General features: G+C 45.1%; 2 protein-coding genes and 5 long non-coding RNA genes across 65 annotated transcripts; 1 reads left to right on the top strand and 6 right to left on the bottom strand.

The window, feature by feature from the left end:
- Positions 1–45,798: 45,798 nt before the first annotated feature.
- Positions 45,799–46,794, bottom strand: LOC308200268. The gene is made up of 2 exons (XR_013955404.1): positions 46,732–46,794; positions 45,799–46,272 (listed from the first exon to the last, which is right to left on the bottom strand). It is a non-coding gene; the product is annotated as an uncharacterized lncRNA (long non-coding RNA).
- Positions 46,795–63,416: 16,622 nt separating this feature from the next.
- On the bottom strand, positions 63,417–151,706 carry LOC308200195 (uncharacterized protein). Of its 17 annotated transcripts, XM_080605466.1 has the most exons (14): positions 151,674–151,691; positions 151,435–151,521; positions 149,339–149,412; positions 146,039–146,154; positions 140,137–140,222; positions 138,696–138,807; positions 138,150–138,218; positions 125,920–126,014; positions 83,129–83,222; positions 71,844–71,967; positions 68,731–68,880; positions 67,201–67,306; positions 65,498–66,106; positions 63,417–63,757 (listed from the first exon to the last, which is right to left on the bottom strand). In XM_080605466.1, exons 6-12 carry the CDS (start codon positions 138,776–138,778, stop codon positions 67,256–67,258), a joined length of 666 nt encoding a protein of 221 aa, XP_080461592.1. In that variant the 5' UTR covers positions 138,779–138,807; positions 140,137–140,222; positions 146,039–146,154; positions 149,339–149,412; positions 151,435–151,521; positions 151,674–151,691; the 3' UTR covers positions 63,417–63,757; positions 65,498–66,106; positions 67,201–67,255. The 17 variants fall into 17 exon arrangements, 8 of the variants coding, with proteins under 8 accessions (XP_080461592.1, XP_080461591.1, XP_080461596.1 ...); XM_080605465.1 differs by lacking the exon at positions 149,339–149,412 and having other exon boundaries at positions 151,674–151,706; XM_080605470.1 differs by lacking the exon at positions 149,339–149,412 and adding an exon at positions 73,282–73,401 and having other exon boundaries at positions 151,435–151,685.
- An 11,487-nt stretch (positions 151,707–163,193) lies between these two features.
- LOC308200263 lies at positions 163,194–164,766 on the bottom strand. Its single transcript, XR_013955401.1, has 3 exons — positions 164,609–164,766; positions 164,232–164,312; positions 163,194–163,553 (listed from the first exon to the last, which is right to left on the bottom strand). It is a non-coding gene; the product is annotated as an uncharacterized lncRNA (long non-coding RNA).
- A 20,261-nt stretch (positions 164,767–185,027) lies between these two features.
- Positions 185,028–198,983, top strand: LOC308200264. Its single transcript, XR_013955402.1, has 2 exons — positions 185,028–185,614; positions 185,714–198,983. It is a non-coding gene; the product is annotated as an uncharacterized lncRNA (long non-coding RNA).
- On the bottom strand, positions 198,544–522,615 carry MAGI1 (membrane associated guanylate kinase, WW and PDZ domain containing 1). Of its 43 annotated transcripts, none has more exons than XM_080605680.1 (25): positions 521,680–522,615; positions 364,907–365,023; positions 286,055–286,174; positions 273,724–273,930; positions 270,114–270,324; positions 266,496–266,578; positions 263,239–263,277; positions 258,922–258,979; positions 256,889–256,977; positions 255,803–255,895; positions 252,392–252,574; positions 250,967–251,587; positions 234,538–234,569; positions 227,979–228,195; positions 222,020–222,097; positions 219,227–219,318; positions 218,077–218,269; positions 215,225–215,518; positions 211,769–211,936; positions 206,041–206,131; positions 205,858–205,918; positions 204,870–205,013; positions 203,503–203,641; positions 201,441–201,529; positions 198,544–199,896 (listed from the first exon to the last, which is right to left on the bottom strand). In XM_080605680.1, the coding sequence occupies exons 1-25, from the start codon at positions 521,969–521,971 to the stop codon at positions 199,840–199,842; spliced, it is 3,768 nt and encodes a 1,255-aa protein (XP_080461806.1). In that variant the 5' UTR covers positions 521,972–522,615; the 3' UTR covers positions 198,544–199,839. The 43 variants fall into 43 exon arrangements, with proteins under 43 accessions (XP_080461806.1, XP_080461807.1, XP_080461803.1 ...); XM_080605681.1 differs by having other exon boundaries at positions 263,239–263,274; positions 521,680–522,614; XM_080605677.1 differs by having other exon boundaries at positions 211,769–211,972; positions 521,680–522,613.
- Positions 522,616–524,399: 1,784 nt separating this feature from the next.
- LOC308200380 lies at positions 524,400–536,100 on the bottom strand. Its single transcript, XR_013955580.1, has 3 exons — positions 535,890–536,100; positions 535,468–535,573; positions 524,400–526,364 (listed from the first exon to the last, which is right to left on the bottom strand). It is a non-coding gene; the product is annotated as an uncharacterized lncRNA (long non-coding RNA).
- A 30,439-nt stretch (positions 536,101–566,539) lies between these two features.
- LOC308200202 lies at positions 566,540–570,336 on the bottom strand. The gene is made up of 3 exons (XR_013955326.1): positions 570,196–570,336; positions 569,867–570,113; positions 566,540–568,752 (listed from the first exon to the last, which is right to left on the bottom strand). It is a non-coding gene; the product is annotated as an uncharacterized lncRNA (long non-coding RNA).
- Positions 570,337–576,716: the final 6,380 nt, after the last annotated feature.

Genomic DNA, 576,716 nt, shown 5'->3' with positions numbered 1-576,716 from the left:
AAAAGTGACTATTCAGATTCTAATCAAAACAAACCTCCAAATTACTTCAGATGCAAACCATGGTTGAGACTGAAACATCAACTGCTCAAGTATTTGAAAAAGCTCTTTGTCTGCATACCCTAGCTCAGTCCCCTCGCGCTGACGGATTATTCAGTCTTTGGTTACATGAAGTGTGTGAAAACTAGTAAGAGGAAAGCGTCCTAACAGCCCCATTTACAGCTCTGCTTTATCGGAACGACACAATTTGACCTCACAAAGAGCAAGAGACAGTCCAACAAGCCCAGGAAATAGCGAGACCAGGACACACTTATAATAATGAGCTGTTTTTTTCTTTGTGAGGTATTTGTCATAAACAACATCGATACAGGACTTGAAACAACATGTTCCTTCACTGAAGAGTCTTGAGAGCAGTCCCAACTTTCAATATGCAATGCCTTATGTCCTTTAGCACGAACCTCCCTCCTCCTCAAGATGTACTTTTGAGTCATTTGTTCTAAATTTTAGTTCAGAAACCATTCTTTTATTCTCCTTCACATCTCCAGGTGCTCCCCAGTTTCTCTGGCAGAAGAACAGCAGTGACAGCACATCTTATAAATAAGGCAGAAGTGCTCTGCGAAACCCAATCACTGGGATACATGGAAGAGAAGGGAAGAAAGAAAGCACAAGCACTTCACACCCTAGAGGAAACTATAGCATCGTTGTATGGACCCTTTACACCATGATTCCTAGAGGTGTTGAAAGGCACAGACAATTTTGCCTGGAATGGAGAATGAGGGAAGGAATGATTAGTTATGGCCCTTGTTAGTGCATCTGATCTCCCTCAGACTGAAACTCCCCTTCTGAGGTTCCTACTGGGGTGGTCCCAGTGGAAAACCCTGTTGCCAGATATTTGATGCTTCCTTTTTTTAATGCTTTCTGGTACATACCAGCAATATAATGGCTCACCTGCACAGATATATGAGAAGACAAGTTTCTCCCCACTGTACACCAGCCCCACTGAAGGCAACTTGAGGCCATCTATAGCATGTCTCAAACATGTATTTTTTGTTATGAAATTTTACGCTATTTTGGTACCAGCCTCTGGCAGACACAGCTTAAGTTTCAGCATATAAATCAAACTCCTCCACAGCCTGTCAGCACTCACCTTGGCACACAACTACTTCTATCTCAGGGACTTCTTGAACTCTGCGGCCTGAGTCTACAAAAATCTCCTTTTGTCCCCCCAAACTTAGGGGAAAGATAGGGTTACACTTCTTGTGAGGTGTGCTGAGAGGACACCCTCCTAGCAGAAGTGGGCACTGAGAGCTCTTCAGTGTTAGTATTACTACACTAGAGAGTACGTTACTGCTAGGACAAAGTCTAAAGCATGCAACATGAATAGCACTGAAAATACGAGATGTCTTAGCTGAGTCAGATCGTTCTTTTCTGGTTCTTGGCCATGCCTGCAACGAACAATGAAAAGCAGGGAGAGAAGATACAGCCCCCCTTTCTCTAGAAGGATTTCATGGATTCCCATGACAAAATATTTGACAGTTTCATTATCCCTCCTAGATCTCTCCAGTTGACTCTAAAAAGTCAGTTTGGAAGTGGAAAAGTGGTATCCTGACCACAACATGCATTCCCTCACTGTTCTGTATCAGAGTGCAAAGGCCAAGAGAAGAAAATGCTCAAGCCCCCCATCCATCCATCTCACTGGCCCTTGGTTGTTTCCCCAGTCTTACAGAACCATTTAAGTTGGAAAAGACCTCCAAGACCATCAAGTCCAACCATCAGCCTGACCTATCAAGTCCCATCACTAAACCATGTCCACCGACCGACCTCAAATGTCTCTGGGGAGTGGGGACTCCACCATTTCCCTGGGCAGCCATTCCAATGCTTGACCACTGCATGAAGAAACTCTTCCTAATATCCGATAACGAAATTCTTCCCAATATCCAGTCTAAACCTCCCCAGCACAACTTGAGAGCGTTACTTGCTGCTGCAAGACACTGCTAGAGCACTGCCTGTACTCAGAAACGTTGCATACATCCACATGTATAAGAGCTCCTTTGATCTTCAAAAGAGCTCTGCTCCTTTGATTAGGAGTTTATCAGTAGCACATAATCAGGCTGCAGACACACACACTCAGTTTAGTCTTAAACCATTTTGTTTGCAGGTACATAGCCAGCAAATGTCCTTTAAGCTGTATCCAAGTATTTATTGAGATAAACTGCCTTAGCTTTTCCAGGAGGCAGTCTTTCTTGACAGGTGTAACAGGTTTAGTTTCTCAAGATATCAAGAGCCATCACAGCTAATAAACTACCTGCTCTGTGACTTTTCCCTCAAGATGAACTTTTAGATACTCCATATCTCGTGTCGATCCTGATAGCAGTGCGTTAAACATACAGCATCTTTGCATGTGGTTTTGCTCTCAGACCACGTTTAAGTAAAAGCATGTCAGAAAAACAAAAATAAAACAAATAGTAAAATCCAGAATTGGGGGCAGGAAAGGATGTTTCCTCTTTTGACTCACATCAGGCTAAAAACAAAAAGACAGATGCTAACCTGGAAACTTTCCTCATAGACAAGTACAGCCTGTAATTAAAAAGAAATTTAATACCTGCAAAGAGAGAACTGAAAAGTACTGCAGATGTAATTAATTACTTTGTGTCAGTATTTGGTAGCTGATTTGGTTTCTGACTCATATGGAAGTGCTGGCAGGGCAATTCAGAACACCTGCTGCTATTTAGGCAAAAAAAGCATCAAAACAAGGGCAAAAAAGCAATCTGTTATTCCATGTTTGCAAGCCCACAGCTAATGCTCTGAAATCCATTAGATTTTAATAGCATCCAGCCCAGCTTCATTAGGTGGAGATGAAATTCTGCTCAAGGTACACGTGATGAAGTTGCATGTCCCCAGCACTTGGGGAAGAGGGACTTTAAGCAAGCTCCTCTGGCTGTGCCCTGCAGTCTGATCCCTTCCTGCTCTCTCCAGTTCATCACTGATTTCCCCAGCTTTTTGCTGCTATGTCAGAGTCACGAGCTCTTGGCATTTCTCTTCTGTAGGCAACATCGAACGAAATACAAGGATCCTGTCTAAACAGGACTTTCTGAGAACTTTCTGAAAAGTATTCAGAATCAAAAGAAGGGTGAGATTTTTTCGGAAAGAGTAAAAACCCCTTCCATAGCAGCCAAGACAACACTTTTTAAAAAGTTTTTTCCAGAAGAGTGCAACATGCTGTTTAACACATCCAAATGCCTCAGAAAACCTGGCCTCCATTACGAGTACTGAACACCTGGAACTAGCCATGCTTGTTTTTGGACGTCTGGTCTCAAAAGCAAAGATAGCTTGTGCTGTTGTGGGTAATTCAGTTTTGGAAGCAGAAGCCTTGCTTTATATGAACTGCATGCTAATGGAGAATTACTTCCAGTCTGTTACAGATTTCAGCACTGAAATTAGGTGGCTTTCTTGCCAAATTCAGGACCAATGTGATTCCAATCGAATGGGTCTGAAGACCTCCAGCTCTATTATAATACTGCATTATAACTTGCAACCAGCTTTTACATGTTTGGGGTTACCCAGAACTACAAATTGTTGTTTTATCAGATGCAGCTGACTGAAAAATGAATAAAAAAGTCCACTCCCTCTTTCCTCCCACTCTGCAAGCCTTTAAAATACAGTGTTTCCCGGAACCTGGCTGGCTGGCTGGAATTGGCAGAGTGGCTCATGCTGTATAAAATATGGAGGGACAGCTGTTCGGCTGATCGCTTTAACAGATAAAATGGTGACACGAGGATGACAGCTCTATTAGATTTCAGGAGGTGATGTGTCACTCGTTCAGTAGGCCACTCCACATCTTCATAAAAAGCACTTTTTATGGGGTGAGACAAGAAAGATCCTGATAAAAAGCGACATAAGAATGCTAGCTGGCCGTAACCATGAACTCGATTCCGATTCAAGATTTGCTGGAAATCACATTAAATGGGAGTTCAAGTCTGCAGATCAGCTCTGTGGCATTCCCAGTTGGCAGGAGGGCTTTTCTCTTTGCAGGCTGCTTCTCCTGGGTACATCCTTTCTCCTTGTGCTTGCACACACATGTAGGTGCTACTCTTTTCAGATGTAGGGGACTGCCCGTCGCCCAGAGCATTGCTACACGATGGACATTTAGAGAGGATCCAGGCCTGACCTAGTAATACCACAAGAGCACTGTTATTATTGCTAGTAATAAAACACAGGATGGAAATCCACACAATCCATGGGGCAGGAACAGCCCCATTCCGAACAATGCCTTCTCCTCCATGCTATTAATTTTAGGTACTTGGTCCTTGCTCTTTGCCTGTGACCTTCTTCCACTTCAGCTTGTATTTCCTTTGTGAATGGATTTTTCAGCTCTTGAATCCCAGGTGTTTCTCTTTCTTCAGCTGAAACTCAGGCCGTGCATCAGGCAGCCATCATGTCTTGGCAATGGTTTGCTGGGTCAGTGGAGGAAGACCCTCAGATCCAGATTTTTGCTATTATAGTTGTCAGTCATACAAGTCCCTAGAGACTGCAGGAGTATGGAAATTAAATCTACGGATTGAATTATCCTGCCTCTCCTGCCCCCCCCCTTCCTTAAGTGCACATGCGGCCTTGTCATATTGTCATTTTTATCATTGTTAGTGACAGTCCTCTGCAAAACACAGGACAAGAACATCAAATTTCATACTCCTGCTGGGAACTGAATACCAAATATGAGCTCCACAAATTGCAGCAACTTATTCTGCTTTGTCCATTGCATTGTAAAAAAGAACATTTTTGTAGCATTTGCAATAAATGTAGCTAAAAAGATTTTTTTTCCAGGACAAAACAAGGATGGTTACTTATTTCAGATTCCAGTGATACTTAGCTGAGATTCCTTAAAAATAATAATAAGAAGAAAATTAGGTCAACAACTCAGAGCACAGAAGGAGAATTATGCCACAGGCAATAATGTATAAAATGATGCCCTGATATCAACAAGTAGGGCTACCTGAGAACATCTGCACCCTTCCTGGCAATTGGTCAGGCTGGAGAGGAAGGTCCAACTAATATTGTGACTCTGACCTCTATATCGCTGTCCTCAGCCAACCACACTCAGTGATTACTAACAAAGACACTTACAAGAGCCCCTGGAGTTCCAGGGCATGAAATATACAGTTGACAGCTATGGAAAAAATGATGCTGTTCATTTTAAAGACAAAGTTCATTTCTACCAAACTTTCAGTCCAAAATGTCTAGCCAACAAAGATGAGACAAAGACACAAACCCATGAAAGCCTCTGCTTCACATTCATGAGTATTCAGCAATCTCATTTTTGCTAATATTAGCACAGCACTCTATTAAAATAGACAAAGAAACTTATACAGCTTTTTTTCTTAAGAAAAAAATAGAAAGCAGATAATAACCAGCTGCATGCAAGAGCCGCACAGCACACCACGCTATGAAGACCCAGGCAGTATGCTGGGGATGGCTACAGAAGAATACGGACTGGGCTTTGGTACCTCTGCTGTAGGCATACGGGGCCTGAACAGAGCCAACACATTTTTTGTTTGTTTGTTTGTTTGTTTTAAAGTGACTAATCAACAGCCCAGAGTTTCAGGTGTAACGAATAAGTTGTTTACATGATTTTTTGGTTGCCTATTTTAAGCCTTCTTGAAGGACCTAAGAGGATGGAGCACCCCACCCTTGCTGGAAAATCTTCTTCAAGCTGGGTAATCTTAAATATTGTAAATAACTCACAGACACCAAGGAAAAGGTTAGTGTACCACAAGCCTGGGTTTCCTATGAAACTCTAATAGCAAAGGACAGGATTTGGGAAGAGAAAGTCAGAAAATCAGTGGGCTGAGGGCTATTGCCTTCGTCCCAGATCACCTGTCTTCTGTTGAAAGTCAGATCGTGCTCACTTTGTCAGGTTAAAAATCAAGGTGAAGCGGGTCTTTGTAACTCAGAGCAACAAATCTGAGCACCCCACACATGGGCATCAGGAGACAAGAAACACTTCATTAAAAATTTAACAGGTTTCATCTTCTATTCACTGTCTGGGACTTTCATCAGTCTCAAGAAAGACAAACATCTTACATTGATAAATGACTTCACCAAGTCAAGCCTGACAGCTAATACTGTTGTGTCTCTGCAGCTAAGCAATCAATCTGGCATCTTATGTCAGCACTAAATATTCATGTAAAATTGAAAAGGAAATACTTGAAGGAGTTGGAACAGAGAAGCGAGCTAAGCTTGCTTCTAAGGTTTCCTAAGATGTTCTCCATACAACCTCATACAGTAGAAACCAACTGCTCCAATACACATCAGGTTTTAGAGCTCATCTCCATGCTGAAAGTACCCCCTGAATGCCAATTTACAGGGAAGAATTATATATGTAGCTCCCTCAGATGTGTCCCTCCAACACTTCATGTGTTGAATGTGCTCTCAGCTTCTCCCACCATTTCCAGTATTTGCTGAACCCTGGTACAGAGAAGTGCAGTTTTCTGGCAGGTGATATACATATAGGTGTGCTCCATCTATTCTAAAGAAACAACAACCTTAACCCATAATAAAACTTGGTGCTAGATCCATTGTGGCAATTACAAGACATCCAGCTCCACAGCTTAGTCACATCTACTCAATGTTGATGGCTCTGGATAATTAGACAAGAGAAGGAAGTGTCTTGATTAAATTCCTCACCTGATGTGGAATGAGCACAGGCCCACATTTGACCCTCCATAATGAGGAATTTCTTTGCTAATTTCTGAAGTTTTCTGAAGTTTAGACAGGCACACAGTATCAATGTTAATACAGCACTAGGGATTTCTACATAGCAACTATGTTGCTAAATCATTTCTATTCTGCCTCCTGGCATATGTCCAACACCCACATTTATTTCTGTATAAGTTGTAATTTTTATGTAAGAATTGTACAACTGTAAAGTTACATTTTACTTGCAGTTTTGTATATGGCCCCCCTGGTGCTGGTTTCTTGAAGAACCCCTGAGTATAAGTAAAAGAAACGTTGTGCAAAATGTCAAGGTTGTTTTAGTAGTAAGTTTCTTTTCCAGGCTGGATTGCAGGAGAAAGGTAGTCCCATGGGGAAAAAAATTGAACATATGTACTCAGTAAATTCTTGATGCTTTATGAAAAACCTTGGCCAGCATACAACCATGGCTAATAGCCCAAAGCAAAGCTAGTGGGGAAAAAATTCTCATCCTCAAGCTGAACGTTTTAAAAGTTGAACTTAAAGCCTTCTGAGTAGACATCCAAACCACATCAATTATTTCATACACCAAGTAGCTAGATGAAGAGCTAAGAAACTAACTTAGGCTGAAATCCACCCCTGAGTCTTCTGTATTACAATTATAACCTGAAGGTATCTTACTACTCTTACACTGAGATACAGAGTGCTGTCCTTGCTATGGACATTGACAAAAAGCATAACAAAGCCAGGGATATTCAAAATCAAATGTATTTATCTGAAACAAACAACAACAACAACAACAACAACAAAACCCACCAACATCTGACATTTGAAACCAGGCAGAGGAAAGTTTTGCATTCCTTCCCATATGGGATGTCAGTCCAGCCTGGGAGCCTGGCCCACAGTGAAGGACTGGAGCATGAATCCCTCGTACTCCCATAAAGAGCAGTAGCACCATTTTGAAAGAAAGTGTTTAGATTTTTAAATGAAATATTATTGTGCTCATAGGAAATAAATTTGGGCTGTTCCAATAAAAGTTATTTTCTATTAAGGAAGCTATTTAAATTGGGCTGTTTTACCAGCCACAGCAGAGGATTGTTCCTTCCTGTATTCTATTTGTAGCTTAACCCTATCTCCACAAAGAAAAAAACAAACAAACAACATCCAAAGTCTTCTCCTCACAAGAAACCTCTCTCGGCTTGATATCTTAAGAAAATAAAATCTCTAACAAAAGAAAGGAGAACAGCTATGCCCATTTACAGCAACTGAGATTTGGCCCTCAGACATGCTGAAATCAAAAACACACACAGCAGATGCAATTTTGTCTCACAGCAGAAATAAATATTCAACTTACTACAGGAATGTCCCAATGGACAACTTTTCTAGAAATAAATTTCAACCAGAATTCATTTAGTTTTGCAACAGATGCTTTGAATTCGAGTCTGCTTGCTCTCAAAAGGATGAGACAACAGATGATCATAAGCCATATTTTCCTATCACCCTCATTCTCATATCAATTTATAAACTGCTGAATGAAGTTAAGAATAGAATTGATCTCGTGTTTAGGATTTACAAATTACTTGGAAGCATTCAACCTGCCCTGACTTTATTTTGTTCCTGTCACTAAGATGATCATTAACTACTGTTAAAGAATCACCAAATAGTTTCTAGAGATTGTAATACAGCTATTAAAAGCCTTCTGGATCCAAACAGTAGTTATTCAACACCAATCTCTCTCCTGACAGGCACCATATAGGCAGACGTCAAAAAGAGCCGAGTAGTTGATGACATTTTTAAGGAACAGTCTGCTAGAAGCAGTAAGGTTGTGCACCTCCAGGGTTTGAGCAGGGTCTAGCTTGGGGTGCACAGACTGGACATATCTCTGATGTACCACCACAAGATCAATGTTCCGTGCTTTTAAACGTTCCCTTTGAAACATGAACAAATCTAAATCCTTTCAATAAACATTGTTTATAATCTTGGGCAGAAAACAATGTAGGAGTTAACGCGCACATAGGAAGGGAGTCTTAAATATGTATTCTACTCTCCTATTTGTTTGAAAAGGTCCTGTTAGTAGCCCTGTTCTCTCTTCTTTCAGTTATTTGTCAAAGGGAAACATTTCTGTGAATGCCACCAGCTGTTTTATATCCTAATTAGGGGATTGGTTTGTTATTAGTACTTGAAGAAAAATATATTTTACTGATAACTACAGAGTAAATATTTATGGCTGCTAGTTGCTAGAAAGAAATAGTTCGGAAACAGCTTTAATCAGTTGTTACTCTACCTGCTAGCAGCATAACTCCTAAAAGTATCATGAATGCAAAACAGAAAATCAGTAATGAGAGCAAGGGAGTCTCCATACTCTCTTCTCAAAGAGAGAGATGCTAGCCCAGCTTTTACTGTACTCTGTAGGTTTTTTTTCTAATCACAAATGCGTTGAAATGAAAATGCTGTCAGTGAAAACCAGATGACTGCCGTCTGTAGTAGCTTGTGTGCATGTATCCTACCCTGCAAATGAGTTTGCTTCAGTTGTGCTGCTGCGAAAGCATAACGTTAGCAAATCTCTTTGCTAGGAATTTTGCAAAACCAATATATTTCAAGCAAATAATGAAGCGTACTAATGAAAGACAATACTTACATTGCCAAAATATTCACCTGAAACCAAAGTCCAGATACCACAAACACAAAGTTAACTTTGTGCACGTTAGAGATGTACAGAACTCAGGACCGTCATGGTGCATGAATAAATTGACTCACAAGCAACATTTCAGAAAATAGTTCAGCATGAACTTATAGTCATTTATATCTAGAAAAACACTCATTTACACCACTGCTTTTAAACATGTATGTAGGCCTAAGTAAAGCATGCTTAACTGCACAGGGGTGAAATTTGATTCAGAGACCTCATGAGATAAGAAAAACTTGACAAGAAGCAATTCACTCACAGTTGGAAGGTTGTTTATAACTAAACAGTGATACACAAAGCTTGTTTGCTAAAACTGCTGAGCAAAACCATGGCTTGGTCTTATCCTATTTCTCATAAAAAAGAGAAAGCAGAATTCAACCACAGCCTGGTGACATTCTTGGGTTATTGAAAACATGAGTGAAAACACGTACTTAGACCATTTCTGAAAGTAGGAATTGTGTGAGGGAAGAAATCAGAATCTTCAAAGAAACTCTAAAGATCTGCTGTGGGGAATTACTGTCTTTCTCCCCTCTGCAGATCTTTGTGGGCTGAGGACAGATTTGTCTCAGAAACTCTGTGCCCCACCAGCTCCACTTTTAGAATGATAAAATACAAAGAAATGAAGAAAATAAGTGGGAATTAGTTGCATTCAAGGGAGGTAACCTGCTCATTCTGATCTCTGTCAATCACAGTATAGCTCAGCTCAATGGAGTCTGCAAACAAAAAAGATCACAGACGACAATGCTCCTTAGGAACAGCTCTCGTGCCAATACTTGCTGAATGAGATCACTTCAACACCTAATTTCTAGTAAAACTTTTGCTATTACATTATTTGTTATATAACAGTATCTATGTAGTGCACATGTTTAAGTATCCTAAAGGATCAATACTGTTGGAAAATCAGCTTATACTCCTCAGCCATGCTTTTGTGAACATACAAACTTAATGTAAAGATGAATTATTTTGTGCTGGAGATGACGTTAATGCAAGGTATTCAAAAACATCTCTTCACAATCCCCTGCAAAGATGCGTGCTATTCTTGAGTCGCAGGCTTTGCTGTAATGCAGTCACAGAGAGGCAGATTTCCCATTGATGACAGTGATGGCAGTGGAAATTTTATTTCAGTAGGTAACTGTAAAACTGGGTAGAAATCTTGTTCAAAATTCCTATCCAGCTAGAACATCTTCGTAGCCAAATAACTTGCAATTGTGCCATGTGCTCAAGCCAGGGATGATGAATCTTGTTGGTTTGATTAGATTTGTTTGGCACAGGGAGCTGACCAAACAAGAGTAACTAATGAGAACAGACGTGCTGTCCTCAGCTGTAACCACAGGCACATCCGATAGGCCTCGTCCTGAGAACAACAAATAAACCTGCTTGGAAGTCCCATACCTTTAACAATAGATGAATAGTTTTAGCCAAAACAGTTACATTGTCATCTGGAGCCTCCTTGTATAAGGATCTGATGGCGGTGGTAACCCCAGCTAGGGCATGCCTGGACACTACCATTATTTTATACCATCTTAACATTATTTATGCCCATCCCAAATTCTACACAGCTGCAAAGAACAGGCCACTGGTGACTGAAGACATGATTGATTTGCATTGTCAAGGAAACAACTAAACAGAAAACAGAAGAAAATATTGCAGCCCTCCAACTGCTGCTGAAAAATTATCGCTACACAAAGCTTTTTTCCAAGAACATTCCCATCCCAAAAAGTCAAAATCATGGCTTTCAAATAACACCTCAAGGCAAGCCTTTGTTGTTCTTGGAAGCTGTCACTCAGAAACCTAGACCTGGGCCAAAAGGCAGTCCAAACGTTTGACTTCTGGGTGGAAAAAATTCCCAGCCAACACACAGTTTACAGATATCTGTTATCTGTCATCACTTCCCTGCTCCATGGATCACCACTTTTATTCTCTGAGAGAACCTGGTTGTGCCAGGTATCTCCAGCCCCGCGTGTGCGTGAGCTCATCCTTCCTTTACTGATAAGGAGAGTGCTCTGTGCGGGGCTATGGCACAATCACGAGATTAATTCCCTCTCCATTCCTCCTTGCTCTCCCCTTCTCTCAGGGCTGTGTTCCCTTCCCCTGAGATACGTGGTCACATAACACTGGCATTCTGCACCACCAGAGCCATCCTTCACAGAAAGAGTTATTCACCAATCTGCACTACACATAAGAAACGCACGACCAATATTTCCCTTTCTAATTTAAGTCGGGTTTCATTAAGTCCTTCACTTCTGCCACCTGAAGCAGGAAGCTTTGAACAAGGTATTATACATGAAAAATATTTTCCCTTCACACCTCGCAGAACAGACTGCTGACTTAATTTAAAGAAAAGAAAGAAATCAGACAATAGACAATGATGCTATTAAAAAGTTCCCTATCACTGTAATTTGAAGGCATTTTCTAAATGGATCAAGAAAGCATAACAGACAAATAGCTGAATAATACCTCAGACAACTGTCTAAACAAGAAACATTTTTCTTATTTTAATCTGTGTGATGCATACACGAGCATTGATAATGACTGCAAGGAAACAATTTCTGTAAGTACTGTGTGATAGAGTATAATAGAGTAAATTGGCCATTGTTGGCTGGGATTAGGATCGGATGGGTACCTCAGGATAAAACCCCCAAGATGTGGCTGGACAAACACCAGGCACAAACACATGCAGAAATTCCACGAAGCACTTTATTAGCAGGGCCATTCACTGAATGGCAGCTGATAAGGTTTTCAATAACATGGACACTGCTAGTTGTATAATGCTCTGTAATCTAAACATAATTAAAAGTGTTAACAATTTCGTAGCCTTTATCTGCACACATTTTTCCCACATGCTTTGGGTGACCGGGTCATAATCCGAAGACAAGAAACTCTCTTGTTTTACACTATTAAGCTAGCAAGCTGCAATTTTTTTCCTGTGCTTGGAGGTCATTGTACCCCAGGCAACGTCTCTTGTCGGTATCTTCCACAAATCCAGGATGCACCAAAACAAACACAGATGGATTACATGGTGTCTATTAGCTCAGCATTTCTCTTCCTTTCCCCAGATGCCAAAAAATAATTAAAGAGCATTTGTGTGTGAGTGGTGGTAATGAATTCATATAATTTGGCAATTATCTTGTCAGCTACCTTTATTAGATTCTCAGTACTGTAAATTGCTTTAAAGTATGTGCTATATGGCTCAGCTATACTTGCTACACCATCTCCTACAACTGCACGCTCAGAGATAACTTTTAACAGTAAACAGATTTTAGTGCAGTTCAGGATATATTTATGTAAGAGCTTTTTTTATTTGTTCTGTTTAAAGGATCTAAATCTTCTTTAGGAGGTTAAGTGGGATTTTTTGCTTTGCTTTTTCAAGGGGAACTCAGTTCCCTTCTAGTCACATACACAAATAAAGCAACTTTGAAAGATGCAGTGTCCCAAAAATCTACCCTTCAGGCATCAATAGATACACCAGATTTTTCAGTGGATTTAGAGATCTGGCCAAAATTATATCACTATGAAACAGGGACGTAGGAAAGGAAGTGAAGACACCTGAATCTGTGACAGCTCAACTTAAAAGATAAGGCTTCAGTCCAAAAGAGAAGGCAGAGGTACAGGGGCACCAAAGCCTGAATCCCCACCTTGGCAGAGTGCCAGAACTGGGAACACAGGAGCAGAAAAGTGAGATTTTGTAGAGAACAACATTACTTCTGGTAAATCTGCTGGATTCATCAGAAACGAGGGACTCGATGTACTGTAATCACGATCTTAATGTACCCTAAAATAAATATATTTCCCCCCAAACCATTGAATATGAAAAGCCACAACAGCAACCGTGAAGTGTTTGATTGGCTGTTTCCCTCATTTTAACTACATATTTTAAGGAAAAAAATATCTGTCTCCAGTTTCCAGTGCTTACTGACATACTGAGATAGACCATGACAACAGCAAAGCCAAACTCCTGCTGTCATGCTGAGAGGCACACAGTGCATCTGAGCCAGTAAAGCCTACTTCAGTGCCACTTGGAGAACTGAAGGATAGTTGGAGGATAATTGCTAGCTCACTTTAATTTGCAAAAGCTTCTCAGGAGCCAGGATAATTGAATGCACTATAAAACTATCTGAATTGTTTGAACATTATATTCATACTCTAATGGGCACCTAACGAATGCAGATGTGATTTCAGGTATCCACTCCCTACTCTCTTAACTAACACCTACAAACATGCAACATTTTTCTGCTCTGTAGCTTTTTTTTTTTCCTTCTTTAGAAGGAAGAGACCAAACATTACTTTCCCCATGGAAAAGTTTCCTTCCTGGATTAAATTCAACCACGTCCTTTGGATGCAAGAAAATTACAGATGTGTGAAGGGCAAGTAGAGGTCCTCGGAACTGCACAAAAAAATAATTTCAAATGTATTGGTCACTGCCCTTTCCATCCCCATATGAAGCACAGAAGTGGACACACCACACTTGGTTTCACAATGAAGCACAGCTGCAGCACTCAATTTGCAAGCCTTGATTTCACAATGCTGGCAAAAGCACATCACAGAAGCGAACACGCTCTTCTCATTTCTGTCAGTGTTTTGCTTGCATGATGGCACACTCATAAGGACTGCTTCACAGCCAGGCTGAGATACCTTTTCCAGCTGAATAACATCCTCAACCATGGGGTCTTGCATCTCCAGCAACCCCGGATGGGGATTTGTGTACCTGGCATCAGGCAGGGACTGCAGGTGACCAGACTGCTGGGATCATACAGGCAACCTGCAGGCACTGGTGGTCACCAAGCATGCAGGAAAATGTTGTGTTATCCCTACCTCAGGTAAGATGGTAGGGATGACAGAAATTACCATAACAGTCATTGGTGCAATGGGAAGCTAGAGATGGAAGTCCCAAAGATAGACATATCTGACCATGGCTCTTTGAGGATATGACCAGCTACAATGCTAGTAGGGATAAATCCTATGGCAGATCCCTCCAAAGTTCAACTCATGGATTTACATGCAGTCTGTTCTCAAAACATTACAGCTATTAGAGGAGGTTAAGATGTTAAAAGTCATGGCAGAAAGACACTGAAGTTTCATAAACATACAGAAAACATACTTGCAAATTTTATAACCAATAAGGTTCAAAACATAAGTTAACAAGAGTTCATTTCAGATATGATGAAACAGAATTGTTTGAGTATTTGATGGGTATTCATGGAAATTTTGTAACAATACCACAGACTTTCCCAACTTACAAATGAAGTGATAGAACTTTTTTTTTAGATAGACTAAATTGTTATCTTTATATGACTTTTACTAGTGATTTCTATGGATTGTCTGTATCTGAAAGATTTAAATGGGGAAAGAAAAAAAAAAGACCTATTACTAGATTGGCCTAAGTGTTTTGTTTCCTTCTCCTCCCTCTTTCAAATGTTCTTTTTTTCCCCCCTTCCCCTTTCTTCACTGGGAATGGAAACATCCCTGGAGAGACAATCTCCTGGTTAGAATACAAGCCTGAAATTTAGCAACTTCTGTTTTGAATCCCTGCCCTATTCCAAGAGGAGCAACATTAAGGTGACCTACAAGTGAGTAAGGTGCCTAGGAGTCTAAAGGTTCCTTTCATAAATGGCTTAAAAACAAATTCAAGGAACTTTTTTATTGTTTAAAATGCCAGACACCTGATGTTTCTGGTGTCCTGGATACTTCAGAAAAAAATCTCACTAGGACCATACCAACTTCAGATAGATATTTAGCTATCTAAATAGCTAAACATACAAAAGCACTTGGGTGCATTGACACCACAGCAGGATCCAGTGCCCTGACCCAGACAGGTATCTTGTGTTTAAACAGTACCATATAATTTCTAGGGCCTGGATCCTAGCGTTTCCACTTCCAGGTGAGTGCCCTAACCAATACGTTCCAGACTTGATTTCATTCTTTTGCACTTTCTTTCTCCTGGTCTTCTTATTTAATTTCACTTTTTTTTTCTTTCCTTTTTTTTTTTTTTAATCACTTAAAATTTTCACTTATTCAATGAAAAAATCAGAATAGTTGTAGCTGAAGAGGCCCCCCACGCTGCCTGCTTCATAACAATATGGTTTGGGCAGCCCTGGGAGAGGCAGAGACAGGAACATCAGCCTCCTGTGGGCTGAGGAGAGACCTGCTGAGAGTGGACCCATCAACCAGAGGGAGGACCTCCCAGTCCTGGAGCTAGTGGGTTTAATGGGACCTGGCTAATGGTTGCCTTCTCTGCTATGCTACACGGACACACCAACTTCTCAGAATTTTAACAGTAGATTATTTTCTGTACGATATCTTGACTACCCAAAAACGTAGATATCATTGTTCATGTACTGCATTAAGTGCTGCTAATCCCAAAGGCAGTGCTTCCTTCATTTGTAAAGGGAGGAAATATTGCGAGCTAAACAGTTCAGCTTTTTCCTTGGCATTACTCATTTGTGTAAGCAACCACCGCTTAGCATTGCCCAGTCAACTCCATTTAGTATGACACTGCCATGACTGCAGATATTTCACAATACGAACTGATCTCTGTCAGTTTGCTCCTGAATTTCTACTAAATTCAAACTCGAGCCATGTTGTGCCTAATCCCCAAAATGTCATTACTAATTGCAAGTCTGTTAATGCAGCACTTAAGCCATTGAGTTTTGGCTGCAGCTTAGCACGTCCCCCCAGCGTTGATGCCACTTGCTGTAGCTAAACAAACCGCCTGCAGAATCCTCCCCTGGGATAAAGGGCACCCAGGTACTGCTGCCCCCGTCCCACCAAGATAGTTGAGGTGGGAAGCCCTGTTTTAGCAATACCATTGCTTGGAAATGGGATTAAGGGGAAAGGAACAGCAATTGCAGAGGCTCTGCTAGAGGTCAGCTTGCACATGCTTCCCTGTATGGATCTGGCAGCCTCAGAGAGGCAAATACCTAATCACAGCGGTATGCAATCTGTATGGAAAGTTCAGACCAGATACAGTTACACCATCAGGAAGCAAATAATCGGCGCTCATTTGCAAAAAGCCACATTAGGAGGGGACAGTCCGATACCTCCCCAATGATTTATAAGCTACAATTGTAATTACCTCTTTGAAACAGTACAGAGAATGGCCTTTCACCAAATGCGCATACAACACCCAGTCATCATTTCTACCCTTCTTGAAGAAGAAAGGGCAAGGAAAAAAAAAAAAGATTGTTTCATTCTAACAACAAAGACCTTGCACAGAGGGAAAATGATTCACATTAATTTGCAAGTGGTGAGGGGCTCTGGAGGTAACAGTCCTGCCTTTGAACCTGGAGAAAAAAAAAATGGATCCTGTCTAGTAAGAAAAAATACCTGCCCCAGTGCCAGAGACATCTCAAGGTGGACATGACTAGCAGTTCCTTGTCCAGATAGCTGAAGCCTTTGAAGATGAAGGCATTAGCTGAGCTCTGATCTGGAGCTGTACCACTTTTTGACTGTTTATTTACGTTGGTACATGAAGAATAGACGAAGAGTAGCCAGGAGAACGAAGTAGAGGAGGAGGGAAAAATCAATTAAAACGTACTCAGGAAATTGCTAAAGAGAAGAAAACAAGTCAGTGAAGTACAGAAGGGGCAGAGGTGAAGGTCAGGACGCGGTACGCAGCACGGGACCCGGGCAGAGGAAGCAGAGATGACCATACACTGAGTAACAGGGCTCCCCAGGGCAGCAGGTGAAGGGGAGCTGTGAACTTCAAGCCGATCTTACCACGTAGGTGGTACTCCCCTAGAACTCCCTTTTCCCTTGAAGGAGAGGAGGGGACTGGAGCCCAGCCAGCTGCACAGCGGCCAGCCCTGCAGCTCCTGGCCATTGTGCTCCAGCAGCCTGGAAGACGGCCTGCCCCAGGACCAGTGACTGCCTTCACTGAGCAACTTCAGTCACCAATTTATCCAAGATATTCCAAAGGAGAAGGGGTTTTTATCATGTTCCACAGAGAAACAGTAAAATACCAATAGTTTTCAAGTACTGTGATGCTAGACTTACTGTTTGAGAGCACATTGCAGGACACTTGTTTGTATGATGTATTTTCATTGGTTTTGTATTATTTATGCTCACTTAAGACAATAGCAAGGAAGGAAGTTAACCCTAATATCTCTTCTATAAAACAAAGATTTATGACCAGCATTTCCATCCCATCCCTTTCTGACATAGGAGCTAATGGGCATTGCCTCCCCAAGCCACCCAGACTGTGTGTTCCAGGATTACAACAAGAGCTTTTCTTTGGGGCAATGAAACAACTTGGAAGCTGAGCACAGAGGAGGGTGGGAGGCAGAAGAGAAAAACTACAAGTCACTTCACATCCTCATCCTGAGGGCTTATGAGATTTCTGGAGATTTAACGTCAAACCTACCTTCATTAAACCAAGATAAGAAAGGATATCTCCCCTGCCTGAGGGACAGCTTCCCTCTTCCTCCATACCACCTCCCAGACCAGTCACTTAACAGCCAAGGTTTGATGTCCTCTGACATCCTACAAGAGCCAATTGCATCATGAGATCTGCATGGATGTCCCCAGAATGCCTGCAGTCCCAGTGCAAAAAGGAAATGGGTATCAGATCCATAGCACAGAATCAAACTGGGCTTCTGGCTGGGCACATCTAAAAAAAAAAAGCAAAAAAAATGGAACTTTCCTTTAATGGAGGGTTGGAATTCTTAGAGCACCGTGGTGCAACTTTTGCACTCAAATATTTGGCACAGAGATATTTCTAGATGGATAAAGAGCCAAAATGCAGGGAACATCATGGAAAAAAACGGATTTCCACAGCACACTGAAAAGGAGAAAACCCCTCATGAACACTAGAGTAGGACCCTGATCTGGGCTCAAACCAAAAGCCCCAAAACTGAATATTTCTGCCCAGAACCAATTCCCCCAAGCCCGGACCATTTTTCCCAATTCTCCACAGAGGTTTCCCCATCCCGAGCAGCAGCTGCAGCACAGTCATGCCTGGGAACAAGGGGCCAGGCTGAACCAACACAGAAAGCAGAGGACATGTTTTTAGCACGTTTCACCTGAGTGTAACACTCTCTTGCTCAAGCGATGCCATGTGTGTGGACTCTGTACCCCCACTTCATTTGCTAGCCATGAGTCAGAGAGAAATACAGCATCCCTTGGTTTTAATTAAAACGAAAGGTCACGCAAAATCCAAGATGTCAGGCAAGGCTCAGAACAGAAAAACTATTAACAAATGCAACTGAATTAGCAGTTCTTTTCCCAAAGACCACACAATAAGTTTTTTTCCTTCCCTCTTTTTCATGGAAAAAAAAAAGAAAAACTCTGCTTCCCTGGTGTCATTAAGCTGATTCAGAACCAGCTCCTGCTGCCAGTGACTTCAGCTAGCAGAGGGCGGGGATGTACTTTAACAGAAACTTCTATTCGTAACTTGCCTGAGGTTACATCATTTTCCACAGACACCGCAGAGACTGTCCAGGTTACAAGAAGACTGAGACAGCTGCTCAGGAACAGCCTCATACATCCCTAACCCTGACAACTTTCTTTGATCGTGCATTTTAGGGTGCAGAGGGCAGATTCATCCCAGGCTCTGAATGCCTGTACAGAGAAACCCTCTCTGTAGCCAGCACAGAAGGAGATCCTTATATTAGTCGTGCCATCGCTGGTCCTTGGAGGTCAGACTTCACCCATATGCCAAAAAAAAAAACAATTTTTCTTCAGCAGGGTAAAAGCGACCAGCAGAAACAGGATGACCGCTCTAGCTCTGAGGACTTGCCTGCCTTTCTGTCCCTAGCAGCCTGGGTGACAAGCCTGAAGTTAAATGTACGAGTTAACAGTCAGTTCTCCACAGACACTTTGTCTTGCTTGCATGTGCACAGAAGTCAAGCTTTGGAGGCACACTGCAATGCCCTGTAAATATTACTCAGGGGTGGTATTGAATAAAGTCATATAAAAACGCACAGGTCTTGCAGCTGGACTGTGGCTTGTTTCTCCTAACCCTTGCAAATCAGAAACAAACTGTGCAATTAGAAACTAGGAAAAAAAATCAGATTTATTCTGGCACCCAGAGGTCTGTGGACATATTTCAAGAATATGAAAAATTATGTGCAAAATTCATATAGGGGCATAAGGGGCTCTGAATTAACCATGAAAAATGTACATGCAGTTCCACAACTGCGATGTGTACAGAGTGAGGAGGACGAAGGGGACATTCTGGGGCAAGGAAATGAAAGAGGCCCCCAAGACTGAGGGAAAGGGTGGGTGGGGGCTGGCTTGAGGATGCATCTAAAATTAATAGAGCTGATGAGAGGGGAATCTTCAGCACTTTCCTTTGTCTACTTATCCATCTTGCCTCTCCTCAGCTGTCCTGGGACACTCATCAAAAGCACTGAGTTCACGGTGGATGAGTTAAGACTGCAGCAAACCTCCGGGCAGATACCTTTATTCAGAACTGAAGCCAGCCTCCTTTAACTACAAGGCAGTGCAGACTAACACCCTTTTAAATTTACACTGAAATTACCCTAACTGGGTCACCTGAGTGCCCTCATGCAGACAAGCCATTCTAGAGTACTAGACAGATCCTCCAGACAGCTTTTCACAGTAACTGTCGCTCTCACAGCTCTTCGTGGCACATGGAAAACTTCTTTTCACTTGGAAGTAGGCACAGGCTAGGAAGAAAGGTATCTCGCTGCCAGCACCCAAAAGGAGGTGAGCCATCTATTCACTATTCTCTGCCTTGCTGGGAAATCACAGAAAACCCCTGAACTTGTCCCTGCTCGATGACCCACTTGCCAGGAAGGCTGCTCTCCCTGCCTGGGAACCACTGAAGCAAATCGTCTGGTCCCGAGGCAGCTGCCAGCCTGGCCTGACCGAGGGATAAATAAGGCAAAATAAGCTCAAAGCAAGAATCCGTGGCCGCGTGACATTTCCAGATTGACTGCCAATGAATGCATCTCCAGCAAGGTGCAAACAAGTGAATGGCCCATTCCTCCTGCATGTTAAGTGCTCCTGCCTTTGAAGATGAGCAGGAGCTGGAGACAATGCACTACATTATCTATTGCTTATTTAAGATGGATGTTACAAAAGACTTTGGAATTTGTCCTCTTTTAAAAAAGTAAAAATATGGTTTTAATATAAAACAAGGCTTCCGAACCAAGATTTTACCCTGGACAGAGCTAATTCAAGTGCTTTCCGGCCCTGGATTCCCAGGGGGAGAGAGAAAACTGTTGAGTACAAAACTACAAGCACTGTTAAGCTGGGACCTCTTCAGATAGCTAAGAAGTGAGTCATAAGAGACACCACCACTAAGCTGGTCATTCATCAAAACCAATCTGGCCACAGACACCACAAGTCCTGTTATCTCGCTGCCAGACACTACATTTCCCATATCAGTCTGCCTTGCAGCCTGGTCTCCTCACGGTCTCACAGTCTACATCATTTCGCTCTTCGATGGATTTCTTTCCTCCTTTCAAGCACTTTCACTTTATCCACCAGGTAACAGAGGAGAATGCGCAGAGCACGTCTGCATTTTTAAAAATTAACTTACTGGCTCTTTGAAAAGCACAGTAAGTTTTTGCTAGCTATCTCCAGGCATAAAGAGAGAAATGACCTGCATAAAAGCAGTGACCAGGTTCATGTTACTAACTTTCCTCCTCTTCTATTGAAAAAAGTACTCAAAAAAACCCCAAAAAAACCAAAAACCTACCACAAACCAAGAAAACCCACATCTTTTAACCAGGTCTCTTTTCTGAAAGAGACAGAGCAGCATACAAATTTGGAATAACAAAACAAAAGACCTACCCCTCCCTAAAATTAAAGCAGTAAGCAGATAGTTGCCCCCAGATGAGAAACACACTGGAATTATATTTGCCATGTCACTTAGTGCATGATTAGTGAGCCGGTGGATATTGCAACAGTGAGACAACTGCAATAACATACACAGAACTGCCAGGAAGGAAGTTTTATTTTATTTTCCTAATACAGACCTAAATTATACAAGTGCCTCTAGAAAGAGCCTTTGCAGAGCATCCTGGAGTTTAAGGTGGCCAGTGACATGTGGGCAAGCCATTATTTGCTTGCGCAGTATAAAATCAGACATCCTGAATGGCAGCTCTTTGCTTCTTCATTTTCAGCTTTAGGAACCAATTCTGCATTTGCTTCTTGCATTCAAAAAAGCCACAAGTTGCTCTGTGCACTCATCCAAGATGTCTCAGCAGCTCAGCACGCACATCTTCGAGGCACCCCACAACACAACGCGTGTCCTTGCGAGAGGCTCTGGGTAAGCAGCAGACAATAGGCTGCTTGCTTTCAAACCTCTCACTTGGACTGATTTCCACCCAGAACAGCTTCCAACCACTGCTTTTGCTGACTGCAGGGGAAAGAAAATAACTCCCAAAAATATCTGTACCAGTGTTCCTGCTCAATTTGTCTTGAATGAGGGCAACCGTAACACAAACACGCCATCTTCAGCTGGGGAAAGTGGATATGGCTCCAGCGACCAGCACTGTGCTGAAATCATCTTACACCCACTGACACACGGATCCAACGCGTTTTCCATTATGTTACAGCAACTGATACAACTCCCATTCCTCTTTATAGTGTCTGTGCATATCTGATTAATTCTTCTTTCTCACAGGAAGTCCAGCAGCCATAGACTACCGTTTTATTAGGTAGAGTATATCCAGATGATTTCAATAAAGCACTTAAAAAAAAAGGCTGGTTTCCTGGTATTACAATAAAAAACTACTTGGAAGGAATAATTTCAGATGATAAATCTGCTGCTATTCATCAACTTTTGTATAGCTGATTAGAAACAGTGCATTGTCCCAAACATGTCCCCTCCGACTCCCCGCTGGGAACACTGCAACGCCCAGAAGTACAGACACGAAACACAACCCCCCCCACAGAGATACTAACATGGGTGATAAATTGGTAACATTCAACAGCTTTTGCACTAGATCTCTTGACTGCTTACGTGTATCCTTTTATACACATTTATAATATTTTAGTCCAAATATGTCAGTCAATTTCCTATCATCTTGATTTTTTTTTTCTTTTAAATTTAAACTGTCAAGTCTGGAGAAATCAGAACAATCCACTGTCTATGTCAAAACCATCAAAAGCTAACAGTATATTGAGGACAATGACAAGAGTGACACTGGTACACACAATAGAATCCAACTACATCCATTAAAAATAGCCTATTCTAGCCTGCGTCTAACTGGCGTTTTATTATGCAGCATCCTAACAGCTTGCTACAGCAGTATACAGGGAAGCACACAGGCAATGGAAATAAGAGCATGAACATGTAAGAGGAGAGGAAAAATAATAAAAAAATAAGATAACCCATAAGCATTATGATTGCATTAAAAATGCAATTAAAAATGGGTTTGTGCCAGCCTTATTTTTTCCATTGGTGTTTGCTGCATCAGTGCTTGCAGTAAGAATGTTAAGCTTGTAAACCCGAGAATTGCTCCAGAAATCATTTGGAGGACAGAGCACTGCTACTAAAGCAGTGTGAGATACTTCTCCCAAAGCTGCCTGGGATTCAGAAGAGGAATTAAGAGTGACACATAGGTGGAAAACACATTTCACAGAACAACCATGCAAACACGCAAAGTCAATTTTTAGGAAGAGAAAAGCCAAGCTCTGCTGGCCAATGAAGGAATGGTTTTGTTTGTGTGTTTTAGTGAACACAGACCTTCACAATCTCTCTTATTTCCCATGCAACACTGCCCCCCAAATTTCTGCAAATAGTTTCCTGCTTTGACCCCTTTACAACACAGCTGATGCTTCTATAACTCTGCACATTGAACTCCCAGACCCGAAACACAAATGTAACTGATGAGAGAGGGTGAATTGAAACCCCATTTTAATGCTAAGCTTAAAATATGTGAAGTCAGGGGTCTGTGATTAAGTTCAAATAGCCTTTAAAAGTGTTATTACAGAAGTTTATTTGTAGGACAAGAGGAAGACGTCCTCCCTAACCACAGATACACCAAGAACAGAAAGCAGAATAAATTGTGAAATAGGAGTCTCTGTCTAGCTAATAAAATAGTGGCTAAATTCATGGGCACGCAACTGACATGCATTAGCTCTTTGGTTACCCAAAAAATACTAAGTCTTTGAAGAACACCTGATATCACAGCATGCAGGCAGAATGCAGTACATGCATCTTTCTGAGCACGTCTATCATATCTTGGAAAGCACTGCTTTAATTTAGACTTGAGTTAGATGACTGTTTATGTAGGTTGCAGCTCTGGGCCATCCCCGTAGCACTGGATGTTTGTGGTCTACTCAGCTTCCTGTCCTTCAGTCGCTTCTCACTTGGCGCTTGCCATGAGATGTGTCAGATACAACATCTGTGCATGTAACATCAAAGATCCACTGTAGTTTACATTCTGGTGAGATGAAGTAAATGCAAGTTGCTTGGGTCTTTTTCAAATTTATTTTTCCTCCTCTTATTTTTGCTCTTTAGAAGAGAGCCACTGATAGGTCTCAGTTCAGAGACAGATTAGCATAGCAAAACGTGGTGGTTGTCTGCCAAGCTTGTTGCACGTTCTCCCCATTGGAGGGGGAAAATAATAATAAAAAAGTCATTGTACATTCAGGCGTAGGGGGCCTTTGCAGGAAAAGATTGTCTATTCAAACTCCAAAATAGAAACTATCCTAGCAGTAGCACTTCTATTTCAATTGTTATTTCTCCTTCCACTTCCATCATTACACAAGTTTACCAAGGAAAAAGCAAATTTGTTTACATAAATGTCTACAGTAAGGAAGAGGAATCCTTCTGCTACACTTACAGGATGAGACAGCTACTTATGAACTGTTTTATAGAAGGGGAAAAAAAAAAAGACCAAGCAGATCAGATGATAGTCTCAGATTTAAAGTGCCGCATTCATCATCCTGTCCTTAATTAGGGACCAGCATATTTTGATAAATCTGGATGTGACTCCCACTACAGTCATACTGCTAGAATGAGAACAGCAATATTACCCTACCTTCTGTATTAGAGAAAAACTACATTAAAGTCACAGATTCTTAGATATCTCAGTGATGGGAGACAATGGTACCAGCAAGAACTATATGGCACAGCATCTGTCCCCTGTTCATGCAAGAAGTCCAGCAAGAAGTTCATACCAAAGTTGCCTATTTTCAGTGTCTCTTCAGAAGCTGTTATCGGTAAAAGACTTTTTGGGATACCACTTATCAGTAGAGGGACTAGTGTTAAAATGAACAGAACTGAACCACTTAGGGCTGTAACACACAACTTATTTGCAGTAGTTCAAAGGAGCAAGAAAACCTGCAGCATGCAAGGGAAATGCAGAGCTGCTGCCAGCAGCCTCGTCCATCCTGCAGAACCGCCAGTGTCAGTCCTACCAGCAGCAAGTCATGGGTATAGACACTCCTAACGCACCATTAATGTATACCCTCAGGAAAGTGTGCCTGGATTAAGAGTTCTGCATTTCTCCCTTTATCCACAGCCATATAGCAGCATTTTGGTTATCAGAGTTAGGCTGTTTAAAGGGCAATTTCTGGCTATTTTCACATTACCAGGTACCGTAAATAAGAATTGCAGTTCCTTAGCTGCATAAAGCCCATGCCGATGTGTGCAAAACACTCATGGCTTAAAAAAACAAAAAAAAACCAGTGCCCATAAAATCTAATTCCTCTTTGAAATTTACATTTTTCAATATAAATTCTGTACTTCCTCATTTATATATACACACAAATGTATTTATTTCTATGTGCAATTATAACTCTCTCTGAAATTCTCTTTTCAAACATAAAGCAGGAAAAAGCCACTGATTCAACACAGAATATTGACATTTTATTCTTACTGGCCTGGATATCTGCCCAAACAAAGAGCTGGTTAAAGGCAAAATACAAAGAATGCTTTTGTGAGGGGCTAAGTTCACCTGGGAGAAGTATTAATGAAGTCCCACAGGGGTGGGGACTCAAGCTTCCCTGCTTTCAACTAGAAAAGAAGCCAGACTGAGAACACCAAGTTCCCTGCCTTCATCACCCCTTTGTCTTTAAAACTCGAGAAGGAGTGCTAACGTAATTGAGAATCAGGGACCTTTCTGCCATTAATCTATAGGGTCTGTAATGAAAGGTGTTGGATTTTCAGGTGGCAAGCCAGCTACAACATGGCAGCAGAGACCCTAAAACAAAGTTCATAAGCAGGTCATTACAAGAGGGCAGTTAACTCTGACAGAAAGACCTTTTTAAAGAAATCAATACCATAAGCAGTAATTACACGTGGTAGCAATACAAGTGACTGAACTCAGAATATGGATGTTCTAGTGTGTATTAGGCATTAGATCAATTTTTTTTTTTGCTACTACAGAAGACAAGAAAAAAGAGCATTGCTCTACCAGAAGACGAATGTCTACTCCCATCAAATATCATCCCTGGCTTTATTGTGCAAAATATAACTCTCCTAATGGTTAGTTATTCATCAATTATGGCAGGAAACATCTTTCTCTGACCTCTTATTTTTGATATTTAGTTTATAGCCTAAAGTTAAAATGTTCAAATATCTTTGCTTTTACTAATTTTTTAAACTTCTTTAACTCTTGATGTACTCTTTGTCTTAGCTGTTGCATCAAAGCATGCTCAACATTATAATTGTGTGTTATGGAATATATATTTAATTTCATTGCCTTTTTCACACATTGAAAAATAAGATAAAAGACTCATCCTTTTTTGTGTAGTATCAAGAGACCCATGCACGTGCATGAACAAGAGGAAGTCTACAGAAAATAAGTCATTTGCAAAAGGTGATAGAGGTTAGCTTACTCCAAGAGTCAACGCTTTACACTGACTCTTTAAAAAGGGTAGGGCAGGCGGCTGCAGGAGCAGCAGAGCAGCCCAGGGGAGAGGGAGCAGGGGCCCTCCTCTCTGTTCTGCTGGTGCCACAGCCCTGGAGAGCCAGGATTTTGGCTGCTTGTCTACCAGTAGGAAGAGCCAAACAGAGAAAAAAGAGAAGGGAAGGCAACACAGTGCTGCCACCCCAGACATGGCAGAAGAGGAGAGCCAGGCTGATAACCTTGTCTTTAAGACCAGAGAATTGTACAGTGCCTGAGCTGCTGAAAGCCTTAAATCAGCCCCACCCACCTGTGGGACAACCCTACCACCTGCTGTGGTATGAACACAGCCCTGCTCTCATCAGAAACAAGTCCCATTTCCAAGGTTTTTGTACTATAAGTTCTGCTCCTTCTTTAACAGAAGCATCGAAACCGCTCCCTGCAGCGCTTTTTCTGTTCAAAGCACAAAGAAATCCACACAAGGTGTGGGGATCCAGCTTCTTTAGCAGCAGTCACAGCTTTAACGAGAGGGGCAAGTTTCCAGATCATCTCCTTCATTTTGAAGTCCACCACTTCAAACTGCCCAGCAAATCTCCTTCTCCATCTCTGGAATTACGTTCATTTCCAGCTACACAGTACATCATCACAGCTTGCTGAGGAGCGCCGTGGAACAGCCCTGAGGTTGTGAATAACAGCTACTACAAAAGTTATAGACACCTACACCTCTCCCAAGCACAAGCTGCTGACACAACTGCATGCCTCCCTCTTGTAAAGGTTAAAAATCACAAGTGAATGATATTAAGAGTACATATCTTGAATGGATGAGTGAAAGCTAGGAACAATTAAGACAAGTTACCGAAGCAGAAAGATTTATAGCATTCAGGAAACCAGTATTTTGCAGCAGACATTCTTCAGACTTGCATAAAAAATGAAGTAAAATTTTTTGGATGAACCAATTTCTTTTTTCCCTTTCATACTTCCCCACCATGCATATGCTACCTGGATTTTCTATTACTTTATTTCCAAGAAACTTCGAAATACTGGGAGCATACCAACACTTGACAGTGATGCACTGTCATTTCAAGTAATACTCATTACTCAAGACAAATACTGCAACAATGACCTTGTAATGTGCTTTTAAGAGAGGATCTCGTTGAACGAGCACTGTAAAGGCATTTAGACTGGTCTTGAAAAAGTGAAAATTTCGTAGCTGGTAAAACGCTTTTGCTCTGAGTAGCTTAGTTCTTTTTGATTGCAGAACTAAATCGAGATGAATCTGGTTAGTGTTCCTAGATAAATTATTCTGTCATTTAAAAAACAAGTCTGTGTAGATGTAATTGAAGGTTACTACTTTCTGAAACATGATAGAGGGTATAATGACTCCATTCTAGCTACACTAAACAGGCAGTCTGTTATAGTAAGTCAATATAACATTAAACAGGATATATTATACTGCCATTGTTATGAAAAACCTATAGCAAGAAAAAAAGAAGCATTTTTTTTCAAGAAGCATAATTCAAGGCTTTCTGTAAAGACTCAGAAGAACTGGATGGGGATAGCTTTCCAATTCTATCAACACTAGGTTAAACGTACACACACACAAATTCATTACCTTGGATAAACACACATACGCAGGTCTTCTGTCTTCATGTAGAAAAGGGCATAAGGTCACCTAGGTGCTAAGCTTTCTCCTGGGAATGCAGGAATCCCGTTTCCACTCCAGTCTCAACTCCCGACCAAAAGGATCCCCCACAAGAGCCACCTAGTTTCCTCAGCCTCCTCTCTCACAGGAAAAGAGCTGCATTTGTGTTAATCACTGAGTGAAAACACCTTGACCTGCCATTCAATCTGAAAATATCCCACCTGCACAGAACAGTGAGGGGCTACAGGTGGGCAGCATTGCCTCCTGCCTGATGGCCTTCCCCATAGCCACCTGCTTCAACACACCTACAAACACGGCCTGACAGGACAGCACTTTTACTTGAGCAAGGGCTGCTGGTTTGGGCTGTAGGCTTACTGAGCCAGGCTATAAAAAATATGTTAAATAAATCCAAGGTTCCTTGACATCTCACATAAATCAAAGAAGTAAGCCAACTGCTGCAGCCTGCGCTCTTCACTCACTCCAAGCAGCAGCCAGACAAGAAATCAGGTGTGGGTTTGGCTCAAAGTACCACATGTGAAGTCTCTAAGTCTCTCACATGAGTTCTCCAGTAGTTCACCAAGAGGTCTCTAAGCAAAAACTTGGGTGCAGTCTGTGGGAGCCTCACACTTCAGGTCTGGATCCAGAGAGCGGCCATGAGCAAATATTTCGGCCAGCAAATATTCAGCAAAACACAAAAACACTCCAGTCAACAAGCACGAACTGGAGTTGCTTTGGCTGAAATGCTTAGGTGAATCGGTGGATCAGAGAACATGAATCACCCTAGCTGCCATATAAAATGCTAACCTTATAATTCATACAAAACGTGCATGTGCACATATGCATTCATATATAGAGTACATAAACTAAATCTCTTTTTTGACCAGGTTGGAGACACTCAAGAAGCTCTATACATATCAAATTTAATAAGCACCTTGCTTATATTATGTACTAGGATTTGTCCTGTGACCACCTTATTAAAATTTCAGTGCATGGCTGTTTAAATCATAACAGTATCAGCACAAGGTTGGCTTTCTTGGTTTAACCTGAAGACTGATGGATATTCTCTCAACTCTTGCTGAAAGATTTTATTTTATTAGGTCATATTACAGACCTATCTTTCTGAAGAATGAAATAAATTCATCTCCTTGGTGATGGCATGCATGACTGGCATGATGCACTCACCAACATCTTGTAGACAGCTGTGAACATTTGCTGTGGTGCCAGTTAATCTACTATAGCATCAACAGTGAGAGAGAAACAAAGAAGCCAACACAAAAAGCTCTATTGAATAACATAATGAGTGATGCAGGTGTTCTGTGACTTGGTTTAATTTTTTCAACCTTACTGAAAGGTAACACTTGAGTCAACAGTGGCCAAGGTGTTTCCCAGTCACCACTGCCTCTCAAATGGCAATGCACAGCCTGTGGGTTTTACACTCAAGTACAAAGCTTGTGTATACAAACACTACTTTACTCATGGTATGACTGGATGGACATTGGTTTCTAAAACGGTTTCTAAAATGGCCTTCAATGCTCTGACTTTGATGATTTTTGCAGGAATCTTTGTGGCACTAAAAAAAAAAGATATAATTCAAAGTAACCATTAGAAACAACTGTAACGTCCAATGAACAAAATGGCAAAACTCAAAAATCCAAGCCTAAAGCTCACTAAATTTAATGGGACGTAAGCACGTGCTAGTTACTTTGCTGAAAGGGGGCCTTGCAGTTGTAGCTTAATGAGTTGCTTTGTAAGCTCTAAGCTAAATGGAGCTTGGAATCTTTAATGACCAATCTGTGTAAACAGCAGCTACTAAATTACATTTTAATGCCCTGATGATCTTTTAATTCAATAGACAAATGATGAGGTAGTTTTAGCTGGCATCATAGCATTAATGCAGCAGGGAATGCACACTGGGAAGAACAAACAGAATATGCGAGCACAAAGGATGAACAGTATCTGGTACAACTCCGGTGCTCTGATCTGCTTCCCAGAAATCAGATATCCAACGTTTGTCCCAGTTTAGAATGTACCTATTTTAGCAGAAAAGCAGCAAGGTGGTACTTTAATCATGATGTACACTGGCCCAGGGCTTTAGAGCCATGTTTCCACTAATGCTGAAGGATGCAACGTGATTAAAGCACGGTATTGAAAAACCATCTTGGCACGCTCACAATGAAAACTGAGATGTGAAGGCCCAGTCTGGTAATATCACAGCTGAGTCAGGAAGGGCTGTGCAAATGAGGGGTAATGGAGCAAGCTGGTGGTGATCGGCACGCTCAGTTACAAGTCCTACTGCCCCAGCCACAGGATTGGGTTAGTTGTCAGTCAAGTAGTGAAATAAACTCTTTATGAAAAAGGTGCGGTTGAAGCCACGATGAAAGCAAAGCTATGTACTTACAGAGCACTGCAGTGTCTTTAAAGAAGGGCCGGCTGTTCTCCTGGGGTGCGCGAGCCAAGAGCTCACCTAGGGTCTGCATTTAATCTGCTTATGTGCTTACAGAGACTGCATGTGTAGTATAGCAGACTGCAGGTGCAAGTGCTTTGTCAGCCCACACTTCTGAAACCTGGCCACAGCTCTTTTCTCTTTAAAAGACATCACCATCAGATCCTACTGCAGATGCCAGCTACCTATAGGGTCACTCAGTCTGGATCAGGCATGTGAAAACACTTCCAACACATGTTGAACTATCCCCAAGGCTCTCTTACCTGCTGTACACTGAAGTCTCTCAGTTCAGGCTGCTCCTTTCCTTCATCGCAGCCCTGCATTGTCTCCTTCTCCCCCGACACAAACTCTTCGATCCCTACCAGACTCCTTAGCGCACCGAAGAGCTGTTTCACTGGGTGATGCTGCACTTCAGAGCCCCAACACGTCTGGTGCTTTCTCTGTGGGACTTGATCAAATGCTGTTTCCCAGCCTCATGATCTCTGAGGCTTCCCTGAATAAGCCTTGCCTCAAAATATATTGTCATTTTTCCTGACCTCAAGGAAATCCATGAGCTTGGGAGGTCCAAAGACAGCATCCACTCTCTTACTCAAGTGGAGTTTAGGAGAGATGAAGTCCCTGGTGGTTTATATGGGCCCTTTCAGATATCCAAAGGGGTTTGGTTCTGCCCTGTCTTGCCCTGGGATGGGGCCAGTTCCTATTTCCTTTGATCATGTTCTTCCTTTCTCAGGGAAGAGAAACCAGCAGTTTCTTCAGTGCCTCTGCACTGAAAATATCAGTGTTTGTACTGGCCAACATCTGAGAAAGCTTATTCCACTGCGCAGGGGATGAACATTGTTGCTTACCTGTTGGAGAGCAGATACCAAACTTTTATTTCTCCAGTTGCATTTGGAGGCAGCTTGAGAGAAAAAGAAAGGGTCTGTTCAGAAGTGCAAATGTCAGCCTTTATGAACCGACTCTTGTGCAGGCAGGAACAGAGGGGCCTGAAGAGATGAGTTACACATTCCTTGGAAGCTGTAGGCTCTTCGTGACTGGCTATTGACGCAATGTGGCCGAGGAGAATCCGTGTCAGACTTGTCAGCATGTTCAATGGACCTGCGGGAGAGACCTGGATCCCTGAGGGAGGCCAGGAGACACAGAGGAGGCCAGGGCGAGGGCAAGCACATGACTGAATCCGAGCAGCATTAATCTTAGAGTTGTCAGTGCAGCAGGCTGTGTTACACACAGCAGTTCCCTGCTTTGATCCCTTTTGATTTGTTATTGGCTTAGTACCCTAAGATATTTTATGTATCTTTCAGCCTCTTCATTCGGGGCTGATTTATACCATCCATCCCAAGAACTAGAGCAGGAAGCCAAAGGAGGGTTCAGAATCTGTGGAAAATGCATTTTCAGGCTTTTCAGCACAGCTCTTCCTTTGGAAAGCCTGCTCCCCGAGCTGGCTGGCCACATTGCTCCCGTCTGGCTCAGGGTGCCAGCAGCTGCCCTTGATCTCCCAGCTGCAGGATGCTTTCGCTCTGGGTAGACGAGCTGGCCTGTCCCAAAGCATTGATAGTGGTGAGAAACTTCATTTCGATGTTCAGCTAAGTGGTTCCTCCAAGTAGATAAGCTGTTCTTTTACTTTTCCTGGATTTTTTTTTCTTTCCTTTGTGTGGCTGCTGATCGCATTCTATGTTGGTTTTTATGGGTGCATTAATGCCTCTTCTTTGAAGGTTTGCCAGTTCATTATTTAATGGCTCCATCAAGACTAAGGGAAACTCTCCCTCTGCAAAATAAGGCCCAGCAAAGCTGTGTGCCCCGGACAAGGTACAGAGGGACAGTAATCCCATGTTTAAGCTGAGCATATCGCGGTGTTGTGCTGCAGCCGTGCCCATGCCTTCTCTGCGCTGCTGGGGATGGCACCTCTCTGTGCACCAGCAGCCCAGGCAGTAACATCGCCTGTCCTGGAGGTTTCTTATCAGCAGCCTGCATTTCCTTACTGCCCTCAGAATGGTTTGATTATATTCCTGCAGCCTAATTTTTTCTGCTTATCAGATGACAGTCCAGCTGGCAGGAAAGAGCTTGTCCATTCAAAAATTCAAGTGTGAACGCGGCCGAAGGGTTGGCAGTCCCTCCTATCTCATTGATTTATTGAGTTTGGATCTGACAAATTCACACTGTAGCATCTTCCTTTGCACTGGTTTCTTCTTTTAGTTCCTGCAGTCACTGAAACTTCGGGACAAGGCGAAGGTGCTCTCCATGCCCCTTGCACTACAGCTCAGAGAGGGACCACTTTTCCATGCCCTCTCCACAGGACATACTGTGTTCCACAAAGCTTACGCTTCCAGCTGGCTTCTGTTTGCCTTTTGCGTCCTCTGTTCGACCTGTGTTCTTTGCTTCTTGGGATCTCTGTACTTCTCTCCCAGGGCTGCTGGCTCTCAGGAGGTGTTCTTCCAGGGTTAGAGCTGCTCATCTCACCACTGCCTCCTGCACGGTGGGGTCCACACTCCATAAATAACCCTATCTGTAGTTAGCCTGATTTTGTATCTCCAGACTTGTGGTTTTAGCCACTTCTTCGCTGAAGCTGAAAACATCACTCACCTCCTCTGTAAGACTGACACGCTCGGGTGAGCACATCACACGATGGGCCCGCCTGGGCGGCAGGTCCAGGAAGTGGGGCGCTCACCCTGAGAACAGGAGTTGGTTCAACTTGTCCTTATCTCCTCACCATGAGAGAAAGTTGAGACAACAGACAGGGTTTTTCTATCTCCCCCAACCCTGTTGTCAGTTCTGAATGCAGACTCACCTCTTACCACAAGGCACACGTGAAACTTTTTGCCTGGTTGTCCTGGGAGGCTGAATCCCTCCAGATTGCCCCTTTCCTTCCCGTTCTGCCTTTTCCACCTTCTAGCACTAGGTGCTGTTTCATGTTTTGAAAACTGAACTTCTTTCTTTAGCAGGGGACTGAGGCACATGTGCCAAGCATGGAGGTCCCCAGGACTGCTCACCTAAAACAACCTCCTGGAAGAAAACCACCTACAGACTCACTTCAGCCACTGCTCAGCACACAGCCAGGCCATCCACAGGCTGAATCCCCCAACCAGGGTCTCCTCACTGCCTTTCCCACACATTTGTCACCCCATCACAGTTCATAAGCACAAGGTAAACGAAAGGTCACAGAAAGGCTCTGAAGCCCTGAGCTGCAGAACTGCATGGAAGGAGCATCAGTTCACTGATGGTCTCCAGCTCTGGTGGGCAACATCAGCAACTTTCTCTGAATTCTCTCTCTCCCCCCACGTCTCTAAATGTGTTATTACTTACATCCTGGCCTCTGGAAAGATTTGCTTCCTAAAGCTACTCAGTCTGCCAAAAATCCTCCCCAAATTTAAGTGCTGCTGCTTAAATTGTTTTGTTATTTATCAAAGGCTACTTATGATAGAAGAAGGCATATGATAGAAGAGAATTATGGTCTGCATTCAAAATTATTGTATAACCCCCTCAGTAAAACATCATTTGGATGTTTTTAGAACTGCTGGCGGATTCCACCAGAACAGCTGTCTGTACCAGCAGAGCAATGACTTGGGGCTGCCACATCACGTGCCCTTTGTGAATTCTGCTACTGTCAGGAAAGATGACCTCAGACTTGAAATTTTGGATTAAAACAGCACCCAAGCATCAGAAATATTCTAAATTCAAACTAAATTTGGGTGAGAATGTTCAAGGTGCCTCCTCTAGCCTCTAGAGATGAATGAAACGTCAGTGGATTTAGATATATACTTACATCTGACCTCCCCAGCCTCTCAGAAACTCACACCACCAGAACACGACTCCTTTCAGGACAGTCCCTGTGTCTGTGACTTTTGTCTGCACAGAAACCAGCTCAGCAGGAGGGGAACTGCTCCAGTGCCTGTCCCACCGTGCTGGCTGTGGTCTGCTTGCTTGCAGCCTGTGCACGGCACCATCAGAAACTGAGGCTGTTCTGGAGGATGCTGCTGTGGGAGCACAAGTCTATTTCTACTTATAAATATAAAAGAACAGCATTCTAAGAGGACGTAACCTCTTATTTCCTGGCCATATGTATACATAACCAGAATGCCCAAGCAGAACCAAGATTGGCAATCATGACAGGCTGATGATACAATTTAATTTTGTCAGAAGCTGTCTGCTGATTGCAATACAGAGAACTGGGAGCTTTCCAGGACTTAGCATGTAACAGAATCATCAAAAAGCAGACAAGCAGTGAAAGTGAAATTCTCTGGGAGACTTAGCAAACAAAAGGCAAAATTAACAGCCATCCCTTTCACGGCCATTAGCAGATGAATTGAAGATTTAATTAGGGGATGCTTTAAATATTTTCAGACAAATATAGCAATACTTAATACATCTTCATTTCACTCAAAATATACAAAGGTTATTGAGTATAACAATATTTTTAAGGCCCTTTAAATCATCTTCAGTCAAAAAATCTTAAGATATAACAAGAAGTGATGGTAGGGACAGTCAATTTGTTATGAAGGACTAAAGATTTTTCTTGCAAAACCCTGAGCTCTTTCCATTGTTGCTGAAACCTGTAACAGAGAGGGGTGCTAGACCTGGCCTTACCTGGGCTTATTGTGGGGACACTGGGCATTACAACTCCTACTGCAGCATCTTCAGGGGTCCAAGTCTCCCCTAGGAACTGATGCAGAAACATCAGTCACCCCTACTACTCACTCTGCCAAGGTGGGTTCATCTCTGCTATAACAGTAGCTAGTTAGAGAAAAAGCACTCTTTTATTTTCAATGGCTGTATGTGTCCAGGGATTTTTGATTTTGGAACTTGGTTCTCATTTTTCAGAAAGCCATATGTTTTTTTCTGCACTCTAAGCACCCGTATTTAATATGAAAAGTAGAATATCTTTTAAAACAGAAACCAGCTGTGCAGTTTGTGGGTATCATCATATGTCTCTGCTTTTTGTTTCTTTACTTAACTGGAGTTTGGGGTTTCCAAGTTGCCAAACTGCTAACACTAGTAAATGGAGTTTATTAGAGACAGTGTTTGTTGAACAATAACATTTTATATAGTCTGTCACTGTCTAGTACCTTAGATGAGTTACACATTTCTGGCCTCTATTTTTGACTTGATTATTTTGGCGCTTTAGATCCTGTTTTCAGCAGCGTGCTGAAAAGAGAAAAATCAAAGTCCTGATCTTGTGCTTTCTTATGAAACTGCAAAACCCTTCCCAAAGCAGAGTCACCCAAATGTCTGAAGAGAATCAGGTCTGCAAGGGTTAAACCCACAGTGTTTTTTGGCCGAGCTTAGCCAGCAGGAAGGGATTGGATGGCAGATGAAATACCTCCCCAGGAGATGGGCCCCTTTGCCCAGTTGTAAAAGATAATGGGTCCATCAAAAGGCTGGAGTGGGTGGGAAGGCTGGGAGAGGTGGGGACCCTCCAGCAGTGTTGCTGTCCCCTCCCAGAGCCCTCCTCAGCCTCTCCCTGGAGCTTTGGGGCATCACTGCAACAGGAGCAAAACACGCTTGCGGTCTAGGGCATCTCTGGAAGTTGTTCTCAGAAGGCTGAGCTTGCGTTTTACTCCAACAAACAACAGAAAATTCAGACCCCGATGAATGACCAGAAGTGAGCACAGTTTCTGCTTGGCCCTTTAGCGGCTAAAGTGCCTGCGTAAAGCACATGAATGAATCAAAGCAACTGAAGTGTTAGGGGACAGATGAAGGGAGGGTCATTTGTAGCTCCCCATTTCTTCCTTGTGCTCTACAAATGTCACGAGTCAGCTCTGGTAGATATCTTTATCTTGTTATCTGCAGCTCTTCTTCCTCTAAGCACAGAAGTCGTGCAAGGCCAACTTTAAACAGCAGGATTGCTTTTAATAGCATGTTAGTAACTTCAAATATAATTAGTGCTCCCTTTCACCAGTGTTCCTCTAGGTACTGGAGGAACTAAGCTTTTAAACAAACGCTCTGTGGGTGCAGCGTGCAGCCAGCACATGGATCAGGGGTTACACTGAGTTCCTCCTGGTTCAGGAATTATGGCTTCAGTGACTACTGCTAACTCAGCTCTGAAGGAGGTGATTTATCTTCATGGTTCATGAAAATACTTCTTGAGAAATTTCCCTTTTCCTGTCCCCCTTTGGAATAGCCAGATTGCAGCATGTCTCATTTAAAAACAAGTATGGCCTGGAAAATAATGTCTTTGGATTTCCCCCACTCATACCTTCTACTAAACACAATGGCTTCACTCCCAGCTTTAAATTAGACAAGTGCTATGCTAGCAGTATACTTCACATACAGACCGAGAGCAAGGCATAAATAATTCCAGCAAATGTGCTCAGTAGACATTTGTTTGCCAAGTATAAGCTGTTGTTAGAAGGTAATTTTGATTCCCAATTTTAAGAGGCCCTTGCCAATAGAAAAGGTCTTACTGATTTCATTTCTTTGAATTATCTTTAAAAATTAGAAAAATTACTTGTACTATGAGTTCATCTTTTGAAAATTTTTAAAGTTTATAAAAATATTCAGTGTATATATTTTAGCCCGTGCACCTTAATAAGGATGCATGACTCCTGTGCAACAAGCAGTCACTCTGCTAAAGCAGCTCTTCAGCTATACCTCTGTGCAGGAGGGCAGAGTGCATCTATGGGTGCTCTGTTGCCTTTTTACACAGCTATTTAGTCACTCTTCCTTAAATAATTACAGCACACAGGTACAGAATTCACGGGTCAGGAGACCGTAACTAGGCACTGTTCAGGCACTGAACAAAAGGATTGTCTCATTCCAAAAATTAGTCTTTTTTTTTTGAAAGGGGAAGACTAAAATTCTGATCCTTCTAAAAAACATATATGCCTAACAATGCTGTACACGCTCCAGTGGATTCAATAAAGACAGTAACCCTGCAAGAAATGGAACATATGAATGCACTTTTGCAAGTCTGAGGAATGAGGAAAAGCAAATGTATCCCCCTGGGCTTTAGCAATCAGATAGCATACGTATTAATAATGTGCAATTCCCAACACAGTGCGTGGAAATGCATAAAATTGTGAACCATTGGAGATGGGTTCCTATAGGCAGAATTCCCTTGCTCTCAGAGGTATATCCATTGATATCTACAGACAAATCAACTGTAACAATAAGAATGTTTGGCACAGGCTTCTGGCAGCTAATGGATAACACAGACCACAAACCCTTCCCCTAGCCTTTTGTTAACTCTGGAATGCTGCTCGTCACTGGAGACATCCACAGCAGAAACGTACCCTGGGGCTAAACTGGGAGGGTAGCTAGAGCTAACCCATCTTTGTCTATAGAAACCTTCAAGCCACATAAATGTGTTTTACAGATGTCCAGTGGTAATTTACTCAGCCCAGAAGAATACGCTTAACAGCACGAAGAGGGGTGCTGGGTTTAATGCACAGCCAGTGAGCTGCATGTCACCACCACCTGCAGCTAGAGCAGACACTGGAGAGCTTTTTACAGCCAAGGGGCCTGATCCACTTTTGTGGACACAAGGTGGTACCAGCCCCACCTTTCCCATGGTGCCAGGCATTGGCGAGCATGAAGGGACGATCCTGCCTTACATCCTGGGGTGTGTGCACTGCTGCTGGAGCCACAACCATGTTTTGGAGCAAACAGAGCAAATGTGGCAGGGACTATCATGATCTAAGCAAAGAATATGGAAAAAGAAGGATATAACTGTACTGGAAACTAGAGAAACAGAATTATCCTGCCCTGTGTGTCTGCCTCCCAGCTCAGCTCCAGTCGACAGAAAGATTTGAGCCTTCCAGCACAGGCATTTGTGACCTGCCAGAGTCTGGCACTGAGCTTGGAAAGGGAAATTACTAGTCCTTTCCTGAAAGTCAATTACTGTTGGTTAAATCCCAGATAAAATGGAGAAGACCTGCCAAGAAGCCATGAGTACGTTCAAGGCCACGTTTCTACAGGTGTCCATGCAGTTAGTCAACTTTGAGTTGCCACTGTACAGAGAGTCCTGGAACAGGGTCACCAGCTAATGGGAGTTAAAAAAAATCAGTATTAAGGAAGCTATTAATTTCATGTCCATTTCCTAAGAACATTGAGTCTAATTTGTGAAAACACCCCTGATACCACTTGGAGCAAAAGGGGTATTTGAGATACATGCTGAGAAGTTGGATGAGCAACTTCACTTCCCCCCAGCATCTGGTGAGATTTATATCTTTCTAGTAAAGGATACAGAACAGTTTAAAGGGGGAACAGGGGCGGGGGGAAGACTTATTAGAAGATTAAATAAATCACTGAGCCTGCCAAAGCTGACAAATGGACTCAAATCTCAGGTACTCCTCATTGGAATGAGGGATCAGGCTTCTGGTTAGCAGGAGTGTCGGTACCAGTTTGCAGGGGTTTAGGACAATGTCAGCAAGCAACAGAGACCCCAGGTTCTGCTTAATAAAGGAATCAACTTACAGAAACCCACCCCTCTCCAGCTGAGCCAAAGTCCATGGGCCTCTGCAGGAAGGAGATACTAACAACCAACAATTTAGAAAGGAAAAAGGAACAGCTTAATGGGAAAAGCTTGCTCTGCCAGGACATGCCCCTGCTCTCGCCCACGGAGAGGTCTGCCATTGTGTCCAGGAGGGCAGGTCCCCTGCTTGTGGTCCCAGGGTGGGACACGCCAAGGCAACCTTAATGGCTCCTAAAATGTCCCAGAATTGGCAATTATTTCCTCTGCCCATGTATTCAATGCATCGCTGAGCAAGGTTTTCCATCCTTAGGCTGTCTTACATCATCCCTCTGCACCAGGTATTGTAATGAGTGCCTCTGCACTGAAGAACATGCTCAGAATCATTAGCTAGTTCTTAGCTTGAAGATTTTCTGCATCTTGGGTCTAATGCCCTGCACTTTCATCTCTGTTTTAATCATTTTATTATCAACCTGTGCAGCTGCAGATGGGAGATTTCCAGTGTCTGGTATTTCTCTTGGTGAAATGTATCTGCTATAATGCTTCCCTTTCCTTTTTCCCCCACCTTGGTAATCCAACTAAATTGCATTTAAAACAATATGGCTTTCTTGGTACAAAGGTGATAGAAGTAATAAAACGTTGGTCACTGTTCATCTCCCACAACAGTCATGCATTTAGGACCCATTTGATTTCTTTTAAAAAAAATCAAGAGAATGAACAAAAATAAGGCATTTTTCTATTTAGCTTTTTTTCTTTTGCATATAGAAACTTGAAGGTCATGTTTAAACCCAAGATGAACTCAAACGTGAAGATTAAATACTTCATATAGAAAAAGAGATGCCAAGGTTTTTAGGGAAGCATGAACACACTAAGAAGCTTGAAGTTATGGGCAGAACAGCAATGAAGCAGCATCTTAACAACAATGTTCTGATAACACTGCAGGAGTCATTAGTTTATAATGGAGTTTATTTCAACCTTATGTGAAAAGGTTCAGCAACAGAGTAGCTATAGCTATCAATTTCTGAAAAAACTACAGAAGTTTTAGGGAACTTATCTGTAGGTGAGTTTCTCCCATAAAGCTGTTATTAGGCAAAATAAATTCACCTGACACACTACACACAGTACAGGCATACAAGGCTGAGGTGAATGAGGGTTATTAGAGCAGTCAGAAGGCTTCTGTCCTGATGCATCTCTCAATTAGCTACAAACCTCAAGGCACCACAATCAGTAGCTGCAGGTGATGGAAAGCTTGAGCAGTCTACAAGGAAACTGCTGTATTGCTTTACAGGATGATCCCATGAAAGCACCATTGAAGTTTGAGAGGCTATAAGAATATTTGTTTGAATATCTTTCATCAGAGTTGGTGTTTATACTGCTGCTAAGCCTGTTAGAATATTTTATTTGGAGGCTGGGACTCCTCCCATGAAACATCTACACTACAATGTCAGTTCATCACAAGTCTTTGTGAGAACATGTTGGTGCTGATGGCCCTTTCACCAGGAAAGGTTCCTCAGCTCCTGGCCAGTATTCCTCAGCAAAAGCCAAGAGAGCCTCACCGCATAGCAAGGAATTTCCTATTTTTTGGTCAGATCATCAGGAACGTGGGAGAACCAAATTCAAGAGCCTGCACTGTAACTCAGAGCCAGCTGCACCTCCCAGATCCCACGCTACTGGCCCTGCCCTCAGGCTCTGTGTTATTCCTGAATAGGCCTCTTTCAATCTTTTTTATGCTGAATCATTCGGAAGGCCTTGAGTTTTTGTTGGTGCAGAACAGAAAAATGTCTAAAATCTAGAAAATCTTTGTATGTGGATAGCCTGTTTCTCTCCCACCTCTTCACATTGGTTTCTTTTTCTTTAAGCCACTGATTCGGCAAGAATTGGAGATTTTGAGGGAAACTGCATCATTGCTCCTCTTCACAACCACACTGAGAGCTGTAGTATGCCAACCAGACCAAGGCTCTGGAGCTGTTGCTCTGTTCTCAGCTCTGTGTTAACCCACCATCGATATCACATTGTTTTCCTTTTACTTTAAGTCTGCCTAAAGGAATGGCTCCAAACCCCTCATGGAATCTGCTCATTGCCTTCAGACCTTTGTTTAACATGGGACCCATCACCCCTAGCTGGGTCAGTCACATTTCCAGCCCCTGACTTGAGGCTCCTCCAGCAGCTAGTAGCTTGGCACACAGCCCCAAAACGCCTCCTCCCGTACCTTGGCAGCGATGCCTGAACACTTCAGACATGCCTGGCTTCTCCTCTGGGGAGCAGGGCATGACCAGGCGTTGCAGCCATAGAAAAAGGCGTGGGGGAGGCAGGAGAGGGCTTGTTGCACGTCAATGAAGGGAAAAACTTTGTAATTCATTAAAAATCTCTTTGGAAGACTGTTCAGATTCGGATGATTCCCCCGGCACGCAACCAGCATCCGACCCTGGTGTTTCTCACCAGTTGAAAAGATCATGGAAGGATAAAGTAACTAAGAGGTGAAATCAGATGCTAGTAGCGCTGTCGTCCTTCACTTAGTTTTCCATTTGAAGCTCAATAATAAAATAGAATTTGTGGGAAATGTACCTTTCCAGGTGTGATGTCTGCAGGTATGTGGTGTCTAGACCTGTAAAAGCATCTCAGCATCTCAGGTTTGAGGATTTCCATGGGAGCTGAGGTACTACAGAACCTTCACAACACTGCCTTGGCATTAATAAAAAGCCACGGTTGTCTTAGAAAACTCAGGCCTAGAGATGAAAAAAATGCACTTTGTTAGCCTTCCCCCCCCCCCCAGCAAAACACTCTTGAGTGGATCCTGAGCTCTAGGAAGGTTTATCCATTTTCAGAGGCTGTTTCAGCTCAAGCCCTTGGCTACGTTCATGCTTCATTGGCACGTGCGATTGAAGCACTTGCAGACATGATTTAGTTTTCCACTAGCTCTCTCCCACACTGAGAGCACTGACTCAATGTAAGAGCAGGTATTAGCTCAGATACCCAAACCACACGCTTAACACCTAAATCTGGTGCTTCATTGCCATTTGGACACTATTTCAGGACAGTATTTTGTCCTGCATGCATCCCACTGTACTCGTTCCAGCTCAACTCCTACCCATGGCTTCTTAGATCCCCTGAGATTTGCTCCATCACTGCTCTGGAGCTGGAGGGGCAGGAGCATCAAACTAACCTCAGTGAGGCACAGCCTTCTTCCACCCCTTTCACCCCATGCCTGCCACCAGCTTGCAGTCCATCCCACTTCCACATGATGGGGAAGGGATCGCATGCTTTGCGCCTCTTGCAAGGCATGATTCATCTATGGGAGAGGTAAAAAGAAAAAACAGCCTCAGCTGAGACCAAACCTACTTAGCATCCGAGCAGAGCACTCATGGCTAAATCTATCCATGAAGCATTTCACAGCAAGGGCCAGTGCAAACATCTAGTGACCCTCTTGTGATTACTGTGCCGATGGATGGGCCCCAGCTTCACAGAGCTCACCTTACACATAGTCATGAGAACTCCATTATTCTGCAAATTTTTACTTCTGGAAATGCCATGAGATTATTCCCCTCCTCCCCCCATGAAAAGCCCAAAGCCTCTTCTCTAGAAACCACAAAAACTTCCTCGGTAACTCCCTGCACCCTACACCAATGTTATTGCATTACTCCTGGCACAGGGAAAGAATGAAAATGGGCGAGGGTAAGATATCCGCGTTTCCTCCTGGTTGCTTTTGCTGACTCAGAAATTTGAGAAGAACAACAAGCAGCAGACGGCGTAACCTAACCTTATCATGCTGGAATCCAGTTGTGTGGCTCGCATGGAGCATTTCCAAGGCAAGCTATCACTCTTATTGTTTATGTTGCATCACAGAAAACAGCTGGAAAAACTGTAAACTCCTTAATTTTGATAACTGTATAGAAAGTTAGTTGTTCTACTCGAGAATATTACACAACAGTGGCAAAGACTTTCTTTGAGCTTACAAAAAGAGAGAGAGAAAAGCTTTTTTTTTTTGTTGAGACTGCTGCAAAGGTTCAGACTTGTTTAAAAAAATAGAAACACTGATGGCTGCCAACTATAATTGCCAAAAATGTGCTTTCAGTTATTAAAGTCCTAACGAGGTAAGTAGGGGAAAGGACAGTTTCTTATTTCTTGCTTATGACAAAAAGAGAGACAAAGGAAGAAAAGCAATAGCCTAACCGGTGCTGAGGGGTGCAGATATTCCATGACCTACTGGAAGCAGCTTTAGAGCCATGAGTGCTGCAGTACCAGCCATGCTATTTTTTTTTTCCTGAGGAAAAAAACCTTTACTTGCTAATAACAGTAGCGAGGTATTGCCCTGTCTCCAGAGAGGGCAGAGCACATACACAGCCATTTTCCTGTGGCTGCTGAGTGCCTCCTGATGTGCTAGGAGAGGCTGGAGCATGGAGGGAGGAAAGCAATGAAAAGGCAGGTGAGGAACAGCCACATTTTCTCATTTCCTGGCCACAGCTTATTCCCAGCAGCCCCAACGAAACATGTTACTTCTCCTGTGTGACTTACACAGCCACAGCTCAAATCAAAAGGCACCTGGACTACACAGCAAAGCCTAAATCTCCATACAGCCAGGGAGTCCCAGTGGTGAAATAGGATGTGGTCTTCCCCTTAGCATCCACAGTCTCAGGACTAGGGGTGAGAATTGCTGCTGTAGGTCTTTATATGAGAAAAACACAGCTCTGGAGCCCATTAGCTTTTAAGAGTCAACAAGTGGCTAGGATTTTTGGAGAGCTGGTGGCAGAGGTGGCTCCATGCAGCTGGAGATGGAGGCCAGAAAGGCTTCTATGGCTTTTGTTGGAAGCCACTCTAGGTAGAAAATGCAGCAAGACATCACACCACGTGCACACTCCAACAGCATGGAGACCTCTCTGGTTACATTGGCCAACGCAGGCTTATCCTGCAGCTCTGACCTTCTGCTTGCAGGTATTTTTGCCCCCCCCCCGCGAGGTGGCCCAAACAACAGGCACACATCTGCTAGGCCAGCAGGCAAGGAGAGCCCTCACTGCAGATCCACAATTCCACCAGCACACCAATACTCAGGGCAGCTTTTTAAATGGCATATTGTTGGCTCTGCCTGTACATGAAGAGAGAAAGGCCAAGTTATAATTCCCCAGCCTGTGCTGTCTAAACACTCATTTCCCTGCTTAGCCAGCCTGCACTTGCTTTGTCCTGTAAACGGCAGCTTAGTCTTTTGTTTCAAGGTTATTCCTAGAATTAGGAACTGAAAGTGGCCCAAGCTATTCAAGCATCTTTTTACAATTACTCAGAGAAATGCTTTTGGAAGTACGGTTTCCTAGAGTGGCTTCAGGTTTGGTTTCTTATTCCTATTTTCATTTTGGCATTGACTAACATCTGGACAAGTATGTGTGTCTGAGCTCACGTGCTGGTCTTTGCTTGGGGATTTGTCCCCATAAAGCGAGGCAGGAGAACTGATTTGCCATATGTTTTTTGCAACAAGCAAGATGAAGCATTGCTAACAGCAGAGCAGACAGCCTCCAGGGTCTGAGCCCTGCAGCACCTGGAAGCAGAGCCAGGATGGGAGGAAGAGGAAAAGATGGGCAGCAGCCACTTGCCTCTCACATTTCTGCCTGTAGGGGATATAGGGGAAGGGGCAGAGGAAATGCTGACAAGAGAATAAGCAGCAGATATAAATTAATCCTGGAATCATCTCAAGTCCCATACAGTTTGTAATTACCTATCATTTTCCTGATCCAAACATTCACTCCTCTGAAAGACCCTAATCCATTACCTGCCATGTACTGCCCCTTCATAACTTCCTCATCTGCACTGCAATGCTCCATTAAGCTTTGATGTTCTGGCAAGACCAGGGAGGCTCTGAAATTTGGGATTAGCAAACATCCGCAGGCATGATGTAGGCTCTCCAGCATTAGCACATGTTCCAGCATCTGAGCCTAATAACGGCATGCCAAAATTTGCAAAAGACAGCGAGGTGATTCCTCTATTTTGGGTTGCAATACCTGGGCCAGGAGCAGTATTTGAAGCCAAGGCAGGCTGGAAACACATGTAGTGTCAGCTACAGCTGCTCTGCTAACGGGACGTTACACACCCTGCCATCATCTGGATGCCTCCGTCCTACGGAGGGTCAGTTCAGTTAATACAGAAATTCATTCTAGGGAGAAAGACATTAACCCTTGGGCAATGCTGCCCCAAAGAGGCAACATCCTGGGTGTGTGTCTGCAAGCTTTTTTTTTTTTAAAAAAAACTGGGCACATGCTATTCTTGAAACAAATCGTACATAAGATTTCCAACCCGTGATTTACGTGTCCTGTTCAGAGACTGAGAAACAGTGCTTGCAGCATGATAGGCTTTAAAATTCAGCCACTCCCCGAGATGTTTGCAACGCTGTCTGTTGACTCCTATGTGTGCACACAGCAGCAGTAGAGCCTGTTTGTGTGTACATCTGGACTGAACAGCAGTATCGGAGACAAAAAAAGCACATATCACACTAATCCTTTAAACAAAGTGTTCAGCATCCCTTGCATTAAAAGAAACCTCTGGAGATCCAGAGTAGTAATCATAAATGTGAGTAATTGTCTCTAAGCTGAGAAGGTGCCTTTGCTGAGCTCTGGGCTGGCATTAAATATATGTTGCCTCAGACTGGGGTAATGTCTGTTTATACAGTTCAGAGTGAGGGGGTGTAAGTAGCTCTCCAATTTTGGGATAAACAGCTGCAAACAAAAAAAATAGTTTTGTTTTTGACTAATTTGTATTTTCTGAGAGCATGGGGCTTGTTCCTGTTGTTGCAGCTGTAAATTTCAAGGCAGCTGCAAGGTAAAAAACTGAAATTGTACAAGCAATTAGCCCATGGTAATGTCTAATCGCTGCTGGCATCTAAAAAATATGAAACAGCAGGGACAGTTAACTTTGAAAGCCAACTACTGCACAGATGCAGGAACTATGTTCAGGAAGTTTTACTTGGCATATTGATGTGCATTGTAAGAATTGGCTCAAAACACGGTGACATAAAGGCCACAGAACTGTAGAAGAAAGAATCGTGGCTCATCACATCAACATTTGAGCACAGCTCCCAGGAAACCTATTCACATGAATCAAATGGTTCTTAAGGGTCATCAGTCTCCACCACACCGGCTAGAAGATAATTATTCTCAGCTGTCCTGAGTATGCCTCAACTTCATGCTCCTCTTAGCCATGAAGACTGCAGGTGTGATCCTGCATTTGCCACTTGCAGGGAAAGGGTTTTTTCCCCCTTTGCATGGGCTCTGCATGTGAGCAGTGGCCAGCTAGGCAAATAAAAGTCACAGCATGGCCACAGCCACCTATCTCTGACCCACAGGCACAGGTCCCTGCTACAATGGTGCTGGCCAGGAGAACCAAAGCATCCCCAGGTTGATGAACGCACGGCAAAATGTCAATTTGTTTTCACTCATTTGGTGCTTTGTGACTGCTGCGTTCTCCTATGGAGCAGTGGGGTTGGTGCCGAGCTCACCACATGAAAGAGCGCTCCCTGATGTATGAGGGTGCTGCTATTGTTTTTCCTCACAAAATTGCAGATGTGGTTTTGTTGCTGTCTCCAGAAGTGTGTGTCTTGGAAAGACGTGCTCCAGGATTTGAAGATGCAGCAGTCGATTCCCTACTTCTCAAAAGTAGCTGTTCGCTCAACTGCTGGAAAATGTTGAGGGAAATCAGGATTTTCTAACTACTGACCCAGAAAACCAAGCGTTAGTATTCTGGGGGCAGATAAGACATGTACACAGACCACAAGAAACACTGTATTACCCCTGTGGTGGCACAAGAGCCAGCCTTAAGGAGAAAGACTTATCAGTCCTTTCTGCTTCTGGTCCAACCTAATGCTAGCACCAACCTGTGTCAGAACACATCACCTTGCATAGCACACTAAATCCATTCTGGCTTTATTATTACTTTTTTTTCTTTAAAAGTCTTTCCTGCATTGATTTTTATCAGTACAGGCTAATGAAACCAGCAAGGGCATAATAACACTTCTGCACCAACTGCTAGCCCTAAATTTTCAACTGAAGCAAGAAAAAAAGAACAGCACAGAAAGCCACCTAAAATTGTACTAGGAAGTAGAAGAGCAGTTAAATCTCTCTGCAAATCTCCTACCTGCTATCTCTCTCTGGTCAGAGAGGGTCAGAGCAACACTGCCTCCACAGAGCCTCCTCCACCAGCAAACAGCAGAGGGGGAGGCATGGATGCTTTTAAAGGGTTTCCTGTGGCCCCCTCAACCCCCTGATGCTCTGCCACAGGTGGGTGAGCGGCAGGCTGCTCCCAGCAGTAACTCGTTAAGCACTGCAGTGCATCACTGGGGCAGGTGCAACCTTCCAGTAACTGGCTTCAGCCTGGATTGATATCTCTGGGGGGTAATCTAGACAAAACCCATCTTTTCCAGTGAATGAACAAGGTGACATCTGTGTGTCACTGCATCCTCTATGATCCTGAGGGTGAGGTGTCTCCAAATGTGCCTCTGGAGCCCTTCCAGCTCTATCAAACACAAGAGGTGCACGGGGGCAAGGAGCTGTGTGGTCGCCTCTGCCCCACAGGCCAGCAGGGTTAGCCCCGCTCTTCCCAGAGCCTGCAGCAGGCACAGCTGCAGTGCCGGTCTGCAGATCTGCTCACGCACCAAATGCACATCCCTGCAAAGCGTTCCCAGGGGGAACTGGTCACTGGTCGGGTCATGAACAGCAATCAGAGCAAACAAGATGTTGAATGGGCGTTGTGGATGGATGAGTCCCACGCACCATCACTATCACTCTGGGGAAAATTAAGAGTCTGGGTTGCCAAAGACCCCTTCTTCATAATAAGTATGGGTCATTTCTCGAGCTGATTGCACAGCTTAATTAAAATAATTTGAAATATATATATATATCATTTACAGCTTTAATTTCTGTCTTCTGGGATTCTTTTTCTGGCTTGTTCTTTTTTTTATATATTTTTTTATTTTTTAAAATTACATATTTGTCTTTCTCTCTCAACTATCATAAGGTTTTATGACTCTGTAAGGCTGAAAGCGGGATTCAACCCAAACGTGATGGTTTTGTTAACAAAATAAATCTGGAAAAGCATCTTGCAAAAATTGTATGGAGAGAGACTCTGTATACAGTATTAAATTTCATTAATTCATAGTTGGGTGTGTTTTCAGGGCAGAGAAAAGGAGATGAAGATCTAAGTACATTTTACATAATCCTCTAACATCACATAAATCATAGAAGCAAAAACCAGCTCCCACAAAACACAATCTGAAAATGTATGTAGGTAAATCTGGTGGTTCTACAAATCTGACGGGATTTTGCTGAGCAAGTCAAATATGTAGGTTCAAGGTTGGCTGAGCATCAGTATTATGTTCTAGTCTAGCCCTACTGTCATATATTTAATCTCCAGTAATTAAACTTCTAAATGAATCCATTTCACAAAACCTACAGTGCATAGAGTGAATCGGTGAGTAAATTTTCATAACCTCCTGTCTGACCCCAGATCGGGGTGGAGCTGCTCTGTGCAATGGCCTCTGGAACAGATAGAGATGTAACTGTCGAAATAAAGGCAAAACTAAATGAAAAAATACAAAGAACTCCCTTGGCTCAGTTTTCAAGTTCTTCCCTTTTACTAAAAAATATTTTCTGAGCACACATGATATTGTTTTGCTGCAGTTCCTGATTAAAAATAAATAAATAAATAAAAAAGGAAACTGATTAGAAAATTCTGATTAGAAGTAAAAAAAAAATATATAGACATATTACTGCTAACATCTGGGTGCAAAACAAGAATTCACAGTATGGCAGACATGCAGAGAGCAGCCAGTCACCTGGACTGCCTGCTTTAGTGAAATCAGATGAGTTTCACCAAGGCCAATTCCAACACAGGGAGCTGGGAGCAGGACAGGAGGTTGCTGCTCCCAGGGAGAGATCTGCCACAACGCCACAGCAAAAAGGGGTTCGTGTGGTCCCACGAGGGGGGCACAGCCTTCCACAGCTGTGTGGGAGCAGTGCTGCAATGCCACGGACAGTGCGGGTGCTTGGCTGATGAAGGACATAGAAAAATAGGAGGTGTTTTTCTTTTTTTTTTTTTTTTTTTTACATGAGAGGAGGGCAAAGTGAGCTGAAGGAAATGCTTGCTCAGTCCTTGCTTAGAGAGCTTGTTCTTTAGACTAAGATTCAGAAATACTTTGACTATAGGGCAGAAGAAACCTTGGGGAGAAAATACCAGATGCTGAAAGGCTATTTAATAACGAGGGAAGACAGCAAGAATGACTGGGTAGGGACTGAAGCCAGACAAATTCAGATGAGAAATAAGGTATCACATTTTCAAAGTGAGAAGGATTAACTTTTGAAATGAACTACCCAAAGAAGTGATGGATCATCTGTCTCTTGGTATCTTTAAATCCAGACTGGATGCCTTCCTGGAAGACATGTGCAAGCCAAATACAGCTTTCTTGTTGGGTGAAGTTAAACATCCTGAGACGTGAGGGGGGTAGTCTGGGTAATCTAATGGTCCTGCCTAGCCTTTAAACTCTCCTAATGTGTGACTCAATGGACACATTAATACCCTTGTTTTAAAATAATAATTTTAAAAGAGGAAGGTTTCTTTCCCCCACCTCTTATACAGCATGGCCTGAACCCATCCAACACCTACGCCTTGTGTATCCCAAGGTGGCACGTACCTGTCAGCTCCCCTGCAGTCAGCCCTCCCTGCTGCATGGGTGCTAACTCCCTTTAGCTCTCCCTATTAAGAAACAAGTTCATCCAGAACAACACTGGTAAGAACTTTCAGTAAATTCAAGCACAACTTAAACTTCAGTAAGAGAATAATAAAGAGACACCTGAAGGGAGAGGCTGGAAGTGTGCCCCGAAAAGTCAGACCTCTAGGCAGGCACGGCAGCAGGAAGGGCAATACTTCCATCAGTGATGCAGAGTGGCAAACCCAAAAATTCTTCCTCAAATGTCCAGAAAATTAGCAACATGTGGCAAACAAGACCACGTAGTGCTACCCCCCCCGTGTTTCACTTTGGTTTTTATCCATTCCATGTGTTGCTTTCTTGCCATCTAGAAACTTAGTTCTCATTTATCAGCATTTTCACATTTCACTTCTGGACACTGCTATCCATGCATTATCCAACCTTTTTATCTTGCTGTTTGAACTGTGTTCTGCAGCTCTGTTTCAGTTTTACCATTCATTCATCAGCATGAAGTTAAACAATTACTAAACAACTTGGGTAGCTGGCAAGCAGCGAGGAAGCAAGATCCATTTCTGCCCAGAGGGAAGAAAGATTTTATACAATAGCATGGCCTTTGTTTTGCATCTCATGGGCAATGCTATTGATGTGAAGGTTATATCACATTATGTGCCAAACCACTTGAGCTGGTTTCAGATTGCAGCTCCCCTTGGGGTATTTCCACTCGATATATAAGAAGATAACCAGATCTGCTCTCTGTCCACTCCTAGCCTGGACGGTGCTTAGTCAGCTCCCCCAGACTTGGCAAGCTGAAGCGAGAAAGCAGAGCTGCACTCCCCCCGTTATTACCATTTTATCAATGATCATTCCTCTTAATGCTTTGGAGCACATTGCAAAACAATGAGCAAATTGCTTGTTTTCCTGCGGTGAACAGAAAGCGGCTACATGACCGTAAAACACAATGCCCTGTATGTGTCAACGTATTCTGCTTGTGTCTGCAGAATAGCAATACGTTGTTTCAGCTTTAATTTCTGACCACAAAACTGTTGACTTTCTTGCTGCAAAGAAATGGATTTTGGGTGCATGACACAGATGCAGTTCTGCTTCCCACACATCGGGAACATTGGGATTCAGGGAGCTGACCTGTGCCACCTTTTTTTATTTTGTTTTATTAGTATTATCCAGTTAGCATTTCCCACTACTAGGAAATACAATATAGATAACGATGATCTTAGCTTTATTTTATAGACCCTGATTTTTCCCCCTGAAGCTTTATTTTATATTGTAATTGCTATTTCGCTTTATTCTTGCACCGTGCTAAAGTGAAGTATCAAAGAGATTTTTTGCAGAGCTTGATATCTAGTGGAATGACTGCTGCTGGCGTGCTTGGGCTGAGCATTAACTCCAGAAACAAAGTGTGAAGAGGGGCTACCCTGCTCAGGGCCACTCCACGGGCACGTCTGAGCAGCCACAGCTCAGCAGACAGGATGCGTGCTCTGACCCGGGGACGCTGTCCAGACCTCGTGCTTGGAAGAAGATGGGAACGGGGTCCACAAGGAGGAGTTTAGGATTTTGTTGATTTAACCCTCTCAAGCTGTTTAAAAATAACATTTCCTGTACTTAAAACATATCTCTGCTAATCCGGCGTCCCTTGGTCTTTTATCACATTTTTTTCTTTTTTGGGTTAATGAGCTCTCAGAAAACAACTGGAGGCATGTAACTGCTCTAGCATGAAGCTTTGGGTTTAAGGGACTGGACCTTGGGGCCCCTCTGTCCAGGAAAGATGCCAGATATGGGCTTTTGCCTTGAAGGGTATCCAAGAGATGCAGAGATGGTTATGGGATCAATAACCAGAGAGGGTTTCTCTAGCATGAGGGGCCAAGCCAAGGTTAAGCACTGCTGGAGACAGCCAACAAGTCCAATCGGGATCTGGTGGCAGAGTATTAGTGTCAAACAAATGTCACGTGTGCTAGGGCAATGGAGTCCATAAAGGTTTTACCCTAGTGCCCCGAGTCTGGAAATTTAAGAGGTCATCTGGAGACTACAAAGGGAAATGCCTTAAAACTTGAGGCCATTACTAAAGGGCTGAACTAAAAACCTTGCTAAAGAGCCTGAAAGCACTGACAAATCCTTCATCTGAACTCCATGGGCTGGGTTTACTGATGGTCAAAATCAGAATTGCCTTTCTTTTCTAAAAAAATGTGCACGCGAGTACTCATCTCAGTGCAGGAGACTCAGCAGCTTCAGGTCCTGTTTCTGCTCATTACAGGCTTTTTTTTTTTTTTTTTTTTTTCCTCCCTCCTGCTGGAACTGCTAAATTTGTATGACCAGCAAAGCATTCACCGGATTAAAGCGCCTGCCAGTATAATCTGGTAGTCGGGACAACACTGGGGAGATGGAAACCCCCGTGCAGGTCTCCAAACCAAGCACAACAAGGCCTCCTGCATTTCAGGGAGGCATCACAGCAATTTCTGAGCCAAAAGTCCATCCTAAGGAAGCGCTTCCCACCGACGTGTTATTGAACCTGGCACATTTCCATTAGTCAGCTTCGAGCAAAGAAACCCTGGTGCAGGGGGATGCTTCTCACTGGCTCTAATCAAAGTCAGCAGAAAGGGGACCATGATTTCATCCCACTTCAAGCACAAGTTCAAAGGCATCTTTGACTCAGAGTATCTGCGAGAAGAAGATGTGGCCAATGTTTGTCAGCAATTAGACTGCGTTGCTTATCAGAAAACACAACAAAATAGACTTATTCTGTTTTCTTGCCTCACCCAATGCATTCTTATTGTTTACTTTGATTCAAGAAGAGAAACAATGGAAAAAAAAGTTCACCAAATGTAAAGTTTGCTGATGTTTTTCACAGAAATATTTGCCACTGGAGGTCAACTCCGCATTTCCAGTGGTAATTTAATAACCCGAGTCTATCATATTGGAAATCCCTCTGGACTCTTAACAAACTAGACAGACATTCATGGGTCATTTTAGAAACATCAGCATGCACTTTGAAATGACTCCAGAATCCCCTCTGTGCTATAGATTCTTGTTGGACAAATTGTCCCTGAATCTATTTTTTTTTTTTCCACAGCGTTATGAGAAAGTGTTGGTTTATCCAGCTAGAAAGGTCTAGCTGTGGTCACACGACAACACTGACGTTTGGCAGAGCACAGCAATGTTCATTGAGAAAACAAAGGAATAGACAGGAAGCCACCTGAGAAAGATCTTTTTACTGAAAATTGTCCAGGATAACAATAAAATTTAAAATCACTCAGAAAGCAAAACCAATGTTAACAACAGTTTAACTGAGTCTCACTGCTCAGCCTGCCTGAAACAATGATCTGTGCATTTCTTGAATGTCTTTTACTTCTTTCAGTGCATGTGTTTTTGTGGTGAATTTCCTTCTTTTTTATCATAAATTTAAAAAGGAAACTTTGTTTTTTTTTTTTTGTTCCCCCTCAAAAAGTTGATGTGCTGAAACCTAAGACAAAATAGCTGTCCAAGTCGATGCAGGCTGGATTTGTCAGCCTGCAGATTACGCGGGGCAGCAGGCAGGCAGGAGCTGAGTGGGCACACAGGGTCCCCATTGGAGATGCTCGAGGCCAAGTGCCTTTTTGGCTAGTCCAGACTCTGCTGGCTCCTGGAGAAGAGCCATGGGGCAGCACCACTGCCTTTTTTGATCAGAGGATCTGGGCAGGAGCCAGCTGCTGGCCCAAAAGACGAGGAGCAGTTTTCATCCTCCCTCATACCTGTATCACGAGTAAGGGTCACCGTTAATTCTCTTGTCTCCTCCTAGAGCAACACACACATCTAATCTATATTTTTTTAGTAGATGAGAGGAGGCCCTATAAAATGAGCATAACCTCTAAAAAAAGCTCCTTGCATTGCTCCAGACAATATGCAGCCTTTTTGGGATGAGCTGGCTGCGGACCTTGGCTGGAATTACACTAATAAAACAAGAGCCCAGGCATCCTCCAGCTGCCTCGGGAAAGCTGTCCAGCGGCCAGAGGTAAATCCGCCACCTGCGGCTGCTGCCGAGGGGCGTGCGGTGGTCTGTCTGTCCGCCTGGCTGTCCGTCCCTGCCGGGAGAGGAGCTCCGCACAGGACAGATGGCTTTTGTTCAGTGGGTGAGGACGGGGTGGGTTTCTCCGGGGCAAGAAGTGGAAGTGTGTCCCTGGATAGTCTCTGGAAGCGCGTGGGTGTCTCTGCGGGCTCTGAGGGCCCGGCTCCACAACATACTTAGGCACATGTGTAACCAGACGTGACGTCCAACAGAGCGCTGCCAGTTCCAGCAGGATCCAAGCAGCTTCCAGGATCCCAGCTTTCCAAGAAGTTTCTTTTTTTTTTTTTTTTTTTAAGACACTGAAACCATGTCCTTTCTATTAGCTGGATTAAACTCACTTTGAGGTAAGGCAGGCCCTACCCCCCATGAGGAAAAGTATCCATAAAACAAGGTGAGAGATTTTGCACTGCTAAATACCGCCCAGTTATAAAAACAGAATTAATTCAACTCCGAAAAGTTGTGAGAAAGTCTGAGCAAAACCAGCAACAATTGTAGGTACCACCTCATACCACAGCTAATTTCCAGCAATTCCACTTTACATTCCTTGACCAGCAGAGCTTATTGAATAACGAAATCACCAGGTGACACACAATCGAATTGAGAAGCCTTGAATGTGAATGAATATCGGTTTCCCAATTCTGAAAGGAATTTAATCATGTAAACTTTCTACCAGACTCTAGAGACAGCTGAAAAGCAGCGATACCCTTGGGCTCATCTTCGTGGCACTTTCACAGGTACTGAATGAAACCCAAGCTGCTGCCTGACAGGAACTTGAGCACAGGGCACAGCTCCTACAGATTTTGGAGGAAAAAAAATCTCTTATTGTCACCATGTAAAGTAGCCTTTTCTGGCTGGGATTCACACGTCATTAAAATGGACACATCATTAAAGCAGACACTTCATTAAAATCAGAAAGACATTTATAAAAGAGTGTGGGATAGCTTATTAAAACTTTACAGAGAAGAAATCAATTACAATCCTAATAAAACAAATATTTTTTTCATCTAATAGTATCCAATCCACATTGTATTGTAAACAGTGTTTTCTCTTGTATAAAGACAGTGTTTCTCAGAATAAAAACAACTTAATTGCAATAATGACTCACATTTCAGCTGCAAAGCTAGACATGCACGTTTCCTGAATGTGCCAAATAGGCGAGATACTAGTTAGCCTTGGTATGTAGTTAGAAGAACATGCTTAAACCACATGTCAAATCAAACAGGAAAGTTTAATTATTTTTGTGTGTCCCAATATTCACTCATTTAACACATATTAAAATGAAAGTGTATCAAAAAGCGTTCGTGATTCATCCATAGAGTGAATTTACCCACCATCTGAAATGATGCTGGAAATTTTAAAGAGTGTCAAAGCATACATTTACTCACATATATTTTCCTTCTTATATTTCAAAATGCAGACTACGGCTAAATAAATGACAGATTTAATCAGACAAGTTTTAAAGTGAAACCGTGAAAGATCTTCCATTTTGTGCTGAAAGCCATTGTAAGAGGAGCTGCACAGAAGCAGCTTGTGATCTGCATTTCCTTAAACGTCGTGTCAAGTGGCTTCCATGCAGATGAATAGTCAACACAAAATTTAGAGGAACTTCACTTGTTAGCAATAATTACTACCTGAAAAATTTTTGAACTTGGTAAATTAAAACTTTCTTTGCTGAATTTGAATTTTTTTTCATGTCGGGGAACATTCACATTATTCATTCAACTATATCACATATGATAAACATACTTTTCCATAATACCTTTGAGGCCCTCCTTAAAGAAACTACTGAACCAAGGCCCAGCCCCATGAATCACAGAGCCATCGCACGGGAGCTGGTGGGGAAAGAGCAGCTCGAAGAGGATCGCTGCTTTCCAGCAGCCCAGGCTTGTGCCAGATCAGTGACTGCATTACCATGGCCTGATGTAAACAGAAAATATATTTCCTGTCCTGGATTACATGGCAGGGAATGGGGGATTTGACTTGTAAATGAGGGGAAAATAAAAGGCTAAAGCCTCCAAGTCCACACAACTGCAAGAGGTTGAGTAATGAGCCCATGTTAGAAATGCTTGCGGAGATGCACGCTTCCAACAAGCTGCTTTAAAAAGAGCACTTTGCACATTTGCCATCAATACACCCCGGGGATGCCCTACAGAACAGCAATATCTTGTCTTCCAGCCTTTCCAGGGAATAAACACTGGGCCTCAGGCGGGTGTTAGCTGGTGATGGATCTGCGCCCACCTACCAGCTGCGTCTGTTTACGGGGGATCTGCTCCTGCTAAACACAATGCTGCGGTGCTGCCGTTACACGCCATGGGTCAAGCAAAGCTGGCGTGAGCCTTTCCTGCCTCTTCATCGCTCAGCCCTGCCAGAGCCATCTGCATCTGTTAGCCCAACTGATACCTATTAACCTGCTGCCCCGAATGCAGAGGCACCCGTGCAATCTGCAGGTTAATCCTTGCAAGGCATCTTAACGTGCTTACAGCAGGGCTGTTATGACCAGCGGTGTACAAAACTGCTGGCAGCAGGTTTGCGAAGATAATGTCTGGGCTTTTGGGTGGGACATGGGCTTACAGAGAGGGACCAAGGGAGAAGAGGGTGGTCAAGACCTCTCCGATGACATTTCTGCATCATTTGGCACAAAGAGGCAGGAGCACAAGACAGACCTGCGTTAGGATACATGGGATCGCTGCTGTACATGGCACCAAAAGTGACCAGTCTGAGCTGCTCAATACTGCGAGGATCTTCATTGCTGGGATCTTGTTTGAAGCCTGCTCTTACACTTCTGGCTGTCAGATTCCACTTAAAAACTGTATTTCATTCTCACTTTGTAGATACAGCATCTGTCCCGCTTGTTCTACTGGGGGGAGGGAGGGAGATATGTAATTAAGTGCAAATAGGGTTCTCATGATGCAATACAGACTCACATAATACTTCCCAGGTGCCACTGTCTCAAACGACTTGGCAGGAGTTTCCCAGTTGCGAGGCAAGGATTTAGGAATAGCAGCGAGCTTGTGTGGTCCTGCAGAGCGCTCCTCACGTGCGCTGCTCCGACACCGTGCCTGGGAACGGCTCTGCAAGTCCCCGCTCATGGCTGGGCTGGTATTTTGAAAGGAAGTTTGTTCTAGTTTTTGTGCTCGCCCTGCCCTTTCCCTTAAGACATCCTCCACTTTAAAACCAAATTCCCTGAGTTTATCACAGGGTGATAGTGCTGTCAATCCGCTGCAAGTGGCTGGTTTGTGTTGTGTTCAAGAAACACAGCATTAGGACTGAAAAAAAAAAAAAAACAACAACAACAAAAAAACACCAAACCTTAAGTAATCCTTACAGAAAGCAAAATGTAGACGAGTACAGTAGGCTGCATCAAAATACAGCAATTTAGGAGGAGCTGACTGGTTTGCCAGCTGCAGACACTTTGCAAACTTTCTGCAGACAGTTTGACAGTTGCAGAAAGATGGAGAATGAACTGCCACCAGACTGGGATGAGGGATGTGGCTTCTGAGTCTGCAAAGAGACTGAGAATGGGCCACGCTGCAATTTCCACCTCTCCCAGGACAGACGTTTCCTCTCTGCCATGGCCATACTGGGTACGATAGGCTTATTTTTCTAGCAAATTCTCAGTTGATGAATTTCAGCTGCTTATCACAATCTTTGCCTTTTGGCTGGACCCCAAAATCATTTTAGCTGTTGGCAATGGAAATTGAGATAGGTGCTATGTTATTTATTTATTTTAGTTAGTAAAAGTACAAGCCAGCAATTTCTCTGCAAAATGATTGCTCATCCCAGACTAAGTTCCTGCTACTGCTGCTCCTGTCTCAGGCGTGGCAGGTGGCTCAATACGTTGATAATATGCTGCAAAGTCTGACAAGGAGCTTTATCAATCAAAACAAGCCCCGCTGTTCAGCTTAACAGGAAAGTTCAATCACTCTCCTCCGGTGGAATCAGCCGACACGGAATGCTTTCAGCCCGAGATAACGTTAGGCTGCAGATTTGGATCTGCTCTCGCTGCTCCAGGGCTATTTATATCTGTGTACCTCGAGGGTTTACTAATTAGCAGCCTTCTTCCACACCCTTTGATATCATTAAAGTAATCTCAGTGTAAGCGACTAGCCTCTGATGATATCTCCGAGGGGGTGGAGAACAGCTGGAATCGTTTGAAATAGCATCGCTGGAGCACTTCTCCCCGAGCAGCGGCGGCAAGACCGCAGGAGTTTTGCCTATGGAAGCAAAGCCAGCAACGCACCCTGGCTTGCTCAGGGTGGCTGCTGGGCTGTGACAGAGCTGACTTCAGCTGGGTCCAGGATGTGTAGGTACTAAGGGGTTAGCACGGACTTTTTCCAGAAAAACTTCTTTGAGAAAGCAGCTGAGAGCTCTGTGTGGCCTGCCTGGAATTACTCAGCGGTTCCCACACTGTGCAGACTCTCTGGGCCCCAGCTTCCCACACCGGAGAGCTGGGATAACTCATTTAGAACCCAAATCTGGTGAACTCTCATCTCAGGTAGTGTCTAACAACGCGCTGGGTGAGGTTTATTTAAACCACAATTGCTGCGTTTTTTTTCCACATTACTCGCTCTGCTGCTCCACAACACGGGTTAATTTAAAGGCCTGTCACTAACCGAGCAACGCACCCTGCACAGCACAAAGCTGGAGATGGGAAAAAGTTTTCTCCGTGCTACAAATGCACTTCAGACCAGGGCGGCTCTGCTGCCTTCCGATCGCAGCTCCTACTCAATAAATGAGCCCTTGTAGGAAAACATGCGGTTTCCAATAGCCGCTTTGATATCTGCCATTAATTCCCTGCTCCCGCTTGCGTGGTCTCTTAGCAACTTTCTGCCCTTTGCTCCTTTTTATTCTTGTTCCTGTTCAAGCACTTCCTTTTGTTGCCGGTCTCTTGCTCCCCTTCAGGACCGCTTTAGAGAAAGCTAATAAAATCCTTGTGCAGATAGAAAGAACCAGATACAAATGGCTATGTGAGCATATTTATGTTTATAGCACGAAGCAGGAGAACAGGCTGTCCTGGGTTCTGGTTTCCAACTGCAGCATAAATCCATCAGCAAATGTGTTACAACCCCGGAGAAGGAAGCAGAAACACAGGAGCAGACACTGCAGGACATCCACCGGAGCCGTGGTTTCGAGGACTCCCCATCCCTGCTAATTCTTGAGAAGTGTGAAAGATGCTTTCACCCTGAATTAAAAGAGCAGGTTTTATTTTTTTTATTTTATTTATTTTTATTTTGGTGGTGACTGCAGAAAGGAAGGAAGCAGGGACCAATACCAGCACTAAGGACCTGGTACCGTGCTTGAAGTCCTCCTTGGTCATGAAAGCACCAGGTGGCTCCAGAGCAGTGTCCTGGGCCATGCACAGAGCTTGCAGCCCTCTGACCAGCCACCTGGCTGGCATTTCTGGGAGCTCGCCTTCTGGTCCCCCACCCTTTGATTTGAGCAGTTACTGAGTCAGGAATATCACCCCCTCTTAGTTGCCCAGGGAGATCCATCTAACTCATGAACAGAGAGCTAACTTCCCTTTGCTAGGCTTGGTGCCCACTCTTTTTCCCACAATTTCCTGCAGCAAGCAGCTGTTTCCAAAGGGAAAGCTGGCACAGGTGGCTTCTCCGAACAAAGGAAAAGACATGACAGTGCTTTTCGCTCTCTCTTCTTCCCCCCCCCTTAACTGTTTTGTATGCAGAGCCATGCTAAGAACAAACCCCACGACAAGCTAAGAGGATCATTTTGTCTGACTCAGGGAGTCCATCCCCGTTCTGGTGGAAAGAGATGACAGCAACATGTGCAAGAAAGCCTGGCTGAGCTGAAGCCTTAATGCAAGATGTTCACATCTTAATAGACTTTGAGATAAATGGCCTTTTCTCATCTCCCATATGGTTTTGCTTTCCATGCAGCAAGTGAATCATAACTCCGCCTGAAGGAGAGGAGCTGTCCGGCCACGGAGCTGGGAGCGGAGGGAAGGGGAAGTAAAAGGACAGGAAAATTGGAGGGGGAGAGAGACCATCTCTGGAGAAGTCATTGTGCTAATGAGGAGCGACAAAATGAGGAGCGACAAGGTAAAGATGATGGAAGAACTAACGAGCAGTGCAGTCGGCAGAGGAGAGCCTGCCCAGCAGTTAGGGTGAAAGGCAATGAATCCACCTGCAAAGCCACCATCCCCCTGGGGTGCTGCACTCTCAGCTGGGTTTGCACCAAACACCCTCACCTTGAGACGCTGAGCTTCCAGCCCCACACGGGTCCATCTCACTCTCCCCTTTCATATTTTCTGTACTTTCCACTAAACTCCTGGTTTAGCCAAGAATGTAAATACAGGCTTTCCTGGAGCTAAGTAAGTAAATCCTACAGCAGTCAGCGTGCTCCAGGCCAAATGCATGCTTAAGCACTCTGCTGGTTTGGGGTCTCAGGGGAAAGGTTTGAGGGGAGGTTGTCTAATTGCCACTGACGTCAGTGGGAGTTTTGCTGAGGATGTCACTGGGGCCGTGATCTGGTTGTTGCTCTTGAAAAAAAACACCTAGAAGCAATGCATGAATGGGCCGTGCTCCAGCAGTATACTTACACTACTAACACTGCGTGTACGGAGTAAGTTGGGAGCTCCAAACACAGCCTTTCACCATAGCAATGCCTTATACTCTAACATATTGGTTATCAAGGTTAAAAAGATATAAAACATATTAAAAGCCAAAGCTAATGCACTCAATGAGAGGGCAGATCCATGCTTCAAGAAGTCTTCGGTTTTATAAACCAATTTAGCCCAGGTCTATTAAGGGCTTTTCCTGGTGACAGAGTGAGAGCATTTTCTCTGCTATAATCATATCAGCCTGTATTCTGGGTTAATGGAGATGAATATTACTGCCAGATTTTCTTCTTTCCCTGGATGTAATCTAATGCCAGATGGTTCTGAAGGGGTATTAAATCCCCCATATGCATGACCTCCCTGAGGTTTTTATCATTAGAACCTTAAAATAATTCAAGGAAAGCTTTCCCAAAGCCTGATCATAAACCTCCTAATGAGGCACTGAAGTCACAAAGAAAATCCTCTTGTTAATTCCTGTTTGGTGTTTTTCCCCCTTTATGACAAATAAGCAGGAATTCACAGTAACAGAGATGCTTTTAAACAGTTTCAGTGGAAAACACATAAAAATGAGCATTCAGGTTAACAGTTCAGGTTCCCAGCAGGGTCTGGAGATGCAGTAACTGATCAGCCATCTTCAGCCTCTAATGCAAGGCCCAGTAACGTCACCTTCCATCACAGCAAGTACAGCTCACTCTGTCAGCAAGTGACTGCTTTATTCCTAAAGTAACGTAACACCTAGTGTCAGAATAAATATGATCCAGTGTCAAGACAAGTGGCTGAAATTGGACCTTGTCTATTTAATAATACAAGGACTAACATGAACACCATCTTCACCCTAACTTGAGTTCAGCTACAGCAGCTAAGTTCCCAAAGGTTTTCCTCAGAATTTTCTGCCCCTCGTCTGCACAGGGTGGATGGTATGTTTTAATGATCTTACGTTCAGTTTGCTGCTTGCTGTTTACTGCATGGCACCGTACCTTACTTCTGCGCTCAAGCAGCAGTCAGCAAGACAAGATTGTTTGGAGCCTCATGGGCTTTCTGTACTTCTCATTAACAGGTCATCCAAAAAGCAACATAAGTATTCCTGCAGTTAAATCACATGCTGTGAGGATAGGGAGGAATGAAAAATAATCAGATTAAAATAAAATAAAAAAACCCACCACTTTGGGGTGTCCAAATCAACCAGAAACCTTGTTGTTTTTTTTTTCAGAGGCTTTTACACTGTACATATAAAGCCCAACTTTTATTAATACTTATTGCAACTGGGAATACTCAACGCCTGCAAAACCCAACCCTTGGCCAGAAACACAAAAGTAGGCTTCAGGTAACTGAGAAAATTGAATCCAGTTCATCAGGGTAGCAATTCAAGTGCATAAGACCTTAATCATGGGATGACCCTGCCTTGCCCTGAAGCCCCAGATTCACCTCCCATCACATAGGGAGGAGGAATCTAACAGACAGCATCCTTCCAGGATTCAGAGCCGCTCAGGGCAGCAGAAGGCCAGCAGAATAAGCAATCAAACCAGCCCTCTCCCAAAAAGCAGGAGTACCTGATCGCACCCCCAAGCTCATCTCTCTGTGCAGTACATAGCTCCCTGGACGAGACACATTCTTGCAGGCTGGACAGCATCTCCCTGTCCACACACAGTGTGTCAGCAGGCATCTGCAGTGTGTTGGCTGAGATTCAGGCAGTTTCTTGAGGGTTTAGGGAGGGACAGGAACCCTTTGTCATGGCAAGGGCTCAGAGATGAAGCCCTAAGCTCCAAACAAGCACTGGTGAAAGCAAGATCCTGGTAGACAACAACTCACTTTGTTAAACTCGTCAGTACAAGTCTGCCCCTCTTACCTGCAACCCAACCCTTATCCCTATTTCCTAATTTACCCTAATTCCACCCCTGCCTCATACCCACTCTTCACGTCCAGGTGGCCCTCCCCACGCTGCCTCCAGCCTTCTGTCCCATTTGCTACTCACTTCATTCACTCTCACAGTTCCTTATCAGCCTCGTTAGCAGCCCTTTGGCTCACAGCATCACCTCAGAGTCCCATACTGACTCGGAGCCTGCTTTGCCATGGTCCACCCCCTGCTCACCCACCCTTGCTTCTCCCTCTGCCCCTGCTTTGCTCCCACATCCCTCTGCTTTGCTCCCACATCTTCACTGAGGACAGCCTGTCCCACCGAAAGAGGTAACAATTTTGTTGGTAGGGTAGATTCCCAAAGACTTTAGGGCCAAAGACTTCGCTGGGATTGGAAGACATCAGGACCGAGAATGGAGCACGACCAGGCCTGGCAGCATTTGCCCCCATCACCTCTTTGTGTCTCTCCCTGGACCAGAGCAGCAGAGACAAGAATGAGTACAGGAGAAAGCAGTGACAACGTGCAGAGCTTTTCATCCTGCAGCCTGTGAAATCCTGCCCTGCATCTCATCTTTTACAGCGGCCTGCAAGTTATTCGTTCTCAAAGCCAAAAAAAAAAAAAAAAGAGTTGACGGTTTCTGTCCGCTCCTCGGATGCCACGCTCCAAATGAAGAGAGAAGCAATGCTGCCACCAGCTCTGGTGGGGAGGGACCTGGTGGGGCAGGGACAGGGGCTGCTCCGTGCCCCCGATGTGCCGGGGGGGCAGCAGGGGCCGGAGGACTTCTCCCGCAGCACTTTGGGGACATAGCGATTTTACTAAAAAAGGAGCTGGGAGAGCTGCAGTCCGGCCAGGGCTGCGGAGGCAGGGCTGGCTCTGCCTGCGTCGCCGACAAAGTTGTGGCTACATGAGAAATATTAGCAAATTGTAACATTTCCCTTTATAGCTGTGCTGCAGACCGTGTTTCCACATTGCTGCAAAGCCTGCTTTCCTTCGCTTTTTGTCCCTCAGTGCAATTCGACAAGGTTTTTTTCTCCCTTAATATGTGGATTTATTTTATGTCACTGAGCGCTGGCAAGGACGGAGAGACTTTTAATTTGCAGTAATCTGAATTCTCGAAATAACAAGCTACAAAGGTCCGTGATTAAATGCGGAGCGTAAGATATCTGCAAGAACAAGTACTCTGTGTTCCTTAAAAGATCGTTTAGATAATAGTGACATAACCTGAGTACCCGGTCGCGGTCCACTTTAATCAGGAAATATGCCTCTGGAGCAGAACCATCCAGCCTAGGAAAAGAAACAGAAGTAAAGCCCCTACCAGTAGGAGAAATTAATGCATTCCACTTAGACAGAGATTAATTATTATGAATCAGTCCAAAAATACATTTGCCCCAAGTGGGAGTACACGCTTTTCTATTCATCAAGTTGCTTTCAAATAATCATTAAACATCTTAAGACAGAAGACGATTTTGCTAACCCAAAATAAACATTGCTAAAAGTTACAAAATGAGGAATACCTTTTTTTTTTCCCTTTTTTTTTTAGTGTCTGCAGCATTTTGACCAAGGGTGGTTGCCTGCAAGTGAGATAGACAGAACATCTGCTAGAAGAAATGTGTATATGTGCAGAGGACTCTGCTAATTCTAGTATATTTCTTCTTGTTTGCCTGTCAATGTTGATTTTTCCATATCATTTTTAACTCCCAAGTCCCTGAATTAAATTTATATTTGCTGATAATTTTGTCCTGTTAGAGATCTTGACTATAGTCTCAATGGCATCTCAAAGGGTTGTAAATCAGAGTTAAAGGACAAAAATCACTTTTGTGGTATTTTGCAGAAGGATGATGATTTTTTTGGTGTGGTGGGACAAGCACTTGCAGCCTGGCTCCCTTGCATCACTGGTCATTTACACTCGATTTTCCGTGTGTCTCTTGGTAGTCCTTGGCAAATTCGTCCTGGTGGCAATGCTCTGGCTGAACATTCCTGGGTAAGGGAATGTGCAAGAACAACAAGTTAGGCAAAATAAAAGGGGAGGGGGAGAAAAAAGAAAACAGAATGCAATGTTAAAAAACAGCAGGAAACAACTGTGTTGCCGACTGGAAAGTATGATTTTTTTTAACTGAATTCACATATGCAGAAAGTTTCTCCTGTGAAACATTCCCCAAACCATTGTTCCACATCCATGGCTCAATACTTCTGGTGGACGAGGAATGAGAAACTTCTTCCCTTTGGCTTTGCAGGGCCAGGGTGAAGTGCAGAGCAGGCAGATATCATCTATTATTTAACCAGCAGATCCTGTGATGTTAATGAGGTTGACTCCACAGCTACCTTTATCTGGCAGAGTAAGAGATGGGCCTCTAGCTACAGCATTTTCAGCAGTCCTCCTTTTCTTCAGTATTAGACTCTTATAATTTAAGGTTTAGTACTCATCCAATCTAAGCAGTGCTGATAGGCAGTGCTTCCACTGATGCTTTTTCCATTACAAAATAATGTTCTACCCAAACATACTTTGTTTGACACCAATAAATCAGGGCAGCTCTTTTAATCAGATCTTAGATTGAACTAGGCCAAATCTTTTTTAAAGCTTATAATATTTGGTGACTTTTCAAAGAAAACCCTTTTTATTTTTATTTTTTTTATTATTTTTTTTTAGTGGCACAGCCCAGCACTCCCTGTTCCTGGCAGCAGCTCAGAAGCGCTCTGAGAAATGCATCTCTTGTGGCAGCTCTGACCCAAATGAAATCGAGAAACCTTGGAAATCTCACGGGAGATGGATTTTTGTGAGTTTTCCAATTTAAACAGGTGGAGATAAACTAAGATAAGTGTCCGAGACAGATCTGCAACATGTGGAACGTTCATCTCTAACCAGAAATGTCTCTCTCTATTTTTATGGCCTTACCCCTTATTTTTTTTTTTTAATGAGATAAGCCTACAGACACTTGATTAATGGTGGAGAGAGTAATATAAAAGAGTGAATGGGGAAAATAGATGTAGTAGAAAGGAGCCTTCATTCTTAACTCTGATGAACACTAGCTTTCCAAAGGAGAGATTATTTTAATTGGCCAGCTAATGCCTCAGGAAGGGTTTGAAATGACAGGGAGAGGTTCTCCAAAAGCCCAGCAGTTCTGATGCTTTTCGCATGGAACAAGGACAAAGAGAAGAGACACATAATGCTTGTTTCTGTTACTTAGATATTTAAAATGTGTTGCTTCAAATCAGATCTTAAGTTCTTCTACCATATTCACTATGCCAAAAAGAGAAACAGACAGCATCTTTGTTTTCAGAACAGCTTTCTCAAGTCATACCACAGTTTATTTTATGACTTCAATATCCTCTATATTTCTTTTACTCCATTTCTTCATTATGAACTCAACATTAGCAAGTGTTGCTAAGTAACATCCTTTAGGCCCCTATAATTTTGCTACATGACTGCACTATAACCATACATTAATACTTCGTAAAGCAGTAACTATCAGCAATAAGCACTATATTACTTTAAGGGAAACCACAGTATGTTCTCATTATAGCTGTACGTGCCTCCGAATTGCACCCATCAGCAGGGTAATTCACCACTGCCAGAGGCGAAGGTGAATAAGTTCCCTGTTGAATTTACAGAAATATCGAAGCTTCTCTCAGGCAATGGATTTATGCAATGAGTTTAGCTGTGACTTGTTTCCCTTGCATATTAAAAAGGAACTGCATCCACAGCTACTGGCTGCATACCTCTGTGGGCAGGAGTCTACTCCTGTAGACTGCTTCTCCTGTGTGATGCCAGGATGTCACCACAGAGAGTTGACAGAGAAAGAACACCATGGGAGGCTTGGTGGTTTGGAGCACTGGTCATGGGTCAGCCCCTTGGGTATAGATGGAAAAAGTGGTCAGTAAGCGCAAGAAGTCCTTGAGAAGGTCACCTACTGAAGCTCGATATCCTAGAAGGTTCAATACCACAGGAATCCACTTACCTAAAGACAAGTGGCACAAAAAGACATATGCCAAGAAATATTTTAGTTTAACTCCTGCCTTAAATGATTTGCTGGTGTTAACAAGAATGGACAGCCTGAAAACCCATGTCTCAAACAGGAGATGATGATGGTGCTGGGGTGGTGTAAAGCAAGATGCTTATGAGCTGGGTGCCAACACACACAGAGTTCAGAGAGAGTTTTCTGCCTGAGAAGTCAGACATATAATTACTGGAGAAAAAATATCATTTTTCATCCTTTTCATTCTGTGGTAAAAGAAATTAAAGGAAAAACAAATACCTTTAATAACTTCAAAATGTGCTTTGTCATCAATCTCAATTTGGTGTAACCAGCCTTGCAGGAAGTTCAAAAGCTGCAGTGGGACAACAGCGGACTTCAGGGACACTGGGCATTTCAGAAACACAGTTCAAATTGTGCCAGAAATTTAATGATATTTTACCATAAATCTAATTTTGAAGTGGAGTCTTTGTGCATTCATGAGCACATGTATATTTATATATGCACACATATACAGAGTACTCATGGGTGCATGCAGCTGCATGTGTGTTCTCACACATGCACAAATTTCTCTGACAGCAAAGGGAACAGGGTTCTTCAATAACTATATAAAAGCTTAATTTCATGTCTAGCATTTCCCCTTTTTTGCTCAGTTGAAGGTCTAGTATTGACACATTTCATTATGTAATTCAGGTTTCCTCTCTCTCAAGGAACAGACTGCTTTGCCATGTTCAATAAAGTAATGAAACATTGAATAAACCTTTCTAGCAGAATAACTACATGATACTAAACCAAAGTTTTATCTTATCCTCACCCTGTACTCCACTTTCTTTAAATGTATCTTTGTAACAACCAAACTAGCCATAAATTAGTCATGATGATATTACAGCTGAATTTAATTTTAAAGTCTCTCAGCAAGTTGTTAAGGGTTTCTTGCCTAGGTCACTCCTGAGGAAATTTGAAAACTCTGGTGTGATTTATGAATATTGCTATATTGCTAGAGTATAAAAGGCTATGGGGAATACAAGCACATAAACCTCTCTTTAATTCAGCTCCAATAAAAATTTCATTTCTTATAGCAAAATAAACATGTAAATCAATGTTTAATGATTCTGTTGTTTTATTACGTAACTTATTATTTGCCTTTAAACATCCAAGCCAAGTAAAATCTGGGACCCTGCTCATTTTTGCTGAAACATAATTAGTTAGCAATTAGATCTATTCTGTAGAGGTTGCTTTCTTCGGTGGCAGTCATAATATAAGAGAAGACAGCCCAGGAACAAAAGGCCTGGCTTCTCCATTCCCCCATGTATAAACACATTAGCCCTATTATTAGCCCATTTTTCAACATAAACATCTTTTGGTCTGAAATTTACTCAGCTGTCTAGGGGATAATCACTTCCTTAAAATTACTATACCATCAGTATTCAAGTTCAGGGATGCTCTTACCTTGAGTCTTGTTGTGCAAGCTAAATGGACATTACAACTTCTTCTGCTCCTCTCATCATGCAGCCTCTCCCTGTATTCGGGAAATAGTCCCACTGATATTCGTCCCCTTTGGGTAATGGGGCAGTAGATGGCCAGTGAAGGAGAGAAATTAATAACTTTTTGTTAAAAGATGTGAAATTCTGGACATTTTTGCTGGACTTCAAGAGATACTTAATGATAGCATTTCTTCCAAAATAAACTAAAATCACAGAGAAGCTCATCACACCTCTAGACTCGTATTAATCACCTACTGAAGTCCCAGATATGCTTTAAGAAAATGAGGGTTTCCACAAGTAGTAACGTGGGGGCATTTTGCAGGATCTGGCCATTTCCATCCATAAGCACCGGGGCCTGCTGGCTTTTACAATCCCATGCCATCACAGCGTCCCTTGCCCTGGTGAATATGTAACTTCCCAAGCTAGTATCATTTCTAACCTATTGTAGGGACATGTACCTTAGTTTCTCTGAAATATTGCACACGTTTCTTGATCACTGGGATGCAATAATCCCCAAGCTTAACCATTTTTTTTTTCTTGGCAATATTGTTCGACCTTAGGTGAGTCACTTAATCTTTGTTTCTGTCCCTGTTTTGCTGCCTATAAAAGTAGGATAATATTGGCTCAGCTAACCTGCTGAACAAGGTGATAGTCTACACAAATAGCTGAAGTAGGATTAATGTTTCTCAAGTACCCAATTGCTGAAAAATGCTGTCAGTCCAAAGTGTATGCTACTATAATTATGGCATACAATAAAAATCAGACAGCTAGGCAGATCTCCTTGCGCCAGCTTTTATCTCTGCTACTCAACTTTGCACGTACATGTCCAATGGAAAAGAGATTTGAAAACTAAATTGCCCTTGAAACTAGACTAGAAACTTTCAACCAATGGCTGGGGAATGTCTATCAACATCAGTCTGGGCTATTACCAGTTTCTTCCAACTGGCTCTGTCTGATTCTGCTGCTTCATGTGCCAAAATCCTCAATTTTTACTGGTAAAGGATGAAGGGACAATTTTGAGAAAAGGACTTTAATTGGTCAGGGTGCAGCAGGGTCTGAAGAGACCCTTCAGGGCTTGACACACATCATCAGCCAAAGCTGCAAGTCTGGGGTTGGCAGAGCAGTAGATGACAGCAGTCCTGCCATCTCCACACACCCAACGTCCCATGCAGGTCAAGGGGGTGCGGTGTCCTGCATTGCAGCCTGCTCGTCCATGAACTAAAACATGGCACTACTCCATTTGGCTGGGAGGTCCAAGCAAAAGTGTGACTGACCCATCTTTTTTTCATCTTCAGAGAGAATAATTTTTTGAGGTTGACACTACATGCCTCGTGTGAAAGCCTTCCACAAACCTTTGTGCAGTATATTCTGCAGCAGAGTGGGAGGAGCGAGCGGCTTTTCAGTACTCATAAGAAAACAGAAAAATGCTTTTTCTTTTATGCTATAAAGTCACCAGAAAGGGCTGAAGTTTTAAAGTGAATGAGATTGCACTTACACTAAGTGCCTGCCACCTCAAGTTCCCCTCCTGCTCTCTCCCGTGTCTCTTCAGCCGTAACTTCCACCTGGAAAATGCCTGGCACATTTTGGGAACAAGGAGCAAGCAACAGCCTGGATGCCTTTCAGTCACAGCTGCTCTGAGGCATTTCTGGAAAAAAAAAAAAAAAGCCACTTTGTCCTTGTGTTGGGCACAAAGTGGAACAAGGGGTGATGCATTTTATTTCCACATCTCCTCATTTTCCTAGGGAATTCTTCATTCCTCTGGATTTCTCAGCATCCACCCAAGCAATGTTACAGTGCAGCTGTACCATGTTACACCAACCGAACCTGTGCCCCCGCTGCCCCCCAGGTTTATGTACTTTTAAGCAGAGGACAGCATACACAGCTGCTTTGACTAGCACATGGATCAATTTGATTGCATGCTACTTGGTTATGAAGGTGAAAAAAACATGGGCTCTTAGCTTTTGGTAAAATGAACAAGAAAAGAAAACACAAAGGAAACAACAGCCTGGAGATAAAAAGCCCTAAAATTCCATAAAATGTCAACTCCAAGAAATGTGGTGGGTGTAAAAACCACAAATTAAGCTTTACATTCATATACAGCATCTACGTTTGTTCCAAACAATGCTCAATGAGGAGAGCTGGGAACCCTGTGAGCACTGCCTCCCACCGCGGACATGCCTCCCATTCCTGGGGCTGGCCAGCACCCGGCCTCGCTCCACATCTCCCACCTCCACCCTTCCCACGGCCATCCCTCAAAGCCACCAGCCCTTCCCCACAGCTCCAGGGAGGAGTTTTGCTTCCTCTTTGCAACCCTTGCTCCAACAGCTGGGGAACATCTCGAGGCACGGGGCAAACAGGCACCAGATCAGGTCACTGGGCAGGGCTCTACCTGTTGCTCTGCAGAAATTTTGGAAGAGCTGTGGAAGTCATGGCCCTGCTGCAGATCTAACTGAGCACTGGGGTTGGCTCGTATCTGTAGCCCAGAGTACAGAGCACAAAGCCTTCACCCAACACAAAGAATGAGATGATAATTAATTCCCGTTTCCTATAATGTCAGGAGAGGAGGGAAAATGTCAACTATATTTGTTAATATTTGCAAAATAATATTCATTTAAAAACAAACACTGAAAATTACTCAAATTTCCAGATCAAAAAAGAAATCAAATTAGTGGTTTTTTTTTAACAAAATCTTCTCCAAAATTTGACCAACTTTTTTTTTTCTTTTTGAGCAAAAAAGACTTTTTGACAAACTTAAGGAACAAAGATACAAAATCTGTTCAGCATGAACATCGTCAGCTCTGCAAGGCCTCCGTACCAGCTGAAGATCTTACAGAAGCTATAATGCACAGAGTGCTTTTGTGGAAGAAAATATTTTGAACAGGCTGTGTTTTAATACATACAGTCAAAGCATCAGAAACTGTTTTAAAATAAAGGCTTTATAAATATTTGTTTTAATGCAATTGGCGTAAGACCTCACTGAATTAGTGAGTGGAAAAGAATATTCTTATATAAACCTACTTTTTCTATGACCTACGCTGCTTTTGGAAGTTAATCTAGATGTTGTTACATCATGCAGAGAAAGCAACTGCAGAGTAGGACTTAAAACCCTCAGACCTTTCAGAAGACATTATAAAACTCACTGGCGCTGTGATATTTGTGAAAAATAAATGCTTGCCCACCTTCCAGACTTTCGCAGAGAGGCTGCACGGTAGGTGTGCTCAAATTTTTCGACTGGGCTTCAAGTGGTGTGAAGCAGCTACGAATTGCTGGCACAGCGAGCTCATGTTGAACTAACATGAACTTCATGCAAATTTTTTGAGTTTGCCAGAGTTGCCGGTTGGGGTGAACTTGTAGTAACAGGCTTGTCAGAGAGCCTCTCTGGCAGGCTGCAAGCTGCATCTGGAGCTGCCTCAGCTTGAGCTCGCTCCAAAGCTAGGACAAGCTTGTGCAGCCCAGCTATAAACTTTTAGCTGGAGAGAAGACAGAGAGCAACCCAACAGCCGCAGAGCAGCTGAATGTCAGGGCAATCCCAGAGCAAAGCCAAACCTTCGGAGAAGCTGCAGAAGTGAAAAGTTTACTGAGACCAGACTGGGTGTAAGCCCGTTTCAGCTGTGCTGAGGAAGCCGAGGACTCAGGAGAGATGGTTGCTCATTTTACTATCTGCTTGGGATGCCTGTAGCTACAAAGATGTTCACACCCTGAGATGAGAAGACCCACAGCCTCCACAGAGTCACACACATGGACCTCAGCTCACCTAGGATGGTATCTCCGTCCATCACATCAGGGAGGCAAGATTTCCAGGGGGAAATATCAACTTTAACACACCCCAGGAAAAAATGAACCAAAAGCCCAGCTGGTCAAGCCTCACCAGCTGCACAGCTGAGTCCAACAAAGCACACCGCAGTCCCCAAACTTTGTCTCAGCAAGGACAACATTGGAGCTCATCTCATTTTCCAGCTCTCCCAGGAAAAGAAACTGTTGTTGTTCCCTTAAGACATCTCTTTCCTGTTCACTGTCAGGAAAATTTCCCTGATATTTCGCCAAAAATCAGATAACAAATGGCCCATGAAGTAAATAATACAACAAGGCCAGAAAGAAAAGAGGAAATGTCTAAAAGGAGAAAAGGGACAAATGAGTCCCTTTTGAGCTGAAAAGAATGCACTGAGTTTGTCTGGTACATTTTGCTTCATTTCCAGTAATTCACGCCCTGCAAGATTTCTAGAAACAAATAGATCAAACATTTACCAAAAAAACTCACACTAGCTGAGCCACAGCAGCCAATGAAAAAGTGGATCCAAGCGAGCAGGCAGAAAAACACGAGATTTCTAACAGCTTTGACAGCCAAAACTGATTGTCACTGGGCCAACACAAAGAATTTTCCAACTTCTAATTTTGAGTGACAAGAGCAAACAGGATCATTTCTTCTGTCCCTGAACTCTCTGTCAGTAGGATTCCTCCCCCCACTTCAGACCTCAGCCAGCACCTTGGGTCAAGCTCTGTGTTTCCTTTTAGGAGCTGAGCAGTGCTTAGTGCATGGCTGGAACTAACCAAATATCCAAAGACAAGCCAGCCAAAGTTGTGAAAGCAGCGAACCTCTCAGCATCTCACCATGATGTCCCCCAGCAAGGAGATGCTGTCACTATTTTCAGGTGCTCCAGGAGAGACAGCACGTGTGCTGCTGGCAGAGACAAGGCAACCCAGGTATGATGCTGGAGAAGACTTTGGAGGAGCTCTGAAACAGAAAATCTAGTCAGAGAGAGAATGGGGAAGACAACAGGGAGACAAAAAGAAAATGAAGAGTGGGTGAGAATTAAAAAAAAAAAAGCTGCATAAAATTAATATATAAATAATAACAAAATAACGCTCATTCACAGCATCGTTACGAACAAGCAGTAGCTGCTTACGAGCAAAGTCTTCCCAGAACCATATCCCACATCTGCGTTTTCCATTAAGGCAGAGTAATAGTCTATGGAGCACATGCTGTTCATGTGCATATGCCCGGTGACTGTGAAAATCAAAACTGTGTCTGTTACACAAATATTGGGAAATAACTCTCTAGATAAGCTGTGCATGTATTTGCAAGCAAAATATGCGGCCATACCAGTTTGTGCACACAAAACACACAATTTGTACGTGCAAATAAGGGCTCCAGGCAGGTTAATACTTTACAGGAGACCAAACTCTGAACCAGCAACATAAATCCATAGGAACAGTCACTACGGTCACATCACCAAATAACAGCATAACAATCACCCCGAAAAAGCCACATCTTAATTTCTGTTTGAGCTGGTTTCACAAACGTTCCTTGATTCTATCATCTGTGAATAGATCTCAGACAAGAACTCTCTTATCCTGACCATCTAATGCGTAGCTCAGGTTTTATTAAGCCCTATAAACTATCACATTTCTACCCCCTTCCGACAGAAGTCACTTAGAAAGTTAAAAACTCTATGAGCAACAGAGAGTTATTTTCCTAATGAGGTTTTCATGTAATTGGCACTTTCTTGCTATTTTGGTGAAAAGAAAGAGACTCAGTTTCTCACGTATATATGCAAACTTCAGGTCATAAATGCCAGCTGATTACCCGTGGTATTCTTCTACAGCACAAGTTGACAGTAAATAATAGCAAGCTTTCCAGCTGTTGCGAACAGACATTATAGCTTATTAAATCAGTCCACTGTTAGCTCAGCAACTCTCTGTTTCTATACAGTGATTTTTTTTCTGAGTAACAATGTCCATATCAATCTCCTGGGCATGGTTCGTACCAAGAACACGTGCTAGAAAATTGCATTTGGCCTCTGCTTTTCCATCTCTCCTCAAGCTTTGTTTTCTCTTAAGTTTAAAAAGTTTTTGATTAAAGAAATTATTTCCTTTCTTTGGGAGGTTGAATCAAAAGTCACTACAATCTCTGGAAGTTCTTTTCATTAACGTACTGGGGCTTTACATTAGACTTTCAATTAGAAATAGTAAGCACAGGAGTATAAAGAAACAAAAGTTAAGGGGCGGGTGGGCAGGAGGTGGAAGTGTTTCATGACCATTTACAAACCTCTAAGGTTTCATTTGGCTTTATGTTAACTTTGGGTCAAAGGTTTGGGTCAGCTTTTATTCTCCTCGGTCCCCGTTTGCTCTGATCTTCTTTTCCAGAGCAGGAATCCTGACAGATGCCCTGTGAAGAGGGAAAAATCAGTCTGAAAAACTGGACTTGAGCTGAATGATGGGGCAGCTACTTTGCAGTTTGTTTTCATGCTACAGCACCTGCAAGTCCCTCACCCAAATCAGCACTGCGTTTGAGTGTACCCTGCTGATATTTTAGCAAAAAGTAATTAGAGTCCATACAACGATTAGTGCTGCTGCTTGGCATCTCCTGCAAACCACCTCAATGGTGACAAACGGCAGAGCTGAATTTTAGGACAGTGCCACTGCCAAGACAAGAGTTAGCTGAGGTTGCCATTGTAAAACTACTCAGGGACAGTATTTTGCAGAGCAGAGGTGAAAGACAAAGCCTGCCCCAGGGAAATGGATGGTTTGCCCTGCAAAGGTGGCAGAGCTCCGGGGTGGCCCAGCCGCCATCCCACCAGCCTTGGCTTCATCGTGACAGGAGGGGGCTGAGACAATGAGAAATGGGTTTTGGCATTCAGGGCTAAGTGATACAAACGATGTGAGTCTGTAAGGAGAGATAATATCTGCACGTTAATTTGTTATTATTATTATTATTTAATTTTCAGTTGGTATAGTGGGGAAATCAGAGCAGCTTCTGGCATGTCTTCTAGCTAACTTCAAAGGTACGTACAAGCAGAAAACAATTACTGAATTTAACTAAATTATGCTAATCAATTGGACAATTTGAGGGAAAATAAAAAGGTAGCATGAACCTGGGAGGAAAGAAGGATGTTTGCAAGCAGAGATGATAAAGTGTGTAGCCTGGGGGCACAGCAGGAAGAACAGGTGTCACTCAGTCCTCGAGCAGTAACTGCACAAACAACTCATTTCCCTCTGCTTCATCCCCAGCTCCTCTTAATTATGTCCCCGTCCATCCCTGCCTCAACCACACCAGCAGGGCCTTTGCAGGTCACTGTAACCCAGACTGCTAAGAGCTGAACTAACACCAAACACCTTCTGCACCACTTTATGCAAGCCTCCTGCATGGGGCTGCCGCGTTACTCGCACTTCGGCCCGATGGAGACTTCCCTCTTGCCACGGGACAAGCCAGCCAGGCGCTCAGCAGGATGAGTGCGGTCCCACAGCCTCGACTCAGAGGCGTTCCCACCTTGGCACGGGGTCAGCAACGTGGCCACAGAACAGAGACCAAAGCAGGTTCCTGACCTCCTTCGGCAGCAGGGAGCACGGCTGCCCACGTCGCGGAGGAGCAGGTCACGACCACGCAACCTGCACAGGCAGGGCGCTGAGCAGCGAACGGGCTTGTTCCTCCCAGTCAGCTTTTCCACCCTTCCAGCTTTAACCTTTCCTCCCTCTTTTTCTCCATTCTTGACACACAGACCCAGAGGATTTTTTTTCCCTCTTCCATTTCTGTCAATAACACACTGCGTTTATTCGAAACAACATTACTTGCCATGGTTTTGAAATCAGCTCAGGGCATAATCGCTGTCTCGTGACACCTATTTTGGAGGCTGCATTTAGGAAACTTTTTCAGCCATGAATATTTGAAGATTACTATATTCAAGTCACTTTCAAACATGAAATGTTTTTGCATCTCAGGGGAATTACACTGTAGTACTGTAATCCTTTACATTAATCATTTCCTCTTCTGATTTAAATTCAGACTATGGATTTATACTTTTACTTTTCATCGATAAACAGCACTTTGCACATTAGCATGCCCTCAATGATGTTGACATTGAACAACAGAAAGTAGCTGTACCTTTTACGTCAGGACTTGAAAAAAATATTTCCCAGGTGTTTTTTCCACTTTTATATCATTTTAAAACCCTCAATATTCTCTAAAGTTTCACCTTCTACAGAAACTTCTAAATTTTTCAGGAGCTGTTCTTTTCTGACACCCAAGTGATGTCCTTGTGGAGTCTATGACGACTCCATGGGACAGGCAGCCCCAAACACCTGGCAACTTCTGCTTGTTTTCTCCCCTGGGAGCATTTATACCAGCATTGTGAAGCCCTAATTCAAGCAGAGGGACTGAATGCTTTTCACTGCCTATGTACAAGTAGCTCCATTGCAACCAATTAGTAAGATGAGACAATTTAAGGCAAATATTTCCTTTATCCCATACAAATAATATTTTCAGTGCTCACGTTCAAGTGGCTAAACAGCAAAAATGAAGGACTTTTTTTTTTTTCTTTAATAAAAAGTTTCTGTTCTTAAAGCAAACAGCAACAAACCAGGCTGCTAGAAATATACTTGCTGGCGAAGGGCACAGTGGAGCTGATGGGGAGTTTTAGCTGTGAGTCAGGAATACATGGGGCAACCTGGGGAACTCTCTTTGGAAAAATTAAAAGCTTCCCTGAGAAGAATAGCATTTTATTGCTACTGATTGACTGCAAACAAGAAAAACAGCTACAATTTTACCCAACATGTCCTCTCGGTCCCTGTTCATGCCTGGGAAGGTGCGTTTCCCTCATTGCTGCCACATTCACCCCCAAGGTGTGCTGAACCCCCAGAGGTTTCTCTCCGTTGTGATGCCAGGGTGATCCTTATACCTGTTCTGAAAGTAAACAGGGCATTGCAGCAAAATACAAGACACTTTAATGCCCGTTTTCACAGCTCCAATGAGATCTTTCCCCATTGGTGAAAATCAGGGAAGGAGGATTCAACTCTTCCCTTGTCTGAGAATAACAATTCTTGTACATCCCATCGACATAGCTGCTCAGGGTACACTCAGAAGATCCTAGTATGTCTGCAGCACAGTTCCTGAGCATGCTTACCTTTAAAAACATGAGCATTGACACTGCTGTTGGTGTCATTTGTGCCTGACTCTCAAAAAGAAATTTGTACTTTTTTTCCAATTAAATAAGCACATACCTGTACGTATTCTCACACTTCCTCGGAGGTTTGGGGGAATCACAGGTAAATGGCTCTTGATGAAACACGAGCACCGTGTACGGGTGCAGGATTTCAGAGTCAGCTTTCCGGGATTAGATGTCCCTGGCTAACCTCAGCTGTTCGGCATTATTTTGGAACTTGGCCCTGGCAGGTGAGGGGGAACCACCAGGAAGAGAACAAAAGGGTTTCTCTCCCTTCTGCCCTTGCCTCCGCCCTTCTCGGCCTTGGGCAAATGTGGTTTTAATTCAGGAATATAAATGTCTTCTCCAAGTCACACTGGGGAGGGAGGGGGGAAAGGACAGCTGAAAAAAAAATCAATTGGATTGTAGTTTATGAAGCTTTTTTACTGTGAAATTGAACTGGAAAGTCTTAACATCTGCGGAGATGAGCAAGTGGGTGAGCTGGAGAGGAGCTGGGGGTGCTGGAGCTCGCTGGCAATGTGCTGGCAATGCAAAGTACTTCTCTGCTACTCTAAAACAGCCTTTAATTTTTGGTTTTCTTCAAGGCCAGCTTTTTTCTGATATAAAAAAAAACAAACTGTGATCTAACGTAGCCAGGAGTCTAGGGACTCTTCTTGGTGTGATTTGAACAAAGAGTGCCACTGAAAGCTGCTTGTGACTGTTAAGTGGTTAAGAGCCATTTTTTCCCTACGTTATCCCCCACCTTGTGCTTTTGGAAATCTCCAAGCTGGGAGCTATTTTTGTTTCCTGCAGGTTATGACAGCCACAAAGCCAAGGCTGCGTACGTGCTACAGCTCTGACAGCAGACATGAATAACAGAAAAAAGCTCCAAACACAAGAGGCCACTCGGAGCGCTTGCTGTACTTTCCTAATGTATGTGACATTGACATAATGCGCCCCGAGGCGTTTTGGATCAGACAGTGTTTTCCTGTTCCACGTGCTGGTTTTATGAACAGCAATCAAGTTGTGAAACACATGTAGGCACCGTGTGTGGCGGGTGGCCTCCCGTCCCACGCGCAGGCAGGGCGCGGAGCTGTGGTGAAGGCCTCGCTCCTGGCCAAAGCCCTTTTGGGCATCGCAGGAGAGGGCTCCGGGTCCCCAGCAGGATTTGTGGCGGGGCTACTGGGATGCTGCTGCAGGGTGACGGTGTTACCATGTCATTTTATCTGTCTGTGTAACACAGCACCTAAGAACTGCTTTTGTGATACATAGAAACACAACCATTTGTTGTGGCAGGGCTGACCTGTGAGTTGGGTTTGTTCCTCATCACTATACAAAATTTTAAACTCATTTCCCAAGCACACAGGTTGGATAGGAGCATCGCAGCTCAGCAGAGGCCAGCGCAAGCCCCTCTTCCCTAGGCTGTGAGGCAGCATCCCATCAGTCTGCCCCAGGTCTGGGAGCTGCGGTAGTGAATCACCAGCACAGACAACCACGTCTCTCCCTCCACACCCCCGTCGTTCAGAAGGAAACATCCATTTCTATACGGACAGGAAGCAGGACTAATCCCTTTGTGATTTCCTCCTCTAACCCCATTTCCCTGACACCCCATTCCAGCTTTCATCCTCCTATCTGGGCTATTTAGTCTAGAGCAGGGAAGGCGGAGGGGAGACATAATAACAGTCTTCAATTATGTAAAAGGCTTCTGCAGAGAGGGAGGCAATAAATTGTGGTCCACATCCACAGGGAAAACACAAAAAGTAATGGGCTCAAACACAACAGGGGAGACTTAAGTTCAGCACTATAAAAACTTCCCTTCTGCAAGGACCATTGGGCACTAGAGATCATTTGGGGAGGCTGGGGGCTCACTGCTGCTGGCAGGGTTAGAGAAACACATTAAACAAACAAGTGTCAGGAATGCTTTGTGTAGGGTCAGATGAGATGATCTCCTTGGGTCTCTTCCAGCCCTGTTTCTTTCATGCTGCACTGATAACAGTCCCAGCTTTGTTCCGTGGAGGCTGTCCACAGCAGAGCCACGGAGATATCCATCACACAGGGAGGAGCGAGTGCCCCACCATGGCCTGCAGCTGGCATGCCCATGTGTCAGGCTCCCTTCCCTCATAGTCTCCTCTACCATAGTCTACTGGTAGAGCCTGGTCTTACACAGCCCTTCCAAGAAGCAGCATCCTCCGAGATGCTCTACTCTGAAAGGCACTTCTTGCCAAAACATGCTAAAACCAGGACCGATCACATGTTTACTTAAGGATATCCTTAAGTGCTTTGCTGGACTGGGGCCTTACCCAGCGACATTTCAGGCTCTGGAAGGTCAGTAGGGATTGATTAACCTCTCTGCATGACCTGGAGGCTGGACGTCTACATCTGTCAAAATGGAGACATTTTACTAAAGATAATTTTTCTGTTTCAGATATCCTAGGCAGTAAAGCTGGTCAGTAACACCAAAATCAGAGAACAATCACCCCTCTCTAATCAGCAAAAAGATGCAAATGAATCTTAACAGATTTAATTTATATCATTACTGCTGATGAAGTTGGTAACCTTTAGCAAGGAGACATGGATCAATAGCTATTAGAGAAGAAGCAGCTGCAGATATCTAAATGGGCATGGACTAGGAAGTGAGGTGTAAAAGGTAATAGCAGAATATTTAAACCAGATGAAAGCTATAAGGTAGGTTAGTGACCTTGAAAGAACCAGATAAGTAAAAAAGTAGAGAAGGGCAACAATGATTTATATACTTGCCCTGCACAAATATTACAATGCTTATTGAAGGGTGTAGTAAATTACGAACAAAGTAGAGCTTTATTAGATTAATGGCAAGGGAATGGCAAGATTAATGGCAAGGGTCCCTGGATCTCATTTCTCCCTCTGATGCCACATCTAGGGAGCAGTGAATGAAACTTATGTGTACAAAACCAAACTTTTTGAATTGGTTTAAAAAATTCTATTAAGGAAAAATAAAAAGAAGAATTAAAGTGCACTCTAGACAGTTTTTAATATATGTAGTTCTGTATGTAAAACACATAATTAATCCCAGCCTACTTATATCAGAGGATAGTACAAACCATCCATCACAGCACTCTTAATTGCATATAGAAACATATTTATAATCACACCAAGTCCCTGCAGTGACTTCCACAACTTCTTTGACCACTGTCATCTAGAAAACAGCTAACTCTACAGGGAGAACACCGGGGCACAATGTGCCCCCGTTAATCAGGGCACGGTCAGCTGCATTACTGGGACACACACCCCAGCCTGCTGAGCATTAAGGTCTGTGACTGCCTTTTGCCGCAGGAGTGACTGGCGATGCCCTCCTCCAGCCCTGAGACTGCATTTAGTGAAATCGGTGGCCAAATCCTTATTGCTGTCATCAGAATAAGGCCAGAGGAGCTGGCACCACGCGGTGTGCTGCTCATTATTCTCCCCTCACCATGCACAGGTGACCCAAAAACCTGACCCACAGCCCAGTGAGCCCCTTTGGGCTTTGCTATGCTCTGGATCGAGCCTCAGGAGAACAATTAGAATGAATGAGCTCAAATAAAAATGAATTATTGCAAGCATATTTCTAATCTTTTTTACTTGTTCCTCTTTGCTCCCTGTAAGAGCCATCACCCAGACGTGATGCAGCCAAAGGAAGTTTTAGCTAAAAGAGGATTGTGGGTTAATATTCATACTCAAAGGGGCTGCTTACAGGGGAAAAATAAAATAGCTAAGAAATCAAAAATATTCAACAGCAACACCACCTGCAGAGAATTATTTTTTCAGGTAGGATAGTGCAGATATAGCTATTATGGAAACATGAACCTTCAGCTCCTTTACATAATTCTGTTTTTCCTTCCTGGCAAAATGTCTTAAAAAAGTGGTATATGCTAATAATCCACTCTAATTCATCTCCCCTGAAGTTTTGTTTGAGCAGACTAACGCATTCTACTTGAACTCCATAATTCCTACGTAATTATTTTCAGTTATGTTCTCTTTAAGTCTCCACAGGCTTCTAATGAATTTAAGAAAACTTATGGTCTCTTGGAATTACCTGTTGTAGTTTCCCCACTGGTGTTAGCTTGAATTTAGCTGGTGGCTAAACTCATTTTTTTGAAAATCATTATTAAAACTCTTTGCAGTCCATGGGTGTGACTGGACAAGAAGTTTTCCCCCATGCCTTTCCATGTCTCAACCTAAACCATTCTGGGCTCTAGTATGAAAAGACTGAAGTATTTCAGCTCTTTGTTATTTTTTTTTTCCTGAAAGAAGGAATGGATAAATATGTATTTATTGGTCCCCAGCAGCCACAGTCACTCCTTAAAACCGTGTCCCACTATGTGCATGGAAGGTGATCCCATGGGACTTGGGTTGGACAACTTGAATTAATCTGGGGAATTGAAAGCTAGGATGGAGCCCACTACTTCCGTTCAGCAGTGACACTGCCTGAAGATGTGCTCTTTTGCCATGAGAAAGGGCAAAAAAAGAGGCACGAGAAAAAGGAGAACAACTCCTTTCACCACACACTCCCTCCTTTCCCTGCTGCATCTCCATGAGAAATGGAAAGTCCCTCGCACCTGCAAGGTCTGCCAGTGGCCTCATTTCCTCTCCCCTCCACATCCTCCCACAGAAATGGCTCTATCTGTTCCACAGAAGTAACTCAACAAACTTTTTCAATGAAATATTTCAAGATCATCTGTGTACGAAAGCTAGGGATTTGTTTTTCTAAGGAATTTGCATTTTCTGAAGATTATAGTAAACTATTTTTAAAGGAAATTTGTAATTATTTGGAAAATCTGTGCCCTTACAATCTCATCTTCCTTGCAAGCAAGCCACATCCAGATGTATTCATTGGAAGTTCAACATTTGTATTTATTTTCTGACTTAAATGGTAGTTAAAACAAAACAAAACATCTCAAATGTTAAGATAGACTAAAACATTTTGGTCTGATGGTGCAAAAAAGTGTCATGATTGCAAAACAGTGAAACACTCACCTAAATAAGAAATTATAAAACACTGTTATAAATTATAAATTGATATAAATTATAAAACACTGATATAAAAAAAGTAATTTGAACTCATCACAATGAAATACAATAGTCAATACCACCTTAACATGAAACATTAAAAATGTCAAAGTAACACCTGCCTGTGAAACGCTTGATTGTTATGAAATTGTTTTGTACAGAAAATGGTCCCACAGAACTCTTTAACTCTATTTAATCAGTGCAGAAATCAAAGAAGAAGATTCTCATTTCCTTTTCTAAATGAAAAATGTCCATTTCATGAGGGAAAGGTCAGCTGTTCAACAGAGTGCTGGTGCACTTTAAAAAGCTTGAAATCTGCACCTGGACTTCCTCACATCCTCAATATTCCCCTCCCTCAGCCCGGCTGGGAGTTGCTATTTAATACCACATTTCTTGTTCTTTGTGCTTCCATTACTCTGCTAGCTGCATCTTTCTTAAAAATTATTCTTTCTGTAGCATTTGTTGCATTATATATAATAAATACTGCTTTATGTCATAATCCCAGCTAGACAGCTATAGATGTGTTAAATATATACTGTGACAAGTCTAATAAATAGCCATCCAACCACATTACAAATAACCTCAAAGTCAGTCCAATGAACATTGCAATAAATTTGGTTTTGACAGTGCATCTGTATAAATATCAGTAGTAAGACAGATCAGAAAGGCTAACCGGACTAAATAAGTTTGATTTTGGAAAGAATCTATAAGCAATAATGCTTCATTCTCCTTAGTGGGGAGAAGTATTCAGCAAAGAATATAACATGAGCAAAGGGAGAGGTTCCTGAACAAACTGCAGTTTATTTATATGAGAAAAATGAGGTATGCAAAGCAGGACATGTTTAACTAAATATCTATGGAAGTTGCACAATCTTTGCATGCATTAGAAGAGGAATCACTTTGTCTATTAACAGGCTCCTATTGCCAACAACATTACCAGTAGCTGCAAACATCTACTGAACGAGGCAGACAGGTACTTTTTTTTTTTTTTTTTTCTCTGGGTGGGAACTGCAACCCAGTATTGTCTGCCAAATCTTTTGGAAAATATTCCAAGTATTTGGCTGACTATTCAGTAGCCTTATCAATACCACCACATCAGCACTTTTTCACCTACCAACCACTTTTTGCTGCCTTCAGCCCGACAGAAACCAAGAGTACCTCACACAGCCCCAGCAGGAAGAGGAGGACTGTCCCCACCCTGCATGCTGTGACTGCTGAACCTCAACAAGTGCCATTTGCACCCTGCTATATAGCTTCAGGAGGTAGGTTGTTCACCCGTGTTTTACCACATAGAAAGCTTTCTGCATTCCCACTGCTCAGGTCTAGACGGCTTTAAGATCCTCCCTGGATTTGCTTTCCTATTACCAAAAAGGCCATTCCCTGTGAGCTGCAATGGCAATACTCAACACAGTTCTGTGTTTATTCTCCTCTGCTTAGATTAGATTCTTTTAGTTTTAGATTTGTCTTAGTTTTGTTTAGGAAAAAAATAACATTCTGTTCATAGGAAGCTTTTAGTATCACTCTTAGTTCCCTAACTGTCTCCTCCTGGAGCCCTGGGATCAGGAGATAATGCCACCAGTTTCCCCCCCATGTCAGTCCACTCATCAGAGAAAGAGAAGTTACACAATAGCTGTACTGTTGCACAAAGCATGTTCACAAGCATCTGCATAATCCAACATTTTCCACAGGGTGAGACTAAAGGGTCATGTAGTCCATGTCAGTTTCACACTACTCAGTTCTGGTAAGGACTGTAGGGGCACAGTTAAAATATGAGAAACAGGAAATACTTCTTCACCATTCACCTTCACTCATCGTTGATTCACACTGAAGGTATTCAATAGGAACTGAAACTTTGGGCAGAACACTGCTAATGTGAAAACAGCAACTTTCCAGGAGCCCATAGACCATGGTGGTAGAATGAACCATACATACATATGTGGAGAGCACAATTACCTTGTGTCCTGTTCCTTGGGACAGCACTGCATGGTGAGTTTGAAGTCCTCATCAGCTGTGTCATTTGACAAGAGCTTCCCAGGCGGTGACATATCTGCAAGAGAAGAGACCGAAGCTGTTTGCTCTGATAGGCAATGCCATTGCTCCTTCCTGCCCTCCACAGCTGTCCAGCCTTAGACTGCCTCACACATCCCTCCATGGGATGCAACATTTGCTTGTATTTGGCAGTGACTTCCTCCTCTGTGGGTGTCTGGGCATGGAAGGAGCAGCCTTGGACCTCCTCAGGTTTCACATGGTGGCATCAAAATCAAAGGAGCACTGAAGGGTTCTCAGCAAAATGTGGGACTGGCAGATTTTAGGCAGAACAAGTGGGGACAGAAGACCATTTTTTCCACCGATTGCTTTATAGCAATGTCTTATTAAAAGTTAAATATAGATATAGGGAAGTACAAACCTCAATAAGTCAGAGCCTGCATGCATCTAATTATATATATACCCTATTGGTCTTAGCTTAAAAATTCTAGTCTTAGTCCCGAAATACTCAAGTTTGCCTGGAAAACCTCAAAGAAATGATCACCAGTGAAGTTACTTGTCAGGCTCACACAGTCCATGTTGTTCTGTCTGTTATCAGAGTTTATTTTTTGGACATTTAGACTCCAGAGGCCTCCTGCTGCAGAGCAGTAAAGCAGCAAGGAGGATCCGCTGATTTGTGGCAAATCAGTTCAAGAAGGGGAGCCTTTTCAGTGATTCCACTGTCTGTCTGTCTCCACATGACATGTTGCAAAGGTTAATTTGTTTTGAAATTCCCATTTTTAATTTGCGTTACTGATCAACGTAGCAATTATAAATGTTAATCTATTCTTCAGTGGCCTAAAATTCAGATGTTGAGACTGCTGCAATAAATAAGAATTCCATCACTTGCTGTGATTTATTAAGAATTGAGCAATACTGAGAACCCACTGAGTCAGAACAGTGAAATAAGCATGCTTTCAAGGCACACCCTTAATTAGTTTCAAAGCAGGATGGACCAATTTATATCACTTTGATTTAAATCAGTTTAGTTAATTGTGATTTAAATCAGAACCAAGAAATCCAAATTCAGATAAGCTCAATTTGTATTGCATTTTTGCCTTCTAACAGATATTCATAAGAAAGAGTTATTCTCAAAGACTCTCAATGAACAGAAATGCTTAATTGCAAACAAGGGTAGCTTTGATGTTGTAGTTAATATTTGTTTTTGTTAACTAAGAGAACACGTTAAAACTATATGTACATCAATATGTACATCTGCATTTATCTTGTCTTGATTTTTACATTTGTTTTGGGAGAAAATAGGACATGACATTTTTAGTCATTCAATTACCTTTTTAAAGTGCTTTGTGTCATGCTGCTTCTAAACAAAAGTATGCAGAGAACTCTTTAAAAAGACCTAAATTGTGTCCTGAACATTTTAGGAAATATTATTAAAATATTCATTGCATTTCGAGGTAGTTGATGTACCTAAGAGTAGAAATAACATCAGCAATTAGCCATCTGAGCTATTTTTTACGTCTTTCCATGTTCTCTGAGATCAGAATTGATCAGACTCCCACACGCTCCTTTTACTCATAAGATGGAAGAGGGTAAACAAATTTTGCTGTTGTTTCAACTCCTAGTTGTTTTCACAACTTGTAATATTCTAGTCATTACCTGATGGAAAAAGGATAAAATAAAAAGAAAATGTTCCTTTTGCACCTGCAAAAGAGGTTACAGCTGTCAAAAGCTAGTTTATTACTCAAGAAGCTCCAATTCCAGGTGTCTAGCTAGTAATTTCCCCAGTTTAGTGATTTGACATTCTTCAGAATTTTGGCAGCGAATATATACTCTCAACGGTTATTTTTATGGAAGGGTTTATTAACATGAAAAAAATAATTTTATTTTAGTCATTTATAATGAGTTTAGGCTGCCGTCATTGCAGAATACATCTTAAAGTTTTATTTTAAGAAGAGAAGTATATTAATTTAAAAATTAAATGATGAAATGATGCATGTTGTAAAAATACACAAAGGTCATCACTAAAGAGCAACTGACAGAAGGACAAGAACCAGAATGGATTAATTCACATCTGTTTTAGAAGGAAATCCCACAGAAACATTCCAGATTCCAATTTAGATTTATTTATTTTGTCCAGAGGATTTCCCTCCACCCTCAGATGAGAACTGAACCCATCCTGATCTGAGGCATCATTTCCTTCATCAGAAAGGCTTGTTGTTCTACAAACATAGAGCCCAGACTCATCCTACATTGACTTTTTTTAATTGCTTCACATCCCACAGTGCCCTGTTTCAGCCTTGGGGATGCCAGCAGGAGGTTTTGTCCTTAGCCCTGGAAAAGGACAAGTTCCCCAGGAGAGTAAGAATTTGAAACCATTTTAATTCAACAAACTAGTTTTTGCCCAGTTTTGAGTTTACAGCACAGAATATGCATGTCAGAGTTGAGGAGTGCTAGGACCAGAGAGGCACATACCTGGGATGGAACAGGACACAAAACATACAGCTAACATTTCCATGAGGCCCTGTAGAAGTACTTCCCAAACAAATGAAAATTTGAATAATAATAAAAAATTAAATAAACTTGATAAATAAATAGAAAGTTTTACAAAAGGGTAAAGCAATTCTGTAGAATAAAATATTTGCTTATTCCATCCTCCAGAACAGGCACGGACTAAAACATTGTACTCCAAAGGCGGTAATTGAAGAGCTGTCACCACGCTGCAGCTAAAGACATACACCCATGCCTTCCCCTCAGCAACATCTTCTTTTCAGATGAAAACCACCACAGTTTACAGCCCATCTCTACAAGTCTCAGGCTACCCAGAAATGACAACTTAAATGTGCAGAATGGACAAAAGTGATCAGTAAATATTTCAGTCCTGTATTTGGCAAGATGCAAGACAAAGCGTTCATACAAGACCAAAGAAATACTTTAAAACCTTAGAGAGTAGCTACAGGTGTTACATCTGCTAAGTCATCGGGTCTGCAAAGCTTGCATAGGGGAGTCATTGAACAATTTTGCAAAGGAGGCTCTTGACACACAAATGTCATTTTTAATGTTTTAGGAAACATAGGAAATTCCAGCAACCATTGAATCAAGTCTGGATGCCTTTCTGAAAGATGTGCATTAGTCAAATATAAACCATTAAGTAAATATATGGAAAAAGCAATGCCCTGGAAGAAATAAACAAGTGATATATACCGCATCAGACTAAACAAGCTAGCTGTTTTTTCTTGGCCATGAACTACCTTTTAAATCATTGGAAAATAATCATAAAGAAAGTTTGAAAAATAAAATAAAATGGAAATAAATGGTTTGTTTCTCCTACCACTCATATCCTCTGACTGTGCAATGAACCAGTGCACAGCAGCTTAGAGCTTGACATACCATCTTGCTTTAATCCCTTCCTGTTGACAATGAAAAATGTTATACAAATGTTATGCAGAAGATATACAATATCTGGTCATCAGGAAATCACCTCCCTGTATGAGGATTCTTCGTCTATACAAAGCTAAAGCCAAGGAAACCAGCCTGCCCCTCCCAGGCGGCATGCGCTGAGCCAGGCAGGGATGCCTCAAGAACCACCGCGCTCCTGGATCCTCACGTTTGGAACAAGCGTGGCATGCCCCAAAGCAGCCAGTGCTCGACTGACAATGAACGAGGTACATCTCATTCCCACCTGAACCTAAATTCAGGTCAGCTCTCCTGACAACTGTGTTGTTAAAAATCAGCTGGGTGTAGGAGCTAATCAAGATGCCTATGTTAGCTGGACACCTCACCTCCTGCGTGGGGAGGGAAAATGAAGAGAGGAAAAACTAGCTGACAGCAAGAAAATTGAGAAGCAGTAACTCATACAGAACTGGCCCAGAAATAACCAGATTCCTAACTCCTTTATTTGTTCCTGGACTGGGTCCATTCTGACCAGATAAATTCCTCCTCAGTACAACACACAGCTTTGCACATCGCTGTAATGAAGTGATGGGTCACGCTGGTGCTATCGCATCCAGGATTTATGAGGAGACATCATCGCCTGAAATCGGGGAATGGAGGGGGCAGATTTCAGTTCGGCTATGCAAACAAGTTCGTAAGGCAAGTTTAAACATGTGGGATGAAATCAGTCACGTTAAGGTGCTCTGCATGGGTGTAGCTCCGCTCACCTGAGAAGGATACCAGCATACCTCAGTACAGGATCTGATCAGTTAGCAATTAATCCATGGAGCAGGTACATCTATTAACAAAAGCAGGCACACCTCCTACAGGTAATTCAGCATATTTCTTCTCCTCTGAAAAGGAAACGTTCAGTGCAGGCACAAAAGCTGCCTTTTCCCTGTTGATCACCTCTCCTCTCCCTGTTTGGCATGTTACTTACATTCTTCATTCAGCAACAGATGTGCATAGCCAGTCAAATACTCAAAGATGTTTGTCAAAGTTTTCCTAAGGCTTTTCATCTCCCTGCTTTCCTGTGCCCAAATATAAGTCACCTCTGCTGGCTTTTGGAGCAGATTAATTCAGAGCACAGCTACAGAACTGGCAGGTAATCTGTTAGCTGGAGCTTGAAGCGGAGGATTTTTCCCTAACAAGAACAGCTAAAGGGTGGGAAAGGTGTTTCTGAATTAGCACATTTTAATCCAGGTAATATATTTCCTAGAGACATACCCCTCTGATACAAACTCATGGGCAATTCTTTTACTGGACTTGATCTGAAAAGCCACAGGAGGTGGAGGAAAGCTAATCAAAACAGGGTAACTCAAAAACACAAGGGGATAGTGAATTGTAGCCTTATTTTTTTGGGCCCTGAAGCACACTGCACCCCAATCTTCCATGAGGATGGAGGGAAGAACCCCCTTACTAACATCACTCCTGCTCATCCCCAACCTGTTGGAGAAGCTACTGTGCAGGGTTGGCACAGAGAGGACTGTGAGCCACCAAGAGTCAGGGCCAGGGCCAGAGAGGTTCTCTGCAGCTCTCCTTAGGCAACTGGATTAAAAGAGTTTTGATGGTCCAATCACACAACTTTCGCCGCACAATGAAGCGGGAAATGGATCATATCTGCAATACCTTGGAGTTCTCTGTAAAGATGAACTCTGCATACATTTTTAACATGAATCTCTCTCAGTCATTATTATTGTTTTATTTGAGCTGTCTCCTAGGAAACAGTCCATCCATGTCAGCATAAAGGATTAGGATGCTACATGTGGACAGGAACTCCTGATAACCTCCACCCCCAAAATGCTCATCTTGAAACAGCAGGAGAGAAGGAAGCATGGGACCTCATCGCTGCTGGCAGTCAGTGGGACCCTGGCTCCTATTTTCGTTTCAAGAATCCTCATACAAAATTTATGCCCAAATTATGTCACGTAATATCAGGCCAAGTAGATGCATGGGTTGTGAAGTGAGGTCAGGGCTTAATTTCACACATCGTGGCCCCAAGTCCCAAAACACTTTAAGGATGTAAAAAGCTTTCTTACCTCAATGAATGGGAACATTCACGTGCATGAATTTAGACAGGTAAGATCAGGATCTAACTGTAGAGAAGCAAAATGATGTAAGGGACGTTATTTACCATAAATACTTTGTTTTTCTGTGAGAGATTAAGAAAAACCCACACAGCAAACAAAAAAAAAACACAAAAAAAAAACCAGGAAGGGTTTGAATTATAGCTATTTGATGGGTAACATTTGCAGAAGACAGGTTAATTCTTGTAATCCACTGACACCATCAACCAAGGACTAAGTCAAATATGTTTTTATTCATCTTGTATATCTATTAATACAATCCATTGCAGTGGTTATTCAATATTTATGCCGTGTGAATTGCTGCATATTTCATTCTCTTTTGAACACTGGGATAGTTGAAATAGAACAGAAATTCTTTTTATCTGACAGAGCTTTAATCTTTCACTCATCATGATTTACCAGAACCATGGTTTGAAAAAGTAAATAAATTATTTTTTTTGCAAGGTAAGGGGTTCCCAAATTAGAATTCTGTAGTCATGGTTCTCAGTTACGATACACCTGCCACTCCTTATAAATAATAAGCGTGTGTAGATTGCTTTTTTTCACTGACTGCATTATTTTGAGGAAATAGCATCCACCCTGCTGAACAACATTTAAAATCACTCATACTCTAGCCAAAGCAGTCACATTCCACCCTTTAGGAAGTAAGATAATCACTCGCAGCAGCCCGGAAAGACTGTCTACTCTATTTACAAGAATACACATAGTTTGTGGCTCTTCTCTCTTCACAGCTAGACACACAGATCCATCCTGGCACCCTCTGGGTCCAAATATCCCAGAGTAAAACAAATTCTCTAAATCCTTAGAATATACCTGGTTCTGCACTCTGTTCTTTCATCATTTGACTCTCACTGAGATTTGCAACCTAACAGCTTGTTTTGCTTGGAAATAAAGATCCACCTGAAAGTTAGCTTGGAGGAGAATGTCTGCAAACATAGACCTTGAAAGAAAACCACCCACCTTCTTCTAGGTGTCAACCACCTCCAGGCTGTGGGTGGAAGGTTGGCAACTACTGTGACTGAAAAGCCTTGCTCCTTGACCTTAGCTCCTGAATGGACCTTGCCGTATATTTGTTAAGACTGGTTCCAGGTCAAGGATGAAAACAGAGATATTGAGAAGACATCAGGAAGGCCCAGGTAAAGCTAGCACAATCCACAACGCAGGCTTCCAAATCAGTTGGCATTTTGCATTTCTCTTGTTTCATATGGGACAATTCAAATGGAGATTTTATCACGACCTTAAAAACTGACGAGAGAAACAGGAGACAGCTCTTAATGCTGCTGTACCACGGTACATGCTACCCCAAAATACCCTCTGAGGCAAGAAACTGAAAAACCCCATCAAGGAAACAGCTCCATAAAACAGAAAAATAAAGTATAAACAGAAAAATAAAACCAGACGCCAATATGTACCCAAAGGAACTATTAAAAGCAAAATGTTTGTCAGTAGAGGATGCTCCACTGCACACATCTGGTGCTCTCAGCAATACAGAACATTTCTTTAATTGCTACACCTGAGACCAAGAGCAAGAAATAAATCTAGGGGCTGATCTCAATGCATTCTGAGACAGGTGGAGATGATAGCAGCATGAGGATTTCATTGTCAATAACCAAGCAGTTATACATTACTGCATTAAACAGATATGTTCAGGATACAGCTATGGGTCTATAATTTGATGTCTGTTTTTCAGTTCCTTCTGGTGCAAGACTTTGTAGGGATAACCATGATAAGCTACTCATTTGGTGAATATCATTCAATACTTTTTGCACAATCCAAGATATCTGTATGCAATATCCAGTGGAAAAGGCAATGGACTACAAGTCAGGGCAGCTGCGCTAACTCCAGGCTGCTGCTTCCTCCCAAGGGGTCGTTGCATGTCACTGAACTTTTCTGTTCCTCTTTTATTTACTCAGACTGCAAGCACTGCTACAAGTTTAGTCAGCACCTTGGATTCTCGGCCTCTCTAGGGCCCTTAGAAACGTGCTGCAAGTGAGTACCATCCGTTCAGAGTCACAGCCTCGCCCCTTCTGAGCAACAAACACATTGTGAAGCCAAAGTACTGATAGAAACAAAAGGATCCGAATATAGGCACAAAGCAACAAAGGAGGCACCTACAAAGGAGGCACCTACCACTCCTCTCATGTGTCGTACTTCTAAAGAGGAAAATGAGCTACTAGTCCTTTTACTCAACATCTATTGCCTTCACCTCTCAACAGGATGATGAGAGGTTTCCTCAGTAGTTTAGTGAGTGGTTGGAGTCTACACAAAGGGTACTTCAGACACTACTGTTAAAATGTTCACATCCTTATTAGAAGTTATATATTTTGCTCTGAACCCAAGCCAAATACTCTGAAATGGACTATAATTTCCTTCAGGCCAACATCAAGGTTCACCTCTTCATAATGACTCAATTTGCTATACCTTGTCCTTTCATGAGCAGTGGCACAATGCTTCCCCTTGCCAGACACTATCATCTCCTACACATTTTCCAGCTGCATTTCATGTACACCCCATTTTAACCCAAATTTTGAGTTCTCATCCCTGTCATTACCCAAATCAACAATCGCCTCTCTTGAACTATGTCTGCCTTGGAGGATTCTTGTCCTCTGCAGTACTGAAAGTTTAGCCATCCATTGCATTACAGCACATTTAAGGTCTGGAAAAGATACTAGGTTCCCAACTCTCATTCTTCAGGTTGGTACTCAGATATGTGCTCAGAGCTAAGTACGTTCTTATAGCTTACAAATACTAAGCACATGATTAAGAGGTATCCTTAAAACAGTCACTAGCTTTGAGCAAACATGAGGCAGTTCAAATAGTCTTTTCCACCCAATTTGCCCTAGTTTGACACATTTTATTAAAAAGAAAAAACCCTTGATCTGAAAAGCAGAATGGATTTTTTCGTTATTATTATTTTTAAATGACAGAAAATTTTCCCAGGTATGATGGCCCATTGCTGTGATTAATCACAGTGCAGCCAGAGCAGAGGACTGTGTGGAGTGCTCAGCAATCAAAGCCATCAGTCCTGCCTGTCGTGATCAGATTGCAGTTTTTGGCAAGCGTGGGCATCAGTTTCTTGATTTCATCTACAGAGAACAAGCAGAATAGGAGATCAACAACTCCTTTTATGAGCACCAGTGGCTCATTTTATCTGCATCTGCTGGATGTCTATACCTCTGGAACTGTGCTCTGCAGACCTTACCAAGTTCGTATTGGCAATGTCAAAAAAAAATATTACTTTAAAATCATCAAATCAGGACAAACCTGAGACTTGCTGATCATTCCTTTTGATGTTCAGGGAGCTGAAAAAAATTTCAATGTGATGGGATTTGTAAGGAATATCATGCTTTTTATTTCTTTTTTTTTTTTCTTTTTAAACACAAAGCTTGAATTTTTACCCTGAAAAATAACATCAAGCGTCTTTAGATGTACTCTTGTGCTGATTCAGAAGGAAAGGAAAAAAAATTGAATCAATGCTAGAACTGGAAAAAATACACCCTACCTCCACTACCAACAACCAAAACCAAAACCAAAACAACAGCCCAAAAACCCAGCTGGGCTGGTCTCAAAATCTTTTCTTGCAATATAGTCATTACACAGTATCATATTTTCAAGCTATATTTTATATACATAATATTGAGCATGCACACACTATGCCAGGACAGTCAAAATTAACAAAGAATGTATATATATTGATGTTACCAAACCATACCAGAATGAAAAAGTTAATTTGCCTCCATCTTTCAGAACTTCATTCAGTGCAATTCCAGACTACATTTTCCTTTTTTTTTTTTTTTTTTTTTGTAATGTACGGTTCCCCTATCCAAACTTTTGTGATTAGTTCAATGACATGGTAATTGTTTCTTTCCTGTTTAGAAATATACTGAATAGGATGAAGTTCAATTTCTGGCTGCAAATGCCTCTTCATAATTACCATTGTGTAACTGCTTTTTCGAAAGAATTACGTTAAAATTATTTTAGGCATCTATTTCAATCTTATTTAAAATAGATTTCCTGAAGCTGAAAAAACCTTTGCATTTGCTTTTGGCCTTCTCCTCATTACTGCTTCACGTGTAATGATGCCATAATGATTCACTGCTTGATGTTCTCCAGTTTCAGACTTATTTATTGTAATTGCCTAATTTCTTATGAGAAAGGCGGATAAGCAAGTATTTCAAGAGGCTTGCAAATAACTGCCAAGGACCACAAGACTGCAGTTTTTCTTAATTTATATCTAAAATGTTTTGCTGTGTTAGCTCAAATAATGTGTTTATATAATTTTTTTCAGTGCAGCTTGTGTCATTCATCACTCATTAAGCAGTATGAGCTACGCATCCTGCTTTAAAACTTCAAGGTATTTTTCTGGTTACCATTACTGCAATGCACTGCATTTTTTTTTATTTATTTTTTTCTAGAAAACCAGCAGTAGGGTAATGAAGTGACTTTGAATAAAAGACTCTCCTTTTGATTTAACTCCAGCTATTCTTACCTATGAAATAAAAAGGGTCCCACTCCTGCACGGTTGCATGACTGCTTGGTATCCCAGTGCAAAAGGAGCCAGAGTTTGGTCTTCTCTGGATTTCAGCTTCTTGAGAGTTTCATTTAAGATATATACTTTTTATTATTTTATGTTTTTTATTGCACCCCTTAAAAGTAGGCAAGGAGAAAATACCTATCCTGAAAGCATGACCTTGCAATATTTTTCCATTCTGCCTTCTAGCTCTAAGAGGGAATATGGGCTGGCTAATAAACGCAGCTTCCAGCACCATGCTGCTAACATGATTGATGTTGCGGGTGGCGGTGCTTATGATAATAGGGAAGTTAATGAGAAAAGCCAGGCTGGTTCATGTTTTGTAAGACTCAAAATAAAACCCAGCATTTGTCAATAGGGAAGAGACAAACACTGAAAAGAAAAGAAAGGTTACAGTCCAAAAAAACAGGTATTCAAAAAAGGGGAATGAAACTGTCCTAGCTAGAAACATCAGTGAATAGCATTGTACGTTGGCCTTGTGCAATGATGCCTTGTTTACATGGTTTATATTAATATCATCAGTTACTTCCTGAACCAAGACTGAGGATGTGTTGAAGTAAGGATTTGTGAGGATATTTAAAAATAGGGTGAAGAGACAGAGAGGAACGATCAGGAGTCCAGAATAAGTACTACTGAGTTTGTGTGGCATTCTGCAGACCTCTAGCTTGTTCACAGGCTAAAACTGCACACCTTATGAAAGGAATTGTAGGCAAACAAAAACAAAGAAAAATACATACAAAAACACACCATCACCAAAAAACACTGCTAAGATTTTAGTCACAGGAGCCTGGTAAATCTGGAGGAAATATCACAGAAGTGATAAGGCTGGCAATTTTAAATTCAGTCCAGTCTGTCTTCTGCACCTGCAGAGCCTTGCTTTGCAGAGATAACCATGCAAAGACAAAGGGCAGGCAGGTAAGACCCTTCTCTTCAATTACCTACGTACACAGCTTTGCAGAGATAAAGCGAAATGGTGTGTGCCTTTTCCAGCAGAACCCAATGGGAAATATGGCTCAGGGACTCTCCTCTTTCCCTCCCCTTCCCCTGCAGATAGAAGTCTAATAAATAAATTCTTTAGCTAGAACTATGGCTAAAGTTCACCCTAATACCATTACGACAGGTTTTGTTCTTATACATGTGGCAGTGTGCTATTTTTGAACCTCCCTTTGACTAAAGCTAATTGTTCTCAAACACTTGACATTCCTCTTTGTAAGAGAACCATTGGGTTGGCAGAAATTCAGTACTTCAGTGAAAGATAAAGAACCACATCCAGAAACAATTCTAACACGGTTAAAAAAAAAAAAAAAAAGAGGATGGGTGAGCAAGTTGAAAGATGTGGATTAATTGGTACTAAAGTGAATTAGTATAGATAAAGAGGAGAATAAAAGGAGAGGTTTGTCAACATGGATGGGCCTTGAATTGCCCTAAGAAAGGATCTGTACATGCATTCCTTAGTTTTCTACTTAGTCATTAATTACTTCTTGAGTCTTGCAAATACAGGCATGCTTACACCATGTAATGCAGAGCTGTGCTGGAGATCCCCAAGCCAGATACACAAAGAAACTAGCACATCTACACACTGCAATGCTGTGCCACACAGACAAACCCAGCCTGGTCCCAGAAACAGTGTTACCTCACAGGAACACCTCGCCTGGGCACAGCACCGTACCTGGACCCACAGCACCCAGCTGGAGTTAGGCCAGCTGTCTTCACAAGGAGCAACGTGGTACAGGCTGGAGGCATTGCAGGGGCTGAATGGAAGAGCACAAACACAACACTTTTCTTCAAAGCATAGAAAATAATTAGGCCACCTTGATGTTTTACAGAACTGATTTGTAGAGGAAAAATCCAGGAAAGCAGGATGGTACCATCTGGACAGTGAGACAGTCTTACAGGGGATATCACTGTAGATGTCAGCAAAAGTCCAGATCAAACTGGTGGCAGTCGTGCTGCCTCCCAGCTGGAGAGCCTCTCTGCTCACCAGGACCACGCAAACAGCAGCAAGAGATGCAGCCTCGGACAGCACAGCTACAGCAGTGTGCCAGGACCTGCCTTTTTGTTCAGTTACATTTTCCACTGCTCTCCTTGTGAACGTGGCAGAATGAGGCTCCGATAACTTCAGGAGTTTCTGCCACCGTGCCCAGTATTTTGGTCCATGAACGCCTTGCAGATAGCCCTGGTTCTAGTTCTGTGCTGCTGCGTGAAGATACCAGCAAGTGGTTCCCACAGGCGGGCTCCCGAGGCTGCCTGTACTGTTCTGCAGCAGCCTTCAGGGACCTGAAGTCCCTGAGAAAAAGGAACAAAACTCACAGCCTTTTCCACTTAAAAATAAACCAGTTAAATGAGAGGAAGCAGGGCAGGTGGCTCGTTTCCTGTGAGCAGCACAGCTGATTGCAGGGCGAGCCCAGGCTGCGATTCATGGGCCAGGTCGGAGCCATTGTCCTGTCCGCCCGCGCACAGGAAGGAGAGCCCGGTCCCATTCGGCACCGCCCTGGGCACCTGAAACCTCAGCAGGACTTAAAAATGCAATGAGAGGAAGGCTGCTTCTCCCCATTTTGCTCTCCTTTGCTGAAGTTTGACCACCAGCGTGCTGCATGAGCAGAGAGAGCACTGTGCTGTCACAATAAAAGGGCCCAAATATTCCCAGGAAAGACAATATGAACAACCACAACACGAGCACTTAGTACACGTATGAGAAGTCGTTGATATTTCCCTCTTTCTTGGTTCTGGTCAAAAGAACAAGCACCAAACCTGGGAGACAAATCACTTCCCATCCCTGCTGCTCTGTTTAGGGACATGCTCATATAGAAAGCCACACCAGGAGGACACTTTGTGGAAGCCTCTCACTAAAATATGAGCAGGAAAGTGCTGATTTACAAGGAGGCCCCTCCTCCCAATTTAAAAGACATTTTACATCCTCCTGGGTGTTTCTTTGAAAGAGCCTTCCCCTTCCATCAGTCTTGTTCTCCATGGCAGTGGCTGATAAATTAAGAGGGTGACATGGAGCGATCAGCCTGCGTCTCCTCCCAGCCTGGCTTGCCTCTGCTTGATGCTCCTCGATGCAAGGAAGCTACTGCCCCACTTCTGGCAGGGAACAGTCTGCACTGCCATAAATCCAGACATTCCCAGCAAGATCAAGAAGGAGGGCAGCTGTGGGAGGCCTTGGTGGAGGCAGAGGAAGCTATAACAAACGTGTGAAAATTAACTGGATGCATGTTTACATCTGATACGTCTACACATATGGGCACAGGCAGTCGTGTGCTCACTCGGCCCCGCTTGGGTCCCACCAGATGTGAGCCTCTTATAGCTGGGAAATGCCTTTTTTTTTTTTTGCGTCATTGAATCTGAGTTAGGCTGCATCAGCGTATAAAGCACGGCTGCAGAGCTCCCAGCCTGGACTGCCTCGCATCCAGATGGAGATAATAAAGCAAATGTTTGCACCTGCTCATGTGGACATACATTTAGAGGTTTTGCTGACACAGATTCAATGAAAAATGCTATGGGCAAAACTCTGCCCCCACATGCTTGCACAGCTCAGGAGGATTCAGATGTATTCATCTGGTCACTTCAGGATGTCACACACTGCTTTCCAGCAGCTGGACCAAACACAAGACAAGCATTTCTTGCTCCTGCCTTTTAGCATCACCTCCTCCTCTTGCTGCAGAGGTTTGTCCTGTCCGTGCCAAGCACCGTGCCCCAAAGCACCATCGCTTGGTCTCCGGAGGGCAGACAGCAGGGGCAGTTCAACTCCTTTTTATCCACTGCCAGAAAACAGCTTCAGAATGGGTCTTCCACTGAAATAACTACATTTTTCATCTGTAATTTACTTGTAATCTGAGGGCAAGGATCACAAGTCCTCTTATTTTAGCCTTCTGGTTCTCAGCTCTGACTATGCCAACTTATGAGACCAGTAGAGTAAGATTTCTTTCCAGTGCTTATGGCTGAAGAACAAGCCTAGATTAATTTAAGTGACTACTTTAAACTTTGAGCTTACAAGTGAAAACTGAACATACTGAAAAAGATAAATCATTTTTTTCCCATAAATATTTTCCATAATATTTCTCAGAAAAATGTCTAAACTGATGACAGTGCAATCTACTTTGTTAGCCATGACCTTGCATTTACTATTTTTCTGTAAATAAAAAAGGGGAGGGTAAGGTTCAGATTTATTTAATATTCTTCAAAATTAAATACATCACCATGCAGCTATATGAAAAAACAGACCCAAGATTTCATCAGCTTCTCTCTTCTCCTCTGGAGGATTAATAACTTCTCAAGCAAGAATTATTGTCTTGTTAGCACCATGTTATTAGAAAAAAAATCATTTAACTTGTGCACTGGGTGTTAATTTTTTGACAGTTTGTTACTTAAATAGTGAGTAGTTACTATGTAAAAGACAAAAAATGGGGAAGTACACTCAGGAAAAATGTCCCTACCTAGAGAAGACCTTCTGTACAGCTACCTGATAAGAAGCCAAATGAAGCAAGTCTTCATTACTTTTTTGGAGAAGATTTTCACGTGAAAATAGATCTCCTCACAGTGGGTTGCCAGCTTCATTATTAATCGCCATACACTCACATTCTTTTCTGTGGACTATGGCACAATTACGGCCCCAGCGGAGCAGGTCTGGCCTAAGGGGGACGAGTTGGTGGGCTTGAGAGGGGCCGGGGCAGCTGCAGGAGCACTGGTACGGAGTCAGGTCACCCGCCGGATCCACCCAGGAACAATAATGGCAGAGCTTGCAGGATGCAATCAAGTGCATTCTTCTCCTGGGTGATTAAAGAAATATTCAATTTGATGCAACTGAGGTACAAAAGCTCTCTGTATCCTTCTGCAAAGCACAGATGAATGCCTTGCTTTAAACGATTTACAAAAAGTGCGGTATGCCAAAGACATATCATTTACATGGAATCCAGGCAGCTTCATGCAATCATTGCTTGCAGATAATTATACCAAACTAATGAGAAATAATATATATATATATATATACCTGAAGGGAGTGAGTCAACTTATCAGTTATCAAGGTTTATTTTAATTCCCCCAGTGGAAACCTGCTGAGGTTCTCTAGGAATCCTTCTTTTCTACTAATGCAATGAATCCAAAATGAACAATAAAAAAAACATTTCTTCGTTCTGATTTGGTAACTGCACCCAGTTTAAAATCTGAAAACAATGTAAAATTGATATAAATTGACTGTTAGTTAAACAAGATGAGATACAAGTGGCAATGGGCAAAAAATTCAAGCAAGCTGTGAGTTTTCCTCTCCTTGTTTCTCTGAGGCTTCTGCCCCCCTAAAGTCTCTAGCAATGGTATAAATCACATCTCTGTTTCTTCAAAGTGTGATTAAATATCCAATAGGAGAAAATAACATTGTACATCACTTAACAGCAGTTGCGCCCTGACATATTCAAAATCAATTATCTTTCACATCATGCAGTCTCAAATTTTAGCAGTTATTTGTGGTGCTAATTTGAGTTGTCCTGGATAATTAGAGGATCTGTATCTCCATCATTATAAAAAATTACGTTTGCTGGGATTTGCTCAGGGGTACTAATGGCATTACAGTCACAGCAATTTTAATAAAGGCCAGATTATATCTAGCTCTAACACTCCAAATCTTTAATGAATTTATCCCACAATATCCACAGAAGATAATTAAGCACCTTTATCCCCATTTGCTGTCATTGAGAAAGCGAAGCTCAGAAGTAACATGATTTAGAGGCTCACAAGCTAAGCACCCTGCTTACCTGCATTTCTTACACACTTACACATTGGAGAAAAAACAAACAAACAAACAAACAAAAAAGCCAGCAACACAAGCACAAGGATAGTGGCAGAGGAAAGAGTTTGGACTCATCCTGGAGAAGGCCTGAGCTTCTGACACCAATACGCCCTTGTCTTAAAGGACTGTAATATTTCCACGGCCAAGCTAGTTTAAACAGGGAGGATTCACAGGCAGGAGTCCCAACTAAATTATAGTATATGGTAATGAGGAAAAATAAAAATTAAAAGCCTGTTGGAGTTTTGCCTGCAGCAGGGGAAGGAAGTTTCCTGACAAGGGTTATTGTTTCAGAACAGTTTGATGAAATAATAAACAAAATACTACACTGCTAATAATTTCTGTAGATCCATGATGCCTTGCAATGCAGGGGAGTAGGTATACTCCCTGCCTAGGAAGGGCTTCCTACATAGTTTCAATCTGAAAAAACACACGCTCGTTTATCAATGACAAAAAGATAGAAGGCAATTCCTTAGCATAGGGCTTACTCTAGAGAAGAAATGGTCCCATCAACGTTCAAGGTGTGTGAGAGATTCAAATGGTTTTAACACTCAGGCTTCTTTTTCAAGTTGAATTAAAACTGCCCTGGACCAATATTATAAAGGACAAAGGTCAAGGCTTTATTTATATAATACTAGGATATAATGCAATAACCGGCTGTTTGAGACACGTAACTAAAATATCGGGGACAAAGCTGCAGACAGGATGTCAGCACTGCACAGGGAATTAGCCATGCAACTCCCTCCTATTAATTACAGATACGCACATCCGAATCACCATACATCATGATGAAAATGTACCAAGCGATAACTATGATTCATATTTTACCATTAACAATGCAGCGAAAGGCGAAAGAGGATGGTGCTCTTCCTGTACCATTAAGTAACCAAAGCTCTATGTTCTTCCTATGTCCAACCTGAAATGGAACAGCAGCTGTGGAACAACGTGGTAGGAGGTTATTTCCATGACCTCCTATAAACGCCATTTTTTGAAGTGTTACTATACAAGGTATAAGTATTCCCATACCAACTGTCAGGCACTAACATAATATTTTTCTACAAATCCCTAACAAAAATTAAATATTGTTACAACTTGCAAGATCTCCAAGAGTACATTGTGTATCCTTGTGTCTGCCAGAGGCAAAAGGAGTTTATAAGCTCAGAAAGACTTTGAGAAGTTCAATTTCTAAATCCTTTGTGCAAAGTAACTTACTTACTTAACATGGGGCATATGTCGCAACTCTACTCACAACAAAGTACATCTACAATTTTGAGCTCACTATGTTTTGGGTACAAGAGTACCCAAAGAGTAGTTATGTGACATATATCCCCTTATCAATGCTCCTGTCCAAAAAATAGAGTTGTAGTAACAATAATGCATAGAGAGAAAAGTTTTCCTATCCATTAATAACATATATAAATGGCAAATTATCCAAGTTATTCGGACCAATTGCACTCTTAAATACTCTTGTGCAATTGTCATTGACATGAGTAGAGGATGTGCACATAAAATAGGCTGAACTTGATCCCTGAAAACTCTCATGATTGGATTCAGAGAGCAAGGAACTGCTTTTGCAAGAGATGCCTGCTCTTGCAACAAAGCTCCTTGGGTGTACAGGGTCTGCATGATGTTGGTTCTCATAGTAAAATTGAGATGTTTGAAAGTTAACAAAAAATTGCTGAAAGCATGGAAAAGGAGCACAAAACACAAAATTATAAAAATTTGATTGAAATGTCTCTGACAACATAGACACTTAATTGCTTTGGTTGGGTCTGCTGTAAATGCTGGTTTTCTTTCTTCTTTTCTTTTAATGGGTTTATTGCATCTAATTCAAATGTTGAATTTCTGGTTTATACAAGACTAACACAAAGACAAAATCCATCTAATTGTAATAGTACTTATCTAAGGCTTTACCGTATTATTCTAAGAGGCTGTTGGCATTTAGCTTTGTCCTCATGACATCTGTAACTAATGCAAAGTTGAAGCCCTTATCAGGGCTTTAAAATAATGTTTTTCAGCATTAACTGCCAGGTAGCCTTTTTCAAATGTTTTCCATACACTTTCTGTTCTAGATTTGGAAACTGCGGCTCTTCACGTAGTCTCTAACTGATGGAAAAGATACATCAAAGCTCTTCTGGTAACCAGGTGTATCCTATTTTCCCGGGAGCAGTGTTTCTGTGAAAGATGGCTGATGTTCTTTACCTCAAGTGAACTGTACCCTGTAGGCCAGGAGAAAACCGAGCCAAGAATCTGCTCTTCAGCTGAGCTGTTTTACAGGTGAAATCACTGGTTATGGCTCACATTCACCAGCCGAGACACGAAGGAGTCTGTGCTTGGAACCAGGAGCCCTTTGACTGTTCCTGGTCACTGCTGGTTTGGACCAGAAAGACGCAGGTCCAATATTCACTACTTGTAGGCTTTGCCCATCTCTTAAGGCAAAAAAGCCCCCCTTCCACAAGACCCCTCTCCCAATACATGGAAGAACTGCAGTGCCTGCAGTCCTGATGCTTCACAGCTAGTGACAAAGAACATGGGAAAGAGGTTTCTTCTGTTCTGTTTCCTTGCCCCAGTAACCAAAGATCAGAAAACATTCTTAAGGGTATCATTCACTGATGTTTCTGTAGCATAGCATTCAATATATAAATTTCAATATATAAAACTGTACAAAGTATTTAAATACTTCAGTCTTAAGACTTTTTTTTTTTTTTTTTTTTTTTTTTTAAATTCAAAGCTGATATCTTCAGGAATGGAAGATGATGTGTTACCTTTTACGCTTTATCAGTCTTTGCTAAGCTGACAACAATTCTCCAAATTTCCAACTGGGCTTATAAAATTTTTGGTCACTGCAACTATTTCATTATAATCACATCAGCCCAGCTTTGAGATGTAAAGACCTTAAAAGTGACCACGCAATGTGATTACTATAAGAATGGTGAAACGTATGTAAGAACAGTGGTTTTTCATGTTACAACTCAGTTCCTCAGGATGGGAACGTAATCATCTTCCTGTTTTCTTGACAGCTGAAGATGCAGAATGTGCAGTAGAGGCTGACTGGACCCAATTAAACCTGTCCTTTAATTTCTGTAACTCATCTCCTGTCTCAGCCTAATAAGGAGAGTCTCTCAACAAAGACAAAAGTCTACCCTCATGTTACAATCTCTTGTGCTCTGCACCTGTGAACTGCTCTGCAATCTGCAACATGAAGTACTCATGTGAGACTGCTCAATGTGTAGCATCTCTTGGTAGAAATGAAACTCGCAAGTCCAAAACATCATTCCATCAACTCTGCCAGCTTCAGGCTGCACTGGGTCCTGTGGTGCATTAATCCATGCTCAGAAAAAGTGTCCCACAGTCCAGATCACTGTAAAGGGAAAAACCTTTTCAAATGAGGAGAACACACTGCTCTAAGGTTAGTTCCTCCAAACAATATAGGGACATAAGCTACAAATCTCTGACCATGCTGCATTTCAGCCAGTTTCCCATTTCTTTGTCTAAATGTGAGCCATCACACAGATTTTAAAAAGTTTTTAATGAACTCAGTGAAATTGCCACACATGTAAATGATCCCTGTGTGTGTATAAAATGGATGGATTGGGGCTGCTAGAACATATGCTTAAAAAAAAAGGGGGAGAGATGAGAGGAATGTGAACATAGGGAAACATGCAGCCTCAGAGAAGAGGGGATAGAAAAGACAAATAAAAAGTTCTTTATCATTGCTCAATACTAAAATAGTTGAACTTTTCACATGACAGATTTAAACACAACATTGGGAGAGGAAATTATTATTCCAGCTCTGCAGAGAGAAACCCAGTCCCAAAATAAGACTGCATAAGTAGTGGGAACCCCCTAGTGACCAGGCATTCCCTAACTCAATGCCTGTCTTGTGCATTTTGACATTTTGGGGGCTGCACTTCTGCCTGCACGATGGAAAACACAAAGGGCCTTGTGTTTGCTTTTGGCCTCTGGCTGCTATTGTAATACACAATAACATAAATATTGCTAACATTCTTTCAGCAACACAGAGCAAATCTAGGAAATGAACTGCAAAAATCTGGACTAAGGGTCCACTGTGTCCCAACCAACAATTCATCCCTCCTCCTTGAACAGCCATTACAAAGGATGAAGAAACAGAAGTGGGAGCAGAAGGCAGTGACAGAAGGAAGATGGGAACAGACGGAACTTCACACAGACCCTTCTTGGCAGGAAGCCTTCTCTTCCAGCAGTTGGGTGCCTGGGGGCAGTGGAAGAAAGGTCATAAAAAAGAGCCAAACACCACCACAAATCAAATGTGCTTCGAAAAGCTTATTCATGGAGAATATGGATGGATGCAGCACGAGAGGGTAGAAAAAGAGTGACGTGGACATCTTGCTTAAATGAAAACGTCAACTTTTTTTTTTTTAATGAAATAAAATCTAATTAACTGCAATGCGTAAAATAAATCGAGAGCTTTTTGGCAGGGTGGAGCAAAAGCTACTGCATTCCAGGGGTATGTGTTTTATTACTGCCTGCTTTTGAATTGCAAACCAGTAAGCTCAAGGGGATTTAAAGCAAGACCACTGTAAGAGATGTTCGTTCACTCCAACGCCTTAGAAGAATAGGGAAGGCTCCTTCTAAGATGCCACTGTGACTACATTTTAGGAAGTTGCTCCAAACAGGGACACAGTTCCTTGAAGACCTTCACAAAGGGATTAACCTCTCTACACTGACACACAGAGAATAACGAGGTACCCCGAAACTGCCTTCCTGTTCTGCAGTTTTTAATTGGCACAGACATGTGAGTAAGAAGTTCTCCTGCAAAAACATGGGTGTAGCTGTTTGTGACATGAACAGTCTGCTCTTAGGGAGGGCAAAATCCTGTCCTTTCTGAAATCAGCCACATAAATCCTATTGACTTTTGGAGGTTTCCAGTTTCGGCAAGTAGCACATAATCCTGCAGCCCTGAAATCACAACTGTGCAGATACACTGCACGAAGCATTGTTTGAGTACTGTTCTTTGTCAGACTTGTTAATCCTTCTAGAATGAGAGGTGTTGGAAGCTGCAGCAGTTTAGACATTTCTGACTTCTGCTCCCAGCTCCTCTGTGACCTATCTAGAGGTGATATTGCTTAGGGTTGTTTGCAGGTACTGGAGAACAGATCTTTCACCTGGGGATGGGATATAATCCCAGCTCTCCTCTGTCCAATATAATTTAATCCTCCCTGTCCAACCTCCCACCTTTCCACATCCCTGTATATTTCCTATTTGTCTAACGACCCATCCCTCACCAATTCACCAATCTTCACATTTCTTCCAACTCAAAAAAACAAACAAAGAAAAAAGACACTGTAGCACCCACATGGCTTCTGCACAGGTACAATATGAAGCAAAACAGGATCCCTTCTCCTTGCTACATTCACCTCGGAGGTTACAATCCCACCTGGTTTGGATCTGCCCCAGGGCTGGGTCTGTCCTTGGACCACCCAACCTCATCCAACATTGCTTCTATATACAGAAGGTACGTATGAGGATTGAGCAGCACACAGGTGCCCGTGGGGGCATCACAATGCTGCAGAGCAAGGCAGGTTAGCTGCAGCAGGGCAGCCACCACCAGCACCAGGCAGCAGGCTTGCGCGCTCCCCGTCGCAGCGGCGCTCCTCGTGCAGAACCGTCACCACAATTGGAAGTAATTGGAGGTCTTTCCGCCAGGCTCAGCAGGGAAAGCAAGGAGGGAAAGGGCACGGGTGGACGGCTGCCGGGGCTGGCCGTGAGCCCTCGGGGTGGGGGCATGCCGGTGGCAGGGTGTGGAGAAGGTCGCAGTGCCACCGCCTGCTCCGGGCTGCCCCTCAAAGGCAGGATGCGAGCCCTGTGCTTGCCGATCAGCTGTAACCCCTAAGACATTAAAATAAACCTGAGCAAAAATGTTGCTGACATCCCAGATTATGTAAAGGGCTGGCTTTAGCGAGCAACCTTGCCTCTGTGTTGTTACAGACTCCCTTCCACCCTTCTTGCTCCATTTCTCACCGGTGGCTGTGGCTCAGGTCTCATAATAGAAAGTCCCATGCTTGTCCTCGTCTCCTCACCACACACAGAGCAGGAATTTGGAGCATGGTTATTGTTTGGGGTACTTCAGGACTCAATGTTCTCCTGAAGTGGTTTTTGTTTCTTTTTAAAAGCATTATTATTTAACAGTTTGATTAAAAATAATACTGAAGTGTGAGAAGAGGCACTTGTGACACACTAAACTGACCTATTAAATTCCAAACCTCTCCACTACACAGCCTGTCAAGTGGAGGACATTTTGTAATTGCATTTGCCATAGACAGGTGGAAGTGTATTCAGCTCAAGCCAGAGGTGAACACAGACACAGAGGGGGCCAGAAAGCTGGTGGCTCCTCAAGGAAGCCATGGAGCTGGGTACCCTCAGACCAGGCAGATGCTGGGACATGTCTAAGCACACCCTGCAGAGCCTGAAAGGCCAGGAGGCTCCAAGCCAGCAGGCATTAGAAATCCAAATTCACCAGCAGCTTACCAAGCAGCTTGACAGCAAACCAGGCAAGGGGCGAGTGCTTCAGCACAAGTCAGTAGGAACAGTATCTCTGCTTTGGTATCAGCTAATCAGTCTTTTTCTGAAGGTGTTTCTTACCATTCCTGCCATGCAGCTGCAAGCACAACTGCTGAGGCAGCCCCAAACCCTACTTTCTACCGGCACTTGCAGCTGGGTGCAGTAGACAGCAGTCTGGTGCAGCCAGATCATCTTCATGTGTCATACCCGAAACATTTTTGTTTGTTTTCCCCAGGAACTGAATATAATGCACACTGAAGCAACTGCAATCCATCCCTTCTGCGCTACATTCCCAGTTTGTGACTGCTTTGTCTCTATCCTTACACAAGACAATCATATTAGGGACATTTTATAATAGTTATCTTTCTAACTCTTACATGACCGTTTACTACTATAGCACATGGTTGCTTCACACCCAAACATCTTCAAACAAAATTCTATGGTAACACTTAATATTCTGGAAGGCTGTATAGCATCTATAATCGCAAGTGGGTCTTTGAGTATGTTTTATTGATTTTCTTTGGCTATACGTGAATAAAGAATCGAGGATATATCCTGCAGCTTTATTTTATGTTGGTACTGAATGACAGAAAGGGGAACTTTCACTCCAGTGAGAATCAGGTTCTCAGTCCTACAGCCAACAACAACAAAAGATTCAAATATGACCTCTGCATGAAAGAGTCGTCTGAAGAATGAGCTATGGTAAAACCCAGCCTCGCATCTCCTCTTGCAAGATGTGCACACTCCCACTCCCTTTCTGGAGCTCTGCTCCTACCTTGTTCCTGGAAACTCAAAAAAGGAAATACAACAGGAGAGCTTTGATTGATTTTTCATGAGATACTCTGCTTTCTCTTCTGTCACGATGAATTCCCATTTCCCAGATTTTTCCAACCTCCGTTTCCCTCCTGTGTGCCCGTTTTAGCCGACCTCCACTCTTCCCTCTAGTGCCTGACACTGCTCTCTTTGTCAGGAGAGGCGCACGGAGTTCAGGTTTTCCCCTCTCCATTTCTCTTTGGACCTGACACTGCTGCTGACCCCTGCTCAGCCTCTGCTTTGAAGTGCTTTCTCTGCTCTCTGCTTTCCCACTGGATCATGTTAACCCTCCTCCTCTCCCCACTCCATCAGTTGGCTTCAATAAGCGAGAGGGGCTCACTGGAACCTCAGCTTTTGTCTTATCAGCGCTCTTTCACTTCTCATAAAATCCTACCCACCTTCCACATAAAACAGTTTGGCAAAAAGGAACCACTGGGGAGGCCTGGAAAATGCTGCTAAATGTCACGCAGGGAACACCACTAGCTGCACAAGACAAGCCAGCCAAGCAGGTCTCACATTTGACCCATGCAACTGCACAGCGTCTTCTAAAAGCAAGAAACCCACTCCCCAAGATGTGATATTCAAGTGCTTTTTTTGCCGTGTGCTTTAAACAATGTTATTCTTGTGGGACTCTGCATCACTGCTCAGCTCTGTTGTAATTTTAAATAGAAAAAAAATAACCAACAAATTTAGCCTAAGTATAGATATCTGATTTGACTCAGTGTCCTTGGCACTACAGCTCCTACCTGATGGATGTTCAGGTCAAAATAAGAAATGGTATCAGCACAAAGAGAATGGTTTTGCTCTCCCTTATTAAAGACTCTTGAAAGCTCTCCAGATCTATAAATATTCAAATTATTCCCACAGAGTGGCAAGAAAGAATGATTTGTATCCTTCTAGCTTGTTGTGTTAACACATTCCCATTTTTCACTGTTTCCCAGTTGGATAAATACCATGACAAATAGAGGAAACCCCTGCAAGAGAAAATACATTTTAAAGTAAATTGCACTGATGCGTAGTTTATAAATATTTGCAATGGTGCAGGGAAAATACCTCTATTCATCCCATTAATGTATATTGAATACAAAGATGACCAGCCTCCATTGATGTTCCCCCCCCACCCCCCAAACTATTTTCAGCACAGGAGAAAAATGAAGTATTGCGTATGTTATGTGAACATGCATAATCATATAAATAAATCCACTTCAAAATAAAAAATGTTACTTTAAATACATTAGTAAAGCTTGATTTTTTTTCTATACCTCTTTTGCTAGAAAGTTAAAGATCTCACAAAATCTGAGTCATCTTGCCTGGGGATCAAAAACAGAAAGAAAATTGAGAGCTCAGTAAATGTTATAACCTCTTAACCACTCTGCAAGCGAGAACTGATGATAACACTTAAACAAGAATGCACAAACATTATTTTGCTCAAAAATTGCATTACAAAGATAAACGATAAGAGCTTGGGAATACCCTGCTTAACACAGCAGGCTGAAGGACGTGTACAGATCTCTCCTCCGAACGCCAAAGTGCTTTTTGTTATTGCTTTCTAGATCATTTGCTATTTTAAAGAGTTATCATAATTCCAAATTCCAGCTCTGGCTTCTTCAGTCACCACCTGAGAATAGTGCAGCTGTGCTTTGTTTGCGGAGAACGAGCACATTTCCACACACGTACGTGATGTACATACACACGTGGCTCCACGGGAGCAGCATGTGGACACAGAGCCACAGTGTTCAGACATGCCTCTGTGTGTAAGGCTGGGCTGGGCATTCCCCTGCCAGCTCTGGACAGCTTAATCCCTGTGTGCCATGCTGCTGCACCCGTGGAGAGGCAACAACAACCTTGCCCTGCTCCCAGCTTTTCACTACCTTGGGCATTTCAAGGAGCAAGAACCTCTCACCTAATGCAAAGGGGTACTTCTTCCACTTGCTCATTTTCTAGCTTCCACCATCATCATGCAATTAAAGGATTTCTGATGCAAGTTATTAAAAATCTACCCCATGAAGCAGTCCAAAATACAAACTGTTCAAAAGGGAACAGTGTAAGCCTCTCACTTCACAGCTACCAGCCTGTTTATGTGCAGTAAATTCTCACCTTTAAAAACTAGAACACCTTCCCTCCCACCCCAGCACGATTCAGCTGTCTTGCTGGCAAACAGCTTAACCAAATGGAAATGTAGTTGGGGACAACCTGCCATTATCTCCCTATAATCCCTGAGAAAATGAAGGTGGCCAAGACCACCGGTGTGGCTTTCCCTGGAGCAGATGCTTGAGGTTTGCAGGAGCCCCAGCTGACCCTCAGCAGAACCTCCTCCTCCCAGCTCCTTCAAGGATTTTAGCAAGGTGAACGCTTGCTGTTATGGAGCTGGCTAACAGCCACCAACTCATTTTGCACTGGCCATTAAGCAGCCTGCAGGCAACCCGCATGGATCCGAAGCTGTCGCATATGTTTGTTTTGCTTGGGGGGGGTGGAAAGCAGGTTGGGAAGGCTGGCAAAACCCATGTTTCTCCTCTGTAAACAGAGAACCCTCCCATGCTGGCTTATAAATGTAATTGCACCATATTCTCAAGGTCTCAGCCTTGAGCTGGACAGAGAAGGAGAAGCAGCAGCATCCTCTCCTCCATGCAGCTCGCCAGGCAGAGGCAGCCACGTCCTTACTGGCGAGTTCAGGGCACCAGATGAAGGCAGAAACCTGCGGCCAAGACCAAAGGGAGCTGTAATGGGCCATGCTCTGAGCTGTTCCACCACAGCACGAGGGAAATAGCTTTCAAGAGAAACAAAGAGTATGTACATTTTGTACCATGTTAAAGAGGAAAAATAACAACAAGGAAAATAAAAGCTTTGGTTGTGAAGGATGTTCCAGCAGAGGTGATTAATGGTGTTGAAAGAAACCCCAATTGTTGTTTCAAACTTCTTTCCAATTAGCCACAAAGTTGCTCCCTCTTTTTTTCCTTTTGTTTTATTTTATTTTTTTTCCTTCTTCCTTTTACCTGTATTTGATTTAGAATTAAGGTTGGTGATTTGTATTATGACAGCAAAAATAAAGAATCGGAGCACTGTATGCATGTGGATTTAAAGCATTGCCTTTGATGGCTCATTAGCTGCATGTGGCTACATGCAACACTGCTCGGCTGAGATATATTGCCCAGGATTTAATTCCAGAATAATTTCGAAGGCATTAAATCGAATGCTTGCCCTTTTCACCATGGTATTTAAATGGTACTTTGTATGCCAAGCTTAAGGGAAAAAAAAAAGGCAGAGAAAACAGATGCAGTACTGTTGGAGCATGTACTGAACTTTGTTAAAATGTTAAACATTTATTAGATTTTTTTTTTTAAATAAGATAGTGTTAAACCAGTTGTTACTTCAATTAACTTTCTTTACTACAAGGGAAAAAGGAGAGGGTTTTGCTAACAAACAACACTCAGAACTAGCGAACAGTGTCTCGTTTGTTCAGTAAGGCTTAAAGACGAGAACGGTCTCAAGCTGGAGAAAAGAGGAAAAAAAGATGTGCACATTTCTGCGCTGACTGAGCAGAATAAGCCAGACAAAGCTTCTCCCACAGTAGTGGGGAGATCAAGCCCCAGAGCGAGCTGAAGGTCATGAGCCTTGCAGCTCTGCAGGCACAGCCATGGTTGCACCGGCGCCCACGGGCAGAGCCGAGGCGAGCGCTCAGCTTGCAGCCCCACAGGGCAGGCAGGGATGGGAGCCGGCCCCGATGTGCCACAGCAATCCCCCAAGCCAGGCTGTGCTCTCAGTTACTGCTGATCTCCAAACCCTGCTAAAACCCTGCATTTTCTCATTTTCCCTCCACTTGCCTCGTCCCTGCAGTTTCAGAAATGACTCGTGGTAAAAAGTGAGAAAGTTCACTTTATCGATTTTAAGGTCAATCTTTCATTTAGAATTGAAACAAACTCCAAAGCACAATTTTGCTTGAGCTTGCAGTAGAACACCTCTCTGCCTGACTCCCTTTGCCTGCAATGGGTCACGCTTCGGTGCAGCTGGATGTGCAGTCAGCAGCCCGACACCATGCCCCCCGTCTCGTCCCTTTGCCTTTATCAGCATCCCTGCATCGCAGACAATTCAACATCTCAACATTTGGATGGGAAGTGCCAGTACAGTGCTTTATAAACAGGGTAGCTGCTTGCACCATTTTATTTTACATATTTATTTTGCACCATTTTATTCAGGACAAAAACCCAAAGGCTAGAGCTAGTGGATCTACCAGAGCCTGAGCATTGGTCATTGCATCCGGATTTGAAATTTAACACTGTTTTGGAAATGCATGCAATTACCTAGAACTGTTTCCATGCAGCAAAACTCAGATGCCCTACAGCAGTAATACACTGCAATTACAGCCTCAGCTGCAAGCCATGTTTTACTGCCTCAGACTTTTGAGCAGCCACTATCAGAAAAAGATGTGAGAAGCAGAAAAATGTTTGCATTTTTGAGCATATTTCAGAGCCCATCTGCCAGGAGTAGGGTTTTATAAACTGCACCGCACACTCACAGCTTGTTTTACACAGATAATGCAGTCAAAGAGGGGGTGGTTCCCAGACAAAAAAAAGCAGAATTTGTGCTCTTACAGGAATCTGTCTTAGAGACTTCCTTTCTCTTTCATATTTAAGATGACTGATGGATTGAAAGCTTGAGAAACAGACAGGTAGATAAATGGCAAACTCCCAGCAGCACTGCTGTCAGTCTCAGAGCACCACATCCACATTTGCACTGCTTCATCCCCTTACCTCACAGCACAGGGTCGCCTTCAAGGCCAAAGGACCTCCCCTACCATTTCTCTGCAGACCCAGTTCTCTTCATGGAGTGATATCGTCCCTCGATTTCCCACTTAGAAAATTCCCCAGGCAGCATGTATGGATGTTTATAATCACACAGTTTATAAGAACATCACTTTCCTTTACATGCTTCTTAAAGTCTACCTGTGTTGTGATGCCTTATTGAGAAAAATACCAAATATTTTTTTTCCTCTTCTTTTTAGTTGCAGTTTTTCTAGGCATGAGATCCTGGTTCTTGATGTTATTGCAATACAAACAGCAAATAAAATAACAATATCAGAGATATACATAAGAGACCAAAATCCAGCTCACAAAGACCAACTTTTACAAAGTCTTTCAGTCCAAAAGAAAAAAAATAAATACCTAAAAAAGTCATATTAACCACTTGGATTCCAAGAAGCTCACTAGTTTTAAGTCAGCTAACAAAACCATATTAACAGTTACCAAAACTGCTTCTGGTGCCTGAAAGTGCACACATTCACACACACACATCCTTTCCATTTCTGCCCTGCACTGAAGGAAGTGCAAAGCAGCAAATCTGAACACATGTGCTGCAGCTGGCTCTGGCTCTCTGCTGTGCTCAGCAGCAGGGGCGAGTGCTGGGGGCAGAGGAGAGGTTGCCCAAAGTGCTCTTTGACTAAATTCTGGTGTGTGTATATAACTTAATTGGGAAAGTCGCGTTACCTGTAACCAGGGCATAGCAATAGTTATATCAGCCAGTTAGTGACTAATGAGAGCTTTTCACCATTAAACCATTTTATCACGTACTATGGGCTGAAAAGAGACCTCACATTGCTCGGCTTGTCACAAATGTGCAGAACTGAGGCTGGTCCCTAGAGGAGAGTGCTTTCTAGTTAAGATTTAAATACAACACACACTCAACTTTTGGTGCACCCCAATGCCACATCAAAGGTCTTTCCTCCTTTCACCACAATCATAGGATTTTCTACTGGAACATCACACACAGGCACAGCCTGTGGTACGCAATGGCCCTGCAGAGTTTTCCCAAGATCTATTTCATGCACTTAAGTAAAGCTTCAGCTTCAAATAAGCAGGGTGTAAAGTCTTGTTTTTACAAGATATCATGTCATGCTGAAGCACCAAGGACTAGTGTCTAGGGCAAATGATTTACTGATGTGGGGTTATCCAGAGGTTTAATTTGTCATGCATCTCACCCACACGCTTTGTTTCCCTCTTCTCTTTATTAGGAGGCAGCACGCTGCACACCACATCACTGGCAGTCAATGCAGCGAACTGCTTCCCTTTGCACAGCAGCAATTCATTTTTCTCAGCTTCCCTCCAGCAAGATATCAATGATTCCCCAGGATCTGCAAAGCCTCTTTAAGAGCCTGTCAGAAATAAGGGAGCCTCCTTTTTCCTACCGCTCAGTTAAACACAGCCTCTGCATTTACATTACCCAGATTTGTGCATCAATCTAATTCCTTCGACGTTTATAAAATATTAGGTGTCAGTGTTTTAATCCCATGATCTGCCAGCCACAGTCCCATTCATCTGCCAGGATGTAGGCAGCCCCACTGTGAGCAGACATAACTTTACGTCTGATCCATCAATGCCTTAACTTTTGGAAGCTGGATTATTCCAGTGCCTACAGACCAGCTCCTGTCCTGTACCTCTCATCGGACACCACAGCTGGGAGTGAAAGAGATGCTCAGGAGATGAAGCGAGACCTCCGAAGTGTTTTGTTCTCAGAGCAAACCAATGGGCTTTAAAGCATTTTGTCCAGCTCTGGATCCTTCCAGGGCTGTGCAAGAATATGACTGCCATGAGTTGGATTTTCTCATAGCAGCATCCAGGAGGACAGTCAGCTCTGACATTTCCGTGCTTTCTCTGACTCACTCCTGTAGGGGATTTGCACCATGATGTCTCCATCCATAGAGAAAACCACCACACATCATCTACCACAGTAGATGTACAGCGCTTATACCACAAATACCAGGCGTCAGGCAGAGATGTTTTCAAAGAGTTAAAGTTCCCCAAAACAGGCCTTTTCTTCAAGGATGCTGCTTATTTTACAAGGATATGCTAACAGTTAGAACAAACTATCACGTTACAAATATGCACTTGCATGCAGTAATATGAACCATAAAAGAGATTAATTAGTGATGCAAACCTAAAATAGATTAAAGTATACTAAACCAGGCATCATTTCCTCTACAACCTGCTTGATTCTAATCTGTCTTGCTCTTTAAAAGTGTTTTTCACTGGGTTTATGCTTTACCTTTTTGTGTCCTTCTCTAACAGATACCTTCACAGAACAGCCCAAGAAGCACTGTCCATACTGTCAAGAACCAGGCCCTGTATGGCAGTATGTGCGTAAAGGAGATAAACGTGGTGTACTTATTGATTTCACCTTGGGCCTCCAGAACACACAGAGGGGATTAGTACTGAGCTGCTCCTAACGCCTGAGCTCATGTAGCTTCCTCAATTAACCTGCAGAAGTAATTTAACAACATGTTCAATGAGTCCCAAAAGCAAACGGCGGACACTTGCTGCACGCTCAGACAAGACTGTGGCAACAGAACTCATGCAGGCAGACGGCGGTGACCAAACCCAAGAGAAAACCTCTGCTGAGCCCCGAATCCTTTGCCTGTTTGCCTGCGATGGTTATGATAATACCACAGCAATACGTCGAAGTCCCAGCTGAGGTACAGAGCTGTTAAATACCGCAAAGGCACAGAAGTAACAAGACTGTCTGGATGCTGGAGGGCCTGCACTCTGGGGAAATGAGGCGGGGTGGAAGCAGCAGCCACCCACTCGTCCTCCCATCTGGGGACCGATGGCTGGGGAGGTGCAGGACCAAGCCTGCCCCGTGACCCTCAGACCCTTCAGCACAGGTGGAGCAAGGCCCAAGGTGAGCTAGGGAATCTGAGCATGAGGGAGAAGGAAACGCTGCTCTCAGGAGCTGCAACCTGCAAATCTGAGGCATCTCCCAGGTACTGTGCATGCCTACCTGCATGTTGGGCTGTCACTTTGGGTGTTTTCAGCCTCACCAATTGCCTTGGGATGCCCTTTGTTGCCTGTCTCATATGCCCACTGGCCATTGTACACAGAGAGAGGCAGTGAAATTGTTTCCACACTTTTTATTAGAGACTTTCTCTGCATTCATCTGCGCTTTATATCCTGTGGCTTAATGCCACAGATTTGTGATAAGCGTAGAAGAATCCCTTCCTTACAGCTTAGATTCTTTAATGTGAAATAGGGATAAAACAGTCCACTTCAGTTCCAAATCCAGCCAGAACATTTTTCTTTCAAAAACAGTAAAGTAATTTTAAGATATTTCCTTGGGGCAGCGGAAAAATGAAATACAGTGGTCTCCGATTTTAAAGTAGACTTTGTTTTATTTTTTTTATTGTGAGTGGTGTGACATATACCAGCCACCATTATAGACTAATAAAAGGGAAACTCAATTTTCTGTCACAATGAAGATGACCAATAAAGTTTTAAACATGGACAACACCCATACAGTTCTATAAAAACTGAGCAGATTCATAAAGCTCCCTTTAAAAGCATACAGACCCTCACAGAAAATGTTCTATAGGGTTATAAATTATCTGGCTTTACTGTAGAAGGGATATGCTGCACATCACGATATGCTCTTTAGCGTTGCCTGAACTACCCCTCCTAAAAGGTTAGGGATTGCTCTTTGGTACCATGGGGTCATTGGGCAACAGCAACCTGCCTGCCAACACAAGATGTCTTCAGAGCAGAAAGCAACACACCAGGAGAACACAAGCGGTTAATTAAATTAAAGCAAATATTACTCTGCATCACACAGCAGCCTGTAGGGCTCATCTGAAATCACAGTCATTTGGAAAAGAGACCGGATGACTGCCCTGCAGTCTAAATGGAGAAGATGAACACAGAGATGAGGGAAAAGCACTGCCTAGAGGCCAGCTGAATATGGCGACTGCCTATGGACTGTGTGAGGCCTGTGCATCCTTTCTGAATTGAAAATATTTTGATAATTTTTCAATTGAAAATTGAAATATTTCTTGAATGTGAATGGGTGTAATTCTTAGAACTAAATTACCCAGAAGGAGAGAAGCCAGAGTAGGACAGGCAGAGAGGCAGCAGGGGAGTCAGAGGTGTGGGAGGCTCAGACATCCCCAAAGAGCAGAAACTAGACATGCTTGGTTCTTGCTTGTCTACAGCAAGGAAACACTGCACCACAAAGTCCACTGGCACCAAATACAAAGGGAGGTGTACCGTACCTACATATCAGAACAGCTTTGTTGCCTGAACGCTTAGAGACAAGGGGTAAAAACGCCTTCAAGCACTGATAAGTTTCTGTGAGGCATGTCAAGGTGAAGGAAACAAACAAAGCCACATTTAGCTTCTGTCTGGAAATTCAGAAACACTTCCCAAATTAGCAAAGAAAGGTCTCTTGGAATATTTGAATTAGAACCAAAGGACCTCATTAAGCAAACCACTTTAACATGCTTAAAAACCTTTGCTGCATTAAGGCCCAAATCAAGCAAGGTATGGATGAAAGGTAATTAGAGAGAGAGGATTAGAGGCTGAGATTCCTTCTTCACTTATGAAAAAGGATGCGCAGAGTTTACCATTTTGCAGGGCACATGGAAGGTAGAGGCATTAGCCTGAGCAACTCAAGGATTTTTCTCCTCCCTGCTATTAGGGCTGTCCTGTGCTGGATGCTTGGAGGTCTGCCCCACATTGAGCCATGTTTGCTTCATAGCAGGAGCAGCGTTTACCCCACTATGAATATTAGAATACTATGTCATATTGTAATCATCAGAAAAAAAAAGTGCCTTAAAAAATAAAAAATAATTCGAGGCATCAAACGTGTCTTTCTGAAAGTCTACAGGACTTTCACATTGCTCCACTCCAGTATCAGCCAGTACAGCCCTTGCTCAGAGCACCAGCAGCACAGGCTGCCTGCTCTGCATCAGCCTGCATCCTCAGTAATGTGCTGTGGGCCATGGGGACAAACAGGGGGACAGCACTGCCATGGGCAGAGTTTTGTGCAGCAGTGTGGCTAGCATTACGGCAGCTGTTAGGACAGCAACAGATGGAATAAGTTTCCATTCAAGCCTTGGTCTGAGCCAGGTAGCGCTTTCCATATTTCTCTGCTGAAATGCCTGAAGTCTTGCTATCTCAGTAGTCAGTGCCATGCTTCACCTCAAATTGACTCCGACGCAGTTCTTGCAATATAGGAACAAGACTTCATCATTGACAGGATGCTGATTCATTTCAAGTGGCTAATGATGGACTGGAAAATAACTAAATCTGGAAATATCTGAAATTCTTATCTTCCTGCATTAAGCAATCAAGAACCATAACTCCTTAACTGCTCTCTTACCTACTTTTTTTTTTTTCCCCAGTAATGTCATCTTTTCCTGTCAAGAAAGATAAGACAGATCTGAATTCTGAGATTTATGCATTAAGTCACTATTGAAAAGTTCATGGTAACTTATTTTACATCTCTAGGCACTGAATTTTCAACACAGAGATAGGCCTGATATTGCAAAAAAAAAAAAAAAAGATGGAAAAAATATTCAAGAACACGTACAAGAGCATAGCACTTACACTAGAAATAGGTTTACAAGAGGAAAGCTTAATCAGAGAAGCAGAGTAGGACACAACAAGCACATCACGAACTCACATCTGCAGATACATAAGGATGAGGGCATGCAGCTTGCTGAACCCTTGGTACTGCTGCTGGCCACGGACGTGAGGTGGCAGGAACATGTTACACCCAGCTGATGTAAGGACTCCCCTGGAAATAACATGTGCCATTGCTGAAGCAAATTGCAATTACAAGCCCAGCCCTGCCACTGCTGAAGGAATACCAGCACCCAGGTCACTCAACACAATACTTTGATGCATCGCAGTATCGAATCCAGGATGCAGCAAGGGTTCACAAGCAACAGCAACCATTGATAAAAGATTCTGATAGGAGAAAGATAAGAACCAGCCCTTTGTTATACATATTTGTATATTAGGAGAAAAGGAAAATAAAAATATCAGAAAATGTTTGCTGCTGATTTAAAAAACTGAAGATTAAACATTTGCTTTATCTGTGGCTGCTACACTGGGGCTGCTGTAGAGTACCATAAAGAAAAATCCTGCTGAGAATTCAAAATATGCCTTCCAAACAGAGCAAAAAAAGAAAAAAGCAAGTCTGATTTAAAGTATTCACAAGAAATAATTGCAAGCAAAGAAAAAAAAAAATACAACCCCCCTGAACTGCAAACATAGGCCCTGAGAAGGAATCATCCCCTGAGAAGCTTTATTGGTTATAGCTCTCATGAAGTCCTTACACTTTCCCACTCCACGTATGAATGCAAATAGGTCCGGAGGGTGCTTTGACAAAGGGCATCCCACCAGGGCGAGCGGTGCCGTGGCCCTGCACGGCGCGGATGACGTGTGCGTGCCGCTGGGCCTGCCCGCCCGGGGAAGGCTGCTTTGTGCTGGAACAAGGATTCTCAGCATGGGCTTCGTCAGCCGGGGCCGAGGAGCTGCGGCTTTCCTTTACTGCGAAGCACAAAGTCCTCTTGGTAAAGCGCGGCTGAGACGGGAGGAAGTTTCAATCAAAGCATGGGAAAGAAGAGCTTTGCTGTGCAAGGGGCTGGGAGGCGTTGAATAGGGAAGGCAGGGGGAATAACGGCTGGCTAAAGCAGCAGAAACAAGAGGATGAATGCAGCTTCTGCAGAGACAGGGCTTCACCAGCGAGATAAGGCTAAAGGACCGCATTTTGTTTTAACTTGTTTGGTCCCTGACCAAAGAGCTATAAATCTAAAGCCCCGGCCGACATGAAATAAGTTTGTGTTTCCCAGTTTATTGAACCTCTCGCTAGAAAAATGAAAACACCGGGAGAGACCAGGGCACTCAAGCAGAACTCTTTGCGATAATGAATGCAGTGTTCGGCACAGAGGGTAGGTTGCCAAGGAAGGTTATCAAAACCAAAGGATAAAGACAATTTTAAAGACACATCTGGACACTGTTATGACAAGACCACTTTGAAGCACGTTGGGATAAAGTTTTAATGAAATATTCTTAATGGGAGAAACTTGCTAGGCCTAGTCAGATGAGAAAATGCCACAGCTCCTTATCTTTGAGAGCAATTCATCACTGAGGCCAAACCCCCCACCGAAGAAACATCAGGCTAAGGAGGTGCTGGCAGAGAGAGCCAGGCAGCGTCTGCCTGCTGCTGTTGTGAGCGTACCTCTTTGGCATCAGGGAGAATAAAACGCTTTTTTCCCTTATTAAAGAGGTATTTATCCATACTGAGGGGTTGGTTCCCTTCGGAAGAGGCGCTAGCGCCAATGGAGTGGGGAGGAGGGACAGTAACAAACACCTACATGTCCCCACTCTGATCCTACCCACATGCCAAGAGAGGGGATTCAGAGGAAAGAGAAGGAGAGGTCTTATCAGAAAAGCAAGATGAAGGAAACCACTGAACAACAACAACAACATGCAACCTCTCTTCACAGCCCCAAGCAGCCTCCAGAAGCCCCAGCCCATTTGATCTGGCAGCCAGAAGCACAGCGACCCCCAGGGCACTTGTGGAAATGGGAAAACATCTGGCTTTATCCAAACGCGCATGATATATAATGCATGCAGGGGTTACGGGCCACCTCTTCAGCAGAGCCTGCAGCTCTTCAGACCTTGCAGCCTTCAGACCTGCAGCTTCCACAAGCAGAGGCCAGACCAAGTCTGCCCTCAGAGCACACACACCATGATCCAGGTCCAAATTACACAGGCACTTGGTGAGGAGGGGAGGGCAAGGGGGAAGACCCCACCACCCACCCAAACCCCTTCGGGAGGGGCTCAAAGGCTCGCAGCTTTTCCCAGGGGGTCTGACAGTGTTTATGAGGTGCCCCTGCCAAATCTGTGGGAACAAACCCAGCTCCCCTCTAGGTCTGCCAACAAGTGCTTACAGCTTAAGGCTTTGGGCATGGCAGAGGTGGCCTTGAATTCAACAGACAGCTTGAGCCTCCCACTGTACTTCATATACATTTTTTAAATGAGTACTTGGGAGATCATTGTTGTTGGCTGAATACCGTTATAAATCGTGTATTACTGTTTTTCACAGAGAACCACTATAAATCAAATCCCTGTTTCAGAGGCAAAGAGCAGCGCAGCACTCCAAACCACACAAAAAGACCACGGATCCCGATATACCTATGAACTTCAGCACTAAATTTATGTTCATCGGGAACATTTTTCACCGGGGACAGCGAGACATCCACATGCCCTTTCTGTGGGTGTCCTGGGACGTGGGGTGTGCGAGTGCAGCAGGCAGCTGGTTCTTTGGGGGAAATGCTGGAGGGCATTTCTCATTAAGGAGATGTTCCTGTAAATAAAGGAGACTACTGTATATCATCTCCCACCCGAGGCAGACGCACTAACGCAGGGCTGAGAGGCAGGGCTGCTCAGGCTCAGAATGCGAGCTAAATCCTGGAAAGGGATCTGGAAAATGCCACAGCTGACAGCAGAGGGGAGGCGGAGGAAGCTGATGTTAAATCACAGAAACGGCAGACTGCATGTGGACGGCATCACACTGTGGCAGCAGAAAGTGAGAGGAACTGGTATTCAATCTTCATCATTAAGCACTCGTTTACTTCTCAAACACACGTCTGGCCTGAGAAAAGTCTAGCTCAAATTCTGCCATCAGCTGCCCAGGTAGAAGTTTCCTCACAGAGTCCTACTGCACATTTATTCAAGGTAACAAGCCTTTCCCTCCACTTCAGGGCACCATTCCCCTTCCACAGACTGATCTGGCTGGAAGGTGACCTCAGCAGGCTCAGCTGGAGTTAGCTGGTTTTAAAAGAAGAACATTATCTTATTAAAATCACCAGAAGTTTATCCCTGTGGCTTTCAATAATCAGCCCAGAAGACACTTTAGGCCCTACTGCTACCCTTCTTAATCCTGTTGAGCAGCATTCTTCCTTTGCAATTGAAATCCTTCTTCCACACAGGAGCAGCAGAGCCAGACATGAATCCTTCCTAACTTCAGCCACCTAAATGCAAGGCACTTAATGTAAAATCACAATCTATGCTCCCACTCCAGTCAGGCAGTGCAGAGAGAAGTCTTATATATATAGGTTTTAGAAGACAGCGAATCCTACCACAGAAACTCCACTTTCTGCCACTGCATACAGAAGATGCTGGAAGCTTATGGTAACATTACTGTAACACACAATAAAACACTATTTCCACATCTACTGAAGTTTAGCACACACATTTGCTTTGTGAATCTGAAGCCCTAAAACCAAAAATATAAATCACTTCAGCCATGCAGCCCCTCCCCCCAAAGGCCAACTGGCTTCAGTTTATTCCAGAAGAACAGTTTGTACAAATCTAATTAGACAATTTACAAGTTTTACTGCAAAGCCCTGATTAAAGTAAAATACAAACATACAAGACTGCTGCAGAGAAATAACCAGTGTGGGATGGGTACAATCGCACGATGTCTCCTACCAGCACAGTTCACAACAGGATAGAGGGTTCAGCCACTTCCCCACTTCATGCTTCAATCTTTGAGACAGTCAAGGGCAGATTTCACCTTAGAAAAGAAGAAGCTCTCTTCTGTCTTAATAATGGGTTACACAGAGATAAACACATACTGTAGATATCCCACATTCACTTAGTACAACATCATGGCAAGGAATCCCAGTATGTCTCAGCTCCGAAGGTTTTAGAGTTGTGCACTCCCAGGTAGCTCACAAATACACTGTCCTTATTATTATTAAACAGTGGAAAAGGTTACTTCTTAGTTGCTTTTCCTGCACTGCCACAGTACTCTGCCTGTTTCACATCCTTAGTCTGTCTAGCACTAACAAAGCAATTTAGAAGCCCTTCTGTTCAGCACGTAGGATGAGTCTTCTGTCTGGTTTCAGTGATTGTTACCTTGCCTTCCAGGGATGTCACATCATCTCTACCCCACAGGGAACAGAGAGCATATTATGCACCTAATCCATATTTGCCAAAAGAAGCATACCTTCCACTCATTGCAAAAATTTAATATGTAGTAGCTAATTTAATACACAATATACTACCTGCTTAGAAATAGTTCCCCAGACCCACCTCTTCCAATGCTAGGAGCACTTCAAAGTCCAGGGAGAGGTGTAGATTCTATTAGGGCTGAACTCCAGAGAAAAGCAAGTCCTGCTCCTGACAGAGCTGGAACAAGAGGCAAGGGTCACTAAGACTCACTCAGGGATTTCATATGAAATAATAGGCATAAAACAACAGAGTTCTGGCTGATAAAACCTTGCTACAAGGTCATACAGCAGAAAAAGTGTGATGGATTCTGATCACAGTAGAGGAGATAGGTGTTTCTGTGGAATCTTGTGAAATGTGGTCACGCACAAAGAACATGAGCCTGTTTGAATTGCTAGAATGAGCATCCACAAAAAAGTGATTGAAATTTTACTTCAAAAATGAAGTTTTGAAACAAGTACAGCAAAAGATTTTCATATTTGAGCAACAACCAGATGAATGAAAAACAGAATATTTTTGTTGAAAGCTTTGGATGCAACACTCCAACTTTCTGTTTTGGAATAATAATACAACAATATTTAAATTTTGTACAAGTATTACATACGCCTTAACTCTGAAGATGAAAGAGGGAAAGAAGCTAATTTTCAAAGAACACCGCAAAGGATGACTGAAGTCTCCATTGCAAGAAGTCATAAAACTCCATGTGCACTTGGCCACGAGTGTCAGCCATGCTCCTTTCTATTTGTCAAGTACAGTCTGGATTTAACTGTGGTTCTCAAGTTTCCGCCAAGGTTTATAGAGAATCTGAACCTCAAATGTAATGAAAGAAGGTTGAAAGAAGAGATCTGGCAACAACCTTTCAGGTTTTATTCAAGTAGTTCTTTAATTATGGAGGAAAGTGGACCTGGACATCTGTCAGCACTTTAATATAGTGTCTTCAAGTGTGACCATACTGTTTAACTCCTTCGAATCAAATGGAAATGTTTATTTTGTACTACCACTCAAAAGAATTAACAGACGTATTTTTGCTGGGCACTGATATCAAGGAACAGATTAATCAGAAATAAAATCTAATCCAAAACAATTTAAGATCAAACTCCTCCTGAAATTTTGGCTTCTAAACAGACAAATTGAGATCTTCATCAACTCTTCTGTCTTCCTAAGGTCTTTTATTCCTTCTGTCCCTACAGACCTATTTGTCATGTCCTACTCTTTAGAAACTTACCCTTTTTAAGCACCTTGAAATGAGTCTCTTACAGATATTTAGAAGTACAAGGGTAGAACATTTTTATTCAAGCAGAAGTTACTGACTTAACCCAGTACGTGCTTAGCTGCCTCACACAAGACCAGCTCTGTTAAGCTATACAAAGAGGTCCAAAAACTTCACAGAGGTTAGGAGAAAGCCTTTCAGAACCATTATTCACTGAATGCAGGAGAAAGTTTATTGCTTGGAGAAGAACCTTTGTGAGCAGCAAAACTATCCCTTCTGGCTGGGTAATCTTCCTTTTGGCAGCAGCATCATCCTGATCCACCTCACCAGTGTCTGCTTTCGGTGATTTGACCCAGACCTGATTGGTTCTCTAAGCAAACTGTTCTAGTTTTTTTCCCCCTGAACTCCATATCTTTCTGAAGATACTTCCATGCACCTTTGCTGGCCATCGTCTTAAGTGTCCTCCTATTCCTCAGCTCTCTTTGCATCACAGCTGGCACATATTCAGTCCTCTCCATGTCCTTCCCATCTCCCTTTGCACTGGACAGATGTCCTGTGTCTGGGGAGGGCTCCGCCTTCATTATTTCCTTTTCAATCGTTTCTTTTCTATGAAATGAATGCCTTGGTCTCCTCTGATTCATTCCCCTCTCTCCTCAGGGATTTTATGTTGTAATCTGATTTTTGCAGGCAAAAGAAAATTTGAAGACAAATCCCCAGTGGAACTAATTTTCATCGCCTTTGGCTCTCCTATAATTGATTGCAGCTCTCATTCCATCACTTTAATGAGGGGGCCGAGAGCTCTTTGTCAGTGGATGGGTTAGGAGATCCTCAGGTTTCCTGATTATACACTCTATTAGGAATACAGTGCAAATGAGCAATGGAGTCCCTCCTGCTTATCTAGTAATGCCCAGGATATTCAGATGAGTTTTTCCTCCTTCAGCACTTGCTCCCATAGGTTTTGGGTAAGCAATCCTGCAAGGATGGAGTGCACATCAAGAGCACTAAGCATCCCCAAGCCACGCAATCACACATCCTCTCTCTACTGCTGGAAAAACTGTCGTGATCCTCTGGGCCTGGCCCAAACCATAGTCTGGATGCAGAAGGAAGGACACACCATAGAGGCCTTCCCTTGCTTCGCAGAGCTGAGCTCCTTCATGCCCTGCTGCTGTCCAGCTACCTGGTCCCCGCTTTCCTCCCACTCCACAGAAGCTGTGATACTGGGAGATGAGGAGGACAAAATCTTGTTTTCACCACCTGGCAGGCTCAAATGATACTGTTTCCATGGTTATTTCGCACCATAGTTTCTGTATGAAATATGTTGTTTTCTCTCATTGACACCTCAGGGGGACACTCCAGCCAGTAATGCTGCCTCCAACTTTCAATTATCAAAAGCAGTTAGAGAAAGGCTCTCTCTTTTTTCTTTTTTTTTTTCTTTTTTCTCTTCATAACACAGATCAATGTTTCATTAATCAACAAATCTGAGAGATGCTGTAGCTCCTCGCTCATCCAACAGATTCAGCACGCTATTATAAACCAATAAGTAAAGTTGGAGACATTCAAAACATTGCTCTTCTGGCGTCATCGACCTCTGAGCTAGGTCTTCAGATAGAAAACTGTTGTCATGACGCTCGTTGCAATCAGACTCACCATTTCATTGCTGCTGCTTCAAAAAAAGCAGAGCACACCATCAGAAGTAACTGCAGTAGATTCTTTTAAAATATGGTATCAGAGTAATTGAGTAAGAAGTTTCCAAGGTTTTTTGCTGTCATTTCTAACTGCCACGGTATCTCTCGTCACACGCTTTGCTTTAAGTAGACTGCATTTGTAACCTGGTCAGGGCAGTGCTTTGCTGGAACGATCCAGCCTGACCTTTGAGTGCCGTTCTGGGGGACAGGCAAAGGTGTGTGGTTGATGACACTTCAGCACAACTCATGGTCTGGAGCCCTGTCTGGTGCATGCGTTTCATACACACAACATACAAACAGCAGTACCTGACACCTGTCTTTTGTGGAACCTTTGCTCCTTAATTAACTGTACAGACTATCACCAAGTGGTCCTTACAGCACTACTCTCAGGGAAGAAAGTGACACAGAGGCAATAATTCAATAGAAAAGTCAAATGGCTTGTTCCAAGCAAAAAGAAAATAAGTACCCAATCCTGAATTAAAAACCCTGAGGGACTTGTCCTCTAATTGAGGATATACATCCATATATGACTTATTAGGAACATTTTATAAATTATAGAACATCTTGCTACTTTGAGATGCAATGCATTACTCATTGTATATGTTTCAGTCTATGACAAATGCTTTTAATTTCCACTATATAAAGTCTATAAATACGTAAAACATGTTATTGTAACCAGGAAAAAAAAATACCGTTTTCTACATGCCTGGTATTTTTTCTGGGAATAAGAATATAAAAAAAAAAAAAAATGAAGAGCTGAAAGACTGTATGTGCAGTACTATCCCCAGCCTGATCCCCACTGTAGCCATCAAACATGCAAACTGACTTTGGCACTACATTGTGCTACTCAGTACTTTATATTTAATGCACCAATATGTTGCACTTGAAACATTTTCTCAAGCACTTCAAGAGATTAACATCTCTATTAAAAGTAATCACAGGCAGCATTTTACACTGATTGATGAAATAGCAAGATCATTTTGTGTTCACTCATATCTGAAAGTCTCTGAAAGCATATCTTGCATCTTAAAATGCACTTATCTTTACAAATTGCCAGTAAAATGTTTATGCATCTAATGTAAGAGGAGAAAAAAAAAGTTCCAATGTTAGCTCTGCTCTAAATAATTAAGAGTAGCGGGAAGAACTGAGAAGACTAGCAGTGCAGATGTTTCTCAGTGTTGTTAGTGCAGCCAATGGACTGCAGATTTCCCAACTCTTCTGGTACTTCAGCTGCTTTCAACAAATTCACATTCCAGTAATGGGGGACAGTTAGTTTGGTCCACTGTGCTGCTTTGAAAACCTCCACCCTTGACTTGAGAACAAATAAAACCTCCGACTTTTAACTTAATATCTCTCCCCATGTGAATATAACAGCTTCTCCCAGTGACAGAAATTCTGCTGTGAGTTGTGGCAAGCCTTGCTTGGCTGAAACCTACTGCAAACGCACACTCTTTGAAGTTGTTACACACAGAGAAGTTGAAGCCTACTGCTGAAGCCAACAAAACTGAGTAGCAGCATAAGGAAGAAAAAACATGGAACTTGATTAGACACACTTGTTTTCTTTTTGCTTGTACAGACCCTGCTTAAATCTATATCAGTGTAACCCAGGTACTGCAACAGTTGTACATATTTACATTATGTCCTGATTTTCCTTCTGAGCAGAGATATCATCTCTATGGAATAATGCAGCCCTGGAACTTAATTCTTTTAAAAACACACACAAGGCACAGTTAGGAGGGCTTCAACTCCCTGTGCAGTAGCAAGGATCCTATTACTTGGTCAAACAGAGTAAAGCATGCACACATGTTACTGTAATTTTACCATTAAATTATTCACATCACGTCTAGTGACCCCACCCAAAAGCCATGGCTAGAAGCTACAAAAGACTCCACAGTACTCACAGGCAAGGAAGTACCCCAGATTCGTGGTTATTCTGCTGCAGCAATGTCTGAGCTGTTGACTGCTGTTCACGACACTCTGCTGGGATGAATCCTGTCTAGGAAAGACAAGCCCTTGTCACCAGTCCTGCTGACTTTACATCACTACTCAGAAAAACAGGTTCTCTGGCAGCTAGCGATCCTTATCTGCATGGATTGTTAAGGGTAAAGAGCCATTTCCTCTTTGCAACATAACTAGATATGTCTAAAAGTGTAAACCAACTTCAAGGGACCCAGTAGGAGCTTGTAGGAGGACCCAGAGCCTCTCAGAGCTCGCTAGTGACAGGAGAATTTCCTCTTCCCCAGAGTCTGGCTGTTCCACATCTACTTCTATTGCAAAACTCTGCAAAGGAGAAGGCTAGGTCAGACCTCAGCTTCAGACCCTGCAGAGGGGCCAAGATGAATTCCACAGTTTCTTATGGATTTAGGACACAAAAACTCTTCTACTTCCTCGGTATCAGTAACAAAAAGAGGCACAGACTTTTGTTGAGCTTGTGTTCAAATAAAAAAAGGATCAGAACAAATATACCAATGTGCTATCGTATATAAACATTGAATTCCTAGATCATATCCTGTTAAGCACAGCCCCTGGCAGAGTTTACATAAATCACGTTTACCAAATTAACATGGCACAAGTCAAAGTAGCCATTACAATTTCACTGTCATTTTTCACTCCTAATGGCAGCGTGGTGGATGTATAACTGTTGCATCTGATCTTTGACACGGCAAGAACCCCAGCCTGGTTGGAAGACTATAATTTTGTTTGCTCTGGCTGAAAGACTGTTATTCTTGATATCTGCCCTACCTTGAAGAAGAGCAGCTACTAACGTACCTAAAACCAAAGTCAGAAAGAAAGAGGGGACAAGATGCGTGGGAATGTAACACTGACCAGGGCCCTACCAAGAAGCCACAGAAACTACCAGAACAAGTGTTCTGAGCGACTTTGTCCAGAAGTTCCCCAGGGTCTCTCCCCCAGCAGATATAGGTCAATAGGAAATAGCCAGCATTCATTCAGGGTTATGCATTGCACGGGGTGCCTCCCGCTTCCACACAACCTTAGCTGATATCTTGAAGACAGAGGACTCTGGAAAGGAGACCTGGACTTACAGGGCACCTCCTCACATCATCTGCCCTTTTCAGGTCTTCCAGCCAATTTAATTATGTCCCTCGTGGCAAGCCTCAGAGAGAAGCTGCAAGCCAAGCAGACGGCAGTTTTATAGTCAAGATAACTTCTTCAAAAATGTCCACAAAAATAAAACCAGAAGCAGTAACAAAAGACAGAAGCTCGGGTCAAAATGCCTTTTTTACAAATAATCCATGTCCTGTAATGTTGTTTAGATTCCCAGATGTGACTGTAACCAGACACAACCACAAACCATCCTCCCAGAAGTCATGACATATCTCCTGATGTTCCAGAGATATCGGGTGGGACCACAGATAGGAAAATAGAAACAAAACCAAAGACCACCCCCTAGATAATTTGTTTTTCCACAAGTATGTTAAGTATACAAAATAGATAGCTCTTCAAGAAAATGAATCTTTGTCTCTATGCTGAATGCAAAAAATACATGATGATTTTTTGCTGAAGAGAGAGCCATACACTCTCCTGTAACTTAGTTTGATTTAAGTTATGCTCATAAAACCAACACGGCTGTTTATTTCCAAGAATCATGTTTCAGTCTTGGAGTATTTTCTTTCATGGCCTAAAACAACTTTTTGCATCTTGAGAAGTAAATACAGAATTACTGTGCTGTTGGGAAATACATTCAGAAAATATTTCTCACAACATTTCAGTAACAAAGCAGGAGCTGAAATGTCAACCATTTACAATAGCTCAGAAAATAACCTTTCGCTTCTGGTCATTAGAATCCACAACAGAGAAATGGCACTGGGCCAGTGCTGTTAAACACTAAAACAGCGAGCAAAGCCCAGCCTTGACCAAACCTGCCTATTCATCTCTGAGGGAAATAACTGAAGATAGAGTTTCAAGGCAAGAGAGCATTCACTTGAACTGAAAGAGTCAGAACTGACAAATCTCTGCATTTCTCAATCCTCAGCTCTTTTTCACGAAGACCATGCATTGACAGAAGGCAGTCATTTCTGGCATAAGCTATGAATGAACTAGTTCTTTATCAGCAATTTTACAACTCCCTGTACTTAGGAACCAAGTGTCCTGAAAAAGAATTGCTGCGCTAGTTGTCTCTCCTTGAAACTTCCACAGAGAGCAAAAATAGATGTTAGTGGCATAAGTTGGACCAAAAATAAAAACCCCAACAACAAACACCATCCAGGTGGCAGTAGGGGTGAGAAGAACAACTGCACAGGTGAAAAGAGCCCCCAGTCAAAAGATGGGGACAAGGGGCAAGCTGCTGAGTACATCGTCAGCAGACCAGGAGGGCCAGTCCCACAGCAACCAGACTCTGGGGTCTTCAACATGGGGTAGGAAACAAGGGTAGCCACAGATACCACACCATTTCTCAGCTTGGGCACCATTATTTGCTGGGAAACACTAAATTAACCAGCTGTAAATCAAAATATCCAAAATATTAAATGGGAATCTTAGCCCAGTCTTGGGACCAGGGCATAGGCGGTAAGAGAGCACAGGAGATGGACATACTCAATCACGTCTCTGTAAGCACGGCTCAGTCCACATCATTCAGGTTTTACCATAAATAAAAAGACAAATATCCAAATATTTAGGTGATTATCTGTGAATATTTACAAAGAAAAAGGACCTTTATATCTAAAACACTGCAGAAGAGGAGGAGAGGGATCTGGAAGGATGTCATGCTGCAGCAGCCCTGCATTAAAGCACTCTGCCTATTGTCAGGCCTGGCTGTGGAAACCAGTTTTTCTCTAATGCCTGAGCTGATCACTTCTGTCAAAGCTACTCTGCAGCTAGAGCGACTAGTGAACAGACAGCTGAAGGGCAATGCAGCAGTCCTAAAGTCAAGCAGAACGTAGGACTTTGGCCCCAGCATGATCCTCTGCACAGGAAGAAAGCTGTTCCAGCACACTTTCATAGTGAGGCTGATCTCAAAGCAGCAAAGCAACCATTTTTGTCTAAACTCAGGAATCCCTTAAATCCATGTTTTCTGCATTAAATATAAAAACACCTCCATCAGGTTCAGCAACAGCACACAGACAGACTCAAGAAGCCAGGCCAGAAGTGGAAGGAGGGGAGCAGAAATTACATTTGCAGACCGGGAAGCAGATGCTTCTGGCAGTGGTTCTGCTCAGCCACCAGAGTGCCCTGAGGAGGATTACGCAAGAAATAAACTCTCCGCTTAAAAAATGTAAACTGATAAAACAGCCTTGCTTTGATGCTTGCTCTGCAAGAAGCATTTCAGCTGAATCAATAACGCAGCGTTGTTCGCTCACTGCAGTGACACTGCAGCGTTTGCAGAAATATTTTCACATTTCAGCTGTACTGTTTATTCCAGAAAGTGAAAAGTTTGTGGTGATTACATTCAAGAGATGCAATCTATGACGGAACATTGCTGCAACCACTCAGACTTTGCCATGGTATGGATGATATAGGATTTAGCCTTCTCTAATGAACAGCATGCCAGATTTATGTGCATATTGTATTTCTCAGTAAGAATGCCTGACTTATTACAGAAACCACAGACAGATCCAGGTGGAGAAGCATTCAGGATATGACAACCACCTATTGCAGTTTAGATCAGAAAGGAAAGCAGCAGCTGAGCTTAGTGCATGGAGAAAGAGTCAGTTTAAGTTTATGGTCTTTTCAGAGTATCTTATAAAAATAATTATTCATTTAAAAAAGTCCTAGTGCATCACTGGTAGTTTTGCCATGCCAAAGCTGTTATTTTTGGTAAAAGGAAATTGATGGGGAGTGTAGAGTTGTAGATGAGTATCAAAAGAGGGAGGATAGGTAAGCATAGGACATGATGAATTTTTGAGTGCTCTGGGTTTTGAGCAGGCCTAGTTTCTGATGAAGTTTGTCTTCCTTTGGGCACTTTTTCTTCTCCCAGTCCAATTCCTTTACCACGTCCAAGGTACAGTATGTTAGTATTTATCCCAGAGGCAGGGCAAACAAGAGTCTTTATTGTCTTTATAATAATGCTTTTAATAAGAGAAGAGAAGAGAAGAGAAGAGAAGAGAAGAGAAGAGAAGAGAAGAGAAGAGAAGAGAAGAGAAGAGAAGAGAAGAGAAGAGAAGAGAAGAGAAGAGAAGAGAAGAGAAGAGAAGAGAAGAGAAGAGAAGAGAAGAGAAAACAGAAGTTTCATTTAAACATCAGGGAAAGGGGATTTCAAAACATTCATTTATCACAGTCAGTACCTGGGTTTGTTTTCCAAAAGGGCTGTTGCTAATTGCCAGAATGTATATCCAGACAGAAAACATCTCACTTGCTTTTCCTGGTGGCCTTCTGTGATTTTCCTTTCCTCCCTCACTTTCCTGTCTGTATATACTTTTGTGGAAGGCTGCAAAACCCCTCTCAGCTGGCACTTTACACCAAGGTGACCATATTGTACGAAGGATGAACCAGGCTGGCTGCACCCCCAGCTCAGCTGCAGCACCTCTGCATGCTCGCACAGCCAGGCACTATAGCCCTACCCTTGGTGATCTCAGCCCTCAGGACTGCTAGTTCAGCTGGATCCCTATTAAACACTGTCACATTTTCCATAGCAAAAGAAAAAAAAAAAAAGCAAGCACTTTAAGAGATATAAATATTTGAATTGGATAACTCAAATTAAATCAGGCCACTGTTGAGACAGGTAGCTAACAACTAGCTAACATCTTTGGGTGCTCTAGGCCTACCACATTAGCCATTTCATTCCCCATATTTGAAATGTTTTCTTTCAATGGTTTCCGTGCTGAAGTAGCTGACGTGATTTATCAAAAAGCAGCAGCAGAAGTCAGCTGAGGAGAAACCTCCTTCAAGCACTAAGGGCAGTAGCAGCACCAGCAGAGCTCTCAGTGCAAACTCTTATTTCTGTGCATCAAAACAAAGCTGTGACATGGTGCACAATGTTCCCACTTTGATGTTAGTAGAGATTCTCCACACTACTTATGTTAAAAAAATTAATAATTTGAAAGGAAGATTGAAGCATGCCACTATGACACTGTGTAGGGTTCCATCTGGGGAGCAATGAACGAAAATTTTTAGCTACATCACTACATTTCAATTGTTTCCCTTTAAAGTTGTCTATAACTTCCAGCTAGGGAAAAAAAAATAATTCAGATGTGTTGATTTCTGTGCTTACATTCATCAGATCCAAAGTTCAGCTTTCTGTCTCTCTTTTTTTTTTTTTTTGGTATGTCATTACCGTCAGCACTCCAGCAACTGAGTGAGCAACACAATACTGCAGAAATAAGATGGAGAGAAAAAGAGAGAGAGAGAGAGAGAGAGAGAGATGCTGATGACAGGACAGGCAAGAAGTTTTCCAGCTTTTCCTCTTGGTTTTAGAACCTTTTTGGGGCTTTCCTTTTAGCAATAGAATCCTGTTTCCAGCTTCATTGATTACGTTCACTTCCAAACATATTACTTCTAATTTTTATCCGAGCTTCTAATTGAAAAAATAGAATGCCACTCTCCAATTTCTATTTTTGTTTCTTGTTGGATCACAGTCTTCAGTTTTCTTTTCATTTCTTCGCTGAGCTCTGTTTTCTTCCTCCTTTCCACATCTTACTTTCCCATTATTGTTCTTTGTGCTTTTTCATTATTTGGTGTTCCCCCTCTCCCTCCATAGTTCCGATCTTTACATTTCACAAGCCAACAGTTAGTTATAAACTCCACTTTCACTTACCAATCCCTTACTGCTGATACACGCTGCAAGAACACGTGCTTTCTGCCTTTCTTTGTGTTGGTAGGAAAGAACTGCTGCGAATGCTGGCTCCATTTATTCACACTGCAACGTGACCTCTCTGATCCCAGACAAATTTTTTAGGATTGCTTTTCATGGCAAGAGGTAGCACCACCTTCTCCCTGTTCTATTTTGACTTCCTAGCCTTGCATCTCTCTCTGCTCCAGCTTATGGGAAGAAGTCACAGCATCGTGAGAAACGAGGCACAACTCAGCAGTCTGAGGCTGCACAGTGAGTGCAGAGCCATGGGCTCCCTCCAGAGAGATTTGCCAATTTTTATTACACAGGAATAGGGTAAGTCAACACATATGACCTCAGCAAGCCATCAGAAAGTACGTGGTCAAACTGGAACGAGGTCATTGAATTCTGAGAGGGACTTATTTCCCTCTGTCAGTGAAGGAAAGGTCAGCTCCCTTGGGGTGGGATGTAACTCACGTACTGCCAAGACGTCCATGGGAATTGCATCAGTTGGGCTAGTATACAGCACTCGTAACAGATGATGACAAAAGCACTTGGGAACGGGCTCTGAACATCAATTCTGCATTGCCCTTTTGGGTTTAAATCACGCAGTTGCCGCTTCATATTTTATGTGTATTTTTTCCAGTGGTTTGTCAGTGCATTGTTGCTGCTGTTAAACGATATTACTTTGGAGGTCAGCTAGATAGTCTGTTTTCTGACATTACTCGTATTTCAGTGTGCGTCTCTGCTTCAGTTAGAGATAAAAGCCCACTACGCTGCTGTACTCTGAAGAGTAAAAAGCCTATCCCAGCTATAAAGGATTTGCAGCCAGCAAAGAAGTAATATGGGGAGCTCAAGGTGATTATCTTTCCTTGTATGCGTAACGCACTCTCGCCTCTTTTTATGCGCTGCCTTCCTACAGGACCTGCCAGCTCCCCTCCTCCTCCTTCAGGGATCAGCAACAGGCAAAGCTTCCCAAAAACCAAGTCACTGCGGTAAATAGACGGGCTCCCATATCAACTGCACTAGTTCCTTACAGCTTATTCATATTGCATCACAGGTCAGCTCCAGACCTCATGCTTCAGATGAGAATTAGGGAATCTAAGCCATCACTGCACACCCTCAGATGCTCCCACTGGAGTGCCACAAGAAGCAGCTCACAGTGCAGTGCTTCCGAGGAAGCAGGTTCTGAGCTGTACTTGTGTTACACAAAGCACAGGTACTTACAAACTAAGGCAGCTTACATTAGACCACACTGTAAATTATAAATAGCTCCCTCTACAGCTCTGCCAAGATTATTGCTCGTTTTCAAATGCGCGGTTTGAATGCAGCAATGTTGCAGGAGAGAGGGAGAGCCCATGCACTTTGCAGTTCAACTCATCTCCACGCAGCTGACACTGACAGGACAAAGAAGTGGCATCCTGCATCATACAACTGCCTCCTGACATTTGCAGGAGTTTCCTCTGCTGTTGCTACATTACTGCAAGTAGCAGAAATACATTGCCCTTTGCTGAAGGAGTTCTTCAGCAACCTGCACCTATTTTGGTTGGCACAGACCTCAGCCCTGGGAACTTGGAATCTCAAGAGAATTTGCTTCTTACACATCACTGGCACAGCTCACACAGCCTTCCAAGTCCCTTAACAACCTCTCCTTCCCTTGTAATCTGTTTTCACAAACATTTAGCCAGCTCAAGACCCTACTTGGATCTCTGCAAATGTTTATCACACTGCTACGTCACTGCTCCGTGGTGCTGCCCAAGTGCTTGCCTAACGTCTGACTTCTGAGCAGGCATGGCTGTTTATAAAAGCTTTAAATGATGCACGTAGTGATGAGACACATCAGATTCAGCACACTGTGTCCAAAGCACTACTATTAAAAATAGCCCAGACTGCATCACTGCATTTGTTCTGATCTAGAGAATTCATGCGCTCTCTGGTGCCACTAGTAAATTATTGACTGTTTAATATAATAAGTGTCAGAATAATTTAAAGTTTAATCTAGCTAGAGTTTGATGTAGTTTTTAACTCTTTGCTGCTTTGGACCAGCCTCTCCTTTATAAAACACTACCCCTGTGCAGAGGTGCGGAGTAAGGCTAAGGAGAAAAGAGTAGTGACTTCTGGTCATCTTCTGGGTCTCTGCTCATCCAGCAGACTTGTTCCCACGATGACTGCAAGCCCCACAGCAGCTTCAGTGCTGCTCTAGACCAGCTTCTCCATGCTTTCTGCCATCCCCAAGGACCCTCAAGAGAGACCCAGTTGGGGTCTCTCTCACCATAAGGCTTTTTCCTTTGGTCTACCACATTTCCAGGAATTTCACATTGGCAGACTTCCCTTCCCCAAGCTGCAGTAGAGCAGTCAAATCCTTTTCTTTATAAAAATGTCTAGTTAGTTTTTCACAGCTCTCCTGAGCACTTTCCACTGGATAATTAAAAACAACAACAAAAATTAAAAAAGGAAAACCCTTCTCCATTGATCTTCCCATGCTGAAAATGTTCATTGCAGATGTTATTTCCTCTTTCCTTTTACTCAATTTTAAGTTACCCTCTAGAAGTCTCCTTTACTACCTTTTTCTCTGAAAAGCCTTCCATCTTCCTGACCTCCTTTAATCTTCCTGCATCTCTTGGGGACTAGGGAGCATTGCAATGCTTTCAGGAAACATTGTGCTCTTGCCATTTCTAGAGCTTCACAGTTCAACCAAACTCATCATCTCAAGTCAGTGAGAATCTTGCTGCAAAGTTATGTTATTGCTACTAGGTTATACCAGGTTACATGAAAGAGACTGGTCCCAAACCTCCATATCTAATTCATGAGCTATATCGACGTACTTTAGGGCTTATGTAAGATTTAAAATAATCTAATCTCACAGCTGGCTAAGAAATGTCCTGGAAGAGGTTTCTGAAAAGTCTCACAGTTATTTTCTCTGTGTCCTATGTCGTCATCTAAGAAACCCTGACTGTAGTTGCAGAAGACTTCAGACTTCTTTTTTACGTTCTGTTCATTCTTCAATAACTTCCATTTGCTAACTGACTTCCCATTTCCACCTGTCCTTCCAAAGAGATGAAGGAGGGGGGGAAAAATACACAAACAGAAACAGGGTGATTTTATGAGTACCACGCCACAGTTCAGGGATCCTGTTACCACTAGACAGCACCAAGATATTGGTTCTGTTTGGAAAATGACCTCTTGCAGTCCCGACACAGTCATACCAATTTACTACTTGCAAGGCATCCTTCATAACAGGCCACTGCAGGTATCACATCAAAGACACATGGGGAACTTGAGCCATCAGCACATGGGAGGTAGAGTTGCTGGTGGAGGAAGCCCTAGGAGGTCAGGAAGTCAATACGAAGCCAAAGACAGTAGGGCTTTTATTGCAATATTGCAGTATCTTCATACTGCAGGAAAAGAGCAATAAACACATTCTTTCCTCCTCTTCAGGAAACAGCGTGCCACATTTGTGTGGTATTTGTTTGTTTTTCCCAGACCATATGGAATTCCTTTCCTTATTTATGTATTTTAGATGAATCTGTTAGCAATAGCTATTCAATAGCTACAATCCTAAGACAGCAGCCACATAATTTCATTTCCAGATTCGTAGGAAACCAGCACAGATGTAGAGAGAGCACACTTCAGTATTTATGAAGTGCTGCCTTGCCATAAAGAGTGAGAACCTGGTTATCATTACAACTGTTCATTAAATCCAAAACACAGTTACAGGTGAACAACAATTAATCCAGAACAGTAAGGTTTTAAAAATCTAACACCTGTAGAGCCAGGCTTACATCCCCATACAGTAATCTTAAACACACCAAAGTCACCGGGAACGCTGGAAGTTCCGAGATTACACCTGAACAGTGGGGCTAGCACAACTCCTAGAGAGCTGCTGGGAATGCACAGGTCATTAGCAGCAGGAATCGTGTTGGTGCAGTGAACTGTTAGCGTGCAAGTCGTCACAACACGTGCCACAAGAAGCCTTTTTCTCGTATCCGTCAAAGAATCTCACGCAACTGGTGCGGAGCAAGTATAACAGGGGAGACGTTATCAGTGCTGTGATTCTTCAAGGAGAAATGAACGTTTACCCCCTCAGCAGTTTTGTATGAAAATACACATTTCAACTTAGTTGCAGTAGACCTGAATTCATTAATTCATTGGGCAAGGATTTGAGGGCTTTTTTTTTTTTGGACAGAGACAATAGAAAGGCGTGTGCCATGGACTAGCTAATGATGAACTCACTTCATGGGTTGTGCATTTCCTACCTCCCTGTGCAAATCTTCCACCTTTTTCTGATGCTGTCACCACCGCCTCTAGTATTGGTATCCCACATTCAAATGAAATCAGACCTCTGTCTGATACTACAGAGCCACTGCCATATCCTTATTGTCTTTATTCCCCTTCTAAAAGGGATTTTTTTTTGTCTGACCCCCAGCAGCCCTCCTACAGTCTTCAGACGAAAAAAACAAACAAACAAAAAAGAACTCAGAAAAGAACAAACCACAGTTTTCCAACCTTTGGCTCCTGTCAGTGCTGATTTGGTGCAGGAGGTGAGGTGATCTGTGAAAGATACCCTCAAGAACAACTGTAGGCTGCCGGGGACTGTCAGAGTCTCCCTTAGAGTGCTCAAACCCACACAGCGGGAGATGCCTGCAAAGTGTCAGCCTTCCTTCTGGCTCAGGGCCACGAGTTCAGGGAGATGAGTTTGGGGAAAGCTGTGATTTATAAGAATATTCCCTAATTAACATTAAGTTCCACACATCGGACTACAGCCACGCATTTGCATTACAGGTCATAAGGCATCCCCTACATTTCAGGGCAGGGAAAGAAAACCAACAGCGACTGAGACAGAGAGGACAGCACCTAGACTTTCTATCCCAAATTTAGTTCTAATGCTTAGAGGATTTCTTATAGTTTAGGACTCCCGGGGCAGTCTGGTGATTCAATATCCTATCTCCTGCATGCTAAACATTTTGTTTCCGAAGAGAATGAGGAGCACCTGTGCAAATAAACCCCCAGTTTCTGCTCCTCCACCCACCTCCTCTGTAGCTGTGCCAATAGGGCCAGTTTTATGTGTCCTCCAGGAAGCCCCATCATCTCTTCCTGTCTAAACGGCCTGATTGCACGCATCCACCTTCCTGCATCCTGGTAGGCAAACACTGTGGTGTGGGTGTAGGAGGGAAAGAGACAGATCCAGAGGGGTTTGTTAGCAGAACTGCGATGCCACACTTAGCACTCACAGACAAGTCTTCTAAACCCAGCCTGGGCTGATGTTATGGGGACCCTGACCCACCTCAATAAGATAGAAGAGAGGTAAATTCTCAGAGCCGTTTCTCCTAGAGGAAAGGAGAAAGATGTGGAAGCAGCCCCATGTCTTGAGATAGGATGTACCAGAAGCCAGCCCCAGCTGGGAAATACACATTCAAGTCCTGCTGATGGCACTCTGCAGTTGCTGTCATTGTGCATGCAAACACAGTGACATGAACCATATTTACAGACATTTTAATTTTGTAAATACATTATTTTGCAGCCAACTTTTTCAGTACAGTAATTAGATGGAGATTTTCAGAAATGCCCAGCTCCCATGAGTGTTAATCTAGAGGCTACTTTGTGCCTGTGAAAATCTCTACTCTCTCCTTAGTGCCTGTAAAGCTCCATTTTGCATTGGATTCCTCAATAGGAGCAATTATCCTTGCCGTGGCAGTAATACAACTCTCACGAAGAGCTAGGGCTGCTTTGTCTCCTCACTCCAGTTTCCTCCCATGGAGCTATTTCTTTAATACTAGTCTCTGTACAATGCTTCCAGAACTTGTGCTGCTATAAAAATCTTACTTCAAACCACCTGACTCTTATTTCCCTCTCCCTAAATCTAAAAAAATTATTTTATGATATCTGGGGCTTATAATAGATGGGACACATGCCAGGGGGAACAATAGGAGGAAATGAAAGATGAAATTATTAGCCAGGAGTTAAACAGGAGATGAAATTACTCTGAAGTGTTTTGGATATGAGAAGGCCTTTATTTTTGGAAGAAGCAGGAAGATTCTCAAGACTGGTTCTGGGTGGGGAAGAGCTCCTGTCGAAGAGAGAGACAACTGCTCTCCTCTTCTAATCCTTGCTGTTCCACCTCAGTGTATTTTAAGGATAATTTCTGCTCTTGCATGCCCAATACCTTGTTTCTTCCCCCACATCCCCATCTTGCCTACGATTTGACAGAGTCTGTAATAAAAATGCTAGTTAGCAACAGGATGGACAAAGCCATACTCAACAACAGAGGAGAAAGCAAGGGTTTTGGAACACAACCCAAAACTAGGAGCCACAAACTTCCCTGATTTAATCCCAATCTGGGCTTCACACCGTTCAAGCTGGTCTAGCACTGGGGCACAAAGCAGGAGTTATACAGCCTTCACTCACCGTTGTGTTGAGAAGATGATGATGTTGTTAGACATGTCCTCTCCCCTTCCACAGGTCAGCTTCCTCATACTGAAGGAAGACATACACTTTTTAATTTTTTTTTTCTCCTCCCATTTAAAACCTACTTAGCAGGCTGGAGAACATCTGTGGCCATCATGCACTCACGAGAAGCTTCAGTGGCCAATTTCTTATCAACACCCTGCCCAGTTGGCAGGATTGGAAGAGGAATTAGTTCAGAAAGCTTGTCTTCAGTAGAGGAGCTCAGATCTGACTCAGACTGCAAATATGCACATTTTTATAATAAATTAAAGCACAAAACTCAAAATTCTGCCTTGTAAGGTTGCATGTACAGGGGTGAGGGAGACTATCCCCAAAAATTTCTTAGATGTTTAGCATGAACAACTGTCCCAAAAGCTTTCATGCTAGTAGAGCTCCACTTGGTGGAGCTGCATTTAGAAGGTGCTTGAACCTTGCTGTAGCAGCAAAATAGCAAAATACTTCCTGATATGCCAACATGAGGTTTCCCCAGCCCTGCAGCAGAAATACCTGTGATCTTTTGTCTTTGGTTTCATCAGGGATACATATTTCGTTTTCCATCTTTCCTTTTTCATCTGCAGCTCTAGGAACATGCTTATGCTGAGCAGACACTGCCCACACCCTGAATAAAGAGAAACTGTAAGACCCCAAAACCCAGCAGAGTTCCCCCAAACCAGCCAGCCAAGCCCACCATGACTGCAAGTCTCCCCCTCCAGCTGCAGCATGCCACAGCACTTGCCCTCTGGAGCAGCCCAAACAAAACCAGGCAGGGAGGAGAGAAAAGAAGAGGCAGAATTAGGTGAGCTGGGCACTTTTCAGACAAGATGGAGCTCATTAAAACAATGAACACAAGCTTAAGTGCAAAACTTGTATTTCCTTTAGTTGAAAATTCAGGTCAGGATAAAGTATTTTTAAATGAGCCAGCAGATCAGCTATTTTACTTCCTATGCTATTTTTCATGCTGTGTTATTGATTTTATTTGGGCATTGCAGATTTTTTTTCTGTACACTGAATTTTTAAGTCAGTTTTTTTCCTCTGGCTCATTAATGATGCTACCCAAAGTTGAGCTACAGCACCAGTTCCACTCAAGTTTCTGTAGAACAAGTGCTGGGCAGGGTGACCTTCATTTGACACAGAAAGTAACATTCATTTCCCTTACAACCTGCTATAAAAATAATAAAATATAGCTATTACTATTAATCTTCTCAGCATGATTGCTGAATGGCAAAGGCTATTAAAAAAGTTAAAGTTATTGTTCTTTTGCTGAAAGGCAGAATTCCAAGAAAATATATATTACTCACTATTTAAAAGTTAAAAATTATCCTAAATAGAATTTTTTATCCATGCTGAGAGGCGGGAATTGAGGATAACAAGGCATGTTTCACTACTGAGTAGTAGGCTTACAGCTACTGCATTAAAGGTGACTCTGCCATGCTGAGACAGTTACACCAGCCCTGCCCCTTCTATGAGCTTATGAATCACAATCACTTTTTGGTAACCACCTTATCATTATTCTTCTGGGGAGACGTCGTATTACCCCAGCAATGTCTGCTTTATGTACCACAGTGATAGATCCATTAACTATTCAGTGCCTTCCTATTTTCCTCTGGGCACTGTTGGCAGCAAGCAGAACCTCTGGGTATTATCTGGCTTTTGGTGCCTTTGTAACACCGTGCTCCGAGCCCAGTTCCTCTTCACAGCCAGTGAATGAATCTGTTTTACAAAATTTCCATGTAATATATCCTCAATGGGCTTTTGACCTAATGTTATGCAAATCTTTGCTCCCTTAGAGAAGAAGTGAAGAAAATAAGCTGAAAACTATTCCAGACAGGAATGTTACGTGTAAAAAATACATTAGAATAGTTTAAGAGAGGATATTAAGGATGAATATGAAATAGAGCATTATTTCACATTAAGTAAACAGACCATCTCTGGTGCATACTTAATCTACCTGTTGAAGCTGGCAAGTGTATGTTCTTGTATTTCTTAGCATTGCTGCTGACCGTATCACAGGCTCAGCTTTGGCTCAATCAGTGTCTGTGAAGAATATGTCATGATTCATTAAAGGTCGATAAATACAAGAGAAAAACTAGATAAAGACTCAATGACTGGGCCAGTGCTCAGCACAGGAGCTATCAGAGCACTGTCACTTCCAATCTGCTTGGAAATACGGTGTTCAGTTCAGTCAGGCACCACAAGAGAGAAAAGCAGCTAAAATGGAGTAAAACCCTCTCCCAGCAGCGTTCAGCTTTCCAGATTTTGCAAGTCCTTTATCCTCTCAGTAAAGCCACAAATGGTGGTTGACCTCCCAGGGTTTCTTTTTGTTGTCTGTGGTCCTTCTCTGCATTTCTACTGAGTGCCACTGCAGAAGGGGTGTGAGAGCAGTCATTCAGTCCAGCATCATCATCTGTTGGGTTTGGTGGGCAAAGCCACAAGTTACATCTGTCCTGGAACCCCTGTTGTCTGCAGGGGTGGAAAGACTTAACTGTATGCAATATCTATGCACAACAAAACCTGAAAATCCATACCAGTCACATTTCCTCAATCCTCCCTCAGCCATCTCACAGATTTATAAGCCATTTTTAAATGACTTTTTCATAGGAATGCATCGTGGCTAACATTGCCTTTGCATGCAGCATGCTGCTTTTGATTTAGTCTTGATTAATTATTTTTGTCCAGCCATTCAAAGCACACTCATCAGGGGCACTGATTTATGGCACAGGGCATGAAATAGCCAGATTCTATTAGAAAGATTTGCAGTTACAAGACTGAGACATTATTTATTGGGGCTTCACTACTAATTGGTAACTTTCTGCCCAGCACCTGTGAGCAGGCAAATGGTTCGTGTTATGCATTCACTGTGATGCTGGCTTCTTTTATTTACTTGTCTGATCTCACTAGCCTTGAACAAAAGGCCGTAGTTATGGGTAGATAATGATACAAATTTAAATTAGACCTAAACACTCTCAACAGTAAATGGAGAGGATGTGAGAGAGAAGGGTTTCTGAGTTACTGAGCACACCTAATACCTGGATCTCCAGGCAAAAGAACGCAGTGCTTATTGACTTTTGATTTAATCAGCCATGCCCAGAAATAGAAGTGTTGAACACTAACTTCTGCATCTCACAAATCAGCCAAAAGCTCTCCAAGGATGCTCTCTTGAGCTTTCTTACCATGTTAAAAAGCGCTGCTCCCCAAGTTTCACCACCTTTATTTTGGTGGGAGTTGAAAATGTACGAATACTTGAGCATACATCACCTCCATCCCTTCCCTCCCCCCCCGAACCAATGTTGGTTGCTTGCTCCCCTCCTAAAAACCAGCCAGTGGCATCTGTTTTTCCTCTCTGGTCCTGCTGGGTCATGAATGCTGCAGGAGAAATGCCTCTGGTTATTTCTCAGGTGAAGGTACTGAACAAGGGAAGGACTGTGTGCATGAGAGGCAGTGGAGGGCCTGGTGGGAGCCAGGCTCGGGAGGCCAAGAAACTCTCCAAAACTCCGACAACTGGGGGAGAGCTCCAAATAGACATCATGCAGATGAGATTTAAACCTTCTGGCCTGTGATGCTGAATTCCACTGCTGACCAGCAAGCTAGAGGCACTGTCCTCAGGTTATTGCTTACACTGAAATGTGGAATTTCTAATCCAAGTCACAAAGTATTTTGCTACTTAAATGGATTCACAGTCTGACTTGTATACACTTGATCAAGAAACTGTCCATTCCTTGGTTAAGGTATTGATGACCAAGTTTAGATTCAAAGCCATGCCATTAGCTCAGCAGCCCATCACTTGCACCAAAGACCAGCAGCTGCCCTAGTTCAGTGGCTCTGGATGGAGTCACGCATTCAGGCACTTCATTTCCCTCTCCAGTACAAAGCCTTTTGCACCACATGCAAAAGGAAGCTCTGGTCCGAGGGAAATACTAGTTTTAGCTCTGCACCTTGCCCTGAGGTCCCATCATTTTTCATAACCTAAACAGGACTGGATTCTTCCCTGCTCAGGAGCCCAGTGAGTAACACGTAGGAAATGAGGGGAAGGACGCTGGCAATTCCATGGCATCTTTTGTAATAGATGGGGTCTTAACCCCAGTGTCCTGGATAAACTCCAGTTCTGGTAATTGCATTCTGCATAGTTAAAATCCCCCTGCAGTTTCAAATGAATCCATTATTCTTCACTTCCTTTCCTAAATTGCTGTGCAGCTTTGCTTTGTGCTGCTGAAGAGTTGCTTTGTTTCACCTGAGGGATGATGGCATTTCACGGCTGTATGAAGTGGGCCTGAGCGCACAGTTTGTACAACAGTCAGGGAAACACTTTGGGATTATTCATAATTAATCCCTGTAAATGAATGGGTTTATAACACTGGGTGAAGTGGTACAAACACAAAGCACCACTTCTCTCTGAACTTGGAAGCTGGTAATATAAAACCTATACAGGCAGTAAAAGAGAGAAGTTTCTAAAATTCCCCTTAGCCAGCTAAGCATGCAAGCTTCAAGTGACTGTCTCAGTCTTTACTTTCCCATATTGTTATTGATTAATTGCTTTACTTCAATTTCCTTGTTCTAAATGGAAACAACCATAACTCCAATCTCTGGCTGCAATACAAACTGATTTCAAATCTTTAAATTGTGTCAGTGAGAGGAGGTGATAGGGGGGTGGAAGGAAAGCTTTTTATTTTTTATCATCAATTTTCAGGTGTTCCAGGACTTACTACTTTCACCCAGATGTAGAGAAACCACAGGGCATTTCTGCTCCAGTCAAACCCAGGAGATGTCTCAGCATCACAAACTTACTCTGGCATGATCTCGTCCCAGCAGTGTGTGCTGGTAAGAAACACGAGGACATTCCACAAACAGCAAAACATGCCAGCCTTTCTGGAGTTAAGTCAGCGACCTTTCTCAGCTCCAGCTGGTGGAGTTATAACTTCATTCCCCTTTAAGATTTGGGCTTGTCCATATTTTACTCAGTGTCTGTGGCTTTGTGAGAACATTACAGACATCTGAGTTTCCAGCCTCTCCTGGAAGGAGACTGTACCACCTAGCAGCTCTGTCTCCCATGTGGGAGATGCTTTCTAGGAACCTTAGCAAGGGAGAAAATAGCCAGGACTCCCATCTTTGGGAAAAGTATCCTTTAGCTAATATTATTCTCTTTACCCAGGGCTATTACCCAGAAAGAAGGCCAATATAACAGTGTAAACAGATGCCTTCTGCCCCATCTTTCTCTGCAGAGCAGGTCACAGTCCACCCCTCGATTGCTCAAGCGCTGTTTTGATGAAGGCTAGGAAAGAAATCAATAGAAAAGATTACAGAAAGTCATGTATGATGTGGAATCTTGAAGAGAAAAGCTTAATCTGAAACAGAAAAATGACTGCCTAGGAGCCACATGTGCATCTCATTTGGAAAAAAAATCTACACTCTTATTAAAGTAGCCACGATGAGAGCATTAGCTACAAATTAGGTATGTGTACTGGGGAGCAAGCTTTCTGTATTGTATGGGGGAGTAGCGTGTCTTACACTACAAGACAAATTAAACAAGAAGCTGGAAGATCTGAGTGCTAGGCAGGGGTCAACTCAGGGCTCAACTGAACTTCAATGGTATTTTATACATAAACAGTATTTTATGCACAAACCACAGCAGTTTCAGAACAATTCTCTAACAAAGAAAATGACAGAGGAAAAAATAAATTCTTTCCTTGAAGATCTGGAGGGGCAGGGGACCCAGAACAATTAACAAACCACAGCTGACAGCGTTCCTTCAGATGCCACAGAATGCATTCGTGGCACTGCTCCCTTGGAGGACTCCAGGATCTCCGTGCAGCAGCCTGGTGTGACTACAGGGGAACCCCAAAGCCCAGATGTGGGGGACTGATCCCCCTCCCTGCCCAACCCACAGCCTTTTTCTGCAGATCCTGCAGCAGCTGGGGCTGCTGCAAGGATCCCTTCTCCCTCCTCCATCCCTGACCCCACACTGCAGGGTGGGTGCTCTGGAAGAGAAAATAAGCAGTGATTTGCTTCCCACGTGCTCCTTGGCCATGCCACCCAATTTTTCTCCCCTTCCTGCTTCAGGAAGGAGGCAATATTCCATCATTACTATACTAGCTTAATATTAGCTAATATAGTAGCTTAATATTAGCTTAAAAATTAACAGGATCTTTTAAGATGGCTATGAAACCACATGGAGGGAGCTGGAGGACTTCTCCCCCAAGCCCTACTACTGTGAAGTTTTCACAAACAGTGCTTCAGGGATTTTGAAATCTTTCCAGATTTTTTTTTAATGAAACAAAACCGGGAAATGAGTAGTGCATGTTTTTCCATGTTCCTCCCTATCTTTCTTGCCTCTTTTTTTCCCCCAGTGAGAAAAGCTTGAATAATAAAAAAAGAGAAAGGGAAACAGGAAGCTAATCGAGAATAGATTATTTTGATTAAAAGTCCTGTCAGATCTTTGATGCAAGAAAGCCCTTTTACCAGCAGTGCGGTGGAGAAAGAATCATGGAGGACAAGTTACAGGAGTATGGTCTGTGCCTCCAGCCAGGTTAATTCAGCAAGTTAGCTAACATCGTCAGAGTGGGATTTTGGGATTTACGCAACAGCCCTCTGTGGGAATTGCACACAGCCTAGCCTCAGCACCCCAGCCAGCAAACGGCGACTCTCAAGGACCTTGAGGATACACAGGGATATAGTCTGCAAGCCTAACAGCTTGCAAAAGCCTGACCAGGACTGGGCATGGAGCAGCTCATCCTTCGTGGGACAGCTCACAGACACATCCTGGGCATCCCCAGGGAGGGCTGCCTGTGAACGTGGCTCTGAGCATCCTCTACTGCAACTCCCATCTAACTGGGCACACACCAAGGCATGACCATAGTCGGTGGATGGACACACAGACAGCTGGACAGGCACTTGGTCCTCACACACAGCATTGCTCCATGGCCAGAGACCCTCATCCAGCCACCGCGCTGCAGAGGGACCAGCTGCCAGCTTGTGACTGTTGAAAGCGTATTAACGAGAAACTTGTTGCCACCACTTGTAGGCATCAAAAGGACCATGTAATACCTCTCTTGAGGCTCGTCTTTTTTTGTTGTTGTTGGTTAAGCATGCCAGCAGTAAAAATATGCATGTTGTTTAAAATGTAAATGGATTCAGATTTAGCTACAGACTCTGCTTGTTGCTATGCCTTTACGCGCAGGATTGAATAGTACCTTTATACCTACTATTTATTCTACATGAAAGTATATAAACCCTGTGATCCATTTAATGCTGCAATCTTTCTGATAAGCTAAACAGATTGAGCTCCATAAATCTCAAACCATAAGGCACATTTTCCTGTCCTCGTATCATTACTATTGCTCTTTCCGGCATCCTTTCCAGTTTAGCAACATCCTTTCCGAGATGTGGAAAGCAGAACCACGTTCACTATTCCAGTCTTGCCATAATAACGCAAGAGAGAGGTAAAACCACTGTTCTCCTATGTCCCTGGTCTCAACAGAGGCCAGCAGTAAATGCTTTATTTCATTTGACTTGCTTTGAGAAGACGATTTCCATTCAGAATTTCACTAAAAAATTCATCTGTTGATTTTAAGAGCTGCACCCTTTATAGGGTGTCAGTGAAATAACAATCCCTGATCCATTAAGGGAAATTGTTTTGAACCCAGACAAATTAAAATGACCTTGTTTAGCAAGTACGTTTAAGATGACATCTGGCATGCAATGTTCCCCCCTTGTTTTCTTTAGAGAAAAATTCTATCTAAGCATACGCCGCAGGAAACAGCACAGTAGTATTTTGTACTACAGGAGACACTTCTTGTGCATTTAAAATTTTCCCTGGTGATAAGTATGAATTCTTCTCCTTAAATAAAGGAACTTGCCTTGCAGTCACAGCAGCTGTCCACACAACACCCACTAATATGTTGCTGAAAAGAGGTCACCTTTGCCTTCAAAGGGAGTTTCTTCAGGAATCTCTGTCCTGCCATCACCTGATTCCCTGGAGGAAAAAATAAATATGTTTATATACACACACATTAAGAGACATATTTACAAACACCACCAATTCAATTTCAAGCTGTTAGTTCAACACCCTGGCAATAAACGAGCTGTAAAAACAATTGCTTGTGAGAAGCCCTTGCACTGTCCCATGAGTACTCATAGCTACTTATTTATGATCAAGACCATGGAAGAAGAGCAGAGAAAATTGCACTTATGCAGGTTCCTTGGAGAAATCCTTTCTCTGTAAGAAATGATCATTAATTTATTGTGTTAATATAATTCAGGGTCACTCTTTAAAGCAGAAGCAATTACCCAAGGATGGAAATATAAGCTATTATATATATTGAGCAGACAAAAAGATGTGTTTTTAGAATCAGATACAATCCATACTTAAATATCCAAGTCAGGCGCAAGGATCCCAACAAGTACAATTTAAGAAGTAATTGAAATATCAATATATATATATATATCTTCATAGTATTTTACTTGCAGTCAGATCATTATTGTAGCATATGTCAGCTGAGCTGTCCAGGAGGTTTGATGTGAGTGCATTCCATAATCCACACTGATAAAGTGGGTTGTCTGTGCACACATGCAGCCCCCTCTGGGGCCAAAATGGCTCTCAAGTGGCCACACCAGTACTGACCTAAATTACTGCTGAAAATGAATCCCCCCAAACCCACATGAGGAACCTTAAGAAAAGTTAGAGAAATAGAATAAGGCAGCAAGTAGAAGATTCATTTTTAAAGATAGTTCCAGATTCTGGAATTCTTCCGCAAAATGCTGAGCAGCCATGGGGATGTCTTGTGGGCAGCAGGCTGGGGAGATGGTGCCTGGAGCCAAAGCCCTCCTGCTCACCCTGCCACAGCAAGCATGCCAGCTCCAAGGATGTTGTTCTCCACATCAAGATGTACACAGTAGGGAATAGAGCCCAAACAGTGTATGTATGTGTGTGTATATATATATATGAGTGTATATATACATATATATATATGAGTGTATAGAGGAAACCATTTGGGTGTCTTTTGTTAAAAGTTGTGTACAGTCAGACTAAAGAACAAAGCTTTGAAGAAAAACTTTGCTTGTTGAAAGACATCTCCTAGCTGACTCATTCCTCAAGATATACACACTTAACCGCAGCCCTGATACAAACCACTCATGCTGTGCAGCATCCAACCCACTCTGATGATAAAGCACACTAAATGGCTGTGCAAGCAGCTGAAGAAAGCCATATATATGTAACCACAATATTGCTTTTGTGGCCTCAAGGGGCATTATTCCAGGATTTGTTCCCAGAGCAGATTCAGGGAGAAATGTCCAGCTCATGCTTTGGCCAACCATCATCCTCAAATGAAACGGCCTCGATGCACAATTGAGTGCTCTTCATGTTGTTCCCACAGCCTTGCATATGGAGACATCTGGACACCCTTCTGTGACAGATTGGACACCAGCACACCTTTGGAGTTGCCTAGACTTTCAGTGTAACCCGATCTGAAATGTCCAACAATTCAACATAGGAATCATGAGATCTTGAAAGGGGTCCTCTGGGCACCACTGCAGTACAGATACTAAGCAATAGTGAATAAGCTGCTCTTCTAATTTGAGTACTACTTTTTTGAAGTGGGATTTGTTGATGAAGACTCCATGACAGGAAAGAGATAAGATAACTTATAAATATTTATCATGTTATTCTTTCTATCCTCAAGAAAGAGAATATTCTATTTACTGAGAAAATAGTTTCATTAGACTCTGCACAAACCAATTATATGATGCTCATCATCTTTCAACTTTCATACGTTCTTAATTGCTGTGGGAGAAACAATTGTTAAACAGCTATTTCTATATGATCCAGATATTATGATAGTTGCACCAGTAAAATCCACAGTAAACTTATGCCATTCCTCTTAAACTTTGTCCTCTTGGAATACAGATATAGTCCTTGCAAACTGCCCAGTTAGCAAAATAGATGCAGATAAAGTAAAATGAACGTGATGTGTGTGTGTGTGTATATATATATGCACAGCATAAAAAATATATGCATATACATATGTAATTCCCTAGTGCATCCACTTCCTTCTCCGCTAAACCAGGCAAGATTCCAAAGGTGTGCTGCAGCTTAAAACTATAATTCTTCCAAACTGAATTGCTTCAGGCTCTAAAAATTCAGGAGTTCATTAAAAACATCATGACATCTAAAAATAATAGCTAACATCATTTTAAAGGCTACAGAGTCTTAACTTGTCTTCTGAATTTTGCCCCTGCAGCTCTGCATGCTCAGCTTGCTTTCTGGAATCATTTAGAGCACTAGATATTTACTTCTTTCCTCTCCCTTAATGAAAAGTGGTGATTCTCATGAAACACCACAACTAAGCAACCTTGAATCACCCCACCGGTATCATAAGCAGCAAGTTCTTCAGAACTTAAATTAGTGACTAACGAACAAGGAAGAGTCACCGGCAGCTTTCAAACAGGACACACTAGACTGGAGGTCATTCATGCAAACCCTGCAAGACATCTATTATGGTGAGGTCCTTAAAAAAGGAGCTAAGGAGGCCAGGCTGTTCTGAATCACAAAGAGCTGATGGAAGTGGCCTGCTGATGGAGCCACATAAACACCACCGGTGCTCCAGCCCCACAGAAACAACACTACTCTCTTCTAGTGCAGCTGAACATAAGAAAAGATTTTTGTTTCCCCAAACAGGCCCACAATTGATGCACTTTGACTGATCTTTTAACTATTACACCTAGACAAATGTACCATCACTTTCAGGAGTAGCATGGTACACAGAGAGAAGACAGATTTCTCTCCTGCTTTTCTTGTTTTGATAGAATGGAAATAATCATTCCATCAACTCATCAACTGTGGAAAAAATAATTCTAGATAATGAATAATATTTCCTATAGAGAAAACTGTGTATACAAATCACTTGGGAGACAAGAGAACTGCAGTGCAACTTCAAGGACCAGTGTGTCTTTGGAAACATGCTGTGTACCAGCAGGAGAAAAATGGTCCCAAGGAAATCTGGAGACAGCACCGCAGGAACCAAACCTATGGAATGGACACACAGAAATAAGATAAAAGGAAGTCAAAATAGCCCAAAGACTTGACTCAGCCAAGAGCATTTGCCAGGCCCTGAAAGAAAAATCACTGCTCCTAGCAGGCAAGCTTCACCTTGTCCTACCTGAACAAATAACATTCACTGTCCCAGCGTATCAGAGAGGATGAACTGGCAGAGAGCATGATGAATTGCCATAACTGAAGGAAGAAAAAGGCATCAAATTAGCTGTCAAAGAGCAGGACTGGAAGACTACACCCAGGATAAGCCCATGCAAAAAGTACAAATCCCAGAATGAACTTCACCACCCATTCAGGATGCTCCAGGCAGTAAACCCACAGGTGATCCCCAAACATCCCTGGGTACTTCTGTCACACCTGGGATATCAATCTGCAACACTCCTTGTCCTCTTACAGCTTCTGTCAGGCAGTACTTTCCCTTGTTTTTCAGGCTGTTGTGTAACATCGCTCTCCCTGTGACACCTACAGCGAGCGGAGTGAGTTGATAACACCAGGCGCTTTGTAAAGCTCTGCGGGATGCTCTGGGATGCCAGCAGCCGCACACAAGCAAGAGCTTAACATTGCTGGCACACTGCCTGCAAATGGTGGTTGCTAGGAGGCAAATATCATATTTAGAAACCTGAAAAGAAGTAACAATTTCAGGTCCAGTTTGAGGCTCATTTAAGTCTTTCTGTTGGCTTTAAGTAGGATGTGATCCATCCTTTAGCAAAAGGTAGAGGAATTTTTTGAAGAAGTAAAAACAAACGTCACCCAAATGACTTCAGGCAACAAGGGCAGACAACAACAGGCTGGTGGAAAGGGAGAATGACTGAGGAAAATGAAAGGCAACAGCATAAAACGTTAGTGAACAAAACCCCCACAAGATAAAGGATTTAGTTGGGAGCAGCTAACAATGAAAAAGAAAAACCATATGAAACATGTATTATTCCAAGACTCCCCCACCAGCATTAGATGTGGCAGAGCCACCGGGATTTTTCCACTTCCTCCATCACGTGGCCATTCTCACCTAACTAATTTGCTGTACCTGTAAAAGCTGTATAACACTGCTGCTGCCCTTTGGCCTTTCTGATCTCCCGCTGTGGCACCTTGTGGTGATTTTAGATGCCAGTGTGGACTAAGGGAGGCTTAAGGTTCACTAGCAGAAGGTTTCTAGCACATGACATGATCTCATCATGATCCATACCCCTCTCCACTGTACATACAAAACCACCCCAGGAGCCCCTAAAATGTTGCAGCTATTTTGTGGAAGCACAAATGAGAATAAAGAAAATTTCAAAGTGGGAAAAAAACACCGTAACATCAGACCAAAACACACTCAGATAAACCTGCTCTCTCCTTGCCTGCTGTACCACTGCAGGACAAGTCCTTTTGTTCAGCAACCTCTCAGGGCCCTGTACCAGGAGAACCCTGTATAAGCTCTCTCTCCCTGGCTTGGCTGAGCTTGGGCTGGTTTCCAGCTGCTCCCTGGGAGCACTGGCCAGCACAACACCTCCATCATTTTGGGGAAGACCCCAGCCACATCTCTCCAGGGGGCTGCCCCTGAGACAAAGCCAACAGGTAGGACACCAAAACCAGACACCTGTAATTGGTAAAGCAGTGTACTCTAGGTCTCCTGCCTGCCCCCCAGTAAATAAATCTCAGGTGAGGCTGACATAACAGCTGCCATCCATACTCACTTTGGTACCTCTGTTTCTTTTTATTTTATTTCCTCTCACTTGTTTCTCAGTGAATGCTCAAGTGCAACACACCCAGCAAAATGTGCAATGCATCCAGCCTCCCCCAGCTACCCTAAGCACAGCAGCATTTGGCATCATAACCTGTTTTATATTTTGCTATTATTTTATTCTCACTAAGAAGAAGAAACGGAGAAATAACATCAGTCTGAAGCAAGACATACTTTTTTTTTTGATTGCTTTGATAAGAGCGTAGCGGGGATGAAAACATATTGCAAAACTATTTAAAACATGATTTTCAGCACCTCCAGGAACTCCCTGGTGGGATTTCAAAGTCTTTGCTCACTACAGAGATATTCACACCCACTCTGGTTCTCCAGGGAGGAATAGTTTCCTCAGGTTTTGACTGTGCTCTATAAAAAGGGCAGACCTCTTTTACTAGTAGGGAAAAAACAACAGCAAAAACAAACAACAGCAAAATAAACAAACAAGAAAAACTTCAACAAAATCCCCCAGAAGAGAAACTCACCGCTGTGATCCTCACTGTTTGGGTGTTGATGTCATTTGAATGATGTCAGACAGCACATCCGCCGCCCAAAGACCATTCCTCTTATCTCTGGAAAGAATACAATAATCTTTTCTTCAATATCAACAAAAACAAGCAAGGAACAACCAAAGGTAAAAGTCCAGAAAAGCACAAAAATGCAATTCCTCCTCCCAATAAAATCCAGGAACTTTAGCAGACTCGACATGCAGTTCTTCACCCACAGGCATCCAAAAACTTGCCCAAAATAGGTAAAGTTGCTGATTCCTGAACATTTGAGTCTTCACAACATGGGTGGGGAATTGAATCACAAAACTCAACTCACCTGCGTGGGACTGAGAGACTCGAGCTTCGCAGTGCAAACTCAGCGCACATTTCCCAGCCCCCTGCAATCACCTCGTCTGCACGTTGCCATCAGCTGCAGGAAGCTCCCACAGGTCCTTCACCTGGAGTCTGGTCAGCTGTGGCAATCAGCCAGGAGAGCCTTTACCTTGGTAAATCAATAAAGTGACCAATAAACTTCAAACAAGTTGTTGTAAATATCAGCAGATAATTTCAAATTTTGTGGATGAGAGAAGTGAAAGGTAATGCTTAGTGATCCCAGATCCGAGGAATCCATTCGTGGAGACATCCGATAACCCACTCAGGTGCCAGAAGACACAAACCTCTGTCTCACCAGCACTACAGTCCCACAACTGCGACCTCAATTCCTTGATACTTGGCAGATGGGGAAGCTGCAAGGGGAGCAGTCCCATGCCTGTTTTCCCACTTGGACCTTCTACGGCTGCAGGTGCTAAGCAAACCCTGTGGTCCACCAAACCCAACTGCTGCCATCTGAAGAAAAGTTATAAGTGGCCAAGCAGAGGCTTCTAAATAAGAATTAAGTTTAGATTGATTTAGATAGATATTACAGGCCAGTTTCTTTTAACATAAATTGATTATTTGGAATGTGTTCATTGAAGTTTAACAGCCCCTCATAAATAAATACATGGCTAATTATAAAGTCAAGCAGTCATTATTAATATTTCTAACAACCAATCTGTAGTCAAAAAACGTAAAAATCACCAGTCTTAAGTCTCCCACAGTCATGGTAACTGGGAGAAGAGACCATGCTCTGTCTGAAATCAATCAGCCGATGAGTGCCTGGCTGAAGGCAGAGCTATGGAGCTGAGTTTTCTGAGGCCCACAAGAAAACTGGGAGCTTGGAGCCTGATGGAGCTGGAGGAGCTGCTTTCATGCATACATACATATATACGTATATATATATATACACATATATATATTAATAGGCACAGCCAGAGGGGGACTGAATAAGAAGGTCACAGAAAACTTGCTGCAACTGAGATATAGGGACAGGTCTATGAGGGTTCGTACTCTGAGCACAAAGAGGCACTGTAGTACAATCCCAAAGCGATAGGCAATAGGACAAGCAGTCCCTGTGTACAGATGAGATTTGCTCAATTAGATGTACTTAAACACAATAGATTTCCACAGAAAAACAGCTCGGTTATAACTTTCATCCTGCACATCAGTCGAAAGAGCAGCAATAATTTAACACACAGTGCTGGCAATTCTGCACACCGTAGCGTCTTGCTGCTGGGTCACTGCCAGAAGGAAGGTAAATGTGCTTCTCTGAAGAGACAGCGTCTCACAGCAAATTTGGACCTAATGAGGTTTATCAAGCACTGGCACACTCAAGACATGCGGCAGGCGTGAGGGCTCTTCCCACCAGACCAAGGGACATCCAGAGGGAGAGCAGGAGGCAGGTGCTAGTGGGTGATCTGAGCCTCCCTCTGCTCCCCCATTGGAAAACCCATTTGTAATAACATCAACACAGCCATAAAGTCCTTGAGCACCGAGCAGCGGCTGTGGTGGGACTGGGCTAGGGCTTGGGAGTTGCTAAACCCCCCCAGCCACCATTCCTTTCCTACATCAGCTCCCCTTGCAACAGGACGCAGCGTTCACTGCAGCAAAGAGGGGATGGGATGCTCTGCAGTGGTATGCAGGGGCTTTATGGAGCATGGTGGAGGGACTCTGGAACATAAATTTGGGCCACCAGCCTTGCAGGGGGAAAGGGATGGACTACTGGCCCTTTTCCCTGGTGTGGAGGATCAGAGCGACCCGGGCAGTGGTGGCAGTGGCATTGCCAGAGCTGCCACGAGCCCCCTGCTTAGGACAGCTGGTGGTGGACGGAGCTGCACGAGGACTTCCCAGTGGAGCTTCTGCTTCTTCCTTTTCAGCAGAAACAGCCAGTTTGACCACATTGACACATTTGGTGCGAACATCTCGCTTTCAACTCACTGCCTTCATCTGGGAGTTAGCAAACCATTATATTTCCACACAGCTGAAACATGTCCTCTTGGCTCAGAGTTGATTTTTACATATTTGTATAAATAACAATTTCTGTAGTGGTTTTATTATGCATAACAGTGATTTTTTTTTTTTTTTAGTGTTTCATTTTTTCATGTAGGCTATTTTGAGCAGGCATTTTCAGGACATGATGAAAGCCTGGGCTCTCTCATGCTGCAGTTTACTTTACAAACAGCAGTTAGCAATGGGATACGCAGTCCAGCGTAAAAGCAAGGAAAGACTTTTTATTCTGCTAGTAAATCCGTTCGACTTCTTCATCTAGAAGAAGCTAAATGCAGAACATGAAAAAAGAAACAACTTTTTCCCAGATAGCTGAAGGTGTTTATTACTGTTCCTTGCAAGCACTTCTAGATTTGTGATCTCGTGACTTGTGAATCTCAGTTGTTTTGCAAGAAAAATCTTTCGCTAAAAGTTGCCAGCACCTTTGGTTTTATTCCAAATCAAGAACTGGCACTTCCCCAACTCTAATTAATGGTGGTTATTTTTTGCCATCTCCAGGAGTAGCAAAACCACAACAATTGGCCCAGAAGTAGAACAGACACAGCTTCTGCTGTGACCTGCTAGGCAGTCACCGGTCCTCCCATCATGCAGGAAAAAAGTAAAAAATAATTTAAAAATCACACAGGCCTTATTTTTTTTTTTCAGTGCAAAATAAATGTTGTACTAAATCACCTGCTTATCACTCACCAGGCATTTGCAAATAAACCCAGACTCAGGTTTCAAGCTTGTCAGAAATTTTCCACCAGAAAACACTGATTAGATGCAAGATGCTCTGTGGGAACGTATTGATTCTGTCTGACCTTTGGGCATAAACCAAGTCTGGCTTTTTACCTGTCCATCTCCCTTACTTTCCTGCCTTCACTGCTGCCGGCCTGCCAAACAGCAGAGGGATGTGGCTGCTGGGATGGGCCCATGGCTCCTGACAGCCCCAGCACTCCCTTGTCCCAGCTGCCCCGCAAAAGGCTGCGTGGTCCTCTCCAGGAAATCCCCACGGCTCTTCATCAGCCTTTCCACCAGCATCCTCCCCAGTGCCTGGCACTGCACGGCTGCAGCTTCTACTCCCCCCCCATGTACTGTGGGCAGGGAGGGTGCGCTCAGCCCGGCCCCGTGTGTGAGTGCACCCAGCCCAGCATCCCTCAGCCCACTTCTCACCCTCCAAGCTGCTTCCACACCTAACACACAGGGCAGGATGCACGTTTGTCTTTGCTTTGTTTTTCCAGGACAGAGTGGAAGGAAACTCCATCCAGACCCAGAGTCTCTCTCTACCCTTTAATCTTCAGCCAATGTAGACAGTGTCAGATAGTCTCCCAAACCTGGAAGGAGAAGAGCATTACTCAGAGCAAAGCTTTATGGCAATTGCTTGATGTTTCGCTCATTTCAGAAACTAAATCTCTACCAAAAAAGAAATAAAAAAATACACCTTCTATTATGGGCCACTGGCACATCCTACGGCAGGACCGGATGCTGCAGCAAAGACATAGGACTAAAAGTATATTTTAGTCTTTAAAAAAATACACTCAGCTCAGAAAAAAATCATCAAAGCACCTTGCCTGGTTTAAAACCCTCTACATTAACATCTGGCTGGTTGGTGTCTGATCTCCTGGCAGCCAAAGGAGGTGCAATTACCATCATCACCCCACTGTCAACCTCTCTTGCTTTGTTGTTTGCAATTGCAGGCAAATGGGCTCCATAGCCCCGGCAGCCTCCCCAGCCCTGCCTGCACACGGTCTGGCGCTGCATGTGTTAGCAATGAGCCTCGGCAGCCCATTCTCAGAGCGTGAGCTCACTGCACAAAATGAATCTCCCTCCCTTTTTTATCCCTTGGCAGGGCAGGAGGCTGCTCCTGCATCTGGGCTGGAGCGCCCGCCCGCCGGCTCGGGGTCTGGTTTCCTGCTTGGGGACTTGTGGAGGGAGGCAATGCGGGGAGAGGGGCTCAGGAGCAGGCACCTGGAGGAGATGGAGCTGGTGGTAAAACTGCAGTGATTCCCTTGCTTAGGAAAAGTCAAAATAAATAGGCAACGAACAGATAAGGTGTCAAATAGCTCTGACGCTGTCTCCAGAGATAATATCAGGACTCGTATTTATGCTCCATCCTGCCAACTCATGTGCCCCACCACCCTGAGCCACTCACAGCAGCCAGGGGTCCAAGCAAGACGCTGGGACATCACCTCTCTCCTCACTCCCTCCGTACCCAAGGTTGGAGTTTATGTCAGTCCTGGTGAGCAGCAAAACCTCTGGATGCCTGTGGCCACTAGTCTGAGCTCTGTGGCCTATTTGTCCAGTCGTAGCCACCTCTGCACCTTGCAAAACTGTTTAGGCTTTGGTGATGTGAGGAATGGATTGCTGCCCCTTGTTGATAAGCCTTCTGCTGTCCACCTGCCCACTTCTTCAGTGACAGGTTTATCTGCAACTGTGCTAGGTTCATACTATCGCCAGTATTTTCTAGGCATAGTACTGCAATTGTGAAGTGTAAACTCCTATCAGCCTTCCCTTCCTTGAACTTTCTGTCAGCACACCTAAGAAAAGAATGGAGGATTTCACTGCCATATTTATATAAAGACAACAAATTAACCTCATGGTAGGAGTGCAAATCTCGGATGAGCCAGCATCACACGTAAACAACAGGCACAGCCACTCGGCCATCCAGAGGAGGGGCCAGGTGACAGCGGTCACTGCGTGGTGACCCTCAGGAGGGGACACAGTCCCCAGGAGCTGCGCCTTGCAGGCAATGGTCGTGTGTGCTGACGGTGATGGCAAAGCTGGAGCTGAGACTCAAAGCAGCTCCAATGCCCATGGAAAAGGCACACTTTACAAAATCAGACAATCATATTTGTGTTGTTTTGCAGAGGGCGAGCAGATATAGAACGTTTTCAGAGCAGAGGAGCAGTGTCCCACTGGGTGTCAGAACAGCTTTCCAGCACCCTCACAATTTACATGAACTCTTGAATATCATTTCCTCAAATCCCTGGAATAAACTGTACAAAAGGCTGCTCTGCCTGGCGGCACCAAAAGCACAGCACGACCTGTTTTTGGGGCAGGTACAGCTGCTTCATGCTCTCCAGCCGGTGCTCACCATCCCTGGCTTCCCCAGGGACACAACCCCGTGCCATCTGCCCAGGAAGTCACACAAGTGTTTTCAACTGTTCAAATGGTTGGTAAGCTGATCAGTGTCCAGTCTCAGAGAGTAATTTGGGTCAGAAGTGAGTTCTTCAGATAGTTATCTCTATCTTTTGCCCTATTTTCCTGCTCCAAGCAGAGCTGGCTGCATAGGTGGGTCAGGTTGCTCAGGGCCCCGTGCCGAATACCTGAGTATCTCCAGGATCCCACAGCCTCTGTTCCAACATTTGACAATATTAATCATGAAGAAGACTTTCCATAGAAGACTTTCCATATATCTACTTGCAGTTTCCCTTGCTGCTACTTCTGTTTCCTGTCTTTCTGGATACTCTCTTAGCCTCCACAATATGTTCTGCTATTGAAACATGAAATACTCTAAGAGGATTTTTTTTTTAATTTTTATTTTTTTTATGATTATAGGAATTAGTCACATTTCTTCAAAAATAGGGTAATGTGGAATAGTGATAGCAGACTCATAGGAGTTTTTTCTTCCAGCAAAGCATCCCACACTGCAGCAAGCGCAGCACGGGAGAGCCACACACCGTGCAGAGCACATGTGTCAGAGGAGAGCCAGCCCACACTGCAAGCGCTGATTACTGCTGGTGGGATAACTTAGCCTTACTTAACTCTTTAACTGCTTCTATTGGCTGGCCTCCTTGAATCTTTGGTGATCATCACTAGAAAATGAAAACTAAATGAGATTCCTGCCCATTCAGTCATCCTAATTGTGATTTCCCAAATTGCCAGAATTTTCCTATCTGTTGTAAAGCCACAACAGGTTTCCACCAGGATTCCTCCTGCCTCAGCCTCTGCCCCAATTACCTCACCATCCCATAGGAGGAGAAATTACTCCCTTTCAACCTGTCTTCAAAATTAAAACTCCAAAAGAGGGTGCAATAATTCCACAGCACTGCATAGGCATTCGTACACAGTCCTCTCCCTCGTTGTAATGCAGCCCACCTGCCTCAGAAGGCAGCTTCGACAGGCAGGACTCCCACAAGCACACTTAAATCTGCATGAGCTGCCTGTTTATTCAAGATACAAAGTTCCTAGAAATAGGTTAATTACTTTACTCTAATTACACATTCTCTTATTAAATGCCAATAATAAAAGGGAATGTCTGCCCTGGAGATAAGATTATGTCACATTCATAATTCGGCTGTTTGGGACAGCAGATAAACGCCTCAGCCATTTTGAAATATGAATTTGTCATTCATGAGAGCAATAAATAATGCAAACAGGATATGTGGTTACACTGACATTATCACCTCATCATTGCTTAAAGCCACCCCGGGCACGAATATGTGCCACTATAACCTCAGACTCTTTGATAAATTATTGTCCATCACAATCCTATCTAACACGGGGGAATGGATGAGCGCTGGAAAGGTTTTATGGTTGCAGTATTTTGTGGCTGTAATACAATTACTGCAGTTACTGCTGAAGCAGCAAGGGATGCTGGAAAGTAAGGGAAAGTCTGCATCCTCCTGGGAGGTAATGTGTAAAGAAACCTTAACGAGTATACCCCGTGGGGCATTTCCTACCCTGCAAGTATTTAAACTGCTAATTAATTCCTATTAAAACAGGGTCTTTTGTGTACATCAAAAAATGGTGCCTGAGGCTTTGAGCCTGCAGTGGGATCTCCTAGGACTTCGCACCAGCTGAGTCTGGCAGGCTTGGCTGAGGCAGTATGAAGTACCGAGGAGTCTTTTAGGGGCCTCCATTTTGGGATCAGAGCACCGAGCTCATGTCCATGCCTTAAGTCCATTCCCAGGCATGATCCAACCACCAGAAAATGAGACAGCGCAAGAGCAACCGGTCTCCAGGCACGGATAAATTATGCATGTCTATGCTCAACCCTTTGCGTGCGCAGTATACATATTTCAAGATTAACCACCAGCCTTACATGTACAAGCACTGCTTTTAAAGCCCTGCTTTCCTGAAAATAGGGGAAAAGTTAGAGATAATCCACGCTCTCAGATCATTCACAAAAAAGTCAGAGGCTGACAAAGGAGCCTTAGAGGCCAGAGGGCTCCTGGTAAAACAGGGCCACGCTGTGAAAGATCAGGTTACTGGTGCCCTGCTGAGATGTGGTGCTGGCTTTGTGGAGAGGTTCCTCTCCCCATCCCTCCTCCCTCTGGGTGGATACCTTCAGCTCTGCTCCTTTTATACGCTCACAGCCGTCTCCACGCATGTAATTTTTTTATTTTTTTTTAACTTCTTCTCTTTTATTGTGTTGTAAAAGGCACTGAGCAACAATGAGGTTGTCTTTTACTGGCATAGTACGGGGCCTGCAGGTCCCTGTGTTGGACCAACCGTGGCCTTTCTGGCGTTTGCTGGGTGGCGGCACGAATGCTCCAGCAGAGCTGGGATGTCTTCGGTGAAGGACTGCCACTCCTGCCCATTAAACCCAGATGCGGATAGCGGAGCAGCTCCTCTGCTGAGCTTTCAGGCAGGTGCCACCCCCGTGCCCAAGGCAGGATGGAAATCCCCGTGGGCAGAGACAGACAGACAGTGGACTCTCATGAGAGTCAGGGTGGCTGCTGCAGCCCCAGCACAAGACCCATGCCCCGTAACCCCGTGCTCAGCACAACCCAGGAGATGAAGGTGGCTCTGAGCCGGCTGCCTCTTCCACCAGCCACGGAGCCTCAGCCTGCCACTTCCACAGCAGATGCCTCTTCACGAACAGGATAAATTAATCAGCCACAAAGCGTTCCCGTGCTAATAGCACCCTTGTGCGACTCAATTCAACGTAACACTGCCCTCTTGTGCTTCCTCACTTGAGGGGCCTTTGCCGTGGGATGATTTCTTTATTTTTTAATTGGAGGGAGGGGCGATCTACAAAACCAGCTGTTGGTAAAGCGATGCTGATGGTGTTTTATTCCAAGACATCAAACAGTTTCTGTTTCTTGTCATTCTCAATGCATGAGTGGTCTGCGTTGTCCAGATACTCATCCACTCAGGGTGGGGAAACTGAAAAGACAGGCAAGGAAAATAATAATATAATCACAACTCAAGGTAAAGGAACAACGGAAAATATAAGAAAGAGAAAAGTGCACTATTATGAAAACACTTGACTCACACAGGCTATGCTAAACCTTTTGAAAGCAGCGGGTAATGCAGGAAACAGCATTTAATTAATGTGCCTTTTAAATTTATTTCTTTAGAGTCACCTACCAAGCAGAAAAACCATCAATCCATCACGATTAACACTTTACCTAGAAATAACTACAACCAGCACAGTAATCATGGGCAATAGCATGTCTGGGGCTAGAGGTTTTTCCTCTATGCTGTCTGCAGTAGATGTGGACGATGGGCACCAAAGCATTTCTACTGGGGATAAAGATCGTGGTAAACCTGCTATACCTTGGGGAAGTCATCCTGTCCCTGAAGCCATGACTCCACTGCTTTGCCCACTTGAAGGACGCTGACCGAGGTCATCCTGGCCCTTGGTCCCTTGGATGTGGAGGCTGTGTGTCCCCCCCAACCCACTGCCCTCCTTCCCAGGCCCCCAAACAGAGCCACGATCAATGGAAGAGCAAGTAAGTCTGCAGAGAGAGGCTGCACAAGTGCAAAGGCACAGGAGTGAGCTGAGTCTGAGCTCTGGGCTGCAGTATCTCTCGCTCCTGAGATTTGTTTGCAAGGAAGCACCCTGTGCTTTTATGACACCATCCAAATGGCCGGAAAATATCACCTCCTTCTTCTGCAGAAGACACATATATCAGGTCTGATTTCATTTCACTGTTTATCTGAACTGCCTTGGACAGCAGTCAGTTCCTAACAGAGAGGGGCACGCAGTGCATGCAATGCAGTAACCATAGCGTTCGAGCAGAAAGTCATTGGGACATCGCTAGATGAAGGAGGAATGATGCTCAGAGAATAAAGGAAAATTGATAATGGCACAAGGGAAAAGGTGCTTTTCTGGCACAATACTGAGTTTGTCTTGGGTATTGCTATTTAGCAGATTACTTGCATAAGCAGAAAAGAAAAAAAATACATGGAAAGAAAAATAAAATAGGTGCCAAGATACAGCCATGGGCATCCAGCACCATGTTCTGAAGGGTTTTAGAACAGCCTGTCCTCGCCCAGGTACACTGCCAGCTGCATCTGTGCCTGTGTTTTCATGCTGTCACCTCTAACGTGCTTAAGTACGTGCTTACCTACCCTGCCGAGCAAGGCTGCCTATGTGGACCTGCGCAAAAGTTTTCTATTACACAATCCTTTGTCCCCAAGTCCTTTGAAGAAGCCTTCAGGGAACAAACATTCATTCAGAAGGGGAAAGAACTATAAGAGCACTTCAATCAACGGCCTATGAAATATGTAATCACCGAAGCTACACCAGCTTACGCTGGCTGAAACAGGGTGAAGCTCATTTGCTCCGGTACAAAGCTGTAGGGAAATACTAACACCTTTCCAGAAGATTCAAAAGCCAGCTCTCCGTATCCCTCTTGATGTGGGAGCGGAGCTGCCGGGGGTGCTCAGACACCCGTCTGGCCCTGGTGGTTCATTGCTGCTGCCTGCAAAACTGCCTCACGGCTTGGCAGCCAGCAAGAAGAGGACAGCTTCTTCCCTGGCATCGCCCAGATTAAATATTGAAGATGTTTACATTCAGGAAAGATGTGGCTGAGGATTTGGGAAGCTCTTCAGACATTATTAAAATGCACTAAGTGGTTTGCTGGCAATTATCTAGTGTTGTCACCGGCTGAGGCTGGATCTGGCATGTCAGAAACTCCTGAATGCATTTTTCTAAATAAAACCTAGATAAGAGAAGATGACAAGTTTTTTGACCAGGAAACTTGACATTTCAGTGTTGACATCTCCAACTAAGTATTCGTAATAAAACTTCCCAGGAAAGACAGACAAATTATGTTGTGAAGCCTTTACTGGGCAGAGTTTAAGGTGTCCTTGTGCAAACCGATTTAAAACTTCTGCATTCTTCTTTTTGCATCAGCCAGAAGTAGATATTCCTTCAAAAGTTACCAGAACTCTTATTACATCAGGGAGATTGATTTTTTTTTTTTTTGATAAACCAGTTAAAGCGAAATACAACATTGGATGAAAATACAGCAGAAAATGACCTACCTGGCTAAGATTTAGTCCCAATAAAAGTGATGACATTCTGGAGGGCTGTTGAAGCCCTGACTAATATTGTATTTTCTTTTCCAGTTGAGGGTGTCTCGATGTCACAATGCCTGCTGTGGGTGTTTGTGGATCCTCAGCTGCTAGAAAGGGTTTTTCAGCAGCAATGTCCTGGAACATTTTCACTTAACTCCTGCTGTCTCCAGCTAGCGATAACTCTAAGAGTGTGCTTCAGATCCTGAACTTACTGCCATAAGAGTAGCATTCATCAGCTCAGGTCTTGAGCCGGTAATGTATTTTTCCTGGGGCTACACCTTAAGGCAATCTAGAAGTGGAAGACAGCGAGGATACCGACTTATTAAGTATGGTAGGTTTTTCTTTTTTTTTTTTAAACCTCAATGAAGTAAAAAAAAAAGTTAAAAAGTCCACTGGAAATCTAACTTCTGCTCAATTGTCTACACCAAGTGCTTATATTTTTTGCAAGTGTATACTAGATCGCAGCCAATGGGGGGACTGCTAGAAAACACTGAGAAGCCAGAAGAAAGAGCAAAAATTATTATAATTGGCCAGAATTAATTTAGTCAGGAAATGAAAAACGTGTTTGTAACTGTCCTGGGCTGGACCCACTTCTGACTGAGCACTGCAAATACATAATTTTAATACAAAGACTGATTCATTCATAAAGACACTTTATGACGTGCTTGCATCTGGCAGCAGGGGACAGGATTTACTGACCCCAGAGGGCCCTTGCTAGTGCAATGCTCAAACTTTTGGCACTGGTAGTTTCCACGCTGGACTCCTGGTGAAGAAATGCACATTAGTCATCAGTCCTTGAAAAGGATCCTGCGCTGCCCCATCATTTGAAGTCCCAGCCCCATCATCAGAACAGGATTGGGATTGTGCTCATGAGCCCATGAAGGTTTCTCCTTATTAAACATGTCAGAGGAGAGCATGGGAGCCCTGTGGCTCCTCAGGAGCTGTGGGGACTGAGGTGGGACTGCAGCACCTGGGGATCACAATGGACCAGTTTCTCTGTAAGCTACGACATCCAGCAATGTGCATCAACCCACAGAGGATGCATCGCCTCTTTCCCTTGGCATGGAAAGGGAAATAAAAACAAAGTCACCTCAATGACATGGCGTGAAGGCCTTTCTAAATTGAATTGCTCTTCCCTGGAAAAAAAAATAAAATATATATTTTTATACGGAGAAAGGAGGTAATTTCCTACAGCTAGACTTTGCCAAGCACTGTGAGGAATAACCAGCAAGAGAAATCCATCTGTAAAGCCATGATGGCTAAGGAGAGAGATTTCTACACATGCCAACTCCACCGTGGCTGCATTTATAGGAATTTGGAGTGTTACTGTGTGACAACAGAAACAGTTATATGTTGTCAGACCTTTTTTTAATGTGGTAAAAGGTCATTAATCATTTGCTAGTGCTCCAACAATCAAATGTACTTGATATCTTCATTTACTTATAGTGTTCATACCAGCTTCTCAGCTATCTTCATTTCCTTGGAAACAGCTGTTTTGCCTGCTAAGGAAAACGAAGTAATAAAAAAAAGGAAAAAAAGGAGGGGGGGGAAGAGAAAGTGGAAATACAATAAAGACAAGCACAAAAACTTGAAGGTTCTCAGTAAATACAGACCTCTATTACTTACGTGCAATCAATAAGGTCACTTGTGTACTAACTCATAACAAAGTACAGTTGACAATGTGTTATTTTTCTGCTGGAGAATATAATGTGAGGCTGAGCATGCTAATGACTTTTGGAAACGGGCAATGACAAAGATTGATTAATATCAGTTGACAGCCTGCTCCACAGCTCCGAAGCAGGAATAGCAATGATTGATTTGCCAAAATGTGGGGCACAGGCTTCAGATTATAGAAAGGCTACATCTGAGCTCTATCTGGTTTCAAAATATATTTTAAGGGCCAAATGTTTGACAGTAGTTAAATGCTTAAAGGAAAAAGCACAAGTGTAGCAATATTTTCAAAAGGCAGCTTATTCTAACAATGTTTTTTTCATTGTCTAAGTACCTTTACAAGCCTGAACCAGTAGAATGTTAAGTTCAGGAGCAGAAAGCCTACAAAAAAAACACTGAAACAAAAGAAAACAATGAAGGGTACAGCTGGCATAACTGACTTAAAAAATAATAGATCTGAGACATCATCACCAGCTTAATGCTGCAGCTTTCAATGCTAAAAGTCTCACCTAGTGAAGCATCACTTTCTGAGAGGACGAGGAACAAGGTGAACAACTACCCCCAGCAATCTGTAGGGCTGCTTGATCACTCTGCAAGCTCAAAAAGAAATGCAAGAAAAATATCACACCCCAGGCCAACAGGGATCCCCACATTTTTAGGCAACTGTATATGTGACAGAACGTGCTCCCCTGGGAACAGCAGATGAGGAGACGCAATCCCATCCTCACCTCGTGGGGGCTGAGGGGTGGGAAGTCTTGTTGAAAACTCAACCCATCCTTTGCATTTCCTCTTACACTAATGAGTTCAGCTTTTTACTAAGCACAGCACAGCCTGAGTGCCCTGAACCTTAGAAAAGCCAGACTAATAAGCTAATATCTATACTCACGCTCCATTTATAATGATTTTGTCTAACGCAGCATGCAAAAAGCAGGAGAGAAGGATGGAGAATTTCATGACAGATGTCCACCAAAGTGCTAGTCTTCATTAGGGATGTGGTCATGTGTGAAGTGCTGAGTTAGCTGACATGATGCTGGCTGTTTTCCCTAGACCAGGCCAACTTGCAGCCGGCACCATATCAGCTGATTGCAATTAAACCCTGCCGCTAATCAAAGCAGAGCCTCTAAAGCCATTCCCCTCTCCTAGCACTCCCCTCTGACTGCTGCAGCCACTGCCTTTGCAGCGTAACGCACCATCTCGGTGGTATCTCACAACGTAGCAGACTGCGATCTGCGTGGTGCAGACCTCATTAGGAAGAGAGGGCATTGAGATAACAACAAAATTGCATTTTCACTGAGCACAGAATCTGTGAAGAAGCGGACAAACGTTTGACTAGGGGAGCTTGGGGGTTTCCTGGGCTTCGTTCCAAAATGCATCTTTTAAATACGAATGCATTGTGTTATTTTTCATAATAAGTCTTATGGAGAATTCAGCAAGCTCTCAAGGCTCCGAGGATGGAAGCTTCCCTTCCCATTCAGTCATATCAGGGAGGGTCTGAGTTTGGGGATTTTTCACTCTTTTGAACTACTTGACATTTATCATGATGCTTCCAAAAAGAAGAGAGGCCCTCCTTCTCTGAGGCCAGCTCGTTTATAAATCAGTAGTATCTACAACTGATAGATTTTCCTTAATAAAATAAGGCATTTAAGGTGTTCAAAGATAAGCCAGCCTTTTGGGAGTATCAGCCACCCTTATTTAGTAAAGTTTGCAAAGAAATCGCCATTCTGAGTAAGTTGTCCCTTAAATAGGGCTCCACTGATCATGCACTAAAGAGAATTGATGTGCCTGTTCCAAGGAGCAGGTTCCTGATGTAAACGACTCATTTGCAGAAGTAGCTGTGCAAGAAATGAGGATTGGCACCAACTGGCTGCAGTACAACATTTTTACTGGTTGATACTCATCTCACCTTCCTTTGGTCCTCTCAAAGTCAGGTGTGGAAGGTCTAAGTAAGCCAGCAGAAGGCTCCTGCCACCTGTGGATAAAGGCAGGTGTCCTCAAAGGGGCTTTGTTTCTCTGACCCTAGGAGAAACACCTCATTTAATCATGCAGGTAGACAGCACTGCATTTACAACAGGAAAAGTTTGAGTAAACCTATACACGGAGCTCGACTTGCAGCACTCATGCCAAAAATCAGTCCTTTTATGATGGATAACCTGTAAAACCAAATGCAGCTACCAGGTAAAAAGCTGAGAGTCCAAATGCTCAAATGAGTCCAGTCAAAAGACAAGGGGAGTGACCCACAGAGGACACAGCAGAAAGTGTTTTTTTTTTTTTTCTCCTGAAGCCCATCCTGAGGTCTCCTTGGCCCCAGCGCAATCGCTTGCAGGTGCATTTGCAATACAGAGCTTTCCCTTGTGTGCACCAGCAGTTGGCTCTGGTATTACCCCACCTGCATGGAAAAATACGCGATGACATTTTCTGTCCTCCTTGGTTTTTAATCTCTCTCCACAAGATCAAGCCTTGGTGATTGAACGGACAGCTTGATGGGCAGATACTGAGACAGGAACCACTGATACCGCCTGCACTACTGACCAGAGCAATTAGCCAAAATTCAGACCCTTGGAAGTTGTGTTATTGAAGGGGAAGTTGATGGGTCAGGTAACTCTGTTGCAGCGATGACTGCATGAAGCCCAGCTTGCTTAGAAAAAACAAGCATCATATCACTAAAAAGTAACCCCTGCTCTTGGCTCCAAAGCTCTTTCTGAGCTCCCCTCAACACACACCATTTCCAAGTGGCTCTGTCTCCCTTACACAAATCCCCTCATATCCCACTTTGCAAAAAGAGCATCCTCCCAAGCTCTGGGTTTTCCAAATCCCAAACAAGACACATTTTGCCTTTTTTGGGGGGTGGGCAGGGCAGGTGGCCACTGTCTCTTAAAGCTGTCACTGGAAAGGTGGTAGTTAAAACCATTATTCTTGATAGAATTCAGCTCAAATCACAATAAAATCATACAGTGCATTATTGAAAAAAAGGGCCTTAACCATAGGAATGTTTAGCACTGAAATCATGTTTTCAGGACTTTGTGAGCTATCCCTCAAGTGAAAATTCACTCAGAAATCAATAGAATTGATTTTGTCTGTGCTGGACACTTTTCATGTGGCTGCATCGTGGATGCTAATTGACAGGTCAAAATCTGTACAGGGAGTTTGTGGGAAAACATCTTAACAGTTCATATTTAAGAGAAAAATAAATGATTATAGATGTCACTCTCGCATTTAGTACCAGAAACAAATCACAAACAGTTTTTAATATTTGAGTTCACAATGAAAAACTACAGCACAAAGACCACTTACTCCCCACTGCCATAAAGCTACTCAAGGCTCAGATTCCTTACCCTGAATTAAATAGATGGGAAAGGTCAGGGAGAACATCAATTACCTTGTTTTTCTAAACCAGCTACAAGTTTTAAGACTTTAGGAGAAGAACTTTTGCTTTTATTTCCACATCCCCATGGGAGAAGTATTAGTATGCTTCTGCTAGAAGTGGTGACTAAATCAAAATGTTTGTTATCTTTACCATTAGTATCTAAACAGTCTACAGCAGAAAAGAATGAGGCTTTTTGATGCCTAATCAAAAAGTTTGTTAGCTTCTACAAAATGTACACGGTACATTTTTGTGTGAGTTTGTGTGGTAGAACCCAGTTAAGATCTCAGATGAGAGTGACATTGTGGTTTGCTTTCATGCACAAAAGGACATAAAGTTCCTGTTAATGGAGAACAATGATCTCTGAAGTGAGTGAATCAAGTTTGAAATACCTCTGAACTACACAAAAACGATGTTTTAGAGCCTTGTCCTTATAAGACATTAGTGATCTGAGAGACTGGCTTTCAAGATAAAAGCAAATAGCTGACCTCTGTCAGCCTCTGCTGATAGCATCACATGTGAATGATTTAACTGTAAGATTAACCAACGTAATGAAGTGTTTTAACTATCATGTAAGAGAGACTTACTGTGATGTATGGCATGCTTTGCAAGCTCTTATGTGAATAATGTCAGCCAGTTTGTCTAAGTAACCACTGTGCTGTCCTCCCATATTGACTGAGAGGAGAAGCCCAGTAAACTCCTGAGAACAGGAAAAATGTGACTGTAACGCTGAGGGGCTGGGATGTGCCACTGCACAGGGATGAGAGAAGACCTGCAGGGAACCTCAGTGTTTTCAGGCTGAACAAAGTGGATTTTTAATTTATTTTGTGGTCAAGACAATCAACCTGATTCTTAAAAATCAAAATACCAGGCTTAATCCTAAGGGAATGTTAAAAAGAGCACAAAAAAATATGTAACACTGAGGCAGAAGTCAAACATGGTAGATATCACCAGAAGAAGCTGCGTGGTAAGAGGAAACAGCTGATGGGATGTTGCTACAAACAGATCAGCCTTTTATTAAAACCAGCATCCCCCTCTAGCCCTTCTGCACACCTCCTAGGTCAACACTCAGAGAAGGCGTGAAGCACCACCACACAGAAACTTGTGGTGTTTGCTGAATGATATGCATCAAAGTTTGGAAGGTGCCCAAGTGCTCCTGGAGGGACTCCGACAGGAGAGAGCTGGTCCTGCTGTGTGGGGGTGCAGAGCTCCAACGGTGAGAGAAGTTATCCTGAGAAACGAGTAAAGACGACAGCTCCTTTTTAAAAATAAACATGTTTCTGTAGAGCAGCTTGGCATGCAGGCTCACATATTTGTGTGTATAAATAGCCACTGCCTAAGCTTGTTTTGGGCTCTGCTGTCTCACATACATTTTTATGAAGCGGTTCTCAAGCTGGGAGGGTACGAAGGGTGCGGAGAAAGGGAGGGCATTTCCTGGGAACTGCTAGAAGCACAGTTGAGGATACACGCAAAGAAAGCTCAGAAGGCGAGTGGGGGACCGGCATAGGGCTGGGGCTGGAAACCTCTGGCCAAGAGGAGGAGGAAGGAGGGGGCAGACTGAGCAGAGACCATGGCTGTTGGGAGACCTTCAGCCCTGCTGCCCCATTTCCCAGCACCCAGGATCCTGCTGACAAAGGCTGATCTTTTCTTTCTCCCCTCCTACATCCTCTTTTTACTTCACAGCTCCTTTCTATCTGTGTTTGGTTCCCAGGGGCTCCCCCAAACTTCCCAGCATCATCTCACCCAGGTGCATTCAAATACTACACACACCCCAATAAAACACCCCTAAATCAGAGAGCAGGGGAGGGGAGAGAAAGCAAAGACCTCGCAAGGGACATTAACACAGGGCCCAGTGCCACCAAACCAGGGGTGGCTGCCCGGAGTCACAGTGCCCGGAGCGGGGGGGATGCCACAAAATGGATGCAGGATGACACAGGTGGGGAGGTCCTTACCATTCATTTTCAACCTTGTGGTGTTTGGGATTCTCGAGCTTTTCAGTTGAGCTGATTATAAAACCAACCAGCTGACCAACAAACCCCCTTAATTTCAAGAAAGTAAAGAAAATTACCTGTTTAAAGAGTGCCAGAGAAAGCTTTAAATTTTGATGTAGGAGTCCAAAAGACTCAGAAAATACGCTCAAAAGATACTCAAAGCTGTCTGAGTTTTACCTCACGCAGTCACATCTTTTCATGGTTTCTGGTGACTGTGCTCATGATTTTTGCAACCTAGGACTGGGGTTTTATTTTCTCTCACTTCCTAGCCTCAGGGAACTGCTTAAAGAAACACTGTGATGACATTTCTATAATAGGGGACAATCCAGGGCTGGTCAGGCTAAGCAGCTGTGCCTCCCTGCTCCCCTGCTATCTTCCACCTGGCTGAGCAATTACCATCCTGCCTTGCCTCTTGCTCAGAGGATGAGGTTATTCCTCCACTGGATAACAAGGTAAAATCAACTTTCCTCACAAATCCCATTATCTCCTGTGATATCCTCTCAGAATGCAAATCAACAAGTTCAGCAGAACAGAGCCCAGCAGCAACCCACAGCCTCTGTTCAAATTGCCTCCTGGCTGCAGGATGAGAATCTGGATTACCAGGAATCGCCTGGGCAGAGCAGTGGAGCAGGGACTCCGACTCTTGTGAGCCCTCGTTCCTCAGATCAAAGAGGTTTGATGGGCAGTTAATTAAAAAGTTAAACTAGAGGGCTGTAAAACACCAGCCTAACCTTTGAAGTATACAACTCAAGTTACAATTAAAGACTGACTGTAATTGTCAGATTTTCAGACTTCATGGGCAATACACTCCGTCATTATGGATAAATTGACTGGTGAGATCAGTGGCCACTTTGCTTGTCAATGCTGCTGTAAGGCAAGCTGGTTCAAGTGGTACCTGCCCAAGAGCTCATATGCAGTGTTGAGCTCTCTTTTTCCCCCAAATCCAAGGATATCCACAGATGAAACCACAGATGCTCTTTTCTTCTTCCAGGACTGCTGGTCCCAGAATAAGCCATCCTCTCTCTTAGCATCAACATACTTCCTTGATGGGCTGTTCATTCCCCCGTGCCCCAGGGAAGAGCAGCCAAGGAGAAAAGCTCATTTAAAAGATGTATGTCTGAACACTGGGCGTGCTGTTAGGAACGTGCTGTGAAAAGTGACAAAGAAAGTAACTTCAATATTATCTGCACCGAGCTCTCTTTTCCCCAGCACAGTGATGTAACCGTTCCCTGGCTGCGAAATGCTGGCTGAGACAAGGTACTGGCAGTTTTTAAAGACAGTTTTTGAGATTAGCTTCTGCCTCTCCTCCTGCATCGCTCACCCTGATTGTTGGTACTTGCTGGTTTCTCTCATAAGAAAACCCCAATGAACCCCAACGCCTTCTCCCAGCTACACAACAAGACAGATGACTCTTGCACATTAACACCCAGCAGAAATATGCTTTTCTTAAATGGAGACACCAGCTGCGCAGGGAGACATAGCATCTCTTAGGAGAACAGCTGATAGAGTAGGAAAAAGGAGATCGACACTTGGATTAAAAAGCCCCTGAGATCTGCTTCAGCAAAGAGGTAAGACCTCCAAAATAACACAGTTTGCAAAGTGTTTCAAACACTTTGTCCCCGTGCCTCCCAGCCCCATGTGCAGGGTCCTCGCTCCAGCATTTTGCTGCTCGCCTCGATTGTATTTTTCACATATCTGGTGCTTAGCTGTACTTTTCTCCAGCGCACCCTCTCACTCCATGCCTGTGTATATTTACAGCCTGCTCTGAGAATGATTTACATTAAAACCCCAGTGTTAACACTGTGGAGCCTATTGCATGGAAAAGTCCAGAGCCATAAAGCATTTACAACATAGCAAAAATGGTTTCCTAAATCTCTGGCTTGCCTCAAGATATGGAAGAGCCTATTTTTTCACTTTGTCCTCTGGATCTGTTTTTTGCTCCTTTTCTCCGGCTGAGTAGCTCCACTGTAATCTTGGAGGAATGAATCATTATCCTGCCTTGATAAGAAGGGCAGAACCACTCCCTCAGCATGTAAAATTGAAGTCCTATTTGATACAGGAACTGTGATACTCTTTATACATTTCTTTCAGTGATGACATGGTTTAAAAATATTAAAGGAGCTAAAGATGTTAAAGTGTCTGGATGATGGCAAGCTCTTTGATAAGTTAATTTTGTATTCAGAACCAATAAAGCACTGGTCAAAGAGACACAGGGTTTGGATTTACCCTGGATAATTCCTTTGCCATAAGACATTTCAAATCAATTAATTCTGACCGTGCTTAGTCATTGGGATGTCAGTGCTAACATACCACATTAATTGAAGCAACAGAGAAAAGTATTTTGAGTTTAACTTAACAAAAGATGCACAACCTTAGCCATAAGCAACAGGCAACGCATTCACGCTGCAAAAGTGAATGCAAGGGCTCATTCTGAAAAATAATGTTAGCTAACGAGAGGCTGCAAGTCAACACAGCCACAGGGGAAAATAGACCAGAGACGCGTGGGGAGGCGAGAGAAAGAGCAATGGGGAGAAGGTGCCTGCAGAGGCTGGGTTGTGTGCCAGGGCACCTGGCTGCTGTTGGGCTCGGTGTGCCCCAGCCCCGCTGGGGTGCTGGCAGCATGAGCCCCTCTGAAGGTGGAATTTCCCTTTGACTGTACCCAAGCTACACAGGAAAATATTTTGCGTTTAGAGGAGAAACGGATTAGAGGCACTATCTGGACCAGCATGATAGAAGATGCATCTACTTCGAGCAGACAATCAGCTCAGAACAAGCCTTAATGAAAGGTGGGAGGTTTACCTGAAGTTTGTCTCCATTCCAGTTGTGTCATTTAAAGTACTGGAAGCTATTTAAAAAGCAAGTAATCTTCTCCCTGTTGAAGGATGTACACGCAGCCTTGCAAAGCTCCTTTATCTCCATATTGCTATCACCACACAGAACTTAAATACATTAAAATTGCTCCAAAAGTTGCCAACAAATTGTCTGTCCTGGTTACAACAATATTAGTGCATTTGATTCCCTTGAAAAGCTCTGCCTCTCTTCTCATTGAAAGGACTTGAGCACATACTTGCTGGGCAAGAAACTAATTGGGCAGACTGTATTTTTAGGCTTTTGAGAAAAATCTTCCAAATGTTCTTTCCCCTGAAAATTTCCCTTGAGTTCTACAAAGAATTTCCAGTGCGATCATGCTACGCACAAACCTGGCGCAGCAGGGGTGACCCTTACAATTAGAAAGCATGGGACATGGTGTCGTGGTGCTATTAGCATTTCCTTCCCAGCCAAAGCCTACACCAGCTACAAATGTAAAACTGCTTTTTCCCCCACTTCATAGCACTTACTCTGGGCCAGGTTTGGCCCAGACGCTGAAGAAAGCAGCACAAGAGCTGCAAAAGGACATGAAAACAGCATCAGGAACTCCCCTTAACACTCAGCAAGTTATTCACAGGAGAGAGTTTATGGATTGCATTAAAGACAGTTATTTTTATAAGCATCTTAGTATCAAAAAAACACTCATTTATTTTTAACTTTCTGAGTGGGATGAAAGGTGATCAGATCCAAACAGCAACCATGAATTCTGAGCCCGAAAGCCCTGGGGCCTGTTGGTACTGCAATCGTTTGCAGAGCTGCAAGTAATCAATCGCTCTCTCCCAGTGTTTACGCAAGGGAAGCTGATTGATTACTCACTGCTAACATGATTGCCAGAGCTGAGAACACTTTTCCATGGACAATTCTCCAAAGATCCCAGGGTCTGAGGCTAACAAGCGCCCTGCTGATGGGAGGCCATGGAAGCAGGGCAGCAATTTTGGGGTTGTTTAGGCTAATATTATAAGTGCGATGTTCGAGTGGTCTGAGACTCTCGAAGCGCTCTGCGCCTTTGCACGGTGTACGGCAGCATCGAGGTCTCGTGGCCGACACCACACCTGTGGCAGAGAGGAACAGATCACCCCTTCCTTACATGTGACATTTTTGGGGACGTCCTGCCCATACGTTTTGCAGAGGGACAGAGGGCTTGCTGTCTTATCCTCATTCTACCCAAGGGAGCAGGAGGCAACTCCCCCTTCCCTCTTTGTTTAAATCCTCACGTCCAAAGCACTCCTTAGTAAATTGTTTATAGTGCAAATTTTACTGGTCCTACAGAAACCTAGGACCTCTGTATTCTTAATTATCCAATACCTCCCTTCATTATCTTATTTGCATGTGAAAGAATACATCTCTTTCATTAATCTCTTCTGTAAAATCTATACTTATTTACAAATGGAGAGAGACAAGTTCTCCTCCAGGCCATATGACGGATGGTATGAACTGACATCCTTTGTGACTGTTTCAAGCCTCAGACAGGATGATGCAGAGGCTTTGACTGCAGCTCCCTCCCCAGTTAGGGATGCTTTCAGGCAGAGGTGAAGGCCAGGGGTTACAGCATATTTATTGCTAAATAGATAAATAGAACATTGTCCCCCTAATGCTGTTGTCAGGAAGTGGGGATCAACAAAAGCATCTCCCCTCCCCACCCCCCCCCATTAAAGGCACCAGATAATTAAGTGAACTCCTATGCCATTTTCATGTTTTACACTGCCTGTAATCTGAAACCCTGGCAAACAAATAGAATAACCCAGAGACTTTCTGGCAAATGGCACAGACAAGACAGTTGAACTACTCCCAAGTGCCACGAGCTTTCTACAAGAGCCTTTTACAGGACACTATTAATTGGGGGTGCAGAGGAAAGCGTTGGCAGATACTGATGATCAGAAAGCGCTACAGGCTTGATTTATATGGATTCTTCTGCCACTTTGAGACCAATTCCAGTTTTAAAATTAAATATCTGTTTCTCTCTGTTGTCCTTTTCAGTACTTTATGCAGCAAAAACAATGCCAACGGAACCAGGGAGGTACTAAAAGGGGATGTTGATTGAATGTGCACCAACACGCACAGCTAACAACATACTGTTCCTCCAATCAGATTCTCATATCATTCCTAACAAAGAAATTTCAATATCCAATTTCCAAAAATATTCTGAGAAAATCTATATTACTGCAATCTGACCACATTTCTCAAGGAATGAGCCCAAACACCTTGTAAAAGCCCAAGGGATCCAGAACGGGGTGGATGAGCCCCCATCATTTCCCACAGGCTTCCTGCAAAGCTTGGACCTCAGATATTGCATTATGCTGAGATTATCTAGCATTAAGAACCCAGGTCCTTCTTACCATGTGCCTTTTTTCCTTTCATATTTAGAAGAAGGTTTTAAAGCAGTAACAGTCTCATTATAAGTGTGAACAAAAATAATTGCACCCTTTATACATTACAGCATCTGAAACAGATTAAAAAATTCTAGTATCTTCTAGCTGCAATGGAAGGCAATGCCTTAAGAAAGGTGATGGGAGGCTGTGAATGTGTACAAACAAGCACCTCCAACTTTTCCCAAACAGTTGGGCATCACCAGTTCTTTGTTTCATTCCTTTTTCCTTCTTTTTAAATTTGACCTTTTTTTTTGTCCTGCTCTCCCAAGAAATGGCCACACTGACTCCAAGTGACATTTCAATCACAGAGGTAGGTCTCCAGCACAATACATTATTAAAATAAATAAGCTAAACAAACAAACGACAACAACAACAAAAACACTAAATCAGAGAATGCCCTAAAACTTCAGATGCAGCACTCCTGATGCCATTGATCAGGAAAACAAAATCCATGATACAGACAGACACATTGGCTGGGGTTGTCTTGCTGAAAGATGCATGAGGAAGAAAAAGAGAAAGAGGTTTTCAAAGACAAAAAAAAAGCACAACAAAACAACAAAAACAGAAAATTCAACAGGAGTAAAAAACAACAACAACAACCCAACCACCTGTTTCTCTTGCCCAACTGACACCTTCATGTGCCATTTCAATATTCCCATACGTAATACTACAGACGATGAAAACGTGCATACGTCACGCCAAAGCATCGCTGTATGAACTTGTTTACTATTTAGCAACACACTGACGGGGCAGATCTCTTGCAGCTATTCCCCTTCTGATGATACAACTGAAAACTCCAGTGTGAATGGAAATACGCTGCAGTTCATGTCGAGGAGAATAGCAATTTCCACCATTGTTTTTTCTGTTCTGAATATTCATTAAGCTTTGCTTAATCATCTGCTTGGCTATTTAGCAGCAACATTTTCAATAACTATTTAATTTAATGATCAATTTCTTTTAAAAAAATGAACACTTTAATTACACACAGTTGCTGGAGGGCCTGCCAACCATCAGCTGAGTTTTAAAGCAGCAGCAGAAAGAGTACTGGATGCAAGAGGAGCCTTGGCAATTTCTGTCACTGAGAGGATCACTCCAAAACCAGCATGACGCAGAACAGTCAGAGAGGGATGGATGTCACTACATTCAATTCTAGCACAGTTTTTAGCACACCACAGAAAGGCTCTGCAGACTGCAGCATCAGGTAAGATATGCAAAACTCTGGAAGAAAATGGCAATCCTGGCATTCTTATTTGTCTGTATTAGTTTCTCAGGTACTGACTGTGGCATCCCTCAAATGTCCTTCTGGCCTCCTGTATGCCCTCCTTGGATTTGAGCTGCATGGCCACATAGTTTTGCAGCCCACCAGCTCCCCAGCTGTGGGGGGACGTCAGTGAGCAGCTCACGGGGTCTGCCAGCTCCTTGGCTGATGGGAGCAAAGCCCCCCCCTTCCTCCTGGCTCCCTCAGGGCCGAGGCAGAAACGGGCTCATGCCAAACACGCAGCTGTGACAGAGCTACCCCAGAAAAGCGACCCCACATCATCGTCTTTCAGGTGGTAGAGCCCCCTAACGATGCCCAGCCGAGCAGAGTCCTCTGGTGGGTGCTGGGCCTCTGAGCCAGCAGAAATGCCCCAGGGCAATGGCAAGTCCTACTGCTCACCCCGATTCCTGCAGCCCAGCATCAGAGATGTGCCAGCTACGTTTTCAAAGCACCAACCCAAGGCACCAATCCTAACGTCCTCTATAGGACCAGCTTTCATGCTCAGGATCTATTCCAATTCCATCTACATTTCAGTGAAATATCTCCGATTTCAATGGAGACCATCCTGATAAATGCCAACGTATACAGACACAGAAGCAAATCTTCCCTGCAATCACCCGGGGCATCCAAAACCAAGAGGCGTCTTGGCAGGATACACGACCGGCCTGATTGTGTCCATTTTCAGGAAGGAATACATATGTATAGCACTGCGATCCAGCTCAGCCTCTATGGGATTCAGCTCTGCTTGATGAGCAATCAGCCTGCTGCAGGAACAAACACATGATGACTGCTTTCAGCTGCTAATGCCACTGCTTTTTCTGGAGCAATAGAGAGACCTAAACTGCAAATTCGCATCTGGCCTTGTTGGAAATTAGCTGGGAATCGAAGGGGTTTGCAATTAGCTTTTGGAAGGATCCACGCTAATTCACAATCACAGGACAGGACACCAGAGCCCGCAGTGACATTTTGGGGGGATCTGGTGGTGTGCCTGTAATAGGGTGCTTGGTGTATTTATTTTAGCGAAAGGCTATCTTCTTCTGTTTGGCTTCAGATGCAAGGCTATGAAAGGACTGAGGAACAGAGATATTCCAAACATATGCTGATATTCATTTCCACAGCAAAATGTGATTTGGTTGCAGTTTCCCACTGTGTGCACTCAGTTGCCATAAATGTCACCAGGATTAAGATTTGTCATGGTTATTTTTCTTTTCTATTTTCAATGAAAATTGTCATTGATATTTGAACACTTGTTTGATTCTTGAAGTTTTGTAATTTCTTATTTTGCTAAAACACCTAAACATGTTTAAAACTTAAAGTTTTCTTAAAAAAAATCATTTATTAGAACTTCTTAAGGGGATCTTTACTTTTAAGTGTTAAAACCACAATGAATTAGTTTTTACCCAGTTCCTCTACACATCTTTCCTGGGCATAATCTCCAACACCTGAGAAGCTGAGCCAAATTTTAGTGGTGGTCAGGTGAGAATAAAAGTACAACATCTCCCTACTTTTCGAGCAAGTAAATCTTTTCCTCCTCTCCTCATCTTCTTTACATTTTCCTGTATTGTTAGGAACAGAATTATAACTTGCTGCTCATAAATACAAGCTGCAAATCACTGTCCTGGGAGGAGAAAGCAGGGTGGCTCCAGGCCACACTGCCTCCTGCTCTTCCCCGGGGTCAGGTCCCACCACACTCTGCTCCTGCCTCCAGGCTGCTCTTGGTGTCACACCTTGGCTCCTAAAAACTGCCGTGGGTGATGGCCCCAATCATCTTCCACTGGAAAACCTTTTCTGACAGCATCATTGGAGAGTCTGGGAAAGGGATGGGGGCAGAAAAGAAAACCCCTCTCATTCATATTTCTACGAAGTATCTTGGAACCCTTTGCTGACTCATTTTGCAGTTTTGCTTGCAGCAAATTCAAAATTAAGTTACTAGAGAATAATGACCATTAAGTGACTGAGATTGCTTTATTTCTCTGAGCCCTAGCAACAGTGATTTCGCTCGCCTGTTGCCATAACAACTACGGCATGCACATCAAGGTCACTAAGCCCACTTTGCTTCTTGCCTGTGGCTATGTCTGATGGCTTATATGCCTCATTTTTATTGTAGCTCCGTATGCAATGAGTAGGAAGAAAGGGTACGTTTCATCTTATGAGTAAACACGCATACGATGAGCTTTTCTCAAGGTAAGAGAAAATGGACAAAAGATGACATTTATGGGAAATGTTCACTTCATTCTTAATGGAACAGCAATTCTTGAATATCTAATGCATGTGTGAGGTCCAAACCACCTAATACGTATGACTTAAGTTCTCTTTTACAAAGATGAAGAAAGATTCCTTGAGCAGTATGTTCATAGGATTGGAAGTTCCTTTGTTTAAAAGGGGATCTACCAGCCTGCCCCAGGTCCTCAGCATGGGGACATCAAGGGCCCTGAAGATCCACCTCAGATATTGAAGAAGTCTGACCTCAATGCTAAAATATATGTATGTACTGAAGTACAGCTTCAATGGAAATGCCCCATTTATTGCACTGCTGCTCACTGAGACACATTGCCTGCACTAGGCTGGAATGAGAAAGCAGGAGAGGGCCACCGAGCTGGCTGGCTGATGAACTACAGAGCCCCAGGTCAGGCAGGAAATCACTCACAACACCATTTTCCTTAGTTATTTCTTTCATAGATTTTAACAGATGCAATTTTTACTCCAGAATATTTACACCACACACATCATTTTCATTGTATAGAAAGGTTATAAAACATCTTTTTAATACAAGCGAACTGCATTCATTTGTCTCATAAGTCAACTAGAGGCACTTTCAATGGAAATTCTAAGCTCCTACATTACCAGAGCATTTTTTTCTGCCCCGTGGAAGGAGAGAAAAGAATTATTGTCTCTGAACAATATAAATGACTTTGCCACCTCTTCTTATAGCTAGTTGATTACAGCAGCCAGGGAATGAAAGATTTTGCTGTTTATCTGTCAGCTTTACACCAAAAACTGCAGCAAAAAAAGATGAAATGTCCAGAATTGCAGAAGGATTTATGAGGCACTGAATACTTCTGTGAATCAGGGCTGAAATGTGATTTTATATATACATGTGTAGTAGCTAGCGATAGGACAAAATAGATAGATAGATAAATGTACACAGACACATAGGTGGGTAGACAGACAGACTGGAGCTGGACCACAAAATGTCAAATTTCAATATTGATTTATCATTTACAGCAGAGATTCTGGCCCAGCTCGCCTAGCATTGTTGAACATCTTGCTAGATACGGCAGATCAGTCATCTCATTCTCCAGGTAGGAAACAGAAGAATAAGAATTGCTGAAGATCATGAGCCCACCGGGCCAAGACAAAGATCTTACCACGTTTGGGGATGCCCAAGCACCTGGCTGAGCGGCAACAAGTAGCTTTGGTGTTTATAACAAGGAATAGCTGCAAAAGAATTGGCTGTCTTGGTTGGTATTCTACACTGGCTGACATTATCTGTAAAGATAGAAGGTAAAGGTATTCTTGATAATGACTGCTACCACATGTGAGCTCAGAGAACTCAGGGAAATAAGGCTTCCTGACAAGTTAAATGCCAGCTGCTGAATTTAGGGCTTTCGGGCATAATCCCATGGTTTACAATGGGACACACTGCGCTCTTCAAGAGAAGGCTTGTGACAGCAGTTGTGCCCCAGCAGGGCACGTCACAGCGCTGCAGGGCCAGGGGGCTGGGGACATGGAGGGGCTGGCTCCAGCCCCTTCCCTGGGGCCCAGGGGGAGCACAGTGTGCTGGGAGTCACAGAGGCACCTGTGTGGAGCTTGATGGAGCCCCAGAAAGGTGATAGGCAAAGGCTAAGACAAGGGCAAAGTCTGTCCTGCCAAGTATATGTAGGGTTGCAAAGAAATTGGTTTCCAAACATTATTTATTCATTAGACACAAGTTTCTTCTTTTCTAAAGTTGTCTGATTTAGTGGATGTTCTAGACAACCAACTCCAGGCCAGTTTAATAATTCAAAATCCTTTGGATGTCCTCATTGTTCTCTATTTACAGGAAAGTCCTTGGCACATCCACCCCAGAGCCCTGGCTGCCTCCAGGTCCCCCCAGACACACAAAAAAATTAAATAGCTAAAAAGAAACACAAAGGCTCAATGCAAGTCTGAACTGAAATCATGGGAGCTTGCCCAGCTTGTGTTTGGTGAGATGCAGCCCGTAAAGCTCCAGCTGACTACAGGTATTAAAGACGTGGTGCTTAATGCCTTTTGGCAGAAAATAAGCTGAGATGTATCTCGGGGAAACAGTACGTTCAATTGCTGCAGATTCAGTTGCTTTCCACAAAGCATCTCCTGTTATTGCTTTAATAACCAAAAGGAAATCCTGTTAATCATAAGTTGCGAGGTTGCACGAGTTGACAGCTGTGATATCTCAGCTGTTGATAGCTCTGCACAGGCACAGTGAGATAGCAGATAACGCACGTCGCGATTTTCAACAGGGAGTTGAGTCGGTTGCCTTATTCTTACCACACGCACACACAAACATGCGCCCCCAAGAATGTCACACATCTTTCTTCTCCTGGTTATTACAAACATATCGCTCCTACAGGCAGATGCCAACATACGATTGAGGACATACAGGTGTCGAGCATGGATTACCATTTCTTAGTTTAACAAAGGGCTAAACCAAAAGAAAATGAAGCAAACAACAAGTCAACCAGAAAGAATGAAAAACAAATAACTGAATTAAATTCATCTCTACTGGGGTGAACTCAGCCTGATTTTTGCCATTGAAACACACACAAAACAGCACCAGCAGCCTGAGCTTGCCTGCAACTTCAGTAACCTTTTCTTTTAGACAGTTTTTTAAAGCACACAGCCCACATGTCAATGAAAGCACCAGTATGGCAAAATTAGTCTGGTGTTGAGACCTGTTTGTAGGAAAAAAACCTTCCTGAAATGGTGGCTAATAGAAAGCTTTTACATCCAAGTGCACATCCATTACTGCACATGAAAGTAAAAAGTCATCTTGTGCAAACTGACCAAAGCCTGGCGAATATTTTAAACCCTTTATGGCTTTAAATGACACCCAGCTATCTTATATTTTCACATCATTTATTGCTGCTGACACACACAATTTGTTAGCACACTCTGGGTCACGAGTCAACAGAGCACCACTGAATTACAGCGACTGGATGGGTTCTTCTCCTCCTTGGTTATACATTCTGTGCAGCTTTTGTGCTGCAGGACAGAGAGGGCATAGCCTACAGCACCTATAGGTGCTGTACAAACAGAGGTGACAGCTGCCCAGGAGGTTGGTGGTTAACGAACACGGACAGGGTCCCATCCTTCTTCCTTTGAGCCCTGAAAAGTGTCCCAAAGGCTCCCGAGGAGAAATGCTTTCTACCTTTGCAGAGGCCTCAGGGCAGTGCTTTGCATCCTCACCCAAATGAGAAAGAACAAGCCCCTGCCACAAGACAGCTCAGCACCCGGGGTGTCAAGGTGCTTCCTTGGTCCTCTGAGCCCCCACGGCTCTGCGCTGCCCAGATTGAGGAGTCGTCCCCCGGGAGAAAAGGCTTCATTTTAATTATCTCTGATTCAGCCTTGCAGAAGTTTTGCAGCCCCAAACTTTATATAATACTTCAAGATTAACTGCGTAATAAGAGGAGACTTGACCTGGAAAAAGTTCCAGCTTAGGCAAAATTTATCTTCCCCCCCCCCACCCCCCCAACTTGAGCAAATGTAGTAAAGATAGGGTATTATAGGTACAGCTCTGCCCAGAAGCAGTAGCTATTAGTCACCTCATTATCGTTAGTCATCTAGAATAGCAATTTTTAAAGACCTCTAATAACTCCATCTGGTTGTTACACCACAGCCTTAAAGGGGGGCTCAGTGCAATAAAACGGGCTTCCATGCTGCAGGGAACCCAAGAGAAAAGGCACGGTAAAATAACAGGAAGGAGCCAGCAGCTAAATGGCCATCTAGGCTGCCCACCCCCATTTTCATTTCTCTAATTAGGGAGAAGATCTATCAGCCCCTTTTGTTAAGATCTAGGTAGTTAAAGGGCCTGTTTTCCCCTTTGGGTGATGGGTTGTGGTCTCCTCCCTCCCATGGGCACAGCCTGTGGTAGGGTTGCTCCTCCACCCAAGAGCCACGTGGATCCAGACCTTCCCCGATACACACCTCCCTAAGAGGAGGAAGGAAAGAAAGCAGGTTCAGGAATTTTGCCCTCCCTTCCCTCCCTAAATCAGCTTTTTTTGATTAACTGAAAGAGAGAACAAGTCTCCGGAATTTCATCAATTATCTGAATAGGATGGAAACCAGTGACATCAGCTGCTAATGAAGTAAGTCCAAATTAAGCCACTGCTTTTTTTTTTCTTTTTAATTTTATTATTATTATTATTTTACACAAAAGGGAGACCATCTGGCGTTCACCACTGAGACCATTCAAGCCTCCAATTAATCTCTGCAAAGCGGCATACCTCCTGGTTGTTCTGTGAGTGACCATTTCTGCAGCCCTGACCATCAGTATAGAAAATAGCTTGTTGAATGGGCCGCTATAGAAATCTTCTTGTCGCAAAGAACTCATTAGGTCAGCAATAAAGTGATTTATCAAAGACTTGGACTTCAGCCACCAGCTTCACTCATACAACAGACTCTGTTGCAGTGCTTCAAGCAAAGGCTTACAAATTGCCATCATAATCTTGTAAGTATGCCTCATCTACACCAGCTAGTTCCTGACCAGTGATGTGAAGACCAAGAAATACAATCCTTTTTGACCTCTATTATATGCTGTCAGCCATCCAGATGTGATGCAATGAGCTCAGCAGATATTAATACTTCTGAATGGCGAGGAAAGAGAGCTCATACTCTGGAAGAGATGCTGGAAGCAAGATCGCTTTATGTAACCTTAACTTCTCCTGAGCCAGTCACCACGAGCTTCCTTTGCCAGATCACGCCAGCCCTTCTGCAAGGAGCCCTTGGCAGGGAGGGATGGTCTATCAGCCTGTGTCAGCCACACAGCAGCTGACCTCATATAATCCAACTGTGCTGGATGATATTTTCAGTTCCCTCAGGTTGAAATCTGCTTTTCCGGAGGCATCAGCTGTGTTTTTGCACTAATCCCATTCTCCCTAGTGCCTGAGCTGGGAGAGCAGAGGGAATAAGGTAGGGAAGGATTTCCTTAGAAAGTCAAAAATCTAAGTTTCCATGGTCTGGAATGCAGAATCAAGCTCATCAACTTTTTCAGCCCATCACGTACGCAACTGATATTTTTCCTTGCAAAACAGACTTCATTTTCTTACCCAAGTCACTTTTCAGCAAGAAGAAAGCCCACGGCTAAGCACAGCTTCAGTAACAAGCCAAGGTGACTCAAATACATTCCCACACATACATACCGTATTTACATTTCCATCCTCTGCTCTGCCTCTGATCCTTCCCCACCATCACCTGGGTCCTGCTGTCTCCTCACCACCTTTCTCTCGCCTCTACCAGTCTTTGCCATTGGAATTTTTCCCCTTCTGCCAGTGTGCTCCGTCCCCTCAGGACATGAACTCGGTTACATCAGCACTGAACTTTCAAACCCATAATGTTCGAGTGGATTCAAAATTAGTCAAAACAAGCTCATCCATCAATGGCTTTTCATGTCAAGAGCTCTTAGGGCAGGGCGGGGGTGGCAAGCGGGGCCGCAGTGCATATCCAGGGAACAATGAAAATGTTGTCAAAGAGCAATTAAGTGTGCTCCTGTGACAGGTTGGCACCGCAGCTTTTCCAAGGTGAAAGAAGTCATGAAACATTTACAGTTCACCCAGCACCACCAGCAGCTACTGCCTTTTGCATACAGCCTGCATTCAATCAGAAGGCCCAAACCTGTCTGGTACCAAACAGTAATTGTGTTTTTTAAATAACATTGATCACCTCTGATTATGGCTTCTCAATTTGAAGAGTCAAATGTCATATTCTCTACTGCTGTGCAGCCCTCTTCTTTGCACTGTGAGCATTAATTAAACAGACAGATTGAAATTGTTCTCATATATCTGGGCCACCAAGCATAAACATAAATAAAATAACGTCTCTCTTTGCTAATATTAGTGTAAAATCATTTGTGGTTATCAAAACATTCAAAAGAAATATGATAATAACACTGTCTTGAAGAGTTTAATCAGAGTCAAAACTCCTTTCTAGGCAGAGGAATATTGCACTCCCTTCATATTCATGGCTGTTAATGTTATTTCCATGCACAGCGAATACGGCACTTTAACACGAGAATCCAGCTGGATTCAACTGCTGCAATCCTACCTAGCAGGAAAGTCAGGGGCTGAATCCTAAGAAGCAATGAATCAAAAGAAAGCAGCTGAAGAGGCTGCTCAGCAAGCAGCACATATTCCCACTAAGACCTGAGCACACCAGGTAGGATTTCCAGAAGGTGAAGGCTAGAGCTGTAAGCCAGGTATAAAAATGGAAAGAAAAAGCAACATAAAGAATTGGGTATCTGAAGACTATAGAGTGAGCTGAGGCTCCCTGCGTGGCTGAAGGGCCGAGTATGCTATTGACTGAGCCGACTGAGGGTTTTGGACAATATGGGAAATCAAAGAGATGTCAGGGAGCTGGAGAACCGGCGTAGTTCTGCATCCCCTCCTTTCCAAATGAGGGGAGCGAAGCAAAAATTCAATAGAGAAATGCCCATGCCTTAAGTGCTTGGAAAAATGCTTTTGTGTGAAGCGTTGTGGACAAAACACACTGAATGAAAGGCTAAGAGCCAGCGCCTGAATGCAGTACCTACTTGTGTGGGAACAGCTCCGTTTCGCTCCTGAATAGGGCACTCACCCACAGAGGGGACACCAGCTGTGTCCTTCGCCACCCTCCACAGCTGCAGACAGAGGGCAGGTACACAGCAGCTGATCTTTTTTGTATAACAGCACAAGGCAGACTAAGCAAAAAGCATTCTCCTCCACGGGCGGAAGCTGATACCGAAGTCCAGGCTTACTAGGTGCTCGATTCGGTCCTTAGCCAGCCCATGAGATATCAGAGAGTTCAGCAACACCCAACGTGCCCAGGTGCTCAGAGGAGAAAGTTTCCTATCAGTGCCTTTTCAGGGCGGGAAGCAAGGGAACACAATTTTGGTCTCTCTTTGCTGTGGCACAAGAGTTACACGACGCCAGAAACAAACCTCTCTGGCAGAGCTAGGGCTGGAAGCCACAGCTCCATGCTTGATAGCCTAAGCACAAGTGGTGCTGAGCCCTAGCCCTGAGCATCCGTCACCACGCGGAGCTGGGACAGGCCATTGCACTTTGCCCTCTGTCTCATCTCCTCTCCAGCAATTCCACAAATACTGATCAAGTCTGTACTATTCAGCTACAGTTGATAAGTCCTTCCAACAGCTCACTACAAGAAATTCCAACTTGTTTTATTAACCCATCTCCTGTACATTTACATACCAGCAACCTAAAAATGATACAGAATTAAAAACACTTTACCTTTATCTGTAATTATCCCATTATAGAAGCAGGTGAGTGCTGCAGAGGCAGTCATCACATTTTTACAGCATAACCACTTTAGATAAATGTTGCAGGGAGGCAGGTTTCCCCTCTGTGGGGAGATAAAGTGGGTCCTTTTAGAGCTTTGGCTAGTTTGTGACAGGAGGCCAAATGGAAATGTGAGAAGGCTGAAGTCAGCATTTCCAGGTGACCTGCATTTTGCCTTCAGGAAGTTTCTCTTTTCCCTTATCACTGCTGCCTTTGTCACCTGTAGCAGATTATTCAATAGATGTGTTGTGATTTTGTCTCTGAGCCAAGATTCATCTTCCTCCAGGACAAGCAGACAACCCCAGAAAAGGAAAGGGCACCTGCTGGCCTCACCTCTTTGTGGAGGGCTCCTCCACCTTCTCCCTCCTCCCCAAACGGTACAAGAAGGGCAGCTTTTATCCTGTAACACGGATGAGAAATGCACCCATAACACTTCTCGTATGCCAGGTTGAGAGATCAGCTTAGGGATGGGGGAGGCAAATGTAGGAGATGCAGACTGAAGAGCATTAGCTAGATAGATGAGCACAGTGAGAAATCAAGTAAGAACTATCCAACTCACTTTCCCACAGCCCCAGGCAAACGTGAAACAACTTAGTCCAAAAATAATTCCTAAATCTTTTTCTGTGTGCCTACTGCAGGCTGTCCGCTTCTGATATCACAGTGGATGTTTCCAGGCACCGAGCTGTAGGGGAGCGATGGGAAGCTCTGGCTTTCAGGAGGACACTGGGGGGGCTTCCCTGTTTTCTTGCAGAGCTGGCAGTGCTGTGTTGTACAGCCCCACTGCTCCTTCTCGTCCTCGCTGTGGGTGACAGGACCCCTTTGGGGCATCCAGAGCAAGAAGATTTACTTCTTGCTTGAGCTTTCATGCTCATTTTTGTTTCAGAAATACCAGAGCAATTTAGTCGTTTGTACTGAATGTTACGATGTTCTTGTCTCTTCCCAGTCGTGTAAGCTGGAATTTTACTCTGCAAAAATAGGACAAAATATTTATTCCAGCCTTTCTCATGGAACGGAAGTCCCGCTTCTGCTCACCTCTCCCAACAGAGCCTCAGTCCAAAGGGAAAATGTCCTTGAATACCCTCTCTTCCTTGATGAGTGCAGAGCTTTCCCCATCTGCCATCTGAGCACAGACAAGAGCCCAAGCCTTGTGTCAACATGTTCCCAGCCTCCTTTCGTAATATGGAAATGACAGCGGTTGCTGCACATGGAGCTGAAATCAAATGAATAAATGAGTGTCAGCAGACTGTGGGTAGAGGCGCAGAGGTTGCATAACAGAGCCACGACAAGTGCACAGATGCAGCGCGACCGAATTGGGCGTTGAGTGGATCGTCAGGGCTTGTTTCTGAGGGAGGCACCTCATCATTTCGCAGGCACAGCTGTCAGCCGATGAATTATTCCAAGGGAATGAAGAAACAAAGTCCTCTACCCATCCAGTTACTTGTGCAGGCCACTTGGAGGGAATATTCTGTGCCATCTCAAGGTAAATTGGGTGGCGAAATATTATGGAGTGGTTCCTTCTCCCTGCAGGATGAGTGTCTCGAGATATCCTACAAAATCCTTACTCTGTCAGTGTCAATAACCCTAAAAAACATATTACCAGCTGCACATTAGCATTAACGTCACACTGCAGGCATGACTACACGGATAGGGACCAGCAGACCTGTGCTCCTTGCCCTGGCCAGGTGGAAATGACTTCTGATCCAGCAGCAGACAGCCCTGTTAGCAGGAAGACAGCTCACTTGAGAAGTAAGGCCAAACTTTTTGCCACCATTTGGCTTTCTTATTGTCACTGCTCCTATTTGTCTCCCTGTCAGATGTCATTCCTGCCAACAAGCCCTCTAGCCTGAACTGGAATGCTTGCTTTTTATCCCCTTCACTTGCAGTAGCAGAGACGTAGATGAACCAGCGTTGCCTCAACAAACATGGCAACAGATTCTTAAATAAACAGCACGCTCCCGTGCTTCATCCCCCCACACAAAAACACTACTTCAGCCTCTTTGTGCTGCTTCCCCTCCCAAACTGCAGCAGCAAAGCAATCAACGAGAGAGTGAAGTAGTAGCACGTAAAGCAGACCTGCTTCACTCTGAACAAACACACAAATAACCTCCAGTTTCAGAAGGAGGAATGCACAAACACTTAGGAGATAATTCCCAAACCCAGCAAGACAAAAACTGAGTTAAAAGACTCAAAACACCTGAGCAAGCAAAACAGTCTCTTATCCCTCACTAAAGCAAACACAAAGACGAATTGCATTCACTCTTCAACCTGGCAAGCCAGCCATAATATATTGCCTGCCACAGCGACGATGATTGTTCTTCTGCTCTCCACCTTGGCTTGATATGCACTTGGCAGATTCATAACTCTTTCAAGCTCTCCAAGATAAACACGTGTGTGCCTGATAGGGAACTTCAACTATAACCTTCCTGGAAGCATCCAATGCCCCCATGCCTGGCACAGAGGCGGATTCAGGCCCTACCCCAGGGACGTGGCTTAGCTGGTCGGGTCCAGAAGGGTCAGAGGGTCCTTGTGCTTCGGGAAGTCTCCTTTCTTCAGTGAGGATGGGTAGGGGCACAGGTCCCTGCTGCCTGTGGTTGCCTGAAGCATCCTCCAACATGCCCGTCCCCAGTCCCATGAGGACCACAGTGGGGGTGCATTGTGTTGGCCACCAGCACATGTAACGGGGGTATCCCCTCCTCTTGCTGGGCTCTGGGCTTGCTGACGTTTTTGGCAGCCCACCTGTCTTCTCCTCCCCTAAGCCCAGTAGCTGAGGAGCTCCTACTCTGCCTGATGCCCGCTTCCCGTGTCCAGACCTAACCCACTTCAAAGGCTAAGCTGCCACAAGGGACACGCTTCACGGGGGAAAAACCAAACCACTGTCACTCAAAGGGGTCAGAGAGTTTAGAAAAGTCATCTCCCCCTTCACCCCTAAGCCATGGAGGATTAGCAAGAAGCATCAGACTGCTGAGGTGAGAAGGGCACCCACAGCCAAAGGCTGCCAAGAACTGGGAGAACATGGGAGAGCAGCTTGCATTTAGGTGAGGAGCTGGTGGATTTAAATCTTGATTGAAGGAACACTTTGGACTCACTTTTTCAGTGGTGGGAGGAAACAAACAACAGTCTGTGGCTGTGTGTAGCACGCGGAAAATCCTGAGTTGCATCTTAGGGCTGCGTACATGCATGTATACATACAAAATACATAGCAGGTGTTGAGAGAGCAGCCAGCTCATGTGGAAGCAGGAATCTGCTCAGGACCATCACAGGTCTGGCTGCCAGACGCCTCTGTCCTTGTGCAGAGAGGGGTGGGTGAGCTGCCACCAGCCCCGTGCCAGCCCCCACGTTATTCCTGAGCCGAGCAGGAGCCCACCCAGCTCCGCACCCGCAGCTTGGGCATGGCCGTGGGTCAGCTCGGCCGCAAGGTCTCCAGGAGCCACACAAATCTCAAGGTATTAGCCACTAGAGAAAGGCAAAAGTAAAAAGAATAAAGTCCCATCAAAAGAAGAGCAGGCGCATTCTCACTAGCCCGGTACAAAAAGTCTCCATGCCCTTCAAGTTTCTCACAGTAAGCAGAAGTTATGGGGTGCATTTGTGTCGGCAGCTCCTCAGAGGCACGCTGGGGAATGGCCTCCCTGCCCATCGACTTCTTCTCTGCTTCTGAAGAAAAACTAAATCCCTCATCTTGTCAATATCGACCCTGATGTGTTAAGGGTCCATTTGTCAGGACTAATATATCGCTGCAGCGTCAGCATATCAGGATTTACGCTTGTCTGTAAAGACGGGTTCATTTCAGAGACCTATGGAGCTTTAGTTACTGGGCCTTGGCCTGCCCTTTAAACCCCATTTTAGTTTAAAAAAAAAAAAATGCTATAACCAGCTGCAGAGCAACATGGAAACCAGGGAGCTTGTGTTCAAGCAGCCTTGTACTCAGCCCCGCACAAGTGTCACTGCTCACACACCTTGCCCCCCACTCCCACCATAAGGATAAGCCCTGTTTACATGAAAGACCCTCCTGGTCCTTCAACACCACGCCATAAGGATCAGGCTGTGCCTGCAGGGCATGAGCTTCCCCGTCTCTCACCACGCCAGACCCTGCTAACCCTGTGGCTGCTCCGATTTACACCGTGGTCTGCAAGAGCAGGATCAGGCTCCGCAGCCCCAGCGGGTATCTCGTAGCAGCCCTGGAAACGGGCGGCAGCCAGAGGCAGCCCCAGCACATGGCTGGTGGGGTCTGACCTAGTTTTAACCCTGCTAAATATGCAGAGAAAGAAAATGAGCGCGTGTGGGGAAAAGGAGAGCAGCGCAAAGTTTTCTCCGTTTCCTTGTCACTTCTCTGCTGCTTCGCCTATAACATTTGTATGTTCATCCCACATTGAAACATTTCCACTGCCTTTTTTTTTTTTTTTTTTTTTTTTGTGGGGTGCTGAGAGAGGAAAAACAGTTACTCTTGAAGGCTGGGCTGCTTTTGTGTATCTGTGTGGACAAGCTTATAGGAGGGTAGAATTTTCAAAAGTGTAAAGTTTTGGCAAAATATAAGAACATTTGAAAACCTGTTTGCTATCTTTTGCAGGAAATCTCTCCTCAGCTGTTTACCTTCCCAGTTTGCTTGTTTTTTGCGGTCTTTTTGTTCTTACCTTAGTCATCAAGAGCTAAATGCTACCCTGACTATCATTCTGACAGGGTTGTTATTTTTTATTTTTAAGAGAACGGATTTTTATGCACTTGGTGTTATCTTTATTTCAACATCTGCCTTTCCCTCTGTATTTCTGGTCCACTTCCACCATAGAAAATACTGAAACTTCAGCTTCTCCTTCTGATTCTCTTTGAACTCCAGACCATTCGCGAAGTACATAACTACTTCATTGCTATGGAAACGCTGTTTTACTCGGATCACCCCACACTGTTCTGTATACCTGGGTTTTGGCACCTTAATTTCAATACAAAATTGTGCTCGCTGACAGCACAGGATTTACCAAGGGTACGTGTAGTCTACCTTTCTGGTCTGCTTCCTGCAGCTCATACTGAGCCCCCTCAGCCAGGATCTCATGATGCCCCTGATGCCAGCATGCCCTAGCAGTCTGCGTACACACCTGAGCCTGAGCCATGGAATGCCATGGCAAGACTGGGAACATGGTTCAACACAGGGAGCATAGGAACTTGTGGAAAAAAAAAAAAACGGAAGTAGAAACCCTCTGAATATTTGCTACTGGCTAACAAGAGAGAGAAGAGATACTTCATCTAATGCACCTAAGTGAACAGACATCCCCAGACTAGATCCATTTTCCATCCCCAGACAGCAAGCAGAGACACATTGGGCAGACATCACGAAGAGGAACTTTACGGACAGGGAGAGGCCAATAACAGGATGCAGAGGTACAGCCAGGTTTTGAATGCACTCGTAGTGTAAAAGAGGATTTGCCACATGATAACACGTGTGGAACAAGTCTTGGCAATGAAGATCCTTGTCCAAGTGGTTAAGAAAAAGCCAAGGATAGAAAAAGCATGAAAACCATTAATCAGCAGACCGCAAGTGGTGCTGTTTCTGGCGTAAGTTAAGACAATGCTGGTCATTATGACTCCAATGAACATTCCAGGCCTCAGAAAGGTTCTTAATTAAATTATTACATCCCTGACTTCAACATAACTCAGGCACATGCTTGTGTGCTTTCCTGAGCAAGGCTTTTTTTCTGAATCAGGATCTCCATGATTGCAGTCAACTAATTATTTGAAAAGCATTTTCATCTGGGCTCCAAGCAAGCAAATTAAATACGATTAATGTGGGTTTGGCAGGATTCCATGCAAACAAAAGTTGCTCTGTTTTTGCACAAAATTGGAAAATTGTTTTTTTGCTAATAGAGCCTGATGTATGAAATCTGCTTGTGCAGCTTCTCAGTATTTTCCCAACTTTTCCACTTTGCTGCAAAACTGTTGATGCAATTCTGCTGTGATAAATGAAGCCCCAAATCTCACAGCACCCTGCCTTTAGTACAAGACCTTGTAGGAACCAGAGACTGAGAAAGAATGAATTACTACGGTTTGCAGTAAAAGTGATAAAGACAAAGAGCATGCTGAAAATAAAGGAATCAACGGTATGCCACTTTATCAAAAGAGATATACCAAGACAGTGATATAAATCATGAGGTGTTAGCAGCTATGGGGTAATTCAGGTAGGAAGGCGAGTGGGAAAACATGAAACAAAATATCTCTATAAGTACAAACACATACTAAAAAATAGACTTCATTTTGGACAGAAGTAAAATCAAACATACAACCTTTTTTTTATGAAGCCCGTAACGACAGTCTGCTTGTCTCTTTACTCAGTATTTTACTACAAAATTCACTTGACTTCTCTCTCCCAACATCTATCATTATGGATAATTTTTCTCAATGAAACAGGTACTAAAACAAATCTAAACCTGAAGCCAGTGCACGTCCATTTTTTTCCCACTGAATTAGAGCACATCCTTTTTACAGAAGAAATTTTGAGGTGAAAATCATGAAACTGTGCTGCTGTAATACATGTCAGTAACAGAAAGGATACATAATTTGGAAAGACCATGAAGCTTTGTCAGAAGAAGGAGCTATTCATATTAAATCTTAACTGGAATAAGTAGAGTCATCCTGATGAAAGAAATCCTTAGTAAGCAGAGGGACACAATTTTTTCCCATATATTGAAGTGATGCTAATAGCAGAAGCAATGATCATGAATATTAATATTATTTGCATACAGAGTTTAATCTCTAAGACAGAACTTCAGGCTAAAAATATTTGAGTCAATGCAACGACACGGGATGGCAGTGTTTGTCACTGCTCTCAGCAAAAGGAAGTTTTCCTCCTTACGTGGAGGTCTTCATGGGGGAAAACCCAACTGTGCAGGCTTTGGGATGCCCCAGAAATGTGTACATGTGTTCGGGAGCAATGCAGATCTGCGTGCCCACCCATTTAGGCCACTGACTGTGGGTGTGAAGGCAACCCAGCTGCAATGCACCCCAGAGGTATGGGGTCCCTCGTGCAGGCTTGTTCCGGGCTCTCGACACAGGCTCTAGAGAATCAGAATTGTGTGTGTGTTGCCATGTTAAGCACCTCAGAGTTGTTTATCATTTGCATGTTTTTGCATGGTTATTGCACAATTAAACTGAAAACTTCCAGACCGCGCTGTCCCAAAGGCACAAGGAGCTTCAGCTGCAGTCAACTTTCAATCCTGTTAATTAGGCAGGGAAAAGAAAATGTTTTTGTCGATGCATGCCACACGTTAGGAAAGTTCATTTAGCAGCTCCTCTTATTAAGAACTAAGCCTTTTCAGGGTAGAAAACATATATTCAGTGATATCAAGTATCACTTGTATGAAGCAATACTTTCCAAGGACCACTGAAGACCTGTTTCAGACTTTTTCTCTAAGGTTCCAGCACGAAGATTTCTTTCTGACATCCCAAGTATTTTGTCTAAAAGTACCTGTCCCATCAAGTTATCCTTTAAAACAGAGAAGGGACTGGAGAAGGAAAGCAGATGTCTGATGCATCCTCAACAGTGCAGCCACCTCAGCAAGAAAATAAGAACGCGTGACAAGAAACATATGCCATATATTTTCTTATGGTCTTTTCTTTCTGTTACTGCTATTAATACCATGTTAATAACTCACACTGGGACCATCTTTAAACATCTTCTAACCATTCAGTACATTTCACAGAATAATGAAGTCAGTACTGTGAATCAGCCGCATAAATCTTACGACCGCTTTTAGTTTTTATGTCACTTCTGGAAACCCAAAGGACATGGTACTTTGGTGCTCCTTCAGAGAATGATTCTTGGCTTTGTCTGCGTCCCGAGGTTGCCCTCTCCTTGTCTCTCCATGCCTGTGGTTGGGACCTCCGTTTCCACTGAGGAGTAGGAGGGGGCCGCGCTGACCGTCCCTGGTGCTGTACTGTACAACTGCCTCTTGCTCTTGGACATTAGCCATGCATTGCACAACTGCAGCTCAAAGGTTACAAAGACAAGGGCTTTGCCAGCAGACTCGACACTTCAAAGAAGTGGCAACAATTGCTGGATCAAATAGAGAGGAAAGAAGTTGCCTGGGGGTTCCCCAAAGCAAACTGGAGTCTTAGAAGCAAAAACAGGATCCAGAAGAACGTTACTGAGAAACAATGAGCAAAAACTGCTCATTTATGTGGAACAAAAGCCCGAGTCCTCAAGAAACTCTCCAAGTTGCTTCCGTATCCAATCAATATTTTCTCTAGCACATATGGAATAAGCCTCAGCCAACTTCCTCCCCCAGACATTCCTGTTTCCGACTATCCTCAGACAGAAGCAAGATCGCCAATTCAACGGATCTCATTCATAAAGGCACCAGCTTGGAGGAACAGTCTCACCATCCACTTCCCCTGACTCAACAAATTATTGCAGATAAGCTCAGCCACAAATACACCCATAAGTATGCCCTTAGCTCACAGCAAATGCAAGTTAATGTCACTTAACCTCAGTCCTCTAATGACAGACAGAAAATCTGAAGACTGAAATTTCTGAAAAACGGCAAAGGAAGGAAAGTTAAGACTGGCTGTAGATGACACAGGAGTGGAGAGGAAGCCTGGTATATGAGAGCCACATAAGCAATGTCTAATTCCTGTTCCATACAAGCTTGACTTCTTGCAGTAAGCACCCAAGTCCCATCAGCTTAGGAATGGCCCCATTAACCTTGGCTGAGGCACAACGCCAGCAATTTACAATTGGTTGGATATGACGAAAGAAAACACTCAACCAAAGTATTTCTCAGCAGACCAATTTCCATTCTTCTCTCCCTCTTGCTGCAACAAACCTCCTCAAAAGTTCTCTTTTAAGAAACTGTTTGTTGCAAAATTAAAGCTAATGAGACTCCTTGAAGAGAAGAATCCGCCTCCATTTCAGCTTCGACATCTTGAGGCTCAGACAACTCTTTGAAACGGAGGATTTGCAATTTGCACGCTGACAGAGATTTGCTGAGGATAACAGCCCTCCTCAACTCCCCCACACCTGCCCAGACAGCCAGCAACATCGACGGTGGGTGTTCATCTCTGCTGCTTCAGTGAGGGGTGCATCGATTTAGCTCACGCTTTCACTGAAACGGGTTTACACAGAGATGTCTGATTTGCTCTGAAATGGAAGCACTGGGGCATGCGTTACTTTCTGCTGACTGGCCAGAGCTCGTCTGCTGGTGCCCATAGGCCCAGATATGCAAAGTCAGTTGGGCACTAAATTCTGCTGGAATATGGGGGTTAATAAATGGTAGTGAATAACAATTATACAGTTTTATGTGTATTTATATAAAATAAACTATACCATCATAAACTACTTACATTAATTATATTAAGTATATAGTTAATAAACGTTAAAACTGCCTGATACCAAACTCATGCATAAGCCTCACTTCATTTTAATGGCATTTATACCCTAATATATCCTAGATAGAATATGCTCAGAACCATATCCACTTATGGGTATTTAATTGAAAGTACAGACACCATTCTGCAGACAACTTCTTACATTTTGATTGAATTTGTTAGTTTTTAGAAACAATCCTGCAGCTATCACAGTTCCATCTGGGAAGGAGCATGTGTGCTGTCTCTCTCTCCTAGACCCTGTAAACATCAAGAAACATAATGATTTTAAATATTTTAGAAACTCTGTGTCCACATTTAAACTTTGTGTTTTTAAACTTTGATGGACATTTATTATTTAGAGGAGCACTGTAAAGGGTAAATTTCACATCACAGCAACCTGTACGCTAATTGCCATGAGTTCTTTTGAAGAAGTGGTTTGAGGGCCTCTTGTAGGAACATGGACGAGAAGAGGATGTCCTACAAAGGCAAAGCCTTTGCTTTTTCCCCGATGTGTTGCACAGGTATAGCACTATCTTGCTGTACGTTTATGGCAATAAAGGCAATATGGAAAAAGAAATAGTAATGCCTTAAATTCTGAAAAGCACTCCCTGACTTGAAGTTAGGGACTGTGTGACAGATTGTCATAATATGGTCAGTCCCAACCATTGAATTTCTACATGCATTAAGCAGCAGTGCTTGTGGCAGCACATATTTTACACTCCTTTCCATCCTGAGACCCCACAATTTTCCATTTGTATGACACTTTACTGCCTCTTCATTATATACGCAGGGAGTAATGCTGATGGATTAGCTTCACATCCAACCGAGATCCTGGCATCATCTCAGACTCATGCGATTTACAACAACTGCTGAGTAAATTGGGGTACTTTTTTAGTTCCTACTCTTTTTTTTTCCTTTCTTTTTTTAAAGATTTATCTTTAAAAAAAAAAAAAAGGCAACCTCAAAGGTCTAACAAGCACACATTTACAGATGGCAGCAGCAGGTCATAAATGACATCTTTTCCTGGTACTATTTATGAAAGCCAAATAAACTGAACATATTATGAGCCATTTATAATATTCTTCGGCAGAATAGTCAGCCAAGAGACAGAGCTGAAAGCCTGTTGTAACAAAAGGTATCAAACTGAGGAGGAGAACAGTATCTATAATTACTTCTACGGTGATAAAACAAGCATAGTACAGCAGATGGATTTAACACAAGATCACTATGAAATAAAACACTGGCTCGAATGCCAAGGAATGAATATTCAAGGAGGAGGTAACTCAGTGAAAATGAATAAAGGCAGCAAACATAGTGCAGCTAACCTAGAAGTTCCTTGTAACTCCGACCAAAAAGATCAAAAACGACATAATTCTTCATGCTGGTGAACAGCCCCTCTGCAGACAAAAAAAAAAAAAAGGTATTAAAAAAAAATTCAGGTATTAATCAAAATGACATACACAAATGACAGGACCGAGCACATGGGTGGTACAGGATCCTAACTATGTAAAACTAAGAAGAAAAAAAGGTGTTAAAAAAAAAGGAAAATAAAGAGAAGCTAACAATATCAACATATCAACTTGCTGAATTTTTCACTTACCACTTCATTAACTTTTCACTTCTTCATCAGAAACAAGTTTGTTTTTTTTTTTTTTGGCAACTCCATAATTGTAGATCATTGCTGGAAAACATCAGCAAAGTTACAGTCTAAAAAAGCATTTCTTTTTGGTTTTAGAAGTTTTGAAAAAATATAAGAATTTCATGGTCAGAAGTAAAGCTGGAATGAATTAAAGGGAATAGAGTTGCACCATGGAATACAGAGCTGCAATGCCCTGCTTTAGACCAGGGCTCCTTCTCAGTGGGTTTGGAAGCAGTAGAAAGGATGCCACCACTAAAAAGGCATTATGAGCAACTACATATTTTTTCCCCTCATCTTTCAGTATTTTTTAAATTAAATGTTTTGTAATATAAAATTTCAGTATTATGTAATATCATCTTTTACATTAAAAAAAAAAAATTCAAAAGCTTAAGACTCGCCTAATCAGCTAAGATCATTTAACCTATGCTATTATGTGATCTTGGAGAGGGTAAACAGTACAAACAGCAGAAGATATAAAGTCAGGGGCAATGTATTCCATCACAATATAATTTCATAGTAAAAAAGCACTGGGCGTCATAAAAGATTCAAACCTAAAATGTCCATAAACTTTCTCCCTGACCCAAACATACCCTTAAAGACTCAGGCTGCACCAGACCACCTTTGCAGGAGCTGTGATGGATATACAAACTGTTCACTGCTGCGTGTGATGATCTTGAACAGTGACACAAAAGCCAGGCATAATAACAAACCCTGCTCCACCTAAACACTCAGCTTCTGATTATTCTGGGGAAGAAAATCTTATACTGGAAAACTGGGAACCTTTGCTTTAAGGCTTGTCAAATGATTAACGTATGCAATGGATGACCCTTGGAAACTGTAACCTACAATTTACTAATTTAAACAGGGATGAGTAAGTAACATTACGTTGTGGCTACTCCTTTATCTTATCACTACACTCGTATGTATGCTTTGTATGGAAAACTTTATTTGATAATAAAAATAGCATTCACAGACTTTCTCCTTCTTTGTTGCTACATCATATACATAGTGTCTGTTCCGAGGAAAGAAGCTTGTACTGGGTAAGTCCACATCTACTCATCCTAGTGTTATGTATAAACCCAATAAGTCAAATAAAGCTATGAACAATGTAGTATTTATATATGCATAGTGTTTTATAAAAAAGATTGGCCCACATACTGCTTTTCATCAACACCGAAAAGAGCATTATGTCTATAGCACATTGCAAGAAATGATGATTGAAGAACAGAGACTGCATACATGTGCTTAATAATATATAAGCAGGCCCACCATGAAGAAAATGATATTCAAACCAACAAAAGCTTTAGAATTACTTATATAGTCTCCCATTTTAAAACAGCTTTACATACCTGATTGTTTACATTAAAATATATCCCCCTGAATCAATTTGTTCCATTTTCAGAAATATAAACACTTAATCACATTCCTCACAGCTAAATTTTGTCATAAATCCTCTTTTATACAAGAAAAAGGCAACAGTTTTTTTTTCTTTTTTTTTCTTTTTTTTTCTTTTTTTCCAACAGGCTCTATTAATTACAATTTAAACTGTACACACAATGATCGGCCATCTTCTTTCTTGGTTTTGTTTTTACAGTACCATGGCAACAACAGTGATAGACTTGCAATGTTTTTGTGTTCATATGGAAAATGTGAAACAGTATACATGTACACACCAATGCACTGTAAAAAGCAGCAGTTTACTTTAGTGGTCCAACAGTAACGGCAAACATTTTGGCTCAGCTAGGCAGTAATCCATTAAAATCTTATACCAATGCTACAGCAGACTTACCACACAACTTGCAAATTTGAAAATACAACTTAGAAACTTGCAGGTTTCCCTTTTGCTGCTGTTCTTAGACTCAAATTTACAGCATATAACCAGTATGGATAGGCTTCTACAACCAGGTTGTCCCACTGATTACCTCTTTTTGCCCGTGTTTTTTCTTTGATACATCTGATACATCTTTTTTTTTTTCCTTTTTTTTTTCACTTTTATTTTTTTTCCCCAGCAAGTGCACTCCTTTTGTCTCAGTGAGGATGAACCAGTAAACTAAAAACTTAAATACCGAGCGAAAAGGAGAATTTTCTGAATTTGGCAAAATAAGAAAAGCCCACTGGTTTTGCCTGAGCAGAAGGAATACACCCGCTCCGAGGGAGGACTCCGCTCCCCACCGCATTGTGCCTTGTCCCAGGATCCCGTTCCCTTCCCTTGCTTCAAAGCAGACAAACAATACCATGCATGCTCCGGTTGCTGTCCATATACATCTAGAAGATGAGTAGGGCTGCGGTGGCTGCCTTAATGACATATCGTTAAGTGTTGCTGAGGCTAATGAGAGATCAACAGTCTACGTTAGTGTGTGACACAGGCATGGTGGTTACCAGTCTTTCTGCCTTTGCGCATCCTGTAGAGGGGGCCTGAAAGTATAAACTGTTCATGGAACAAACTAGAAATTCCTTTTCGTAAATCATCTTGTGCTGTGTGGGTTTTTTTTTTGTTCTTTTATTTATTTTTTATTTATTATTATTATAAATATCCTTCATTGAAACAGTAGTCTCTTCAAACAGTTCTTGCAATTTTAGGAACATTTTGTCTCTTTCTTTTTTAATTCCTTCAGCAGGAGCGCTCCATTCCTACTGAGATGAACAATATTCTTCCTTCCCCACCCCCAACCCTTAAAAAATTTTCTACATACAGTGTAGCAGTGAGTCACTAGAGAACAGTCTGGATCAAATTATTCAAACTTGGTCATAAAATCCTTTACCTATATTATATTACTGGCTACCCCCATTTACTATATTGGGGAGGGGGGAAAGTAGCCCGATAAAGGAATTATTCTTAAGAAATCTACAAAGAATGTAGAAACAGAACTTTATAATCCTTTAGGACCAACATTTGGCAAGTAATTAAAAAAAAAAAAAAAGAATACACTGAAAAATACTTTCTTTAATATTATACATCAGGCACAACACTTTTTTTTTGTTTGTTTGTTATAAGATTTCATCTGCATAAAAGGTTTGTAGGACCAGCAGGTGCCGGGTGTCTCCTCGCCTTGCGGAGGCTGGATCCTTCCAGCTCCCGTGCTCTCTCCTCCACTCCCGTGGCGTGGGGCAGGCGACGGGGACCCCGGGGGACCCCTCAGATGCTGAGGTCGGTGCTGCACTCCTTGTAGGGCCGCCTGCGCTGCTCGGGCAGGTGCCGGCGGCTCGCCTCGTGCTTCCAGCCGGGGTCTTCCCTCTCCCGGTGGCCGGCTCGCTCCTCCCTGAGCCGTCTGTCGGGCGACCTCTCCCTCCGTCGGTCGGACGACTTGGCCCGCCGGTCGAGGGAGGTCTCTCTTCTCCGGTCGGGCGACCTCCTCGGCTCTGTGAGTCTCTCCAGCGAGCGCCGGCGCCGGCTGGGCGACCGTTCCCTGCGCCTCTCGGGGGAGAGGTCTCTCCTCCTCTCGTGCCGCTCCCGCCTCTCCAGGGTGTTGTCAGCGCTCCTCGTCCCTTCCCTCCGCTTTTCGGGAGACCTCCTCTTCTGCCCGTTCACCACCGCCCTCTCCGGCTGCCTCTCGCGCCTCCTGTCCGGCGACCTCTCCGTCCTCCTGCCTGGCATGGTGTCGTTGGTTTTAGAAGTCCCATTCCAAGTGTGGTGTTCATTGGGATGTCTGCTAACCTCTCTGCTGCCTTTTAGGTCTCTAACGTAAGTCCGCCTGTCCCCATGTTGTGATGATTTGTGAAGGTCTGGTGGATAACTGGACTCCAATGATGGGTGCTGCCGTCGGTCGGATGGCGCGGGTTTCATTTCCGATACATTTTGTGAACCTGTGGCGGGACTGTTCCTGTCACTGCTGGGGTCTGCAAGAAAATAACAGCAAAGCGTTTGGTACCGAAGCCTTCCGCGGCGCCGTGACACCACTTATCACTCTTCAGACTTCATTAGTGACAAAAACAAACAACTGTTAAAGCAGTCAGCGAAGGCTAACCGGAGCTTTTGTTAATTTAACTGCGAACAACGAGAGTTACAGGTTAGTACTGGTGCTGCCCTGTTCATTAGCCGTGTTTTGGTCCAAGCCGATATCGTCTTTATGCTCTTCTCGTCATGGGGCGTTTTACATTTTCCCCAAGCCCAATTCACAATGTTTCGCTCACACTACTTTCTCTGAAGTGGGGTAAAAAACACGTAGTTTGGGTTGCTGGATTTTTTTTTAACAGTTTCCAATAAAGAGGGCCGTTAGGAAATGATTTTTTCTTTTAAGTCTTTTGAAAGCATTGCCTTCCAGTTGTGGGAGGCTTTGTTTCAAATAGCGGAAAAAAGCCACAGAAAATAGAATTGATTATTATGTTTTGACCTTGAAAAATAACATTTTGAAGGTGTGAGAATTAGACTGTAATCAAGCAATTTCCATTTTACTTAATCTCACTTAATTCTGCCACGTTATGAGAAGTCCTAGGGTAGATTTTGGTTTTGCCACAATGATTCAACAAATGATGACAGAACGTATGATTTTTTTTTTTTTCAAAGCAATGGAAAGGTATTGTAATATGTAGAATGGCTTTGATTAGAACCTAATCTCCAGTTCATTATTTTCATGTAGCGTTTCAGGTAAAATACAGCTGAGCTACCTCTGTAACAAACTGCAAAGCAGCAGGATAACCCCCCAAACCCAAACCCTAGCCCTGCACTGTAGCTTAGCTACAATCACCCTCGTCATTTGTAACGGATGTTTATGAACGATTCATTAGAGACACGGCAAAGGTATCTGTGCTGACCTAATGTGAGCATTCGTTTTATTTGGTTATTTTCTTTTTAAAGTAACTTCTGCACGGCAGCTGGGCGGGTGTTAGCTACACTTCCTGGGTGCTCCTTGCTGCTGGCACTAACCTCAAGGTGGGCTGTCCCAGTGGCAATGACCAAAAACCCTCACAAACGCTTGCGGGGACAGAAATTTTTCTGCTTTTCTCCTTTTTGTTTTCCCTCCCCCATGCCAAACACTGTACATGCTCCTTGCTCCTGTCACCACAACGTGTCTCCCATCTGGTGGCATTTCCATTCCTTAGCTCGGGAGGGTCAGTGTGTGCACGGGCTGTTATTTTGGTGATTTCCGGGTGAAACCCATGGTGCGACTCACGTGCGTGCGTTTTTGCTTATTAGCTTTTCCAGGCAGCCGCTGGAGGACCACACTGCTTTTCCGTGGCTGTAAGCACGCGGCTTGGGGCAACCTGGCTATGGCACACGGTACAAACGAGGCTTACACGTGTTGAGTGGTGTACTTACAATTCGGGGGACGCAGGGTGCTCGGAATGAATTGCTGTACATATAAAATATAGCGAAGCGGAAAGCAATGTGAGGGAATTAGGCCACAGCACAAAAACACCTAATATTGATTTTAGCTACAAACCGTAGTTTGATTATGGCCCATAAGGTAGAAGCAAGACTCCCCGAGCTTGTCATTTCTCATACATGCAGCGATATTAGGAGGTATCATCGCTGAGGAAGGAAGAGCCCAGCACCAAGAAAAGTAAGAGAAAGAGAAAGAGAAAAGTAGAAAATTTAGATTCCCTATATTAAAGGTGAAAGAAAGAAAAATCTTCATATTTTATCTTAGAATAAAGAAAGTTTATTTTTCCAGTCAGATTGTCTAGGCTTCACCCAAATATAAGGCTGCAAAGACAGCAGTTGTTATTATCGTGACATAAAGAGACATCTAAGAGGTGATTCATTAACCCAGACAACGAGAGCATCCATTCTAAAAGACAGCTGGAACAGCGACACAGAATGTCATAGAAAAAACATTAACAATCAAACAACAACGAAAAATAAAGTCCACCAGAGACCACAACATTAAAAATAAGTACAAAACTCATTACAAAAATATACAGCCTCATAGAGAAGCACGTTCCAATCGAGTCAGAAAAATATTGGAACTTAACATTATTAGAGGAACCATTTGTGACTGCAGTGAACAGAACGAAGAGAGGAAGGAGTCCCAAATGTTACAAGGATATTTCTTTACAGCAGTGCGGCCCCTGTATATTAAATCCTTGCTTGGAGAATGAACATTTTAGTGGTTTAGCATTAGCCAAAATAAAATTGGTGTTGGATTTTCATCCTCAGTGCAACAGACATATGCTTTGAGATGTGAAGCACTTAATTTACAGGGTATGTATGCAGTCTAGCATATGATACAGTACTGTACATCCGAAGGAGTATAGGAAAAGACAAAAGTAGAAAGAACATTACAGAATTTCAGTGCTATCATTGAACCTTCTGGTGTGCTATTTATATTACAGAAGTGTAAACCCACAACTTCCCTTCCGTATCATTAAATACTTCAATTGTTTGTTGGTTATAATCTGAATTGGTCATTTAAAGTTAAATAATGAACAGAGTGAGGAGAAATGCTCAAACTTGGTACAGTAAATAAAAAGAAAATCTAGTTCATAAATTGTGCAGAATGATTTTGGTTTTGTTATTCGGACATGGAGTGAATGATAAACACAGAACTTACTGACACAGAAATAACCCAAATAAGGGGAGAAAAATATAAAGGACATCCCTTCAATCATCAGTTTCTATAGAAACCTCAAAGACCTTTGGTTGGGAGTAGCCCTCCATCGAGGGCACAATATTTGACAATTATCTCAAATAAATAAGACATAATTATAATATTAAATAGTGTGCTAAGTTAAGCCACCCAGCAATCCAACCTCCGGGGGAAGAAAAGGAATTCTAATGCAATTCTTAGTAAGAAACAAGGACTGAGTGTTTCCCCCAAGACAGACACGAGAGCACCTTTTCATAACCTCCGCACCTTTTCAGACCTTACAAATTAACAAGTTGAAAACAGCAGACTGTTTAAAGGGGGAGAAAAGGGCTCAGGAGGCCAAATCAATATATTTTTGTAGTAAAGCTTTTCTTTTTTTTTTCTTAAATAACTTTATAAATATTTACATAAATATTAAGGGAAGGCAAAAATCCCATAAGCCATCCTGGCATTCATGTCTATGGATACAGACAAGAACTAAGAGAAAAACCTAACAAAAATTCACTGCTTCAGAATAACAAATCAGGATCCCAGTTTTTGCATTGATTAGAAGTAGAGACCTATTTGAAACAACAATTCAGCCGCTGAGAAACAGTTTGGCACAGTTCAATGACATTCCTTGTTTGGCTGGACAAGACAATAAGGTTTTTTGTTTTGTTTTGTTTTCCTCTCTGATCACCAAAAATACTGCTATGATGATCTTGCCTTACACTGCGCCCCAAGTCCATGGAAGCAAGCAAAGGATGAAATGTGTAGAAAATTCAGCACAAGCGAGGCAATTAACCATATGTTGCAAAGGTTGGTAAGACACTGGTGAGAAAGGAAAATAAAAAAGAATTCCCGCTTCAGATCTTGAGACAAATCATTCATGGAGTGATGCCAGGGAAGAAAGGAATGTTTTCATAGTTTGACCCACCATATTCTGGGACAGAGCCATCTCCACGTTTCAGAAACAGGCGGACCCTGCGGCCACCATTTTTAATCAGTTCAATGGCCCGAGCGTGCTTCATGTTCTTGGTAGTTTCGCCGTTGATCTCTAGGATTTCATCACCGATCTGTCAAAGCAATAAAAGAGAAGAGTCTAAGATTAGAAAGTAACCTGCAAGAGGGCCACCACCAGCACATCACAGAGAAGACAGTGCCCACAGCAAAGGTGGAAGAAATATGCAGCAGGTAAGTCTACACGTGCCACACTCCTTCCAGTGACAGCTACTGCCACAGCTGAGAGTCCACAAAAACCAGCGTGCAGAGGAGACATGACGAAAACAGAAGGCTTGAAGTGTCGAACTATTTCTCTACTATTTCATAAAACCACCTTGCATTTTTGTATTGCTTAATAACTAGATCTATGTTAGAAGCAGTATTGTTTTTATCTTATTTTGATTATTTTTAAGATTTTGGTCAAACTTGCTTGTTTTACAGTCTGCTGTAACCAGCACGTTCAAATATTTTTGAGGTCCATTTCTCACTTGGATACAGATACCTGGTATGAACCAATAAACCTGCTTTTGTAAACATAATTTATCAGGATAGAAAAACAGGGCTTGGAAGAGCTTGTTAAAGCATTGGCTTCCACACAGCAGCAATGATTTATTTTCATCAGCAAAAATTTTGGACTTATAAATCTAGCCCTAGCAATAGAATTTTGAAAATGCCCTGTGTGTGATTTATCTGTAGTAGACAAAGACATGTTGTAAAGTTATTATGCATTCTCTATCAGAGGAGCATGGAGTGCATAAAACTTGGCAATTTACTTTTTCTGTAGGCATTTTATAACATATGATTGTGCTATAACGTTTATAATTTAGGTGATATGCAAAGTTAACAGCTAATACTCATTAAAAACTACACTGTAATTTTTTAACCCATCAGTCAACATATATGAATGGTCCCTCACCACTCTACCCAGCAGAGGAGAGGATCAGGTAGGACAACCAAATTCTCTTTTCATGGCTCCAGCTTCAAAGGAGCTGGCAAAGACTGTAATTGTAACATTTTGATTACCATGCATATCTTTGTTAGGCTTTAAAAGTCAGTTTATATATTAGAATTTGGAAATCTGGGTTGGAACAAGGATGGGGCGAAGTCTTCCAATGCATGTGCACTTTTATAGAATGTACATAAAGAATGAAAGAAAAGTCACTGATAGAAGTAAATCTATTGCTCCTTTCAGTTACAATTTAATTTCCCATTAGCTGGCAAAGCAGAAGGCGTGCCTGTAGGGGAGAGGCAGGGCAGTCAGCTTATTGCGAAGCACTGTGTTTTTTAAATGTTTGTGCATACCCTCATCTTCCCACATCTCTCAGCTGGACCATCCTCAGCTAGTCGCAGCACGTACAGATCCATATTATACTCCCGGCCGCCTCGCAGGCTAAAGCCAAACCCTTTGGCTCCTCTCTCCAGCTCAACAGTGTAAAAATCTTGGTCCTGCTGGAGGGAAGACAACATATGTGCAATTCAACAGAAAGTTAAATGCTTCTCTATTTCTCATTTTGAAATTATTCAACCAGTGAACGTTATTATTTCTGGAACTCGTTAAGTACAAAAATAAAATTGGTGGAGTTTTCACACACACAAGCATTTTCTGCTTCCTCAGTCCCAATCTGCAGAAGAAGGTTAGGATGACCTCGCTCCCAGTGTCAGGCTCTAGTTAGCTGGTACATGGGACAAGTCTACACCATGGTGCTGTCTTCTCCTTTTTGTTACCACCTCTTCTATTCCTTTGCAAGATGATCAGAAGCACATGCACTGTTTTATTCTACAACACAATGCTGTTGGCGTAAGGATGTTTTGAAGTCCATAATGGAAGAGGTTACTTCTGGGATGGCCAGTGGCAAGGAAAGATAACAGTGAAATAACCTCTCTAATAAGGTACTGTCTGCAAAACCAGGAACATGTTGGCTATTGCCCCTTATTAAGTTTTACTCTTTTTGTTTTCTGATTTTATCACGTGCACGCAACAGTACTTTGTGGAGAGCACCCTCAAAACATACACTTCCACAAACAAAACACATCAGTTATTACTGTAGTAAAAATGCCTTTTTTTTTTTTTTCAAGTCATGATAAGAATGCATTGGAAATGCTTGTCAGATGAAACAACTGCAATACATATTAAGAAACTAATCAGCAAATCCCTCTTCCTCCAGCAAACAGACTGAGGGAGAGCAGCCTCCCAGTAGGAATTTTCGAGGGAAACGTTTGAACACAGCCCTTCAGCAGACTGGAAGCAATAGTCTGTGGTAAACAAAGCAATTAGGAAGGCACTCCTTACCTGAGCTGCTTGGGGCGGTTTGAAATCAAACTGGGATTCCTGCTTTGGTTTGGTGTTGTTCCTGCTGCAGTGAATGAAACAAAGAGGGAGAGGAAAAATACAGCTCATGGAAAGTGAAGGTGATTAAGAAGTAACCAAACAGAGCGCATGGCAAGATGCTCTCCTCAAGGAAAACAGTCTGACCTGGTCTCCTGCGGTATTTGCTGAGGAGTATGTGTGGTGGTAATTGTAGCAATTTTTTCTGCATTGGTCAATAAAGTAGCATTGGAGGATTCTGCAAAACAAATTTTATTTATTTATTTTTCATTATGAAGGAAGACCATTGGCTATGCGCTGAAAAATAAAATTTGCAAAGTCATTTCACTGGAAAGCATCAATATGGTTTTTTGTTTGTTTGCTTCTTTCTTTCTTTCTTTCTTTTTTTTTTTTTTAAGAACTGGAAACTGGCTCAAAATTTCCCAAATCCCAAAATGAACAGGATAAAGTCTAAGCTAAGTCATAGCAATTATGTATATAAAACTGTACAGTATCCCATTGCACAGAAATACTGGCCTGTAAGTTGCACATTGAAACTTAGTACGATCCCTCACAGAATTGCAGAATGATTTGGGTTGGAAGGGACCTTAAAGATACACTGTATCAGGCTGCCCAAAGACCCATCCTCAAGGGTCTGCTTTTTCTGGTATCTGTCATCAGATGTAGAAAATCACTTTCTACCCTTCTTCTCTGTAAGGAAAAAAAAAAAAAAAAAGCCTTCCAAACACTAAGCCCTTCTAAACACTCCTAACGAGCTAGGAAACATTGTCACATCACTGCTGTTGTTGTAGCCTATGCTCTTGAAAATGTCAAGGCTTTAGTGAAAACATCGTATTTAGTTTCATCACTGAATAAGTTAACTAGAAAAGAATGTGTGTTCCAGAAACCACCACAGCCAACCACCACAACTAGTGTAGAGCAGGGAGTCAAATACTTCTATATATCTGTATAATGCAAACATAGTATATTTATAATTTATTTTTACACAAATGAGGCTTTTTCAATAACCAAATGCATCACCATGATCATCAATCTAAAGGGAAATCCAAAGACATTCAATTGGAAAAAAGGAGAAAAGTTAAAAAAATAAATAAATTCTGTGTTAGACACAGAACAAAGACTGAGTTATGAAGGAAGGGTCGAAGAATGCTTTGTCTGTTATATAATGGCACAAATTCCAAAATTCCAATCATTAAAGTCTCCAAATATGGAAGGTTGGCTGGATTAATAATCTTAAAGTAGCAATAACTATTCCATGGATTATGAGCTTAGCAGTACTTCCCCCATCACAAATTGCAATCAGTAGGATTGAGATGTGGCTTTTATCTAATGCCTTACAAGGTGATATTGAATATGGCTAAACCCCAAACTTGCTGAAATATGTCCTTGAAATGCCACCCACTGGTGCCTGAGCACTCAAAGATGCACAAAGGGATGTGGAACTGCCTGCACCAAATGCATCAATGGCTCTGGGTACCATTTAAAAAAAGGGTCACTAAGAGAATGCAGAGAAGAGGATTAACCTCAAAGGTTAATTGACACCATGATGAAGGACTCCCAGCCCAACGTCAGCACATGCAAAAGCCATGTTTCTCCATGCAAAGCAGGAGGTGCTTCCAAGTGATTTCCTCACTCCTGCTTCAGAAACAGGGAAGGGAGTTGCTGTAGACGTGAGTTAAAAGTGACCATCGAGCTGCTCCTCATGGTACGGCACGGCAAAATGGTCCTCTTGCTATTTTGGAGCTTTATCATAGACTTCAATAAATATAGAGTTAACTTAGAACTCATTTAAAACTCGATCTAAAATTAAGGTCATGCGAATGTCATTAGCCAAATTTCAACACAGTTTTGGAGGAAAGGCCTGGAACACATCCATATGGAACTCAACACGTTTTCCAGAAATCCATATTGTATCAATCCGGAACTGAAAATAGTACTGAACGGTTTCAAATTTTGAATTGTTCTGGGGTGCCTGCAGGTCAGCAATCCCCCAAAATATCCTCCCACTGAATTCTGAGGAAGAGTTAGTGGTATGAGCTTAACCATTCGAAATGTCGAATGGTTACCTCGGACAAGGATGGGCATTGGGACTGGAAAACCAGAGTCAACAGAAACACCTGCTCATTAGGCACAGCATTCCCAGTTAGTCACTGCAGTGGCAGGCACTTGCTCTTTTGTGGAACTGTTCTGCACACAGGACATCCCCACTACGTGCTATGCTGACCTTGTTTAGAAGAGGGCCATGGAATACAACTAATCACAAAACACTGATCAATACTTTTCAAGAGCAAAATCTAAGCTGAATGCACAATCAGTGGTCAAAAAGATGCAGCTTGTTTCTTGAATGAATTTCTCTAGTTCAGTCCCTCTTAAAAAAAGGCACCATCAGACAACAGAAGCAAAATCTGGGTGGAAATATCTTGCTCTCCAGAATAAAATCACAAGATTTTCTACCCTGCCCTTGTTTGCCTCATAAGCTCCAAGCATCTGGTAATTCACTTTATTGACTATGGAAAAAACTCCCACTATTAAACAGAGTCCAGCTGTAATACAGATTTGCAGAAATGGGAGGAAATGGGAGGAAAAGCGGTGGTCATGGGTTTACTTGGATCTGGGAACCTATTTTATTTCACGGATTTATTTCAGTTGTGGAGGAACCTAAAAGAGCTGAAGGTTTTTCCTTTCTATAGCCGGTGCTTGTTAAGGGAAACTCAGGAAAAGGGAAAGAGAAAGAACTGTTGAAACAGATGGGTGCAAGGAGAGCACAGCTCCTTTGCCTGCAGCATTGTGCCCAAGTTAACATGCCCAAACCCATAGCATCTGGAGCCGTAACATCTTCCAGACCAGAGCTGGCCTGTGTCCAGTGGCTCGGAGAGCTAGAGAGGTTCCTGGGTCTGCCTGCACCTCTTGGGGCAGGCATGACCAAAAGATGCCTTTACAAGGTGGTGCCGTCGACAGCTGGCTTGTGTGAGAAGGACACGTCCCCGTGTGTGGCTAAACTGTTGGATTTAACAAAATAATTCTGTGTATTTTGTAAAGATGCCTTGATGCTAAAATCTGTCTCCAACTTCACAAGGTCCTGAAACACGGTTAAGTGTGCTGTATTCACCCAGAACAAAGCCCCTGAAATCCTCCACAAATATTTGGAGATGAGATGAAGATGGGCTTCAAAGAAAAAGCAACTTTCCTCCCCTTTAGTAGGTCACACTAAGAATACCAAGTAGAGCAACAACACATCTTTGGTACAGATGTATCTTCACACCACTGTACTGGGTCTATCTTTAGCCCACCCTATCCTATGAGGCAGGATTCGTGCATCATTTTTGCTAGTGTTTTAGGCGCAGGACACATGCCAGCCACCATGCAAAATTGGAAAAGAATACAAATACAGGAAAGGTTTTCTCAATAACTACAACAGTATATTCTAACATAGACAGATTTCACCAACTTCTTGCACTATTCTGCCCTAGAATACCCAGACACCAGTGCCTAATCTAAGGTTGTTTTTTTTGGCTGCTTGTACCTTTGCATCAGCCAGTAGCATGCTAACCCATCGTAATGCCATTACAAATATGCTCCTGTAGTGGTCTATTACAATGAATTGGTGCAAGACTATCACACAGCAAAAACCATTGGGGGTTTTAATAATGTTAGAAGAGATTAGCAATGTGAGTTTGTTGTGAGTCTTGTGATGAGCTTCAGTTTCACCTTTATCTGAGAAGCACGGCTTCTAATTTTTTTCCCATCAAAATACAATGTTAGACCCCTTAGACTTGCCAAAACGCACCCCAAAAATCAGAAGGCAACTACAGAAATAAAACAACATTGAGACTGATTTCTTAAATCACATTTTCTGAGCAAACCTCTCACCATGTTTCAGAGTGGTTGGCCTTACTACCTTTTGGAAATTAAATGCAGATAGAGCTGGCAATCAGACTTTGAATTTACAGAGCTCAGCAAACAAAAAGGCTCAAAGCCTGCATTACTGCAAGGGAAAAGAGTTGACTCCTTCCCAGAATTACAGTTCTCCATCTTCTCTAGGAATGCCTGATGTTAGTCACAGCTGCAGAGCTCCCTTCTAACCTAAGCAATTTAACAAGGTATTTTGTACACACATCTGCATGAACAAGGCTGGCTGAGCATTCCTCTCACGATGCTATGTTCCTCTTCAAAAATATCAATGGATTAAAAGTTATTTCACGTGTATTCTTTTTTTCTTCGAAGATTCATCTGCCTAGATTTTGATCAGATACCAAAATAAAAGTAATGAACAACTCTTCTCCTGGTTCACCTTCCAGAGCTGGCACACACAGGCCAGCTTAGCCATTAGCCTGATTCACAACGATTTTATTATTCATGAATATTTATTTTGCTGGAAGCAGTAAAGGATCACATCCCATTTGACCTGTTTGCTGCTAGACAGTAGGAAAATAAAGCCTTCATGCAAAACAGATCACCCTAAAGAGAAATAATTTAAAACCAGATCACCTCTGGTCCTGCCCTGCGTTTATCCTATAGCTAAACAAAGCACAGTCATGCTCTGTGGGGTAACCAAATCCCCATTTCAGCTTACTACAGCCATAGAAAGGAGAGTTAGCAACTAGTGAATGTTTCCCAGAGAAAATCACATCATGTAACTCCTTCATTCTGCATTACAGATACCAGGCTCAGTTCACAGCTTCCCTCCGGTTCTTCGGAAGCGGTAAGTGCACTAGTGCTAGTCCAAACAGGCAGAGCGACAGCAAAATGCTTCCTGGCAGGCTGCAGGATGAAAAGGTCTCCTTCCAGTAGTTCTCATTGTGAGGAGACATCTGCAGTTCAGTCAGACTTTCTCAACCTTCCTTTCAAATTTAATCACATTTTCTCTACGTTTAACTGAATGCAAGTAATGTCCTGTGCAACTCTAAGAAATGCTCATTAGCACTGCATCTGAGCTACCAAATTCTATACCCATGGATTTAGCTTTAAAAAAAGAGCAATGTGAAAGAATTTCTGCTAAACGAGTACCCTCTGTGAACCTGTCCTCTGCAGAGCAGGACAATGAACAAATGAAATTCTTACAGTTTGGAACCAAAGCAATTTTAGCTCTGCTGCAGATGCTTCACATACATTTCTGCCCTATTCTTATTTGGCATCGCAGGTAAAGGATTAATTTCATGAAACTGATACCTAACGCAGACCCTCACTTGAACCAAACAGTTCAATGACCTGAAAATAGTACCAAGTGTCAGCATATTGCCAGGCATCCTGCACATCCCCTCTCATCTGAAACAATGAGATCTCATCCAGGGGAACCCTTATGACTGTCAGCTGCAAGCCCACAAGCAGCTCCGGAGCCATTGCCATTTAATAAAGTCATTTGAAAATGTACTGAGATGGCTTCAAAAATCAACTTATGCAGAATAAAAACAAATCTTCTTTTCAAACAGCTTAAAGTATGACAAAGTGTTTATCTCTTTCTGTGATCTCCTTATAGCCTGTGGAAAGCTTCAGGGATCCCGTATATTACTGAGCATGCAATGATTCTCAAAAATCCTGAAGCTCCATTATTAACCTAAGAATCAAATTAGAGAGTACCAAGATATGCATCAAATTTAGGGAAGATTTTAAGGAGATACTTGGAGGAACACAATCAAATTGAATATAATTATTATTTTTTAAATGGAGAATCAGTATCCTCCTTTAAAAAAAATAGGGCTCCTACTTCTATAGAAAGAAAAGGGAAATACATCTATGGGACGCTCACAACCCCTTGCTGCTAATTCCCAAAGCAAGAGTGGAAATCTTTATGCTTTTGCAGCTCTGACTGACGTGAAAAGCCCGGGAACAAAGCAACAACAGGGTGAGAAAACACAGCAGGGAACAAATACTTTACCATCTCCTGGAATGATGCGCAGAGTAACGGTGTTTCCCGCTTCCTTAATGAGGTTGACGATGTCTGAATGCGACTTGTTGGTGATGGAGCACCCGTTCACGGCCAAGATCCGATCGCCTACTTTCAGCTTGCCACAGCGGTCTGCGGGACTCCCTTCAATTATCCGACCTATTTTGTGAGGCATGGCCACACATGCATTTCCCGCTTTTGTATTGGTTTGGGGGTTGTTTTTGTTTTTGTTTGGTTTGGTTTGGTTTTAATTGTTTACATACGTGGGAATTACGGTGAAGGGGAAAAGGAGAAAAAGGGTTGAAAAGGGAAAGAGAAGGTTAAGGGTTAATTAATTAATGCATCAAGCAAAAGTTATTATAGGATAGCTTTGCTGCCAGTGTTCAAAACATTGGCAATCAACTAGTATGAGTGCACAATACTTCTTTTACAAAAAGGTGCTTGTTAACCCTCAAATCTCCCTCCCCCTTGATCTCTGTTAATACACGGTGAGCTTTTATGAACTACAACTGCACTTAGCAGCCCCACAATAACCCAAATCCCGATTTTATTTTTGTACCAGAAAATTGAAACTGTGTGTAGAAAACACAACCTTCCTCCTCCAAGATTACATCGGTGTCAGCCTCTCAAGTCTTTCCCTAAATCAATTGCTGTTCAAGCTTCTGCCAATGTTTTGTTCTTTCTCAATTCAGAAAGATGAAATCGTTCTAGTCCGAGGAGGGAGCGCGCCTCCCTTTCTACCACAAAGACCCAATCTGTCAGCGCTGGATGGGGAAGCGACATGAAACGGTTTTCTTCCGTTGTGAACAAAGGTACCACCAGGGAAGGCACAGGACCACTACAGATGGGCCAAGACTGACAAAAAAAGGTAACCTGTTTGGTGCAGGCATCCACCTCAGCCTCTGTTAACCCCCCCCCCCTTTTACAATCCAAGATGGCATAAAGGTGGGAGCGGGGAAGGGATAAGGACCTCCTGATTTAAATACCTCTAAAACCGCACGCAAAACCCGTGAGACGTCTGGCACCCAGAGCCAGAGCGCTTTAGGATGAATGTGTTTTGAAGACAAAACTCCCCTCCTGCTCCATGCAATTGGCTGGCCCCAGAAACGCAGGGTCTTCCACAAAACGCAGATTTGGGACAAAGGAGCTACAGAACAGCACTGAGGTAAATCCTCGGGGCTTCTGTATGGCTTCCTTACGTGGGTGAGAGGCCCTCAGGCATGCAGTGCGTGGTGAAAAGCATGAGGTATGTGGAGCGGTCATCTGACACTTCACGCATACACGATACATTCACCCTCAAGATGCACTTTCCCATCTGTGCTCTAATCTTTATTTGATTAGTAGTTTTAAACGTTGCTGCATGACAAAACCAGAAATGCCTTAAAGGAGAACAGGCTAACAAAAGGAATATGAAGTGAGAGAACAAGGTTGGAAAGATGCAATGAAAACTAGCAGAAGGTGTTAATATTATTTGCAAATGGTGGGGGATTTTTTATTGTTTTACTGTGATGTTAGAAAGTTTCCCTCTCTGGTGATACAGAAATCCATCCAGTATAAAGATTGTTTCAAAGGTATCTGAAATAAGGAAGGAGTTCCAGCTCTGGCCAATCTATGGGAAAATAGATGAGAGGCCACACCAAAGTGACCAAGGTGGGTTTTAGAACCAGTTTGGCCCATCTCTGAATACCACCTACGAAAGAAAAAAAAAACTACAAAGCAGGCACAGAGCAAGCACCGCATGGCAGAGGGAACACATCTCATGCAGAGTATTAGAAAAAAGCTGAACACAGTTGAAAAAATTAAAGGAAAAACAGTCACAGATCAACAGATCTCCATGAGAAGCCCCTGCGCAGAAAACTTCCAGTTAGAGAGTATCTTGGGCTAAAACAAACACAACTCTTTACAATTTCAGGTCAAGGTTTCTCTGCAGAAAACAGTTAGAGCACAGCCTTCATACCGTAAAAGTTCTTTACGCACATTTGAAACGCTTTCAGAAGATAAAAGCTCTCTCTCCATTTTAGACTGAGTTCAGCCTATCCAATATTGCATTACACCGTTGTGTTCGGGCACCAAAATACCTATCCTGGAAGCACAGTTTCCAGCCATGAGGACAGCACAAAGGTAGCCCAGCACCTGAGGGCTGACAGAACTCACTCCACCAGGTCTACACTGGACAATTCCCCCTTGCAACCTCTGCTGCTACGGCTGCCCAGAACAGTGTTTAGAAATGGTCTGCTCTGTATCAATGCCTGCAAAGGAGGTGATGCTCCCTTGATCCCTTGTGCTTTTACTAGTGTAAGGGCACTGCCACTGGGTAACAGCAGGAAATTTCACTGGAAAAAAAGGGGGGAAGGCCACTTTTTGCCACACGCACCTGCCTGCCCCAGGAACAGTCAAGCTGTACAGGAGACTGCAAGGTATTTTTGTCTACAAAACACAACCCTGCTCTGAGAGGCAGCGTGAATATGGCCAAAGCACTTCTTCTGCCCTTCCTTTCCCCTGTAAAGTCAAAGTGGATGCTGCCTCTTGGAGACCATAGAAGGGAAGAAAGTGGCATTTCTGACTGCTTTCCTCCTTGCAATGACAATTCTGCTCTAGAGCAGGCTGTCCTGCGCACACATGCAAAACCAGCTTATTTGTGCTTTGCAATATATGACTCATTTGTTCTGTAAACAGAATGACGCCTCTTTTGCAACAACACCTGAAAACAAGTGTCTGTCTAGCAGAAGAGACAGTCGTCAGAAAGAAACCATGACCACTGCTGTAAGGGCAGGATATCAAGAGCGACATTGCACGAACCTTGTTCCCTCTTGCTCTGAAGAAATGGGTTTGGGAAAAGGAGACACAAGGTGGAACGGGTCAAAAAAAGTCCTGTGTTTTTTTTTTTGTTGTTGTTGTTAAACAATATCCTCCATTTAATGTCTCAGCAAGCACTATTAATTAAAACTTTCCAGCCATCAGCACACTCACTTTGTAATGAGGATCAGAATAACCCTGATTGCCAAAGAGAAGTTAATCAGTTTAGGCATTACTGCTTTTAATGATGGCTCAATTCCACCATCAGGAGACACGCTTCCTGCCACTTGCTCCCTTTCTGCATTACACAACAGCATCTCTGAGGGGATCCCTGGCTGCTCTCCTGAGAGCAAGCCCCAGAAAGCTGCCCAGCTTGCAGGGACAGCCCGTGCTTCGGGTAGCACCAGGAATCACCACTGGTGGTATTTTTGCTCTTCAGGATGGGACTTCTCATTTTGCTTTTCTCGACTCAGTGCTGAACAAAACCCAGGAGGCAAACACCTACCAAGTCTCATCCTCTGATTAAGCCATTAATCACACAAATTAGGTCATACCCATGACTTTTAATTAAACATCCCCACTTGCCTCCTTGTGCTGCAGCACTCAAACCTGAGTCTCATTCGAGGGGCGCTGACAAACCCCAAGACTTACCGAACGTCGTCCCCGCCTCCGGCCTGCTCACCGACGAGACGATGACGAACCCAAAGCCCTCGTTTTCTCCGCGGCGGATTTCCACGTCGTAGGGCTGGACCACGGCGCTGACAACGCCACTGCCTCCCCCGCCTCCGCTCCCGATGCCACTGGTGCTGCCGCTGCCCGAGCTGACGGTGTTGAGGGAGTTCTGGCTGCCCTGCGGCGTTCGCTTCTCCTCCGTCAGCGAGGCCGGCTGGTTGCTGCTGTGGTGGGATGAGGCTGGGGACGGGACTTCATTCTCTGCCTTGGGAACTGGGGAAGGAAAAAAAAAAAAGACCATCTGAGGAAGCTGCACTGTTTAATGCTTGACAAGTGCTGCACACTGAGAAAAAGACAAAAGAAGAAAAAAAGCACAGAACCTGCTTTAATCCATAAATCATGACCAGTGGCTCCGTCCTCCATCTCATTTTGGATGTCACCGCAGCTCTGTTCAGTGACAGCACTGACCACACACCCACATCCACTGCTGTCTGTGGTCATGCAGCCAAAGCCTTCCACTACCACATCCCCTCTTCAATTACATATGTGCAACTGTGTGTATGTGTACAAGCCGTGAGGAGATACAGTAATACCACATACCCATCACTCAACACTTGGGTATTTTTTTTTAACTCAATGCTATCAGTTGGGTAGCTCCGAGTGTTTTTAATTAACATGATCATGATTAATAATAACTACCCACACTAAAACAAAACAATTGTGAACTAAGCTTTTCTAGATGGAGGAATCAGCAACTTTCATCTGTACAGTCTGGCACGGTTGGGGGGAACCTTTAAACATTATTAACATTAATATTAAGCAAGTGTGTAACAGCAACTGAAGTTGGAGGTGGTATTAGTTTAAAATCTAATCAGCTAACACAAGGCTTGAAGAAATCTCAAAAAATCTCTTAGTCCACACTACTCAAGTCCAGGCCAACAATACTTACTGTCAGTCCTGGCAGATGTTTGTCTAATCTGCTGTTAAATATCTCCCCAGGCAATCTATTGGTTGTAATATCTAACTTAAATCTTCCCTGCTGCAACATAAGGCTATTATTTCCAGTTTTATCTTGCAGGCATATGGAGAACATATTATTCCCTTCCTCTCTGCAGCAGCCTCTTATAGTCTTGGGGAGTTTAACACCTCCTCCCCCTTGTCTGCTTTAGGCTAAACAATCCCAATTTGTTCGATATTTCCTTGCAGACCATGTTTGCTAGAGCTCTCCTTATTCTCCCTGGTCCTCTGGACTCCCTCCAGTTGGGCCCCCTCCAACTCAAACATGTCTTTCTTGAAGTGCTGGACCACGTTGCAGCTGAGAGATCATCTGCTGGGAAATCAGAAGAGTTCCCTGCTGCCTACATTCCAGCAGCGTTTGTCTTTACCTGAGCCAACCCCAGGTAACACTCGTGGCCTACAATAATTTCCACTTCTATTTACCCAGCCAGTTCTCCACAGTCCATTTGTGCAGCGGAGAGCAGCATATTGCACTTGTCCCCACTGAATGGCTGACTCCATTAGTCAGCTCACTTCTCCAATTTGTCTGGTGAATAAAAATCAAGTTGAAGATCTTAAAAGCAACAACAACAAAAAAATGGATGGCAAACACAAAATCTAAAGCTGTAAACCCATGATCTAAAGGAAAAGAACTTTTAAAATATTATTGGAAGGCAGTATTTGTTTCCATTTATATACTCGAAGTATGTTCTAAATACATTATATTCTACATATTAAGAATGCATTCCACATATTAAGAATGCATAAACATTCCCTGATGTGAATCTCAGGACAAGGAGTACCCATTTAGGTGAACAATCTTTTGCTACTGGCATATAGATGAGCAGAGGAATAAGGGACCAAAATTTGGGAAGAGGTTTCTCTGCAAAGTTGTGCTGGAATTTAAAAGCCTACAAATATAAGGTGAAAAAAGGGTTCCTGAATAATTTATCCTAGAGTAAGTGTCCACATTTGAAATGATTCGGAAATAGCTCTGAACAAGCCCCTGAATGAAACATCAAGGGTTTATACCAAAATCTCTCATGCATCTAAATCGTGTATAATTTCCAGCCTGCAGGGTTATAAAACTGGAAAACGCATGCACAGAAACAATACCAAGAATTCAACTGCCCTTCCCTTCCTCTCAACCCTCATCTCCTAAAACTTTTCTCGCAATGGCAGCTCTGCGTCAGGAATGAAAGATGTGCAGCATGCACCACACCTAGCATAACTCAGCATAATCAAGCCTCTCTGTTACAAGGAACATGCAGTCCCTGTGCTACCTGCCTGGATCAGCGATGCTTACAGTTTTGCATCCTGCAGTGGAGTTGACTACATGGCACCACCCCACCTGAAGCTTCTCCTGCAGCTGGGACATCAACCACCACACACCGATCCCCTACCTCGCTCTGCCCTTGCCTCCTCTCCTGTGGACTCTGGAGCATCTTTTCCCTCCCTCCCTGTTTAATGGTTGTTATCAGGCAGCACAATTATTTTGGGAAGAAAACGAAAAACACAGGCAGTCAGACACCGTTTCTGTCACTGTATGGATTCAAATAAAAATGACATGTTGCAACTAAACAGTTCCCCATTTTACCAGAAACCTTCACAAAGACTAGAAGTGAAATTGAGAGAGCCTTGACTACAAACAAAATATTTGATACATATTTGATCAAGAACAAAAAAGGCTAAAAATAGCCAAAAGAGGAAGAGTAACACCGCATCCCCTGAGTTTTTCCAGTATTACAAGGAGGAGCATTTGTTCCTTAAACTGTTGGCCGAACAGATGGAGTCTGGCAAGAAAATCTAGCCCGCTGAGCAGCACTGCAGCCTACCTGTGTAAACTACTTTGCGCCTGACAGTCAGATTGACGTGACCTTGTTTGGCTGCCTGTTGCATAAGCTGGACGACGAGCTGGTGCGATTTCCCAACAACGGGCGTCCCATCCACACAGATCAGCTCATCGCCCGATCTCAGGCGGCCGTCGGCATCAGCAGCACCCAGCGGTACAATGTGACCGATGTAAATCTGATGAATTAGCACAAACAGGAGAAAGGAAAGAAAGAAAGAATGATAAATGGGAACAGTAGATGCTCAGCAGCCAGCTAGAAGCGAATGGCACACAAATTTAGTAGGGGCCAAAATTGTTGACAACTGTCTGCTGGTCAGGAGAGTCGGTCCTGTGGAAAACAGCTCCACATTAACCTAGCCCTATCGTGAAAACTGTAATCAAGATACTGACATCTTTTTCCTTTAGGCAGTCCTCTCACTCTGCTGACAGACAGCCTTGGGAAATGCATTCAATCAGACAGTAACCAGAGAGGAGGATGGTTAAAAGCACCGGGAGCCTTGTCAGGGAGGCTGAGATTGAGTTATCCTTTCAGATGCCTCTAGGGTTTACGAGTTCAGTCCCTTCAGCCTGTCCACCAGTGCAGTTTTGGTTTATCTTCAGTGAGCTCAGCAGAGTTGCTCTGGCATGAGAGGGATTCATGGGCTCTCTTTCCATAACAGCCAAAAGAATTTTGGCAGGAAAATATGTGGAAATTTATGCTGCTACTAACTAGCTTTGACCTGCACGGTGTATGATACCTCTCAAGGCACTGGATTTTGGTAAAGAAGCTAAACGAATACAAGAAATGAAATTGAGTAAATAGAAGGACGACCACTCTGAGGTCAAGCAGTGGAAACTACTTGTAAACTTGACCAGGACAACCTTTCCTCAATATCCAGGCAATTCCAGACGTATGTGTTTTCATCTGGGCTATCACAAAAACAAAGACTAGCAGAGGAAGTCATACCCGTTTCAAACGTGGGGGTTCAGTTGGTTTTTGGGGGCACAGTGGGGAGATGTGAGGTATACAGTCATAGCCCGTTAATCATTTAAACAAAGATGCCACAGTGCAGTTCTGCACAGTTGTGCGTGCTACTGCTGTGATTCTGGAAGATGTCATGAGTTAAAACAAGCCAACTTCTTGATGTACTCACAGGTTCTCCAGGCTCATTTCCACCCAGAATCCTAAATCCAAAACCAGTTTCCTTTCTCCATAGAAAGATATCCTGCTCTTGATAATCTGGAACTGAAGGGAAAGAGGGAAAACTGTTATTTTAAATCAAAAACACAACTTTATACCCGTATCAGGACTACTCTGATGTACGTGTAGAGGGATCTGTTGCACAATTTTATTCATTAAATGAGGTGGTCTTGAACTTTTAGACATAATGAAGAATATTTATAGGTTTAAGTAGCGAAGGATTATTAATTAAATCACTACTAAAAATTATCCAATGTTTTCTACTTTCTAGGTGTCTAATTGTGATTTTGTTTATCGCTGTAATATTTCCTTCCATCAATATTAGCATCATTACCCAGAGCAAGAGCCTCTTCCAAATCATCAATAAATGAATGTGCACGACAGAGAATCACTCTGCCAGAAACAATACAGCTGCCTCCTCTTTCACAGGAGACAAAAGAGCTACTTGTTATGACTTCTACTGTTTAATTAACTTTCAGAAGCATAGTTTGCTATCCGTCTACTGACACTGCTTTAAATAACTACAGGACAGATCCCCAACTGGTGGAAAACAGAAGGGGTCCTCTCAAAACAGTGCAGCTCTCCAGACTTTCACTTGCTCATGTACAGGTTTTATTAAACCAATGAACAGACAAAAACAGCTGGAAACATAAAAAAGAGACCAGCCTTACCTACTCATTAGCGTGGAACACCAGCAAGGTTTTTACAATGAATATTGCATACCGTGAAGTACTAACCTTGAAGTGTAGTTGAACAGTAATATTTTACATTAACTTATTCATGGTCGCTTTCATCCCTTTTTTAAAAATGCAAAATTAATTGCTAACATTAAATCGTATCAGAAGACAACTTCAGGTTCATTTAATATTTATTGGTTAGTATCTATAACATTGATTAATTTTGTAATGATCCCCTCCCAGAATTTATAATTAACGATCAAAAAAGCTATTCCTTTACAAGTCAGCTGCCTGTATCTTTAGTAAAGAAACTAAAGCATATCATCCGGAAACATAATTTCAGTACGTGCAACTCAGATACAGGATGCAACACATTCGATAAAACACGATCTAGTTTTCTGTATCTACGAGCCGGTAAACGGGATGTTTTCCACTGGCATCAGCGAGTGTCAGCCTGGGCCCTGACTGCATTTTACACTGTCGGTGCCTGTTGGTTTGGGTCTGCTCTTTTGGGGCTTCTCAGTGTTAAGACTTTTCTCTGGCTCTGATGCCTTCTCTTCAGTGACTCACCAACGGGCTTAAAATACAATAGGAATTCAAGACCTGGGAATACTAAAAATTAAAAGAGCAGGTGAGTGCTCAGGCACACGGCTGGTTTGACATACTCATTCATATCGGTTTCTAGCCCTTGGTTTTACGTACAATATTTTCACATTTTAATTGTTTGCAGTTACAAACTGAGCTTGAGACCTGTGCACATTACCTTACTGAGCTCGAGGCTAATTTTTTGCCCAGCTACAATTACAGAACATCCAGGTGCTGAACGCGCTGGAAGCCCGCATTGTTCATCAGTTAAAACTAGCAGGCTGGAGGCAGCTTGCCATCCCAGGGAAATGCGGCACAACAGCAGAACACAGACAATGAATTAATTGCTGTTTGTCACTGCCTTCAGCGAGTGGGAGCGTGAAGAGCAGACACACTCGGAAGCGCCTCTCTAGCACTTCGTAGGCTTTTTTGGCAAAGGCTGGCCCCAACCAATTAATAGCGCGTGTTGGATCTGTCAGAGGCAAAATGGCTTCTGCAGAGAGCTTCAGCGTGGGCCCGTTTTTCTCGGCATCTCTCAACACCTTCCCATTTGTCAGCTCTCCAGCCTCCCTGAACGATGCCGTATGCTCCCGGTTCGGGTACCAGCTAGCCCATTAGCGGCCGCTGGAGATAGCAGTGAGCCGAGGTGTAACGGCGGGGCCAACCCACAGCAACACAAAGACAACTCATATGGACCCCAAGAAACAAGTTCAGTCCTGTAATGCTCCTTCTGCTGGGAGGATTACAGAAGGATGAAACACAGATACAAACGTACAGACAGCACACGTTTACACAGCGTGAGTATGAACCCAACAAAACCCCTTTTACCGCTTTTTGCTCCAGCTCTGCAGTACGGTGACGCACTGAGAAAACCCCATCCACCTCCGTGCTTCCACACAGCCGAAGTAGGACCGCCTGCCGCTAACTGTGGCCACGCTGGAGAACCACCTTAGGTTCTCTGCTATTCAGTAGTGCTTTCGAGGAGCCACCTTCCCTACTTAGAAAATGTCAGACTGCTGCTGGACTTATATGTTTAAAATGAACGAAAAGTGGCCTCCAGGTGTCATTCGTAACATCTTTGCACCTTGACCTGATCTTAAGCTGTCTGATTCTTTCAGAAAAATCACCTACAGAGCCCAAATGGGTAAAATTTGCCAGTCTGCTCATCCTGTCCTAAAACAGACTGCCTGGAGAGCGTCGCAAAAGTGGTAAGAAGAGTTCTGCTGGGGCCAGAAGACAGAATGGAAGGGGAGGCGAGCGCCGTTTCGTGATGGGAACAGGAAGGTGATGCCCCCACTACCACCGCCCGTGGGATCCGCCGCCAGCCAGTACACAGTCAAGCAAATGCTTTGCACCTCCACGGCTAACCTCGGCGCACGGCCCCGCCAGACGCCCGCGGTGAAGAGGAGCCCCCCGCCACAGAGCAGCAATGACACCAGAACAAGACATCACAAGACACAGATACATTCTCGGCACGGTCTTACATTCTCCAAAACTCGTGGAATTGATTTCTCTCTCTCTCTCACCCTTGCTCAGTCCAGTTGCAGGCGAAGGTGACATAGCTGTAACATTAATTTTACAGTTTTGCAAAGCTTAATGTATCTGCTTTCTTGTTAGTTCATTTAATTAATTTAGACTGTATGGATAGTGTTAGGCTTTCATGCATGTAATTGCTAAGGTTATAGCTACCATGGATAATTACATACCAACTTTCACGTCTATTTGCACATGTCTGTGTACATGGGATACATTATATGCACACACGTGAGTTTATACATTTATTCACATGCATGCAGGTACATTTGAGAGACCTTTTTTGTTCTCAGAGGAGGAATCTATTTGAGAACACCTTGGAAATACTTTTCTACCAAAAAATATTCAACATCATGACACAATAAGTTTTCCAAATGGAAATCGCTTTCTCTAATGTTAAAAGAAATTCTAAATACATAGTGATGAACAATGAAATCAGTGGTTAATTAGCAGTGTTTTTAATTAAATTTCTCCTATACAAACCTTAGCAATTATTTCACGTTATATATATAAAAAATCTCCCTGGTGTGATATCAGTTTCACGAAAACATGGATTCAGAAATAATCAGTATGAGTTCGCTTTAGTCACTAGCTCATTTGAGGCAGCAACACTTTCAGTGACTCATCGCTTGGCAATGTAGAAAAGTTTTAAGGCCCAGATTCAGCGAAGTATATAAGGACAAGCTTGAAATTATGAGTGAACAGTCTCACTGGAGCTGATGGAGAGTTTCAGTGCTGAAAATTCCCGTGATTTAGCCGTAAGTCTCGTGAGATTCCATATTCACTGGAGAGCCCCGCTTTCTAAACTATCCCGGTGCAGGAAAATTGCAAATTTTCTGTCTTTTCTTTTTCATCAGCCCTTCTGATTGCATGGAAAGCTTTAGAGAAGGCTGCAGCATGTTCCTGCCAAGAAGACCAAGTCCTGCCACTGAGGTCCGGGAAGATGCATTGCCCTGGGCTGAGCCACGGACCGAGCTGGTGCCAGACGAACATCAGCAAAGCCTGCTCACGAGCCAGCTTTGTAAACTGCTCTGCAGCCTCTGCTGCTCCTGCAACGTGCTGCGAGCACTACGGTCCTTCCTAGCAAGGCATCCTCTAAGGGCATGGCCACATCTGCGTGCCCAAGTGTACGATTGTAACCGTTTGTCTCCTGCTCATGTAATAAAAGGACATAACCCTACCAAAGGCCCTTTACTAACTATTGTCTTTAAAGTCAGCCTGATCGGAAGGCGACTGCAATTTCCTGAGAGAATTTTTCTTTTCTATTTTAGGCAGAAAGTATCTCATGTTTGGTATCATTGTGCAAATATTTTTAATTCTATGTAATTGCTGGTGAGTGAACGCTACGCACTGGGGTCATGCCTTGTTTGTATTATTTTAATTAGATTTGGGGAGAGAAAATCCTACCAAATAAATTATGTGCCTGAAAATAAAATTCTAATATTAAAGATAAATTTGAATATTTTAAAAGCTTTAAAAATTATCTATAGTGTTCTGCTTTACTTTTAATTAAATACTTAAGCCCTTCAAGGGGATTCATTAACACATCTGCAATTCAGATTAATTCATTTTGTCACTGCTGTTTTGACAGATGGCCATATGTAGGATACGGTATTTTGCAAAGCAATCAGGCCACATGAGAAAAATTTGACAACAGATTGTGTTAATCTTTAAGGAAGTTTAATAATACATTGAAAAATAAAAAGCATATTATAAAAATGTATTTTCAATAAAACAGTACAAGATTTCAGAATTGTGGATCTCCGGTAAACTATTCAATTACTGTTTGTCTCACTGAGGGCTCCTCATGCATGTCATTCCTGGTCTTGGAAGTGCTCCATTTTTCAAACCTTAAGGGTTCATCCTTCTCTCTGATTCATGTACACATCTCCCATGAGCAGCAATGAGTTACCCATCAAGCGGAGCTCAGCCAGCTGAAACTTAGCACCAGCAAAGAGTGCATTTGTTATTGCCACCAAATGATCTGTTTTCGGATTCACTCAACACAAAGTCTTAATCCAGTAAGTATTGCAACTCTGGGCCAGATTGCAGCAGACCATTTGAGCTCAGCCTTAGCCTTAAAGCATCCAAGTCTCTTTGGGTTTACAGCTTGAATTTAAGCCTTCCTGGACAGCAGCCCGAGCCCTGAGCACCTTGGGGGCCTGATCCCCCCACTTAGGGGAGCTGCATGTGAAGGAACTTAAAGTTGCAGTTCTCATCTGCTGCCATTCAGCCAAAGTCCAGACACGGTTATGGAGCCAGTGCTCAGCTTTGCATTATTAATTCCAGCTTATTTTTTCTTCCTTCTATTTTTATTTTTTCTCTTTCCCAGGCAGCATCTGTAGCTCTCCTCCACAGAATCTGAGCACCTCCTGATATTAAGATGCATCAGGCAAATCAAAACCTACATGTTTTTACAACAGTATGGGTTGAAGTTGAATTTGAACCAAATCCTTCTCTACCAATGGCTTCAGTGAGACATGCCAGATAGGTCAAATATAGTCTTTTTTATTAAATAGAGATCCAAAAAATAGTCAAAGAAAGGAAGAACACTCTTCACCAATTCTGAAAAATTAAATTGTTGCCTGTGTGCTTCCCATGTCTACATCATTAATGTTAATAACAGTGGGATGCACTCCCAGTTAAAAAGGCAGTAGGTGGTCATTATAGATTCAGTACTTCTTAGAAACATCCTGGAGACAATGTATTCATACGTTGAATTAAACCTTTTTATATTATTATTTTTTGAGGGAAAAAAAATTCTGGCTGAGCTGTGGCTAATGAATTCACCTTTTTGTGTCAACTGCACTTGAAAAACTGCACTATGTTCTCTTTATACTCAAATGATTTCACAAATGGGACTAAATAAAACACTGATGATGATCTAATGCTCTGAAATTCTCTCCTCCACTTCGTCATACACTTCAACACAGAGGATTGTTGCTGTTTTTCAATCCACTTGTTGGGGATTCAAAAACCTGCCTCTCAAAAGACCATTTTATTATCCCTTTCAGGCTTATTGAAAATATAAGGCAATGAATCAGCAGAGAGCCCCTTGGACTGGGCAGCAGGGAGAGCTGACCTGGGGCTTCTTGGGCAGCAGGGGCTTCTAGGGCCCACCAAAAACCCCCCAAAAAGGATTAATCAGCCAGTCTCAGCACTGGCACAAGGGTGGCATCCTCCCACCGTATAACAGATATTCATTTAGTCCTGCTCATGTCTTCATCAGGAGAATGCAGAGTGTCACACCCAGCACCCAAAGCTATGGACGTCAAGGGAGAAGAGATGCCGACTTCAGCCCCAAAGCCAAAGGAAACGGGTCCTCAAGCAAAGACGCAACGATATGACCGTACCACTGCAGCCAAAGAAGGAACTGGAGTTAAACTGAACTGCAGCTGGGTGAAACCACAAAGAACAGCACACGTGGAGCAGTCAGCAAAGCTCAAGGCCCAGGGCTTAGTTTCTTCCATATCAAGAGCACTCCAAGAGCCACACAGCTGGTGCTTGGGAAGCAAGTCTCCAAGGGATGATTCACATTCATAACAGAGCAGCTAATAATTGCCCACTTCTCATGCAGACCAAACACGGGGAAGGAAACACAGTGGCTCACCCCAAGCTGAGGAGATGCTGGGTTTCAGCTGTGAACCACGGTCTCCGTTCATGAGACTGGGGAGCAGGACGAAAGGGGAGGGCTTGGTGGAAGAAGGAGCAAGAGCTGACCACTGACCTACAGAAGAACCCACCAGTCACACTATGGGATCAGACCGCAACAGGAAATACAGCGTGTCCAGCAGCCTTGTTCACTTAGACCATCACGTTCCTCGTTTTCTTCACCTTTTGTTAGGTGCAGCGAAGCCCCACCACGAGGCAAGAGTATAGATTAATCCCCAGGGAACAAGTTTCACTTCAGCTTAGGGGCTCAAATCCAAAGGCTTTTGCAGACTTATAGTGGTACGTGAATACAAAGAGACATGGCCTCATCACACTTTTGACATTACCCAAAAAATCTCTTATGCATGAAACCAGCAAGTCTCAAAAAACACCTTCCTGGGAAGGAAATGACAAGAGGACAAAAAAGCGGTAGAAAAGCATTGATGTCCAAACAGGGAGGTCTCATCTGGTAAAAGAGGCAGGAGACGAGGACTGAAGCAACAGAAGAGGACCGGCCCGCTGCACAGAGATGCTGGCCATGGCAAGCTGCGAGAGGGATGCTGAAGGAGCACAGCAGATCCAAACTAGAGCAAGGCCTGCGCAGAGAGGGTTGTGGCACAGGGAGAGACGAGGTGTGGGAAACCAGCGGGTCAAGAGATGGTGAAACAGACTCTGGAAGGGCTCTACTCACAGACAGGGATAAAACCTCTACGAGATACCTGCAGCCATCGAGGAAAGAGCGAGGATTTAGCACATGGCGGTGGAGGTGGCCACAGAAGATGACGGCCTGCATGTGCCCTTCAGGATTTCTCCATCTCAGCCTCAGGATTTTATCGGGAAAGACAGGCAGGAGTTAAGGCTGCTAAGCTGATACTAATGACTAATTAGTATGAGTTAAACTGTTAATTAGGAATTAGCTAAGTAGCTGTAGGGGGTCAAAGGAGACGGCAGCATGGTGCCTACAGGAAGGCGAGCTGAGCAAAGGTGATGCTGGTGCCATGGGACAGCCTTGGCCTCGGCCGTGTGGGCTGGGGAAGGAGGAGCTCTGCCTGCAGCTCTGCCGGGCTGAAAAGTCACTGCTCCTCAGCTCTCTGCCCTTTTTTCTATTTCAATGAGCTGCATGTGCAAGTTCAGTTTCTGCACTTCACTGTAGATCAGCATGACTGAACCCAAGAGCCTGCATGGTCAGGAATGCACCTAGTCCCTGGAGAGGGAAAGGAAGCAGTGCACAGAAGCTGAGACACCTACAAACTGCATTGCTGAGACATTCAATCTGAAGAGATGCATCTTCAGCCAAGAAACTGTGACTCATGATTTAATTTTTTCCAGGACATAAGATTTAGAAGTGATTCATTTGGTCAGAAAAAAACAGTCCTACCATTTTTCATTCTGGGGTAGCGTTCATCTCAGACCGTTTCTACCAATTTCCAGTTAGCAGAATAAAACCAAACTCCAGGTGATACTCTCATGGCACCAAGACTTTGAATCTCCCCTTACAGTAACCAAAAGAACCATTGCTTTCGGAAATGAACTAATACTCTTTAACTCTTTCTTTAAGAAGCTGTTGCAGATTTGATCATTTTCAGCAGTGCAATTAAAGCAAAGCCAGCATGTTTATTTTATTTCTGGAGAAGAAACTGATTGAAACCATATTTATTGCCTTGGAGCAGAGCCAAAGTCCTGCTGAACTAATAGACAAGTGTGCAGATTATTAATTGCCATAAAAGCCATTTACAATATGCATTTGATAGCTGTATTGCTAAAGTGTCTACTCTGGTTAAAGTAAAATGGCTTAGCTGGATTTTCTCCTCCCTAGAGTGAGACTGGAAAGCATCTGATATGAATTTCAGCAAACTAAATACTTCCCATCCTTACTGAAATTCCTGCGCATATCAGTCAATGAGTCTTAACCCCCAAACAGAGCTTAGGATCTAAATAACAAACTTTGAAATTCTCCTTCAGTTTAATTTAAAAACAAACTAAAAAAGGGGAAAAAATGGTCTTTAATTTTAATGGGATTCTTAGAATTATGCTTTGGTCTAAGTGCCCCTTCCTGGAGATGATCTAATCTCAATCCTCACCAGAAAGGAAGCTTCAACTCTGTGAGGTACAAATCACTGACAGATAAGAGATTAACAAACCGAAGCCTTATATTTCTAACACAAATCCAAAAGATGCAGTTCTTTGCAAGGAAAATAGAGAGAGGGAGCGCAGCTGCCGGAGCCGTAGCCTTGGCAACCACACCTGTTTCATACTCACGTCGGCTTTCATACATGCTCCTGGACTGGGCCCAGATTTTGAATGGATCTGGCTTTTTCTGCCCAGAGCCGTCCGGTTGATCCGCGGCGGGCGGCTCGGCGGCGGCGTAGTCCGGCAGCACCTGCGCGCTGTGAACGGGGGAAGCGGTGTGCCCGCTGCGGTGGCTCGAGACGCTGTGCTGAGAACTGTTTTGGCTGTCTTTCCTTTCAAGTGGTTGCTGGAAGGGAGAAAGCGAGAGGAAAGAGAGAGAACAGACGGTTATTGGTCTTTGAGTGGGTGTTTTCCATCAATTTTTCTCCCTTCTTTGATCAGGGTTTCTGCATGCACAGAAGTAAATATATAAATCACAGTTTTGCTGCCACCAGTTAATTCTGGGTACAGTTAAACTCCCTGATGGCAGATTTTGATAGACAGACTGACAGAAAGAGATATGCAAAACAAAGTCATTTATCATAAAAAACATGCGGTTCTGCATCTCGCACATAAAACAAATCTAAAGCTCATTATAGGTTACAAGTTTCAGAGCACTTCTTTTTTTCCTACGGTAAGTCAGAAAAACTGAATCACGTTAGGGTCTAACGTGAGCTTGCAAGAAAACAGAAAAACTACCAAATTCCACTGGGAAAACATAAACAGTCCCCCTGAAACAGATGCAGGCACAGTCCTTACTATGAAAGATCACTTTTCCTCTGTAACCCCCACAACACGACTGGGCTGTCAACAGAGTACCAATTTCATGTCTCTGCTCCCCAGAGCATCCTGAGGATTACAGCAGACCTTCACAAACGCGAAGATGTCTATTTGCTGTTTGATTTCCTTGCTTTAACTGAGCACTTTAAAACAGGAAAAAACGCATCTGCCTAAATTCAAAGCTTATTCAACAGCAGTGTGTCAAGAGCTCTGTCTGCTCAATATTTAGCTAGGCAGGGTACATAACTCTTGACTCAAATTCACACCGGTGTGCTCAGATGAAGCACAAGTCACATTTGCATCGCCAGAATTTGCGCTACTCAATATGCAGCAAAATCCTCCCTCAAAAAGAGCTCCCCGAACCGTAGAGCAAAGGCTTTTAAACGCTCTTTGGAGATGACCTTGGGCTGGCATGCAGGTCGAGTCCCACCTGCCACCTGCGCAGGGAACCAGCACGATGCTTGTACAAGGGCCACCATTCCCTGGCTACAAGGGGTCACCCACGCGCTACCTAGAAACCTCAGGCAAAAAAAAAATAAAAAAAACTAAAACCTCCTACTGGCAGGTGGTGCCTGAAAACATTGCAACGGGAACCTCTGCTTTGAGAGACCCTTCTGTAAAAAAAACAAGACGGGGTAGGGGGAAGAGCCAGTGGCAAACCCAGAGCAGGGCAGCACGGGGGCTGAAGCGCACATGGGTCTGGGGACCCGCTCCTGTACGCTGAATGCAAAACCCTGGGTGGGCAAAGCTCCATCACAGCAGGGCTGAATTAATTACAGAGGAGAAAGTCACCACATCAAAGCAACCTTTTTGAGACTTAACAGTAGTCCTGTTTTGGTTTTTTTGTTTTTTTAAATTGCACATATTTTTGGGCTTACGTCGAGAAAAAACCCAGCTCCAACAGCCCAAATGGCTTTGACACCGCAGCCCCGTATTCACGTCGTTGATCCACCACTAGCATTTTTTAAATGATGTCTCAATTGACTAGAATGTGAAATTGCCTTTGTCCTTTAAAGTAATTTTGAACAAAACATACCTGCTGTGATTACTCATCCACAGACTTTCAAATACAAATATCTGAACCAATTTCAAACATTTTTAGCTTTTTAAGTGGTAAAAGAAGCTAACTCATGCAGCCCTTCAGTTTTTAAATGAAGCAGTTTAAAAACATCTATGCTGTGGATAATTACTCCTTTGTAACTTAAAAAAAAAAAAGAGACAAAAAAAAAAACCACATTACAACTCTCAGTTCAACCATCTGGATTGTTTTGTTTGTTTGGCCAAACTACTAAAATAACTAAAAGCATCCTGTGAAACTTCAGGCCAATGTCACTGGAACTAGCTGGTTTACAGAACTTAGAGAAGAGGGACTCAAATGTAAAGCTTTATTCAACCCTCAGGGAAACGTTAAGAACTCTCTGAAAACTTTCTGATCTAAAGAGAAACCAAGTTTGCACTTCCAAGAGTGCTCTCACTTTATGATATGGAAGGTCTAAACACTGAACAAACTACGAATTCTGTTTTCTATTTGGGTTGCAAATGGAAGTGTCAGCTCATCTCAAGCAAAACCACCTCTAATTAAACCAGGGTTGCAATTGCAAATACACGGACATTTTCCAAGAAATAGGGGAAAACTTTTTCCGAGGGACAGTTGTTTTTCCAAACAAAAATACTTTTAAAAGCCTGAAATATCTCAGTTTGGGAGTTGAAGAAGGGAGCAGAGAAAAGGGAAGACAACCACAGAAATCATGGATATATGCAATTAAATTAATTCAAGACAACGTTAATCGACTCTCACATCACTAGATTAGGACACAAACATCTTTTCACGTGCTATATCAGCTTCAGCTCCGAAGGAGCTCCTGAAACGGGGACTGGCCAGACGATGGAGTTTGCGCCTTGGTGCAAAGGCTGAGTTTTCCCCAGAGAGCTGAGCCAACATTACACTGGTGGAATCCTCTGCTTCCTGCCCTGTTCCTAGCTTTGGGGCCCATCCTCCTGGGTCCAGGTCCGACTGCCCACACCGAGCAGCTCCCACACAGGCAGAAGGCAGCCAAGCCAGGGCCAGCTGAGCAGGGGCTGTTTGGGGCCAGACCTCTGCAGACCTCACCCCGCGATGCTCTCGCTGTCCACCTCTTTCAGGGCAAAGAGAAGCAGACCAGCTGAACCGTGTTGACTTTGACAGCAGCTACAAAAGCATGGGGCACTGAGATACCCACGTCAGAGCACCCCTGACACTGGAGTGGGAAGAGGAGGCAGCAGCGGTCAGTGTCTGGGACACGGCAGCCTTCTAGGATTCCTTGACCCCGCCGTGAGTCCCTGAGCACTGAGCACCTCGCCATCCTCTGATGACAGGGAGGGAAGCAAAAAGCAAAGGCCTTCAAATCTTCAGCTGAGGAGCTTGGAGCTGTTGGGCTTCAAGGGACGCAGGAGGAAAACCGATTACAGAAGCGTACAAGAGCCTGAAAGATGCTGCAGATCCCCACACGGCAGAGCCCCATTGGTCATTCGTGCTAAACTAAAGAGCAATCAGCTGTTACTTTGTACGGGGACTGCTAAAACAACGGAGACCTGTGACAGGGCTGGGGCACTAACCACTGCCTGGGGCCCTGTACGGCTGCGGCAGGCCGAGAAACCAACAGCGGAGAGGCGGCGGTGGCAGGGAACGTGTCCTGCAGCGAGCCCACACCAAAGGCTTGGCACAGGAGTCCCCAGGCATGAAACGGCAAGAGGGGAGAGCTGCTGGCTCCCTCGGCATTACACGGTGGGGAAAAACGCTCTCTGAACGGAGAGGGATGTGTCGTATTGTGCTGCGAAGCGATTTCTCCTGACAAAAACAGGGCACGAAGCGGAGCCCCAGGTACTGCCTTGCCACCCAAAATACACGGCAAGTCTCTCTGCAGGGACAGGCTGTGCACAGGAATCGCACTTTGGGCCACAGTTCAGCCAGGCTGACGTTGTACCGAGAGAAAAGTAAGCTTTTTGGAGGAGCTTGGCACTTTCCCTGCAGTGATCTTGTCTGCCGCTGATCGAGCTGCAGAGTTTGTGCTCGAGAGCATTTTGGAGAAGCTGGTGCTGGCGGTGACAGCAAGCAGAGCTGGGAATGAGAATCTTTGCCCCCTTGTGGAGTGTTTTGATGCAAGCAAAAAAAAAAAAAAAAAAGGAAATAGAAAAGAAGAGAAAAGTTTGTTTTCATCCATGTTATACCAGGATAATTGCAGGGGAAATTGCTACGCTAGACGGAACTTTCACGCTGAAAATTTATATCCCCAGACAGTCAATACAAAGGTACTGTCCATTTGCATTTAAAGATGCATCAATGGGAAACTGGAAACAAAGCAGCACAGAGAGCTGCTGTGGATGCATCCTTGGTAGCAGTGCAGGGGGAGGGAAGTGCCCAGTCCCTTGTTTGGCTGCAAACTTCAAGATCTGAAGATCTGGCTCGCAAGATATATTTTTTTAATCTAATTTGGCTCTTTCACCAAGGTTAAAAAGTCCTCCCTAAAATAAAAGAAACACAACAAAGCTCATCAGAAGATGCACAGGTTGAAAAATACAACCCAGGAAAACTGAGCTCAAGGTAGCAAAGTATTCCCAGACCTTGCCACAGCTCCAGCATGAACAAAACCTCGCCAGGGGCCTCCGACACCTTCTCCAAGCTGGGATGTGCCCAACAGCCTGAAGTCAGCCTTTTGGGAACACGGGATTGGGGCCGACAGCTGAAAATAGGGCTTGCGGAAGAAAGGGACAGCTGCAGACAGTAAGCCGAGAGTGCACCAAGGATTTGGGAAAGGACAGGGGGTAACCAGAGCGGGCTTTTCACTTGAGCAGAGAGGAGCAGAGGATGAAGACCTGAGCTTGTGCTCAGCGGGGAGCACAGCAGTGGGCAGGCCTGGCTCTGCTCCGCCAGGACAAGAGCGCTTTTCCCTGCCCGTGGGTTCCCCGAGGGGTTTTGCTGCAGGTTTCTGTGCTCAGCCCCTGCACGTCACTGATGCCGGGGATGGAGGCAGGGGCTCCACATGCCCGCTGTGCCCCCGCGAGGGGCGGCCGCTCGCTGGAGCTGCCGCACAATGCAGCAGCGTGGTGGTGCAGCGGTGCAACACGGCGCGGCTAATTGCCGATGCAAATGATCCGCGGGCAGGCAGCAGGAATAGGAGACAGGCAGCGGGAATAGGAGGCTCTGCTTCTCGTGAATCCTCGGCTTCAGATGCGACAGCATCGCCTGGGGCTGTAGTAAAATGTACTGGAGGGAGCCTAGAGCAAGGTGATGGGTTCAGGAGAGGCACGCGAGGGGCTGCTTCTCCAGGGCTGGCCAGCTCCTCCGAGCTAAAAGTAGGAGGAAAACCGCCGTTGCAGTGCTGCACCTGTTTGCAAGCAGTGGCTTTGTTCCCCGAGGCAGGATTACCCCGATTTCACTGCCGCTCAGACTCTCAGGGAGCATCACTGCTCCCCAGACAGGTGTCTGCTGGCAGGAGCCAGCTCCCCGACTCCGAACACACGTGGGGCAAAGCCCGAGACTCGCTCAGCAGGGCTGGTTTAGTGCTGGCAGCCAGACTTCGAAGCGAGTGCAGCAGCTCCCGCTCCGACCGGGGAAAAATGTGCAGGCAGAGAAAAGAAACGTGCCAGCCGCGTACATCTCACACGCTGGCTTCTGTCTTACCGAGGGCTGAATTAATCTCCGCATACGACACAGAGGCGAGCGCACAGGGTCTGACATGCCCGTGATTTGCGAGGGAGCACACCCCGCGCTTCTGCCTCTCCGCATTAATGCGAGCTGACAACGGCACAGGCCTGGGCTCACGTGACTTTAATCAGCGCTGCCCTAAGCCATCAGAATCACATTAATTATTTCAGGGCTTTCTTTTGGGAGGAACAGAGAACTCGTACGGAAAGCGGGAGCCTTCTGCTCAGACCCTTGGCGAGGCTCTCGCCCAGCTCTGCAGCAAGGCGGCGGGCGCCCAGCTGCAGGTTTTGGCACCCGGGGGGAGTGTCGGTGAAGTTTCGCATGGTCTCGCAGCACGGCAAAGACCTCATGCACTGTGCTTCCCCAAAGCTCTTTTTCTCCCTTCCTCTCATCAGCAAACTGGAAACTTTCAAGCTTAAGTGCTCTATTCCCTTTAAAAATAACGCATTTATTTTCGTTGCATATAAATAGCACGTTAATTTTTTTTCTACAATATCATGCACGGAGCTTTAATGACACTTTAGCTCACAGCTAGCACGCTATTAGCTAACATGTCATCCGGCGAACAGCTTTACATGGAAATAAGATCAGGCAGGACAAGAAAATGCCCGATTTTTTTCTTTGTAATATCAAAACTCACACCTGCAGCACAATCCTGCTCAGAAGGAAAATGCCTCCAGAGCAAGCACTCGGAGAGCTGCCTGCATTCACATGAAACTGCAAACACGCTCCGGTCGGGCTTTGTCTTTCTCGGCAAGGTACATGCTGTCACGTTCTGTCAATAATTCAGCCGAGGGTGCTCGGGAAAACTCAGGGAGTTAATGGAAAAGGTCGGTGCCTACAAACACCCGACAGAAACCGCTATCTGGCAAGAAGGTGGAGCCTCCCATCTTTCCAAAAGGAAACAATAGCTCTTTTTTTTTGGTAAGTTAAACAGGAGAGAAGCTCATCTGCCAGGGAAGGGGATCTGTAAACCTGAGGCTTTATTTGCAAACCAGCCCCTCTTCTGCACTGCATCCCGCTCTCGTCTCCCCATGCAGCACAAGCTGCGCAAGGTAATCACGGCTGCAACAGAAAGACAACTTAAAGCCATCAAAGCCCGCAACGAAAACAAACCAAACTCACCCCCTCCTCCCTCAAAGCAGACAGACAGACAAAAATAGTAGGTGAAAAAAAAGTGCTTACCGACTTTGGGCTCTTCTTTGGGACCGGCAGTCCTGAAAAATGGCAACAAGGGAAAAAAATGAGCGTTAGCAGCGAAACGTTACCTTCCCTCAGAGAAAAACCGCCTAGGTGTTTTCATCCGAACGTGGCCATCTGCAGAGTTAGGGCAGCTTTCCCTCTCGCGCCGGAGTTCCCAGTCTGTTCATATCGAATCAAAAGCCCGGGGAGAGGCAGCGCGAGCGCGAGACGGGAGCGAGGGCGCGGGGGGAGCGCTGGCGCTGCATTAGCTGTGCTGCCTTGCGCCGCAGCAGCTGGCAGGCTGCGAGAGAAACCCACAGCCCGCGGCAGGCGCCGAGCGAGCCCCAGCGCCTGGGCAGAATCGCCAACGCTCCCCCCCTGGCTTAACGGGAGCCTCGGCTCCCAACGAAGCCGAGGATGTTTGCCTTTTGACGCCATCGCCTTGTCGATTTTACCGGGCCAATCACAGCAGCACAGGGGGAACAGGTTGATTTTTTAAAAAGTATTTCTCTGGAAATAGATTTTTTTTTTTTTTGGAAAGAAAAACCTACATTGGCTCGAGCTGGGAGGTGCCGGCTGGGCAAAGGAAAACAAAAGCACACGGGGGAGTGAGCTTTTATCCCTAAAAGCGTGAAAGCCGCTGAGAAAACACGTTTCCTTCCTGTCCATCCTAAGTACAAATCTCTGAAGCCAGAGATTTGATCTGTTAGCTACAATTTCAGGGAGCTGTGGCTTGAAAACAACGCTGCCAGTGTCCTGACCCTGGGGGGGATGCTAGGGAAGAGGGGGGCTTACACAGGTTGGAGGCGATGCAAAGGAAGGAACAACTGGGATGGCCCCAGAGAAGGTTTTTTCAAGGACAATTCTGCATTTTGGAGCTGCCTCTTGCTCGCTCTGTGATGAGCGTGAGCCAAGGAACTCAAGTGGGATTTGTACTGACTACTTCTGTGTGGCTCCGTTCCCAGCAAAGGAGACGCTTGTCCGGGGGAGTTTACCCCCAGTGCAGGAAAAGCTGTCTCCTGGGCCCGCCGCACATGGTCCTCCTCCTCCTCTGCTGCCGGAGGAGAGGGAGCCCCCCCATTTTGCTCTGCGTGGCACTCCAGAAAAGAACCATAAACTAAAGCACAGATTACCCTCCACACTAAGTGCTTAGTAATTCAGACGTCTGAAATCTGCTTTTGTCTTTAGGATGTGATTTATGTGGCATTTATGCCACATTATGTTTTCTACTTCATGCATTTTGTCTGTGCTAAAAACCATGCCCTCGTCTAACTTTTGCACAGAGAATAAAATAAGTGATGCAAGCGAATTACAAATGTGCCTAGGAAGAAGCTCATTTTAAGGTAATTAGGGAAATGTTAGTTCTGAATAGGGAAGATCCACAATTAAAAACGATAAACAGAGCTCACTGCTGCCTGCTCGCAGACAGGGCTGAAAACTGTAACGAGCATTTTAAATGAAATGTTTTCTGCTTTTGAGGAACATCCGCGCTCTGCACGTCACCGCGGTGCGCTCCCAGGCACAAGCAGATACCCCTCCAGGCACTGATTGATCGAGGGCCATCGAAACATCAAAACTGTTTGAACTGAACAACTGAGGCTGCAGCTCCGTTTCCGCTGGCAGTGACTGGGTTTGCATAATAGACTTAAAGAGTAAAGCACTAATAACATACACGGCGAGCCACATTTGTAACAGGCATCATTTATCATAGACAGAAGCACACGGACAGGAATTCTCTCTCCCCCTCCTTCCACATGCATGCACACACGTTTACTCTTCCCTTTCAAGAGATGCTCTTCCCTATTAAATCAATAGGTAGGACAGAGCTCCTTGCATGCACGCACCCTTGGCAGACCAACATGAGCCGGAAGAAGTATTGCAGCGATTTAAATGTCCCTTGCAAAATATAAAGCTGAGATGCAGCTGGGCCGTCAGTTCAAACTGTACCAGAATTTACTGTATTGCATCACAACCATTAAATGTTAAAATTTACTAACTATGAGCTACCGAACAAACCTTTTCTTCACAGTTTGTCGTTAATTTTAACTTTTCCAATCTAAAAGAGATGGAAAATGGTTGAAAAATGATGGAAAATGCCCACAAGGCCATTGTTTGGCAGGTCCTTTAGAGGCTGATGAATCTTAACGGTGTTACTGCTCTGTACCAGTGTTTGCTGCAGAATTTGCAGTAATTGACTTTTTACTAAAATAAGTGGCTGCAGAACACGTTCACAAATATTGTTAGCTGTACGTGGGACAGGCTTACAGTCAGGGGAATGACGTGCCTGTACATTTTCCTGTAACGAAGTTATTTATTCACCTAATTAGGGACTCGGTTCTTGACGCAGCAGGCCAAACGAGCAAATGATAGGTGTAACACGTAGTTTTCATGCTCAGATGATGGAAAGGATGTGCTATTTAACAGTGACGAACGCAGGGCGCTTGCATAAGCCCCAGCTCCTGGGAGCGCCACAAGCAAGGAAACGATGAGCTTTCCCAAAAGCTTACAGCATACGCAAGTGCCCACGCCTCTGAATTCGGGATGGTGTCAACTCTGAATTACAACATTCATCTTTCTATTACGTTAACCGCATCCCATTGCCACCCAGGCACTGCTCATGCTGTGCCTTGCCTGGTTGTGTGCATCCTGGAGGCTGCCCATCCTCTCCTGAAGCCTTCCCATGAGTTTTCAGAGCTAGACGGACCACACGTGGACTTAACGCTTTGCATCTCCCTGGCATTTCTGCCAATTTTTGGTGCTCAGAGTCACGGCATTCATACCCCCAGCTAGAGAAGCCACAAGGCTTTGCTGCCTTTCCCCGCTCAAATTTGACAAGGGAGTAGCAATGGTTGTACCAACACCGTGGGCAGTGCGGTTCCGCTGTGATTTAATCCACGTGGACATCTCCAACCAGCACGGTAAATGCATCTCCTAATCTTGGGGGCTTCTGGAGGTGCAGATTAGAGAAGACGGAAGGCAGAGCAGTGCAAGCGAGCGGGGCTGGTGTCATCGCAGAGTTAACAGTGTTTTAAAACAAACCGGCACATCTGGTAAACAATGTCAATATGACCCAAACCCCCTTGAATGGGCTCATTGTAGCTACTTACAGAATGTGACTGGAATTAAATTAATTAGAAAACACAAATTACTCTCCTCTAAATAACAATGTAATAAAGCAACTGCTTAATGAAAAATACCAGTGATCAGCGAGCAATCCACAAGCACAAAAAAAGGGATTGTAATCACACTAAATTCGCAGACTCGTCAGTAAGGGAAGAAAGGCTTCATACAAGGTTAGTCAAAAATGAGTCAGATGCAAGGATCTAAATTAAACTAATTATCACAGAGATTATTACATTTATCTTAACAAAACCTCTCTCTTTTTTCTCCAGTACTCCCTAAAGCTCTATGTACAGCTGGCTGCATCCATCTGCTCAACTATGTTTTGTAACGCAGGGAAAAAAATGCAAATCATTAAGCAAGTTTTGTACCATGACTCCAGCATTCTTTATGCCTTTACCCATCACGGGCAATATTCTGCTGTGTGACACCAAATTATGCTGTGAATGATGCAGTGCACGCAGTAAGGTTGCAAGCCAGTTCCTTTCATATTATTCAGCATGTGATAATTTTGCAGTCTTCTGCGGTAAACCTTTTGGTGCTGGGAAGCTGTGAGCACCCCAACCCTACACGCTATGGGATCACGGGAGAGCCCAGGGCCAAAACAGGGAAGTCACCCCCAGGTGTTGCTGTTTGTCACACGCAGTGGTCCTCAACTTATACAAGAACATTTTCTCAACCCCTTTTGTCTTTATGCAACCAAAGTAGCATGGGCAGACCACAACACGTGGCAAATCCTGTTTCACTGAGCACGTACAGATCGTGATATTTAACTACAAACCTGTACCATAACCTGGGCCGGACTCTGGTGACAGACCTCAGAAGACCACAGATGTTCAAAAATTACCCAGATGGACACCAAACACATCACATTTGAGACACAGTGGATTAAAACGATCAAAGGCTGAGTCTTAAGGAAGACATCCAGTCATCCCCTCTGTACAGCTCAGTTATGCAAACGTCAGTTGGAGCGAACACTTCTCCCTCTACCACCAACAAATATATATATTTATATACATGTATATGACACACATATATATATGTTGTAACATAAATATATGTAGATATATGCACACACACATAAAATATAAATATATATTTATGGTATTATACTTATATTATCGTATTATAGGTATGTATTTCAACGGGATCCAGCTGAAGTTGTAACAATACCAGTTCGCACAACCCATCCACAGGACAAAGGTGCTTGAAAGTCGCTAAGAGCCCACCCAGAACCTAGATATATCATCTTATTTATTTTATTGCTAACAATCTCTGTGGCAACTGCTCAACACTTTCCAGTGTTTGGGTGTTTTTGCACATGACGAAACAGAACAACTGAGACAGGATCTTCGCTTCCCATGACTGTTTAACATTTCCAATCTGGACACCCTGTGGACCACCTGCATCCTACAACAAAAACGTCATAGGTGAGCCCAGGTGAAGAGGCCACCCATTTGGTTTTGCCTTTGTGTGGTCTGCAGCCCAGAATGCACAACAGCTGAAAATTAGGGGGAGATGAATAAAAACACAAGAAAAGAAACATTTCAGATTGTGTCACAAGGTTAACGTTTGCAGAGAAAACATTCCTGCCTGGGAAAAAAAATAATAACTAGCTTTCTAAACAGTGCTGCTTACACTGTGCTGAATAAAAGCCAAAGGCTGTATCAAAGGAAACAGACACTGCGAAAGATGAGGGGTAAAGTACCGGAATCAGGGGGTACACAACAGTATATGGCATTGCACATTGATCACTGTTTTCTGTGTGCAAAAGAAGGAACTCTAAATAATTAACGCTAATGGCCATTAGTGCTGCTGGGGGCAGGGGAGACGAGGTGGTAGTGACAAAGCAATCCCCTTGATTCTGTATAATCCGTTGCCAAAGAATTTTTAATAAAGGACAAAAACTATCTAACAAAAAATGGAGGGAAGTTGATCTTTTCCAGAGTGAACAAAGATCAAGGAAACGCACCAGAGTAATTGGCAGCAAGAGACCCAAGTCTGCACACAGCCGTAAGGAGCTCCACCAAGAAGAAAACCCCTGCCTCCTTCCTGGACAACTTTCCTGCCCATCATTGTGATCTGCATAACAAGAGCATCGCTGTGCTAGCAAGAAAATCAGCTCTGCAATGCAAGCTTTACGTGAGAGAATAATTCACACTGAAGGAATTTAGCCCTGCCATAAATCAAGATTGGTAGCTATCAAATAAAGTGAAAAATGCCACGTTTCTGATGCTAATGTTGAATGCTAATGCTAGGAATGGGTTGTTTTCAAGAGACCATCTCGGGCATTATTAACCCACTGGCACTAGCAAAAAGCATAATGAGGCATAGTATATTATCACCATTAACAAGAATTTCAGCTTTAGGTGCTCTAAAGATGTTTAATTGTATTAACTTCAATTAGTCATTCTCGGTCAGGATGCAAAACAATTCCCTTCATTTGCAAATCCAGTCATATTTGCAGCATCTCAAACCAGAACTGACTGCAGAAGTGATAAAGAAGATATAGGCCAATAAAATGCTATTTAATTACTACAAAAATATAAATTTAACTATGTAGTAAGATACATACGGTAAAGCCAAGACAGTAAGATAATAAAGTGATTGAGAATTAGTGCAACCATTACCCATCCAGCCAATGGCTGGAAGCATGTCAGCAGTTGTTAGAATTTTATTTATGAAGCTCATTAAATGAAGAGTTCTTCCTAAAGCTCGAGCGGTTGAAGTCATTTGCTTAAATGAAAATCTCTGTTAATATTTAAACAAATATGTACATAGACATTAAATTTCTTAAACATCAGGAATTTGAGAAGGTGAACACCGGAATTGGAAAGTAATTAGAAACCTTCGTGTCCTTTATACATATGTGCAAGCGCATGTGTACATAATATAAATTTACATGCGTACACAATATCAATTTATATGTATTTCCATATACTAAAGTGGCTATGCACGAAGCTACTTACCCTTTACCACAAGCCCACAAAACCTACGACTTGCATGCTTTACTTTTAGAGCATGTCACATTTTTTTCAGTGCGCTGCAATTTCTGTTGTCCCTGAAATTAAGTGATAATAAACCAGGGGTTTGATTTCTAGCTCGGAGAGGCCCAGTCCCAAATGTCATCTCCTCAGCTGGCTGTCCCAGAGCATGGCCATGCGGGCACCAAAGGGAGGTGACACCCGGAGGCCCATCTCAGGTGCCTCTCCAAGCTCAGCACGGAGCACGCTGCTAGAGGAAAAAACTTATTTTGCTGTTGTCACATCCAGAGTTATCTCCTGAGGGTGTTTGTCTTCAGACTTACTGCAGCACCGTTAAAAGGTGTAAATCCACATGCTCGAACCTGTTTGGTTTACGGCAGGTTCTCTTATTTCATATTTGGTCAGCAGCTCGTACAAAGGGGATGCCTGCAAATAGGGCCCTCCTGGCATTAGTTTGCTGTTGCAATTAATAAGTAACATCCCTTAGTAATATGATAATATTTACAGCATGCTCAGCCAGATTCTGTCCTGGGGTATGCACATGCACACATTGCACAAGACAGAATTTTTTTACTAGAGGACAACAGATTTGCCATGACTTTATCAATTTACAATACAGTTCTCTATAAAAATGGATCAGTAACCCAGTATACTTCGATATCTGTAACTGTGCATCTCAGAAACTAACCCTTGAGGATAAGGATGGAGACAAAACTTCTGGGACCCTTATCCGCCTGCCACATCCCTCCCAATATCACCTTCCTGTGTCCCCAGCATCCTCAGCCAGCTGCGCCAGTGCCCCGAAGCTCAGCCTCCTCCACCCAGTTCCTCTGGTCTACCTGCCTGCCAGCTCTCCCAGACCGACACGGCACGCTGCAGGCTCCTGGCAACACAAAAGGCGCCGCTTTACCAGGGCCTTAAGGCTGGTACAGTCCTAATTCCTACCACCATCACACCTGATCAAGGAAAAGAAACACAGAAAGGAAGAAAAAGGAAATCCTGATGCTGGGTAGGGGAAAAAAATTAAAATCCACAATTAAATTCAGAAAAGACTTAGAAACAGAAGGGTATATATTTAAAAACAATCTGTCTCAGAACAAAACCATCCACTAGTACATTATAACACTATCCTTCTTCCTCAGTTTTGCCTACCTGCTATTGCTTTTAATGACTCTCCAAATGTAGTTAATTACAGTGATAAACAAAGCCCTTTCTTGGATTTCTGATAGCTCATTAATTCTGTTATGACTGGTTATTATAATGCCAAATCAGGGCAGCAGCCACCGCACCCACCTGCAGCGTGGCTGATAAAAACTCCTTATTTACAAGTACACTCACACCCAAATGCCACACAGGCAGCACAAACGGGTAGGAGGAAAAACTGGGTGGAATAAAACCCTCTGAGCTGCACAGCTCCAAGTCTGCTCCATTTCCTGCTGTGCAAATCCTGATGAAGATGTGGGAGGCACATCCCTAGTTAAATCTGCCTTATCTAATGCCTAGCACTAGGTTCTGCTGTGCCACCTTGTGTTACAGCACATCACATTTGATAGAGACCAACGCTGCGTGGATTTGAGTTGCTCCACTTCTACCACTTCGGCATTTAATACCAAAACCAAATCAAAACATGAGGCGGAAAAAAAACAAACCCACAACTTTCAAAACCTCAAGCTGGGGAGAACAAAAGGCTTTGGGAAGAATTTCAGAGCTCTCGCCTTCCATTTGCTAAGCAACCCCCAGTTTTGTTCTCATCTAAGAACGAGCTGCTTTCTGACAGATAAGGCGGTTCATGCAGTAAAACATCCCGATGAGAAGATTTCAGACATTTTTTCTTCCAGCGTTCAGCAATCGCTTTGGTATTCTTACTGATTTTAAAGCAGATCCAGTGCCACAGAAAGGCAGCCAAGTGTGTAACGTGCACAGCGCCGCTATCGCCTTGTCAGCGTGCAGCATTATGCGAACCTGAAATGATGTTGTTAATCCAAATATGTTAATCGCTCATCTCCTTAATAATCAAAGTACAGGTTTCCTCCTGGCCTCCAGGCACACTTCATGAAATAGCTCAAAACTTTAGGAAATTACCTCAGCCCTTAAAATTAAGGCAAAGCATGTTAGCATGTTACAAAATGCCATGCAATGAATCAGCAACCGCTCGGTGCTCTTCTGCCCTTCCCGGTGACTCTGGAGCTCGGTGACACGCATGTCTGGGGGACACATGCTACAGCACAGAAAGGCCGTGCTGCCACAGAAATGCAGGGCAACTGATGCAAAACTAACGCTGACCCAAAAAGCAGATTTCCGGCATCTCTCCATTTGCTTACTCATTTCTAGAAGAGAACCAAACGGAGTTAATGAAGGGTAGCTGGGGGGAAAACACTTGTGCCTCCAATGTCGTACAGATCAGAGTCAGCACATTGCATGCCCCACACCAGCAAGAGCTGGAAATTCTGCAGGCAATTAAAATGCCCACATTCCAGCAATGCCCATTTTCCTTCCTTATCAGGATTGCAATAAAATATAAAGCCGTTGTTTTTTGGAGTCAGGTGCTCATATATGCATTGTTTGAAGTTTCTTAACCTTTGGGGTTTTGAAAAGGCAATTAATATGAATACTAGAGGCTTGAGGTAAAAAGACAGAATAATACATATTATTTTTATATCTGGAGTTTTGGGGCCTTAAATGAAGTGCTTGGGCTTACTGAGGTCGATAGTTGAATTTGTCTCTTCCTATTTCAACTGGATGCCTTGCATTGAGAAACTCCAGCATGACCTGGTAAGGCTAATTAATTAGTTCCTGCAAATGCACTGTTTGTATCAACATTAGTAATGCACATCGAACACTAAGGTGCCTCAAAAAGCAACCAACAATTATCCTTTGTGGCTACAGGCATTTGTAGGCATTCAAAACCTTGCTGAAACCCTACTGCCTCCTGGAGTCTAATGGGAGCCTTGCCATGAACTTCGGCAGCACCAGAACTTCATGTTTTTGGTAAAAACACAGTTGTCCCAAGCCTTGCAAATTCAGATAATCAAAACCAAACGGTTAATGTCGCTAAGATTAACACCTGTAAAGCACTTTGAAGGAGAAAAACACTGCATAATCCCCAAATATTACATTATTTATAAGACGACCTGATTTCAAATGTAAAGTTTGGCTTATTTTTATCACAAAGAAAAACAAGCTCCTGCTAGCTTGCTTTACAAAACCAATTACCAGTGATCAGTGTATTGTGCTGCATAACAATACACTGCATTGCCCCAAAAAGGCACGTCTAATGCTCCGGTGCTGTTCAGAGGAAAATTAACTTGCACAGTGCATCAAAATGCATGCATATAAGCAATCCTAATAAGGGCTATGAACTTCAAACTTGTTATTAAAAATATCACAATGTGTAATGTTTCCTTTATTTCATCTTTTCTTGACTTGAACTGATTTTTGTACCTGCTCCTTGATATACTGGTCCCTAATCAGACTGTAAGAGAATAGTAAATGTGACATCAAAACTTGCTTTAAACTTGTTTTAAAGTCTCATCAACTTTTTTGGCCTTGTTTGAATATAATTCTGCTAAACAGAGAGAAGAGAACAGCAAAGACTGACTCAGTGGATTGGAAAAAAAGATGCATCTACTCCCAGACAAAGGTTCTCCAAACTCAGCTCCTCTCCTGCACCGTAACTCATGGAAACTAGGCAGCTTGTGTTGAAATTATATTAAACCTGATGTAGTGTTTAAGCAATGTGTTTGTACTAGGATTATCTATTTTTTTGAAAACAGAAAGATAACATTGCAAAATGTTTAAAAATATTTCATTTTTATGCATTTTGTAGACAAAAACTTTACTTATCTGATTTCCTTCTTTGAAGGCAAATCTATTTAAAGGAAATAGTAACAAAATTAAACAACAGAAAATGATCGAAGGCAGATTTTTAAATGCCAAATAAGTTCCCAATTAAATCAGGAAATACGTTAAGTCTGGAATCGCAAAGCAATAGCCCTGACATTACAAAAAGGAAAAAAAAAAAGAAAAACAGAAAAAAAGAACTAGAAAAATAAATCTTGGCATTACATATGTACATATATTTCTTTAAACATGCTGTGATTCTCATTTTTAACATAATTTACTAAATAAATACGTGCACCTGTGAGCGATCAAAAAAAAAAAGTATATCCCCACCTGTTATTTCTGGATGGTGTTAGTAGCACTACAATATCAGGTGTTTTACAGTGTGCACGTCAAAATAACCTGCACGGAGTGACAAACTGCTGAGAGCCAGCAGGCGTGAGGGGAGACACCTGAGCAGAAGGTACTGGGAGCACTGGGAGCTGGGTGGTTGACAGAAGGGAAGGAAGCTGAGGCAAGAAAGAATTGAGATGACTTGAAATGGGGTTTTCAGAACCGCAGAGGTGAGCTGAGCACACCATATGGCAGAGAGGAATTAGGTCTGCTTCTGGTGAGGGAAGAAGATGTCACAACGTGGTGGGCTAGGGGGTAGAAGAAACCCACTGCCAGGGAGGGCTGCAGGACGATCCCTACCGGCAGCTCCGAGCTCAGGGAGGTGGATTTTCACGGGGGTGCCTGCGGATCCAGGCGTGGGACAAAGACCCCAGTGTAATGCTCTGCGCCCTCTGTGCTGAGAACCGAAAACACTGCTGGAAACCCTGAACTTTTCTTCCCTTTCCAGAAGTTTTGGCACAGGCAAACATGCTCTGTGGTAACGGTCATCCGATTCCCAGGTTGTGATTTTGTCCTAAGAGCAGTTTGGACTCGCTTTTCCTCTACTTCAGCAGCTGCTAAGGCAGTTTGAGATTTTCTGGCAGCTAGATGCAGAAGTGGCATGACTTTCAGCTCGCTCTTCACTGCAAGCCTAAAGGGCAAACAGAAGTGAGTGGCTTGTTCAAAAGAGTTCAAGCCTCTACTGAATAGCTGATTGCAACTCTAATTACCATGGTTTTACATCATTAGGGATAGCAACTGAAAAGGAGCTCTAACTCCAACACTGTGAGATTAGACTTTTTTTTTTTGGCTCTTACCACTCAATGATTGCTTTCCAACACTTTTGGTGGGGACAGGAAGGTAAAGTTCCCTTTCTGTGGGGGTAGAGGGATCTCAGTAAACAAGTACAAAGACAACATTTTCACTTATAAAATTCAGACTGAGAGGGGTTTGTGGTGGGGGCAGAAAAAAGGGAGGAGATGTCCTCTGAACCCAGCAGTGGTAATGGATCTCACTCGGTTTGGGTACTTGTGCTCAGTGTCGCTGTAACTTACGCCCAAGCATTGTATTTTGACACTCTAGATCTCAAAGAGCAGTCTGATTTCAATCACGCTGTTATAATGTGCATGCAATTATAAGTTGTTATGATATATTGTTTGTAAAGCTTTCCCACCGTGTCTAAAGGATCTTCTAACTCTCTCTGCCCTGGCTGGGGGGTGCCTGAAGCTGCAGCCAGCAGCATACAGAAAAAGACAAAAATCTTTATATTATTGTATTATGTTTCACGGGCCTAAACACAAGATAAATAGAGGGAGAGGAGAAAAAAAAAAAAAGTCCTTCCATTTTAGGCTACTGAAAGACCCTTCGAGTCCAGAGCAGTTGAGTCCAGCACTCATTTTTGGCACACGAGGAAGGAGTTAACTCCTCTCCATGGGAAGTGGTGGAGGTTAATTAGCCTCACACGCCAAGAGTACCTCTGGAACAGCAAGGGAGGCTTCATATAGCTAAGCAGACTTAATAGGTTTATTGCTTTCAAGCTCTGTAATTTCGTTCTGTTGCTATAAACCTCTGCTGTAGTTTTATGTATCGCAAGGACCTTCTTACGGCTGAGTCAAGGAGCAAATGAGCAGGGTTACCCAGCAGAGGCCTCCCCTCTTCTTGCCTCATCTCTCCCCACAACCACCTTCCATTCTACAGAACCCGAAACAGAGATTTCACCACTGACTGCTTTTACATGGAGGTTAGCACTCAGGTGCCCACTGATGGCATTCACACAGGTAGATGTTGCTCAGTCTCCCCTTCCCATAAAACACACGCGGTTCTGAAACTCCAACATTCGTACCATTTATGTCTCGAAAGAGTGATTTCTGTTCCCTGGTTTCATGTGAATTTGGCACTAGGGAAAGCAACTAGAAACTGCACTGATCTGCACGTGACATGTGAGTGACATCTCAACTGCACACTTTTGCTTTGATCTCCGGTGAAGTGGGAACACACCTTTGAGGGGATTACATAGATCAGGCTCAAGGTCTATGCTACTTTCAGCCTTCTGGTCAATAAAGATGCCAGCGAGCACCAGCTGTGAATGCTTGGAAAGGAAACTGCCCATTCAAACCCGCATGCAGACTGCTCAGCCTAAGTCTTGTAACCCAGCACAAAGCAGTCACAGTATCGTTGGATGATTTGTACTGAAGACTAACCTAAAATTGAAAAAAAATAATCCTTTTTAATTTGAGGTAATTTGCAAAATACATCAGTAAAACGTGCAGCTGCTTTCACTGAGACAAATGTTAGTTCTTACCGACCCAGATAAATACAGCCCAGTAGTTTTTGCAGAATAACTTCTTCTGAAGCAGCCCCCTGCCCGCCCTAGCACAGACACAGCTCCCTGGAACAGAAGTCACTTGGGAAGCAGGGAAATTATTCTGACAAAATGTTGCTTTTATTACAAATGGAATCTATGCAGAATGGTGAGGTATTTGAGAATTGCTGATTTCAGTCAATTACTCTGCATCGACAAGATTTCAATGAAAAATGGATTTCAAGTGGCAAACATTACCTTTTTTGGGGTGGAAAAGTACTTTGTTTACTTGGTAGGTTCAATGTTTAAATAACCTTTTTCAGTTACAAATACTCAAAATAAAGATGTGCCTTTTTGTGGCCTTGTTAACAATAATTCTTCAAAATAAATGAGATGTGCAGTGGCATTGTGCATCGCAGGGACAAAAACATCTCCTTAATTCTGCATTTTGCAACCAATAGCGCAGGCAGTTCCATGTAGTGAGGCCTCGAACGGCCCTCCTGTGCTGCCAAGCATCTCTTCCTCCGGTGCAAGCACCGTGTCGTAACCCCTTCAAACCTGCTGAGCTTCACCTTCAGCCAGCAAAGGCTTCCTGCCTCCTCCAGTTGGACTTACAGACTCTGATGGGTCGGCACTTCCTTCTTATTACCGCTTTAAATTACTCACGGCCAGACAACACCCATTTGCTCTTCAGCCAAGATCTCTTTGGTTTAAGAATCTTCTTTCTCTCCTGCCTAATAGCTACAGACAATAATTTTCCCCTCTCCGTCCCTTCATTTTGCTGAGCAAAGGCAGCTTTTCAATCTGCTCTCAGGTACAGCCCAAGCAGCCACCCTGCCCCTGCCCCTGCGCTGAGTTCATCCTTCCTCAGCCCCTCGAATGTTGAAGTCCAAACCGTGAGATGGGCTTAGGGAGTTTTTTCCAGCACTGTGTAGGGATGAGATAGGAAAACAATAGCAAGAATATAATCAAGCCCTAGGGAAGGGAGGAGAAAGGGGAAAATAAACTGAAAACAGAACATAGGTAAGGCAAGTCTTCCATGGGGCCTCTCGAAAGCAAACAAATGACATGACATCATCCCTCCCTTAATGTACCTTCCCCCCCCCCAAAAGCTCATGTGAGTCCCACAAATGATTTTCAGATGACACACGAGCAGCTGAGCATGCAGAGGGGGCATTTCGGCTCCATCCTCCCTGAAACCCTCCTTCTGCTCCTCCCTCGGAGCACCTGCAGGACTCGCCTGCTCCCCCAAGCCAGCCTTACGGGAAATATTTCCCAGGCTGCTCTCGGCGGCTGCGGGTTTGCATTTTAACAATTAAACCTCGTTGTTGGGAGCGCACGAGCAGCTTGGAGCAGGCAGAGCTTTTCCTGTATATTACCCGTCTTTTGCTGATATTTTTCTGCCTGATTAGTAATCGCTCCTGACAAATCCTTTCGACAGCTCTGAGCACCAGACGTAGTGTTACAGGGATGCTTCGTGCAAAGCCTGGCTGAATGCAAATGCTAGGCTAACGCAAGGATGCCTGGCAGCATCTGAGCACTTTCTTCACTGGACACCAGAGGGAGGAGGAGGAAAGGACAACTGTCAGCGAAGCTGAAGAAGAACAGCTTCAGGAGCCCTGAATCAGGCACAGGGGCCAAATGCATTTCTGTAATCGGACCACAAGAAACAGCAGCACGTTGTCTGGGGATGGTACTTCTGACAAAAGACTTCGCAGAGCTAACACAAGACAAAATTTCTGGAGAGAGGACCCAAGTGCAGCAGCACTGGGTGTTGAGTATGTTTTAGCCACCTCCATCTCGACCTTTTAACAAACCTGACTGGTTTTGATGGTGGGCTACTACCACTGTGTGTATTCTGCTTGGCTTGCGTGCCACAGCCTCCGTGCCTTTCAGTCCAGCTTTCTTCTGGGTGGGGGGAGAAAACCACATTTCAATGACTAACTGGATCCAGGGCCACCACAGTTTCAGAGTCCTGTATCATGAGAGCATGAAATTTGGAGCTGCAAGTGCTCTGCACTGAGAGAGAAATGTCAGGACCTGGAGGGAGGGAGGGAGGGAGGGAGCTCAAGGAGATTGATATGGCACCTATGTGGGAAGGGGACAGCAAATGTTCAACATGTGTTTAGTACCTCAATTCAATAAAAAATATATGAGATTCAGCAAGATTACCAGGGAACTATTTACTATCCTATTAAAACTCTGCTTTTATTTCCTCATCAAATCTTTTCATTATGCCTTCAAGGCACAAGGAGAATTATTAAATGTCAGCCACAATTCAAATAATTAATGTATGGTGGTACCAGATATATATGTGCTCTCAAGGAGGATTAATAATAGCTGCTATCTTTCTTCCAACCATATTTTTTCCAAAATACATATATTAATCATGAGACTGTGGTCCATTTTTTAAACCTATCTAGTATTGAAAGTCTCTAAGGAACTCACACCTCGAAAATTGCAGAACTCTTTAATATATTCTGTTCTGTACTTTTTAATTTACTACCAAAATACAAAAATACAGTAGGCAGTTGCAAAGGAAGGAGTATAAGAAAGGCACTGCTTTCTCCGGGATTGCTATTAATTGCAGAATCGGTGCCCTCCAATCCTTGAAAGGACTTCAAAAACAAACCAGAGTTGCAAATTCAGAAAGCAGCGTGCCTCCATTAAATGGACTGGCCTTGGTTGCCAACTGACTACAATCAAAACACTTTGGGAGGGTTTCAGAGAAGTGCTTTCATATCCAACATTCCTCCCAGGGCTGCCTGGGGCTGCATTCAGCACCTGCCCCCCAGCTTACCTCTGTCCCCGCAGCGTGCCTGTCCCTGCAGGGTGCTGAGCGCCCACGTGCTTGTTGTCTGTGCAAAGCACCACGCAGGACTGGGAGCGCCTTGGGGCCAGGGCTTTGCCCCTGTCAGAGCCGCAGGACCAGCCTCAGGGTGATCCCTCCTCGCAGCAGGGAGCAGAGACACGGGGGAGAGCCGACCCCTCTGCTCTCAGCTTCATACTCTTCAGCTGATCTGAACATCCCCTGCAAGCTCCCCACTCTCTCTCCCTGTAACTTTAACCTGCAGATGAGAGCGTGCTACGTGAGGTGGGGTGTGCCGCTTTACCCTTACTCTGTGGGTGGCAGAGGGCTCCTGCAGACGGCCGGGTCCCACTAGCAGGTTACCCTGCATGCCCACGCCCGGACTGCAGACATACTGCCTGCAGGGCATTTTTTGTACCTGCTGGTGCCCTCTCAGCAACGCAACCGAAAACAAGCTCAGCTCCCAGTTGCCAACAAATGAATATGGCAAGAAGAAACATTTCAGTTGCTCACAACATGGAGAAGTTTAACTCCTCTGCCTCCAACCCCAACTGCGCCGCAGTGAAAAGTCCTTTCTATACTGAAAAGTCCATGGGTATCTGTCTTTGGACACTGCAAATCACAGAACATATTACAAGCTTCTTTCATTCCTTAAAACAGCTCAAGAAATGTCCTTATTCTTTAAATGAATAAAGTTTTATGAGCAGATTGAGGTTTGTAATGTAAGTAAAGTTGTAGCCATACCACCCTCTTGCCCCCTACCAGAAGCCGTGTGTAGTGCAAGTGTGCACAGAAACTAATGCACATTCCCCTCAGAGCAGCACCAAAACCCCAATAATTTTAACCATCTATGTGACTTAACAACTGCCAACGTGCGGCAGTTCCTGCGCCTCAGGCCACAAACCATTTCAGCAGAGAAGTTTACAAGAGCAGGTCTTTTGTGACACGCAAGGTTTTTTGTTTCATTTCAAGAAGAAAGATTTGCAAGCGGTTTCGAAAACGTACCTCCTCGCTGCACCAGCAACGTGACTTCGCTTCCCTTGGGACATTCAATCAGCATATCCACCACCTGGTTGTGCGTGAGGCTCTGCACATTCTTCTTGTTCACTTCGACTATGAGATCGCCCTCCTTCAGGCCTCGGCACCGCGGGCTGTCCACGATTTGTTTCACTCTTTGGCCGCCCCCGCCGGGACTGTCTGCTATAGTAAAGCCAAAGCCCATGGGCCCTTTCACTATATGCACAGTTATCAGTTCAGGCTGCGTTGCTATCGAGGACGCCAAAGAGACCGTGTCATTGGGGTAGCCGTGGGGTCCGTTGGAGGAGACCTCAGCCGGGCTGCTGGGTCTCGCTTCCTTTGTGCCGTTTACTTTCCCTGTTTTACTGCTGTGGCTGGCCGGGGAGTCATAATTTTCCTGCCCGTTCACAATGATTGGCTCTTTGTCCAAAATCGCCACGGACGTCACCAGGCTCGTGTTGGGGTCATCGGGATCGAAGGGCAGGGGGTAGCCTCGGCACAGTTCCAGGTCCACGCTGGCACCGATGGGGATGGACTGGAAGATTTTCACGACTTGAGCATGAGTGTGCCCCAGCACACAGGTGTCGTTCACGCTGACTATGACGTCCCCTGCAGAGGACACAGACAGACAGACCAATGCATACAGCTGCTTCACGTTTGTGCAGGAACGTGGGAAGTGGAGCCTGTGAGCTCTGGTCCGCAGCACCCACAGGTACCACTCACAGGTGAAGAGCAGCACCCATACACTTTGCAAGGAAAAGGAGCAGTCACATTTGGGCAAGCAAGAATTATCTGCACATAAAGGATTCACGGCATAAAGCCCTCATGTACAGAAATGTTTTTGAAAGCGAAAACGGAATTTGGCTCATGCAAAAATTAATAAATTCAAGCGACAATATATAGCCCATTTAGCAGTTATTGTGAAGCCCCAGCTCTCACTGTTACACCCTGTGCTACGCTGACATATGATAGAAGCAAAACTGAGAGCGTATGAGAGCTGTAACAGAAGGCTCAAATACCAACTGCTCAAAAACAGCGCCACGTAGCATGTCTCAAGCATACTTTAGCCTGAAATCTAGGTATGATTCACTTCTTTAAGGCTGTGGCTGCAAGACAAGGATCTTTAGCATGCGATGTGCAGGTGGGCACTCCTCTGCCCATATCCTGCGAGAAGCTGGGAGAAGGGGTGCATGCCATGGCAGATAAATACAACGTGCAGTGATGCAACCCTACAAAAACACCGAAGATTTAGAGTATATCCCCCAATGTATCCCACTTCCTTGCTTGCTAATTGGAAAGCCGAATGCCTTTCCCCCAAAACAAGGTGAGGACTAAAGGTCGTTAAGAATTGCACATAAAAACATCTGTAAAAACATAAATCAAAGTGGTGGTGGAGATTTTGATTTAAAGTACCTGTTTCCATTTTGCCATCCAGGGCTGCGGGGCCGTCGAGCACCAAACTTTTGATCTGCAGAAATTCATCTGGCTCATCTCCTCCAACAACAGTGAAGCCAAACCCCCTGCTGCTTTTCCTTAGCTTAGTGTGGATGAACTTCCCTTTCAACTCCGAAGGGTTTCTCGTAAAAAAAGGTTTCCCTGCGTAGGAAGTTTGGAAAATCTATGAACAGGCAAGCAAGAGCATTTGATCTGTTTTTCCTCTATCCCTCCCCGTTCTAACAAGTGCACAGACACAGCGGTGAGCCAGGCTGGGACCGAGCTTGGCTCTGCTGTCCTGGCACCTCGATGCATTCCACCTGTTTCCCTGGGACCAATCATGCAGTAAAAGGAATGAGCAAAAACCTCCTATTAGCAGCTGCTTTGTTAGCTGTGCTTGTGCATACCAAAGCCCCGAGGCTACACAGGGGGAAATATGTTTTTTTTGGGGGGAATGGAACATATTAAAGCTGGCAGTGCTGGCTTAGATACGTGTCTTATCTCTGTCCTGAGGTGGTTACATCCGTCCCAGTAAGGATGGGATGGGGGCAGCACATCTGCCCCCTACAAAGTCTGTAGTGAGAATTTCTGCAGAAATGAGTACCGTTATGTTTTCCTCCCCCTGGCCTTCTCCTAACCCACCCAGCAAAAAGCAGCTTCCGAGCAGCGGCAAGACACTGCTCAACCCTCCAGCACCATCCCCTGCCCACCCCACCACCGCTACCGCCCTACGACCTCTGCTGAAAGGGCAGGGAGGTGCTGCTGTTGTTCTTCAGACCCTGCTCGATGTCTGACTCTCTTCTTTCTGCTCCTTGCCTGTTGCGGATGAAGCGCTGCCGTTGTGAGGTACGGATCAAAGAGCACCCCGGGACAGGGGTGGCTGTGCCGGAGGCTGCTAAAGCTCTCCGGGATCACGGTTAAGAGAGAACAAGGCGCTCCAAAACCAAGCGCGCATCCTCGCAGAGCATGTTGCACAGCCTTGGAGACGGAGTCAGAGCTGCTGTACTTCACAGTGCCAACACTAAACACCTTTGCACTTTTAATTGTTTTTAATGCTTAGAGGGGAAACGACTGTGCCACTAAGCCCTCTGGTGACAGCTCCGGGAGCAGCAGCGTGCGGTGCAGCCAGGAGAGCTGGCACACGCTCAAAAAACCTCGGCGGCATCGCCGTGGGGCTCTGCTCAGAAAGCAGACCTTGAGGGAGGCCTGTAAGCCTTTGACTGGGGGAAAAAAAAAATAAAAACGTACATTTGAAGATTATTCATGAGGGGGAAGTGCGAGGATTCGCACTCTTCTGCCTTTGAAGGGTAGCGCGGAAATCCCGCACACCGTGGGCAGGACCCAAGGTGCAGAAATGTGCCTTGATTGCTGAGTGCAGCCCGGCCTCGCCGGTAAAAACACAGCTGAGAGGCAGCACGTAGCAGGGCTTGGTCCTCTGCTAATTTCTGGTTCAAAAGCTGAACAGAACAGGCAGAGCTTGCCAGCTTCTGCCTACAAACACAGCGCGAACTCGCCCTGTAGTAACAGCGGGTGGTAGCACCACAGGCTATGTCCCACCTACAGCATTTGGGAGGGGCTCACGTTTTAAATGAGTGTATCCACAAAATCCCAGCTGGAAGAGCAGTGCCAGAGGCACAGGGAGGGCTCCTTGTGCCCACATCCCCACCTGCAGTGCCACCGGTGGGAGATGGAAACCCCTGGGCATAGGGCAGGAGGAGAGGGGAGCTGGAAATAGCTGCTGCGAAAGGGGGAGCGAGAGAAGGAGCAGCACTGAGAAAGAAAGAGGAAGGAATGGAAGAGAGAGAGTCATCAGTGGGTATCAGGGCACATCACTCAGAGTGGTGCTGAGACACGCTAACACTTTCTTGGAGTGTTGCTGTAAGATTTTGGTGGATGGCAGTCAGGAGCGGGTAGAGAGCTGAGTGAGGCTCCAAATGGGTCCTTTGCATTGCCATGCATGGGTGCTTGGGCAGCCCTGCTCCTTCCTGACAATGTGAAAGGCAGATGTGGCATTCGGAGATGGCTCCTTGGAGAGGACTAGCTGTTTGAGGGCACTCTGATGAGATAACAAACACCAGATGCCCGGTGGGCAGGGCACTGCCCCCAGACCTCCTGCATTTTTCCTTGCTGCCAGTCTGGACTATCCTAACACACTCTGATAACCCTTGTGAATGTGCTGGGGGGGTTTGGATACTGTCAAATCGGGCACAGCTTTTTCAGAAGGTCAGATATGCTGCCACCTGTAGCAGAGAGCACGCCCTGGCTCTTCATGGCAGAAAAGGCAACCCAGGATCTCACTTGTGAGAATTGCCTTTGGAGACCGTGGCTGACCTGCAGAGCTAGAGAGTTATTTCCCAGCTCCTGGGGCCTGTTCCCCCAGCTCTGCCAGGATGACATGCTCCTGTGTCCCTTCTCTCACCTTCCTCATCCTCTGGTTCCTGCACACCAGGGCAATGCTGCGCACATGCGATGCAATTTAGACGTTGCTAAAGATGCAGCTTACTTACAGCCACTTGTAACCAGAGAGCACTTGTACTGCAGCAGGTACAAGTGAAACTCTGCCCTTGCTGCCAACCTGATCCAACAACATTTCCACTCATGCTGCTAATCCAGGAATGATTCCTGTCCTGTCTGGCAAGGTTTTTAAGACAAGCCACTGGTCTGTGAGGAGCTGGCCATACACAGACCACCGACACTAATAAAAAGGGCTGTAATACCCTATAGTGCTTGTACACATTTAATTCAACTTCCAAGTAGGTCCACGGTGTTCGGACCTAATATCACTCCCTCCTCATCACTCCCTCCCAGCTCCTACCCCTTCCACATTAAAGGCATTCAAACTTAAATTTTCACATGGATGTCTGTGTCTTTGACATATTAAAATACGGTAAGATTTTGTGTTGATTTGGGGAGGGAAGGTTGCCCTGTATAAACAGGAAAAAAAAATGTTTGCTCTTGATCTTACTGTAAGAGCCACGCTGTAAACTCAGCAGTGTTTAGAAGATATAAAAGTCTAATCCTTGCTTACCCATACAGCTCTGTAGAAAAAGTTCTCCTCCCATTTGCACTTGCATCCACCAGCAGCAGTTGCTGTTAAAACCCACCGAAGTAACTCACGCTTTCATGCCTTTTTAAAGACTTGGAACACTACATGGGAGAACAGTCGCAATCCTTTTTTCGTGCAGGTAATCTCATTTGCCTCTCACATTTGGCAACGGATATCGTCTTGAAACAACTAGTTTCAAAGTCTAGGGTAATTCAGATGAGCAGGCACATGCCCTGGTGTATGACACTAGTCATGGAGATACTCCCTTTACTGTGGCTGAGGGAATTTAATTTGTGTGAAAAAAACTCGTTGCACTTTTACAACTGGTTTCACAAGGTTGTTACCTTGCACTGGTGCTTCCCGAACTGCATCTTGGTTGTTTGAAACATGGTTTGGAGCAGCGGGTGGTGGGAGAGATGGACACTCCTCTGTCCATTCTGGAGAGGGCAGAGACGGAAATATTACTTGTTTCACAACAGCACTACGAGTTCGTGCATGTACACACACTGGGAGTGTAAGGTTTGAGCACAGGAAACATGAGAAGCATGGCAAGAGTGGAAAGAGTCACGGAGAGAAGAAATAAAATGAATGGGATGTTCAAAAACCTGTTCTGGAGGACTCCCTGTGTCCAGGTCAACTGCTGGGACACGCTACCTCACGCTCATACTTGGGACTTCATTTGCACCTAGGTGGTCTCAGTATTTATATTAAATCTGTTCCTCACAGCCCACATCTGTTCACCCTGACTGTTAAGTAGAAGAGATGATGTTGTGGCAGGAGGAATGCTGAGGAATGCCCCCCTTGGACAGTAGCTGTTGTTGAATGAGGGATGGGAAAGCTATGAAAATACCAAAATAAACCCACGGGCATCTCACTGCATTTGAGCTGCTTTAGAAAAAAAAAAAAAAAAAAAAAAAAGGAAAAAAACATTCTGAAATCATGAAATTACTTTAGATACTAGAGCTTGACAACATCCAAAATCCTTGGGTGAAGAACTCCCCCATGTAGAAAGGTTTCTCTACTGTACATGTAAAATGCCTGCTCCTCATCCCCTTCAGTATACTACACGTCCCAGTGTAGATTGGAACAACACCAGCTATAGTGAGCTACTTGATACAGCAGATTAAAGAGGAAAATGCGTGCTTTCATTATTTCTCGGAAGCCTAGAAACTTCCCAGAAAAAAAGGCCATTAAAAAAAACCTCTCCCCATTACAGGGCTGAAAGCTAGGACATTTAAGTGGTTAGATGGTTTAGATTTTCTTCCTCTTATGTGAAGGGCATATGCAACTTTTCTATGCACGTCATTTTGCCTTTAAACACTCTAAGGCCACAAAATGAAGGACAAAAACATTGGCACGGTGCTGCCAAAGTGACGGAAGGCACATTCCCCCAAGAAAACCCCAACCACCAAGCCCTTGGTGGTGCCAACCTTCGGGTGGCTGTTGCTGTTGCTCAAGCTGTTTCTTCCTCTTCGCTTCAAGAACTGGGTTTTCATATTGTGTCTTCCGGTTGATGTGGCTGGGGAAGAAAGAGAGCAAAGAATTAGGAAATCCTTTATGTGACAAGCGGGAATGTTGGTCAGGTATTAAAGCAAAACTCCAAATGATATGAACAGCAGCCTATGTGAAGCAATGCTCACCTAGTCGTGCCAAAAAACATACTTAAGAAAACAAGCTGATTCCAGTCTTGATACGATGCACTGGCTAATTCCTTCAAATACATTAAAATAATGATCTATTCTGTAAAATAGTGAGATTAAAGCATGAAAGGTGCCCTTGCCTGATTGTATTTTAAAAGACAGGCCCATATCATCCCCGCTTCAATCTGATTCCCGGAGGTGCAGTCATTCCCTGGCTCACTGAAGTTAAAAAAAGAAAAAACAAACACAAACCCAATACCTGCTAACATCTGCCAGCTATCTGATCAATGCACACTATTAATAGAGTGTCTTAAAAATATCTGCTTGGATGCAGGCTGTGGGCTGAAAAGCTGCGCTCTGAACGGATCAAAATATTCAGCACTGGCCACCAGCAAACGCTCCCTGCTGAAACCAGCATTTGGTGAAACATCAGCTGCTCTCCTTCAAGGGCCATTAGGGTGCTTTTGACCCTTACAAAGTGTTCAGAGCTAACACTTCTTACCAATTTCAAGAAGAAAAAAAACGAAACAACACAAAAGTTTCTCCATCACTACAAACGCTTCCTACTGCCAGGGGACTGGGAGTGTTAATTGTATTTGCTTAATGCACGCATCTTTGTGTCCAAGGCAAAGTTTACCTTTAAGGACTTTTTTATTTTATAGTCTCTTATCCCACATGTCTTTATTAAAAAGCAAACACATTTTCAAGTAATTGTGATACAAGCATTGTAGAGCGCTGTTCAGAATTTTTCTGCTAAAGATCAATATTTAACCAAACAAAGAAGCAGGTAAAACCTAGTTCCTGAGTTTTGTAAAAGCCTTCCAATTTCAAGATAGCTTCAGAAACTTAAGAATAATTATAAGGATTTCAAAAAGTGCTACAATTTGAACTTTTTCATCATAAAGTTGTTTCTCAAAAAACTACTAAGTAATAATAGAGGACTGCCTGAATTGGAAGGGACAGAGACAAATGCTCGAATTACGAGCATCTTGCTAGCTTATAGATAGCAAGTAAAATAAACTTACGTCTCATTGCTGTTACTTTTCTATTTAATTACAGCAGTAAGGAGTGCCACAGAACTACCAGGCAAGTATATATAAAGTGACAGGAAAAAAGGCTGGAAAGACCTTTTGGCATGGGATTTAATAGCCGAAAAATATTCTCGATGTCTTTGGTAAATAAATGTCAAGCCTTAATTACACAGTTTGCTAACCCTGTTTCCCTAGGCACAGATGGTAGGGTCAGAACTGAGCCAAAGCAGACAGAAATTGTATTCCATGTCTATTCTGAGGGCTATCGTAAGCCACCCTAGTAGACAGGAGCATACACATAATTAAAAATTCATGTTATGGGGTCAATGATGAAACAAAACTCAGCTCTCCAGTTTCCCAAGGGAGCGGTCTGTCACCTAGATGGAGAAGAAGCTGTTCTAATTCTGGAGGGCGTCTCCCTGACCCCATGACTCTAGTCACAGCAACACAGCCCGGTGCAAGAACCTCTGCCGTGGCGGGGCGGCCACGCAGGCTCCTCCATTCCTCCTCGGGAGCCACCTGAGGGGAACAGGCAGCCTGCTTTGCGTGCTGGTATTGTGAGCAGAGTGCTGGATGAAAGGGATCGAGCTCGGCTGATTGCACGCTTGTTAGTGCTCTATGGATGAAGGCATTTTGGGAGGTGCTGGGGCTCCTGCACGCCCTGCCCCTGGGGTGCTCCTGCCTCCCCTGAGCAGGGTGCTGAGCAGAGCCCACCCGAGGATGGGGAATGCAAGGCAGAGGAAAGCCTTTCTTCACCCACCAGCCACCCCAGACCCGGAGAGCAGCACTTACTCTACATAGTAGACACCATATACGGGATCCTCAATTTTCTCCCAACCAGCAGGCAACTCTGGAAATAGAAAAAGCATTACTGAAGCCTCCATTGCAGGATCTTTTTCTGGCAGGTACCTGCTCTTGCTCAGCATACACTCAGCAGCAGCAGCAGCTCAGATATTGCTACAGACGCTTTCCAGAACGATCACAGCATTCTTTAAAGGCTGGCGTAGCGCTGCACTGACATCTCAACCTGCCCCATCGGTGCCGTGTTAGCGTGGGAAGATGCCCCAGCCAGTCAATTTTAGATTTGTTTTTTGCATCAAATGAACAAATGATCAATAAATTTCCTTTCTGGGAGTGCCTCAAGTACCCTCCTGGCTTGACCATCACAGGCAGAGTGGTCCTGGGTGGAGGCACTGCAGCAGAAATGGATGGACACAGGCTACAGGCCAGATTTACGTTAACACCAGCACATGAAGATGGGTAAGATTACAGCAGGCAATTGTAGCAGGCTAACAGAAAGAGCACTTTTATCTCCTATACCAGGGCAGGGCCATTTATGCTCAGCACTGCTGATAAAATTATATTTTTGACACACTTCCCAGGGATTTACATTGCATCGCTCAGCCCCAAGTCCGACGTAAACGTGCATCTTGGAACGGGACAAAGGGAATTTAACGTAAACACCCGGCATATGGAAACCACCCAAGTGGGGCTGGCACACACAGATGTATTTCACTGCATAGTACTTAATGTAAAAACCCATTGCCATAATCACATGTAACAGAGATTTCCTTTTTTAATTAGCATAATTAACAAAAAACAGTTCTGAAGATGAAATTAACATTTGGAAATGTATCCACTTTTGTTCTTGTTGATTTTCTAGACTGCATGTAGTACTTTAGTTATAATTAGGGAATGTAATAAAATCACTTCAGCATCCAACTGAGGGTTATTAAAGCTATATGTATTACTTAAGGGCCTGATCCTTGTCCCACTTATTTGAACACAATGTTCCCATTGGCTATGGGTACTGAAATAATCATCAGATAGAGTGGTACGTTTATGCAATATTGTAATTCAACTCAAAAGAAAGCTCCACCATGCTATGGACTGTGCAAGTGTGGTCCCTGCCCCACAGCCTCTGCACATTCATTCTTTTAAAAAAGCCATTGCCAGATAACAGAAGTTCACATATCTGACACAAAATAATTCCTCAAAATTTATCACTAAGCTGACGAGACCAACAGTAAATAATCAGTGCTTGTTTATTATCAAATGCAAAGATTTATTTTCATTAATGGTATCAATTTCTCAGCCAATACAATCAACAATGGCCCATTAATTAGAATAAATGTAATTATCTAATTCTGCCTTAACAGACTCTAGTTCTGTTGCCATAAGGATAGAAACATCTCCAGACTGGAGACGAACAGGATCTATACAAACACACATGGACTAATTACTCAAAGTTTATGTTTGTGTTCGGAATTGGCTGAAGATCAGATGAAATTGATTTCAGGGTTTTTGCTCCACATGTCCCTTATTTGCAGATATAAGGTAGGTTTTTCATTCTTATCATTATTTCATCCTTACTGGGTTTAACATCTTTGGATTCCTTGAGACATAAGCAATTAAATGCAAGCCAGTGCTAAGTTTTGGGCATAAGAGTGCTACACAAGTTTATCAGAAGACTGATCTGAAATGAATGCTTCAGAAACTGGTATTTCTCCATGCCGTGCAAGGAAGAAGACTGCATGAGAGTAAAAGTTAGAAAGCAAAAGGCCGATCTTGAAAGTCTTTTTGCAAAGACAACGCTCTGGTTTGCAAAGGAGTCCCGTATGGTGAAAGCATGCCAGGGCTGGCTTAAAGAGTTTCCGTGCAGCTAAATTAAGACCTAGCAAGCAATCAGGAAAATTGCAAGTTGTGGCAGCCATTTTATTCTTAATTTGCACTGCGGTGAAAGTAGTATGGTAACAACCAAGCCGGGGGTGGGGTAGGGTGGGGGGAATTAATGGGGGAAGGGAGATGTAATGTACAAATGCCTTGAAACGAGTTTTCCACAATTTTGCTTGCTTAGTAGTTTTTGTTGATTTTGGACTATTAAGTGCTTTTGATTTTTACAGTTCAAACAAAAATGCTTTGCTTTGCTTCTGTTCAGAACTGGTTTTGGTATTAAATTTTGCTTTTCCTTTTCTTTTAAAGAACTTTCATGGAAAGTCAGAAAATCAGCACTTTCCTTAACCCCAAAACTGGTATTGTGCCCAAGTCATTTCAGGCTCCTGGACAGTTTTCTATCTCTGCAGCTTCCCATTTGAGGAATGTGTGTCTAGGTTTCTAGAAGGAGCAATACAAAAAAAATGGCAATTTTTAACACATTACTTGCTGATTATATAAATGCACTTTTGGACTTCTAAAAGCCTATGAAAATTTCTCTAATGCCAATAATCTCCACAGCCATCCAAAACAGTAATTTCTATGCCATGTTGCACAGTCTAGCTTCTAAGCTGCTTTAAATTATTCATCATCTTTCTCCACCTCTCCTGCCAAACTGAAGATGACCCAGCATATCAAAATTTTTCATAAATTTAAGATTTCCAAAAACATTTTGCATCATTAGGAGTCTGAGTGAGCCATACAGCTTTTAATTTGGTACACCCATGCAGCACTCTGAAGACTCAGAGAATTTGTCAGCAGGTAAATTCAATGGACAAATATCCGATCTCACACTTTTAAGCCTGGGGTAAATACATAGACTCTTACTGAGATGCTCTTGTTTAGTATCCTATCCTACAGAGGGGATAGATGGAATCCTACAAAGAAAATCCTCCAACAACCAGGGATTTTAGTCATTCCCACGCATCACATAAAGGAGCTGGAGATGACTTCAGTGTACCCAGCTCGTACTGCTCCCCATGTAGGTGAGTCCAGGAGGATCTGCCCAAGTGCATGACAAATTCTACTCCAAAGGGGAAATTTTTTGTGTAAAGAGAGAGGTGATCACATAAGGAGAGGTGATCTATAACTCCATATTCAGTCCATCTCTTTCAAAAGGTGTAAAAATGTTTCAATTTTTGATTTTCTCATATTTATAAAAAAAACCTGCAGATACACTACAGAGCTAAATATCCAGCAGCACTACGTTAATGCTAAGCACTGATGCACTTAGTGAGTAGGCCATATGTCTTCATGTCCCCTCACTAACTTTGCTGTAACTGAACCATTTGAAAATGTCTTTCTTCACACTGCAATATTTGCTAATCTCAACAGCATATCAATGGGCTGTGACCTCAGTAAAGCTTATCTGCATTAAAACAAAGAGAACATCTCATGATGTTCAAGCAAAACACTGGTGCGTTTAAGTGCCTGCAGAACTGGGGTCAGGCTTATCAATTAATGAGTTTCCCTGCATCTGTTTTTCAGCCTTTCTTCTCATGCATTATTCCAGGTATATTATCTAAAAGAACAGTTCCTGGAGAAGTGTTAAAAGTGAGTCAATAGCTGCTGGCTGCCAATGCCATATCAATCACACCAAAGCGGGAAGCAGAATAACTTGCAAGTCATTACAGAAAGTGGAGGTTAATTCTCTGGTAATACAATCCTCCAGTATGCAGAACTATAAACTGTAAATACAGTCCTCTTTAAAGCAATAATAGTGGAAACAAAATCCTATGCAATCTCTTATGCCTTTCAGCTTTCAAAGTGCACTAGAGCATAGCTGAACAGAAATAACAACTACCCCCACCATCAGGATAACAGAACGAGCACCGCTGAGATTAGATATCAAGACAGCACACTTCACAAAAGGATGCAGCAAATAAAAATGTACCACATCACCGAAAATCATGTTTTTAAAATCACCTACTGAGGCAAAATGTTCTGCTATTTCATTCACAAGCTCAGCAAAAGCAGCCTGTGTAATACTTAAACTTTCTAAATCACACTTTGTTTCTCTTGTCTGGCAAATACATTCATCCTTCAGCTAATTGATTTCAACTTTGGCACACCTGAACCTTTCCCTGAAGCCAGTGATACCAATGAAAAATCCCCTAACTTCTACAGAGTCCAGAAGGAAGCAAATTCAAACAAACTTTGCAAAATTAAGGCCCCCTAGCTTTCCTCAAACTCTGAATCAGTACAAAAACCACTGTAGACCTGAGACTAGGGGAAGACTAATACCTTTATGGGCTAGGGAAGTTTTGTTGCTAAATCAGGCTTGTTGAAATGAAAAACAAAATTGAAAGATGCAAAATGACACAAAGGAGAAAGCAATTAAAGGCTTAAAACTGTGCAGTTGAAGTCAAACATCAAAACAAGAGATGGATGATTTACCTAGTTCACTGTCCAGTTCCTCCGTGTGTACCCCTTCTTCTCCAAGGGAAGAGCAGTAAATGAGACAGAAAAAATTAAAAGAAAATTTCAGATACCAGCACCAAGCAAGAAATTCCCTCCAGCAAACAGCAGAACAAGCACTAGTTTTCCAGATTGAGCCCAAGCTTTCCATTTATCACATTCCAGTGACCAGAATATTGATGGATTTCGTGTATATAATGAAAGAACTGGTTCTTGCGTTAATAGAATATATGTATCAATTGACTATTTTCATGCCACAGTTTGATGTGGCGAGGTAATACATTTGTGTTCTTCTCTCTGTAGTGAAGCTTCTCCCTCAGATCTGCATGGTCCGACCTTCGTAATCTTTTCTGTAGACACAAGGATCTATCAGAAGGGCAGACCTGAATACCAATGAAAAAATCTGAGAGGAAAAACCTTGTATCTAAATAAGAACTAATGTGGCAAGGTTTTCAAGAAGGTACCTAAATTTGTGTGCATACAAGGTCCAATTGACTTCATTTTAACTGCTGGATTGATTTAAGATAGGCACGAAGCAAAGTGCCTCGTTTAACTGGAGTCGCAGGCCCACACCAAAGTCCTGATGCACTGGTGAGGCAAAGACAGGAATTCTCCACTTTTAGAGGCACCTGGGACAAAGATCACAATTTTTCAGACACACAAACCCATCAATATTCACTGTTGCTCCATTTATCATTATCTGCTCCATATTCATAAGTTAACAGTGACACAGATGATTAAAGTATCGCTTAGCCTATAAATAATAATAATGCAGTCAGAAAATGAAGGATGATGACAAACCCAGAACAAAGATGGTAAAAACAATCTTGGACCTAGTACGGTAAGGTATAAGCCACGTAAATGAATGACAGAAGCAAACAGAAGATGTAGTGTCACGGCACTGCTTTTGAAAATTTGGATACCTAAAAACACTTCCACGACCTGCAACAGATTCTACCCAAACAGTTGTTTAGGAACATTAACATGAAATATGATCTGCAATTTCCTTTGATAGCCTAAACAACTGAAAACTACTCGGAACTGGCCAGGGACACACGTCCTGACGAAGAAAGGACACAAGACAACTGCCACCAAACAAGTCTGAAAAAACATCTAACATTTATAAAAGCCACAGACGGGATGGGGTCAAGCCTGAAAACTCACGCACACACACAGAACACAAACAAAATGGAGGCGTCCCACTGACTTCAGTGGAAATACGCCCAACGGCGACCCTTGCCAAAAAATGTCAAACTTCCACGATGCAGTAAAAATAATTTTCTCTCTTTTTAGTGCTTTGAAATATTATTATTCTTATGTGTGAAGCAAGATCGGAGCAGCCAAGCAAAACAGTGCGGTGCATGGCTGCACCTAGGAAGCAACTGTTTTAATTACTGAATGTTAAAAATATTCATTAATGAGCAACTTAGTGAATGAAGTGAAGGGGCACGTGGGAAGATGAAATTAGCTAATTTTAAGGACCTGATAAACAAAAATGCTGCAACTCTGTAAAATTACGAATTAAATACAATAAATTACCCAGCTGCATGTTTCCAATCCCAATTAAATAAATTATCCCAATGCTCGTCTTGTAATTGCTGAGAGGACAAGAGGTTTAAAAGACTTTCCCTTCTGCAAGGGGACGTAAAACCGTTGAGCGGAGTTGCTCAGCCGCCCGCTGCTGGCTCATCCTGCCAGCTGCTCCTCGCCCTGGCTCCGAGCACAGCGCGGGGCATCGCCAGGGCTATCGGCGTAGCGGGAATCTCGCTGGCACAGAAAGCCAGAGCAGAAGCTGTGCTTCAGGGAAAACTGCCCTCCGAAAGAAAAAGGCTTGTGCTGAGACTTTGCAACCTCCTCCTTAAATTGCCAGCAACGCTTAACTGGAAGGAAGAGGGAGCTCCGCCTGCATATGCTCCGATTTAATTTTGTTCCCGTTCTGATTACCCGCTGACATATCCATTTTTAGGCCCAGAGCAAGGCCTTCATTAATCCAGCTCCCTCCGCTCGCTCCTTGACAGCTGACGCCAGCTGCTGAGGATGTGAAGCAGGCGCCGGAGCTCAGCGTGCCCGTGCGCGGTCGGTGCCCGAGCTCTGCACATCCCCGCGGGCTGGGTGCACGCCGCTGCACTGCCCACAAGGGAGCTGGCGACCTGCTTCGTCACGGCAGCGAAGGCCGCGCAGACAACTTCTCCCATCCTGCAAAACCTCACACGTGAAAAAGAGGAGGAGGCTGGAAAACGGCACGTGCAGAAATAGTAAGAGCAGTTGTGGGGGCCAGGTTTGAACCTGCCGGTAAAAAGGTTGAGCTGAATCGGTCCTTTTCCAAAATAAAATCGTAACGCTAGTGAGCTGACTCACACCAGTAGGAGGTTAATCATATCACGAACATTAATTTTACAAGGACAGCAACAACACCGATGAGGTAAACCTTTCAATTTTTACTATCTGTCTACCACGATAGCATTGCGTTAGTTGAAACTATTCACTAGAATATCAACACCTTTTCCGGTCAGTAGACCAAAATTTCCACATAGGTTTTTCCCAAGTGTCTGAATTATTTTTATCATGAGTCCCTTTTTCTTCCAGTGCCTCCTTAAGGACGCAGGGAGAGAACCTCCTTTAGCAGTCCTGCATTTGGCTGCTCTACATTGGACAGTGGCTTGCATTTCCAACATCTCAAGGAATACAAAATTACCTCAGTGCAAACAATCAGTGGCAAAAATCTACAATTTCAAACGGAACTTGTCTTCAACAACCACAACACTAAGTGCGCTGTCAGAATTTAACCTTAAAAGTGAAGCAATTGAGTTATTTTTGCTCAAACAAGGAAATAAAAACACAACTCTTTCAATTCATGTAAAACAGGCAGTTGAAGCGTAACACAATGGAGCACGCAGAGCCTCAGCCGCTTTCCTCCTACACAGCGATCCAAGGAGTGAGCGTTCGAGAGCTCCGAGGCTCGTTCAGCACCAGTGACTATTTCAATGCCTTTGCAAAAACAGAGAGGCCTCTCACTTTGACCACCTCTCGCTGATTTTTACTAAACGATCTGCCATCTCGACAGCTTACACACACAGACAGTGATTTTACAACACAATGAATATTATCTCTATGTACTTATAAACCATCTTATTATTATTTACACATTTCTGAACACAGTACCAAAAAGGGAAAAAGGAAAGGGAGAAAGCCAAAGGATGAAACACATCATTATTTAACTATTTTCAGTCTCTTACCATCATCTTCACATTCTTCTAGAGGCTTTTGCTGTTTGTTCAGGCACCGTGGATCTAGCCAAGATGTTGTTTTTGTATTATGGCTGGAAACCAAAAATGGAAATATGACCTTTGTTAATAAACCAGAGCTGAAGTATCAGTGACAGAAAAGTATATATCCTCCTTATTATTCAATAGACCTGAAGGCATACTTTTGCCTCAGAAAACGCAGCATTACAATCTGATGTTCTGCAAACTAGTCTACCAAAATGCATGAATCTTGGCATTGAAAGGTGAAAAACAAAAAGCTAAAATACAAAAATTAGCATTTCTGACTGGCAGGATGTATGTGAAAGTTGCCAATATTATAATATGAATTTCCAAACTTTAGTCTTGGTGGTTTGTTTCTCAGTTCCAGGAGCTGTCTCATGAGCCATTTGCCTCTCGATGAAAAGACAGAAGAGAAATTTCCCTTCTACAAAAGATGCAGTGACCTTTCTCACTGCAAAAGACCCCTAACATTTGTTTAGACTTGGCCCATGCATTAGTCAAAAGCAAAACTTCCAGTGACAACTTTTAATTACACACACAAAAATGTCAGAGCCTTTGATGGAAGTCGAACAGCTTCCCTTTCAACTCTTCCTTCTCACAAGTCCCTTGGCAGTACTGTGATGCCAGTCCCAGTGGTGAAGGCTGCGTTGCCAAAAAGCCTTAAATACATTTTCTAAAAATTATTTTCTCCCTTCGTTTAATTTGCATGTGGAGACAAGCTTGTAATACAATGCCTCTTCTGCAGCCTGATGTCATCTTAGACGGGACCTGCAAAGACAAACCTCTGGTCCCTGAGGTACCGTTTCTCTGACTTAGCCTGTAACACTGTTTAAGAGCTTTACGTTTCAATACCATAGTAATGCTATTTACTTCTCCTTCAAGGTCTCAGAGAGGTTTACAAACTTAACCTTAGCCTCACACCAGGCTCGTGACATAGGAAATAATGTAAAGAGGGCTGTGATCCCTGAGGAGCTGACAACTGACCAGCAAACTTGTATTTTACTACCAGAACATGGGACTGCCCTGCTCCTAGGATCCAAAAACATAAATAAAAGGTCCTTGTTTTACACATCCTGCTACTCAGCCCTTCCAAGGCAGGAGAGCAAACTCGTTTAATGCTTCTGTACGCTTCAGAGCAATTAATCGCCAACTGGAAAACTGAATGGCAGAAATTGAGCAAGTCAGGCAAATTAGCAGCAATAAAGCAGAGGGGTTCTGACAACTTATAAATAAGGAAGTCTGTAGCCTAGCTGAGAAAAAGAGCTGTGGGAGGAGAGCAATTGAATATTTACATACTTTCTGCAACTTTGCCTCACTAACCCAAGGCTCACAACTGCGTGGTTGGGTGAGGCACCAAGCATTTAGCTAACCACCTCTCAGATCCCACGCTCAGGGGACAGACCTGTGAAGTGCACAGATCTACAGGCAGCGTAACGAGGGGCAGGGATACTTGGGGTAATGAAAATCCCAATTAATGCACCGGAGACACATATCTCAGGGGCCGAATCACTTCAGCTCCAAGCCAGCAGGATCTGTTATCCGACACACAGCTCTGCCCCCCCCGGACCTGTGCTGGTTCTGTGCAAGCAGCTCAGATGTTCCCGTACTGCTCCCTTCAGCACCCCGACTTGATAAACTCAACGCGCTGTAGATGATGGTACAGGCATCTGAGCCAGCTTGGGTCCACACAGCTCATTAGCTTGCTCTCTTAATTTGATACAAATCAAAGTAAATTGTTTCTAGGCTCAGGCTGTCCTTAGAATTAATAGAACTGCAGCCACTCAGCGCTGCATCCCCACTAACACTTCCCTGCACAAAATCACCCCCTGTGCTATGCATCCTCAAAATGGTCAATCTGCACCGCAGGGTGGGAAGCAGTTGGTGTGCTACCAGATTCACATCAGACAGCGAGACGGGTACGCAGGCTATGCTTTTCCATCACGCACACGATTCTCCTGCAAAAGGTCTAACAAATTAGTTGAGGTGCTTCAGTCCTGCACCGCTATCAGGTAACGTGCATGGAGAATACAGTGGGGATGGATTTTAGTTTGGGGGAAACTGGTGGCAGCAACAACACCCCTTCTTCCTGAAGCACTGGTAAGGAAGGGTGGCAGGACCCATGCAGGGACACAGAAGGGAGCAACCGACTGCCTCGGCAGCATTTGGCACTCAGCATCTGCCCTCCTCCAGGGGGAAGAATGGCAGGCTGGCTGGGCGATTACTCAGGCTGTGTTATGTACATTAAAGCCAGAAAGTACGTCAAAGAACGAGGCACCCTGAGGACATAATGAGGGGCAGAACACCGCGTTCGGGATAATGAACACATTTCGGTTTCATCTGAAATGCAGCAGACGAGGATTTGCATTGTGCCTCCTAGACTTTGGCGCGCGGTAGGGCTTGGTGGAGCCTCTCAGGTAACCGAGAGCACCCTGGCCCTTTTTGCAGCAGCCCTCTCCCAGCTGGTGAAGAGCTCAAAATTCCCCCAGCTTCTCCAATATTCTGGCACTCTTCTCTAATGAGTTCTGCTGCCGCTGCGGCCTAAAGAAAACCTGCTCTGATGGACCTCTCCTCGGCTCCCTGCAGAAGTCCTCTCTCTCAATGACGGGGGAGGACTGCTCCAAACGGCCCTAATCCAGCGCAGCTCTCACAGACTCACAGAATTATAGAACCACAGAATATCCCGGGTTGGAGGGGACCCATGAGGATCACCTCCTGCGTGCCCAGAGGGATGGAAGCGGAGGGGGTGGTTCTGTGTGAACTGGTCACCGCCTTCTGGTGCACACAGAGGCTCAGTTTCCAGTACCGCGTCTCACAGATCATCAGGGCCCAAATCAATTCCTCACCCCTTCCTCCACCCGCGCAGCTAAGGGCTCAAGTTTCATAAGCTAATTGAATTTTAATGTCTAGCTAAGCTCTGTGCAAGAAATCTCTTCCACTAACAGGTCCCATTTTATAAGTTACTTCTATCTCAATAAATCTAGACAAGTATAATTAGGGACTATTATTTATGGCATGAAAAAAAATCAATATCATCATAAAGCTGCTGACAGCGCAGAGCTTTTAGGCGAAGACTGTAGAGCACCAGGTGCTCCTTGCTTTTCTGAACTCGCTGTGCCTACTTAGCACAGAGCTGAGCCTCCCGCAAACCACTGCAGCATGTTAACATCTTCGGCCCGTTTGCTCTGACAAGAGGACAACACACAAAGCCCATTCCCTGCCTCCGCACGGGACCGGGGGAATTCTCTGCTGCACTGCGCACAGGGGCAGGCTCCAGAAATGAGCTCTCAGCCCTTTCAGTCGGGACCTTTCATTCCACCCGTGAAAACAACTGGCCCGTATTTTCCAAGGGTCTGGTGCTTTTGTAGCTGCCCTCATCAAACAAGCAATTGCCCGTGGCTTTGAACCTGAGAGTCATTTGGATGCTAATCCAATCAGGAAATGCAAAAGCCCTTCACACGCAGTAAAGAACTTTTAGCTTTGCAACATTACCGTGTTCACTAAATATTTAATACATACACACACAATGCATCCACAGAGGTGTACCCAGGGGGAGAGAGATGGAATTAGAATAACAAAAATGTGCTTTACTCTATAAAATAGACTTCTCCGTTCTCGGTGTAGGCCATCTCCCAGTTTTCCGGCAGAGGACCTAGGTTGTCCTCGGCAGAAGGAGGTAGGTATTGAGGGAGGTTCTGAGATGGTTCCGTGGTGGGAACGTTGGTGTGGCTATCAAGCACGGACGGTGGGGCTGTCTCTCTTACGATATGCGTATTATGCTCGTCTTGGTCACCAGACTCTGCTGTGGATTAAAGAATTTTTCATTAAGATTAGTTAGAATTACTTGAACGCATAAATTTTCAACTTTTTTTTTCCTCCTCCTATTTGCTTCTCCGGGTTTATCCTCACAATTTTCCTCTCCTTGCTTTTAATTCACACGACACAGAAACAGATGAGCTGAGGGCAGAGACTCTGCAGGCTTTTTGCAGTCGGGGCTGAGCTTGCTTTGCCCACACACGCTCTGCCAGCCAGAGCCTTGCCAGCGCAAATCAGAGCTTGTGCTCAGCTACCGAGTTCGCTCTAATGGGCCCTGCTGAGGCACCAAAGTCTTCCAGGCTGTCTGAGGCCAGGGCTCACTGATGTGGATGTGTTCAAGGGGCTCTGAGCAGGCTTACGGGTTGACTCCTGCAGCGCCAATTGTGGCGCGGGGATTAGGAGAATAAAATTTCCCATTTGAAGAATGATCAAAAGGAGGGTTTGTAAGTGTACAAGGTAGCCTGAAGCTCAAAGCCAACAAGATAATGGTGAATTTCTTCTGTGCGTTTCTTAAAAAAATTAAAATGGATGTCAGCACCACACCGTGCGTCCCCATGTTGTTCAAAAGTGCCTGTTCTGACTGTCTAGAGAGGTTCATTACATGGTTCTTCACTATATCCATCCAGCCAAAGTCACTCAGGAGTATTTTATGATGTATTTGGCCCTCCTCCCTTTACAGAAATATTTTTCATGCTTATATCCATGCCGTTTTGAGCTATATACATGAAACAGTGCTGACCATTCCCTCTATCCCTAACCACAGTAAATACTCCCACAAGCCAGGTCTGTTCTCCTAACTCCTTCACAAACAAACTTTGGCAACAACAGAAAAAAAAATCCAAAATTACCCACGTTTAGCAAAGTTTTTTTCTGTTCATCCCTTGAAGGTGTCAAAAAACAGTGGCAATCCTTCCAAATCCCCTGAGACCACCAGTCTGCAGTACAGCCCAGGGGCAACAGGCGCTGAGCACGAGATCGGTGTCACGCTGCCAAGTCCCCAAGCAGTGGGACCAAAAGAACTGATAGCCAAGACCTCTCTTGTGCTCTCCAGACAGGAGACCTGACCTCAACTCAAAGCCCCCAGCCTTGTTTTTTGGGGGGACCATTAGCAGCAGCTCCTGCACTGTTTCTACTCCGTGTGCTGCCTTGGCGAAAAGACAAGATACTGAAAATAATAAGCTGGAAGAATATGGAAGAAAAAGACCTAGACTGTACCCGTACCCTCAGACGCCTGCTTTCTAGCCTTCCTGTTGTTCAATATTTTAAGGTAGAAGCTGACAAGATAAAAAAAAAAAAGCATGAATGAATCATCACCAGCTTAAGACTGTGAGTGTAAACATGCCAAAGCCTGAAAAACACAAGTCACTGAGAGGTCTTCTAACGAAGTGGGAGCATTTTAATATGGCTAGCACACATACACATGAAATAAGCATAAGGAATCATTTTGGTATAGGAGAAATAATTCTCTTTTCTTGATTCTGTGCTCATTTCATGGAGGCAAGGGGCCAGGGTGTGATAACATTGTGACGAATGAGCTGCATCTTCCAGCATTTCATCTTGTGAAGGAAAACAAGGAAAATAAATGATGCTACAGTCAGTTCAGGGGCAACGCGCTGAGATGGGCCGAAAGGAGGTCAAACAGCATCTCCCACCAGCCTCCTCTCAAAATCAGATCCTGTGACAGGAGCTGAGGTAGCTCATTTTTATTTTACCCTCCAGTGAAATTACCCTCCGGTGAAAAACTGTAAAGGAGCTGGTAGGCAGAGATGGAAACTCCTAGCCTGGGAGGGATTAGGGCAGCCACGAGTGATTTGGGTTGAAAAAACATAACGGGTAACAGCCAAGCAGAGTACAAGCCCCAAAACCATTTGAGAGTTTGGCCTTGAGAGGTGCAAAACTACATCTCAGCCTAAATCCTTTCCAAGCTCTACAAGACGTCAGAGCCAGGACTCTGGTTAGTAGGAACTGGCATGATAGCTCCTGTGACTCATTCAAAACTGGGAAGAAAAATTACGGAGGTAGGAAGTGACCAGAGCCACAACAGGATTGAGATCTGTGTTCAGCAGGACACAGCAGGACACAAGACCTTCGGAAACACAGAGCTTGCACCCATGCTTCAGACCCCACTTCCACAGCAAGCAGCCCTCAGTTTGCTCGTAGGTACCTCGGAGAAGAGGACCTGTAATCAAATGCAGTGGGCATCTGTAGGTGCAAGGAAGTGGACAGGACAGCAATGTATTCTGGAAGCAGCACTGATTAATTTCATATGCACCCTGCTTGAGCCATTTCATACTGGTTTTAATGACTGGAGCTCAACTACAGGTCAGCTCTTCCTTAAACTTTCTGACCTTGGCTGAGGTTGTACCGAAAACTAGCTGACAAAGCTACAGACAGAAATGAAGTTCTGGGCTAATTTACAATGTAGACGAGTACACCTCGTGTAGTATTCAAGATCGTTTCAACTCAGAAAGTTCCTGATTTCCAGTGGGACCCTTACATTTCAAGCTGACTGTCCACAAAGTGATGTTCAAAATGATGACATGTTCCTTGACATCAGAAGTCATTACACGCTTCTTTTTAAGAAAAACCTCTACGTTTGCAAGTAGCAGAATGATTAACTCAGAATATAAAGGGATTGACAAGTGTTACCTTTAATTTCTACCAGACATCATTTCATCTTTCTATACTTAAACTTGTCATTTGGTTCAACAGAGTAATTGAAATCTACACTGGAGTAACTGAAAGCAGAATCTGGCTGACTGCATTCAATGGACAGTTTCTGAAAGAATATGGATGTGTCATTAATGATCAAACTGCACAGTACTAGATAACATCTTTAAAAAAAAATCTCAACTATCATCCACAGTTAAAGAAGTCTATTCAGAGACCTAACAGTTTCCTATGCTTGAGGACTTCAAAATTCGATGCTGCAAAGTAAAATACCTCCCAGGAAGGAAAACAAACAAACAAACCAAACATAAATTTCCTTCATACACCTTCTCAAATTCTATCCATCGCTACCAACAGCTATCCAGCAACAAACGAAAACAAAATAAAACAAAATAAAAGGTAACTAATGGATGTGAGGTTTTCCCCACTTTTTCTCATCCAGCCCCGTACCGCAAAGGCCATTTCAGAAATCACAACTGTGGATGTGAGCGTTCACACCTGGACACCTGCCATACAGGTAACACTGGCCAGTTCCTTCCAAAATTGACAGCTCTGCAGCAAACCCATTAAAAACAAGCAAACATACAAATAAAAAAAAATAAGGTAAATTAAAACAAAATAAACAAAACCAAAATAAAATAAAACCACATAAAATCCCCCTCCATAAACCTTCCCCGTGTGTCCTAACTGATGGACTGCGGTATTTTTGTTTTACCTGTGAAGCTACTGCTCATTTCAGGTACATCATCCTCTTCCTCATTCTCTGTGTGCACTATGCCAGCATTTTGCATATCATTGTAAGACTTGGTTCGCTTTGGAGTCGACTGCTTGGAGCCAGACTGCAGGTTTTGCAGAGCATCGGTGGAAGTCACTTTCCCACTGAGGGGCTGGCTGGGAGGCTTGGGCGTTCCATAATAGTTACCTAGGCAATAGAAACACATTTGCATCTTCAAAAGGGAACGATTTAAAGCAGCAAGATTTCTATCTTATTTTATTTTCAATTCCATCAAAATCTCTGTCCCACCCCAGTAGTAAATAAACAAATAGATAAACTGACGCACGCCGTTCCCATTTTTTTAAGGGCATATTTCATCTCCGGATCTCTGGAGTGGACACGGAAATATTTCTTGCCTTTTAAGTTATTCTTGTTGAATCTAAAAGGAGAAGCAATGGTTGCATTGTTTAGGTGCACTGAGCGTACAAGGGCTAAAACAAAAGGCAGCCGTGGTGAATACCAAACTTCATCTCATTACATCTGAATTTCAATTAGTAGCCTTTTTCCATGTGTGCACCCACACAATGCTGTGGCAGATCTGGAGTGAGCCCTGCAGAAAATAAAAAATTCATGACTGCTATCACCCAGTGAAGTGATGAAAGGCTCGATAGCCTGCCTTAATACACAGGTTCTTTTAGGGCGGATGTTGCATTTAAAAACAAAACCCAGTCTCTGTCTAAAGGAAAACTTTGTCAAAGGAGAGAAAAGGAAAGGCACCGCGTGGCACTGCTTTCTTCAAAGGGGAAATTCCGCGGTTGGGTCAACTTGGGTAGAAGTGAAGACCTTAAAAACTTGGGTAGAAGTGAAGACCTTAAAGCAAAACCGGGAGGGACAAAGACGCACCACAGTTGTGCCAACACACGGCTGCTGGCAGCTGTCACCAGAGGCGACGTGAGCAGTTCAGAGCACTCGGGTACTTCGTTGTCATTTTAAGTGACAGTGGGAGAAATACACAAGACATACAGGTCCACCGAGACCGGAACAACAAGGGAATGTTTCACTGGTTGGTTCGCTTCGCCTCGAACAGCCCAGCAGTGCTCGACCCTGGGATGCTCCAGAGGAAGCTCAGGTCCGGAATCGCCTCCGGCAGCACTGGGAGATACAGAAGTCCCGGCCCTACTGCAAGGCGCTTCTTCCTCCTCTGATGGACGGACACTTTTTGCACAGAGATCTGGGACATACGGCAGTTCATACGCAATTTCCCAAATCTTCCCATCCATTAATTATAATTATTTTTTTATTTGCCACCTTTGGATTCCAAAGGTGGACTTAAATATCCTCCCCAGGCTCTCTGGCATGCCACAATATTAAAATCTGCCTTCCAATCTAGCTGCATATAAACCCACACTGCTATTACAGCAGTACAAGATTCTTCTTTCAAATACACAGGTACGTTTATTTACATTCCTCATCTATCTCCATAGGTTACGCACAACACGACAGCATTATTTTTCAATTTTTCAGCACGTAATTACATAAGATATTAAATGTCCATTCCCCAGAAAATGCACACGTCCCTTTATTACTCCTGTTACACTAGATGGAAACCACATGCCAAAGGCACATTACGCAAGGGCACTTTAAAACCTCACCTGTGCTAAAAAAAGATTATTTCATTTACTCTTTACATCCGCGCGTGTATTTTTGTTGCAGCAGCCAGCCTCACCGTTCGTACTCTGCGATACAGCGCAGGGTAACGCCAGCCAAGCAGTTTGCACGGACCCACCCAGCGCTGCGCGGAGCAGTTCCAGCTCACCCAACGCGCTCCACGGTTCTCTCTACTCCTGCTCAGCCCACTCAACTGCCTTTCCTGTCTGAGCCTCGAAGTCCCTAACAACCCCAAAGCTGTGGGAGTTGCCTGCTTCGGGATAAGGCCATGGGGATTGTGCACATCCCAGCACTCGCAGATCTCAAAGCGCAGCTCTGGAAAGTCTCCCGATACACCTGGAGAAAGGGAGACGGGGAAGCACCCAGCCCAGGCTGGCAGAGCCCAGCTGGGGAAGGCCACGTTGGGCACACGTTGCTGCCTTCCCCAGTTGTTGCCTTCCGAGGGGAGGAAAAAGTCCTACAGAGCCGAGGCTGGAGGAGTCGTGCATCTCCTCGCTCCGTGCTTTCACAGCCCGAGCAGCCGGGCAGCACCACGTGCAGGTTTGTCTTAACAAGGCGCGTTCCAGCCTGTGTACAGCGGCGTGGGTTCGGCTCCGTAGGAGCAGCGACACTGCGCACACCGCTTTCATCTTCCGTTCGTCATTTCAGAATCTTAAATGCACGCTGTTGCATAATTTATAGGGAGGAGGAAATTACTTCTTCTGGAAAGTCTCTAATGGGGATGGAGGCTACTAAAGCAGGTTGCAGTCTGTGCTAGAGAAATGATTCTTATGCTCTACATACTGCAAAACTATTTCATAAAAAAAAAAGAAAAGAAAAAGGAGGAACGGGGGAGAAAGAAAGCAAAAGGAAAAATACAAAGGTAGGTGGGAAGAAAAAAGAATTTACCCTGCTCCACTCCTATCCTCCCAGGCATTTCTCCAGACAAATGCTGCTACTTTTTTGTTTGCTTTTGCTTTTTCAAAAAGTAGGTGTGTTTTCTAAGGATGTTAACTGCTAAGCCCACAGATCTATGTGTGCACAAGGAACATGAGAACGGCTTTTATTTATGGCACTGAACACCACTATTTTGGACAAAATTTACTTCAGGTCTGTTGTAAATGATTACATCCTTCCGCAATGGATGCAATAAAGTGACTGAAGAGGGTATGTAGATGTTGTTAATGTGGATTTTTATTTCTCCTGGACAAAAACATAGCGCAGATGTTACCATCACTCCTCCAATTACAGACCAGTATCTTTGAGTTTGCTCATTTTCAGATCCTCTAGTAACGGGCAATGCTGGGCTTCCTACCAGTACATGGAGAGCTGTTCCTCAACACAAAAACAGGCTTCTTCAAAGTATTTCAGATTTGCTTATTCCGAAATCACCAGTCACTTTTCAAACCCGCCATGGCTGTTGGTATCACTATTAGTGAATTATTATTTCATACAAAGGCTGTGTGCTGTGCTAGGGGATCCCTACAAATATATATGAAGGCATACAAAGAGTAAATATGAACTGGAAACTGAGAAAGGGTGTGCACGCGTGGGTTTTGTTTTGCAGGGTATGGGAAATGCAGCCACCGGGGCTGAACTTTGCTTTTCCCTCCACGGGAGGCAGATTCAGCCTGAGTCAACAGTGAAAAAAATCACAGCTCTTCCCTCAGATTCCCACGAGGAGATCCAGGCTTGGCACACCACACAACCCACGATGACGAGGTGCAAAAGAAAGCTCCAACGCAGCTTCCAGGTGGCAGAGAGTGAGAAAATGGAAATATTCTCTTTGCCTTGTGTCTGCTGGGTGCAGTCAGACCTACTTCTCTTTGCTAAGCAGCTCATTTGGAAGGCGCAGCACGCGGGCCTGGGCTCGGGGGCAGACACACCAGTAGGAGGGACTGGCACTTAAAATCATCATCAAAACTCGTGTTTAATCCTACAAATTATAAAGAGAAAATATTTACCCTGTGACTCAGAAATCCAAACGTGCGCCATTAACAACTGACAGCAAACAGCCCAGGAAGAGTTTTTAAGCGCTCAGACTTGACATCATTTGCTCAAATTAAATCTGTCAATGTTTACGAAAAAACATATATTTAAAAATATGCTTTAACAGTGCTTTGTGAGCCACTTGTAAGCCTACAGAAGGGGCTAACTTCATAGCCAGTGTAATTTGTACTGAATATCCAATCAGCTCTAATTATTAACAGCATGTTACATGCGCATACACAAGCATCTGTCAGCCCAGAGGATCCCAAAACATTCCCAAAACTCCGCGCAGAAGTTGTGGCAGGACTGCCCGGGTGCTGGGCTCCCCCCTGGTGCCCCTAACGGGATGCCTCAAGGCTGGAAAAGAGCAGCTCAGCTCCTGGGCGAAGAGGAACGGGAAAAGCTCTCCCTTCCCGTGGAAATGCCAGTTCTGAAGCACCTGGGATGCCAGGAACTTTCCCAGGTCTGATTCCTATGGGAATGGGGCTCCTAAGCCTTTCTCTCATCCACGTTTGGATCCTGCCTACAGTAACTGAAATAATAGCTAATAATACACTCCCTCAGCAGATGCACATGCTATTAACTGAACTCCTCGTCAGCACCTTTCACTAACCCTTATTTTATTCAGTCCCCTGGTGCATGAAACAGATTTATCCACAGCTGAAGTCTGATGGCAGCTTTTGCAGCCAAAACCGTGACTTAGTCCAGGTCCTCCAAAGCACCACTCAGGAGAGCACACAAAACTACCGATAATAACGAGGAAAACACAATAGCTATTTGGAAGGAGCTGATTTCTTTTCATCTCCTTATCTCTAAGTGTCGGCAGCTTACACGTTTTAGCATCACGCGCAGTAATTAGGCTTCGGTAACAGCTAATCACAACAAGACGACAAGTTCTCATCATCAGAACACTTCTTGCTCTGCCAGTTCAAGCAGTGTTCATAATCAATGAAAGCGATCTACAGCAGCTCCGATCCTGTCCTGCAGCTTATGAATTAAAGTAATACCGTCAGCCCAGAGACACCGTGGTTTTTGTTTGTTTGTTAAGTTTTGGAAACCTAGTGGTAATGAAAAATTTGTCTTATGTTTCACAATAATAATTTAAAAAAATATTAAATGCTTCCCTGAAGGGCAATAAATTCACATACAAGCCTAAGTTGTTTACTTGACTTGGAATTTGAAATGTAATTCATAAGGACAGCTAATTGGTGCATTTTTAAGTTAAAATAACTGAATCCAATTCCTAAGAACTGCTGCCTATTAGCATTCAATTCAAATACAGTTAGCGGGACTCCGTCCATCCAAAACGTTGCTTTTGGAATGGGGTGAAATGTGCAAGAAGACACATGCAGATCTAAAAGAGTCTAAAACTGAATGCACAGGAAATCAGGTGTTTCACCTTGCAGAGAGGCAAGATGAGACCACAGAGGCAGCTGGGGTGAGGACAGGGCAGCAGAGCCGACACGGAGATGTGCCGGAAGGCAGAGGAGCTGTGCGCAAGGTCAAGCACAAGGCCAAGCATTAGTCCTCATGGTACAACACCAACCGAGGAACGTGGTCCCAGACCTTACATTTCAGGCACTTTAATCTCTAAGTGTTGGTTTTGCTGTAGCTATTCTCCTTTTGGGGAGAGGGCAATTTGTCTTGATTTTCTGTTGCAAAGAGATTTAGGACTGGAAGCGCGTTTGTCTCAGGAAAGTACAGAGCGGAGTTCTTGCGGTCCTGAATTTACTGATGCCTGCTGCGAGGCATAATTTTGCAATTATAAAACAAACAAACAAAAAAAACCAAGACACTCGAAAGCCTCTGTGTAGCGTAGAGGACCCTGCGTCCACAAGAAGTGCATCTGATCTTCAAAGGAGTTACCGAGGACTCCATTAACAGCTCATGTTTTAAGAAGCAGTTTGCAGCAAACTGCGTTCATGCAAATGCGTATTTGGGGAAAGGGACTTGGAGATAAGCAATAAAATTAAGCAAGGCCTGGACATGAAGACTTTAAATGTAATTATTAATGTAATTGTTTTCTTTTCTGAGAGGCAGCTCCTCTTCTCTGTGCCGTACAAGAACCAAAGCAATTGACCCTTAATTTTAGCAGAAGAGCCTCTGCTCATCTAACCCAGCAAGAGTGCTTGTGTCTGATTAGCACAGGATGAATTGATTCCTGGGAGCAGGGCTCCTGCTACTGTGTTTTGTCTGTTCTCCTTCCAGATCATATTCTGCTACAGATTTCCACATTTAGATGACAGATCTGGCTGCTGTCTGCAGGATTCACCTAGCTGCAACTGCACATTGATTAGCAATTGCCTCGAGGAAATTCAGAGTATCCAGGCAACCAGGAGGAGGCCTTGGATACAGCATCTGGATTGGAAGCAAAACACAGACAGTGGAGGATCTCGGAGAAATTAGCCTACAATATATGCAAATCCAATTTGCTCAAACTAGCAGATTCTCTGCCAATTTTTGCAGTTATTAATGGTGAGGTTAACTGGAAGATCAGTCTGGATTTCTTGTTAAGTTAGTAAAAATACTACAATGGGCACATTTCAATTTCTGCTCGATATCTAACACATACTACAGTGAGTGCCTTACAGGCGATGACAGCATGGCAGAAAGTCACCTACAGATCCGATCGGTCTCGTTTATTTTAATTTTCCCTGTGTTTAGGTATCGCTAGGCATTGCCACATGTTACCATTAGTACTCACGTGAAGCTCTGTCCAAGCACATTTAATGCATGAAAAATTTCTAACGAGCCAAAACAAAGCAAAGACACTTCCAGTAACACATAAGCTGGAAGGTATTGGTGGTACGGGGCATGAGACGGATGTGGAAGCTCGGGGTGCTTCCTGAGTTCAGCTATATCAGAGCTTCTGCTGTATATACATGCAAATAGATTTAAAAAAATCGTAGGGAACACGAGTAAGTGTGTGCTTGTGCATGGTACACCCAGAGAACACAGAAGTGGCTGGCACACACCCTGCCTAGCACAAGGACGTAGGAATGAAGAAAATGCCACGCTGAGCCATTGCAACATGCAACCCTTCTTCTTGCAAATGCTTGTATGTTTATGTGCATCCCCCCCCGCAGAGGATGTGTCCCGTTAGCACCTCGCCCCTCCGGAAGGCAGAGGCGTGCCTTGCAGCTTGCAGCACGGGGAGAGCTCTGCAGCGGCAGGGGGATGCTGCGAATCGAGGAGGCTGGGCTGTCTCCTGGCACAGAAGGGCTGCTCAGCTGCAAAGGCAGCTGGATGCCACCTACCCCAGAGGTGCAGCCAGCTCCAGAGACAGTCCTGAGAACATACAGTCCCAAGAAACAATGCCGAAATGTGCCTGGCTGCCATCTATCAACAGTCTTCTGCAAACAGCCTTCATTAATCAACGCATCAGATTATGGTTAAAGAGTAAATAGCTTAAAATAACCTGACTCTAACTTAACACAAAAAGCAACCGATGCGCCATACCCTTTTTGTCACAGGTGTTTGGGAACAACCTCTGCCCCTGAGGCCTGTGTTTTAAGATATATCAAGAAAGAGTAAAAAGCAGGGCTGCCGATGAATAATTTCAGAAAAATTATTGGAAAACTTCCTACCACAAGTGCACAGAGAGAAGCCACACAGAATTTCCATAGGAAGTTCGAAACCACTCTAAAGCCCTATCAGAGATTTGAATATTTGCTTTTAGAGAGAAAGAGTTACTCAGCTACGACTTCAGCTGTTTGTAGAACGAAGCATTGTTATCCGATGACAATTCAGTATAGCTGCGCTCATGTTTAATGCTGATAATCGGGCCCAGACAAAAATGTAGACTTTTGATTCTCACTAGCAGTTTAAAAAAGAAGAAGAAAGCAAGGCGTAACGCCAAAGGTAAGAAAGGCATCTTTCTGCAGTGCACAGATGCTTGCTCGTAAGTGGGAATTCGACGTGATACATGGTAACGGTGCTGAAGGAGCCATTATGATTTATTGAGTCAATCTGCAGGATGGAGACATTAATAAGCAGATCTTATCTCATTAAGCGGAACATGTTGTTCCGCTGCATGGGCATCCCCAGCATCTGCCAGCCCTCCTCGCCCAATCTTCTCAGGTTCTGCACACCGCGGATGCAGTGCTCGTTTCAAGGCTGTACCGAGTTGGCAAGACCCACGGGCTGCAAAGACACCAGAAAAACGGCAGAGAAAACCCAGCCGTTTTGGGAAGGCAGCTGGGGGAGCAGCGCTGCTGCGGGGAAACCCAAGGAGAGCTTGCCCATCAGATCTATCAGGCCAAAGGCATCTTGATTTGAAGCATGTTGCTGAGTACACCTCTCTGCTTCCGCTGAAATTCTAACTGCTCTGTTAAGGTAATTTATTACACTCATTAAGTACCACGATCGGAGACCCTGTCTACAGTAGCTAGTTTTATACACTTTAAAAACGTTCGCAAGTCACCCCATTACATCTTAGTCATGAGGCTAATGCAGATTACTTATTACTTCTCTTGGCAATCACATAACGCTTGTCCTGAGAATGAAAGATGATGCCTTGACAATAATACTCCATAATGTAATAACCCTTCACACGTTATAAAGTGCAGCACTTTTTCTTTTGAGGATCGCTAAGTGCTGGGCAGGCATTCATTAATTCAGCCTCTCCAGACCCCAGAGATGCGGCTATCCCCATTCAAAATTCGGCCACCACGCCTATGTCCCCGTGTGTCTCTGCACAGCGCCCACCTCCCCTGTAACATCTCGCTCCAAGCTCCCAAATTCCCAAATGCCATTGCTTCCACCGCCTCTCTTCTGTCTGTAACACGAGATAACTGCAGGCACAGGACAGCCGCTGAAATATTAATGAGGAGAGAAGTAAGTGTTGTTTTAATATTCTCCAAGCCGGTAACCTGAAGTATAGAGCTGTTACCTGATTCGGCTACTCGGCAGGCTGGGGAAGAAATGGGAATAAAACCTAGAAGCTGTGTCTCCGCTCAAAGCAGCGTTCCCTTGGGGGCCCTGGGAGAGCCCGCAGTTCAAATGCAGAAGTAATTGCCAAATAATTAGTAGCCTACACAATTACTGCCGTGCATCCATCAGTATTTTATGCCCCGAAGGATCAGTCAATAAATGCCCAAGATTACAATTATCTTGGTTTCCCATTCACCAGAAGGCCCAGGTAATGTGCAGTCTAAAAAGATTTTTTCTGCGTAATGAATATCGTCAAGGGGAGTTACCAGCTGGCTCGAGCACGTCACGTGCAGCTTCACCAGCACTCGGGTGGTGCAGAAATGACCAATACTGGTGCAACATCACGGCTTTGGGCACATCTTCCAGGATTTCATCTCCATGCAATCAAAATGGGGCTTTCATAAAGGAAAAAAGCAGATGTTTCTAGCAGCATCTTAAAACTGGATCTGAAAACCTCAGGAATTAAGGTTTTCAAATTCACTCCCTCCCCGCCCCCCCCCCCCCCCCCCCAAGTGATTATGATTTTAGGAGCATTTTGGGTGAAGAACACACCACGGTGGTGGTCAGAGAAGAGGCTGCCGTGCCTGCTCTGCATTTACAGGGACGTGAATCAAAAACTGCCCTGAGGAACACATTTGCAGTGCACCAGAAGAAATACTACTGATATTATGCAGCCCAGTGGGTAGGCAACACCTTTTTTGTCCCCTTCAGCTTGCAGTTTCTCTTTGCAATTAGAGCACTTTCAAAACCTGATACACTCTCCGACTATTTTGTGGTTTCCAGCTGTTCTCTTCTGCTTGTTCTTTATTCCTTCCAAATCAATAGCATCCGTATCAGCATCAAAGTCCTGCATTTTACCCCTGCTCTGAAAGCTCCCTGTTTTCTATTCTTTCTCCCCAGAAGTTCTCTTCAGTAACTATTAAATGCTTTTGTTACACCTCCTGCAAGGTTTTTCCCAATGATAGTGCTGGTTTCTGCGTGGCTTTATGCCTTCAAAAGGCAAATGAATGCCATCTGGCAATGTCAAAACGTAGCCTTGATTGTTTAAGTCACACTTCCTCTCCAGCTGCTGAAATGTAGCAGAGAAATAAAGAACACGACTACATCCAACTCCCACCCGTCATCACATGCAGACACAGAGACCTCAGCCTCTGCTCCCAGCACCACGAAGAGCAGGAGCTCCTCAAGAGGTGTGAAATGCTTCTACCTTACTGTGGCATCAGGAGCTACTTACAAGCCCGTTTGTTCCTCCAGCCCCACCAAACCTGGGTTAGGTCATGAAGCAGAATTTGCCTATTCAACATCACCGCTCTCCATTTCATGGCTTTGCCCTTGCTTCATCTCTAAATCACCAAATTGCACTGTAACTGAACGCAACCCTATCCCTGCAGTTGCTGGAGTTCGGCTCAGTACAGTAAGTAGCATTACTAATATTAAAAGCCATGCATTAAAGGTATTATTTTATTGTTCTCTGGAGAGAAACAGGAGAGTATTTCCTTTTGATAAGTTCTATCCCTCTGGTTTAGAATAAACTGTCACTGGGAGGGTCAAAAATACAATCAACTTCACCACGGTGGTGCATTAAAGAAAAAAAAAAAAGGCAAAATGCAGCATAGAACAAATGAAAATTAAAATAATCTAGGGCTACAAAGCTGGGTACTGAAGAAAACCTGGACATTAGAATTCTAACTTAGTGGCCTTCATTTTGGGGGAGATTTTTTTATTATTATTATTAGTAAAGCAAAATTGCTGGTGGTTGCAGCTTGAGTCTTAACCACGCCATATTCTAAGATCTAATCAAGATCAAAACTGTTTTGATCAATACTCTCGTAAAATAAGATTTCCAAAAAAAAAAAAAAAGGACAACGAAGCCATTAAAGAAATCTCAGAAGAGAGCAAAATCATTTCCTGAAGCTGTAAGTGAAAAATGAACTTTATTTATTTCACATTACTATCAAATATTGATGTGTCTTGATGCATATGTGTATACACACGTTGTTATTATTTTCTTTATTCTAACTGATTTTTCCCTCATGGGCCAGTTCTCCAGAAACACTAAGCATCAGCATCCCTGATGTCAACGGGGAAAGAAGCTTCTCAGCACTTCGGACAAGTTAGTCCCTCCAAGTTGACACTTCTATCACCCACCGAAATGAAATACCCATTAGACTTAGGGAAGTCAACCTCATATGCAGCAACTCAAAATAGCTAACCATGAAATCTAAATTGTTTAGCTGCTAAAGCATATAATCACATAAGCAATGAAACGACCATGCTATCACTGTCCCAGATGGGTACAGCATTCCCTGAAAGCTAATGCCCAGCATCTCCCAGGAGCCAGCTTACAGCCAGTTACCCATTTTGTCTTTCCAAGTGGAAAGGTCACCAGAACGAATATGATCAGGAAGCAATGGCAAGGCAGTTCAGCCCATCTATTTCAAGCACCACAACAAAGAAAACTAATTTAGTGTTATAATTAGAAACACGGAGAGGAAAAAAACTGATTTTGGAGAAGTGCTGCTTCTGGAACCTTAGTGTTGGTGCTGATAGGGCTAATCAGCTCAGAGAGGTGGAAGAGCGAAACCAAATAATGCATTTAGCATCTTCACGTAAACCAGGTTTGACACCGCAATTGTCTGTAGTTGGGATTAAGTGCAAGGTTTAAAGGTGACCTTATAAGAGAGTTTTTAAAGAAGTAGGCTAAACAGTGTTTCAGAACTTTATTTTTAGAGCTCAAAAAACAAAACCACATGTCCCAATCTTTTTTGTTCATATTTGATAACTACTTTTCAAAGAATATCAGCTATTGGTGTGTAGTTCACATCGTAAAACATAATCCATGTATCTTGTTACTGGCTGCAAGAAGGGTTTTTCAACTCCTAGTTATGACAAGACCCATTTCACTTCTTGCAAACGACATGCATGAGCTGAAGTGCACGGGAAGGACTTTCAAACCTGTAAGATGTTTTTTTTGTTTCTATGATTTTCATTAGCTTCCCAAGAGATGCATCTGACTGTTCTCAGTCGGGGGGTAGATGGAAACAACACAACCAAAAGTAGTTTTCAATTTAAAGGAGATAGAGATTGCATCTTTAGGTATACAAATCCTATTGTGTAGCTAAATTTGGCCAATTTGCCTCGCATTTTCTTGGGAGGCAAAGCCATCTTTTTCCTTCCCTCACCCTAGTGACATTTCAGTGCCCCCTTGGCTGTCTCAATGCTGTTGTTTGTAAAGCTGCGCTGTCAAAAGAATCAACACAATGTCTCGGCTTAGAAGTAATTATCCAAGAATAAAGAAGAAGAAAAGGCCAAAAGCAGTGCACCACGTAGTTGCATCCTGAGACACATTTGGGTGATGAAGGATGTGTACATAGGGAAAAAGACAAAAAGGCCGGAAGGAAAAGAGAGACAGCAGGAGGGAAGAAAAAGCTAACAGAGAGATAGGTTATAGGGGACACAAAGGAAAGATGCATTTTCATTCACTGCCACGCTGCCTTCCCTCAATATTTTGTTACCAGATTTCATCTTAGATCCTCCTGGCCTACTGATGTTAATCTTCTGAGGTAGTTAACTCGGTGGGAAAAGACAAAACACAGCAATATTGAAATTCCCTCTCTCTGCGTACAGACAACAAATGGAAATGGAACGCAAAGACAGAAAACAAGGTCTTAACTGTAGCTGGTTAACTTGAGCACGGGTGATGCAAATCAGACATCCTACCATGGCTACTTGAAGAGCTTTTTCTCTGCCCGTGATTCCGTACCTTCATAGGTTCCTACTTCCAGAAGGGTCCCACTTCGCTCCAACTCCAGAAACTCCTCCACAGTCAGAAAGTTATAGTCCACACCAGGCACTTCTCCTTCTCTCGGAGGGCGAGTTGTGCCTGAAAGGCAAAATTAACATTTAATATAATTTTTTCTTATCAAGTGTTAAAAGGGACAATAAAAATGATTATAAAGGTAGAACAGTACCCAAAAAATACTATTCTATGATACACAGAAAGCAACGCCAGGAGACCAGTTAGGAACCCACATAAAAACAAGGCAAGACATACATTTCTGATGACGGTACTAGTTGTTCCACCAAACCACAGTAGTTTTGATATTCCCAGAAAGGCTTTCTGGCAAAGAATTATCTTGTACCACATGCAGAATCACAGCTGGAAGAGTACGGTATCTGGGAATATGCCAGCAATTACCTTCCTGCCATTAGCAGAGTGTCACTTCAACTTCGATAAAATTGCAATTCGTATTTTCAGATAAGGCAACTTCTGTCTTCATTTCTGTGTCACTTATTCTTTCACATCACAGATCTCCCTTATTTCTTCTTATTACTTTATCTCTATGTACGGTTTTTGTTTTTGATTTTAATTCTACATTAAAAAAAATACCATGATGCAGTTTGGATGTACCACTCACATGCACTCACTAGAGAAACTGTCTGCAAATGCTTCTTAGTTCACCTACGAGCTCATCCCGGTTCAAGAAATACTCTTCCTTTTAAGCAATACTTCGCACTGAATCCCTCTCTAGCACTCAACAATTTAAACAGCACCCATGGAGAACAGGGCTCTGATCATTGCTGCTCTGCCAGCTCTGAAACCCTTCCCTTCCTACCAATTTCCAGCCCTTCGAAGCACGGTGTAAGATGAGTCATTTCACGACTTTTTGCTGAGATGGCTTGGGCCACTGCATTTTAGGTCACTGAGCACAGCTTAATTGATTGGGATCCATTTCTGTTCAATAGCCTTTATTTTCCTTGACTCCAGAGACTGGGAGACGGCTGAATTCTGTACACCTGGGATTAAATACAAATGACAGATTTAAAGACACCGGTGGAAACTGAACTTTAGAAGGAAGAACGGTGTTAGATGATTGCAGGTGTTTGATGGCTGTGGCCGCAACCAATCTGCTGGCTTGGGAGTAACTTCAGAGCTGTGGAAACCATACCTAATATTTAATGAAGCATGATTTCTCACTTCTTTGAGGCTTTCCCGGCCCCTGGGCAGTACCTTCTCAGTGCATAGAGTTTCTTAAGCCTGCTATAAAAGGACTGAAGAAAATATAAAGAAACTGAGTTTCTGGAAACTAATTGGGAAGATTCCAGCTCTCAGAAGTTGAAAGAGCATAAATTTACCATGCCTACATCTGGCAAATGTTTTCCTCAAGTGCCAGGGAAGCGGAAAATCTGCTTATGCCCTATTCATCCGAGAGACTGCTCAAGAGGTCAGTCTCGATGGAATGACACCCTCAAAACACTATCACTAGATTAGTTTCCTTGATAGACATCCACTTTCTCCAAAATCCTCCATTACTTGTTTCAAAATAGAATCTGTCTCTCTCTCTCCTCCACCCCCTCTCTCATTTTATTCACCATCAGCCTTCAGATAGCCTCTGAATTCCTGTGCTTTTGCTATCATTCCTTCTCTTGGAGCTGTGTGAATGGTAAAGGCAGGAGGAAGAAAAGCAAAAAAGGGGACGGAGGCGATGAAGGATACCTTCACCATACCAGCAGAACTATTCTTTCCTATTTGAAAGGATTCAACTTGGCATTCTTTGAGTTCTTGAATTCCTACAACGATTTTTACCAAGCACTTTGCAGCAGAGGACAGCTGTCTTTCACAGATCTACACCAGAGGAGGACTGGGCCTGCACTGCGTGCCCCTTGCTGCCTGAGCTGCTGCGTTTCTACCCAAGACACGCTGCCCCACGCCTGATGCTGCTGCGGATGTTCACACCGTGACGACCCTCACCTGGGCATCACGGGTCTTGCCCCCTGTTGGGTTCCCCTAAACCAGGCCCGTAAGAGGGAAGGAAGATGAAAAAGCTCCAGCAGTATGTCCAAGGATGCTCTGTAGCTACCCCACGCCTGGAGCACAGTGGAAGTGAGAACCAGACTCCGTAATGCTCCTCACCCTCCGCGTCAGTCAAACATCACCCTGAGCCACGCGAGCCGAGTGACAGAGACTGGGACGTGCTTCTTCCCAGTAACTGACAACACATGTTCATAAAGCACAAAGATCAAGGAACTTCAAGATTCATTTTACTTTATCTTTTCGAGTTCTCATCTTTTCTTTATCTATATCTTCCCACGGAGAGTATTTATTAATCATTTTTTTTTTCCTTCTGAATTTTTATAGCAGTGAAATTGCAGTCAGCAGTTTACTAGTGCTGGCTGCCTATTTGACATGACAATTATATCTCTGCCATAATTCCTCTGAGCCATTTTAATGGATCTATTTGTTTCATCTCAGTGTTCTTAATTTCCTGAATATGTTCAAGTCAAAAAATCGCAGATGTGCTTGCTATCAGCGCGATTGCCTGCAACACACGCTGAATGCATTAGGAGCGCCAAGCCAGGGCGTAGAAGAAAAACATTACATCACAGAGATAACATTTGTCACCTCCCGTTGGGCTCCAGCAAGGAACAGGGGGGGAAATAAAAACAACACTGCTTAGGATATCTTATCTGGACCGAGGCGAAACACCCAACAACTTTCCATGTCGCTGTCTAGAGCGAAGATTGCTTGCAGATGCTCGGGCTGTTATCCTGCTCCACATCTGAGCAAGTGTTACTGAATGCGATTCAGAAAGGCAGGGGGAAGGGAAAACCCGCCTCCGTTTTTCTTGTAGCAGAATGACAGGCTGCCGGCTGGACACACGCCTGGCAGATGGCATTTCAAAGAGTTTTCATGAACCATCTGGGATGTGTACAATGATTACAAACCACACTTACAACAAAGCCAGAAGGGCTGCTTCGCGAGAGGGGTGGGGGGAGAGGGCAGGCGGAAAGAAAGCGTGAAAGAAAAGACAACCAAGAGGTGCGTAAGCCAACTCGGGGACTTTTCCCAGGAACGGGACGCTGAGAACAACCGGCACCTTCCACCCCGAGCTCTTCTGCAGCCCCAAACAACCGCTCGACTGCTGCCTAGCACCATCGCAGGCTGCAAGCTGCCGTCAGAGCTTTCTGCTGATAAACTCAGAATTGTAATTAAGTCTCTCGTTATTAATGTGATTTAATTATGTGCAAAGCGTTGAGTGTGTCCTCCCTCCCCCCGTTAAATTGCATTTCAGCGTCCTTACTACAGGTTGGTCATCGCTGAAGAAAAGGGCTACGGAGGTGGCTGTGTATTTTATCAGAGCTAATAGCAGATCAGAGCACTGCTAATGGCAGAATTAATTGAGCGCAATGAGTGCTGTAGACAGCCCAAACAAGAGTTAGATACTCCATTAGGAAAGGAGAGCCTATCATATTTAAATACGTTAACCTGCCTGCCATGTTTGCACTGAAATATTAAGTGGCATCAAATCTTATTGCCATTAGGTAGCAATTTAGCTAATTAATTTGAGTTATGTCCCACTGCGTGACTAGCTCAGAATTGCTAATGCTACAACATGAAGAAACCGAAGGAGAAACTGAGTGGTTACTGACTCCTTCTGTACATTTAATGATTCATAAACTTTCACGATTTGGCTAAAATGTCCCACAACGTACAAAAGTAGGTATAAAAATGAATGCGCAGTGGAACTGCTCAAATCTTCTACAACCACAAAAAAAAAAAAGAGGAATAAAAAGGCTATTGGTTAGCATTGCGGGTCTTGCCTTCTCTCTGGCTCTGGGGAGGTAAAACTGCATTTGGGTGGCCTTGATGCAGGGTGAAACATCTGCCGAGCTGTTGCTTTGGTTGTCACGCTCAAGCTAGTGGCATCCTTGACAATCCATGCACGATTAATGCCCGGGCCACAGAAAAGGGATCTCCTCGCGGGCTGGAGACCCCACCTGAGAAAGTGCTCACAGACAGGTGAGCCTGCGCAAGGAGAGCCCCGTGCTGCACTAACTAAATTAATTAAATTAAAGCTTCTCATCCATGCCCAGAGTAACTGGACTACGGCTCAGATGTACTGATGACTATCAACTATTACTCTGAATAATTTAAGTGCCCATTTAAAAGACAAATAGCTACTGTTATTATGTTGCCTATCAACCATGCTGACAATTACCCAACATGAGCCTCAATTATAGCATGGCCAGATTGTTAATATGTGATTCAGGGGCTGTTTAGCTCCTTATCAATCTACCATGGCCTCATGTTAAGCTGTTAATAGCCACTGATGCCCTGCTGCTAAATTAATCAGAATCTTGCTTATTGTAACCTAAAAATAAGACTTCAAAGAGGCCATAGTCACTTCAGTTTTCTTCTTAAAAAAAAAAAAAAAAAAAAAGGAAGAAAAAACAGTTTTTGAGCTGTAACCATGCATCCAAACAGCCTCTGGCGTGTTATTTAGAAGTTAACTTCTCCAGTGCAGAACACCTACATCTCCCCATTGCATTTCTGCAAGCTCCTTACCCAATTCCACTGCTTGGCAGAAATTATGGTGAGCCACCACAACATAGCTGAGCAGACCACAAGTCGTTTCTCGTCTCCGCTGTCCAGATTCTCTTAAAATGACAAAACGTGGGAGTTTTACACTGAGGGTACTGACGTGGCTGCTACAGGCGTATTTTCTACAAGCCCCAGCCACTGGCGGTACCACAGGTGAACGGAGTGCAGGAGGGAAGGTTTTAATGCACAGCGTGCAGGGATGCTACCGACTCACAAAGCTGCAGGGCCGAGCGCTGCTGCGGGGGTTTGCCAACAGGCTGCCTGCAGGCAGGCTAGAAGGAAGGATGCTGCTCTTGCTGTTGCTCTTGCAGGCTGATATTTTTGTTCATTCAGCAAGCGATTCCTCTCCTTGCCTACCTGGAAAAAATCTTCAGCTGCTAAGGAAGAAACACACTAGGAAAAAAGCCCCTCTTCGCTCCGCGCAGCGCTCACAGGTCACCGTCTTCCCTCGTGTCACGAGATAATTTGGAAAGCCTGCTTTGGCTCTCCTGCATCTGTCACCTCCAGTGCCAGATAACTGGAAGGCAGGACAAATTCCACAGATCTGCTGATGGCAAGCAGAGAAGGGAAGAGACAGACAAAACCTGGTCTGCCTCCAGAAGAAGCAACCTGATTAGCGGCTAGGCGGAAGCCCGAACTTACCTGGAACACAGCATTAGGAGTGGCCTCATCTACGTTAACAAACAATAAAGAGTAACCTGTCTGTAAGCAAACGCTGTACACAGAACTGCTTCATACTATAGATTCCCGGGGTTATCCAAACTAAGACTGCTGACATTATTTTCTAACAGCAGCATGAAGGCATTTTGTTTGGACACAGGTATGTTATCCATTACTCAAGTGCCTGTCCCCATTTACCTAAGGTAAGGGGTGCAATTTATAGTTGTAATTACATGAAAAAGACAGAAGTTTCAGAAAGCCTTAGTCTGTTACAAATCAAATATGCTCAATTTAGAAATACAATTTTATCTGGAAACTCCAAACTCAAGAAACCCATTCTGGGACTTTAAATGGTGTCTGTCCCTACTCCAGCCATCGACTCGATACCTGTAAACCACACAAACGTGACAAGCATCCAAAGCGTCTTGGTGGCAAAGCAGAAATTCAGTCCAAAGGAGAACGTGCTCTGTCACTAGACATTAACTCCCAGCTTTGTTAATGATGCATGTGCAGGAACAGATGCTGATTGACTCTTCCTGGCCACACAGACACTGCAGTACTACAAGCAAAATTTCTGTCAGCACGGTCTGCAGGAATGACTGATTAAACCCAGAAAGCAGCTGACCAAGACAAAGCTATCTTTCTATAGAGACATTTCAGAGAGAAATGAATTTTATGCCTACAGTCTACACTTTTTGTCTGTAGGGAAGATGGAAGGGATTTGTCCAAAGAGCTCGGTATCTCCTCCTGCTCCCACCAGCCTCTCCAGCAACGCTCCTTGGGCAAAGCCGGATCCCTCAGCTTAGGGGGACGCCCTCTTGCTCGAAGGACCGTGCTGTGCACACACCAAGCAGTGAGGCCGACCCTCAGCACACGTAAAAGCTGCTCTGCCTCTTTCTGAGGCGCTGGGTCCTGCTGCATCTCTCGGCTCCTTTCTCAGGAAGAAGTACCGCCGGCCTGGAGCCTCCCTGGAGAAACGATTCAGCCAAGCCGTGCGGCAACGGCTCGGGGTTTGCATACCCTCAAGGCAGCACGTTATTTTTGTCCCTTCTAAATCTATTCCTGGTATTCCTGCGGCCCTCACTGCCACTGAATGAGAACACTGATAATCTTCAACACATTTATCCCTGTAGTGTTTGGAGGTAGGGAAAGCAGATTTTTTTTCTGTTTTATAGCACCGGGATGAAAGATGAACCAGACCCAGGATCTCAAAGGACTTCAGGAGCCTAATTCCGGAGAAATCAATGGGATTTAGGAAACCTTACGTATCAGGGCCTAACAGATTAAAAGACAAAAATAACTTGCTGCTGCTTTGGGGCTTTGCAAGCTTGTGAATGGGCAGTGAAACACCGTGCCGTGGCTACATGAAGCCAATTCGCATACAGGGTTTTGTTCTGGACCTCAATATCAATTCAAAGAAACCGATCATTATTCAATGACCACAAGATGTAAGGGTTCAAAAACTGCCACGCTTCCCAAGAAAACCACTTAAACAGGTCTTTTTTTAAGGATCTTAAGAAAAAAAGAAAAAGAAAGTATTCTGGCAGCAAATAAAACGTAAGGAATAAATGTTCTCATGGTCGCAGCAGCAGCTCACCTTCTGGATCCCTCTCTTTGAGTGATTGCTGTTACCTCAGACACCTGCAGCCGAATCCCTCTCATTTCCCATGAGATGGGACACCCACCAAGAAGATTAAACTTTGTGAACTAATGAGTTTGCCATTAATCCTGTGCTCACTGAGTCCAACAGCATGACATCCACTAATTTAAATTGTGAGAGCCTGATGAAAAAGAAAACGATGTACCTACTTGGCGAGAAGACCTTAGATGTAACTAGGCACTGTTTTATTCTAATATATGGATTAGTGTAATAAAGTGCAATTTTATAAATCAATAAAGCTGTAGTAATGGGATTGCACTGCAATGTTCTGCTTTTAAAAACTGGCAAAGAAATGAATGAAAATTGCCATTGGTGTAAGTGTGTGTGTGACTTATGGGAAGTGAAATCAGCTGAGAGTAAATTAACAGGGTGATTATATGTTTGCATTCATATTCACTTTCTCTCATATATACATTTTTAGAAGTCTAGATAATGCTACAACCATGACGCACGCCTTTACTTCAAAAGGTCCACCTTTATTGTCTGAAAGAACTATTGACACACCTCCTAGTAGAGATTTTGACTACTGCGTACAGCCGTGCACATCTGTACTAAACACAACGGACCAAAGGTGCTGGGGTGGGTGCTCTCCACCACCAGCTGCTCAAAATCTACTTTGAAGTCACAGGATATGTGGATGCAGGGTCACTCCCATGAAAACAGCACTTTTAAACAAATACCCCATTGGCTTATTGACACTTCCCCACTGTAGGAAGTCGTGTACCCAAAGGTACAACCTATCTCATGTGAGTTATCAGTTTTTCTCATGGCCATTTGCAAATCTATCTAATTTCTATAAATTGCCGAACAGGAGGTGTTGCCCAGTCTGAGAGTTTCATGAGCCAAGGAGTATTGCTTTTTCCTTTAAAACATGGATACTAAAGAAATTTAATCTCCCCCAAACAGGTAACCTATTCTCTATTTTACTCCAAGGCTTCAGAGTCCTGTGAACAGATACTGGAATTACGCTCATACTAAACTGGGTATCCAACACAGACCAAACACCTGCAGTACTTCAATTCTGTTTATATCCAAAAACAATATTTACTCTTGACACCTACATACATACGTGCAGATATATCCATGAAAAGACATTCTGCACTTTAAAGCCACAGCAATAGATTATTTGATGTCCATTTGCTCAGCTGCTTCAACAAAGATTGCTTGCCTCCCTGGCTGTTTGTCTTCTGAGGCCGTTTGCGTTGCCGAGATAAGTACAACACAATGTGGGACAACCCTGCTTGGGTGTGATAGAAAACTCTTTTTGTTGCCTTTAATTGCCCTTCTAGCAGACCTTCAATTTGCATTTAAAAGTCTTAATAAAACAGCTCACCTAACAGCATGTGCCTATAACTAGATCAGTTCATTAGTCTGATCTCTACAAATTCCACCATAGAAAGAGAGAGTCATATAAAACCTACACGTTTATCTCTGAAATGTTGCCTGATGTTTGTTTCTGTGACCAAATTTTCTCTGACCATGAAAGAGAGAGCATCCATCACACTTCCACAGAACATCAATATAGTTATTTAAAGCAGTCTTTTCCCTGAACAGCATACACTGGAGATACCATCACCGCGGTATACTTCTTCCCCTAGCCCAGAGCTGCAAAATGCTTAGAACCTAATGGACTCCCAGCCGTGATAACCTCATCACACTCTTACAAAGTCACGAGTCTCCTGTGGCCCTTCGATTTTTGGCAAGACAAAAGTCTACCCACTTACCAACCCTCGGCTCAGATGGGTCTTGTTCCCAGACAAATCCTCCCCAAGCCTTGCCTGGTGGTTTTCCAGCTTCGTATTCATTACTGACCAAAAAATGCAAATGCATCAGATATAGCAAGAAGTATGCAGATTATAGAAACATGCAGTTATAGAGCCATATGGATGCACTTACTGTGAAATGCAAGGGAAGGACTAGAACAGACAGCAAATCCACCCAGCAATATGCCCATTTAGGCACCATTCCCTACAGATTCTGTCCCTTAATTTTACCTGTACTTAACTGCTACCAATTTCTCTCTTTTTTTTCCCCCAGTAGCTCTGTATGCCTCGCACGCTTTGGTTCTCCATGATTGCTAACACTTTAGCTGGCTGAAAAGATTCTTCTGGTTTGCTTTCTGTAACGTTGTGATTAGGTGACTGCTCAGGATGCTGAAAAAATGCCAAATGTTCAGGAGTTGATTGGTGTTTGAGTTTAGGATTCATCCCTATTGATAATTGGAAGCATTAGAACATGAAAGAAAACAAATACATTAATTCTAATTTTTTCTTACCTCGCTGAAGTAAAAACTGTTGGAATATTTTACTGTGTGCAGTTCCCTTGTTGTCGATTCTACACTACCAGTTCTAGCACAGCAAAAACTTATTAGTCCTTACAGCTTTGTAAGAGCAATAGAATACCAGAGAAAACCCGAGTTACAACGCGTATTCCTCATGTTTAATTAAAGCATTCCCCGATCCAGGAAGCCTGCTGGTTAGTCAGCACACACCTCTGCATCTCCGCGGCCTGAAGCTATCTGTCACGCCACTGATAACATACACAGCCTTCTCCATTTGTTTGTTTCGGGTTCGGTTTTTTGTTGTTGCTGTTGTTTCGGCTGTACACAAATAATGAAAACCTTGCCTCCCAAACCTGTCATCACCTCGGAATCTCACAGGATGTGTACCCACGGAGTGTTTTACTGCGCCTTTCTGAAGCCGAGCACCACCCTTACAAAATACTCCAGTGCTCAGACTGGGCGATGACACAGTGCTTGGCTTAAATGGTCTTTGCTTCATTTCATCTGATTACTTCCAGTTATACCTTCTCCCTGCTAAATGTCCCTGCGTAGGCATTTAGAGCTCTGCCTTCACACAAAACGATCAGTCCATCACATTACACGCTTTGCCATTTTATTAGCTTCTCGCAAGTCATTTTCTGCAAGTGCCCCCATTTTAAATGCCATTTTAAGCCCGCTTGCCATTTTCCCAATGCCCTTCTGGTACGGGCGGGCCAACAGACAGCGCGGGACAGCACGCAGAGCCGTAACGCCAGCAGCTCCCACCTTCACCGCAGTAATTCCAGAGTATCTGAAGGTCCCCACTGTCACTGGTTTGGATCCAACGTAAATAAGCTGCACGCAACAATTATCGTCGTGCAACTGTTTGGCAGCCCAAACAAAATGAGCTGTTCCTTGTCCTGCGTCCAATTCCCAACAAACAGAAGCACCACTAGGTTTTAGCTCATACCTGTGTCAGGTTCACGCGGAGAATAAAGAAAAAAACCACAATTACTTTTTCAGCTTAGACACGGTCAGTGGAGGACATTGTCATCCGGGGTGTTGAGAAAACAGTCGGCCCAGAAATTTGCTTTCTCACACTACTAGATCAGCCCACTCCAGCAAAACGAATGTCTGAAAATACGCAATCAGATCTCGGCTTCAGAAAAACTCTGTAATGAGATTCTCTCCAAAGTCCCGATATGTTACTCGATTTAGAGGACAGTCAGGTGATTATCAGAGACAGAACGCTTTTCTTCAGCACGAGGATGTCATATAGCAGATAAGACTGTATCAAAAAATAAAGTTTACACCCAAACTCCAGCACTTATACTCAAAGCGTGAGGCATTTATCCTGCGACAAGCGTGTTGAGTCCTTCAGATGACTGATGCAGGTGACGCCACTCTGCCAGATGGATGCTGGCACAGAACCCTCATGGCACTCGCTGCAAATCACCTGCTTAGCTTAAAGCACACAGGTGCACGCAACAGCTTCAAGGCTAATTTCCATGCCTCGTGTTAAAGATGTGCTCAAGTTTTTGCAGGATAGAGGCAATAAATGTTTTGAGGATCTAAAAAATGTTTCTCTCACCCTGCCAAGGAAGCATTGTAGTAAAGCAAAAGAGCACCGGGAGATGAATCCCTGATACCCTTGCAACCGCAGGATGAGGGGGAGCAGAGCCCGATGGATGTGACAGATCAATTGCAGGCATTTTAAATGCTTTAAATAACAACAAAATAACCCCCTAACATCCACCACAAAATCTGAGCAACTCCCACTTGTCAATATATTCAAGAATTCCTTCTGCAAGCTGGGAAGATTGAAACTGCACCCATTTTTTGGACGGGTTACGGAGCCACACGGCGACCGAGCTGGCAGCCCCAGCTCCGAGCTGACTGGGAAGCAAAAGAGCAGCAGGTCACTTGTGCCCCACGACTCTGCAGTTAGCAGACTTTGTTTGGGGGCTAATGGCATTACGTGCTCTGTGACGCTGATCTGCTGAGATAAAAGTGACAGTCCTCGGTGATGGCTTCATCAGAGGGAACTGCTGACTCAATATTTAGGCGTAGCAGCAAGAGCTGTTTATGTGCATACATTGAAAAACAACAGATGACTTGCAGAGCAAAACACATGGGCAACATTCTCTCGAGGCAATACAAAAGAGCCAAAGTAGCTAAAGCACATTCCCACAGTGACTGTGCAGTAAAGTAAATTAGAGCTCTATATAGCCATCATCCATTATCCCATATATTTTTAGCAACACTAAGATTAATAACTGGAAGGAGCCAACGAAACCACATTACAAAGAAATATACGTCCTTTTGATAAACTGCCACTCCTTCCTCTCAGGTCACTTCACAACTTAACAGAAGATTAAAGTTTGAAACCTCCACTATAGCATTTTTTCTACCACTACTGCCATTTGTTTAGGTTATGCTTCACATTTTTTAGATGAACAAATCACATTAATTATTATTTCTCTCTCCAACTCTTAAGCCAAAATAGGTTACTTCCAGAGGCTAAGGAGAAAGTGAAATTATTGATGTTTCCAAACATCCATTTGGGGGCAAAAAACGTGGTGAGGGGAAAACTTTGCTAAGATTTGAAAAAACGTAATTAGTCTACTACACAAATACTACACTCTCCCCTTATTGCTGTAGCTGTCTCACCTACAAGAACATCATTTGAGATAGGTCAAGACTGTAAGCAAGTATATTTGAAAATCACAGCTCTGAGACTTTCATCAAAATACATTAAAAGTCATTAACACTCGTGCTTCCTTGGAGTCAACTCTACGGGGTTAGAGCTGCAGGACCTGGAGGAGATTCATCTCTCCTCCAACCCCATCGGTTCTTCCCAGGCCTCCATCAGAGGCTACACAGCCGCGATTCAGAGAGCTGAAGCTGATTTCCTGGATCATTTTGCTCAATGGGAATCTCATTTATTATTGAAAATAACAGAAACTTGACCTTCCCTGGAGACTTTTACAGAAGTTCAGACCAAAGGTGAATTTGTCCAACCTGCATAATGCAAGTCAATTCCTCCCTGGGTAAAGCAGCATTCAAAGTGAACGAGGCTGGCAGAATTGAACCTTTTGTGCATAATTAATGTAACCATCGATCAGAGGAAGCTTAGATTCAGAATTTTTCTGTGAGATAAATGCACAAGGATGAACTTCTACACTTTTAAAGAGTTTAACTTAGAGAAAGTGTCTTCGATTAACCAGAGCCTCTTGCTATGGCAAACTTAAGCGGACGCTTTCCATGGAGCACACGTTGGTTTCATTCGGCAGAAATGGTTGACAGTAAATGATGCCAGTTGTGACTCTCGCTTGTCACAGATCAAGATACAATACCCCTCGAGCACAGATAAGTGATTTCCTGGGCTATTCTCCACTTGGTATGTGTAAGCAATCCCCATTAGTGTCAATGGGAGTTATGCATGCGACCATGAGAAGTCACCAATTAAAGCTCGAGTGCTGAAGATATCTACAGGCTATTTGATGTAATGTTTCATGATCTTTAGCTCATACTCCTTATCTTTTGGGGAAACATGGCTACAGGGTTTCCACAATGCGTGAATTACAAATAATAACGTATTAATCCAGACTGGTATACATGCTAACCAGGTAGCAATGGTCACATATTTATATAATTGGATTTATAAAACTGCTCATTCTCAGCCAGACAGCACTTGCTGTCCCTCTCCCCAGGCCTAATGATAGTGCAGAGGAAGATAAGCTGTTCGTAAGAAGTCTATTTTGTAAGCCCTGTATTACAGACACAGCTCAGTATTTCATGGACTGGCTGATGGAACATGTCTACTCGATGGCATCCTATTTTCTCATACACCTTTCCCATGCAAAGGACTTCAGATTCTTTGGATGATATTTAAATATCTAGGTAAAGGTTAGGTTTTCCAGAGCTCTAGACTATTACAAGTCACTTCTAAATTTTTAAAGAGTTCAGCATCACAAAATACAGGCTTGGAGGAAGACTGGCTGCAATAGCAGACAGTTGTGAGAACTGTGATATACTAATGTAGTTATTTCCATTGTTGATACATCCTATAAAACTAGTTTGTCTCTGGGGCTGGGGGAGAGCAGAAGGTAAGGTCACTGCGAGAAAGAAAGGGGCATCTTTAAGAGACACACATTTATCTTAGGAGCAATTTTTTTTCTGATTCTCTAACTTTCAGGGCAACACCAGCCCTTCTCTCCATCACGAAAAAGGCAAGTTTTGAAGTAAATGGATGTCCACCAAAGTCACCTACCAGCAGCGTTAAGGTACCATTAGTGGAGAACTCCTGCTGGCAACTACAATTGGCCCTAATGGCCAGTCTCCTGGAAACCACGAAGGACAGAAAGCCGACCCTCCTATCATACCTTTCAGGGATGATGCCTGGGCAGAGCAACTCTTGCCATGAGGTACAGGAATGGACTAAACGATGTCCTCAAGGTCTCCTCTCTAAGTCTGTAAATCACAAGAGCTGGCCACACTGTAATCACGTACTAAAAATTCCAGGAGGGAGGCAGAGTTGCTCTGAATTCTGTCAGAGTTGTAGTAAAGTGTGCCGCTAGAATAGGATTTTTTTCTTTTTTTAATGTATCCAAGCCAACTCATTCATCTGTTTAGAGTGTCTCTCTCTTAAAAGGAGTTCTTACAAAGGGTACATCTACATTGCAGTCACTCGAGGACAAAGCTCAGCAGCCAAGTATTTATGGATTTCTTAGGGCAGGTGCTGCAGCTTGCCAAGGGCAGGAGGCTGTGCAACTGGATTATGAGCAACGCAACTTCATATCCAGCCAGGGATCTTTACGCACCTCTAATCACCACGTAACAGTGTAGACAGACCACACGCTCCCCTCCACGTGCAGGCTTATATAGATTCATGTTGCAGATCAAAGGTTTAAGAGTTCAGGAGATGTTGAGTTTCCACACGGATGAGCACGATGCTGCGTGCTCAGGCTGCTCCCTGCTCTCTCCCCATCCCCTCCTCACCTCCAGGTGCCCCTTCCCTCCTGGTCCATACGCACATCGCAGCCTCCCATCTCTGGCTCGTCCTCGCATCACTTCAGGCTGCGCAGCCTGGCAGCCCTCGGTAGTTGCATTTGGATTTAAACAATACCAACTAATTTTAAATGATGTTCTGTATAACCTTGGAAACAGCTGTGTGTGATGATCGTGGTCCAGGCACATAAATGCTTTTAAATGACGACTGAAAAAGCATGTTTAGAGAAACAGAAATGCATTAAATGAAATGAACTGCCTGTGCTGTTCAGCTCTGAGCTTTGTGCCGAGCTCTAGTTTTCTGGCCTAGCACATCAGGAGCTTCTACTGGAGGGGTTCATTATATTTCTTTTTCACAGCAGTTCAAGGAATTGCCCCTTCCCTTCCTCATAAAGTCTCTCCAGGAAAAGCACAGGTTCTAAGATCAGAAACTTTTCCAAATGGACCTTTGTTTAAAATCTCCTGGAAGGAAAACGGTCGAGTTGCCTATCTTCAATTTGTCTTTGGTCTCAGTATTTGTTGCCCTCTTGAACAGAAACAGGTGGGATCAGAAGGAAAAACTTCTGTTTTTTGTATCACTCCAATTATGCCAGCTCTGCCCCCATCATACGCTGATATTTCTGGAGCATGTTAGCTGTTAAACATCTGCTAAGTCCAAGTTCTCCCTTCCTTGGCCTCTCTCCCCTCAGTGCAAAGGCTGGTGAACAACCTCCTCAAGTTTCTCCTGGTGCTGGAAATGCACCTTAGCAGGACGTGTGATGGTCTGCAGGTGGGTCCGCACCTCAGCTGGGAGAGCAGAGGGGAATGCCAGGGCTATGCCGTCACTTCTGGGAGAAGAGAGCCAGCTCACCCAGAGCTTGCTAGGCCAAGTTTTTAACTCATCTTCAACGCAGAGCCTCCCTTACTTCACACAGCTCCACCTGCTCCACATTATGGTTTGGTGAATGATGAATTTGCGCAATGTAAATAAGGGCTATTTTATAGGGTTTACCCGTTTCCTACAGCCCAGGCTCAGAAGCAAAGAGTGTTTGCCATGGGACATCAGAGCATTAAAGGCCTGTCATCACCTTCCAGGTTTTTAAGAAGGTCTCACATGAACAGCCTCCTGTCCTTGCCTCTCTCTTCACGCATATCCCAAAGGGAAGACAAATGGATAATACTCAATTACCCCGATAAAATTACAAGCCTCCCCTGCTCTGCATGCTTCACCTCTTCAGCTCAGTGAAAATAAGCAAGACATGATTGCACGAGTCTAGGTCCCCACAAACATACAAATAAGGATCGGTGGTGTGAGACAGGAAGGCATTACCCCTTTGAAGCTCTGCTGACACACGGATCTGGGCTTCATTATCACCTCTGGAGTTCAGAGCACTGTTTGCTATAATTAGAAACGCGCCAAAACTCGGGCAGAGCATTGCAGCCATCACTGGTCACTCCGCTGAGACGGGCCTGATAACCAGCAGGAGTCCTTAAACAGAGACCGAGTCCCACCCTCTCCCGTTTGAAAAAGACCATGCTGAATGGTTTAAAGACCAGCAGGTTGGTTCATACTGCTGAGACCCCAGGGGCCCTGGCAAATACCGAGCTCCTGCGTATCATTCACGTTGTCATAAATGGGGCTGGGGGTAGCAGGAGGGGGAGGACAGACTGGGCAGCGAGAAAAATGCCACCAAAAACTCAAGGAAAAAAACACGGTGAAAAGCTGACCTTTGCCAAACAGACTGGCATGCCAAGTACCATTTTCATAACTGATTAAATATATATAAAAGATTGTATACAAGCGTATTATTAGATTGTTAAATATGTATAGTCAAATGCCTCCTGGAGTAGAATAGCTCTGCAGGAGCCATTCCTCACCCTTAGTAAATATTCACGACGTTTTGGCATACTCACTACATTTTTAAAACTGGAATCCACATCTATTTTTTTCCTTTGTTTCACAAATCTGCAGATATTTTTGGGTCTGGGCACTACTGATCTTTTCACAGCCATTCCAGTCACTAACTTCAGATGCTTAATGCTTTAGTAAAACTGTAATTGGCCACCGTTCGTCACAAGCTTTCTAAACAGGAGAGAAATGTTTATTGCTTTATGCCCAAATCCCGCAGCGTGGTGCACGCCACCCGGTCTGACAGCGAGCAAGGTTCAAGTTCAACAACGTGTTTAACCAACTCACATCCCAAAGAGGAACTTTTTGTTCTGGGTTTCCGTAACCGCTTAAAGGCTGATTGCACTCACCTTATTTCTCACCACTGGAACAACCATAAAGCTAAAGTGAGTTTTTATATTCTGCATTTCAGGGTACCGAAAGTAGGGGGCTATAACAGAAATGCTGACGTTATCCAGCTATGGTGGCGCAACCTCTCCACCATAATTACGTGCAGTTAGAGATAATAAGCGCTGCTGATTCAGGAGGAATATCTGATTGGGCAGGAAAAGGGAGAAGTGTTGGATAATCGATTTCCTGAGTGGCAACAGCAGGCCTAAAGAGCGTAAGCAGAGGAACAGAGTTGGTAAGGAAACGACAACAAAGTCCAATCACGAATCCCTAGAGATGCTCTTACTCCTTTTATTGTTCATGTGATTGCAAGGGACCTAAAGGACTCATTCGGGACCTGTGTTAAAAGGGCATCACCAAGTTCCCTGGAGGAGCGTGCAGCACGGATGGCAGGGGAAGGTTTGATTATGTGGCTGAGACGCTGGATGCCCAGGTGAGAGGGCACAGAGCACTGATTTTCAAAAGAACTGTGTTCCTTCCAGCTCTCTTAAAAATCAAATGCCTTCAAAGCATCTCAAATTCACCACCGAAAATGAAGGCACACAGAAAAGACTCACAACACGCATGCAATGCTACTTTTAAACTGTCTGAATAACCAGCAAAAATTGCCTCGAAATTACTGATAAGGAAAAAAGCCTAATAAAACTGATAAAACTGTTTCAACCAGTTATTTTTTGTTTGAAGAGGGATAGGCTCTTTCTCTCCTTCCTTTTTTTTTTTTTTTTTTTTTACCTTGGCCTTGGGGATGGGGTGGGGGAAGGGAACAGGACTTTTGCTGAAAACTGTTCAGTGATTTTAGTTTTTTTCCTGTACCCCTCCTTTTACCAGAGCTCATTCTAAATATCTACACACTGAATTTCCCACAAGATGATAATTATTTCTAGAAGGGCTTGTTCGATTGATACAAAAAGTTCCAAATTCCACACTGTGATTGGTTCTAATTACTATTAATAAACACATAATGAACGTTGATAAGATTAACAAACCATTCTGAAAATTTCTTACTATATTCACTCTACAGCATAAACTTCAAATTAACAGCAAGGCCAGCTGGCTATTAATATTCCCAGATTAACAAAATGCAAGCAGCTCACACAAGGATGAGCTTGGATTTCGCGAAGTAAAATACCTGGGTAAATATTTAGCGTAAAAGAAAAAAGGTGCAAGTTCCTGTTTGCCTAGGATGGGGTATTATGGAAACAGATCCAGCGGCTTTGCAACATTCACCCCAAAAGGAGTGCAGGCACCAAGAGACGGGAGCACATCGCCCTTTCCCACCCAGTGGCACAGATGAGCCCACTGGTACCTGTTTGAACAAACTGGTCCCCGTCTCCTTCCACCCCCCTCAAAACCACCCCGCTCCCGACTGCCCCAGTCACCCACCGCAGGGGGCCGGGGGGCCAATACGCACTTTCTGGTTGGCTTCCCATGTGTCGGATGCTCTGGGGCATTTCCAATTTAATATGTATTTCTTTTTAAAGTTAGTGGGATTGAAATAAATCCATACTGTTTGCCAATTGCCAGCTTATGTAATCAAAGTCAACTGTGCATTCATAAATTCCTCCCTTCTCTGCAAGCTAATCTGACAGTAGTGGGGGGGAAATGTAACGGGAAAAATATTCTCCTGTGGCACTGTCTTGATTTCCCCGGGAAAATAAAATGCCTTCCGTTTGTAATGGCCTGGTAATGAAATAAACATATTGAAATCCATAAAGGAACCTCAATAATAAGGTCTTTAAAAACTGCAGGCACAGCCAAAGCAAAAAAAAAAAAAAAGATAAAAAAAAGGCAGAAATATGCCTGAAATTAAGTGGAGACAAATCACCAAGCCACAGACACGGCGAAGCCCAGCAACAGGCGCACCAGGAGAGGAAGGGGAGAGGATCCATTCAGCAGCGTAAGCTCACGCAGCCAGCATCTGCTTTCACCCCATACTAAACGAAACAAAGTCACTGCAGCTACAGCACTGGTCACTTACAGAAAACACCTAACTGGAGCTAGGCATACAGAAATATCAGCGTTGTAAAGCCTTTTGTCTGAGCGCTCAGCCAGGCTCCCTGGTTAAATAAAAGTCTGTTCCTCCTCCGTGCCGGGAGGTGCTGAAACCCAGGCATTTGCATGGCTTAAAATGGCTGCAGCAGTTCAGGGCTTCTCGAACTTCTTGTAGGCAAGACCGCGGAGCACAGGAGAGGGGTGTCTTTCCTGGCTATACACTATTTTAAATATAACAAAGCCATTGTAATTAGTCCCCTGAGTACCCCTCCAGTAACAGCTTCAGCTCCCAGCACTTGCTGTATGCTATGCAGTAATTATGCTACCAAGCTGTCAGAGCTTCCTTATCTGCATGCAAATTAGTTCATATGCTATACATCTGCCATAATGACAGTATTAAAACAAGAATTTTATAATGAAGCCATCCTCTTTACAGCAACACAGCACAATTACTTTATTAACATACTGCATATCTACGTCTGTAACCGCTCCCAGTCAAACAGCCAAATTTTCCCTTCCTCCGTGCAGCGAGATCATCTCCACCTCTCTCTCCGTGCCTTTCAATAAATGCAAAGAACAAGGACGGGAATTTCTCAGCTACCCCTGTATAACACCGCTCCTTCATTGTTCCCGGGGAAGTACTGCACCAAATGCCATTAAGCGTGACTAGGTGAATAAATATTCCCACAACGCTCCGAAAGGTTAGGAGATGAAACAGTAATAATCAAATCAGCAGCTGCTCGCTCCCAGCCTTGACATCAATCACCGGCTTCTGCCGACCGGCGACTGCGAGCGCCGCGGCCAAACGGTGGCGGGAGGGGGCCGCATCCCCCCGCGAACGCACTGAGCAAAAAGAGGTGCCAGGAGCAGAACGAAGCACGGGGCGAGCGGAACCTCTGAGCGGGGAACCCCGCAGACCTGGTGCCACGGAGGGCTTCTGCCCGGCGAAGGCATGCCGGTGCCGGAGGGGGACGCGAAGGCGAGATCGCGAGGCACCGCTGCCTCCCGCACCCTGCCTCCGCCCCTCGCCGCGGTGTGTCGGTGCTCGACGTGCCCGCCGAGCATCCTCGCCTCGCAGAAATGTTAGCGTTGGGACACTTCGGTGGGTCGCGGACCTCTTTGCCAGCTTGGGTTTTGGAGGAAGCACGCTGTTCTCTCTCTACAGAGCTTGCTCACAGTGACCGACCTCAGAGAAACGAAACCGATAGAGGACTTCACTAATTTCCTTGTGGGCGTTCTATGGTTCTTCTCTTCATTACCTTTTGAGCTCAGGTGCTTTTGTTTTCTTTCTTCTTTTTAGCTGTAAGCTATGTGATCAGCCCTAAACCTTCAAATAAATATTTACATGTATTTTTCAAACACTTTATTTTTAGCTCAGTTATTAACCTTCCAGTGGGCATTACCACACGCCACTGGTGCTTTGGGGGAGCTGCTGGGATCAGCACTCCTGCCCTCTTGCAGGGGCACACCCTGCACCCGGGCGGCTGCCTCTCCAGTGTAATCGGGGGAGGTGATTAATAGTGGGGGGATATCAACTCAGGGGCACTTACATAAACTGATACAGATTATTTGCACTTTTGACCAACTGGTTACTCTTCGGAAGCCTGTCTGGGGATACAGCAGTTGTGCTTTGTGGGCATCCTCCCCGAGCAGGAACACAGGCGTGTGCGAGTTGGAAAAAAAAATAAAAAATCAACTTTTCCCCTTTTCATGTTCTATTTCCCTAAGCACCAGAAAGGTGTGGATAGGTCTCAGCCAAAGTTTGAGCGCTGCTTTGTTCTTCATGCAAATCACCTCTTTCATCAATTATCTTAAAGCCATCTGTAAACATGACGGCCGTTTCAAAGCCAGGAGGAGATAGGTGAGAATTACCATGGACAGCACAAAGATATTCAGATACAGAACAAACCCAAACGTCCTTTTGAAACCTGTACTTACGGCTTCAGTAAAGCTCCAAGTGCTGACACCACCGTGCATAAAACAACAAACAGAAGAGCGAGGAAAAGGCACGGAGCGATGCTTCTTTTTCCCCTACAAAAGCAGGTTTTATTTTTGTCAGCATAACCTGTAGTTTGTTGGGTTTCTGTGAGACCAAATATTTGATCAGTTTATGAAAGGGATGATATTATGTGTTTGCCTGAAAGAACAGGGTCACCAGATTTCATGACCCTGGAGCTTATACCAGCACTTGGCTCCCATGAGACAAGTACCAAATTGCCTTTTTCCTGGGGGAGAATAGGAAACAAAATCAGGATATATCCCAGTCCTCCCGCAGCTGCTAACAAGACCTTCTGCAGCCTTTGACACCACCCCATGAAATAACACAACACAAGCCGCCTTATTAGCGCTCGGCGTGCACCTACCCACACGGACAGCCCTTTCAGAGAGGCCAGTTTTGCAACGAGCAGCTCAGTCTCATCTGTTGGAAATCTCCCCTGCTACTCTTCCGACACCTCTCTCTTACAGCTGTTATTAAGGCTAAACTCCGATGTCCCTTAGCGTCCATAAAAAAAACCCTGTCATTAGCTCCAGCGGGGTTTGGGTCACGTCCTGGAGGCGGCATCCATCTCACCTAGCTTTCAAGATGACAAGGCAGGCATAACTCAGCCAGAGCTCACGCCCTAGGCTCCCTGTGCTCTCCAACACGAGACACGGGCACACTCATCCAGAGCACCGCTCACCCCACGGTGAGCATCCAGGAGCATCAATTTCTCCTTGTTGGCCCTAAAGGGCTTCTAGAGCTTTGGTCCAGACATAGACATCTGCAGTCAGGTGAGACAGACCCCACCTCAGGAGCATCACCACCCAGCATCACCACCCCAGTGTCACCAGCCCGGCCTCCTCAGAAGCAATGACTTTTTTGGCATCAACCCCTCCCTGCTGCTGCTACCGCCGAAGGCCCCTCCGTACTTCACCTGACAGCCTCAGCTTCTTCACACTATCCCTGGGATTGTCCATCCACTCTCCTCTCCCTCTTCCATCTCTTCCGTATCTCTTCAAAGCCCGTATAGTTTTTTCAGTCTTACCAGTTCCTTCCCCAGCAGCTCCCTCATCAGAGCCATGAGCCTCTGGCTGTGGCTTGGCAGCTGAGTTCCCATTGCCTACTTAGGTTTTTGTTGCATTAATAAAGAAGAAATACTGCCATCAGCACGGTAATCTGCTGCAAAATAAAAGCACACAGAAATCACCTGCAAGGTGTGCTATTTTAGACAGACCGGTAATGTAGGTCAAGTTTTATTTAAAAAAAAAAATCCTAGCCGTGTAATTTGTAACGGAAAAGTTCTCCTCTGGGTTGCATCTGTGTTTATTGAGAAGCCTCTTATGAGTTCTGAATCCATGCACTATTGTCTTTCAAAGGAAACTCACATAAGCTTATACAATTCCTGTTCCCTCATTTCAGCGAGCCAACTCTACGTTTGCAACCATACATCTTGGGAGATATTCGTGACAATGGAAATTATTTTTTTTTGCACCTTAAAAAATAAATGTGATGGTGAAAAACCACCCAAGGCATTTGAGAATCAAATTGGGATCACTTCTCGATGCTGTTACACCTCTGGCTGCCCGACTCATTGAGATGGGTATTGTCCAGGCTCCTCTTATAGATAAATCTTCCTCAAGCCCATTCTAATCTGGGAGCCAGTCCATGAAGAATTTAACAGTTTTCCTTGCAGCTTTGGCATGTTCTCTCCCTCATGGTAGCAATATTGATCCATCTGGAAAACTGTGGTAGCACAGCCAGACTGCAGAAACACTGCACAACCACCTTGATGTATTGAAATACTACAGTGACCTTGTTTTCAACATACTGTCATATACTTAGTGTGTACATGACCCATATAATAATGTAGGGTTTGGGCTTTTTTTTTTTTTCCTTAAACAACTGAGATTGCTATTGCTCCTGAGCAAAGTTTAATCATTATAGTATTTTAATTTTGTAATTAAAAAATACAGAAGCCAATCCCAAGCTGGGAGTACGATGGCTGCGCTTCACAAAGGAGAGATCTGACAAGGGATAAAGCAATTTATTCACTCCTCCTTCCCTCACCTAGATATTAAACACTTCACAAAAGACCATCAGCAAGAAACCCAATTTGTAGCCACTAACAACCTTGGCAGTGTCCTCTGTAGCGCAGAACAGCTGTTCAGTTGATGGGCACCTTGTCCCAGTAGGGAAAGTCAGAGCTTTTGCCACTGCAAATGTTTCAGCTTTTTGCTTTTCAAGCTCTCTTGCTTTGTGCCTAGCTTGCAGGAGAACCCTGTGCAGAAATATTGCCACCAAGACCACAAGGACTGTTAACCTGAGAAATCGCTCTGTTCTGCCGTTTGTCTCATCTTAAATGTATTTAAATTCAAACGAGCATTTACATTGCAAGCAACCTTTGTTGCTTTCGAAAATTAAAGGAAACAACATGTGACCTTTACTGAGACTTTATGCACTCGGATCCAGCTGCTGCCATTTAGCACTGACCGTAACCCAGCTGTGCTGCAGCTCCTCTCTGTGTAGTCCTCCCTAGACCAACCACTCAAAGCCTGAAGAAATAACTGAGAAAACCCCCTTTCACCCTACCTTTGCGCTGGGCTAAATGCATTCAAATTCTTACCGCAAGCTCACCTGGCTGCTTTCTAACTGTAATATCTTGACAAACATTTTACATCCCATCCCCTGGCAGAAAAGACAAGTGCAGCCCCTTCCTCCCGCATGCTGGGGAACCCACCAGCCCACGATCTTTACGTGGTGTCTTCGAAATCTCTGTTCCCGCAGTGCTTTCCCAGACTGGTGGTTACCAGCACACTGAAGAACAGCGAAGTGGTGTCAATCTCAAAAGATCAAAAAACACCATTCTGAAAAACTGGTTTGGGTCCCTGGTTTCCAAATTCCTTCAGCTGCTGCAGTGTGCGTGCGATGCTTTGTACTTTTGGCAAAGCACACAATGTTAAAAAGGGGAATTTTGAAGGGCATCTCACGTCCCATCTCTAACCACCCAAAATGGGTATCCCTACCTTGGTTTTCCTTGTAATCTTGCTGGAGAAGAAAAGTTGCGTGCACCTAGAAACCTTCCACAGAAAGCCATATGGCTCAGGATGCCTGCACAACAAAGTGCCTGGTCTTTTCCCTGCACCTAAATGAGAACTTACAAGGTACAGGAGGCACAAAGTTTGTCTACAGCCCTGCATCTAAGTAAGACCACATTTTAGGAATTACACCAGATGAGACTTGTATTCTGTATCTGAAACGGTAAAAGGTTAAGCAGAGGACGGCAGGAAGGACACAGCCTGAAATCTAGTTTTGGGATCCTGCTTCTTAGCCTCCAGGAGGCTGGACGATTTAGTAGAAATCTGAAGGGTAAAAGTAACAGTTTTGCTATTGTTTATTACCTTGCACTAAGTGATTAATTGATAATAATAAACTGAGGTTTATTGCCTCAGTTGAGCAAAAGACCCGTGTGCCAACTCTTCAGGCAGACGGAGAAGCACCACATTGCTTCACAATTAAAAAAACATGGAAGAGCACCAAGGGTGAAAGGTAGATAAAATCCTAATCTCACTCAAGCAGAAGGAAAGAAAAAGGAGTTACGGCACAGAAATCTTTCTACCTTTGCTTCTGCTGCTTCAGAGATTACAGACAGACACACCAAACTTACCAGGAGTCCAAGCAGTGGTGAGAAAACTGAAGCAGAACCTGTTAATGCCTCCTTCCAGAACAGAGGGACCATAACACACTGATGTGAGACCTAACAAAGTCAATATATACCTCCCTTACACATTGCTATTTCATGTTAGGGAATATCCACTAGCAACTTATCCCACCCATCTGCATTTAGCAGCGCTTCCACATCCTCCTGCGCACCATTCTTCTCTGCTCACAATAGTGCTGTTACGCACCCATGGTGAGAAGCTGTTGGCACTATGCTTCTCCCCCTTTTCTCTGTGATGCCCTAAAGCCAGAAGACCCCCCCGATGGCCACTGGCTTGTCAGGGTGCCAGGACCACGGACTGCTGTCCCACAAGTCGTTTCAGAGTCTCCTCCTTCCTGCATAATCTGTTGGTGGTCACCTTGCACATGGGTTTTGTGCTCTCTGAACACCTGCAGCACCAGGCACGGCTCTGGGCCGTAAGCAGGGTGCCCTCCCCAGCCTGCTCTGCACTCTACCAAATACGAAAAACAGAGGAAGAGCTACAAATCTTCCATCCAGCATGCACAAACTGCCTTCTTTGGCTTTAGGTGTAAGCCATACTAAAAGCAACGTGCCTGGAAATCACACAGAATGCCGGCTCTCAGCAGCCGTTGCAAACACAGATAATCCTTATTGACCAAGCACGGCTGGGGGTGCGCTGGTCACTCCCAGCAGTGGTCTCTGAAGCCCTCTGCAGACTCTATTCTGCAGCGGCGCACAGGGAAAATACAAAGACTCTGGTTTAAATAAAAATTAATGCACTGTACCAGAACATAATTTTTCACTGATACAAAAAAAAAAATCACTTAAAATACTTTTTAAGAAGTTTTAAAATGACAGCTTTCAAGTTTGATTGCACATACTCTGCTCAAGTCTACATGTGGGCTTCTCACAGGATAAGCAAAAATTTCCAGGTTCAATTCCTATCAATCTAGGAAACTTTAGATACCCCACATCTTTGCATCTAGACAAGCTGTGCTTGCTGCAGGACAAATCCACTCCATCCTGTCCTCAGCTCTGGCACATTGAATTTCATAAAGAAGAAGGATTCCCAGCTATCTCTGTGACCTATAATATTAAAAATGTCACATAAAAGATTAATTTGTTGGTAGAGAGCAGAAAAGATTTTTCTTTTGCCAGAGACAGATTTTTTCTTTTTAAGCGGAAGATGTCACCAGTTCAAAGTCCGTCAGAGATGTTCAGTTCAAATATATATTACAAATTTATCTCAGCTATCACTACCGTATACTTGCTATGCAATTCACACACAAACATATTTCACTCTACATATGGATATTTAACACAGAGAGGCTGTTCTTCCTCTAAAGCCCAGGATTAATTTATATAATGCACCTTTAAAGTCATTTTTTTATGCACTTGGCTATGAGTTAATTCCTGTTAATAAAGCAAGATGTTGCAAAAGTAAGTTCTAGCTTGGTACATGTGCTCACCCCTTTTTCCTGAAAAAACCTGCAGCTGAACCCCCAAAACAGCTACCCAGGAGCAGCACGGCTGCTGCTTTCTGATCGGAAGTCGGTGCGAAGAGATGACCTGTGCTCAAGAAAAATGCACTGATCATTTGCCCCTGTAAAGAAAGAGACCAGGAGGAAAATAAGGGAATTTTGCGACATCGGTGGAAAAGCCCAAGAACATGCATAATGCCATACGACCCCACCAGGGTACAAACCTGCAGCAACTGCAGTTAAAGAGCAGGGCTTTGGAAGCCAGCTCGAAGGATGCCCGAAGGTGCTCCCCTCCCACTGTCCCCAGCTGCTCCCGCAATTCCGTGGCAGCCAGGCACCTTGGCACCTTGTCCCCTGCTCTAACTTCTTCCACATATGTTCTCTTCAAAAGGCATTTTAAGACCAAAGGACGAGCCAAAAACCTGGGGGGGACTTTTGATCGCTCCCAGCGTGGAAGGTCTGACATGGCATTCCAGTTCCTGCCATCGCAGCGAATACGGCCGCGATAAGATTCCCTATTGTACCTGGAGAAGCCTACGCTCACGATTCCAGGGAGAGAATTCCACTACACATAGGTTGGGTTTTCTTGTTTTTTTTCTCTTCTACTCTCCCTGAGGTTTAAACACATCCCTCCTTGAAGAGATCTTGTATAGGACACGACTATTCTGAACGCTATTATACCTCATAGCTTGATATATTAAAAGTGGCTAAAACTCTGGAAAAGTGTTTAAAGAAACTGGGGCTGCTGCTTGTCAAGGTTATAACCCACATCTACTAGATAATAATTTGTGAACTACGAAACATCTCTTCCATGTTTCTCAATTATTCCCAACATACAGTCCACACAACCAGATTAACATAAAAAACAAGCAACATCAGAAAGCTATACATTTTCACAATAAATCAGCCACTTCCCCTTCATTAGGCTTTGCACAGTTCACGTTATTTCCTTTCTGAAGGAAATCGTTACTAGTTACTGTCTGCCTTCAGAAACAAAACTATCAGTAACATTTCCACAGGGATCATCTGAAGTGCATTTCTAATAACGCACAGGTTAGAAGGTTTTCAGTGTCCAGCGTTTAAACTTTATGGTCCCGATGACACTGTGAAAGGCACATGTGCTTAATAACAAAACTTGTAAAGAAATACGTCTTAAAACATGTAACTGCTTGCTTAAATATAGAGCAGACGTGAACTTGGGCACTCACTTTATACAGAGGAACAGGTTCTATTTATTGCTCCAGCAGCCAGCCTTAAAGCAGGAATGACTGACGCAGCAGATAAAGGCTCTTACCCTGGGCTGGGCTGTATATAGCACTTCATCAGTACACTTAGGGCACTTCAGTAAAGCAGGGATGTATTGTTATCCCTATTTTACTGCAAAGGAAAAGCTTCCCAAGGTTATAAAAGGTCAGAAACTCGTATATGCAACCACCACCTATATACCTTAATTCCCATGTTTTGCCCATTAAGCCACACTGTGCGTCACAGTCTGAGGTTTTAAGTAAATATTTAACTAATTTCTCAACAAAGCTATAAGCATTCACAGTACTTTGTCTTCTAAATCAGATTCACTTAGGCCTGCCTCAGCTGTGTCCAAGCACACGCCACTGATGGCCCAACTCTCCTCTCTGAAAACACAGAGAGGTAGAGTTACTTTTGCTTAAACTTCACAGGGAATACATGGGGCCCTGATAGATCTCATTTAAATAGGTCAATTAAGAAATATTTCATGTCTTTACAGTAGAAATTTAGGTAATACGTAGTAAATCTCACGGTGGAAGTCACAAGAGATGGATTCTTGAGTTAACACATTCATGTAAGTCCGAAAACACCCTCCTTGTGGAAGGAATAGCACAAAGCAACACAAAGCAATTTGTTCTTGTGGAAGGAATAACACAAAGCAATCTGAGTTAGGGTGATGCATATACCAACGCAGTCCTTGTGGCTGAGACCTCCTACCATTCCCTGCGAGGGAGGTGACACACAGAAGACGTCACCCTGGCTGGACCACAACTCCCCCACACCTCTGTGCACCACAAAACAGGGCTTGCAAGTCCCGTCACCCTCCGTCACATTCATTTCGGCCAGACCAGCCAGAGATGGCAACCCTTTTTGACCCCCAAAGGCAAAAGGAAGCCTCAGAGCACCTCTGATTAGAGCTGCACAGCTGAAATGTTCCTTGCAGCGACTGTTTTCTTTGGTTTCTGCTGGCAGACAGCGGTTCGCTTCCCTTCGCTGCCTTCCCAGCTTCTTCAGCAGGCCATCATCCTGGCAGAGAGTCCAGCCCCAGAGCTCACAGCTGACTGCTTGGCATTCCCTCCTCTGCCTCAGTTTGCTTTCTTGTTTTACCATGCAAAGACTAATGAGTTCATTTTCATGAAGTGCTGAGCAGGCTATTTGACATAAGCCTCATCTTCCAGGCGGTGCCAAATACCTCAGCTCCTGCTGAGCGCCAGGCCATCGGCGCTGCTCGGCTGCGGGGAGCGGGACCGCGGGGCCACGAGGCAGGTAAGAAACAGCAATGCCATTTCTGGGGCAAGGCAGCAACATATCCTACAATTAGTGACGTGCTAGAAGGGAGAGACGGAGTCAAAGTGATGAAGAGAAAAGTCTACAAAGGAGAGCTACGGCCTTTATTTGCAGCCCTCTGCTTCACGGCTCAGCCACTGCGACCAGGCCTCAAACCCTGACACAGCCACCACTCGAGGGCTGTATTTTCTACGGCCTTTATTCTGAAACGCAGCAAGGAAACAAACGAACGAGGAACGGCTTTCGCAGAGAAAGCAACCGAAAACCAATTGTGCCGGACATCTCTGCCCAGACCGCCTTGCCTGGTTGAGCTGTGACAGCGCGGAAACAAAACCCGAGTGCATTCAGCACAAGCTCGCATCCCCGCGTGCACAAACTCACCCCGACACCACCGCGGCGCGCAGAGGAAATGGCTGTGATGGGAGCATTTGCCAGGAATCACCGAGGAATAATGGAGCCTCTGTTCCCATTTCCAATCAAGAAAAGCTCACGCACCACAAGCACCTCCGCGCTACCAGCAGCGGATCCAGCACATAAAGCTCTTTAAGAGTGCTGCGCTGGGAAGTAGTGGGGAAATAGGACACTCCAGACTCTCCGGAGATTGGTTTCTATTTTCATGGCTTTTTTTTTTCAATTTTTATTTATTATTTTTTTTACAAGCAAAAGGACTGCAGAGAGGTATTTAAGCTACCACACCCGAGTAAGTAACTAAAGTTTACAGGGTTTGCCAAGGTCGGAGAGCGTCGTCTCACAAATTTTCACAGCCTGCAAACAACTTCACAATTCTAAAAATACCTGTGTAACTGTCATGGCAGGCAATCAAACACTCGTATTTTTTCCTACACAAAACTGTTTCCAACATACTCCGCCTTGAGAGCTAAAGCACGTTTTCAAAAGCAAAATCCCTGTATCTCAGCAAAATAGGAGAACAAAAGCAAATAGCTTGTGCAATCACCCTCAGACATTGGGGACCTGGGAGAGGTGAGACAACTCCTCCCCAGCACACATAAGGCATTTCACATCGCAAACCATGCTCTGGAGAAGGCTGGGGAAGAGTGGAAGGTCAGGACCCGCTTACAATAAAAAATCAGTGTGCAATCTTAGTTACGAAGTTAAGATACTATAATACATTTTTAAGCAACTCATTACCAATTTATTAAAACACTGAGGCTTCTTTGAGACTGCTAGAGATCATTGTTTAAACTGCTATTTAACAGTGCACTGATTCACAGCATGGGGAATTAATTCTTATGCCATTACAGATACACATACAGTATGTGTGTATATATTACATTTCATTTTTAAAAAGTGATTTTGCATGTAAAATAAATAGGCTTTTTCACATCTTGTCTATGAACTAGATAAATCTATTTTCAAATAACAAACCTGTAACTTACTGGAGCAGTAAACAGTACTTCTAAAGAAACATAAATATTATTTTGACACTTGGGTACCTCACATAGCAATAAACAAAGCCGTTAATAAAGGCAAGAAGGCACAGCGCCATGCTTCAGGAGATGCCAGACCATCACCTTTTTGAAAGGGTCAGGTGGCTTTAGAGAGAGGCAACAACCTCATCAAAGCCCTACGTCTGCTGGAGATTTTCTCATTTGTTCAGGCCGAGAGATGTCTCGCCTTCTTTCAAAGGATTAACAAAGAGAAGGGGAGCAGTGCTTCCTTGTCCAAGTTATTATTTTTAATAAGAAAAATAAATACTAATTAGAATACAAACCAACAGCAGTCCTGATGAAGTGGAACTGTTTTTCTCCCCCATCAATCAACAACCGGACCGCAGAGATGGGATAGCCACACGGTAGAAGGTCTCATTTAATTGACTGATACGCTGGAAACCTTTGACAGAAAGTGGTCAGTTTGAACTTTGGGCTCAGTAATGAGCTCTCAGATTTTCTGTTTGACAGAATGGACCGCAACAGTCCTGCATGACTTCATTTAGCTTCACTTCATAATTACGAGCCTGTTCTTTACTATTTTTCCCCAGCTTAAATACCGCTTTTTCAAAGCAATGCCAGGAAAAAAAAAAAAAAAAAAGAGGAGAGAAACCAATTTTAATGAACTCATGCAAATATAAGCCTGGTGAAATGAAATCACAGACCTAAGCAGAATACTGCATTGAACACATTTGTATGTTTTATGCAAAGCTCATCTAAATTTGAGTAATTGAACCTAATTTGGCAATCTGCACAATCAGTTTGCAAACTTCAACCACTGAATTTTAAGTATAAGCCTGGAAGATCATTAACATTTGTATTTATCACAGAGGCCACGATCCAGCAGAGTTCTAAAATCTGTGCTCAAGTGTTTTGGGCAAGGTCTTAGCATACACATGGCATCTAAGAGAGTATCAGGAGCTCTACATACAGAGAAAAGTCTTTGATATGTTCAGATCACACAATTTTAACCTCAAACCAATCTCAAATCTCAAACCAAATGTCAAATCTCTGAAGATTAAGGGTAGAAGCCTTCCTCTAAAAAGCCTACCATCTTTACTCTCCTCCGCCACTATCCAAAAAACATTCCCCTGATCATAACCATTCCTCTACAGCTTTCCATCTCCACCCCCTCCTCTCCTCCAAGAGCCCCGTTGCCTGCCGGTTCCCTCCTCAGGCAGACGTTCAGCCGGCCCTTCTCCTTTCTGCATGCACCCGGTCCCCGTCGATAACTGGACGTGCTTCGCATGCTCCAGGAGCGTGGCGAGAGCACCCAGCTGCTTATTAAAGGGCACTTCTCCCCTGCTCTCCCCAGCGCATGTTTTGGCTGCCGTAAGGGTTATTTTTCATTCGTGCCTTCTCTTTCTTCAACCAAAAAATGCAATGGGTCTTGAACTCATAAAAACGTTCTTGCTCCAGATAGCTTAAAATACTTTGTAGGAAGGAGAACTGTTTCCCATCCAACTCTAGTCATTACTTTCTTTTTTTTTTTTCTGAAGGCATCTCCTCAAAGAGAAGGCGAAGCACATTTTTCAAGGTGAAAACTGCCAGTCTGAATTTGATTCAAAGTCTGAATCCATTTCGATGGGAAGCTTCACAGCATCCCAGCCACTTACTCAAGCAGAGGAGGGTAAGCAGGCTGTGCTGGTATCATAAACCCTCTCCACGCAACCAGAACACCACCAGAGTTGAAATATGGTTGTGTTTCAGTAACACGGTTTTAAATCATAGGCATAGCCAAGATTTATTAAGGCAGAACTGCGCTAGAGCACATGCGAGTTCAGTTTCTCTCCATGTGTCCTCGGGAAATGTGTTAATTGCTCACAGCTCTAACACAGATTTTCAATACATCTGCAAGACACAACAACACACATGCTAGCACTGGGGGGAAGGGGAAGATCTGATTCTTTCCATTGTACAATCCAGAGATATTCAGCACATTTCAGCATCACGGCTTTACGCCTTTCCCAAAGCTCCCTTTCCTACCGCCCCGTCCTTCCCTCCAGTTGGCACAGCGCTGCACCCCAGCTCCCCACCCGTCACCGATGTGGAGGGATGCAGCTTGCCCCCTGCGCTCCTCCTGGGGACATCTGACCAGGGCAGGGTGCAGTGATGAGCAAACGCTGCAACCCCATACCTCAAATCCCCACAAGTCCTGCCTCCTCTTTCTCTATCTCTGACCAGTGACATATAAATTTGATCACACATTGATGCTGCAAATTAGATTTTGTTTTTTTTGTCAGCCTTCTTAACAGCTGTGACTTGAAGCAATGCTATTTAGGCAAGAATTCAGAGGAGCAATTCCCCAAATCAGGAGGGCTTTACAAGGGACTCCTGTTGCTCCTGGGCCTTCTACAGCGTAGCCAGTTACAGCTATCTGCATTCCCATCACACTCCTGTTGCCAAATTCTCTCCAATTAAACTGAGAGCAGTAAAATCAGGAGGAAAAAATTTTGCAGGAGAAAATTTCAAACTTACTCGGCCACAAAACGTTTTATGAAGATTGCTGCTTAGGTGGAAGGAACCATGTGCTGGAGATGAGCTCAGGCCAACTCCAGCTGTAAGCACGCCAGCCATGCACAGCAGTGTCCCACAAACCTAGGTAGCTCTTTCTATGGAATAATCTAACCACCTGAACCGCACCGAATGCTCAGGACATGCTGCTCTTATGGCCAGAACCTAGCAGGCCCTCACCAGGTGTGCAAATGAGAAGCTATCGGGTGCTCTAGCAGCATCAAGTCCAAGACAGAGCCTATCTTCTAAAGCAAACCTCTCCCCGTGACTGCAAAACACTGCAAGTTCCTACGTCCTGGCGGCTCATTCACCCCAGCCTGCCAGCTTGTAGAGAAAGAGCTGCGGTGGCATTACGATGGTTTGAAACGGGAGGCGTCACCAGAAGTGAACTTTGAAGAGGTGCCTTGGACTGCTCAGCCTCACAACGCCCCTGACAAACGCTGCTCTTCGCATGCTGAAGCCGAGAAATGACAAAGAGGAGCTACTCAAACATATCTGGGCAAAACCCCTTTGCGAATCTAGGGGCAACGCAGCCGCATCCAAGGGACACCAGCGCCACCGGCCGACATAAGCCCAACTGACCGTGCTGCGCTCCCTCCAGCCCTCAGCGGGTGCTCACCAAACTCCCAAGTTTGATCATCAAACCCGATCCAAAAACCCTGGGACACTGAGGGCTCCATCAGGTGTCCTCATTAATCACAGCTGACAGATTTTAATTTGGGGACTTTGGAGGGAGCATGGAATGGGGCTTGGTGTCTTGTTTCAGACGAGGAGGCGACAACTCAGATCCGCAGTGCCTGATTAATATTTTATGACTGTGATCCACTGGGTATGCGGTGTAATTCCGGTGGCTTGTTTTGCTCTACGTCTGCTGCATCTCCAACGCTATCTGCAACAGCTTCGTGGAACAGCACCGAAAAGAGGTTTCAGTCCAGCAGGACAGCACCGGCTGACCTCTCTCATTGCTTCAGGTAGTTCAGAGGGAGCAACCATTAAACAGGAACTGGAAGCGCTTTTCAACTTTTAAAGGGAAAAAAATGGCACCAGAGATTTACATATAGATAGCATTTCAGAGAAGAATGATGCTGATTTCTCCTGCCTTGCATTTATTTTCCGAGCCAGCGTGTCGGAGCGGTCAGTAGCAAAGCCTGCAACAGGGCACCACTGAATACACATCTCCGTGTCCTCACCAAGAGCTCAGCGTGCTAGCATTAAAATGACATTAAAGCCCAGCGCAATCAATGAAAAGAGCTAATGACAGCAAAACGCATAACCTTAAGCACAATTCTGCAATTGAGGTCCATCTTAAGCCTTTGCCCCGAGGTCCCTGATGTAACTTTTTAGGGAATAAAGGGCTAACTTAAAATTTGGTGCTCACTGAGGGCACAGCGGGGTCTGTCCCACAGCCGGGCAGTGGCCGCAGCCCAGAGGCACCCGAGGTACCGGCGCTGGCTCGTCCCAGACCTGCTGCCTGCGGGGACACAACAGCAGGGGCGGCTGTTCTGAATCACCAACATCTTCACACAGCTCAGAGAGAAAGCTTTCTGGTTTCCTTGCGACCTATGAATAGGGTGGTTTGTTTTGTGTTTTTTTTTTTTTTTACCCCCCATTCAAAGATTTCTAATAGTATATTACTCAAAAACTCCCATTCTCTCCTAGGAATACAAGTAATGCTTGTTATGAACTCTGTCCTAAGAAGGTATGTGTCAGTGAAAGGCCGGGATATTTCTTGATCTCCAGTCTCTTTATGCAGCTCAATGCTAATGAAAGGAAACAATTTTTTTGCACACAGTGAAAGGGAACAGATGGTGTCACAGTTCTGCTGTGGAATTTAAGCAGTGACAACCTATACAGCAGATCAGCATCACTGGCGAAACTCTTTTCAGGCAGTAGCATGGAGGGTTTATTTTGTTTTATTTTTTATTACTACTCACTATTTTGAAAGTCTTTTTCTCTCCTTTTTACAATGAAACCCGAGGAAATGGTATGGTAATCTCACCATCCTGCAAAACCTCAGAAGACACATGATGACCGCTATTTTAAATGTATTGCGAAGGGACAGCTGAAAAACAGCACCTCATATTGCAAGCCATGATTTTCCAATCGTGCATCTATCTAGACACCAGTCGCTGGAGAGCAAACCAACGAGGGCTAAAAAGGGACACTGCCAAGCTGAAAATCACTCCTCTGTCTGAAATGTGGTCCCTAGTCTAATTATGCCTGCAACACAGCTAATGGGGAAAAAAAAGAGGTCTTTTTTAATTATTTTTAATAGTTTTGTATTTCGTACTTTTAGTTGGCAATATTCTTTGTGCAGTTCATCTCATTGTTTTGTTTCTAGGCTCACCTGCTTTCATCCTGGGGAAAAACAAAGGTGAAAAAGCACAAAAATCACAGCTGAAAGTTGACTCAGAAATACAGAATTTTACACGGACAGAGATTTCACATGGATTTGCTCCTGTTTTTGCTTACTGCACTGTTAATTACATTTTTCAGACCCTACTGACAACCAAATCGACATGTTTTTATATGCGGATCCTACCAGAGGCATCTGAATGCCCACAAAGCATCCCCCTCTGGTGAGACAGCCACATGCAGCTTGAAGTGTCAGTTTTTAGTACTATTACTCCTTCAGATTTATCTTCTTCTCAGCTCACTTGAACTGCCTGTATGAGTATTTTATACCCATACCACCAAACGAAACAGATGATATGCTCATCCACTCCACAATTCACACCGAAATAGCCAATCTCAGCTCAACCCAAATCCCACAAGAAAAAGGATTAACCAGGCAGTAGCATCCTTGGAGAAGAACAAACCTCTGGCTGCAGGAGGAGAAGGAATGGGAGCTTCCCAAACCTCCGACCCCTCCAGGAATGTCTGGACCCACTCCATGTGGGAAAACAATTTTGCACAGGGGTAGGCGATATGCAGCCAGAGTTACCCTATTGTCAGCCTTGCCGTTACGGTCATTGAAATGAGGTTGAGAAAACCAGCTCTTAGATACACCTAGAAACTCAAACGGTCCGTTGGGCACGTTGCCATTTGCAATGCGCTCAGTTCTCACCGGGGGGGACAACAGCATTCAGCCCGTAAAACACTGCGAAGCCAAATTAATATATTCAGCTGGGAGTTTGCATAGATTAGGGACTTGAGATCCAGGAGCAGTAGGGGCACCATCATCCCAAGTGCTCCAGTCTTCAGTGGGGAGCGTGCTCTGGCTTTGTGCTCCCCTAGGTGCGTGACGCATACGGCTCTAGAGCTAAGGTGTAACACAAAGGAGAAGCTCCTCTCTTCAACGCACATAAGGCCCAGGCCCAAATTCCCCGACTTAGCCAGGAGATACATACGTACAGGGGGTTAATTAACGCTTTGTCATCAAGGCACTGCTCCTCAAAAGCAGATGCCAGGGCTGCTTCACAGAGCTAGCGCCTCCAGGAGCAGCGACCGCAGGAACCGTTCCTCCCGCAGCACCAAACCGCTCCTGGCTTCCAAAGTGACAACCTTCAGAGGAACGATTGAAAGGAAATACGTTTGGGATGGGAGCACCTCAAGTGTGGAAAAGCGACAAAATATTCGCAGCGAGTGGATTCTGAGCTCGCAGGAGCTCATGAGATGTCACCTGCTGAGGGACACGTCTTGCAGGGAGGGACAACACACCACCTCCCAGCGCCTCCCCCGAGCAGAAGCGAGACGCTCCGGTTATAAAGGCGTTTATAGGGCACCTCTTACACACCTCGGGTGCAATCACCACCGTGCACCAAAGCACCCGCGCTCTTGCGGCAGAAACTCAACAGCTATTACACAGCAAGCGTGAAGAAGCAGAACGAGAGGAGATTGTCAGTAAATAGGGTTAATCCCTGCAGGTAATATCCACTCCGTTAAACTGTGCAGCATTTTCCAGTCTGCAGGTTCTCAAGCCCATTGAACATCTCTCTCATGGTGCAGGCAGCCCCATCTGAGCTCCCCCCAAATTCTGCAAGGCTGCGTTTGCGGGCAGCAGCCGGTTAACTAAAGGCTGCTGGTGCTACCCCGGGAAGCTGCAGGGGGGTGGGCGAGCCACACAAAAGCTCTCAGCACAAAAGGCCATCCTTTTCATCCCTTTTTCTTCTCCATTTTCTCCAGCTGAGCCATAGCTTTATTCGATCAAGTGTTAAAAATAATAGTTGCAAACGTGGGAGGGGGTCTGACTAGGGGTGCGGGCGGAATTACACGGGGGAACACCTAATTTAATACGAACACTCAGATTTAGAGGGTGAGGGGATGGGGGGGAGCCTTCAGCTCTCATCTTCCCCCTGCTTCCAAACGAGCCCTTCAGCCCGCTTCCTGGCACTCCATGCAGCACGCTACAGACATTTTCTGTTGGTTTTTTCTTTATTGTTCCCCCCCCCAGCCCCGGAGAAGATGTGAAGTGCCCGACACCGAAAGGACAGCGAACATCTTTGCATTCCCAGCCAGAGCCGCACAGTGCACATAATCACATAAAAAAACATGGCTGGCTGGTGCATCGACAGATGCAAACGAGAAATACCAGACGTAGCCTTATTTAGATCACGGCAAAATTAAACGGGGAGGAGGGGGGTGGGGGGGGAAGAGAGAGAAAGGGAAATAATTGTGCCTGTGTAACATGGCTGCACAATTTTCAAAGCCTCCCGACTGCCAGCTTGCAGGGAGCAGGGAAAATGTGTGCCTGCTCCGAGGGGAGCTGTTCCTGCCACCCCGCAGCGCGGCCCCTTCCCTCAGCCCTCCGGGCGGCGGGCAGGCATCGGCCGGCAGCGCGAAAGGCAGGGAAGAACTAAAATAGTTTACCTGCTCAATGCAACTTCACGGGAGCCCGGAGGTAGGGATTCCAGGAGAAACGCAGCACGGAAAACAAAACCCCGCTCGGATCCTTCTGGCGGTCCACGGTCTCATCTACATGCGTCTGAGCAAGCCCTCACCAGCAGCTGCTTCTTTTATCGAGCCCACAGGCACGGCGAATCAGTCCGGTTAGGCAGTTCGGTCAATGTGGGCTATTCACAGCGTGGCTGCTGGGAGAGCCCGGCTTCTCCTGTCCCCCCTGTCCCCGGGTAGGCACCCGCCCACCTCCACATGGCCCTGGATAAACACGGCTCCCGCAGCACCCACGGCGCACACCACATGATCCTGACAGTCAGCAGCGCGGGCAAAACGCCGCCCGGACCTCTCGCTTCGCCCGAGCGAGACGCCAAAATCGGGGTAAAAAGGCAAAGCTGAAAGGACGGGTTTATCTGAAAGGCAAAATCCCTTTTTTCCCAGCTCCCCCTGCCTTTTTTTCCCCCCCTTTTCCCCTCCTTTTTTTTTTTTCCTCTTTCAAGGAGGAAAAAAAAATAAAGCGAATGTAAAGACCTGAAGATTGGTAATATCTTCCAAATAACTCAGTTCTGAAAATGAGGTGTCACTGACACAAAGTGTCATTCAGACCTCCAATGGGCACAGAGCATCGGGCAGAGACCCCGGACCAAGTTCAAGATGTTCCTGGAGAGATGCTGACCACAGCCAGCGCCTCCCTGGTCTGTACGAAGCCACACATTTTCATTGTTGCTTCCCAAAAAGAAAACATGACAAGCCTTTTTTCCTCCTTTCCCAGCCACGAACCAGAGTGAAATATTCCTACAGAAACACACACACACACACTGAAATGCAGCGCCAGGGAGCTGGCAGCCCGCTCACACTGCCTGCCATCCCTGGAGCGGGGAGCAAGCCAGCACGGGGCACGCAGGAGGCTTCAAACACACTCCCGAGTGGGATCCCCAAGGTCAAACATCGGAAACAATTATAAAAGCCTCGATTCTATCATTGCACAAAGGGGAGAAGAACTGAGCCCTTCTCCACGCCTTTCGGCAATGTATCTGTAGGACGAACGCCGCCTTTTCCTTCCCTCCAGCGTGGGAAGGCAAACGTGCACAGAGGGGTGCACAAAGATGTCCCCTAAACAAAGGTCCTCTTGGTCACCTCAACTCTCCCCTCCCCAAGGAGGGCACTGAGCTGGGAGGGTTCCCCAAACAGCCTGGCTGGTGGGTGCAGGCTGCCTGCTTCTCATCAGCATCTGCATTTAACCAGGAGTTAGCGCAAACCAAAGGTAAACATTCATAAGGTATTTGATGCTTTAAAAAAAAAAAAAATAGACAGGCTTCTCCAAAAAGCAGATACTAGGAATACATCACGGCATAACAATGCCCCCTCTTGTAGTTTGCTTAAAATCCTGGTTCCTGAAGCTGTCACACCCAACCCACAAAGACACAAAACTCCACAAAACCCGCCTCCCTTTCTAGGCAGGGAAAGGAGCTCGGTGTTCTTACAGCTCTGAAGGAAAAGTTGTAAACTGCTGAAATTCCTCTGGGGCTTAGGAAAGAAAAGAATAAAAGGCAGGAGAAAAAAAAAAAAAAGGAATAATTCTATAAGAATGAAAGCAAGCGAGCTGGTGCTTTCCTTTGCCATGCCCAGCTCCTCGGGACCCGACTCAGATGCTGTAGGGCCGGGGCTGGGCGGCACACGAAGCTCTAACCAGGCCCCCTGTCTGACCGGGGCCGTGGGCAGCAGGAGGACACCTCAACAAAGGAAAGAGCAAGCACGGAAAGTGTCCCGCAATGGGTAACACAATCATTTCAGGCTTGGTGGATGAAGTGAAACAGAGCCAGAACTGGAGGGGCAGGGGGGGGAGCGGGGCCTTGAGCAATCCCAGAAGGCGAAGCTGTGCCACCGCTCCCCAGCAATTCCCACTCTCAGCCACGAGCTGTTACCTCTGATCTGCTCCTGAGCAGGGAGGTTTGGTGCCACCCCTTTGCTCTTCTGCTCCCCCATTACCTCTCTTGCCTGAAAAGGCGAGAGGAAGCAGGAGGCAGGACTGAGGCCGTTTCGGGATTGCATTGCGGGGCATTTTAATAAGCTCGGCACATCGCTGTCCCACGTGGAAGTGCAATCCACGATCCAGCCGGAGGGCAGCCTGTACCGCCCTCAAACCTGCAGCTGCTGCTCCTGGAAACACGCGAGCAGCCGGGGCCCCCATCCCGGGGAGGTTCCTGCACGTCCGCCCGCAGCCGTGGGGTGCTGCGTTAGCCCAAGGAGGGCACGAAGCACGTCCCTTCTGCTCTGCTGGGCAAACAAGAGCACAACCGACACCACTGCGGGAGAGATGAAGGCTGCTGCAGCCCCAGCGCCTCTCCTGGCGATCGCATCGCGCCTGGCGCCCTGCAGAACGGTGCCTTCACCTTCGAATCATTCCCGGAGATCGCAGGGGGACTCCGGGTACCCACAGCACAGGGAAAAGGCTGGTTAACAGGCAAGCGGGAACAAAAGGTCGAGTGTGCACATTGCAAAGCTATGCAGGCCAGGTGTGATGCACGCAATGCGAAGTACAGTCAGCCAAAGACCTATTTTCAGGCTTAATTAGAATTTAGCTCTGATAAAAGGCCAAACCATCCTCCCATTTAAGTCAATAGAGTTTGTCATTATCCTTGATGGCAGCAGGACATGGGACATTAGGATAAAAAACAGTTCAATTCATCACCTTGAATGGGTGAAAATGAGAGTCAATTCTTTACGGTCCCATTTTATTCCTAGAACTTAGAGCATTGCTAGGATTTAGCTTTATATTTCTTAAAAATTACCTGAGGCGGGACAAAGCGATGCCATTTCCCCCCCTGCATATTTGATCACTTGTGAAGGAAATGCAATCTAGTCCTGCAAAAATCCATGCTGAAATCCTTCTCTCCGGGGATCCCTGAAGCACCCCCTCGGACCCGTGACGGCGGCAGTGTCACCCTGGCAGTGTCGCCCTGGCACAGACAACGCACACGCCTCTGCGCTCAGCCTCCTCCTGCCAAAGCACCGCTGCTCACCACGTAGTCCTGGAGTTGGCCCAGACTCCGTAGCAAGGAACAAAAGGCAGGAGAAAAACGCAGAGGCAGCCTTAAAGCGCTCTGAAAATGTGACTTCAGAGGAGAACAGTTGGAGTCCACATCGACAGGAGCCTGTGCTGGAGAAGCAGGAAACAAACAACCTCACCCTTTGAAGCCGGCTGCGAGCACAACTGGTTGGTTCCCAACTCCTCTCAGCCTAATTCGACACCGACTTCACCGGATTTATTTATTTCAGGGAGAACGGGAGAGGAAAGAAAAGGGTAAAAGCCTGGATCAATGTAGTAGGGACAAACACCTCAAAAAAAAAAAAAAAGAAAAAGGAAGGAAGACCTCCATTCATCACTTCATCTGTAAACCGGTCCCTCATAATCCGTTTAGTTGCTGAACAAGGAATACAGGCGTGTATCCTTGGAGAGCAAAGCTTGCTCCTCTGGGGGCACCACGCAAACTTACATGAATGAGGCACATTTCTGAAAGCAATAAACACTGATCTGGAAACTGTTATCAACTAAACGCGTTGTTATACACCGCTTTGTTCTTCACGTGCATTGATTTTAGGAACAGACCATTTAATCCACGCTGTATGAACCAGGCCTAACATTTCAGTGAGTTCCTCTGGTACTGAGCCCAGGCAGATTAGCCCGCAGAACCATTACCAACTGGAAAACTATATTAAAAAGAGAATAAGAAATCGATGTTTTGATATTCCTCCGTTTCTTTACATATAATTTCTGGGAACTATGTATTCTAGTGACTTCCTCTGAACAGGAATATTTTTAATGATAAATAGAAATACACTGAATATAGATCTTACAAATGTCTAGTTCTCAAAAAGCCCAGTAAAGCACTAACTACTCCACAGAGTTCTCGTACGTTTGTATACCTCAATGTGAATTTTTTGTTTGCATTGCAGGAGCAGAAGCACAGGAGTTCTCAGTCTTACAAAATTATAATGTTATTTTTAAACTTCTAAATGGATTTGTATGATAAAAACAACCTTGAAACCACAAAGTATCCCGGTTACGCAGTTTCTAGTTGATAAATGGAAAAAAGACCCTTTTTATAATCACAGAACAGCAAGACATCCTTGCTACTGAATAAAACTTTCTATTAAAGGAAACAGTGCTTGCTCACTGAATCAGAGGATTTCACCCAAGTGGTCAATGATGACTGTTTTAGCAGTACATGTCCCACAAGCACATTAAGAGATGCTATATTTACCTGTGCATGAAAACTCCCTTCCTCTCTCCTCTCCCTCGCAAGAGACAGCCCCCCGAAGAGCGAGAGCATTCCCCCGCCGCACCGGCAGGCAGCCTTTAGCTCTGGGGTTTGTAGATGTAGGAACAAGGATGCTCAAGGATCTTTTACGGTTTCCCGGCAGTATTTATGGCTGCATCCCGGCTGGCTCGGACGGCAGAGATGCTCTGCAAAGCGTCGTTTCCGGCTTGCTCCCCGCCACGGAGCGTCTCTTTCTCTCGCATTAGGAGCGAGCACAGGACTGATCAGTTTTCCAGCGCTTAACAGATTCTGGCACAGCCTGGCCTCTGCTATAAACAAATAGCCTCGGCGCATGAGACCCCTGAAGACTGATTAAAAGTCAGCCCGATTTCATGAGCACGGGTTGCGTGCGGCCGTTCCCGGCGCTAACACACAGCCCTTTGTTCTGCCTCGCTGGAGGGCAGCTCGCGCCGCACTCAGCTGGGGCACCTCCGAAGGTAGGCTCCTGCCAGTGACATGTGCGGTTACGGTAATGGCCCTTAACAGTTCTTTAACATATGGAAAACTGACACCAGCAATACACGAGTTGATATCGCGGATGTGAAGCGATGCCATTAGGTTCGGGGAGGAACGTGGGGGCCTTGCTGGCAACGCAGCCGTGCGGGTTTACATGAGCGCAGGGAAAGAAAGCACCTGGGCTGAGGTGGCCACAGGTGATGGACATTAAGCAACTGGATTCGCATTGAAGGAGCTGAGTCCCAAGCAGGACAATGCTGCTTTTGGACAGAAGGCAACAGAAGGATTGGAAACGTTCAGGAGAGGTGAGAGCAAAGGGGCCCTGGGCCAAGAGACCCTTCCACCTAGTCCTCGAGACCCCAGGGGACTCCTGCCAAGGACTGTGCTGGGGGGAGGTCTGAGCATTCCTCTGCCTCAGGCCACTTTCCTGGCACTGATTCGCTTTTGTAGGGTGGGAAAATTCTGGCTGGCTTTACGGTCTGGCAGGACACCGGCACGCATGCACCACCCCCACGGGCACCCCAGCGCCGCTGCTCCCCGCCAAGGGAGCTGTGCGGCTTCACTGCAGCCGCAGCTCTGCTCCTTGCCCTCTCTTTACTGGCCTACGAAAAGGATAATTTTAAATCCAAATTAGGTAGCGCACACTGCAGGAGAAACCCCACAGGTAAAATGATGAAGATACAATTTTTCCTGCGGTACTGAGACATTAAAATTTAAGTCTGACGTTTTTAGAAAGAAAGGAGCTGACAAACAGAGGAGGAAAGTAAAACCGTCCCCGTTCCTCCCCCATCTTCACATCTTCCTTAAAAATAAACAAACAGAAGAACAGAACAAGCCTTTGAGGAAACGACAGCCCCGGTCAGAGCTCACTTCATTACACACCAGCAGCTCTGTCGCCGGACCCTTGGGAATGCCGCCTTCCTCACGTCTGCTCCTCGTGGTGCTGTCCCTGTGAGCTTGACCAAGGCTTGGCCACGCAGCCAGCTGACATCAAAGGATCCACTCGATGTAATTTATTCAATTTTCAACTATTTCATTTTAATGACCACTGCAAAGTTTTGCTGGAAGACTGTAGATGTAAGCCTAAACCGGTGCAATTCAGATCACAGCTTCCAGCCTGCCAAGACAAACTGTCCGCTCAGGCCAGCTCTAAAATCTCATTAATTTTAGACGAGCATGATGCTTCTTACAAGTAATGGACACCTGGCAGCAATCTACTCATCTGCACGGGGCTCAACCGGCAGCAACAACCAAAATAAAACCAGAAGAGCAGTTTGCAGTCCTGGTGATCCAGCTGCAGCGCGCTCTGCCCCTTCGGACCCATGTGAGTGTCGTGCCGGGCGCCTGGCTCGCTCCTGCAAGGTGAGAGCCAGAAATCCTGCTACAAACCCTGCAGCTCCACGAGCCACGCTGCCAAAAACCTCAGGAGTTCCTCCAGCAGGGACAGATATCTCCTCCTCAGCAGGATTTTGAGATTCCCCCCCCACACGCATGCAGGTGAGGTGACTTCCCTGAGCGCAGACGAAGCAGGGAGCTAGTTTGCTTTCCCAGCTCCCTCGCTGCCCCCCTTCCTCAGTTTCTTGTTTCGAGCTCATGCCTACAACTTCACGCCTTGCTCACGGAGTCAATGCTTTCCAAGGCAGATTTACGCCTTGCCGTGCGTACAACGCAGGCAGACTTTGTGCGTGCCACTGCCAACAACAAAGCTCTGCAAACCTGTGAAATACGTGCCGAACACCACACCACGAGGCACGTCCCACGAACAGTTCAGAGGCACGGTGTCCACTCCTTCGTGCCATACAGCCAGCCTGATCCTGCCCACAGCTCCCGGCAGCCCCCTGCCAGCTCACACAGGCCGACTGGTAACACCGCTGCCACTGGTGCCTTTAGCTCCACCTTAGCACACTGTGCTCCCATGGAAGCCGGTCTCATTGGAACACGGCAGAGATCAGGCTGAGGATTAGAAACTGCATCTCCAGCTTTCATGAGTTAAGAACATGCGACACGCATTTATTTGTTTAGTTTTTCAACCTAAAGGCAATTTTCCTCAATTCTGCTGTCAAACATTAGGCACTAAATAGCTTGTTCCTTCAGCTTACGCTTTGGTAAAATAATAACAGCAAGCCCGTAAATAGAGTATTGACTCTTTGGGATTCAATAGACTTTCTGCGAGAACCCAGCAGCATTCCTGCTAACTACAAGAGACAAACACGGAGGGACGCAGAGAAGGGGACATCATTTTCCTGTAGCCAAGCCAGGCCAGCGCGGAGATTCGGACCCAGGGCTCTCCGATCTCAGCATGTCATCAGCCTCGGCCGTGCTCTCTAGGCCAGTGACCTACAAGCCACGGAGAGCACACGAGCGAGGTGCGTGCAGGACCAGCCGCTCTCAGCATGGGCTGAGCCAGCCTCACGCCCCCCCCTGCCCCTCGACAGCCTCTGCCCGATACAAACGCACTCCAGCTTCACTTGGGGAATCAGCAACGCTTAGCTCCAGAGACCAGTCCCACGACAGGCCACCAATTAAACTGCATCCGAAGACAGGAGCGACAGGACTTCGTTCCAGCTGCTGTGCCGACGGCGGCTCCCAGAACCGAGAACATCAGCGGCTGGGAACTGCTCCGTGCACCCCGTGGGATTCGCTCACCCAGCCGGCGTCCCAGGAAACGCAGGGGACAGTAACGCTGCCATTTGTGACGTGCAACGTGGGATCGGTGAAGTTTCAGGAGATGCAAAGGAGGGTGATTTCTGGCACCAATGCCAGCCTCCTTCCACCATCTCGTTTTCAAAACGAAAGCCTGATTCCGCCTCTGCCTCTCCTCTGGCGCAGCCCGCTGCATACAAGAGTGGGGACGCGAGCACAGAGCGACAGCAGCCTGCAGGAGGATTTGTTTTATAGCCCAGCTACCGACCAGGTCGCTCTCTGGAAGGCGCTGTACAAACAAAGACTAACAAGACTGATTCCTGCTCCGAGGCACCTACGGTAAGTAACGGTGATCCTCCGCCCCGACCCCCTCCGACACGCCGCTGCCAGCCTTTCGTGCCAGGAGAACGCGCAGTGGGTGCCTGCGGTAACTCACACGGCTGCTGTGAGTTACAAGGCAAAGCCTGTCGCACTGAGAACAGACCAGGAGCTTCTCAGCGAAGGGCTGAGCTCGTACCTCTGCAATAGGAGGAAAAAAAACCCTCCTGACCCTTTTATTGTGTGATTAAATTAGGCCAGACCTAACCCCAGTGCATGAAATTGTGTCAGACTTGTAGGTAGTTACATAGCATTTGCATTTAGAAACAAAACTTGAACAAACATGGCCTAAGGGCCTAAAAGCCACAGATCCGAAAATGAACCCAGAGCAAATGACCCCATGTTTTACATCCAAATACTGCCGTCCTTTAATGCATGATAGGTGGGAAGTCAAATACGTATCAGTGTGAAACTGATAAGCCTTGTACGTGAGCTGAGACAAACAGCACAGCAACCTAAGTTAACGTCATTAGAACAAATAAAACAAAACAAAACACAGAAGTATTTGTTTTAAGTGTTAGAGCAAATAAAGGTGAATTCTTTAGGTCAGCATGATTTTTAAGCTGACTCCACATCCTTCTGTAACTGTGTGCTTGCTTGGAATTGAAACGGTTTCCTGCTCGAGAGGAAAGCCAGAAGAAACTGGGCACCTCCGTGGGTGACGAGCGGCGTGACAGCTCTGTCCCCTGCCTGCTGGCCATCTGCGGGACTGAGCATCACCCTTCGCTGCCAAGCTTCCCATCCCAGTGATGGGCTTCATTTGGAAAACCATGATCTACTGGTGAAAAGCACCAACCGGGTTTATTCGTCGTCATGTTTCTTCTTCCAAGCATCCCATTGCTAATTACACGTCAAAGAGCTGTTTTCACACCTGCACAAGCAGCTATCCCACAGCACCCGCCCTTTTAGAGCAAAGACAAAACCACACAAAGCCAGTCCCCCATTCCCATCCCCGGGGCAGGACAGGCAGCCCAACCGCCCTGCACCCCGCAGCTCACCTCCCTCTTCGTGGCACCCCGGGGTCCTGGTGCCCCACTAGCGGTGTGCGGACCCTCGATCCCGTAGGCTTGGCTGACAACCTCAGCCTTAGTTAACTGCGTCTTTTTGAAATCCCGAGATGTGTGGGAAGAGGCGGTGAGAACTTTAAAAAACTGCAGTACTTTGATCCTAATTAACAGAGTTGACTGAAAGCAGAATATGTAGAGCTAATTTTCACAATATTTTTCCACCATCCCTAGACAGAGCCTTTTTCCTGGCACTGTTTAAAATTAATGAAGTAAATATGTTTGCATATTTATCTTTTCATTACATGGAAACAACAACAAGGAAAACAGATTGAACTGATAGCAGAATTCTTCCACTCCAGAGCAGTCTGGATGTGGTTTTTGTTTCAGTTCCTACAATGCAGCCCAAATCAAACAGGCAACGCGAGTTCACTGGCCATGTAAGTAATCAGTTTTATCCAACAGAGCTACTACAAAATAGCTGCTATTGGAATTGACCCCTTCATTTTATTTCTGTCTCTGAGGAGAGATACTGAAACAGTTTTCAAGGAAGACAATATCCTTCCTGAGGCCTAAAAAACAAATCACTTGCCAGTTGTACCACACCAGCAACAACAAATGTCCAGCAGTCAAATGCTACCACGTGGCCGATACGCTCACGTAACGGAAAACAGAAATAAAAAAGAGAAAAGACATACAGGCACAGGTTCATTAGGACTCCTGTATTAAGCCCTGAAGAGATCTCTCCATTTTTTGAACCTGCAGCCCAGAATCCATGAACAAGTGTCCGAGAGGTCAGCGGTCCCTACGCCACTCTGCAAGCCATAGTGTGGTCAGGATTTCACGTGCGGGATGGGAGGAAGAGAGGCACCCACCTGCAGGACTGAGCTGCAGCTCCAGCAGGCTGTGTGCGGAGGAGGCCCCAGCTGGCACGCGCCGTACACGACGGTGCAGGCAGGTCCCAGAGCCGGGGGAGCGGGACGCACGGTAATGCACGCGCAGACTGAGCGGGAGCAAGAGCCGAGCCTTGCCGGGGTGGTAAGCAGAGAAGGGAACGGACCTTACTTTGCGTTTGAAAACAGCCAGCCTGTCCCCAAGCCCAACCAGGCTCAATGCCCCCCTGGCCTGGATGATCCTACTCATTTCCCATGGCACAGTGTGTGGAAACCCCATCAAGACTCTTCCTTTTAAACCTACCCCGTAACGTGCCTGCTACATTGCTGGTTAGACATCCTCCAGCCTGGGAGACAGGGCGAGCGAGGACTGCACCTGGTTCAGGAGTCACCCCTCCAGACCCAGTTTTACCTTGATTATCACAGATACGATAATTCACTAGAAACAGATTTTTTCTTTCCAAGGGTCACAAAGGCTAAGTAAACGTGATGGATTTTGCTCTACTCAGTGATTCCTATTTATGCCTCGATTATTGTATCGATTGCCATTACTAATGGTGAGTACCCGTGATTGAAGCAATAATTAAAAAGGCAAATCATACGCGGCAGTCGTTCCCCTATTACTGGGGTGGGTCTTGGACTAGACTGTTCACAGCACTGACTGCATGCGCACATACAAAAAGCCCTATGGAAACCTCAGATTTCAGAGACTACAGGAGGAAAAATAAATAGGAAAGAATCATTATCCCTTCTTCATCGCCACATACGAGGGAATTATCTGGCATGAAGAATTATTAGGTATTGGTCTATCTGGAAGAAAAGAACAGAGGAAAATTTCAACACTGATTATGGCATTTAAAGCGAGGAATTTTGCTCTGCTTTCAAGTCTGTGGTGCTGTAGGAGAGATCTTGTTTTTATGAAACTTCATCTGCCCTACAGTTCCATTACAGCTTTGGACCTGGAACTGCAAACACAACTTCCACCGACTTCTTACTTCCCCTCCTAACGGAGCCGTGCAGATGCCAGGAGTCGCCTCATCGTGCACAGAAGTCAAAACCACCTTCCCTGCTTCCTAGCTCATTTCTGGTCCATCAGCTAGGAAGAAAGCTCTAAAAGAAACAAACGCCAGCTGAAGATGACCGTGTTCAACAGAGCCACTGAAAGAGCACGTTCCCAAAACCCTGTTGGCTCTCTAGACACAGAACAAATGTATCACCCTGCACGTCTGTTCTCATTAAACTAGAAACCCTTCTCATTTCAAATTCTGTTTTCGTTTTGTGCACTTATTTTCATCTTTTTCTACGCTGCACTTCTGCTTTCTTTTTCAGAGTAGGAGCGAGCGAGATCCTTTTAGATGACACTGTGGCGAATGACATGGTAACTACAAAATCCTTTATTAATATTTTGCCACAAAAGCCTAGAAAATAATGATGGATCTCAGAAGTAAATGTTGTCTATGTGCATAAAGGGGTTTGCTCTTTGAACTTCACTGAGATGACACAGTCATTACTATATAAAAGTGCGAGCATTTTCTTATATTTTGCAACAATTGTCAAGCAAGTGAAAGCTTTATTTGATTTTCATTCGTGTGTAAAGACGAGATTTAGTGCTCCTGTGGAATAGACTGTGTCAGAAGGGTTTTAAATTGTAATGCTATCACTTTAACATCTTTAAGGCTCTTTTTAGAAGATAAACTCATCTGCCTGTAATGACTAAATGACAGTAATGGAGAAGAGCTAAAGATTTTCTTATAGTAATAAAAGGGAATGCTTCACCCAGAGAAAGAAAAGAGAACTATGCACTTCCCAGAAACACTTTCAAAAATATTTCAAAATAATGGAAAAATAAGTAGATGTACTATATTTACACACACAGAAACTGAACCAGGATTGATGTAGGTCTAGGTTTCTGACAGCAAGCATCGCTGCAGAGCAGAAAAGGAACAAATGAAAGCTCTCAGCAGAGCACTTGTTGCTGTAACGCAGCAGGTGACGGTCCTGGAACTGGGGAGAGCTGCTGACCAACGCTAGCACTGCATCAGCTTCCAAAAATAATAAGTAATATGCCGTAAGCCCCCATGATACACAGACAAGACTGTCTCAGCTGAAAGCCCTCGAAAAGAAACAGGGAAAAAAAACACACACAAAAACCATTGTTTTCACTGATCCTCTGTGAAGCATCCCTGGCTCTATACAGTCTAGTTAGCCTCCACATTTTGTTCTCTCCTGTACATCCACAAAGAGGAAGTTTTTGAACAAAGTTGCTCCATTCTTTCACAAACATGAATAGCATAACTCTAAACAAAAGATTTTTGTGGGTGCATAACCACAGTTATCTACATGTTTCCCTGGCTGCTCAATTTGTGAAGCTATTGTCATTAGAAAAATTGCTCATCAGCCTTATGTGGTGCAACAAACACAGAATAAAATGTACTTCAAGGCGTGATTTGCAACTGAAAGCCAATCAAAAGGCAATGAATACGCTCCAACAATGCCAAATGAAATAGCGTGGCTGTGTCGGCCAGCACACGAACCAAATGTTACACTTGACATCTGGCGGGAGGCAAAAATGCGCTCAGCGAACTACAACTCCCAAAGTACTTTGCAGAACATTTATCCCAGATAAGTCAGATGGCAGCTACGGTTGGACCACGAGGAGAACTTAAAAATAAAAGGAAATGTGCTCTTTTCAATGCCACGAGATAGCAATCCCAATATAGGCTGTATAAAAATTTCTTGGTCCTTTAATTAGATTCTTCATTTGTTTGCATTATTCCGTTCAGATTCATCACAATAGCTGATCACTTAGTCAATACTTTCCAAAAGCAGAACTCTGTTTTGCATAAGCGCCGATGCCAAACAAGTCTCTCCATTTATAAAATAACAGTTGCAATCCTTCCTCCCCAACTGAGCGCTAGGACATAAATATGCCCATTTAATGAGAATGCTCAACCATGAACATTTATTAAAAGCGCGCTAGACGTCAAAACGCCAGCAGAAGCTGAAATACGCATCGTGATTTTGGTCCTGTTGTCAATACTTGCATGCAAAAGTAAGCAGAAGATTTTCCACTTTTCATTATTCCTGCCTAACAATTATCTCATTCCTGGTGCGGTTTTGTTTGTTTGTTTGAAAATAATCACATATACATTTTCCACAGAAGATTAACTGAATTTTTGTATTATATGAAGTACAATTCCGTTGACACTGCCATGTCAGGTCCTGATTAGCAACACTTCCAGGTGAAAAAAAGCCACCTTAAACCTAACAAAAAATCATGAAAAAACTATCCATGCATGGTGTAAAACAGCTGTAGCTTTGGGGGACCAGAAAACAGACCTTTTGCTTCCAGCCTGTCACGGAAGGGCAGCTGCCACTGCTGTTTCCCTGACCTTGGAAGGGATCGCTGTCTGTGACCGGAGACGTTGGCCACGCCACGACCACAACGTGCTCCTTCTGCACCCTGCATTTTTCAGTGTGGACATTTCAGAAGGCACGGCCAATTCAAAGGGGTGCCACAGCAGCTCGCTGTTACTCACAGCGAGCCGCGCTGCAGCCACTGTTTGTCACACCATTATCCTTATTTATACATGCAACTGAAAAAAAAAAAAAAAAAGATTTTTTTTTCCCATTCTTGATGCCGAGGCAGCATTGTGATTTGGAGAAAAATCTCTGTAGGTGTCTGAGTTTTCTGGGGGAGAGAGAGGAAGAAAATAGTGGAGTCGTTCTGCTGGGTTTCTTAAAAACGATCCGATATTATTAAATGTTACCAGTACCTGGACATTTGTGGGTGGCCATGCTTTATAAAACAAAACAGATGTATTAACAATGGGAATGGGAATGGACAAGATTAATTTACCAGGACAGCTGATAAAACTTGCAAATACTAGGTTTTGGCGACGGAAAGCCCTTGCTTGTGAAAGACTTCAAGGAGGGGCACCACGCTTCTCTCTGGATCCATCCCACCTTGCAAATTGGGATTTTTGGATTCAGCGGATGTTGGCCTCTGCTCACCCTGAAACTAATGGTAAAACTGCCCTCTGCACCGAACGGGGAGAATCAGCCCAAGGAGCACAGCTCAGAATTACAGCTCTTGGCTTAAAGTTAAATAATAAACCAACGGTCCTTACTAAAAACTAAACTAACAGCCACCACAGGGGCAGAAAATGTTCTCAGATTTGATCAGGAGGTCACAGATGCTAGGAAGATGCTACTTGCACATTTTCCTTCAAGAAACACAAGGTCAGAAATTAACAGCTGAGAAGCAGCAAAGAGCACGTCTCAGTTTGTGCCATCCCTCTCCTGTGCTCGCATATTCCTCAAACCTGATTCCAAAAAGACCTTGCTCCATGCAAATACAATCCATTATGTCAGCGCAATTAAACTTAACGGGATCATAAAGTCAGCGAGCATCTGGAACTATTGATAAGGTTTCGGTTTATGGACACTTTGGTAGGGGAATTGCCGCTTCCTTTTACATAATGATGCAGCTATTATGGGTTTTGGGGGGTTGGGCTTGGGGGCTTTTTTTCTCTGCTCTCAATTTAATAGTTTGCTGTACCTTCATTCAAACACGTATGGGAGATCAGCGGTACTGAATTCCTTCCAGTTTTAATTTGGAAATCTGTGGTGTGTGCTTATACATATATATATGCACATATATATATATGTGTGCATTTAAGAAAGCTTCTGTGTGTGTGTGTATATATATATATATATATAAAGAAGCTTTCTCATCAGTTCAACAGCTTGTCTTATCTCAATGCCTTGGATTTAAGAGACAGCTCACTTTGGCCATATGTTTCAGTTGTTCCTCTCACTCCCCCGCTGTCTTTCCACACATACCATGACCGTGGACAACCTCTCCTCAAGTGGGCAAACAAATGGTTTAGCTCAGATTTGCACAGTGTCTGCTGACTTGTGTGGGCTCTAGCATCCAACTCAGCTTCATCATTTCAGGCAAGCGCATTTCTGACAGACACCATGGTAATTAGAGCAGCTCGATTTTATTAGACCGATGACAGATTAAAGGCCAGGATCACAACTAGCAGAAATCGGTGTTGCTGCCCTGAAATCCACGGTGCTATGCTGGTCTGTGCCAGCTGCGAACATGACCCCAAGTCTTTTACATTGTATTGTGCCCCCCTTACGTAACGAGATTTTTAAAATTAAATGTTTTCAAGCCTGTGTGTGTGGTCCATAATCTAATTGACCAGACATTCTTGCATTCAGTTTCCACTTTCAATTGTCTGCCCCACCAAATGGTTTGAATTCACAAAAGAGCACATAACTGAATTTCAGCTTTTTGTCCCTGTACAGTAAAAAAAATATATATTGTATATATCATTGCATCTTTTGGGACCTCTGTATGTACCAACGGCCCTGGACTGTCTCTCCCTCCTATCCTCACATACATCTGAAACTGTTCCACGTGAGTCTCCTTTATACCTTAGATTCCAACTGTATGGCTATCTAGAGTTGGTTCAAGTTGGTGCCGATTTCTAATAATAATTAAAAAAAAAGAAAGCAAAACCAAAAACACAGAACTTGCAGATTCAGATCCAAGATCCATTAGCAGAACCCTTGTTTCAGCAGCATCCTGCTATAGGCACCAAATTCTCAAGGACCAAAAGCCCAAGGATCCTCAAATCAGCAAGATCTCGGCAGACCGATGGCATGCGTAATGCTGGGGAAGATCCTTAATGAAAGGGAGCCTCATCTATAAAGCTGATCTATATCAGGTCTTGCGGCCCCTCACCTTGTCTTTCTTAGCCCTTCTCCAGCCGGTAACAGGACCCACCACGCAAACCTCACTCCGTTTACAGCTGGAAGCAAGATTCCCACTGCCGCTCCGCCAGAGTCCTGGGAGAGCCTCTGGCCTGTCCCCACGGGAGCGGGTGACCTGGATGCGCAGGGACGAGTACCGAGGAGGCCTTTTACGTCAGGTGGGTCCGTGCCCGTTGTTATAACCATCGGCATTAGCAAATGTAATCAAGCACTCGTCTGACCTCGTACCAGAGGTGAGTTGCATTTGTTTTGACCAGGCAAAGAAAAGAGGATAAAAATCCATTAAAACGATCCCACTATAAGAGGCAATCGAGACTATCCCATTTATTTCAAGTATACATTATATCACAAAACATTTCAAGGGCTTTCTGATGCTTGGTCTATTTTTAAAGACTTGCAGTTAGTCAGAGATGAACCTCCGAACACTCAGCAGCTTGGTATGAATAAATACGCTTTCCCAAGCCTGTGACCTGACATAAAACAGGCTGCAGCGATTCGTGCCAGCTGAGGAGGTTAAGCTAGGAGACAGGCCTCTCTTGTGATGCACGAGGGTTTTTTGCTGTTACAACTCAAGTTTAGAACAAGCCAAAAGAAAGAATCCTTTCCGCAGGAAGACACCACTGCTATAATCTAGCCTGATCGCTCCAGACAAGCAAGGAGCGCTTCACCCAGCAATCCCTCTAGCACGTCTGTAACTCCAAACTTTGACAATTCTGTACCTTTTAAGATGATGTTTAATGCATTTTGATGCCTCCAATACGGGAACAATCCAACTCATCCCTTCAAAAGTTTGCCAGGACCTACTTTGCATGCAGTAAAGCAACAAAACAAAGCCAAGATACTTCATCAGTTCAAGAGATGAGCAAGAGGAGTCTTTCTTTGTTCTTTAAACCTTTACCTGGTGCTGTGCAAGTTCCTTATTTACAAGCCCGAGTTATTTCCCCGGTAAGGGGTGCTGTGTCGAGGGGTCACCGCCATCAGCTAGGAGCATCAGCGCAGAGCTCCTTATGCAAACCACCACACGCGCAGATTACAGAAATCTGTACTAACAAATCGGTCACGCAACAAACAAACAAATTAAACCCAAGCGATGAACACACATTACAAATTAACCGATGGATTATCTCCCAAGTGCTCATTGCCTGGAACAACTCAGGAAATTCGGTAGCGGGTGGCTTGAGCCAAAGGGCAGCAATTGGCAAGGATATCTGTGGTGAGTGGACACCACCCAGCAGCACCACAGCCGAAGACCCTCCTCCTCCTCCTCCTCCCTCCAAAAGCATTTCTGCAGCCCCTGCAAAGGAACAGAGACCCGAGCCAGCGCCCACCTGACACCAACGGAGCAGCTCACACGCAAGTGCCCCATCTCCGTCATACCCACAGAACGCAGCCGTTCCCTCTGAAAACCCGAAAACACTTACCAGGAGTGAATTAAGACAATTCACGCTTGCACGCCTTGTACCTGGAACGTATCATGGCTCTAAAGGCAACTTCTTCCCCTCCGTTCTCCATACGAAGCTGCTTGTAAGCACATCAAAAAATACCGAGTGCTAAAATGGCAGCTGTATACGTTCCAAAACAAGTTGCTACAAGCTCTCCATAGGTATTCTGTTTTCCAGCAATATTCTCTTGCCCCATAAAAGACAGGTTTTGCATACCAAAAAGACACCTGTCTGCACTAAAAATTAACTACCTGTAAAATTACTTTTTTTTTTTTCTTTTTTTAAATTAAGTACATTTTTGGCAGCAGCAGGACTTGACTTTTCTTTTGGCCACACTTCTGTAACTTGCAAATGCTTTAACCGAGCAGGGTCACCGCTAGTTTAACGTTTTCATCTGGGTTTACAAATAAATAGCACAAAGTTCATAGGAAATCCTAAACATAGCAAAGGAATTATTAAAGTTTGGCAACTAGCAAGTCTACCAAGTAACTTTTTGGTTTTTTAATATTCCGTATAATAAAAAGTACAGCTTTATGATCATTTAAATCATTATCATGTGTGCTGAACCTTACGAATCCTAGCCGAGCTGTACGCTCCAGCGCCTGACTTTTTTTCCAGCTGGAAGATGGACAGAGCTGTTTGCTGTTTGATCTGGCCACATCTGATATCACAAAGGAGAAAATAAAAGGTGAGTATCAACCACTTGGCCCAGTGCATGGGAAAGAAGTTGTTTCCCCTGAAATATTTTGCTTTTATTGACTTTGAAGCTGAAAGAACTGACATCCACTGCTTTTTCTTTTCATAATTTGGATGACAAAATCAAGACGTTATCCTGGTCATTTTCTAAAGATCTGCACACAGGTAGGCTTCACCTGCAAATTAGGGCCTAAGCACCGATAACACCCCGCGGGGTTCCGAGCAACAACTTAGCTTTGCAGTTTGGATGCTATTAAAAAAACGCCGTACTTGCTCATTTTCATTACGTTTCTTTTTTTTTTGGATTTTCAATGCCAGTCAAATCTGGCAAACTTTCCAGTGTTCTGGTGAGCAGCAACTTCATGTGCTTAGCAAGGCTGAGAACACATTCAGACAAGTGGGGGGATTTCTGTCTTTTTAACTTCGTCATCACAGTCATGACCCGATGCAGTATCACTTCTGCTTAACATTTTCCAAATAAACCACAGAAAATTGTATGCTATTTAGGAAAGTCAGCTGAGGTGATGATTAGCTACTGAAGCTATTGTAAAAATATAAAAAGCACACAGGCATGATTTAAATGTGAAGTTCCATTTTGGTACTAAACCACTCAGCTTTCATTTGACAATACAATACTCAGAGACACAAATTAGCCTTTATCTATAATTATATGCATGCATTTACCAAAAAATAAATATTTTGAAAGAAATTTTCTGACAAAACAATCCTGAGACAAAACAATGAAGCGTTCATTTCAGCCTCTGCCTGGCTTAAAGTAGGTAGAAATGGTATTTTGAGGTACGGTTCTCAGGCAAATTGCACACAGCACAGCTGCTTCAGAATTTGCAGGCTTTAAAAAAAAATAAAAAAAAGCAACCTCTCACTTCTTTCATCTCAGGGAAGAGACAAGCATTTGAACTTAATGGCCATGAGAATGATGTGGCCAGAACTTGATGTTACATCGCCTAAGCATCTCTGAGTCCCAGGGGCTGACCACGTGTACTCGCAGGCATCATCCCCGGCTTTACGTCATTTTATCTCTGATGAGGTCTTCTTTTCTTTGTTTCAGTTATTTTTTTCCTCCCTCTCCCAACCCTTTTTCATGCATTTCCATTGGTTCAGCAAGATCTTGTGTAGTCTCAACACAGACCAGTTTGGGTAAAAGATACACAACAGAACCGTCCTTTTTAATTTTAGCTTCAACACTGAAAGTCCGGTTCCCAAAGCCCCACCTAGAACACAAGGTTTTGCCAAGCGCACGTACGTTCTCTTTTCATTCTATAGGCGGCACCATAAAAGCTGCACTTCAATAATTACACAGTGCTTTTCATCCATCGATCCCAAAGAGCTTGAAAAAAGGAGCACAGCATTAATCTCAACGTACAACGGCAGAAAATAAGGCAGAGAGGGAGGACTTCTCCCCGCTGTTTGTATTTTGGGGGGCATAAGGAACTGTAACGCTCCGGGAGCCCTGCAGCGCCAGGTCTCCCACACGGTGACGAACAAGGGAGGCTTTTTTTTTTCCCCCTCCCTCGTGGCAGCTGGGCCATTCCCGCAGACAAGCAGCTGCTGCAGGCGCCCCGTGCACCCATCGCGGTCACGGCCGGGCTGTGCGAGGACGCCCCCGTGCAGGGGACACGGCTGCCTTGTGTTCCCCACGTCCTTGTGCACTGGAAACTCACCGCTGGAGCACGGACCGACGGGAGCTGGGCAAAAACCTGCCGTGAGCGTAGCGCTGCCCTTCTTCCTTTTCACTCCTGTCTTTTAGGCCGATAACAGATCAGCAATTAAAGCAGCCACGCAGCGGCTGTGCCGTAGGTACGGTCTATTCGTAGTTTGCCACGGTCATTGTTATCCTGGGTCAGCCGCAGCACGCCGAAAAAGTTAGACCGATAAATTTAATATCGGGTGGCATTTAAGCCGCTGACAGCCTATTAAGGCAGCCGTGCTGTAGGATGCTGGCACTTAATTACTGAGATGGTATCGGACCGCACAGTCAGCGTAGCGTGGTACGTATTGGTTTGCAAGCAGAGCCCCCAAAACTGTTTTTAATACTACTTTAAGCTAGAGAAGCTTTGAATATGAGAGCTGTTTAGTCCCAGTGCTGCCCAGAGCTGGGGCAGTCAGTCGCAGAGCCCAACGGAGCGGCCACACCAGCTCCCACCGCGTGTCTCCAGAAAGAAGGATTATTCCTTGCTGTTGCCTCCTGTAATGTCCTGAAATTTATCTTTTTTTTCCCTCTTTTTCTTGAAGTATAGCAGACACTCAACAAAACAGTTTTTTGGAGAGGGCAAAAGTAATTCTCAGGATTGAGATAAACTGGGGAAGGATACACAAAGGATCAACCATTGCACCCAGCCAAAACACTCTCCTATTAACAGAGCTTGTGGTACCTTAGCGAGGATGGGTGATTTTCTTATCCCTTGTGTTTTTTAGAGATGGATAAACGGATAAACCTGCAGCACGCAGAGGTGCAGGTGGCCACCAGCAAAGCCAGGAACCTCAGGGTGCACAGACATCCCGGGGATGTTCCCCAGCAGACACCAGCCCACGGCAGCCCATCGCACGGCTCGGGTCCAGCCCAGCAGCTCCCCCAGCACGCTGCCAACAAGCACTGCCCCTAGTCTGGGGGCATAAAAATGGGGCTTGGGAAACTGAGCCGGTACGAATCACACAAACCACAACTGGCAGCCTCTGAGCATCTCTGTTTCTTATTGCCTGGATGCATCAGAATAAAACCAAACTTAGTCAAACAGGGAGGAGGCATGAGCCCAGGGAGAAAAAACAGGCTTCAACCCAAACATGCTTTCTATTTCAGCAAGAAGAGCAGACCACGGCTTATTGGAATACACCAGGCTCTGTGTAGGAGGAGGTTCAAGTACCAAGGGGATGGTCAGCAATATAAAATAACTAGGCTATAAAAATTAATAGTGTCAAGACTCATTTGAATGCATATTTGCAAAATACATTTAAAATAAGTAACTCCTGAGGGAAAGCTATCAAAAAATAACGCAATTAGATACGAGGTCAGGAAAGACATCAAAGGAGTTTAAGATTTCTTCCACTCCACCCAAGAATATCCAAGGAGTAGAGTTTCAAAGCCCAAGGCACAAGTGCAATTGTTTGTTCAGGTGGCGGTCACACCGCCGTTACTTCTGCGGCTCTAACAGTACTGCAAACCTCCAGCAGCACCAGCGAGGGCAGCTGCCTAGCGGCATATGGTGAATAGAAATATTTATTTGCTTTTAAAACACTCTTCTCGGGTTATAGACAGGTGACCAAACAGGTTACAGGCAGAAGACTGAAAGAAATCAAGTTACCCCTGGCCACGTGACAGCATTAGCATCCCCGTGCAGAAGCAGAGTGTGAGCTTTGACAAAACAGAAATTTAACGCTAGAAACTAACGTATTTCATTTTATATTTGCTCAGGGCAAGGAACACATACGTGGCCAGTTACAGCAGCTGAGCTGATGAGCAAAAGCTCATTAGGCCATGCCAGACCAATCGATTTTGCCATGCAAAGATACCCGTATTTTATGCCACCATTTGTTCTGGTGCAATCATTCTGTATCAGAAGCGTTGTTGTTTGGAGCAGCGGAGAAGTCAGAAAAAGCAAATTTATTAAGCACTATGAATATGGAGAGAAACAGAGTAAATTTGATACACTGGTAAAAGGAGAAAAGGGATCAGAGAACAGTTACCATAAAACCTCATTACGAAAGCACCCATGAGAGCCATCGGTTTGCACTATTACTATATAAAGCCTTTTTGTTATAATGGGGCTATCTGAAATAGTGCTTAGTGCGGTGGGACACGCTTTAACTTCACAAAGAATGTTACAACAGGCAACTATTTAATAAGGCTGCTAGATGATCAGGTCAGCAGGTAATTCGCCAGGAGTGAGCCACTTTTAAATATTTTAGTAAAAAGAACACACCGAGATAATACCATCTCATTTACCAGCTTGCCCTTCAAGATGATATAACCCTAGTATCGCTTTTACAGCAAAGCAGACCTTTTCTAAGAAAGGTGCTTCGATTTAAAGATCTCCCCATGGCGACAGTGTGCCATTTTGTAGCTCGAGATGCAAAGCCTTCTACATATAAAAGCAACATCTGGGCGGCATTAAAATTTCCCCTTGCTTTGCGTGTGTCAGACGCAGACAGAAGCACTATCTGAAGAGCTTGTTTCACACACACACACTTACAAGCTTCTGTTTTCAGTCGCTCCCACTGCAAAGTTTCCCGAACTTTAAATACCATGGATGGAATCTGCTATAGCTGTTCTCTGCTCCTCCGTAACAGCTCGTGCTCTGCTTTGGGAGGAAAATGGGACTCTGAAATTTAGGGGTGGTTCCTTTGCTCCTCCCTGCCTTTATAAAATGGGAAAACATTGCACAGAAAAAATGCCTGCTAAAACACAGCCTCCCAAAATTAAGTATTTCTGAGCTAGAGAAGGCCGCAGTCCAGTCTCTGGTTCTCTTTGCACATGCAGGTAGTTCATAGAATTCCTCCACAGTCATGCTGGACATTAGTATTTCACTTCTACAACCCGTTTCTCACTTCATTCATGTGCAGAGGAGAACAACAAATAAGGCAGAGTGTTACCAAAAGAAGAAGGCAAGTTTGAGCACAAGGAAAGCTCTTAACGTCACACGTCTGTTTGACAAGGCTTGGCCAGGTAAAGGCAGAATGCAATGCATAAATTAATCACATTCTGGCTGCCCCAATTCTGAGATTTCCTAACCTCGGAGCCCTGTGCCCTCCTCAGAGCCATGCCTATCCAAGTTCTGAGCGTGAAGCAGACTCCCAGCAGGAATGCCCCAAAATATGAGCCTACCATTAGAGGGCTGAATTTTCCAAAAAGACCTCTATTGGCGTAACAAGCTCCCTAACGAAGGTAATGCTAACTCTTCCATTTCCTATTATATGACTTAGAAATTCAAGTCAATCATGCTTAGCTTGTTAGTCTTCCCTAGGACTCTCCCAAATCCAACAGCATATCTTTAATTGTGTCACGGTACATTTCTTTATCTTGGTTAGGCTGGCAAAACTCCGCAGACTAGTTTCTCCTTCACCTCTCTTGCAAGGATCCTATTTACCCCAAACACCGAAGCAGGAACTTAGCAATGTGATGTACTGACCAGACCGAGAGGAAATGGGCTTTGATTTGCCATGCGATGAACTCGCTGATAGCACAGCACAGAGCAGCTCAAAAGCAGCCCGCGCTGTCTTGGAGAAGCACGAGGAAGATGAATAGAGGTCACCAATATTTAGTCACCAAGACCTTTATAAAAGTCAGAATACTTAGACTGCAACGACCCAAAAAGGCCACTGAACTAATAAAACAATAGAATACATGAAACATGAGAAAGAAAAATGGAGAAAAAAAAAATGAAAGGGATCCATCCAGCTGAAAGCTAAACGAGCTGATGATAAGGGGAATTAAACGCTGCGTTGGACCCTGGTAACCCAACGAGAATCTGAAACTTCAGATACCGAGAACAACAGTGCTCAACCTTCGTGTTCCCCAAATCACATACGTCTAAGAAGACGAGTTGCCTCTAACGGCTAAGCTGCTGCTCAAGAGTGATGATAAAATGAGCTCAAGTACTCAAATCCCAGCATCGCTGTGGCTTTCTAGATCCCTTCCAGCTTCCCAGCGGTTTAGCGCCGTGCGAATGCTTTCTGGGGCACTCATCTCCTTCATGACAACATCCTCTCATCACCAGGTAACGCGTGACATTCTCGCTCACAGTCCCAGGAGTGAAGTGAAGGATTTAACGAGCACAGCATCTGAATCACTTCCTGACTGGGGTTCCAAATGAGTTGACTTCATCTTCACCAGGAAAATAAATCTGAGGTTCTTTACAAATTAAAGTCTTTGTGTAAAAAAAAGGCAAAGGAGTTTTAGTTCATGCATCTGAATGTGGAAAATCCTTGATTTCCCCTAAGAGTTCAGGATGACAGATTATCAGATGTTAAAATACTGCCTTGTCTACATTAGGACGCTAGCACTTGTCAACTGAACTATGTTCAGAACACACCTTTATCCAGCCAACAGCGCTGTGTGAGTAGCTTGCGCTGCTATAGACCATTCCCAGCCTTTCCTAAAGAAAAGGGCTTGGCTTCCTCTGACATCCCACTCTCCTCAAGCCTCAGGCTCTCCTTGTGGACCCTAGAAAAAGAGAAGAGGAGACTTTTTTCCCCCAAGCCACTTCCCCACCTTTATCACGGCTTACATTCTGGTGCTGAGCTGTTAGCACGCCATCAAAGAAATGACACACTATTAATCACCACCGCAGCCCTGACAATTTCCAGTGCATTTCCAATGGCACCTTCTACATGACTATTATTCAGTCTGCTCCCCGTTCGTTTAGATTAATGTAGAAGATTAACACCAGAATGTCCTCACTTCTAGCAATAAATGTACCAAAGACTCCTGGTAAAATTCATACGCAGTAAAGATGCAAATGGTTGGAAGAGAGAGGAAGGCTTTTACTTTTTCCACCCCAATATATCATGATTTCAGTAATAGTGTTCTTGCAGAGCTTTTATTTTTTATGCCTGATTCTCATCTCATCTTCAAATGCATTAAAGGCAGTGCTGTATGCTAATGGAGAATAAAATAAAATAAAATTTCCTGTCTACAGTGGACCAAGAGTCTCCTGACACAGATGGAAGCGGTGGTAACGCCGCCGATTCCAGGTGGGCCACCACCTCTGTTGGAGCAGGGAGAGCAACGAACTGCTTTTCGATGCAGTAAGCGACGGCCACAGCCACATCCCAATTGCTGACAAGACTACTTGACTCATCTAGCATTTTTCCCCCCACATAAATACTGGAAATTTGCAGAAAGTATATAGCAAAGTCATTCAGGTGCAGCTCACTGGGGGCTGGCTTCGCACATGATATTGTCGGGAATTTTGCCTCATTCACCTCAAACTGCTGGGTCAACTATTTTTCTTCTTGGATTTCATTTTCTTAATGAATCATTTGAAAGCCTATTTGAAAGAAAAATATATCCAATCTCTTCCAAGGAAAAATGTCATAAACACCCACATCTTACATCAACTAAACATTATGCAATTTTTAAGGAAAGTTTTTACTGAAGATGCTGTGCACTCTCCTGTTCATGACATTTGATGTTAGCAGTTAAATACAAGCGTGAGTATTCCTACTACACACACCCACCATATGTATACATCCCATACAACCATGTCTATACAGGGCACATTGGTATTAATATATTTTATGCAAGTGTGCTAATATTATAATAAGGGGATACAATGGTCATTCCATGGGTGAAATCAGTGTGTGGGAAGTTAGATTCCCAAGGCTAACCCATCTCCCTGCCTTCCGTATGCTTTTCTACTGAATCTGAAACACGGTCAAGTTGGAATTTTGAGATCGTACTAACAGACCCAAACGAATACATGTTTTTTTTCCATCAGAAAAGGCCAGAGTTTGCTGAAGTACATCTCCTACAAGTAGACTCAGCTCTTAAAAATAAAAAAGTTTTAAAAAAATCACTGTTCCTCCCTACATTTCCCTGTAGGAACTAGGAACATCCAATAACTTTCTTTAGGGGAACAATGTTAACTATAGTCATTGTTATCAGCTTCATCAGCTACATCTCTACACATTTCTACATGTAGTAGAAATTCTGCTTTTCTCTGTTTCTCTCGTTTTTTAATCCCAGATGGGGGTAGTTGAGGGGTTGATGCCATTTCAGCACATGCCCTTTCCTCCAGATTTGAGAGGACTGGGATTCCTGAAGACATCCTGCATGGGCAAGCCATTCCTTCAGATGGAGCACAACAGATCAAGGATGTTTTTCCTACTTCTGCAGGTTTTGTTTTTCAACTAGAAGAAACACAACATACGCTTAGGAGGAGAAAAAGAGAGTAGGACATTCGATCTGTTATCTTTTACTAGTCAGCTGAAATTCTACTAGATATTATCAACAAGAGAGGAAAAAAAAATCTTATGTATGCAGAACAGCAACCCCAGGATTAGCTACAGACAGAAAGACCATATAGGATCAGCACAGCGAACCAGTCATCATGCTTACCAGAATATTCACGAGCGAAATATTTGGAGGATTTCAGGACAGGATTTAGCAGAATTTGACTGAAAACAGCACCACATTCTGAATAAGCTTTATCGAATACCACAGCACCCAGCATCCCCTGACCAAAATGACTTCAAGTGCATTAATTTCAGAAACACTTTGGGCATAATCATTTAAGGACTCAGCGCACTGGGAAGGATGGGAGGCTGTCAGAAAGGTGTCTACACACAAGCTTCAAAGTGCAGGCAAGAGTCTTAACCTACAGCACATGAAGTTTTAAACGAGTGAAACGCAGGGTAAGTATTATTACTGTCAGATGCAGAGTCAAGAACCCAACACCATTTAATCAGCTTCTGCTGCTGAATTAATGGCTTTCATTGTTGCTTTTTTCTTTCTGCAACGCTTTGACTGCTCTGACAGCCTCACTTGTGCTACGGCTTGTCAATAACGGAGGAAGGGATGCTCTAAGCTTCAAATTGCAGGTTGGATTACCTGCCTTAGAAGAGTGCCTAAGGAAGAAACTCGCCTGGAAAAGGCTCGCTTGCTGCCTCTGCAACACTTCAGCAGCGAGGAGCTCCTGGAGCGGCCGCCTGAGCTCTTTCTCAGCAGCTCTGCAACAGTTTCCCAGGAGGAAGCAAAGCACCATCCTGGGATCCATGCGGATCCATCACTGCTTCCATCTGACAGGAGCTAGCAGCAGGCAATGCAGAGCGCGAACAAGCTGGCAAGGGAGAAAACACTCCCTGCTCCTCGGCACCACTGAGCGAATCCTCGCTCCCTTCGGAGCAAAGTTACTCCTCGGTGCATTTTCCCACGTTGCAGGAGGAAGCACGCATCAACAAGCAACAGGTTCACAATCTGGCCCTTTACCGAGCCAGATCCTCTGACAGAAAAGCCATTCGCAGCAGACTGCAGCCTCCCAGGAGTTAGACTTTGCATTTTGCCCATTTTTCCTTGTGCACTGCAGAGTTGAAAATGAGCATAACTGGCAATATAAAGCCTAGGCTGCTGAAGCTAGGAGCTCAATTTAAACATGAGCTCCATACATACACGTGGTGTGTGTTAAAAGAAGTCTTATTCACCTTCTGGGCAAGCACTGCCTTAAATTTAGACCCATTTTAGCTGCACATCCAACCGCTACACTTGCAAACCGTCCCCGTTTACGTGCACACAGACGGATATCCGAGCAGCTGGAGCACAAAAGGGAGGGTAAATAGGGAGCAATTGATAACACCGCCGATGCTGGACGATACCATAACCTGATCCAGCGCACACGGGCTTGGCACCGGCGGCTGGAACGCGCTCTGCAAGCGCTGCTGGCAGCCCCAAACGCTCACCCTCTTATCTGGCTGCTCAGTAACTGCCTTTATTAACCTGCAGTCTTGGCCGGCCTTTAAATAGGCACAAGGGCCTGTCACCGTTCCAAACCGCCGGTTTATTTTTCTGAACTCCCGTCGGCAAGTTTACGCAGCAGTAAGTGATCGAAGGTTCTCAAGGACTAAGCCCTCGGTTGCGGTGACTCGTCCGTTCACCCGCGGACGGGGGACGCGGCAAAGGCAGCCGCGACGTGCAGTGCTGCGGCTGCTGGCCGTGCCTTACCTGGCCTGTGGGCAAATGAAGCTGACCGCTCTTCATCACACACCGATACGTTTAAAAAAAATAAAGTCTTGCCTAGAAATTCCTCTGCAAGTCCTGGGAAAAATGAAAGCCCTTCCCCGTCTAACAGCGAGCACAGATCAACAGTTAAGTGAGCTCCAAAGGCAAATATTCCATTTGCACGGAGATGCAGTGTGCCACAATATGAACAAGGAACAAAGCCCCCTTTCATACCGCTGACAAATACAGTATAGCATGTCACAAATCACACGGGGAGCAGACAACACAATGGCAGCAGTCAGACGGGTGTCTTTTTATTAAGAAACACATATAATAACGAGAAATTACGTACACCTCCCCCCTCCCCCACAAAGCCTTCAACAATCACACTGGCTAACATGGCTGGAAGTATGCACGGAATTGACTTCTGCTACCCACAAAACTATCTCAGGGAGAGGTGCATCCAGCAGCACCACAGGACATGCACAAACACCGAAATGGATATTTTGTTTTTACACACGCTGTACATTTTGTTTATTGCAATGCGCACACAGCTTCTGCTACTCATTCACAGTTGATGTATTTCTGGAGGAGCTAAAAAAAAAAAAGCCCTTTTTAACTCTCTCGCTGCTGAATTTCAACTGAGACAGCATCTCTGCCTCCTCCCCTCCTGCCCTTTGCCCTGACAACCCAGCCTCCTCTCCAGAGATTCACTTCCCAGCCCTCACGTCTGCTTGGCTCAGGGATGTCGTACAGAAAAGAGGACCGTGGGGACCCTGCTACACCTCTAAGAGGTGCCCAGCCGCTCTCAGCCCGTCCCCTGTTGCTTGCCGGAGCTGGCACTGGGGACCACTTCCCAGCTCGGCTCGCAGTGGCCAGCCCCTGGCCCCACAACACGACCCCAGGAGCCGAAACGCGCCGCTTCTCGCCTCCTGCTTTCCTCCCGGCGTGCCCGGCCGTCTGGGGAGCAGCCACATTTCCACCCCAGCTGGGAGCATCCCTCGCGAGGTCTCCTTCCTGCCCCCTCCCCGGCTGAGGCGCAGAACAATGCGGGGACAGACATTTAGCAACACCTGCTGTAGCGCATTAATATGCACAGGGATGTATGGATGGTTTTTCCCATCCGGCACTAAGACCGCATTGTTCGGGGCGATCCATCAGCGGATCGCTCCCCCCCCGCCCGACGCCGGCCCCACAAGCCCCCTTCTGACATGTCCCCTTGTCTCCCAGCCCGGGCTGACGACCGCGTTTAGGAATGCACTTCATTAAATCGGAGCTGCCCCATTCCAACCTGCAATGCGGAGGCAGTACAAAGCGAGCGCCACGCTTCCTCCCGCATTTCTTTCAAAAGCCCCATTGTTCGGCAGGCATCTGGTCCTGATCTCAGCCTATTCGTGCCCGCTGACCCCGCTTTTTCGCCGCGCACCCGCTCGCCAACGGGCCTCCCGTAAAGCCTGCTTGATGAATTAAAAAGCAGCACCAGCCATCTGTCCTCCCGAGGCTGGGCTTCGGCGGCGCAGACCCCTCTCGGCTGCTCCCTGCCCGGTCCCGCAGCCTTGCCTCCCCTGCCTCCCTCCGCCGAGGAACCGCTGGGTTCGCCCTGCAAACGCGGACCCAGCCCGGCACGATCGCCGCTTTTCGTTTCTAACGCTAGCATCTAGGAGGAGGAAAAAAAATAATACAACGGAACGTTCTCACTTGCCTGAGTCCTTCGAAATTCAAGCACAAATACAAGATTAATCCTTCCTTTGTGAGGTCTTGTCTTTAAGTCGTGGTATGTAATGATCCTCAGCACTGCAGCAGAGGGGAATAAAAAAATGCAGGGATCATAAGCAGGGGGAGGACAGGGCTTACTTACATCAGGGTTTCTGCCACATGACAATAGGTTTGAGAGGGAAGAATAAGCTGGCAGCAGCAGCTGACAGTGCAAAAGGGAGAACGCAGAAGCCTGCCTTTTATATTATTGGTGACATTTCTAACACATGACAACAATTTCCATCTGTATTTAAGCTGGGAGTGTGAGGAAAAGAGCATTACATCACGGCTCCTCTATTCCTAGGGGCTGTGGAATATGTAGGCCAGAGGGATTAAAAAGCACCTGTACGCGCTGGAGATCTGAAATACCCCAAGGCAGATTTCCCCCCACCACCACCTCTCCCTCACCCTTCCGATTTCTCTACCACCTTCACGGAGCTGCTGTTTGAGGACGTGCCCAGGGAAGTGCAAAATGGTATTGTCCTACTTTGCAAGGCGCAGGAATGGGGGAACGATGTGAACACATATTTCTAGCTGTCTCCCTCCATAGGAGATACGGCGCTCATTTCTGCAAGCAATCAGACAAAACACAGAGCATCTCTCTGGCTTCCACTGTGCTTGTCCCATGGGCTTTGAGTTTCTCTTAAAGCACCGACTTTCATCTTCCTTTTAAATCTGCAGGGAATTTCAGTGACAGTAACAAGGATTTTTTTTCCCCCCCCTTTCTTTTAGAGCCAACACACATGCCTGCATCTTTTTGAAAGCGAACATCAAGAACAGGGGCCAAAGATAGTTTGGAAGAAGCACTTGACTGCTTCAGAGCCAGCAGGTGTCCGTCTTGGACGCTTTCCACGTACCTTGGAGGACAGGATGGCTCAGAGGCAGCACTGAAACCCCGGGGGAGAAGAGCCTCACGTGGAAACCTGCTCCCCCAGCAGCACCGACAGGGGCTTCTGTGGGTCCTGAGGACCACACGGGAGGTGCTGTGGGATGCTGTGGGAACACCGCGGGCAGCTGCTCCCATGGGACAGGGTTTGGGAACTATGGGGCCAGCCCTTGCTGCTGCAAGCAGTGGGTGTTTTGAACCGTACGAGCCACGGTTTGCAAAGCAGCTCGGTACGGGCGGGGATGCAGGCAACAAGTCCCGGGTTTCGAGTACACGCACATCAGGGCCAGGAAACATGAGGAGAACACATCCATTGCGGCACCAAACCCAACGGCGCAAATCCTGCAGCTGCTCCGGCACAAGAACCCGACCCTCAAGGGACAGGATGCCACCAAGGCTCGTAGTACTTCTGCGAGGGAAATGGACCCACACCAACAGGAGGCCGGCCTGACTATCAGAATATACCACAGTCCCGTTCTTACAGGGACACGAGCATCCCCATGAAAATGCCACCTGGACAAAGGTGCTGGCCCATCAAGTCTCTTGCCTAAAGAGAACAAACGAGAATTGTTTGCTCGGGAGCTGCCTTCCCTGTCTTTCCACAACAGCCTCCACGGGTCTGAGGCTGGTCTTGGTTGTGTGTCTGGTCAGCCCACAGTCTCTGCGGGAAGTCTAAAGCCTTTCATAATCGTGAGTTTACAATGCTGGATACCGTAAATCTCAAGACTGCAAAAAGAAGATATATAACTTAATTCCTTGCCTCCTCTTCACATCCACAAAACAAAAATTTCTGCCCAAGTGAGGGAGCAGCTAACCGGGACATTCCAAAATACAAATAAATGCTTCTTTATTAAAGAAAAAAAAAAGGAAAAAAAAGAAACGGAGCATTTTACTTTTATTCAGAGACGCAGTGCCCCAATCATTTACGAAAACTCTTTCATAAGATTTAGAAGGGGGAAAAAAAGGAAACAATGAAATGACTTACTTTTAATCTGAGGTTTAAAGGCTTTTTCTCTACCCAAAAAAAAAAAAATAGTCCCCCACACAGAAAGAAATTGAATGCAAACCTCTGTTTCTGTATCATGAAAGCTCCTTGGAGCACCAGAGTAATCAATTTCTCAGAGCCTGTGTGGTCTACAGCAAAAGCCAAAGAAGGTATTTAAGTTTATACAGCCTTCAGCATTTTGATGGCTTGCTTTTGAAATATGACATGTTTAAATTTTATATCTTTTTTAAAGTTGGTTATGTCTTTAGAAAATGGTTGCTGTCAGTAGAAAAAAAATAGAAACAAAGGAGAAAAAATGAAATTCAACCTGGTTTTGAGCTGTTTGTACATTTTAAAATCAGAGTAACTCGAAGCTCTAGCAAGAAAACTCTAAGAATGGTAATTACAGCTCCCTTCTTTACATTACATCCAGACTTATTTTAGCATCAAACACTTTGACTCATATCAACAAATAAAAATAATATTCAGTAAGAGCGGTGCTCCAATGCCAAACACCACCAGATAAACATTGATGCAAACTTACAGAAACAGTAAAGCAAATACTCGGTCGGATACGAGAGAACTTTGTACCTTTTCTCGTGCAGAAAGCCAAAGACAAATCATAAATCACTTCTGGATGGGGAAAGGAGCCTGTCCTTACAGTAACCCCAGCTTCCCACCATGGAACAAGACCATCTTGAGACATGGTTTTACAGCTGGGATTTAACTCGGGGGGTGGAAGAAGTGTGAGATAGAGCACTCTTGTAGGTAGGAACAAACCTCTCCAACAGACTTCTCAATCTTTCATCAGTGCGTTTTGGATCCAATTCACTTACCATGTGGGAACAGCAAATGGGGAACAAACTGTGAATTCAAATAACTGTAAACTCAGCAAGATGTGGAAATAAAACACAGATGGTGCTCTTCAGATTAAGGGTCAGTGTTTCAGCGTCGCTTTCCACTTTTACATTCTGATAGGTGATGTATAACAACCACCTCCTCCTTGAGACAGCACTCTAAATAAAGTGTGACTCACTTAGGAAAACACAGAGGCGAGCGATACCTCCAAGGAAGCCTCCCTGCCGGGCGGGAGGAGCTGGGGGTACGTTGTTAGCTGTGGCTCATGGGTTTTCCTCCTCGAGGATTAACATTTGGGAATGGAAGTCATCCGTGCTGGGTGGACACAGCTGAATAAAGTGTCTTGAGCTTTTCCAAGTCCCTGGCACGCAGAGGCAGGGCTGCTCTGCCTGGCATCTATCACAGCCCCTGCCACAGCGCCCACCTGGTCTCCTCCTCACCATCTTCATTCTCCAGCAACGTTTCGCAGAGGCTCCCCTGATACCTGTCTGCAAGAGCCAAGAACACAACCACTGCTACCAGCATTACCCTGCGCCAACCCTTACACCGAGTGCCTGGTGCTAAAATACCTCGGAGGCTCACGTTTGGCTTGCCTGAACATCGGGTTCATTTTTCTTCTGAAACTGATTTTGTCCTAAATCCCAGGAATGGAATTTAGGATGACTTTATTCTTGTTGTGAAGTGTTAATTGCACGCCCAGGGCCCTCTAAGAAAGGTTCTGCTTGTAAGCACAAGTTCAAAGAAAAAAATAAAACAGTAAGTACAGATTAGATGAGAGAAGAACTATAAATCTATAGGAGCTTGAAATGTCAGATAGCGAGGAGGTAGTAGTGACTGTAAGGTGACTATTACCTTCAAAATATGCCGGAGGTTGTTTATCAGATCAGAGTTAATGAGGGAGAAATCTAATAGTACTATAATATTAAATTTACCATTTTAATGGTATCATCAATGCTCTGTAATGTGGGCAATTTACAGACTGTCTGTCAGTGTGATCCTCCGCTGTGGTTAGTTACACGGGAGCGGCAAGATCACATCTCGTCAGCCGTTCCCTTCCAGAAAACGCAGTGTGCTGAGCAGGGGACTGCAGGAGCCTGAGATAGCAATGCGTATACATGTTTTAATTACAGGAATATAAAAATGGGAATGCTGTTCATGAACGTTACAGGTTTCTTTTATTCCTGGAAGACCCGGGTTCAGCTCTGCCCCGCTGCTGAGCACAGCCTTCCTACCTGCGCACCGCCATTCAGGGTCCTGCTGCGTTCCCCTCGACTCTCTCGCACGTCTGCTTTTCTCAAACCCTCACACGCCCGGAATTAGGAGAGCTGAAAATAACCTCACAATCTAAGCACAACTTGCAGATCTCATGCAGTACCACCCCAGCCCCCAAAACAAAACCAACCAACCAAAAACCAACCACCCCATAGCTTGGAAAAACATGAAAGAAGATGGAGGTAAGGGCTCTACAACTAACAGGTAAATTAAAAAGAACCACAATACCCAGTTTCAAGCTTTTCCTGACTAATTCGAGACTGTGAACAGCAGGAGACGGTAATGCTGCGTTTATAAATAGCCACCTCCTCACGTATTCAGGGAAGAGTTTGCCGGAACAGCTTCTTAATTTGGAGTTCCTCCTTCCTCCATCACCTGCCCAGCCCCTCGGTTCTGAGGTGCACAAGTTCAAATTCTTCATACTGCGAGAATTACCTGCATATTTTAGCACATGGCAAGCAGCTTTAAAGGAACATACTGTAGTGGCAGTAGCAGAATGCCATAATGGTCTGAGATATAAATGAAATTATCAGTTTATCCAACAGGAGATCCTGCTTCTTCCTACACACCTCCCTTGGCTAACACCAGAATCTGTTTGCAGTAGTTTTATTTTTATTTTTTTTTTAATTCATAAATGAAGCGTTAAACCTGAAATTTAAAGAAGTGCAGGTAAGGAATGAATGATGAAGAATAAAATAACTCAATGGCAGCTAATGCTTCCAAGGGTCTGATGTTTTCCTCTACCTTCAGCTCCAAAACGACCCTGCAAGTAGAACTGCCAGACCAGTATATACCTGATTACTCCGTGATACATCTCTCATTCTGGAGATACATTAGCCTTTCAAAGAGTCATTTATTAAACATTTCCATTTAAATAATAATTTTCACAATTCTCAGTGAAACAGACGTATTCCCTCTTAAATCAGTAATTAAGAGCAGCCTGGGACGTTACAAAGCCCTGTGAAAGGGATTCAGGGAACTAGTGTCCCCCTTAAACAAATCTGTTCTGGCAATGACCCAGGAATCTTGTCTTCATAACTCACAGCTCTAATTATTCAAGAGGACATTATAAAAGAAGGATATATCTAGACTGTTATGACTAATAGGAAAGATTTATTTCTCCTACAATAGGGGTAGAACTAGAAATATTTGTTCTATTTTTTTTTTTACTTTCCTACTGGGAGCTAAAAAAAATAAAATCAATGCAGATTAATTTACAAAGAGTTATTCCTAGTAAAGATACTGGGTATGACTCTCCCCAAAGAAAACCAGCTAGCAGAAGCCAAACAGTTTTATAAATGCTCACACAGCTAATCTCCTCTCCGCTGAAATAAACAGAGAAAGGATTAGAGAACAAATACAGCACACTTTATGTGAAGAAGCATGGTAATGTTAACAAAAAAAAAAAAAAAGGTAATTGTTTGAAGATGAAACACAGCAAGACCACATTCACCACCAAAATCATCAGGAGTCTGCATCTGCCATTGCTCTCCCAAAACCATCAGGAGTTTGCGTCTGCCATTGCTCTCCTGGGCTCGGAGACCGTCACGGTAGCGATATATGTGACTGGCAATCACACAGGCTTTTCCTCCTCTGGCATGCCACTGGTTTTGCCCACATTAAATTGCCGGTACTGAACTGGACCAGAATAATATCACATAAATGGGATTTTCAAGTGTCCTTTTTTTTAGGAAAAAAGAGTACTGACATCTTTAACTAAGGAAGCATGAGACTTTCATACCTATGAAACAACCACACAAATCAACACACCCAAGTACGAACATACCTATATAGAGCGACGGTGACTGTCTTCTAGAGAGTTAAAAATGAAATACGAGGTGTGCATCCCAAACACAGCTGTGAGTGGAAGAACAGGTTCAAGAATAGCTATACGTTTGGTTTTTCCTAATTCTAAACTGCTCACTTTGCCTGGAAAACTCACTCTGTTGGCTTGTACTACAATCAATACACTGTAAACTGCGAGCAGATACACAGGAGTAGTTGAAAAGAAATTAAACTGCTTGGTTTATGAAATCAACTGCTGGGATTTTGCAGCCATCACAAGAGCTTTAAGCAGGACACTAGGACATCACATAAAAATGTAGATAGAAGGACACTCGTCACCTTTGACCACACACTCTTCAGCAGATCCTCATTCTGTGACTTTTGGAGATATTGTGGCTCTCTTCTATAGTTTAAACCGTGATGGTGAATGAAACTATGGCAGGATGGAGAGGGTTTTGAAGTGAATAATCTGGGGTGACTCATCTCCACCCCTTCAACCTCCCAACAGCAGTACCTGCTTTCACCTCTGATTTACTCTCAAGCTTTCCAAGAGACTCACAACCTTAGAAACCTTCCCATTTTAAATCACATGCACAGACTTTGTTTGCGCTACCTAAATACCCACTCACAGATGCTTTTCTGTAGTACAAGGCAACCGCAATGAAAAAAAAAGTGAAATCAAGTACATTGGGGACTAACAAAGAAAACAAAGAAAACTAGCCATGTAATCTCTTCCCACACTTCTTACCCAAATCTCCTTTGGCAAACAGCATGGGAGAGCCTGTAAGGCTGAGCTCTTCTGCTTTGTACTGTTCTCTGGTGCCTCATGCAATTTCAACCGGGTGTACAGCGAAATACAAAAAGCTATTCCTCACAAATGGGTAAGCAGATGGAGCAATATTTGCTATCATAAGTGCTTTTATTTCCAAATGTAAAAAAAATAAAAAATAATATACCAAATAGTTCCACTGGCACAAAATGAACTATTGATCTAAAAGGACACACCAGATGGAAAAAAAAAAAAAAAGGTCTGAAGTCTCCTAGATTAAACAGAAATGACTGTGTATAGAAAGGAACTGAACTACAGATATATCGGTCCTATTGTTCAAAGCAGGGCATTTTTCTCTCTGAAAAGTGAAAACACACCTGGTTCACTAACTTGTGATAGAATTGTATCCCTGGAAACTGCAGGGGACTCAATTCTGCACTCCCGGGAACACAGCTACAAGAATTTTCTAAACCCACTAGTTGTACCCAAGGAACATTCCCTGATGAAAATAAAAGGGAAAAAATAAATGTGTGCATATTAGCTGGCATGGAAAATCTCGCTCATTCTTCAGAGTTAGATAACTGACAAGGAAGCGTTCTTGAGAAAAATGATCTTTACATAATGCTGGTACCTGTACGTTGCACCCTAGTGATAAGGGTTCTATTTTAAAAACATTTCAAACTTTCTGCTCACACAGATCTTGTAAAACAATTAATTGCTCTTCCTGTGGTAGGAAAAGATCAGCCCACCGCTCATCACCTTATCAGTGCGTGCTTTCAAATTAATATTTCATGGACACTGCAACTTTTTCTCATTACAAAAGCAGAATTACACTTCTAGGAAAGGAACTGCAACAAAAGGTACTTGGATAATAAATACGGCTGCAGTTCTGGAGAGCTTTTGAGAATTCAAAGAACATTTGTTTACATAAACTGATGATTTATTGCCTGCAAAGAAAAATAATGTGCACTATCAGTGATTCTGTTTATCCTTAATAAAAATTAGCAACCAAAAATAACTTCAAAATTGTGACTCAAATATCCCCACGTGTAAAAGCGCGTGTGCTTGCAACGTAAAGGTCTTTTTGCCTCACTTCAATGATTTTTCCCTTGTATTGATATTCTGTTATACCCAATATTCTAAAGAGAAATAGTACCTGTAAGCTGGTTTGCATGTCTTCCTGTCAATTCATTAACAAGTTCAGAAGTCCGTGTGGGGAACCCAGTGCTAAGCGGTCCTCTGTTAGTTGCAAATGATGTGGGTTATGCATGTAACAGCTTATCCAGCTCCTGGAGCATCTGAACTACCCTTCGGTATTTTAATTATCGATGAAAACATTTACTCCAGGTGATAAGTTCTACACCCACTCACTAAAGTCTTTCCTATAAATACCGTGAAGTTACCTGGGTCAGTCTTGTTGGCTCTCCTTAGCAGGACACGTTCCCTTTGCACCAGCCATCACTTGGAATAAAGAAACTCAAAGTTCCCCCCGAAGTGTGAGAGAGCTCGGGCCAACCAGGTGCCTGGCAGTCACGGCTTTTTTCTGAGCCTCCTTACAGATCACTCAACGCTTACACTATTGATTTTTTATCCGTTCCTTCCCATTTTGCTCCCTGCTCCCCTCTAAGACTAACCACAACGGCTGTAATTGAAGACACGGGAACAGATCAAACTCCAGGAAGGCGAGAGAACAGGCAGCAGAAATGAAAGCGGTATCTCTCGAACACTAAGCTCTCCAGCCAATTAATCCCAGGGCATATACTTGTTTTGGGAAAGTGAATCAACTGTTGAATGATGACCTCTCGAGGTTTTAAACGTCAACTTTGGGAAGAAAAAAAAAAGAAAAAGGTAGCTACAGAGTGTCTAGGCTGACATCTAAGACTTAACTCTGGGCTAGGCATTACGTCGTCCCTGTTTCATCAACCATCAAAAAGACCTTGCTTTTCCCTGAGTTTTGATGACCGTAGCCAAGCAAAAAAGAATAAAAAAATAAAAAAAATTGCACCATACTGAAATAAGACAAATGCAGAATATACTTGAATAGGGGTCTGTTGTTTTAGTCATGCCTGCACCGGGAGCACTGCTTTGGCAAGTTAGGGTGCAGATAGCAGGCCCACCATAGCTGTCTGTGCACGTCACTGAGGAGTCCAGCAAATGGAGAATCAAGTAAAGGTGCTCAGGTGGAACCCCGTCCACCCCAAATACACACACACGGATAAGCTTTTATGGAAATAATCTCTGGTTCTTCTTCAGACACTGGGAAAGCCGCTGTCGAGTTGTTGAGAAGAAGCATCTAGGACAAATGGCCAGTGCTGCTTGTTTACGTTAAACAGATGCCCTCTACCATCATTTCAAAATGAGGAAGATAATCCTGTCTGTTCAGCCTTCCGTGAACGGTGCTTTAGACACGCTGCTGCACCAGGACATGAAAGGAAGCTGCCATCCCATCTCTTTCTCAATTAACACTACTGCACAGATATCCCAAGGTAAGGCGACGTGGAAACACCTATTTCGGATGCAGTCGCACGGATATATTCTTACATGCACTTCCAACTAATCACATTTTCCACTAAGCAAACCTTCACATACACCAATGCGATTTTGAGGAGTTCTGCTTCTAGAAACACTTTGTGAAAGCGAAAGGTGGGATGTCAACACGCTGCACCTCCTGGCCCCTCAGCCTGCCCCACGCCAGGTGGGACGCAAATCCCACCAGCCTCTCTTCGCACGGGTGGGCTCCGTCACCCCTCGCAGTCAGCAGACCTGCCCGTTTGTCCTCAGGGTTTCTTCCAGCTCAACTTGGCCAGCCTAAGTGAAATCCACACTAAAAAAAAAAGCCGTGGGCAAAGTCCCAGCGTCAGCCAAAGCGCTTCTGGTGTAGTCACGGCCAGTCGGTAATCGTGACACCGTTGCCAAGTCACAGTCTACTCCAAGCTCAATGGAGCCGTTAACTAGCCCACAAGCAGAGCGTTATTTCTGGTGGTCTACATTAGGCATGTCAGAAAACTGGAAAAATGTGGTGCTTCAAAACAAAACAAGGCCAAGGGGACAGCGAGAGCCTGCCCTAACATCTTGCTAATCTGGATGATGTCTCTGAGGGTTTTTTTCTGGTTTTGACAATGGATCCTCTGTGCTAGGAACGAGAACTGATATTTGAACACGTAAAGAGAAAAACTTTGCTGAAGTTTAAGGTGCTGATTTCTTTAAGCAGAAGACAAAAATACTATTAAAAAGTCTCAAGACCCAGCATGTGAAGTCAACAGTGAAATGAGAGCATCAGGAAGAAAGTGGAGGAAATGGCACACGGTTGGTTTAGCTAAAATAAAAGCTAGCTCAGTGTCTGAACTGCGCTGTTTCAAAGACGTGTGCATTGTAAATGCATGGCTTCATTAGTGTCTCTGCACCATCCCAATACATAAATGTGTCCTGCCTCTCTTCCTTACTCGGAGTCCTAGATTACGATGCCGAAGTTGTAAAACCCAGAGAAGAATGCTTTGTTTCTGTAAATAAGCCTGTGGGTGTGGTGTGATAGCAAGAGCAGAGCACTGAGGATGGCACAGACACCAAACCTGGAGGCCACCTGGAAGCTTGTCACAGCTGTTGTTTACTACAGATCTTTGCAGGAAAACTCAGTGTGACGTGGAGCAGGGAGCTGAGTGTGTGACGGGCTGGAGGAAGCGTGCTGGAGGGCAGAGGGACGACTGCTGAGGCTGGCCAGAGCTGGGGCAGGACTGCGTGGTGCTTCCCATCTGAGCTAATACATGCATTTGCAGATGTCTCTTTACGACTTCAGCTTGCAAAAATAACTGTGCAGTCCACCTACTTCTTTCAATAATAATTCTCCTTTGGGTGCATTCCTACGTCTCGTTTCTTTACAGACAGCTCCTGTGTTTAGCGGTGAAGTTGCCTGCTCTCTCAGAAGCCCGTACCTGTGTCATCCACCTAGGCAATGCTCACATCGTCCCAACTCGATGAGAGCAACTGAAGTTGCTCACCATGGAACACAGCTAGTTCCTAATCAACTCTGCTATAATAGGCTGTGCGGGAGCCTGCAGCCCTTGGGCCTGAATCCCAGCCTCGACCAAGTGAGTGAGAGCTGAACCGCGGGGGATCCTAACTATTTTGGGGGAATTTGGGGGGAAGAACAGGTTAACCTTGCCTTTCTTCATGTTGCATTTAGTAATTATCACTTCATTTAGCCCTTCTATTAGTGCAACAAAAAGCAGCTGGCAGGCCAAACACGCTCAGTCCAAGTGACCTTGTGTTCTTGTTCGTGTTTACCACATAATCAGCAGAGAATTCCATTTTCAAATACAAGACTTCATAATCCATTAGCACTAGAGATTGGTCCAGGGCTCTGGATTTACTAGTCACGTGCACCAAGGAATAAAAATATGAGTGTGCAGCTAGATTAATCTCCAGACCTGTAAAGCATTCCAACCCACCATGCGTGCAGTCATCTCATTCAAATTCACACATGAATATTAGCATCATTCTTAAAAGCTACCACTAATACCATCCCCACGGTACACGAAGAGAAAATTAAATGTTACCTGCTTTACAACTCAGCAAGTACGAAGAGACATGGTAACCGAACTCCACTTCTCAGATTTCCCATTTGTTTCATAAACGGAACATGAGTACTGATGTTCTTATTAACACACCAGCAACACAAACCTCCTCCTCCTCCTATTTCCAGGAGGCAGCAATCGCTTTCACCGGTCTTAATTTTAAATCAAAAGTCTTTAAGCGAGTCCAAGCAGTTTAGCTCACCATCAAGTTCAATAAATCAGAGAATAGAATCAATGGAAAGCATTTCAAAATGTAACCTTGGTAACACACAAAATGCGTCCACAGTACTTCACTCATTTGCTTTATTTGCTGCTTCAGAAATTAGAAATTGGGATGTAACACATAGGCAGAAGGACGTTAGCATTAAGACATTGCATCTACCGAGCCTAACACCACATGCGTTTTCCTAGAAGGCACTTTCCCCATTATACCTTAAAAACCTGCAGCCAGGCAAGTCAGATGACTGAAAACTAATCATATTTCATGCTAACAGAATGGAAAATGGAAGTATTCAATAGAAAATAATAATCCATATTTATTCTTTACGTCCATGCACAGCACTTTAGAGGTAATTTGGTCCATGCTTTCCACTGATAAAACGAGAACAAACTCAACAGCGATATACAACATCTGCCATTTGAAGAATCAACATCTATCAGCGTTACCACACAATTCTAACTGTGGCCCTACACAGTTCTCCCTTGTGCAACACTTAGATTGAAAACAGCTATTACTCTACCTACCATTATGTGGTATTTGTTGGTAAATACTGATTTTTGAATGGCAACATCATTATTCAATATTTATACAAGTCTTCCAATATAAACAACCTCTGATTCACGTACAGATAGAAAGCTTAAAAACGTTTTGCTGCTCAATTTAGCATGCTATAACTAAGAGTTTACTAGCTCTTAGCCAAGCCTGATCTGAAAGGCATGCCATTATCTTCAGAGCTCATCAAGGTCCAAGCAAAAAACCTTTTGTTTTCAATAACCTCTTCTAGAGGCTGGAGAATGGTGCAATGAAATAGGATCTTTTTCCACTTATTCTGCATCTTCCCCAAAAGCTAAGCACAGACTGATTTTGGGTAAAGCTTCTGAACTCCTAAAGTTTATCACTCTCTAAACTTCTCTGTTTTTCTACTAGTTGGTTTCTGGGTGAAAAAGAGTATTTCCTTCTTAGCTTCACTTTTGCTGCTTACCGCCTACGCGAACTGAAGATGACCTTCCAACAGTGGCAGTGCCCTCTTTCAGTGTGACCCAGCCACAAAATGCTGTTCCATTTCACACATTAAATAAGCATCAGAAATAAAGTTTTGCTAACAAAATAAATATAAAAAAGATGCTTTTATTCATCGGTTTCAAAACAATAGAGGAACATGCACCATAATGATACTAATGAACACTTTCTAAGCCAAGTACTCTTTTTTAAAATCTTTTTTTTTTTCTTCGCAGTAGAGCAGCATTCCAGCCATGTATCAGAGCATCCACTGATCCAAAAAGGTCATCACAAAAGCCGAATACAAGGATGAACTGGTTTCCCTGTCAACCCTATCTCAACCCTTTCTGCTGTCACACATGCAAGTTTGTCCTATCTGAAAACTGAGCTCTGCACACCACCACACAAAGGCTGCCTCCGATAAATAAATCCACAAATAAATGAATAAATAAATAAACCAATTAAAATTCCACTCCGTGTAATCCACCAGGTCAGTGTTTTGTTACTTACAAGGCACAGCATGGCGATAAAGGTTATCTCTAATAGTCTGCTGTAGATCGTGATCCGGCGATCCTTTCTGAAACCTCTGGTTGAGATAATGTCTCAGGTCTTTGTTCAGTCTGCTTCCTGCAAAGAAAACACAGCCATTTATTTATTTCTAAATGCACACAATTAACATTTCCAATTCAGGCAAATGTTAGGCTTCCATTCAGAGTCCCCTAAATTATGGCATGCTGACTTTACGAGCGGAGGCTCATCTTCCTCTACAAATGGCTAATTACCAAAAATAACTCGCTGTAAACAAGAGGTCTCTCTTGCCTCGTAACGCATCTTTCTTCCTGTGGTGCTAAACAGATCATGATTCCCTTTTATCACTTATTTGTCTGAGCAAATGGAGAAAGACAGATGACGTGAAAGAGATGAAAGATAATAAAGGTAGAGGATTGTTTTTGCAACTCACTGGAGAGGGAGCTGGGCAGGGAGATGGAAAGGAAAGACTTCTCCCATTAGAGGTACTAACACAGCCAAACATGGCACAAAATCAAAGATGAGCTGTACTTTGCACTGCTACCTACCCCTGCACAGAGCATGAGTTGGGAAATGACTGAAGGAGTTAAGAGCACCCAAAGTTCTTAAAAACCAACAGAATAATATCCAACGCTTCTCACTTGAATTTGTTTCCCCATTCAGCTTTGAACACTTCCATAAATATGTGAGAATAAAGACAGATGAGCTAAAAACAACAACCACCAAAAAAAGCAAGACTTCGTTGTAAATGAACATTCAACACCAAATCTTTTCTTGTAGCAGAACATATGAACTGGAGCAACTTAATGAAGTCTTTTCCCAGAAATGAAATATTTCCAAATCTGAAATAATGCTGACATTAATTTGACTGAAAAGCAAAACCAATCCCACATAAACCTACAGAGAATGGGGATAGAAACCCTTTTGTTCTTAAAATAAGGAGTGGAAAAGTAGCTCACACAGGCTGAGGCAGATCTGCACCGTGGGTGCAAGAAGCTTATAGAGGGGCTTAAAGGGGAGACCTGGAAAGGACACAGAAGATGGACCCATTGCAGGAGGGTTGCATAAATTGTAGGAAATCCCTTGAGCTGAAAATGAATTGCTGGTAGCTGGGAGTGTCTCGGGAGAGGAAGTGGGGGAATATCAAACATCTTGCCCATTTCCTTTTCTTTCCTAGGCATTTTGTTCAAGGGCACAGACTGAGCTAGAACACTGGGCTACGTGGACCTCGGGGTGAACCCCCACAGCTGTTAATACGGTCTTTTACAGTTTGCATGATCATTTTTTTATTGGATTGTGAATATGTAATGCAGAGGCCATCTCAATATTTGTTGACACTGCACTTAACGTTACTGTTGCGGATCCCTGGCTGGAGCCTCTAGGAACCACTGCAAAACAAATCAAGAATGATAATGCTGCAACGCAGTGCGGCTGGACAGCGGGGCTGGGAGGCAGCAGCGGCACCAGGCAAACGAGGAAAATAGTGCAGGCCGCTCAAAGAAACGGGCAGGAGCAGCCTGAGTAATGAGGATCTGCAACTTTTGAACAGTAACATCAGGTTAAAAACAAGCGTACAAACAACAACAGAAAACTAATTTGAAAAACTGAGTTAAACTCTAAAAAAAGAAATACAGGTGATTTGTATTTTTTTGTATGTACATTCTCCAGACAGCTTTTTTTTTTTTTTTTAATTGAAGGACGGCAGGAAGGAAGGAAGACAGGAAGGCAGGTTTAAGCTGCAGCCCCTTTCCTAACAAGAAGTAAAAAATTTATGACCAAGATGCTCATTACAGAAATGGCTGAAACAACAAAACTGAAATAAAGGCCGATAAAGCCGGCTCATCATACCTCCTGACTTACCCCAAGCAACAACCCCCACTCCAAGAGCAGTCTCTGGTTATTACATTTAAAAAAATAAAAATAAAATGGTTTCCCACATAAGACCGTGGGTTAAAGTTTTCATATTTCAGATCTGACCTTCCAAACTCCAGGTGTTTGATTTGATACCAAGTCTTTTGACTCCAGAGAGATACGGCACGAAAAGGAGCACCCTCCGAAATAATAAACCACTTTATCTTTCCGTTGAACAGTTCATATTTTTCCTCTGCACACGATAGTAAGACAAGGTAGTTACTCATAGCTAAAAACAAACAAACATGACAAGCACCTTGGACACGCTGCAGGGGAAGGAATTAAGCACTGAGCTGCATGTTATAATTTAGGCTCTCTCCTGAAATACTGTGTGATTCATGATTCAATGATTTATGTCACAATAATGTCTAGAGGTGAAAAAGCTCTGCTGAGATAGGCTTGTTTGACTACAAAAAGCATGCAATTTACTGATGATATCTGCCTTTATCTTCCCTCTGTGCCTATTCCATCGAGCATCTCAGTCTGTTACGGCCCCCACTCGGAAGTTTGGCTACGGGGTTATGCAGTAGCTGGGATCTCCCAGCTGAGTCACCGATGTGCCAGCCAAATGGCATTGCAAAACCAGGGGCTACAGCAACGCTTGCACACCCGTCCCCTCAGGGAGCTCACAGCGATGCCCATTTCTATTACATTTACTTGAAATAGGGAGGAAAAAAAGGGAAAAAGGGAAAAGGGAAAAAGAGAAAAAGGGGAAAAGAAGGAAAAAAGGGTCACATTTTTGTTGCTAAATTCCAGAAAATTCCAGATGGAAAAAAGGCTTACTGCAGCCCTGACTAGCTTGGCTCAGCAGCTGCTGAGCCCCCAGCTGTGCACAAAACCAAGCTCACCCCACACAATCCAATCCAGAGCATGGAAGAGGAAAACGAGCTCACAGAAACTAACCCCACACAGAAAGCTGTCGAAAGGACCCGCCATGGAACACGTGGGATTCTCTGCCATTCGAAGTGTTGCAGTCCACCCTATCTTTTCCAAAAATCTGCTCAGCCGTGAAAGGGCACGTGCTTGATCCTGGCATTCTTGAGCAGATTCTAGCACTAAACTCAAGTTTAAGAAGTCTGATTTTTTTTTTTCTAGAGCCTAAAATATAAAACCCTGCAATTCCTGAGAAACAGAAAGACATGCCCGTGACATCTCTGCAACCTCCCATGTGCAAAGTGCAGCAGCAAAACTCGTACTTGAAGGGCATCCCCCACCACTGCTCCCTTTGCCAACACGTCTCACCCGCCGACGGCTTCTGCCCCTGTGCCAACCAGCACCAGGCTGGGTGGGAAGGCAGGTGCCCAGCACCATCTGCCTTCGTGCAGACGTCCTCCCTTTGTAAAATCTGATTCCATGCATAAGTTGTGCTAAGAATATACCTGGCTTCAGTTTCCTTAGAGATGAGCCGTGCTAACTGAAAGGATAATACACTTTCAAACGCTCCTCTGTTTTCAAGGAGATCGGATCTTACATTTGCTCTTTGGAGAACCTTCCTTTTCTTCTCTGATAAGCACATGTAAGGAGATCCTACAGCGATAACAGCAGACCAACAAAAGATGCAATCCAGAGGAGACAGCTCTTAACATCCAACCTTCCTGCTGTTGGAAATGCAGGAAATGCCACTAGAAATTCATGCTGGAAACGCATTTATTTGCCCACAGAAAAACTAACGTGTCTTTTCTGTAATCAAAATTGGGCAGTTTCAGAAAATCAGACATTTAAAAATAAATAAATAAAAATCCTTCCCTACTAACTTCAGCAAAAATCATACTTTGAAACTGAAGAATTACAACATGTTGCAAGATTGATTTTTGTTGCTGAAACATTTTTAACCCCTGGAAAAACAAAAGCAGTGCCTTTCTTTATAAGAGAAACAAGTTTCCCCTGCTCTCTCCCCACTGTAGACTACTCCAAAGCTGAGATGTTTCCACCTTATTACCTGAACCCTTCTTTCCCTTGCATGAAACAAAGGCAACTTACTGTATGGCCATTTTTCTCAATTATTCTTAATTATAATAGCGCATTTCAGAGCACATCAATCATCCTCCCAAACCATTGCACCATACTGATATCTCAGTAACAAAAACTAACCCCAAGGGGGAAACAAAACATCTCCCATGGAAAGAGCTGATGCTGCTGACATGTAGTTTTCTGAGAAACAATAAAAAGGTGCTGGTCAATTTTGTGAAGAGATATATATATATATATATATATATATAACCTAAATGTTTCTGTGATTAATGAAAAATATCGACTGTTTCTACATACGCTTCTCTCAAACCCTCAGTGCTCTGTCACACACTTGTCCCCCAGCAGTTACCCAGTACTCAAGGCACCAGAGGAACTACGCTTTGAATTCTGCTCTGACTCTTGTTGCTGCAATTCCCGGTTTCTGCAGGGGAGCAAGCTGCACACACCATCACCCAGCGCTGCCTTCGCCGCAGGAGCACATCCATCTCCTCCAGAGCACCGCCGCCAGCGAGCAGCACACAGACCCGGGGGGCTGAAAGCTTCTTGCTTTATCAAAATACAGCCTTCCAATAAGGAAAGCAGACTGCATAAGTGACCGAGCAAAATCTGCTATTTTTCCCAGCAAAAAGCTGCGAGTGAACATCGCCAGGCTGACAGCACCTTCCTGCCAGCTGGTAGGCAGCCTATGCCAGAGCTGCGCAATATGTATATGCCGAGGATATATTTTGAACTCATGTTTTATGCATTTGGAAACTGGCGTTTCTTAGTTTATGTTTATATTAATTACTGCAGCTGTTTTTATCCCATTTGTGCGTTGAGATGGTCAGAGCTAATCCTGATAAATAGCTGTAGTCTGGCAGAGCCCATGGATGCGTGTGCCACGATGGATCAGGGTCAGGCTCGGGACACAGTGGTCTCTGACCTATATTACATTCCCCTAAGAAGGTTTGCAGCAGTAAATATTTTAGCTTTACCCTTCTGTGGAAAGGCTACCGATTGCCACATTCACAGTGGCTGATTGCATCTGAACTGGAAAAATGCGTTTTCCATTCCCGAATTGCAGCAGAAGCCCCCTTTTCTTGTAGGGATCTCCACTTAGAGGCATCTTCAGCGAGCGATTCTCTGCGGGCGGACAAAGACCGTTTCAAAACAACAGGACCGTGAAGCAATCAAAGGTTAAAGGCCTCGCTAAAGGGATAAGAGTGCAATAGAGTCATCTGGATTAAGACTCTCTCTTGCCGCCTGATGTCTACATTGAGGGAAGGATTCCATTTTTGAAAGACACAAAGATTGCACATGTTGGATTTGCAGTATAAACCCCCGATTATAACATGCTGTCTTTCATCTGAAGATCCCTATCTGAAGATATTTAGCAGCCATTAGTAAGCTATCTTTGTCGCACAGGAACAGAACAGTGCCAACCAAATGCAGAACTGCAGATAATTAAAAAAGATTAATAACAAAAAATCAAAATAATAAAAATCAAAATAACTTGCTTAGAGGTGTGAGCAGAGAACCTGCAGCTCACGTTTTGCAAAGCAGCGAGGGGACTTGCAAACTCACTTGAGTGACCTCCTGGGCTGGGTGGCTCAAACCGTGCTCCTGCCTCCACGGCTGCTGCTCTGCCAGCAAACTGGACTCAACAGAAACTCATCTATACTGGCAGCCAAATCAGCTCCCCTTATATTGTAAAGTGTATTAACCTAACCTAGTCTTAAACCCATCACCCTCTTTAAAACAAACACCGCTACCTAGCTAGTTGTTGTTTGGGTTTGGGGTATGGGTGGGTTTTGTTTGTTTTTGTTTTGATAAATGCTAAAATATTAACGAAGTAACTAAAGACAACTTCCAACTGCATTGTTAAATTCTTACTGAATACAGGGGGCAGACAGGGCTCCTGGGAAGCAGAAACCACTTAAAACTCTTCCATACAACACTTTACACGAGAGCAGTGCTGGCATCAACCCTGCATTCACCACTGCATCTTACTAATGCCTGCAATGGATTTCCTTCGAGTCCTCCTGTAAAGGCAGCCCTGATACTCACACATACAGTTTGCTACTACCTGGAGAGATTCATATTTCATTGCTGGACCAATTAATATAATAATTTTCACAGTAAAGTCCACCAGGCAGCAGCCTGTCTTAGGAGACAAAATGAAGGCTGAGTGGATTTTTATCGTTTAACAAGACTGCGCTGGTAACCACACCACCACCAAATCTTCCTAATCCCAGCAGTTGTTACCCAGATGATAATATTTTGTGCTATATCATTTCATTCTGTCCCAGCCTTGTCTTCCAGCTGCCGTCCAAAAGTGATTATAAATAATGGGGCTATAAAAGCCATTCAATAATTAGAAGATTCATTGGCCATATGCCAGCAGTGACAAAAGAGAGTGATTTATGTAAGACGAGTATGTCACATCTGCCAGATCACAGTTTCATTACGCCTGTGGCTTTAAGGTCACAGTTAAACACTCTTCCAACAGCCATTTGTCAAGGGGGCGCTGGGGAGAAGAGGCCAAATAAATCACCACCGTTTTGTTTGCTTTCTTGTTTTAACTGCTAGGTAAATAAGTAAATAAAGTCGGGTACCTACTTTTGTTATTCCATGTCTCCTATGAGGTCAAAGACACAAGGATATATACTAAGACACAAAGGATTCATTCATCGTTGCTGGCCAGAGTTCAAACAAGACCACAAAGCGAAAACATCCAGTTCAAAAGCCTCGAGTATTCATAGGGCTTCTTAAATACAATATAATCTAAGCATGTTCTATCTGCCAGCCACCCATGAAATGAAGGCACCTTGTAAACCCACAACCTGTTGGTAAATTAATTGCTATTACATTTTCCTAACACAAGTAAACTTAAAAACCTTTTATGGCTCAGCGTGCTAAAGATATTTGAACATTGCCAAGGGAGTTCAGCTTAACAGTTAACACGGCTCAGCAGACACCTGATTTGATGCCAGTTCTGTTTTCCTTTTCCCTCTATTAAAAACAAACAAAAAACACTAATGAACTTTTACTGCTGCGTACAACCGGTCCCATGCAGCCCAGATGTTTGGGTGCCCCACGCATGCTTCAATAGCCTCATCTGTCAGTGTCGACAGTTGCTTCCCTACCAGCGTGGGGTCTCTGCTGACAAACTCTCCTGGCCTGGGGTACAAACTGGATCTTGGTGGGACACGTTAAATACAGCCCCAATCTTCCTTTCGTTTGTACCAGCCTGCTACAGCCGGCCTCAGATGCACTGCTTAGCTCAACCTTGGTTATTCTAACAAATCCATACCACAGCCAAAGCGAAACGACTGTTCATCCCCTACCTACCTTCCTGAGGTAAAACATAAAACACTTCCCAATTTCTATGCTTCAGAACCCACTCAGAACAACAAAGCCACGTCCGATGCAAATCCTTCCAGTGGAAGGAAATTATGATAAGCTGAAGGGCTGTACTGTAAAGAACTGCAGAAAGTTCCAGGATGAACTACCTCCACGGCAATAAAATCCAGCTTTGATGGAGCACGGCTCAGTCTCCAGCAGCAGCCCAGCTGCTGAATCAGCAGAGAGCACTTCAGCGCAGCTAGTAATTCCTGTCTGGAGAATGAATAACACTTGTTACTTTATTGCTAACAGAACTTCTTAAAATATTATTTTAGGTGTAAGTTGTGAATCTGAAGGAGATGTATTCACTCCAAACTTTCAGGGCGTGCTCAGAATCGGGAGCAGGCGAGAGCCTGCTTGGCACCGTACCTTTTGGTATCGCTCTCCATCTGCATGGGTGAATGAACCAGCACTAAAGTGGTAATTCAGCATTTGCTGCTAAAGAAATACACTTAACAGATCATAAATCCCTGGTGAAACTATTCTACAAGCACCTAACCTAATCTACTGTATTCGCAGGGCACTCCACATTATTTTCTGTGCCTTAATAGTGATTCATATTTCTAGTGTGAATTCAAACAAATAGCCTTTCAGCTGAGTAGTGCCAAAAAAATAACACAGAGCTCAGGCTCGGAGGCTGAAAAGCAGAAGTATTATCATTTATACACTAGGCCTGAGCATTCGGAGGCCTTGTGACAAACACACTTCTGTTGCCCCTGGCTGAGTACCAACAAATGCAGCAGAAGGCCCAGCCTGTCTCCCCTTTGGCCTTTTCAAGCTTCCAGTGCCCTCACGGTTTTCATCACAAACTTCCCAAAATTTAACTACAGCTACAGCCCTGGGTCCCTTCTGGGGCTGAGGAGGTCAAGTTGTCCCCAGTGCTGGTGGGTGACACAAACTGCCGGGGGCTGCTGAAGCTGTGACCATGCCGAGGAAAAACGCAGTTCTGCTGATCTTTGCCCCAGCTTTGCTGTAGACAGTGGCAGGTTTCCATGCAGAGGGGTCCTGTCTTGAAGTAAAGGCAAGAGGAAGAATTTAAGGGCATTTTCTGCTCCTCTCTTCTTAAAGCATTCGATATCTTTTATGCTCGCATGGAACCTGTAGCACCAGGACGCTGAAGAACGAGGGACATTTCTCTAGGGAAAGTGACAACTGTACCTACCCAAGGAGGTCAGAAGGACAACAAATCTAAGATTGGGGTAACACATGATGCAAAAATAATGGGTACTGCCTCTAAATGCACCCGAACTGGTCAGGCTGAGAGCCTCACTCAGCAGCATGGTTTTGCTGCGTCCACACAGGAGCGGGCAGATGCACAGCCAGCCCCAGTGCTTCTTGCCTACATCACGGTTAATGATTACCCCAACTAATTACAAGCTGGAGGTTAACCACTACTACTCTATTGACTCTCAGGAATCCAATTTTCCTGCCTCATGGTGTTTTCAGGAACCGCTGAAAAAAAAAACCCTGCTCTTGACTCAGTTTTTTTTTCCTTTTCTGCTCCGTTTTTCACTTCGAAGAATCCACACCAAACACGTGGCAAGGAGGGAGCCAGGGCTCTCGGGCAGTCTCTGGAAGTGACAGCGGAGAGCGAGGTGAGAGAAGGGGCCTGCCGGGATCCCAACTTTTCTTACTGAAAAGTCTCCAGGATAAACCAAAACACTGATGAACATGCTATAAGGCTATCACAGGAAAGCTCAGGGAAGAGGTAGGGGTGCAAGGAAGAACCTCCGGGAAGAGTTAGGGGTGCAAGGAAGAACAAAGTAGCGCAGCATCCCCCGGACTTGTTTACAATGAAATCTGGACTAGCATTACGCTAAAAACTTGAGACAGTTCTGAGGCCAGACCGGCGCTGGACAAGAGGCTTGAGTTACCCGGCTGGCAGTCGAGCTGTGAGGTTACAGTCACGTCCTTAAGCGCTTGCTCATGGTGGTGACTTTAAACCAAGCACCCAGAGCAAAGCCTCAGCTCTGCAAACCTGTACAGAAAGCCATGCCCTGAGGTGAGCATTGGGAAGAGCAACTCCTCCGAGGCAGGCGCTCTGCCTTGCACACAGACACTGCTGTGCTGGGGCTTTCGGCAAGGAAAGCAACGAGGAGTACAAAGCAGTTAACAGTGGCAAGAACTGTGATGTTGCCATGTAAGTTAAGGGGAAAAAATTTTAAAAAATAATAAAATAAAATGCACATTCAGCGTGAATGAAGTGGCATGGGATGCAGCCTCTTTCCATGAGCCGCTCCAAAAGAGTCCGTCCGAGCGGCTCACAGCCCGCCTCTGCTAAGCCTTTCCCAGGCTGTGTGAGCAACCCAGTGTTAGGACTTCATCGGGAAAACACAGCCTGCACGGGAGCCACCTACCCGCATTCGTCACCGACACCTACTCCATAAAACGGGGCTGCAGGAAGCAGCCCGGATAAGGGAGCGTTGTTCCTTTTGCCGTGCTTCCCCTCCAAGCAGCCAGCATCTTTCCTTTCCTGGGAGGCGGGGACAGAACGGGAGGCAGCAGAAGCACGGTAGGGGTGAAGAAGGGAGTCTAGATAAAGCAACGGGAACAGGAAAATCGAGATGAAAAGCACTTGCAGTCTTTCAACCAAAGGCAACGACCCGTTTCTGGAAATTAGATGCGTATCTCTGCTTGTCTTCTGAAAGAAGTCACCATATGTTCTAAAAGTAGGATATAATATTTGAGCTGTAAAAGCCAAATCAGCTTGAGAAACAGACGGTATTACAATGCTTTAGCAGAACAAGACCCACATAACAATATGCCAAACTCATTTTCTAGAACAGCACTAGGAAAATATTTGCAAAATCTGCAACCCATTCCCTAAATACAGCATTGGATTCTTTCAGAAAATGGGGGGAAAAGTGAAAATGCCAGTATCTGGGATTTATTTTCATTATTTTTTCTTACACTTGCTCTTCGCTGTAACTTCAGCACGGGAAGTGGGTTTTGGGGCTTTTTAAAAACCAACAACAAACTGATTTCAAACTCCTTCGGCAGTCAAGCCAAGGCCATTCTCATCCTTACTTTTCTGCTTGGCTGCTGGAGGGACAAACTCCCATTGCCCTGCCGATTGCCAATGAATTCTAATCACAGCTTTACGAGTTTCAGCTCTGCCCTTGTCAGCTCCCGGGCGCACGTCAATACCACCGGCCTGATTTCCAGAGGTACTGAATACATGAAATCCAATGCTAAGAGCCAGTGACGGACAGACAATAAATGCACACACTGAAAGAACGCGAGAATTCTGATGCCTCCTATATATTTATTTATTCCCCTCACAGGCATCAGACAGAAAACGTTGGCCTTCTTGGAAGAAACAACCCGAAAACCACAACGTGTCCACTGTCCAACCCACGTGCCGATTGACAGCCCATTCCCTGCTGTGGCTGGACGATGTCGCAGCTGCACCAATTTCTCAGCAAAGAAAAAGAAATCTATGAGTTTCTTTCTCCAAAATATATTTAAATATATTTATTTATTTTACACAAAGGGCTCCAAGTTACTTTTCCAACCTGCTGTAGCAATTTCTCAGGTACCAGATCTGCCAAGGAACCAAATCAGAAAGGAGACTCGCTGTGGTCTCGCAGCAGCGAGTAGAGGTCCTCTTCCTGCTTTGTTATTTTCAGAGCGTGAAAACTAACCCTAACCTTAGGTGAAACTGCCTTTTTTTTTTTCCTTTTAATACATAATTACACATTTGTGGAGGTACAGAAGAGGCACCAAACCACTAACATACAGCACATAAAAGAAGCACAAAGGCAACAACGCTCTGTGATTTAGAAAGTTAAGCTCTCAAAGCTGAGCATAATTAAGAGCTAAATCTGCTGGGGAAAAGCACATTTAAACAGAAAAACATGTATTAACAGTTGGGAGTTGTTGAAACACACTTTACAAGAGGCACAAGAAGCCACAAAAATCAAGTAAGAAGGTCACGCCGGTTAAAAAGCCAACCTAGCTCATAGGGAAAGAGGCTGCAGCTTTTTGTATTTCCGTATCACAAAGATAAAACAAGATCTAAGAAACAGCACTGACTTTGTTTAATTATTCTAACTGCAAGTATCTTTGTTTTATTTTTAGGCTACTATTGGAACAGCTTTCTGACAGTTGGAGGATATTCTCCATCCCTGGAAAACATTACATTAAGACTGAATGTATTTTTTCCTGAAAAAATATATTCAAGTTTAAAGAGGAATTGATTCAAACTAGGTCTATAATGTACTGACCTATAGCTTGGAAATCTAATTTAGAAAGACAAATGCTGAGCAGGGTAGGTAAAAGATTAGGAAGAACAGGAGATCCAGCAGCAACTGAAAGGAGTTCGCAGCAAAACGATGCAGAGTGCGAAGGCTTCAATTGCTCCGCTGACCAAAAACCTACGCAAGTTTGGGAAATCTCAGTGGTAAAAGGAAAGCGTTAATGTGCTGATTCTGTTATAAAAGCAATTCAGTACACAGCACTATGGATCTCCCTTTTGTGGAGAAAATGGAAATGAAATTCTAAAATAAGATTTTAAAGCCCGGACAGAGTTGGCTGAAGCAAGCAGGAATGGGGCAGGCCAGTTCGCTACGAGTTTTAATACAGTACTACCATATCTTCTTGCTAAAACTCAAATTCTCAGACAAAAAAGTAAATGAGGGCAACATGGCTGTTAGCTCTTCCACACACAATCAGGTTAAAAAAAAAAAAAGCTCTGATTCTTGGGACTCTCTTCCACCTAGGACAATCCTCCTTTGCTCCAACTGCCCCATTAAAGGCTGTTTAATGACAACAGTTAAAATAATGAACCACTTGCATTCAAAACAAAAAAAAAATTAACTTGCATAGCCCTAGTCTCCAACATAAATGTAATACCTCATATAAAGCAAGCTTGGCAATTAAAAAAATAAAATGTACACAAAAAAGCTTACTATGCTCTGTAGAAAAAAAGAATCGTTTTTTGCCTTGGTTGCAAGGTCTTATTTTCTTAATGTGTTTATAGGAGTGCATGTATCATGTTTCTGTCACCCTAACTTTTCCCCTCAAGAACCAAATATGAATATTACAGATGGTAAAAACCACATTTTCTCAAACAGGAAATAAATGTTTATATGTGGCATATAGCAAAATGTATATTTCCAGAGACAATAGCTACAAGTTTTAGATTTATTAGTGGAAGGCAGGAATTTTTAATGGAAAACACATTTTTGGGGATAAGAATTTTAATTACAAAGAAACAGTGCACAAATGGCTCCTTCAGATGCAAAGCAGAGCAGTTCTGCAACAGAATCAAGAGGACATGGTCTCTTTTGGTGAAAAATTGAATGTGGAATAAAGAGAGAAAAAGCTTGACTTGAGCGTACGGCAGGCTAGACATTTTCCATGGGATGCTTTTGATCATCAAATGGCATTTGTCAAAGTGAAGTCATCCTGCAGGAACATGACATTTCTGCAGAAATTAGGCATAGCTCTGATGGCGCCTTTTCAGATTATGTCTCAGTGTGCCAGGCTATCCTGATCCTGCTTTAGGGACATGGGTTCCTGAGGGTCCAAGCTTGGACAAGTCAAGCTCTTCCGCCCACATGCCTCCCATCTCTGTCCTTCTCACAATTCTCCGGAAATTCATCCTGCAGGAATAACCATTAGCATGCTAATCCAAAAGCAGTGGCTTAAAAACGACACCTCCAGAATGAAGTTTCGCAGGTTCTGGTTTGGTTGAAAGGGAAATATCGGATATTTGGCTCCTCAGCTAGGCCCAAATGAGGACTTCCTTTTGTGAGCACGTCCACTTAGCTGCAGGCACCTTGTGCTACAATTAACTGCAAAGTACAAGTCCAGCAGTTGTCAGAATAACAGTTTCCCACAACTCAAAATGGAAAGAAACACTGGTTTCATTCCCATTACATTACTGTATCTAGCGGTGGTCTCACACTCATATCTCCACAATGAATGGCTTCTGTGAAAGATTAAAAGGAAAAGCAAAGCTGAAGGGTTTAATCGGGCTGTGCTGCTGGCTATGGCTTCATAGGATTTCTCCCATTCTGCAGGATGCAAGCAGAGTCAAACAATCTTTATCCCCATTTTTGCCACGTGATGGTCAGCTCTCCAGACTCACATGGGTCTAACCAATTTGCAATTCTGCTGGGAAATCTGCATGCTCGAGCAGCGGCTTTACTGCCATTGTCATTAAAAACAGATACTGTAAGAGCGCTGATGACCCAGCTACAGACAAGAGGTACAACAGAGAGCAATAAAAATCAGCATTAAGTGTCTAAATACTAATTCCTCCTCCTTAACTTATTCTTATCATTTTGGAGAGCTCTCCTTCTACTTCCTCAGTCGGTTTGCTAACAAGCAGTTTTCACTCCCACTTAATCAAATGCACTTGGAGGTCTCATGCACTGGTTCCGAAACGGAAAGCTCTGATCAGCTTAGCCTCCAGTTCATTTTACGCTTCTCTTGTTTTTCTGAGTGTGCAGTGAAAGCTCAGGAATTCCTACAAAGATCAACTTCTTGGAGCTCCTCGTACTCCATCTATGACAGAACGGCAAAAATATTTTGGAGAGGTCTGAGATGACCCAGCAAGAGATGCAGGGAAGCACGGGATGGGCCTCACATTGCTGCTGAGTGGATGTCACTGCTGTTTCTGTCTTAGGGTCCTTCAGGACTTTGGCACAATGGACATCCAGGATCCGCTGTTCATAACGAGAACCCAAAAGCCCAGTTCTCCTCCAGACAGCAGCTGCATGAACGTCTGCAGCGCTGTGCCAGTCCCACCGCCCTGTTAACAAGCCCCGTGCTGGGGCCTCAGCTTCCTAGAAATAAATTCTGCTTCTGGCTCTGAGCAAGCCCAGCCAGGCCGGCCCAGTAAACTGCCGTGTTTGACATGTTGTGGTTTTGCATACCTCTGTCCCAGGAGTTTTAAAATTCCATGGCTTAAGAGTAATTACTTGGGTGAATTTTAAATTTCTTTGGTTTTGGTCTCTTCTTTATGACACAGCCTGTTTGATAGTTTGGGAGATTTTAAGAAGAGGCTTCAGCAACTGGTCCTGTTGTGAAATGATGCTCCCCTGTTGCTCCTTCGCCACATCTGTGCAGACACAGAAGCTTCTTTCAAACAAGGCCGAAGGTACAAGGTACATCCCTGAAGGTACAAGGTACATCCGAAGTTGCTCTGTAAACACCATGTACGCCCAAGCCTACGCCGCCAGCACATAAACGGCAGCTGCATCCACACGGGCTGACAATTGATTTACCCATAATTTGCAACCCCTTTCAGAGGAACCAGACTTCCTAGCAATCAATGAGAAAATAACCTTGTTAGCAAATAAGACAAGGTTCTTTTAAATTAATCAGTCTTTTTCATCCAAACAGTACAGATAATGAAAGAGATGATATTTTACATGACCTATAAAGAATAGAGTTTCTATTTCAGGCTGTCTTTCGGTAAGGGTGCCATGATTATGTTTTGTTTACTGGACAGAATAATCTCTTATTTGTTAAGACTTGAATGCAATTTTGTACAGTAGAAAATTTTTATCTTCTATTGTCTTAATTATCATCTGGAGGGTTGAAACATGAGACGATGGCACAGAACAAAATGAATATTTATGTGCTCTATCTGCAATTTAAAGAGAAAGGACTTGGAGCTTTCCCTAGCTCACGTGCCGAACGTGCCGCATCGGACTGGTGAGTTGTGTCTGAACTCAGCGTCTGGGAGAAAAAGGTGCAAGTCCCCAGGAGCAGATGGGGAAAAGAAAAGGCTCAGACGGTGAGCAGTGCACGGTAACATTGGCAGGTTGTCCTAGGGAAGATCAAAGCGAGCTGATTTTTAATTAAAACAAACATAACACAAGGCCTGACCTGCTCAGAGTTATTTGAAAAGTATCAATAGGGATTGAAAAAAGACAGTGCTTACAGATAATGTTACATCAGTTAATTCTTCTGCTGCCTCATTGCTGTATCAATGCCGACCTTTCCATGTCTGAAAAAAAGGAAGAACTGAAATACCTTTTTTTTTTTTCTTCCCTTTTTTGAGAAGAAGGAACTGGTTTGGTTTTAGTTTTGGGGTTTTTTTTCAGCTCCATAGACAGAGAGATAAGAACTGAAAATAATCAACGAAAATCAATCTCAAAGAGAGAAATATCAATTAGCATGAGGTTAATTTCTAATTTTGTGCTAATATGACATCCAGGCTACGCTGACAAAAAAAAATCTGCATTTTAGAGAGAGAGTTTGCATGGCTTATCAAGATAATCCTTTTTGAATACAGTTTTAATGACAAAGGAGAAATAGTTGCTTTAAAACCTAAGTGCCTCTATGGCATCCTGCACTGAGAACATGAAGCAAACGTTTCAGGTTTGACTTGGCTCTTGCGGACTCCAGGGGTAATTGCAAACAGAAATACCAACAAAAAAAGATCTTTTCCCCTTTGTTCTGTTTCAGGTCATGACTATTTTGAGGCCAAGCTTGCTTGCATCTAAACAACAACTGCATTACAGGTTTTCCTGTTTGGGGTTCTTTTTGTTTATTTGTTTCCACTACTATGCAAAATCCCTCAAATGCCTAATTCTGCTGTAGCAGCTCCAAATTCAATCAAGTGGATTAACTTTATGCCCACCTAAGCAGCGTGCAGAATACGCAAACAGCCGTCGTCAAGGTGTACCTGCTGCGAGCTGGGCTCGCCGAAGGACAAGACGAACTGCAGACAGCTCTGTGCGCGTATCACGGCCCGGATAACCCACCCGGGGCAGGAACAGTCGTTGCCTGAAAGCTACCCCATGGGCCACTGCCCCGTCTGACTGACCGACCCGTGCCACCCTTGGCAGCACACCCCTCAGCCTTTCCTTCCACGGGTGGCAGCACCGCTGGAAGACCCCACGCTGTCCTTTTGCCCACCCCAAGCGAGCTTCAAGCTTCAGGTCACCAGCACCTGTCCAAAAGCTTCTATGCAAAGGCCCTTTTCACTACACTTCCAAGTCTTTTAAACACATCATAGCATGGGGAGAAACATGAACATCTTATGCTTATTGGACATTCATACTTGAGCACCTCGAAATAACAATATTTGTATCTGTGCAATACTACCTGCTATAATCAAGGAGTAAGGCCACGCAAAAACATCCACCTATGAAAAGGAAAAAAGGAAAAGAAGAGAGAGAGAAGAAAAGGAATGGAATTCACAGCCAAACAAAATAAAATTGAGAATGCAGTCAAGCTGACGGAGGTAAACTGGAGGCAAAACATATCTGATAAATGCTGAAACCATACTGCCTAGCAGATCAGTGCCTACCGAACAGAAGGACTGAAGAGCACAATCACTCCGGCATGATAGCTATAAATCAGTTTAATGAAATGATAAGCTATTTGTGCAACTATTCATGGCTACGATAATTCATTTACGCTAAGTGAAAATAGACCAGAAACTTGTCAAAATGCAAACACAACAGTGACCTACTGACACGGGTCAACATGAGAAGGGAAGAATCAAGTTCGGGACCCAAGGGCTACAATTACCGCAACGTTCTTCTATAAACACGTCTCTTTTACACTGTGATTTTCCATCAAAAGGCAGATCTAAGGAACTCATTAATACTGAAGAGAAACGAACCAGACGTTACTGAAAAGGAAGTGAGAAATACACATTTAATAATTTGAATTAAGATTTCCTGCCGGAGAATGCCTTTATCTTTCCAGGCAAAGTAGCAAAACAATTTTGCAGGAGAATTTAATAGAGAAATATGGCACACAAAAGGGCTGCTTATATGCATACTGCGGTGGAAGATCTAGGGTAGAAATAAGTCCTCTGGACAAAAATGAGTATTGCACATCAAACACTGCTGCCAAGTGTCATTGCTCAGCTATGAAATATCATGTTTAAATCTGTTTCTAAGGAAAGCCACATTGCTTCCCCAATAAAAAAAGAAAAAAGTTATTTTTATGTTACTACAGTTATGATACACCAAACATAAATAAGTCTGTGCCAAAGCAAAAGGAAGCACTTGTGTCTACAGTTTTGAAAGTCACTGATCTGGTTAAGACAGTGGTATTTTGACCACCAGGTTTAATTTTGAAAGGATTTAAGCAGCTTTACTGTCCAGCAGCCACAAATAATTCTGTGCTTGAACACTTCTTACAGAAGTACATGAAGCAGAGCACCAAAGCAACACGCAAAGCGCAGGCCATTACTCTCACCAGCTTTATTACACAGGCAAATGAATGCAAGGTAAACAAATGGTATAGCTCTATTAATCCATCTAGCTGACTTTCTTTTTATATATATACACACTTTTTTTTTTTCCTGCAACGTTTTGGTTTCCATAAGCAACACAACAAATTGCTTTGATTTTGCTATGAACAGGAGACAAATGGGTTAGGTATTCTCTCCGTGCCCAACAGCACATAAGCAATAGAAAGCTTTGAATGCTTCTGCATTTCTTCAACAGCCTCTTTCACTAAGAATTCACCTTTTCCTTCTGCCCGAGTAACGCAAGCAATACATCTCGCACAACAGAAAGAATAGCTCATATCAGGAGAAGGTTGACTTAACTGACCACAAAGAACTAAGCTGGGACTGCTGCATGCACACATGCAAACAGACACAAAACTTAACACATTTACATCCCATCGTGCTTTGTTACATTCAATAAAGAGCACAAAATGGGCAAGAGAACTACTGCTGCTCAAAGAGAAGCCAAAAAAAAAAAAAAAGACACCCGATGGGTTTCAGTTCAGTTCTCCCAACTATTCCAGGAACTTATTAAGGAGAAAGGAATTATGTCTGCATAAGCCAGAGGAGAACCACAGCAGCAGTGTAAGCTGCCTGCATCGAAGACAGCAGCCTGCTGTGGTTGCCAGAGCAAGGAAACTCCTTCTCTGGATGGTGTCTTCTACAACATTTTCCTCACAATGTATTTTGTCTGCCTTTGCATTTCGTAGCTTAAAACACTACAAATCTTGCCAACTCTACCTTAATTTTTCCTTCCTGGAAAGTCATTAGAAATGACCAAAACTATTCTGAGTAAATGAACTCACCGCCATCCCTTCAGCTCCCGTTAAATGCCACTCTGAGTGTTATGTACCCTGAAAAGGAAAATTGCACCCAATGCCTTCCTCTTCCAAGTCCTTCACCTAACCAAAGCAGCAGGCTTGACATTTAGCAAATTCTTGATCCCACAATGGATTCTCAATTAACTATCACAGGAAACATGTCTGCAGTTATACTTCCAATATGGTACGTGTCAGCTTGTGGGGGAGCTGAAGAGAGAAAAGATGAAAACAGCACGGCTTGTCATCACTTCCATAATCTCATTGAGAAAATAGTTCAGATATACAAGACTGAACAGGCAGGGTTTTACAAAGACAAGGTTCTTTTTGTTCAGTACCTGCAGTTTAGACAGAGGGTAACGCAAGAAATGCTCATGGCTAGATGTCTTAACTACATGGAGGTGCTCCAGCGGATCCATTTGCCCTTTTGCTTGCTGCATTTTAGAAAGCTCCAGACTACCGAGTGAGTGGCAGTGGTCCCAGAAGGGTCCGTAAGGAAAGCAAAGTCTCCGTCAAACAGTGAGCTTCAAATGTCATGCTCCTCTTGCTAATGTGTAATAAAATGCTCCTCTACTCGGGCAAAAAAAGAAAATAAATACATCTTGTTTATTTAAGTACCCAGTGACCACAGAAGTAAACAACTGAAGATGAGAGAGATACAAGTACCTGAGGGTGAAGGCAGACGGTCTTTAAATAGAAAAGAAACCTTTTTTTTCTTTTTTTCCTGTCTAAAGGAGACTGGATATTTTTCTGACTACCCCAAATAAAGATTTCCCACTTTTCAATTTCTCATGCCATCCTTCCCTTTGCCTACCCTCCTGGCTGCTCAGATGAGAAGTTCAGTGAAGGACCAGCCCTCCACCAGCATCGCCCATGCAGTACCAAGCACCCTGAGCCTCAGACAATGCCCACAACACCACCCACAAAACAAATATACACACGCCTCCTACACACAGTTGCACCGTGCCCTATCTTTTTCTTCTACTTGAGGTTATACGCTCATTTTGGGGATAGATTTGTATTTTGTTCTAACTTCTCCAAAACGTTACCAGACATTTTAGGAGATACAGATATTAAGGAAGGCAAAACACCCACTGCTGTGCATTCTCATGTGACGAGCAGAAATAATTTAATTGCTCCATTACAGACCAGTACCAGACCTGATAGCCTGGTTGCTTCGCTGTACAGAACGTACAATAACCACAAAAAGCAGTAAATGTCAAGAGTTACTGTTATTACTGTATGTAAAGTGCAGAACAAAATTATTTCCCATCAGTTCTGCTATGAAGAGAGCATGATTCTAGGATTACAGCTTTTGTGTTGAACAGCACCACTGAAATTAAAGGCAATTCAAAGTAGAACCACCTAATAAAATAATGAAGAAAAACTAAAATAAAGTCTGCTGTAGCAACACAAACCAGCAGACCATATGAACCGGCTGGGGCACAAGAGGAGAATGTTCAGCATGAAGGCTGAAGAAGGTGATTAAAATGGCTGAAAAGACTACGTCCTCTCCAAATAACCTAGTCAAGCTCTGAGAACAGAGTGAAAATGCAGTAAATTTATAACACAGAAATCACATCTGTTAATTCACTGACGAAGAAAACCTAACACCAGTATGTTCAGCTCCCTTTTGTGTCTGTGTCTTAACATTCACTGTGGTTACTACCTGTTACGCAATACTACCTGCAATGTGCACGCATACATCAATGACGTGGGGAAGTACTCCTCGTTCTACACATGAAAAATGTTGATTTGGAAGACATGAGGAGTGCCTGCAGACAGAAGAGCAGCAAACAGCCCACCCGAGGTATCTCAATCACCTGCCCCCAAACACTCTTTCCACTCTTTGCCCTGGAAGAGGCATTTAGAAGAGCGGCACGGCTACAGCAGGCACAGGGAGGACTCAGTCGGGATCCACCCAGGGCACAGATCGGTCCTAAGACGTTTTGTGAACACGCTCTTCCATTTAGGTCCCATCCCCTCGCTGTGGTTTTTATCGCACAGCACTATAATGATTCATTATGCTATAAATTATTTCAAGACCAAGGGATAGGACTGTGCATTGAAACGCACGGGGCGACCATGAAAATCTCAAAATCTGTCAACAAGTGAAGCTCATTTGGAAGAAATTGAGCACAAAGGGCAGCTACGAAACCACACAGCGTCGAGCGGCAGGGAATCGGTGCTACGGCATGAACTTGAAAGCAACTGTCAGGGTAGCGTTTCTCGTGATTGAAAGCCATACAAACCCCGGGTCTTGGGGGTAAAACAGAGCTGTCAGCCCGGGACGGGAATCCAAGCAGACCACATTGTTACCGGGTTCAGTCTGCAGCTAACTGGGAAAATTTCAAAGAGGCGCTGGCATGCTACGCCTGGAAAGGGAAGGGAATGAATTAAGGTCCAGCCTACGTCTTCTCTTTTCAACAAAACTAGATAGCTAACCAAGCGAAATAAACCAGTGGCAAAGTCAAAAACTAGAAAATTCATCTTTTTAAGTGGAACGTACAAAACCACTCCCATAACAGGCATTACAAGTGCAATTTTCCCCCTCTACGGTGACTGGGAAGGAATCACTCTCCATCTGGCTCTGCGACTAGGGGGAAGACGGCACCGTTCAGAAAACATGGAGATGTTCGTTGCTGTCACAAAGTCAGTACTTCTGCCCATTCGTCTTTCTTACCACAGAGATGTGAGGTTCAGCTACCTGCTTTGGCTACCCAAAAACTTACATGAGCTACCAAGAAGTCATATTTAATACACCAGCTTTGCTACACTGCTGTTAACCTGTGTAACTCTACATTACCTTGATATAAACTAGCAGAAACACATTACCTCTTTAAAGCAAGCCACCAGTTCCATCTGCTTTGCTAGAACAAATTCAGCCACTTCCCAAAACACCAACAGGCCGAGACACATCCAGACTCTTTGAAAAAATTGATTCATAGCCTACTGCCTCAAGGATTTGTTAATTTATTCATAGCTTGAAGCAACCTTTGATAAAACTTACACTTTTTTTTTTTCTTCCTGTAATGCAAACTATCATCTTCTGGATTGCAAACGCTCAGTTTCCCACATTTCATTCATTTCATTGTAGACAAGGGGCTTTGTCCTCCTGAAGCACGGCTGGGAATGCTTTGGTTGTCATTCCAATTCTCTACCAGCTGCAGGAGGAGAACCGCTGCTATTCCAAAACAAAATGTTAAACATACGTCTTCTTTTCTGGGTAAGCAGGTTAAGCTGAGACTATTAAAGTTTTACTGCAATGGCATCCATTTACAGCAGCAAAAATACCAAGGAACTGAATCTAGGCCACCACTACACATGCACTGATACACTATTTAATATTCTTTTCAGGGCACTTCTAAGAACATTTGATCTCTTTGATATCTTTTTGACGGTACTTCTTCATTAGACTCATTATCTAAAAATATTTTAGATTTTGTTTTTATACACACAAATTTGTTGTGAAGCCAACTTCAATACTGCAAAAGCCACTCGGCGTAGGGAACTCAAATGTACGAATCTCCAGAAATTCCACCTTTTGAATACAGCAGTTTGAATTGCAGATTGGATGAAAGAAAGACGACTCTAGGAGCACAGAGGTATTCTTGCTCAGTAATAGAAGGTTACTTTTCCCTTTCCCCAGTAAAGCTTTCACCCTGAACAAGCCATTAGGGATCTTCAGTCCACATTTAATAATTAGTTTGTTTAGAGGTTCATTTCACAACAGAACCGCAGCCTGTGAATGAGCAGAATAATCTTCCAAGCTTAGTTTACTGGCAGTGATTTGTTTAACAGTGACACTTACAGATCTCAAACCTTTTTAGAAGTAGATGATCTGGGTAATACATCTGCCACACTAACGCCTTGGAATTTTATGGGGCATTCAATGATTTGCTTCTTTTACACATTTTCCTCACATGACCACCTGTGGCTATCGGGTCACTGGTGCTCTTACTGCACTGCTGACACCTGGTAGCTACCTGAGTAGAAACAGAGGACCAGAGCAGTGACATTGTCTCCTTTTTATTGTCTCCTTTATACTTTCAGCCTCCAGGCCAGCCTGGGCAGCTATACACTACCGGACACAGGGAATCCTGCAGAGAGCCCAGGGCCCTGCGCCCCAGCAGTCCGCAGCCCTCACAGCCTCGAAGAGGAAGAGGCTCTTCTGCAGCCTGGAGAAAGGCAAAGAAATTAAGTTCTTGGGAAACCAAGAGCAGAGTCATGTCTGTGTCATTAAAACGAGTCATATCATAGTTAGTCCAAAGCGTTTCCACTTAGCAAAACCCAAGGGTGAAGCTCTGAGCCAACCCTTTTTGCTGTTTGGTACCTATTATCAATTCAAATCAGCTTAAACCGTAACAACAAAGTCTGGGAGACCCTGTCTAGGGAGGCTTAGAAAAAATTCTTCCTTTATATGCTTGAAAAAATAACATTGAGCTGCTTTGGAGAAGCCCAGGATGGGAAGAGCAGAGCTGTCATCTGGTAGAACTGGGACAAATTAACATGGCTCTGTCAGAAAGCCCAAAATAGGACCTTGTATTATGTACGGTCTCAGACTGTCTTAATAGCTTCTTGCTCTCCTAAAAGCTTATAGCTCAGCCCAAATTCCACACACACAATTCTTCATCCTCCATAACGAGATGATTGTTGCATCATTGAGAAATGCAGAATAAAGAAGTCAGGCTTTGGTTATGAAATATGCTAACCAAGAATTCAAAATGATTAAACCCAAGCAACATGAGAGAACTTACTTACTTTGCATTCATGAAACGTTAAGTCATTTCCATAGGAAGTGCAGAAACATCCCTAACAGCTATGCTAGCTACATCTTGCCTTAAAAATCCCCAAACCTGTCCTTGGTGTCCCTACGCAGATGCTCTCACATGAAAAGAATTGAGGCTGGACTCTAAGGACTGGTAGAGTGGAAATGGTGAAATGTGCGAAGGTGAAAATAAAACCAGTCCTGGCACAGCATCAGTAGTTTAACTGAGAGAGTATTGCAGTTGCATAGTGATCTGGTAATATCTGTTTACTAAATAAACTCAAAGCTTACAGAAATTTCTCTGCGGGACTTTGTCGATGTAATGATTTTTGCTGTTGTGAAGAACTAGCACTTAATATCAGAGGATGCTTGCATCCGACTATGCTGCTGGTAGGTTTGGAAGTTCCGAAAAACATAAAAGAAACCAAACCCCACTAATACTCGTCTAAATGCGACACGAATTTTTCCCACAAACACAGCAATGTCATTGTGGGACACCGCCTGCAACAAAGCAACACCGCTTATACGCTGCCCCAAAGCATCAAAAAGTTCATTTAGCAGCTGCACCTGTACCTGTGAGTCCAGTGGTGCCCAAACCTACAGCCCAGCAGTGCCCAGGGATGCTCCCCTGCCCCGGACGTGGCTCTCTCTACTATTAAGCTGTTACAAGGTCCCTGGCACAATTTTGGCCTGTGCCAACCACCTATTGCCATGCAATCCCAGGCAGAGTTTGAGAGCTGGCACCGTTTCCCGACCCGTGGGAATGCTGTGTAGGTTAAGAGACTTAACGCTACGGATGTGGGTCACTCCGGACCAAACGCTCCCAGGCACACTGACTAGCAGAGAGGTAACCTCTAATAAAATATTAATTGCACAGTAAATATGCTGTGTTCCCCCTACACACACGCAAAGGTTTGAGGCACTTCACAACACTGGAAAGCAGCAAGTGTTTTAAATACATTCCGAGTTCACACGACGACGGCGGTTTCCAGCATTCATCTCTTGGAGCGCCCTAGAAATTCAAGCTAAATAAACAAAAGCTCGCATCATACAAAGCGCTCTGATAAGTAGCTGCTGAAAACTTCAACGCTTCCGACTCACAGAGCTTACAGAAGCAAAAAGCATTTATATTCTGAAGCTACACTTGTAAATGGTTCAAGCATCGTACCATGACAACAATCTTATAGGATAAAATAATCTTTAATAACAGGGAGAGTAAGTCCATATTCATGCTTCTTTTTTTCCAGCAAGCATCAAAGCCGGCTGTCCCCGTGACTCAAGTACGGGATTTAAAGCCCTAATGCTGCAAACCCATGCATCTGTGAGCAGTATTCCACAAACAAGCTGCCTTGCATAACTCACGGGTTTCCTGTATCGTGGACCTTCACAATACTCCTTCTGGACGTACCTTACACCTTTTTTTTTTTTTTACCTTATTACTGTTAGCACTGCTCCCTGCAGGAATCTGCCAGGAGCAACCTGCAGGATATTTGGCACTGGTGCAGACGGGAAGCGTTTCCAAATCCTGCACTACCCAGGTGGACCACGCTGCAGCTGGAGAGAACGAAGGGATAACAAACAGACAACACGCATGCAGACAAATACCACGCAGGGATGGCCACCGGTTCCAAAAAATGCACAAGTCCTTAAGTTCACTTTGCATGGTGGACAGCAGAGGAGTGTTGGGATGCTCGTGGCACCGCTCGGACATACCCAAATCCCAAGCAAGGGCCCTGTTGTCCTCCCGGCCATGCTGCTCCCCAAGGGTGTGCCTCCCACCTTGGCACCCTCCTTTGGGACACTTTGTCTGCCCAGACCGGAGCCCAAACACAGAATTGGGTTCAACCTTGGCTGAAACGGGAGCTAAACTTCCCGTCAGCTAAATTTCAGGATCTGGAAGCCAGGATACTGCAGGGCTTTCAGCAGCGCTGTTGCTCCTGGAGAACAGCAACATCTCCTCTTACAATAGAGGCAGCTACAGAAAAATCAAATGGCTTTTTTGCAGCCTACCCATGAAAAGAATTGAACCACAGCAACAAAGAGAAGAACTTATTACCATGGTTATTGCTGCTATTTCTAGACAACGTGAATGGGCTTTTTAGGCTTTCATGAGCGAATTTACAGACTCTGGGGCAAGCACACTGTTAGTAATTGCAGTTGCATTCTGCCACTCGAGTATTTTTGGCAATTGAACTGTCAGAAACCATTTGATAGAAAAATGTCTCCACATCATTAGTGCCAGCAAGGAGGATATTATGGGCCAAAGTACGAAGTGAAAAGTACTTCTGCCTTTACAAGTGAATCTTCCGCAGCTCGTGGATTTCAAACGGCAGCCCCCCTTCCTGGCCCTTCGCGGGATTCAGCTTTGAGGTTGTCGCATGTGCCACCCACTCCTTCAAAGGGCTTTTTGGTTCCGCACAGCAAAACATCGGTGTTCTTCATTCAAACTCAATTGCTGCATCCCCTTTTCCCCCCTCAAAGCATCTGATTTCTGGTACACCACAGCCTTTCTTCAGCCGATCACTGCAGTCTCTGTTCTCGCCTTCCTATCTCTAACAAAACGTTTTGGTTTTCAAAACCGTGTCTCTTGGTTAAGCCAGTATGAGCCGCAGGATGTTCAACATGTTCGAAAATTGGATCGCTTAAAAAGGGGGCTTTGGAAACACACTGGGAAGTCCTGGGCTGGAAAATTAGAAACTAAACAAAGTCAGATGGATTTTATACTCCTCAGGGAGCCTTTTCAGATCTCAGTGGTTCTCATTTTCCTTATTAAAATAAATAATTTATTGTTGCTTTTTCTTTCTTTCTTTTTTTTTTTAAACTTAAAATGCAGCAATCCCAACTGTCAGACTTTTCCTCAGCTTGAACATTCAAGAAGTTCTTCAGCAGTTAGGTACTGTCTCTTTTCACTTCAGCAGCTTTCTCTTAACTCCACTGGAACACGAGCACATTTGTCAAGATTTATGAATCAACAGGTCCCCACCCTCGGTGCCTGCTTCTAACCACAACGGAACTGCCCACCTCCGTGTCTCCTGCTGTTTGCTCAGTCCTTTCACCTCTGTCTTGCTTCGTTTCTCATCTGCTGCACACCTTCTGGACTACCGACATTTTTCCTTTAAGGAGTGTGCGCGCTCCGCAGTGAATTGTAGGAGCTGTAATCAGCCAGCAGCGCATCCATTTCCATGTTTAGCCTTGTAAGGTTGCAGATGGGAAAAATAGGTGTTTCAGCGAGTTGCTTATGCTACCAACTACTCACATTACCTCTAATGAGAGTTGTGCAAGGGAAAAATAGCAATTTTGCCCACTTAAAATTAAAGTGCATATATTATTAAATCAATTATACATTAAATAAAGTACCGTTTAAACTCTGAACAAGATAGACAAAACAATGGCTGATTTTGCACCTGCACACCCTAGGAAAAGTGATACCAATGTAAAATGAAGAGGTATACAAGATTTAAATGCCTCCAGGAGAAGAGATCTAGCCACCAGTGATTACACCTGTCACTGAATTGCACATTACAACTTCCATCCATATTCCATTGACAGTGATTGAACACCAGGTCTCTGGCAGTAACTTTTTAAGCCAAGGAACTTTAGCAGTTGATTTAAGCACATTTCAAACCAGAAAGGTTTTATAGTGTCTTCATTGATCACTGGGGATAACGCTCCAAAGGCAAGACGCTGCCTTGTTGCCAGTGGGATGAGCAACTCTGTTGTTTTGCCTTATCCGAGAATAGCTTTGAGCTAGGGGAACTGGATAAACAAACCAGGAATAGAGACGGTATAGTCAGTTCTGCCTCAGATTTCTCATAGAGGGTTAACCTCCTTCAGCTTCAGCAAAACAGAGGTGACTTTATTTCCAGGCTCAGGTGGTGACATCCGCTCGCTACCACCGCGTGCTCGGCACAGGCACACCCGGCCCTCACGCCTGCCTTCACCCCTACCCACCAGTGCTGCTGCAGGGGGGAGGATGACACAGGTACACTTGCCTGAGAGCTCTGCTCCACCATCACCAGATGCCTTGCACAGGCAAAAAACCTGAGCTGCTAACCGCAAGGTTGGGAGCGCGGCTGCCTTCGCCTGGCTGCCACCGAGGCGCGTTCCTGCGCTCGTTATGCTGGGGGGGGAGCGCAGCCCCTTGCTAAAACTAACATACAAATATCCAAAGATGGTTAAACAAATACAAAAATATGCAACGCAGAGCCTTGGAATTCACGTGTATGGACATAATTAAGTTTGGATTCTGAAAAAAGAATTAAAAGACAAAATTAAAATTCATAGCGCTAACTGCAGACTCCACCGAAATTATATTTTAAACAGCAGTGGATTGAATCAAAATTCATAATTCACTATTTCTTCCTAATCCATTTCAAAGTGAAATATTAATCAACAGAAATATTTCATTCTACCGTTTATTTCTGTTTCTCAGAAAAAGTACCCTTCATTCTTCTCTCCCTTACGGCTTTGCAGTGGTGCAGGGCTCAGAAGCGCTCGTTGCCAGCTCAAGGACTTGGCTCAGCCCCATGTTAAGCACCTTCAAAACCCAGCTGTGAATCACCCCGAGTTTGGAACTTGAACAGAAATGAATTTGCCTACAAAAGCAGGGTATTTTCTGTACGTTTCATATCTTAAACTGCACGTTACGATGCTGCAGTGCATTTTTCAAATTCCAATAGCGTTATGCCTCTGTTATGGAATTGGATCTCTTCCAACCTGAATTTGTTAACTTAAAGGCCAACATGTGCAAATTAGTTCAGGTTAAATCTTTTTTTCTTCATCATCCTTAAAAGCTTGTCTTAATTCATTTGTAAACAGCAGAGCCCAGCATCATCCCTAGGGTTTTAGTTTGAGTTAGTTATCTTGGAAAATATACAGCCTGAGAGCGCTGGACATACAGAGGGCAATATCTGACATTAAACCAGGATTACTGGGCAAGTAGCTCCCACTGAAATTCTCTGCACTAAGGACTATGGCTCCTACCTGACCATTTCTATGCATTTTTAAAACACTCCCATCTTTCAGATCTCTGCAGAATTGCCTACAAGCCATCAAACGACGATTATGCCCCTTTAAAATCCTTCTACTCTCTTTCACTGTATCCTCACCGTAAGATGCACGGCAATTGCCGTGTTACATTTCACATAGGCCTGAGAAGTAAAAATTGCCATTTAAAGCAGGTCTTTTCCATTATTCTATTAGAGTCATCCCGAGTGATAATACAGCCAAATTCCCCTTTTTGTCAAAATAAGTCCTGTTATTTGCTGCTACCAACCTCCAGAAAACGATGGGAGGAAGAGAACTGCTACTGTTCAACACTCGCAGATCATATGCGTGGCTAACGTTGTGCAACCCTAGGCATGCTTGAAAGATAAACTGCGATTTTTAATGTACTGCCATCAGGTTTTCACTGAATACCCTTCTCAGAACCCAGAAACAAATGACTCTTTGTTTGGGAGCCTTGTGATCAATTGGATGGCTGTTCTGTGGCTATTTCAGTTATGCTGGCTGTGTGCTTTGCTGAGTACATGGCTTTGAAGAAAAGACATCTGTAACTAAGGAGAAATAGCTGATTAAGTGCCCTCTCCCAAACTAGCATGCCATTATTTATCTTGACAAACAGCCTCTCCAAGGAGGGAGGCAGAAGCCAGCCGGGCCCCCAGCTCCCGCGGGGCTGCGCTCGCACCTCCGGACCCTGCGCCCGGCTCCCCTCGTGTATTGCCCTGCACCCACGGCCACCGGCAGCTAAAGCAGGAGCCGCCATGGCCCAGCACATCGGGCCGTGCTGCTGCCACAGGCAGGCGAGAGCAGAGGGGCTGCAGACTGCCCGCGCTGCATGGGCGTGTTTACAGGCTGACCGCAAGTAGGGCAGAGCCTGACACCCGAGCGGATGGATTACCTGACAACGTCGTTTCTGCAGCTCAGCTCCATCTTTCTGGCCAGACACCCGGAAACTCTTCCCTAAGAGGCCGGCAGCTGCTGCCCGTGGGGCTGGCTCATGGTTCTGGCAGCACCAGAGGGAGAGATGCCGAGCCACAGGCCACGGTCCAAGAAACCTCCGCCAGCGCTGCCCTCCCTCACCACACCTGCGCGGTGCTTATCCTGGCCTCGGGGCAAAACGCTTTTCAGGTCTTGGTGTCTGCTTCTTTCCAGCTTCGGCTGGGGAAAGGACGAGGCAGGGAGCAGACCCCCATGCCCTCGGGGTGCTTCTCGCCATTTGCTTCTGCCAGGCAGGCCGCAGCCTTACGCCGTGCACCAGGAGCGCCGGGCCTGGCACGGCCGGTGAGCACGAACGCTCCTTACTTAGCAGCACCTTCTTCCTCTGCGTTATTCATCTTGTCAGACTCGCAGCCAATTACTAACAAAATTTTTGACGTAACAAATGTGCCATTAGCTCTGCGTGAAGGAGCGACAGAGCCTAAAGCAGCGAACTAGCACGTGAGGACGGGGTGCTCGGCAGGAAAAAGCTGCCCCTGCTCTCGGCACTGCGCTGTCAAGAGCGGCAGCCAAACGGTGGACCACAAAAATCATGCTACGGCAGTCGGTTTCCAGACAGCCCACTAAAGCTAACCTCAGTTAATAGAGAAATTAACTCTTTTAGCGACTAATTAACTGATAAACTGGACTGCTTAGCAAAGAGGCCTGATTTTCCTGATGGTTTCACACGCGCCAGAACAGCAAGCCCTGATATTTTTCAGGACCTCAAGCACGAATTGCCACGCCGCAGATTTCAGTCACAGAACCAGGTGTGAAAAGAAACTGGGTTTAACTTCCCATGCCATCCACTGCAAGTGACAGTACATAAAACTACTGAAAGCTGCACACGCAGACAGTTACCGCAGCTCAGCTGCTGAGCCACGGGCACAAACGTAAGGCCACTATCAAGTCTGCCAAACGGCACTCACCATTAAACGTGTAGCTCCTGGTATAGGAGAAAGCAAGCTGCGGTGCTTTTTGAAAATTGAAACTAACGTTATGCCCAACAGAAAGAGCACAGAGGGTGCTTTGGAAAAATCTTACACTATTTCTGGGAAACTATTTGCAAAAAAATGTCAGTTTTTGCCTGCTCGCGTTCAGCACAAGCAAAGATAGCAGGACACCGCATCACACAGCAGTCACTGCTGGCAGCAAAAGGCTCGGGTCTTGCTTCCCATCCCTCCCTGTTGAGCACATTTGCGGCATCAGATCAAAGTTTTCAGTCCATATTCCATGCAACCCCACGGTACAGAAGAAAAGCAGCTCACTGCTAGGGAGCTTCTTTGCTGCACAGGATTTATACTGCCACTCAAAAACTTTTGGGCATCCATAAATCAAGAGAGGTTGGAAGAAAAAAGAAAAGCCTGAACTAGACCAATGCTCCACTGTTTGCTAATTTAACTTCCAATTTCTCAGCTACTGGCCTAATTCAGAGAGTGTCATCAAAAACACCATTTCATTTATCTGTGTATTGCTTCAGATTTTCTTAATGTACTTAACTACAATCTCTCACACACAGAGTGTGGTTCGGATAAATCCTGTAATCTAATCAATCAGCTAATTCCACTGCAAGCCAAAAAAAAAAGGGGGGGGGAACAAATCCTAAAACTTTTCATTACATATTTCTCTCAAAAATAAATCACCACCTAATGGATTGCTAAATTCATGCACAAGTAAATTACCAGCAGATAATTAAGAATTAATAGCCTTGTGCGATCAGAGGTTGCTATTCATAATGAGCTGACAGAGATTACAAAAGAATACTTTTTCTATAAAATAAATTGAAATATAAATGCTTGTACACCAGTGTGTGTGAAAAACTAATAAAGAATATCAGAAATGAAGTTGCATTTACTCATTCTCTCCATGGTATATGAGAATTTTAAGCAAACAGTAGCCTTATTTCCGTATTTGTTTACACTGCAGCATTACAACTTTTTTGTTGTTAGCTGCAGCCACAAACAGTGAATGAATCGCTAATGCTAAGGAATGACTTCAGCAGTTTCTCATGATAATCTTGTTATCTCAGATATCCAAGATGAGACACATGGAAAAAAAGTGCAAGACTTACCCACATGCACCATGCAAAATCCCATCAAATAGGTTTAAAGATAAACACATAGATACACCCAAAACATATAGCACAGCACAGCACGTGCCATTTCGTACAAAGAGATGTCGAAGAACCTCTGTAACACACCTTCAGTTGTGCCAGCGTACCTCCAGAGGCCAGGATCATGCATCCAAAACCATCACACCAACCACAGGTAGGACTTTGTGTGCCCAGGCAGCTGTGGTGCATTGGCAGATGCTGGTACCTCTGCCAACGCCTTTGTAAACCGCTGTTGTTCGTACAGCTCAAAGCGTGTTCAGTAAGGGACCGCTGAAGTTGCAGTCTCTTGGAAAACACAAAATAAATCAGCTCAGCTTCAATAACCTCCTTTGCAACAGCTTAGCACCACCCACGGACAGCTACAGGGTCTCACCTGGAGACCAGCAATTCCCTCAGGAGCACTGATTTTGCCCTTGTATGCACGTGAGCGCAGCCCAAGGGTGAAAGCCTCACCCAGCCCACTCTGATCCAGCCCGCGTGGCTGCCAGAAGCATCGGGCCCCCTTCTTGCCCCTTCCAGCTTCCTGTGCTCCTTCCTTGCCTCGGCTCTCCCAGCTGGCCGGGGAGGGCAGAGCAGCAAGGCAAGAGACAGCAACAATAACCCAGAGAGGTTCATTCTTGGTCAGATCAGGAACCAAACCTGCTGTCTCTGTGGCCAAAAAGAGGCAGGACTACCCCTTTTAAAACCATATTCGAACACAGCAGCACAGACATGCTTTCTGGTGCCAACTCTAAGGCTGATCTAAAGCAGCCCTGGAGAAACTTTCAGACATTGTAGTATTGCATTGCTTCACAATATACAGCAATGCTCTCAGAAACAGGCTTGTTTTTTTCTCCATATGGCTCCAAGTCAGAGAAAACATTAACTCGCATTTACAAAAGACAGAGCACAGGTTTCTAATTCTGTGTTTTACCCTGCTTAGGCTTGTGACCTTTCAGACCAAGATAAGGGAACAAGAAAAGGAGTTAAAAATGTGAGCTTTAAGAAATAGGATTTTTTTCCTCCAGATTTTACTGGAAGACCATCAATATTGGATGAACTCCTTTAGATGTACTGTGCCCAGAGCCACTGAATACCAAATGCTACAGTAGCTGTGCTTCAAAGAGAATATTCTGTCATAAGCTGAGTTTTAGCAAGGCCAGCTCCAGATCAGACCACTGCCAAGAGCCTCGCCAAAAAAAACCATCCATGAAGGCCGTGCCTCATTATTTCATGACGGCTGCTGCTGTTCCACAAGCCAGCGTTCATAAGGCAGAAGTACACGAAAGCATCGAACGCCACAGGACACCACAAAGACGAAAGCAATAACAGAGGAAAACACACTGGTGGTGTTGCCAGTGGTAAGGGATGGTTTCATCCATGATTTGGTGTTCCTCTTAGAAGATCCTTGCATGCAGCTGTGGACAGCCCAACAGCATATTTTATGAAGAAAATGTATTATATATACATATAAATAAAATGTTCACGTCAGCTCTGTGTCGGTATCCATTGGGCCCTAAGCTTGTGGAGAAGCAGGAGACTGCGTGCAGTACAGACAACGCTGTCTCAATTCACTAATTAGATCCAGAACCACAATTAGATAGAAAGGCAATTCTCATTAATAGGCCAGTAGAAAACTTCCTAACCTACAATAATTTTTGGCTGAGGGAGCACAAGGAATTTCAAAAAAATTTCCCTTTTCTGTGTAATCTCAAATTTCTGGTTTCTACCCCTGTAAAATAGGCTTGTGTGTGCATCAACGCTCTGCTGCTCTGGTAAATCAGCCTTAAAGGAAACGGTGTCCAAACAAAGAGCAGCAAAGGGAAAACACTTCCCAGTCTCGGTAAGCAGAAAGCATGCTCAGCCTGGCCAGGGTCACTGAAATGTTCATTGAGAAAGAGATGTGTTCCTCCCTGTACCTTGTTGCTTACCTCCACCTAATTACCTGAAACAGATTACTTTATTGATCCATTTTAGGAGCAGTTCTTTAAATCACCATTTAAACCACAGGCACTAAGATTTCTTTTGTCTCTGTAATTTAGCTCCAGGCCAGAGAACAGCTGAGCTGCTGCAGCCCACCACATCAACCGCCCCGACCAGCAACCCGCGGTGTGGCAAACCTCGTAGTCTGCCCTGAAAATCTCCTCTTTTCTTCTATAGCAAATGGCCAGAGATATTCTGTCACATAAAAATTCTGGGCTTATTTTCTAAGAAACCTGGTTGATCTAAACAGCTTCACCGTTCTTCCTGTAACTGCATTTCTCCGGCTCTCGCCTAGTTAGATGAAGCAATCGATTGTTTGCATCCTCCCATCCATCCATCTCCCAGTACAATACAACAGAAGCGTCAAATAAGATTTATTGCTATGAAATTATAAGAGCAATTCTAATTAGCGCTTACTATGGAAATGTTAGAAGCACAATTCTGTTTTTCCCCTTTCTTTTGCACGGTGATCCAGCAAACTGCGGGTAAGAGGGGATCTCTGCAGGGCATGGCTTTGCCCCAGGCTCTGCCTTGGCCAGCTGGGTGATCCCCCAGAAAGGTGCTTTTTTTGTACATTATTCCATAACTTTGTCTGCAAAAACACAGGTAGTAGTACTCTTCCCTTGGCACACTGAGAGTCACTGATGATTTGTTGGGTTTGTTTTCCTTTGCATTCAATTTTTTCACTGTTTTTCAGGTGAGCCAGATACGAGGCACACAGCATGAGTCCGGGCCACCCTCCTCTTCCTCACCTTCGAGGAAGGAAATGCCGTTGAGGACTTGTGTGGTGCTGGGTGGTAGGGGTGTGTGTGTGTGGTTACAAATAGGTGCTTGATACACCTGCACAAAACAATTATTATTAACTCACGAGCTGACATTTCAGCAGTGTTACCAGCTTGCTTCAGTTGCCTCAATTGTTGCTGCTGTTATGACACTAAATGAGCTAGAAGTCTGGTTAATTGATTGCCTGTTAGACATTCCACGCTGTCTGTGCATATACTTTTAACTTGGAACAGCTTCCTAGTGTGCCATAAATTTAAACCCCAGTTTATCTAGCAGTATTTCTTAAATATCTACTAGTATATAAACATAATCCCAAGTAGTCTTCTGAAAAAGGATGAGAAATATTAACAACAATAGAAATGTCATTTATTAGCATGCTAAGGATGTCCAACCAAGCTTTCCTAAGATCATCTTTCATGCCAGTACCCCGCTCACTAGGCCAGTGCCTTCATCTCTTTGCCCAGGGCAGACAGAAGGGCCTACAAGCATGCAGCCAAATGCACGGCAGTGGAAGTGCAGAAATGTCAGGGATGAAACCAATGCAATGAAAACTGTCTTAAAACCTTTAAAGAAAGCTGTTACGTGGATTTAACTTCTTGAATTTTCCAGAGTGTGAAGTAAATGAGCTGTTGTATTTCCAAGCCAGTGTTTCCCATGAGGTCGCCATATGAGATAACCAGTACAGGTAAAATGTTTTCACGGCCCGGAGTTTCTCTTAAACTGTTTCTGTGAATCCACCTTCGGACCAAAAAGCCGATATAAAATTGGTTTTCTGCCCACTGCACCCCTCACCACTCGTTTGATATTTATTTTATTTTTAATTAAAAAGACATATAGTCCCTTCAAGGGCACTAAAACAGAGCAATTGTTTAGGAAAAAAAGAAAAATCAATATAGGCATGGTTGTAGCTCCCTCTAGAAAGCGTAATTGCTGACAGCGGCTCTGCAACACTACAGACAAGAGCATGAAGAGATCCCCAGTGCCTCACACAGCCCATGGGGGCAGCCCCACGGTATCTGCCTTCGGGTACCCCGCTTCCAGGGGCATCCGCTCTGGCCCTATAAGCTGTCCCCCGACTGGAAGAGTCCTGACTGGAAGAGGTCAGGAGAATGGGGTGGTTGCTGGATGGTACTGACAGACTGAAACATTGCTGGACGAAGCTGGAAATGGGGAGAACGGCCTTGATTACGAACCTGGCTGGGCAGGGCCTTCGGTTACAGGCCATAAGGAGGAGGGAAGTGACAAGCAGACATGAGGGGTAGCTGACACTTCCCTGTCTTTTTATATGGCCTCCTCTGAAGTGTTCAACAGAGCCTTCCTACCAGGAAGGAAAATGTGGGTGGTTCAGAGGAAAAGGAGCAGCTAATCAAGTCCCTGGGATTCATCAGGCAGATGTGGGTGAGACACCTAATTCTGCTGGCATAGAGAGATTGATCCATTTGGCTCACTGCTGTTAAAGCTTCTGCTGCCAAATGAGACAGACTTTACAACTGCTTATTTATATATATATTTATATACTAGAAAAAATATTTATAAAATAAATAAAACTTATTGATTATTATTAATCATTAATCAATAATTCTCGATTAGTTATTATTAAAACTTAATTATATATATGTATTTATATACTAGAAAAACTACCTGTTAGAAAGGAAATATACGGTGCATGCCATGAACACGGTGGATACACCCTTCAACCAAGTACTATCTGCAGTTAAGCACCATCTTCTCAGCACTGAAGATACATCTCTGAGATTTCGTGCTTTGGGATATGTGCATAAACGTGCATATGGGGGCTGCATCGTAATAAGTCTTCTGACACTACTGCACTATTTTAAGTGACATAGCACAATAAAGTTTCATTGCAACTCACTTGATCAGTCAAGCAGGAACAGCAATACTTTTAATGTTTGCAAAAGCCATCAGCAGACTGGAAGCAAAATGCTTTAGCATTTACCTTGTCTACATAAAGACATGTATATATTTTTAACTGAAAATATAGGAAGCTATTATATAAAAATGTCCAAAATGTTTATTTCCTAAGGCAGTATAAGGCTTATTTCCAGCAACTGGTGACCTCCACAAGAAGAGCTTTCAAAGAATGCAAGGAACTGAAATGGTCTATTGAAATACTGAAAAAAGTCATTTTTTCCAGACATGTAAGATGAAGCAAACCACCTCATTGCAAAATGTTCACATAAGAAGCAGTAATAAGTTACAGCAGCAAATCCTGCTGCAATCATAATTACAGGGATCACGAGTGAGAAAGGATGACTGCCAGCACACAGCAAGTGCAATAGCTGTGGAAGGACTGTATGCGATGGTTAAAGTAAGCCCTTTCTTTTTTTAGAGACCAGCAACACCTCAAAAACACCTACGGCACAGCTTTCTCACCCAGACAAGACAAAACCCTGTCTTGGTCCATACAACAGACCACTGAGGCCACAACCAGTACAGTTCTGCCCAGCTGCCACCCCCAGCCCACGGGATGGGCAACCCTTTGTGCACAGCACAAGGCACTGGCAAGATAATTGCACTGACTGTAAACACTGAGGAGACTAAGCTGTGTTTTTGCTCTGTTAATGCTGCACCCTGTACAGCAGGTATCCAGACGCCCATGATGGGCACCACCATAAGCCTAACGAGCCGAGGGGAGGAAAGCCACAAAGGGAGGAAAGCCACAAAGGCATCGCTCTGAGACCTCTGGTTGGGTGTGTGAGATAAATGACGGCTCCAGGAGCTAAGCCACACTTGTACTGTGCCACATCCATGTGCTTTATACATTAATACACGATGAAAGTAATAAAAATGAGATTTAATTAAAACAGGGGAGACTCCAGTAAAAGTTTTTAAAGAACACTGAACTTGCACCGTTTCATGCAAAGCTAAACTCTAGAGGATCATCTATTTTTCCCCCTTCGAGCTGCCCTTCCTTTCACCCTGCCTTTTATGAGGCCCCATTTGGAAAGGTGAGCCCTGAACTCACAGGCTCGGTCTTTCATGAAGCCCGGAGACAGAGCAGTTCACTCGAGTACAGGCCATCAATTCTGGAAAGAGACCTCTATGTCTGGATCCGAAAGGGAAGTTGCTAAACATCTTTCCAAAAACAACACGCTTTAAAACGTGTGCTTAATGTGTGGATTAAAGGGAGCTGGCCTGTGCAGCCAGCTCGAGGGGAAAATAAGAGCTCTGACTTAGCAGTTTAGAGCACGTTAATGTAAAAGCCGCGAGGAAATCTTTCGCTTGCATGTGTGGCCAGGACGTGAACATAGGCATGGTTTGTGCTCCTTCATTTGCAGTTAGCAGGCTAGTGGGGACTGAAACAGCCAGCTAGGTGGTACTTCACATAGCTGGTCCTCGCTACTGTCACCGGCCTGTTATTTGGGTGGCTTCAGGCTGACGCCACAAAATAAAAATAAGATCAATGCTTGGTAAATAATTTAAACATGCAGCCATCAAAGTGGCAGCGTGCCTCCCTGGAGGCAGGGAGAAAATCCTTACTGACCAAGAGCGATACGAGAACTCTTGTAATCTTCAGTCTGGTCAGCACAATGGGAAACCTGCTTTTGGTGCACATTTCAGATACTTTTGCACGTGCTTTTTGTTATGGGAAATCAAGTAGATTCAGTGTTGACATTTAGAGCTAACACAGAAGATTTGCCCTTTCGAATCTTCTAAAAGTCATGGAGAGGTCACTTTGGCTAAACATTCTGTGCCTAGGAGTTCTGCTTAAACCGCAACAGACTGAGAAGTGTTATATCCAAAACATGGAAGGACCTTCAAGTGACGCTGGGAGATCCGAATCCTACTACACAAGATAGCCGAACCAGTTCAACTGGTATTTCTTTACATACTGGACTACAAACGCCCATCATTTACATTCCTTCTGAACCAGTGACTTGAGCGGCACTGTACCTAATTTAGTCAAGTTTGAATGAAAGGCGAACCGAGAGCGGTTTTGTAAGGCACTCCTGACTTGACTTTCAAGTTTCAGCCATTTAGTCCAAGAATATGACAGTCATTATTTTCCTTAAATCTTTCTATCATAATCACTACACAGGCACAGCTCATGAAATAGCCCTAACCACAAGTCGTGAAGATAGAAGCTACTCCAAACATGTTTGATTTATTTTGAATATGTGATTTCAGACTGCAGACGCAGAATATACCCAGGCAATTACAGATTGATACAAAAGAAAATAATACTTCTGATCCCAGCACATTAGGCTGCAAGTCAAGATAATCACATCTCCACACAATCATTTGAGGAACATCATGCCAAAGGCCGCCAGCTACAACCAATCCAGTCTCCTGAAATGGTAGGTAACACTGAAATAAGGCATAAATAAGGCATTTCGCTTGCAAGAACCCACAAGATACCCACTCTCCACTGCTACTCACCATAGCAAAACCTCTAACAAATGTCACGCTTTTAGTGGCACAGGGCTGGCCACAAACTGTTTAACGTGGCAGATGAAGAACAAGGAAAGGTCAAAGGCAGTGCCAGGATCTCACATTCCTAGAACTTCAGGCTCAGCTGGGTTGGTTACATAACAAAATTGATTTTAAAGCTCTTAGAAAAGGCAGGTTCTCAACAGCTGCTATAAAAACATGCAGAGGGCAGCCTCATTTAAGGAAGAAAATCAAGAACTAAGCAAATTTCCCCTTAAATCTTAAAATATGCAAAATTAAGCTTATCTGTAATTCACTGCAGCTTTCTGAAAATCAAGTATTTTCTATTGTTTAATGCATATTCTTTTTCATGTGTTTGACTTAGCAAAAATCTTACAGAAATCTTAACACTTCCCTTGCGCAGCATACACATGTTCTGCAAAGCCCTGCTTGAGCTGCAGGCAGCCAAACTCTAGCACGGAGAGCCAAAAGCTGCACTGAACACCAGCCGTTGTATCTTCTGTTACGCATATGCAACAAGCAAGATAGGCCAAAAAACTATAATGTAAGAACTTAAAATTTCTAGTCCTCACTTTAGGAAGCTGATCGTAACCCTGCACATGTGAGTTCTGTTTTCTTCACTACCAAATGCCTGAACATGTTGGACTTTTTGTGTAATTTTAAGTTAAGACTTGAACGTTCCTTGCCAGGACTGAAAAAGAAGACATCCTACTGAAGCTTAGCATTTGAGATTGGTATGCAATTTTTAGGCTTATTTGACAGGCTACAGCCAAACTGATAGCAGTCGTCAGCCTTCTGGGAAACATGGACCTCTAGGGAAGATGAACACTGCAAAACTGAAAGACTGTTCAGCTGTTGATATGGCATTTGGAAGGCCAAGAGAGTAAACATCATTAGCTTGATAAAAACTCTAAGTGCATTGTAGTAACCTGAAAATGGGATCACAGCACTAATAAAACGGTGAGAATTACTGCGATCTGCAAGCACACATGAAGCACCAATTCTGAAAAGAAAGCTATGTATAAGTTGTTTCTAAGTGATGACCTCTTTAAAGTAAAAGTCACTCATTTAAATTAAGGCTCAAATATAGTTCAGTAACCAGAGTGTCAGGATTTTGATTCTGCAGGGACAACATTGATGATGTTTTAATTAAGTCCTCTGCTAATCCCTGAGCCTTGAGCCTCAGTCTGTCTAATTCATTTGGAGAAGCGTGATGTATTTCAACAAGGAAAGTCATACACCAATATTGGATATGGGTAGGGTTACATAGCTTTAATTTTTGTTGAAAGCAAATTTTTGTTGAATTATATATTCAGTTACTTTGGTAAGGATTGTTATCACGTCCCAAGAAACTCGGGAAAACAGGCTTTGTCAAGTTAACAGTATTTTTCTTCTCTTTGTTGCTGAAAACACAATGAAATTAGGAAACTGCAATTACAAGTTTGGCAGCTACAATCCTCATCAGCTTTCCTTGGCTGCAGTATGTTTAACATCCCCCAAACAGTTTGTAAGAACTTGTGCAAGTCAAGAAAACATCCGAGTGAGATGGCTTTGCCAAAATGACAGAAAGGTTTCGCGCCCATGAAGATAGTTTGACCAACGCATCTCCCTACAATGTAACTTAAACGAACAGAGGAAAACCATCCTCGGATACTCTGTATTAAACACAGAGGGTAACCATTTAACCATGTCTGGCCATCCTTGGATCTGAAAATCACTTGTTTAAGTGTCATAGTCAAAGCAGTGCCCAAAAACATCCCCCAGAGAGAAGAGCTGCCTTGAGGACCAGGAAGCCCATGGCTAACTGATGATCTTTCATTAAAGAAGGGTGATCATTGGGAATGAGACAGAAAGGTATGTCCAGAGACAGGGCAAGCAAAGGAAAGGAGCCAGCAAGATCTGGTTACTTTCTTTTTCTCTCCTGTTCAAACCTCTTACTGAGACTCAGGCATACCTGCTGTGCACACGCACGCACCCAGAGCAGGAAGGCTGATTTTCCTCCTCCGTGATCCTGCAGAAAACCACACCGAGCAACGAGGAACACTAACATGGCAATCTCTGCAAACAAGATTTCTCACCCATGTTGCCCCTCCAGCAGTCAAAGAAACAACTTCTCCAACAAGAATTTGGCAACTCCTACCGCATGTACCTAAACCTCGAAACCAAATAATCAACATCAGACATGAAGCCGTAAATCCAGGCACCACAGAAGGGACAGGTATGCACGAGTCTTCCTGCTGTACCACCGGGGGTTGCACATTGAGCATGATTTGGAGGAAACACAGACGCGTTGCAGATCTGCTGTGGAAGACAGGAGTCTGAAGAGGAGCTTAGCATTACCAGGGAAGAATTTTTTCAGAGGTGGTGAGATCCTCAGCGATCAACTTGTGCATAGGGAGGCTTCTGCTAGTGTCTTGGTGCTGTTCAGGGAGCAGAGAGGACTTGGGGACAAGGGTAATGAGAAATGAGACAGAAGAAAGTAGAAGGACAATGGCAATGATGAATTGGGGATGCTGTTTTATTGGAAGTCTAGGGAAGCTTGGAGAAAGGCTACCACGGTTCTTGTGCACACTCTCACAGGCAGCACTAGCAAAGCATGCCATGGCAACTCCCCCCACCTTTTAAAAAATAGTAATAATTTAAAAAAACAACTGTGTTATGCAGTTACGTTTCAAGAAAATAGCATGATTTCAGATCTCCAGATGGTGCAGTGTCTGCTAGGACTTCAGCTTCAGCCCCCCTGCAAGAGCCGTCAGACCCCTCTCCATCTGACAGGCTTCGCTCAAGCAAAGTGGGACAAGCTGATTGAATCCAAGCAGCAAGGAAGAGGCAGGTCTGAGAAACAGACACGCAGCACTCCTCGATCAGCAGCTTTGCTCCACAAAACAGGCCTGGATCAATCTACACTGATAAGCTGTAGATTGTGGGCATTAAATTCAGCCACGTTTCATAGCAGTCACAAATGATTATGGTGCAAAGTCAACAGTATCGACAATTACTGCAGCGCATGAATTTCAAGACCTCTGCTGCGCAGTTTGGAGGTTACCACTGCAGAGGCGGCTCCATTTGTGCAAAAGATCTTTAGATATAGTTTTAACAAACCTAAATTTCAAGCCTGACAAATTTCTTTTACCAGCAAATAAAATTGATTCAATGCACAATTTGAACGAGTTCACAAAAAACAATGCTTCTCCGACTTGGCATTTAAATCCACAGAATTATTCAGATGTATCACCTTAAAGTACTGCCAGTAGAGTCCACGCTCAGTTTTATTATGTAGTATTTTTATCAGAACTTTACCCATATAATGCAAAAGTCTTCTGGAAACTCCTGCAGGGAGTCTAGCTCAGCTGATGTAAATACATGACAAGTCTGCCTTGTATTTTCCTCCCTAAATCCTTCAGGTTAGTGGTGCCTTTAAACCACTCCAGAAAAACAGCTGTATGGAACCTGCTCTTCAGGCACCTATGATTTCTGTGTCTACTACTTTTTCATATGCAGAACTTGCTGTTTGCTGTGACCACAGTGACTTCCATGGCTTACTCAACTACTAGTTTAATGCAATATCGCCCTCTTATTTCTCTTTCCCTCTTCACTTGTGCACAGGCATCAAAGCTGCAGTCATCACCATGGAAACTAGCTGGAGAATTAAAAAAAATTAAAAAAAATCAACATGCCTCTTCCAAAGCTAGTACACTGCCACCCACTGGGTACTGGTATTAGGGAGCCTCGAAGTACAAAGCAACGCTGCTCAACGTAAGCAAATAACTGCTCATTGCAGCAGCCTGCGTTCAGACCCAATACATGCACTTTCCATCAAATAGCGGGATTTGCCCTCCGTGCCAAGATCACCCTCGTGAAATTCAAGGTTAATACACCCAGCTTCTTTGCTACTGTTGCCATATAAGAGATCGCTCTTGTTTTCATGTTTTCAAGTTTAATAAGCAATGTGTCTGTGCAGGCTCTGCAATGGCTTTCGTATTTCCAGAGAGCAGAAATGGGCATCCTGGAAAAAACGGACCCATGCAATTCCCGAGGGAGCTGCGGGTTGGGCTGTACGAGGGAGCAGGCCCGGAACCTGCAGCTTCTTTTTGTGAGGTATGACATATCCAAAAGGATTTGGGATTTTTGTTGATCCATAATGATTCCTTACTGGCCAATATTAACTAATATCAGATTTTACTTTTGGAAGATCTCCATGGTGATCTGAGCCTGCTGACATCAGCTGGTTTTTGGTGTGGATGTAAGAACAAAAAAAAGATGGCCTAATTAAAGGGGAAACAACCTCAAAAAATTGAACAAAGGATGAAGAACTCATTTCTGTGCTGTAGTTCAGTCCTCCAGACAGAAGCAAAATACTCCAAAGGAATCACTTACGTAGTTTAAGACAAACACCCTTGACTTTAGAGCATGCTCTATCATTTTTTGAAAAATAAAGTAAGCAAGCTGACATGGAAAAAAAAATATATAAAATCCATAAATCCCAAAGACCAGAAGAATCACAGTAAATTTTACAGTGCTTTACGAGATTTTTCAGATCTACTGCAGTGTTACATACCAGCTCTCCAGCTCAAATCTTTAAGAGGAGGGAGGAAGAAAAAAGGGAAGGTATGCAGACCTGATCTGTTCTGTTTGCTGTTCTAACAACTTACAATTCAAAATACTTCTAATCAAATTGCCGAGATTTTCACAAATTTAGATGGGAATTTTTCTATTTCATCTTGTTGCTGAAAACGATTGGATGTTTCCTGCATGATTTTTTCCCTTTTTAATAGGTTTTACAAACACATGCGGGCGCTTATTTCAAGCTGACGCTCCAGAAGTGAATTAGTATTTTTATCAGGCACAAGCCAAGCAAGAAAATGATTTAAAGTAGCAGGTAATTACACCAATAAAATATTTATGGAAGCTGATTATGCCAAAACACTCATTTATATCTCAGGATATTTGTATTTTATATAACCAAGCAAAAAAAAAAGTTTAGGAGTTCTACAAAGTTAGAGTTCACTCCTTTTGGAAAATAAAACCCAGGCAATGATTTCCAGAAGACTGATCACGTGCAAGCCACTGTTTGCAGTAATACTTATTGTGGGGAGGGGGAGCTGTGAAAGATCTGTTTTCTCCAGTCCTGTGATAGCCCTGGAGAAACAGTCGTGTTGAAAGTCATCCCCTCTACAGCGTCAGCACAGAGTCCCTGCTGTGACGGATGGTGCACCAGCAGAGGCTGGGCTGGGGCTGAGACACCGCTGGAGATGGGATCTCCCCCCTCCCCTGGCAGCCTGAGCACGGTCTTGGATTTGTTGCCTCTTTTCCTCTGAGACTAGCCTCTGTAGGACACGGCCGCTTAGTGGCCACCTTGCAACCAGCTTTCCTGAACGGGGGCAGGAGGCAGGAAGGATGGGCACAGCTCTCACAGTAACAGCAGCAGGAAGGCTGAAAGCCACCCCCAATATGTCCCCCAAAAACCCACCACCAACAACTTTTGCTCTCAATACTACCAGCTGAAATTAAGCAATAATTTTGGCTGTGCACTTCATTTGCAGAGTGAGCAACATAAACGCTGCCTCTCTATTGAGGCTTCTGTAGAGGTTGGCATCTGCCTTCCTGCTGCTTCTAATCTTGAGGCAATTACCTGGAGTTCTAGATCATTCCAGAGCACTCTGAAGTATTCAAAATACATTGGTAGATTTAAAAATGGGACTGCGTAAGGACTGCACTTCACGTCATGCAGCAGGTCTTCCATGAGCTTCCATGAGCTCATCTTCCATGAGGTTTTAATTATTTCCCCCTTCTGTTAATGTGTCAGCAAGACCAGCGGGAAGAGGTTTCAGGTCCTTATGAAGGCTACATGTTTATATATAGTGTGGATTTTTTTTTACAGATGCTAGAAAAAATGAAAAGCATTCCCCATATGGATCAACAAATAGTTATCTGGGAGCGAAGGCTGGAGCAGAATCACATTTAATCCATCCTAGACCTAAAGCCACCATTTATGTGGCAAGCTGCACTGCAGAAAAGCAGTTTTCAGGCCAAATACAGTCCCTGTGCCGGTGCCAAGGCCAAAGGAGCTAAAGCCAACGCAGAACTTGCAATTCTCCCCTCGGGGGCCTTTCACAGCAGCCTACGGACAGCAGATGGGAAAACACCACTTCGTCCAGGCACAGCCCAACGCAAGGGGATGTGCTGCCGGCTGGACTACCTGGCTAATCCCTGCCCTCCTGCATGCATCCTGGAGAGAGAGCAAAATAGAAGCTTAAAACAAATAAATAAATTCAAGCATGTCTGGCTTTGTTCCCTTCCACCCTCCTGCTCTGGCTCCTGGCAAGGGGAGCCTGAGATTACAGAGGAGCTCACCCGGCCACCACCTTGGGATCCCTGAACCATCTAACGAGCTAGCCCTCCAAAGAAATATTGAAAATATGTATGTACAGACGTGTGTATGTATGCACATATAACTATTTTTTTCCTGAGTATTTCCTTAGCCAACATGGGGAACAAAGGTAAGCACCCTCCTGGCCATCCTCTTCACTGCTGAAAGTCACTACGGTTTCCCTCTCTAAGTACTGTGCAGATATATCGGGATGAAAATAAATGCAAGTGATATAGTCATTCTAGAGAAGTACATGCAGTGAAAATTACACAGAGCAGTTAGAGCAGTCCCTCAGTTCTACAGACTGGAGTGGTTACGGTAGCACTGCCCAGAAATACTGCTGAAACAAGTAACGCATCCAAAAGATAAAATTAATTCAAATGAAATGAAAAGCGAGTTCCAAAAAAGGCAAAATGAGTAATGATAATATAGAAATTAAAGGAGCAGAAACAGAATTTAGACGTTGTAAGTTCGGAGGAAAGACAGATGCCAGTACACGCGTTAAATACTGTGACACTTCCCCAGAGAGTTCTGATAATACTTCACCCTTAAATAACACAGTCAAAGTGCTTCACAGACATTAACTAATTAATCTTCAGTCCTCTTGTGGATGGAAAAATTATACGGTAGGGGAATAAGGTCAGATCTTCAGAGGAGATGAGGCTGAGATTAAACAGTCTGCCCCCAGGCTGCACACCGATGTGACGGCAAAGCCGGGGTTCCCACATCCAACATCTGCCCCACGAAAAGAAAGGCTTTAAGAGCAAAACTGACAGCTCCAAACATCTCCAGCAGCTGCTCAGACAGAGCAAAAGGCTCAGGCTGGGTCAGACATCTCTTCTTGCTCGATGGCAAGCCCATAAACACGTAACTCAAGGGACAAGGCGTTAACTGTGCACCCACCGACCTCCCTGCCCCGTTGCTGCTCCACAAACCAGTGCCTGCTGCAGGGCGAGGGGAGGTTTCTGTAGCACCCACCTCCGTGCCAGCCCTTCCCAGTGCTTCATCCTCCCCAGTCCGGGTTCCCAAGCACGATGCAGCCATCGCTTCAGCTTTGTGAGGCTTCAAGTTCCTGAAGCACGTTTTACAAGTAATATACATGATGTGGTGCAGACTGCAGCTGGGCAAATCCTACCTGCCGGTGCATTTACAGGCCAGAGGACCGTGAAGATCAGCGTGGAGGAGGTGACTTCCAGGAGTACGGAATACCCATGGGCAGGGCACCGCAGAGAGGTTGCACGGACATGCTCAGACTTTTGGGAATCAGACGCTGCCCAGCACAACGAGAGCATGTCCTCGCTGCAGGAGGAGATCAACGCATGTATCCTGCAGCGCAACTGCTCGCAGTGCTCGAGTCAAACCATCACTTGTCCAAAGCATGTTACAGGACATCAGGCAGATCGAAATTAAGCTTTATCCTAATGAAGGCCACGCTTCAGAACGGACAGGGTAATGGCAACATTGCCCTCTGCAAGATGCCCCAAAGGAGCTTCGGGGCAAGCCACGAACAGCAGACCTGCTCCGAGAGATGCTGCAATGGACTTTCAAAGTCCACTACAAAGTGCTTTCAGAGCAAGCAACAAGCAGAACAGCTACAGTGAAGTTTTGCTGCAGGCTCTGAAAAAAAAATCAAAAAAAAAAATTAAAGTGTGCTGATGGCCTGGCCAGAGGACACTGTCTCCTACAAACAAAGCCCAAAAACTGCCTTCTGCCCTTTGTTGTGGCATTTGAATGGCTCCTGACAGAGCAAGGGCTGCTAGTTTCACCTACAGCTGCAATGTCACACGGTATCGACCCTCAGCTTTTTTAGAAAGTGCTCTAGAGTGCTTTGAAAGTAGTAAGGCACCATTTTAAAAGTTCAGTGCTCGTTGTGGTGCTATCAGAAGATGAATCAATTAAAAGCTCGGCTACTGCAAGCAGCGGTGCACCTGCTAATCCCTGGCTGCTTTTGTGTGAGGATCCAGGGTTTGGTTTTTGAAGTAAACCTGTGCCTAAACTCATAATTATATTAAGAAAAGGTAATTGCTAGAAAACAGCTGGACCTCCTAGCTCTAGCAGCAAGTTATTTAAAAAGTCAAGGGCCTAAATGGCATCATTCCTTTGGATACTGTTTTGGGAAAGAAGGGGTAACATTAGGCTGCACTGCGGCCAGCCCTTCTGCGAAGAAGCAATGCAAAAGACCCAGTAAATGTGAAGATTTACTTAGAAAGTAAAAGCGACAGAACACATTGCCATATATTGAATTATCTCAAGAACAGAAGTGATCAACAATGCAGACCAGAGAAAGTGCAACACAGTCAGGCAACCAAAGGTGAACTGCAGCAAAAAAAAATACCCATTTAGAAAAAGAAAAGAACAGGGATAAGAGAAAAGGCATTACTGTAACCAAAAAAAAGTATTTCAAATATTTTACTTTGACACTGCACATTTGTACCAAGGCCCTGGAATTGAACAGAACTAGGAGGAGGTGCCTCTCCCTGTCCTGCTGCTGTGGGCAGCCAGGTCTGGGAGGCACAGAGCTGAGGAGGGAGCAGTGCCCATGGGACACAGCACACAGGGTCCTCGTCTGGCTGGCAAGAGACAGGCTGGGAGAGGGAGAGGACGGGGGGAAATCTCCCACCGGCACAGGAGCGGGAGGCTTGGGGTCAGCTGGGAAAAGGTGCCCTGGATGAAGACAAATATAATTCATAAGCGAAGACAAGGAACTCGCTAGACAATGATAGCAGGGGGGGGTGAGGAAGGGCACAGAGCTCTGACAAACTGAAAACACACAAAGACATAAACAAGATTTCAGCTTGAAGGAACTGGCAGTCCCTCTCTGTCACTGGCATTTACATTGCATTTCCTCCAGCTTTTATAAAACCTGGCTCCTCTAATTCATCCTAATTCACTCCCCACCGCTCCCACGCGGCTCCCTCAGTGCACGTGCGGGCAGCCTAAGGAGCAGAGGTTGGGCGCCTTGCGGCTGAAAGGCAATGTTTCGGGCACAGCCCAAAGTCTGTGGGAGTCAGGAGAAAGAGCTGAATTCGGCCTTTAGAAGGAACAGGATGTCAGGAGAGTCACATCAATGCCTAAAACAACTTCTCGGCTTAAACAGAGGATGCATACGCCCCAGTTGAGTTTTAGCCACTAGCTGGAGCAGGCTGTTTGTAATTAACAGCAGGTGGCGGCTCACTCTTTTGGCAAGAGAGCAGACGTGAGTTGAAGTTTTAAGATACGAATGCGCTGTTTGCCTTCCCTCGTAAAAACACCGCGTTCTGCGATCTGCTGCCTAGGACCACATCTGTGCTGACACCGCACAGGGACCGGGGGCCGCGTGAGCGGTCAGCAACACGTGAGCCCTGGCAGCAGGGCAGGCAGCGGGCATCCGGGGCTCTACCTGGGGGCACACAGGCCAGCAGATCAAGGGAAGAGGTTAATCCTCTTAAATCAGCACTCGTTAGGCCACAAACAGAACGCCACCTCTAGCTCTGAAAGCCACTCATCAAAAGCACAGGTAGTTACATAGTGCGTACGCTTATAAAGGCAGCATGTTCCTAAAACACGGAATTACAACGCAGCTGTCAGAAATTAAAAAAAAAATACAGTAACCCACAACAGTACTGAACACGGCTACAAGAACCCACGTCTTTTTTTTCCCCACAAACTTCTGCAAAACAGGATTCACCTTGGCAAAAACAAAAGGCAAGAACTGTGTAAACTAATGTTACCCATTGAGTTTAAGACACTACGCAGCTTTATGGCCAGCTGAGATGAACCATACAATGGACGTACAGCCGTACAAAAAAGTGATAAATTAATAAAATCACGTGCCTTGTACAAGGCACTTGTTCTGCAGAAAAACATGGAACAATGAAAGAAAAGCCACCTTTAAAACCACGCTGATCTAAAAAACAAATTACTAAGTTATTGACTGCAAAGCGTCTCACATTTTAAACAGAGATTACAGACTCTGGACTAGCCTTCCACTTAATTTAGACTTCCACATCCATCTGATTTAGGTCTTAGCACTGCAAGAATAATCACACTGGCTTTCACAATAACTACCTTTTGTTGTTGCTGTTTTAAAATGCATCTCAACTAGATAACCTACGGTTTAATTAAATTACAATTGAAATAGCATTGTAAGAATCCAGACCGTTTAGTACCTGGAACACCAAGCATTCCTTCTATTTCATAAAGAAATTAATTATGCAAGAGACATTAACAACAACTGTAATTCTTTATGGATTTAAATTATGTTTTGAAATGGAAGAATAAAGTTCCCAGCTGATCTAAATTCCTCTAGATTATAAAAATGAATTAATGATGATAATATTCCATATGTCTAAGAACTGGTGCAGGAATTAAGTTCTTAAATCTAAAGGCAGCGGTACGGATAGCGAAAGCCAAATAACCCATTTCTACCCTAATAACTTGCCATACTAATGCCTGGAGTATTTTTGGAGGTGCTGCAGTCCAAGGGCTCAGACTGGTTTCTGGTTAAATCAATGGCAGCCCTGGAACTGACTTCCAGAAGGGCAGAACGGGGCTCTGGCTTCTCAGCATCACGTACCTTTCCCCTTCTCTGCAAGAAAATCTCAGCTGTGTCCAGGTGAAATTTCTCCCAGCCTGACAAAGAGCAAGGATGATAAGAAAAGAACTATAAGGAACGATGAATGCGGTATTTCAAAATTGGGCACCCTGCTGTTAATTGTCATCATTCCCTCCACAGTTTACGCATATTAGAATTATTCTGGCACTTCCCCGTTTGAGGAGATAGCTTGAAAGGGGATAGGCAAAGGGAACCCCTACAGCACAGCAGGCAGATTGTAAATTCACATGCTGTATCAGCTGGGCAGAAGAGTCAATTTTCCAGATATATAAATCTGGGTTTAACCTCTGCAAGGAAATATATGCATCTCCACTCTCCCTTACCGCATTAAAGGGACATCTCTGCTGGCTAGCAGTGACATGCAGGGAATCAAAATGAAAATGCAGACCAACTTCCAAAATAGCATAACCCCCACATGACCTTCTTCGCCTGAGTCCAGGGCTGCGTTTTAGAACTAAACGGTAACACCCGAGCTTTGCTGAGGACACTGCTCTCCACTATTGAAGCCAACCAAGCACACAGGGCTCATTTTGTTTCCAGGAAAGAAACAGTGATTAATTAGAATGCAAAAGATGCCTTCCTGCCAAATATTTTCCAGCCTTATGTTCAACTAAGAATAATTAAGGCTCGCCCATATCATCCAAGAGACTTTTAGCCATTCTCAACGCGACATCATCTATCACCCAACAAAAGTCCACGTTTGCCAAGGAACAGATTGCAACCAAGTAGACGGGCTGCACATTAGCCGGGAGTTTTACTCGTGTCTAACTAACAGCTTCTCCGATATAAAAGGCCAGTAGCTGCTCTCTTTACTACAGCCATGCCTCGTTAGCCTGTAAACACCACCAGCAATAGCTTTAAACAGGCATTTCTTCTTGGCCTCAGCTGCTGTTCATTGCACCCTCCCCTGGGGCAGAGAGGGAAGGGGGTGCTCTGCAGGACAGCGGGTGGGATGGAGACCCCAGCACTGCTCCCAGGTCGGGCTCAGCCGTGGGACCCGCTGGCACACCGCCTTAAATCCGACTTCACCTCCGTGAGAACAGCCATGCTTCAAATTAAGCACATGCTCAGAGTGCTTTGCTGATGAAAATAATCATAGGCACGGGATTATCAAGGAAGGTTAAGGAAGGGGTGGGGGGCCCTACACAGGTGTAAGCAGGAGCTCCCTTACAGGAGCCCACTGCTGCACCAGGGAGCTGCCCTGCAATCTGGGGGCAAGTTTCTCCATCTGCTTCTACAATTACAATGGTGACCTCCTTCGACCAACCCTTTTGATGCCGAGAGGCCAAGAAATGTAGTCACATTAGGATTAATGACTCAAATTAGCTCGCTTGCACCTGTGCCTCCCTGTACCCATGGCAAACAGAGAGTAGCCTCACCTTTACAAAGCAACACTTGAGGGTTTCTTTGGAGCGTTTGTCCAAGAAAAACCTTTTCTCTTTCCGTTTTACCAAAATAAACTACTTAAGAAGGAAAAATGTCTCCCATTGTAAAAGTCTCTTGATATAAAAAAATGCAAATTTCAAGCAGCTGTAATGAATAGAATCAATTTTAGCCTTCTGGTGGCTACCTTCCTGCAAAGCTGTATTATTTTTCAAGTATCTACAAGAACCAGATCACGTTTCTAGCTTCCCGTTCCTCTCCTGTGTAATGAAGAGAATCATGTATATTGCTTTCATTTAATTTACCCTAGAAATTCAGAGGTATTGATTGCAGTTGGTAGACTTCCTAGCTATGAGATACTACAAGCAGCATTTTTAAGCCTTTTGTATTGCTCAACCGTGATGCACAACTACAAAAAAAAGCAAAATGAAATTTTGAGGTGGGGAAGTATATAGCTGTGGAAATGAAATACTGAGTGGCAGTAACTGAATATACAAAACAACACAGAGCTGTAAGCTGCCCTTTGTGACATTTATTTAAAGAAATATCTGCACAACCGTATCTGAGCAATATCAGAAAGGTCTAGGGTTATCAGATAAAATTTGTACAGAAAAAAAGTCATTTAAATACAGGTCTACAGAAGGACCAGAAAATATTCCTTAATTTGGATGGTATTCAGTAAAAGGTTTTGCAAAGGGAAGGAAAGAAAATCAGAATTTAGATGAAATGTTTTGTTTGGATATTCAAAAGCAATAATATAATCCAGAAAGCTGCCAAAATATCAAAAAATGATTAAAAAAGAATGCTGCATTAAGGCAATTTTTTTTTAATTTTTATTGTGATGAAAAATATTAGTGGGAAGACATTCAATTAGTAGTGATCACAAAATGTTTCTTTACTATTTTTCATTTTGGCCACTGAAACAAGTTTAATTACTAGCATAGCACTAATCTGAGATTATTTTTAGCCAGCCCTATCTCCATTGAAGAAATCTTTGATCTGTTCAAGACTGTGCCCTGTGTTTCCCCCCAGTTACTTACAAAGCCTGGAATTTGGTATATCTGAGGTCAAGTCGTTCTGGCATTGAGAAGTCAATTTGTGCAAACAAACCAGCCGGCCTGCCTTTTCACTGGTGGTTGTGATGGTACGGAAATAAGCAAAACCACACTGATAATTCAGGAATGTTATTCATAAGGTTTTCCTTTCTTCAGCAGTCCTAATGACAACATCAAAACGCATGCAACTAGCTCCAAATAAGTAAATAAAAGGGAATCAGTCTAAAATACAGGGTTCAGAAAGTAAAATTAAGTTGCCTTCTCATTTCAGAGTTCTCCAGAGTTCAGAAACTGCCTTCTTCTAAAGGAAACTAACATCCTCACACAGTTACACAGTTTTAGGATCCAAGCCTCTTCAAAAATCAGCAACTCACAGCTTACTTCTAGTATTTTTTCACTTACCTTTATGAAAAAGAAAATCATATTAGACTTTTAAAAAATAGTTTCAAACTTTTAAATCAAACCTCCTACGTTTAGTCCCATTTTTCTGGTTTTAAAACGTGCATAGAACAAGTATAATGGAGAAACCAGTAATAATCACAAATGAAACACTGACACAATGATACACAGACAGAAACAATTGGCATCTTCATGCCTATTTTTCAAGGGAAATTTTAGAGTATTTTAAAGTCTTGTAAATGATTCTTTGTTTTCAAAATACTACAGGAAGATACATATTATTTGCTTCTTGCTGTTTCATGTCATCTATCAGAACAGGAATTTAATGAAGACACAAACCACCGTAAATGCTTCAGTTATCACAAAGGTTGGTTTTTTGTTTGTTTTTTTCTTCCAGAAGTCATGAAATTATACATTACATTGGCTTTTAACAGTAAATTTACAATCAAATGTTTGATTTGCACTAGAAGTGAAGATTTTTTGCTGCTTTTCTTTGGCAACCTGCGTACATCATACCAGTGTAGCGTCAGAGTGCTAGCACTTGGAATAGAGGGAACAAACCTAACCAGGTTGTACTCACCAATACGTTACTGCCTTTTGCTGAGCAAACCCAGCAAACATTAAAAACCAATACAACCGCTTCATGTAACATCTCCCCCATACAGTCTGACATCTGTTCATTAGGGCCGGGATTTCACATCAGCTGTTTAAAAGCAGCATTTTCAACTCAGCAAAAAATTTATTGTCCTTTTGCAATCAATATATGCAAGAACTATATTAATTTATTACGTAAATGAAAGCACTGTCCATTTATATTTGGATATTTGCTTTCCAGATCTGTAACTGATCATGTATTAGGCCAAAACAAGCAAACAAGACTATGGCCTTACCCACCCCAGCTTATTTCACAGAGATACTATTTTTCCTACGTATTGGCTTTGACAGGCACCTTAGCCCAACAAATCTGCTGAGCTCTTTGTGTGTCTGCAACTTGTTCAACCCAGAAATTTAAAATGCGCAGTCTGGAGCAGCAGGCATGAAAACCGCTTGTCCAGCTGCAGCAGGATTTCTCCAAGCGTTGGGAGGAATGGCACAGTCTCACTCATACCACCCCGCTGGGACTTCCAGCTGTTCAGACATAGCAGGTCTTAGAGTCTGGCAAGAAATTTTGCCAAATGCATGTTAACTCTCGACTCATCTTGGGAAGACACGTAATTGCCTATGCAAATCAGGCTGAGACGTTCACCGAGATCTCCCTCTTCACCTCCACTGCTTTTTAAAAATTCTTCACCGTGTTAAGAAGGGATAAAATGCTTTACTTACAATCAGAGCTCCTAATTTTGCAGGCTAGAATACTTTGCATGATTCGGTAGCTTACAAATGAATACATGGAGCCAGCATCTGTCAAATCCCTTAGGCAGCCTTGCTTAACGGAATGCAATTTCTTACCTGAAAAACATAAATAAGCGACACACATTTACATTTTATCCTGCATAACTTAATATCTTATTTAGTACCTTAAACCACACATGAAACTGGCTCTTCCCATTAAGCATGCAAAGACACTGCATCACCTGTTTAGACTGTTTTTAAAACGAACAGTGGTTTCCAATTAGAACAGTTCAGATGTAAATATTTATCCCAAATACAGAGACGTGATTAACATGCTTACCACAGACACGAGCTCACTGGAGTACAATGCTTTCCAGAATTACCCCCAGCTTACAGACCCGAGTCGTTTGATCCCCCAGACATCAGGAGAAAGGGGGGCTGCCCAGGGCCACCACCTGAACCACAACAGCCACAGAGCTCCTAAGGGTCCTCCTCCCCGTGACAAAAGCCCCCTGGGACACAAGCCCCAGCGCAGCACAGCTCTGGGAGCACCCACCCCTGCTCTGGGGCTTCACACCGCAGCCCCAGCTCTGAGACACCGGCCTGGCAGGGGAGGACAGGCAGGACACACGTGTGGGCAAGGCTCAAGCAGTGCGTAAAGTTGGGTGCACAGACCAGCATCAAGGAGAAACTTGAAGCAGCTTTTTAATTCTCCCCACTCCTGTCCAGTCCGCAGTCCCTATCCACCGGGATCAATTGGTATTGAATACGAACTCCATCCCTGAGGCTCTGCTAAGATAATAAATATGTTTGGTGCAAGTCTCAGCAGTAAATCAGAGCAAACTTATAAGCCTAGAATGATCCAAAATCCACAGGGGTCTAGCAAGAATCCATACAGTTGCCATGAGGTCCTTGGCTGCAGTCACAGATTGATTACATACATTTAAAAAAAAAGGTATTAATGTATAAAGCTTCCACAAGGGACAAAACCCACAACACTAAAAGAGAAAGCGTCAATAAAGCACGAGAGCTTTTCATTGACATCTTCGAGAAGCAATGTAGAGCCAAGTCAAAGAGCCAGAGAGCAAATGCCTTGGAAACGTGCCTCATCTCACGTGGGTCCACCAAACTGTCTCTCTCCCCTTTTTACTCTTCCTTCTCAAAATACCTTCTGCTGTCAGAGGCAACGGAAGAAAACTTCAACAAGCCAGGAGTCAGGATTTTGGTGCACACACCAAGCAATCCTCAAAAAGACCAGGAAAGATACCTGATTTTCCAGCAACTGCAAAGAAGCCACCCCAGCTCCCTGGGTTCCTAGGGTGGAGCTGCAGGAAGGATTTCCAACCCTCCCTAACTGCTCTTCAGCTCTGTCCAGTTTATTCTCCAGAAAGTTTTAATTGCATTTTAATTAAGCAAACATGCTGTGGGCTTTTAAGGTAGAGCATTACCTAAAGTTGAAAGGAATACATACACCTAAATCTAATCCAAGGGTCTGTAAATCAGTCATTTCTGCAGTGTGTGTGCTCCTCCTCCGTGAAGAAGCCATCCTGTATTTATTAAACTGACAGAGTTCAACCTGACTCCACAGGAAACTTGTGAGAGCTCCCCCAGCCCATACCTTTAAATGTGAATTTCTGGAAGTAACTAAAACCGTATCTGCAAGTGAGGCGTTTCGAGCACAGATTTCCCTGGGGTGGTTAAGAGCGCAGGAGGAGACCCAGGCCAAGATATTTCAGCAGCTTTCTGACAAAGCTGCATCTGCAGGACTCTCCAAAGTCTCTCCAAGTTCAGCTTACATCCCTGAATATTACCAGGTCAGAGCTGATGCGTTTTATTTTCCCCACAGGTTTGGAGCATAAGCCAGCATCCAGACAAACGTCCACACCACGGTGGCCCCGTGGTCCTTGAGGCTGCCCGAAACCATGTTACCCATTGCACAAATGATGGTTTTGTGGGGTTATTGCAAAAGTTTGCCAGAGGAGCGGATCAGGGCTGAGACAAACCAGCCCTGCTCCCTGCCGGGCAGCGAGAGCAGTAGCAGGGAGGAGAAGGACTGCCACTGCCAGCTCACACCGCGTTCATGCCAGCCCTGGGTGAGGGGGGGGAGCACCAGGGAGAGCCCCACTCCCCCAAAACAGCTCACAAAGTGCTTAGGGCTTCAGTGCAAAGCCCTAAGGGAACACGTCCCATGGAGGGCTGAGCAGCTCTCACAGCTGTTCTTGTAGCTGACAAACCCAGAAACCCATGAGATGACAGGCGAGATGCTCCTGAGCTGCATTTCAGGAACAAGGTGACCTCAACTAATGGTGTAAGTAAGGGTGGACAGGGGGATGATGGACAGGGGGGATTTGCACCTTGCAGGCAGAGATTTAAAGCATGAACCCGAGGGGTCTGTCTACAAGGACCTGCTCCCTGACACTCGGGGCTCGGCAGTGTGACAGCAGCACACATACAGGCCAAAGACTACCATCGGTGCTTCCTGACTCCGTGTATTCCCTCACCCACTGATCTCGTAATTCACAATCACTGTATTTAATACACAGAACTGTTGAGTGCTCCCCAGGAACCACCAGCGGCCTTTGTGGAAGAGCAGAGCTGCGCCGGGCGATGGCTGCACGTAATTGCACCGCGGGCTGTCAGGCTCCTGGTGCTGAGCAGCAGAAGATGGAGGTGGGCTGCCCGGCGCCCTGCTGCCCGCTCCCCCAGCAGCAGCACGCAGGAAGCACCGAGGCCCTCCTGCACCCCCACAACATTGAGACAGATCACGCCTGGCCGGCTGCGGCTCGCCTGCTGCTTTCTGTCACAGCCATGCCGTGCAGGAGGGCTCAGAAGCAACAGGTTTTAACCACATTTGATGGGAACTTGACACAGGTGTCGCTGCCTCAGCACAACATCGCATAGCAAGGAAAGCAAACCCTGCTTCAACTTCACAGGCGATTTCCCGTGTTGAGTTAGGAAGGGTCCCTACCCCGGCTGTCACTTCTCCTCACTACCTCTTGGATCACCTGTAGAGCGCGGGGTTTGCCTCGTGCCCCCCCTCCTTAAACCCAGGGGACTCCTTCCTGCAGAGCACTGCTGGACAGCACGCTGAGCTGCGTCTGAGGCCGCCACACACCGCGGGAGGTGTCCCCAGCACATGACAGTGACACGGGGCTCTGTTCGCACAGCGCCGTCTCAGTGTCACAGGAAACCTGATAGAGTCCGGGGACTTCCATCCGCAGTGTGACATTCCCATTTAAAATGGGCACATCTCGGACAAGGAACGGAGGCATTCATCTGCTTGGCGTTGCACTGGCAGAATTGCTCATAGGCGTAAAGGAATTATCTAAATGTTTTCCAGAGAAAGCTGCAAACAGCCTTGCACCAGCACCTCCTATTTTCCACCATTTCTGCAGTCTTCCAAGACTTTCAGAGAGATTTTAAGAGGTGGCTCCTCAAAAAGACTTCCCTCTCCTGCTCATTTCTGAGTAAAACAAATGTTTAGACACTGAATAGATGCACTCTGGCCTCGGTTACACTGCTCAATATAAACTGTAAAGTAATCGAAAGGGAAAGGTCTGAATTTTTAGCTGATCTTCCCCAGAATCTTCCAATTTCTTTGGTGATTTAATATATGAGAACATCCCGGTGATGAATGCACTGTTTATACCAGAAGTCCGGTAATAAAAGCAATGTTCTTCAAAGAAAATTGAAATGATTCTGATATACCTGTACGATTATAGCACAAGGACTTGGGAAAAACAAACATCAGCAACTGAAAGAGGATACTTCAATAGTTCAATAACAAAACAAAATAATTAGGCTTGCTTCCATCAAAACATTTGGATGAGTACAGCTGCTGCAGGTCCTGCCTGGCAGCTATGTTATCTTAACAATTAGCTACAAGACTACGGCCAGAGCCAAAGGAGTTCGTAATTCTCAATGATCTCACGGTATCCAGAGCAATAAGAGAAGAAAAGAATCTTTACATTATTTCAAAACTTTGAAAGCCCACCCCATTTGGTGCAACAGCATGAAGAGCTTGTTTGAAAACTCAGTATTATTTTAGCAGCAGTAGCTTTTGCTGGCAGCTTTCTGAACACAGCTGAATGGAGAGGAAATTATTTTCCTAACATTTACTTCTTCCAAAGGCTAAAAAAATGTCATGGCTAAAAAAGGCACGACTGCAACCTCAGGTACAGGCTAATACCCATCTTAAGTCCTAGCTAAGGGTGCCAAAACCTTAGGCAACTCATGGTTTTACCGGTAGCAAACAAAGAAATGCCAAAGGAAAGCAGCAAAAGTTATCCACAATCCAATTAATATTCCAGCAGCCTGAAGAGCAAGTAGTTACTCAGCTTTTTGAGTAAATGTTGATTGCAAATGAGCTCAGTTACCTGAACGTGGAAACATTTGGTACTGAAGCTTTGCCACGTTCATTGTGCCAGACATTTGGTGAAACCATAGCTTTTTTCCCTGGTTCTAGAGCACCTGCCCTTGGGGAGGGCTGTGCAGCCCTGCACATCGCTGAGGACCAGGCTGATGGGAGGGCTGGTGGCCAGCCGGACACAGCAGGTAGCAATAGTGCAGCCACAGCCTCGGCATTCGGCTGGTGAGAGGAACCACATTTAGAGCAAAGACTCAGCTCTGTGTTGCTACGTGGATGCTCAGGAGAAGGCACAGAGAAAGGTACGTCAGGAACTCATTATTAGCCAGCTTACTGCTGTGCACACTCACACCATTTCTCATCGCATTTCTCACCCACGCCTGCTCAAGGCCTAACCCAAGTTTTGGCAGGGTGACTGAAGTGTTAGAAAAACACCACAGCCAAACAAACATTATGCACCAAAACTCACAGCCCTAAAGCTCCAGGCAGGCTGGTCCCCAGCATGGGGCTGTAGCTCCAAGACCTCCAGCTGGTGTCACTTGCAGTAAAGAGCTCTCAGCTGTAGGCAAGAGACACCGAGCCATTTCATTACTGAAACCCTCAGTCCTCTCTGATCTGAAAATTCACTAATGACCACAAGCATTTATATCAGCAAAACCCTAAAGCCCCAGAATTGCTGCCCCTATACCCCAATGCTGTCAATAAATTACCCAAAGCCCCGGACAACAGAATGAGACACGAGCTAGCCGATGCCCAGAGATCCATTGCTAAGGAAATAAATTTCCCTTCGCTGTATAAAGTTCCAGGAACGTGCTGTTAAAGTGATCAAAAGCTCAGTGTTGGTGCCACTAAATCTCTGAGGGTTGCCATTTTGGATGCCTATTAAAGGTTTATATTTGTGTTATAAATCATCTTACTGCATTCCACAGAGAGCGATTTTAACACTGGAATCATACCCCCTAACTAGTGTTTATATGAAATTTAAAGGGTGAAGAACAGTAATGGTGCTATTAAAGACACCTCCTTTTTGAGTCCTGAAAATAATAGCATGCTACAGAGCCATGAAAAGAGAAAATGATAGCAGCATTAACCTGTAATAATTACACTAATAAAGGGAAAGTAGCACTGAAGAAATTATTACAGGGGAAGACACTAAAATTTCTGTCTAAAGCACCAGCATAACCTTTCAGAGGATATATTTGCAAAGTACATAAATAAAAAGTTCTAGTTATTTCAAAGGTTACGATTATCACCTTCCCTTATTTAAATTGACACCAGTTATTACTGTACCTTCTTGGTCCAGAGTCTAAAAAATAAAAGGAACGTAAATTGTAGGTATAAAATCATAATGTTATTTGTTATTACTCTGTTATTAAGGTGCTATTTACTGAGTTTGGGCTGCTTTTCCCCTCTCTGGTGTGAGATTCAGCAAGGAGCAGGAAAAGCCTGACTTTAGGACAGAATTAGCTACCAGCTTTTAAACTTCCCACGTTTTAAAGGCAAGAGAGCAGAGAGAAACAGAAGCACCCCAGAGTACAGCACCCAGCACCAAGCCTTGGTGCCACAACCATGGGTGCCAGCCCTCCTGCCCCAGCACCTCCCCTGCTTCCAGCTGCGACCTTGCCCTGGAAAACCTATTTAAATCAGCACTAAATCAGTTCTGAGACAGCAGCAACCCTTCACATAACCCAGAGGGAGAAGAGGCATCTCCAGGAGTCCCAAAAGGAGGGAGCTGCATGCAGTGAAGGCCAGAGACAGCCAGGAAAATCATCTTCCCCCACACACACACACACACACACAAGTGAAATTATTGATGGCTGACAGTTGCAAACCCTGTTTCATGTCAATAGCAGCACAAGATGGTTTATACAAGCCAGCTACCATTTGGATGATTTGCAATAAAAAAAATCAAAATAAAGGATGATCAACAGTATTTGGCATTTGTTTATAAACAATTGGTGAAAACTTCTGCCTCTTATTCTAAGAAGTGTGAAGTCATGCAGTGCTTGCTTGCACCTTCACTTGCTACTGACACTGTCTTTATCAACAGCTGTCAGCAAAATGCAAAACAGAGGAAGAATAATAGACAATCTGAGGAGTGCAACCAAATTTGAAGAGTTTATACTGCTGCCTTCAGCTAAATATTCACCCTGAGAGGTAGCAGCAGACACATTAGCAGACACCAGTCCCAAGACAGCCAGGCATATGACAGAGAAAAAGGCAAAATTTTGCTTCAACCTCAATCTACATTTAAAAATAATTATAATAAAGAAGAAACCGAGCGTAGTCTAACCTAAATCTGTATGTTTTAATGGCCCCAAACAACAGCAAGTCTGATTCTGAGTGGGGGGAAGGCACAACACAGCACAAAAACATATTTAAATGAAAAAAGAAAGGAACCATGGGCAAAGCGCAATGTTAGTTCAAACCACAGATCTGAACGCTGCATAAACCGGCACAAGAAGGGGATACGATGTGCATCCTGAGTGCTTGGAAGAGCCAGCCCGCATGTTACTGCACCTGAAGAAAAACAGCCTGGAGAGGTCAGCGCAGGGGTGTCTGAGACACCTTCTGGTCTGACAAGCACTGTCTGTTCCCTCTGACTAATCTGACAGAAAATCTTTTTATTTTTAAAGAGCCTGACCCACTGCAAGCGTCAGTAAAATTAACCTTAAGCGTCAGAGGAGGGCCTGGCCTCAAGCCAGCCCGGCTCCTGCAAAATGGCGCCCGGTGCCTGCCTGCTCTTTGTTGTCACGAGCAACTGCCAGATTTAAGGGAAGAGACAAAAACCTGGAGATGAATGTTTCTTGGCCGCAGTGGAAGAATCCACAGGGTCCCCAGCAGAGAAGACACTATTTTGTGAGGACTTCTGGGGCTCTGGTGTCTCCGAAACCCACCTCACCACAAAGGGCTCACGACTCACTGTGAGAGACTTGGCTGAGTCGAAATTTCTGTGATCTCTCAGGTGCAAACTGAAGTTCCATTGTGTTATACAGAGGAAATATTCTTCCAACAAGTCAGTTAAAAAAAATAAAATAAAGAGTCAACCCACCAGATAGGTGCCCACCTTGGCAGATCACTGTCCAAGGACTAAAATTACTTGAGACAGAGCTACATCTTGTGATTGTAACATTCACAGCCAAGCAAACTGATTTTCAATGTACACCAAGAGCCACGTTTAGCTGAAAGGAACAAGAGACTGAGTGAGATTATGGAGCATTCCCAGATCTTTAAGGCCTAGTGCAGTAGGGTCTAAGAAAAAGGACCTCCCCACTAACCAGACAAGAATAAGACAAAATAATAATAAATAAATAATTTTAAAAAGGCACTATCAACAGCAGAATCTATAATTCCCTTTTACTTTTCTACTTATTTGTGGAGGAAGCGATCTTCCTTATGTTCAGAAGAACAGCCCAGAACAAAGCAGACAGAAACCCCAACCCCTTGGGTTGAACACGACTAACAGCACATGGGCGACCCAGCTCAGGGATCAAGTAGTTGTTCTGCTGTCTGTTTTTTTTTTTTAAATCTTTTCTCTTGCTTGGATTTGAAATTCAGAATAGCTGCTAAGGAAACGTGAAGACAAAGCATCCACTCACAAGTGACCCTGTAACACTTACTCCATTCCCTCCTAACCCCACTCATAAGTCTCCTCAGGGCTCTGAGGAGTGGCAGGTCTGCACAAAAGACAGGTGAAAATGAGAATAAGAGAGATAAAAGGGATGAATCCCTGGGGGTGGGGGGAATGCATTTAAATACAGGGGAAAAAAGCTATTTAAAAAATGCCACAAGACTCGACACATCCCAGCTCACTTTGTTCCTAGCGCTGTTGTGCGAGCACGTGGCTGAGCTCTACCTACGCTGTCCATAAGCTGTTGTGCGAGCACTCGAGTGCCTTTATGCTCGCTACAGCTCGCGGCACGTTAACCTTTCTTCACTCCTCTCCTCACCACCCCAGCTCCTTTCAAGCACGCTGTTTGCAAACAAACCACAGGCGATGCCAGAGAGCCTCCTTGGAGCCTCACCTTCTCGAGAGCCCCCAGCGCGTGATGCACAGCCTGTACAGAGCGGTGACACGCGTGTGTTGAAGCAGAGAAATTGAGCACCAGCTCCTGCCCCACGGGGCAGGCACGTACCCACTCGACCCGGTGTGCTGCTCAAGTACCCTGCGAGAAGAGGCAGGATCAAGAGGGAGCGCTGCAGGCGCAGATGAAGGCCAAGCTCCTGCTCTCACCATCGTGAAGAGGAAGAAAGCATGCTCCTCTGCAGCCTTACTCCTCGCCCAGGTAACGGATCCTGCCCCAGGTTTAGCTTCCACGGGTACAGGGAACAGAACCGTGAGTAGATCTAATCACAGCCCAAGGGAAGACAAACAGGCATCACAGAGGAGATGATTACAAACATGCCAACCTGTTTTGACAGCAGTAATGTCACCATCTTCAGTTTTTATTCTTTGCTGTGTAAGCAATCGGTTTCACCCAGCTCCAGACAGGCGGGCGGTCCCCTGGGTCTGGTCTGTGGAGCTCCCAGCTCCTGCAGCTTAAAAAGGACGAGCTCCACGGAGCAGAGCTACGAACTGTGGTGTGACTGGCCACTGAAGGGTTAAATCAGAGCAGGCAAAAATCCCAAACAGATTCAGATTTCCTGCAGCTGCTTTCAAGCTTCACTCCCCCTCCCCTTTTTAAGGGTCTGTTTCACTGTTCTCTAATCACAACAGAAGCTCAAGCACAACACTGTCTTAGGTTGGAGAAGTACTCTGATTTTAGGGTCTCTGTACACCAACACCTAATCATAATCAATGGGAGGGGTTATATATTTACACACACATATATAAATCAATACAATTGCACTGGTTATACACAATAGGGCTAGTGGTAGGGAGGCACCTTACACAGCCAACAGCTCATTCCCCTCCTCACCTGGGAGCAGCCAGGCTGCTGCAGGGCAGTGTTACCACCCTACAGCCACCCCTGCACCAGGGATCGCGTTGCTGTATTTATTTATACCAACTATATTGCTAACTCAGTCGGAGCCTCAGCCAGGCGACCCTCTCATTTGCTTTTTACTCCCATCAAGGCAGCGATCCCACTGCCAGCCTGATGTTGGGAAGAGCCCTGGTGCCACCGCAGCTGCAGGCAGGGACCCAGGCTCACGGAGCCGCCAGCCCAAACCTTCTGCAGGTACTGGTCCTGCTCCACCCCTGCTCTGGGATCCCATTTTGCCAGAGCCAAAGCAGGAGGGATGAAAGGCCAGGAAAAAAGCTAAAAAAGCTGGGTTTGGCAGCATGGGCAGTGCTCAAGAGCAGAGCACCCAGCATGGGCGCATTGGCAAGGAGCTGCTTTTACACACCTGGCTTCTCACATCACCTCTGCGTTCCCGAAATGGCAAACCCAGATGTGCCTCGCTGCCTCCAGCCAGCCACCAGCCAGCAGGGCACCTCGACGGGTGTTTAAACTTGTGTTTAAATCCCAGTCTAGAGAGAGCTCAGTCACACACTCAAACGCTTTTCTCAGCTGGGAGAAAGGTAAATACACATTTAATATTGTTTGATGAGTTGGCACCCAAAGCAAATAAAATCTATTTTGCCGAGTTTATGTTGGGACTCTTGATTATTTAAAAAGAGGCACCTCAGGGAAATGTCTCAACCATCAAATGTGAATGTGCTTTTCTTTAGCAGATATCTGCCTGTTTCAAGCTGGATTTGCAAATATATATTACTTTGTATTGTTTTCAAGCAGAAAATGGAGGATAAGTGGAAAAGGCTTTTCCTGCATCCCAGAGAAAGTGAGTGCAGAACCACGCAGGACTTGCTGTACAGCCAGGAAAGCTCCTCACAATGCACTAACTGGTGTCAGCAAGGCAAAAATCCTCGCTGGGCTTCATCTACACCTCTGGGACGCAAGAACCAACCAAAGGTTTTAGCATCTGATCTAACTGAGCACTCCGTAGGACTAACTTGTCCATTAAACCAGGTGCTGCCTTCATTTGGTTGCAAACAACACAACACAAGGAGTCTGCGAGCACAAATACAAAACAAGCTATTATAGATTAAATTAGAGCACCACAACCAGGAAAGGAAATCAAAATATTATTTTGGCTTGCCATTTTATTCATGGGAGATCAAAACAAGAAGATAAAGAAAATCCCAGCGCTGTATGACAAATACGTCTTATTGCATTGCTCATCTGATGTTAATAAAAGAATACAAAGCCGAGAAATCTGCAGAATAGCTTTAAGTATGACTGAGATTACCCATTGTATTGGCCATCATCATCTTCGTTTAGAACAAATATACCACACCAGAAACAGCAAATAAAGCACTTTTCTAGAACTCAGATTTATCTTTAAAAATAAGTTATAAAACGAAGGTGATTAAAAAATAGAGCATTAAATAAAACTTCACATCTCTTGTAATTGCATCAGTTTGCAGGATGACAATTTTGTTGGCGAGGGCATAAGGGCTTTGGGCATGCATACCACTCAAATAATGAAACCCAGCTTTACCCATCGGACTCAAGAACAGGAAAAAAAATAGAAAAAAATGATAATGAAAGCTGGTGCCTCTCAGTGCAACCACAGATTTAATAGAAACCATGCTTCTGTGTTGCCTACAGCCAGGAACAGATGAAAGACACTTGCGCGATTAGTTAACAAGTGGTCATTTAATCTCCCTGACAAACCCTCTTCCCCAGCTCCACGTTCTCCTGTTACCACTGATGTTTGACTGCCTTGTTCGACGTGGACCCAGCCCTGCACATATCACATAAGTCCGCATTCCTAGGAAGAACCCAGATCCTTTTACTTGTGCCAACAAAACCGGCAAATACTTCACTGACTCGGGTATTTTCTTCCGAAACAGATGCTGGAAAAAGTTGTTAGAAGGTGGAAATTCACCACAAATCCACGACTCCGTGTGAATTACTCTGCTTACCATGCTGTAAGAGCCAGAGAGGTTTTTTTTCTTTCCTTTTTTTTTTTTTTTTTTATAAGACCAGGAAGTTATTTTGATTCATCTCCTATTTACCCGAAGTAAAAGCTCTAACATGGGCAACCTTTCAAGAGAGTTTGGTATACTTGTTCTCTTCAGTGCTTGTGGCTGGGATTAACCTTGAGTTTACAATGCTGGTCTTGACATGCAAAACATCCTTTATGATTACAGACTTAGAGATCACAAGCTATTTTAATTCTAATTTGAGCCTCCAAATAGGTCTTGCCTTTAGTTCTCACTCTATTCTTAACTTCTGAGAAGGCTTCGCATTATAGTAACGCATAATTTGTAATAATCACATTTAAACCACATTCTCTTAAAAGGGAATTTCTGGTTCTACAATTCATGGGATAAAGCAAGGGGGAAGAGAAAATAACCTTTTGCTTCCCCCCTTATCTAATCACTTCATGAAAAATTACTCAAAGGCGCCTTTAAGGCCAAGGAACACGCTCAGTCATTGGGTTTCCAGGCATTGACTTTTAAATGGATTGCTTGAAGCAGTGTAAATTTCTTAAATTCCACAACAGTAGCGAGATCCTGAGTCTCCCTTTCATCTCAACGACTCAATTTATGCTCCAGCACACATTACTGCAGATATGACCTCTTCCATCATGAGCCAGTGACGCCGGCGGTATTAATGCAAACAGCCTTGCTCTACAGCTGCATCGGAACCAATTGATTCAAGTCTTCCTGAATTGACATTAGAAAATCCCAATTAGCCGCCAAGAAAAGTTTAGAGGAAGTATTTTTAGCTGTCCTAGACCAAAACAATCAATGTTTCTCGTTTGGCATTTGTATTTTAAGTTCAATGGCTCAAATTCTGATGACTCAGCATTCAGTCTGATGAATCAGAAGCAGTCGTATTTTGATGAGCATCTTCTCCAATTAGTCAGTCTGGTAATAGATACAGGTTTGGGGCTCAGTTTAATGAGACACTGGAGCAAAAGTTTAAGTATTTGGGTAGCTCAAACCCAATTTAGCATATCTTTTATGAACCTGTCTGCACTACATAAAAGCTCCTACTTAGAGAAACACGAGCAATCTAAGTACAAGAATTACTTGGCAATTCTGTATAATTTTTTTCCATAAGAGTACTACTCCAAGTCACAAAGTAAACTCACACTGTTGCTCCTTCACCCCAAGAATCTCATTTAGTATTGGTATCTCTGGTTGAATTAGCATTTTTCAGGCCACAAAGTAAAGACTTAAGATGCAAACTTGCCCTTCCTAAGCATAAATGCCCACATTTCCCAAAATCTGGGAGCACTGCCCAACCCGTTATGGAGAACTACTTGCCACAGGTTCAGGGGTAGGAGGGTCACACAGCCTGCAGCACACAAAATCTCCCACTGCATGTTAGTGCCTCTTCTTTTCAATGAGGAAAAAATACCTCCAAAAAATTGCCATCCAATTAATAAGTCTGCCAACTTGCTTCTTGCCCCTGACTGTCCCTGACGTGAACAGTCAGAAGCAGTCAATGATACAGTCTGTGCAGTATGTATGTTTGCATACGGAATATATCCCACTAAACCAACGAGAATGACCATGGGCAACAACTTTCAAAGCTGCATACCTGCCAGCACCCCAAATCCCCAGGTGCTTCCCACCAATACTTGGGGACTAAAGGGAAAATCTTCCAGCCGATGCAAAACCACTGTAGGGAGACAAGAGGCACAGAGGAATATTTACCTTTGTTTACTTGTGTACAGGACTAAGACATCTATGACAGCTCTACTTTGTAAAAGGACATTCACAAAGAAACAAAACCACTGTGCAGAAACCCGTGCTCACCACAAGAGGGCACTTTTAAAAAACCTAAAGCTGAAAACTCTTAATAAGAAATGCGATACCAGCAAGGAAGGAAAGGGTTTGGAGATGAGGGAGAGAGGCGCTCAGGGAAGAGCTGGCATACAGATGACAAACGTGAAATGTCAATATGCACGCTCAAGCTTGAGACAGGACGAACATCGCTGTGACAGAGCGATCATCTCTGCACCAGCACTGCGTGGACACTCGAGTTCCCTCGCACACCTCCTGCCTCCTAGAAACGTCAGCTCCAGTTTCAAAGTGCTCCAAGTCAACTCCGCATTTCTCTTCTTAGTGAGCAAACAATTTGTGCAGGTAAGTTGCACTGAGAAGTATCAACATTAAAAAATTACGAGAAAAGAAGCTTTCACCTTTCCCTCAGCTCCAGAACAAGATACATTACCCTGCCAGCCGTACTTCTGAGTCGCATTTGTCAGAAGAGCGTGCTGCAACCCTTCCTGCGCAGAAGCACGTTTCTGTTGCGAACGCTGCACCTTGGCTGAGAAAGCAGAGCTGCAGGAAGGTCGTTAGTCTGTACCAGGGTTCTGTAAAGGTACAGATCCAGACCTGCTCTTTTGCTACACTTCTTTTAAACACAAGACAGTCCATCACCTGCTTTAACAAATACCGGATTATAACGCGGCTACTGAAAGCTGTAAGGATATATGCTCTTTATTCACAGTACTGTATATCAGAAATATAAAGTTTTGAGGGAGTGCTAATATTTATGAAAAATATTACGAATAAAAACTTATTCCCTTACAACACAATATAACATCACATGTTATTTTAACGGGCTGCTGGGGAACACTTCAAGTGTATTTGACCTAAAAGGAAAAGGATATTTTATTTCAACCACATTAAAAGCCCACATGAATCCAACGGGTCCAGTTGTTAGCCTGTTCTGATTAGGGGGAAAACAGTGATACTTCCCTCTGGCACACACGGCTGTTCAGAAAGGGAGCAGCCAGTACCGGCTCCGATCCCTTACTCCTTACTCCATGCCTTCCCATTCAGGGTTTTCCGTATCCATTTGCCTGCTAAGAAACCTTTTGGAAACATTTCAAAGGCATCTTGCTCTCCTCAGCTGCTCTCAGATTTCCTCGAGGCTGACATCAGGCCTATCTCTAATGAGACAATTAACAAGGATTCCTTTCTACTCCGTGCCACCACAAAGCCTGTTGATAATAAAAACCCCGCTGATAATAAAAACTTGGCATTTCTGTCAAACTTTCTTTATACTGAAATATTGCTGTGCACAACGCTGAGGAAACCAGACGATATAATTCAGCTTGTAAGGAAATGTGATGAATTCAGCGGGACTTCCACACCAGAGCAGTCATTCAAACTTATTGGCAGAACAATGAACCCGAGCCAAAGCGAGTAACAGCCCTATTAGTGCTAAAATTACCTAGCAGCAAAGGGGGGGTGAAAAAAACAACATCTGGCTGGCAAAGATAGAGGGCCGATGCTCAGTTATTCCTTACGTTTGGTCTGCCAGAGGACACCTCCTTCCGCAGAGGATCCAAGGGCACAGCGAGAGCTGCCCCAGGAGAGCCCGGGGAACTCGGCTGCGGTGGTGCCACTTCTCTGTGGGCTGTTCCCCTACCAGGGGGCACCTACGGAGGGGTTTTCAGGAGCTGGTGTAGGTCAAGGTCAGTGAATCCTGTGCCACGTAGCTTTATCAAGTCAGAAATTACGTGAATGGAAAAATTAGATAATTCTGTCTCCTCCAAGGAAAGAAAGAATCCCCCAGTGCAACCGCAGAGCTCATGCACCAGCTCCAGGAGATGGTTCCCGTCTGCCCTGCCTCTCTTCTGGCGCTCACCATCTCCCCAGCGGGCAGCAGCACCCTGCTGACACCTGAGGTGACCCTTCGGTGACCAAAGGAAACTGCCTGTAGCAGACCCGGAGCGCCCCTGCCCCGCCTGGCCCAGGCACATCCCCGGCAGGCAAACACCCACCGGGACGACCACAGCTCCTTCCAGCCCCAACCACCAGCTCCAGACCTAGCTAACCCTCAACATCACTCAGCCTGCACGCTCCGAACAGCTTCCCAAACGCTCCCCAGCCACCTCTCCCCTTCCCCACCACCGGTGCCCTCCCGAACCACTTGTCAGCATTTTCTCTCTCCTTTCAAGCTTAAGCAACCGCAAGCTATTTCGGCACGAAGCCTGCCGACTTCGGGTCTGCAGCAGGCCCGGCAGGAGCCACGCTTCGCTGCACCCACACAAACCAGAGCGTTCAGACCAGACTTGTTTCAGCCCCAGCACGATGATGTCAGCTCTCCACCAGGCCCACCAAATCCTGCAGACACCCATCACCTCCTCTGTCGGCTTCCTCTGAGCCAGCTTCAGCTCAGGCTGAGCAGTGCGGCCGCGTGTCCATGCTGTGCACGGCCTTGCTGTCGCCTACTCGTGTCTCCAAAGTGACCTTGCAGTTTGGAGCCCAGGTAAGGTCCTTACACGGTGCCGCAACACCTCGCTGCGCTGATTTCAGGGCATACCACCCCATTTAATCGCTCACCCTGCTTTCCTAGGAGGGATGCAAGAGCCCCTTCGCAAAGAATTTCTACTTTATCTAAATAACAAATCAGAGAACAAAGTGCAAACAGTATTCACCAGCTGGATCTCTGTAAGGGCACAGCTCCCACAGACCTCAGGCACACACACAGCAACGAGAGGATGCACCCAGGAGCTGCTGCACTGGTCTCCCCCAGCAAGGGGAACTTCCACGTTCTTTGGATCTTTAAAGAACCCTTTAGGATGGAAGGTTACCGATAAATATAGGTATACAAAAAACTCACAAAATAAAGTACCGAGCCCACGTCCCTGCTCATACAACGAGTGTTTGACCTTTGGAGCTAATTGCTGTTTTCTCAGTACACCAGCAGCGGACTGGGCGAGCAGCCACCCTTAACGCTCCAACAGAGCGCTGCGAGAGCTGACACCTCACTGCAAATCCCGACAGATCCAGCACAGCCAGTGCCTGGAGCGGCAGTGCTGCTGGCTCCAGAGGGAGCCACTGACTCACTTTTGCGGTGCCAGCAAGAGGCCAGCACACAGAAATCAGCAACGACTTCCCAACCAAAAGGGCTTTTTAAATGAAGAAGCAGAAGAATGCCAGGGGAGTCTCTTCTGCGTGCCATGCTGAACAGTGCGATGACAGCTACGTCCCAACAATAAGTGACATCCACCATGTGTTCTACTATTGTGATCAAACCAAATAGCTTGCGTTATAAAGAATGCAAACAGCCGAGTGCTGCCCAAAGATAGTGCGGGTGCACGCACACGTGTAGTGAGATTACAAGAGCAGTTTTCATTCCACAGCCACGCTGTGAGTTGGAAAGCACCCTTGTTGAAAGAACTAACAGGAGAACAAGCAGAACACGTACTGTAAAAAGGGAATTGAGAAGACAAGCCGTCCATTGGAAAGAGCTGCAAATGAATACAGGTGTGAGAGCATCCTCTGTTTGACTCCTTAGAGACACCTGTAATGTTTTTTGTTTGTTAAACAACTGAGTGAGGTCTCCTTTATTAAAGGACTGAACTCTGCTGAACTTGGACGGTGCTCAGTTGAATGGCTTCTGATCACGGGACAGGGAATTGGGTTAGAAATGAGCAGATAGGGACCGTCAGAGAGTGGAGTCCGCACACCTCGGCACGGAGCATATGGCCAGGAGTTCGTTACTTCCTTCTCCCTGAGCCCCAGGTGAACGAGCACCAGAGGAGCAAGTTTATCCTCAACGTGATGACAAATGGGGTTAATTCTTGGAGACGTACCCAAGGTAGCTGTAAGCCACCTTGTTCAAGCAGCTACCAAGTTTCCCGAGCGCTACTGCCTGCACAAAGCTCTGCAGCCAGCTGTAGCGCCCAAACCAAGCCTCAAAGAGCACCAAGTTCATCGCCAAAAGTCACAGTAACAACTTCGCTGTGGTAGAGAAGCGCCCGGGGTCACGTACCTTCCCAAAGCCTCCCTAGACTCACTGCCCCTGCTCTGAGGAGGGAACGATCCATCTCAAAGCTGCATGAGCTCTAACCCAGAGCACAGCGTTTGCCTTGATCTCCTCTCAGAAGTCTGAGTGCGGAGGGGTGGGTGAGTTATGGGCAGACACAGTCCAAATACATTTTCTCTTTTGCAGTGGTCCAAGTACGACTGCCAACTAAAATCAAAGTTTTGTGGTTTTCTGTCTGCATAGCAGCAGTCAGCCTTTGTGAGTGGAAACCAAATCCCACAGACACACAAGAGCCAGGCTGGCAAAGGCTCTCCTTACAACAAAGCAAGGGAGCGCGTTTTGCAGATAATAAAGCAACGTGACGCAAGCTAGAGAGGCTGGTTTGTTTCATCTCTACCTGCTGCATATCATAAAAACCAGAAGACGTGCATCTCAGCTACAGCTCGCTCACTGGAAGCCTGATGGACGCGAGTTTAACATATCACTAACCAGGAGCTGGCAAACGAGCACGCTGATTTTCTCAGAGGATTGCCAGAGGAGCGCTCCCATTTTATGCTCCGTAACACACCAAGGCTGCAGAGAGCAGCGAGGGGAGCACCCAGGTGCTGACTTCCAGCAAACGTCGTGCAGGCCAAACCTTAACCTCCTCCACTCCTGTGCACATCAGCAACCTCCGACACCGCCTGGTAACAGCAGCATGTCCAGGAGGAGATGCTTACAGCCTGGCCAAGCTGAGCATGACTGCAGCGACCCTCACACACATCACCAGGCAGGGTGCGGGGGCTGGCTGCTCCCCCTGCCCTCTGAGCAACTTCAGAGCTTTGCTCGCCACCAGCAACTTTGTCCCCAAGAGGAGAAGAGGACACCAGCCCGTGCCCCCTTGCGGTGCTCACCCCTCCCCATGGACACCCCTGCAGGGCAAACAGCTTGCTGGCGGCTCCAGCAGCTCTGCGCTGCCCGACTTCCACCACTGGTGCAGGCAGGGGAATTGGAAGTGAAGCAAAACCGGCCCACGTGATGTCCTGACGTGCAGCCAAGGCAAAGCCTATTTCAGGCGGCCGTTATCTTCTTCGCCAGCTTTCTTCCCACATCGGCAACCTTCCCCGCTCTTCTCGCGCAGGAGGGAACAGAAACATCTCCCCAGCAAATCCACCCTGCGAGGGGAGCACGGCCGATCCCCAGCGCTCCTCCCCAAGTGCAGCACTTTTGTGCTATGCAATGACAGTGTTCCCACTGATAGCTGCTTCGGTATCGCTAATTGCTCACCCACAGATAAAGATCTGCCCTGAAAAAAAAGGGAGCAGCAAAAAGCACCCCAGGAGCCACGGCTCCTTGCACTGCTGCCCTCTCCTTGGTCCCGCCTGCGAGACGAGGTGGGGGCTGCAGCCCCAAGCACCGTATCTGGCTCTGTAACACGTCAGCACCTTTGGTTTTCCTCAGATCAGAGCTGTTGGGACTCAGCACCGTTTTTGTTGGGACCTACCAACACGCACTACCCCACAAGGAGCATTTTGGGCAGAAATTCCACAGCAGAATTATCTGACTGGCTGGATGCATTTACTGCATCAAGCGAAATAAACTAAAACTCAAGTAAACGCAAGCACTCATTTTTAAACGAAAAGCTGCTTTTACTCAAGCAAAGGAGATAAAGACAGCAAAACACGTAAACAGGAAAAACTAATTATAAAAAATAAAAATCCTTTTGAACAGACTGCACGGTCATTTGGAAATAAAACTCTATTCTTAATGTTTCAAAGCACCCGCTGTGTCAAGATTATTGCCAGAAGAAAGGCTGCTTACAAAGATAATTTCCTTTCATTAATGTACAACAAAGTATTTATATGAAGAAGTTCCAGACAGAGCAAGACTTTCTCCTCCCTCTGCCACCAGTGTGCTGTCAGATCAACCTTCCTACAAGGCACGCTCTGCTGAATTCAAGGAAAACTGAGGAGGTCACAGGAAAAATGAGAAAAAAAAAGAGGACAAATGAAAAGCTTGGCTTGACGTGTTAATCTGTTGCTTTAATTATTGTGTTCCATGTCAATAGGAGAGAAAAAGAAGTAAGACTACGACAAAGCCGTGGGCCCTGGATGCAGCGTGCTCAGCAGGACTTCTGCCAAAAGCGAAATGTTTTTATCAAAACAGCTCCTGATTAAGCTTTCCCCCTCCGATGGTCCCGTGCATTTTCCTCTTGATTTAGGGCCAAATTCGCCACCCGTTCCAAGGGTCACCGCTCTCACGAGCCTGATTACGGAGCTGCCTGCTCAGAGCCGCTACGCGTGAACTCAAACCTGCAACAAACTCCAGCACTTACAGCAGTACCGTACAAAAGCCAGGTAAGACGGTATTCCTTTGACTGCGCGAAGTCATTAGCAGCACAAAACCCTGCAGCAGACCTAACACCTGCTTGTCCTTTGGTGAGCTCAGCTCAAGCCTGTGCAGGATGAGTGCCCCGCTGCCAGGAGCCGTGCCCGCCTGGCTCCCAGCCCCGCAGCGACAGGCTGCTGCAGGGACGCGCCTTCCACTTCAACCACCCCATCCAGAACCCGGGAGAAAAACGCTGCCTGCATTGGAATGCTATTTTTGGTTGACTGACAGCTTTAGGCCAAAGAAAAGAAACTCTTTTGTACCGTTTGATCGGGTTTCTTGTAAGCGACCTCATTCCGGAGGCAGGTATCTGACCGGTGCTTCATGCCGGAGGGAATTACATCCAGCACCGACTCCTAGAGCAGCGTGCATCTTAGAGGCACTAAATTCACAGCACTCCTGGGGATCGTGCGACTCAGCTGCACACCTGTGGGCTGCTCACAGCCCCTCAGGGCCCCACAGCGCTGAGGGATGGCTCCGAGGCTCACCCCCCTGCCCTGCACCTCGCCCCGATCTCCAGGCTGCCCGGGGGGCTCCCGACCGGCATCTCCTCGGCTCGGGAGATTTCCCCCACGCTGCGATCGGACTCTGGAGAATGGGAGAGGAGGACAGGTCTGCGTGTCTGCGGCACTAAAAGCAGCAGCTCCGTGAGCAGCAGTGAAGTGAGCGGTCCTTCCCTCTTCCCCAGCTACCCACATTTCCACATCCCAGAGGAAGGCAGCAAAGCAATTCCCAAGAGGGAGCACAGAGCATTCCTCGCAGCACCCTTCCTTGCTAACAGAACTGTCCTATTTGGGTTTTACAGCCCAAGAAGCGAGGCAGAGAGGCCATATCCCACCTCCTTGTGGCCAGGCTGTCCCTGGACGGTCAGGCCCAGACCTCCTCCCCACCCCACGGCCCCTTACCGTCAGCTCACGCTACCTCTCCGTCAAGCCGCACGGATTCCTTAGTGCTGTAATGGCTTTCTTTATCTAGCTGTTTGTTCTGCAGCCCATCTCTGAGGTATAAACCAAGCCTGGAAAAAAACTAATTAGCGCAGACAGCCCCGCAATGCGATCCACAACGTTAACAGCCTCTAAGTTTTCAGGAGAGAGCGCAGGAAGCGATAAACGCTGGTGCTCCGAGAACTAATGAAACCCCCGAAAAAATGCCTGCGGTGGGGACACCCTATTGAATAAGGATTTAGATTTGAAAGGCCATAAGGAAAAGCTTTTTAATTACAATAATATACGTAAAGACAACTGTTACTTCAGCACTGTGCTTGTTTAAGGCTTTATTGTTAATTAGCTTATACAAAGAAGCAGAAGAGATTTGAGGAAAGAAACGAAAGGTTATTTGCTCTAAATATTAACATTTGTCTGTTAATTTTGATAGGAGCTCATTCGCAGGCTGTGCCACAGTGGAAGACTGAGGATTGGAAAGTTTTCTTCTTTGTCTTGGTACAGCGCAGAATTTGAAAAATGCAGATTATGCCATGCAGACCAGACATAAATATTGCAATTATTTCCTTTAATGTTTCCAATTAAAGCATTGGCAAGAGGGTGGAAAAGCAACAGGATATCACCAACATTCAGCTGGAGCTCTGCTGAAGGCCAACCCTCCCCATGACTGCAATTTCTACTCTGTCCTGTCCGCTCGGCTTCCCAGGACCACCAGTACCCATGCTCCTGACATCGCCCTCTAATCAGCCTCAGCCCCCTGATGCAAAGATGCTGAGCTACATCTTCTGGGAACAGGGTTTGTTCTTGGGCGCCTACTGTATTTGCAGCAGTACGATCTGTTCTTAACAGCATCTTCTGCATTTACAGTACGGCAAACAGGCTCAGAAGGCAGAGCCACCTGCTTTGGTACCTGATTTTCAGGGAATAAGAAATTGATCCTAATGAGAGGAGTTCACAATGGCAAGTGAAAGGATGAACTAACTCTTATTTTGGACGGCTTCACTGCCTTCACATCGCAGCTTTCTCTCTAAAGAGAAGTGCAAACGTCAGCACAGCCTGGGGAGCACAAGAAACGGCGTCGAGCCCTGAAATCCAAATAAGCAGGCATAGCAACTGTTCTTATGCCAATCACCACCTGTGTTCTCATTGACTACTTCCCTCCGTTGACAGAGAAGATACTGCAGAGGAAAGGAAAACACATCCACGCCACCACCAGCACAAAAGGCAGCAGCAGGTACTGCCACCAGCAGCTCCCAGCTCAGTGCCGAGGTACGTACCACCCTGAAGCAAACCACGACCTTGGAAGCAGCTTGAGTAGAGAAGCATGGCAATCTAACCCAAAGGAAAAGAGGGGAAAAGAGGGGCAGGAGAGCTGGAACAGATCTGCAGGTCTGCTTGCAATTGAGCTGTGCAAATATGGGCATCCTACTCTCCATCCCCATGCCTTTACCTCCCCTCTTTCTACTTTTCCCAGATCTCTGGAGTTTACTTAGATTCTTGGGCGTTCAGGAGCATAAGCTTCTCCTGCCCTGTACTCCTGAGAGTGCCTTGACCCCTCCCTGCCAACAGAACCTACAAGAAGAGGGGAAATCAATTTAGACACAGTTTAAAAAGCAGCCTGCTAAATATAGTTCCCATTCTCCAATTGTCTTAAGAATCTGAAATGGAGAAAGGCACCTCGCCTTTCCAGACACTAGGCTTCCACTGATGCGTAGCCACGGAGAATGGTCTCTTGCTATCTGTTCAGTCTGTTTGCCCTGAACCAATACAGGATAAAAGCTTCAGAAATGGCATAAGCCAAGTACTGCATAGCATAGTCTGTGCCTTACCAGTAGCAAGCACTTGAAAATAAGTCAATGTTAACACAGAAGATTCTGACAAACGCTGCATCCCTCTTCTTTGTAAGAGTCAATAACAAAACTTGTAAAGCCGAGACCTCATCTGAAAGTAACAAGTTGACGGATACCCGAGGGACCTCTGCTTTGTATTCTTGTTTCCTACTACACATGTGGCAGGGATAAACCCCTTTACAAGTGTCTTCTCCACCTTAGAGTGTTTTTGAAGCAACATTAGGCACAACCCCCACCGACTTCAGGACGATTACTAAGAAAGTTCTACTAAACTACCAGACATTATGAAAGAGCTTAAAAGTGTTCATTGAATGTTCCTAACACCGTACAATGATGGCCTTGAAACTACAGTTTAGTACCACACTAGCCTCACTCAGGATCAGCTCATAGCTGAAGTTATAACAGTGAAGTAGCAGGAAGAAAAAAAAAAAGGCCCCGAGGAGTAAAATCGGGATCTTTAGATGCACCTCCGTGTCATTTGAACAAATAAAGCCGTGCCCCTAAACAACTGACAAACACATATACGAATGTGCAAGCTGGACCCTTTCAGATAAATCTGTTAGTCAGCTACCAAGCAGACGAGCAGCCTGTCCTCCTGGAAGCACTTGGTCATGCGAAGAACAAATCAACCTGCTCACAGAACAGTGGACTTCAGGCCGCTGCTCCACACAGCATCACCGCCTTCACGGAACGGATTAATTGAGCCGGTTACAGAGCGGGGAGTAAGTCAGGAAGAGAGAAGACAACAGTTCTGCTTTGCAGTGAAAGTCTAGATAGCAGATAGTGACAGCAGGCAGCGCCTTTGGAAAGGGTGGAAGACCAGATGAGGTCTCAAGGACTGCACCACTTCCGTGGTTTCTGTCAGAAAGCTCCGAATGGATGCACATCACATAATTTATTGCTGGTAAGGAAACCAACAGCTTGCTTAGGCCATGTTCTCTTCTACCAAAATATTTTGGGGAACAAGATAAAGCACTAAAATATTTGCTTTGTTATTTAACATCTCTTTAAACAGTCTGTGAATTTACCCTACTTTATCTCCTATGTAGACATGTTTGTTATCTGTGCCCCTCTTCTCCTTCCTTCGCACAGCTCACAGCCCAGGGATACGGAAAGCCAAACTTGCAGCCCTTGCACATCATGCCCAAGGGGCGTCTCAAACTCAGATTTGGCGTTTAATTTGTTCAGGCAGCAAGGTAGAAAGGAAAATTTATTTCAGGTGCAAATATTTTGATATCTCACGTTCCTGCAGAACGAACACTACAGAAAGGTAACAGCCAGGACCTACATTCAGTAAGAGCCTACATTTTTCACCTCTGGCCATTCAGTTCTAGCTCTAACGGCACCATCACAGCTGCAGGACGGTTTAGGCAGAGCTTGGCTTGTGGATGACTGCAGGACATCCCCAAAGGCGGTGGAGGCAGGCTCTGTGAGGCTGAAGCGAGCATGCCAAAAGCCCGGCTCCTGGACATCTCACAGGTAGAGGGAGGCACTGCAAGGAGCTTTCTGCTGCCCACAGAACGGCCCTTTGCATGGAGGTCCGTAAGAAAGGAGATGGGGGAGAACCCGAGATCCTCACACCAAAAAAAGTCACCCTTTTCCTCTTTCCAATTGCATGCTAGAAAGCAAAGGAGAAGCCCACATAAGCCTGTTTCCACCGTTAAAAATATAATGTAAGAGGATAAAGAACAAACAAACTGCCCGCACAGCTTATCCCAGGATGAGCTCCCGTTCAGTAAATATTTGTTTGTTCCAAAGCAGAAGCAGAACAAGGAAACCAGAAATTACTTGCAGAACTCCTCACCCGTACACCGGGAGCCACTAACCTAACAAGGGGAGCACAGGCACGACCACGGCTAGCAAGCCTGCGTTGCACCCTCACAAAGGGGGCAAGAGGTCTCAGTACCGTGAATCACACCTTTTCTTTCATTTTATGGAGATCTTGATGTTTAATGCTGCTCAATCCCCGTCTCCACAGCAGAGAAGCCTCTTCTGTAATTGCTGTTTCTCTCCAACGATAAAAGTCAGACCTGAGGTCACCACGAGCACCACGCAACAACCTCCTGCCTCCGCACCTCACCCGCCCGCGGTCCTCAATGTCACCACCTCCCTCTTCTCACCTCTGCTGCTGTTGAACCTTCTGCAGGACCGACAGATATGGACAAGTTTCTTCGGACACAAGACAGAAATGAGATTTGGCTGAGCACCCCACACACAGGGAGATGAGCACCTTCACGTGACAGAAGGATGTGTTTGCAGCCCTCTTCTCCCCAGCTCAGTTTCTCCTCTCAAGGAAAACCAGCAGAAAAAAGTTTGTTCCTTTAGGAACCAGTCTCACATAAATAAAGTAAGTAGACATTCAATGCACCTGACTTTTTCTTTTCACAAAATCGGGCTGCTGCCCACATTTGAAGGAGTGATGAGAGTTTGGCAACATGAGCCTAAAGAAATGGCTTTCACATGATAAAAGTATCCTTTACAAAAAATGGGTGTTTGCCACGGATCGCATCTAATTCCTGCGAATTCTCCGACTGGAAAAAGTGTCTGCTTTTATGAGTTTTGAATACACTCACCTTTCCTTTGACTCATTTTCCCTGAATGCTCCTCTCTAACTGACATTAAATCTCTATTTGGACATTTACTCAATTAATTTGCCTTAATTAAATTGAGATTACTCCACTTATGAAGTGAACTGAAATCAAATTAAGGCAACTTTAATTCCGAAAAGTGTGCAAACACAAACGTTTAATGAGGTTTAAATAATCCTTTTTAAATTCACACCTTTAGTTAATTTAATTCAGCTTTCCTGAGAATCCCTGCACGGGCATGTTCCACGGCAAGACGTAACCGAGAAAAACAGTGAGGGGAAGAACACCACCCACAGAAAAAAGAAGATAAGGGCAATTCCGACCACAGATCTTCTCAGCAACGGGATGAGATCACTCATTTCTCTGCTTGGAAGTACCCAGCTAACAAGCAGGGCATGGGAGAGGAGCGGGTGCCTCCGCACATATCCTCAGCGCAGCTTTTTCAACGCTTACTCAGGAGGGCAGAGCAAGGAGAACAGACCTATGAAACTTCTGTCCAATTAAAAGGTGGAAAATTATAGAAAAAAGACACCAGCAGCAGCCAAGAAACAGGCAAAAATTGACCTTTACCCTAAGGTGTTTATAAGGGCTTTAAAAGAAAGCGTCCAGGACCTACAGAAGGGAGTGACTTTGTGCATCGCTGCTGTGATGACTGCACTCGAAGTGAGGGACAGGACAGAGATTTTTATTTGAAATTCCCCCAAACTAACATGCAAGGCTTGGTAAGTAAGACAAGACAAGCACAGTGCGCTTTCAGCAGCCCTTTGATTTTGACCTCCAGGTCTGGTATCGAGCCATCTATTATTAATAGCTGGCTGTGGCTGGAAACCTTTGGTTCACTGACGTGAACACTGCCCCAGTGGTTTGTCTTTTTAGCTGTCTTGAGCGACCTCTTGGTACAGGTAGCTGCTCTCAGTGCCTGGGGGCACGTTCTCCAAAATCCTTTCAGGCTGATTTCTCAAGTTCTCCGGCCATCATTTCTCCTCCTCTTGTGCACCCTCCATCTGCCTTCAGACCATGAGATTTATCGTTTTCCACTCCCCTGCAAGATCAGCTTTTTCTGAACCCATCTGAAGCCAACCCCCACGCATAACCCGCGGATGCTCCCGAGCACAGGCTGCAGGCTGCTGCCTGCTTGAGCACGGCTCCCCCTCCAGCAGGGTCAGCCCGTGCCTCCTCCTGCCCTGGAGGACGACGAGGGAACCCAGCAGCCTCCGACAACCCTCAGCACCTCTGCAGAGGGTGACCCACGCAGGGCTTGCCGGTTCAGGCAGCGCTTGCCAACAGCTGGCTCACACAGCTACCTGAAGTCACTGTTTCCCCACACCTCTGCACTTTAAAACAAGAGAGCTGGAGAGAGCCAGCATTGCGGAAAGGTTTGAGCTCGAGCTGGCCACATGGGCAGCAGGGAGCTGGATGCATGCACCTGCGGCGGGGTGAAGCAAGACGCCAACAGCAGGCATGCACTGACGCTGGCACAGTCACTTCCACATCCTCTGTTCCCTTCCTTCGCATCGCTACCGGGCTCCCTGGCAGAGCTGCGCACCGACCTGGATGGCCACAGCCTGGAGAAATCCGTGAGACTGCTCACACACGCGCCGGTGTTCCTCTGAGCCCCGCTTTTACGCCTGACGTATGCCTGCGTGTGAAATAAGTCTACATACGGCCCTGGAAGCAGCACAAGCTGCACGCCTCTGCTTCTGCACCAAGTCAAGCTGTCGTCATGCAAAGATCGGACACGGGCAGCAAAATAAAGCTCCGGCGTTCATACAAAGGCTGTCACACGCACATTCAAAGGCAACTTCAAATGAGGTGAATAATTCCTTGTCTAAACCTTCCTTTAAATATAACGAATTGCTGGGTTTAGTTCAGGCATTCACATTCCAGCTCAAAGCAGCGGAGAATTCCTTCTCAAGCACGGCAAGCAGCGCGAGGTTTGTGACGGAATCGTCTGCACCTGCACAATCTTGTTTATCACGAATGTGAGCTGCACGTTAACTTTTGAAAAGAAATAGAGATTGGAGCTGAGAAAGTGAAATAAAATGGCTTTCAGGACAGTACACAAGCGTTGAGCCCTACCTCTCGCTTTCACAGACGCTGGCAGGCAGCGACTTCTAGCAAGCGCAGGGCACCAGGAGCGCGTTTCCCCCACAGCAGCAGAGGCACGATCGATTTGTACCAACAGCAGAAGTTATACTGGGAAGCCACAGGGAGCAGGCTAATGTGAGACTGTAGCAAGGTAACACTTGCTACACACCAATTAAAAGCAGCCCTCGCTGGTGTTCAGAGTCCTTTGCAATTTACTCAAACAAACAAGTTTCCCTTAGAAGAAAAAGAAAACAACAACAACAACAACTGAAACCCCTCAATTTTTAACAGGAGCTCAGTACCACCGCTGGGTTGCTCTGAAAGAAGCACTCGCAGGCTGTTTTACACCTCTGCAACATTTATTCTTTTACATCCACGTGATGATCCGTCCCTCGCAATGACTAGCATAAATAAAACCCGAAAACTTTGCAGCAATTTCCATACGGATCTCAACCGCTTTGCACACGTTCAGGAACTAAAAGCCAGCAGCTGAGGAAGATGGGAGAAGGTCAGCCTTGTGCTCCCAGGGAGCTGGGCACACGGGATGCTCCACGTCACCGCTACCCAAGCATCTCTCAGGGAGTGAACGGCGAGGTGGAAAAGCATCGCACGCTATCCCACAGATGGGATAACAAAGCCACATTCGCCCAGACTGTTAGGGGAAAAACAACGAAAGCAAGAAAGGGCACTGAGCTCTGCAGCACCCATCCGAGGTGCTAACACAGCACTGCGGCACACTGTCACCAAGCGGCCAGGGCTGGGCGCCACCCGCTGCACCAGGACCCGCGCCAAATCCAAAACCCACCGGGCACCTCCTCCCCCAGCACAGGCACCGCAGCAAGGCCCTCTCCTCCCAGAAGCGTGCACGTTTTGGTCTGAAACGCACGGCCACGGCCACGGGAAAGCAGCCAGCCTCCCCTGCCCAGCTGAGGGCCTGCCAGGCTTCCTGCCAGCACTCGCCAGCTTGCAGCGAGGCAAAGACGGGCAGGAGGTCCCAGAGAGACGGGGCTGCTTTGGGCACAGAAGAAAGCAGAGCTCCGTGCTTTCTTCTGGCGAACGCCCTTTGCCACAGCGCTCGCCGTTTCACGAGGAGAGAAGCCCCCTGCAGAGGGAGGCGAAGGAGGGGCTGCGCCCGACGGCACGCTGCTGAATACTGCCCGAGACAAACCTGCGGCTGGCACCTTCCAGCAAACCCCTCGTTGCCTTTCAGGTGGCCCCAAAAGGCTCTCAGCCACCCAGCAGCGACTTCACAGGGGGGAAAAGAAAAAAAATCCTGCAAGGGCCTTGTGAATTAGGAGGAGGCTTTTGCAGAGGATATTAAATCTCACGCTTTGCGGATTAAGACAGTCTTTATCTGTTAGAGATCAGGATGTGGCTAACAGTAGGGGACAGATTATCTGCATCTGCCGACTGGGGAGGATTTACACCTTCTGAAGCATCTGTGCTGGCTATTGTCAAAGCGAGCCTTCAGCCTAAGCCAGCACACTCCTATAGAGGAGAAAAAAAAAGCTTTATAGGTTGCATACAAAGGCCTCTGGAGTGGCAGCATGCAAGAAATTTCAAAAGGCTATCGATGATTTGGAGGAACAGAAATGAAATATTGATCGTACCGGGCCCTGCAGAAGTTAATTTTTCAACAGCACACGCGTGGGCTGGCCCAGCTTGTGAAACCAGCCCCAAAAACACCCCAAAAACACCCGCCTGAAGGGCTGCCGTTTAACATCAGCCCAGAGATCTCCAGGGCAGGCAGAGAGCCCCCCGAAAACACCCTGAATTTCTACAGGTTCCCTCTGGTGGGAAGATCTTGGCTTAGAAAGGAGGAGCTGAGACCTTCACTCGGTCCCTGCCCCCTTGAAGGACGGCTCCAAGATCGCCGCCCTCCGTCCCTGCTCAGGTGTGCAGATGACAGCACACACCCTGCACAACGCTACGGCAACTGCGTATTTACAGCGTATTTACAAACTCTTTAAATTAATTTACCCCAAGTTCTTCAGCAGTGTCCCTGCCAACTGGATGACTTATAACCGTTTATAAATACGGCGCCAAAAACAAACAGCACATTAAATCTCCAGAAAGCTATTTCAGAGCTACCTCAGCTGTCATGGAAATAAATCAGTCCAAATATTCACGAAATTCATCTTCCAGAAAAGCTGATAATCACACGCTCATAAAAAAAGTAAATGTTCAACTGGAGTCAGTTTTGTAATATATTAATTAACATAATTTTGGTCTGCCGTGACAACAGGCCATCTGCTTACGCTGGCACCAGGAGAGAGGGAGCTGGGAGGCGGCTGAAGCCGCTTGCTGTGCGCGGCCAATTCCCACCTGAGGACGATGCAAGAGCCACAGGGGTCGCCGGAGGATCCCTGCCGCCCATCACCCAGTGCCCGGCTCTGGGCTCGATGCAGCCTGGTGCTCAGCTGGCCTGCGCAGCCCCACGAGCCAGGCCAAGATCCCAACTCCGAGCAAATCCATACGAAAAATCATCTGGAGAAGCAGGCAGCGGGGCCTCCTCCGTCCTAAGTGAAGTGCAAGCTGCGCTGGCAGCAGCTGCTGTCTCATTTATCGACAGAACCGGCCCAGGGGCACAGGCCTTGTGCCTGTGCACCTCTGCAGACACAGCTGCGTCCGACAGACTTGCTGAGCTACGACAAACTGGCAAACTTGGATTTTTTTCATTTTTTATTTTTATTATTTCAAAGGAACGCAAGTGCCACCAGAATGCCATCTCTGTTTGTCAGGACTGCCTCTACCTTCACAGTAAACACAGACGAATACAGAAACGGATGAGGTTTTCCCCAGTTATTGCCACTCACAGGCTCCCGTAGCTCAAAGTGATCCCGTACACTTCTCCCAAGCAGGGCCTGAATCTGCAGGGCCCTAGGGTGAACCACCATCGTTTTGGCAAAGCCAAGAATTTAGGAAAGTTGCCCACATACGGGGCAGCACAGATCCTGAACCTAAACAAGAAATAACCGCCTCATCATTAGAAAGCAGGTTCATTTACTCCGCTATTTTTAGCTTAATTATGTAGATGAGCAAGCTACTTCCAAGTGAGATCTGGTAAGCTGCAGCAGTTTTGCAAACAGAAAATCTCTCAGAGGACACAGTTCAGTCCCCAGCTTTGAATCCAAGGTGAGAAACAGCCACCAGCTTCCCTGCAGCCTGCACGGTTCCTCCAGCTCCCCTGCAGTATTTCACGGAATTGCATCTGCACCAGGACTCGGCACTTACGGCAAAGAGCCGGTCCTGTTCCGCTGTGGGAGTGCAGCCAGGGAGAAGTTAAACATTTGCAGAAGATGGTTTCGAGCGCACCACAGCGAAACCCACAGCGGGGTTTCGAGTGTTGCACAATGTTGACTTTCCTGGAAGGTGGCACCCTGCGGCTCGGAGGTCAGCCAGCCTCCGCCCGCCTTGTGCTTGCCACCCAGTCCCCGCTGGTCCCTGAGCCCTCACGGACCCCAAATTCTCCAGGGGGAGGCACACACCCCATCCGTCACGGGTCTGTAGGGCGGCGGGCAAATCGACAGCGATGGTTACTACCAAGCGTAACCAGAACCAGCGAACGTCTCCAGGCTCTGCTACAAACCATTTTCCCCACAAAATCTTACAGCGCTGATAAAGGTCACTCGCCAGAAATCAATATTTGGAAACAGACTCCTGAGCACAGCAGATTAACGCTGGTGACGACGGTATTTACTTTCATTAAGAGCAATATTTGCACTCACAGAACATTATTTTGTGCTACGCATGACACATGCGAGGAAACCTGAACTATTTAAATGTAAATGAGAACATTCATATTTGACACCAAGCCTTTGCCATTCGTTATTTGCCAGAAATATTAAAGGACTTCTATTTACCAATTTCAGCATGCAGTGAACCGTGCGCGTTTTTCACTAGATATCCAAACAGACCCTGCTTCAGCTCTCGCCTGACCCTTTTCAGGCCCCCGTCCCCTTCCTGCAGATTACATTAATCTTCTTGTTTGTTCTTTCTTTAATTAAATGATACAATCTTTCAGGCAGTCTGCACACAGATATCAGCAGATAAACCTTTCAAAAACCAGGCGTGCTCACACGAATAATCTTTACCATGTTAATTAGCCCCCAAAATAAACAGGAACAAGTACTCAATGGAAAACCACATGGAGAGAAATGCGCACTGAAGGTGTAGTTCAAAGAGTGGTTTGAAGATGTGGCATTCACTGGCCGTACAGACCAATGGAGGCTGAAGGGACCTTCTGAACACCCCCTGCACAAAGCAGACACAGAGCAGGGCGCTCAGAGCTGTGTCCAGGGGCAGAGGTCCCACACAGCCCCTCTGGGGCCCGGGCCTGTCTCACCACCCTTGTGGCAGCCTTGGAATAAACCCAACTTTCCAGTGTCACAAACTCCACCCGTTGCCTCTCATCACTGATAAGCCTGGAAATCAGTCACAGAATCCTTCAGGTTGGAAAAGTCCTCTAAGATCATCTAGTCCAACGTTAACCTAGTACTAAAGTCCACCACCAAACCACGCTATGAAGCTCTACATCTACACTTTTCTTGAAGACCTCCAGGGATGGTGACTCAACCCTGGGCAGCCTATTCCAACGCCGCCCAACCCTTTCAGTAAAGAAAATTTTCCTAATACCCAACCTAAACCTCTCCTGGCACAACTTGAGGCCTTTCCCCCATCTTATCACTCGGTGCCCGAGAGAAGAGCTGAGAAAAGGTCTATTTCAGAGAATTTTTGTACAGGCACATTAAATAAACGTCTGCTCAGGCAGGCAGAAGTAAATTTGATCCTCTCTGGTAATGAGGAAAGAGCGGAAGATGACTCCTTCAGAAGACATCATAATACTGTACTGTGACATTTAGCATAAGGACCAATTTCCTTTCTTCAGCACCAACCTACAGGAGAACTACTCACCCAAATCAACAGGCTTGCTAGGAAAAGACTGAAATTCATAACCAGGAAAAGAGCTGATAAGCTCCCAGACAGTCTGGATGGATTTTGATGGATGATGCAGAGTCAAACAACAAACTTAAATTTGTTTTCTCTTCTTCTTCAATGAGATGAGTAATTACACAATAATCTTTGAGAAACTGGTCACTGCAACAATCCAACCACCACCCTTCAGTTGTTATTTCACAAAAATGATTACTTTTTTTTTTTTGATCTAACGAATGAGCCTCTCTTTACTGCCTCCACTAATGATGTTTCAAAAGAGAACAAATTTGTCTTTAAGAAAAAGTTACAGAAATTCTTCAAAGTGCTGCCTCTCTAGCAATTAAAAAGCGACAACCTGTTACCGAACAGGAGGATACGTGCTATTTCTGTATCCTGTTAAATAGGTAACACCATGCCAAGCCAAAGCAGAGCTGGGGCCTGACGAGCACATACCCACCAGGCGTGCAAAAGGCCTGAGACCACTGCTGGCAGCCGAGGCAGAGCCTGACCAGGCGCCACGCCGACCTGCCCCAGCGTGGGGAGCTGAGGGGATTGGGCAGGGGGCGCGCACACATGCTGGAAAGCCATCCTAATAAAAGGAAAAGATGTAAACCAACAATTTCTGGCATTTTCCTGTGCGCTCATTGCAGTACCGGCCTCAGCGAACGTTTGAAGCGAGAGGGAGACAGACCAGCTCGCGCTGCTTCTGGATACCTGGCACGGCGACCCGCACGGATCAGGATTCCTTACAAAGGCCAGTAACCGGCACAGCAGCGAGGTTTGGAGCGTTTCGGGGAAGAAAAGGAAAATTTTTTCGTCAGTTTCTGTAACAGTATTACATGTGACGTGACCATTCCTGGTGTGTACGGGTCTGAACTAGTGACCTGAAGGTCTCCTCCAGGTCCCCGTCTCAGACACGGGGAAGAGGAAGCTTGCCCATAGCAGCTAACAAAACCCCAACGAGATCCGTCTTTATCCTTCACCAAGGGCAACAGCTTAGTAGCTCAAGCGGATATTTATTCTGCAGTCCAGACGGCTTTTAAACAAATAGAAGAAGATTTGAAAGTATAATATGTTATTGATTAACAAAATTATGAACTTTTAATGCTTTGTACAAAAGAGCAGTTCGCATTTAGTCACTTAGTGCTGGTGCTGCGATATGTTTGGCCTTCCTCTCAGTTCAAAGCACTGCATGTTTTCGCTGTTAAGGACATTGTTAATCTGAAATCTAATCATTTGGAGAGAAGTAATAAGTGCTTTCAAGTGCTTTCACAGTCACATTTCCATAGTCTCGCAAAACATTCAGAAGCTTCTTCTCCCAGAGCTACACACAAACAAGAGAACACTCTGAATAGATCGGACCAGAAGGTACTGCACCACGGTGGCATTTCTCAAACACGAATGAAGCGGGTAAGAGACGACAAAAGGTGGTGTTTTGACTTAGGACTATTTGCTACCTGCACCAATGCCACTTGTCACCCTTAACAAGCGATCTGCAGCCCTGCGTGCACTGCGTGTCCCTAACACCGGTCGCAGAACACCGGGGTCTCGAGACAAAGACATGCGAAGGAGCTGTCAGCCCCGTGCCCAGCTCCCTCTCCTCGCAGCAGAGCACCTCTAACACCTCTAGCAGCCATCTTTAACACCTCTAGCAGCCGCTTACTGACTACTCACCCCATGCCCATCAGCACGTGGCCCCCATTCCAGATGCCCAAGCTCACAGCTAGACCCACAGCGGCACGCTTTTGCCACTGTACCACACAGATAAGTGGCTGCCAAAGAAGAAAAAGCCTCATGCTCTGCGATATTTCTGGTGATGACATGACTTTAAAAGTTTAAAGCATGTGAATAAAAGATTTTGTGGTCAGACAAATGGTCCATATGCTAGCAATTAAATTACATCTATATACACACACACACACGGGCAATATGGTTGATTGTCAGCTACCAGAATACGAACGGAGTCTTTGAAAAACTTTGAGCTGACTTTGAAAAACTAAACTGGAGCTGCAGGCTCCTCTGCCAGACCCAGTGGCCGCCGTATCCCAACGGGGCTCCAAAAGAATGCCCTGATGCCCCCGAATGGCACCACACAAAGGCAGGGCTGTGACCACGCATCCTCCCCTTCCAGAAGGGAAAGCTGCACGCTGCCGCCTGTGGCACAGCCCCAAGCGGTGTCTCAGGGCTCTCCCACCCTGCACACCCCCTCTTTGAAGAAGCCTTCACACATCCTTCGGGCTAGAGTTTCAAAGCACGCCGTCCCAGCCCAGAGCGTGGTTTTCGCTCTTGTCCAGCTGGCTCCACACTCTGCTCCCTAGTGCCCAGAGTGGAGACACGAGCCAATTGCAAACACAAACCAAATCCCTTCCAAGCTCCTACTTGCTTTAATCTCTTGCTTATTGCAGCAGCCCTGAATTTACAGATGTTACTTGCACAGAACAAGGAGTTGGGATTTTTTTTGTTTACGTATATTTCAACTAGCCAGACCTCTGTGTTTTCTACACATAATTAACCGTCATTTCTGTCCCTCACTCAGACCACACTGCTTCACTAATGCACGTCATTAACAAAAGCCTCAGTTGACTAAATTGATATGCTCCAAATGCCACTTAATCCTCAGAAAACAAATCTGGTAATAAAACTGAATCTACTAACAGGTCACTAAAGACTAAGCTGAATTCACGGGCCAGCATTGCCCTGAATACACGTGCTGTCATTTCACACGCTGACATATTGGTGTCACCCAGATGTTGCTGTTTGTGGCACTTGTTAAGACAATAGTGACATCTGAAATACATGTACTGAAGCTCCCCATTCATAAACACAGGCATAAAACTCCTAGTCACTGGCTCAGCCCCTGCCTTGATTTCCAGCATACAACTTGTATCTGTTTCAACTTAACTTTGCGTTTCACATTGTGGTTGACAAATAAGACACGGCACAGCATGACTGAAAGCTTAATCTTTTTTTTTTTTTCCCCTTGTCGTACACACCACCTCCCTCTGACACAAGCAGAGAACTGAGACAAGCCCCATGCAAAGTCACAGGGGGGCTCCGCAGCCAGGGCCAAGAGGGGCCTAGCAGGGACAGCCACCTTTTTCACACCAGAGCCTTGAGCCAGAAACACCAAATCCCACCAGAGAGCTTTCCCATTACATCACAAAGTTGACATTCGCAATCCTGTACACAAAAGTGAAATCATTTCCTTTTCATTTCCTGAGGACAGATGGGAAAAAAAAAACCTCTCCAAAGGAAGGAAGTATTCATCTTATAATGAGTTCGGATTCACGCAAGTTTTGCGGAAAAGTACAGCCCTCGGTTTGCAGGTATGTCGTTAGCCATGATTACTTGGAAGATCCAGTGAAACTGAAAAATGAGATGGTCAAACTTCTGGGCACAGAAATAATTGCTTTTATGTCAGATTGCTTTATTTAATTTCAGAGAAAGGTAGGCTCTGATAAATTGTACTCCTCGCAGTATTTCCAAATGCACGATATTACAGTTCATTTCAGTTCCCCATCCCTATCTGTGCCTCTCCTCAATGCCACTCAAGAACTCGTTTCACTTCCCTTCTTACACCAAATAGCCTTCGTTACCACTGCTGCTGCAAAGAAACTGAAGTCTGTATGGAAGCAAAACATGCAGAAACGTAGGAAACCCTAGCCCTAGAACTTGAATTCCCTCGGCCCCATTGCACATTTTTTGAACTTTAACACTTCCCCAGCAGAACTCAGCATGCAATCGAGGCAGTTATTTGGCTCACAGCTGAAAGTTAAACTGTTCCTCCCACTCCGAGCAGAGAGCAGCCCCACAGCCCCACTTGTAAATGAAAGGATTTTCGCTATGTAGCATACAGGCAAACATGTCTGGCAAAAATTAGGTTTTTGAGAACATAGTAATCCTTGAAATTTTGCTGGGGCAGTGAGGAGACAGAGCAATTAAAGACAGCCCGGCTGGTTTACCACCACACTTTGGAGTTCCCAAGGATTTTACAAAAGGACCCAGGCCAAATTTTGGTGCGTTTTTTTTCTCCCTCCCCCAGAAAAATCAGTTGTCTCCTCGAAACACAAAACGAGCACAACGCCATAACAAATAATGAGATTAGGAGAGAGATATGGGATTGCTGATGGATGCTGCTGGTAAAACCCCTGTACAAGACTGCCTTCTGCTCTCTTCAAATGGTCTTTACCACACTGGGACCATTTGTTAGACCGCAGCCGCTGCCAAGCGGCCAGACGAGATCCCTGACAGTACCAGACCTCGTTGCGCTCTGATTTATGGAATGAGACCTCGGAGGGGCCCAGCACACGATCTGGAGGAGGGCGGTAAAAAAAAAAAACACCACCAAATCCATCCAGAGGTGACATTTAATAGGTTTGTGCATTTTATAGTAGCCTTAAGTGTGCTCCTATAAGAGGCGGGGAGGATATACTTATTCAGAAGGAAAATTCATTTCTTCTGTCTCCCAGCCCACTTTATTACATAGCACTCCGCAGCACGTGCCCTGTTTGAAGGCCAGCAGAATTCCCCAGGGGAGCAACATCTGGGCACAGCCACCCCCAGAGAGAGATGCTCACACGTTTCCAAAACACATTGTAGATAAGTCCAAAACGCTTTGCTTTAAGCCATAAAGATTTTACAGCAGACAAATAGCGAGGTCACGGCAACCACCACTCCTTTTAGCTTGATCCCCCCCCACACACACACCTCAGGCCTGGCTCTGGTACGCAAAGGCAGCACAGGGCCTGTGCACGGCGACGTGAGGAAGAAAATTCAGTCAGAGGGCAGCGGGGCACTGGCACAGGCTGCCCCATCCCTGGAGGTGTTCAAGGCCAGGCTGGATGGGGCTTCGAGCAACCTGATCTGGTGGGTGGCATCCCTCCCCCTGGCCAGGGGGTTGGAACCGGTGATCTTTAAGGTCCCTCGCAACAAAAGCCGTTCTGAGATCTCCACACCTCATGGCACCGGCGGCCCTCGGTCCCTTCGCCCAAGGGAAGGGCTCTGCTGCCTTGGCTGCTGCTCGGAGGTTTCCCAAGCAGGCCTCTCAGGGAGCGGTGAGGGACTTGTGACAGCCTCCACGCCGCCCGCAGACAAGAAGCCCGTTTGCTCGTCGAGGAAAGCCACAGGGAGCCAAGGGCCAAAACACCTCCACAGGTGTAAGCCACAGGCACCCGAGCTCCTCAATGCCAAAACATCCAGTCAGTGCTCCCCTGCTGAGTTCCCAAAGAAATTCCAAGTGCCTGTAGGCAGCGCGGTGCCCTGAGCCTCCCCCCTTACCCCAACTCTCAGGCGGCTTCCAAAAGCCCAGCGACAGGAAATTTTCCCAAGTTTTATCGAAATGAACCGCTATAGATCAGCCAAGAATTCTAAATGAGAACACCTCACACAGCAATCCGCCCTCTAAAAAACAAGACCCAGGCGGGTGTTCCCAGGTATTAGTTAGCAATATAAAGCACTTTTTCTACCTAATACTTTGCACAGAAGTTTAAATTGAACAGGAATCTATGAAAATTATGGACCTGGAGGTAGTGGTAGGGAAACAAAGCAAGATGACAGCTTCGTGTTTTAAAAAGCGTGATAGCAATTTGGGAGGAAACGTACACGCTTCATTTTGTCCAAACCGACTAAGTCACAGAAAATGCAATTTATTTTCAGCACGCCACACAAAGCATGTACAACTCTGCCTAAGATCCTTCCCTCTCCCCTGCTCCAAATGGTTGGGAGCCTTCTACCAAAGTTAAAATGAGAATGAAGTCTTTAAACAGCTTGTGTTTGCAGGACAGAATGGAATCAGCAAAAACAAGTCCAATTAGTCAATCATACCAAATTGGTACTAAGAAAAAAACAGCATGTGAGAGCTCTACTTTAATTTTATTTAAAGTATCAATATTTACACATCTTATTATAGAAAGAATAAAAACTTGTAATGTTATTGCTACATATTATTACAGCAGTGACAATCAATAAATTCTTACACACTAATTACAGCACTTGACTACGGCACTTTGATTAGGAAAAAAAATCAAATCCCAGCGAGAAGAAGTGGGAAGGATTTACAGCTCCCTAATAGCGGTGCTACGAACAGCATATTAAAGCTCAGACAGATGTTTCCCTCAGCAAACAAAGAGCTCAGTGACAAGACCTAACACTTTTTTACACCACGGAGCTGTACTGCTGCAGTCTGCAACACCAGGCAGGCAGCCAGACATGCACAAAACCATGCACATGGACTTCTAAACCACGAAACACTGATTTCTACGAAATGCCACAGATCAGTGTTTGGTTCAAGGTGGTACATTTAAAAATAGTAAGTTCAGTTTTGTAAACTACAAAAAGTTAATTTGCACATAGTAAAAGAGAACCTGCCAAGCAGATTGCTGCAAGCAGCGGATTTTGTTATGTTTTCCTTCCTTCATCTTTCCAGGTAGTGGTCATAGTCAAAAGTTATTGTAATGCTGCAACTTTGAAGCTGACCTTTATATTAGCCCCAAATTTAGTATCTGAGACAAGATGAGGGAAGAAAAGAAAAAGGACAGAGAGAAAAAGGGTGTGCAGAGTGTCTGCAACAGCTAGGGGGCTTGCTCAGTGCAGCAACAGTCTGGGTGGTATTAAAATGTTTCAGCTAACCCACTGCAGCCTGCAAATCTAGTTTAGCACTGAAATGCATTTGGTCTTCTCTCCAGGTACCTATTACTGCACTGCTTATGATAACACAACACTTGAGAAAGGCTGACAGACATCCTTTAATTAAAAGGCACTGAAAACGTACTTAAGGCAGCGCAGTTGACCACAGAAGAAAAATCAGTGTTTTCCATCACAAGCTTGAAGAGCTTCCATATAAAGGATACAGATTGCTTCTTCCCCTGGCTTTTAACTGAAATTAGTTCACTTTCATATTGCCAGGAACTGCTCAAGAGTCGGTCCTACCAGGCTACAACCCTTCCTGCATCAGCTCTTCAACCAGAGGCTCTGAGGGGAGAAAAGCAAAGCAACCACCCAAGCCACCCCTCCCTAGACATCACCGACCATCACCTCTTCTCACAGCTGGGCCTCTCGGCATAGCGCCCTGAAGCTGCAGCACCCATCTGTGCCATCACCGTGCTCCACACTGATGCTTTGGAAACCCGACCTCATCACTGATGAGAAACAAATGCTGCTTAAACTCAGGGGGGCAATGGTGGAGACTGAACGCCAGAACTGCTGGGTGGGACCCAAGTGCTTGGGTTGCACAGGTCAGGTTTGATGATCTAACAGTTCCCCTGACCTTAAAGATGATAAACTACATTAAGCAAGATTTTAAATCAATAAAACACATGCGCAGAGCAGTAACAAAGAATCTTCTGAACCTCGACTTGAAAGTCCTTTCCTAAAGGGAACAGTAAATATTTTTAGAATTGTATTTGCAAGAGACAGAAGTGATCCAGAAGCGTTATATTAAGTCTTCAGACTAAGCATCACACTGTAGGAGGGACGAGATAAAGAAGAAAAGGAAGAGATCTATTTCTTACATAAAGGATGTGATTGTACCTCTGGCCACCTGGTCTCAAACTTACTCAGGCTGAAGTTTGTCTAGCAGATAACAGACATGGTATATAAACAAAAGTTCCTGTGATTTCTAGTACTTACATAGTCTGACAGATATAGGACACATAATATCTAGATAGTAGTATATTTTATCTATACACCATACAAAGACAGATATGCTAAAAATACACACAGACGACGCACACTAGTACATTTTAGTGTGTAACACTTATCTAACATTTACTTTTAGACGCTGGCTACAGAAAAATCACTATTTCAGAAATGCTTTAGGTACAAGTAGAATAGTCACTAAAGGGAAAACGCAATGAAAAATAGATGCTTTTAGACCACTTGAAAAATCATCCCTTTATCTTGCTGACGCGGTGATGGGTGATGCTGTCATCTGTAAAGCTGAACAGTCCGATTTGGAGAAGCTGCCATGCTTCACTTTTGCAGCATGAGCCATTTGTTAGGGAGATAACACATCAACATTTTTTCAGGAAAAAAAGCTACATTAAGCTAATTTTAAATCCAACAGCTTTGTTACTTCGTTTGAATCCTTAATCACAACGTCTTTGAAACAAACGGTCCTTGCTCTTCACTTCTCCTCTCCCAATACTTTGATATTGAAACTTTACGATGGTGTCCACAGCGATGGGATGTCAGCGTGCGACAGGAGGCCTACATTTCCCACCTCGTTCGTGACCAGTGACAGCACCACTCCGAAGACACAACACAGGTATAGGTGCCTCACGGCAGGCTGCTCCTGCCTCGCTCTGCCACCGCAGGAAGGCTGCCGGCTGGTTTTAGTTAGCCCTCGGCTGCTTGCCTTCCCTTTCGCCGGTTCCAGAACCCACCCTGGGCAGCGGCACAGCTCCCCTCCCCAGCCCGTGCCTCCTTGCTCCACGTCATTTACGACTGTTTTGTAAAAATAATTGATCTGGCCACTTTCACAGCTTGTGCTGCTCATTCTTCATTAAATACACCTCTCCTTGGAAAACGCCATTTACTCTCGCAGGATCACCAGGCATTTATTGCTGGCACAGACAGCAGCCCATAATGTTGACAAATGCTCTAATGATTGGAAAAACACTTACTGGTATGGCAGGCTTTGGGTTTAATCTGCAACATGCTGACAGCACGTGGTGATAAATGCCACATTTATTTGCACTTGAGCAGTAACCACACACACAAGCAGCCTCTCCATACCCAGGTAACATCAGCTGTAGCCTGAGGACACTCCAGGTCACACATCAGTCACCTTCCACGCTCCCACGTCCTTCGTCTCCTTCAAAGGGAGCAGTCGAGATCCTCCACGTTGCTTTCCCACGGACATCAAACTCCAGGAGCGTAGACGGTGAGGAATTAAAGCAAGTCCCGACACATTCTCTTCTATGAACACTGTGATTCACCGAAGCCAGGACTGCTCAGGGGAGCTTGTTGCTTTAAAGGAGGAAAGTTCCTCATTTTACAGAGATTTTCTGGGAAACGGCAGGAGAGAGAGAGGCTCGTTCCTCTGCTGCACGAGAGGAAAGGGCCCAACTCCGTGCAGTGCCTGGCTGAAGCCAGAAACCCTCAGCAGGGCTCACAGACCATCCTATAACAAGTTGCTTTATGCCCTTTCCCCTCTTCATCCAAACATTTCAGGCTGCTATAATCCTGACGTGGAACAAGGGCATTCCTGAGGTCTGAAAAAGACCTCTTTGGGGAGAGGAAAAAAAAAATTCATTTCTCGTTTTGCTGTCGCCTGCAAACCAACCATCGCAGCGGTGCACTCAGAACACATCCTCCTGAGTTTGATCAAGGCAGCAGTCTGTGTGCACCTGGTGAAGTTAAAGCTTCTCAGAACCAAATCCGTGCCCAGTCCCTCCCGTTCAGCTAAGGACGGGAAGGAGAGGAGAGCAGTGCTGCAGTGTTTTTGTCGCTGTGGCCAACGTGGCTGCTCGTCCCCCCAGCGGGACAGCAGGCCCACCGCTCTGCAGGCCCAGGAGAAACCCCCGTGGGTTCCTCTTTTATGGATGCCCACAAGGAGAGCTACACAAAAAGCTATTTCAGACAAAGGTCCGCAGCTGGGTAAACTCATAACATGGCTCTACAGTAAAGAAAAACAGATTTCCTCATGCAACGCTGGCTCCCAGAGAGCTATCTTGGCGCGGGTAATTGATAACAGGTCTACGTTTCAGCAGCAAGCAGCAAACAAATGATTCAGCCATTTTTCCCACAACATTTTAGTAGCACGGTAAGTTCAAAGGACTTGTTAGGCTTTCTCAAGCTGCTCTCCGCTATCTGAGCGCTCGCCCCTGGAAGCTGGCATACTTTTTTTTTTTAAAGCATTTGGGAATGTCTGCTTTCACATTCACCGCTAGCCCAGATTGAAGGGCAGCCATTTCAAGCCATGGCAAGATGGACAAACCAAGCCCCGGGAGCCCTGAGAATTTGGCTACAGCCTCGAGCATCTCTGCCAGAAGGGACCACGTTACTGCTACAGGCCACTGGCAGAACAGGGTGCCCAGGGAAGGGGGAGGCTGGCAGCCACTTCGTCTCTCTCCTTTTTTCCTGGGACAGCCTCAGAGAGTTGATAGAAACAGAAAGTAACAGCAGTAACCAAACAATCTGAAAAGGCAGAGCCCAAGAGAAGCAGAGCTATGTTTCTCTGAAACGAGTGGATATTAGTTTTCTGACAGTTTAAATATTGTATTCTGCTTACTGGCTGTCAGTACATTTACAAATAGTTGGCAGCTTGGCTTATGACCAGCACCCAAAGGAATGTCGACTGCAGCAATTTAATGGCCTGCTCCTATCAGCAACAGCAGCAACATTTAAAATACTTCTCATTGCTAGTGAGTTTATCTGAAGGAAAAAAAACCAGCCGAGATGTTAGTTTTACATTTTTCACCCTGCTGAGGCCTCATATTAGATCATTATTCATCCCACACACCCCCAGCCACTTCTCCAAAGCTTTGAATTTTGCTTCGTTCCAACGGCGAGAATTGCAGACTCGATGATGAAAACAGACAACCTCTGGCTTTTTAACAAACAGAAAAAATCCCTCGCTCCCTAACGAAGGCTTTATCCAGTGTTTAAGCACCGATGACTCAGCGATGCCGCTACACCAAGACTGGACGGTTTAAGATTTTCCAAGCTTCTTGATGTCAGAACAGAAAACGCGCAGAGACACAAAGCCTTAAAAGAGACCGGTGCTTCTAATGCTTCTAGGGCTTGTAGTACCCCAGAACCCCATTCGCCAGCCCCATAGAGCAGAGCGTGCTTCTCCTGCAGGAAGATACTGCAGCTCTTATCCAAGACGCCGCAGCTTCATGCCTCGTGGGTTCCCAGACCCTCCTCTCCCTTCAAGAGGAGCAGCACAAGGATCACAGAATGATTCGGGTTGGAACAGACCTTCATCTTGGCCAGCTGTCCCCCACCCAGGGACGTGAACTGGCACCGCTGGATGCTCAGGGCCACGTTCCTCCAGCAGCAGCCACGCAGGCGAGAAGCGAGCTCCGGTTCCCTTCCTGGACAAGATCTCCACTGAAAATTTTCACTAATAATGCTGACAAAGTGCATTATTTTTAAATGGCATCTCCATCTTGTCCAACAGACAGCCAACAGGGACGAGCTTCTGCCAGCACCTGCTTTGCTCAAGGGCCACAACACACCTCCACCAGCAAAGCTCTCCAAACACGAGCTGCACCTGCATACGGAGAGCATCCCAACGAGGCTGCCCACACCAGCTAGGCAAAGCCCCACTGGAGAATTATTTCCTTTACTGTAGCTTCCTCCATGAATTTCTGAGACTTAGCCCTGCAGGCTGCACTCGGCAGGCTAAGCTATGAATTTTACTGCAAAGAAATAAATCTACAGAAAGGGTCATAGTTAGTTAAAGTCATCAGGAGATTGCAGAGGGTGAAGCTAGTGTGGGAAATGCATCAAAAAGGAAATGGTATCAAAATAAATTCAGGATGCCTGCCTAGGAATGTGAACTGTTGCTTTCTATGCAATTACATAGGAGACAAATCGTAGCTCTAGCTGAAAATGTAAACATCTCTATAAGCAATAGGGGAGGAAAAGCAGGGTATCCAAACTAAAAGGCTCTCACACCATTAAATGTAATCACTAAGCAACTATTAGCCAGTCTGAAAAGAAGATGAAAGGATAATGGAGGGAGATATGGGCTGGCAATTACAGGGAAAGTGAAGTGAAATAGTCCATATTTTTGTTTTTATTAAACTTCCACAAGTATTAATAGCCAGATTGTACTGGGAAAAAAAAAGAAAAAAACACCAACCCACCTAGGGGCTAGGCAGCCTTTCCCCACATCCCCAGAGACGAGGGCAGACGCACGACTAGCCTGGCTCCAGAACACGGCACGTCACATCAGGGAGCACAAGTCATGCAACTGGGTGGGACACCGCTGCTTACGCTAGCCAAGTCCCTTTGGAGCAGATTATGAAAGGCCCAGCAGCAGCAGAGGAGTATCACAGCAACAGCAGGAACAAGAACCGAACTTGCTTTTGGTAGGTCTAGGCTTTGGGACGCGCCATGTATCCCACCTCACTTAAGTAGGCAGGGGGTTGTTTTAATAAAACAGACTTTCACACCTAGATGCAGCCATCTGCACAGGGCGTTTCAGGGGATACAACCACAAGAGGAGATGATGAATGTCTCTCAGAACTAAAGCCTTGGCACCATATCTAGAAGTTACCATTTCACTGCTGCATCCAAGATAAGATACGCAGGACAGTAACGTGCTACAACAAAGCACTACTGGACAACTTCTCACGGCAGAAAGAGGAGCAGCAGTTGAAGTTACAGTACACCTTTTAACTGCCTCCCACAAAACCCAGCAGTACATCTGAATCAACATCAGTACTCTTCCCAGCATCAAGAGCATCTCCAGGATTCGCTGATAATGTGCCAAGTGACATTATTCTAGCTGTAAACCACAGCAGGGTTCATTTTTAAGATGTCACAAGAGAATTTGCTCACGGAGCATGGTGACTGCATGGGAAACATGTATTTCAGAGCACCTACCTTTCCTTTCAAAAATAATCTATTTTATGTCTCAATAAATCTGTTTGAAACGTTTGGCAAAGGACCCAGCATGGATGTTTCCAGGAGCACTTCTTTAGATGGCATCAGTCTCAGCATTCCTCCAGCGTCTCAAAAACCCTAGAGCAATTTCTGTCGGCACCTCTGGACCACTTAGAGGTAGGCTCAGAGGTCGCCCTCCTCGCCCACCAAACTAGAAGTCACAGCACGAAGTGACATTAGCACTAGAACAAAAATCCACGTCTCAGTACAAAGCAGCAGCTCTCCAAGACAAGGCCTGTCACCTTTGCTACGTGCCGGTTACCACTTAGCGTGACAAAAGCACCACCTCTCAATTGTGCTCACAGAATTGTACCAGGGAGTTATATTTCCCCTTTCAAAGAGTTACATAGAGGAGCCAACAAATCAATAGACTGAAGAAAACATTGGTACTACTTGTAACTCTTTTTGGACATTTGCTATTCCGCTCAGAATAGCAACTGACAGCTGTAAAAGAACGAATGTTTGGGTTAGTAAACGTATACCACGTAAAATTCTAGCAAGCCAGGCACTAAGGTTACCTCGTCAGTATGGCACATACTCCGATGGCATGCTGTCAGGACAAGAGTGGTGAATTACATGCATCTCCTCCAGAAATATCAGCAAAGTGATATAGTTATTCAATTATATTTCCCTGTAAAGGATATTGCTTTCCCACAAAAAGCTGTTTCTTGTTCAGGGCACAAGAAGCAAACAGATATATTAAGACATCTGCAGATGATGTTGGGAAGTCATTGCTACAGGTAAAATTGGATTTTTATCACCCAGCCATCTGAACTCTGTTGCAGGCCTTCTATTAATGGCACAAAAACAGTGTTTTGTTTTTTTTTAATGCATCGTTTTTAGAACACATTAAAGGTTTAAGTAGAACTAAAACAAGCCAGTAATGACAGAAGCGCATTGCTTCACAGAAGCAATGGCAACCCCAGAGCTGACCTGCCTCCTGTCACATCGCCCCTGCACCTCTTCTTCACAGGGGCAAACACAGATCTTGAGGTTTCTTCTCCCTTTGCCGTTCTCAGCATCAGCCTCCTTCCCTAACACCCAGTGCTGCTTCTTAGTAGGCCTACCCTATACCTAGAAATTGTATTTTAGTTCTCTCATTGGAGGGCATGTGCCAGTTGGAAAAAAGATTTAGTTCAACTTTCAGGCAAAAGAGGAAAGAAAAGGGGAGAGCAGATCCCCAGTGAAACATTCCCCAAAATGAGCCTAGTTATTCTGCTGCCCTTGGCAGTTCCTAGAATCCACAACAGCACATACGGTAATAAACACATTTACTTCAAGAACAGCCAGACAGGGTTAAACACTGAGTTCGGACTCAGAAGTTGTAAGTCTTGCAAGCAAAGGACCAGGCTCTGCTTCTTGTACACTGCAACCTCCAGATTCGACCTCAAGTCACAGTTTTAGAAGTAATCTCAAAATTAAGGGAGCTTGCTACTGTTTTACCCAGGCAGGAAACAGAGTAGCAGCTTAACTGCTAAATAAATGATGCTTTGCAACAATTAAGAAATAAAATCAAGTCTTTCTGGAATCCCAGCGCAGCTCTGGCAACACGCCCCAGGCTCTGCTGCCAGCAGAGCTGTGAGCAGCAAGCCAGATTTACCAGAATAAAACCTGATCAGATACTGAATTAGGTATTCTGCAAGGACCCGAGATCTTTTTCAGCCTTCATACAAACATTTCAGCCATATGCATTCTGCAGCCATCAGTTTTGGCAGGACTAATTCTTCCTTTTTTTTTTTAAATGACTTATTGGGGAGCTTTTTCTTGGAGCTGCAGTCAGTGGATATAAAGAATGGCCTCCTTTCACAAGATCAGAGATGTTTTTGCACATAAACAGCTGAAAAGAACTGGACTCAACAGTCTGCAGATGCCCATGATATAATAAGAACAAATAAAAAGCTTATGACACTGTAACTCTGCACCAGCAGCGACATAAATCCTGCTGGAAGCACTGGAGCCCGATGGCCTTTGAAATCACTCACAGGTTCTAAAATTCCTGGCAGTGCACTGCGGGGATGGTATTAAAACACAAAACCTTTCTGCCAAACAAATACTGAGGCAATAAATAGCGATAGTAAAGCAGAGACAGATAGACCTTTGAATCCATTGGACAAAAATGTTGGAGCCTCGCAGACAGCACGCGGACCTATTTACTGACCCCGAGCAAGCAGCAGCAGATACTGGGAGCATCGAGGCACCCTGCAACAGCCTCCTCCCATGTCCTTCTCCAGGCAGTATCGCCCTGGCTGGAAGCATGGAGAGGAGAAGGCAGAAACAATGGGAAAGGAGCTCTTATTTGGTGCATAAAAATCATGACTAACTTCTCACTCCCTCACCCAACACCACGCTCCCTCCCAAGACTTTTCATGGCAGAGCAACACAGATCTGAACCAATACAGAGCTTCCACTGAGCCACAACATAACATGAATCACTCCAGGAGCCTTTAGTATTTGTGGGCAGGCGCTTCCTACGTGAACTACAGCTACACCATCACCTAGCAGGTAACTACTTTCAAAACAGGCGGCAGCACAGAGAAATCTGTGATTAAGTAAATGCTAATACAAAGAACAGATAACCCTTAGCGTGAATCCAATGACTAACAGAGAACACAACTGGAGCAATAATTTCTTAAATATCCTTGCAGTAATCCTACAAAACATGCATAGCCTGCATTGCACGCTCAATTGTAAAATGCAAAGGGAACTCATTTTACAATCAGAATTGAATGGAATTCAAATACAAACAGTCATTGAAACCTGAAAGCCTCTGAATTTCCTTCCTCTCAAAGAAAGCAAGCAAATGTGTTTTCTTTTTAGTTGAATGTGTTTAACAACCCTCTCCTCAAACAAGCAGGAGAAACGCTCCATGGTCTTTTTTAATATTCCTCACCACTGACACTTTTCTTTAGTAACTAGCAAAAACCATATGGTCTCTAATTATTTCTGTTTGGGTTTCTTGGTTTTTGTTTGTTTTTCCTGCTGCAAGGGCTGGGGAGGTTCTTGCTGTGAAGCCTTTTCCAGCGAGACATTTCAGCCTGAAACTCCGATCCCGCACTGGAGAAGTCAAGTTGGGTTTGGTGAGCACCCACCGAGGCAGCAACCCAGAAGAGCTCATTAAATCACCCCCTTAATGCACAAGGTGACACCGAGCAGAGACCAGGACAACGACCCAGTATGGCACAGCAGTCACCCAGAAACATTAAAGGCGTTTTTACACATCCAGGTCTCATCTTCTGTCAATATTTATGGGTAACAGATTCATATAGATTTGCAGCCCCCGGGGATCCTGAGATGATCTATTCCCGGCTCCCTGCATAACACAGGCCACATCACATCAATCAATTCCTCCTTGGCTTGTGCTTACACTTGAGCATTTCCCTGTATATCAGTCGCTCGTTTAAAGCCTCCCCGACAGAGAATCCACACTTGATAAATTGCTTCAGTGGTTAATTACCCACCCTGCTAAAAAAAAAGGCATATTTTATTTCCTGACATTGTATTAGTTATTAAAACTGTGGTAGTTTGATAAAACTGCCTGTTTTTTTTTTTAGTCTTTAGCTAGTGAAAAATGGACTGATATGAACAAAATCTCCCATTTTTATATACTTGAGCAAAGAAGACGTCGAAGAAGTACCAGACATTGGAAAGATGGGGAAGGGCTGTTGCGGAAGACCTCCTAGAAGGACGGGCAGCTACGGGGGCCAACTCGCTTACACACCGAGTGTGAAGGATGGCTGTTCAATACACCACACCAGCCACCCCAGCTTACTCCGTTCACCACCTCAGCAGGCCCGCAGCGCGGCCTGTGCTGCGCCAGAGAGCGAGCAAAGCTCCCTGGCAATGGCAGGGCACTTGGCACCAGATCCCCTGGCCACAAATCTCACTTGCCAGGAGATACGCAGTCACAGACGCCTTATGGTTTTGGGAAAGTTGTACTTAAAGAAAATCAAGTTATATACAAAAAGGTTGAAGGCCTCACACAGAGGCCCAGTGACTACAGCGGAGATGAGTTTAGCCAAGCTTAAGGATTCTTATCACATCAAATCAAATTAGCGAGGCAACATTTAAGTGTTACTGAATCAAGGGAAGAACCTCTCTCAGTTTTGACTTCTTACACAAACCATCTCAGCAAGCGAAGAGTTACAAGTTCATTTTTCTGCATATGTCAAATATTTGAAGACATGAGACAAGCCAAACATGTATAAGCTTCTTTTGACACATATAAAAAACATATCATACTTAACCTTGGCAAATAGAACTGATTGGGCCTAAGCCAGCATTTTTAAGACTTTCAGAATCAAACTCTTCAGTGCAGCGTCTAGGCCATTTATAATAAGAAAAAAAGTTAAAAAAAAAAAAAAGAGAAAAAGGAAAAAAACAGTCCTTTACTGACCACCCTGCAACATGCAAACAGCCCAGATCCCTGTTGTGACCATTACTTCTCAATAACAAGGCACCACAAGCTTCAATCCAAGCTTTTTTTTTTTTTTAAATAAAAAAAGAGGGCAAGATCTCCGACAGTACCTCTGTCACCAGCCTGAGCCCAGTTCCTCAGGAGGTTAAGAAGAGCCTGCAGGAAGCCTCTTAGAAGTGATTTGGCCTCTATAAAAACCCTTTGTCTTCAAAGTTTGGTATTATTTTTAAATCCTGACAAGGAATCCAGACATCGTAAATACCATCTCAACCCAGAATCCCTCTGATTATTATCAAAGGAATTACTTAATATAAAGTTATCACAATTGTAAAATGCCAAGTTTGAAGTTAATACAATGATGCCTAAAAGTGATTGATATAGCTGGTGAACATCCCAAACCTTCTGCCAACTTGCTCACGGTGTGAATAAATTTAAAAAAAAAAGTTGCTGCACAGCTTTAAGCTGTCAACAGGTTTCAACCTAAATAGTTTTTAAGCCAGTCAAAACATAACACATGGCCAGCTGCACTTGACTTCAGGTTTACTTGCAGCCAGGTAACATTTTACTAATTCTAGGGAGAATGGACTCCTTCGTACCTGCTGTCCAGTCACAAAGCTGTACAACGCTCCGCATTGCTTTAAGCCAGGCATCCCTCCCCAGCAGGAAAGCTGGGAGAAACCGGCAAAAAAGGAGGATGCAGAGCTCGGTGCTTCCCAGAGCACTTCTCCAGAGCACGTGAATATTCATCAAAAAGGTCAAGTCTATTGATCACACACACAGGGGTGCCAAGAAACCCTGAGCTCGCTCACGTGCCCGTCGGAAATTAGGCTGCAGAATGCAAGCGGGGTAAAAGGTTAATGAAATACAAGCTGAGGAAATAAAACAAGGACACAGAGGACTGTGCCACGAGGTCCCAGGGCCAGCTATCCTGGCTGGGGCCCTTTTCCCAGACACGGGGCTGCAGAGGCGCAACAGGAGCTCGGAAAGCTGGGTGACACAGGGCACTTCCTTCCTATCAAGAAGGGAGTTGAGGTGCCCTGGCAGGCCATTTTGTTCACCGCCACCTAAACCCCGTGCGGGAACAGAGACCCGTGGAGCTCCCAGACTGATTTCACTGGTTACAGATTGCAGACCCTTCTAGTGTTACCTAATCAGAGTATTCCAGCATACATGAAAATAGCTAGAATAAAATAAACAAAAAGCTACAACCACAGCATGCAGTGAGGAATTACACCGTTTCACTAGTTTGCTCCCAAAGTGCCAGAAACACACAAACTATCAAGGACAGTAACACGAGAAGCATTTAAGAATACAGACTCACGAATATCTATGCAGTATATAAGCTGCCGTTGGACCAGGCATATGTGGTCGGTAGAAAAAAAAAGATCTGAAACTTGGAATCACTTTTTACAACTGGCGTGTTAAGGCGACAGACTTAGGGAAATATGAACACAATGCAAGACTAAGCCCAACAAAAAGCCTCACACAGCTCACGGCAAACACTCTGCCAGTGCTCCACCAGGTGAATAAAATTAACCCAGCTGACAATTAGCAAAATGAATAAACACCTGTAAAAACCAAGCAGAAAGGAATTTTCAAATATATCAACGTAAAAAAATTGGCACATTTTCAGTTTTTAACAATGCAATATATTTACCCATTTCTCTGTGCTATATGAAACTTAACTCAATACAAAAACAAATCACTGCAAGTCTTGGCAGATTAGCGAATGTCAGATCAAATTAGACCTTCTCCTGGATTATGCAGGGGCCATACAGATTTATCACAGTCTAACAGATTCTTTGCTTTCTTGACGTGAATAGGTCAGAACAGCCCAGAGACAAAAGGCAGCAAGATCAGACAGCTACAAGTGCACAATTTTGGAAGGCCATTTAGTGTTGGGCTTTGCTTTAAACTCATTCACACAGAAATGCTTTGGGAGATGGATAATGCCACAGAAGATAGCAAGCATCGAAAGAAAGTAGTTTTGTGTTCCCAAATCCCTTTCCCTGCAAAACCCCACAGCCCTGCCTCTACCAGGAGCAGCACACGTCCCCGGCCTGCAGAACTGCTGTGCTCTGCGTCTGCAAACATCCCGGGCAGGTTTCAGATTACCGACAGAAATTAGAGAGATCCCTGAGCCCTGCACAACGCAGACACATCCCTGGAGCTACGCGCAGAGCACACGAGCACGCCTTCCTCCAAAGCCTGGGCTGCTTCAGCGCCCGACCCGCTGCTCCCTGCGGGACACCGAGCTGCACAGGGCACCGAATGGACCCCAGCCCAGAAGGCGAATACACAGAAATATTGGGGCTGAGGGGAGAGCCGACAGCGTTACTTCAAGGGAGAAGGATCCCCGTTACAAAGGATGGAACTAGGATGCACCAACGAGAACCCAAAGTTTTCCCTGAGCCATGCCGGCTCTCCCGCTATTAGGCAAGCCTGGAGAACAACGCAGGATCGCTGCATGGATGCCCCGGCAGCAGAGGAATGGCAGAGGAACCTGACCAGAGCCCAGGGCGCCCTTGTAGACGAAACCAGTCTGTGCCTGGCTCCAGTGGCTTCGTTGCCAACAGACTGTCAGAGACACTGCTGGGAAAGAGTAGAGCGCAGGCAGCCAACAACTGCAGGCACGACTTCTAGGACAGAGTAGCGCCTTTGAAACCCAGCACCCTGCCTGGCAGAAGAGCTAGGACACGAACATGCATCCCCCCTTCCACCTAGTGGAAAGAACCAACCCCCCTGCTGTCCTCCTGCCGGGGGCGAGGGGTAGACAGCAGCAGGAGCACGCCAGGCTCAGCATCAGTCACCCAGCCCTCTCCCCAGCTCCCTCACGCTGCATCCCACGCCACTGCAGATCCAGCGCCTAAGGCAAAGTTTACAGCACCTGCAACTATTTCAAAAGGATTTGCAGCCTCACCGTGCCACGGCCGCCAGGCATGCCCTCTTCCCTCCTGGGCTGGATGCTTTCGCTGGCGCTGCCCCCAGCCCCGCGTGGGACGCTGCCCCAACAAGCTCGTCCCGCAAAGAATCTCTTGCAGCTTCGCTCAGAGCTGCAGACACCGACCTTCTCCTTTCCCAGCAGTCACCAGGGAATCGTTTGCCTAGCCCGATAAGATAATTAGGGGCGGGAGGGGGGGCTAGCATTTATCACCAGCCCTTCAAAGCAAAGAGCAAACCCACCCAGGCATCCCCTCCCTGGCCCCTAACAATCCCCAGTGTACGCAGGTGCAGGGAATTAGGCAGAACAAGTCAAGGCTCGGCTCAGTAAGGTATTTAAGCCTGTGCTTATCCCAATGAACCCCAGGTTCTCCCAATTTCGTTAGCCCTACCCAGAGCCCAGGGACAGGCTGCTACGTACCTCTGCTCTTGCAAAGAGAAGAGGAGCTTTGAATTTAGGAACTCGCTGCATGCGCGTCCAGACCGATCCTCGCTGGGACGACCTGTGCTGAGAGTCCTTCAAGTGCGGACTTCCTCCATCTCCATCGCATTGTATCACGAGTTAATGACTCCCAATTACATAAACTGTTTTTAAAAATCGTGGTACAATTAGTTCCAAAAAGCACGGAAGTATCCGACAACTTGGATTCTCATTAAGAAGACACAATTATAAACAAGAACCCCCTTATTCTCAATAGATAGCAGAACATGCACTGTTTATAAAAACAATTGTTAAGTTTCTGTGAGACGGGATCGTCTTGTGCTTTTTATTTAAGGAACACAATGGTAAAAGAGCGCAGAACCATTAAAATACGTAAAGACACTGTGCTTGGATGCTTACTTTGCTTTTTAAAAGGGAAATCAGGAGCACAATAAGGTTTTATTGTTATTCTTTTAAAATACACAAGCGAACAATATAATGCTTGAAAACAATTTCTTGTAAACAATGTTAATAGCAAAAACAAACAATACCTTAAAACATAAAATGAACTTATATCCTCCTAGATCAAGTTATTATTTTGGCTCGTTGATAGGAAATAGAATAAACTATTTAATAATGCTCGAGTCATTTAGGAACTATAACCACAATGATCTGTAAGTAAAGACCAGGGCAGGGAACAGAACCCTAAGTTGAATATTTAGGATCTTGCTCCTAGGCACACGGGGAGAGGGTTACAGGACCGCCCTTTCTGGCAGGCACCTAAAACCAGGGTAAGAATTTCACTATTTTCAAGGAAGCAAGAAATTAAAGAGGATTTTTTTAAGGAAAAAAAAAACACCCAACAGCTTTTCTTGGTAAGACTTGCAGCTTGTAAACTTGATCTACAAAACGTTAAGTTTCAGCCAAAGCTGCCACTGGCACCGAGCGCGCAGACGTACGCCACAAGTCGGGCTGGCTGACGGAGAACCCTGCCCTGACAGCCAGCAGATGAGGAGCTTAATTAGAAACAAGCCAAATTAACCCGAGCTCTCAAGATGGCTCCGAACGATGGGCTCCGAACGGGGAGCGAACAAAGAGCAGCGAGTGCAGCAGGCGCCCAGGGATGCACCTTGAGAAGCGCTTTCAGACTCACTCCCTCTTACTCAAGCCTCTTCCTTGCATCTCAGGGAGGGAGAAAGAAAACAACCAGCCCCAGAATTCAGTTACGCCGTCTGAACCAAGCTCCGCATTCCTTACCTGCCTCCTTTTCCCACTCCCTTACTCCGTTTTGGGATCCCCAGACAGACCGACGGCCGCTGCGGGAGGAGGGTGTGCCCACGGCGCTCCTCTGCCCGTACCTGTGTGCGGGACACTGAGCATGCTCCAAATCCCTCGCCAGCCAGGTCTCAAGGGGAAAAAAGATTCCCTGAAAGCAGCTTAGGGATGTCCCAGCACCAGCCGTGGATGAGCTTTATCCTGGATCCGTTTCAAAGCATTTAAACTCCCAAGGGGATAAAGCAGCAAGCAAATTGCACGCAAGGAGACCTTGTTTTAACAACCGGGTCGAAATCGACTCATACGAACAAAACACGGGAAATCGGGGTCCCACTTCAGGCACTGCCAAAACACACCTGCGTGCTTGGTACTGCCTCAGTTTCCCACCTATAAAGAGCAGCTGGAAGTGCCGGGCTCAGTCCTTCTTGTGCTTGCCTTGCCTGTAAAGCATTTGGATAATGCGCAGCCTTTTACAAGGCACTTTTACAATACCTAAGACAACAGGGCCTCGACCCCTGTTATAGCTGCTAAATAGTCTCACATTGCTTGCGTTACTGTAAACCCAGAACTGAGGCAAATAAGGAACAGCTCCCAAGTGGCTGTCAAAAAAGTCTCTTCCAGTATCCAAACAGTGACGGCAATATAAGCAAAGCTGCCGGAGCCAAGACGTGAAATCTTATAGATCGGGAAGGGAAACGGGCAGGAGGACAAAAGCAGCACGCTGCTTCCCCGCGGCTGCAAGAGCTCACTTGGTTCGGGGACTACCGCTTCCCCGGAGCTGAAGGCTGCCAGGAACCTTGCACCAAAGCCCCATCCAATTTCCACAGACTTTCCTTATGTCTCCTGCACTCCGGCTTCTTGCCCATTCCTCTCTGCCCATTTGACAACAGGATCCCCACGTCGTGTCCTTGTCATGCCTAAGATGAAAATCCTCAAGCAGCCAGCTTCCCATGCACTCGCTGTCGATGCAGGACGCCGCTGCCAGCTTGGCCCTGTTGCATGCTGACTCGCGCCTCCCGCTGCAGAAATACCCGCTCTTCCATGCATCTGCCTCGTAAATAATGCTATTTTCCCAGGTCTTCCCAGTCTGCTAACATGCCCTTGTTATGGAGCAGGGGCTCGGGGGGTGCAAGAGCAGTCGCAGTGCAGCCAGGTGGGTAGGGAGCCGTGCTTTCAGTACATGTAGGATAGTGAGGGGAAAAAAATTGTTCTGCTGCCTTCCCTGTGACTGACAAAGCGAGTGCCATTCTTTGCAGTCGCCTCTTGCCAGGGCTGAGACTGCAGATCGGTAAGACTAAAGAAAGATTAAAGCCAGGCTGTCTTTACTGGAAGATCATACGGTGATTATGGTCGAGGCCCTTTCTTTATAAGCTCTTGTTTTCCATGGCTTGTAGCTTTCTCAAAAACAAACAAGGAAAACCTTTGGCTTGAAATACCTTTCAAACAGTCTTAGCCCAGAAGGATGCTCCAAGAGTTTAAAGGGCAGCTGTCTGATCGGCTGTTTGGTTACCAGGAAAATGAGACACTGTTTCTACCAGGTAAAGACTGTTCGTTCCCCTCTTATGCGCTAAATATTTTTGTAAGTAGATTTTAGATTTTCAAGCCAGACAGGGCCCATCTGACGCTGCAGTCCATAAAAGAAGCTGTATCCGAGTACAGTGATTCCCATATGGGATGGGAAAAAGGTTACACTGCTGGAAGACTTTGGCAATGTTAAGGTTTTGGGGGTCTATTTATTTTCTGCTGACTGTTTGCTGTTGGTTGTGGGTTTTCTGGTCATAAACCAGTACCCCCAGCCATCGCACCCCGAGCACACCTCTCGGTGCCCTCATCTCCAGCTCCTACATCAGCAGCTCAGCAAAGAGCAAAACCCGTGCTTCTACAAAGAAGCTACCTGCAGTTCTCAACGGTTTCACCTTTAAAAAGTCAATCACCGCAGTGAATACACTTTTATCAAGTGTGGCAGAAAATAAACTTCAAAATCTAATCACATGCACTTGTGCGAGGAGCTTTAAAAAAGCCGTGCTGTGAAGCACGCCAGGCTGGTGCAACCCATCCGATCCCAACGCGCTCGGTTCCGAGCCAATGCAGCGCTGAACTTCTCCTCAGCGACTTCGGTGCTGCCAAGACTGATGATTTTCACACATATCTGATGGTGGTCTAAAAAAGCTCAGCTCCTGGAGTCACGCGATAAAGTAGAAATATGCACTTTTATTAAGTAAAAGCCTTTTAGATCATCATTTTTGCCCAAGGAATAAAAAAAAAAAAATAATGAAACTTTACATTATAAAATACAAAAAATCCTAAAGCTAAAATCCCCTTACCGTCTACCTTTGCTTCCAATATTGGGGGTGAGGGGTGCTTAGTAAGCTAAATGATTTTTTTCTTGAGCTCAACTCACAACTTCCATGAACATCTAAAATATTTTCTTCAGAAATTTATGCTGTGCATAATTCTGAGCAATGAATAAATTCAGGGAAACGAGCTCTCCACCATTACTTCGGTAATACGAAACAAGGTGACATTCACAGTATAAAGTCCCAATTATTCCTTTAGTTCTTGCTGTCATGACAGAGTGCTCTTTCTCTAAAATGGTTAAAAAAAGAAGAAAAGAAGCACAATCTGAGAAGCAGTAAGGGCACAGAAGAAAGGGTCCATATTTCATTTTAAGACCTTTGCCCCCAAATCCCAGTATTTCCAGAGAGGTTCCAGGCCCTATCCTCTAATTTTGGAGGTGAAACTCCCAACGAAAGCCAACGCAACGTTGCCTGCTGGTGCCTGCCAATTCTGAACCACCTCTGGGAGCGAAGAACAACTAGCAGTACGAAATAATACCAAAAACCAAACACCTGCACCCCCAGCCCAGCTTGTGCCGGGGCAGCGCAGCCCCGACGCTGAGCCGCAGCCCCTAATACGCTGGGGGAATGGACCAAAGCTCCTCCGTCACCTCCTGACCCACACCCAAAGCACCTCCAGCGCTGCAGGAGGGGATGGGGAGGCGGTTTGGGACCCTCCTCTTCCTCACGGCCCCCCCACCGCCGAGCACCGCGCGCATTTGCCGCTCCTCCGGCGCCCGCCGGGTTCCTCCCGCAGCAGACGGTGGCTCCAAGCGCTCCGTGTCCTCGCGTCAACTCTTCACCCCGACTCATTAAGATGTTCCTCCCCACCGCCCCCTTCCTCCGCAAGTGCTAATGGGCTTGTCTGCAAATCCAGTGCACGCTCGGTAGAGCTCAGCAGGCCTTAAACGCCAATATTCTCATGCGTATGCGGAAAAGCAAACTTTATTCTAAATAGAAGTGGCAGCTTCTAATTTAAGGACATCCAGTTTGACTGCTAGGCACAACAAAAATCACCTATTTGCCATGTAGGCAAACAGGCTGCTGTAATGCCAACCCAATGTGCAACCGCAAATAAAGGCTGCCGTCTTCTGCCCTGCGCGGCCAGTGCCTGGGTCCCCTTTGCCGTTAACCCTTTCTGCCTGGGCTCGCTCCCTAGGAGCCCCATCGTATATTCTACGGGTGAAATTCCGCTCCCTCTGCTAATGCCATCGACCATTTGCCAAGAGGAAGGCACAAATTAAGTTATTTTATAGTTAGGCTGCCCATCAGGGTGAGGGCGAGGGAGAGGGTGGGCGGGGGGGCAGGCAGGGACCAGAATCCCACTGGATCCTAAATGCAGACAGAGCTGCTCGTCTGCCTCATCCATCTGCTTTTATTTAAAAAAAAAAAAACAACAACATTCTTCTTTGTATGTGCGTGCATACATCTCAGAACGCCTACGCCTATGCACACAGACATCCACAACCCTCCAAAATGCAGACTGGCATCACGTGCACCGTCACCACAGATAACAGGGAGCATTTCGTGTGCCCATCACCAGCAGACCGAGCAAGGCTCCCTCGGCAGCCCCGCAGAGGTGTCTGCGACCAGTGGGTTCCCCACGACGCACAAAGCTTTAGCCGCTTTACTCTGCAACCTGCCGAATTGCTGGAATATGGTTAGCTGCCACACACCGACCCCAGATCCGTAACCCCACCGCCGGCAGCTGTTCCCTGGGCCGGGGTATTTCCAGCAGATGCTACGGCTGGGTAAAACAACCAAAACTTCCAAAATCAGGGCCAGGGGAGGCGAAGCAGAGCCCAGCCCCTGCCCCCAGCTGCAGCACCAACACGCCCAACAGCCGCACGGCAGCGGCCAGGGCTTGGAGAAATTTCAGCCTTTCCTCAGTGGCATTAAAAAGCCATCAGCTTCCAGCGAGTCGAGCCGCAGAGACTGAAATTCAGTGTTTAAAGGATGATTAAATATAAGTGACTTAAATTATACATTCCAGTTGCTGGAACTGCCACCATTTAACACCCACCATCTATCCCCCGTTTCCTCCGACACTGATTGCCGTCCTCTAAAAGATGATCGTTTTCTCACAGGCGCTCAAGCACAGAGCCAGGGATTTATGAATTGGAGATAATTAAGCGGGTTTGCATTACAAATAGGGTAAAAATGTACCTTCCGCGGGCCATCTGAGAACACCTAACAAGTCAAAACGGCCGTTTTCATACCTGACAACCTGCCTGCTCTCCATCCAGGCTGCTAAGCCATGAAGGGTTGGTGGGGTTTTCCAGACAGGGACAAGCTCTTACCCAACATCCCTAACCCACAGAGCTCAAAGCTCTCTGCCGAACAGTCGCTGACCCCTCTCCTTAAGTAGGGGAACTGAGGCACAAGTCTTGAGCAGTCCTGGGGCAAGCTGGTTGCGATGGCCACCACCGGCACCATGCTGCCAGCCACCGGGGCCTCGGCCCTGCCGTGACACGTTGCCACATCCCAGCTGGCAGGGACGTGCCGCACCCGAGCAACCTGCGGCCTGCTTGGCGCTGAAACCCCCAGCACCTGCGAGCTTCCCGGGCTCCAGCTGTCTCAGGAGGTGTTTGAGGCAACAAGGCGTCAGCGCTGGTTGCTTCAGAGCGCTTAACATGCTTTGCTGCATTGCGAAACGCTGCTCTGGACCAAAAATAAACCTGGCAAAACGGCCAACGGAGAGCTCCAGTCTCCCTTCCCAGCCCTGCTACCGAATCGCCCTGGTCACAATGCGGTGCAGGGACAGGGGGAGCAAAGCCCCACGAAATCCTTCCTGCACCGTGGGCTCGTGCAGGACGCCCCCCTCTCCTCCTCCGTGACAAGTGCACTTGTGGGCTAACCCCTGCCGGTACAAAAGCAGACGGTGGAGCATGGGCATCTCATTAACTGCAAAGAAAAGCCCTTTTAAACTGATTCCCTCCCCCTTTCCTGAAATCTATAAACCAGAAAACGCAGTATCGATCTTGCCGCCTGGCAGGAATGAGAGAGACTAATTAAGCACAGAGATCTCAGGGAAGGAGTCCCCAAGGAGTATTTTCACTCGACCAAGGGCCCTTACAAAATGCCAGGAGGGAAAGGAAAAAAAAAGTAAAAAGCCTAACCCGGGATCTTCACTGTCAGCTCGCTTTTCCCTGCACTCCTGGGAGCCCAGAGCATCGCAGACTCAAACAGAAGCAGAGGCTGGGAGATGCCCCGAGGCGAGCTGTGCCCGCGGGCATAGGGCAGGGGGAGAGGAGAGGCGATGCAAACAGCAGCAAATGCAAACAGTGACTCATGGCACGCAGCAAACAAACGGTGATGTAACGGCTTTTGCAATTAAAATTCAAACAAAAATGACAATCCCACAAGAGGAAGGATGGCGGTGGCGGGAGGGGGCGCGGGGACTCCACCACGTTCACCTCTGCTGCTGTCGTAACGCCCCAAACAGGAGCTGCAGGCAGGAACAGAGAGAGGGCAGGAAACATCCATGGGACAGCAGCAATTTGTGATCTACAACGGTGCTTGAAGTTTTCATGGCTGCACCAAGAGCAGAATTTATACCCCAAATCCACGCCACGGCCTCTAGCACTGCTACTGGTTTTGACCCCCGGCCCCCGAAAGCCCCGGTAGCAACTGATGGGTTCACGACTAAAATAGACCTTGCATGGGGAGGGGATGGACAGGGAGCAAGAGTGGGGGGAAAACATTTAATAAGAAGCGCCACAGAAAAAAATCCCACACCTTCCTCAACGTTTTTGTCACTGCCTGACGTGAGCTGGGTTCTCCCACGGAAAATGGGCACTTCACCTCCTTCCTACCCCTCCGTGGCGATGGAGGGGTAGAAAGCAATTCTGGAGCAATCGCATGCCCAAAACCCCACGGAGATGGGTTTAACACACACCATCCGTAGCAGGCGCTCGTTTAACTGCTCTGCAAATCCTCCCATGAAGCAGAGCTGCAATTTCTTTTGCTCCTGCTTCATTACCCTCACAGTGAGAAATTCTCCCCCCCAACACTCACCTTGAATATTTTTTTCAGGCAAATGAAGGTATTTTCCCCCAATGGCTCCTAAAAACTGATCGTTACCCTTTTTACAGAAATCTTTTGTGTGTCAGAAAAGGAATTGCCTGCGCTCAGGCTTGCACTTCCAGACACGGCTCCTTCAGCCTCCCCTCTCCAGCCCCATTTTCCAAGCCCCCAGTCTGCGCGGCTCATCTCCAGACGCAGCAGTGTGAGCGTTTTCCTCCCGCCACGCGCTGCCCACACCGCTCAGCACAACGGGAAGTTATCATCAGCCAAGTCTTACACACACCGCTTCTGTAAGGATGACTCAGAGAGAGATGTGATCCTTTTTTCAGCCCTCGGGACGCTGCCGACTCGCGTGAGCTGGCCTTCCCCAGCAGCCTCCCTCACCACGTCCCACCCAGCTCCTCCTCTTGCATTTGGCCATCGGGCTCCTGCTCCTGGCACCTTCTGGACCTTCACCTTCCCTGTGCTTCATCGTGCTGGGGTCTAACTACTTTTGCATTTCACCAAGACCTGAAATTCTGCTCATAAGCCTTGGTCACATCAAAAGCACCATCTCATGCACCAAGTATTTATCCCATTGAAAGGCAAGTTGGACAGATTTACCATTTCATTTTATTTTTCCTCCCCAGTTAGCTTTTCCTTCTGACCACCTCCTCCTCCACCTCTCTGATGTTCACAAATTCCTCCAGAACCAGGCTCAAGTTCTCCGATCCTGCATTTTCTGGGTCTTCCCTTCTCCTGTTAAAGGCCTGGCGTGGATTTCGCTCTGCTCCTCATCCCTCCCCACCACATCCTCTGTGAGCACCGATGGCAATCACCAGTGGTTCGGTGACTGCCGACACTGTTTTTTTCAGGTAATCTAGGGCAATTTCATCAAGCCTGGCCAACAGGAGTATTGGATCATCTCTTCCTTCTCTACTCACAGTCCCTTATCGCTCCTACCTGAAGAAGTTACGTGTAAGTGAATGTAATTAATGTTATGTTTCGTGAGGACTGAAGCAGAGGTGGCATGGAGCACATCTGCCTTTCGCCATCTCGTCTCTCCAGGCTTGCTCTGTTCCTCCGTGACCTTTCTCGCACATTCCACTATTTTTGCAAGAACTTCCCCCAACTTGGAAGCCTTTAGATAAAGAGCTTTTCCACTAGAGGGCACAAAGACAATTTCTCCTAAATGAAAACCAATGTTAGAAGGACAAATAATATAACAGTTAGCATCTTACCAAAGGTATCTCAAACACCAGAAATGAACATTTAATAATTGACATGTAGTCCATACTCCCCAGGTGTTTTGCCACCAAACGCCTCTAACATGTACAGATTGAAAAAACAGAAATCCAAAAGTGAGCCTCCTTTAACAAGGTCTCCTAAACAACACCAGGCACTTTGTCTAGCTAACTCTACTCTGCCCACAACTTCTTGTTAGCCACAGACAGCCCTGGAGACAGAAAATCCATCCTAGCATTTTCTAGATTTAACTTATCCAAATTCAGCAGTAAGTAATGGGACTTTTTTACACTGTTGTTTCCTAGATCAAAAGAAGCCCTGTGCTAGCAAAGACCTGCTGTTTGCAGATACCTTTAAATCTTGGTAAGTCACCTCCTGACCTGTCTTGGGTAAACTAATGAGATTTTAGCCTTTAAGGCTCTTCTACACAAGGCAGCGTTTCCAGCTTTGAAGCTCGTCTCATGGACTCGTTGCTGGTTATATATATATATATATATATATACAACCCCGACACTTTAACCAGCTCCTCATCAAGCAATGGTGCTGGGCTGTAAAAAATGTATAAACTCAGCAGGAAAGCAATCGAGTCAAACATCTGATTACATGAATTCAACAAGCAAGACGGTAGCGACAATTTCAGAGCAACCCTGAGGGTTCATCAGCATCCCCAGCCCCACAACAGCTCCAGGTGCAGCCAACGTGTCCGGAACCTACCTTGCTGATTCCCGTACTTCTGAAAAGCCGCTCTTTTGGGGCCCAGGCCGAGGAGATGCGTGAGCGCCTGGTAGCCCACCCGTGTCCGCGTATCCACACGCACACCCACGCTCCCCTCCATGGCAGCACGCAGCCCGACCACGGCGAGGTTTGCTTTGCGCCCTGCCGCTGCCCACGGAGCTCCAATTACTGGAAGGTTTGGCTTGAACAGAGCCAGCCCAGAGACTTTTGCTAATGGAAGAGGAGAGACAATAGCAACACGCAGGTGCTTCCTCCCATTTAAAGTGTTTACTTACGCGGCTCAACACAGTGACGCTATTGTGAACTGGATCTGCATGCTGGTTTACAGAGTTCAAAAGGTAGCACGTAGCAAAAGGAACCCCAAAATACTGTTTATTAAATTAAATGCTGAAGATTAAGTATTTTTGCTTTCCTTTTAAACTCCGCTTCCTTTCCCAATGCCGAGTAAGAGGGTTTTTCCAACCATACAATTAAAGCAGTTGTAAATGGGAAGTGATACAGACTACATCAAAACAAACAAAAAAAACAACAAGAGCAAAGAATTTATCAGCACATCTCCACTGTCTGTGCAGCAGGATCCCTGCGGCATGGAGTGGACAACTCTGTCAGCTACTGGTGAGGGCTGCATTTGAGGCTGTTGTAACTGCGAGAGAGGAATCAAAAAACTGAAGAGGAAAGGTACAGTACAGCTAAGCCACAACACAGAGTTAAGGAAAACGTCAGTCTGAGAGAGGAACAAAGGCCTATTTGTTTTATGAGATAAAGCAAGCAATTCAGCTGTATTCCATGGTAAACCATTTGGCTTGGGACCGAAACAGGGGGCGAGGGAGAGCTGGGAAGGAGCATCTGATTCTAATTTGGTTGTCCTAAGTTTACATTACACGAATCAAGATGTTTTCTAGAGGTGCCAGGCACTCAAATCCATGGTTGGACCTTGTACATAGGAAGTATCGGATATACTGAACATCTTGCAGTTCCCTCTACAGCCAGTGAAGGCTCAAAGATACTCAGCACTTAACAGCAAAATAACAGTAATAATAAAAATAGCAGTATTAAGGTGAAGACACTTTTTCTGGTATCTAAATAAACTCAGAAATCCACCTTATAGACATGGGTTTGTAAAAATTTCGGTCTTTCCCTAGCACAGCCTTTTTATCAGTCAATAAATTTCAAATAAAATATCCTCATATTCAACATCATGCAACTTAAGAATTGTGCCTCATTTTCACATAAAGCTATACCAAAAAATGGCAGACATGATGCAAGCAATACGACAAATAATAAACAGAATCGAGTCCTTTCTTCTGAGTGCCACGTTCTCGAGTCCGCTCCCCACAGTCATTGCCATTTTAGATGTGCTTCCATTGATTTTCCTTCTTGGTGGGAGCAGGCTGGATGGGATTCAGCACTTTGCTCCCTGCTATCATTTTCCATGATCCTGCGGGATGATTGCTCTGAGAGAATGAATGTCAGCTGCAGACTCCTTCCACTCGCTATCATCAGTGAAACTAGAAATGGCAATTAAAATCCTTCACCCCATTGCTCTGGCAGAAAGTAAGCGGCAAGTGCCACTTCCATTGATGCAAGTAGCAGTCATGCAGAGACCTAATATCAGCAGGTTAATCACTGCAGAACTGCTTTTGTGCAGCTCCACAATACTGCGTCCATGTTACTGAAATAACATAAGAACATGGGCAGATGTGTGCCTAAAAACGGCTGCAGCAGCTCATGAACTGCACTGTTCACCACCAGTTTGGACCGAACCCAACCCACCCGTGCTGAAACAGCCTCTCAGCACTCTCCAGCCCTTCACCCCACGCTCCTCATTTGAAACAGCACCAGCAAACAGCACACGGGGTTCATAACCTGTTAAACCTCTGGCAAGCAAAGGCCAAATGAGCATCTACGGTCTTCTCTGAGTTATCCACAAAAATGAAGGCCCGCCACTGTCTGCACTGTGTTATCAGACATGAAGTCAAAGCCAGGATAAGTGCTCACCAGTCGCTGTCCCAAAAGAGCCAGTCCCACCAGGTGCAACCACCCTGAACCGCTTCACCAGCCCTTCCAGCAGCCCTACAGAAGGGGAACAGGGATCTTGCAAGGCAGCAGACAGGAAAACAGCACTCCTGTGTCTCTTATTGCTGGTTTTAGTCTTTACAAGCAAGCCATGTGTTTTATTTTTATTGCTTTCATTCTACTAGCTTTACAGCATGCGGTTCCTGAAGGGACACGGGACGCCGTTGCTTTAGAGAAGATCCGAGAGAAAAGCAGTTGAAAGCATTCACTGAAAGAGAGCATCAAAAGGTAAACAGGTGAAAGTAACTTCATTTACCAGCGGTGGCTTACAGATGCTCAGGAACACTACGATTGACCACGTACTGCCGTGGGCAGGTGGGAGGACAGCAAGAGGAAAGGCTTTTCCAAAGCTCCAGATGTGACAGAAGAGCAGGACAGGGTCCTGCTGAGCAGCCCGGAGCCCTGGGCTGCTGCCGTCTACAGGACATTGGCAATGCCCAACATCTCACTCCCTGCTGACAAGCTAAGCAACCAAAATGCTGTAAAACTGCCACTCCAGTAGCATCTCCAGCCCGCAGGGTGGTTCATCCCGCCTCCACTTCGGTCGCAGCACGGCTGGGACGCGCTGAGCAGGGAGGCCAACGCGTGGAAAAGGCCCCCGTGGAGGCCAGGGCTTGTGCTAAGGCTGACCTTGGACACTTGCTGGGTCCACCTCGGCTGGAAACTCCCCTACAGATAATAGCTGTAAGAAAACACCTCTGTGAAACACATATTTCTGCAAAATCCCAAGCTTTTTTTTTCTTTTAATTACTGAGAATTTAAAAAAAAAAAAGAAAAGATTCAGCCTCAAAGAACTGCAGCCTGAAGGAATTGAATTCTGCAAGCAGAAACGGCACAGGAGTCTGAAGCAAACACAACCGGAGTCGGCAGGAATAACAAATTAAAGGTTTTTGTTGTGGCAAATGAGGCTATCGAAAAGACCAGCAGTAACACCGTGTTCAAAACTTTGCTACATCACTTTTATGATTCTTACCAGCAGCATGCAACAAAACATATCTAAGCTGGGATCAATTTCTTACAGCCTTACATAAACATTATAGGAATTGTGTCCTCTGCAATACTTCTTGCTCTCTAGGCTGCTATAAATAAGTCAGTTACAGCCCCTCCGCCTCTTTGTCTCCTATCTTGCCATCTCAAGTCGCTGTTTTTATTTCTTTCTCGCTACCAGCGCAGCCACTTTCGGCTTCAGCACATATTTTAAATGTAACCTGTAGCTAAACTCCGCACGGAATGAAGCATTTAACATTCGCAGGGGAGGCGTGGAAAGAAAAAGCTGGGTTCCAAGGTTAATGCCAGCTCCCCTCCATCCACAGTCTCTCTCCAGTACCAGGGAAGGGAGCTGTGGTAGGCAGGAGAGGAGCAGGATGCTCAGCCCCAGGAGGGCAGATGTCATTGAACACCAACTTGCTGTAGGCAGAGACCTTCTGGGACATAAATCCCTCCCCTCCAGGCCAGGCCTTCAGCCTGGCCGTGCCCCGTGCACCCCACGAGCAGGCCGAGGCGTACCCAGCACGCTGGGTCCCACGCTGTAGGGACACCTGAGAGGGGACACGCTGCAGGGCCAGGCCCCGAGACCGGGCCTGCACCAGGCCCGCAGCCATGCAGAGGGTTGTAACCGAGCTGTGTGCCGCTTCGTGACTTACCCTGGTGTATCTCTGGACTACACAGAAGTGGATTTCTTTCCCCACTACCAGATGTGTAATGTGAAGGATGCTGCCATACGATAGCCACGGGGGAGGTTTGCAAAGATGGGGAATTTTCTGAGCAGCAAAGTAAGCTCCTAGTGACAGCACGTGGAGCAGTGCCCAGAGCCCCCAGAGGCTCTGCCAGCGGGAGGACCCGGGAAAAACAAGCCAGCCTTGACCCGGCACCAGGGGAGGGCGAGAGGAGCACATGCGTGTATTTTATTTCACACTAACCTCCATCTGACCAGCTAGACAAATAAATCTCCTCTGCTTGTCCTAAGAACACTTCTAGGGACCAGGAGAGAATTTGGAAGACTTCACAGTTGAGCCAGGCCTGCTGGTCGCCGGACTGCAACCGAGCTCAACGAGTGTCAGGAAATGCAGTATCAAGCAGGCACACTGCATCCAAAAAAGTACTCCAAGTGTGGAAGAGAGAAAGAAAAGGTGCTTAGGGATTTGGTACGTGATCATGATCGCTTAAATCCCTCACGGGCAGAGGAGCGCTAGGCGGTCCCAGGAGAGCCCATCCCAGGGCAGGAGGAGACACAGGGGAGGGCCCAGTGCCTTTATGGTCAGGGGAAGCAGCGTGCACGCTGCCTGCACCGACACGGGGCCGCTGCCTGATCACAAGGACAAACAAAGCACGGGTATCTATGACACCCGGCCTCGCTCCAGGAGGCAGCTGGCACGCCTGGTCTCCAAGCAGTGCGCACGCACCGCAGTGCTGACGGCTGCGCTGTTATTGTACTTTTGTCCTCTTTAGTGCATAGGCTCTCCAGGGGCAGGGATTGCACCTTCCCTGATGTATTTACAACATCTCACGTGCTAGATTCCCCTAACACTTCATTACTGAGGCTATTCAGAAACCGCTGTCACGAAGATGCTGTGCTTACAGCTGATTCCAGCTTCCTCTTGCTCAGATCAGCGTGGCTCAGACATTCACTCATCACTACAACCCCGTAGTGCCAGGTCAGCTTAACTGTGCCAATATTCGAGTGAGCTGGATGTAAACCCTATAATTTTCTAATTCTTTCACTTAAATAGCTGCTTTCTCCTGATATAAGCAACACATCAGAGCTGTGTGAAGACTCCCTAGGCCCCAGTGATGGCAACGTGGACTTGTACAAGGGGTGCAGTTCAGCTAAGGGAAGGAATGGAAGGAAGCCAAGCCCTAAATCCTCAACAAACCAGGTTTTACAGCTGAGAACAGCTTCAGTCCCACATTCCCTGCAACAACACTGCGGCAGAGCCATGGCCCACCTGATGCTGAGCAGCGAAAGTGGCCCAGCCAAAGGCACACACATCAGGGCAGTTCAGAGGAAACACAGAACAAAAGTCAAACAAAACTTTCAAGCTGCTTAAGTCGTCCCCCTTTGGAGGCTCACCTGCCCTTATAACCTCCTGCATATCCACCATGGGGCGATGCTGCGAGCCCAGGGCACAGCATGCTGCCCACCACCATGGCCAGGGCTGGACCTGAGCTTCCCGCCGGGACCGCTGAGCTCAGAGCTCTGCAGCACGGCGAGCTGCAGGCGAGCAATGCAGAGGAGAGGGAGGCACTGCTTCGGTGCGCTGATCCAGGCAGACAGCAAGAGGCGGGAGGGGGGCGAGGGGGCGAGCACTAGAAATTCCTTTGACAGGGTGAAAAATGAAAGCAAAGTGAAACACAGCTCAATCTGTCAAAACAAAATCACAGCAAGCCCACTGAAAAAAAGAAAACGCGGCTCAGCTCACATTCTGTAGTAAGCAATATCTGCTGCATTTGTTTTCTTGAAGATAAGCAGGTGGGTCAAGTTTGCCAGACAACACACTGAGTAGATCTGAAAGGTAATCACAGCAGAAAAGCAACCTTTCAAACTGTGCAGAGGCTCTAAATGCAAACAGGGACAAACTACGGACCTGCTTCCACCTTGCAATTCAAAAAGGCTTGCAAAAAACTTCTTGGAGTTGCACTCTTGGGCCGATGGATGGCTTCCAGGGTGTCTGCTCCAGTCAGGCTTCTCCTCTCCTCCGAGCACCAGCCAAGGAGGAGAGAGGAGGCTCTCCACAGAGAACAAATCATGAATGGGCACATGGCAAAAGATCCCATACAGTGCATTTTTGGTCACAATGGTAAAGGTCAACCTAATATTCAGAGTACAGAGAACCCATTAACCTGGTAAGAGAGTCCTAACAATGTTACCCTGAGGGTATTTGCAATGGTGAGACAGCTTGTAATTAGCTTAGGTGGGCCAACCTAATTATTCGTGGCCTGAAGAAGCGTCTTGCAGTGCAAGAGGAGTACAAGATGTATTTATAGTTCTTTCCTGATAAGCTCATTATAAGCTTTCAGAGATGAATGACCACAGCATTTGACTGCTTTCTTGCAACCTGGAGATGCGCGCAGTAATGGGCAAGGGAGCCAGGAGCACACGGCTGGGGCTGCAGGGCTGGAAGTGAAACAGGAAAATGAAAACAACAAAAAACATTTGTGATTTCTGTCACACTGCAATGTGAAACCGTGATTTGCTGGCTTCGTTTTGCAATGGACAATTATATGTGATGCATGTCCATTTTATATAAACGTTCCAACAAGCATTTCCATAAAACCCATTTTAAAAAGGCCTCGAGCATTAAAAATAGGAAATAATATAACAGAAACAGTTAATAAAGATGTGCAGCACCCCATATATATATATATATATTCAGAACTGTATTCACATTTTAAAAGCTTGGTCATTCTTCCGAATAGATCAACATTTAAAAAAAAAAAAAGTCATTTCCCAATATTTCCATTCCATTTGCCTGCTCAGATCTTTATTTGTCATAACAGGCCTTCAGGTACAGACAGAAATTAATCTATTTCAAACTGGAACCTGGCAGAAGAAAGATGGAAGGAAGGAAAGGATACCAAAAAAAAAAGTTTCATTTATCTGTGTCTCATTTATTTACTTTTTTTTCAGGGTGTCTCCTAACATTGCTAAGTCTCCCTAGCGCACACAGCTTTGCCATTTGCATCTGCACTGTTTTAACCTCTCCTCTTTATCACGGCGATTGCTCGCCTATTTTTGCAGGGGCTGAAATCCTACCACTTCTGTGTTACCAATTCCCTTCCTCCTCCCCCGAGGTTTCCTCTCCCATTACAAATTAACTCTTCCGTGCTCCAGCCCTCCTCCTCCGAGCCTGGTGGCAGGTCCCTGGATTCCCACGACACCCTCGCGTAACGCCGAGAGCAGCAAGCCTCCTCCCTTGGCATCAGCAAGTTCGGGCCACTCCATTCAGGCAAATATTTTCATACGTGCACGCCACATTTCATAACCAAATATTTATACGTGCAGGGTCAATCCTGAGGAGCTCTTTATCACGCTGACTTCAGTTGCACCACTGAGTTGAGCAGGGCTGCGACCCTGCTTCTCAGCAGTAGCGCACTAGAGAAGACTCCTGGCACTTGCAGCATCTGAGATAACCCTTCCTGCCCCAGGGACGGGGAGAAGCGCTTCTCCTTGGAGGGAAGAAAATGGAATTTAACCCCTGCTTACAATGCCTACTCTCCGGCTCAAACCAAGTCTCATTCCAGTGCTACTTCGGTATTTTCACTGATTAAAATACATCAGAACATCAGGGTTTGGTGGAGGAGGGAATGAAGGGGTGCACAGGTCACCAGTAATGCAATTTGAACTCCATGACCGTCTTTGTAAATTTTCATAAAACCTAACAGAGGCCAGAAGTAACGAGCAGCTCGAATTAGCGGCCTGCTGCTGACCTCCAATTGCTCCTGCATGAGCACCGGGTGAACCTGGCTCCTCCTTGGGTCCCTGAGGGTGAAAGTTTGTCCGGAGGCTGCGGGCACCAGCCTCACCCCGCAGAGCAGCCGGCAGCTTTGCCTGCGCTCGGACACTTGTAACTTAACTCGGCCTCTACAGAACAAAATCAAGAGGGAATTTGCAAAGAGACCGCAGTTTCTCTTGGACTTCTCTATTTTGCTATAGAAAAACAGTGTCAGAAAGCGCAAAACCACCAGCAGGAAATAGTAGGTGATTTGAATACCTCCTCTTTTCCATTAGGGCCAGAGAGTCCAATGATCTCAGCATTTATTGAAACGCTCCTAATTACACAACTCCTCATTGCGTTCATTTAAACGCTCTGCCCAATGTCCCAATTAGTGTGATTTATCCGCAGGCACGTAAATCACCCAGGTGAGACTTGGGGAGCTGCAGCTCCACGCAGGGCAAGCACACAGACCGCGCACGCGAAGGCACTTGGGAGGGCCTCCCCTTTAACTGCGTTCTCACCGCTAAACCTCCAAGCCTCGGCGGTTGGCCTCGAGAGCGATCGCTGCTAGAGCCTGCGCTGGTGCATCTTACACCACGTAGGCTCTACCTTTGCAGACGTATGTCTGCTATGCGTGACCACTCACGGTGACTCAGGGATGAGCCCCAGACAATCTCAGAGAGGATCTCCTTCCAACAAGCCTGCCGGCGTCCACCAGGTGTGCCAGGGGGCAGCGCCACCGCCCCCCTGAGATGCTCCTCACCTCGGTCCTCCAGCGTGATGCCTCCACAGACCTGCCCCGTCCGAGCCCCCTGGGGGTCCTGAGCGTGCACAACCGCTCACCCCCAGCTCTAATTCTCAATCACACCCGGTCCCACGTGGTGATTTGGGTGCTGTGTTATTTGTACTTTTCAGTCTATTAAAAATCCCGCAGCTCCTTCCACATGGACGTAGTCCTGCGAAATAGTGCCCCAGTTCTCAAAACTGGGTGAGGATGAAACAGCATAGGAAAATAAAACTGCTTGATAAATGCACAGCAATCTCCTCACGCTCCTGTAAAGCGTAACTGGAAATGACGTATTTTAAAAGGGTAAAATCTGGGAACTGCCACCCAAACTGTAAGTGACGCGGCAAACCCTGCTTCCTTCCTTCCCTGCGGCCAATAAAAGACGAAACGCTCCAGAAATGAGTCACCTCCAATTCCCACTATCAGCAAGAACCTCCAAAAAGTGCCTATATTCAGTGATAACACCCCCCTCAAAACAGCCACAGAAACACAGGGCTTTTAACCGAAGAAGGGAAAAACGCCAGCCCCGGGGGCTCTTGCTGCAGTGCAGGAGGAGATGCAGCTCTTGCTCAAACCTCTCTGCTCCCCACCCAAGGAAGAGATGCTTTGACATGCAGCTCGCCACGGGTAGAGCCCTGCAGCCCCCGTGGGCAGCCCGGTGCAGGGTCAGGCCCCTGCCCACCTGCGCCCTGTGAGCACCTGGGGGATGCGGCACCACGCATCCCTGCTCTGGAGGGAGCTCCAGGTGCGCTCCCAGCCACCCTCTTTATTTCATGCCCAGGCTTCAAAACGTTTTCTTCACCTTACTCCCTTCCAGTATGCTCACGGCTGCTCTCCTCTCTATTTCTCCCCTTAACTTCCAGCGTTCACCACATTCAGATGCCCTGCGGGTCTGCTTTGCCACCGCAGCCACGTCGCAAAGGCAGTCCCCGCTGCAATCCTCCAGCGCTGCCCTCCCGCTGTAAGTCGGCTGTTAGTAGGGTCATTAGAAAAGACATAATTGTAGGCAAATGTTTTTTGGGAGATTACTCTCCCAGCAGCGTCACAGTCCCCATGCCTCCTGGCACCAGCCGGGCTGCATCCCGGGACCTGTGTGGAGCAGGCTCAGACCTGGCAGCCTCCTTAGCAGAGTCTGAGACAGCAGGGGATGAACTGTGCCAAATGCTCAGCAGAAATTTTAGGGCCACCCGAGCTGAGCAACGGGGATGAAGCCTGGGTATAACATACATCAGCGGAGCCTAAAAATGCAAGCATTTCCACTTCCAAGGAAAGCTTGGAAGCATTGCAGCTTTATCATTTCACACAGAATTACAGCGTTTCTTAACATGCACACATTGATGCATAGCAAATTGCAACAAGAATAATGGGAGGGCAAGAAAACAATGGCAAATTAGCAAGATAAAACCAACTGTGACAGCATGAAATTCTTGTCACTCTTGGATTAGCCTCTAATCCATTTATCAGTCACTCTGGTTTTTGGGTTTGTTTCCACAAACTCTAGGGAGGTGATCTGAGAAACGTGGCATTTTTTCCTTCTGTATAAACAAAAAACTGATCCGTGCTGCATATTTTTAAGATTAACAATCCAAGGTCAACCTCTTGAAAGGAGAAATAATGGTAAAATATTTTTCCAAACCACGTTTCAGCAAAGGAGGAATTTCATCTTGACGTAGGATACTTGTTTTTTAACCTAGATAGGCTCTAGGACTTTTTTTTTTTTTTCTCCTTTAACAATATCAACCAGTTAGGACTCCCAAGGCCTGATTAAATCCCCACCCTTCAGGTCAAATCCTGGTTACCGAAATGACAAAGGTCAAGAGATACAGAAAAAAAAAATGGTGGTCTCATGATGGACAGAGCAGGTGTAGAAATTTTGCCTTATTCTCATCCATAAGAACGTGGGGAAAGGCATGAGAAAAAGCATCCTTCAGCTGGAAACAGCACGCTGGGTGACACAGAGGCACCCGTCCTTCCCCACGCCAAGGCACGGGTCAGAACCAGGCCCTGGAGACCCAAAATACTCTGTGGCTTGTATTTACATCTTGCAAAAAGAAATACGGCAGAACAAATACCTCCAGAAATCGCCGATCTCCACAGGCTCCAAGTATGCTCATAGAAACTTTTACGTGCCGAGTTTTAAAGCATAAGAGCAACAGAAGAGGGCAGCGAGCTTTTAAAACCTGTTCCCAGGCTAAAACCCTCAATTATGGAGCGAGACTAACGCAGACAGAGGTGTTTACAAGCCTCTCCGACGAGGATTTTATAAACGGAAGAGCCGCCACAAGCTGAACGGTAGCCTTGAGAGTTACAAGCGTGACACCAGGCTCTTCCTGTCCCCAGAGGGGACCCACCTCTCGCAGGTCGTTCCAGCCTTGCACAGGAGCGTTAATTTGGGACCGATGACTCACGATTCCTGTTTTCCACAACGTTCAAACCAATATTGGGAGGAAACCTGGTGTGTTTTTTTTTCTCCCCCCACAGCCGAGCGGCTGGGTAAGAACAGGAAAGACAGGAAGGAGTAAAAAATTGAGCAAAAATGGATAAACAGTGTCGTGAGCCCTTCCCGAGCCTTCCCAAGCGATGCGCTGCAGGAGATCCCATCCCACACAGGTCGGAGGCAGAGGCTGTGCATCCAAGAGCCAAACGCGCATGTGGAGCAAACCGAGGGCAAACAGGCCCAGCAGACAAACAGCACCGAACATAACTTCGCACACAGCCTCTTCCAAGAGCTGCACCGCTCTTGTCTCGCTGCTGGGGAGGAATATTTTAGATTTTGAGTTTTGATTTAGCCCAAACAAGAAGCCTGGCGGTGCAAACGCAAGTACACAAAGGGGGAAAAAGCAAACACAAATAGGGCCAGGCAGCAGGCCGGCAGCACAGCCCCGAGGAGCCGGCAGCCGCAGCGGAGGCGAGGACCAGGACTCCCTGGGCTGCGGGCTCCACGAGGCCGGCCTCGGCCTTCGCCGCTCGCAGCCGCTGACGAAGTTGGGAGCGTTTTTGCACTCCGTCAATTAAAAAAGCTCGTCAGTAAGCGGGCTGGCAGGTGGAAACCAGTCGGACGGGCCTGCAGCCCTGCGCAGGCGCGCTGGGCCGGGATCAGGCCTCCCTGAAGGCTGAGCTAAGGGGCGGGTTACGCACGCGGGGGGTGCACGGGGAGGCTGGGGCTCCCGGCCGAGGTGGGAGCACTGCTCCCCAGTCTCCACGGGCAAAGAGGCCGCTGTCCCCGTGCCCACACCTCTCTCCACCCAGCATCCCGAGATGCTGACGTGAACGTTCACAGCCCCTCCAGACCTCCCGTCAGCTGCTTCTCCTCTCTGAGCAGCCTCACCTTGTGTGAAGACGTTGCAGAGCCGGTAATAATTCCTACCAAACGTGACATCACCTCACTTCCTCTGGAAAACAGCGTCCCGGCCGCTCCCTGCCCGCCTGGCCGCGATCCGAGGCCTGGAAGGCCCTGGAAAGCCGCGGCTGCTCCCATGGCTGCAGCCCCCCGGGGCGAGAGATTCCTGCAGAAAGCATCTCCAGCATCCCTGGTATTAAACCCTTCCGGCAAAGATGAAATTTCTTAAAGTTTGCACTTTTTTTTTTTTTTTTCCCCAAAGCTCTGCAAGTCATTTCGTTCCCAAAAGTTGCCCTCACAGGCTGAATTTGTGGGCAAAGGGAGATCTCGCACACGAAGAAGCAGCCCAGCCAGCTGACAGGCTGGGGGCACTGCTTCCAGCCCCAATCCTGACCCATTATCCCCCCTAGAGGCACGGGTAAGCACCCACATTATGCAGGCAATTGAAGAAACCATGCAGATGGTTGTGTCACCCCAATTTCCTGAGATTAATCCTGTTTCAAACCCTTATCTAAATACAAATAGGAATATATACAATCAAGCAAACATCAAAAAAAAAAAAAAAGACTACGACTTGGCTGGACAAGAGCTTTATGAGGAGCAGCTGTTTTTTCCCCAAGGTTTCTGAATTATTTTATTAGGATTCCAAGAGCTCTTAGAAGAGGCTGACAAGACCCCATTAAATCACCCAACATTTAACAGTCCCATTTATTACATTTCACCCTTCCCCCTCTTCCCAACGCAAATCAATCTTTTTTTTTTTGTGCGTGTGCTTATTTCCCACCCTCACTGGTTCTGCACACAATGGATTTCTATCACAATATTGGATGGGGAGCACCTCATCTATTAGAATGCCATCAGTATCAGCTCCGTACGTGATGACTTCTGAGAGGAAATAACATTGCTTTATTTTTTTCCCTCCCTCTACAGCTTCACATTTTCACATTTTCTGGCCAGGAAAAGGGCAATGTGCTCTCAGACTGGAACTGATAAACACACCATGGAGCAAAGAAAGGCCTAAAGGCTGAATGAGCCGGTCTTAACTCCTGCGGAAAAATGTTTTTTTTTAAGACCAAGTCTGAAGAAAACGGTACCTGGGGAATATACTGAATGAAGGACGAAAGATCAGGTTTTTTGTTATTTCGGTGCCAACTGGAACCCAACCGACTTTCATCCACAAAGTTATTATAAGCTAATGAATGAAAACACTCCAAAAGAAAGCACAGCCAAATAGCTTGTTTCAACCTCAGCAAAACCTGGCTCAGCAACTCTTCCAAACAACCTGGAGCCAGCTTCCAGTGCGGGAACACATCTCCCTCCCATTCAGGAATGACATTTGCCCCAAGACCAAAGGTTCTGCCCCGCGCTATCAGACGTCAGACCTGTGTTCCCAGCCACAAAGGCAGCAACTCCCATCAATTCAGGCACAAGGTTACGTACAAGCTAGGCGCGTGGCACTTGCCTTAGCTGGGAGATATGAAAATGAAGTAAGTGCCATCAGATGTGGGATAACTGCTGGGAGGGAAGTGTGGGGGAATTCAGGACATCCACAACAGCGCGTTGCCTGGTATTCCCCGGTTGGAAACACTCGGAAATATCCCCGCTGCTGTGGTCTCCTGCAGAATGTGCTGCACTATGGTAACTGCTGTGGAGAAAGGAAGGAGCAATCCCTTCTGGTGTACAAACCCACGATGCTCCATGCTAAACATTACTGCTGGCAGGCAAGAGCATCCAGGCTGGACCAGAAGAGGACACTGGATAGAGCAGGGACAGCAATGTCTCCTAACACGCTCCAGAGAAAACTTCTTCTTAATATCAATTCATATCCTGAAATATGAATCCCTAGCCCTTCCAACATTCTTAATTTCAAAGGGCTGTTTTTTGTTTTGGGTGGGTTTTTGCCTTAATCTCAGCTGCTCCAACAGTTCACATACACTACTTAATTACTGGCATCGTCTCAGACGTTGAATTTTGGCCCTCAGTAACATCCTGCGGCAAGAAGCTCAGCAAATTACCATGGGGAAAACATTCCCTGATTCCTTTGGAGTGCAGCATTAAGGCTGCATAGTAAAATTCCCAGAGGCCAGGAAATGAAAATATTAAATATTCTAATAACATCACTAAAGAAGTAATGTTTTACATATATGTCGTTCCAATCAAATATTTTTCCTGCTTAATCATTTAGGAATGATTAAACCTTAGTGCAATTCGTGCTGGTGTCAAAGGCTCATACACAGAAAAAGAGAAAGGAAGGACTACACACAGAAATCCTGTACAGGATATAACATAGCCAGGCAACCTCTACTGCAGACACTTGAATTTCACATTTTCTGGTTTTGTTGATTCTAACTAGACAAGCTTAATGGCACCGTAATTATATAAATTACCTGGCATATATAACACTGCATAAATACATGATAAATGAACCGTTGCAGAGGAAACACCACAGAAACATCACAACTAACCTTTTCTTTGGTTTTCCACCTAAAAAAAAAACAAAGACCATGCAACTGCAGTAAAATATGATGAGCAAAACCAGCTTCTGTAAGAAAGCCTTCTTCCTGCAGACCTTTGCTTAAATCTGGATAATTAAAGTATTTCCAAAGGGACTACAAACCAACCTAAGGGAGGGCACAGACTTGAAATATATACACGTATTATAGAAAAATCAAACCATAGGCTTTTGATTACAGCCAGAAGAATAAAGCATCCGACTTCAGTCTTCAAAGACAAGGAAATTCAGAAATAACACTGACTCTCCTATTACTCATCCCGACTGTGCTTGGTTGTTAAAATTCACGCAGGCCACCCAAAGTTAAGAAACCTCCAGAAAAACGTTCAGCTCAAAGGGAGATGTAAAGAAGAAGCCCAAGGCAGGTTATGTGGTTGAAATGTAATGCACAGCATCCATCAAGAGTGTTGTATATGCCATTCCTGAACTGCAACAGTCACACTCATATGGTTATAATTTACAGATTAGCACTAGGTAAAATAAGAACTTCCTCACACCTTGAGCTGAAATACCAGATATTCTTCCCAGAGTTAACTTCATCCTCCCTTACCTTTCTACAACTGATTGCCATTTTTCATGGCGATAGCATATATTTGGCAAACATTTAAGCTCTTAGCTCTGTTTCACTTACGTTAGGTGGTAGCTCGATGTGCATTGATACCAAAATTCTCACACACACACACAAAAAAAATCCCACAGCACTTACATGGGGCTGAGCTTTCTAGATCAAGGCTGCAGGGAGGGAGGACGGATGACTCAAGGCCGGTATGAGAGGGCCGTTAATTACAGCTCTCACGTACGCAGGATCGTGCCCGTACGGGCCTTTCCGAGGCTTCCTCATCTATGGCTGCGTGAGAGGAGCGTTAGCGCAGACGGAGCAGGAGGGCGCCTCCAACCACACAGGCTGGGAAATGTGAAACACGGATCAGCCCCGTGACTGAGGCCTTCCTCCATCGCCTCCCAGATCAGGAACCGCATCACTACAGAGCCAAACACACCCTTAAGCCTGCCGTGATGCTTTAGGCTACATTGGGCACAAAACCAGACCGAAACACCTTCCCACGGGGCTGAAGAAGACCTAAACCCCACCAGCTCACTGGGACAGCAGCAGGACAAAACACCCCCAAACTCGCTGTCCCCATCCGCACCCCATAAACTGGTGCACGTGGCTCCAACCCCCAGGAGATGGCTTTTCAAGGTGTAAAATCCCATCTGGGCCAGGAGAGCCTGCAGCTTTATCGTCTCCATTGACTTCTGACCACACAAGGTCCTCATCTACACGGCAGCCGCCTCTTACATGACCACCGCTGCAGCTCCGCTCCTGGTGGCTTCTGCACATTGTTTAGGTCGAACATGAAGAGGGTTGCAAGTAAAATCACCAAGTGCTGCAGGAACTTGCACCGATTTGTTAAAAAAAAATGGCTTGGAACCAACATTTTCATAAAAGGCGCTCCTGCCTCACCCTTTTCCTGTAGGGAAAGATGATGAATACTGGAAATAAGAACAGTTTTGAGACGAAGGTCCCAGCGAAGCAGAAAATCACCTGACAGAATCAACTTCTCCCCCCATCAGACTGTTTTTAAACCAGACCTTACTTTCTCCTGTCCATTTTATTTCCTCGCCCACCGCAAGCCTGTGTGTGAGGACAACCGTGCTCGGCTCAGCTACTCTGTGCCCAGCGCTGAGCTAAGCACGGCATTTCCCTTTGGAATGGGGCAAAGCTGTGCCTGCAATCGTTAGAAAAAATAAATATTAAATATTTAACATTATATCCTATATAATATATATTAAGATCTTAAATATTAAATTAACTTACACTGAGCTTTCGACCCGCTGCAAACAATTTTTCAGAGAAGTGGTATTTACACGACTAGCCAACAACTTTAGAACAACCCTGTAAAGCAATTAAATGCTGCTCCACAGCGCGGGTGACACGGTGTCATGGATCATCCAGTGCCCAAACTGTGGAACTGCTGATTTCAGTTACGGGCAACAATCTGGTAGTAAATACAACGTCGTGTCCTGGCTGACAACTGCCTGGTATCATTAGGAAGTATGTGTTGTACCAATTACAAAATTAATTATAAAGTCATGTCAGGTCACTCAGTTGGAAAACAATTATTTCACTTCAGGACAATAAATGAGAGCCTGTACCCCACCTTGAGCAGTATGCAAACTGCAGTGGATTGCTTGGGACTAACCCAGCTCTCTGTAGTGCTGGCAGGTACCCCAAATACCTCATGGACTTGAGACGGATGCGTATCGCCTGGGAAGAATCCAGCTGGGCAGTAAGGAAACACAGCGGGTGAAGATGGATGGCAAAGAAAAACTGCAACCCTGGTGAACAAGTTCTAGTTTACCTGCAGCCAAGGAAAATTTCAAACATAACAAGCACGGGTTACTGTCTGGTTATCAGTTACGTTTCTGGGGCTAGGCTGGTCGATGGCTTTTCTTTTTTAGCAGTTTTGTTGAGGCAGTACAAGAACTTTGGTAAAGTGTTGGTGGTGTCATTGTGCTGTGACAGAAAATCCGCACTACGTATTTCCAGGGTAAAATTCTCCATGCACGCTTTCCCCACAAAGCACCCGCAGCCTGGCACAGCTGGGGCTGCTCAGAGCCGGGCACTGAACCTCCCCGGGTTACTTTGGGGACTTGCATCTCAGTCACCTGCTGCGTGACAAAGAGCACAACAAAACAAAGCTGGCTCCCAGGGAACAGTATAGAGATTTCACATGTGTAATATATGCAAATATCAATAAAATATGCACACATATGTACAGGGTACGAGCTGACATTTCCTTAATGCAAATAGCCCGGCCCTGACGCTTCCTGAGGCTACGGGGGTGATCTGCAAGGTGCGGATGCCTCCTCAGCACAGCACGCAGGTGTCTCCCTGGTTTTCCATGTTAATTCCTGAGCCCTTGCCTCCGGATTTGCCTTGGCTTTGGTATGCGGCTGCCATTGTCCAGCGCTGGCTCCCGAGGCTGCTGCGGATGTGCACATCAGGCCCGTTTCAGAGAGTAGTGATCTCACAGATACAGGGGACCAGTTTGCATCTCAAAGCACAGCAGGTTTAAATCTTCTGCCTCAAAACCCATGAGAATCAGTAAACGTTATGCAAACCTCCCTACTTAAAAGCTAGATAAGAGAGAAGTAAAACTGTGCTTGCTTTGCAATGGTTAATACCCTCCCAACACCATGGACGCTCACCAGTTAAAACAAATAAATCAGACTTACTTCTCCAAGCCATAACAAAGCCCAGAAGCCTGCAGACTCCGAGCAGCGTTAGAGGCAGCACTCTCATTTTAGCACAGTTGCAGGGAGCTCTGTTTATATAAACACCCTCGCCGTTTCTGCTGCAAGTGCATGGACGGGAGGTCTCTGCTACCTGCCCTGTCCTTGGGACGCAGCTCGCCTGCTCGTTCTGCTTCACGCCGCGACCCGGCTTTCCTACTCGAGGCTGGACTGGCTACGGCTGAACTTCACCAGAGGCCCCCGGGAGCAGCATTTTACAGCCTTGCTCCGTTCCTTCTCGGTGCACGCTCCTGAGTCGCTGACGCTGCAGGGAAGAGGCAGAAAGCAGCCCGGCTGTCCCCCCGGCACAGCCAGCCCGCGCTCCCGCAGGGATGCTGCGCGCCTCCAGCACCGCTTATTTTATTTTTATTTTTTATTTTTTATTTTTTTTTTATTTTTTATTTTTTATTTTTTATTTTTTTATTTTTTATTTTTTATTTTATTTTTATATTATTTTTATTAAGGCGCTTATTTTTTTGTAGTCCTTAATTCCCCTTCCAAGCACCCTCCAGCACATCGTGCCACGTGGCAGCCAGAGCGCGGGCAGCAGGACGGCTGTTCCCACATCCCCTGGGCGCGTGCACTGCCCCATGCTCCACAGCTCGGAGCCGCTGGCGAGCAGCAGCAAGAGCAGCAAATTTCCAAAATCCCACTGGCCCCACAGTTGCAGACAGGCTTGCATCTAAAAGCGATTTGCAATTCTTGCCATGGCTTTTACCTTATTTTTTAATGTAACTTTTGCTATCTATTTTCCATTTTGACATGTTTTTCACAGGCCTGTCTCTGCTTACGGGAATGATATTTGTCTTTCTTACGGAATTTTACATTTAAAGCTTTTTCTCAGTTTTAATCAACTGTCTCTATTAATTTCCTCTGCAATTCAGACAAAGTTTATTTGTATCAGTTTCTCAAGCTATATTCCCTCCTGCTGAATAAGGCTCGAACACACTCATTTCCTTATGACGGATTATTTTAATTAGATTCTAATCCTCTTTGAAGTGTATGTCATCCCTGGATGGCTTCCATCTCTTTTGGAGTTTCACCTTTTGTGTTACCTTGCCAGGACTCGGCTCCCCAGCAATCCAGCTCTCTGTAGGAGCACACAGGAGCGATTCAAGCACCTTCCTATCAACAAACGTTCAGTTTTGCAAAACATACTGGTTTATCTGGTTTCGCTGCCGAAACTTCGGCTGCAGCCTAAGCTGGTTTAGATGGTTAATAAAACATTGCGGGTAGACCAGATACATGAAAGTATTTAAATCCAGCGTGCTGCAAAGACATTATTTCCTTTCAAGAGTGCCTGCTGCTCGCATCTCTGACGAGGGTCTGCCTTAAACAGGGAGAGGTGAGGGATCAAGGACAGCTGCGGCGGGGGCTGCTGCAAGGCAGAGAGCTGTAGGAGGAGGATAATAAGGAGGGAGGTTACGGAGAGCTTTAGAAGAGGTGATATTCAAGATATTATGAGAGGAGATAGCAGGGAGGTGTGGTGCGGGGCCTGCTGGGAGGGCAGGCCGGCAGCATCGCCCTCAGCCATCACACGGGGCAGCTGCAGGACTGCGTGTGACCTGTTCAATTTTAAACACATGGGATGCAAAAGTCTTCAAGGACTGACCAGACAGGCCCTCGGAAGGCAGATCCATGTGGGATCCCTGACCAGAGCAATCCCTGGAATAAGGAAACCCTCTGGGCTGAGGGAAGCCAGGGGATGGCATGCCCAGGAGCCCATGGAGCTGCCCCCACCCCTGCTGCTCCCTGGCTGCCCATTTACAGCAGCAGAGGCTGTACTGGCCTCACAGCACAGCCACTGTTACAGAGTCATGCCCTATAGCATCTACTTCGTCTGTATTTCAGCCCTTCAGTTGTTCTTAATTTCCAAAGGCATTCTGAAGATGTTTGAAACACGCACACAGCACAAGTTTATCCGGAAAACTGCCCGGCCAAGCACTTCACCAGCAAGTCCAAGCGTTTTTGTTCACAAGCTTCCTAGGAAAGAGAGCAAACCACAGCCGCCTTCCCAGGAAGCTGCCTTTGCGAGGAGGGATGGAAACAAAGCAGGGGGAAAGGGACGATCCTTGCATTGTCTGACATTTTGTGGTCATGGCGTAACCAGCCGGGCAATTCCCATGAGAGAAGTCTACAAAGACATACTGGCTGGGTAATCCTAATTAAAAAAGTAAATCCTAATGTATGGTTGCCACATTTAGCCTAGCCAGGACAAAAGCATGACCAAGATTTGTAGGACTAAAAACGATTGTGCTAGCCAAGTCTGATGCGTCTTAAATCTTCGTGCTCACAGAGGGCAGAGAGTCTAACGCTTTTTGTAAACCTTTGTCTTCTCCTCACACCAATAACCACACATCTGAGATCCCCAAGTCTTCAATCATTTTTTAAATTCCCAACTGTCTGTAGTTCCTAAAACCCCAAGTAAACACTGTCTCTTGGCTTGGCCATTTGCAAGAGAAAGTAGCAGCTTTTGTTGATGAATGATAAACTTTGTCAACACAAGGGCAGGGGAAGAATGGACCAAACGCATCGCAGGGCCTTCAGCAAAGATGCAGAAGTAATTGCAGCTGACAAGCATTAATATGCTAAACTTAGCAACCTCCTGTTTAATTAAGTTTTATCAAAACTGCCATCGTTTTGCACATCTCGAAGAACTGCGTACGTTTCTGGGATACTTGAAGGATCAATGTAACACAGATCTAAAAATGCTTAAATTAAATGAAATCAGTTCTAACTCCACTTCCATGGATTTTCTGTAGTGCGTTTTCCCCACTTGCATCTCAGCTTGATTTTATGGCTATTATCATATTGCTGTAATGCAAAGATTAACTTTCCCATTAACCGCAAGTAAATATATTTTAACAGTTCAAACTGATGAATCTGAGGCACAAATCACTCCAGCTCTGCCAGCCTGGTAAATGGTAAAGTCATTCAGTCTCAGCAACAAAAGGTTTTAATCAGATAGCCAAAACTTTTGTCCATCAGATTTAGATTTGTCCTGAAATGTAAGACAGACTTTGCTCTTTCCCCCCCTCGCAGAGCCAAAAGCACAGAAAGCCTGAAAATTAAAACCTGCTGCATTATTCTGCAACATGGTACAAAATGAAATAAAAAGCCAAATGTCTCTTTGCATTCCCCTCCTCATCAAGTTGAATTATTTTTTTTTTAAAACTGCAATGTAGTCGCAACTCAGCCTACATCTCCAAAAGCTAAACAATTATGCCACAATAGGGGTATTTTGTTCACTCAGAAAAAATCGTCTAATGAAAAACTATGTTGGTGGTTGAATCCGTTTCCTTTAGGAGGAGCTGGCTGTAATCTCAGTGGGACTTGTGGTTTCAGCTATTCATACTGCTCATAGCAGTTTCTGTTTTTTCTCAAAGCAATGTAACCCAGCAACACAGAAAAAGCTGTGATTAACTTCTTCTGAGATGCAAGATGTCACAGCAATGCAAGTCGCCTCTTCGCTGAAGAGAATCGTAAATCTCCATTGCTCTGCCTTTACTGCACAGCCATCTCGCATCCCGGACAGAGTCTGAAGGGGATGTTACAAGGCACTGACATTTTCTCTTCCACCCCAGCACAAGCTGACCGTGGGCTGGCAGCTCTCAGACCAGAGATCGTCCTTCCCAGCTGCATCACTTGGAGCCTAATCCATAGTTCTGGTTCGTCGCCAACCACAAGAGAGCTTTAAAATTAACAAGCATTATATTAGCTGACATAACCTAATGAATAGCTATCAATTGTCTACAAACAGAAAGCCTGCCCTTTTATTTCTGTGCAAGCGTACATATGCGGTGGAATGAAACTCACAGGGAACGTCTGTGCATCGAAATCTTAAATAAACTAAATCGTCTTTAAAATAATGCACTAGAAGCTGGTGTCAATCCCAATAAATTCAAAGAAGTTTAAGAGAATAATAAGAATAATGTTAAGGAAAAAAAAAAAAAAGAGGAAAAAAACTCTTTCCCCATCGAAATCACCTCTCCAAAGCAGAAAAGCTGAACACAGAAGTGAACCTTCTGAGGCTCGGCTGGGCACGTGGCGATGCGAGGATCCCATCACCCACCCAGCGATGCTGCAGAGGACTCATCCGAGAGCTGAAGGGCAGCCAGCATCTCCAGACCCGAGCAGCTGCGCCAATTTTAGGACTAACTCATGGCAGCGTGACAAACGTCGGAGCTTCTGCAAGAGCAGGCGTGCAGCAGCCGGCCACGCGCCTGAGCGGGACCGCGGCTCCACAGCCACAGCTCTGCACGCTGCCCTGGGAAGAGCACCACCTTCCTCCAGCCAATGCTTAGCTCCGATGCAGTCGCTTTTTTACGCTCTGTGAGGTTGTTTTGTTGTTGTTCTTCTTCTTTAACTGGCACGTTCTACTATCTACTGTGTATTATAAAATTGGCCTTTCGGCTCTTGCATTAATACCAGCTCCCCAGGTCAGAGATGAACTCCGAGCGACACGAAGAAGCCATACTTTCAGCTCAGGGCAGCCCTCTGACAAGGCACTTGACGTGGCCTCTTTACATGTCTCTGGGCAATTTTTTCCCTCTTGCTGCAGTCTTGAACTCAAGGTTTCCAAACTGCTCTCCATCAGCAGTTATTTATTATTACTCCGTCCTACAATGTCATTTCCCAAGCACCCAGGTGCCACAGAAATAAGAAAGAATTAGGCCATTCCCTGCTATCAAGAGCTATGAAATATCCTGAAAAAACCTGTGAAGGTTAAGCAGATGGGCACAAGTTGAAAGCAAAGCAATCCTAGGGGTGAAAAGCACAACTTTTGGCTTTGCAAAGACGATCTTTTTGTTTCTTTAAATAAAAATAGATGGGAAGACAAGAATAAACTTATCACAACCAGAGTAACATTGAAGAAAAAACACTACCATCAAGACTACAGCACACCACTTGCCTGTTGCATCTGGACAGAGGGTCTGGTTTCTGACCAGGACTCGCAGCACTTGTGCCGGTAACTCTTCACGTTTACCTCTTCCCTCCACTTCCCGGCACAGCAGCACAACCTGCCCCTGCTGAAACGATGCCAGCTGAGCAGAAAAAAAACAAACTCAAAGCAGGCAGCTCCACAGAGTCCTATGACATGCAGGAACGGGGCACCTCCATCCATCCGTGCTCCCCTTTTAGGAAGCAAACCTTCAGGACCCAGCTATCACCTCTTAATGACTAGTTTTGTTACTTACAGGCCCCACAATGAAACAGGGGGTGGCTGAGGTTGCCATGCTGTGGCAATAATCAAATATAAGGGGATTAGAATCATTAAAAGCTAATCAGGGTAGAATTATATATTTTTAATTAGCAGCTGCTGTGCGGTTAAAGCACTAGAATCCCCCAGCTGCTTGCTGGTAAATGCAACCAACAGAACGCTATTTGAAGTGCAAAATACATATTTTTACATGGAAAATATATTAAGGAAATAAAAAAATTGCTTTAAAAATACTATACATTGTAAAACCTCATTATAGATCATTCTTTTTGCTTTTCAGCATTGGAAAGATTTTTTAAGGCCATAAATTCTGGCATTTAATCTTATACTGAATGCAGGCCAAATATAAAAAGGGAATCATTTACAATACATTGTGTATATTGTTTCTTCAAACCACAAAGTAGTTGCCCGTAAATCCTCCAGCATTTGGTATAAACATATAGTGTTTGTCTACTCATTGTAAGTCTAGAAAAGGACATATTTCTGCAGAGCCTTCAGAGGTATTCACTTCATGAATAATAGAGACCGAATAAAACTTGTCATTTGGATTTTCTTGTAACAACACACTTTAATCCAAGACTCCCAAGCACAGAAACAGATCTCTGTGGTTTCTGTAACCACCCCTGCCCATACTGCTGTATTTTTAAATTATCCTTAGTTGCATTTTAGCTGACAACCTTTCTACACTATCACAGAGAGACTCCACCAGGCACCAGTCTCCAAAGACCTTGCTTTGTTTAAAAACAAAGCGAACCCAACAGCCAGTTCATCTGAAAAAAAAAGCTGGTTTTGTTGCAGGGCGTTCAGCTCTAGGGAAGCTGATCAAGAGCACGCAGATGCTTGCCAAGAAGAGTTGCTCTCTTAGCACCTAAATTTGGCAGAAGTCTACTAAAAAGCCCGTACAGCAAAGCGGTTGGTCTTGTCTTTGAACAAGTTCTTCAAGTTTCCAGTGTTAGACCAGCCTCCTTCTTCCCAGTTCAACAGCACTGTGACATTTTGGTCTAATACAGGGCAGGAGCAGAGCTGCACCTGAGCACAGACAGGCCCCTCATTTCCAGCATCTCCCAGCTTTGTTAACCGTCCCTTCCACTAACAAAAATGCCAAACACGACGTACTGGTGGGTATCTCCTGCTGAGCATTCCCACTCACCTTTAAGTCCTGTTATCAGAAGACACATTAACACAGAACTGAGAAGACTCACAAGGTTACCATGATATTGTTGCACGTCAACGTGTTTTTTGCCCTCTGCATCATCCTATTTCGACCAGACCACGTTGGCTGTCCCCTGGACACACTGCCTGGGACACAGAGACCTTCTACAGGGTTGTAACAGCTCCCCGGCTCAAGACTAAGGAAAACTATTCTTAGGGGATGAACAGACACAATTAGGCTCCAAAGCAACTTCTTGAGGGTACATCTTGGGGTGTGCCTACAAGGTTCAGGAGAGGGCTGAGCAGCTAGCTTCAACTTCATGTCCCATCCACATGGACAGGAGGGCTCAGACGACCACGTTGGCCAGGGAATGAGCATGTCTCCAAGCCGAGGCAACCCAGCTCTGGCAGGCCCGTTTCTGGGTCCAGCACCACTCCATCCCGTGGTGACCAGGCCCTGCCAGCAATGCTCCGCGTGGAGCAGGCCGCCCGCTGCTCCCTGGGCCTCATCCTGCACGGGAAGGGGGACACTTCGCAGCCTCCACGGCCTCTGAGCACTGTAACTGCTCCAGCACATCTCTCACTGGGGATCAGGTACAGATTCTGCCACTACAGAAGGCAAATGTCCTCAGATTCAGCAATTTCTGGTAAACTGTTTCCTCTGAAGTCCCCACAATACAATTTCTTGGCTGTTAAGAGAAACTGTTCTCTCAAAGAGTTTTCGAGTCCTGAATAACATCCTCTGCCAGCTCGGGAGACTTTGACTAACTATGAGGAAAAGCCAACTCAGAAAAGCCAAGAACCATTATTTGACTTCAAGACCAAATACTCCTTTGTTGACTCACACTAATAGAGCCAGCCCTGGAAAAAAACAGGCCTCCTCCTCGGGTAAATCATCCGGCCTTGCAGACGGGTGTTGCCGTCAAGCCAGCCCTCATCACCACCACCCAAAGCCCTGTGAGTGCTCTTGGTACGCTGCCTTCAGACAAGGGTTACCGGTGATGGAAACTGCACAGGAGACACTACTTACTTTCTACTCTTCCCTCTCAAAAACACAGTTTAGCCACAGAGCAAGTGCAAAATATATTCGGGGAAGAGGAGCTCACAAAGACAGCTATTATACCCAACATATTAGCATCACAAATGTGGCACTTTCAAGTCACAAGAATAGATCCACCACTCAAGGCACCACCTCTGACAAGAGGAGATGTGCAACGCAATCAAAGACTTCCACAGAGCTACGACGCTGAGCAGTACCCAGGCAGGCAAACAGCAGGGGAAATTAATTGCCTGTAGCATGACACAGCTGCAAAATCCTAGAGGTTTTGACTGCTTCGCAGCATCTTTCTTTCAACTCTACCCCATGCTGGGACTTTAATCTGCAGGGCTATAATGGTACTATCAGCAATGTTAGAGGCGAGACTAAAAATAAACATGGGACAAGAAAAATGCAGAGCTCCTCCTCCCTGCTGGATCTGGAGGGAATTTCCTGAGTCAGTCTGACTGCTCTATCCCTTGTTTACTTGTTACTAAGTATGAATTTTCACAGCAGCGTGTGTGGTTTTCACTGAATTTTCGAAGTTAAAGCCAACAGGACTCTAATGTCATAACAAAGCTAAACATCGCTAACCCTGTCTGGAGGGCTGGGATCCTCGCTGCTTCCTTGCCCACGCTGCACACTGCATTTCCAGTCAAATATGGAAGTGTTTGGGGCAAATACAGTCCACTAGGTCACGGGATGAAGGACACCAGCTCCCAGTGACCTGCAATGTGTCCAGCATCTGGGATACCCTATCAGACCCATTAGGTGTGTTTACCCCGGACAAAGAAAGCATCACACAATGTTCAGAAGAGCTAGAAGGTCTGTCCTTCTGCACAGCACCTCTCCAGAGGTCCTCCCAACTGCTCAGCGCCATTTCAGGAAGGAAGAGTCAGCTCCTCTCCCTCTGGCACCTACGGAGCACACAGCAGCCGCCACAATTGACTTCAGAGCTATATTAAAAGTTGGCAAAAAGATTTGTTTATGAAGAGCTAAAAATTAAGTTTGACTTTAAAATAGTGCAGCCACCAGTAACGGCTCGGAGGGTCACATTCTTCTTCCATCTCAGCCTCCTCCCCTCTGGGACCTCTGCTTTGCTGAGAAGCTTTCCCAAAGCAATCTGCAAACCGGGCAGAAAACCCCACCGAGAGAGGAGGGGAGCAACATGTCCCAGCAGAGCTGAAGGAGCAGGCTCACACATGGATGCCCAGCATTTCACAGAGGACTTGCCATTTGTTCAGGAACAACGCTGCAGCAGAGTCCATTGCTATTTGCAGCAACTTGGTATGTTAGATAATGCGGTATTTCATGAAAATTTCAGGAGGTGATTGCAGGCTCCTAGATGCTCTCAAACTAAAACGCACACCTTTTCCATTTCATGGCATGCAGCACTCTCTGTACCCTCGTTCACCTTCCCTACCCCGAGCATACACAAGAGGAAAATACAAGATTTCAGCTTTGCAAACCTCCAGCCTAAACCAACATCCTGTAAAACTATGAGTTAAATGCAGGAGCACTCCACTTCCAAACCGCAAAGGCTGTAATAAGTGTGGGTTTTAATTGGCTGGTACAGCAGCTACGCAGCCAGAATCACAAACTGGCAATGAAATCAGCTCTTCTGCACTGCCGATTGCTAAACTTTTGCCCTTGTCCACAATGCGTTGTGTCACAGAACTAATTCAGTACCCATGGAAAGAATTAGGAAAGCACTTAAGAAAAATTAAGTGTAAGCCCCAAGCTAGCCAACTGGCATTACACCTTACATTTCTTCCCAAAAAGTTTCTAGTTGTTCAGGGATCTATCCCTGACCCTATAGAGATGAATTTCCACCATGCAGTATACAACATCCTCCGTAATAAACTTCTAGATCTTATGTATAATTTAAAACCTGACCCTTTAGAGCTACTGATTTCAAAAGGCTTTGTACATACTTAAAAATCTCATTATCTAGAATTAGAAATGAGATTCTTTGAAAACAATTAGTCCCAAGTGACAGATGCAGTCTCTATCAAGCAACTACCGCAGGTTTTGAGGCTTCATTTATTTAACGCAGCTTTCACAGTTATTCACATGCATGTCCAACTTCTCCTTTATGTGGTTGCAAAGCACACAGCAAGCTCTGTGATAGCTTGCATCCAGCTTCAGAATACTTGAAGAAAAGCTAAATTAGTAAGGAACAAGACTTTACAGCAAAGCCTTCCTTTCATCTGGTGCAAAAAGCTTTGAATCTCATAAAGCAGCTGTAGTAAACTTTAAAGCCACGGTATTTCACAGAGTTTGCGGGGATGCGTTGCTACTACTTGCTGGGGTTAATGGAAGTTTTACAGTTTACTTCCTCACTCTCCTTAAAACCATCTTGTTCCTGAGTGAAGAGACGCACACTAGGTAGAGTAGAAAGAAATGACAAAAAAAAATAAAATAAAATCACATTGAGAACTTAAAGTACGCATCTTTTAATTCAAAAAGCTGGCTGACCTAAGTAGAAGCAGCACATACGAGAAAACTGAGGCAGTATCCTCGCGCAGGCAGATGAGGAATTGCTGCTATCGGCCTCTCCTCTTGTGAAATCCTGGACGCCAAGCGCAGCCCTCGCGAGACGGCTTCTGTCTTGGCTGAGCCGGGGCTCAGACCGGAGCCACGCGGTGCCATTGGGAGTGCAGCACTCGAGACGAAACGCAGAGCAGAACACGAACACCTCGGTTAGCTCAGTTGCCAGCCACAGGCTTATATTCTGCTTTTACCTGCACAACTTCATTTTAAACCGGGTCTTGTCCCCAGGGCTCCATAATAAAGAAGTTGCTCATACAACGCACCAAGAGTCAGAAGCTTTGGACGTGTCAGGGCAAATCCCACCAAAAGTAAATTGGTATAATACACAGACTTTACACTTGCTTACACGGCACTAGAAAGATGCAGGAAGGCAGGCTGCTGCACAGACTCCCGACCCCAGCGATGGTAAGCGTTGCTTTTTGGAGGCTGAAAGGAGGTTCTGGGAAGGAAGAGAAATCAGAAATGGCATCTTTGGAAGGGGGACAATGCAAGAGCTACAGCCTGGTGGCTCCAAAAAACACCTCTCTCTCCACAGAAGAACAGGTTTTGGTGTTACTCGGTATTTAAGTTTTGCAACAGCTTTTATTCCAGTTAAAGTTTCATGAATATCCATTAAATTTCAGCACCGTGTGCTTTGCCACGTCCATCCCCTTTCCCAGCTGTTTTACCCTATTACAAAAGCTACCACTAACCAGGTACCTACACCAGCCTTATTTTAAGGGCATTTACTCCTGCATTTTGGTGCGTGCTCTTGCCCTGAATTACTAAAACAAATGCACAGAGCTCACCTCTACGCAAGTAACAAGGCATTTCATTAGCACACCGCCAGTGCAATATTAACTCCAGTGTTTCGCTGGGAAAAGACTGGAGTGCAGGAAAGAAAAGTGGTTGTCAGAGTAAATAGGGCACTGTTATTAAAGAAATGGGTTAATTATCAACCACAGGCATGAGACTGTGGGAACACAGCAGCAACCTGGGCCGGCTTGTTACGACTCTGGATGTTGGATGAGCAGAAAGTGACCCAAATGTGTTGCAAGAAGAAAGCAGCTGGTTTTGTAACAGGTTATCTGCGGGGGATTTGGGGTGCACTGCTTTTATTAGCCAGGGATGCAACAGCCAGCAAGGCAGGTTTAAGAGCCACTGCAAAAATATTTTATGGCTGGTACCAGGGAGCTTTGCAGGAGTCAGAAATGAATCAGACATTTCTTCACATAACAAGGATAGCCAAAGGCATAATCTGATATTTAAAAAAAAAAAAAAAAAAGGAAAGAAAAGAAAAGAAACAAACACCAGGAACAAGGAGTGTATAGCCTCCATGCTTCTGGGCATAAACTGCCCCTGTCTACAACAGAGCAGGACCACCTTCCAGGGAAGTGCTTTTCTAACCAGGAGGTGCCGGTTTCTAATGCTCTCTTCTAAACTCTGTTGTATTAGCCAGAATCCGCAGCAGGAAACCGACCGAAAGGGCCGCTCACCTCACTGTGCAGTGACGCATCCTACAGCAAAGAAAGCAGCAGCATTCCGGCACCGAGTTAATTTCCTGAGCCAACACACCAGGAGAAAAACAAAGCCAGGAGTCGGAAAAAAAAAAAAAAAAGTAGCAAAACGTGCAGCAAAGAAAGTAGCAAAAAACACAGCAAAACCGATAGCTGCTTGCAGCAAAGAAAGTAGCAAAAAACACAGCAAAACCGATAGCTGCTAAAAAGTCAGTATCTCATCAGCCTCAACTCACCAAAAATGATGGGCTCATAACAAACTGAAAAAAAAAAAAATAATATTACAAGAAAAGTGGGTATAAATAGAAGTGCCAGGATGTGACATGCCTCCCAGTTACAGAAAAAGCATCTGGATTGTCCTCACATCGCCTCCTGACCGCTGCCTAACTCAGCAAGCATCCCTCTTGAGCAACAGGGCTTTCTCAAGCCGAGCAGTGGGGTAACGCTGACTTCTCTCCATCCGACGCCACCTGGGGCAAAGAAGCTCCCAGCCGGCGGGCAGCGGTTTGTTCCCTCGGCTTCACCGGCTGCGGCGCAGCCCAAAGCCACGCCGGGAGCACGCCAGCGCCAACCTGGTTGCAACCAAGTTAATTGCAAGTTAATACGACGGTGCAACTCGTTCCAGCTGAAGTGAAGAGCATAGGGAGCCCCGAATCAGCCTGCTGAGGCTCCAGAAACACCATTTCCACTTTATTTTCAGAGCCTGCCACTCGGTCAGCATTGCTGAGGAGCCCTGCTTCTGCTCGGCACTGAGGGCCTCCCGCTTCTGCCACGCAGCCAAGGCTGGGTAACACATCCTCACTGGCTACGCAGCACACGGCTCTGGGCAAAGTCAGCTGAGCACGCTGGATGACTCAGAATTTCTCTTTTCTTTAAAATAAGAGAAAAAAAGGCCTTTTCGACTGAGCAAGTTTTCCTTCTACAGCAGTTACAGGCAGCTCTGTGGCTCTGCGTACGGTACCTGCCCACGTGCATCCTTCTGGGAACGTGGCAGCTAAGGGAAGTAACCAAAAACATTTAAGCAAAAGCCCTTTTGTCATCTTGTGAAGCATTAACGCTGCTCAGCGCTTCACTGTTTTAAAGGACATCGCAGCAGCCTGGCCGTGGACACGAGCTTCCCAGCCCGCGTTACGGATTTCGTAACACCCAGAACAGCGCTTCTGAAAAGCGAGAACCTCGCGGCGTTCCTCCGCCGCCTTCCCCGTGGTCCCCAGCGTCTGAGCCGGGGAGATAGTTGGCTTTTCACGTCTAAGCTCAGGCACTGGAAAAAAAAAATCCCCATCCAATGGGAAGTTGAGGAAAACAAACCCGAGCAGCTGCGTGTGAAAATTACATGAAGGCAAAAACCACTAAGTGCAAGCCTTAGGACAGAGAAACATTCAGTCAAGTGCACAAATGCCTTCCACGTGTTCGGGATGGAAAGAAGCTGAATTTTTTAAAGACTAACATGGAAACTGCTTTAAGCAATTTGTCATTTTCAATAGAGCTTCTGCAGCAAAAGAGAGATTTAGACAAGTTAAACAACTTCCTACTGGAGTGGCTGCATGCAATGCTTAAACTGCTTCTTTCAGTCTTCTTATAAAGGGAATATTTATAATGTTGCCATTCAGGAAGACTTTGGAACACCACTGCCATTTGATTTTACTTGTTAAGAGGAAATGCAGGGCTGAGAGCAGGGGAAAACACCGCAAATGCCAATTCTGGATTTTTTTTCTGAACTTTGTTTCAGGCAGCCTGGTGGGTGGGTGCCAATGAGGGGGAATATTTCACCTTTACCTTAAAATGGGGGAAACTGGGGATATTTTCTGCAATAGGGGCAACTTTAACCTCACCTGGGTATCACCTGGCAAATACGCAAGACACGATCTGAAGGAGAGCTCACTTTGAGAGCATTCCTATGCTCATCTTGGGCTAGGGACATTTTTTTATGGCAAAAAGTCCTCCGAACGTGATCCGCTGCAAGCACAACAATGCTAAGGTCTCTTCTGCGTTAGGGACTTTGAGGAATCGCACACACACAAGGAATACTCCCCGCTGCTCCTGCTGCTGGTTCCGATGCCCCAGCAGACGCGGAGGAAGGGAGGTTGTGCAGGCAGCAGTGAGGCTGGTTTGTCAGAAGTAACGCGAGTTACTGTGCCCAGCATCTCCCGACAAAGGCTCGCGGCACGGGGCGGACGTGACCTTCCCTGCCAATTCGACTGCGCTGTGGAAAAAAACACTTGTACTCGCAGCCAGGGGCAAGATCCCATCAGGGCAGCGTCCACGAGGGCAGACCCTGTGCCGAATGAAAGAACACTAAAATAAAATAAGCGGGTAGCCGGGACGAGCCGGCGCAGGAGCCAAGGCTTCCTGGCTTCCTCCCGTCTCCTTGGGGCAGAGCAAGCAGCGCGCAGCAGCCACGGCTGTCCCAGCGGTCACGGCGTTCAGCAAACCACAAGCACGGTGCTGGGTCACGGCTGGGGTGCGAGGGCACCTGCGGCAGCCCCAAAATCCGGCCCCTGCTCCAGGTTTGGGGACGTACTCCGAGGGCCACGCGGAGCCAGGCACCAGCTCCATGAAACCAGCGCGAAATGGGGTTTGGTTAATTCACCGCAACCTTTGAACATCAGTGAGCTCTCCAAGACTGTGACAACTTGCCCGGCTTTTATGCAAACAGCAATTTCCACACTGGTTTAGACAAGCCTCGGCATCGCTTGTAGCATCTTCTGCAGGCGGACTGAAGCAGCCCTCAGTGACGCACTGTGTTAGCACACGCTTACGTGTAAGCACCCTCCTTTCCACTGGGGCTTCGCTCGTGTGGAGCAGCTTCAGCAGATCCGAAGTCACCCACTAACTGCTCACCAGTCCACGATGCGGCCGAGATAGCCTAGCCCGGCTCAGAACTACTTAAAAAAGACTGCAGTTAGCTCCTGGAAAAACCGATACGTGCGTAAGTCATCACTGGAAAACTGGCAGCAGAAAGCAAAGCGAAATGCAAAAGCCACCCCGGACGGTCCCTAGGTCATCTCCTTTGCAGATAAAATCTCAGCTTTGAAAGGCTTTGTGAGCGCACAGCAAGGCCCCGGGGGGGGCAGGCTGGATTTTCCATGGGCACTCTCCCCTCTGCCCTGCTCAGCGCTGCCGGGAGCAGCCCGGAGCCAGGCACGGCCGTGACGAGGAGCTGAGACCCAGGGGGGGCCGTGGCCTTGCTGCAGGCATCCCAGCCGGGCGCTTTGTGCTTCTTCCAGCATCACTCTGAGACCTTCCAGACCTCACCCTCCTGCTTTTCCCGTCCTGCATCCAGGCAGGGACATATCCCGCAGGTTTACGCGCTGCCTGGCCACGAGGCCCCAGCTTCCCCAGGCCCGTCAGACCCCCGCCACGCACCCCAGCCCGCCTTCCTTCTCCCACCCCCCCCGAAACCAACCACCGCCGGTTAACGTGTAACTTCCACCTGCCTCTGGAATGAGGGAAGCGAACGCAACTTTATTGCCTTTAAAGGGCTGCCAGCAGGGCGAAACCAGGCACCTTTCCCAGATAAGGTGGAGAGGAGCGCTCGGGTTCGCCCTCCCTCCCTCCCGAAATGCCTCACGGACACCAGACGAAGGTCGCGGCAGCTGCCCCGCGGCGCCTGCCAGGGAGCCGGCTCCTGTCCTGCTGGGGTCTCCCAAGCACAGGGGCTTGCACAAACACCACGTTCCCCCGGGGGACTTGTGCAAGCATCACTGATGGTTTCACCCAGGGAACAGCACGGAGCAGAAATTAAGTGTTTTTTAACAGGACCGGAGGCTGCTCGTGCATCCCATGCAGGAACGCGCAGGGGAACTGCTCGGGGTCACTACGGGGGTGCTCTCACACTGCTCCTTTTCAGCTTCCAAACAGCCGTTCCACCAACGAATTTTGCCATTTATTGTGACTTTTACAGCGCTGGCTGTTTGACAGCCGGAGCTGTCGGAGTCATGAGATAAGTTTCCACTGAAAAGCAAAAAAGAAAAAAAATAGAGAAAAGCTTCCAGAACTCCTTACCAAAGCAGCATTCGACAATCGGAACGCTAAAGTGCAAAAATTAAATATATCTACACAAACACACACCGGTCACATGCCCTAAGAGCCTCACCCAAGAATTCTAACTATTTTGATAGGTGATACACACTGTTTCCGCAGGCTCCTCCTCTCTGGCTGGGCGCTGATACAGAAATTTCCTCCATACGTAACCTCCCTGGGAAGCCAACCCTTGGACCAGCTCAGCTCCGCTGTCCTCAGCGCCCTGCTTGGCTTTTGCCCCGTGCAGCCTCGCAGAGATGAAAGCTGCCAGCCACATGAAGGATTCATGCAGGCGACGCTGTAAGTTCAGACAGAAACACCTCCGCGTGAAGTTAGGTCAGCGATCGATATTCTCAGCCGGTCTGTGCTCCTTCATTTGAAAAAAAAAATGGGGCATACAGCTAGGGTGAGCATAGCACCATATTCTTCGGCTCGGATCTCCCTTGGGAAGCTGTCTGAGTAATATCAGGAGCCCGGAGCGCGCACCGACCATGCAGAAGCTGACAAACCGCTGCATACCACTGCTCTGCACGCTTGATACTTGCACGTAAAACCAATGCACAGAATTTGCTGGGATACGGGCAGAAGATAATTTAACCAAAAGAAAAAAAAAAAAAGAAGAAAAAAAAAGCCATCCCCCAATAAGCGAACAGCTTCTTATGGACTTGAAAAAATACCCCAGTCTGTGATCCTCGGCGTGCCCCATGAGCCCGGCAGAGCCGGCGGACGTGCTCACGCAGCCAGCCCGCTGCCGTTCCTCTCCACCACGGGCAGAGCAAACTAAGACCATACTCTATATTAGTCACTCCATTGTTTAAGGAAAAATGCATACCAGAGAAAGAGAAGGACACAGCTCTTTGTTGCGTGTGAAACTAATCCCTCTCTTGCCCCGAGGCCAGAAGGATGCCCGAGCAGCACGCCGGCTGCCGAAGACCTTCTGCAATGCCACCGCTGACCCTGCACAGGGGATGGATGCTCCATGGGGAGACACCAACGGCCCCAAATCCAGCGGGGGCACAGGTCCCTCCCCACGCATGCTGGATGCCAGCTCGCCCAGGCCACGCCGTGCCACGCGTCCCCAGCTGTCCTCCAGCAGCAGCCCCGAGCAGCACGAGTTATTTTAGACCGAGCATCCTCATCGGGTATTCCACCAGATTATACACTGACGCAGGCATTTAGGGTGACCAGAACAAGATGTTTGTCCAAACTGCCCATGGACGGTGCCCTGTAATCAGCTGGAAACAGCCAAGCGCCTGTCCGGCCCTGCACAAAGCATCCCTGCCTCTGCTCTTGAGGGACAGGCTTGCTGCTGCACAGCAGATCCTCCTCCCTTCCTCATCTCCCACTTACACGCAGGAGGCGGCCTCAGCACCGGTAACACGTCCAGCAGTGAACAGGGAAGTCTTTGCTGAACCCAACACTTTCAGCATCCTTCACCCCCCGCTGCCCAGTCCTCTGCCTTTCATCCAGCCATCCTCAGCCTCCAGCAAAACATCAATGGCTTGTTCCTTTGAAGGCCCGAGACCCAGAGCACCCTCCTGTATCCCCGATGCTTAAATTGCCAACGGGGAGTAGTACGTGCACCTTTGGAAAAGGAGAGATACGTCCGCTCTTTGCAAATCCCTTGCTATTTGTAAGAGAGTTTTTCTCATGGTTATTCTGCAGCCCAGGTCCTCAATTCCCCAGTTTAACCTGTTTGGAGGTACCTTACCCCCCTTTCACTTACGCATCCAAGTAAATAAATATATAAATACAATCAAGGCATCTGTGTCTGTCATCAGTTTGGGCTAATACCCACTTAGTGCAGGATCTGCACCCTGGGAATATGAGAAGTTTCCCATTAAAACATTAAAGCTTTTTTGAGAGCACGCGGTATCTGCACGGCTTTGTTTGTGTTGAGGGAGTGGCTGGATTTTCGGCAGCCTCTTTTTCAAAGGCTTTTTGTTAACAACTAAATGAAAAACCCCAGAGCTGAGGTTTTCTCCTTAAAAAAAGCCACTGTGATTACGGATATGAAGAAAGAGAAGCCCGCCTCTCTCTTCCCAACCTAATTGCACCAAGGCACTGACTTTCGGGTTCCAAAATTACAGATGTATGATCCAAGACAATGAACTCTTTCGTCGAGGATTAGCAAACCATGTAAAGCTGATTCCTCACTCAAATGCCTTGCAATTGTAAGTGCGCCTGTTCCACTTTGCAAGTCAGCCCAACGGCTTCCTTGTTTTTCTTTTTTGTTTTATTTTTTGTTGTGTTTTGTTCTGCTTCCCCTACGAAGACAGGACACTTTACGTTGTTTTTGCACCACGTAACGAGTGATGTTGTTTAGTCTGATAAGGGACGCTTAATGAAAGCCAACAGATATTTTTACATTTCTTTCTTTTAAGTTATGGTACAAGCCTCTGAAATATAAAAACAGGAACTGTTCTCAGTCAAAAGCCAAGACTGTAAAAATGTAACCCAAAACATCAGGACCTGAAAAAAAAAAAAACACTATTTTGTTTCTGAAAGGTTTACTAGGGGCAGTTAAAAATATATATGTAGGCTTAAAGATGGTTACTAACACAAAACAGTCCAGCACAAGTGATGCCAAAGCCAGCAGCGGGGACTAGCAGAGAACGGTGCCATCATTCCAGCAGAACAGCTCTGGAAAGCGCTGCCAACGTCAGAGGCTGGAGGCTGGATGGAACGTCTGACCTTTGGAAAATGAAAGGTGGATCTGGACAAAAACAGCCCCGCTGCCCCGACAGGGACAAGAAGGATGCTGGCCCACCTAGCTGCTCTGGAAGGAAAAGTGAAAAGAAAAGGGAAAAAAAAAAACAAAAAACTCCAGGCTGCCAGCATACCAGCCCAGCGTAAAGGCTGCCAAGCTGCTCTGGAAATAGGCAGCCTCTGCCACGGCTCTCCATCAGATCAGCAGAAAACAAATTCTGGCCAATGGCCCAGGCTCAGGTTTGTTGCCCAACAGCAGATCCTCGCAGAGAAGCCCAGACTGAAAACAGGGCACGCATTTCATACGGGGATCTTGAGACGGTGCAAAAAGCCTCAACGAGAGGCATAGCTCGCCAAAAGCAGCGGTGCAAGCCCTAAAAAGAGTGAGAAAGCAGAATATTCAGCGTCAAGAGACAAAGGGAATGATGACAGCAGTGAAAACGGTGTTTTCCAGGAGCTGCTCCTGCACTCAGCAGTGCTGTCGCTCAGTGCCGACACGCTGCTGCCACCGTCCCACACGCGGTGCCTCCGGTGACAGCAGGGATCTTCATCCAGCACAGCGAGGGTGATAACACTCAGTTTATAAAAGGCTTTTTTTTTTTTTTTTCTGAGCTAGAGAAAATTCCTGCAGAAATACAGACCCAGGGGATCCTGGATTTTGCTGTTCCTGGAGCTGGTACCGGAGCAGGATGGTGCTTGGCTATGAGGGCTGGTGCTCAGCCCCGTCCATCTGATCCCAGTGATGGGATTGCTTCTACAAACTCACGGCACCTGTGCACACAGAACCACCATTCCGGGCTTTTCATCACAAAATTTAAGTCGCTCGAAGCCCACACAGGCCAAAAACCCGCACGCTTTGGTTTATGAGTTCCAACTGAAGTGAGAGATCATGGGGGGAAAAAAGAAGCAAAAACGTGAGATAACTAACAACTATAGCATATGTCCGGAGTAAAGAATGCAAATAAGAAACTTAGTCAATTAAAGGAACAAAACAAAACACACCCACATCAGTAGAAGTCCTAAGGATGCCACCGCTGCCCACACTCGGACACTGCTAATTTAGTAGAAAATGCCCCTGAGGCAGCAGCATCTTCTCAGTTTCCTTCAAACCGAGCGATGCTGAAACATCACAAGTGAGGGACTTGTTGGCCCAGATCGCCCGTTCTGCACAGCCACAAAAATGCTGCTCAGAAGACTTTTACGACTCCGTGTCGCTGCCTTCAGTAACCGCCTCCCTGCGTGCGCACCCACCATGAACGAGCGGGATATTTCTCAGGCACCAAAGAGACAGAAATGGTCAAAGGTTCATGAACAATCGCAGCCTGGACCAGGAAAAGATGACTCCCCAGAAAACGAAACACGTCGAGCTATTGGTGGCGGGGCCTTCAAACCTGTTAAGAGGTGAATTTTACATTTCGAACACGGCACGCAGAAGAGGAACCTTAAATCTCACAACAGCAGCTCGATAATTCGCTCATGCAGAAGTTGTAACCGTCGTAGAAAATAAACTGAAACAGCGCACAGGACGGTGTTAACATCTTATTTTGCAATCCTGTTGAAAGACTGCTCGTAATGAGACTTTAATTGTGATTTAATTGTGCTGTGATCTGACTGGCCATAAAGAGGGAGCCTGGAGTCCCATCACAATGGGTGGGAAGATTAACCTTACTGAGGAAAACATAATCCCATTTCATGCCATTAAAAGGATTGTATTAATTCCCGAGCGTTTTTATGGCACAGGGACGTGGCACCTCGGCTCCACCACCCACCTCGGGGGCGCTGACTCGCTCGCAGCTCCGTGGAGGACGGACGCCTGCTTCGCCACAAGCACAATCAGCTCTAAATCCTGACAAGTACCAGACTGTAAATGCAGGCAGAGCGAAGATAAGGTCTTCCTAACAGCACTGTTTCAACGGGCAGACATACATGTTTCATGACTGTTAAATGAGGTAGCACTTTAAAGAGAGAAGATTACAGATTTGTAACAAAATATATGAGAAGCGATGCGAAAAAGAGATTCTGTCTTCTTTTATTTGACATTTCGGTAGTGACTCTCCCTGCCTAGCGCTCATCCCAGAGGGTCGCTGTCAGAAACAGGCCTTATAAATCTAACACGCATGAACATCTCCAAATTTCTGGATGGCAAACCTTTCACTCCGCTTCAAATCCACTTAAGGCCTCAAAGAATTTGGGCCACCCGGAAAAAACACTTACAAATTTCACCGTGCCAGCGAGCGGCACTCGGCTGCACCACCACCAAAGGAAAACGCTTTCTGGGGCTCACACCTGACGCCGCAGAAACCAGCTCCTGGGAACGACCAGAGCTCGCTGTATTTCCCCCGGTCTCCCCAGGCAGCTTTTCCCTCGAGCAGAGGCAGCCAAATGCCCCAAACAGCCAGCACGGGCCCTGCTGCAGCTCGCGGAGGTGCAGATGCAACGCCGGGCACCGCCGTGTCACAGAGTCACAGAACTGTAGGGGCTGGAAGGGACCTCAAGAGATCAGCGGGTCCAACCCCAAGTGGTGTCACCTACTTAGTGTGAGGTGCCCAGCAGTGCTGTGCTGCTTCCCGGAGCTGGCAAAAGTACCGGACGCACACAAACTTATAGATGCAGCAACCTTTTTTTTCATGTTCTTTTGATTTTTTCATTATTTATTTTTTAACTGTAGGAGTACACCACTTGTCTCACCAACACTCTCCAGGAAGAAAAAGGAAAAGGCCCAAAGACCAGCTCGTGGAAACTTTCTGGAAGAAGCAGTTTTTGTTCACGTCGGTCGATGAAGCTGATTTCAACACTCGGCGCTTGGCTCCCGCAGCGAATGCCAGCCCGACACCGAAGTGCACAGCCACCGCACCGAGCCTTACGATTTATCTCAGGGTCAAGTTAATGTTTGAAAAGAAACAAATGCAGCTGATAGCACACGGTAAACAGTGACTGTTTCTGTTTGGGGTCACACCTGCCCGTTTGCCCTGAATGTGGATTTAAAAAAACCCAACCACACAGCTCCTCCCTACTGAGGGAGCTCCAAACACCAGGGAAATTATTAATTGCATGAACTGATTGAAATACTCATGGTTTCAAAGCAACTGGTTATTTAGGGCTTAGGATCTTGAAAGAGACTTTTTAAGGAAGCCAGGAGTTGAACACAGAACTGAGAAACATTTTAAATAAGTGTATGAAAACACGGGCTTTGACAGATCTCCTTACCAAGCACCTGGCTTGGGGAGCATCTGGCACAGGTCATCGAACCAAGGAGTACAGAAATAAAAGGCCACAATCTGAAACCTCTCTGAATATGCCCATGCTTCCTTCAGAGGGAGACGGAAAGCCCAAATATCTTTCCTTAAACGAAACACGATCCATCTGTGGTAGACACGGCCTTAAGCCTTGTGAAGGACGGCACGATGAAGTTCTGCTCGTTCTGCCTGACTCTGCAAACTGGGAGACATGAGAAAGAAACAGGGTGCCTGATTTAAAATACTGTCACTTCTTATTGATTTATCTCAGCGAGCTGTTTTGAATGATCTGAAGAATATTCAAGGAAACCACAGTGTTAGCAACGCAGCCGAGAAACCATCGTGTTAAGGCACTGCGAGTCTTACAGAAGAACACGCTACCATGGCTGCTCTAATCCCATCTATTAATTCTGTACTCTCTGACCAAGCAATAATAAAATTGCATTTATTAACTCCACAGGAGTTAATTGCCAAATCCAGCAGAATTTAGGCACAGATGTAAGCTGGAAACAGTCATAAAAGCACCGCGTGCTAACGGAGGTTTCTTTCACACGTTTGACAGTTCTGTAAGTTACTAAGAGACATGACAGCAGGTTCTTCCTCTCTCTCCCCAAACCCAAGCAACTCTAGCAGTATATATTTTTTCTCAAATGTAATACCGAAAAAGGGCACATATGGGGAAGAGAAAGGAAAAAAACTTTAAGTTCTGTAGTTTTTCTTGCTCTCTCTCTCACAGGGTAAGCGAAGGACCAAGAAATCCCATACGAGCAATATTAAATGCAGTTATTCCAATTAAGCAAATTCACATACGTTCCCCATTTTTGTACTTTGTAGGAACCCATTCAAAGTTACAACTCACAAAAGCGAAAGAAAATACTGGACGAGGACCTGTAAGTCTATAAATCTGAGTTTAACGATAAAGCAAGTGCACGGCTTGTTCAACCTTTCTTTCACATCCTGCTCCCTTGTCATCCACTAAGTGCAAGGTCACAAGTTATTTTCTCTGTTCAGGCTGGCAGATGACTGACTCATTTCGAGTAAATTTCCTGGTTTTCCAGCCTTATAAATGTCATACAAAATAGACCAGGCAATAAAACGTATACGCTTCCAGGCTAGGATTGCCCTAACACTTCAGCACCGGCTGACTGGGCACTAGGAACTGGGAAGAGGAGGAGAATCGGAGTTAAACATATGTTTACAATTTCATCTTCACACTCCTTCGCTGTCTGCTCTATTGCCACACACCTCCTGCGGAATGACAGTTGTCATTCCCATAATGAGATTTTTAATCAACGCAGAAGCACAGCATTTTAATTAAAGCACTCTCCTTTCCTACACATACACTCCTGATCCGCGAGGGAGTTCCCCGCTCCGTGCAGAGCGGCGCACGGACGCCCAGCTCGCACTGAGGGAGGCACACGGAGCGGCTTGCAGACCACAGAAGTATTTAATGATTGAAAAAAAGGGGATTTCTGAGAAGGAAAGAAGGAAAGAAGGAAAGAAGAAGGAAAGAAGGAAAGAAGAAGGAAAGAAGGAAAGAAGAAGGAAAGAAGGGCAAACACAGCCCTGCAGTAACCAGGCTTGGTTCGGGACGAGGGCGGCGCGAGGCTCAGGTGCCTGCCCTGGCTCTGGGCAGGGCTTTCAGCCCAACCAGCATGCTGAACGCCAGCTGTCTGCCTCTCGTTTTGACCCTCCCGGAGCTAAGACACGTCTCCTATCAAATTCTGTCCTTTCTGGTGTATTCCCGCGACAAGTTTCTATTTACACTAGGCAGCGTTTCCAAAATAACCCAAAGTTTAATGGCAAACTGCTTGCGAGGAACGACCCCCACACCTTCCGTCACCCACCGCCGCCGCTCCCGTTGCAACATCGCAGGCTGTATTTTAACACCTGCTAAAGCGATCAGCACACAAGAAAACCTGCCCGATTTCCTCATACTTTTCCCCAGCCTCCTCTCCCCATCAGTCCCGGGCGCTCCCCTCCTCGCTTTCCGATCAAGCGGAGAAAACGCAGGAGGGGGCACAGGCATTTTTTCGGCGAGGACGGTTTTCTTGGCGGTTTGGCACTTGGCTGGGGCCATCCCACAGGCTCCAAACTTCCCAGCGGAGCCGTGCTGCGGGGCGGGAGCACCGTGACGGGGCAGCTTCACCTGCTCGCCGGGTGCGCTCTGGCCGGGGGAACGGGGAACCCGAAGGGACAGGGATCCTGCCACGGCGGGGCGGCTGTCCCCTCCTTGACGGCGGCAGCCCGCCAGCACTTTCTGGAGCAGGGTCAAGCTGTCGCCCAGCAGCGTGGCTGCTCCGAAGGATGCTCGGTGGCGGGAGGTGGGCACCGCTGCCCGCGTTGGCCCCGGCTGGACGTCGCTTGCGGGGCCGAGTCGGGGTGCAACGTGCCTGTCCCCACCTCCGCGGGCACCTCGGCGCACAGCCAAGGGGAGCGCACCCACGGGTGCCAACGCGCCCACGGGGCCGCGCGCGGCTCCCCCAGCCGCTCCTACGGGACCCCAGGGTGCCCCGATGGGCAAAGCCTCCCCCTCCACCCACCCACCCCACCGACCCGCCCCCCCCTCGCACCTTGTCGGACGGCTTTGACCACGATGGGCTCCTGGCAGCCGCGGATCACCTCCAGCACGTCGTAGCGAGGCAGCCCGGAGACGCGCACCCCCTGCACCTCCAGCAGCAGCTCCCCCTCGCTCAGCGCCTCCTCGCCGCCCCCCGCCGCCGCCGCCGCTCCCGCGTAGGGGAACTCGCCGTGCTCGGCGCCCCCCAGCAGCACGAAGCCCAGCTGCCCGCCGGGCCCCCGCCTCAGGGCGCACTGCCGCACCCGGCCGGCCCAGTGGCTCTTCTTCTGCACCACCCGCGCCATGGCGCCGCGCGGCCCTCCGCGCCCGCGGGAGCGCGCTCAAGCAGGTGCGCGGGGGAGCCGAGCCGATGCTTCATAGACCGGGCCGAGCCGCGCCGAGCCGTGCCGAGCCGCGCCGGCCGCTCAAGGCATCCCCGCCGGCGCCTCCGCCGCTCCCCAGCGTGGCTCCGCGGCCGCGGAAGGGAGCGCGCCGCCTCCCGTGCTTAGAAAGGGTTAGCGGGGGGGTAAGGGGGGGGGATTGGAGTGGGAAATGAAAAAAACGGGGAATGGAAAAAAAAAAAAAAAAACAACGGGAAACCCCGACGTTAAAATGGGAAATGGAAATGAACGAACGAAAAGAAAAAAAGGAAAAAAGAAAAAAGGAAAAAAAAAGAAAGAAAAATGAAAAAAAAAATAAAAAATTAAGATAAAATATTTAAAAGCTCGGAATTTAAAAAATTAAAAATAACAAAAGAAAAAATAAAGGGAGAAAAAAAAAAGAAAGGAAAAAAAAAGAAAAAAAAGATTTTTTTTTAAAAAATCAAAAAGTGCCCAAGCAGCAGCTCCCAAGCAGCAGCTCCGGCTCCTCCTCGCCCTCCCTCCCTCGGCCGCCGCGGGCCCGCTGCGCTCCCCCTCTCCCTCCCCCGTCCCCGCTCGCTGCCCCCGCTGCCCGCCGTCCCCCCGCTTGTTTTGTTCCCCTCGGCTCCGTCCCGCTCCGCGCCGCCGGCGCCTGCGCCCTGGCACGGCCCGCCCCGGCCCCGGCCCCGGCCCGGCCCCCGCCCGCATCCCCGCCCCCGGGCCCCGGCCCCGCACCGGGCCCCCCCCGCGGGCAGCCGGGCCCCCGAGGGTCGGGGAAGGGGATGGGAAAAAGGGGGGGGGGGGGTCCTGCGCTGGCCCCGGGGGGGTGCGGCCCCGATGCGCTGCCCACCTTGCGGGGGGAGCTGCGGGAGGGGCCGGGGGGGGCCCGCGGGAAAAGTTGCACGCGTGGTGCCAGCGCTGCGGGGAGGCTGGGTGGGAGCGGGGGGTGCTCCGGTCTCTGCTCTCCGCTTCTGGGGGCTTGAACTTTCGGCAGCGCTCGAGTTTGGGCGGTTTGTGGTCCTGTGCAATCGGTCAGAGCCGTGCGGGGGGGGGGAAAGGACACACATCTGTCCCTCCACCCCTGGATCCATCCATCCATCCATCCCGGGATCCATCCCTCCCTCTGCCCTTGGCCCCAGCTCTCCGAAGTTACCCAGAGCCAGTGCAAAAACTCAAACGGGGGAAAAATAAGTAAGCGTGCGCAGCCAGCTGTCCCTTCCAGGTCGCGCTCCGTGCTTCCAAACCTGAAAGCCAGGCCTCGTTCTGAGCAGTTTATGCAGGACCAAACCCCTTCCAGCAAGGAATTCAGCTGTCAGATGCGTGCCCGCCCTATTTCGCTGCTCATCGGGGCTGAGAAGTGACCCAGGGAAACAAAGAGCCCCATCCCGCTCCCCACGATGCCCTCACAGGTGCTCTGCTGGCACAGCCCAGGGACTTCTGCTGCTCCCCATGTCGCTCTCATCCCCCATCTTTCCAGCCACACGTGTACCGAAATGATCTGCGACGCTGGCAGCTTGGGGTGCAGCAACTGGGGGTGCACAGACCCCAAAAGCAGTGCCTTCCCTGCCCTTCCAGCTGTCCAGAGGAAAAAGCCTGTCCCTCACACCCAGCAACCCATCGCCGCTTCCCCGCAGCCAGGCTCCCTCCCGCGGCTCTCATCAAACCCCCAGCGCTGCAGGCAGCGCCCCGCAGCTGCACGCTCTGCCCCGGGTGCCACAGCCACCCCCAGACCAGGAACGGGGACGCTCTGCCCGCTGCCACGCAGCACAGCAGCGGGAAACTTGTGGCATTGTCCGTGCTTGGGAAGCTGGGAACGAAGGGAAATGCAGGATGGGACTCCTGAAACCCCAGTTCTGTGCCGTGCCCGGCTCCTGGCTCCTTCCAGCTCTCTGGAAGGTTTCTTCCCACTCGGGGCTTTACTGCTTTTCACGCTTAAAGCTGTGCTGATCCTCTAGCTCGCAGCAGCCTTACATCTGCTTTGGCTGGCTTTGTAACCAGCTACCCAATTTGTCACTTTTAGGATCAGGGCACGCTTTTTGTGTTGCCTTGACCAGTAAAAACTGGATCAGCGATCAGGCTAAATCCTCCAGGGAGTAACGGCAGCAGCGTGGCCGAAGGGAAGGGTTTATGTCTCAGCTGCCTGCCAGCTGAAGGCTGTGTCACTCGTGTGAGGTCACAGCCCAGGCAGACTCCCTCCTGCTCACGGCCAGACCTGGGTGTGACATTTTTATTGCCGCCGTTTGCGTGGGGTGTGATGCGACAGCCCCGCGAAGCCGGAATTCAGCTGGGATCCACATGACCATCGCACGCGTTGTGGCTGCCCTGACCAGATCTCACAGCACCACTCCTGCCTCGGGGAAAAATAATTGAAAAACGCCATTTAGAAAAACGGTTTCAGTAATAAAAATTTATGATACAACAGATTTCTCAGGGCCGTTTTCTGTTTGCTCACAAACACTACAACGCTAACGCACGTGTGATCTGTTCCCATCCTAATCCTAACGCTATGCTCATGTCTGGGCCACCGTGTTCCCAAAATTGTTCTTGCTGGTAATTAACAAACCCTCAAAGCTTAGCCAGAAGTTTCTCTTGATTTTAGGGCTCTCCCTTCAGTTTTCCTCCCTGCATGATGTGTTTGACTGACTTCCTTCCATCTTCTGCCAGCTGCATTCAGTAAGGAACCTCATTCCAGTAACCTGCCCTGCTTTTTGCAAGGGTCTCCAAGGGCTTTATAAATGTTAATTAACAAAGCTTCACCTGGGATGATGCCTTCTTCCTCCTTCAGAGGAAGGCTTGCATGCTTTGGGCCTCACTGCAAACACAAAATAGCAGCTAAAACGGTTCTTTCAGAAAGGACATTGACCTGCGGTCTTGGTCTCATAAGCATCTCTGAAATCTTAGGCTCTGTCCTGGATTTTAAAGTGGGTCAAAGTTCTCATTTAAGTTTTGATGAGAAAAACCATGGTTTTTACTTGTTTTGGGATGAAACACCACATTCAGTCACTGAGAACTCTGTGGGTTTATTAGAGTTCAGAGCCATACGGTCCCACCAGAGAGCATTAAAAAAGATCACAACGATTAAGGCTATAAAAAAAAGGCACAGATTACTTAATAGAGCAGAATTCATTTTTAATTTCCAGCTAAAACCCAAACCCTCTTCGACATCATAGGCCTGGAGGCTTCAAAAACCCTGAGTATGTAGATCCTGGGATGAAAAGAGACTTTAAACAAGGTCTAGCCTTCCTGACGTCGAGGTTTCCTGTCGGTACACTCATGCTGCTAGCATCTATCAGTAGGAAAGTCACGGTTTGCTGCATTTCCCAAACAGGAATTGCTGTTCACAGCAATCCCAGCACACTCCTGCCGGAGAGGAGTTTTCTGCATGGTGTCCAGGTTTCTCTACAAGCAGGTACTGGTAGCACAGAGAAGCGGGGCTGACTCCGCTATTCGTCGTCTAGCAAATGTTTAAGAAAAGCCCCAACTCCAGCTGCTGAGCAAATCCACACTTGTAGAAATCCTCCCAAGCACAGGACATGAACAAATCTGCTTAGAGCCACAGGACAGGCAACAGGAGCACACCACGGGGTTTTCATAGAGCTGTGCCAGCCCGCTCCGTCCTGAAAGGCAGCACCTTGCACAGGACCTCACCAGCATCCCACTGGCAGGGGGCTGGAGCTCCAGCCCATGGCACTTGCAACAGGAGACCGAGCAACTCTGCGACCACGGGATCCTAAGAAAAAGGCAGCTCGCCCCTTGCTGGGATCCACCATGTCACCTTTCTCTACAATTTATTTCAATAATTTCACACAGCGGAATATAAAGCTGAAGATCAATCTCATAACCGTATTAAGACACTCTGGGATATAGTTTATGGGGCCATTAATATACTTCTTGGGTGGTTAAAGTCACCCACGGCATAAATTAATGGCTCCATAAGACATGCTCTGTCATATTGTACGGCTTAAATAACACACAACAGGGTGTTACAGCGTCTTGGGGATGTTGTCGTACTTTTTGGGCAAAACGCAAGGGCACAGAGCAGCCACCTGGATGCAGGCCTCGGGGTGTCCCGCAGAGAGGGTGAAACCAGCAGTCATCTTAAGAAGTAAGATTTTAAAAAGAAATCCTACACCTGAAGGAGTGCAGATCTCATTAGCTTTCATTAGCATTTGTGCTCCGGAGCTTATTAGTTTCTTACAGACACATCTTCCCTGCAGAAGCCGTTGCCGTTCCAGGATGTGATTGCCGTGGGTGCGGCTTTTTGGCAAGGACCGAGTCAGTCTGTTCCCAGCCTTGTAAAGCTCCCGAGAAGTCCAGAGCGGAGGGGATAGGGCACAGCCTGTTGGTTATATTAAGGATCAGATTTACTTTGCGAGGGAAGCTGAGCCTGCCACATGTTTCAACTTTCCAAAAGAAACCTGAAGGAAACCTCCCCACAGTATCCATTTTGGGCAGCTTTTGTGGGAGTGGAGGTCTGGTACACATAGGAGCATTTACCACTAATAGTTTCAAAATGGAAAAAAAAAATCCTGACTTTTCTAGTCTTTCTTGTCTATGATCTCGTCGCAGAAGGAGCAAGTTCCTGCCCCTAGTCTGGTACATATTAAGTTTTACCACTTCACATTCTTCTCTGGGAATTTTTCTTTTGCTATTTTAATGGGCCCACATGAGCTAAGAGGGACTTTTCAGTAGACAATAGCTTTGTCCTGCTAAGATAAGCTATCCTAGCTCATCTGTGTCAGCTGATAAGCCTCCCCCCTTCTGCTTCTGGAAAAAGAAGGGCTTACCTCTGCGCCCAAGGCACCAACACTGCCCACTTTCATTTCAGACCCTGAAAGTCCCATCCTCTCCTTTGTTCCTCCTCCTCCCCTCCACAGATACGCAGTGAACCACTTTGCATCCTCAAACGCCACTGCCAGCTTTGCTGAGGCTAAAGGAGATAACATTCCCTGTTTTTTCTCCTGCTTCCTACACTGTACTACCTTCCTGTCCCATTCTGTCACCTATTTTCTCTGTACATCTTCTACACATAAAACTTGTTTCCCTCCCCCCCCCTTAAAATCCTGAAAACAAGTGGGAGACAGCTAAATTAGGAAAGGTTTCTGCTATAAGGAGAGGGAGAATCTGAGCCTTTTGAAGATGATGCGTATTGAGTGAGTTGATGGTCCCTTACAATGCAACCGTGTTCAAGTCTGATGGCCTAAACACGGAAAAAAAGAGTAGGAAGAAAAAGCTCCTAAAAATCCACACCATCCTGTAGCACAACCTGGTTTAAACAGCTTACATGGAGCTACTTAAAAGGTGTCCATCTCATGGGTTCATTGGACAATAAAACTGGACATAAAGGCTCTACTTCACCAAACTAACTGGCACACAGGACCGAGGCAGTACAGTGCCTTGCCTGCCGCCTCCCCCATGCAGGATTGTTCTCAAATGTGAAGAGTCAAAGCCCAGAATATTAATAGCGATACCGTGTACAGAACAAACAGTAGAAATCCCTTTTCCCTGTAGAAACTCTGACTGGGAGAAAGATTTCAATGACAGAGAACTGGTTTTGTTCTTTAAAAAAATAAAAAATGTCCAGGTGCCCTCAATACAATTAAAAGAAAAAAAAAGTTGTTGCGTCTTGTCATCAAAAGGCATGATGACAAGACACAACAAGGGTTTGGGGAGGAGTTCCTCCAGAGCAACACCAACGCACCCTTCCTTCAGCAGTGCGGTAGCTGGGAGGTCCCTCTCTGGGTCACACTTGTAATTCTGGCAAAAGCCACAACAGACGAGGCAGCAACACAGCCCTGATCCTGCAGCCATCTGGGGACTGGCTTTGCTTTGCTCATGAGAGTGATTTACAGGCATCAGACAAGCCACATGTGTAAGGCTGAGCACACACATAAATGTTCTCAGAAGCAGAGCCAATTAACACACCACAAGATATCATTCAGTGATTTGGAAGATATACAGCCCCTGTCTTGCTTTTTGAAGCAGCAAAGCAGAAGAATTCATCGCGGTGTCTGATGTTGTATCTTCACAGAAATGGCCCTGATCTACTTGCTCTTTGCTGGTCCTGTAAAAGCATCTTCAAGCTAAAGCAGCATCTACTTCACATTCCAGCTTGATCCAAAAAAAGCAGCATCTTGGATGCGAGGCGCTACCCCTGCAGTGCCTTACCCCCTATGGAAAGATTATGATCATCATCATTGCTATTTATATACAATAATGGCCAGAAGCCTTGGCTGGGATGAACGGCTCCCAGGGCCGACTCTGGTGAACATCAAGGGAGATGTTCCTCTTCTCCAACCAGCTCCAAAGAGGGACTCGGGGCCTGGGAGCAGGTCAGTGGCAGTCAGGCTGAGGATTCCTGACTCCCTGCCTAGTGTCCTAATATTAGCTCGCATTGTCTCCCAGACTGGCGTAATTCTTTCACATGAACCGCAGGCCCAAATTAGCATGTCTCGCTGCATAATCTGCCAGACCATCCTGTGCGCTAAATTAATCAGGGACTGAGCAAACATCATGGGAACAGCTCTCGTATATTGTATGTGGGCTAAGCTATTCCTACAGCATTGTTTGCTTTATATTTTCCTAGCATCATCACACAAGTACGTTGGGCCAGATCCTGGAGCGTTGGCTGTGCGCTCCTTCCTGCTCCAGCCCCGCATTTCTCTCCAGCACGGTGCGGAGATGAAAGCCGGCTCGGCGGCGGCTCTGCCGGGAGCGAGCTTCGGGAAGAAGTGCTAACAAATAAATTCCAGTTGGGCGGCAGATGAGCAAAGCGAGAAGCAAGCGGGAGCGCGAGGGCTTGTACGAGCGCCAGCCTGTCCTCACAGAACATGCCGGCCTCCTCGGTGTGGTATTTACAAGCTTCCTTCCTTGTTTCACAGTCAGCACACTGACAGGTTTTCCTCTGTCACGTGTACATCTTATCTCAGGGCAACTTATAGTGAGATCTGGCCTCCTCCTGCCACTGGTCTCATCCTCCTCTCACAGAGCTCACCCAATCTCCCACCCCTGCGAGGCTTGAACCAGCAGAGATGGAGGAAATGGCGCAAAGCCCCATTGTGGCTCGCCCAGCCCGTGGGTCACTCAGTAAATAGCCCCGGCCAGTGAACAGGAGCTGAGCTCCTCCACATGTGATGGCCTGAACTGTGAGGAGGGGAGGGAGCCGGAGATCCAGCCTGCGGTGTCCTTGGGGCGCTCACCGTTGCGACAAGGCCGCTAAGTCACGGGACAGGTTTTGTCAGGTGCCCGCAGGGCCTAGGGCGGCAGCAGCAGGAAGCCGAGCGACTGGTTGAACGCCATCCCTTCCTGGCAGCGGGACCAGCGCAGTCAGCCAGCCGTGAAAGCTAAATGGCGTCCCTGGCAGGCTCCAAGAGGAGGCAGCCCCACCTTGCCGCTCAGCCCAGTGGAGGTTGAGGCGTCCACGACCTTGCCCGGCCCACTGCCGCATGCCAGACCCATCACAGGCAGCCACAGCGACAGGGACAAACCCAAACGCTGTCCCTGTCACGCAGCAGGGATGGTTCAACTGCCCATGCTGAGCCCTCAGCACGAGGTCACAGAGGCTTTCCACAACCCCAAGGCTGCTCAGCAAAGCCCTGTGCAAAAAGTCCATCCATATGGCACCAGGAGGTTGGAGATCACCTCTCATATATCTGAGCCGCATCTCAGCACTATTTTACTCTTAGGCTCATTTCTTTTTTTTTTTTACTGCAGTAGAATTAAGTTTTAACACTCCTGACTTGTATCAAATGAGCTTTTATTTGAAGATCCGGATCCATGGAAACAGAACTGCATTGCACAATGGCAGACAGTTCACTGCCCAGCAGAGAACCAGAACTGGGAGAAAGCAGCCCATCGGACGATAACCAACCATGAACCTGCTCTTGTGCCTGCCCTTGTGAGCTGCTGCTCCCCACTACTCCTTGTAGACATCTGAAACAGGAGAATTGTCCTTGCACTATTATGACATCAGTTATAAACCTGCTCCTGGCATATATGGTCCTGTTTTCCATTGCCTGTATGTGTCACCAGGCCCTACATACAGCTCTGCTGGCTGGAGATGAGTCGTGTTCGTCCTCCACAGTATGACGGGGATTAGACTCAAGGCAGAGTAGAAGGTTTGCTTTGGACGAGGTCCAATTTCAGCATGTCGATAACTTATAAAAACACATTGCTATCCAACCAGGCAAGTTTCAGTTCCTAGATGATTCAGCAGCAGCAGCACAAGGAAATATGGACTTGAAAAGTTCCCCTAGGAATTCCCGCAAAATTCTACATTAAAATAAAATGCTCTCAGCCCAGCAATGGGATGGAAAATGGAAAGCACGATCCTCAGCTGCCATGTCTGCAGGGACCCCTAAGAGCTGGGAAATGTTTATTGGAGTTTCAGTGAGGGGAAGAAGAGTGGTTTGGGTAAAAAGGCAGAAACCAGGTAGGGGAAAGCAGCTGAGCAGGAGAAGGAAGGAAAATACAGCTCAGGGTTTGGCCAATTTATAGGGGCAGCAACTTCATTGTCACTAAAATCATGAAAATTTTGTGAGCAGGTAAGAAGAAAGTTGCAGTGAGAAACCTTTAAAAAACGTATTCGGGAGGCAGCCTGAGAAACTTCAAGTATGAAGATGTGAGGACAGCTCCAAAGCCCATCTGAGCACTTTGGGTTTTGGATGAGATCCATGTCTATTTTAAAAAAGGAATGATAAAAAGAAATATAAAAGGAAAAGTGCCACACAACTGCCCAATGCAAATTAATTTCTGCACGGGCATGGCAAGCCAAAGATGAAATATTCATCTCCTCATCTGTTCTGACCTCTTCCAATTCATTATCCTAATGTTAGCTTCAGTACCACATTTAGCTTTTGCCTGCATGCAAAGTCAGCAGAGACCGGCCAGCCCTTGCTCAAGGTGTAAGAGCTCTTCTGAACACATTTCAACGGGAGATGTAATGAAGGGAACTGAGAGCTATAAAACCACTGCAATAGCTTTAAGTTAGTTCAAACATTGTTACTGGGCAAACTGACGTTTGCTTGGAAGCACTTTCCAGGAGACAGCACACCCTCTACTCCCCTCTTATCATCAGACCCTAACACTCGCTTTGACCCGTTACACCCAGAAGTGCTGTACGAGGTCAGCTGGCAGTTTCTGAGCAACCTGGCACAGAGCAGCCTCTCCCCAACGTGCCATTTTCCAGCCCATGCTGGGCACAGAGCTTGTGCTCACCAGCATGCAGCCTTCGGGGAGGTGCTCAGCATCTCGCTGTGCGCAGACCTGCCTCCACCAGTCACCTACACAAGGAGCAATTCCATCCTTCCTTCACAAGGAAAATCTGTGCACATCTCCCTGAGCAGCACAGACCTGATCCTCCATCCTTCAGCCCCCAGGACTCCCACCAGCTGGGGCTGGCTGTGGTGCTCAGCTTCCTGAAACCCTGTATACTTCAGTCTTCCTGCTTTTAATTGCTGCTCAGTGCTGACATTTCAAAAGGATGCTTCTTTGCTCCCTCTTCTGTGTAGAGCCTGTTTGTATTTTTTGCTCACTGCTGTCTCTTCCCCGGAGCCCTCACTAATGAATGCAGCATGCTGATGACCTCTCCATTATAAATAGTTTAATACTTTTAAATAAATATGGGATGGTGCCATGATTGTGTGGGTATTTCATCTAGCCTGCGGCACAAAGAGTTGGAGCTGACAAAGACAACCACAGCTTTATTTGCCGTTCTGTTGCTTATTTGTCAGAGAAAGCAAGGAGAAGGGGCCAGTACCCCGTACGGCAACGGATGTGTTATTATATAGATGTAGCACAAGGAGCTGCTCCTCATCCCAGGGCAGCAGATGGATGCAATAAAGAGAAAACTTTCTGGTTGTTATTCAGTTACTCCAGATCTACAGTGCTGCAGAACTGTTAGCTGAGCCACAGAGTGAATCAGAGGAAGGTGCATGGCAGGGGGAATTCTGTTGTACGATTTTCCACTGCATTGCAACAGAATTAACACATTAGCTTGACATTTAGCTGATTTAATTTATTCCTAATATGGGAGCAAAATTTATCCTGAGCAGCAATATTAAAAATCAACAATCAAACCAAACCTAAAGTGACAATGGAGAAAAGAAAGGGAAAGAGCCCAAGTACAGGTCAGATTTTGCAACATGTTAATTAAGTTTTCAGCCCAGTAACTTCTGTTGTCCTAATTTCCCTTCCTTCCTTCTGGGTGCATCCAGATTTCCACTATACAGATCACAGTGGGTTAGATCCAGGCTCGCTCATCCCTCACCACCAGCTTCTCAGGCAGTAAAAGGCTCACAGAGAGCTCACCCAAATGGTACCCAAGGGTTCCTCTGCACAGGCAACTCCCAGGCGGCATAAAGCCAGTCCTGATGCTCCACATCTTCCACTCCCAGCCCACAGTTTTAGCAAGACATGGGGTGTGAACAGGGACTGCTGCCAACCGAGTAATCTACAGCAATGCAATCCATCCCCATGGACAAGGAGGAGCAGCGATAGCTGATACCAGCTGTTCCCCAAATGTTTCCCCCAACAAGTCTGCTCCTGGGCTTGAAACCCAGCTCTGAGAGTTGAGAAACCCGCCTGTGGTCACACATCTCCTGCAGCCGAGCACCAGGCAGGTTGGTAGCTGCTCAAAGCACTAGCCCTGCAGCTGTGGCCTTGCACCTTTTGAAAACCACACAGTGCAAAGGAACTCCTTTTCCCCCCAGGTAGTCACCTTAGCTCCCAAGTGCCACAGTAAAACCCTGTCAGATTGTTTTTTAACTGATTTATCCCAGGCTGAAGCCACACAGATGCTCAGTTTTCTGACTCCCTTCCCTGTGCCACTTCCTTTGATGGCACTGTCCCACCAGCACAGCTTGAGGGAAGGAGGATGGCTCCTTCAGGCACACCATGAGCACTTTTGCCGCTGAAATGGGGAGCCCTGCATGCTCAAACACCATGCTCATGCATGGTTTGGGACACGGCTGTCACTATTAGGGGCAGCATAATAAGTGGGTGCCCTCCCAAGGTGTCCATGCAAGCATAGGCAGCAGCAAAAGCTCTGTTGCTCCCAGACTCAGGGTAAAAGGAGGAAGAAGCGTGTAGTGAAAGAGTCTATTTTAAAAAAATCAGCCTTGCAGAGAGCAACACAAATCCTGCCTCTGCATGAGAGCTTGGTGTGAACCCAGCTCGGGAGGACAGCAGAGGTATAATTACATAATTGCCTCTAAAACACATTATTTATTAAATGCTCCGCGTGGTGCCTCAGCAGCTGGGGGAGGCAGTCCCTGCCCTAGGCAGGACCCCCATGCCACCCTGCCCATCACACCGGCTCCCACCAGGCAGGGGGTGGCAGCCCCCAGGAGGTGACATCCTCGGGGGACACACAGGTGCCTGCAGCCCTCACATCGCCCTCTCCTCCGCTTCCCAACAGCCAAGCACTTGCATTAGTTCTGGTTCACTCACTGCCTGGATGGAGATTTTATTACATAATATGTATGTGCCTACACACACACACAGAGCCCTGTAGATCTAAATTTCCTCAGCAAGACAAGGTGGGTATAAGTGCTCTGTCATTAACCAGCGAGGGGAGGAGCATTGATTAGGAAAGGGGGGAAGATAACAGCAATAAACCCTCTTCCCCACATAATCTGAACCACAGTTCACAAAACGTTAAATTTCTAATTATAAACCCAGGAAGTTTTAATGTAAGAAGTGACTTGTGAGACAAAGTAGAGTTTTCTCTGTTCATTAAAATATCCCCTGAGCCTAATTTCTTTGCCCTTAATCATGATCTTTAAGGTTTCCACAGGCAGGTAGATAATGAACACAAATCTCTCGATCGCACAGCTCTCAGCACCGCAGCTCTGGCTGCACAGGGGCTGGATGCTGTTGGATGCTGGTTTCCCCCAGGCCCCTTTGGGTAGCACAGCTGTGGGTCACCTCCCCACGGACCTGGGAAGGTGCATCCCTGCTCGGCTTTGTTTGAGGGAATAAATTCTAACCAAACCACGTGAGCAAACCTTAGGAGTGATGGAGGGAATCAGAGGGGCAAATCGTTGAGAACATCACTTCCCTGGTGAGAAATGGCTGCATTTACACCGCTGTAGACCTGCCCCAGACACTGTTCTTTTCTTCAAGCAGCCACGCAACACTGACTGCTCTGTATCATCTCAGACACCAGGCAGAAAGCCTTCCTGGCAGGCTCAGGCTGGTGGCACCGAGCACATCACCTCTACTCTGCAGCACACAGCAGGGATGGAATTTATGAAGCCAGCTCCCTGGTGGGGAGCAACAGGGTCGCTGATCAGGTCTGGGACCCTGGGGGAAAGCAAGTCCCCCTGCCACCAGGCCCTAAGGTCCTCGCCTCTTGTACCCTCTCAAGCACTGCAAACCTTTCTCCTTAAAGAAGTCCACCAGCCTCAAGGAGGGCCATTATATCAGCGAGGGCAGCGTCACCCACAGCAGCACATTGCAGCTGAGGGACCCACGCTCTCCTCTCCCACCCCAGGTGCTGCTGGGCTCCCTCCTCCCTCCAGCCCGAGCTCTGCCCTTTGCCTGGGAGATGTCATGATGTTTGCCCTGAGCCACCAGGAGCAGAGATGCCATCCCATCGGGAACAAGGTGCATTTATGTGTGAGCAGTCGCTGCGTGCACCACTGAGCTCTCCTACATGCACAGCCAGCAACAAACTCATTTCTTCCTGAAGCTGAGGATGAAAAATAAGATGTAAAACCAAATTATGCTGTTTATGTACATAATTCCCTGTGCATATAGATAAGAGCACGCCCATGGCCTATCCTGCACTGCATCTGATTCTCATTAGGTGCCTGCGAGCCCTGCTCGGTGGGGTTTTATCGCTCCCGGTGACACAGTTACAGCGCGGCTGCTCGCTCCCCGCGTCTGCCCTGGCATGGCTGCTGCCTGCGCAGCCTGCTCAGAGCAGATCCGTATCAACACAGCTTCTCAAGTGACAGCCCCGTTGGTTACGAGCTAGAAATAAAGCCGGAGCTCTCCAAAGTGAGTTTTGGAAGTTGGCTGCTGGGGTTTTATTCACAGTAAGCGGGAGCAGAGCGCAGGAGGCAGAGCCTGGCTTGGCCCTGCAGCCCAGCACCAGCCTCCTGGGAGGGTTACACCTCATCCGACCACGGATATGGTGCTTGACTCAGGGGGCAGCTTTCCAACACAAGACATTTTGCTAATCTATTTTTCTTCCTATGAATTCCAGCAATCCCCCCTCCTCTGTGTGTTTTGGCTGCATCCCCATACAAAAGCAGATCACAGCACGTTCCTGGGTGAGCAGGTACAGAGGCACACAGGGAATCTGGCTGAATGGGTACCGAGCCTCAGCTTAAGGAGTTTTAATAGCTTGCTCTTCAACAAGTTGATTTGAAGGAAGAAATTGGTGTTCTGGGAGGGACAGAAAAGCAGACTAAATTCTTTCCTACATTCTTTGTCACCTTCAATTGAGAGGAACAATTTCAGAGCCCTTGATGCGTATCAGAGACATCTATCCTGCTGGTGATCTTCCTTGTAAAATGCAGATTTACCTGGCAGCAAAAATCCCTGCAGTAATCAGCAAGAAAATGATTTAGTATATTTACAAATTTTTATTTTTATTTTTTCCTTCTGGCAAAGAAACTGGAGAGTTACAGATTTACCCCAAACCTGAACTTTTTATTAACTCTAAAAAGACTGACAGAGCTGCTCATGTAAAGCCAAAACCTTAGCTTTCCTCTGCTGATGCAACAACAAAATGCACAAGTTTAAGTTTAAACAGTTTTTGATGCACAACTGAGAAACCTTAGCAGTCCTAATTCTCTTATAGTCACTAGGCCCCTGTGAACAAAGAAGCAGGCAAAGAAATAAGTTAATTTCTTACCATTTTCCTGGCTCGTGAAAGTGGAAGGGCCATGCAGGACCACCACAGCACCTACTAAGCCCCACAGATTCACTGGGGCTGCAGCAACTTCTGGAAACATCCCCAGTGCTGCCAACTTACTGCATTAGAGCCTAAAACTTCACTTGCATAGTATCCTCTGCCTAGGGCTCTTCACACCCCAAGGAAGAGCTTTAGGGCACCCTGCACTGCCTTTATATCCCTTATCCACAACGAGCCCAGCACCTGGTGGCCACCATTAATTCCATTAAATTTATAAAGCAATTAAAACTGGGTGAGCAATGCCAAAAAATCTCAGTGAAAGTCCTCTCAGCTTTTTAAGCAAATTTATCCCAGCTGGGTTTGTACTTCCAGCACATCAGCATCCCACACATATCCCAGCATGGGAGGTCAGAGGCACAAATGTTTTGGGAAGGGGTGAATTTTAAGTGAGAACTAGAAGATGTATGCAAATTGTGAGCTGAAGCCAGGGTCTGTGCAGGCAGGAAACACTCACAGGCCACGTGAGTTAACCAGCTAATTAAATCAGCACAGCACAGAGTCTGTGAATGAGCTATGGGTCAGAGAGTATGGAAAAAAGCAGACATGGAACTGATTAATTGAAGGTAGCTGTGATCTGTCTACCACTAATTCGGCTGAGCAATTAGAACTGGGCAAGGAAATGTTTTTGCACTTGGAAGAGTTGGAAATATTTCTTTGTTTTATCTCGGGACAAAAGAAATGTAAACTGAAAAGGGAAAGAAAATACAGACAAAGTCTGGCCTGAATCTGTTTAGATTAGTTTCAAAAGTGTCATTTCCACTCTGGCCTTATTATAATTCCTGCTTTATGATTATCTTACCTCTGAATATGAAAAAGATGACTCAGGCTGGATATCTGGAACGCAATTTCATTTTAAACATTGAAAATATTTCAAACTGTTAACAAAAAGCCTTATTGAAACCTGTCTCCTCAAAGTGAACGAGACATTTTCAACAAGTCAGCATTATTTTTTTTGAGAAAAAGTCTTTCAGCTAAAAATCCTTGACCCCCTCAGTCATTTATCCATTGCATATTACCAAGCTCTAAAGGCAAGAGTCTTGGAGAAGGTCATGTTTTCTTAGTTATCTTAAAAGAGACACTTTGTCAAACAGCACTTATTAATTATCCAGATGCTGAAAGCAAAATATGAGTGAGAGAAGAGGGACTGGACAGTCACAGTCCACATCTCCCACACCTCCTCAATCCATAAGTTTTCTTCTGTTCTTCTTTTAATTATTTTAGTTATCTTAAGTGAGATATCAATTAAAAAAAAAAAAAAAACCACAAGCATTTCTCCAAAGGCAAGACTGGGGAGATAAGATTTCAGTTGGCCCTCAGCATCCTTTTGGGGTGACTCCTTCTCCCATGACAAAAGGCTCAATACAGGCAGGGCGCTAAGGCAATAAGATTCCCCGGCCTCTGAAGACTTCAAGTGAACAAATGTGCTGTTAGCTCTGGAGGACACACCGTGTAAGGACCTGGTCTGACCCCAAAGTCTGACCCTCAGTAGAGCCCAAAGGAGGGCTTCAGAGGGATGTTTTGACACGTAAAGATAAGGTAGGCGTTGATTAGGGTTTATTAAGACTTGAGATGACTTTGGCATGCAAAGGCAAGAAGAGCAGATTAGGCAGTTTTGATCATTTTGAAGGCTTCTCTGCCATGTCTGATTGACGTTTAATCAAGTTTTCCATGCAAAATGTTTGATTTGGTTGATTGAGTCCAAAGGAATGAAAAGTGTTAAACTTGATTTGAATAACGGTGGTGTGCAGCTGTGCAGTTCTGAACGGCAGGACGCTGAAAGTGGCTGGCCCGGGAGCAGGCTGAGACACCCTGTCTCACATTTTTTCTTTTTGATCAAAAGTTATTTGCGTTCTCATGTGTATAGGATTCCATATATTTCACCCTGACACAAAGGCTGAACACCTTCACAAAGGTGATTAACAGTTTTTGGTTGCCTCTTTGGTTAAGGTGAATGAGAAAAAGCTTCAACCACTAACACCAAAGACTGTAAAAGATTGATTCATCCCTCCTTTCTGGAAGCTAAAAATTCTAGACTTTTTAATAAATGATTACTCTTAAAAGGTTCAAGGACCTCAAATCAATTTAATTAGAAACAATAAACTTAACTAGACCTCAGGATGACCCTGCACCTAAGGCAAATGTTTGACTAACGGGTAAGCATCTATCAGAGGCCAAATCCCGTCCTAACCATGTTGGCAAAAGCATCAGAAAGGCAGGAGAAGGCCGAAGCAGAGACTGTCCTGCTAAAACACCACATAGGCACAGCCTTTACCGCAGTGCAAAACATTTGGGAAAGTGTTCCTCGGGGGAAGGAGCCCGAAATCATACCTCAGACACCCCACGGTGCTGCCAGGAGTCCTGGGTCGGTCGTGGCAGGACGAGGCAGAGCCCGGGGCACTGCTGGCTCCAGGAGAGGAGCAGGCAAAGCAAGGTGCCCTCACGCCCAAGGGCTTCTCCTCTCCCTGCAGGGACCCACAGGCTGCTCAGCTCATCCCCCGCGTCTGGTGCCCGTGATGCATCTCCTGAGCAAAGGACACAACGTCGCGGATAACACTGAAATAGCAACACGTCTCAACACTTGGCATGCTGTTGGAAAGGTGACTTTATTTTGCTCTTCGGCCCAGGGACGAAGGACCGGCGATTTGATGATGGGGAGCTGTTCGAGTCCTGCCTGGCAATAGAGGAACTGGCAGAGGCACCACCTGGCTTTGTGCAGCAAAGAAACAAGGTCAAGGACTCGGCTCATCCCATCTGTGGTATTTTTACACTGCAATTCATGTTACAGTAGGAACAAGAGGCCTTGTCAGAAATCAAGGCCCCATAGCCCAGGAGGAACAAGGGAGGAGAGGCAGCACGTACCTCAGGGCCGTCGTGCTCCAGCTTCAGCTCCCCAAGCCCTCTCCAGGGAGGGCCGAGCAGTCAGTGGGATGTCAGGGGGGTGGTGGACCTCAAATGGACTTCACACCGCAGAGTGCCTTTGGCCTCCACCTACAAAAGGCCTCACGGCCCTGCTGAGGAGCCACCAGCGTGGATGGAGCTCACTGGACACGGGGTGGGGAAGAAGGGGGTTGCAGAGGCATGGCGGGGCAGCAGAAAGGGTGGGGGGCAAGATCCAGCTCTGCCTCGGCTCACTGGGCTGACAGGAATTTGCTCCCTGTTCCCTCGGCACCTTTGCACTTCACTGGCAGTGTCGTTATGCTAGCCTCAAGCCTCTTGGATGCTATAAGCGTCCTCCTGCGTGAATTATGCCCGCAGTGAAAAAAACAATTTCCACTCCCAGTTACATCAATATAATCCTTCAAAAGATGATTTCAGCTTTGCATCAGTGCTTTTGATAGACATAGGCCCCTTGAGCCCAGCCTGGCTGTGACTCAGACACAGATTTCAGTGGTGCTGCTTTGGGAACACAGCTCTCCTCCCATCCTGCAGGCTGCTGGAGCCTCAGCTGGTTTGGGGAAAGCTGGGGCCAAAGACACGAAGAGTGCAACCTGCACAGAAGTGAGGAGCCGTGCCTGCAGCACCCTCATGGACTTTTCAGCCCGTCCCATCCCCGCAGAGTTTAGGGAAGGGCTCTGGGCTCCTCATTCGCACCGACTGCCATGGGATTTCTCCTGGCACCTCTTTATGCTCAAGGTGTTTGAGACCTATGTGGTCTCACTATCAATATAAAAACAGAATAAATGGTTTAATGATGCACAAAAAAAAAAATAAACCAAGGCAGTAGATTCATATTGGAGACCAGTTTAGTTTTGCCACACATTAGGGTTGCACCCTGCACAAAGTAAGTTAGGTGGGTAAAGGCAAAGACATTTACTGCAAGCACAGGCCAGGAAGAGTTTGGATTATGGTTTTCACGAGCTGGTTTATGAATCCTGGTTGCTTTGGCATGGATCTTTGCAGTGACGTGTGTCACTGATGAGATATTTGATGTAGTCAGCTCAGTAAAGCCAAACTCCCTCTGAAATGAAAGTCGGGTTTGCCTGTACGACAAGTGTTTAACTGGCCACAGAAATTCAGGATACTTGTTATAGGATAGTCTAAAAAATAGAAAAGGAAAAGACCAAAAAAAAAAGAACCCCCCCCCCTATATTTAGTGTATGGTCATTAACAAGGTATCCCATAGGTAGGACATGATTTACTGAAAACTAAAGAGAATGTCCTGGTTTTGCTAGAATGGAGGGTTTTGTTCTACTCGGGGCACTTTATATGAAACAGATGCACAGTCGATAAATCAGGCTGTCCTGCAGTAAGGATAGACTGCATTTTCTGGATAAATTGCCTTGCTCTCTGTAGGCAAACGTTAGGGATGAAAACGGGGCTACTCTCGCTTCCTAAAAATCATTGATTATTATTGTTGGAGAAAAGAAATCCTTAGGCCTGTAGGATGTAGCTGTGGGAAGAGCAGTCAATGCAAAACTCCCTACAGAAATCACTTCCAGAGTAAGTGTTTGATTAAAAGATGAAACAAAGGGAATACTTGAAATTTATGTTCAGAAGGACATTTTGCTTTCTCAAGTTTCGCTTTTTTTTTTTTTCAAATGGCTGCCCCCAAAAAAGCAAGCACATTCTAATTTTAACCTACAAACTTTTCTTTTTTTCTTTTTCTTTCTTTTTTTGGTAACACCGTTAATCAGTGCTCAGGCAGCCTGCAACGCTCTGTGAGGTTTGGAGTGATGCTGCGGGGAGATGCAGCAATAAAGCAGCAGGACCCAGCAGCCGAGGGAGGAATGGGCTTTGTTTGACAACTGCTCAAATATGTATACAGAAAGCCATAACGTGGGTGGCTTTCAGACAGAATTCAGAATGCAAAGGGATATTACAGTTTTTCAATAAAACTCGTGAGAGTGGTGCCATGGGATAGGATTTCCTGGAGTTTTCTGCTTACGAATGATAAATACGTACGGCACAATCCAGAAGTTCAGCAAATGCCGTTCCTACGTGGCTGTGTTTTTAAATGCAGCGTTTCCTTGCCTCCCACCCCACTACGTTTAAGTGGCTTTGTGCAAATGGGAACTGGTTTATGGAAAATGCCAACGATGGAAGGTGAGGCTGGCGGGACGGCTGCGCTGCCCCGTGGAGCTGCACGGAGCAAAAACCTGAATGGAGCCGTGCTGGGCGTGTGGCCCCCGCTCCTGCCTGCCTCCCCCCTTGCTTTTCTTCATTTAAACTGCATAAGCTGCAGATGAAAAATATATAAATAGTGATCCTATATATAGTCCCCGGATAAAACTGCAGTTCATTTATGACAGCTGACAAATCTAAAATGGGCAATGTAAGTGCATTACAAAATGATGAAACCTTAAGTTCTCTCCCCCCCAGCCATAAGGACGCATTAACATTAAATTACCCGCTGAATAATGTAATCTGCTGCAGTTTTCTGCCAGTTCAGAAATATAGCCAAAATAGCCCTTTCCCTTCTATTTACAGATGGAGTCTCAAAACCCATCTTCCTTGCGGCAGATACAGCATCCACTCACTTACATTTGCTCAGCTTCAATAAAATCTGAATCTGGCTGAGTTAAAGTTGGTTCGAAGCATATTCTTGGTTTCAAGCCATACAAATGGCACGCATGCCTAGGCTTAGGCCCCGGCTCATGGGATTTCGGAGGTATCAGACTACAGATCCCTGGAGCTGAGACTGAAATCAATACCCAGTACTTGTGAGAGATGTAATGGATTCAATCTGACCAAAAATTTAATTGCATTTTTCATTACGATGCAGCGTTTTCTATGTCTGGATGCCTTTGTGTTTAGAAAGAGTATTTCGGGGTATTACGGAGAGGTTTGCTGAATATTCCCAGTGATCCCGATCTCGCTCAGGACACCGCACAGCGGGCTCTGGCAGGCAGGTGGGTGGAGGTGCAGAGTCTCTGTACTCGCAGAGGAGAAGCAGCCACACCACCTTTGGGATCTACCATCAGAACCTGATTTCAGGACATGCTGGCAGTAGCTCTTTTTTCCCTGCAGTCTCGTTGTGGCATGCCATGAACGGAAAGATGTGGAAAAAAATGTGTATGGTGAAGAAAAGGGAGTCCGGAGAAGAAGTTTGTGTTTGTCAGTTCGTTTTCTCCCAGGATATTATGTATGTCCAAGGGATCCTATGGTATTTATGAAGCATGTTTTTAGAGCCATGAAAGGAGGAACGGTTCCTTTGGCCTTGCCATTGCACTTGCAAAGGGCTGCTTCTTCCCCTGGTGGGTCAAACTCTGCTTCATGGCACTTACACCACTTAATACGCCATGGTCCGCTGGAGGGTAGTTAATGAAAGCCATGATAAAAATGGAACACCTCTCATCTTTTCTCTGCTGGGTCCTTCAGGATTTGGCCAGGATCTCTCCAGGGCACTCATTTCATGAGCATCCCAGAGAAGGCAACTGATCAGAAACCCCAAGAGGAACCCCCCTAAAACAGTGTGTGCTTGGATCCCATAACCAATACCTATTTTTCTAGAAAACTCAGAGCCATGATTGGAAAGAAAGCCAGCTATCAGACTTTCTTTTTAAGCAGCTTTATATCAGGAGGGAAAGAAACACCATCATCCCATTACAAATGGAGTCTATTTTCTCTGGGGGAAAAAAAAGAAATCACTTTTCTTTCAAAAAGTACTGTTCCGTCAATACTGCTCCTGTTCACAAAGAGGAGCTGTCACACAATTCAAGCTAAAATTGGCATCGCACTAAAACCTCAGTATCAGGACTTGAATGAAACTGATCTGGAAGCACTCACAGTATTACACTTCCACACAAAGTTTTCCAACTCCTGATTTGTCTGCACACCATCGATCCCTGCGCCCTCCAAGGGGTTTGTTTTCTTCTTCCGTGGCAGGGGCAGATGGAGGAGTGAAGAGAAAAGGAAGCATGGGGCAGGTTTGGGGTGGTTTTGGGGTGGCACAGGCAACTGGCAAGCTGCAGGGCAGCAGGCACACAGCTCAGCTGTGCTGTGCCCCAGGGGACTGTGTCCCCATCCATCAGCACCCTGCGGAGAGGGAGCAGAGGTCTCTGAGTTACTGAAATGAAGAAGCTGCTCCGTGGCAGTGGGATTCAGCAGGGGAGCTTCCCTTCTACTTGGCTACCTGCCTTTGTGGAGGACTTGAAGGTTATTTTATTCCACATTGGGAAAAAAACAATATATTATAATTAATGTATTATAATTTATTATTGAACTCTACCTATCCGTGCTGCCTTTATAAAGGGTGCTGTCAGCAGCAAGCAGCGTTCAGGGGACGGTGTGTCCTGCCCAGCAGATGCCCCCGTTACCCTCCGTGCTCCTGGTGGCCGCAGCGCGGGCTGCTGGAGCTGCAGGCACCATGCAGGGTTTGCCCATAGGGATGCTGATCCCAGCGTAATTCATCCTGTGCCATCAAACCAGGTTCCTCGCAGGTGGTGGTGCCTGGGGACACTGTGCAGAATGTGCTCCCACTGCAGGCCCTCAGGGACACACATTTTTTTTGACTTTTTGGACTCACAAAACTCATCCACCACATTGTCACAGAGCAAATTAAGCTGTGATCTCTCCCTCCCCGAGCCCTACATTGCCAGCTGTTTTCAATCCACAATTTGTTTGCCAGCAGTTCCATGCGATATTGCTGTCATTAACACTGCTCACCGGTTTATAAACACGACTGTTTATTTATCAAACGCAAGTATCTGCTTTGGGCTTCAAACCAACCCCAGGGCTTTGTCTGATCCGGCCAGGCTGTGCTGTGGGGCTGCCCCACTTCGCACAGACCAGGGCTGGGCTGCGAATGAGCTGTCACCTGTTGGTGCTATTCCTTCTCCATGTTCTTTAGGGATTTCTTCTTGTTGATGTTTTTTGCTTGCAAACGGGAAAAAAGAAAGGCAGACTTTGAAAGAGCTTTTAAAGACAGCACGAGTAGGATTCGATAGCCTCACTCATATTATTCCTCCTCAAAATCCCATTTTCTGCCTCAAACACAGTCAATGTCGAGTCCCTCAGGTGCAGGTGAATATCCAACAAGGCTGGTTGTGTGGTCATGCAAGTGTCAGAAAAGGAAGAAAATTCCCTCAAGAACCATGCCAGCGCTGGCTTACACCCCAAGCACGACATTTGATTATCCTGCATTTTAGCGCTGGCTGCAGTTCCAGATGTATGCAATGCCACGCCACCGGGCTCTTCCTAAATATGCCTTTTAGAAAAGATTTACAGTAAATCCACCAGGACGAAATAAGCAGTTAGTTATGTCAGCTCTTTAATCCGGCTACAGTAACCAACACTGGGAAAACTGTCTTTAAATGCCGCTGCCTCCCTACAGGCAGGCGGTGAGAGCCACGGCTCTGGCTGGGACAACAGGACAGAAAGACCAATGCTGCAGTCTGTGTTAATGCAATTTAAAGCAGACAAACATAAAAAAAAAATAGGTGTGGGAAAGAGTAAATCATCAGAATTGGGAGTGTGTTGGAAGAGAAGAAATTGTGGGCATCCTTTCCTGTCTGCAGGATTGCACTGAAGTGTGTGATAAGCCAGCTAATAATCCTCGTGGTAGTACAGATCATTTCCTCCACCATTGCCACGTGGTGTCGGCACCAGGCAGCCTGGATGCACCTGAGAGCATCTGCTGACTCCTGGACGACCTCGTGCATTCACGGCTGCCCAGCGGCTTAATGCAGCGCTACTGGCTGGAAAATTAACAGGCCGGCGTGTGCGCCCAGCTGGGAGTCCCTCAACGGGGACTTCTCACCTTTAATGTGGCACTGGCGTGAAGCACGACCTGACACACAGCCACAGAAAGGTCTCTGAGACAGCCCAGACGTGCCGGTGCTGGAAACTGAGACATTACCTTCAGCACGGTGCTGCCTGCCGGGAGGTTTTGTAGCTGAGGACAGGGATGTGTTTGCCACCAGCGTGCTGAACTGTTTTCTAAGAAATCCCATCCCTCTGCACTCTCATTCAGCGTAAGGAGCCTGTTCGGTCTCCTGCTGCTGTTTATTCTATTTGTATTGACTGCAATAACAGTATCTCGTGGGCGACTTCTCTCCAGATGGACCTTGAGAGGGGCTCTGTGATGGTGCAGGAATTATTTAATCCTGGGCAGCCCCCAGAACGGTGCCACAAGGCTGGTGGTGCAGGGGGCAGCAGCAAGCCGCCCATGCCAGGGCTGCCCCGGAACTCAGCTCATGCCAGGGTTTTGTACCTCACCATGTCTGAACATCTCCCTCGCACAAACTGCTACAGGAAGGGTCTGGCAGCAAAGTATCTATCCTCACATCGACCAGATTTTGGCTTTTGGGTGGCTCCCTTTTCTCTGTTGACCTGTTCCCAGGAGTGGCATGGGGCTGGGTGCTGCATGCACCCCAAGCACCCTGCCCAGAGGCCGGGCACAGGCGGCCTCTGCATTTCCAGGGCTGTGCACTCAGCAAAATATATTACCTGTAATAATGTGCCTCGTATATACAGCTGCCTTTCTGGGTATATTTTGAAATGTTTAATGATGTGTGGCTGAAATGTAGTGATATCTTCCTAATGGAATGCAAGGCGAAGGAGAGCTCACGCACACCAAGACATCTTATCTGTATCAGCAATTAAGAACCTAGAAATTAAAACAAAGTATAAAACCAAAGCTTTTTAGTTAAAGCCATGGGATTTGAGCCTGCAATTCCAGTCCAGTCAGGTTTTCATAAGGCTTTGTAGTAGTGAAATCCAGATGTCAGGCAACTCCACCTATTAGATATTCGGTTCTTGTAGGCCGTGGGCTTCTCAGTGTTTTTGTGTCCCTCAGCTGTCTCAAAGTCCATGTATTCATATAATTATATTGCTATAGATTTTTCTCTCAAGTCTGCGGTCCTGTTTTAAATTAAAATAGTCAAGTGCCAATTGTTTGAGTTACCAAAAGCCATTGTGCAGACTAGTCTGGACACGGCACTAACATTTGTTCCAGGATCTTAACCTCAGCAGTTCACCTGCATCGTGACTCCAGTCTCTGTGGAGAGTCTAAATCAACCTCACTAATGCTCCTAATCAATTTGACAGCCAATTAACGAGTTCAACCACTATCACCAATGCTATACCATAAAGAAATCCATGGCTTTAGGTGACAAATGACACAAGACTGCACATTCTCCAAAAAGTATACAAGCTAGATAAAAAGTCTAAACCTAACTTGGTCGGTTATGATGTTTGGTTTGAGAAAAAAAAAATTAGAAAACCTGGATTGCATTAGATTATCCAGCCTGCCAGGCCAGGCAAATATATATGTGTATATATATATATATATATATATATATATAGTGAAAATGCTGCTCTTTGATTTTGCCAAATTACCTTACTGGATTTCCCTCGTTTTAAGAAAAAAAAAAAAAAACAAAAAAAAAAACAAAGGCCAGAAGTAATCTAGTCTAATCAATTTATTTTAAACATAGAGCTCTCCTGATAACCCTTGGCATATTGCTGTTACATGATCAGAATAAGTGAAAAGAAACACTTCCAGCTTCTGGTGAAGTTAAACCTCTTCCATTGCTCTTCAATACAGTGATAAATTGCTTCTCAATATGAAGTTCACAGCCTGCCTCCACTAGGCAGAAGTATTATTTACATTCTTCCTTAGAGAACTTTAAATTAAAATCATTAACCACCTTACATGATTTAAGCCGCAAAGAAAACAGTGTATGATTAAAAGTAGGTCACAGGAAAGTGACTGTAAAATTGAAATATAAATGAGCAATTTCAGAAGACTGCCCTCATCCCGCCATGCTTTGTGGTGTGTATTTCACCCTCCCCAAAGTTTTAATAAAGGCATTGTACTGTCAGCACTTAGTAAATATTAAAATAATAATATATGCCATAATTACTTTCCAGACATTACTAACGTGTTCCGATCTGCATGGGGCTCGATTCTCAAATTACACCAAAACCTTGAAGAGGAGAAAAATGGTTTCCTGTTCCTGCACCACTGCCGCCGGAGCTGGGTCAGCACAGGCCTCGGTCCTCGTCCTCGGCCCAGGAGGCAGAACAAGAAGTGGATTGAGCAGTTGGAGTAGGCTTCATGTTGGCTGTTTTGTGCTCCCTGGGGCCTGGAGGAGAGCAGAATATACTTCAGAGAGACGTTAATGCCGTCCCTCCCACCTCAGAAGCGCGCCTCACAGCATTTGGGGCGCGGATTACCTGGTCGGAAAGGCCGCGTGTCCCGGCCGGGCCTAGAGCAAGCAGCTGCACGGGTCTGTCAGGAGTTGTTTGCTTAGGCACAGAAACGTGTGTTGTAACATTATAAACGTTATAAACACCCAGAAACGTGTGTTATAATGTTGGGATGGCCCAGCGTTTTGGCTCCACCTGTGCCAGCTACAGGCTGCGTCCCTCGGCTTTCCTTTTCCTGTTTACTTGGGACAGAGCCATTCCTGTTACAGTGTGCCGCTGGGGCAGGGCAGAGCTGAGCTCAGGACCAGGGATTTTGGAGGAGATAAGCAGTCGGAAGGGGGAGGAGGGCTTGCAGCACCGCTGTTTGTCAGGGCCCATCACCGCAGACACACGGACCGGTGATTAATTGGTCAACTGGGGCATATCAGGCGGTTTCCTGACTTCTCATTTGTGTCCTGTTATCACGCGGAAGCTTTCGGAGAAGGAAACTAAAGGTAAGAGAAGAGATGATGAAGCCTTTAGTCAACAGGAAAAGGCTTCCAGTGTCAGGGCTGCTGCGGACCCCAGGGTCAGCATCCTCTGGGCGAGCGTATGCTGCGCTGCTGTGCACAGCTGGAGCCACGGACACTTTGGAACGATACCAAAAAGCCCAGCACAAGCAACTCCTGCAGGAAGGTGTTAGCGGAATAATGTTCTGTAATGCCCAGGAGGTCAAGAAAAGTATTTCTTCTGATTCCTTTTTTAGATTACATATTATTCCCACACCATTGCCTTAGATGCTTGCAATGGAAATGGAAGCACATTTAGATTTAGTATTTTGGGCTAGAACCAGAGGTAAGTGAAAAGACAGGTTCTTGTTATGCATCCCCGTTGCATCAGGCCTCTGCAGATGGGGCCTCCGAGCACCACCGATGCTGCCCGGGCAAGAGGCAGTGAGCATGGGGGCTTCCTGCAAGCCCCCAAGCATCAGGTGGTGGGCGACAGGAACCAGCCTGGAACAGGAACACGAACCAAAGGCACCAAAAAGGCCTTCAGCATATGGGGTTGTTGGGGTTCTCTCTCATAGGCAGAATTACTCCTCGGGGCAGTCCTGGCACCACGGCGGTGTCATTCTGTGCCTCTCTGGTACGTGGGTCTGGGAGCACAGCTGAAGAAATGCATCGCCATTCCAGCTCACCTTTGCAAAGCGGTGTGCACAGTCTGCTTTTTAATTTTGCCAACTTTATCTTATATTCAGTATCTAATGCAGGACAATTCCAGTTTTAAAAAGACTTAAAAAGAAATGTGCGTGTGCTGATATGACAAATGTAATAAAACAATAGTTCTAATGGGAAGAAAAGCCAACACATTTGCAATTTCCTTTCCCACAATATGCAGTAATTCAGCAATCCCATCATGAGATAAGAATTACTTTGAGAATAATTTTCTTTTAATAGCTCTGTCTAAAACAAGGCAAATTTCTTTCGTAGTCATTACAGCTTCTGGCCTGCAGTAAATGGCTACAGACTGAGGAAGAATTTAAAGGAAGCATCTTGCCATCACATACACAAACAATGCATACCACGACCATTTCTTCAGCAGATTTAAAGCAGCATTCCACATCCTTGGCCATGATGCTGCTTATGCACCACCTATTTAAACAAAGACTTGGAAACATTAATGCACTGAAAGATTCACTAATTAATTTCACTGATTTACGGAGCATGGGAGCATGGGCTGAAGCAAGTGATAACACTGATAGCGATAGCAAAAATATTTATTTACAGAGACAGAAAACCACATATGGCCAATAGAGCCAAGGATTTATGACTGTGGGGTATCTGGTGTGACATCTGATGCATATCTTAACAAGAATGAATGCCAAAAAACCAGCACAGACAATTCCACCCAAAGCCACTCCAACTTTAGAATCCAGGGCCGCAGTCCCCAGTCTTTGCGGGCGGCAGGAAGCAGCTGGAGGACCCGGAGAGGCTCTAAGTAACAACTGCTTGTTTCAAACAGGGATCCTGAATGAGATGTGAGATCTCACTAGCTGTGTTTGACCTCAGGGCTTCCAACGGCAGCTTCTTCAGTTTCAAGTTTCTGTACCTGTCACACCTAATATAAGCTTTCATTCTTTAAGTGCCCACAGATCCTTAGCCCTTTTCAGCGTGAGAGATTGCTTTGGAAATGTGTACCAAGCTGCTGGTGTGAAGTTCAGCTCAGAAGCTTTTCCAAAATACGTGAGTTATTTAGTGCCTACCCGCAGAGCTTGCTGCGACCATCTCTGTCCCACCCCGTCCCAGCTAACCACACACGCTGTGACCACCTGCTGTGACCCTGTGAGTTCCTCTCTGTATCCATGTCACGGGAATATGATGCATAACCAGAAATACCTGCAATCAGCCCCAGACAATCACCACAGTCAGCCTAGATTTTGCAGTCCTTGCTCTGGAAAAAAGAGCAGCACAACCAAGCCAGCAGCAAACACTCCCTCTGTTATCCCCAGGTCTGGGCAGCTCAGTGACTGCACAGGTCCTGATGCACACCTAGAGATGGGGTGGGTCACAATGCCGGGTTACACATGCAATTAATTGAGCTTAATGCTTAGCAGAAACAGCACAGGAGTCTCGGCTTATCCAATTGTCATTTATCAAGTTCCTCTCTCTCTTCTACTCCGAAGTGAAAATTGGTTTCATTGCATCATGTAATTGTGATGGATATTTTTAGATCTGCAATTTATCATATAGAACTTGTATCTAATGAAACCACTGTTGTTCTTCTCAATACAACACAAGGATAAGAGAAACAAACTTTCCCAGACACTGCTGGGACAATGAATGAGACCAAAGGACTCCTTCCCTATGGAAATAAATAATTTTAATTCAGTTGGTTTTTGTTTGTTTCTTTGTTTCTTTTTCTTAGTACAGAGATTTACAGCTTTTATTTTGGCATTCAGCAGAGATTCACAATCCAGTTTTCAGCGGTGATCACCAACTAAACTGGATTAAAGCCTGAGAACGTTACTCCTCCTTGAAGACAGAAGGGGAGCCATCCTTCTGTGCACAATACTTTTGATCTTAATCATCTTTGAAAACATCAAGCACAAAATACCCCATTATCGTTCAGAAATTATAGCCAGGGCATGGAAGGGAGCTGAGCATTTATATCATAATGTAAAAAAAATAATGTAAATGATCAACATTTCTTGATCTAAGGCTGCACGACTTCCTTAGAGTTTGTGATAAAAGGGAAGAAACTGAGACCATGTTCCAAGAGACCAGGTCAGCCCCAGCTCTGCAGGACGCTGGTCTCAAGGTGCCACCAGCCTTCTTCTAGGGCACTGGGTATGGAAACGAGGGGACAGACTGCTTGGGACGTGATGGCTTCTCTACTCGGTGTCAAACCAGATCATTGCGTCTTCTGTGGTCTAAATAAAGAAGAATAACACAAGCATTTTCAAAGTAAAGCCAATGCCCATGCTGGAAGAACACATTTTATTTCCCACGAGCAGCCTTTAGAGGCAAAAATCCTTACAGTGGCTGGCTCCCACTTTGCTAATTCAACAACAAGCCACAGAAGACAAAACGCACGTAACGTCAGAAGTTTGGCTTGGACCCAGAAAATGGAGGGAGAGCTCATGGAGGGCTCAGGTTTTCTGGAGGGAGTGCCTTCACATTACACCACCGCCTAATGTTTCCCCTCCACATCGCTCCAAACCAAACCCCAGGCCGTGGCGGGTCAAACTTTGGGGTTGTACCATGTCCAAAATGAGCCCAAGCAATCCTCGTGGCAGCAAGCAGCAGGGGCATTCGTTCATGTGCCCCACACCCCAGAGCTTGTTCCATGCACATGGGAACATGTTCAGTGTCTACAGCCAAAGCAAAGCAATTCATTAAAAAACACAAAAAAAAGCCCAACCACTGTACTGAATTTAATAGCCACGGTAGCTCTTGGACATGGATACAAGAAAACCATTGGATTAATTTACTGATGAATCACAAAAACAAATCTGTATGATATTTCAGAAAGCAGAAGACTTTCTTAATTTAAATTAGGGCCATTCATTTTCCTGAGGACCATGGGAAGAATGCTTCAGAAGTGCAGAGCACCCACATCTGTTATCTCTAACTAGGGCTGCAGTTACTCAGCAGTCCTACAAACCAGGGCATATATTTATTTCTCACTTTAATTGCTGTTTTAGTTTCTGCGTTATTGATGATCAGTACAAAGTGTCCAAATATGCCTCCAGAAAAACATATTCCCTTTAATTGCAGAGCTTAGAAGTTTTAGCGTTCAACCTGCCCATTCAGAAAAGCGTTTGCAACAGTTGAAGGATAACACTGCTTATTACCTCAGCTGAAATACACGTCTTTATGGCCAGGCTTGAACTGACATCCTGGTCTAATAAAACTTCCTGAGAATCAATAGTATTTGACAGAGTTTGCATCTGTCACAGCTGGTACAACACCAAATTCTCCCTCGATCTGTTAACCCTCCTGGATGCCCGAACTGCTCTTGGCTAAGCCACATGGCTTTGGGCACTGCTCAGTGACTGAGCACAACGTCAGGTACCATCAGCTCTGCTAGCAGTAAAGGACCACCCCCGTTCCCCCAGTGAGCACCCCAAAAACGTCTCTGGCAGCAGCGCTCGCTGTGCCGGCTGTGTCCCGTGAGCTGGAGGGCTGCTCTGCGGCATCAGCTGGGAGCATCAGTTCCCCAGGGACACCTGCAGAACGGGCTCCGTGGGGCAGAGCGGGTACCCAGCTCTGGATTCATGCGGGGCTGAAGGAGGGGGGTTCATTCGTGCACCCCTCCTCCTTGGCTCTCACCCCGCTGCTGCTCTCAAGCCTGGCATGCACTAAATCAGTTCCCAGAGCATAATCCATGAGGATAAGCAGCGCCATTGCTGTCCAGCTCCCAATTTCTTTTGAAAACCTTCATCTCATATTCAAGCCAATGCAGTAAATAACCCAAAGCGCACTAACCTGAAGCTCCAACCTGTTTTCTGGTTAAAACTCCAGATACATCTTTCATTGAAATCAATAAATACACCGCTCGCTGGGATCAGTGGCCGAAAGCTGGAGGAGGACAACGTGGGCAGGCACTAAACAGTCACTCAGCAGTTTGCTAAAGATTTTTTGCTCTCGCAAGGAGAACAAAGCCTCTGCAGAGGCAAGCTGCAAGCTCCCCCCGGGCTCTGGCGGATATTTCATGCAATATCTGAAGGCTATCTAACAAAATGACTGAACTCTGAAACAATGCAAACAAACATCAGCCGTGAATTGATCAGAAACCTCTGTGCATTCTCTGATCTGTTACTTACACAAACCTCCTTTCTAAAGGAGAGGAGCAGAAATGCAGTTTATTAATTCGCTTCTGACAGAAAGCAGAGTCCAGCTTCTTAAAGATTGCTTGGTTGGGGGGAAAAAAAATAAATACAGCAAAACGTTTCCTAGATGAAAGATTTGGATTATTCTGTGCTTGTTAATTGGTTTTTGTATCTAGCACACACTCTCATTTTCATAGGAGTGCTGTCAGATAGATATAATGGGGAAAAAAAGTTTGCAAATGCTTTTTTGGCTTCAGTGAGTCCCTGCTGTTTGTCCCAAGGCTCTAATTCAGCCGGTGGATTACTAGTTGTACTCCATTTGTGTTCACAGACCCTGCTTTCTAAAGAGAAATAGAGTCATGTGCACTGGTACATACATGCACGTGCACATAAAGCAAGCTAGCACTTGCTGTGCTATTCCACGTGATGTTATTTTATGTAGCACGAGTGGCTGATCCCACGCTGCAGGGATCTGTATGATATTCACTGGGAAAGGTCTGTGCTCCTTGTTGCACTGAGGTCTGTTGGACGTTTCCTTGAAATTGGTGGCACAGAAAACTGCCCTCCTTCAGGATAAATGCAGAAACATTTCTCTCCCGATGGGGCTGGAAGAGGAACCACTGCCTGAACGCACACGGGAGGCAGCAAGACAATGTGTGAGCAGGGGGCAGCTGCCAGATTATGTTTGCCTCCAAGTGAGAGAGCACGAAGATAATGTCACAGGAATAACAAACGTGAAGGGCAGGAGGGTTTGGGCACTGCATTTACTAGAGGAGGCTTACAGCTACCAGCAGACTGTGTTTTCTGATATTTGAAACATGCAGGAGTTAAGGCAGGCATATGTTTGCATTACTTTTATATATATATATAAAATATCATTTTTATTTTTATATATACATGCACACACGTGTATACATATATTTATATAAAGAGGATGTTTTGGCATCTAAATAGATGCTCAGTTCCTGGCTAGCCCAGAGAGCCCGATGCCTGCAGCCCGCGTGGTGCCGCTGCGTGGAGGAGCCGCCCTGAGCGGGGTCCTCTGGCCGCCAGCCCCCTCCCTGCCACCGCTCCCACGGGGAAGCGAGAAAGCACAGCTTTTGGGGAGGCTTTGTGTGTGAAATTGTTACTCAGCCCTTTTGATGAGAGAAAGGAAACGTGTTGCTGGACATGAGGTGGTAATGGAAACAAGGAGCAAAGCCTGGCTAATGAGAAGGAAAACACAGAATGTATTAATTTAGGCTTCCAGAAATTAGTTTGCTGAACATACTTAAGGATTAAATACAGGTGTTAAGCCCGGCCATTCCCACAGTTAATTACGTGCTCTCACCTACTTGCATAATCACTGTCTGTTTAAGGTTTTCCCAGATTGCCTGCTATTACCATGCCCAGGCAATGATTCCCATACTGGTAACCTGATCCCTATTTATACTGTACTGCTAAAGTACTAAGTGGTACTGCTTTAGTCTGTCCTAAAATCAATTCCTAATGTTACTGTAGAAGCAAATGTAAAACTTGATGTATTTTTCCCCAAAGGTTAATATCATATGTTTCTGATTGAGCAAGAAAAAAAAAAATCATTTCCTTACAAGATGGATTTTGTTATGTCTCTTGTACGGGCGTGGAGGAGGGGAAAACCCTCAGGGGATACGTAACAGGACCAAGAGCCTGTGTCCTGGTGTCAGACCCAGCCTCAGGCAGCTGTTTCAGAAAGCTGCCCAAGAAACCGAGACCACTCGGCACTTTCTGTCCGTGCCGCAGCGGACAGGTGTCCTCATTGCAGGTGACAGCACGGCCAGCACCAGCGGGGAGGTCAAATCCGGAGATGACACCAGACAGCACATCACCCAGAGGGACAGCCCAGCCCATGGAGACAACCAAAGTGTATGGCTGAAGCTTCTTTTCCTCCTGCTCGGACAGAAAGGAAATTTTTCATTTTACCTGGAGGTCTCAACATCCAGCAGGAAAACTTGCAGCTTTGCAACCAAAGTGCTCCCAACTCCCCCCAGCATCCAGGATGTTTCACTGTGAACAAGCAAGCAAATGCGCTCTGCTCTGATCCTGCTACATGAATCAACCAGTGCTGCTTTTCAATATGCTCCAAATTGCATGATCGAGTACGGGTCTTAATAGCTAAGTGATGATTCATTTATGATGGCACCAGGACAATCCAAGTGAGTTTTTACCTTTTATCCTCAATGTAATGCACTCCATCTATTACCATTTCACCGAGATCTGAGCAAATTCAATAATCAGATCAGTATTCAGCGCTCTTTATGCACAGAACTGCTACTAAAAGTTTAACGAGGCCAGCCTTTTGCATTACTTTCTAACCAGAAACACAAGGCAGCCTCGGTTCTGCGGGTGTTTTCTCTCTGCTGACTGTACAGGGCTTCAGTTTTACGTTACGGAGGGCTGCAGCAGTCCGTGTGCTTTAACAGCTGCGGGGGGAGACGGGGAGGTTCAGGGGGGCTCCAGTTGTGCCTGGCAAAGCTGCTGCTAGCAGCACGCTGGAGAAACACCCGCCTCGTCTCCAGCTGCTCGGCCCCATTAAAGCAAAGCTCAGCTACATTAAGCACATTCCTGCTACGGCCTTCCTGTGTAAGCAAACGCAAGTGGGGAGAGAGGTTATGTGATCGGGAGCGGGACACCAGGCAATCTTTTAGCGAAGATACGAAGAGTTAGGGAATGCTTGAGTTATACAAACATTCCTGAAATAACAGGAAAACTTTAGCAGATGTTTCCTCGGTCTAATTTTCCCCCCTTCTCCTCATTTTGTGTGTGGTTTTCAGCTCTCTCCGCTTTCTAAAACTCCTTTTGTACGAAGGGCCCACATTAAAATGTCAGGTTTTATTTTTCCAGAAGACAACTGCCAGAAATGAAACCCTAAATGCTCATTTCGGAGCGAGGCAAGGATCTCTCGGGAGCTGCTGGGAATCCCACCCATATTTCTGATTAGATTTTTGTCAGCAGCGTAGGAGCCAAATTCTCAGTTGCCCAAAGGCTTTCATCTAGATGAGAATCAGACTTGGAGGCGTTCTGAGGTATCAAATCGTATTCACTGTCTGCGTTAGTTATTGGCAAGGCGTCTGGAAATACCTTGGGGTTAGTGCTTTGATTAGAATTTGATCATAACTTTAGAAAACACAGATAGAAATGATCTCGGGTTTGAGCCAAGAACTCAGCAGATTTGAGGGAAAAGTGGACATTTATATGAAGGAGAGGAATAACTTTTAGCAGCAGTTTACACAAAGAGCTTTAGGAAGGATCAAAATCTTTTGCTGCACGGAGCAAGGCAATCCCTGACAATTCAGGATTAGGCAAAGCCTTTTGTAGGGTAATTACTCAGCACCTTCCTGGCACATCTTGCCTGAGCATCCTGTAAAGCTCTTGGTCACAGCTGGAGCTGGGATACTGAGGCAGATGGACTGCAGCCCGATTTGGAGAGGTTTATGGCACGTGGGACATCATTTCCTCCTGCTGATCACCGAGGTGGCCGTGGGTCAGCCTGGCCCTGAATCTCTCACCCCAGAAACTCCCTTTCCAGTGGGCAGGTGCAGGCATCGAGAGCTATTTGTGTACAGAAATACACAGGTGGTGATCGGGGTGGGAGGATAATCCCTAAAGAGCTGTAAAATTAGGGATGTCATACGAACACGCAGAGGGGCTGACACAGGCTGCTCCTCCCCATGTGCCCCTTGGGGCAGACGCTGCCAGGAGCTGCTCTGCCCCGTGACTTCTCCCCCCCTCCCACCCCTTTCCCCACTCTGCTTACAGCCCGTGCTCTTTCCAGCAAGAGCCACCTCTGTTTCGTACTCGCTCAGCAGAGGGGGTCCTTCGTCTTACCCTTGATGAAGTAACACACGCAAAAGGCTAATCAATGGCATGTGACGAAAACACCCTGCCCAGTTCAGAAAGCTGCCAGCCCGTCCCCTGTGTGCAGACACGGCGAGGAACAGGGAGTGTTTTCCAAGCTGCCTTTTCCCCACAGCACCCTTGGGGTCTGGGGATGTTTGGTTCTCTTGGTAAGGAAAGCAGGGAAGGGGTCCCCGACAGGCTGGGCCGCAGGAGGGTGGCTTTGCCCTCTGCTGGACAAAGCTAGACCTGCTGGAAGCTTTCTGATCGTGGATATTCAGGATCTGCCGGATGGGGAGACTGCATTTAGAAAGCAGTTGCAGCCAAACAAGCGTTTCCGAACTTACTGTCTTGCTCTGAAAGATAGCTGCAAATTTTCATCCAAGGTCTGAATTGGCCAAGAAGGAGAGGATGTGGTAACACTGATGGAAAGGACCGGGACGTACAGAAACTGCATGGCAAAATAAATAAAATAAATAAATAAATAAAAGAGGAAGAAAAACGCGGCAGGTTGTGTCTGGTGTCCTTCGCTATTGACCATCCTTGCTTGCTTGCAACCTAATATACTCATACCAATTTCAAGCGAGTGTATCAAGATGGCAGATCCAAAGTACATTTGAAAGGTATTGATTTAAATACAGCAAATCAAATACATCTTACTTTGAAACCTATTTGCAGTAACAGGATATGCCATCTGCTTCTTGCAGGGTAAAGGCCAGAGAATTCAGTTCTGGAGACGTAGCTAAGACAGGCCGAGAGAGCTGGGATGTTCAGCCTGGTGAGGAGAAGGCTCTGGGGAGACCCCGTTGTGGCCTTTCAGTACCTAAAGGGGTCTTGTAAAAAGGATGGAGAAGGCCTCTTTACCCGGGTGGATAACAATAGGACAAGGGGGAATGGTCTTAAACTAAAAGAGGACAGATTCAGATTAGATTAGGAGGGAAATCTTCACTCTAAGGGTGGTGAGGCACTGGCCCAGGCTGCCCACAGAAGCTGTGGCTGCCCCATCCCTGCAGGTGCTCAAGGCCAGGCTGGACGGGGCCTTGGGCCACTTGATCTGGTGGGTGATGTCCCTGCCCATGGCAGGGGGTTGGAACTGGGTGATCTTTAAGGTCCCTTCCAACCCAAGCCGTTCTGAGATTCTACGAAATGATTTAGCTGAGGTGCCCCAGAGCGGCGCTCACAGAGTAAGAGGTGAAACACGGTTGTTGAGACCACCCCCTGCCCCCACTGAAAGAAACCTGCGGTAACTGTGCTTTCTTTTCATCCATCATCTCAGAAAGAAGCCAGAGGAGAACACAGATGCATCTGGGGCATCATCTCCTTTTGGCTGGTTCCAGCCTAGCGCCATTTCAGAGAGCTGCAGTGTGAATCCATTATTTCATGTTGGCTATGCTGCACTCAGGAAGACAATAACATTAATTTTTATTGTAACAAACAACCCTAATTAAAATTGCAAAATAAATACATAGTCTTGAAGTCTTTTTCTATGCAGGAGCTTAGCATTAATCTTCATTATTGTTATTAAGTGTTAGGGGACAAGAACATTTTGATGAATAATAACAGCGCGTACCCAATCGATGCATACTTAAAATATATGTTTACAAAAAGCAGTGGCATGAACATACGACTGGTGAGCTCGGAGGCTGTTGTGGCCAGATAGATTAATGTCAGTAATTCATCATGTGCCGTGGGGATTAGAGAGACGAATAAGGATTCTTGCCATGGCTCTGGCAGGCGGGCAGCAGTGATGTGCCTGGTCCGTGCCCCGAGCTCTCCGCTCTCACGTGTTGTCCTCAGAGTCGGGAGGTGACGTTCAAAGATAAAGAAAGCCCAAAACTTTGCTCTCTGTTTTTGGCCAGTCACAATAACTGTTTCACAGGGAATAAAAGCAAGAATAAATTCTACGTTCTTTTGCTGGGTTCTCAGAAGAGATGAAGCTCAGCTTTTGGACATTTTTTTGTTTTTGTTTTTGTTGTGTGATTTTCAATTGGAAAAATGGGAGTCGATACTCATTTAGTACAAGCTACTATTAGCAACAACCCTGATCCAAAATCAAAGATCTGAACTTTCTTTAAAATGTAAAGCAGCCCTTGGTCAGGTCTTGTTGAGGACCCAGAAGATGCCCCGGGTTCGTAGGTGAGGGGAAGACCCAGGAGCACAGGCTGCAGAGATCTCCTCGCGTCTCCCTTCTGAGCCCTCCCGCGCAGCTGCAGTGCGCTGGCTGATGAGAGCACCTCTTTTTTCAGGCTCTGCCTTTCCCACTCAGCAGGTAGATCTATTTAAAGCACAAACAGGATTTGATCCTTTCTCCCCTCTTCTTCCCTCTGCCATAGCCTGTTTGGTTTTGCGGTACAGTCATTCGAGAAGTGTTGCAGTGGGGTCAGGCTACGGGTGTACATATGCGCATCAACCCCAGAACCCCCCTGCAGCTGCAGCATACGGGAGTCACACCGCTGCCTGCTCTTCTGAAAATGGATTAAATCCCCTCATACAAGAGATAACCTGACCTGGCCGACAAGGGCTCTAAAAAAATGGCTAACTGCGCTCCTAGTGCAGAATGCGCCTCTCGGTGAGAATCCCGCTGCCAGAAAGCAGTGATTCATGGAGAAGTAACAGTCATTGTGCGCTTTATCCTCCCTCGTGCCAGTTAATATGAAGCAGTTACACTGATGAATCTCACTGAGAATCTCTTTGCTGCGATATAAATCAGTGTAGCTCCACTGAAGTGATGGAGCTGCGCATATTTATATCAGCTGTGCAGCCAAACCTATATATTTCCCAGAGAAATAGCAGGACTTCAGACGGCAGAGTGGGATCTTAAAGAAGTGAACCAGAACAAAAGCCCCAAATGTAGAGGGCATAAAGAGCACGAACCAACAAATTTAAGCGGTTCTGACACCTGCTCCTACCTTTTGACACAGACAGGTCATTGGCACTGATGTACACCGATGTGGGAATTTTGCCGCAGATATCACTGTGGTCAACTTCATTTGGTGGAGTATCAGTAGGAAATAAATCCAGCTAAATCACACCTGCAATTTTCTTTTGGAAGCCACGTATGTATTTTACCCAGCACAGCCATCCTCCCCCAGAAACACACAGTTTACATGCCTTTGGTATCTATCATGGTTCATTACTCAAGGTAATTTATGACATGTTTATCCTGCTTCAGTACATCATTTTGTGATTTTCTGCAATAAAACCATTGCACTGACTAGTCTTGGTTCTTTATTACATTTGAGGTCACTTAAAAGGGTAATTTCATCTACTGAACATTAAATCCTGCAATAATTCAATACTTTCAAGCTCTCTGAAAGCAGTGCTCTCCTTCTCTTTTGCAGGATCACGTGGCTGGCACTGAGAGTAGCCCCGACTGGGTATGGCACACAGATTTGGCTGGAAGAAACTCCTGTCGTGGATGTAAAATACACCTTGGTGGCCATCTCTGAAATGCTAAGCATGGTTGAAAGGGCTTGTATGGATAAGTTGAATGCCTGATCTTTTATTAACATAAACATGCACCCCAGTGGAAGATTCCCAGTTTCAAAAAGGAGCTTTGGGGCCAGGCCATGGTCCAATATCAATGGAATTTCCCTTCCAAATTACATGAGAGCTAACCAGGCTTTTAAGCATTTTCACCATCACAGCTTGCACAGCCAAAACACTGGGATCCCTTGAGAATCTCTAATCTCAATGAATTTGGCACTAAAATGTTCAAGAAAATGTAGCTGCACAGGAACTGGTTAAGTAACAGCACTAAAAGGGCTTTAATATTGCACCATACCAGCCCCACAAGGACTCCAGGTTTTGCCTACACTAGAGAAGAGCTACAGGTGTCCCACCTTTTGTCTGGCTGGAGAAAAGCCTCTGCTTTAGCAGGCGTTGCAAGGAGAGGTGGCCTTCAAGGGACCCTCAAAAACCAGTGGGGCCATGCCCAGGCTGGGCAGTGGGGGTAGTGCCACAGGCTGGAGTGCAGCTGGGAAGAGGAGAAAGCTCCAGCAGAAATTCCCTGAAAATTCTGCAATTCTGCCTGACAGCTGAGCACATCCTAAATGAGGACCCCCGCGAGGTTTCTGCCCACCTCTACCCGTGGGAGATACTTCTCACCACCCTGTGCTGAGCAGCCCGGGGTGCCTTAGCGCAGAGCTCAGCCACATACGGTCTGAGAGGAAAATGATGCTGAGCAGAAAGCTGGAACGTCTCCAACGACTTGGAGAAGATGCTGTAATACACAGAAATGTGCTGATTGCAAGGGTTGGTGTCTGGAATATGCTGAGGCTGGATGCTGTGTGCCTGTGCCTCATTAAGGAGATTTTTTCCCTTGTAGTTGGTAATACAGGTCATTAGACCCCAGAAACAGCTTCTATTCCTTCTGCCCTCTAAGGGTTTCCACTACCTGCGTTTCTCCATTACTTCTGTTCTTTCTCTACAGCTCTTTTATTTTCCTTCTAACACTTGTATTTCACTGCTGCCTCTCTCTGGCTTTTCCTCAACCCAGGAGCATGCAGGGGATGTCTGCAGGGAATATTTTGGAAGCTCATCTTTGCCATCTCATTCCCTGGCCACGGGGCTGTTCACAACGGAAAGGGGTAATCGCAGGAGTGCTTGGCCAGCAAAGAGGCCCTAATAAGCAGATGACTCGGATACTCTGGAGAAATAACAGCCATGACCTCTGCTCTTTGGTTTTCCCAGCTCAGTCCTTTGCCACTTGATCCCTGCACTTGCCCCAGTTGTAAGCCTGTGGCCGAAGCAGCTGTGGGGTCCCGGCACAGGAGAACTTGGATGCGAGGATGTGTGCGGGATCTTCACTTCTCACCCATCACCTGCAGCTCCTCCCTTCAGGGGAAAAGAGCAGCCTCAGGCTTGGACTTTTGATTCATGGAAGAAAGAACCCAAACTCACTCTGCTTGTTTCAGCTGAGTTGTTAGTCATCAAAATAATTTGTGCCTGGTTTCCAGTGATTCTTGTTTTTTTGCTGGAAAAGCCTGCATTGCTGTTTCCTTCTGAATTTCAATCGGGTGTCATTACTGTGCATTGCCCACCTTTTGCTCAGGATAGATGCTTCTCATAACATACTGGAATTGCTCGATGCAGTGAACTTGTTCTCTTTAAGAATCTGAATCACACTAAGTGGCTTTACTTACCATCTGCTTTTTTGATTTGCTTACTCTTCTCCTGTTCGTACTGTCTGCAGGAATCATTTGTTTCCCTGCCTATAAATTAGTGGTCCAGAAAAAAAAACTGCAGTGTTGTCAACAGATTACTGAAATACAGCTCTGAGAATGGACCTACAAAAGAGGTTGGAAGCAAAACTTAGCACAGAGCCAAACTATCTGTAATTGGATTTTGAGACCAAAACATTATAATGAACACAGAGAGAGGAATAAACAGGATCGTTTATTTTATTTGATCATTAGCAAAACTCCTCGGTTACATGTGATAATTACTGGTGAAGATTTACATGCACAGTGTGCGCCAGAAAATGTTTAAACCTATTTCTTTGCAGCAGATCCACCACCAGCATACCAATTACATGACATAAAATGCATCGCGCTCTGAGAAATCCCCCAAGGTTTTCAGCAGCCCAACCTGCGAGCCTTTCCCTGCTCTGTGCTTGGGATTGCTGCCGGCCGTACTGATTTGAGCAATGAGTACACATTCTCAGCAATCTATCATGTATGTTTAGAAAATTGTTTCTAGAGAAGCTTATAGGTTAACCTGGAAATGAGAAGTGACACAAGATCAAGATCTTCAGTCTTCGCTCTGGTAAGGTACTAATCGATCATAATGGGCGATTTTGTGTAAGCAAGGCTTTGGAGACTTCTCCATTAAGAACCTTCCTTATACTTCTGTGTTTTAAAACTGTGAAGTTTAGAATTTTGCTGGAGTTTATGTCCAATAAAACAAAGAGTGGAAGCCCAAATTGCATCTCTGAGACTGCACCACTCTAGGGGCTGGTTCGAAGGTCATTAATCAGAAAATATTGAGTGACTTCAGAATTTGGATCCAGTGGGTGAAGAACCAAAATGCATTAAGGTAGATTCAGGGAGGGAAGAAAACATCCATGCCCAGAAGTACATAGAGATTCACCTTCGGAAAACATATCAGCAAGTGAGAAAGGTGTCTTATTTGGTGAGCTGGGTTTCAACACAAAGGGGGCTAGAAATAGGAAAACAGACATAGCTTTCACTGCTGCCATCTGCTTCTAGCTGGTCTGCCTAACCTATGTAGGAAAAAAACCAACCAACCAACCAAAAAAAAACACATTAAGAGTTTGGCTGTGCAGCCTTCAATAAGAAGTCCCTTCCACATTTGAATGCCCCTGGCTCTCCTGCAGGCTCAGGGAAAGGAAATGGAGCGGCAAACGGATGATGGGCTTGACAGGTGTCCAGTCTTGTGCCAGACAACTCATCTTGCAACTGAAGTATCTGGGTTAGAGAGCCCTCTGCCCACTTTGAAGCTCTGGATGTCACTCCAACTCCTAAGGATTTTTCCAGGTGACCCAGAAAGGGAACGTGCGAAAGACACCGGTGCCTCCAGACAGGCAGGGTGGGAGCCAGAGCCCACCCAGGAGGACTTCAAATGCCAGTGGGGCAAGGTGAGGACTGGTTCTAGTTAGAGCCAGGTTATTAACAGGTTGCATGCCTACAGAAATGGAGGCAATTCTGGGAGTCTTTTGTTGTTTTGTAAGTTAGAATCCATACCTTAACTTTTCCTGGATCTTAGGAGGAGGACCTAAGATCTTCTGGATCACTCATCTTTTGGTTTGAGCCCTAAGGCTCAAGAAAACCTCTCTTTCAAAAGTTTTCAGTCCTTCTATTTATTAAAATCAGCGTTTTATGTACCTAGAGGAATGATCTATCAGAAGTGGCCTGGGAGATCAGAAAGACAAGAAGAACTGAGCACCATCAGGAAGGCAAAGTGACAGGCTGCTAACAGCTGAGTGACATTTCGGAGCTCTGCAGCCTGCACAGGGAGAGGCTGTGCTGACAGCAGCTGACGTGCCCTGCGCTGCCTGAGCCTTACCCCAGCCCCTACTGACAGTCATTCCCCGTCAGCCTGCTGAATACGTGTCTGGCCTTTCTGGAGGAGGCGTGAAGGCAGACGGACGTGAGGTTTGTCAAGGACACTGCTACATAGCTTTTGTCTGCTTAATTCACATGCCTTAAACACATCGGGTTGGTGTAGCACCTAACTAAAGCTGCTGGCTCCAATGCTTCTTGTGTTGCAAAGACGTGGCATTTTCATGGCATGTCTTCTTGTCTTATGATGCCCTGGAAGAGGTGGAAGTGAGGAAACACAGCTAACCTTGCCAAAAATGCTATAGAAAGTCCCTGGTGGAATGGGGGAAGGAAGGACTCAATCTGTAGTCACACGTCCCTCAAAAACCTGTCTTAAAGCATTTTACAGCCGTGATAGATCCTACAGCTATGCTGAGTCATGGGCAGACCTGCATGGATGAGTTAGCATCAGTCTTTTTTCAGCTCTTACAACACAGTGGCACTTTGGGTGCAGTCTGGATTGGAACCCCCTCAAGCAGGACACTGTACAAGAACCACAGAGCCCAGAATCCAAATGATGGATCCAAAATGCCAAATGGCATCCAAAATGCTACAGGTGAACAAAATGCTATAGGTGATCCAAAATGCTATAGGTGAACAGCATACGTAATACTTGTTGCTTAGGTTTTACCTCCCAGCCAAACTTTGCTTCATTTTGTGTCATTTCGTTCTCTTGCACTGCTATCTTTGTTCGTTGGAAAGGCACATCTTGTGCCATTTTCTCTGTTCCATTTTAGTCCTAATATTGCTGGTGGAATGGATTAATGGCACACTATTTTCTAGTCTAGTAATCTTTGTCACAAAAGTGAGTGAAGGCATACAGTGAACACAAAGATCTATCAGCACTGCTGCCTGACTGATGGCTCACTCTGATAGCTAATGCTGAGATGAGAACAGAAGATGAAAAAAAAAAAAAGAGATCCCTTTCTTATTTTAATACCAAGAACACTACATAGTACCTGTATCCATCTTTTTGACAAAGACTGTAATGAAAATGGCAGCATGCTGGAATATCATCTTACCTCTGTGATGGGCTGTAATTTTATGCCCCTCCATGGGCACTGTAGACAGTCAGTGGTCTCTGTGCAGGTGTGCAGGTTAAAAATGTCCATCGCTCACTGTGCATATTGCATCTTGGAATCACCTAGATGGTATTTCAAACCCCTCATGCCACACAAACTACAGCATATCCTATTTTCTACAAGTTAATGGATGGCTTTCATGCCAAGCCTTGGGACCTGAGCTATTTTCATTTCTACAAGAGTGCAGGGAGGATCATATCTCCATTGGATAGCCAAGGGGTTCCCCTCCTGACTTCTGAATCCAGCAGTTTCAGCAAGGGGCAAGGCTGGCCCAGGACACCCTCTGGCTTTAGCAAAAGCAGCCTGACCCCAACAGAAGTCCGATGGGCAGCGACACCTATGGAGGCCTCTGTTTCCATTAGGGTCAGGCATTTGGAAGCAATTCAGGTACCTTTGTAAGGGATTTGTCCTAAGCCTTTAAAAGACCTGAGTTTAGTAATCCTCATGTGATTGTTTCCTGCTTCAAGCAATTTACATAGTTATTAGGCCCAGTACTCATTCTCCTCTCTACAACATGTGGAGGACAAGGCCAAATGAGAGGGGAAATTTGATTGCTTCATATTTCATCTGCCTGTTACTATCAGTAGGGAGCAGCTACACAGCCTGGCAGCAGTCTGCAGAGGGCCTAAACCACTCCAAAATAAAGAAGACACAGATTCATGTTTCTCCTGACTCCTCATTGTCACAGGCCGAAAAGAAAAGAAAAGATAAAAAGGAAAGAAAGAGAAATACAAATTAAGAAAGAAAGAGAAAAGAATGTAATTTGTTTGGGGAATATTCGTGTGTGTGTGTGTTGCAGAAGGTTAATTGGAAAGGGTGTTTCTATGCCAACAACGGCTGAGAACAGACGGCCGAACCCGGAGGAGTGCCCACCCCCGGGCAGCCATTTTGTATGTACGGGTGATGTGGCCCCGTGGCTACCACACAGTGCGGGCTGGCAGGAGACGGGGCGCCTGGGCCACAACCAGCCTGCCTGCAGGGCCGGAGGAGCTGCTGGGCTCTTCCCCTGCCCGAACTCGGCCTGGCAGGCCCAGCCAGAGCGTGGCCTGGCTGCTCCTCTGGTGGGCTGCCATCCCGCTGGGGGTTTTGTGCCTTCTCCTTCGAGCTGGGGCAGGTCCTTCCCACCCCACACAGGGCCAGCACCTCCCTGGGGGCATTGGCCTGAGGAGGAGGCACCTCGAGGGTGTCCAGGCTGGAGTGGCTGCTCCCCTTCTCCAGCAAGGGAAGGCCCCCAGAGGATGAGAGTGGCCTCCTGGCCTCAGGGACTTTGTGATATGTTTGCCAGGCACAACGGAGCCCTGATTTTGTCTACAGGCTCTGAATGCAAATGTACCAATATATACCAGTTCATTAACAGGTTATTAACCTGTGAGATATTCAGATCGTTGTTCATCTGCTTCAACCCTCTTCCCTCAAACATATCTGATTTAAAGTCTGGGGGTGAGGGCAAGCAGCCTTTTAGAGATAAATCATTTCAACAAGTGCACATCATGGTTTAAGTTAAAAAACAAAACAAAACAAAACCTACAATGAAAACTTGGCTTAAAACTACTCAAACAAGGCTGAGTGTGTTATGGTTCTTACTGACTCATTTTTCATGCAAGGACCATAATTTCAGCTGGCTCTCAGGACTGTCATGGGAGGAAACCCTGCTCCACACACTTTTATATTCAGAGACATTTGAAATGCAGATGGGGAATGAGGCAGCTTAGTTACAAGTAGGCCCAAAATGGAAGCATATATCATTTACCCTAAATTTCTGGGGTGAGATACCTAATCTTAGTGGTAGATCAGTTTCTAGGATATTCAGGTCATCATCTCCTGGCTGAGGTCAGCATTTAGGGCCTTCACATGGGTCTTCAAAGTGAAAAAAGTGCCCTGCAAGGCCAGCTGAGGCCTTGCAGCTGGACTGACCACATCCCTTGGATCAAAGCGCATCTCTGAACTGCAAGGGTACATTAGTGGGAAAAGGATGACCGTCCTCATTGCAAATTCAGGTGGTAAAAAATAGCTTTGAAACATGCGTCAAGTGTGTCCTATTATAGCACCAGAAAGAAAATTGAGCATTTAGAGTAGCTGAGTGATGCATACCCCAGCTAACTACAACCTCTCCGCAGCACCAAGTCTTGCTGCTTTGTAACTGAATTCCCCTGAATCATCAGATGAACAGATTTTCCCTCTGGTTTGCTCAGGCAGGCTTTTACACGTGCCCACCCCATGCCTCCAGAGCCTGCTGGGAGCAAGGGACACGGCGAGCGCTCACGTGCCGGTCAGACACACGTACAAGCTGCCCCAGGTCTGCGTGCTATCTGTTCTTAATCAGCACATGGGTTCCATGGCCGCTTTGCCAAGGTACCTTTAAAATGAGGGCTTCATTTGTTCAAAGAAATGGCATAAACTACACCAGTAAAAACACACTGACTACACTTACAGCCACAAATTACCTCTAGGACTGAGCTATAGATAAAAGTTTTGCCAGCACAGCAATGCTCCTTAAGGATTCAATTTTTTTTTTGTGACATTCCTACGCCAGAAAAAGTCATGCGAATGCAGCTATGCCAGTATAAAATTTCTTTTGCCAGCATAGAAGTATTGGTCAAAAAAAAAAAAATTAAACTCTTAACTTTTATTGCTTTCCCAGAAAGAGTTTCTAGTGTAGACTCAGCTGCAATTTGAGCAGTGAGGCCAGAGCAATCTGCTGGCTTTGAAATCACTTCTCCCAGCAAGGGAGGCGAGGCACCTCGATGCGCACTCATTCTGCACAGGTTCGTGCTATTTGCAGTGCCCCGAGGTCACGCTGTTTCTTTGTTTGCTGATGCAGCCAGAGCCCCTCCGCCAGAGCTCTGCACCAAAGAAAATGTGCCAGACAAATAATTTCGGAGATGAGCAGCTTCGTTTGTGCTTGAGGAAATGACTTGTCAGAGAGCTGCAGAGCAGCTAGTGCCTCCAGCCCCTGCTGGAGCCTGGCTGGGCTCGTGATGGAGCCCAGGGCAGGGTCCCTGTGGTACCAACCCCATGGGCATCTGCTGAGTAACTCTGCCCTACCAGGCAGCGGTTGATTCAGCCCTTCATCCCAGATTTGTGTCAAAGGCTCTGTGAGCTAAGGACAAGACCCTGGAGACGATGCGGGGCAGGGGCTTGAGCTGAGGCCTGCAGCGCTCCGGCACCCACACGCGCAGCCAGGCCAAAAGCCAAAGCCCAGTGGCAGCTAAAAGCAGCCAGGGACATCCTGGGCAGCACAAGCTTCTGCAAGTGCTGTACCAACAAAAAGAAGGGCAGAGAAGATGGGGTGTCCTGCTGAAGGGGAGAACACTGCTGTATTACGTTATGGGAAGGTCTTTGGCAGCTGTCTGAAAGAAGTAATGGTTTGTGCAAGACTTGTGATGCCATGGTCAGGCTGCTTGGGTGGCATGACGCGGAGCTGATGTGTGGAAGCCCAAGTGACAGCTATGAGGCTTGCTCTTGTGCTGATATGCAGAGTCCTGCCTCACCCCACCTCTGTAAAATAACCCTTAAAGGAGGAAAGATAACAAGACATTTAACTTGCACATTAGGAACAAATTGCTGGATGTACAATAGCTATGCACCAGAATTAATTTACAGAGAGCTGGGGGAAGCTTTTCCCTGGAGACTTTTAAGCACCAGCTAGATGGCATCTGCGCCAGCAGCCAGAAAAGCTGTGGCTGGTCCTGCCATGGCACAGGGGGATGTGCGAGACGACCTGCCCTACTGCGATACTCTGAAACCTAAACCCTCCCATGGCAAGTCCCACAGGAACTGCCAAAACAAATACCTGAACTATGGGACCACCACCCAAGAGTCCTGATTCTTCACCACAGTTTAACCCTGGCATGCTGTGAGCTCTGCCAGGCGTGCACCCGCTCACTGTGGTCAGCTCTCGAGCAGCTGCCCAGGGAGGGAGAGAGGAGGCAGCACTTGTGCCTTGCTTGAAATTCCTCAGGAACAGGCTCAGATGCAGTGCCTGTGCTTTTGGCCGTGCTCTCTGGGTTGTAATGTTTGTGTTTCTGTTATCCTCTAGATGCAGGGCAATAAAATTAGCGTTCACATTCAGATTTATATCCCAGTAAAGGCAAGTTCCCTCTAATAAAAACAAGCTCATTTATGAGACCAGATTTCAGGCATGACTTGCAAGAGGCAAAATAACATCCTGTGTAATTCTAATGGCTCGTACCTCAGTGGGCAGACGCGATGGGTGTTTTTCTGCAGCTCTGCTTCTGCTGTCAGCCTCTGTCTGCACAGGGTCTGTGAGTCGGTGGCACTCCTGGGACTGTGCGATGCATGCTCGTGGTGTGTTTTGACCTATCCCCATGCAATGAGGCATCTTCTCACCTCCTGTGCCTCTGGCTCTCTGGTTGCTTTTCTTTCCATCCCGTGTTGAGGCTCTGCAGGTCAGGGAGTGGGTAAATGCAGTGGGGAGTCCAAGCCCTCAACCAACCATGAAACAAAATGAAGAACTGAGTTTAAGCCCTAGCGTTACTGCGGCATTGCTTGTGCTCCCCCTGGCTCCCATCTAACAGGTTGCCGTGTGAGATTTCACTGCTTTCATGCCTTGCACAGTTGCCATTGCCCCTTTCTGCTCTCTTGAGCCTCCCCTGCTCCACAGCCACCAGCACAAACACTTGGGCAGCAAGGGGAAGGAGGCACCCAAGGGTGGCTTTGTCCTGGCCAAGTGGTGGGAACAAGGGGACACCTCAGGGCACTCGACGGGACAGATTTTAGCCTCTGACACAAAGAGGGTTGTGAATTATGGGACAGGAAAAGCACAAGCAACCAGAAGACTAAAAGCTACCATTTCTCTCTCTGTATTTACTATACCAATAAAATATCTTCATAGCAGCTGGCTGCAATGTAAATCCTCCTTAAGGACTAACGGCTGTACAGGGGACCATTAAAAAAACAGCTCCACCATTAAGGTTTTTGGCTGGGCGGCTGCTGATGCTGTGACTCTGAAGGCTGCACTGAGCCCGCCTTGCCCTGGGTTTCGCCCTTGCGCAGCAAACCAGCTCCCTGGCAAAGCACCAGGCTGCGGCTTGCTTTCAGGGGGGGATTTTTGCACTCTGATTCATGAGAAAACAGCTAAATCAGCTCCTTTTGTCCTGCAAGAGCCCACTGCAGACAGGGTATGGGGGCATCCTGAAGCCCAGCACCCTTCTCGTGCTGCAGCACAGGGCGAGCACTGACCGCAGCACCACGGCTCCTTGCTGCCTTTCTCTGCAGCGGCCGTGACGTGATGCTCACCTGCAAACCCTGCCCGGGGCAGGCTTTTTCCCCATCAGCTCTGTGAACCCTGGATATATTTTTCAGGGCCTTTGCAATGTAACGGTTTAATGGCCACATTAAATTAAAAAGAAAAAATCAAATACCACCTGAAAAGCAGTTGATTAGTTGCAGAATCTGATCCTTTTGAAGTAGTAATGTAACCTTCCACCTCTCTCTGTTCCTGGGGCATCTGCCTTTAATCTAACGTCTTAAAAGCTTTCAGAACAGCGCCTGTACCTGTAGTGCTGAGCTCCTGGGATGCTGCACTCGGAGGGTGCTCTTCCAGTGCAGAAAGGAGCAGAGAGCCCTGTCTGCCTCACCACATCCCAGGGCAAGACTTGAATTCATAACGCGCGTATGTCTTGGATGCTGCCAAAGGGCAGGTAGAGGGCACGCAGAGGAACACGACAGGAGTGATCAGAGCAGAGAGGCAGGGACACTGCCCTGTTTGATGGCTTCATTCAGATTTCACCCATGTAGAAGGCTATTGAGAGAAACAACAATGAAATCAAAGCACGTTGTGGAGGCAGGAGCCGAGGGCATTGTGCTGATCAAATAGCACTTGCCTCTCTCGTCCTTGCAGTGCAGCATCCTTCCTCGGCAGTTACTCCGAGCAGAGTTCAGGGATTACCTTGTTGCACACTGGGTCCTGCAGCACTTTGGCACAGACCTCACCAAGCCCCATGAGCAGTGGGATGGACAAACCCGTGCCCTGTGAAAACCCTCAGCTCCCCCCAGCTTTTAACCTCCAGCAGGTCAGGCTGGGCCGGCTGGGACGTGGCTGCCCACCTGCACTCGTTTACTCGTGCCCGAGCCAAGTGAAGCAAGTAACTGCTGGCCTCCTGCCGCGGTCTGTCCTGCTGCAGGGACCTGGGTCACTGCTGTGCCCAAGCCCTGAGCTCACAAACACCTCTGAGGTCTCCCTGCTGCTCTTCAGCGTGGCTGGTGCTGGCCGGTGGGTCCGGCAGGTATTGAGGAGGGGAAGGGACAGACAGACAGACACTGCAGTCCATCTTCATTTCTCCCATCACCAGCCACAAATGAGGCTCCCACCACAAGGTTACAGGTGCTGAGGAGCCACAGGCTGCCAACCTTTGCAGTACCACGATCTGCACCAGTACCGGTCTCTTATTTTGGGGGTGATGGTGCAGACGGCCAGCCCAGCTCCCCGTGACTGCAAACTCTCCCAGTGACTGCAGCTGAACCCCGTGAGATGGGGACGATCGATCACAGAGCTGTGGGTTCACGTTTACGCTTCGCAATCTGCTGTCGAGCAGGGAAACTGGCACAAGTTGCAGCTCTCCTGCAGGACTCTGGCTGGTGATTGCCTGGCAGGATTTAATGAGTTACGTTCGTGAGATCTGCCCCAGCCTGCACCTGCTGACCTTGGCCCCAACACGTGCAACATTATAAATGAACACAGGCTCACAGATCCATCACTGTCTTCATCTAAGAGCCAGCTTATCATCCCTCCTGCTCTTCTGGAGGATTTCTGTGTAATCAGCATGCTGATGCCTGTTTGCTTTTCTCAGAAACAAGATCATCCATAGGAGAGACAAGTGAAAAGTAGCTGCATCTTTGCGCAGGAGCTCTCCTTCTCACCTTGTCTGGACAAGGATCTCCCTGCTCCAGAGGTGTAACAGAGAAGAGGAAAGCCTGGGTTGCCCACGGTGAATCAACAAGCTCTGATTCCTCACTTCTCCAAGGCCAAATTGCATCAATGACCGTCTTGAGAGAAGAAATCGCAAAGATGAGCTCAGCCCTGGTGGGAAGATGAAGCAAGAACGGCTATTTCAAAATGGAGCTCTTTGCGGGGAAAAAAAAAAAAAAATAATAATAATAATAATAATCTACTTCTGAGTTGGCACAAGTGACAAGGAAAATATCCTTTATAAGGAAAGTAAAGAAAATGTTGCCTTTGGGGCCTTCTAAAATGGGAGCGCAAAGGTAGCCACCCAAAGAGGTTTCACTAAGTTTTAATTATATGGGGAGTTTGAAGGCCTCGTATTATTATTGCTGAGATATTTGAGATACATAAAAGGGCCAAGACAGGGTGGGTAGGCACAAAAAGGACCCACTCCAAATGAAAGTTCATTCACTAACGTATGTAAAGATCAGCAAAAGTGCATTGCATGCTCCAGGACTGTGCGGGGTTATTCAGAGGAGGACAGCGGTCACATAAACAGAGGGGATTTTTCCTTCCCTTTTGAAAGTCACCGGGTCTTTGCTACGGAGCCAGATTGCATTCACAAACAGTAATGTCTCCTGCGGAACGTCCCACCTCGGTCATCGGGTGTTCTGAGTTGTTCCCAGTATGACTGAACTCGGCCATAATTCCACCGTGCATCATCTCGTGTTGGCTATGCTTAAATTATTTACTGTAGGGAGCTCGGCCGCTGTAACCCTCTATTCTTACAGCCGACCAAAGTTTTCACCTTGATCATTAGAAACCACAGCGCGCAACAGATGGCTAATTGATGCCACGCAGCTTGGCTTTACACAGCATATCTTCTGACTTCTTTTTATTTATTTATTTGTGTGCGTGCGTGCGTGTGTGAATCTTTTAGAATTTCAAATGGGAACTTCGTTATAAACCATGCAGTAATTTTGCAAGTGAAAACCCACAAGTGCATCATCAAGAGCTGACCTTGTAATTAAATGTTTTCCTCTGAAATTCTGACCTGATAAAACGTTCCTGCGTTTCCATGCTTGGCGAAACTCATCATGGGAGTAGGCAGCCGTGAGATTTTCTGGGTCTGCCTTCCAAGCTTGGCTAATCACACAATTTTAATAGCAATAAATCACCATTTCAACAAAGGGCTGTCTCTTCAGCAGAGACGTGCAACTTTTTCTCACAAAGGTAGGGGTTTATCATGTTTATTTATAGACATGCTCTATAGCTTTGCATACCGCAAAGCGGTGACTCAGCCACCGTGCCATGGGCACACAAACACTGTTAATAAAACCCTATTCTGCCACATTTAGACAGATTATGGACAAATGATAAGGAGGTATTTGCATACGAGCAATCCCATCAGAGGTACCTGAAAGAGGATCGTATTTTCTGGTAAATCAGACATGCCATTTCCTCTGGAAAATAATCTAAAATTCAGGTGGTTTATCGCAACGTGTATTTATACTCTCAAATGCCAGCCGCGAGCAGTCACGGCGGTACTTTGTTTTGTCAGTCCCTGGGACGTGTCAGAACACCTCCAGAGCAGGATTTACAGCTACCAGGAGCTGTGCCCGGGCAGGGGGTGCGCGGGGGTACCCGACGGGCCAGTGGTGCCTCCTCAGCAGGAGCTTGGCTCCGTTTAGCCCCAGCACAGGCTGCAGAGCTAGGAAAGCACTAGCTGTGTGCTGAAATATGTGTAACTGCTGCTGTTAATTTCAGGGAGCTCCCTGGAATTAAAGTGCAATCATGGATGAGTATCCCCTGACCCCCTAAGGAGCCAGGTCTTTCCAGGAGCCTTGGTGGCATCCCGCTCTTCCCAGGGCTCTGCTGTAGGAGAAGTGATGATTCCTTGCACAGGGAAGCATTTCTCTTTGAAGATTTCATCCAGGCTTTGTGGCAGCAGGATGTCCTGATAAACCCCCAAATCTCGCTGCCGGCGTGGGGACCCAGTGTGAAGACATCTGGCTCGACGGTTACTTCTGTATGGCAGGGCTCTGCTGCACAAAGGAAACCAGCCAGCAGTGCTGATGGCCGTCAGGTCCCAAAAAAAATCTCTCTGTAGGGGTGCTCTCAGTACCCACCTCTTTGCAAGCCTAATAAGCACCACCAGCATAAGAAAACCTACAAAATACTAGTAAACAAGGCTTGCCAGGAGGGAGACAGACTTTCCTCCTTTTCCCTCCTACTCTCTCTCTGCATGCAGGCAAAATTTAGCAGTGAGCCAGGATTTACAGCTTTAATTATGAACTTTAGCCCAAGCAGTCCTTCTGTAAATATCCTCGCAGGGGAAATGGAGAGTGGGACTTTGGCGTGCGCAGCGAGGTGTACAGCTGTGCCTCCGGTTAATTGTACTGATTTTGGTCCTTCGTTAAGTTGATTTCATTTGAAGGGATTTTATCTTCCCCCCTACTGCTGGTGACAAGCAAAGAAAAGGCAAAAAAAAATTGTCTCAATCTGTCTTTTACTGTGTTATCCAATAAAATAGCAAAAATTAGCCTCAGCATCAGAGATTAGCCTCCTTCCAGCTCACACACCTTAATTAAACATGCTGAGCTCTGGCTGGCGTCACACTCAAAGTGTTTTACACCGTTAAAAACTGTTCATTTCTTTTGCTGTCCAGTCGTCCTCATTTTTATACATAAAGCCAACCAGGACTCGCAGCAACAACCAGGACAGTGGGCCACCACTTAGAAACCTTCTTGCTCGTTCCAAAGAGAAGATTTTGGGTAAGAAAGGGGTATTTTGGCAAGAAATCACTAGTGAGCCATTTTGCAGAGAAGCAGTGCAGACCAGTGCCAGCGACCAGTGGTCTTTACATTGAAATATAGTCATCAAGCAAGCAGGTAAAGCAGCTGTGCCTGGCCTCAGGCTGGCCACACCAAAGTGCGCAATATGGCCACGATCAATTTTGGAAACACATTTTATCATCTTATCTATTATTCATTAGACACTACAGAAAGGGGACTTGCAGTTCCCCGTGGAGGCCGGGCTGGCCGACACCATCTCAGAGCACACTGCACCAGCCCCAGCCCCGCCGGGCAAACCACGCCGTGCCCAGCCCCAGCGCGGAGGCAGAAGGCAGCGTTCTGGCTGCAAAGAGATGGCGTGCTGGGAGGTTTCATCGTGTCACGTTTGACATTCCCAGCTTCCCTAATAGATTGTGCTTGTCATCAGGACCTAACAAAATGCATTACCTTGCTGGCATTTGCTGCTCAGCAGCAAGTACAACTCTTAACCCCACTAGCTTCACTTGGGGGTCCAGCACTCTGATTTAGAAAGTAATTTCAGAGGTTAAAAAGCTTTTTTTTTTTTTTTCCTCCAAAAAGATTTAATTTTAAATCTCTTTATAAGAAGGCATTTACAGCTGAGCAGTTCTTTTAAACTACATTTCGTTCTTGATAGGAAGGAAATTGAAGTGCATTAGAAAACGTTCAACCAAATCAGCATTCTTAAATACCAGTGTGCAGGAGATAGGAAAGTGCCTTTCCTACCTACGTTATCTAAGAAAGGCCCCCAAGGGCTTCTCAAGCCTTTGCTCTGCACCTGTTTTGTGCTTGTTCATCCCAAAATGTCCTCTTTATTATTCCTTGAAGACTCTCGGCTCAGAGCTTATTTATGTACATAGATGGCCCCGCAGCCAGAAAACACCAGCACCAGAGTATGTGTGAAGATACTCTGCAGATATTCACCTTTAGCTCTTTTGTAGTTAAATACTTACATACGCCTTCACTCTCGACACCTCTCTCAAAAGCTGGCATGAAATTGCATACAAATGCTGTATTTCTTTTAAATTATCTGGAAGAATTATTGTATTAACCGGAGTTCACTAATGCACAGCCAAAAGCTGTCATTAAGTGATACATCATGCATTAAAGATAAAGTTATGGGCTCTAAAACAGATTTGGTAAAGGAAAATTTAACTTACACTAAATTACCTATGGAAATAACTCACCTAAACACTGACTTAATTCATTATGAATGGTGCCATTATAATAAATATCAGATATATTCGTAATTGCATGGCATTTATCTTCGGTTAATGACCTGTAGGAAGGTTGTTACATAGGTTCCATCCTTTGGTTACTGCAAATGGAAGTGTTCACCGGGCTGGCTTGCAGTCCCACTCCTCATCCTGGAGAACAGGGCTGGGCAAAATAATAATAAAATTAGCTCCTGTTAGTAGAAGATAAGAGGAATCCATCCACTTCCCTTGTGAGCGTCAGCTTTGACACGCAAGTCACCAACGTGCTCCTCAGCCTCGTTCCTTGTACTGGGAGCAGCGGCATTGCCAAATGCTAGAGGAGAGGCGTGTGCTTATCTCACGGCCGGGTTCGAGCTGTGGCTGTTCAGCCTGGAGAAAAGAAGGCTTGGGGGTATCTCATCCGTGTGGGGAGTGAAGAAGACATGACCAACTCCAGTGGTGTCCGGTGAAAGAACAAGTGGCAATGTGCACAAACTGAAACACGGGTAATTCCTCTGAATTCCACGTAAGGAGCAGAGGCCTCACTGTGAGGGTGGTTGAATGCTGAAACAGGCTGCCCAGAGAGGTTGTGGCGTCTCCACCCCTGCAGATGTTCAAAACCTGACAGGACGCGGTCCTGAGCAACCTGCTCTGGGTCAAGGCGACCTCCACAGCTGCCTCCCAGCCACTCTGGTTCTGTGATGTTCTCTCTAAGGCAAAACTTCTATTACTTTCAGCAGAGTAAATTTTACCTGAAAATGTTGCTGTCATTATCTAAATTTCTACCAGAAATTGGGGTTCCTTCTTTTTAGGAACGATGACCATCTGTCCCGATTCCCTGAATGAATGCTTTTACCTCCTATCCGCAGGCAGAGAAGGAAAAAACAGCAAAGCTGAAAGCAGTTTGTTGTTTGTTAGTGTTTGACTGAGTTCATAGCCTTTCTGAAAGTCCTCAGCCCCGTGTATGCTGACTGTTCTCCTGGATATCCTTCCTACGGGTATAAATGTGCTTTTTTTTTTTAACACACAAGCCAATAAATTCTTGGCCTAAACAAGAATTCCTGGGGGCAAGAAGTCCCTGGAAATGTGTTACTTTAATACCATATATATTCCCTACAAAAAGTCTGAGCCCAGGTGTGATGGATTGTGCAAAGATTTGCTTGGATTTTTCCAAAAAATGTGACCCGAGGCCTCGGGATGGGGGAGAGTTGTGATTGAAGCGGTGTGGTTACCTGACCCCTGACAGAAGACTGTGATCCAGGGAGAATGACAGCGGCAGCCTTTCGTTCCAGCATCGCTGTTGTTCTGGTTTTATTTAAATTGGAAAGGCGAGAGGGCTTGGGAAGCTGCCAATGTTAACGCTACAGCCACTGACAAGGTAAAATGTGCCTTGGGAAGATATACAGCTCTCCTCTTACAAAGGCGGCCGCCTGGCTTTAAAGTTGAAGCTA

Source organism: Anser brachyrhynchus (assembly GCF_964034855.1).
Source record: "Anser brachyrhynchus genome assembly, chromosome: 10".
NCBI classification, from domain to species: domain Eukaryota; kingdom Metazoa; phylum Chordata; class Aves; order Anseriformes; family Anatidae; genus Anser; species Anser brachyrhynchus.
This window is presented reverse-complemented; position numbering and strand designations above follow the sequence as displayed.

Excerpts from the sequence above, each read along its gene's own strand:
- LOC308200195 (XM_080605465.1), bottom strand. The coding sequence starts at position 138,778 with ATGTTCCTAGAGCTGCAGATGAAAAAGGAAAGATGGAAAACGAAATAT. Across the intron at positions 138,219-138,695 it reads CCAAAGACAAAAGATCACAG|TATGAGGAAGCTGACCTGTG; the intron begins GTATTTCTGCTG and ends GTCTTCCTTCAG. Across the intron at positions 71,968-83,128 it reads CCCAAGGAACAGGACACAAG|AGCTCCTCCAAAGTCTTCTC; the intron begins GTAATTGTGCTC and ends TTTCTGTTTCAG.
- MAGI1 (XM_080605657.1), bottom strand. The coding sequence starts at position 521,971 with ATGGCGCGGGTGGTGCAGAAGAAGAGCCACTGGGCCGGCCGGGTGCGG. Across the intron at positions 365,024-521,679 it reads GGTCAAAGCCGTCCGACAAG|GAAGCAGACTGAACAAAGAC; the intron begins GTGCGAGGGGGG and ends TTTTCTTTGCAG. Across the intron at positions 286,175-364,906 it reads TTATCGCCATGCTGTGCCTT|GCACAACTCGCCCTCCGAGA; the intron begins GTAAGTAACAAA and ends TTTGCCTTTCAG.